This window comes from Sebastes umbrosus, chromosome 14, assembly GCF_015220745.1.
Source record: "Sebastes umbrosus isolate fSebUmb1 chromosome 14, fSebUmb1.pri, whole genome shotgun sequence".
NCBI lineage: Eukaryota > Metazoa > Chordata > Actinopteri > Perciformes > Sebastidae > Sebastes > Sebastes umbrosus.
In genome coordinates, this window is record NC_051282.1 from 22,197,132 (window position 1) to 22,773,847 (window position 576,716).

General features: G+C 40.1%; 11 protein-coding genes and 1 long non-coding RNA gene across 32 annotated transcripts; 4 read left to right on the forward strand and 8 right to left on the reverse strand.

Annotated features, from left to right (window-relative positions):
* The first annotated feature begins 9,682 nt into the window (after window positions 1–9,682).
* si:ch211-198m17.1 (mucin-2) lies at window positions 9,683–32,900 on the forward strand. 5 transcript variants are annotated; one of them, XM_037793250.1, is made up of 15 exons: window positions 9,683–9,896; window positions 21,129–23,008; window positions 23,042–23,387; window positions 24,300–24,476; window positions 25,657–25,755; window positions 25,880–25,989; window positions 26,083–26,141; window positions 27,126–27,259; window positions 27,358–27,492; window positions 29,002–29,044; window positions 29,232–29,269; window positions 29,376–29,463; window positions 29,872–30,067; window positions 31,550–31,582; window positions 31,935–32,900. In XM_037793250.1, the coding sequence occupies exons 1-15, from the start codon at window positions 9,845–9,847 to the stop codon at window positions 32,058–32,060; spliced, it is 3,516 nt and encodes a 1,171-aa protein (XP_037649178.1). In that variant the 5' UTR covers window positions 9,683–9,844; the 3' UTR covers window positions 32,061–32,900. The 5 variants fall into 5 exon arrangements, with proteins under 5 accessions (XP_037649178.1, XP_037649179.1, XP_037649175.1 ...); XM_037793251.1 differs by having other exon boundaries at window positions 9,684–9,896; window positions 21,129–23,114; XM_037793247.1 differs by having other exon boundaries at window positions 9,685–9,896; window positions 21,129–23,387.
* Window positions 32,901–45,568: 12,668 nt separating this feature from the next.
* On the forward strand, window positions 45,569–69,108 carry mpp3a (membrane protein, palmitoylated 3a (MAGUK p55 subfamily member 3)). 4 transcript variants are annotated; one of them, XM_037792850.1, is made up of 20 exons: window positions 45,569–45,755; window positions 55,216–55,281; window positions 55,400–55,518; window positions 55,929–56,006; window positions 56,371–56,451; window positions 56,663–56,800; window positions 56,927–57,008; window positions 58,074–58,159; window positions 58,943–59,017; window positions 59,222–59,418; window positions 60,486–60,550; window positions 61,406–61,426; window positions 62,350–62,391; window positions 64,135–64,200; window positions 64,885–65,040; window positions 65,199–65,279; window positions 65,368–65,461; window positions 66,022–66,130; window positions 66,994–67,122; window positions 67,650–69,108. In XM_037792850.1, exons 2-20 carry the CDS (start codon window positions 55,245–55,247, stop codon window positions 67,827–67,829), a joined length of 1,836 nt encoding a protein of 611 aa, XP_037648778.1. In that variant the 5' UTR covers window positions 45,569–45,755; window positions 55,216–55,244; the 3' UTR covers window positions 67,830–69,108. The 4 variants fall into 4 exon arrangements, with proteins under 4 accessions (XP_037648778.1, XP_037648780.1, XP_037648779.1 ...); XM_037792852.1 differs by lacking the exon at window positions 64,135–64,200 and having other exon boundaries at window positions 45,570–45,755; XM_037792851.1 differs by lacking the exon at window positions 62,350–62,391 and having other exon boundaries at window positions 45,570–45,755.
* LOC119502024 lies at window positions 64,431–78,387 on the reverse strand. Of its 3 annotated transcripts, none has more exons than XR_005209995.1 (5): window positions 78,140–78,387; window positions 77,815–77,934; window positions 76,352–76,521; window positions 71,765–71,877; window positions 64,431–65,085 (listed from the first exon to the last, which is right to left on the reverse strand). It is a non-coding gene; the product is annotated as an uncharacterized LOC119502024 (long non-coding RNA). The 3 variants fall into 3 exon arrangements; XR_005209996.1 differs by lacking the exon at window positions 64,431–65,085 and adding an exon at window positions 67,921–68,043; XR_005209997.1 differs by lacking the exon at window positions 64,431–65,085 and adding an exon at window positions 71,019–71,616.
* Window positions 78,388–88,682: 10,295 nt separating this feature from the next.
* On the reverse strand, window positions 88,683–482,449 carry asic2 (acid-sensing (proton-gated) ion channel 2). Of its 3 annotated transcripts, none has more exons than XM_037791131.1 (11): window positions 482,294–482,449; window positions 475,349–475,969; window positions 125,041–125,191; window positions 109,193–109,320; window positions 102,670–102,820; window positions 102,318–102,374; window positions 94,254–94,407; window positions 93,429–93,520; window positions 92,821–92,900; window positions 92,142–92,210; window positions 90,639–90,740 (listed from the first exon to the last, which is right to left on the reverse strand). In XM_037791131.1, the coding sequence occupies exons 2-11, from the start codon at window positions 475,922–475,924 to the stop codon at window positions 90,639–90,641; spliced, it is 1,560 nt and encodes a 519-aa protein (XP_037647059.1). In that variant the 5' UTR covers window positions 475,925–475,969; window positions 482,294–482,449. The 3 variants fall into 3 exon arrangements, with proteins under 3 accessions (XP_037647057.1, XP_037647059.1, XP_037647058.1); XM_037791130.1 differs by lacking the exon at window positions 482,294–482,449 and adding an exon at window positions 476,742–477,003; XM_037791129.1 differs by lacking the exons at window positions 475,349–475,969; window positions 482,294–482,449 and adding an exon at window positions 215,213–215,905 and having other exon boundaries at window positions 88,683–90,740.
* A 5,752-nt stretch (window positions 482,450–488,201) lies between these two features.
* hrob (homologous recombination factor with OB-fold) lies at window positions 488,202–496,814 on the reverse strand. The gene is made up of 10 exons (XM_037792367.1): window positions 496,574–496,814; window positions 496,347–496,397; window positions 494,472–495,449; window positions 494,124–494,207; window positions 493,390–493,524; window positions 492,030–492,138; window positions 490,645–490,730; window positions 490,404–490,526; window positions 490,076–490,280; window positions 488,202–488,759 (listed from the first exon to the last, which is right to left on the reverse strand). Exons 1-10 carry the CDS (start codon window positions 496,583–496,585, stop codon window positions 488,704–488,706), a joined length of 1,839 nt encoding a protein of 612 aa, XP_037648295.1. The 5' UTR covers window positions 496,586–496,814; the 3' UTR covers window positions 488,202–488,703.
* A 457-nt stretch (window positions 496,815–497,271) lies between these two features.
* On the forward strand, window positions 497,272–500,888 carry asb16 (ankyrin repeat and SOCS box containing 16). Its single transcript, XM_037792368.1, has 7 exons — window positions 497,272–497,554; window positions 497,719–498,063; window positions 498,136–498,403; window positions 498,774–499,182; window positions 500,154–500,237; window positions 500,348–500,458; window positions 500,545–500,888. Exons 2-7 carry the CDS (start codon window positions 497,724–497,726, stop codon window positions 500,728–500,730), a joined length of 1,398 nt encoding a protein of 465 aa, XP_037648296.1. The 5' UTR covers window positions 497,272–497,554; window positions 497,719–497,723; the 3' UTR covers window positions 500,731–500,888.
* A 1,309-nt stretch (window positions 500,889–502,197) lies between these two features.
* On the forward strand, window positions 502,198–507,082 carry tmub2 (transmembrane and ubiquitin-like domain containing 2). The gene is made up of 3 exons (XM_037791759.1): window positions 502,198–502,361; window positions 504,538–505,166; window positions 506,287–507,082. The coding sequence occupies exons 2-3, from the start codon at window positions 504,553–504,555 to the stop codon at window positions 506,681–506,683; spliced, it is 1,011 nt and encodes a 336-aa protein (XP_037647687.1). The 5' UTR covers window positions 502,198–502,361; window positions 504,538–504,552; the 3' UTR covers window positions 506,684–507,082.
* Window positions 507,083–507,551: 469 nt separating this feature from the next.
* On the reverse strand, window positions 507,552–517,212 carry atxn7l3 (ataxin 7-like 3). 2 transcript variants are annotated; one of them, XM_037791756.1, is made up of 14 exons: window positions 517,005–517,211; window positions 515,977–516,019; window positions 515,680–515,779; window positions 515,452–515,584; window positions 515,183–515,354; window positions 514,989–515,086; window positions 514,853–514,875; window positions 514,706–514,751; window positions 514,223–514,260; window positions 514,040–514,108; window positions 513,884–513,927; window positions 513,231–513,302; window positions 511,749–511,885; window positions 507,552–511,660 (listed from the first exon to the last, which is right to left on the reverse strand). In XM_037791756.1, exons 3-14 carry the CDS (start codon window positions 515,728–515,730, stop codon window positions 511,449–511,451), a joined length of 1,095 nt encoding a protein of 364 aa, XP_037647684.1. In that variant the 5' UTR covers window positions 515,731–515,779; window positions 515,977–516,019; window positions 517,005–517,211; the 3' UTR covers window positions 507,552–511,448. The 2 variants fall into 2 exon arrangements, with proteins under 2 accessions (XP_037647684.1, XP_037647686.1); XM_037791758.1 differs by lacking the exon at window positions 513,231–513,302 and having other exon boundaries at window positions 517,005–517,212.
* Window positions 517,213–519,622: 2,410 nt separating this feature from the next.
* Window positions 519,623–533,294, reverse strand: ubtf (upstream binding transcription factor). Of its 9 annotated transcripts, none has more exons than XM_037791611.1 (21): window positions 532,740–533,294; window positions 530,003–530,073; window positions 528,864–529,036; window positions 528,642–528,725; window positions 528,385–528,540; window positions 528,223–528,287; window positions 527,777–527,903; window positions 527,593–527,703; window positions 527,340–527,473; window positions 527,086–527,227; window positions 526,964–527,005; window positions 526,720–526,824; window positions 525,460–525,615; window positions 525,182–525,328; window positions 524,785–524,895; window positions 524,604–524,692; window positions 524,317–524,506; window positions 524,179–524,226; window positions 524,027–524,080; window positions 523,475–523,585; window positions 519,623–522,683 (listed from the first exon to the last, which is right to left on the reverse strand). In XM_037791611.1, exons 2-21 carry the CDS (start codon window positions 530,049–530,051, stop codon window positions 522,558–522,560), a joined length of 2,220 nt encoding a protein of 739 aa, XP_037647539.1. In that variant the 5' UTR covers window positions 530,052–530,073; window positions 532,740–533,294; the 3' UTR covers window positions 519,623–522,557. The 9 variants fall into 9 exon arrangements, 8 of the variants coding, with proteins under 8 accessions (XP_037647539.1, XP_037647542.1, XP_037647544.1 ...); XM_037791614.1 differs by having other exon boundaries at window positions 530,015–530,073; window positions 532,740–533,293; XM_037791616.1 differs by lacking the exon at window positions 532,740–533,294 and adding an exon at window positions 532,479–532,726 and having other exon boundaries at window positions 530,015–530,073.
* A 1,851-nt stretch (window positions 533,295–535,145) lies between these two features.
* Window positions 535,146–548,498, reverse strand: slc4a1a (solute carrier family 4 member 1a (Diego blood group)). The gene is made up of 21 exons (XM_037791837.1): window positions 548,323–548,498; window positions 546,890–546,958; window positions 546,690–546,745; window positions 545,113–545,225; window positions 544,018–544,064; window positions 543,749–543,914; window positions 543,520–543,655; window positions 543,364–543,433; window positions 543,235–543,277; window positions 542,966–543,150; window positions 542,680–542,887; window positions 541,824–542,027; window positions 541,586–541,734; window positions 541,301–541,495; window positions 540,963–541,208; window positions 540,777–540,866; window positions 539,270–539,436; window positions 538,938–539,179; window positions 538,672–538,841; window positions 536,069–536,242; window positions 535,146–535,966 (listed from the first exon to the last, which is right to left on the reverse strand). The coding sequence occupies exons 2-21, from the start codon at window positions 546,911–546,913 to the stop codon at window positions 535,889–535,891; spliced, it is 2,763 nt and encodes a 920-aa protein (XP_037647765.1). The 5' UTR covers window positions 546,914–546,958; window positions 548,323–548,498; the 3' UTR covers window positions 535,146–535,888.
* A 9,720-nt stretch (window positions 548,499–558,218) lies between these two features.
* On the reverse strand, window positions 558,219–562,699 carry LOC119501466 (migration and invasion enhancer 1-like). Its single transcript, XM_037791839.1, has 5 exons — window positions 562,569–562,699; window positions 561,113–561,223; window positions 560,803–560,900; window positions 560,595–560,671; window positions 558,219–558,619 (listed from the first exon to the last, which is right to left on the reverse strand). The coding sequence occupies exons 2-5, from the start codon at window positions 561,142–561,144 to the stop codon at window positions 558,539–558,541; spliced, it is 288 nt and encodes a 95-aa protein (XP_037647767.1). The 5' UTR covers window positions 561,145–561,223; window positions 562,569–562,699; the 3' UTR covers window positions 558,219–558,538.
* A 3,599-nt stretch (window positions 562,700–566,298) lies between these two features.
* LOC119501465 (migration and invasion enhancer 1-like) lies at window positions 566,299–569,910 on the reverse strand. The gene is made up of 4 exons (XM_037791838.1): window positions 569,749–569,910; window positions 569,477–569,574; window positions 569,280–569,356; window positions 566,299–567,326 (listed from the first exon to the last, which is right to left on the reverse strand). Exons 1-4 carry the CDS (start codon window positions 569,778–569,780, stop codon window positions 567,243–567,245), a joined length of 291 nt encoding a protein of 96 aa, XP_037647766.1. The 5' UTR covers window positions 569,781–569,910; the 3' UTR covers window positions 566,299–567,242.
* Window positions 569,911–576,716: the final 6,806 nt, after the last annotated feature.

Sequence of the window (576,716 nt, forward strand, 5' to 3'; positions counted from 1 at the left end):
GGGAAATAGAATAGAATATTAATAAGTATGTTTTCTTTAGTGTTAGTCACCTGATAATAAATGTATTTGTAGAATGAGCCCTTATATCTACACAGGGAACGGGTCCTCTCCACAGAGTCCACCATGTTGCGCGGCCATGTCTCTACAGCAGCCCAGAACGGACAAACCAAACTCTGTTAACATTTCCTGCTTGGGCCGGAGATGATAACGTTACTCGCTCCCGCTGCCGCCACTCTCTCTCTTGCTTCACCACTCACTTCCCACGTACACACACACACTACGCACTGGCTCTGCTCTAAATGGCTCTAGAGAGAAATTCGCATTTTGGCGTCTGCCACCGTAGCTCTACAACACACTTGGCACACGGGAGAGATCTTATTTAGCGTCTTCATAGCGAAGGAGGTGAATGCATATGCACGCACCACTTTTCAGTTTTTATTTTTTTTAATTTTTTTAAACTTTTTTTTTTTCATGTCACTTCACCAATTTGTGTAGATCCAAGACATAAAATCCATTTAAATTCCACGTTGTACTGCAACAAAATGGGAAAAACCTCAAATGCCATACCATCGCAAGGTACTGTAGGTGAGTCACTTGGCTCATTCAACAGCTCGTTCTGGGATTAAAACAAATCTAGCAAGTCTTTCTTTTTAAAGATAAGGGCTTAATGGATCGTCTGGTTTACATTCACTCACATAAAATCACATCACACCTCATAAAACTGGTCTGTTAGCCGGTGTTTCAGGATGAAGCACAAATACTAAAACATCTTCTTCAAATTAGTCTTTCCCTGTTCCAGTTAAGTACATTTCTAGGTTTTTAAGAGCACACAGAGTACACCCTTCTTTTTTTCTTTTAATTATTTATTTAAAGATTAACACAGTAAATGTTAGTAGTTATGTAAACAAACGTTATGTAAGCAAACCATTGGGAAAATAAGTGAATACATATATTATTAACTCGTGGTGAGTCTCAGTGAATTATTCCTCCAGTACTACTGCTTATGAGCTCACAAATCAAGAGCAAACACACAGAAGGGAGAAGAAACGAAACAGAAAAGCAGGCGTCTTAGATAAATGTAGATATTTCAGAGACAATGTTAAGGAAATATAAATGAGCAAGCGACTAAATATTACAAGAATCAGTCCCAACCAGAGACACCTTCATGAGCACTGCCACCACTTTACATACAAATAAATATAACCTTTAACTTTATCACACACATCAGTGTATACATGTTTTCTCATTTCCATTTCATTATTTGCGTGTGTGCTGGGAATTAAACCGCTTCCTTATAGTAAAAAGAGAAGTGGTTTGTCTTCCTGTCGCCATGGAAAAAAAATAGCATTTCATGTGTGTTTTGCTTGCAAACATGAATTTGCAAATCGTTCCAGCACGATATGTACCTTTGGACACACCCAAAACCTACGTGATTCGGTGCCAATCCCATCTCGTTCAGTTAATAAATGACTGTGTTTCTATTGAACGTTGTGATGATGATGATAGGGATCAAGTTTCTGTTGATTTTTTTCTAAACTTAGAACTTTCCGTGCATCATCATGAGTCAGTATTGATAAGTGCATTGTACTCACTGTTGACTGGAAAATGAGAAATCGGGGTCGTAAAAGTTAAAGCAAGAATTGCTAAAGTGTGACGTTATTTTATTAAGTAACCAAGGAGTTGTGTTGCCCAGTATGGAGGCAGTAAAACAGTAGCTGAATGTCAAAGAGGAGTTTTTTGGCTGAAGACACCACATCAGATGCCGAGTTAACTCTCTGAGAGGACGGCTAAACTATTAGTTAGATAGCTAGTGAGCTTCCAATGTCTCTTGTTTCTCCTTCCAGAGGACGCAGGTCTGTTGACAGAGTGGATGTAAGAGTGACGTGAATGATGTTCTTATCTTCAAAGCTGGGAAGAGGCTACATATTGGGTTGTGTACACAGAGAGATAGTGAACGGGGAGCAACAGCAATATAAAAGAGGTGAGCCAGTCAATGAGGCTGTAACCTGAGTCATGAGTAAGATTAACTGAATAAAAAGTACAAATAAGTCTTTTTTTAGTCACACTATTGTTGGCTCTGTGGCAATATTTGTCTTCTGGTCAGTCAGTCTACAACTTTGGTCCAGACTGAAATATCTCAATGACTATTAGATGGATTGCCATGAAATTCTGTGCAGATATCCAGAAGATGAATCCTACAGACTAGACTAAACCAGATGGTTTGCATTAAAGCAGCAGTGGGTAGAATTGGAGCAAATATGATTATATGATTTTATAAAATGGTCACTATATCCTGACAGTAGTGCATGAGACAGGTAATCTGAAAAAAAAAACATGTGCCTCTGTGTCCTCTGGTGTCCTCCAACTCCTAATGGTATCTGCAAGATTTCACAGACTGGAGGAAAACAACCAATCAGAGCTGAGCTGGAGCCTGCCGTCTATGAGCAGCTGTCAATCACTCGTAAACTCCGATCAAACGGTCAAACTAGGCAGCGCTGATCAAATATGAATCAATATTCTGTTACTGTAATGCCTATTTCTCGCCTAAAATGTTTTCAGGAACATCTTGTAGTGTACTGTTTAGATGTCAAATGAGAAAGTTTGTGACCGGGCAGCCATGTTGAGATCAGTTGAGGAAATACCAAACACCGCCTACCAGCCGGAGCAAACGTTATCATTTTACAGCTAAACAGTACACTATAAGATGTTTCTGAACACATTTGAGGAGAGAAATAGGCATTACAGTAACAGGATATTGATTCATATTTGATCAGCGCTGCCTAGTTTGACCGTTTGATCGGAGTTTGCGAGTGATTGACAGACATATGTTAGCATGCTCACATTCTAAAATAAGATGGTTACAATGGCGACCATTATACTGTATCTGCTCAACAGCAGCATGTTAGCATGCGGATGTTGAGCATTTTGCTAGAAGCTCGACTGTGCTTTAGTACAGCCTCACAGAGCTGTTAGCTCTTAATCTTGTTCATTTGTGATGTTTTATCCTTCATATAATGGATAAAAACCTGGATAACATGTTAAAAATGGACTTTGTTGTGGTCCACGTAGAGCGTTTGGTCATCTTTAACTAATGTTATCAAGTTTTTTCTTGCTCTTTGGTCCAAAAAAGTACCATATCCTCAATCCTATTTGCTTTAGGGAACAACTCATGATGAATTAATCCATCAACAGCAGAAAATAAAAGGTCACCTAAGAAAAACGTCCTTGTACAATATTAAGCACGGCAGACCTTTTCCCCAGAATCCAGTCCTGATATATGACACACTACTCTTGGTGGTTGCCATGCTGAAAATCAACACAAGCTATTGAAACATGTTGCAATGCAGTGGAGTATTTGCATGAGATAAGGGTGAGGTCGGTGAAGAGTATGTGTGTTTATGCAATGCTGGACATTTGTGATGTCTCTTATGAAGGAGCGTCCCACAGCACAGCCATAAAAGCTGCACTATGGCAACAAGGAGAATGCAAAAAGATAGTCAGTCAATCTACCTGGAAATGTTTCACATGAATATATTGAATAGCTGAAAAGTTGCAGCGAGAAATTAACCATTAATGTTATTATGCCTAGATAAAGTCCCCTCCTTAGTTAAACAATAACACAAGCTGTCATATATACCAGCTCCAGAGGGAAAATACTTCCTTGATAATTTGTCAAGTTTTGTAACATTAACTTTTAAGATATTTAATGTAGGGCTGTCAATTGATTTAAATATTTATCTTTCACAATGAATCGCATGATTGTCCATAAATAATAACAAATTAATCACACATTTTTCATCAGTTCTTAATGTACCTTAAAGGGAGATTTGTCAAGTATTTAATATTCTTATCAACATGGGAGTGGGCAAATATACTTGCTTTATGCAAATCTATGTATATATTTATTATTGTAAATCAATTAACAACACAAAACAATTACAAATATTGTCCAGAAACCCTCACAGGTACTGCATTTAGCATAAAAAATATGCTGAGATCATAACATGGCAAACTCAAGACCAACAGGCAACAACAGCTGTCAGTGTGTCAGTGTGCTGACTTGACTATGACTTGCCCCAAACTGCATGTGATTATCATAAAGTGAGCATGTCTGTAAAGGGGAGACTCGTGGGTACCCATAGAACCCATTTACATTCACATATCTTGAGGTCAGAGGTCAAGGGACCCCTTTGAAAATGCCAGTTTTTCCTCGCCGAAATTTTGGTTGGTTGGTACCCATGGATTCCTTAGGTTTTTTTAGTTTCATATGATGCCGGTATTTTCACTCTAGCTTTAAAATTGAGTCCACTACGAGGTAAAAAACGCAATAAGTTAAAGAAATCAGTGGCGTTAAAATAAATTTCCTTTAACGCGTTATCGCGTTAACTTTGACAGCCTTAATTTAATGCTATGTAAGTAAAGTAGTTAATAGTAGCGTTTTTCTGTAAAACACTGCACATATAGGCCTAGATATACTGTTGATAGTAAATCAAAATATATCATGAAACATGCTGCTAAAAATTTAAAAAATGTGTAATGTGTAGATTTCTTTAAGTCAATAAGCTGCAAAGTAATCTGTCAGAAATATGATGGAGATATTAGTGATGATAAGGAAGTAACAGTTCCTAATATGATTGCCAGTATGTTTGAAGTGTGTCCCAAACACTACACACTGACTGATCCACTTAGTGAAACAATCCATCATCCTTACGTCTCAGCTCAAGAAGAAAACAAACAATCTTGATAACAAGAGGAAAATGTTTCCCTGATAATCAGTCAGGATTATTTGATGTTGTTCAGAGACGTCCATCGGGCTTTCAACTGTATTGTTTCAAAATCCTTTAGGCTTCATCTGATAAACATATTATACTGTTCATCTCATTTGTTTGCTTTTGTTCAACATGTGTAATACCCAGTTGTGTCATCCACAATTAAGCAAATGTAAAAACAATTATGTAATAAAACAGAGTAATGAAACAGTGACAATAAACTCACACAAAGAAAGATTCTTCCTTTAAAAGCAGCCGCTGACCAACTGTTTGCTTTATGTATATCGGCACATAGGGAGTTGAGAACAGTGCACATAAAACATAGCTGTAAAGACAGATGATAAATGAGCTCAGTATCGATGTATTATGACTTTAATCGACAGTTCTAGTTCTGATCTTGAAGTTGCTCCTATAGGATCTGACGTGTGAAAAACAGAAATTTGCTGAGATATGATAACATTATGCAGGTCCAGACTCAGATGTTAAAACAGGATCTTTGACCACAGCTGTTCTTTAGTCATTAAAAGCTGGCACAGGTTTGAAGTGCTTGTGATAGAGCTCAGGTGATGATATTTACTTATTAACTTTATACTAATGCTTTACATCAGCCCTTTGTACCGGCTGCCTGTACAATGTGGGATGCAAGTAGAAGTTTTACTAGAAACAAATCTGTTGATTTTTCTTCTTAAGTACAGGCTTTAGAGTCTAGATGTGCCACTGTATAAGAAAATGTATTTGCTATCCATATTTTTGTTATATAACCGCAGAGCTATTGACATAATTTATTAGCCTTAAAGCAAATGAACAGCATGTTATTACTGATGCAATATCACCTAATGGACACGGCCTTACTCACTTAAAGGGCCAGTGTGTAGGATTTAGGGGGATCTATTAGCAGACATGGAATATAATATTCATAACAATGTTTTCTTTAGTGTATAATCACCTGAAACTGTTTTCGTTAGCTTAGAATGAGCCCTTCATATCTACATAGGGAGCGGGTCCTCTTCACAGACTCCACCATGTTTCTACAGTAGCCCAGAACAGACAAACCAAACACTGACTCTAGAGAGGGCCTGTTGTGTTTTTACGTTACCTGAAGGCCACCGTAGTTCTCCGATACACCTGCGAAACTGCAGAAATGTGAGTCACAGAGTGGGAAACCTTGGTACCGCTAGCCGCCGTCTGACTTCTGTTGCTCCTAAAGTAGTGTTGCTATGGTAAGGATGGCCTCTGAGCGAGGCGAATGGCGTTACCACGGTTTTACACTTGGCGGCTCACCTTACCGCAATCTTGGAAAGGGAGGAGTGAGCGAAACTGGGTTGGAAATCAACTGTTTTTGTCCACCTGCCACTCAATAGATTACCATTGTTTGTTTGGCTTCTGAGAGAAGCTAATCTAGCAGCCATTTGCATATTTTAGCAGCGTGGCTGGTGCTTATTTCCAGCCCTGGGAGTAGTTTCAGGTGGTTGCAATTTGCAACCACACCACTAGATGCCACAAAATCCTACGTACTGTACCTTTAAAAGATGTTAATGCAACATTTTTCTCATTCTTTCCACGTTGAATGTGAATCATACACGGTACTTCAAGTAGATCAGTCTGTTGGAAGCTCCTGTGACGTTTTTCCACGTTTTGAAAAGAGGTCTGTGGATTATTCTCAGTAAATGATTGTTTATCAGAATCTGATTTATTGCCAACACACATACAAGGAAGTTTTCTTTGGTGTATTGGTGCATAGACAAGAAACGTTAAACATTAAAATATGTACAATGTTACTGTTGAAAAGGGAAAGAGATGCAAGAATGTACAAACATATATTCTAGAGGATGTACAAAGGTTGTCAGTATTAAGAATAAAAATATGCAATGTACAGAGATAATAGTCCAAAGAGATATGTGTTAATGTAACGCATATTGACAGATTATAAAAAGACAAATGTTGGCCCTTACTCACTATATTTAGGATTTTTGATGCTACAGTTGTAGACTTTTATATGGTTAGATTGCACTGAATTTGAGTTTTCCAAATGTCATTTATTATAATTTCAGTGCAACAAACTGTGTCAGCAGTGGAGAAAACCCTCAACAAATACAATAAAAACTGCAGTGTGTAGATGACAAGATGCCACTAAGGTTAAATAGGACAAAAAAAAGTTTGTGATTTGGATTAACTGAACTTTAAAGCATCCAACTCATATGGGACGAATAACAGCAATTGCATGTTTCCTTTGTAAGATTGTCTCAATGGTTACATAACCACTGAAAATGCTTTTTAAGGAGCTGTCCTTGAATTTCCTAACAAAGCCTATTTAGCCTGAAATGGCCGAGCCCATTTAGAAGTCCTCAATAACAACATGAGGAAAAAGGGATGACATTGTGGAGAGGTTTATTATGTTTTCTTTTTTAATGAGATTGGACTCTTCGTGTTCTCATTTTCGGACAACAACAATCCATCAGAAAAAAATAAAACTCCAGATATTGATGGCATACTTTATAAAAGATTGAAAAATAAGCTCATCGTACACCTGTGTGTCTTCAAAACTCTGTCCGTAAAACAAATACACAACTGCCTCTCACTGCCAACCAAAATACATTTTCATACAACATCACTTATTTGATTATCTAAATATATCCCATAAATCATTAAGTTGGATTTGAACTCCACAGAGCTCAAATTTAATTTTAAAGTCAATGTGACATGGTCATTGTTAAGTGCTTGGTGATGCTGTTGGACCCTGCAGAAAGCAAGGCAATTACAAGTATATTAAAACCAAAATAAGTAAATGATTGTGCTGTAACATTCTGGGAATTTATTTATTGAGGTAGTTCACATAAAATGTGTTGTGATGTAGAAGTGTGTCTGCAGTTTAAGGGTATACATTTAATGGATATTTGTAAATAAATAACTCTTGATAGGCTTTATATGATTGGGGGTAGATCATTGTGTGATCAAGTCCATTATAAAAACTATTCATTAACATAGTAAATATGATAACATCTGTCAGATATGAGTGGAATTTCCTTGGTGTGCAGCAGAGGAATATTGATATTTGTAGCTGCTTTACAAGCATTCAATACATGTTTCAGTAAGTTCATGGTGACCTCATTCTTTATGGTTAAACCTTTAATAACATCAACAAGAGGTTGACATTTGTGGATTAAAAAGGGGGACACCACCTTAATTATTAATTTCAATATGTTATTTCCATGGCCTAGTAAAGTGCAATCAATATTTGGGAGCTACTCTCTCTTAAAGCCAGAAGCCAGAGAAGTGAGTCTCAAACTTGTGATGTCATGGGGTATAAAGTCTGGAGCTGCTCCATAGACGATGAATGAGAGACTGATTTTATGGACCCATAAAAAATTGTTTTCTTCTTTATACCCAAATGAGCTTTATTCTATTGTAGTGAAACAGAAAATGTACCAATATACTCAGATCATTCCCCTGGGTCAGTGGTCAGCAACCTTTACTATCAAAAGAGCTATTTTAGGCAAAAAGAAAAAAAAAAAAATCTGTCTGGAGCCACAAAAACATTTGAGCATTGTGATGAAGGTAACACAGTTTATAGTCTAAGTATACAGTATATAAGTCAAATGCAGTGAGGGCCCAAGTGCAAATGTAATTTACTACGAAGTATTAGGGCCACATTGAGGGAAAAAAAATCTGCGATTTCCAGAATAAAGTCATAACTTTATGAAAAAAGTCGTAACATTACGAGAATAAAGTCATAACTTTATCAAAAAAGTCGTAACATTACGAGAATAAAGTCATAACTTTACGAGAAAAAAAGTCGTAACAACGAGAATAAATTCATAACTTTACAAGAAAAAAATTCATAATTTTATGAGAATTTTTTTTTGAATATTACGAGAATAAAGTCGGAATATTACGAGAATAAAGTCAGAACTTTACGAGAAAAAAAGTCGTAACATAACGAAAATGAAGTCATAACTTTATGAGAATTTTTTTTTTAATATTACAAGAAAAAAGTCGTAATATTACGAGAATAAAGTCATAACTTTACGAGAAAAAAAGTCGTAACATAACGAAAATGAAGTCATAACTTTACGAGAAAAAAAAGTCGTAATATTACGAGAATGAAGTCATAACTTTACAAGAAAAAAATTCATAACTTTACGAGAAAAATAATTGGAATATTACAAGAATAAAGTCAGAACTTTACGAGAAAAAAAAGTCGTAATATTACGAGAATAAAGTCAGAACTTTACGAGAAAAAAGAAAATAACACATAAAATTACTACTTTATAATATTATGACTTTATTCTCACAATACTACGACTTTTTTTCCTCGTAAACCTATGACTTTATTCTCATAATATTACGACTTTATTTTCGAAATCTCAGATTTTTTTTTTTTCCTAAATGTGGCCCTAATACGCCGTTGTACCATAGACCTACAACAATGATAAATAAAAATTAAATGTAAACAAATAACAGTTATTCATTTCCATTTTAAAATTCCACAGGGAGCCACTGGAGAGGAGCTGAAGAGCCACATGTGGCTCCAGAGCCGCAGGTTGCTGACCCCTGCCCTGGGTGCTCTCAATGTCATCTAGAACATCTCTCCTCATTCATTGTCTACGGAGCAGCTCCACACTTTACACCCTATGTGACATCACAACAGAGAGTTGTTCATGTTTGCTAATATTTTTTGGACCATAGGAATAACGTGTATGAATTTTGAAAAAGGAAGTATTTCCCTTTAATTAAAATAAGTAGATTCCTCTTGTACAGTAGTTTACTTCAGTAGTTTACTTCTGTATTGTTAATGAAAGGGTTTGACTCACTGGTTCCTGGGTGGGAGGCAGAGCCCAGCAGCTCCAGTACAGTAATGATGATTGACAGGACAGCCGACCAATCAGAGGAGGGACTAAAGCTTTTAATACTGTCGGAGGCTGCAGCTTTCAGTCTGAGCCACCTGTAGCTCTCAGCGAGGAGACAACGACACTACAGCACCGTTATATATCACCGTTACACCGGGAGAATCACCGGGCTTCTTTAACCGACTGGTCCTCCTCAGTTCAGCTGTTTTACAACCAAAGACTTGAAAGATGTTTCTCAGTTATCTGCCTGTCGTGTTTCTCCTGGCTGCTGTCGTTAAAGGTGAGTTCATACCTCCACACTACTAATTAATTACACCAGAAAACTGTGTTTAACTGGCTATTTATGTTGATATAACACGTCTTTTTGAGTTGTAGTATTAGTTGAACCCTGGTAATATATGTTCACGCTACTTTTTTAGTAGTTTAACTGTAGTCAGCACAGATTTAATGTATATTGTGAGCTTGTAGTCCTTTACTTGCAATACTATTAAATTATAGTAAAAGTACTGCAGTCAAAGGGTTACTTAGGCTAAGTAAAAGTACAGAGGTATTATCAGCAAAATATACTAAAATATCTTAAGCAAAAGTGTTAATAGTTATGCATAAATTACCCCTAAAAGTATTATTATTATTATTATTATTATTATTAGTTGGGTTTAATCTGTAACAATGCATCACATTTTATATAAATTGATGTGATATCTGGTACTTCTATATCTCAGTAAGAAAATGGTATTTCCCATGTACATGAGTGGTATTTTGTGCATGTACAAAATACATTTTTGGCCTCTTTTTTTCTCAGTTTTAGAGTGAATCATGGCCCTTATAGCCCATATACAGTTCAGCAGGGCAAATAATCAAAGCACCTTTCACACATAGAAAGTGTTTTGAGTTATGGCATTAAAAACAACACACAGCAGAAAAACAATACAAGGAATAAATAAGTTCATAAAAATAGAATAAAAGTTCCAATTAAGAAGTAGTTATAGAAATATAGAAATTAATATCTCACAACATTTTACTTTATTCACTGGCAAAAATCTCCTATTATATCCTATTATATATATGTATGTGTGCAAGTTTATTATTAGTTAGTGACATAAAATCACATACAGGTAGATTACAATTTATTATATTTGAAAATCTTAGAGCAATGATTTGGCAATATACACAAATACTCACAACGTGATGATTGTGTCATTCTTTGTCTTTTTTGGTTTGGTTTACTGTCAATATTATAATATATTTATAAAAATAAAATATATCAGACTTAGTCAGGAATAGAGTGAGAAAGTATCTGAACCTATTACAATTGTTGGCCCCAGTGTTTACAGAATCCACCAACCTTTATCAAGATGAACATATGTTTTACATAACATGTTATTAAGTAATTAAGATCTAAAAATGATATCATATGAACAAATAAAAAGTTTCCTTGATAATACCTAACAAAGGATATGGTTGTGTGACATATCCAAGATGCAAATTTCAGTAACTCATAAAAAACATACCCACAGTCGGTTATGGCATGATTACTATATAGCAGCTTTTGTTTAGCTTTCATAAAAGGAAGGTACAGTAGCTTCCATTTATCCAACTAATGTAAGAAAAATGCTCTTTCTTCTTCTATGTTTCTACACATTCATTGGGTTTTCCCCCCCAAATAGTCCTAAACTCTGACTCACTGCCTCCTCGGTGTGACTCAAAGCTGTCTTTGGGGGGTGGACAGATGCCAGTGACGAGGCATCGGTCGAACAACGGCCGGCTCCCTGAAGCGCAGCACACTCCTCACACAAAGTTTACTCTGTGTGTGCATGAGCTGATCCCCTCGACAGCGTGGTGAAGCTGCCCTGAGGAATTTTGATGAGCTCTCCACTGTACCGACTCCACGAGCTTAGTTACAGTTAAATCCATTGGTCACCCTTTTTTTAATTTAAATCATTTTTGGACCATTCTGAAGGGCATCTCTGTGTTTTGCATGTATGAAGATTCAGTCACTGTCATGTGCCGGAGCCTCGCTGTTAGCCTGCAGGCCGTTTTATGTGGTTCCCCTCATGTCATGTGTCCTCTTGTATAGAAAACACAGAGTCGAAGAGAGACGTGGGGAGGTGATGGAGGCTCCACTTTGGGGCAGTTTGTCTGAAGTAGCAGTAAAGAGGTCCAGATGAAAAGACCTCCTGAGGGTGGTGATCCTCCTCCTCTGAGTCTGGCGCCACATTTTCTTGTGCCCTCTGTAAGAAATCTCCCAGAGAGAGAGGAGCAAGAGCATGTTTAATGCCTTCCTCTGCTCTCTCTTCTCTCTCTCTGCTACTGGTTCCTCTCTCTGCAGAGGATCATGTGTCAGGTTTTGCTGGTTAGTCATCGTTAGGTCATTATTAGAGCATGCAAAGGTCTGTTCAGGAGTTAACGGGCTGTTGTAGGAATGTGAAAGGACGCAGACTCATGTAGAGCTGCAACTAATGATTATTTTTACTTAGTTTAGTTTGTTTGAGAAAGGACAGTGCAAATTAATAAATACGCATGATATAAAAATACCAGAATTAACCAAAAGGCTATTTATCATCTGTTGTCCCTGGCCAAGGTTTTACAGAAGGCTTCCTAAAATACACCAGAACAAAAACATAAAACACGACATGCAGCTTGTTTAAAGCCATAGAAAAAGTAGTGACATTTATACATATAACCTTGTATTACTATCTCTTAATCTGAGCTTTATTTTCTTGATTAATTAAAAAGTCTATGAAAAGAGGCCATTGTAATGTCTCCAGTTGGCTTTTTTTGTCCGACTAACAATCTAAAGCTGTAAGATATTCAATTCTACTACCATAAATGACAGTGAAATCTGCAAATCGTCACACTAAAGAGGCTGGAACTGAAAGAATATTTAAATTTTTTTGCTTGAAAAATGACCGTAAACAATTAATTGATTATGAAAATAGTTGGCGCTAAATTTTCTGGCAATCAGCTACCAGATGAATCGAGTAATCGAGTAATCGAGTAATCGTTCAACGTACATATCTTACAAAACGTTTTTTGTGCATTTTCCTACGAATGTCCAGCAACACGGGACGCAAGTGTCAATTTCCGCCCCAGTCTTTTCAAAATAAACTTCTGTCTTTACGGGAAACAACCAAACTACTTAGTTAGGTTGAGGAAACAAAACTGCTTAGTTAAGTTTAGGAAAAGATTGCGGTTTGGGTTAAATATGAGTTACAGTGCATTACTTTTCATAGGTATGGCTACGAACAGTGTATGAGAACAGCCTGAATCGTTGAAGGTCACGCACATTACCAACCCTTATTTTGAGCAATTATTCTTTGTTATCAGTGGGAGAAGTACAAAGAAAAGCTCAGTTTCGGTGAACACCAGTATTGTTTTTGTATCAGTCAGTTCCTCCTTTCCTGGTTTCTCTTTAATATCGATAATTGATCTCATCTTCCTCATCTCTCACCTTCTATTGTCTTTGCGTTTAGTTCTCATGCACACTTGTTGCTGAGTCTTTTTCTCCCTCTCTGTCGCTGCGTCCCTGCTGCATCCTGTTGGATTAGACCTGCCCCGGGGCAGTAAATCTCACTCTGTAATTGGAAAGCATGTGCTGGCGGAGCTTTAATTGGATATGATATGTGCAGAGGCCCTGCGAGTGAGCCCTGCTTCAAGGAGCCATCTGTTACCTCCGAGTTACAGTATAAGAGCTCTGTTTGCTCTGATACAGAGGGCTCATTTCTGTCTGCCTTGTCCTGTTGAGGACTTAAACTGGAGACCGTCTGATGAACCTACAGTGTGACATAATCAGCCGGAATAAATAGAGACTGAGATATGTGCTCAGCTTCTTTTAATTTGTCTGCTGGGCTACTCAGTGTGTCCTTGTGCAATAGTAATTGTGAAACAACCCTGGCGTTCCTTCCAGATGCTGAGATTTTTCCGTGTGTGTGTTGGGCTGCACATGTGTGTGTGTCTGGCATTGAGCCTATCTCATCAGCAGCAGGAAGAGCCGACGGTCTCAGCCAGTTTGTCCAGATGTGATAGAGAGCAAAGTCTTTGCAGGACAAAGAGTATGGGGCTTTGATTGCTCAATCACCTTCATTACTCATCTGTTAATGATACACACCACCGTGTCCCTGTATTAATAGATCAGATAATCTCACCGACTTCTGACTCACATGAAACTCATGTGATGATCTAATAAAGGAGTTACACATCACACTTTATGTTAATAATTTCCTAAAAAATCCTGATAACTTTCTATGACGTTCCCCAGAAATGACCTCTAAATAATTATAGCCAAAGAAATTGTTTAATTGGTACACTTAATTGCTTACACAGCCTACACAGCCTTCACAGCAGGTCAGCTGAACAATTAAGGGGACACGAACAAACAGCTGATTGTAACATTACATAAGGGACAGTGATCTCCTGGATGAAAGCCTTGTGTTTGTTGGACCCATCCACCTCCCATCCCTCCTGCCCGATGTGTGTCTTTTTGCTCTTAAAGCTACGTCACCACACTCCCGGCGCACTTTCCCTGAGCGTTTATTATACCCCATACCGACACTATAAGGTGCCACACTTGCCAACCCTCTCGATTTTCCCTGGAGACTCCCGTTTTTCATTGCCCTATCTCAGTTTCCTCCCGGTGTCACAATTCTCCTGTATTTCTCCTGATTTAAGACAAATTTTCCACACTTAACATGTTTCTGGCACTGTACAGCGTGTGTAAGCTCTACTGTTTTGACCCGGACGACATGTTTGAGCTGCGCTCGCTGCTGCGCTCGCCGCACATCACAGTGTGCATCGCCCAAAGTCGGGAAATTACTAATTTCTTTCTTTTCTGAGAGTTAAAAGTAAAATTAAAAGATTAACATAAAAATGCTGTTGCGGTGTACTAATTATTTTGTTATTTCCATTGTTTAAAAGTCACCAAAATGCAGGAAACAAGTCTCTGAACTAAAATTTTTCCCAGACCCCCCGCCTTTATTTTGAAATCCTCACTTTTTTTAAGGTGTTGAGGTTGGCAAGTATGAAGGGATCGGTATCTAACGCCAACGGCCGCGACAAAGTGTCGTTATTTGACGCTGTGGGAATGAGAACGGGCTGATATATCCTTATTGAAAAAATATATATATTTTGCCATATTGCCCAGCCCTTCACCTCCACCGTATGAGGCATCAGTGTATCCTCTGTTCGGGACTGTTGACACAAGACTCTCAGCAGGATGATGGACTGTTGGTTGATGAAAATAAAAGCTTCCTGTCGGTCTTGTGAGGTCACCCCTGGTGACCTGGCTGTCGCTTTGATGTGGCAGCCCTCAGGCCTGCTTTCCCCTAAAGGAAACTATCCTGTGTGTTTATCTGTTAGTGTATCGTGAGGTTTCTGTAACGCAGGGATGGGTACCTTTTAAATACCAGGAGGTCATAAAGCAGTATGTAAGACATGTTGACTCTCATTAGACCCAAAGTCCGACCAGTAATTAGCTGTAAGCTGTGGTCCAGTATGCCTCAGGCATTTTTGTCTTTAATCAGCTTGTTTCACATGTCATACTGCATGATTCCTAAGACACAGGCAACACACACTATAGGTCAGCTCTCCACATGACTCCTCGGTCTCCTAATGAGATGCTGCCTCGGGCTCTTCCTGACTGTTGGATCACAACCTGTCAGTTCATCTCCTGCTCTGTGTGCATTCTTTAATCAGGGCCGTCCTTGTCGCAGCGCTGCTGGAAGTGATAAAGAACAATTTCAGGAACGCACTTTCCCCTAATCCCAACAACAAACTGGAAATATTTCACGGCAACATTTAGAAACCAGGAGAAAGTTTTGTCTGCAGCTCTCTGGACCGCTCAGGAATCCATGCGGTGTGTAATCAATACAGATTTATTCTCGAGGAGTGGCAGCGTGGACAGGAAGTTGAGGACGTGCGTTTGGGGAACTGGATCTGGCGGTCAGTTTGTGAGCAGGTACTTCACAGGAGTGCTATTGTCCTGCATGAATAGAAATCCCCTGAAGTGCAACGCTGCCTTGAAACACAAGCACTGACGTCCGTCTCTCTCTGTTTTATGTTAGTTAGTGATTTGAATCGAGGCGAAGCTTCGACAGCTGGAACAGACATCTCCTTGGCAACTCCCACACCGCACAAGTTATAGTTTGTCAAACTAAGTAGCAGGTTGAACCAAAGGACTCGGTGGGTAGAGCCGGACCTTCTTATCCACATCCTCCTGAATATGTGCTCGCAGGCCGACCTTAGACCCACTCTGCCTGACCCAGTCATCCCTTTTGTGTCTGCAGGGGATTATCCGGCTGTAGGTTAAATCCTTAGAGACAAGGCTTTCTGTTAGACGTGCAACGCAGAGTGGGCTCTTAATTGTGTATCACACTAACTGACTGTCTGTTGCTGATACCAGTATCGGAAATGCGTCCGATACTGCCCAAAAATTCGGGATTGGGTATCAGCGAGTGCGCCAGTCTATGCACTGATCCAATACCACAAATTATTGTTACTTGTTTAACCAGAAAACAATTCTTCTTTGCCGCTCCAAAACGGTAGTAGCATTCCCTGTGTTGTCACCCTGGATGTATCATGGCTGCCACTGGCAACTACTGTTTTAGAGCAGCAAAGAAGAACTAATTGTAAGTTCTTTATCACTTGACGATAGCAAACAGCAACAGTGCGGTGCTAGTGGAGTGTAACGGTAGTCAGGGCGAGGAAAATGTAGTAGTGTAGTAAACAGCTGTTTAATGATAATCACAACTATATATATATTTTTTTATCACGCTGATTGATACACGGTATCGGGAAGGAAACAATTGTATGGTAACTAGAGCTGTCAAAGTTAACGTGATTATAATGCATTGACACAAATTTGTTTTAACGGCACTAATTTTTTTAACGCAATCAATCTTTCGGACGTTGTAACTGGCTCATATGGCATCATATGAAACTAGAAAAACCTAAGGAAATCATTGGTACCAACCATGTCATGCTAGCTTGTTGGGAAGGAGGCTAAATAACGCTCCAAACTTGCACAAAATTCTGGCGGGGAAAAACTGGCATGGCCATTTTCAAAGAGGTCCCGTGACCTCTGACCTCAAGATATGTGAATGAAAATGGGTTACATGGGTACCCACGAGTCTCCCCTTTACAACATCTCTAGTTTACATTGTCTCATATGGGTTTCATAAACGTTTCCAGTTTTTGTAATTGACTAGAGACCCTGTCAAAGTCACAAAAACAAAGGCGTTGGGCTTCCAACATGTCGTTAAGGAAATGCTGTGGTCTGTGGTGAAGTTTAAACATGCGTTGTTGCAGCTATTGTTGCATCAGTCTGTGGCACGGATGTCATATATCTGTCTTTGAAACTTGTCCCGGTTGTTTCTCTGTACTTTGTTTATGGCTGAAATTTCCATGTAAATGAAAATAGAGAAGCAGCGCTGAACTTTGAAGGTGGAAGCAAACATAAGTATGAAAATGACAGTGGAGGAGGAACCCCGCTTTGTTTGTTCGTGTTACGACATGCACATACTCAAATTCTTGTTTGTTTCAATGTCCCTTTTGTTCATCACTTCCCTGTGTGCCATAAATAGATGGTATTTTTATGATGAGACCATAACATTTTTTTGATATCTTTATCTGGATTATTTATGACTTGTAGGTAGATATCAGAAATATCTCACCATGTCATGAGCCTAAAGTAAATATCATATCATTTTCAAGGTCTCATTTTCAGCCTCACCCCATTAGCAACGTCAGACCATAATCATTACATGTGAAGGCTACATGGAAAAAAACGGAGCCTTTATAAGGTCAGTTTGGTAATGCGGAGTTATTGTAAACGACGCTGTAATGCTAATCTCATTACAATTTGCACTAGATGAATTATAAGAATCTAGGGAACTTTAGAAATGTCATCACACATCATATTTGTTTTCCACTGGCATAACTGACAGGTGAGACTCCAAACAATAGCCTTTCTTCCTCTCCGTTGTGCTCTACTTGTATTCGTCTCAGCTGTAGGAGTAAAAGGTAATAAGGCTAAGATTAGTTTCCTGATTGGGACCTATAAATTACACCATTGGATTTTATAGCTCACCACTGCTGCCAACATATTTATCTCTATATTACCTAATGTCCAAACTGAGATCAGGATTTGATGTCTTACCAACTCTGGCATTAATTTAGACCTTGATCAACCTTGGGTTTGCAAATAAGGGTTGCCAACCTTCGAGACCTTCTGTTTTACTACTTTAGGCCTAATTGTAGTAGTACTACTAAAGTAGCCCGGGAGAAAAGAGTTTGCGGTGTATTTTTTAGGGGGAAAGTTAACATCTTTGAAGCTTAAAGTCCCACAACACAATACGCTTGTTTAAAAAAAAGAGTCACAACTGTTTGTAGGATTCTTTCCTCCTTTACTTGTTTAACGTAGTGGACGTAGTCACCGTGACGTCACCCATTGGTTTGTTGACTGCCGTTTTGATGCCTCGAGTTCGGCATTTTTGCCGTTGCCGTCTAGGTATTTGGCCATTGCCATCTTGGTTTTTTGCAACCAGAGGTGACACGAGAGGGTGGAGCTATAAGCACAGCTGAACGCTGAATAAGACATTTTTAGGCGACCAAACAGGTTACTATTAACTTTCATGAACTGAAAATTTTCATTACCAAATTTCATGGCAATCCATAAACATCTTCGTTTAGCAAGTTTAGCATGCTAACCTTTGCTAATTAGCACTAAACACAAAGTACAGCGGAGGCTGGGGGGGGGGGGGAATATAATATTTGGCGCTGACAACTGAGACAATTTTGATATCTCCTCATATCATGGCAACTACTTCTTTTCTCTCTGATGTCTTCTTTTAAACTCCGACCGCATCTGATAATTATGATGTCATGATGTCATCAGTGTTTGATTAACGAATGCTTCCGCTACGATTAGTTTTAGTGTATCATTAGTCAAGACACAGAGAGAGACCGGTACACTGTAAACTTTCCATTCTGACACTAATGTGGAGATGTTGATAAGAAAGCGGTTTCTTCACACACACACAGCTGATAAGGCCCTTTGACAAGAGTCCACACCATCAGAGTTAATGGTACTCTTTTACTTCTTAGCTGCCCCAGTGGTGATTGTGTGTTGAATGGTAGTGTGCGTTAAAAACTGTAAAATGTTAAGGACTTCCACTGCCTTTCCTTCAGCTCACAGACGTACCTGCTGGCTCTGACACTGGCATTGCACCCAGATACTGTAGAGGAGTAGAGTCACACACACCTGACTAATCTACTGGATACTGAAACTGGCTGCCCAGTTTCTACAAAGCAATAGGAATCTGAAAAAGGGGGTAAAATGTGAGGACAAGCAGATAAAACGTTGGCCTTTTGAGATTTTACGGACTGTAAGGTATGCAGGAATGAGGTGAAATGCTTAACCTTCGACTCAGTCGTTCAACAAACACAATTGATATAAAATGTAACAAAGGGTTTATCAAGACAGGGTTGACTGAATCTGATTTAAGAGGTTTTTCATTAATCTTGAATCTCTCTCAGTAAGATTAGTCCATTGCCCTTAAATCTTAATCTAGACGAGCCAGTCAAAATTGAAACGTGTGTTTTACAGCAATGATCTCACGCTACGCTACTTCACTTATGGATCTAGCCTTGCTTAGCTCGGCCACTCTTTGACTTTATGACCATTAAAACCGTCACCTGAGACTTTATATGTCTTTCCCACCTTTCGTCACTTCCTCATCCATCATAGTTCATTGCTTAATGTCTTATCCCACTCCCAGAATACATCATTTTTGAAGGTGTGTGTGTGTACATGAAGATCATCGTATCCATAAAGCTTGGGTGTGTGGAGCCTGTGGTTTTTCTAAATGAGTCTTGGTTACCAAGCGATAAAGACATTAGGTCATACAGGCCTTGTACACAGAAAATAATCAAATCACGCCCAGGATCTGATATTAGTCTTGATTTTCTCAACCATTTCCTTGAGATGACTTACTGGAAAAAACTGTTTGTGCAAGGCGTCCACCCGTCAGGAATATGTTCCCACTCTGGCTGCTGAAAAGGGGCTTTGAATGTAATCATTCAATGCATACAGATGAGGAGCTGAGGTAACCAGGCTAAGCCATTATCAAAGACCTCCTACTGTTTGAACCGCTCCTCAAGCTGCCCTCTCGCTTCCTCTGTTCGCCCATAAACACAAAGTGAAGAGGCTAAACGGGAACAGGCGTCACGACAGCACACTGAACAATTAGGAGGTTGCTCTTTGCTTTAAGATGGTCAAATGAATTTGGCAGCACTTGCGACTGACACAACTTGGTGTTGTAAACAGCCGTCAATTGCGGTAATTGTTATCTGCTGAGTCACAGCTTCTGTCAACTTTTTACACACTCAATGTTAAATGTTTATTTAAGACACAACCTCTGCAATTACAGCTTAAACTATCCTGTCATTGTGGTGGACAGTGTGCAGAACCTTGTTTTATGTTGGCATTTGTCTGTTTGTAGATACATTTTTGGAAATGAACAATATTACAGAGATGTCACATTTACACAACAAGCTTCCTGTAGAAAGTAGGTGATCTAATTAGATTTTGAACACTGACTTAATATTCAGAGCTCCTGTTTGCTGTGAATGTGAACATGAATACAAGCACATTGACATGCAAATATTTGTTAATTAATGCATTATTTTACCTCAGTAATTAGCATGTATAATCAAGCTAATAAGCTGTGATGTGGACATTTTAGAGCTTAAAGCTGCTCTAATCAGTACTTGTATATCAAAGCAGCAGTGGGCAGAATTGGAGCAAATATGATTAAAAAAAGTTAATTTTTATAAAACGGTCACTATATCCTGACCATAGCCTATGAGACAGTTAATCTGAAAGAAATTGTGTGCCTCTGTGTCCTCCGGTGCTCCTAATGGCATCTGCAAGATTTCACAGACCGTAGGGAAACAACCAATCAGAGCCGAGCTGGAGCCTTGCCGTCCCTGGCCAATCACAGGTCATTTCAGAGAGAGAGCGTTCCTATTGGCTGTTCATTCAACAGAGGCAGCTCTCAATCATTCGCGAACTCCGATCAAATGCTCAAACTAGGCAGCGCTGATCAAATATGAATCAATATTCTGTTACTGTAATGCCTACTTCTCGCATAAAATGTTTTCAGAAATATCTTGTAGTGTACTGTTTAGCTGTAAAATGAGAGAGTTAGTGACCCGGCCGCCATTTTGAGATCAGTTGAGGAAATACCAAGCACCGCCCACCAGCTGGAGCAAACTTTCTCATTTTACAGCTAAACAGTACACTTTTGGTTTTATGGTCCTCAGCTTTGTGGTTTTGGTTCACTCTCACCATCAGTGTTATTTCCAACAGCAGCAGGCAGTGAAAAACCTGTGATAAACTACCTTTATATCACCTGCCCTAGTGAATACTGGACTTACATGTATCTGACTTCAAATGAATGTTAATGTTGCTGTATAGCACACATTGATTATATTTGTGCTTTTGTTTTGACTATAGGAATGACAACAACTGATTCCACCACACATAATGTCACCACCAATGACACATCCACCACTCCTGCAATCGGCAATCACTCAACAACCAGTTTTACAACTTTACCACCATCCTCAGAAGCTACGGCAACTACAGAAAATGCCACAGCAGAATATACAACTATGACACCATCAGCCACCCATTCAGAGACGGCCTTCACCCAGCCAAGCACCGAGTTCTTGAACACCACAGCGCCAGTCAACGGCACTGTTACTGAGAACAGTAACTCCACCACCAGCCACCCAACCGACTCTCCATCAGCTCCAACCAGCGGTACAATGCTGACCGCTACAACCCCCACCAACACTAGTGAGACTACAAATATAACCACCACAACTACCATTACACCAACCACAAGCAACGACACAACTACTACTACACCAACCACAAGCAACGACACAACTACTACTACACCAACCACAAGCAACGACACGACTACCATTTCACCAACCACAAGCAACGACACAACTACTACTAGACCAACCACAAGCAACGACACAACTACTACTACACCAACCACAAGCAACGACACGACTACCATTTCACCAACCACAAGCAACGACACAACTACTACTAGACCAACCACAAGCAACGACACAACTACTACTACACCAACCACAAGCAACGACACGACTACCATTTCACCAACCACAAGCAACGACACAACTACTACTACACCAACCACAAGCAACGACACAACTACTACTACACCAACCACAAGCAACGACACAACTACTACTACACCAACCACAAGCAACGACACAACTACTACTACACCAACCACAAGCAACAACACAACTACTACTACACCAACCACGAGCAATGACACGACTACCATTACACCAACCACCAGCAACGACACAACTACTACTACACCAACCACAAGCAATGACACGACTACCATTACACCAACCACCAGCAACAACATGACTACCATTACACCAACCACCAGCAACGACACAACTACTACTACACCAACCACAAGCAATGACACGACTACCATTACACCAACCACAAGCAACAACATGACTACCATTACACCAACCATCAGCAACGACACAACTACTACTACACCAACCACAAGCAATGACACGACTACCATTACACCAACCACAAGCAACGACACAACTACACCAACCACGAGCAATGACACAACTACCATTACACCAACCACAAGCAACGACACGACTACCATTACACCAACCACAAGCAACGACACAACTACCATTACACCAACCACAAGCAACGACACAACTACCATTACACCAACCACGAGCAACGACACAACTACTACTACACCAACGACAAGCAACGACACAACTACTACCACACCAACCACAAGCAACGACACAACTACCATTTCACCAACCACAAGCAACGACACAACTACTACCACACCAACCACAAGCAACGACACAACTACTACTATACCAACCACAAGCAACGACACAACTACTACGACACCAACCACAAACAATGACACAACTACCATTACACCAACCACGAGCAACGACACAACTACCAGTACACCAACCACGAGCAACGACACAACAACCATTACACCAACCACAAGCAACGACACAACTACCATTACACCAACCACAAGCAACGACACAACTACCATTACACCAACCACAAGCAACAACATGACTACCATTACACCAACCATAAGCAACGACACAACTACCGTTACACCAACAACAAGCAACAACATGACTACCATTACACCAACCACGAGCAACAACATGACTACCATTACACCAACCACAAGCAACAACATGACTACCATTACACCAACCACAAGCAACAACATGACTACCATTACACCAACCACAAGCAACAACATGACTACCATTACACCAACCACAAGCAACAACACGACTACCATTACAGTCACAACACAGCCGGGAAACATCACAACAACTACACAAACCAACAACAGCACAGCAGGTACAAGTACAGTAACTCCGGAAAGCTCTACAGCTGTACTAACTACAACTACACTAACAAACTCTACTAACACGTCTCCTGAGACCCCCACGTCCACCACCATACCCTCAGCCTCCACTCCCACCACTAACACAACACTCACAGCTGGACCCCCAACCTCTTCACCTACCTCCACCTCCAGCTCTCTCCCTACAAACACCTCCCCAGGCAGTAGCACCGCATCCCCTACTGGAAATATCACCACCCTTAGTCCCTCAACAACAACCACAGGAGGTAGGACTAACTACATGATGAGTGTTGATGTGTGTTCTTACAAAATAATATACTAAAACATGCAGGTGAGTAGGAATTCAGCGAGGACTATAAGTTAAAGCTGCATCAGACTATTTTACAAGTGGCATGCTAAATGCAGAGCTGTTTGAAATATTTTGGAGTAAGTCCAAATCACAATTCCTCAAAAGCAAATTCAAAGTCAGTGTGCACATTTTTCTTTAAACAACTTCATATGACCTTAATAAGACTCAGAGTCTACAGGATAAGACTGTATATAAAGATGGACGACATGACAGCTCCCCAAAAATGAATCCAAAACATCTCGATTGCCCCCTGGTGGCTGGCTGCAGTATAGGTCATAAAGCCCGCCCCTCAATGTTAGTGGATGGGACAAAGTAAAAAGTAAAAGTACATGTCAAATAAACTTTTCTCAAAGATAGCTTCTGTCATTTTAGGTAGTTCTTATTACGCTGATGTATGTTCAAGTGTTTATTTTTCTGATTAGTTTGGTTTTAATTAGTTATTTCATGCTATAAAAAGGGGGAGAGACATCATGATTGGCAGATGTGAATCTCCCTCGCTGACAAGCTGCGGCCGTGCTCGGCTTGCAATTGTTTCTGGCAGGTGACCTTGATACTGTGGTTCCACCGCCCGATCACTACTGCGCAGACTCTGGCTCCAAATAACGTAAAAATCTCAAGATGCTGCTCCTGTATCCGGGATAGATAGAAGTGCTTTAAGCTCAATGCTAACATCAGCATGCTCACAATGCCGATGCTAACACGGTGATGCTAAGAAGGTATAATGTTTACCAAGTTCACCATCTTAGTTTAGCGTGCTAACATTTGCTAACTAGCTCTAGTAGACGTTCTCTGTTCTTGGACAGATTTTTACATATTTTTGATCTTACAGTGACTGGCCACACCACTTTGACTCATTCAACTAAACCAGCTGGTGGAAATACAACAGCCTCATCTACCACCGCTACAATCTCCCCCACCACCATCAGTACTGGTACCACCCAGCGACCAACAGACATCACTACCAACAACTCCACCACAGCAGCCCCACCCATCCCTCCAGTCATAGGTTCGTACCTTTCTCCACAGGTTCATATTTCTCAGGTGAATGACTTTATCGATCAACTCCATCAGAAAAATTTAACAGATTTCTTGGTTAGATATTAAAGGTTCTATTGATAACATTGATCACATTCAGCCACTAGATGTCGCCGTTCCATTGCATTCACTTCACAACAAGTGGTTGCCAGGCACTTACTGTCAAACTCCAGTTTCTTTCTACACTAACTGGCAACTAGATCGCTGATGACACAGAGATACCACGTGATACCAACGTTGGTATAGCCTTGTTACAAGTGGGAACCAAACATCAGATATCTTCCACAGAGATAAACAAAACATTCATTTTGAACACGTCAAAATGTTTAAAATGATTAATTCACAATCATAACATTTTATGGAAAAGCCATACTTTTATTTGGCACCTTTCTAAAAGCTCGGTGGATGTATTATTTAAAAAAAAAAATGTGTCTACATAAAAATGTTATCCATAAGACCTTTAAATCTTGCGCACACGAGGACCCACATTGCGAGAGATAATTGCTTTCATGTTTTTTTTGTGCTAAAATGGTTTATAATGACAATTACAACAACTTAATCAAATGATAATGTAAACAATGTGACAATGTGAAAGTGGTTGCTTCTGTAGTGATGCTTTATAGTGAGTTTCTATAGCTGTCCGGCTCTCAACTTTACTGTTTTGGTTCACTCTCACCGCTCTCATATCGTCGTCTTCGGCCGCAGCAGGCAGCAGTTTTCAGCAAAACAGCTCCGACAAGCCCGCTGTATACTACCTGCTCAGCACCTAACGTCAGACAGATGCAGTTAGAGATTAGCTGGGGAACATAGTGCAGCAATTAGCAGCTAAACAGCCTGATATTTAAGTTTCAAGTTTACCATGCATTTCCCTCAGGAGTTGGTAGAGACAAAAACAAAGCTAAAAGGAGATATTGGATTTGCACGACTCCAAATGAATGATCATGTTGCTGGATGTGTAAATAAGCAGCTGTTTGCTAACAAGTTTGCTTTATCAACTCAAAAGGTGATGATATGTTAACAACTTGTTTCCGCTGTTCTCAAGTAGCAAAAAAACAACTGTCATTGCAGGTTTGAGAAATTCAGTTCACATGAGAAAAAAAAATCAGATGGCCAGTTGTTTAACGCATCGTTTTTCTCCTATCTCTCATCAGCGTGTCCTGCTGTCCCGTGCCCTCTTGAAAGCGTCTGTCTTGATGGCACATGCCAGTGTATCTCTGGTAGCTTCCTGGTGGATGGCCGCTGTGTACCCGGTAGGAAATTAAACAACATTTTATGTCTGGTCAGATGTGAAATTACCATAACAGAAATAACAACGGGGTGGTGGCGGTGAAACTTATTCTCGCCTTAATTTCTCCTGTCCTCCTCTTCATTCAGCTCAAGTGTTCCCCGGCCAGCTTCATATCACCTCCTTGACATTTGTAAACCAAATGAGCAACAGGTCCTCAGAAATATTCCAGAGTACGGCAGCTGATATCTCAGCAGCGGTAGGTTGTGAGATCGCCAAGTATTTTGAATTTCTATAATAAATGCACCTCTCTCGCTCTGTCCCTAAACCACATCCTTATACTGTTTCACAGCTCAGAGATGCCCTCAAAAATCAGCCGGGGTATAAACAGTCTGATGTTGTACGACTTGAGTGAGTATTTTGTCTTCTTCCTACTGCAGAAAGATACCAAGTATCCTCATACAACGGTTCCTATGATATCTTACGAAAAGTTATTCCTCAATTTTTGTGCGTTTCACGACGAATGTCCAGCGGCAAAATCCACTCCAGTCTTTTCAAAATAAACTTCCGTCTTCACAGGAAACAACTTGGTCAGGATTTAGTAACAAAACTACATAGTTAGGTTTAGGAAAAGATCGTAGTTAAGTTAGGCCACACCGAAAGTGGTTACGCTGCACCGTGTCGTAACTTAAAGGAACAGTGTGTAACATTTCGGAGGATCTATTTGCAGAAATGGAATATAATATTTATAACTATGTTTTCATTAGTGTATAATCACCTGAAACTAAGAATCATTGTGTTTTTGTTAGAACGAGCCCTTCATATCTACAAAGGGAGCGGGACCTCTTCACAGAGTCCGCCATGTTTCTAAAGTAGCCCAGAATGGACAAACCAAACACTGGCTCTAGAGAGAGACTTTCACGTTTTTACGTTACCTGAAGGCCACCGTAGTTCTCTGACAAGCTTGTGAAACTGCAGTAACGTGAGCCGCAGAGTGCAAAACCGTGGTACCGCCAGCCGCTGCCGTTCCGAAAGTTTTGTTATTATGGTAAGGATGGCCTCTGAGTGAGGCGAACAGTGTTACCATGGTTTTGTACTCGACAGCTCACGTTACTGCAGTCTTGGAAAGGGGAGTGAGCGGAGAGGAACTCAGTTGGTTGCAATCTGCAACTACACCACTAGATGACGCCAAATCCCATAAATCCACGCCGACCTCCTCCCTATGTGGCGTTTTGTCGTTCTTTATACTTCCTGGTTCACAATTACGTGGATTAGAAACAAATTGATTTCATGGGATACATACGAATTACAGTGCATTAAGATGATGAAAGATAATATGCCACATGGTACAAAATATTTTGTAACCCTTTTTGGTGCTTCTCTACAATTCTCTAGATCAGGAAGTGTGCAAGCAACTGTAAATAACATCTTTGAAAATACCACCGCCACTCAGGAATCTGTTGATCAGGCGATTAAACAGGCTATAACCAGCCAACAAACTGGATTGTTGGGTAATGCTTCATTTACAAGTATGTACTGCAACGTTGATTGATTTTAGATGAGATCCTCACATGTATGAGCAACAGGCTTTTTCTCATACACCTGTTTTACATCTTCTCTGTCTTAGGTACAGACCTGTGTTTTCAGAAGCCGTTACCCTGTGATGTCTTCACTACATCGTGCGCAAATACAAATGGCCGGGTTTTATGTTCCTGTAAAGAGGGCTACATCTCCATGCCGTACTCCAACACCAGCTGCAGAGGTAAAAGTGACTATTTAACATTTATGAATCTCATTTATCAAGACTAGTATTAGGTTTGAATAAGCAGACTAGAACATGCTTGTCTTTAGTATTGTCTTTTATATTAAAAAATGTGTAATCTTGGCCAAGCGGGGCATCACCTCCTTTTGCTGAATAATGATAAATGTAAACCTTAATAATGTTGAGGATGTACGTCAGTCTTATGAGCTGGGCAAGGAGGATTTTTACCGGAGCATACAGATCTAAATATATAAGGATCCATGATTCGGCTCAACCCTTAAGAATAACCTAGATATTCATTGAAGCTTATGATTAAAAAAACACTAAAGGCACCATAGGTAAACTATACAAGGGCTTTACCCTAAGGCAGCAATGGGAAATTGGAAACTAACATAGTAATACCAGAGAAAATGTGGCTTCTTGTATGGGAAACCCAGTCTACTTCCACTAACTCTTTGTGTTGGAGAGATGTCTGCTGGAAAGATTTGGCACGTTTCTTTATTACCCCCAACCAGAAATCCCCAAAACGTAAAAGTGACATGTACCTTTTGAAGATTATTACGGCTGCTAGTAAGAAGACTATTATTAAATGCTGGCTCCAAAGGAAGCCTCCCTCTTTTGCCCTTCTTATCAACATAATCAACTCCATCTGCTCAATGGAGAAAATGACTTTCACTCTTTGAATTCAAAAGGAGAAGGGGGATAAATACTGGGAAAAATTGGATAGTTATAACCATGTAGACTCTAAACAATTCTTCCTTTGTCTGAATTTTCTTTTTTATATGCAACTGTATCTGTACTTTTTGATGATTATTATTGATTGTGCTGTAATGTTCCAGTCCTCACCTGTTCTATGTTCATAAAAACAAAAAAAAACATATAACAACAGATTATTAAAGCCTCATATAGACTATAAGAGCTGAAGACCAACAGCGTCTGAAACAAGCTCAAGCAAAGTTTCCAGCTGATCTACAGTTAGAGCTGTAACAGAAGCTTCTTATCCTCAGTGAAATACTTGTGTGTAAGAATGAGGGGGAGAAACAACAGGGAGCAAGACTCCGGGACAAGGTCAAGAGCTGTAGCCTTTTCTCCATGCCGACCCTTGACTCTTACTTCATTTATCTCTCTAATTTATTTCTTTTTAACGGCATTTGTTTCCCTGGAAACACATGGAAGAATCGCAGCTTTCTCTCTCTCTTTGTGGAGAGTTGTGACCAAGGAGATCCGCTATAGGAAGAGCAAATGGGACAAATGGTGCATACACTTCCTTTCCCAGGAAATACATAATGTACCATTATGAGCTTGTTTGTAATGGTCATCATGCAGCCTCCATATGAAGAGGCTCTCATTGTGCTCATGCTGTTATTGCATGTGCAACCAGGCGTGCTGTACGTCTCCATTTACCGTGACTGAGTCTGAAACTGTAGCTTCTTATGTTCTTATTTCAGTCTCTTTATGCAAAACATTGTATGTGTTTGTGTGTTTGAATTATCATGTTTCTCTTTGTAGTGTGTCCAAGTGGGCAGAGGGCAGCGGGAGACAAGTGTCAACCGTGAGTACACACTCTTTTCATTGTGTTTGGAGTGTAAGTCTTGCATGTGCAGGTGTGGTGTGTGTGGTTACATGTCGACGTGAAGTTGGCTCCCCCATGTGGATTCAATGTTAAACTCCATTAATATGCAAAGGCACAGCTTAAATATAAATATCATGTTGTTTAACCGCTCTGTTTTGTCCTTCAGATGTGCATTCGGATATGCCGGCTTCAACTGCAATGACTGTGAGTAACAACACTATTTTCAAAGGCTGAAATAATGCAGCAGCAGTAGTAACAGCTATGTGCTGACCCATAAAAATCTAAATGTCTTTTATGTGTGTGTTTACAGCCGCTTTGCTGGCAGTGGTGGTCATCTCCTGTGTACTGGGAGGAGTTCTTCTCATCATTGTCCTGGCCTTGCTCGCATACTGCTGCTGGTGAGGATATAAAGAAAACTCCTATGCTCACACTTTGACCCACGTTAACCCTGTGAATATTTAGCAAATATGTGGCTTTGATTATTTGCAGGTCAAAAGATGTAAAACTAGGGTTACATTTAAGTTGAAAGTGAATTTTTTAAGTGAAGCATCATTTTATTGCCTATATTTCAATGTGTAGTTCAGACCTGTTTCACATTGAGATCAAATCACCAGTTGGGCACCAGTTGGGCACTGTAGCTTTGGTGTTTCTAAGAGTAAATACGGCATGAGTTGGGGACTGTTTTCTGCTGTGGATTACTATCATTTGATGTGTTAGTGAGTATTTATGGCTATGATAGATTAACTACAATGACCATGTTCATAATATGCATGTTCATTTTACATTCCCTGTTGTCTGTACATCAGGATGAGATGCTCAGAGGGCAAGCCAGACTACAACAGCAGTCCATACTCATCAGGTGACGCAAACCAGCCGTGGCCCCCCGGCATCACCCCCATCCCCCGGGCCTCCACTAACTTTGATGCAGCTCCTCCCATAGAGATGACAGAAGGGGGCAGCACTCGTGCCCTGGTGGACAAAAAGCAGCAAAACAACGGATTGGTGAGTTATCGCATATTATCTTCTGTCGCCTCTGCCGTCCGAATTACTCACCACTAATCCTCACACTCACAGTCTCGCATTGTGTCAATCATCCACTAAATCGGCCTTTAGTTTGTTCATTGTTGCCCCACCCACATTGCGACTGCTTATTAACCTTAACCCCATCCAGTAATCATGGATTTGATCATTTGCAGGTGAAAAATACATCTAGGTTTAATGTTAAAATCTGGCTAAATTAGGTTAAAGATTTTTTTTAGACATCTAGATTACATATAACTGTTATAGCTGTTTCAACATCATTTCAATGACTACATTTCATTTTCTTCAACTATATTTATTTTCTTTATATTGTACAATATTTACTAATCCCAACATACATGCACACATATGTAAAGACAATTTAACAACAATAATCTAGGGCTGTCAATCGCTTAAAATAGTTAATCGCGATTAATCGCAAATTAATAGCTCATTTTTTTATCTGTTCAAAATGTACCTTAAAGGGAGATTTGTCAATTATTTAATACTCTTATCAACATGGGAGTGGGCAAATATGCTTGCTTTATGCAAATGCATGTATGTATTCATCACTGGAAACAAATTATCAACACAAAACAATGACAAATATTGTCCATAAACCCTTACAGGTACTGCATTTAGCATTAAAATATGCTCAAATCATAACATGGTAAACTGAAGCCCAACAGGCAACAACAGCTGTCAGTGTGTCAGTGTGCTGACTTGACTATGACTTGCCCCAAACTGCATGTGATTATCATAAAGTGGGCATGTCTGTAAAGGGGAGACTCATGGGTACCCATAGAACCCATTTTCATTCACATATCTTGAGGTCAGAGGTCAAGGGACCCCTTTGAATGCCAAGTTTTCCTTGCCAAAATGTAGCGTAACTTTGGAGCGTTATTTAGCCTTCTTCAAGACAAGGTAGTATGACATGGTTGGCACCAATGGATTCGTTAAGTTTTCTAGTTTCATATGATGCCAGCATCTTCACTCTAGCTTTAAAAAATGAGCCCGCTACAACCTAAAAATCGTAAGTTAAAACAAAACGCGGTATTATTGCGTTAACTTTGACAGCCCTAAAAATATTCTAATAAAATTAAAATAAATAAGGAAAATAAGTTAAAAAAGCGGGGATTCAAATAAAAGTAGTGTAGTTGGAACCTGCTAAACACTAAAACTGAGTCTTTTAAATCTTTTTTTAAACCAAATTTAGCTTAGTTTTAACCCTAGACAGACACCTGGAACTTATTTGACCTGCAAATCAACAAACCCACGCTCACTGGCCACACAATCATCTTGTATCATTTCAGACACACATTAGATGCTTTGATGATATGTTTTCAATCCTATGCACACCAGTATGTTGAACCCAATCATCCAGAATGTATACACACCTATAGTGCTATCACGTAGCTCCCTCCCATGCTCCCTGCTTGCCTGACTCCTAGTGTGTTGCTTTAGGGGTTTCAGGCGAAGATGAAAGGAGGGAAAAAGGTAAGGCATGGCTTTGCTTTTAGTTTCTGATTTGCCGTGATGCCGTCCTGATGATGATTTATTTACAGGCCAGAGTGAGAATTAAGGTGGAAGTGTTTCTGGGTGATGGGGAGCTTCATGAGACAGATTGTTGTGGAAAGCCGTGTGCTTTCAGCTACATGTAAATGTAGCGGGTGGAAGCTCAACGAAGCTCAGCTGATGCTAGTGGTTTGGTAGTAGTCATTTTCACTGCACGTTGGTGACTGCGGTTCCTCGTGTACGTGTGCTTGGCTTTTGTGGGTGTTGGAATGGTTGACGTCTCTACATGTGAAAGATACTAATACGCTGACTGTTTCCGCTGACATTTCATTAGGGATCGTACGATCTCAACCCAGAAGCAATGAACACCTTCACAGGTAAAAATCCATCCCGTTACTCCTACCTGGTTCAAGGCCACGAGAACCCCTACTTCTTACCAGGAGACGGCAGCAAAAACTGATGAAATCCAGGTAGAAATGAGGATCAAAAAGAAACCACTGATTGCTGAGTCTACAGGCACATTTCCTCAGCAGGACCAGGTTATTTATACATTGTTGAACTTGCTTGGATTTAATGACAAATCACAAAGAACACTTTTTTTAACTGGGAAACAGCCACCAAAGAGATTCATTCATACGAGCAAGAACATTTGAACAATTGTTTTTGTGCAGTGCATCATGTCTGTTGCTGATCATAACCAGTAGATGTTGCTGTTGCTCAGTATAACTGTCCTGTTGTTTTACAAGGTAGATTTTACTTTTTTTTAATGCTATTAATAAATCATCCTGTAGTCTCTTATATTGCTAATTGCACTAAAGTGTGTGTTAAGTTTACTACCAGTTTTCCTCTCAAATCAAAAGGTAAATTGAATGTGGGCTTTCAGGGGCTGCTAGATATTTTTCTTATGGGTGTGATTATTTTTTTAGATAAATAAATCTTGCACGACTAAAGGGGCTGGATCCCTGGTTCAGGGTGTTTTTTAAAGGGATTTATATCGTAGCCGTCTAAAGCTGAGTACTCTTTGTATGTTGAAGCTGCACTTGCAAAATGTGCCTGTTTTAATCGTCTGTTTGACAAACAGGAAACATGCAAAGCTGGTGATATATAAAGCCTGTCTCCTGGATGTGCCAATTATCACTTGTATACATTTCTTTTTAAAACTCTCATATATATATTTATCCTTGTGTGTCTGAGACAGTGCACTATTTTATATGTGTGTAAAGGTTTTGTAAATAATTGAAGATCTTTTGGCACTGAATGTGTGTTTGTGTGCAATGGAAATAAATTAATTTAAACAGTCTTTTGTTTGTTATCATTGATGGATGTAGTCAGTATAACTGCCCTTTATAAGTACTTAAACAGCTTTATCGCCCCATAATTCAAACCTTTGTGCTATGACTCTTTTACACCCGTTTTGTGTCACTAAAAAGAGTCAAAATTCTCTGATCCCAGCTTCTTAAATGTGAAAATGTTCTGGTTTATTTCCTCCTCTATGACAGTAAACTGAATATCTTACAGTTGTGGACAAAATAAGACATTTAAGGACGTCATCTTGGGCTTTGGAAAACACATTTTTCACCATTTTATAGTCCAAACAACTAATTGATTAATTGAGGAAAATAATCAACAGATTAAACAACAATGAAAATAATAGTTGCAGCCCTAATTTGAGTTCCTGGAGACCACAGTCTGTCTTCAACAGCTCAAAAACATACTTAACATTGTTTTATTGGCTTGATACTTCATGACTTTTCCAATGAGATTATCTGGTTAATATAATTTTGAACTGATGACATGTTTCAGAAATCCACCATAGAAAATGATGCATTACTTTTTTTACTTTTACATTTTTTTTGTCTGTGAATGACGTTTTGGCCAACAAAATGAAAATATTCGTTCCTGTAAAGTCCATATACCGTATAAAACATATCAGTATTACAACTTTTTTTCTTGTAAACTTATGACTTTATTCTCATAATATTTCCTCATAAACTTATGACTTTATTCTCATAATATTACAACTTTTTTTCTTGTAAACTTATGACTTTATTCTCATAATATTACGACTTTTTTTTCCTCATAAATTTATGACTTTATTCTCGTAATCTCATATTTATTTTTTTCCCTTAATGTGGCCCTAATAGTGTTACCTGTATACTCTTTAGTGTTACTCTGAGTGGGCATTCATCTTATTGTGCGCGCACGAGGACGCACATGCGATACACCTGGCTACCTAACCAACAGGTGGCGGCAACGCGCCAAAGTATTCTACTAGTAAAGACATCGAAGAAGAAGAATACTAGCAACGTGGACGCAAACAATTCTGGATTAAAAATACTTTAAAAATTGGTTTTTACAAATGTTTTACGTGGACAGAAATACTCCCAACACGTTTGTTAGACGTCACGGACAAACACAACGTGATTTGGTGAGTAACAATGAATGTAAACACAACTGAAGCTGGTTAACAACAAAACTGCGCTCTGACTAATTAAAGGCGTCACAGGTCAGTTAACGCGGTGCTGGGTGAGGTGTGTTTTAGGACATCTTTATTTGTCTCTTTATGCGAATTTCTTCATTTATTTATATATTTACTAAACCTTAATATAAATAGCGTTTCTTTAAATCAATATGTCTGAAAATCTGCATATTCAAAAATTCAACATTTGTTTGCAAAATCCATACAAGCCTTTGCAAACACCAGTCTCATTTAAACCGAATAATGGCACAGTACATTATGAATGTTACTAAGTCATTAATACAGGCAAACAATGTCAGAGCCAGGGGAAACTTTGAAATACAAATATTAAACAAAAAGCACACATAAATTGTATTCGTAGATTTTTTTTTTAATTATAAATGGTTTTAATGTACTGTTTAATTTCAAAATATTATAAATAAGAGTTAAGAGTGGCTAGATTTGAATTTATGGATGTAAAATCTTGCTAATATTATGATCAAATTTATTATATTTAATTATTGTAATTTTTTTTTCATATTGTTATTTTAGAAACCAAACAGTACATTAAGATAAAATAAGATAAGATATTCCTTAATTAGTCCCGCAGTGGGGACATTTGCAGTGTACAGCAGCAAAGGGGATAGTGCAAAAAACAAGATGCATCAGCTAACACAGTAAAAAAAAAAAAAAAAAGAGCAAAACAAAGTGTAACAAAATATGAACCATTTAAATAGAGTATAAAAATAGGAGCAGCATATACAGTATTGGCAATAAACAGACTATTAACAAAATTGCACAAGTGGAAAATGAAATGAAATTACACCTGAATTATATTGCACAGTATGAATTATGCCAGTACAACCAAAAAAGAGTCAATATTAACAGTAACATAACAAGACACATCCTTCCAAAATGTGTTGGTGTGAGGACAGAAGGAGCTAAATGGATGGCCACATGAATCACAGTGTTAATGAGATTATTCCTGGAGGTGGAGGTTGATGTTGACTGTGCATTTTACCCAGAAATCCTCCATCTTTCCTGTCTGCAGCAGTGCAGCGCTCTGTCACCCTGAATGACGAGGTGTTTGAAGGCCTCACAAGTTTTATGTTGCTGTTTGTGTAGGAAGACTTTGGCTGGCAGTGTGTTGGCATCATGCAGTCCAAGAGCTGCTCCTCGCTGGCTCTGAAAAACTGGGATTTGGTTTGCTGGGATTTGGAGGCTAAATCTGGCTTTGCCAGGCCTTAATCTCGGGCACTGGGTCACTGGAGCACACTGTGACTGGAATACGGGGGGTACAAATCAGATGCACATGTGTGTAATTTGCATGTATAGAGAGAACATGTGTGTTTACGTAGCATCCTGATCTGTAGATTAATATTAATGCCAGCTGCAGGGCTGGATTTTAACACTGGTGTGTGAGTTACAATGACACAAATTAAGAGAAACATCACAGAAAAGAGGGGACGTGGTGTTTGACTTTGTGCATTGAGGAAATCTGGCTTAAGCTGCAATGTCTGTGTGATCTATTTAACCCCCTGCATTGATTAAACTGGTGAAGTTTTGGCGTTATGATGAAGGATATTGAAGATCATTCTCTGATATTTTTCTAAATAAATCACGTTGTTCCTGCAAAGATTTTCCACCAATTATTATTAACCATTTATCATTGTCTAAGTTTGGCTTCAGTCCTGCAGCTGCTCTCAGTGTTGGTTATATAATAATAAGATAATTTTCAAGTAATATAATTGACCTATTCATACTCCTAATGTAATTATAACAGTTATGGGATTCATCTTCTTGCTTGTTTGTCTTCTGTTATTAGCAGCAGTTGAGATAGATAGGGCTGCCCCCTCTTAGTCCAGTAGTAAACAAATTGATTGTTTTGGTCTCAGTCGACTCAGATTTCTTTTGTCGATTAGTAATTTTTCATGCTGAATATTATTTTCAATAAACATATGAGCACATCTCTGGTAAACACAGGATTTAAAGTGGTGCTTTTGTGTGATTCTTTGCGGAGAAAACTCAGTTTTACAGATCTGTCGATTCGTACAAGTTTTAGTCGACTAAGAATTTATTTAGTCGAGGACAGCCCTAGTTGAAAGTGCTGGATATTGATGCATTTTGGCAGAATTATTACAGTACAACTAGACTGAACAATGGACTCAAGGAGCAGATGAACATGTTACTGATATAATAGATGAACTGGATAAACTACTAGTGTTCATTAAGATCTCTGGCTTTGGTACAAATTGCAGAAGAGAAATATATTCTGAAAACTTTTTTCTCTTCTGTTAAATTTCCTCTTTTACCTTTAGTGGACCTCAGTGGGATATCGCCAAATATTATATTAGGGCTGCAACTAACGATTATTTTCGGTGTTGATTAATCTGTTGATTATTTTCGCGATTAATCGATTAGTTGTTTGGTCTATAAAATGGTGAAAAATGTTGATCAGTGTTTCCCAAAGCCCAAAATGACGTCCTCAGATGTCTTGTTTTGTCCTCAACTCAAAAATATTCACTTTACTGTCATAGAGGAGTAAAGAAACCAGAAAATATTCATATTTAAGAAACTGGAATCAGAGAATTTTAACTTTTTTTTCTTAAAAGATTACTCAAACCGATGAATCGATTATCAAAATAGTTGGCGATTAATTTAATAATTGACAACTAATCGATTAATCATTGCAGCTCTATATTATACCCTTCAAACTCTCTCAAAACCCAAACATAAAACATAGGTCAAGATCAAAACAAAGCAGTATTTTCAGATTTCCAGACAGCAGATAAATGTAAATGTATAAACTGTGTGAAGAACAGAATCCTTCATTAACTTGATTTATACTGAACACTTGATTTCCTGCTCTGTGTGTAATGGACTCGTCTCTCTGTCGGCCCAGGCAGCGGCTCTTCTCAGCTGTGGAGGAATGCATCGTATTTTGTTCCCATTACCAACCTGCCAACTCCTGGCTCCGTCTGCTGCAGCACATCCCATCAGCCCACAGGCTCAGCTGACTGATCGATAGACCACTTAGCGGCCGTGAGCTACACATCCCAGTCATTTGACCCGCTGGAGCTGTGGGAATGGCCACGCAATCCAATAAGCATCGAGCCAATGAGACAAGCGAGCTGGACCGCCAACTGGAGGAACTTCCTCCTCCCTGAGAGGCTGTTGGGAGGATATCGTGCTCTGCTGCAGATCAGACCTGTTTCTACTATCGTCACACACTCATGGTGAGATAAAGATGTGGATCCTCAATGAGATATTGATTCTGCCTCCATCTTAATAAAGAAACGGCCCAATAAAGACATCTGAAATAATTCCAAAATCCAATTCTTCATAACAAGTTCAGGGAAAGACAGGGACGTATCTTTCATTCTGTATATCACAATTTAAACTTATTGTATACTATATGGTATTTTGGCCAGCATACACCTGAAACAACTCACGATGGAGTTGGTAATTTGAGACCAAATGTTAAAAAGTAAAACTAAAAATGTCACTCAGAAATTAAGTTTCCTGGCAAGAAGTAACTTAAAACTTGAAAGAACTGGGCCAATCATTTGTTTCACATATATAATACACAATATTATATATTGTAGTATAGTGAAAAGCATTTTCCTGCAGTGTTGGTGCTTTCTCAAGGTGCCCTAATCAATATTTCTCTATTAACAAATGACAAAGTATAATGTGAAAGTATCACCCAGCTGTGCAGTTCCTCTCAGCTTTATGGAGCTATTTAACATCTTTAAGCTCGCAGCTGTTTCCACCCCAAAAAACCCTGCACTGTACACAACCTGCTCAGCACCAAACAACAAACAAGCAACGCTAGAGACGGAGAGAGTTGGTGAATATCTAGCAGCCAGATATTTCTCTCAGGAGTTGGTTGAAATGAATGCTAATGTTGCTCTGCGTCTGCTGGATATGTAAATAGAAAACAGTTTGCTCACACGTAACAACTTTGTGTTTACTGCCAGTTCTGCCGCAACCAAACTGTAAAAAAAGATTTTAATTAATTCAGCTACAGATTCAAATATATGATTCTCTTTTTGTGTTGACGAAACAAAAGTGATTAAATTCTTAAAAACTGCATCGTCACAAAGCTTTAGATTAAGGCCGTTTGTCTCAGTTAATACAACGTTGATATTTTGAATGGTTTTCACAAAATTACTCTCAAAGAAGAAGAATGAATGACTTTATTCATAATCAGTTAATCTGTCTCAAAAGTTCAACATCTACTCATAACATTGAATATTAATGAGTTAAGTCTGTGATGTTACATATAGTCGTGATGCTTCGTTCTGGGACATCCGGACCAAACAGCAGACAGACTGCAGCATATGAAGCCGTCTGAGACAAAGATTAGAGACCCTCATAACTGCAGCAGATGGAGACGATAGTTCACAAACACTTAAGTTTATAATCCAGCCAACAAAACAATCTTATAATAAATTCCTGCCAAAAGGCCCACAAAGGAAGCCGGAGCCACCTGCTCTACTGTTTCACTGCTGTGAATGAGAGGAAACACGCCGGCATCGTTCTCCTTGCCTTTCTCCTTCTTCTCTCTCTATTAAGTCACACAGCACGCTGTAATTCACTTTCACTAATGCCGCTCTGCAGCAGCCAGTGAAGTACAGAAAATTATCAAACATTTCCCAGCAACCTTATAGATCTCAAGTAACAGCCGCTCAAAAATAAACCCTCCACAGACTTCATAGGCCCGACACCTCCTCCATAGAATTATTATTAACCAGAGATGTAATGAAGGGCGAAGCCATTTAAACTCAGCTTACCAATCATTTTTATTTATCTGTCATAGAGAGTCATATAGAATAAATGAAGTCATTTTTAAACAGTGTCAATGACTGGACATTTAAATAGGACTTTTGACTATACGAGAGGAAGAGAATTAATGTGTTTTTCTGAAATTATGATCACATTTTGGTCTTTATAATGTGCTTTTTTTTGTACGTATACATGAATGCAAAATTGTGACGTAACTGATTGTTGCTCATCTTTTGGAGTATGCCATGCTGTTTAGTACTTTTGTGTCTCCCTGTGGTCATTTTTGCAGCTCTTGTTGGTCATTTTGCATCTCTCTGGTTGTTTTGCGTATCCTTGTGGTCATTTTGCATCTCTTAGTGGTCATTTTCGTCTATTTGTGGTCATTTTGCGCATCTCTTAGTGGCCATTTTGCGTCTCTTAGTGGTCATTTTGCGTGTCTTTGTGGTCATTTTCCGTGTCTTTGTGGTCATTTTGCGTGTCTTAGTGGTCATTTTCCGTGTCTTTGTGGTCATTTTGCGTCTCTTAGTGGTCATTTTGCGTGTCTTTGTGGTCATTTTGCGTGTCTTAGTGGTCATTTTGCGTGTCTTTGTGGTCATTTTGCGTCTCTTAGTGGTCATTTTGCGTGTCTTTGTGGTCATTTTGCGTGTCTTAGTGGTCATTTTGTGTCTCCTTTGGTCATTGTGTATGTCTTTTTGACTTTGTGTTCGTATTGCATCTCTTTGTGGTTGTTTTAGTTGTGTGTTTTAGTCTTTGTGGTCATTTTGTGTCTCTTTGTGGTTGTTTTGCGTCTCTTGTGGTCCTTCTGCATGTCTTTGTGATTGTTTTGTGTCTCTTTGTGGTCAGTATGTCACTCTTTGTGGTCCTTTTGCATCACTTTGTGGTCATTTTGCATCTCTTGTGGTCCTTTTGCATGTCTTTGGCACCTCCTTTGCTCATGGGACTGCCTTACATTTATATTGTTAAAATATCATCATTATATGAAGTAAGAAGCTAGCTAAACCGTTCCAGAAATGTGGACTCGCGCTTGTTTTCGATACCTTACTTCACCTTACATCTGTCTGTAATCTGATTGGCTACAACGTGATTAGTTATCCTCCCATCTCCACCTCATGATCTCAGACGATGGAGAGGAGAGAGCAGTCGGAGGCCTTGGAGGAGTCTGAGTGCCAGCAGATAATGCAGTGAAGGCCAGACAGTTGATCTTATTGATGACTCCTGGAGGCTGAGAGAATGGTGAGAAAGTCTTGGCGCCAGGCGGACATTAGTCTGAGAGGACATTAAGCCTTCTACTTACAGTAAAACACCAACAATCTGATGAAAGGGAGAACAGTAAATATGATTGCAGATAGTATCATGCAAATAGGTGATATGTTCTTCTCTCTCTGTTAATCCTCCTCCACCTGCAGGTCGAGCTGACCCCTAAAAATCCACAAAATCCTCAGCAGAAGTTTTTTTCCTTTATTCATCAAAGTATAGATGGACCTAAAGGAGAATTTTATTAATTAATTATTTTCTTTTTAAGTCTTTATTTTATTTCATTCTATTCTACTACTAAATTTGATAACATTTTCCTCTTTATTGTGTTTCTAAATGTTGTTTTAATGCATCACTTTGCTTTATGTATTCGTTATTTAAAGACACTGATTGTGAATTAGAGTTGTCTAATGTGCAACTCATATTAAAGCATAGTTTTTGCCCGCACTGTTTGGTATTAAATGTAATATTTAGTTAATTTATACAAACTTAATCATCCCTTAAACTGACATTTCTTTGCAGACACTTGTACACATCATGAGAGAGCAGGTTGAGACTTTAACTGTCTTGCTTGCGGACAATTTGTTCTCGTAAGACGTGTGGCTGCTGATGCACTAATTAGCGGTCACTGTGATTAAAAAGCTCCTCTAATGAGTAGGATAAATTGCCATCACAGGATGAAAAAAAAATCTTAAGAGTACACAGTATATCCTCTAAAAGGCTATTATCTTTTTATCTGTCCCATAAATAATATTGTCTAATAGTGCCTGTATATTTGGCTCACCAACTGGGTTTGGTTTTGGCATTATCTGGGCACTTTTTGCCTATTGCCCTTTGCTTTATGCTCTCTGAATGGGACATAAAGCTGTATCACAGGGTTTATTCTGTACACATTTGCAGAGAGATGATTGCATTTGCCCAGTAGCTTAAGTATGTGTTCCTTTATCTATGATCAGCTCTGCTCTATTTTACAATAATGAATGTCCAAACCAGTGGACTACCTCCGGATCTGAAAAGTGAAGCCAATGCAGAAGTGCCTTAAACTTGCATTCTTTCTAATAGCCAGCAGGGGGCGACTCCTCTGGTTGCAAAAAGAAGTCTGATTGTATAGAAGTCTATGAGAAACGGCAGTCCACAAATCAATGGGTGACGTCACAGTGACTACGTCCACTCCTTTTATACAGTCTATGATCCAGACTCTGATATAAACACAATGGAGTGTGGAGGAAAAAATAGGGTGGGATTTTTTTTAAAAACACAAAATAATTACATTTCTGTTTTGTTGTTCTGCTTACAGGATAAATGAGAGAAGAGATGCCTGACATGAAACAAAGTTAATGAGGCAGACTTACTTCGCCACTGGCCATGTCTGGCTTCTGCTGCACTGTTAACAGTAAGTAAATACTTGGCTTCATCATTCCGTGATACAGCACCATTTTGTAGTACAACACATCTTTAGAATAATGGCCCCCAGTATATCCAGCTCCGTCCCTCTGGAGCTAACTGAACGCACACACACACACACACACACACACACACACACACACACACACACACACACACACACACAGTTTATGACCTATTTGTGGGGTCAGAAGACAGCTTGGACCTCCCGCTCCACCCCTCACCGTGGCCATCAGGCTCCCCAGAGGAGGAGGTTAGCAGATGCCTCTGAATCAATTTGGCCAAAGACCCGTAACGACCTCTGCTGTAATTAGTGGGGATGTTTGGAGCGTAGATACTCGCTCTGTCCAGCTGACATACAGAGAGCACCGCTGTCACTGTGCTGCCATGGCTGTAGCGGGTCAGGACTCAAAGGTTTTCTATTTATTAGGGCTGTTAAAGTTAAGGCGATAAATGCAACTTGCAATTTTTAGGTTGTAGCGGGCTCAGATTTAAAGCTACAGTGAAGATACTGGCATCATATGAAACCATGTTATACTAGTTTGTCGCAAAAGGAGGCTAAATAACGCTCCAAAGTTACGCTAAATTTTGGTGAGGAAAAACTGGCATGGCCTCTGACCTCAAGATATGTGAATGCAAATGGGTTCTATGGGTACCCACGAATCTCCCCTTTACAGACATGCCCACTTTCTGATAATCACATGCAGTTCAAAGCCATAGTCAAGTCAGCACACTGACACACTGACAGCTGTTGTTGCCTGTTGGGCTTGAGTTTGCTATGTTTTGATTTTAGTGTATTTTTATGCTGAATGCAGTACCTGTGAGGGTTTCTGGACAAAATTTCTCATTGTTTTGTGTTGTTAATTGATTTCCAATAATAAATATATACATACATTTGCATAAAGCAAGCATATTTGTCCACTCCCATATTGATAAGAGTATTAAATACTTGACAGATCTCCCTTTAAGGTACATTTTGCACGGATAAAAAATGTGTGATTAATTTGCAATTAATTACGATTAACTATTTTAATCGATGGACAACCCTACTATTTGATACGTTTATTTTACATGGACAGAATATAATTATCAGCATTTCAATAAATGTAAAAAAAACATCTCTAACTGAACCTGAGATGCATGAAAAAAATAATCAATTAATAATAAGTAAGAATCTTTTCATGTTTATATGTTGTCATAATCTCCATTATAGATGACCAGTGAAAATCTGACTTCCAATGATAGAAATACAATATGGTGATCATCAATAAGAAAATCAACTAATGGTTCAAAAACATTATTTTCATGTTATTTTTAGGAATTTGTTCAGAGAGATTTTTTTTTTACAAAATGTTTAACCTCTTTATAAGACCTGTTTATGTCGATATTTATAACTGCACCAAATGATGTAACCCGCTACCTCAAAGAAATAACCAAAAATAATGGTACATTTTCCACAAAGCCATCACCTGACCAGTTTCACTTGACTTTCCTTATTTTACCTTTGATTTGACTCTAGCATGTGCAAACACATCAATATGAAGAACAACACATGGATCGCCTTTGAATTTAAATTGAATGAAATCTCATGTTTCTGCATGTTTGCGTGTGCAGTTCACGTCTTTGTATCGTAAATGAGGGAGCACCGAGGCACCGAGACGGACTGGAAACGCCCACAATTACCATGTGAATGAAGGGGTGAAGATGCATGTGTGTGTATGTGTGTCTGTAGGGGGGTTAACCCATCATTAAGATGCTGTGTGTCCGCTGCATGAGCGACATGCAGGCAGACAAAGAGCGAGCAGCCGCTGTGTATCTGGCGGTGGGCTGCCACAACCTCAGCGTCAGTCCTGCCAGGCTCAGTGAGGAGGGGGAGGGGAACTCTGTATATCAGAGAGGCAGCCTATCGGATCCAATAAGCCATCACAACATGTTGGAGTAGAATCGAGCCAAAAAGAGAAGCTACGGCTTTCACTAACAGTGGTGACCATTTCTACATCGTCTTTTAGTCCCAGTTTGTGCCCGTTATCATTACATTTGAGTTACAGAGCTAACAGTCCGTTTCTCTTCAAGTTAAATCCCTGGAGATCTTTGAAAAACCAGGAAGACTGTTCCAGCATTTAACCATCTGAATTAAAAAATAAAATGTTGAACCTGTTTTCAAAGCTGCAACTTTACCTGCCTAAGGACTACGGATGTTACATCTTGTATTGTATACTGATGTTCATTAACATGCTCTGTCCCTATTAAATAAACAAATACATATAAAGACCATAACCAGAGATGTTTGATATTAAAGTAGTATTAATAGTTTTTTTCTGGCCACTTGGGGGGGCAACACAACAAGCTTTAAGCACAACAGTGATCTATTACCACCTTATAAAGTGGCAAATATATTAGTAAACAGTTGCATATTTACTAATCACACAGACACAGAGCAACATTTACTATCATGTTTGAGTCATGTTTCTGTCCACCTGACGGATGTAAGTGCAGTATAAAGTCCTAAAACCCAGAAATGAATTATCATTTTAGCACTTCTGGTTCCCTCGTCTTGAAATCAATGGGTTTTTTGAATGGGTTTTTAGTTATATACCTGAAATAAGGTCTGTGGTTAACACAAAACCCAATGGAAACATCCCATTGGCTTTTTGTTGAGGGAACCTAGGGCCATGCTAACTTCCTGGTTGGCCTACAAAAATACGTCATCACTGCAGCACTCTATTTTCACTCTTTGCAGCTCTGTTTTGGTCTCCACCAGCTCCTGAGAAGCTATATCTTTCTCTTTAGCAGCTAAATGCTAATCGCTCACTAACTTTGTCTGTTCTTTGGTGCTGGTCAGGTGGTGTGCAGATGGTTTATCAGAGCTTCTTCATTGAAAACAGCTGCCTGCTGGGGCTGAAAAATTAAGTTGATGCGAGAGCGAACCAAACACGGTAAAGTTGCGAGCTGGAAAACCAAAACACTTGCTAAAAGATGCTAAAATGCTCAGTAGAGATAAGGAAACAGGTAATCTATCTCCACGAGTGACCCCCTGCAGTCATTTGATCCATTATTAATATAAAAATATTGATTAGTGCAGCTTTAATGTTGTTTTTCATTGTTGTGTACAACTGTTCAGGATGTAGTTTGTGCTGCAATTGAACTGAGGGGTGTTTCTGTCAAGTAATTAATACTCTTATTAACATGGGAGTGGGCAAATATGCTTGCTTTATGCAAATGTATGTATATATTTATTATTGGAAATCAGTTAACAACACAAAACAATGACAAATATTGTCCAGAAACCCTCAGAGGTACTGCATGTAGCATAAAAAATATGCTCAAATCATAACATGGCAAACTGCAGCCCAACAGACAACAACAGATGTCAGTGTGTCAGAGTGCTGACTTGACTATGACTTGCCCCAAACTGCATGTGATTATCATAAAGTGGACATGTCTGTTAAGGAGAGACTCGTGGGTACCCAGAGAACCCATTTACATTCACATATCTTGAGGTCAGAGGTCAAGGGACCCCTTTGAAAATGGCCCATGCCAATTTTTCCTCGCCATAATTTAGCGTAGGTTTGTAGCGTTATTGAACTTCCTTTGCGGCATGCTAGTATGTCATGGTTGGTACCAATAGATTCCTTAGGAATCCTCTAGTTTCATATGATACCAGTATCTTCACCCTAGCTTTTAAACTAGGCCGGTACAACCTCTGTAAGATCGATTGTATTAAAGAAATTAGTGGCGTTAAAACAAATTTGCGTTAACACGTTATTATCGCATTAAGTTGGACAGTCGTGGTATATTTTCATTCATAATAACAGGATAATTAGGTTTCCAAAAGATTTAGAGATTTATTTAAAAAAATAATAATAATCTGTGACTTACATTTAATGATACACGAGATGCACAATCTGGGGCTGCAGCATCTCATAGGCAAGAAAATACTAAATCTCAGCCCTTCTATCTTCATCTAGTGATGCTGTGGCCTGAGAGAGCATCAGAGATGTAAAGGGAGGAGGAGGAGGGTGGTGGTTAGGGGAGGGGCTGAGAGAGGGAGAAAGAGAAGAGGGGAAGAGGCGGACACTCAGCGGCAGCAGGTTTGTGAGAGCAGCATAACAGAGGAGGAGGAGGAAGAAGGAAGGAGGAGGAGGAGGAATCAGAGCGAGAGAAACAGTGTGGCTGCAGTCAGGAGGGACACAAACACTGAGAGAGAGAGAGAGAGAGAGAGAGAGAGAGAGGAGGAGATACAGAGAGAAGGTAAGACGGACACATTCGCCTGTTTAACGCCTTTGTTTCCAGTGTGAACAAGAGGTGTCGGATGCGCTGCTATCTAGTGTGTGTTTCATCTTCGTCTGCCAGCTGACGGCATGCTGTATGTGGCGAGAGCAGAGCGCCGTAGCACTGCAGAGGGATGCAGAGAGATGCAGAGAGATGGAGGAGAGCGAAAGAGGGAGGGGAGGGATGGAGCGCCGGCATTATGCTTTATGAGGAAGTAAAAATAGGGAGAAAGAGAGGAAGGGGATAAACATCTGCCTGTGCTTTGCTGTGTAGCGGTGTATGGGGATTGGGGATAGGGGGGTGTACCATTTGAGTGACAGCGTACAGGAGTGTGTCATCTGTCAACATCACTAGTTTTCCCTCCATGTTGGAGGTGATTTAAGTTTTGGTCGGACCACACCCTCTGAGATTATATGATGGGTGGTTTTGTGCTTGCATCTGGTGAGGATGTGTGTCTGGGAAATGTGTGTGTGTGTGTGAGAGAGTGAAAGGCATGTTGGATGCTGGCCAAACATGCTTAGTGTTGCCTCCCATTATTGTCAGGGCAGTGGATTAGCTGTGTGTGAGCAGCATCCATCCTCGAGGAGTCGGGCCAAGACGCTCGATCACGTACCGACCGAGATGTAGTCACTCTCAGCTGCGTGTGTGTGGATACATATGTAGATATAGAGGCGTGTGTGTGTTGTGTTAGTACATGTGAACAATGCTTTAGTACACGAGGCTGCAGTGCTAAATACTCATCCTGCTTTCTGCTCCTGGCATCATCCTCGGTAAAAAAATATTTGATACAGAAATAATATCCTCCACCATATTGTAAAAGCATGTCGCTCAGACAGGAGCAGAGTCGACCCTCGTCTCATCTGGCAAAGTGAAATAGTCTCTGAAAGGCGGCAGTCTGCTTAGAACAGCTTGACCAAGCATTTGTTGTTGTAGCGTCTCGATGCCAAGGCATTTTCACAGCATTGTAGACGATGCGGTTTCATAAAGAGCTGTTATGATTGAGAGGGTGTTTGTGATGATCCTTATACCCTTACAGGCATCACGACAACCACGCCAGATGGCACATTGTGTTGAAACATCTTTCAGATACATAGAGGGTTGAGGCATATTCTAGCAGCACATAAACAATGGAGACAGTCCTCCCAAGAATAACGACACACGGTTCACTAAAAAAAACATATGTGTATGTGTAAAGCTGGGCATACACTGTACGACTTTAGAAATGTTGTTGTGTAATTCCTACTCTTACTGTACGAGTAGATGGTTTGCGATGTAAAGCCAAAGCTCACGATTTATGTGCTCACACTGTACGGTCCGATCGTCAATCACAACCTGAGTGCTCACACTGTACGTGTGAAAAAGAAAAAAACACTGCCCATTGGCCCCTGAGGGCCGTTCAGGCTGTTGACAGTTGTGAATAAAGATTTGTTTGAAAGGTCCGAGGCAGGTAAAGTTTATTTGCTAGCAGAGATCTGTACAGGTCACAATGCTAACAAGGCAGAAACCTGCCGCCTTAATCATCTGTGCCATCCTGTCTGCTGAAATGTCTAAAAAAAAAGAGGTGCCAGCGTATATGGACTCGCAGGTGGCTAGGAAGACGTGGACAGTATGGCTTGTTCATTGTGCAGAGAGAATCGGAGCAGGGGGGTACACTACACGGCAAACAACGCCCGTCGAAGTTGAAATTCGGTCCGACTCTAAAATGAGTTCTACGGCTCCAAAAATGGGCCAGAAACGGACTAAAATCGTACAGTGTATGCTCAGCTTAAGTGACAAAGCCTTCTAGCAGCTGTAGTGACTATAATGGGAGAAAAGGAAGAACTTAGGTTATGGTATTATAGAGCCACAACAAAATATTTCACTTTAACGTGGGATACTGCTGTTCGTTTCCTGTTTCTAACCAACAGACAGTGAAAGGTCAAAAGTAATAAAAAATGATTGAAATAGACAGCTAACTGTTTGGACCTCTGCAAACTAGGTTGCATACACTCTCAACCAAGTACAGTTGCTGCTGATTTAACCCTTACTCGGCTCTCAACACATGGATTTATTTCTAAATCGTAATTTCTTTTTTAATTAGTTGAGCTACTTCACCATCTTGCCACATAATCCCTGGCAACTGTAGAAGTAGCCCCTGGGGTACAAGAACCTGTGATTGGGAATCACTGAATTACTCAATTTCCAGAAAATGAATCAAACTATTTTGATAATAATCACTTGATAATTTAAGTTCTTTATCAAATTAAAAGGTCACACATTTTTTATATAATTGTAAATTGAATATATTTGAAATCGGACATTTTCCACAATTTTCTGACATTATAATACATATAAAATTAATCGGTTAATTACACAGATTGATGATGAGAAGGATCATTAATTGCTGCCCTGGAGCTAACATGATTCTTTGAGGAAAAAGGAAAACCCACATACTAGCTCAGTTTCAGCATATACAGTAGCAGTGGCTGCTCTGTAGTTTCCTCAGAAGCTCTTAGGGCTCAGGTTTTACTGGATGAGGCATCAAAGAGACCTGATGAAACTCTTGGCAGTGTGTTGATCGCTGTGAGGGCTGGCCGATGCCTCGCTAAACCTGCTGACGTCACACCACCTCCTGCACTCGTGGCTGAAAAGCAGAAGAATAGAACTTGTGTGAGTGTGACAAAGAAAAAGATAAATCAGGAACAATAAAAGACTGAATAGAAACAGAGAGGAGAGGGGGGGGAGAGAGAGAGTAGGATGAAGTCTGTTGGTTGTGTGTTCATGTGAGTCTAAACTATCTATCTATGTATGAATGAACAACACTGAGAATTACATTCAGTGTTATTTTGATTTACAAATCTCTTATTTAACACAGGATCATGTTGTTAATGCAGTGGCAGCGGTACCAACGGCTGATCCGTCTGCATTTGAGCTAAATGTGTCTAGATGAACATTATATGACCAAGGCTGTCATCTGATCAGCTGACTTCTTCTGACCTCACAGGGGCTCCATCATGTTTGTGTGATCTGCAGCTAAGCTCTTAACTAGATTTGAACTGAAAATGTCATCTTTTGCTGGGATGAAATGCAAAAAAGTGTGATGCCTGAGTCTATTTCTGGATCAGTGACGTTTTGGTGATTTGATGTTTGTAGTCGTGTTTTTGCAGTGATGCGAGGTAGCGGGAGTGTGGTGCTTACCATCTCACACAGGCCTTCAGAAAGCATCTGTTCATAGTTTATAGGCACAGTCAGTGAGAGCTGCTGGTGGTCAAGCATACGGAGACCAAACTAAAACACTAACAGCTATCTGTGGTGTTGATTCTCGGTGGGATGAGTATTAAGCTTTGTCATTCTGTCAACAAAAATATTTCTAATGGAGCTTCATTACTCTACTTAATACTCACTATCAGATGTTTTCAATAGAGTCAGTGTTAATACTTTAATATTTTTGCAGAGTACGCATAATTAACCATTATTACCTACATTTAAAATGTGTAAACTCGGGCTGTACCGAATGTCTAAGCTTTTATTGAGGTTTTCAAATGAAGCTTTGAATGTCTGTCATCATATTTTATGATGTCATCACCCTAAAAAAATTGGAAAAATATAATTTTTCTGTTATTGTGTTTATATAAATGTAAGCTGTTAGATTACTGCTGTTGTTTTTGAAAGGCTAAATGGCAACACATATGGATTGAAGCAGAATATTTCCTTAGATAAAAACTTGTCTTGAATTTTGGAAATGATTACATCTATGCTTTTTCAATCAAGTCATTTCAGACCAAAATAAAATGGATACTGATTTTGCATTGCACTCCCGTAATATTAATGGACTCATGATGGACAGTTTAAAAGAAAGGATCAAAATTGTTTCAGCAGAATAAAAAGTTTTGTCCTTTTTATTCCACGCATTCTTCCTCCTTGTCAAACCCTGGCGACTCCGTTACCCATTCCAACCATCCAACTATATATAACCCTGCTCTGCTACATTAAAAGCTACAATAGAGATTTGGCGACTTTGGAAAATCACTGCAGATTATTAAAATTTTAAAACTTTGCATAAATTAAATTTACTTTTTTCCCCCAGTTAAAAGAGTCACTCCTACCCAAATCCACCCCCTTCTTCCTTTGATCCCCCACAACCCCCCATGGGTGCTACTTAGAGGTGCTCCCACAATGCCTCTCTCTGATTACCTCACCACGTCGATGTAAGAGCAGCTCAGAGGATGATGTCATTCTCCCAGGACTGTTAACTGACTCAACTGCTGCAGAGGGAGATGTAATGAATCACACGCTCTTGATTGTTACGTTTCCGCGATGGCAAAGCTGGTATTGTTTTCACCTTGTGAGACTGTGTGTGTCATGAATGTGGTCCTGGAGACACCTACAGTAGATGGAACTACCACATAATTGGTTTTGAGTGCTTCGCCAGGTATATTGGGCCATTGTCCCCCCTACACTTTACACCCGTTGGCCAGCTTTAGCTTTGAGCTGGTGTGTTCCCATCGCAAGAAGATCTCTAGTTTAAAAGTTGTAAACGCACCCATCTCCAGTTTAATTATTCAGAATTATTCAGTCAGGCATCCAGATGTCCTTAAGTCACAATTTAATTCTGAATAGACAAATTTATTTCTACAATTTTGAGAATCTCTTTGGTTCTTCTAAATTGTCTCCAGAAAAAAAAGGAAAGGTTGGTCCCATATCTCTTCACTGGTTCGTGTAAATTCTTCTCATAAACCACAAAAATCAGATTCTTCAATATTCAGTCTGTGTGCATTAGTTAGTTATTAGAGACCTAACTATAGATTAGAGTACATTGAAGTATATTACCGTGTACTGCTGCCATGGATTCAGTGAGTTATGCTGTGGGCTACAACGTTTTTTCGGCCTAAATTTGTTGACATTTTGACAAATTGGCCCCTTTTAAAAATGTGCTGAATTAGCTATTAGCAGTTCCTGGTTGCAATGTTCCCATGGATGTACAGACAACTATCTAACTATATAATTCTCAGGCAAGTTCTGGAGTTATAAGGAGCATCTTTTTTCTGTGATTTCTAAGCGGATTTATGGATGTTAATTTGCGATATAATTCCTTTTATTAATAAAAAACGATGAACACATTTAGAAAACACTTTACACACTTTAATAGTTGTTAAAAATAAAGAAGAAAAGTGGAAATTAGAATAAAAAATGACAAAGAAAGACATGTAAAAGTCCAGTTTTTTTAATAACGTTGCATTTCTGTACAGTCGTCCATTGTGAAGTTCAATCCATTCACACTGTGTCTTTGCTGTAATATAAATCTGCACATTACAGAATGAGACATTAAATTCGTATTTTCCCATTAATTCTACTCTACAAGTTCACAAGATGGGTGGGAGAAGATGGGAGGAAACTTTAAAAAGGGTTTCTTTGCTGAAGATGGTCGTTGGTGACATGAAACATCAGTGAAAAGAGAATATTGATATTCAGAGTGAAGCTCCTTACCAGAGACGCTGTAGTGATAATGATGTTTTTTTCCTGTTTCTCTGAGTTAAATATAGTGAGGTTATATGGAGAAAATCCCAGCTGACACACTTGAGAATAAAGAGACTGTCTCTTGTGTGTTGAACCCACTGATTCTCCTCACAGAACAGTGCTGCCTCCCTCCTCATCTTCTCCTCATCCCTCTTTCTGACTCTGTAATATCCTCTCTGTTCATTATTCATGAGCTCTCATCGCCGTCTCTGTCTGTCTCTGCTGCCGTTAATCATATTCTGATTATGTACCGTCAAAGCACGAGGCTACGTTTTAGAAATGCTTTAGGAGGAGGGAGAAGAATTGCAATCTTGCAATATAGAAACATTACTCAGTCCTAGGGCTGGGCAATATATCAATATTATATCGATATCGTGATAAGAGACTAGATATTGCCTTAGATTTTGGATATCGTAATATCGTAGTATAGCAAAAGTGTTGTCTTTTCTTGGTTTCAAAGGCTACATTACAATAAAATGATGTAATTTTCTGACTGTTCTAGCTCTTCTATTATTTGTCTTTACCCTCTTAGTCCTTTAATCCACATTACTGATGATTATTTATCAAAAATCTCAATGTGTAAATATTTTGTGAAAGCACCAATAGTCAACCCTACACTATTGATATCGAGGTATTTGGTAAAAAATAATGTGATATTTGATTTTGTCTGTATTGCATAGCCCTACTGTCCTCCTCTTCTGACTCCTCTCCCCTTTTTGTTTAGTTTTTCTGCATTTCTAAACCCACTGATATACACCTGTTTCTGCAGTCTGCACATTAGTCCATAGCTTGTAATAATAAACACTGGTTAGTTTGCTATTTGAACAGTTCTCAAGCCAGTTCGGTGTTGCATTGAGTTTTTTTTTTTGGTCTCACCCTCACAGGTACTGCATTTAGCATAAAAAATATGCTCAAATCATAACATGGCAAACTGCAGCCCAACAGGCAACAACAGCTGTCAGTGTGTCAGTGTGCTGACTTGACTATGACTTGCCCCAATCTGCATGTGATTATCATAAAGTGGGCATGTCTGTAAAGGGGAGACTCGTGGGTACCCATAGAACCCATTTACATTCACATATCTTGAGGTCAGAGGTCAAGGGACCCCTTTGAAAATGGCTCTTGCCAATTTTTCCTCGCCATAATTTAGCGTAAATTGAGCGTTATTTAACCTCCTTTGTGACAAGCTAGTATGACATGGTTGGTACCAATAGATTCCTTAGGTTTTCTAGCTTCATATGATGCCAGTATCTTCAGTCTAGCTTAAAAATTGAGCCCGCTACAACCTAAAAATTGAAAGTTGTGTTAATGTGTTTAAGAAATTTGTGTCGTTTAACCGAATTTGCGTTAACGCGTTTTCATTACTTTGTTTTTGTAGATTTTGTTGTAGTGGAACACAAATGCACAGGAGAACTAAACAGATGTGTCGCCAGGAACGATACAATACAGCTCATATTTTATTAGTAGTTAGCTTTGTGTTAAGAGTTACTTTCCCAAAAGTCCCATGAAGAAAGAGAGGCATAAAAAAGGAAACACCAGCATGGCATCAAGTAAGTCCAGATCAGTCCAACCAGTGATCAATACTTACAACATTTATCGATTACAAAGCAGATAAATCACAGAAAAGAAATTAGGAAATAATTGTTAATGTGATAATACTGGTAAACCACAAAAAACAACAATACCAAGTATTTCTTTCTTCCTATGTAATATCTGTCTGTATAACCATTTTGGCCGATACTTAAAGTTTTAGAATAAAGGTCAGTTTCTCCATATCATATATTTCCTTTACAATCGCTGTCCATTCTCCTTTTTTTGCAGCTCCTTGCCGTTTCTAGATTGATTTGCTATGTTCCCGAAATAACTGCTCAAAAAGTGCCCACTCAACACTAAAAATCTCCACGTTTGTAAAAAATAATTTTTGATATAAACTCTACAGTCTCTGTGCGAGGTAATACACCAGGATGAGATGCGTCATCATGGCAGGCCTCCACAGGACGGTAGACACAGTGACCTGAACAGCCCTGTGCTGAATGCATCCCTTATAAAGCTTATGTTTATTTTACACATACAAAGCAGACAAGCACACTACTGCCAGACAGGTTCAACCTCTTTTCTAAACAGTCTGAATACTATTTTAGTCAATATTTCACCAGAGTAAATACATCAGTGGTGTATGATTATGTAACGCAGTACGTAGATGTCATATCTTTGAAAAATGATCTTTAACAAGCCCATATTTACCTACTTATGTTTCCTGACACAGCCTAAAGAAGCCAAACTGAAAGTCACACTATCTGACACCCCTGCCGCTAATGTCCTGTTCATTTTTAGTGTTTGTTAATGTTTATATAACTTATGTGAACATGCTAATACTCTTCATTGCAGCTTTGTGTTGCATTTTGCTGCATTTTTCTGCTGTTTTGATTATCGGATCGTAGTGTGATCTGATGGAGTCTGTAGTTTATGTTATTGACTTGTGTTTCCAGTGGCAGGAAGTATGGAGAATATTGAGTGGAGTGACAGAGATATTGATCGGTCGGGGCTGCAATAATCCAGCAGTCTGTGCAGTACTTCAGCCGACTGTATCTTTGAGTCACTTGTAGATCTGTCAGCATAGAGAAGAATATTAAATCAGAATCAGGTTTATTTTGCAAAGTATATACATACATGGAATTTGACTGCGGTTTTATGCAGCTCTCAATTTACTTACACAGAAAGTGAAATAACAGCTAGGAACAATAATGACCAACAATAAAATAGGAATACAATAGTAAAAATAAAATGTCTATATACAAGTCAAGTGTTCTGGAAGTTGTAAACAATACAAATAGTGCAAAGAAACAAATACTGGATGGATAAACATGGACTGGATGATTATGTACAGCATGTTCTAGGGCTGTGAAAGTTAACGTGATGATAATGCGTTAACGCAAATTAATTTTAACGCAACCAATTTCTTTAACGCTTTAACGCAACTTGCGATTTTTAGGTTGTAGCGGGCTCATTTTTAAAGCTAGAGTGAATATACTGGCATCATATGAAACTAGAAAACCATGTCATACTAGCTTGTCGTGAAGAACGCTAAATAACGCTCCAAACTTGCGCTAAATTGTGACGAGGAAAAACTGTCATGTCCATTTTCAAAAGGGTCCCTTGACCTCTGACCTCAAGATATGTGAATGAAAATGGGTTCTATGGGTACCCACGAGTCTCCCCTTTACAGACATGCCCACTTTATGATAATCACATGCAGTTTGGGGCAAGTCATAGTCAAGTCAGCACACTGACACACTGACAGCTGTTTGCCATGTTATGATTTGAGCATATTTGTTATGCTAAATGCAGTACCTGTGAGGGTTTCTGGACAATATTTGTGATTGTTTTGTGTTGTTAATTGAGTTTCCAATAATAAATATAAACATAAATTTGCATCTATCCATATAGAGCAGGTCTAGATTGTACTCTATAATTTAGAGATGCAACAACAGATCCCCCATGAGCATGCACTCATACAGGTTCATACAGGTTTGTGCCAGATGATCTCACCCTCCTGCTCTCTTACACACCAACACAAAGCTCACAGAGCCCAGTGAGACTTAGTGTGATTAATATTACCAGCAGTAGCTGTTTATCAAACTTGTACGGCTCTATAATGTCAGCAGACTTACACATACACACCTACATGTTCGCAGAAGAGGTAACTGCACTGCAAAATGGAAAGAAATGTAGCCTAGATTTACAGCATGAAGCCTAGAGGAGATGATATACGGCTATAATTACTGCACATGGGTCTCCGGAAGCCTTTACATCAGTTGTACACGCTCACACGCTCACAAAAAACACCATTACCCTTCTGTGTTTTTGTGAGAATATCCTCTCAGAAACTGATAACATCTGAATGGATATGTTGATGGTAATTTATCTCTCTCCTCCTCCCCAGGTTTCCTCCCCTCCTCACCTCACTGACCCATGAAAGAAGCCATGCCGGTCCTCACAGCAGGAGCGGGTGAGCTGAGTTGGCACAGATGCTCAACACATACTGTCCCGAACGGCTTGAAGCGTGCTGTGCTCCATCTGTTCATTTTAATATACATGCTGGTTTTTCCTACTCCTCTTGTCTGTAGGGCTACACGAAACGTTGGCCCTGCTGACCTCTCAGCTACGGCCCGATGCCAATCACAAAGAGGACATGGTCTTCCTCAAAGACGTCTTCAGTGAGCGGAGCTTGGGATACCTCATGAAGGTGAGAAACTCTTATTATGATTCCACAAGTAACACCGTTATTTATTTATTTACATTTAGATGTAATATGCAGCTACGCACACGTTGGATTTATGTACACATTTTTAGAATATTCTCACAAAAAAGGTGTCTTTGCAAAAGGAACAGTGGATTTTATCCTTTATTATAAAGAGTCTTGAAAATGCTTTTTCTGTTTTCGGGTTCTCCGTCCGAAGACGGAGCAGAAGACCGCTAGCTAGTAAACATGAATGTAAACAATGCAGGATTTTTTAGACCTCAAGGATTTGAAGACCTTTTTTGTGTTTACAAGAAAATTCCTGAAGGCTCCTTTAACCTTCAGCTTTTTCCCCATACTGTGCGTTCCTTCTTGAAACCCTCTCCTCTAATAATCTACATGTCTTTGTGTTGCAGATTCATGAGAAGTTGAGACAGTATGAGAGACAGAGTCCAACACCCGTCCTCCACAGTGCCTCGTCTTTGGCAGAGGATGTAAGTTCATCACACACACACACCCTAAATTACTTTTCCACTTGGGCACAGCAGTCAGTCACAATGAGTTAGCTCCGACAGAGAAGCAACGCAGGTATCAGAAGTGAATTTTAATGTTCTCAAAGTGCTGAATCATCCCGATGCTCATCTAATGAAACTCCATATCCTGCTGCTCTCTCGCTCTCACCAGTTATCAGCGGGGGAAACTGCTGACCTTAGCTGCTTGCTACTTATCTACCCTTCCTGCATGCATGTCTGTTGTGTATCTGTCTGCATTTATTCTACAGTAAACTGCAGCGTGCATTACCGTTATACACATGCAGCACGGGTTCATACCGGGTCATGTGTGTTTTGTGATCGGCAGGTGGCGGAGGAGCTGCAGAGCGGACCGATGAGCACCGAGGAGAAGGAGCTGCTGCACCTGCTGACGTCACCGCATCTCAAGGTAAACACTTGTAATTTGTTTTTTGGCCTTACAATAGTATAATCGGGAGGAGATGTTGCACTAGTGTATATTCATGAGGACATTTTTCTTTTTTTTTGCCCTGAAATTCATCTCTGAAGCTGTTCACAGATTGTGGCAGACATCAGGCTGCTCTCTGTGCAGCTCAACGTCAGCGCTGTACGCTCAGCATGTCTGTTTTCTGTCCCATCAGGCCGTTCTCTCGGTGCACGACACCGTGGCACAGAAGAACTTTGATCCCGTGCTGCCGCCGCTGCCGGATGACTTTGAGGACGAGCTGGAGGAAGAGTCGGTGAAGATCGTCAGGCTGGTGAAGAACAAGGAGCCTCTGGTGAGTTGTGAAGGATGAGAGCTGAGAACATGAGAGCCTGCAGGAGAACTGGATGAAAGAGGAAGAGATTATGAGACTGTGTGCTCTTTTCTGTTAATGATCTTATGTTATCTGCCTATACTCTAGGGAGCCACCATCAGGCGGGATGAAGCCACTGGGATGGTGATCGTGGCTCGGATCATGAGAGGAGGTGCAGCCGACCGAAGCGGTAAGTTGTGCTTCTTCTTCTCCTTCTTCTCCCCACACCACTAGACTACCACTACCTGTCATTCCCAAACTGGGAGCTGGAACGCAGATGAGGGGTCGTGAAATGAGAACTTGGTAATGTTAAAGATAGCTTTTTGGGACATTTTTGCTATTGCGGAATAGTTAAAGAAATGGGAACGACTCAGGGATGACATGCAAAACAGTTCCCCGCATGGAAGACAGCCAGGACATTGCAGTAATGTAGCACAGCCCTCAGGAAGCTGAGCTACCAGGACGCCTCAGGAGGCTCCTGATTTCTACAGCAGTGTGATGGCATTTGTCTTCTTGCAACCAGTGAAAATTATGCATATACTGTATGTATAGGACAACAAACCAAAACCTGATGCTGTAATGACTGAGATCAAAGGCAGAGTGAGAGACATGCAGCAGCAGGAGGAGGAGAAAAATGAGATGGATAGTGCGGTTGTTGCTGAAACCCAAATCTCTCCACAAGTCCCCAGAGAGTCAATCACACCATATAGACTCAGCAGAGATCCTTTCATGTCCGTTACCATGGAAATATCAGCCACATGCAGGTGTATGTGTGTGTGTGTGTGTGTGTGTGTCTGTGTGTGTGTGTGCCGGCATTGGAAACATGCATGCTGGGAAAGTAAACCAATCAGTGTTTGCATCCATTAATCATTTATGTCTTCCTCTGTTTTCTTGCTGCGTCAAGTGATGGAAAAAGCTCTCGTCAGTGTGGAGACAGAAGCTGTAGAGATATTTTAACCTCAGGTCTCTTTGTAAATGCATACATTATACGAGTAGGATTGAACAGTAGTGTGTCTGCTATGTGCCTCTCTGTCCTGAGGGGAAAGCGTATTGATCTGACTTCTCTCAGCCTTTGATTTCATTGTTGTGGCTGCAGCTAAATAGATCACAGCTGATGATCGACGCAGCTGGTGTCTGTGGATCTGACAGCAATACTGATGTTATGATATGAATCATAAACCCCCAAAGACCCAGTGAAGACGTGTTGCTTGTCACTGGCGTTTCTGAGTCTTCATACTGTCTCTCGTCCTCACAGGTTTGGTCCATGTAGGAGATGAACTCAGGGAGGTCAACGGAGTCTCTGTGATCCACAAGAGGCCTGATGAGATCAGTCAGCTGCTGGTAAGACGGACGGACAGATCTGCTGTAGATTTAAAGTAATGCTCGTATAAATCTGCAACATAGAAATACTCAAATCAAAAATAAATAAGATAAGACACAGGTTTTCCTGATTAAATATGTATATCCATTTTCTCAATAAATATGTATCATTTGTGCTAAAGTTTTAGACCTTCCTTTTTTGCTTCTTTTGATCTACAATTTTTTATATAATAAAATTATATTTTTGTCTGTGTGTTGACAGATTTCTAAGTCAACACAACCAGAGATGTACTGTATTAGCAAATATAATGTTGTGCAAGAGAGAAACTCAAGTCAGTGATCATCATAAGGCAAACAAATACAAATATATGGTCAAAATCAACGAGATATTCAGAAAATAACTTCTTACACTAGATGTATTTGCTATGATACAGTATTTTTAACTGCATGGCAGTATATTAAATATGTTGATTTAATTGCACAATATATAACTTTTCTTTAGGATAGAGAGACAAAATGCTCTGCCCATGTTGAGTTTATTTATTTGCCCCAGACAGAAGCAGTGGTAAATATAGTGTTGGGTAAACTATAAACTCAAAAGAGTCTTTAGGATCATGATAGAAGTGATTCATCACCTAAAATGTTCTGTCCATCTTTTATTTATTTACAAAAGGCGTGCACCGATAGTCCATTAAAAGTCAAATCCACCTCCGGGAGCCTTTTAAGGGAAGTACGCTGAGTGTTTGTCTTTAATTTGAGGCTGCAGTCTCACTCCTCTCACCCCTACTTCCTCTTGTGATCTAGTCTCAGTCCCAGGGCTCCATCACTCTGAAGATAATCCCTGCCATTAAAGAAGAGGACCGACTGAAGGACAGCAAGGTGAGATGAAGTGATAGTTTGAAAGAAAAGAAGACTAGTTGTCTGTTTTTTTCCTGCATTTTTCAGTGGCATTCCAGATTATTTATTCCTTAAAAGACGTAATCCATTGATTAAAAATAGTTTATTCCAGGTTGACAACTTTGTCCCATGTTTTTTGACGATAAGAAATATCCAAATCTGGTGCTTCTTGTTTTTTGATTCCAGGTGTACGTGAGAGCGTTGTTTGACTACATCCCGTTGGAAGACAAGGCGACACCTTGCCAAGAAGCGGGACTTCCCTTCAAGCGGGGAGACATCCTGCAGGTCGTGACCCAAGACGACCACACGTGGTGGCAGGCCAAGCGCGTGGGAGACAGCAACCTGCGGGCCGGACTTGTCCCATCCAAACAGTTCCAGGAGAGGTGAGAGCACCCAGCAGACATCGTGTGCAACCTGTGGTGTGGTAAACTGATCAGTGCCAGGACTGTACGGTTCACCCACACTGTGCTGGTATTTATTTTATCCAGCCATTTGTAATCTGTCAAATCCACATTCATGTGTTCCACTTTGAAGGGTCAACTATGATTAGATGGAGCATCAAAGCAGCATGGAAAAAAATAAATCGAAACACACACGCAGCCTTGAATGGGCGCATGCTGATAGTGTTAGTGTCATAATCCAAGAAGATGATCTCAGCTGGCTGGGAGATCGCTGCCAAACACTGCAGCGTCTGTTGGATTAATAACCACAGCTTAAACACAGAGAAAGACGCAGGTCAGAGGGGTATCTGAGCACTGAAAAGCCTCCATGCTGTGTTTTGTAGGTTAAATAAAAAAATGTTAATGGTGAAATAAGTGTTTTTCTGCTGATGCTGTGGATTTCTGCTGCAATATGGGCTAAAACAATGATGAATGAGAAAAACGTCTTAAAATGGCTCAACAAAAGTAGCTCAGGTCTGCTTAATGACAGGCAACATGTTGTCATGGATGGATTACTGAACGGGTCTACCGCTTACAGAGCCTCTGCTTGAAGTGTTTTTATTTATTGTTAAAAGTCAATCAAAAAGAGACTCAAAACAACTACAGAGATGCAAAACTACCACAGAAAGACATAAAACCGCCGTGAAGAGACTCAAAACCAGTGCGAAGCGACGCAAAATGACAACAAAGAGGCATAAAAAGACCACAAATAGATGGAGACGAGCAAGCGTTTGGTGGTCGTAGGGATCGGCATTGGGGTCGGGTGCAATGTGAGCTCTGTTTGGGTGTCTTCCTCTTATGTAGGAGGCGTAGGAAGCCTTTTACATGTTTGTGTCCAGAGGCCCGTTGTCTCATAATCTGTTCATAAGTGCTGCATGTTCCTCTCTCTTTTGCTCCACCTCTCTGACGTTCCCTCCTCACCTTTTGCTTACTGTGTTTTTTTCTGACCTGATGATTCTCTTCCTGCCTCCATCCTCTCTGGCTCTTTGTTCTGCTGCACATTTCTCCAGGCGACTGGCCTACAGGATGAAAATGGGCACTCTCCCGAATCCAAAATCCCCTAAAAAGCCTGTCTGTAAGTTTCTGCTTCCCTGGATTCCACTGCATCATTTCATAATTACAGTTTACTACCTGCAGCATCTCTCACCATCAGCTCTTCTTTCTCTACTAATGTACTCGGTCACTGTCATTATAGGACAATAATATCCCCGCTGGATAAATGCAACAATGTTTTCATTGACATTTATTGACCTTTTGTGCTGGTAATTGGCGTTCTCAGAGGCATTAGTATTCATTGTCCGTCCTCTCCATGCTGCTATGTGGACATGTTCTAAAAAGGGATGAGAGAGAGAGATGGAGGGGCACATAGACGGAGGGAGGGATCACAGATATGAATTAATCTCTTTCATGTTCGGTCCATCTGGCCAGCGAGCAGCTTAAGTAGATCCAGACAGCGTTACAAGCTGCGCCCACTGAGAAACAAAGCCCCAACAATACATTACACTTCTCACTTTCTCACTTGATACTATAGACGTGGCATGTAACCCGCCAGGTGAGTGGGTAATGTGAGTGGTGGCTCTTCGTGGCGCGTAAGCTGCAGGCGATCCGATTAGGCCTGAGCCACGGGGAGACAACAAGAGCTTAGCAGTATGGCAGCTAGCCCTGCTACGCCACGCAGCAGCGAGCCTGCGGAGACTCTTCTGTCTCGGCCTCCCTCCACTGCTCCTCCAGCTCTTTGATTAATTCCCCCTAAATCCCAGCAGGGGCCCTCTTTGTCTGTGACGTCATTGACGACGGCGATAAATCTCTTCAAAATGTTGAATCCTCATTTCATAAATTTCATTCTCTTATCTGCCATCTACACCCAAAATGACCTTTTACCTACTCTAATGTTTGACACTCTGTTTCTCCTCGTCGCAAACTATATCAGATGATCAAGGATGTGATAAAGGTGGGTACATGTGCAGCAACAAACATTATTTATCTACAATACATAGACACAGCCTCACTCGAAACAGGCCTCAAAGACAGTACGTGTGCGTGTGTGGAGAGCATGCATGTGTGCTAGAAGGGTGTCCATTTGGGATTTCTACTGCTTCCAGCTTAATTCCTCCCCTCCTGCTGTTAGAGCACCAGACTAGAATAGAGATTCTTTGCCTTGCTTATTTGTATGTGTGTGTGTGTGTGTTGTGCCAGGTGATGTGCAGGCAGAAGAAGCATCCCTGGAGACTTTAGCCCATCCAAGCAGAGGTTGTTAAAGATAACAATAGCTCCTCTTTTCTTTTGCGTCATCCTCCTCAGCCCCTATTATCTTTTGTTCTGTTTTTTCCCTCCTCATCTTTTACTCTGCTGCAGTTTGAGCTGATGCTTTTTTTTCGATGTTCTAAAATCAGTGCATATCGTCATACATTAGATTTGATGAAAGGACAAACTTCAGATATAGATGCATAAAAGTCTTTTGTTTTGTAGGTTTCTGTATGTGAGACAGTTTGTACCTCAGCTGTGAATCTTTGGGGAGGCGAGGCTTGTTTACATGTGTGTTTGGGTCACAGAGACTCGGCTCCTTTTCAGATGAAGGAGAGCCGTTTCTCTCCTCTCCTCTCCTCTCCTCTCTCTCTCGTAATGTCAAATCTCTTCATCAAGCCTTCGTTATTGGCCTCCGACAACGTTCCTTCATTATCTCTTGGCTGCTCCTCCACTCTCGCCTCCTGCTGTCTGCCTGCCTGCTGCCTGTCTGACCCGCCTGCCCTCTCCAACGCCCCGTGGCCCGCCCCCCCTCTCCTCTTTAACTCCTCCAACTCCCCCTACTCCTTAACTCTTCCAGGTCTCTTACCCTGTGCTTACCCCCTCTTTTCCCTGCTTGCCTCCCTACAGAGGACTGTGACTGTGAGGGCTATTTCAATGGACAGTACATAGGTGAGAGCGTGCACATCTTTCTCCACCTCCTCCTCCTCCCTATCTGCTGTTTGCCTGCTGCAGCCTGGCTGTGCGCTGGTTCCCTGGGTGCTTCCGGGCTGGGGGGGGGGGGGTCAAAACGACTGCTTGTGTAGGGTTGACCTGTCTGGGGCCGGGGGGTTGAGGGGTAAGAGGAAGGGGTTGAAGGTTTGGAAGGGTCAAGAGACGGGGTCAAAGACGATGCCAGAGGAAGGAAGATGGATGAGGGTGTCTGATTTATTTGGGTGAAGGGAAGATGTGTGCAGGTGTAGAAGAAACATGACAAGTGTTAGTATCAAACGTGAAAAGGAAAGCAATGAAAAAAAATGTGTATGAAGTATCGTCTCACACTTCTGAAGGTGCCAGTAACGGATCTGCCTCATCAGAGACTCCAGTGCATATTTAGAGTGAACAGATAGTTTAGAGATGCGTCAAAAGTGTCAGATACTATATTAAAGAAGCAAAACAAACTTAGAATATATTAAATCAAAAACAAAGCGATGATGGATTTGATTAGTACAGAATTTGTGCTGGTTATTGGTCTATAATTTTCTAATAATTTCTTAGTAACTTTCCTGCAAAGAACTCTGTCTACTTATAGGGTAAAGAGAGACAGTTAGTACGCTTCATTTGTACATGTAGTACAATAAATTCCAAATAATTGCGAGCATAAAGAGTCTTTTAGTCAGTGCACAGTATGAATATGAAATAGGGTTGTCAAAGTTAAACGCAAATTTGTTTTAACGCCACTAATTTCTTTAACGCAACTTGCCGATTTTTAGGTCGTAGCGGGCTCAGTTTTAAACCTGGAGTGCAGATACTGGTATCATATGAAGCTACAAAACCTAAGGAATCCATTGGTACCAACCATGTCATACTAGCTTGTCGCGAACAATGCTAAATAATGCTCCAAACCTACGCTAAATTTTGGCAAGGAAAAACTGCCATGGCCATTTTCAAAGTGGTCCCTTGACCTCTGACCTCAAGATATGTGAATGAAAATGGGTTCTCTGCGTACCCACGAGGCTGTTCTTTCAAGATTATTCCAGGAAACTTTCTTGTAAATCATTAGGTGCATTAAGTACAGACCTGTTAAACAAAACATTACAGGAAATGTTGGTATTTATTGCGTTTAAATAGGTATCCAGGCATTTTATGTTGCAATAACATGCTTTAAATTCAAACGGGAGTGGAGGGAATACATTGGTCCCCTTTATCCTCAACCCCTCTCTAGCCTTCCACTGGCCTCCCCTCCCTCACCCTTCTTCAGCCCAACCTGACCCCCATTTACTCCCACATCCTGCGAGCTGCTTAGGGAATGATGATGAGCACAAGGAGCGATCTAAACACAGCCGAAAGCTTATCAGCACCTTCCCCCCCGTAACACAAAACCACATTATTAAAACAGTATTTGTGCTTCCTCTCATGCACTTTGCTTGGAGCTGTAAAACCCTCCCCTCCATCCCTCCGCCCGCCCTCCTCTACCTTGCAGTGTTTGGATTCTCCTAAACCTCCCTCCCTCCCGCCCTGCATCTAACTAACTGCTGCTGTGCTGTGGCCAGTGCACTGCTTCCCCCCCTTCCCCGAAAAACCCTCCCCGCCCCCCCTTCATGAGGGCCCTGCTGCGTTGGACGCATTGCACACTCAACCAGGCACGTTTGCTGCTCGTTCACCCTGTGTGGAGGTGTGAGGCTGGGTTGTGTGATGCTCTAACGCCAGTTATAGTCTCTCCTAAGTGTAAAGCAGTGGCGCCCTCCTGTGGCCAGGTGTTTTCCTGGGAATTTTATTCAGGTACAGTGCCCGGCTCATTCCCTCAGGTACACTGACTACCACTGACGGGGGATACAGACAGTCCTGGCCGTGGGAGACCCAGATTTGCAGTCACTCTCTGCTGTTGACGTGGTGTTTCTCAGGGCCAGGCTGTCCTGTCTGTCCTGCCTCAGCACTGTAATCTCGGTCAGAGCAGCATGCCTTGTTTGGAACACAATGTTGGAAAATTATGTCTAATTTCGGTCACGAGATCTGTTTTTTGAACTTCTGAAAGTGTTTTAATCTCTTTTAAAAATGAATGTAATGAATGGTTTGCTTAAAACAGTCTGCTTCACCTGTTTACTATGCATGTAATGTAATTTTTAGTCGAAGCATGACGTCTAATTGGCTCTGAGTTCAGCTAATATCTCACACTATCAAGTATTTACACTCTAGATAAGAGTGAGCTATTTTCATCCCTGTGCACAAAGGTTTTTAATGCATGCTTATAAATGGGTTGGTCTTGACTTTATCAGAAACATTGCTTTTGCATTTGCTCACTGCACTTATCTAATTTTGAAACACAAAGAGATCGTATCTGCATCATGGAAGTTAAGTAGTGTGCTCATGTTATCTTGTGTAAATAGTTTTAGGGTTCATGACATCTGACGAAAGACGTGTTTTGTTTCTGCTCCTTCTTCCCTCCCATCTCTGGCCTCGCTGTAGCTGGTTTACGGAGGAGCTTCCGGCTGAGTCGCAAGGACAGGCAAGGATCCTCCGGAGAGGGCTCTGATCCTGGAGACCCCGACTTCCTGACTTATGAGGAGGTGACCCGCTACCAGCAGAGATCCAACGAGAGGCCCCGTCTGGTGGTTCTGATCGGTGAGACTGAGAGGCACACATGTTCTCCTGTGATGATAGTGACACCTAGTGGATCAGAGCATGTGTTACAACCTATTGATGACCCATTTCTTGCAGCTTTTTCAACATGATGATGTATGTCAAGTTAATTTTTTCTCTCCTTTTGCAATCTTGCAAAGGATCTCTCGGAGCACGAATCAATGAACTCAAACAGCGGGTGATTGCTGAAAACCCACATCGTTTTGCAGTGGCTGTACCACGTGAGTCATAAGTTATACACGCTGTACTTATCAATGAACCAACATTACACTACAAATACAAGTAAATTCCTCTCTTGTGTTCCCACAGATACCACCCGGCCCAAGAAGCCTCAAGAGAAGGAGGGTGTCGAGTACCACTTTGTCACCAAACAGCAATTTGACGCAGATGCTTTAAACAACAAGTATGTTTACACTGATGCCGTGTTGCTGAGATGTTCTGGTACCATTTCTTCCTTCCTGATACTGAGTACCGATCCGATACCAGCCATTAAAACAAATAGTTATTATTATTATTATTATTAAACAGCTGTTTACTTCTGACCATGTATGGATGTGATATGATTACTATCTTTGTTGTTTGGCCTGGCTCAGGGTAAAACCTTTTTTAAAACATGAACAACACTGTTGCTGTTTGCTATCGTCACGTAACAAACTACCTGCAATCAGTTCTTCTTCGCTGCTTTAAAACAATAGTTGCCAGTGGCAGCCATGACACATCCAGGGTGACAGCACAGTGAAGGCTACCGTTTTGGAGCGGCGAAGAAGAATTGATTTCCGGTTCAAGTTTTAAATTGTGGTACTGAATCGGTGCATAGACTGGCGTACACGCCGATACCCAATACCGAATGTTGAGCAGAATCTGACACATTTCCGATACTGGTATCAGCATCGGAACAACTCTAGTAAACATCCATGATTTATTCCCTGCTGCTGATGTTAAAGTTTTGTTGTTTCTCTGCAGGTTCATAGAGCACGGGGAATACAAGGAGAACCAGTATGGCACAAGTATAGAGGCTATCCGCTCTGTACAGGCCAAGAATAAGATGTGTGTAGTGGATGTGCAGCCTGAGGTAGGTGTCATGTTACAACCACTGAGCATCTTGTTTAATGCACATCCAGATGTATCACACCATCAAAACTAGGGCTGTCAATCAATTCAAATATTTAATCATGATTAATCGCATGATGGTACATAGTTAATTTTGATTAATCACACAACTTTTCATCTGTTCAAAATGTACCTAATAGGGAGATTTTTCAACGTAGGAGTGGGCAAATATGCTGCTTTATGCAAACGGATGCATATATTTATTATTGGAAATCAATTAACAACAAAAAACAATGACAGAAACCCTCACAGGTACTGCATTTAGCATAAAGAAATATGCTCAAATCATAACATGGCAAACTCAAACCCAACAGGCAACAACAACTGTCAGTGTGTTGATTTGACTATGACTTGCCCAAAACTGCAACTGACTCGTGGGTACCCATAGAACCCATTTTTATTCACATATCTTGAGGTCAGAGGTCAAGGGACCCCATTGAAAATGGTCATGCCAGTTTTTCCTCACCAAAATTTAGTGTAAGCGTTATTTAGCATCCTTCATGACAAGCTAGTATGACATGGTTGGTACCAATGGATTCCTTAGGTTTTCTAGTTTCATATGATGCCAGTATCTTCACCCTACCTTTAAAACGGAGGCCGCTACCACCTAAAAATCACAAGTTACGTTAAAGAAATTTACTTTGACGGCCCTAATCATAACATATCATGAGCTACAGATCCTGCAGAGTGTAGATGAGGGCAGGAAGTCACATGAGATCTGCTCACCATGTTGAGTGTCTGATGTATCACTGTGGACTCTCTCCTATCATGTCTGATCTGTGACCTCTGTTTGCTCTATTGTATGTAACTCCTCCATCACTCCAGGCCCTGAAGAGGCTGCGGACAGCAGAGTTCAAGCCCTATGTAATATTTGTCAAACCTCGTGTTCCTGATAGCAGACGTCGCCGCAGTGCTGCCACTTCACCAGGTGGGGGAGAGCACGGCCGCACTACAGTGAGTCCTACGTTTTCTCTTGGCTATAATCGTTGTGTCCCAAATTCAGTGGCTTAGAAGGAGTAGAGTACTTATATAAGTTTTGTAGTTCTTAATATTGTGCACCAGTAAATATTCTATAATGTTTAATGGAGCAGTCACATGATTCAGAATCAGCTTTATTGGCCAAGTATTGTACACACACAAGGAATTTGATTCCAGTTTTAAGTAGCTCTCAATTTACTGACATGGAACAATTTACAGGATGATAGGAATAGACAGTGTATGTTTATGTATATACATATACACACACACACACACTATCTATATTTATGTCTCTATCTACCTAGCTTTACCTATATCTATCTCTCTCTCTCTCCCTATATCTTTCTCTCACTCTCTATCTCTACCTATACCTCTCTCTTTAAGTACATTATGTTGATGCTACTTACCTACTTTTACTTAAGTAAATCATCTGAATACTTCTTCCACCACTTGCAGTTCTGACAAGGGCTGGTTTCCTGTATGTGTCTCACTTTCTGCAACAGGACGAGGACCTCCAAGAGATGCGTCAGTCTGCCATTCAGATTGATCAGCAGTATGGACATCTGGTGGACCGGATCCTGATCAAGGAGGACTCAGCCAGTGCCTGTGCAGAACTTCGAGGTATCTTGGAAAGGCTGGAGCGAGAGTCCTTCTGGGTGCCTGTCTGCTGGGTGCGGACCTAAACTTGCCCCCCCTGCATCTTCCAGAAGAACTTCACAGCCAACCCACCCAAATCCTGCACCGGTCCTCTCCTACTGATCCCCTTTTCCCCCCAAAAAGGCCTGCTGGCCAGCCTGGGAGTCTGCTGAACTCCCTCTGACTGATGCAGGGCTGGTCAGACAGCCACAAACTGAGGCACCAGAGGAAGAGGATGTTGTCTGAGGAATACGTCGTCGTCTGGGGTGTTGGCCCAGAAATCACAGTCTTACTGTCACTTCAAGTTATATTTATTCAGGTATGGTTTTAAGTTATTTATTGATTTAAAAACGGGGAACAGACGAAGTGTTTTATTCCTCACACTGTCACTCTTTCTAGCTGCGTTGTTCACCAGAGTGTGGCAGGTTTGGGATCCCACTCAGAGGATTGCTCAGTCAGTCAGCTTTATTGTGACTCTTGTTGGAGTAACTTTAGTAGCATGGTTTTTTAGGTTTACAGTTTTATTCAACTCAATGCCAATCGCAGAATGCTTCCTGTTAATTCTTACTGCTCATGCATCCTGTACAGTATAAGAATCAATCATACATTCAGCAGAACAGGACAAATTGATATATAAAGTTAAGTGAATGCCATTTCAAACTGTGCTCTTTTTTGCTAGATATAATTTCCACACATGGACAGAAACTAAACGATATCCAAATGGAATGTGAGAATTTTATTTTCTACAAAACAGTTTGTTTTTAGGCAATGCATGAAAACTGATTATTTAATCTGATGTAAATATTGTAAATGTTAACTCCTCGTGTGCCAACGAAAGATCTCGTAGCACTTAAATGCAACCTGTTTACCTTCGATCCCTGGGAACCCGAATCTGTTAGTGTGTGGATGGATGTCACGGTGTATGTTCACATACAGGAATGGGGTTTGTATAGTTTCCTTGCACATATCTGTATTTTTGTCTACAGAAGTAGAGGCGGGTACTAGATGTCTTGTTTTCTTTGATAATCAGGGTTTTGCTTTGTTGATGTCAGAAAAAGTGTGGAGACGTGAGACGTGATATCCACAGATTTTAAATTACAACTTAAACAATTTGTCAATAAATTAATTGGCAACTATTTGCAAATATTTTGGTAAAACTTCATAATAACCATCATTTATAAATGGTAAATTCATAGTTAATTAAAACAAGTTAATAGTTTATTTACTGTCAACAAACAATGTTTACTAATCAATAGTAATGTTATAATTTGTTATTTTATCATTAGCTTATAAATTCTATATTGTATCACGGCTGATAAGAGATTTTAACAATTACATTCGGATTAGTAAACTATTGTTGTACACATAACATCTGATATGCTATATAATGTATTTATTAGGGATTACCAAATGATTTGTAAAACATCTATAAACATTACATAGGTAGATGGGCCATAAACCAATTATTAACCATCTATTTTAATATTGTTTATAGACTCTTTACAAAGTATTTATGAACCTTTTAATACGGTTTACAAACCAATTAACAAAGTGTTACAAAATATATATCTATACCTATATATGTTTCACAAACAATTTCTTTACAAATATTTTAATCATTAACAAATACTTATATATTGTATATAAGATGTTATGTGCAACAATAATAACAGAAACTATAAATTCTTAATAATTAGTATTAACTAATTTCAATTAACTATCAATTTACCATTTATAAATGATTGTTATTATAAAATGTTACCCTTAAGGGCAAGGATTTCTTATTTTGTGATGGTAAATTGAAAGTCGGAAATGTACGGACTCCGGAGTGGCCATAGAGATTATATATATATATATACATATATATATATATATTTTTTTTTTTTGAGGCCACAATTTACTCATTTGTGCACACAAGATATAATTTGTTCTTTCAATTTAATTAATTTGTGCGCAGAGGTTAGTGTACATACAGAGAGCCAGCAGCACCCCGCTGCAGTCTCTAACTGGAGTGATGTTGCATGCTGTCAAGCCACAAAAGCGCACAGCAAACCAGCTGGTTACCCATAATGCAACCAGCATCAGACTATTACAAAATAACCACAGAACCCCCCCCCATGCTACTGTGCACATTAAACATGTCATTTTGATTCATTATTCTACACAGATTCTTCTGCACATCAACAGGTGTGTACAAACTGGTTGCATAAACCAGCGGATCTGCTGTGCGTAATTGTGGCTTGACAGCTGGCTTTCTGTACACTTATCTCGTGTGCACACGTTTTAATTAAATTGACGGAACAAATTATATCTTGTGCACAAATTAGAAAATTGTGGCCTCAATATATCTATATATATTTCTTTCTAAAGCCACTCCTGGGCTCCATAATTAAGAGTGTTAGTCGAATAAAACAATTTGAAGACATCACCTTGGGTTTTAAGAAGATTGTAATGGACATTTATCACTATTTTGACATTTTATAGTGAAAATAAGTATCAATTAAACAATCATTTTTTTTTTGTTGCAGCTCTATTGCAAATTAAAGGCCTGACATTGAGATGATATACAATATATGTTTGATGTCATATTTGCTTTAACAGTTGCAAAATACTTTGGATTTAGGTTAAAGATCTTGGTCATAATGATTGTTCTATTCTCTCTACTGGTTGTAAAAACGTCCTTAACGCAATTTTAATGAAAGGGATTGGGGACAAAATACACAGTTCTCATTCTGTGTAAAAACGCATGTAGCAACTCATAATTTTATAACTGCGCATAATGTGATAATCAGCACATAATGTATGAAAACCATGAGCGCATAACGTAATAACAGTTTTGTGCATAATGTCATAAAGTTATTTGATTATAAACTAAGCACAAAATAAAGTAAAGGCTCTGTCCTTGTTTCAGTCCTCAGCCCTGACAATTGTGATACTATAATGTAAAGTTGGTGGTTTGTGGGTCGGGTCAGTTTGGGTGGTTGAGTAACACATATTTTTACATATTGGGTGGGCGGATTGGCTCTCACAATGGACCGCTGGGTGCAACTGAACCGTGCATCAGTAATGAGCGCAGTCAGAAGGACTCAAACTAACTGCAAAGCTGCATTCTTAATCATTAAACCTGCGTTTTTCATCAGATGATAAGATACAATAATTTAATAATAATTTATGTGAAATAAGTTTGACTAAAATCTAATGACTTTTCAGTCACTAAAACTGAAGGATAAAAATGACTAAAAATGTGACTAAACTAATAAGCATTTTCATTTTAAGACTAAGACTAAATCTAAAATAGCTGCCAAGATTAACACTGCCACTGGCTAGCTCTGCACTGCGCTCATACAGCGATTACATCGGCGTGGTTCCCCCTCAGGTAAACACGGTTAGCTCTGTTGCTGTTGTTTCCACTGTTAGCACTTTAAGCTGCGAGCCATGCGGAGGCAATAGAAATGCTCTGAATTTCGTAGAATAGACGACCTTTAAGAAGTCATTTTTACACAGAACGAGGATTTTGTCCCCCATCACTTATGACTGAAATCACTTATCAGCCAGCATGGAGAGAAGAAATTATTACAGAGACCAAAAGCTCCTTCAAGGTATATATATTGGCATGCGAGTATCAAGATAGATTTGAATTGGTTTAATGACAAAGCTAATAATCTATGTGACTTTATTAAAGTTTGGATAAACTATCTATTCTACACTGACATTTTCATTGTCTGTGGTTAAAATGGAGTAGCTTACAGATCTCGTCTTTTTTTAAACATGCAATGTTATCTTGATCTCTTCATGTTCTGTATGAAACCCAGGATGTCGAGTTTGTAACGTGACCTGTACAAAGTGCCATAATAAAAGCTAGCTGAGTCAAAAGAATCATTCTTTTTTGAGTTTTTGCTTCATAATGTTTGTCCCTCCTACGTAACGCCTGCAGTTTCCTCTAACACTTTAATGTCAAAATGTTTAATGTGTGTGTGTTTACCTCTCAGCTGTTCTTGGCTTCAGCGCAGTTCATTAAGTGCATCTAAAGCTCGGCTTGTTTCCACGAGAGCACTCCGCACATCACATCTCGATCAGCGTTGTTTTCCAGGTGGTCTGCACCGGGGAGAGATTGTCACAGTGATAGATTAGTCGAAAACAAGTCGAAGCTCTGGAAAGAATTTAAATGTACTTCAGAGGAAACAGAGCTTCAAACTATTAAATTTCTTCACTGTGGTAAAATACTGACAAAATACTTAAAAATATATATACTAAATACTAGGGGTGTAACGATACATTGATCTGGATCGATTCAATGATCAACAATCCAAAATCATCGATGCAAAGTGAAAATATCAATACATATCATCTTTAAGATACGCCTTTATTTTTAAATTCCCACTTGATATTTATTATTTTTATTAAATAGTCTGAAACAGCTAAGTAATAAAATTGTCAAATAAGATTTTTGTGATTTTATATAAAATTTAACAGATTGTGTTAAATACGCATAATGATATTATGTCATATCAATCGCAGGTCCCTGAACTGAATTGAAATCTTATCGTGGCAGGATTTATAATATCAGCAAATATCACATTGTTCCCCAAAGAATCAATATAATATCGTCTTGTGATTTACACCTCTGCTAAATATATTACTCACATAAATATGTAAAGAAGTCCTTTCATGTCACGTTCTACTCTACTACATTTCAGAGGGAAATATTGTACCTTTTACTCACAGCTTTAATTTAGAAATTAAGATTTTTGCGCACAAAACATACAAAGACCTCATAAAAGTTTTGTTAGAAATTAAACTACCTGACAGTATATACAGCTGAAATGATTAGTTGATTGACAGAAAGTTAGCCAATTTGGACATTATTTTTTATAATCATTTTATCAGAAGCAGCTAATCTTCAAATTTGAGAAGCTGGAACCATGGATGAAGGTGTCACTCTGGACTCTGGGATATTGTGACAGCATTTCTTATTATTTTCAGAATTTTTACAAACCAAGCAATCGATTAATGGAGAAAGTAATCAGCATATTATTCCATAATGAAAATAATCATTAGTTGCAGTCTTATACAAAATTATTCAAAATGAGCTCCACTTCAACGACAGTAAAAAAAACAGTAAAATCCTTCTTTTACATTAATGCATGAGTAATAATCTCATGATATAATATAGTATAACCATCACAGGTCTGCATTGAGTACTTCAAGTATATTTTTCTAGATTATACTTACATACTTTTACTGAAGCAACATTTTCAATGCAGGACTTTTACTGTTTATGTAGAAATCTTCCCTTTAATACAAGGAAAGCCTAAATTGAAAAAGAGTTTGCCTTAAAGATCAATAACAATCAGTTCTGTGTTGTTCAGCTCATCATCATTGAAATATACAGGTGTCTAGTGGTAGTCCATGTATCAAAAGACTTAAGAGGTATCACAGCAGATTCCAATCCTTTGTTTTGAAATGTGCTACATGGATCACTGTTTTTCTTTGAGATGAATCTAAATATTATATTTAATATAAAAAGATAATAAACATGACGACAAGCTTGATGTATATAGCTGGTTATCATGATTAGAATAATTACCTGTGGAGTCTAAAACGTATTGCCTTTTTAAGACTTTCCTGTAATAAACACCTTTTTGGACTTTGCACTAATTCTCTTTATTACGGTCCCCATTCAGTTTCTGTAATTGAAAAAAGATAGGAAGCCCATTATTCTGCCTGTGGAGCGCAGGTTTTCACTAAGTTTTGTGGGGGTTCATCATCAACTCTCTTTCTCTGTCTCATATGCAATTACCTCCTGTGACTCCTGAGACTGCTGCTGACAGAACCAATTGAACTGGGTAACAATCATTCTAATTAGTGAAGCAGCTCCGCTGAGAAAATTAAACTATGTTAGTGTGAAGATGTGCTGAGGCTGCACACAGAACCACTGACGTTCATTATGGACAAACAAAATATGCTATGATTCATGTGTATAGTATGTCGAAAAAAAGTAATAGTATAGTATGTTGAAAAAAAGTCATAGTATAGTATGTAGATTTTTTTTTTAAAAAGTCAAAGCATAGTATGTTGAACAAAAAATTAAAAAAAGTCATAGTATAGTATGTCGAAAAAAAGTCATAGGATAGTATGTCCAAAAAAGTCATAGTATAATATGTCAAAAAAAAGTCATAGTATAATATGTCAAAAAAAGTCATAGTATAGTATGTCGACATTTTTTTTTAAAAAGTCATAGTATAGTATGTCAAATATATATATATATATTTTTTAACAAGTCATAGTATAGTATGTCAAATATATATATATATATTTTTTAACAAGTCATAGTATAGTATGTCAAATATATATATATATATTTTTTAACAAGTCATAGTATAGTATGTCAAATATATATATATTTTTTAACAAGTCATAGTATAGTATGTCGAAATTTTAAAAAGAAAAAGTCATAGTATAGCATGTCCAAAACAGGTCATAGTATAGTATGTCGAAAAAAAGTCATATTATTGTATGTGGACAAAAAGTCATAGCATAGTATGTCAAAATTAAAAAAAAAAAAAAAAAAAGTCATAGTATAGCATGTCCAAAAAAAGTCATAGTATATAGAATGTCGAAATAAAAAAAAAAAAGTCATAGTATAATGTGTCGAATACTTTTTTTTTTTAACAAGTCATAGCAAAGTATGTCGAAAAAAAATCATAGGATAGTATGTCAAAAAATAGTTTAAAAAGTCATAGTAAAGCATGTCGAAACTTTTTTTTTAACAAGTCATAGTATAGTATGTCAAATTCTTTTTTTCCAAAATTCCTGAAATTGGGAACTAGCCCTGTGAGCCTTTGTGTAATTTACAGTTTAATGGCTTTGCAGTCTTTTCACTTAATAAAATTAAATAATCATAACTTATTTTAATATAGCACCTTTCAAAACTACCGTTACAGAGTGCTTTACAAACAAGGACAAATAAAAGAAAGGAGGAGAACAATTAAATACAAAAGCATATTCGAAGTTGCTCAGGTAAGCTATTCCAAAGGGTTGGAGCTCTAACAGCAAACGCCATGTCACCCTTCTTCATCCTTGACCGGAGAATAGCTAACAGGGCCTTGTCAAAGGACCTCAGGCTATGGCTGGTGAGTAATGAAAGCTCAGCCAGGCAACTCGGTGCCTTACCATGCAGGACCTTAAAAGTCAAAACTAAAATGTTGAAATCAATTCTAAAATGGCCAGACGGCCAGTGGAAGCTAAAATAGGGGAGACGTGATCATGCTTTTGTGATTTGGTTAAAAGTCTGTTGGCTGCGTTTTGGACACCTTAAAAGATGTGTATTCATGTTTTTAACAATCTTGTTGTGAAAATATATTATTATTATCATCATCTATTTTGCACATGATGCTACACCTTTTATTGATGATATTTACTAACAATCTTTTATCTCGTTCATGCCTTATTTATTCCTTGTAAATATGTGGGTAGTCTTTCTTTTTTTTTAATAAAATGCACCATTTGAGGACAAATGCAATTCCGTTATGCTTGCATAATGACAATAATGTTCTTGAATCTTTATTTGTCATATCTATATCTACACTCATTTTGCTATTGAGACTTTAGCTTAAAGAGGCTGTGTTAATGCAGTTGTGTCAACTCAAAAGGAAAGACTACTCAATCTAGATATTAGATAAATCAGATTCTTAGCTAACAGAAAATGATTGTTTGCAGTTCTTGTGCACGCTGAGAGCATCTACTAAGATTTCCTCAAGGACAAAACAAAACGAGAGGTCAAATACAAAAATAGTTAAAGTACAGAGTGGAACCATGCAGAGAATTGTAATTAGTTGTGTGTTTATTTTCATTTAATGATTAATGGTATTTTCTAATAGTTTCAGATAGGGTTTGGATTCTCTCTGTCTGCTCATAATGGGGCTTTTTAGAAGATTTAACATTTTAAACCTAATTAACTGAGGGCAGAAGGCAATATAACGGTGGTTTAAGACATCAACATTTTGTAATAGAGTGACTAAATTAGTGATAGAGTGTGTTCTGAGGCATGGATAGCAGATAAATAATAAAAAAAAGATGAACATGAACCTGAGGCGAGCCATTGAACTCATTACGGCCTTGGAGGCGGCTATAATGACGATGATATATTGAGCTATAATTGAATCCGAATTCAATTACAGGTATATGGTGTTTGGCAGAGCAGCCCCTCTGTGTGAGGCAGACTGGATGTAATTCAGCTTCAGGACGCCGGTAGAAGATATAGTGGAATTTATAGATTGGCTCTCATCTGAGAGCTTTTTCTGTAGATGAATGAGATGACCTTCAAGATTTAAGAGGGTGAACTTCTCGCTCATTTTTCTGTTTGAATTATGGGGTAGGATGCAAATCACTCAGAAATAAAAGTGTTTGTCAACTAAAGCATGAACGCCTCTTTTAATTTCGAACAAAAGTTGACCTCTAGCCTATAAATGATTGCAGGAAGATTTGAAAGATGCTCTATCAGAGCATTATTATAGCATCAAATAACAATACAATTTGCACTGTAAAGATATAGAGGAGTAATGTTTACCTGAGCAGAGAATGAAGTCGCTCTCCCTCTGTGTGTGTTGGTTAGAGTTTCTCCGTGCTTTGTAGACATAGCCGGGCACACGACAAGAGGTCACTGCGTTAAATGGAGGTCCGACTGGTATGTAGTCACAGTAGCCCTCCCTCCTGGCCCATCCCTGCTGCTGCTGTCTGCTTCAAGTTTCAAAACACAGGGTTAGAAGTTACACAGACATGTAATATGAAAAAATAAAACATGACATTTTATTTGACATTGTTAAGTGTGACCGTTTTTGTACACTATAATAATCCTGCTATCTATGACAATGTACATTCTGTAAAAGCAAAACTGAAAGTGATTCTAAAACAGTCTTTTATTATTATTATTATATAAAGGTAAAAATGTGACCCTCTCTGGAATCACTATTAATGTGCTAAGGCAGGAGTCCGCAACCTGCGGCTCTTTAACCCCTAGCCAGTGGCTCCCTGTGGATTTTTAAAAAGGGAAATGAATAACTTTTTTTTGTTTACATTTTCATTTTTATTTATCATTGTTGTAGGTCTATGGTACGACGGAGTATTACGGCCACATTGAGGAAAAAAAAATAAAATCTGAGATTTCGAGAATAAGGTCAGAAGTTTAAGAGAAAAAAGTCGTAGTATTATGAGAATAAAGTCATAATATTATAAGGTAGTTATTTTACGTGTTATTTTCTTTTTTTCCTCGTAAAGTTATAATTTTATACTCGTAATATTACGACTTTTTTTCTCGTAAAGTTATTATTTTATTCTCGTAATATTACAACTTTTTTTCTCATTAAGTTATTATTTTATTCTCGTAATATTACAACTTTTTTTCTCATTAAGTAATTATTTTATTCTCGTAATATTACGACTTTTTTCTCTCGTAAAGGTATGATTTTATTCTCGTAATATTACGACTTTTTTCTCGTAAAGGTATGATTTTATTCTAGTAATATTACAATTTTTTTTCTTGTAATATTATGACTTTATTCTGTAAATCTCAGATGTTTTTTCCCTCGATGTGGCCCTAATACTCCGTAGTACATATGCACTTTGGCCCTCACTGCATTAGACTTATATACTATATACTTAGACTATAAACTGTGTTACCTTCATCACAATGCTCAAATGTTTTGCAGCTCCATACAGATTTTTTAATTTTTTTTTGCTAAATGGCTCTTTTGATAGTAAAGGCTGCTGACCCCTGGCCTAAGGGAATAAATGGAGGTTGTTCATGGTGTGATGGTGAGGATAATGTAAAATAACCTCTCATACACATTTGTATCATAAATACAAAAATGACTTAAATGATGGCAAGAATCAGGCTGTCTGCAACAGATCTGGACTTAATTGCTCCCTTTAACATACAAAAAAAAATTATTTAGTTTACAATTAGCCTCTCAAATTGACCATTAGCCTAAACATTATTGCAGGAAGATTTGAGGTGATTCTAGTAATGTCTACCTGAGAATGAAGTCGACCCCCCTCTGGCTCTGTGTGTTAGCTGTAATCCCAGTTTCTCAGTGTTTTAGCATGTTTCCGCCAAGAGATCATTGCGTTAGATGGAGATCCAACTGCTGTCTGCTTCAAGTTTAAAAACACAGGCTTAGAGGTTGCTCACACAACATATACCATGACGCCGCAGGTTACTGTTAGCTCAGTCAGCAGTGTTGCCTTTGTTTACATTGTTAGCACCATTAGCACCGTTAGCACCGTTAGCTCCGAGCCGCGGTCATGCCGTCATGCTCTGTAAACATTTATCTAAAGTACAAACAAAGTCTCATCTTACCTGTTATGTTTGTTGTTTCATTTGTTGCGTGTAAACCGTGATAATATGTCATAAATCAAGCCATAATCCATCTCCTGCTGTGTGGGTTTGTTCAGTGTGAACTGAAGCTCAGTGGCAGCCAGGTGTTGATCAATGAGTTGATTAGTCAGCTACAGACTGAGTCAGTCCAGAGACTCCAGAGCTGCTGCCAGATGCTGTTATTATATTAAAACGTTTATAATCTATAGACCTTGACAATCTTGACAACATAAACAGTCTCAATGGACTGGGCCCCGTTGTATTCCCTGTTGTAATGTTTGGTAATGCACTAGCTGACAGGAAGTAAACTTGAACCAGAGTTGTTGCCGTAGCAACAGAATGGCAATGAAAGGCAGTATATTCGTCCGAAATCGCATACTATGCATGATACTATGCCCTTCATACTCAATATGTGTACTATAGTTCAACATACTTTTGTGTGAATGAACAGTAGTAGGCTATGTATCTTTTCGGACCATTTGGATACACTGAGCAGTAATTTACGTCATCACTTCCTGAGAGCCTCCTTGACGGCTGGGGATGTGTGACCATGGCAACCCCGTGCCATCCTCATGTGACCAAAAACGACGGTTTGCGAAAATCAAAGTCTGAATTAAGACAAAATATATGTTTACACCGAACAAAGTGAAATCTGTTACTTACAGTTAAATTGAAGCGTTATTGGTGTTACAGAGCTTTCTTTCTTTTTATTTTTTTATTTCAAAATGACAGTAGCCTATACATAGTAACAGCAGAAAACATTAAAGGTCCCATATTATGCTCATTTTCAGTTTCCTACTTGTATTTTGTGTTTCTACTAGAACATGCTTACATGCTGTAATGTTAAAAAAAAAACTTTATTTTCCTCATACTGTTAGCCTGAATATGCCTGTATTTACCGTCTGTCTGAAACGCTCCGTTTTAGTGCATTTTGACGGAATTGCAACAGAATTGCGTTGCTAGGCAACAGCTTGGGTCCATGTTTACTTCCTGTCAGCTGATGACATTCACATACACTGCAACCAGGAATAAACTGGGACACATTTAGAATGTTTAAGTTTAAAATTGTGTCAAGGGTCTAAATATTGTATATTCGTGACATCACAAATGGGCAGAAATCCTGACAGCTTGTTTCAAATGCAGAGTTTCTGAATACGGGCTGTGTGTATTTCCCTGTGGATTGAGTGTTTCGATACTTTCACAGTATTTATATAGGACTTAAGCCTACTTTATAATTAAAAAAAAACATGAAAATCTCACTTTTTTATAATATGGGATCTTTAAAGTAAAGCAATTGCAAATCCACAATATGGCCAGTTGTAATAGTGGTAAGTATTGGGACATCCACATATTTTTGTGTAGTTTTGGTCTAGGGCTGTTTTAAAGTAATAAAGTTAAGATTTTCATCATATAAAACCAATTTTGGACACTATTTAAGGTTGGCATTTTGTCTGTCAATTACACCACCTTCCTAACATGAGTGAGCGAGCGAGTGAACTCTGGCAAATGGAGTGGGAAAATTGTCCAGATATACTACGAGCGATGTAACTATAGAGAGAGTGACATTGATTTATGTCCTTTACTGTCAGCTTCGTTGTTGACCGTTTTTTTCAAACGAGCAACACGTTGCTTAGCCTGTTTCGCTGAGGCATGTAGGTAAAGGCATCTTCATTGGGAAAAACTAAAACAATCTGATGTTCGCATCCAGTTAGGAAGAGGTGTTATAGTCATTAAATGTATTTATTTACAATCATTGGTTACCTCTCAATATAATGTCTCGATAGAAAGTTGTTTTTTCTCTATATAAAATTGTTATTGTCAGTGTCTGGGTCCGCCATTCCACACACTGTAGCTCGCTTTAAGTTCCAGACATCACTAACTAAGAAGTGCCAATAAATTGCATGTAAAGGGATCTATTCCCGCATTGGATTCAAAATTCAAAAGATAGGAGCCAGTACACTTCAAAGAAGAGCGGAGGATGTTATTGCTCCCCATAGTTTTGGAATGAGATGCTCAACAATCACGTATGGGGGAATGTGTGGGTGTCTACATACTTTTGACCATATTTAATAACCGAAAATCAAACTGGGAGACACTTCACATGAGGTGTGGTGCTTGCTACACAAAAGACATCTCTTTTTATCACCAAGCTGACCCTATCATTAATGATTATGCATGTGTATATGGCCTCTTTATAATGCCATCAGAGCTATAAAGGAGACAGTGGAGAATATAATCAAGAAAGCTACTATATCACCACTAGATGGCACAAGCAGAACATGAGGCAGCCCAGTTTGGAACAGATATTTTTGGCAGGAGACGGTGTTAAAGATGTTTCCACCCTGAAATAGTTTTGTTATGATAATGTAAACATCCTAATTCTAATTGCCTCCCGGCACCCAGAGCCATGTCACACTCAACTTTGTTTACTCACTCTTGCGCTGTGAGATATGAGATGAAATAAAAAGCTGATAAATATATATTTCTCTGGAGTGATACTGATAAAAGACCACTTGTTATTGAATCACAACTCAACATCTGGTCATGATAACACACAGCGGTGGTCTGCTTCTCCACTATCAGACGGCCTAATCTAATCTGTGCTGCCTCTTAGGTGCTGTACAGCAAGAAGGCCACACACTAATCTCCCCAGATGACTTTTTTCATAATGTAACTTGCTGCAAGTAGATTTTCTCCATGATGGATGAGTCAGAGAACAAATGATTGCAATAGTGGAGGCTCTTTTCTAAAGGTTTCCATGGTGTCCTTGCTTTCATTGCTTCGGCCCAGATCTCCCCCCACAGGCAGTGTTATCTATCACTGTTTGGCACAATACATATTACTGAGGAGCACGCACACACACAATAACACACACCTGTTCCTCCATCCTGATTTTTTTTATTATTAATTTCTCCAATTTTAATTTAAATCAAAATTTTAGTTGCATTGGCAAGATTGAGAAAGTTTTGTGTATCTAGTAGTTTAAAATAACGTGAATAAGAAATGTGTGAGCTCTGCAACCTGTGCTGTGGCGTCACTAGAAAAGTGTGTGTGAGGATTTTCTTTCTTCTCGAAATGAAGGTTTTGATGTAAAGACGATCAATATCTTCATTCACACTCTTACTTGTGTTATTTCAGGGAAAATAAATGAGTAATTTCTTTCCCACTTCAGTTAAAGTGCACAGGCAGTCTTTCTTGGTAACATTTGGTATTTTTAGCCAAGCAAGTGGCGTAGCTCCAGATATTAATATCTCAACAACTAGACTATTATATCAATGTTCATTGTCCCTCAGAGGACGAAGCCTGTTGACTACATATGATGATCCCCTGACTTTTCATCCAGCGCCACCAGCAGGTCAAACTTTCTACTTATTCTGTTAAATATCTCCACATCTACCAGATGGATTGGCATACAATTTGGTACAGACATTCAAGTTTCCTTCACAATGACTTGTTATATCTTTGGTGATCCCTTAACTTTTCATCTAGCACCACCATCAGGTCAAAACTTTGTCCGATACTTTAGTTTATGATCAAAACTTGTGTTTGATGCTATAAGCAATTTTTTTAGCATCCTAACAGCAAAACTAAGATAATATGGTAAACATTATTTCTGCTAAATATCAGAATATTAGCATTGTCAATGTGATCATGTTGGCATGCTGATGTGCAGCCTCACAGAGCAGCTGCATGGCTGTACACTAAAAGGTCATTATCTTCATTTCCATTATTATTTCTGTTAGTTCAGGGAAGGGGAAGTTACTTCGTTCCCAAACTTTTCTTTAGTTGAATTACATCTTAAATTGTTTTTAATCAACTGACTGTGTGCAGGTAAGAGAACTTGACATCTTCTTATATTAGGTATTTTTCTCATTTATTGGGTGAACTAGCATCGATTAGAGTTGCAACTATAATTAGGTTGTCAGTGACAACAAAAACAGCTTTCTTGAATCTCTTAAATCTTGACATTAGTTCAGGGCAGTGGTGAATAGAAACTAAAGTACTGTGCTTAAGTAAATCGAGGTACTTGCACTTTACTTGAATATTTCCATTTTATGCTTTATACTTCTATTCCACTACATTTTAGATGCAAATATTGTACTTTTTATTCCACTACATTTATTTCACAGCTATAGTTACTAGTTACTTTTCAAATGTATAATGAGCATAAATAAAATGAAAGGACTTTAGATTAAATCAGTGGCTCACAACCTTTTTAGCTTGTGACCTCTTACAAAAGAAGCATTATTATTATCTATTATTTCACGAAAAACAAAGATTTGATAAAATCATCTCTAACCTGTGACCCTGAGGAGAGTGCCCGACCCCTCGGTTGGGAACCAGTGGCCTAAAGTTTTGGAGGACAGAACCTGTCAAAATCCAAAATAAATAAATAAATGACTCAAAAAAAAAAAGTAATTAAATGTAGCAAAAATAATATAAAAATAAATGTAGCCGTTAATTAATTGGTAAAATGTCACATAAATTGATATTTCTGTTTTAATTTGCTTCTTTATTTATTTATCTTTGTAATTAATTCCCTTTTTATTTACTCGTTTAATTTTCCCCTTTATTTATTTATGTATTTATCAAATTTTCTTTTTTACATGTATTTATTTTTATTTATTTATTTATTTTAGGTTTATTTTTAAATGGATATATTTCTTTGTGTGTTTCTTTATTTTTTTATTTACACATTTCTTGATGCATTTCTGCCTCATTATGCAAAGACCTCATATAAACTAGCTAACTGTATATAAAGTAGTTAAAACCAGCTCCACCTCGAGCAGCTACAACAGTAAAATACTGCATATGCATCATATTAACAATCTAATAATGTCAGATATTACATACATATACATTTTGCGGATAATACTTCTGTACTTTACTCAAGTAGGATTTTGAATGCATGACTCTTACTTGTAATGGAGTATTTTTACATTACTGGTTGGTACTTCTACTTCAGAAGGGATCTGAATACTTGTTCCACCATGGTTCAGGGTGCAGCCTTGACTCAAAAGATGCTATGAACAATTTGAAGGGTTCATGACAAAGTCGGCCATAATACCATGACATGTTTGTCAAATCAGTCTGAGGAATCATGTCGACAACTTTGATTTTAAATCCGTCTGTTGGGTTCACCGCAAATGCCACAAGTTTGTCTTTCTTAATCTGACCAACCAGATCTTATAAAAAATGAGACAAGTTAAAGTCGAAATCTGAAGGTTCGCTTTTATTGTGCACATGAACACGACCCAACACACGTCGCTTTATAACTTCAGTTTCAAAGTCTCTTCATAGGGAAATTGTACGGGGCTTTAGCTCATCAGGCCATGACGGTTTGAGAGGCATGTGGGATGTTTGCAGCCTTGTTCCAGTAATTATCATGGTGCAGAGAGATAAACTGTCCTGAAGGATCTCAGGAATGTTGACACACAACAGTCGGTCAGGTGTCGTTTCATTAGCTGAATGGATTATTAGCCAAGTTAACTATTACAAATGATTTCCCAGGAGCTCGTTAGGAGCACAAGAAAAGAGCGCCCCATTTAGTCTGCGGCTTGTGATTAAATTAGTAATCAACTCTCTAAGCAATAAACACGGCAACAGGTAATTAAATATAATTCAGCCCCAGGTAATAGCCAGTGAGTGTATACGTGAAATAAAATAACGCATTCTGTCATTCCTGATGCTGAGGCCTGGGTGAGTATTTTAAGGTCACCTGCTATTCACTAAGATAACTATTTTCTAATTTCATTTAGTCAATAGAATCTATCAGTGCTAACACAGGTCATATGCAGTAAGATGAAGTCAACAGCTCTTCATCTCTGGTGTTTGTTTGGAGTTGAAAATTCAATTATGTTGCCAATTTTGCTTTTGTGACATCAAATTTGCAGGTTCATTAATAATAGACGTCAAGGTTAACAGCACTGTCCTCAATGCGGCCTGACTGAGGTGAAGGTTTCCAGAACTCAGGTTGGAAATAGCTTCTGTGGGACTGTTTTAGAGGATGGAGAATTAAATGGAAAATCCACTGACTGGCACGACTGGTGAAAAAGAGGAAATGAAGCCCCCAATTTAGTCTTTCTCCCTGACACGTTCTGTACTTTCTTCATTCAGCGTCTCTCTTACTGTCAGTGTACGGCTTTCTCTTTGTTCAAACTCCAATTATCTCTCATTTTCTCTTTAATCTGCTCACTAACTGTGTTTCTCTCTCCGACATGAATGAAGAGTGTGAGCATGTGATGCCTGATTAACTGCGAATGTTGAGAAGATTAAATCAAACAGACTTCAAATCCAGCTGGATGTTCTGTTCTTTTACTGACGAACATGCTGTTGGTACTTATGGAGGGAGATCATTAAGATAGTCTAATTGTAAAAAGACTAAAGCCTCATGATGCAGCAATTGTGGTTAAAGCTGCAGTCCGCAACTGGAGCAAATACGTTAAAAAGTTATTATAAAAAGTTACTATATCCTGACAGAAGTTCATGAGACAGATGATCTGTGAAAATCCTGTTCCTCTGTGTCCTGCGGCGCTAATAGCATTTGCAGGATTTCATTGCCCGAAGGAAAAGAACCAATCAGAGCCGAGCAGTCTCTAAAGCAGCTGTCAATCACTGCTCGAGTAAATTGCAAACTTTGATCAAACTGTAAAACTAGGCAGCCCTGATCAAATGTATAAAGATTCAGTTACTGTAATGCCTATTTCACGCCTCAAATGCTCTCAAAAACATATTCTAGTCTTATATATAAAAAAAAATATATATTATATCTTTTTTTTTAATAAATACAGGTTCCAGCTACTACAATGTGAATCTTTGCTGGGTTTTATGTGTCCTCTATGATATTAAAACATATATCTTTGAGTTTTGAAGATTTTGAAGACATTTTATGGACCAAAAATTCATAAATTAATCGAGAAAACAAATGACAAATTAATTGAAAACGAAAATAATAGTTAGCTGCAGCCCCAGTTTGCACTGGTTTTTGTATTATGATGCAACATTTTGGCAGTTTTTATGAAATTTTTTATGAGAATTTAATATATCGAAACATATTGTAATGAATTAAGATCAAATGCATGTTGACAGACTTGCAAACGCATATGGATGTTTTAGTTATCATGGTGTCACGGCTTAAGGCTGGTAGATAGTAGTTCTGACAGTCGGTGAGAGAAACAGGGATGATGTTCTCAGGGACGACTACACAAATAGTCCAAACACTTTAGGTTTAGAAGTTAACTTTCTTCTTCATATTTGTGTTCTGGCTTTAGTGTCCAAAATATCACAAAAAAGGGCTCTTTTAATTGAATTTTTGCTTCTATGGTAACCACGGGGGAGTAACATGCATAAAAGTTTTTCGATTCTTCGCCATTTAGCTTCAGGGTCTTTTTTAAAAAAAAACACCTCTCCATTTTCTTCATCACAAAGCGACTTGTGAATAGAGGAAAAAGGACAAGAGGAACAAATAAACCCATCTCTTGAAGGCCAAGCTGTGCAAGATGTTGTTTTTTATCTCTCCAAAAGCACAAATTACAAACTTTACTTTACTCCTTTATAGACGAGGTCTAGCATTTCTTAAGAGCCATACAAATTAAGAAGAGCTTCTTTAATGCTAATGAATCCAAAGCTTTTAACGAATACCTCTGCTAAACAACTATTGAAAACTGAAGAAAAAAGACCCAAAAAATCTGTGCATGCTCCTGTGTTTAACACAACAACTTAAAACATAGAATTAAAAGAGAATCCTGAGAGATTTTAATGAATGAACTCTTTTGGTACTTGCTGGACTTTGATATTAGTTACACACCCCAGCTCCCTTTTTGTATTTGGTTGAGCATTTTTCTCTTCTAAATTCATAAAACACTCAAACTATTTGACCTTATTGTTTCTACACAGTGCTCTTTTAAGTAATCATGAGGCTTCTGCTGTGTGTGAGTCCCCACACTCTCCACCTTTACAATGAGTTGCTGATGCACTATGGCTGACCTGCAGGCAATTTCCTCTGCCTAAATATCTGCTAAATGAACTGAGACTGAACTGAAGCTGAACCCCCCGCCTGCAGCAGCTCCCAGATAATAGTCTCTAGCAATGTGTAGAATATTAATAGAAGTATACCAAAACTCTGGGATCATTTTCTACGATAGATATCTCAAAATCTGTAACTGCAGCTATATCAGTGGCGCTACGTGTCAAACTATGACGCTCCACATATCCACACTTGCCAACCCTCCCAATTTTTCCGGGAGACTCCTGTTTTTCATTTCCCTCTCCCAGTTTCCTTACGGGGTCAAAAATCTCCTGCATTTTTCACGATTTACAGCAAATTTTTCGCACCTTTTTTTTCCTTTTCATTATCTCAGCATGTTTCTGGCACTGTACAGTGTGCCCTTAGCCCTACTGTTTCCACCCGGACGGCAATAGATCTACACCAAAAGAGCTGCTCGTGACAGCGAGGTGTGGTTCGAGCTGCCATCTTTTTCTAAATCTGGGCACATAAAGGATCGATTGCAGGTATTGTGTGACTGGTTTTGATACTACTTGGTACTGGGTTGTTTTGGTTGATACCTTAAAAGGTATAGAGTACCGATACCTTTTAACCTATTAACCCTATTAGGCACGTAGTGAAGTCTATCGCCGATTGGACTATCCTGCATGTTGAAAAATAATGCTACGGGGTACCCAGTGCGTTAGAACGTGACGTCAAGGGGTACCAAGCGTCTGTATGTAACAAGTTGGGAGCGCGAACCTGTTGGAAAAAACAACACAAGAGAAATGTATTAGAAAGATATTAAACATGTATTAAACATATTTGCAGATTCTAATAGATTTGTTAGATTAGAACATAATCTATAAACTATTATAGATTTCAAAATCTAAATAGTTTTAGTTGAACTATGGAGCCTTTTGTAAGAAAATAATTTTATGTCGTGATAATTTAATTGAATGAATCTAAAAACTCTTCATGTACTCCCTGGCAGAGTGCCATCGACCCCGCTTTGAGAGTCACTGCTTTAAAAGCACGCGTTCTTTCCTGTAATATGATTTGTGCATGTCTGAACTGGAGGAGAAAGCTTTAGACTGAACTAATGAAACAAACGTGTAGTCACAGAGAAAGGATAGATAAAGTGTTCTCGGAGTTCCAGTGCCCAGTACTGCTGCTGCTGCTGCTGCTGCTACTGTTGGATTTTCTTAAAAGTAGCAAAGCTTAATAAAACCTGACCAGCAGGCGAAATCAGGTTTCAAGCTGAGTTTTCCGCTGCTGTGGCGTGACTCCTCCATTGTCCAAGCTGCTGTAATCATTTGAGGCTGAATGGGGGAACACTTCAGCCAATATTAAGTGCATGCAGCACGGATGTCAGAGTGAAATTGCACCTTGCCAAGCCGCTTTTCGTTTGATTCAGCGTGGCTTGTTATTCTCTTTTTTTTATGCAGGGGCTGTCAGGCGCTTTGTGCCGCCTCATTCTCTGTACAGTTGATGTCCCGGAGTCAGTTCACAGTTCACTGTCCAAACCTCCCAAGAAATGACATATTGGGACGACTCCAACTCTCGGTTCTTTTACATTCAAGCTTAAAACTCTTCAGTTTACCACTGAGTTTTGTTAGAATAAATTTGGGACTATTTATTCATATGCTCTAACTTTTTTAATTTATTTTTTTTGCTTATTCAGTTTTATTCAATATTAGCTTATTTATATCTTCCATTTTATTTCATTCCTTTTTACTTGGCAACGCTAGCAGCATGGCTCTAGGGAGGTAATGCTGCTCTGTCTGTCAGTCCAATACTTTTGGTCCAGACTGAAATAACTATTAAATGGATCGCCATGAAATATTGTAGCGACATTCATGGTCCCCAAAGGATGAATCCTGCTGGAGATCCCCTGACTTTTCCTGTAGCAACACCATGAGGTTGACATTTGTGGTTTGGAGTCTCTTCCTGGATGAATTACAGTATTATAACTTTAGTAATCCCCTGACTTTTCATCTACCGGCATCATGAGGCTTTTTTTGATTTGTCCAATATTTTAGTTAATGACCAAATAACAGCAAAACTAACGGCATTCCCATCATCTAAGATGGTGAACATGGTAAACATGTTACCTGCTAAACATCAGCCTGTTAGTATCTAGCTGGGACCATAATTTACTAAATGAACATCATGCTGTATTGAAGAAGACTTGAAACTAGCGATTGAGGGCATAAACTCATGTTTACAATGTTTACTGAGGTAATAAATCAAGTGAGAAGTAGGGTCATTTTCTCATAGACTTCTATACAATCAGACTTCTTTTAGCAACCAGAGGAGTCGCCCCCTGCTGGCTGTTAGAGAGAATGCAAGTTTAAGGCACTTCTGCATTGGCTTCACTTCTCAGACCCGGAGTTGCCCACTGCTGTAGACTCTTAGTCTTGTTATTGTGTTTCTTTTACATGATGTCTTATGTAAAGCTGTTTGAATTGCCTTCTTGTTGAAAAGTGCAATACAAATAAACTCGCCTTTCTCAGCCTTGCAACAACACGACACCACCGCTGCAAAACAACTTTTTAATTTAATTGTTTCACATTAAAAACACACACTGTATGCTGCATCACAAAATGAGAAAACGCTGTCCTGCGATAACAATTGAAGCCAAAGTAGAGAGAAGAATCAGCCAGTGTCGATGCCACCGAGAGAGGCGAGACACGTTGTGTCATGTCTCGCACCCCTTCAGGTCGGCTGAGGATTGTGTTCGTCTGAAGCCACAACATGAGATAGTACACACAGACAGCAGGTTGAGCCACAGATGGGAAATCATAATTCAAATAGTCTCACAAAGCACTTGAATTCATTCCTACCTGTAATGTACATTACCATGATGACAGAGACCAAGCTAGGATGATCATGGACTCAGATACACTAAATCTTTCACGTAGTCTCACACAAGCTTTTGGTGTAAAGCCGTATATATGCAACTGTTGTTTCCGAGGAGGTTCAGATGGACCTGTATTGGAAAGGAAGCCTGGTGCTCATAACAAAGTGTGTCCTTCGTTTTTAGACATTCAGCTACCCTCAAAATGCTACTGCCCGTCACGTAACAGTCTCACCTACTGAGAGTAACTTTAGGAAACAATGTGACAAGTCACTTCTGGACCTTGGAGTTGATGTTTTACTGAAATTCTTCTACTTTAAATCTGCGTCAGGCATGTCTGCGTGGTACCCGTTTTTATGAGAAGAAAACCCACAGTTATTTACACCATATCACTGCAGACACAGCATCCTAAAAACAAATCCTGTCTGAACCCTCCCGGTGCTTTTGTAATCATTTATATAATCATGAAAATTGTTTGAAATCATCGAGCCTGGGGATTCATTTTCTTTTGGCGAAGGACAAAATGATGCCACCCTTGATAAAGTGATAATAGCTGTCTGAAATATCAACCTGATATTCTCTTAATGAAATAATGGTTCAACAACACTCTGGGCACATTTGCAGCGTTTTGTACACGACTTGCTGTCTGGCAGGCAAATAAATTCATATTCTGCCTCTTAGCTGGGTGCTGTTGTGAGGTGCAGCAGCTAGAAGCCAGTCATTTGTTCGGATAAATTAACAGTACGAGTATGACATCCCTTTAAAGATGTCTGTAGGGAACAGCTTAACGCCCCGGGAGTCACGTCGCAAACATGCCTTTTAGTAAACTGACTAAACTGGAACTGACAGGTGAAAAAAATATGCAAAATGTTCAGATTTCACTGTTTTCAGTGAACAAAGGTGTTTTTTTTTTTTTTCCTCAGTAATACTCATACATCCACAACCATCTTCCCCTTCAAGGTAATTAACTTAGAAATGATAGATTACTCATTAGAATAGATTTGCGAAGGATTGGTCTCATCTGAACTATGATTTTAAACAACCATACGTTCAATCTGTACATTCGAAGTTTGATATCTCACCCGGGCCCTCGTCACAGGCCTCTCCTTCAGATAGAGAGAGAGAGAGAGAGAGACAAATGGCACACATGTACAGTAAAGCTGCAGTCCAGCGTATGCATCAGCAAAGAGAGCAAGATAGGTTGACGCATGCAGTTCGAAACCAAGTTTGTACAGTTCATTTGGCAGTGAGCGACATATGAATGTGTTTGTTACATAGATATGCTGCACAGGGGTGAGCCCCCCTTTATGGGTGGTTGTCCCACCCAGTCTCTGATTTTCTGTGTGCGTGTATGTGGAGACGCAGACCCACTGCAGGTCTGGCACAGCGGAGGCCTCCCTCCCACCACAGTACAGTGCAGGGTGACAGAGAGGGCTGATAAGTCCAGCCGACAGCTCCTTAATCCCCATTAGTGCCTCAGACAGGGCGGTGTGACAGAGCGCAGCGCTGTCTTTAGGCCAATCCCTGTTCTTGTCCTCCCCTCCCCTGTTAGGGTCCCGCAGGATGCCCTAACAGAGGATGTAGCGCCACCCAGTGGAGGCAGCCTCTGGATGTGTGTGGCTCTGAGGGGGAGGGCCTCAGCAGGCAATCTCCTCCAGGGTGCCCAGCGTCGTCTGCAGGGGGACTGTCACAGTGTGGCTGATGGACTCCGAGTGGTTCGCCACCGGGTCACAGGAACTCTGGGAAAAAAAAGATTGAAAGATTCTTAGTGCGCACATGGGAGGAGTTTGCCTTCAGGGCTTTCTGCCAGAAAGGGATTATTTAAACTCAAACCATGATCTTTTCCTAAACCTAACCAAGTACTTAGTGCTCGGTGTGTCCCGCACGTCTGCTCTAGTCTGCCCGTGTCTACGATTTTCGGCCGATTCAGCATGTTGAACGGAGAGTTATTTCATCTCAAGCACTCTGCGGTGTGTTCGAGTGCAACTTTTTGGCCAAGACAAAGGCGACGTGAGGCTAATTGCTACTTAATCAAACATCAATAAACTGCATTTAGGCTCCTAAAGTCATTAACAGGACAATAAGTTAACATGTTTTATTCAAAAGATGTGTCTTTTACCATCGACTTCTGTACACCATGACTGTAATGGAGCAGTTTACACACTATACTCTACTAATATCGGGGCAGCTGTGGCTGAGAGAAGAGCCCAGCATGGTAGCCCAGCAATCGGAAGGGCTGCAGTTCGATCCCCTGCTGCAGCACATACTGAACCCCAAATTGCTCCCGAAGGCTGTGCCATCGGTGTGTCAAAGAGTATTTAGATTAGATCCTGATGGGCAGGTTGGCACCTTGCATGGCAGCCTCCGCTATCAGTGTATGAAAGTGTGTGTGAATGGCTGAATGCTGACATGTAGTGTAAAGAGCTTTGAGTGGTTGGAAGACTTTTCAAAAGTCCATTTACCATTTAATATGCTGCTACAGTAACATGACGTCTTGCATTTTAGACTCTCTGCCTCTCTAAGGTTTGTAGTTGTACAACAAATTAAATCAAAGTGGTCAAAGTTAACTAAAGCTCAATGTGAAACCTTTGCACAAACAAATCTACTGATCTCAGTGATTCACTTTGAATTTACTTTGGTTCTTTGGAAGGGAAAAGCACGCCAGGTTTATTTATTTATTCATACTTATTCAGCAGGGTGCAGGTTGCTGCCACTGATAATCAGTGGCTTTTTCACTGCTGCCTGGCTACCAGCTGAATACTTTCACCATTATAACCTGACACTTCTACCTGACTGCCCTGCAGATACCCTCCAGCTGTTGGTATTGTTGATTTAACTAAGATTTGATGTTCATGCACGTGTTTGTTAACGGGGTGATCTGCTGCTCCCGGCAGAGTCCTCGTTGCCATTCGGATTCTTTGAGAGCTCCTTCAAAGAGCAGAGCTTTTTCTGCCAAATTGGCATGCTACCGTCGGTGTGTACACAGTCTTAGATTTGCTGGGCTGCTCTTTCTACATGCTTGTGTGGAGGGGTAAGGATAGGATAAGGTTTCATATGCATGGTCAGAGTGCATGAAATTACACTCAACGCTGCACTCTGTGAAGAAGATTGACAGGTGAGGGGTTAAAGGCCGCCCTTACCACATCCTCTCCATGACTCTCCTCCTCCTCCTCTCTGCTCAGTAAATCCAGTAGTCTGTCTTTCACCACCTGCAGATCGGGAAATAAAAGTCAAAGAGCCTTTAAGGAACAATATAAACTGTTAAAATAACATAAATTATAGCATAACTAATAATTGGTAAATTAATTAACAAAAGTAAAAAAAAATAATTAGGTGGCAAATCTGGCAACAAACCACACTATTACAATTATTTCAGCATGCAAGCTGTTAGAAGTAGCTGTAGAGCTGCTTATGTCAGCGACATGAGGGTTTCTTATCTCCATTACTCCATTATGGCCATTAAAATAAGAATAAAACATCTCTTGAAAATTACTTTTTCTGTGTATTTCCACAAGCCTAGGGGAGACAAAGACTATTATGAGCATGTCAGAACCCTGTACAGCTGAACGCAGCATAAGAATCTCCAAAGAGAGCCACACAGTAGAGCAAAGCTAATGGAAAAATCGACGTTTCTGTTGTCAGCTCTCATGGTCAACGGACGCTCTAGCTCTCCACTGAAAAACCAAAAATGAGAGCTATCAAAGTTTATTGCGCCGATAAACGCTGGGAGTGCCTGTAGAGGAGTGATGTATGGGCGTAATTAGATGTTTAAACAGTTATGTGAGAACAAAAGGATGAAAACAGCAACTTGAGACTGACCTCATAAGCATAGTCAAACAGCTCTAGGATGGTGAGGATGCTGGCTCCAATGAACAGACCCATCTGGCCTCCAATATCACCTGTTGAAGGCCACAGCCACAGAGGAAAATCGGAATAGGTTATACACCGTTATGCCGTGGCAAAGGGAAACACTTGATTCTGACTGGCTGACAACATAATTGTGGTGCAAGATATAGTAAATTGCAGGTAAGTGGCCAAAGCGCAGACACTTCAAGGTGTCCGGATATATGAAAATAACAAGCTCTTGAAATGACACTCGAATTTGTGTCATAGTGTTTCTGTGCCTCTACCTCGCCCATTAGATTTACACATCACAGCAGCTTGTTAGAGTTCTGCAGAGGCTCACAACTGATCCTGGAACCCAACTCTACCCATGGCTTTACGACCGGACTCAACTGAACCCAACTGGTGATGCCAAATTTGACAAACAATGGCTATATTTTTGTTTTATTCTATTATTATTATTAGATTATTAGATTTATGGGTGGGCCATTTTCCCATGAATCAACACATAAAAGTAGCATGACTGTGACTAACTAGACTGGATCCAGGTTTGGAAACTAATGCTAACATTGAGTAAAACTTACCCAGCAAGCCTGCCACCTCGTAAGCTTTCTTTTGCTCGATAGTCTCGTAGTTCAAAGCCTCAAAGAACACGTCCAACACCAAGATGTTGTCCCTGCAAAAGGCAAAATTGGGCATCAGTCCTAATGAATCCCACACCAGACGATCACTTGGCAAGCAGCAGAATCAGCAACAGTCCATCCATTTCCTACCGAGCTGAGCAACCAAGGACACACAACCAGTGTGTGGGAGGAGAGCAGGCATGTTCACAGCTTTTCACAGATTCCAGTTCTTTACATTCTTCATTTAAAAGGCTATAGGAGGAAATGTGGGCAGCAAAGAGGCTCAGATCGTCTCTGCGGTGAGTTTGCATGTTTTTCCCTTTTAATGTGTGTTTCCTCTGGATGCTCAGCTTTCCTCCACATCAGGTAAATTAGAGACTCTAAGTCGTGGGTTGGTGGAAATGTGAATGTTTGCCTGTCTTGGTATATTGACAATGAACGAATGTGGTAAAAACGCCTAAAAAAATGATCAGCTACACTCGCTAACGTTTCCTAGTTTTTTTCTCTCTTAAATTTCTTTGTAAAATCAAAATCAGAAAATTAAGAACATGAAAAGTGTGATTTGTCTCTAACCGACCTGCATTGTTCTTAAATTGGACAAGAACTATTGGTGATTTCCCTCCATCAGTTGTGTGTTTTGATTGGTTCAATTGGTAGGTTTAAAGTAAATGTATTTAAAGCTATATATCACATTTATATTAATTCTATGCTACTAGCAATTAAGGAATCCTAACATTACGAGCAGTACCATAGCATCATTTGGTGGTTAAGAACTTTGTTACTTACGTGATGTACTTCTCCGACTTGTTGAACTTCTTCTGTAGGTAGCGGGCCGAGGTCTTGCTGGGGATTTTGACCATGGACAGCTCTTTGTTGTAGCGGGTCATGTTGCACGGCGTCCTGCACATGCAGTTACTGCTCTCCAAGGCCGACAGTTTAGCTTCACGCGGGAGGGGGCGATGGAGAGGGTAGAAGCGTAAAATTGGGAGGTAAAATGGAACGAGATGTGGGAGGATGGGTTGAGGATGATGAACACAATGGGGAAAAATGCTATTTTAGACACAAAGAGACTTTTCCTTTCATAGACCCAGATGTACTGAGACTTCTACATTGAAGGCAGAAAATATCCAGTTATCCAGTCCAAAATATGTTGCCAGTTTGACTAAGGCCTTCACCCCTAACTGGCAGACCTTTTATTTGGAGAGCTTCTGCCCAGACTGAGCTGGAATAATGATTAAATACAATAAAAATACCAAGAGGAGAATCATCTGCACAAATCAAACAATCTCTATATTCTCTAAAAAGAGAAAATCAGCTCACTGTTGAGACCGCAAAACACATGTTATTAAAAGTATATGATACAAATAAAGGTAAAATTTGATAAATTCAGCAGGTGTAAAGTTAATAAATGACAGACAAACAACCCAAGTTACTATATTTCAAAATACTACAATGCTGTCATGAACTAGATAAAAGAATTTACAATATGTGAAGGTCACTGTAAATTCACTATAAGCTTCTCAACACATTTTAGTCTATTTTAACCACTAGTGCAGTGCCCGTTCGGATCGCATGCCCATCCAGACGGGTTAGTTGCAGTGTTGAGAACTGCGGTGCTTGCACCCGCCAAGTGTGAAGTTGATTGGATGGATTTGGATCAGTTTTCGAGATATGCGATGGCATACTGTACATACATACATACATAGACAGACTGAGATTCGTTCCTTTATAGACAGATAATGCTGCTACAGCACCACCTATTGGCCAAATGGCACTGAATTTGTCATGATCACTCAGACACCATATCTACACATGTCCACCAAATGTGGTTGGAATAGCACGAAGCCTTCAGGAGATATGGCATTTATTGTAATATAAGCCCTACCCTCAGTATTTGAGCCAACAGCAAAACTGTACGGAACATCAACAATCAAAATGAATTTTTTCTGGTTTGGTCCAGAGATGTTCTGAACCAAATTTGGTGACAATTGCTCAAAATTTGTAGGAGAAGCAAAAAATCTGATTTGGACACAATTCAAAATGGTGGAAAATCAATTGAGACGCAGATGGGCGTAGCTTATATGGAGAAATGTATATGGACTAACAAAATCCAGACAGTTACAGTTCATAAGTTACAGGCAATGTTTGCTGGTTCCAGCATCTCAAACGTGAGTTTTCTATAACTGGAAATTTAATATATCAGGTTAGTTGGACAAAACGAACAACTTGAAGTAATTGCGTCATGCATTTTTCACAATTTTCTGTCATTTTATAGACTAAAAGTTCAGTTTATTGGGAAAGTAATCAAAACATGAATTGGTAATGAAAGTAGTCATGACTTGTAGCCATCATAGAAATATGTATCAGGGCTTAAAATGATTGTTCTTTTATATATATATTTTTTTTCTTACTAATCTGAAATAATATTATGTTAAATTATGATAATGGTTCATATACCCATCACAGCCAATTACTTTCAATTAGCCACTGTGTTAGTGCCAGCTGTACGTCAATGCTTTCTCACAGCTGATAAACATTAAACTAACAGTCCTGAGGCTTCTGCAGCTTTTAGCTCAGAGCGTCAGGCTTGTGTATCTTCTGAGAGCCACAGGATAATACGTCTTGCACCTCTTTTCTTAATCGTATATCTGACCCCTGTTTCCTGAAAACAGGTCAGATTCCAGATTAATAAGGAAACCTGTACTGTACCTATAAACACAAGCATAAGAATACCACACACGATTGCACACATGGCCCCATTCATACTGCGCCTTGAGTCGTGCGGATGTTTACTCCATAAAAGCCCGAACGACAGTATAAGTCAATGTCATTGTCAAAGTCACAGAATATAAAGCGCCAAACACAAACACGCCCTCGAGCAGCATCCGTGAAAACAGCCTTCACCCTGACAGAGACAAAGTCCTGATGCAGAAATGCCAGCCTCTATTCGCGGCTCTGCTTTGGCAGTTTGACTCAGAGAGGGAAAAAAAAAAAGAAAAGTAAACTAAAATGCAGTGGATGATTTCGTGTTAAGCCCACAGCCAACACCAACTCCCTCACAGTGACGGTAATGTTAAGCGACACAGGCTTTTCAAATATAGCTCCATCAAAAGCTTCTCCGGCGCCGAGGTTGCTCACACGCCTCACAAATCACTTTCTTAAGATGAATTTATGGAGCTGCAAAGTTTAAATAAAGCTCTAATTTCACCAGAGATTGCGGAGTCGATTCTCACTACCAAAAACTTCTCTTTCTGGACTTAAAAATCCCATACATCCACCCTTTATTCTCTGAATGTAAAGGAGAGTGTATCAGGCTTATTATCTCTGCCAGGAGATAATGAGATTGATGTGCATCTCTGTGTCTGTCCACGGCTAATCCAGCATACTGCTGCACCAAATCATCATTTATGGCTGCACACTCAAGGACACACTTTCTCAAAACACCTTTTTATTGCCTGTTTGATAATGCCATGATTGACTGCTGACTCCTCACTCTAGGGATGCACCGATACCGGATTGGATATCAGGCCGATACTGACTCATGCAGTTGGATCGGGTATCGGTGACAATGGGGCCGATATATTCAATTCACTTTTATGTTAATATTCTATACACATTATAGACTGTAATTTAAAATTCCTCTTTAAGTTTTGACCAATTTGTTGCTGCATTGGCAATGGTTGGTTGTTTGCATTCATTCAATCAAACATTACAGCAGCGGTCGTTGCAGACAAACCTGGCGGAGATCTGCACTCGAATGAGTGCACCTTTAGTTTCTCACGGAGACAGCTCTGTGGCAGACCCGCAGATCACAGAGCACCAGGCAGCGATCCCCCACGGCGCACTAATAGCTGGTGAGGCCACACAGTCACGTAATTGCAAGCGGAAATTCAATATGGCTTCTCAGTGGTCTCTTATTTTTATTCAAATGAGACGTTATTGGATACACAGGAGCAAGGCCTTGTGCATTCAAATGATTGATTTCTTTCTCTAAGCCGCTCACCTTTGTCCACCGCCCTCTCTCGTTTTCTCTCACACATTTAAATCTAAAAGATCAAATTACCATTTGTTAACTTTAGTTTTTTCTAAATGTCAAGGCAAAAAAGTATTAATATATATCTGTCTGAGAGGTAGACATGTGATTCTACCACTTATTTATCATTGTTTTGGCAGGTTGAATCTTCTGTTTAGACGCTATAACATAAATTGGAAATAATTGTGTTTTCTGTCTGGGAGTGTGATTATAAACCGTCTCTGTTGTCTCAAAGGCAAACGATGAGATAAGCAAGTGGTTCAGAGTTGAACGGATGCAGCTGTCTCCGATCAAAAAACACTTTCAGTGCCGTCTCCAAAACTTGAGTGACACAGTTGTAGAGAGAGAAAAACCCAATCAAACTTTGCTGAGTGAAATGTTCTCTGGTGGGTATAGCAAATTGGCACCGAGTTTAAAACAAGAATTAATTTGCATTCAGTGATCCAAACTGAGTTAGTGTGTGTGTGCGTGTGTGTGTGTGTGTGCGTGTGTGTGTTAGTGTGTGTTGGGATTGTGAAAGCCTTACTGTTCCAAAAATGAAGCCAATTACATGGGAAAAGAGAGGAAAAGAGCTGTCTGGAATTAGCACCAAAGCCTTTCTACTCTCCTGCTGCACCACACAGTGCAACATGTGATACTGAGTGCACGTTAATGGCACATTGCTGTAATACACTGAATGCCTTTACGGTGTGGGAGCCTGCAGCCTTTATGCTGCCTGCCTGAAAGTTTTGTTGCCCCTGGCTACATTGTTTTTGTACCTTTCTGGTTTTCAAGAAATAATTTTCGTCTCAGTGGGAGATAGCAGAGAGCCTGGCGTAGGAGGAGAGACATTTTTGTGATGTTGCTGTAACTCCCACTGGCCAACAGCTAAAGGCTGATAAGGTCATACATTACTTAGTATGCTTTTGAATCAACGCATTATTAATGTGTTATTTATGTTTTCATTGATTTTTATTTATCAAAAATGTAGATTATATTAGAGCTGATAAGACTAACAGTATTTTTACGTAATAGTATGTTCTAGTAGGCTATCATTTCTTAATAACTATGCAAAAAAAGTAATCTTAAGTGGGGCTCTTTAATCATAAAACCTTACCACTGCTACCACTTAGGTTACCATGTGGGTATATAGCCTTTAAAAGGGTCAGTCTGCTCAAATTACAAAAAAATAAATAAAACTATAATAAAATGTAGGGCTGTCAATCAATTAAATGTTTTAATCACGATTAATTGCATGATTGTCCATTGTTAATCGCGATTAATCACAAATTTTTTATCTGTTCAAAATGTACCTTAAAGGGAGATTTGTGAAGTATTTAATACTCTTATCAACATGGGAGAGTGCAAATACTGTAAGCTGCTTTATTCAAATGTAAGTATATATTTATTATTGGAAATCAATTAACAACACAAAACAATTACAGATATTGTCCAGAAACCCTCACAGGTAGTGCATTTAGCATAAAAAATATGCTCAAATCATAACATGGCAAACTGCAGCCCAACAGGCAACAACAGCTGTCAGTGTGTCAGTGTGCTGACTTGACTATGACTTGCCCCAAACTGCAAGTGATTATCATAAAGTGGGCATGTCTCTAAAGGGGAGACTCGTGGGTACCCATAGAACCCATTTTCATTCACATGTATTGAGGTCAAAGGTCAAGGGACCCCTTGGAAAATTGCCATGCCAGCTTTTCCTCGCCAAAATTTAGCGTAAGTTTGGAGCGTTATTTAACCTCCTTTGTGACAAGCTAGTATGACATGGTTGGTACCAATGGATTCCTTGGGTTTTCTAGTTTCTAGTTTCTAGCTTTAAAGCCCGGTACAACGTACAAATCACAAGTTGTGTTCATGCATTAAAGAAGTTAGTGGCGTGAAGACAAATTAGTGTTAACGCGCTTTTATCGTGGTTACTTTGACAGCCCTAGTTTTCATAGATTTTTTTAATCAAACATGGAGATCATATTAGAGCTAATATGACTAACAGTGGTTTTACTTAATAGTATGTTATAGTATGCTAAAATTTCTTAATTACTATGCAATAAAATGTATCTTGATCGGGGCTCTTTAATCATAAAGCCTATTAATAATATTTTCTCATTTAGCTCATTCAGACAGTTATCGTCATAATTTCTGTCTCCACAACTATAACATAGAGGTGACTGGAATTCTTCGTGACTGTTTGAAAGGGACAAACCTGCCTGGACCCAGTGTGCATAAATACATTTTCAAAAAGAAGAATCCATCCAAAAGGAAGCAGAGGACCCAGTCTGAAAATACCAGAGTATAATTAAAGCTGAATTTCTCGGCAGGACTTTTGATTTGTTGATTTCACCATGGCAACACTAAAAGGATGTGCACGATCATGCCGTATCATGCTTTAATTACGTTCCCCCACTGTGTCTCTGTTTACAAGCCTTTCATTTATTTCCTGATACAGAGCGACGGTGGGCTGCACACATACTCACAGACCTGGAATCACATCCTTAACTTAACTTATAACATTATTTCATAGTGAATAGGAGACTACCGCTGTGCAATCACTGTGTTTACGTGCAACGAGTCACTCGAGTAGAGATTACGGTGAACAGAAGGTCTGCAGTGTAATGGCTTTGTTAGATGGGTGTTAATGAAAAGAAGAAGAGTACTGAGAGTCTTCTTTTTGTGTGGATATCCAATCAGTGTTGGTAAATGTAATTGATTCAAGCAATAAATTCCTCAGTGTGTGATATATATATATATATAGCTGCAAAATCTGTTGTTCTTCCTGCATCCAGCGCAGTCGACATAACAGTGACGTAGTGCTTGTATTGAAAACGAGCTACGTTTCCAACAGCGAAAAAGGATGTTATGGACGAGGATACATTTCACAGTGTTTTGGCTGACTCGGATATTCAGCCACATTTATTCGAGCCAGAGTATATGGTCGAAGGAATGCAGCGGAGAGAGGCCAGGGCTGCGGCTGAGGCAGCATTAGCCCTGCAAGAGGACATGGCCGGCGGGGACCCTCCGGGCGTCAGAAGCTTGAGGGCAATGCATCCTGGTACATGTAGGCACTGTTGGCACGGCTCCACGAGCAGGAGGACTCAGCTTTCTCAGCTTTCACTGAGGAATTTATTGCTTCAACTGACTACATCTACTTTCAACACTGACTGGACATCCACATAAAAGGTGGCGAAATTTCCTTTTCATGTATTCTTTACAGGCATCAGGAATTTGTATAGGAGAAAACACAAGCTGACCAATCACCGTTCTCACAGAGGAGCACATCGTCTATGGCGTGTGGTGTACCCCCTTTAACGGAGCAGAATAAATGCACATTAAAGGTATGGTGTGCAGGATCTGGCGGCATTTAGTGGTTAGAGATTGCAACCAACTGAGTATCCCTCCGCTCACTCCTCCCTTTCCAAGACTGCGGTAATGTGAGATGCAAGGTGGAAAACCGTGGTAACGCCGTTCGCCTCGCTCAGAGGCCATCCTTACCATAATAACACTACTTTAGGAGCAACGGAAGTCAGACGGCGTTTGGCAGTTCCACGGTTTTTCACTTTGTTGCTCATGTTACCGCAGTTTCACAAGCGTGTCGGAGAACTACGGTGACACTAATGAAAACATAGTTATGAATATTATATTCCATTTCTGCTAATAGATCCCCCTTAAATGTCCCATACTGTTCCTTTAAGCGCCGTCCAAAATGTTTACACTCAATTATTATGATGTACCACGGGATCGTTATGGAAAGACATATTGTTGAAATTTGGGTGAACCAACCTTTTATGTGTGACTGTAAAGAGAGTGTGTGCCCTGCGTCTACCTCACCTCTTGTCCAGTGCATGCTGGGACAGGCTCCAGCCTTCCTTTTAACCTTTAACGTGGTGATCAAATACAGGAAACAGATAAGAAACCATCTCTTTATGATGCCGCTGCTTTGGAAGGCTAACCCTTTTGACTTTTAAATGCTTTTCAAGGAATCTAATTTAGATAAAATCACAAAGAACCCTCCTCATCTGAATTTCATGAGTCTCTCTCGCTCTCTCGGCTTTGGCAAAATGTAAAATATTACACTGAGACATTAGGGCATTTTTATCACAACAAAGAAAACCAGTTCAATATCTTAAAACAGCTCAACGAGACAATATTTAATAAAACTGACAAAGCGAATTTAAAATCTTGAATGTGGAGGAATGGAGCAAAGGCTGCCAAAAACCTCATGGCTGTTTAATTTAGCTCAATGCAGGAAATATGACCCATTATCTATCTGACCAGCCAACCATTAAATTGAACTCTAACACTGCAGTCCCCGTCTGCTCTGATGTTGGTTACAGACTTGATGAGCTCTTCACACAAAAGGGGAAATATTGAGATGAACCCTGTTCTCTTGATAAATCAGAAAGTTTAGTAGTGACAAAGATACTTTCCACCATTTATCGGACGGACTTGAAGTGCTGTAGCCTCGTTAGTAGACTGGTTGTGGGCCTATAGAGTTATTGCTTCACTGTGCAGTTTCCTTTTTAAATAATGATGGACAGAGAGGACGGATCTATCACCGGTTTTCAAAGTAGACGTTTTTTCCTACTACAGCGCTTTGGCATTGATGATGATATACTGTACTTGTAGCTGCTCATCTCAAGCTTTAAATTCTCGGCGGTGTTGCTCATCTTTAAAGCAGGTTTAGCATTAAAGCTCTGTATCAACAGGAGAAAAAAAAAAGATAATCCTAATCCTTTGCCTCGGCAAATAATGATATGTAAACCAGAAAATACAGCGTGTGTGTGTATCGTCTTGACTCAGGAGGTTGTGTGTATATGCAGACTTACCAAGGGCAGGCTCAGCGCAGTCTTTGTACTGCTCAGGCGTGCAGTAAGAAGCATCACCTAGGAAAAGATTGAATGAGGAGGAAATCAGTCAATAGTAATGTTTAAACATTAAGTTGGATGAACGTAGAAACAATATGTGAGGCGCAGGCCCTATTCCCTGCCAGACATATAATACCAGGTTTTTTGTTACGGCAACACCTAACCCAGTATTGATTTGTGATATCCTTATGAGGCCTCCCAATGCAGTTTAATCTCACATAAATACTGCAACCTTGCAGAAAACTCCTGTTGGTCTGTGAATGGTCAATACACATCTTTTTTTTTTGTGCTGAGCTCCAGCAGTGGTGCTTACCAGGCATGTGCACCATCCTGCAGTTGCAGTTCTCAACAATGTAGCGTGTTTCACAGTCAATCCTGCAGGCGGTTACACTGTAGACCTGGAAGAAGCCCGACTCCAGAGCCTTCCACTCGCACTCTCCCCACGGGGGAGGCAGGTAGGTCATCTGCAGGGGAGAAAGCATGGTGTGGGGGTTAGCTAGGAGATCAAACACACACAACAGAGTTCCTGCTGTGTTTTTAACAGTGGTGGATGAAGTACTTGCAAGCCACACTTGAGTAAAAGTACAGATATCTACCCAGAAAATGACTTTAGTGGAAGTTAAAGTCACCTATTGGAATATTACTTGAGTAAAAGTCTTAAAGTATCTGATATATACTTTTACTTAAACCTGCAGTAGGTAGAATATTTTTGACTTCATTGGGCAAAAATTCCATAATAACCTTTCAGCATATTGTAATTCAAGTGTCACTAGACTTCTGCACCTCCTCATGGCTCTGTTTTCAGGCTTTAATTAATCTAGCCCGTGACAGGAGACTTTGGCCAATCACAGGTCAGTTCAGAAAGAACGTTCCTATTGGCTGTGCTCCGGCTGCTGGGCGGTGCTTGGTATTTCCTCAACTGATCTCAACATGGCTGCCGGGTCACAAACTTTCTCATTTTACAGCTAAACCGTACACTACAAGATGTTTCAGAAAACATTCGAGGCGAGAAAAAGGCATTACAGTAACAGAATATTGATTCATATTTGATCAGCGCTGCCTAGTTTGACCATTTGATCGGAGTTTGCGAGTGATTGACAGCTGCTCAGAGACGGCAGACTCCAGCTCGGCTCTGATTGGTTGTTTTCCTCCAGTCAGACGCCATTTGGAGCACTGGAGGACACAGACGCACATGATTTGTTTTAAGTTTATTCCTCTTAACATGTACACTACCATGGAAATGGAAGCTACTTTACACTTAAAGAAAAACAAGGTCTTCATAACTAAAAGGATTTAAAGAACAGAATCCAGTTTTTCCTTCCCATATAGTCGTAAGTAGCATGTACAGTAGCATGATCTGCCCTGACTTGAGTGGAAATCAAAATTTAACTACGGCTTTGAGAGCACTCTGTTTGCACTTGGCCATCACGACCACTGGACCATCAGGACCACGGATTCATCAAAGCTGCTTGCTTGCAATAGTAACGAGTAACGGAGATGCTTAGAGGAAATGTATTGGAGTAAAAGTGAAAGTTGACAGGAAATATAAAAACTCAAGTAAAGTACTCCCAAAAAACACCTAAGTACTGTAATGAAGTACTATTCATTACATTACAGCACTGGTTTTTAAGACATTTTTAATACCACATATAATGTAATTTAAGACCTTTTTCACAGTCATACTGGTCAAAAAATGTCGAAAAACCAATAGAGACAATATGACTTGTCACAGCCATGGTGTGTTTCCAGTATTCCCCCGTCTGTTTCACTCTGTGTGTGTGTTGGTGTGGGCGTGGTGTCTCTACTCACTCTCCCGGCTGCTGCCTCGCTCATTGCTGCCAAGCTGTTTCACCTACTAGTAGCTACACACCTATACATCAACTCATCAGCCCTGCAGTATATCAACCTTGGCTTCCCTCCCAGTCCTTGTCAGATCGTTCCGTCAGCTACAGTGGGTAGTCTTACGTTTCTGACCGATCCTTGTGTTCCTGCTTTAGTGTATTATCTCCTCGTGTGAATGTTGCCGTGCCTAATCCTGTTTTTCCCTCGTGCCTCAGCATCATCCGCCTTCCTGCCTGCTTCCACCGCGCAGCCTCACCCTCGTCCACTTTGCACAGCCGGACCTGCCATTCCTCTTCGCCCTTCTGCCCTCTGCTGTCAGCAGCCATCACAATCACCTCAGTTCTTTTCAATAAATCAGTTAAACTTCATCTGTCTTGTGTCGCTTGAATCCGCCTTTAGGTGTATAATGTCTTCCAACAGCCCACAACCACAAACAAACAAAAGTTAGTACTAATGCTATTGTGTACAGCAAGCAAGAAAAAAATATTTTTAAGGACTTTTCTTCATGAGGGAACAGAAGTGCATACTTTAAGACTTTTAAAGACTTGCGGATATCCTGCCCACACACATACAGAGAAAATCCATGTATAATGTGGACAGATCCCTACAGCAGCTCTCCAAAACGCATTCCTTAGTCCTTGAAACCCAGCCAGTACAGAGAAAAAGAAGAGCCTCACAACAAACCAGGCGGTGCGGAAAACAATTCAACAGATAGCCAAACTCTGTCAGAAAAATCCCACAAGGCCCGGCAACGGGAGCACAAAAACTCCAAATGTTCCCCTCCTGCTCCTGTGGCTTGGAGGACTGGGACGGCAGATGAAGAACGAGGGACACCGGGCCGAGCAGCGTGGAGGCCCATCTGCTCCAAAACACAGGCGGCGTGCTCTCGCCGCGCACTCGGTATCCATCACCCACTACCCTCTGTTCCCCAGTTCCCTTCATTGTCATCACAATGCATCCCAACTGAGGCCTCTTCCTCTGCCAAAAGAGCAATTTTTTTTGGATGAGGCAAAACACAACATCCTGCCAGGTGAAATTTGGCCACAGTTTGCTTGTTAGTACTGACAGGATTTGAAACCCTGCCCCTCGTTTCAGGCGATGTTATATCTGTGCTTCCAGAGCTTGATGCTTCGGGTCTTCAGATCACTTCACCAACACTTAGGACAATAAATTCAAACACAATCCAAACAGCAATCTAGCGTGCTGAATATTTCAGAGTTCAAAACCCTCTGGCCACTTCCGGGCACAGCTACAATGTCTTCTGTGATGATTAAACATGCCCTGCCTGAAGCCGGCAACGAGCACACGCAATGAATACCGACATCCAGATGCTATTAATTTTATTAGGGACTTAAGAAAGGTGGTTCTCAGCAATCCTTAACCTTTAAAATCACCTTCACACCTCAGCCAATCTTCACTTTTAGCCTAAATAGAGTCAGCTTTGGCTGATTGGAGATCTGATTATTTCCCTGTAATCAGATAATCCAAGGTGCTCAATATCACTTTTCAGTGAGGTGGGACCCGTTGACCTGATTATGGTCTATCTAATAAGGGACGAGGCATGTGCCCCGCTCGGGGTGTTATTAATCAATGCTCCATTCCCCTGTTGTGCCGGAGCAGTGCTGTAATTAGGCTTTACAAGTTGGTCAGTAGGGGACATCGTTAAAAAAAGTTGGATTTGAGAATAGGGTGGGTTTTAATAAGGTCATTGTATTAGCGCCGGTTGGGTGAGCTGAAATGGAAACAGGTTTGAGCTTGACCTCAGCATCAAATCAGTGTAGAGAAACAAGAAACAACTTTAAAAACTAGAATCACCGTCTCACGGTTGTATCAAAGAGTTTAGAAGGAAAGAGACGAAACTCCGGTGTTTTTTTTACAATAGCCGCTGCCGCCATTTTGGACTGAAAGCGCTTATTATATTTATAATATTTTATTGTTCAACACAGGCTATTTCGGTAGAATATGACAATAGAATAGAAATCATTTTTTGTTTTACTTTTGTACGGCACTTTGTAGGCGGACGTTTTACTGGCATCCAGTAGTAGCATTCAGTCCAAAATGGCGGATGCGTAGCTTTGCTGCTGGACACTGATGTTGCAATGGAACGAACAGTTGACTTTCACTTTTTGGTAATATACGTTCTTTGGTTGTGTGCCTCCCCCAACCAGTCAAGTTTACATTCATGTCTGTCCAAAATGTCACCACTTCATCATTTTATTTATGTGTGAAATTGTCAAAATTAGCATAATGAACTCTTGAGTTATGGCGTATTTTGTGAGGTCACAGTGACCTTTGACCACCAAATTCCAAACAGTTTGTGCCAAATTTTAAGAAATGAGATATAGAGAGGTGAAGTCACGCCCATTCTGGTGGACCACCATGGGACCTTAATTTGTAAAAATTATAAATAAACGGCGAGAGAATAATATTTTTTTGATCACGTTTGAATTGTCAATTTAAAAGATAATTTTGCAAGTCAAGAAAGTCTCAGTTTGTTGTAAAACTGTTGACATCATATGTGGGATTCATGTTGCAATTCACACAGGATCAAAAAAATATTTGTCTCTCGCCTTTGACTACCGTTCATAGTTTTTCATAAATAAGATCCAATGGTGGTCCACCAGAAGGGGAGGGATTTCACTTCTCTATTGCGTTCGGCGGCACGGAGACTTCTGCAGAGCTAAACTGAAATAGAAAGAATGGGTTTGTATCAGGAGGCAGCAAAGGAATAATGGTATAATGGAGACTTTTTTTAATCCTTGGGAAGAATGGCTTCTCAACTGAGGGAACACCGTGCCCTTTTAGCTTCAGTGAAAAGCCCGCAGAAGGCCAATTTCTATGTCTGGAGAGCTTAAATTTTAAATTGCCTGCCTGCGTGTCGAGACGCAGTTACACCCTGACTATAGGCTGTGCATTTTCTGCCTTTAGCTCACTTGATTGAGCGGCTTTGATCTCGGTCCAATATTATGAGCCAAAATGAGCTCACTTAAACTCTTTGTCAAAGTCATTTTCACAGGCAGACTGATTGGTATCCATTACAAAGATCCACTAATCACCAGTTTTCTTTTTTAAACACGTTCCATGAGGCCCCATCCCAATTCTCTGACCCAGATACTCTACCCAATCATCATTATCAGGATCGGTTTTTTGGACATATTTGAAAGTGCCCTCCGGGTTTCTACAGAAGAAGAAGAAGCTTGAAGAGACAGGTGGGAACATCTCGCAGCGGGTGGGATTTTCCCAGACTTCTGATACAAAGTGCAGTTCTGCATTAATTAGCTTGAGCTAAATCTGCGGCGTCCCCCACTGTGCGGGCTTGTGGAGAGGGGCAGTGTGTTCGCAGCAGGCAGGCATAGGAGGGACTGCCTTCAACCCTGCCAATCACAGAAGTGGGTTGACAGAAACCCTGGAGGCTCATTACCCAGGAGGTCTAAACATCACGGGATAGATCTCCTCCTCTTCTTCCTTCCTGCCTACCGCTGAGGTGACCCTCTGTCACACAGCGCCACACTGAGCTGTGATGTTCAGTACTGAGACGAGTTTTACAATGAATTTTGCTGAAAAAAAGTTATTGAAATTCAAACTGAACTCCTTTTTTATGCAAGTCATTCACTCACATTCAGTACGTTTGTATGCACTTGAGAAACCATTGAGAATGTATTTACTGTAAATCCCTATTAGTAACATATGCTGTGGTGTTTAAGCTGGGCAGACACTACAAATTTTGAGCTGCATGACTCATTTTAGAGTCGGACCAAACTTCAGCTTCGTTGTTTTTGCCGTGTAGTGTACAGGGGGGAACGAGGATCGAATAACTTCTACCGACCGGCCGTCGGACAGTCGGCCAAATTTCCGACATGTCAGAAATTTTGGTCGGTTGTACAGTTGTTGTTGTTGGCTCTCTGTTGGGTAAAGTATAAAAGTTTAGGTCCGGATTTTTAAGTTTATTTGACTTACAGAAAGCTGTACAGCAGCTTTTGGGCATGGTAGCAAATGCTTTGTTTCCCCCCATGGCGTAAACCGGATGTGACGTTTTGTAGGCGTTACCATGAATGCCGACTGTATGTATGAAAGAGAGTTGCCAGACAAGACAATAGCGGCTCCCATGGTTCACAGCTTGTTTCTGCTGCCTCCGAGTGGCCAAAAACAGAGATTGCAGGTTAAATGCACTCACATACTCACTGACTGTTGCCAAAGGAACAGAAGATTCATTGATATGCTGGAGAGGGAGGCTATTCTAAAAATGAGAAGGCAATCAATTTATCATGACAGAAATCTGTCTGCTAAGAGAAGGGCAATCTGCTCCCACTGTTGAGTCAGACAATGCATTTTCAAACGCTTAACTTGGGAGCAGAAAAAGAGAAAGACATGGAGACAAAAACAGTGGGAAAGAGAGACAGAACTAATAACCCCGGTAAGATGGATCCTTAACTGTCACGGCTGAGAGGAAAATGGAGACATTCAGCTTGGCAGAGAAGAAACACCTTCACTGAAACTTGTTCAAGTCGAGCCAATGAGATGGAAAAGAGAGAAAGGGGAAAACAACCTTGTGAAGCTTCTGGTGACAGAGGAAAGGCTTTTTGCATTAAATAACGTCGGTTGTATAACACATGAGAACTGCAGCCTTTAATATCGGCCCTGTGTGATGGGACAGGGCTTCAGTATGATTGAGTGGGGCCGAGTTCGAGTGAAGCACCTCTCTACCAACGAGGTCAAAGCCACCGACAGTGGGGGAAGTTATCATTTGTCAGTCAACATTCCCCAAGAGACCACAGACGCCAATTTAGGGTTCACAGGTTGTTGCGACACGCATGCAGCCACTCACACACATGTATGCACACAATCCCATCATGCCTGTAATGGCAAGTAATTTATCACAGAGGTTTTTTATCTCTGAGCGATAAGCTGAACATGTGGAAGTGAAGAGAAAAACAGCAATAAACCGATAAAAAAAAGCTATTAACGGTGTAGAAGTGGAAGTCAGGGACACCTACCCTCTGCTCCTGCGTGGCTACAAACGTCTGGAAGCCGGGAGCCACGCCGAAACCCAGCTCGTGAACAAACGGCGGCTCCGCCTGGCTGTGGATCTGCACCCGCACACCTGCCTCGAAGGCTGTATCCTCTGGAAAGGAAGACAGATGGGAAGTCACAGTTAGATGATTTATTCAGTCAATAAACAAACAGAAATGTGCAGAAAAAAACTTAAATGTCTTTGGCTTTTTGACTGGTTCAGATAAACTGCTCAGGGAATAAAGGAGCTGTTTACACTCGACAGATGCTGCTGCATAGAGTCAAATACTGGATTTCCTGTTTGAAACATTCGGCGAATTTGGCTGTTTCGACTCAAAGCCATAAGTTTTTAAAATTCTTTACTATAAGACAAGCTCTCGGAGACGTCACATTTGTCTTGACATCAAACACAAGTAAGAAGAAGAAGGCTCGCGGCTGACTCCATAGATGAAAGGACCTTTATCCTTCAATTCAGAGCACTCACATGCACACACACGCACACACATAGACACGATTACTAAGATCACTTCTGGGTATATTACATAGACTTACAGTTATTTGGAGACGTACCCTAACCTTGCATTCACTTCACAAAGTGGTCGCCAGACACTTATCGTCAATCTCAGCCATTTATCTGTTTTTTCCACACTAACTGACGACCCAGAGATACCACATATTACCAACATTGTTTTACTGTTGGCTCACAAGCCTTAAGTCAGATATCTTCCACAGAGATAAACAAAACATTTTTTAAATGATTCATTCCCAATCATAATTTTTTTTTTTCCAGAAAAAGCCATACTTTTATTTGGCACCCTTCTAAAGGATGTATTATTGTATTATCTATGGATGTATTATTTTCAGGGTTGTCAATGTTAACGCGTCACTATTGTGTTAAAATCCTTTTAACGCCAATACTTTCTTGGGTTATCGATCTTTCGGAGGTTGTAGCGGGCTCAGTTTTAAAGCTAGAGTGAAGATACTGGTATCATATGAAACTAGAAAATCTAAAGAATCCATTGGTATCATGTCATACCAGCTTGTAGTGAAGGAGGCATGGCCATTTTCAAAGGGTTCCGTTGACCTCTGACCTAAAGATATGTGAATGAAAATGGGTTCTCTGGGTACCCACGAGTCTCCCCTTTACAGACATGCCCACTTTATGATAATCACATGCAGTTTGGGGCAAGTCATAGTCAAGTCAGAACACTGACACACTGACAGCTGTTGTTGCCTGTTGGGCTTGAGTTTGCCATGTTATGAATTGAGCATATTTTTAATGCTAGATGCAGTACCTGTGAGGGTTTCTGGACAATATTTGTCATTGTTTTGTGTTGTTAATTGATTTCCAATAATAAATATATACATATATTTGCATAAAGCAGCTTACATTATTTGTCCACTCCCATGTTGATAAGAGCATTAAATACTTGACAAATCTCCCTTTACGGTACTTTTTGACCAGATAAAAAAATGGTGGATTAACTTGCCATTAATCGTGGAGAATCATGCGATTAATCACGATTACATATTTTAATGGATTGACAGCCTTAATTATTTTTTTTAATTATTCGTCTCCATAAAAATGTTATCAATAAGACCTTTAACCACTGACCCAAAAATCAGCTTTTTCCAAATTGGGGACATGGCTTTTGTCCCATCCCCAATTAACTGTTTTTTAGTCTGAAATGTGTCCTCGAAGGTAGCCTAAGTGAGGAACTCACATACACACACACACACACACACACACATAGTCATGGGCAAGGATGGAGAGAGCCATAACATTTATGAGAAAAGAGAGAGCGGTCTTTGTAGAAATCGATAATGTTCTCTCTCCATGTCCTCACTTTCAGCGGCGAGCTCCCGAACATTCAATCAAGGCTTTCCCCTGCCAGACGATCAGCCGGACACCTCGAGGTGCTCGGCGACCAACAGACATCGGAGCCTTTCAGCACGACCAGCCTCACAAATCCACAGACGACACACACACACACACACACACACACACACACACACACACACACACACACACACGCACACACACACACACACACACAACAGTATCACCCTACGATGATACACCCATCAATCAAACATCTGCAGTGACTGATATGGCAACTGCTTGGATGCATTCACATTAAAGGACAGATGAAGGCATCAAACATGCCTTTTTTAGACTGCATGTGTTTGAAAACCTCATTTCTGAAAGAGTACAGTAAGCGTGTGTGTGTGAAAAAGAGTATTAAAGAAACATTGGCTGTATGAGAGAGATAATCAGAGTCTGTGTGTGTGTGTGTGTGTGTGTGTGTGTCTGATGACAGACTGCTGACTCTGTGCTCATGTGTGTGTGGGGAGTTAAATCATTGTTGTGTCCTTTCCTGCGCAGTGTCCGTTTTGTCCTGCAAAATATAGTACCATGTCCTGCGTAATGAAGGTCTGTGGCTGACAAGTTTTATGTCCCTAATGTCTCATCCTACTCTGTCCAGCTCTGTGAGTTGTCTTTCATAATGAGTTAGCTGTACCATTATGAAACTATTAGCTGTCTGTGTATTTAGCACAAACAACGTTTACTTGAATTGGCATCATTAGCTGTACACACAGGGAAAGGCAACTGCAGCGCAACATTTTTCCAAGGCAGTGGATTGCTGAACATATTACAATAACGTATATAACAGCCTCCACCCTTCTGGTTCTAGGCTTTCCACCAGATTTTGAAACCTGGCTGCAGGGATTTGCTCCCATTCAGTCACAAGAGCATCAGTGAAGCCCAACTGATGTTGGGCGATAAGGTGAAAATGTGAATAGCCCTCTCGAGAGCCATTGTTTGGTTTTGCTCTTCTGGGTATACTGTAGAAACACAGCGACCGGCTCCCTGAAGAGAACCCCTATGAAGATATAAACGGCTCATTATAAACTAACAAAAACTAGGACTCTTATCTTCAGCTGATTACACACTAAAGGAAACCTTTCATCAACCCATCATTTCATCATAAACTGTCATATTTTAGCTGTTAATGCCATTGTAAGAGGAAAACAAATGCCATCAAACTAAATGTCCTATAATAATTGTTGGACTAATGCTCCATTAGCAGCCATATCATTTTACATAATTAGCCACTGTTGTCCAAAACCAATCCAAAACACATAAAAGAGCCGTACTGTTGCACTGGGTGACATATGCCTTCATTACAACAAACACTACACAGTGTAAACAAGGAACTGTATGCCTGAGCCTGCACAGTGACGTCTGCACAACATGAAAATATAGGCACTAACTACATCAGCTGTTCATTGTGATAAAGGAATATGTCGCCAAGTTTGTCTCTTTAGTGTGTTTTTAATGGTATTTGTATGACAGTGGAGCTCTATAAGAGGTTAAGCTTTCAGTCTGTGACTGCACATGCAATAACTTAGTAGCATGTATTCATTGTTAGTTTTGGTCTTTTGGAGAATGTGTTGATAATAATAAAAAGATAAAATAACATTTATTTTATCCCTTAACATAACAACTATGTGTATAGGCCATAAACTATAAAGATGGACAGCATGACAGTTCCCCAAAAGTGAAGCCAAAACATCCTGATCGCCCCCTGGTGGCTGGCGGCAGTATAGGTCATAAATCCCGCCTCCTTCATGTTAGAGGATGGGACATGGGCCAAACTAAAAAGTCAAAGCAGATGTCAAATAAATTTATCCCAAAGATGGTTTCTGACATTTTAGGTAGTTCTTATCACGCTGATGTATCTTCAAGTGTTACATTTTCTGATAAGTTGGGTTTTCATTAGTTATTTGATGCTATAAAAAGGGGGTGAGATTCTGGTGGGTGACCTTGATATCGCGGCTCCATCGTCAGATCACTACTGCGCAGACTCTGGCTCCAAATGACATAAAAATCTCAAAATGTCAGCTCCTGTATCCAGGATATTTTGGCTTCACTTCTGTACAGTGGGAAGTAGTGGAGATGCATCGTCCTTCTTTATATACAGTCTATGGTTTCTTCCCAGTAGTCGGGGAGTTTTTCCTGGCCACAGCGCGCTTGGTGGATCATGTTGGGTCTCTAAACTATGGTGTACGGTCTAATACCTGCTCTATATATAAAGCGTCTTGTAATAACTTCTGTTGTGATTTGACGCTATACAAAAATAAATTGTATTGAATTGAATTGAATGGTATAGGCAGACGTTCAAAAGATGCCATTTTCTGTAGTTACATTGTTGTAAACGTAGCTTTGTTGCTCTTGGTAAACAATTAGCAGCACTAACATAATATGGTGACTGTTTCAACTGACACTTCCCTGTTGCACAACAATTTCTATTAATAATCTATTTGTTCAGCTGTTGTGTTGAACATTTGTCAACCAAAGTGCTCGCTGTAAAACAAGCATCCACATGCTAATATATTGGATGGATATATATTGGACTTGATGTCAGATCTTTTGCCGCGAATGCTGGGTAAACTTAGAAATACGGAGAAGAGACTGAATATGAGTATTTTTCTCAGTCAATATCGGCTGAATTTGAAAAGCTTTCTGCTTTCATCAATTACAGGTGACATTCAAGATGAACAAAAGATCCACACTGATATGAAAATCTACCTTTAAATAATTTTGAAATGGATTTTTGAAAATGTCATGGACATGCTTTTCAAAGTGAACAACGTGACATAACACAGCAAGAGAAAAAAGAGGTATGAAAAGACCTAACACAGCTGAAGTACACTGAGGTTCTCGCTCTGTCTGATAATAAGTCAGAAACCCAGAGATATTCTGAAAGCAGCAGATCTTTACAACAGAGAAGCTTGAAATATGACTCCATCGTCTAATCTATTCATCGACTATTCTTATCGACATGTTTCAGCTCTAATTAACGTCCACATTTAGTGCATTACACTGGCTTCTTATACTCGAATCAAATGCCCAGATAAATGCTTATGTAAACATATCACTGACGATACAAACATACACTGATCCTATAGATAAATCTTGAGTCGTAGACAATGATCTCTTCGCTGAGAGTGAACATTAGATATTCATATTGGCACACAATATCTGTCTATTTGAAGTAACAATGAGAAAGTGTGTGTGTGTGAGTTGGAGATCAGAGCAAACAGGGCTCGTTGTGCTTGTTTGTGCTCCAGTTCAGCTCTCCGTATCAAAAGATAATCAAGAGGATAGTGGATAACAATGTTTGTTATTTCTGCCCTTGAGCTTCAGATGAATCCAGGGGTGCACTGGGACAGAAATTCAGCCCTGGACTTATCCACTAGGGGATACATATGTACAGTCAGGCTATTCTCAAACACCGTTCGTTGCTATACCTATGAAAGGTATATGCACTGAAATTTGTATTTGTCCCACAAATTCAATTGGCATGTATTCCACAAAATCATGAACCAGGACGTATGAAGAGTGAAAAACGCAGCGTAGGGAGGAGGTGGAGGTGAAAAGGTGGGTCGAAAAACACCAGACTTTCACCCATGAGACCGGTGTTCGTACCCCGTATGAAACAAGAAGTCAACGTTGATTTATTTGTCACATAACTCCTGTACTTACGTTACTCCACTTCCTAAGTTATTTCAACCCAAACCACGATCTTCTCCTAAACCTAACTAAAGTAGTTTTGTTGCCTAAACCTAATGAAGTAGATCTTTTCCTAAACCTAATGAAGTCGATCTTTTCCTAAACCTAATGAAGTAGTTTTGTTGCCTAAACCTAATGGAGTAGATCTTTTCATAAATCTAAGTAGTTTCATTGCCTAAACCTAATGAAGTCGATCTTTTCCTAAACCTAATGAAGTCGATCTTTTCCTAAACCTAAGTAGTTTCATTGCCTAAACCTAATGAAGTTGATCTTTTCCTAAACCTAATGAAGTCGATCTTTTCCTAAACCTAATGAAGTCGATCTTTTCCTAAACCTAATGAAGTCGATCTTTTCCTAAACCTAAGTAGTTTCATTGCCTAAACCTAATGAAGTCGATCTTTTCCTAAACCTAATGAAGTAGTTTTGTTGCCTAAACCTAATGGAGTAGATCTTTTCATAAATCTAAGTAGTTTCATTGCCTAAACCTAATGAAGTCGATCTTTTCCTAAACCTAAGTAGTTTCATTGCCTAAACCTAATGAAGTTGATCTTTTCCTAAACCTAATGAAGTCGATCTTTTCCTAAACCTAAGTAGTTTCATTGCCTAAACCTAATGAAGTCGATCTTTTCCTAAACCTAATGAAGTCGATCTTTTCCTAAACCTAAGTAGTTTCATTGCCTAAACCTAATGAAGTTGATCTTTTCCTAAACCTAATGAAGTAGTTTTGTTGCCTAAACCTAATGAAGTCGATCTTTTCCTAATCCTAAGTAGTTTCATTGCCTAAACCTAATGAAGTTGATCTTTTCCTAAACATAACTAAGTAGTTTTGTCGCCTAAACCTAACCAAGTTGTTTCCTGTGAAGACGGAAGTTTATTTTGAAAAGATTGTATGCATGTAACAAGCGGAAATTGTGACAAGTGTTGCTGGACATTCGTAGGAAAACACATGAAAAATGAGGAATAACTTAGCGTAAGATATCATACATTTAGTAATACGTTAGCACAGTATATACAACAGTCAGTTAGGGGGTGGGGGGTAATGTAATTACATATATTTTATTGCAACCATAACCAATTCTGATAGTGAAACAAGTCCTTTTGCGGTGGTTGTGACGCTCAAAACAATATATCCACCATTTTACAGCTGCAACAGTAGCGATGGAGTAAACTACGGCGGAGTCTATGACGTAAGCACAAATTTACTTGGTTGTGATTGGCCAACACGTACGCAGCACACTCATGCGCATCCCGAATGACAGTGACACTGGGAGGGTTGGTAAAGAGACAGACAGGGCCGGACAGACGATAAAACTTTATGGATTTTTTGACCACCTGCTGAATCAAAGATGGCATATATTTGTAGTTGCTATGTGTTTCATCACCACTATTTCACTCATTTGACTCAACAAAGTAAGAGAGGCGGACTGAATTACAATGCTATCTGTTGCGCTGCTACAATCATAACTTAGATCTCGCTGCTTTGTGTGACAGTGAATAAATTCAGGAGGTGTTCCGACTTCACCTCCGTTCTCCTTCAGCATTCCAAGTGTTTCGCTGTAGGAGAGAACATGAGAGGGAGAGGAGAGGATCGACTGGGGTGAATGAGAAACTTGGTCTGTGAAATACCGGAGTGTTGATATACGTATGTTTGAAATAAAATAAGAAATGTCACATCTTATCTGGTGATTCATCCTGGTTGTTGCAGGGTTTGAGTTAATGTATAGGATTGTTACTGTAATGAAAACACCTCTGTGCCTTCCTATCTCCACCTGCCTGACATACAACATACAACTGCAGGCCTGTTTATCATCAACACCAGCCCCCCTCTCCTTCCTCTCCTTCCTCTCATCTCACATTTCACACAATTTGTGTCACATTCATTCATACATGTCAGGCTTGGTCTATATTGTGTGTTTGATGTGAGAGTGTTGACCACATGAAGATGGAGTCAGCTGTTGGCAAGTAAACGTAACATGTCCTCAAGAAGTGTCTATACATTTACGTAATTACCAGCAATATTATGACTATGAATTAAGGGGAATAGGGATGTTTTTAAAAAAAACAAAAAACATATTTGTAAGAACAAATATAAAGAAAATCAATTTAAAAAAGAAATAAGGTGGTAAACATGTATAAAACAGAAGTATGATTATTATTGTGTATGAAACATTTGGATCTTTGTTATTGTTTCTGTTTTTGATTTGTCTTGTTTTTGTATAGTCTAAACCTAGCAGTGACTGAGTTGCTTATTAGAATATGCTATGTAAAAATGGGTATAATAAGGTTAAGCTTCAGCCTACACCTTTTTGGTCAACAATTTTTGATTTTGTTTTCTCTTTTTCCCTATTTAATTGAATGCCTTATTGTTATCTATTGTTTATTATTTGCATTATTTATGGAAAATTGATGGGCCAAAATGAATTATTATTATTACTATTTAACCTGCAAGCACTGACTTAAATACTGCCTTATACTTACTGAATGACAGTTTGGTAAACTTGTCTGTTTTTATGTTATATTTATTGGTCCTACATCTCAGCTCGCCATAAAGGTTTGTACAGACATTCATGTTCCCCAGAAGATGAATCCTACCGACTCCTTTTATCTACCGACCATCATCAGGTCAACAGTATAATCTGTCCAATACTTTGGTTTATGATCAAACACCTACAAAATGAATGACATTCCCATCAGCCTCAGCTGGACGTTGTGTTTAGTGATGGTTAAAGATGGTTAACATGGTAAACATAACATACCGATGTTAACATTTACCCAAAGGACCGCTTTGACTAAGTACAGCCTGGCTGCAGACTAGATTTCCATAACTGTATGATCCTTCCAATTCAATTGTCATAACAAGGACATTATTACCAAAGCATCAAGTAATAATGAGATTATAAAGAAAAAGAAAAAGATATAATTCATAAAGTCCAAAAAATAACACACTTAACCCTTACTCTGTGTGTTTACGTTTCCCTAATGTATTTACTTTCCTCTGAGTAGTTTGTTATTGTTATATTATAAATCAACTTTCTGCTGTAACATTTTTTTTTTTTATAAAACTAAATGTCATATTATTCACAAAAAACAACAACACATTAAGTACACAAACAAGGACTGACACACACTTCAGTTTTACAGTTAGTTGACCTTGGAGAGCCTCACCACAAGGTCAATTTAGAAGCTTGTTTTTAAACTTGTTGTTCGTGTTTTCGTCTCACAACTTTAACCCTTGCACAGTGTGTATTTTGTTCATGAAAGTTAATTATAACCATTTTGGTCGCCTAATTCACCTTATTCAGCGTTTGGTTGTACTTAGCTCCACCCTCTCGTGTCACTTCTGGTTGCAAAACACCAACATGGCGACGGCCAAAATGCTGAGGATTCAAAAAGGCAGTCCACAAACCAATGGATGATGTCACGGTTACTACTGTACATCCACTTCTTATATACAGCCTATAGATTATGCATTATCCTAATTTAAATTTAGTAGTTCAGATATTGTGAAGAAGCCTAGATTAGGCAAATGTTTATGTAAAATTATAAACCAATCTCACAAATTGAGGCTCCAACAGAGACATCATGCCAAGCTAAGATGTTTCCAATTTGCACAAAATCGTATTATTGTAATTTTGCTGTTGGGTACAAATTTACTTTGTGCAGCCACAGAGACAAAACATGATTTACAACAAGACTGAAAATGAAAGAAAATGTCCTCTACACAGAAGCAAATGAGCACCACGGAGGCAGCTCGTGTCACTCGTGATTCTGCAGTTGAAGTTCACCAACTCCAGCATTAATTAAAGATTTCAGGATACTGCTTAAAAATTAAATAGTAACCTCTTTCTGCCATTTGTCTCCACCAATGTAAGAAACTGTCTGGAGCACTAAAAGAAGAACAAGTTTCCAACAGGCCAAAGCAATAGTTTGGCTTAAACACATCCCACTGACCAAACACCTCAAAGCAAAGGGACACAAGTAGAAAAGATAAAAAGATCAAGGACTTTCCACTTCAGCTTTGCAGTTGGTTTAACCTGTTGTTGAACAAACACTCGTCTGCTCCTTTCAGGTGCCTCTCAGAGTGCTTTTTCACCATGGCTTTGATTTAATAACGGCAGACACAAAGAGTGCAGAGCCACGGCAAGATCTTAGCACTGCACTGAAATGCTTGTCGGGCTTTACTTGCCTGTTTGCCATACAAAATGGGAGCCAAAATCTCAGATGATGGATGACGGAAAACAGAAAACAGAAGGAGACATAAAGCCGGTGATGAGATAAGGGAGATATTATAGATCTTCATGTAGCATGCGTCTGTCTAATTTCTCCTCTAAGAGAGGAGATAAAACAGAGTTCAATAAATTAATAAATCTTCGCATATCTCTCACATTCTGCATCACTCCTCGAACGATGCTGTTAAAAATAGACACAGTGGGTGAGCACGATGTTCCTGGTTGCTTGGGAACTCAGTGAGGTTTTTATAGTTTAGTTTCTGTACATGTTAGTCTCTGATTTAAGAAGAAATGGAAGTAGAATGTCATCACAGTTTCTCAGGCTGTGATGTGTTTGAAGGGCTTTTCCTCCGCACTGCAAACATTTTGTAGCTCTGCTGCTGAAGGCTGACATGTGGTGGGTGCTGAATGTGCAAACAGACTACTTTGATCAAGACTGCTTGACGAATCTGATGCCGAAGAGGAGGCCTGCCCGACGCTGCAACTTCAGATGACTTTTCAGAAAAGGTTGATGCGTAGCAGGAGTTGAAAAAAAAATTAAAAGATTTGAAAGTCTGTGTGCTCAAGTTCACAGATGCAAGAAAAAAATGTTTCCTAAATAAAGTGTGCATGTGGTGGGAGGTATTTCTAATTCATTTATAATTACTACTCTAAGCATTTCTGAAATTAGCAATCATAAAAATAAGAAGCTTGTAAAAATGTTTTCACAGAGATGAAGAAGGAATCTGTGGAACCAAAGTTTCTAGCTCTTCTCTCTCTCAGCCGGCATCCATACAATAAAACAAGACTCGGTCAGAAACGAGTATATATCTGGACCGTTCAGGGTCAGTCTGTGAATTTGCGGCTAAATTGTTACACAAATAGTCAGTTGGCATGTTTATAATGTTAAATCCAGCGGTACATGTCCACCAGGTCTGGCGAGGACACTAGGAGATGTGCTGCTCCACTCAAGTGGACGGTCAAGCGGTGACGTACCCTATCGTTGAATGCACCTGATTGGTCCCTGGTTTTCTGGCGGCCTGCTCATAAACTTTCTGTTATTCCGTCTAAACAATCCACCAAAATCTACTTCTGAAAACATTTTAAGCGAGAAATAGGCTATGCCGCTGCTGAGTCTTGTTTCATTTAAAAACTAGATCCCTTAGTTTGACAGCTTGATCCAACTTTCGTGAGCCGGACGTGTCACGCTAGACTCAAACACTCGGTCGACCAATCATGTAACTTCATCACTCAGTCAGTCACCCATGGCACACGTCCACAGCCTCCGTCCTTTCCACACTTCCCATTCATTGTTTATATAAGCAGCAGTGCAATGCATTCTGGTAGCGTGGTGGCGCGATTCGAGACACGGGGCATCACGTTGGCCGCTCCTCATTTGTATAAATTTGAGGTCTAGGCTACTATATGCAAATCAGGGGCGTCTGATGCGCCTCGGCGCCTGTGGAAACTCCCTAGAGACTTTATAAGCTAAGCATTATCAATCCAAAATAAAGACAGATTCAGCAACTGCATGGCTTATTTCTCCCATAAAATGTTTTCATAAACACGTTTCGGTGAACTATTCTCGTGATATAAGAGAAGAAAGTTTCCAAACAAGCCGCCATGTTGGTTGCGGTTGTATCTAGTGGGAAAAAACGCCCCTGTGGACGTGAGCCATCAGTGACAGACTTTTGCGTTTGTAAAGCTGGCCCTCTGCAGTCTAGCCAGAAACTTAAAGAACAACAACACGACTTGTGTTCAAACAAAGTCTGATTTAGAGTCCCGATCGATTAGATTGATTTTCTGGTGCCCTTTGTGTGACTACTTGAGAAAATATTTTCTAGACAGCCAAAGTATGGATGGAAGACACATCCAATACATTCTATCAGTGAACAATTCAGTCAGCAACACAGTGAGGAGAGAAAGCTGGGTATCCAGGCAACAGGCCATCTGTTTTCTCCCACCACTCAAACTTATATCCATCTTGTTCATTTTTCACACCATGTTTTTTTCTGTTTGTCCGTCATGATGAAGTGAGGAGGAGTATTATGGCTCCCCTACAGCTCCCAATGTGCTAATAGATCCCCATAGACCGACTGCTGGCCTCTGGATGATGGACAATAAGAAACGCCACAGGGAAGGGATAAGGTGTGGTTATTGGAAGGAAAAAAAAAGGTAATTGGTGGCAGGAGATGGGAGAGGAGTCCCTGTGCAGTGTGTCCATCATGTCGGCACAGTGTAGAAACCTGGCGCAGTTGAGGAAACACAGCTCCCTGCTGAGGCTGACTCAGCTCATCTGGGCTAATTAAACCACACAGGGATAAACAAGGGCACTGGAAACTGCCTCCTGCTAGGAGACGAAGCTCTACATGCTGACAGGATGGTGGCTGTAGTACAGTCTGTTCAAACTGAAATACAACCAAGAGGAGTTCAGGACACGGGGCTGAGGGACCTGCTGTCCATAGAAGAACATGAGGACGATTGATAGGACGCTGACTTATAGATGATAGATCTTCTTTAAGTTGAGCCTAGAGTAAATAACGTCCATCTGCTGGGCTGCTCGTAGTTTGGCTAGCTGCTCTGGGAACTCCCCCGTCTGGCCCTTCACTGGTTCAGACGTGAGCCGGCCATTCAATGAGCTCCACTGTGGAGTCACTCAGGCAGCGCGCCTCCCTAAAAACACTCAATCTGAGCCACTAACTAGATCTCTAGTGCACACATCAGTATGGAGGATAATGCAAAGCTGACCTACTTTCTAATGAAGATTATCAAAGAGGCTCCAGTGTTTGACTTGAAAGGGTTTAGAATTTGCATTATAATCACTGACAAGTCCTCAGAAGTTCTTAAAGTGGACTAATAAAGGTGCCAGTACTCCACAAGTCAGCTTTTTTTAGCGATTGAGTAGGCAAATCCTTGAGCATTAGGCTCAGAACAATGCAATACTTTAAAGGTGCAGTGTGTAGGATCTGGCAGCATCTGGCGTCGAGGTTGCAGATCGCAACCAACTGAAACTTCTCCTGTGTGACTGAAGCGTAAATGTGAAAACGCAAATGGCCCTTTCCAGAGTCAGTGTTTGGTTTGTTCATTCTGGGCTACTGTAGAAACATGGCGGCTGGCTCTGTGAAGAGGACCTACTCCCTAATAACGGCTCATTCTAAGGTCACGAAAACACAATGATTCTTGGTTTCAGGTGATTTATACACTAAAGAAAACATACTTATTAATATTATATTCCATTTCTACCAATAGATCCCCCTTAATGCTACACACTGTTTGTTTAAAAAAGACAAACCAGTAGGAACAGTAATAAAAGAACACTATTTAAGGAGGGTTTCACATCAGGGACCCGGGCCCGGATCCAAGCACACTTGACCCAGAATTCCAGTTAGTTTGATTAGTTTGATTAGTGTGAACGCTCCGTACCGTACCCGGGCACGGTTCGTCGATCCGTACTCAAGTCCACTTGAAAAGGTGGTCTGGAGTACGGTTCATGGTCTCCTCCAAAATCTGTATATGCTCACAGCATGCGTCAATCTCATCTCTGAACTGCATGACCATGATTGATAAAGCAGGAAGGCAGGCGAGAGGTTCCTTAAAATACAAAACAATAGTAGGCGATGGTGTTGGGCGATGTTTGTTATTTTATTTAGCTACCTTAATGGTCTGTCTCCGAAGAACGAGTGCTGCTCATCCGCTCAGCAGACAGAGAGACAGACAGACAGCGGGGGGGAACAGAGTGTAGAGCTGGCATGCTTTCACATCAAACTCTGTGAAATAAGGGTTTATTTAGACCAAACCAGAGTTGGTGATTGATTGAAAGACTAACGATGACGTGTCGGTGTGCTATTGTTTCTGTCAAGTTTGAATGAAGTGTTTTATGATGCTCCGCCACTGGAACAGCTGATCTCAACATAAAGAAATACACGTGGATGATGACGTAAGTGTACTCGACTACGGAAAAACTTTACTAATGTGAAAGCTGAGCGGCGGGGGAGTGGAGAAGGGATGGGCAATCATACTCAGACACGGTACAAATCAATAGTACCTAATATGAAAACACCCTAAAATACAAAACAACAAAAAGAATAATCATTAACAATAGCAATAACAAGATTTCCCTTGATGTATAATAGTCAAGAAGCTATTTGTGGCTGTTTAAGGGCCATTAAATAAAGATCATCTCACACATCTTAAAACATTTCTGGAACTATATTTGATTTATAATTAAATAAGAGTTTCTGGTATGAAAAGTGTCCCTGAAGTGATTTCATCAGGAGGACACTGTGTTAATTACGGCTAAATCAAATAATGTGAATGAAAAACTAGTTTGTGGCCCAGAGGCTGAGTGTGGGACACAATTGGAGGAGTTTTAAATACTTTATTCACTTTGAGACTATGATGTTTATGTATTTCAGTTTGGATATATATTTCCATTGTATGCCAATATACTAAAGATAGGGGGAGAGATAGAAAGAGGGCAGCAAGGTGAGATACCGTTGTAGTAAATAAGGTGTTGCAATCTGTGTAAAAATGTCTTTTTTGTGACATTATGTGATAGCCGAGAGCTTGAATCTCATTTATAACAACACAGTGTCTGTGGGAATGACAAAAGTAGGCTCGGCGGAGTACAAACATTATGCTAGCCTGGAGGGAAGCAAGTGTTCAACACAGGAAGGGCTGACTCATAGGGCGGATAACTCTGAAGTGCCGCCTCTGTATGGGTCCACTTAAAATACAGGATGCAATCCAGCAACCTCGAGAGCTGAGGTAAAAGGCACTCAATGTAACAACAAATTAGTGGTGGAGGGATTACATGGTTGAGACGAGGAGAAAGACGTTTTTAAACTTGACAAAATAAGCATTCTAAATGGGCCTCTTTGTATTTCCTTTTGCTATGGTTGTTAACGCAGTAGCTGACGAAGGAAACGGTCTATAAATAGAGATGTGGTATTCTCGACTTTATGAGCAGAAACTTTCTAAAAGTTTTAATCTATTTTGCTGCTTATCCTCATCTTGTTCCTAACCTGTTATTGACGTACAGAAATCACATAATCATTGTCTATTTCTGGAAGCGCAACAAGCCTTGTATTTATTGACAGTTACCTGGCAACAGGGATTTTTATAACACAAGTCGAAAATATGACATCATTATCTTTCATCATTCATCATTATCTGATTTCATACACTTTTTTTCTCTCTTATTATTTAATTTAATTTTCTATTTATCTACTTTCTTTAATCATTTTATCTTATTATTATTATTTTTATCCCTTCTTTTTCCCTTTCATGTTACGTTCTACATTTGACAAGATGACTTTTGAACCCTCAGGGACTTGACTCACCTGGTAGATTGAGTGTGAAAGGCTGCAAGGGCTTGAAATGGTATAAATACGAAAGGGATGGCACTTTGCGGCGATATATCACGTTACCTTGACGATGCCAATTGTGGGTTTTTACTGCCTATTTGAACGTTTTCCAGGCTTTTGCATTACATTCCTAAGGGGAAATGTCCAAAAATCTATTTACTTGTTTTTGTTAACTTCATTAAGCAAAATTAAAAGAAATGGTTCATGAATAAACCTGGTGTGTAATATAGTCTAATGCTTGCATTATTCTGATTTCATGTGTTTTTTACTTACCATCTTAATGGTACGGTTTTATTTAAATGTACATTTAGATATGCCTCGTGAACACCAATGTGCTGTCCTCTTTGTTTACCTTTTTCTTTTCTCTTTTTTGTACGCCTCTGGGCTTCAGGCAAAGTCTGCAGAAATGCGGACTTAAGGAAAGTCTTCATAAAAGGGCTCAAAATGTCCACGAGAGAGCCCTCAAGGACTTGATGATTTGACAGTTGGACACTAAACCCTAAACCCTCACGGACTTTGTGGGAACGTGCCTCAAAGTCTATGAGTGTGGAAATTAGGAGTGGGCCACTGGCTCCTTCTTGAGTAAAGGAAGGAAGTTTGGAAGAGGGTGGCATGAGGGACGTGAAGTTTCTGATCTGTTCAAATTAAGCAGGACAGGTGAGCAAGGCGATCATGCCTACCTGTGTCCCCCCACACCGGTAGGTACTCGTCCTGCTGAATGTCCAGCATGATCTCCAAACCGTTTCCCGTCCCACCCTTCATGGTGGTGCGGAGCGTCTTCCCCTCCTCTGCAGCGTTGAACATGTAGCACTTCCCATACCTGGTGAACACCTGAGAGGAGACACAAAGAGAGAGAGGACTGATAAGTGATGACTCATTAACCCTCATACACAGACGCACTGCAAAAATAGCATTGCAGTAGATATACTTGCTAATTATACATCGATGGAGCCAGTTTACTACCATGCAGGATGCATTTTCTTAGCCAAGCGCATCAATTTAGAACCAAATGTACTAGCATGATGATGAGCTGCAATATGTTTTCTCGCACTATCCGGTTTAAAGAGTTTTATGTTACGGCTTCAAACTAAATATCACTCCAACAACAAACATTACCCATCTGTGTTTCCTTCTTTTGTATTTATCCCTTCTAACTTGGCAGTTTTACTCCATTTCCACTCCTTTTATTTACAAGCCTTGACGCTACATGTCTTAGCTATGCCATGCACTGTTATTTTCTGTCAAGCTACATAAAAATACCATCATTTTGCATTTGAATGGTACTCTACATGTCGTAAAAAAAGGTGAAGGTCTACATATTCTAAGAAATATCACAAATGTGTGTATATGAATGGATAGTTGGTCAGTTTTAGCTTTCCTTCATTGGCTCCTTATCCATGTCGGATAAAACTTAAAGGTGTCGCTGATGACTAACAAAATTGTAAATGGACACGCCCCTTCCTGCATCTCTGATCTCCTTAAACCTTATACTCCAATCAGGACTCTCCTGTCTGCCCCCAGAGTTTAAAATGAGCCAACAGGCCAAAGGGCTTTTTACTATCGGGCCCCATTCCTCTGGAACAATTATCAGACAGTCTGATTCTGACGAGGCCGTTAAATCCAAACTCAAAACTCATCTTGTTACCCTAACTTTCAATTAGTTACTTATTCTTTCATTATCTGGCCGGCGCGGTCGTTCTCAGTATCAGTGTATAATTTAGGCCAAGTAGTTCTGCCGTCGAGAATAATATGAACTTTCTGAAAGCTTCTCAAAAACCTTCTGTTGTTGTCTCCCACGAGAATAGCTGTGTGTGTAACTCTCAAATTCAAAGGGGCTTTAATGGCATGAACGTTTCAAGAACAATGTTGCCAAAAGCATCAAAATACAAAAGTATATAATAACAGTGATATGAATATTAACACAACATTAACGCAACATTAAAGATAGAGTTGGTAATTGTCTTCAAAAACATTTTTTTTGTTATAATTGTTGAAATTCTCATTATATCCCAACAACAATTAATAAATCAAAATGCTATGACAAAAAAGGGAAAAAAAAATCTGTTATCTGCGGCTGTCACAGGACAGTTACAAGCTCATCCAATCATTTCATTCAGGCCGAATGAAGACCCTATGATTGAAAATAGACCCTATGATTGAAAATACTCCTAGGAGTGTTTTTAAGTTTTAGAGGTCATTAAGACCTTTGAAATTTTACATCTCAGAGTTGAACTTGTCAAAGTAAATTTTCCTTATTTCACTGAATGTTTTACATCGCAGGAGGAAATCTGTCATGGCCTCACCTGGTGAACAGTGACCATACTTGGCAACCCTCCTGCTTTTCCCTGGTTTTTCATTTGCCTTCTCCCGGTTTCCTCCCGAGGTCACAGTTCTCTCGCATTTCTCCCAGTTTATGAATTTTTCACACCTTTTTTTCCTTTTGCTATCTCAACATGTTTCTGGCACTGTACAGCGTGTATAAGCCCTACAGCTTCCACCCGGACGGCAATAGAGCTACACCAAATGTCTTTTCCTGGCTGAGGAGAGCTGCATGCGACTCCTCGGCGCGGTTTGAGCTGCGCTCGCCACACATCGCGGCAAAGCTGTCGTGCCTGTCATGTTTTTTCCACTGACTTGTGCTATGCAAGTCAGTGGAAAAAACGGGTATCAGAGCTATTGCATTGTGTCTGAAAGGGTCTTCAGTGAGTGAGAGATGGAGAGTACTACAAGAAAGAAATACTCAAGCAGGGGCAAATAATAACTGAATTAATGAAAACTGATGAATATTAGTTTATGCCAGAGGGGAAAATTATTTAGTTTTCTTTCCTGAGAATTAAAAGTAAAATTAAAAGTAGGCGTATTTAACATAAAATGCTGTTGCAGTGTACTGAATTGCATCTATGTAGATCAAAGGGTTAAAGTAATTTATGTGTGATCACATTGGCAGTGATTTTTTTTTTTAATTTCAGAATAATAGTCGATGTATTCAATGATTTCACGCTGTACACACACACACACAAACACAAACACACACAGCCCTGGCAGCAACAGGTGTTATTGTGAAGTGTCTCTGTGAAGGACAGGTCTGGCAATAAATGCAGGCTGCCGGAGAGGCACTCTCTTTCGTTCTCACATTATCTACCTTTCTTTCTGCAGGAGCCTTCAGCTTTTGAATTGTGCACGGCTCGCAAAGCTGTGGCAAAACCACAGCAACAAGCAGCAAGCCAAAAAAACAGAGGCACTTTAACATTTAATTGCTTAAAAGCAGAAAGCAAGCACCCTGCCATTACCGGTCCCTGCGTCAACCGGGGCAAATATTACAGAAACTCTCCATGTTGTGTGTGTGTGTGTGTGTGTGTGTGTGTGTGTGTGCGTTAACCAGACAATAACACACTCCTATTAGAGATGCTATATGTGGAGAACGATTTGCAAACATGTAAATGAGACGGTGGTTGTGTGGTCTCCACTCATGAATAGTAATCACCATGACAGCCATCCACTTCAATCTTTGCAATGACTGATTGAGAGGAAGTGACTGATGGGAAGAGTTTAATAGACCAAGAGATGCCCTCTGGATCCCTGTCAGCAACATTTTAATTTAAACATCAATGTGCTGTTCTCATGTGACTTATAGATCACAATCTATGACGCACTGTATGTCCTGAGTGTATGATCACTGTCTCAGGGTTGGGAAGCAGTGTCCATCTCAAGCTGTCCAACAAAAAGCTGCAGACGAGCCCTTCTCCTGCAATGAAGTCCATACAGCAGCACTACAAGATTATCCAAGCTTCTTACAGGACTGGAAAAGCAGCAACGTTAGCCAAGTTGGCAAGGCTCCCGAAGAGTAGTGTTTGGCAATCTCTCTGTACCGTGTGTCCCTTGCCTTGCACGTCACAGCAACCCCTCAAGAGTATCCCACATCGATTCAGTGTTTGTTAAAAAGTAAGCCAGCTCCAACCACCTCATTTTCATAACGAGATCAGATCAGAATTTGGACATCATCGAGACAAAGAGAAACCTTATTAATATCAACTGTAATGCAAAGGCAGAGCCAGATACAGTCAGTGGATTTCCTCCATTTCCCAGAATGACTTTCAACAACCTCCAAAGAATCAAGCAACCAAGGTCTGTTAAAGCTGCAGTGGGTAGAAATGGAGAAAATGTGATTAAAAAGGTTAATTTTATAGGTCACTATATCCTGACAGTCGTGCATGAGACAGGTAATCAGCGCTGCCTACTTTGACCGTTTGATCGGCGTTTGCGAGTGATTGACAGCTGCCTCCGTCTGAAAACAGAGCCATGAGGAGGTGCAGAAGTCTAGTTTTCTCACAGAACACTTGAATTACAATATGCTGAAAGGTTATTATGGGATTTTTGCCCAATGATGCCAAAAACATTCTGCCTAATGCCACTTTAATTAAGATAATTAAATTCAAATGGATATAGTTAGGCTATACATTCAGCTATATTCTCACATGACTCTACCATCATACTACCGTCCTGTTGACCAGTGACGAGAACGCTCTCCAGTTGTGAACATGGCAATATTTCCCATCTCTACCTTTCATCCCACATGAATTTTAACACAGCGGTAGATTTAGCTGTTTGTCTTCTATGTAGACATAGGGAGAAATATTGACTGTGATATTATAATTATGTGTTAATAAAGATCAAGGTGGTCCATCAAGGCTACTGTTAGTGGAGATTATTGTTAATCTCTGCTTCTCCTGCTCTAAATCTTCTCCCTTGATTGTTCAGGATTAGTTCAAAAATCGGAGCCAAGAAAGAAACATTTCTTCTATTCAGAGGGGCTGAATCAGACCTGATATTTACCACGGATGTTTTATACTGCTGAAATAGACAACAAAATGGAAGGCAAAGTGCACTGCCAAATAGTTGTTTGCAGGAGTGTTTTTTAAGATGAATTTTTCATTTCATGCTCCTCCTCCTTTATTGACACTGGCCTTCTCATGGATGGTTTACTGGCATGATTGATCGACTATCTAATGCCATACTGCCACAGAGGTGGTGCGGATCGGAAGAATATGAAGTACCACATTACAGGTTCATTCACCTCTGCAAAACAGAGATGCTCCTGACAGATATGCACCTGCACAAAATAAATGACACACTGGGAGCTGCCGGAGCGTAGTGAGGAGGACAGCGGATAAATATTCATGACACCATCGCTCCTCGTTTGCAGGTACAAGATGTGGCGGGTTTTTTATTTTTTATATTCCCATGATTCTCAGTGCAGAGAGGAGAGACACCACAGAGGTCCTACAGGGTGGCGGTCCAACATTCCTCATGTCTGCTGAGGCCTAGCAATGTAACCATGACTTTACTGACGCCTCATTAGAAACAGTGTTGACATGCACCACATAAACCTTGACTTATCCTTAATGAAAACATTTGCTCATTACATTAGATTAGAATAGATTAGATTGACTTTATTGTCCACCTCAGTGGGAATTTGTCTTTAGCTCCTTTCAAGTACAGCAAAGATACATATATACATAACACAACACACCTTTAAAGGGTCAGTGTGTAGGATTTAGTCGCATCTAGTCGTGTGGTTGCAGATCAGTCGTGGTAACGCCGTTTGCCTCGCTCAGAGGCCATCCTTACCATAATAACACTACTTTTGGAGCAACCGAAGTGCACATGACAGAAGTTTGCCAGAAATCCCTTTTGGGCAGAAATCTCCTTAGGTTTAGGCAACAAACCTACTTGGTTAGGTTTAGGAAAAGATTATGGTTTGGGTTAAAATAAACTAGGGACGTCAAAGTCAACATGATAACGCGTTTTAACGCCACTAATTTCTTTAACGCATTAACTCAACTTGCGATTTTTAAGTTGTAGTGGGCTCAATTTTAAAGCTAGAGTGAAGATACTGGCAAACTTAAGAAAACCTAAGGAATCCTTTGGTACCAACCATTTCATACTAGCTTGTTGCGAAGGAGCCTAAATAACGCTACAAACTTACGCTAAATTTGGTGTTTTCAAATGGGTCCCTTGACCTGAAAATGGGTTCTGTGGGTACCCACAATTCTACCCTTCACAGACATGCCCACTTTATGATAATCACATGCAGTTTTAGGCAAGTCATAGTCAAGTCAGCACACTGACAGCTGTTGTTGCCTGAGCAACATGGTGGACTCTGTGAAGAGGACCCGCTACCTATATAGATATGAAGGGCTCATTCTAAGCTAATTTAAACACAGCGATTCTTAGTTTCAGGTGATTATACAATAATGAAAACATAGTAATGAATATTGAATTCCACATCGGTCCTTTAAAAACATACACATATACAATATACTATAGTGTAAATGGGCTGGTAGCATATTAGAGAAAGAGTTCCCTGATGCAGTCATTCTGTGTTCAATGCCTGTATGACATAGGAAATAAAATACTTCTTGGGATCCTAAATCGACAGCCATACGGGAGCAGCGAGTGTAAGTGGATGTGAGGTATCTGTAGCTTTATGTCTAGCAACTGTGCACAACATTGTCAAACATATTGCAGTTGTTTCTTTGACTTGCCAATCACCTCCCCTGCAATACTAACAATCTCGGAGAGCTTGTTTTTCTGCTCTTTGCACTCAAGTTTCCGTACCACGCTGTTATGTTAAATGATAAAATGCTTTCAACCAGGCGGCTTCTGTATGCTATTTTAAGTATGCGCTGCCCCAGATGAACTTCATTAATGCAGCTGCCCAAACGCACCAGAGATTGCGTAAGTGTTCCTTTTAACCCTCGCTGGCCAATTGGTCGAACGCTGTAGCATTAAGTGTAATTACCCAGCAGTCATTTGCTGTTCCGTTATATCTATATATGTGTGTGTGTGTGTGTGTGTGTGATGAAAGCACAGATTGGTTTTAATATTCTTCCGCTTTTTTCTTTTTTAAGCCATTGGCTCCCAAGTGTCTACTGTCAACATCTCTCTCACCCCTGCCTCTCTCTTATATACGGAAGAATTGCTTTCAGGGGGACACTGCTCTCCTGTCGTTCACTCCTTTTGTCAAGACTGATGATGTTTGACGGACAGGACGGGGCCGGGTCAACATCCCATTAGACCCTCAGCCAGACACAAAGGCTCCTCTTCAGCCACTGGATGACAAAGACACTAACAAAACCTTGACAGTAGGGCTCTGTTATATTGCAAATCCTTGCCGCTGACCCTGTCTCTGCGCCCCTTCCCGTCTCACTTCCCTCGTGATCTGCCGCCTCAGGTAGAGCTGTCAGATGGGAGAAGGTAATGAGTTCTCAAAACCTGTCCAGAAATGCAGAAAAGCTCAGGAAGCACTGCTACTGCCCGAAAAATGTGTAATGGTAAAAAACGACTTATCAATTCTCATCTTGGAAGTAAATTGCACCGGTGAAACGGCGAATAGATAATATCAGTCTAGCGTTGGGATGTTTGTCCCAGTTGTCATTTCTGTCAATAGAGGAAAAAGTTGCCTGTAATAAACAAGGCCATGATGACCTGCGCTGCGATGGCTCTCGATCAATGCCGGTGAGCCAATTATGCTTTCCATTCGGTGTCTACATAACCTCCTCTAATATGAGGTGTAATCTCTTCTTTTGTTAAAGCTAACTAATCAGTATTCTTATGTAAACAGCAGCTCACATTATGAAGCACAATGTCAAAGGTCTCGCTTGTAGTGGTAAACCCAAAACCAATTATCACCCAACTCTGCAGTTTTTCTGAGCATCTTTCAGCTCATTATTTAGGTTTTTGCAACTTCACTGTTTTGATTTACTTTTACTGCTATAAGCAACCTTGTTTCCAGCAGCTGCAGCAGCAAAGCCGAGTTTATGTAGCCTATTAACTAGGCTCTATTTTCTGGGTTGCCTGCAGCATCAACCCAGCACAGTCGTGTCTAGCAAATTGCAAAATCTGATCGGAGATCTGCAGAGACTTGCAAAAACTCTCTTCAGATTTGCTACCCGGCAACCTATCCTAACCGTAGCTATTTAAGATCAATGCCTAACCTTGACCATCTCGCGAAAATTTCCCCAACTTGCCGGTTCCCTTCTAGACACTACAGCGCATCACCCTAATAGCTAATAAATAGCTCGAGTTAACGTCACTTAACGTTACTCCCACCTTAAAAAGTTGGAAAAACTATGCAGGTGTTTGGGGAATAACCTACAACATCTATGCATCTAACATCTAAGCTATGCAGTTTCTGTGTGAGTGTATGAACACAATGGTTGGTGGTGGAATTGGCTGTGATGCAAGGGGCACCAGCTAAAATCTTGCCTAGGGCACCAAATTGGTCAGGGCTGGCTCTGAGCAGCAAGCAGATGTTTTCTGCAAAAGAGCTCTAAAAAAACATGCTGTACGTTTCCTGCATGGAAAACAGACTAAGTTAGCGACTATGCTGGTGAACATAGTAAAGCATTTAGCAGCTTAAAGAGACAGATATTTCCCTCAGAAGCTGATGGAGACAAAAACAGAGGTTAAAAGAGAGTGACTGATGGACTAACATACATCAGGTGGCAAGAAACACAACTCCAGATGAGAGCTAATGTTGCTCCATGTCTGCTGGATGTGTAAATAGTAGGGCTGTCAATAGATTGAAATATTTTATCGCGATTAATCACAATGGTCCAAAGTTAATCGTGATTAATTGCACATTTTTTATCTGTTCAAAATGTATCTTAAAGGGTGATTTGTCAAGTATTTAATACTCTTATCAACATGGGAGTGGGCAAATATGCTTGCCTCATGCAAATGTATGTAAATATTTATAATTGAAAATCAATTAACAACACAAAACAATGATAAATATTGTCCAGAAACCCTCACAGGTACTGCATTTAGCATAAAATAATATGCTCAAATCACAACATGGCAAACTGAAGCCCAACAGGCAACAACAGCTGTCAGTGTGTCAGTGTGCTGACTTGACTATGACTTGCCCCAAACTGCATGTGATTATCATAATCTGTGTTCAACCTCCGAGAGATCGACTGCATTAATAAATAAATTAGTGGCTTTAAAATGAATCTGCATTAAGGCATTATTATCGCATTAACTTTGACAGCTCTAGTAAATAGGCAACTGCTTGCTTACACGCTAGCACAAAATGTGACGACTTATCAATGTCGTGTTAACAGTTTAGTTTTTCCGCCACCAAATGGCCAAAAGAAGAAAACAAGAAACTATGTTACTTATGTTAAAACAACAAGAAGTTTTAATTCAAGTTAGGACTACTTTGTGCTGCTCCTGTCTGTTCTTGTTGTTAAGTTTCGAACATTTGTAATTGAGTCAGGGTTCTGTCTAAAATGTCAGAGTCAAACTCAGTTGCTGCCAAGAGATCACATTAGTTTCCCTCCTATCCAAGCCAGAGGTCTGAGAGCCAAGTAGAAAGCGAGGGCACATGCAGCCCTGCTGCCAATTAAAACGCCTTTTGACCAACATAACACCTCTCATTAGTATTCACAGCTGCGAGCGTGAATGTCTGGAAGAGCGGAGCTGCAAACATGCCATGACCTCGTCTGTTCACCGTGTAGTGCCTCCCACAGAGTAGAAGTCAAAATTGACATGGCCATTAGCGTTTATTCCTGTCATGATGAAAGGTCAGTTGTTCGCAACAACCACCCACAAATCAGACCCTGAAACATGCCCCTGGGTAATGCAAAGAAAACATGTGCGCAAACATTGAACTCATGAAGTGCAATAGTTTAAATCGCTGTATCTCTATATAGCTGACCTTGAGTGAAGTAAGCTCTTCACAGATTTCTACCGTTCTGAATTCATCTTGCTTTCTTTGCATATAATCCTATTTCTTATCACTGCTTTGCAAATGGTTTGCTGACGTGGAGCCAGGAACACTGGCAGCTTATTGCTCCAGAGAGGGGATGCTATCTTTTCTTTATTTTATGCTCCCATTCCCACTGGCCCCTTCTTTATCTCCTTCTGTCCATGTAGCGTCCAGGCCACCGAAATACCCTGAAGTGAACCACCATATTTAAAATCCTACTTTAAATGTTACTGACAAAGCAGCAAAGCCTCACAAGAAAGAGCTCTGCCATATCTGCCACGCCGGCAACATCTTTTTCATTATTGGAGCTGATTCGGTGATGCAGGCAGGCCGTGTTCTGTTAAAAATCGATAAAGAGATAGACCAGATGACGAGTACTTTGCATTTGTAATATTACGGCCTGTTTGAGTTTGGATGTAGCTTCCCGAGGAGCTCGTTCATCAAGTACTGCATGCTGACTTTGCTATTACTTTCTGTCAGTTGTGCTGCTCATGCACCATTACAAAACACAGACATTCCTCTACACAAAGCCACAAGAAGAGGCACTGATATACAAATCCATTTTTGCCTGATGACACCCATCTTGTATTTTTCCCACTACAGAATATAAGCAGGTAATAAGATACTTCCTCATCCCATTTGCTTTGCTGGCAGGCGGGACATAAAGCGAACAGCGCTGAGGAGTAAATTGAAATGTTAAACATTACAGTCAACCAAGCAGTTTTCTCAGTTCTCACGAAGCGCCTCCAAGTTTCAAGGTTACACCGCTCTCTCGCATGAGCTGTCTATTGTGATCTGCTGTTATTGTTTGACAAATCAATATCCATTATGGGAGAATTTAGCAGGCGTTTTATGATAAAAAACAAAAGCAGAGAGGGAGCTTGAGGGTTAGGAGAGAAACGGAGGCCTTTATATCCTCAAGGCTCACTGTGAGAAGAACAGAGGAGTAAAGTTTATGAAAAAGATCTTTGAGTTGCAAGGTGTGCACTTTCCGCTGCCGAGAAGTGGTTGTACTGCTGTGGGGATAAATAATGCAGAGGGCTGCTGCGTTAGCGACAAGGTTGGCACAGACTATAGGAAAGGAGGGGTTTAAGCACACACACACACACATATACAACTGCCCCACTCATCATTATGGCTTTATGCACGCCACTCCACTACCTGCATGCCAAAGTAGCTTCCCGTGCTGCTTGAAAAACACCCTCACATCCCAAACATAGTTCATGTCACATTGAACAAATTCTGCCATTTATGTGACGTGTTGGGAGTTTTATGGAACGTATTTCTCATTACACCCCTAATGCACGTTTACCATGCCAGTCAATAATATTTTATTTTACAGGACGGTACATAAGTGGGGCAGGGTTGAGATAGGACAAAAAAGATTGCAGTCGTTGCTGCCAGCGTGATATTTATGCTCTCTGAGAGGAGGGGAAAAAGGGAGGGCGAAAAAGATGAGCATAAAAACTACAAGGAGAGCGAGAGAGATAAAGAATGAGAGGAGGGAAATAGAGAAACTAATTGGAAATCAAAAGACAAACACCCCTCTTGAGTGAAAATAAGTGAATGAAATCCCTTTGGTTGACCAGATTATTGTCTTCTGTGTGGATCGTGTGTTGGCTGGATGGAGTTCACACCGAGGGGTTGTCGCAGAGACAAAGAGGCCTCTCACCTCTGCTGGGAGGACCTGATCGATGCTGCTTCTAGATTCTGGATGAATGTCTTCCATTCTGATCTGCTGTCTGATTTACCAGCATCCCTTGTTATTAGCCACTGATAAACATGCAGAGGACGTGCCAGGAGAGCAGCAGCGGAGTTAAAACATTCAGTCGTACCACATCGAAATGAGCCAAAATTGCAAATCTTTTGATTTGTTGTTTTGGAACATGGGCGCCGGAAGTAGGGAGGCCCTGTCCCACTTTCATTTTAAGGTTGTGAATCACTGTATCCCCGCAAATGCCCCTATAATATTGCAACACGGTAAAAGCAAAAAATTCAATTCCCATCCGGCCCGTGCATGTCAAGACTGGAGGGTGTCAGAAGTGTTTTTTACGCTCTCAGTTTAATCTGTGCGGCAGCCGCCTGCACGGCTCCGTCTCAGCTGTGTCTCACGAAACCGCAACCTGAACTGAAACGTTTATTTACGCTTCAAGTCTATTTTTTTTCGACACTACATGTGTAAACGCGAGGTTGATGGCGAATAAAAAGCACTGAATAATATATGTATCCACATTTTGTAATCGGCAGAGCAGAGTTTGCTGTGGATCTTTATCCAATCATAACTGCACTGTAATCATTTTTCTTCATCTCCTGGTATTTTATATCTGGTATATTTTCTTCTTACTTGTGCCTTTTCATTAATATGTTTTGCACTATGGAACTGAGATGCTGGAAACCTGAATTTCCCTCGGGATCGATAGAGTTACTATCTATCTATCTAATCAACCATTGTGTAGCCTAATTCAAATGAAATCAAAATGATCTGACATCCACCATGCTACTGTTTCGTTGTTGTTTCGCCCTCGCCGCGACTGATGTCTGCTTGGAAAGGCCCGACCGTGAGAGACCGTGAGAGACCGTGAGAGACTGTGAGACCTCGCCGCTGCCGAGGGCCGTTGAGTTCTCGCTGCGCAGTGCGCCCTCTCTCTTCCTGTGGGGACGGGATTCCCGGCGCTACTGTCAACCGGGACGGCTGTCCTCAGTGCGAGGGGTCAGCGGCGATGTCGACATCCCGTCTCGTTTTACCATACTTATGCTGTGTGACTTTTTGCCATCAGCATTCATAACTATACAACCTATATGATTAAATTGTTTACTAGTTCTTCATAGATCTAGCCTCGTAATTTTGCTCTCAAAGTGCTCCAGATTGATGCATTTAACTTTAACATGTTCAAAATTATATTCAGGGGGAGCAGAACACCACAGTCTTTCAAAATCCTATGGGAAACACTGTATTACGTCATCCAAAGCTGCCCCCCCCCACTTAAAAACTCATTCTGTCGCCGCTGATTTGGAACTATGCCATCCACCCTTTTCACCATTAATCATCACCTCTAACTTCAAAATCTTCCCTTTGGTTTTGAAAAAAAAGGTGTCAATCTCCTCTCTATTCAGTATTCTGCAACAGATGTTAAAGGTTTGCTCACTAAGCCCTTAAGGCAGTATGTCTCTATTGAAAACAGAAAAAAGGTGTATTCAAATATATCTTTCCTAGTACTGTGTGCCACTATATTCCTCTTCTTATTACTCCTAAAGGTACTCAGGTGCAGACGGTGCCTCAGAAAGACATCAAATAAGAGAGAAGTTACCTTGGATGGAACATCTTGTACTCCCTGAATAATAATTGTATTGCTCTTTTTCCCTTCAACTACATTTTCTTCTTGCAGGTGCAGGAAAATAATTTAAATATTAAAATGACATCTCTCTCTCTAGCTTTCTCTTTCTGCCGCCAGTCAGTGTGCAAAAAGCGTCCGGATATAGCTACAGACTACCAGCTGTCAGCCCGGACTCATCAATCACATCACACACACCCAGTCATTATTTTTAATAAGTCACCTCTCGCTGATGGCCGGTGGGGCTCTATCTCACCTGTCACAGTCTGGCTGTCTCTGCCGGAGCTGATGCAAAGCTGAGTAATGGGCCAGGGGTACGGGACTCGTGGCAGCTCATAATCACCAACAGGAAACCAACTCAGCTGACTGGATGACATGTCTGCGTCACATGTATGTGGAGAGGATGTCAGCGCTGTGAGGCTGCTAAGATGTGTCTAATGCACTGCCAAGATTACAGTCATTGTCAGCCGTGACCTTCTTTTCCAATAGGCCTTCTTGAAGAGGCCAGAGACCTTCTGACATTTTCATTTCGAGAACCGTCATCTCAGAATAGAGGCTCTCCTGGTTTGTGCGACTTTTCTTCACATCAGCTCTTCAACAAACACTATTGATATATAAGACCTGGCAACACGACGGAGCTTCCTGACACCCGGATATGATCGATACTAACGGCAAAGCCTCATTATCCCTTAAAGTCCAATGTTGCTTGCAGTTGAGTTTCCCAATGGAGACAAAAAGATCGAAAAGAAAATACCCATTAACTCATCCAATGTGCTAACAACAGCGGCTTGTTAAACACATTGTTTTATTGACACACCCTTTACGTGTCCAGTGACAACGTTCAGGGCCAATGTGGGAAGTCTAGAGTGACTTTGGAGTTTGTATCCAGTCAAAAGTTTTTTAGTATGTTAGCAGCGTGGCGTCGGTCCACCACATTGGTCCAGACTGTAAAAACCTCTAAAACTATTGGATGGATTGCAATGAAATTTGATAAAAGGCATTCATGGTCCCCAGAGAATAAATCCTATGAATGTTGATGATCCTCTGACTGTTTCTCTAGCACCACTAGCAGGTTGACAGTTAAGGTTTTTGAGTGCAATTTCTTGACAACTATTGGATGGATTGCCATCAACTTTGGTACAGACAATCATGTCTCCCTCAGGATGGACTGTAATAACTTTGGTGACTTCGTATCCAATGTTTTAGTTGCCTGTATATAAACATATACTAGGGCTGTCAATTGACTATGACTTGCCCGAAAAAGGCATGTGATTATCATAAAGTGGGCATGTCTGTAAAGGGGAGACTCGTGGGTACCAATAAAACCCATTTTCATTTACATATCTTGAGATCAGAGGTCAAGAGACCCCTTTGTAAATGGCCATGACATTTTTTCCTCACCAAAATGTAGCTTAGGTTTGGAGCGTTATTTAGCCTCCTTCCCGGCAAGCTAGTATGACATGGTTGGTACTAACTGATTCTTCAGGTTTTCTAGTTTAATATGATGCCAGTATCTTCACTATAGCTTTAAAACTGAGCGAGTTATTATCGCGTTAATTTTGACAGCCCCAACATATACATATACTCAATATATGCATTCGAGCTCCTGGCTCCATGCGTCCTTGAATGTTTGTAAAAGGGAAACCAGCACAGGGGAAGGCCCCACACCTGGGTTTACCCCAAAATCAATAAGTCTGTCCATGACAGCAATAACCCTTTGCAGTAGTAATGTCCATCCATAAATTTGAACTTGAATCATGCATTGGTTTATTCGCTTATTTCTATTTCCAAAAATTCAGGTGAAAAACCATAACTCCCTCAAGAAAAAATACTTTCCTCCTATCTTATTCATGGTGGAACAGAGATACAGCAGACACACGCACGCACAATTGTATAGAACTGTGAAAAAGAGTCAAGCTTTTCTATAAAAAGCCTCTCTTATCTTGACAAGGCGGTATTTCTTATTGGAAATAAAAAAATACAATAACTATGGGCCAAATAAGGATAAAAAAAGGATTTGGTGAGGAAGTAACTCTTCCAGCATCCATTGGTTTCCTCCTCGTGTAGGTGAGTCCACCTCATGAATTATGGATTTTGGCTTGGTTCCCTTGAAAATGAGGAAGAATAACCCTGGGATAATAACGCACTGCAATATACTGACCTGGCAGTACGTTGCAGCCATGCTTACATATCTGCTGTGTAGCAGAGCCACTGGTCCATGAAATAATACAGGCAGAAATGAAATAACCACTGATCACCGAGATTGCTAATGATTTTGGAGCTTCAATTTAAAAGATTTTGTATGACAGTAATCAAAAGAGAGAAGGCAAGAGCGTGTATATCAGCAACTATGTGTTTAGCTTTTGTTTATTGCTAGTCAACAAAAGAATACACGGAAATAACAAAACAGCTTAAGCTGGAAAACACCAGTTTTCAACTTTACCTCTTTGGTGATTTTTGGCCTTTTTGTTTCAGTAATAATAATAAACAGGAAGAGGAGGACAAAACATGTGAAGTAGTGGGTTTATCCTGGCACCAGTAGTGGGAGGATTCCTCTGTTTACTGGAGATACTGTTTAATGCCTGCTATTGTGTGAAACTATAATTACCACTACATTAGCAAAAATAATAATGAACTGCATGCCAACACCATCTATTTACAAGTTAGCAATCAAGCAATTGGGCGTTTCCCCAAAGACACTTAATCAGCATGTGAATTAACATAAATATAAAGCTGGCTGGAGCCAAGAGGGATGCTTACGATAAGGCTCCAATAATGAGGTTGTTTTCTGTCAGATCCAACATGATAAAAATGTGACTCCGGGACTATCACATAAAGGCTGGAAGGTATTACTCCCCCATCAGAAATAGTACCTCTTGTACCGCAGAGTTCATAACAACTTGGGGTTTATTTTGTGATAAATACAAATAGAAGATTTTTGCCACAGCAGCACATCCTGACTTTCAACTACATGCCTCTAGAAATGAGCACACCAAATATACAGACCCACACTACTGAGTAGTGGTGCCATACTTGCTCTGAAAGCACATGACCTGACTCTAAAACTCTGAATCTCTTGTGTCCCGCTCTTGAAGATGAACCACTCAACTCAGACAACGTGCACTCTACTTCAACTCACAGCCATCCCTAGAAACAACGTATCCAAGAGCTGGATGCTCCTTTATGATGAAACTCTAAGTGGTATTACACTACACGTTCCTGCTACTGAGATTCACCAGAGGACTGAGTCAGAACAAAGTGTGTTTACCCATGTTTCTGTGACATCCTTTTACTGTTTGTAACATACTGACGGACAGTGAAGAAGTGGTTTATGATGCAGGAATGGTTTGAGAAGTTCTATGCATCAATGCTGCTTGTTTTTTAAAACTTTTCCAGCCTGGTTCCAGTCCTCTGAATCACCTCCCCCATTAACCCTTAAGCTTTGTAGGCGGGCTAACATGAAATCAGTCTGATTATCAGGTTAAGGGTCTGGGAAATGCCAGCCCGTTTGCACAAAAACGCGTATAAATGCCATGATAATGCGCAAGGCGTTTAGCGTGCAATAAGTACACCTTACTTGATTTCCACGTGTCTTTTGTACGCCATGTATCCTGTACTAACTGCAATGTAAACACATCTTTGTATAAATGCAACGGTAAGATTCAGTGACGTGAAAGAAAGACCCCTTTTGGTGGGCGGTTGGGGAGGTGGATGGGCCCAACAAACATTGGTCTTTTAACCAGAAGACCGGTACTCGAGACTGTTGTTGACCGGTGTTTTGTTTCGTAAGTTACGTTAGTGACGATTGTCACGTGTTTTTTATTGACGTTTGTGATGTGTTTTCTGTAGTTGTGTTACATTGTTTCATACGTGTTTTACTTGATTTACTTACTTATTTTATGCCAAACTATGATGTTTTTCCTTACCCCTAAGTAAGTGGTGTTCTTGCATGAACCTAACTGCGGACGTTTGTGTGGCAAAAAGCGGCGTACAAATGGTGTGAAAACACTAAAATTAGTACTTATGACACGCGGAATGTCTGTGTAATGTGGTATTTATACGCCTTCCCGTGAGAACGGATTGGTTATGCTAGATGGGAACTAGCCCGTAAGATGCGTTGTCCGACTACGTCAGAAATCGAAAGTGTTTATAGTTGTTCCAAACGGCCACACTCGAAGCGGAGTGAAAAGCCGCCGAGAAGTGGGTGTGGATGTTGGATCTATGGTTTCGGAAAGTCTGACGTTGGAAAGGTAAGAGGAAGGGGGGGTGTCCGAAGCTATTCAGCCATCCAACAATCACTTTAAACAGAGTTTACTGGCCTCTTAAAGCTGACCACAGCCTCTGTTTTCTACTGCGGAGCTATGTTTCATACTCAAAAAACAGATTTTAGGTGGAGTTTCATTTTAGAGCAAGGCTGCAGTGTGCAGCGTAAACCCTGGATAATCACAAGTCATTTCCTGCTTTCACTGTCACAGAGAACTGTTTGATATTCATATAGAAGATCAAAGGGAAAGGACACTCTGAAGCTATGTCTCTGTCTATGAGGTTGGCGCTCTTACTAATCCCTGCACTCATAAAAGTGGGGATCTGCATGTGTGGAGCATAAACCAGCCCATATTGTCAAGGGCAGGCAGGGTGGTGCAGGAGGAGCAGAAGATTTGCATAGAAGTGAAAAAGGAATAATAATAATGGCAATGGGTCCCTGCTGCTGTACAGATAATATTACAGCAGCAGTGAGATGACAAGTGACACGGGCAGCTAAATGTAATTGGGGAGCCATCTGCAGCAATGAATACAGCTGATCTTGCATTTCCAATATGTCAAAACTGTGCGTTGTCTCCCTCTATTACGATCCATCACACGGGAGTTCTCACGATGGAAGCCCTGGCTCCTCGTGAATTCATGGACGGAGCAGAAAAAAAAAAAAAAAAAATCGGATAATGTCTACATTGTCTCATTCAGCTGCATGAAATTGGATAAAGTGATGGGAAATAGATGAACAGTAACGCTGGGAATCGCTGGGAACAGATATGCCAAATGTATGAAAAGACATTTCCCTTAGTTTGTCATTTTCATACGGGGGGACAGAGAGAGTGGGTGGAGGGACACAGTGATGTAAAATCTGATTAAATTATCACCAGTAGTCTCGACGTGCTGTGTGTACGAGTGTGTGTGTGTGTTTTCTGTGTAGAAGATCCAGCCAAAGAGAAGTAAACACACTTGTATTGGCAATAAGAGCCTCAAATTCCCTAAAAAACACAACACAGCTTACCAGTCATCTCGTGTAGCGTTGTTAAAAGCATATTTGTGTGCAGGAACTCTTGTCTGTGTGCTTTATGTGTATGAGTGTTTATTGACAGAGAGGGGAAATGGTTTCAAAGGCATTTAAGGACTAGACTAAGATTGATCTTGTTCTGGGTTAGAGAAAAGTGCTTTTTCACGTACTCAGACATTATTCAGCCTGATATCGCCTCCTTGTTAGCCAGTTGGCAGTGAGGTTAAGTTCACCAGCGTACAGTTAGCAAACAAGGCAACACATACCGACACCGATTGTTTTCTATGTAAGCCCACACACCAGTGTTATCATGACCCAATTCAACACCATGATACGCTATTCTCCTATTTCCAAGAGCCGAGGTGTGTCAAAGCTCCAGAAAAACAACAATTCCCTCCCTGGATCGGCACTTCACGGCTACCGCACCCTGTCTAACGTCTCTATAGCGCTTCCAGTCTGTGTTATGGCAACCCGTTCTCATCGCAACTCAGCACATACTGACTCTTTGTCAGGACAAAATGAGGAATAACTCTTCATAAGATATCATGTTGTACGAGGACATGTTGGCATGGTAAGATGAAGCATATTTAGAGGTTTCTTTACCTAGACAAATACCTTGTTACTTATGTGAAATATATAGATTATGGAAGCCATGTTTGTTGCAGTTCTGTATACTGTTCTTGTTTTTCAGGTTTCTCTCAAGGAATTAGGATTAGTTGTGTGGAACACTGTATCTGTCTTTAAAGAGTAGCTACACCGAGGTTTAAAATCATGGTTCTTACAAACCAAACTTAATTTGAACCAGACTGAATTCCACCGTGTGAGGAAATAAATACTGAGGGAGATATCCAGAGAGATAATTAACCACTGCTTCGTGAGCAGCTACATCTGGCCCAATCTGTTCACGCAAGTATGAAAACTATTGGTTCAGTCCACTCCAGTGTGATTTATTAGGCTCTGCTAGAACAATAATGGCTACAAAATAAGTTCAAACAATGGTTAAAACCACATAGATTATGATGTCTATGTTCTTCTGCCGGCCTCGACTTCACAGCCTCTCCCTGAAACAAGGTTTGGTCTTTAGAGCCTTTGGTAACACTGGTCTGTCATGTAGTTACATCAGGAATACATCAATATATCCAAGCCTCTCCCCTGACATTATCAGCTGTTGGACAGAAAAGGACAAGCTCTTGCATTCCCTGTTTTATGAGAAAAAAGAAAAATCCTATCAGTCCCAGAAAATGTCAACAACAGGGCAAGTACTCCCTTGGCTTCCACCTCCTACACAGAGGAAACTGACAAATGTCAAGCCTTCAATCACAGGCTGCTGGCCTTTCCAAAAGTGAGGGAGCCAGAAACAGACGTTTCACCTCCAAAAATAGGATGAAAAAGGTGGAAATGGAGAGAATCACAGTCTGTCACCTTCAGTACATCACCTTCACTAAATGAAGCAGTCACCACGGTACATTACCTCACTGAATTCAAGGACAAACACTGAATTTGAATGAAATCTCGCGTTATATCTCAACTACACACACACACGCAATATTGATTCTGCTCTTTTCTCTCCCGATGGCTGAACTTGAGTTGATGGCTGACTCCATGCAGAAAGCACAAAGTCATAAGGCTGCTGCCCAAAAGACATGTGAGTGCTCAGAGGTGGAGAGCAAGTCCATCTGTTCACGTACACGTCCATCTGTTCCACAGATTCCTCCTTTCCATCGACATTACCATCTACACCCGCCCTGTTCCTATGACTCGGTAACTGGGTTTTATATTACATGCTATAATTAAGCTCTGATTAACTAACTGAAGCAGTCTGCTGACATATTCTGAAAAAGGGAAAACGTGTTTTTTGAATGCTTTATGAGCCTAAGAGAACAAGTTTACTTCCTAAAAACCCAGGCTTAGAGCTTTCTGGTAGCCAAGGCTTTCACTTTTTTTTACTCTGTTTTAAAGAGAATAGATTATTTGTGTCTTGTCTGTATTTGTCGGTTGTGCTTGGAGCCTTCCCAGCAGACATGCTGAATAGATGCTGATGCTGTACTGTACATTGACCTGCATTGGCAGTGTAAAACTGTAAATAAGCTGCGACAGTGAAAATGTGTGAAATGATGAATGTGAGGTCTGTCTGCATCTGCTGAATTATTGAGCCAAGAGGGTTTTTCATTCTATATGATGCCATTGAATGTGGATGAGCCGATATTCCTATTACTAGTACATATTGCTAAATAACTATATTTACAGTTTGGGCTGCAACTAATAACTGTTTGGAGAGATTTGTAGATAATTAGAAGGATTTTGAAGGTTATCCTGAAATGAACCAGGAGCCAGTGTAAGGATGCCAGGATAGGTGTGATGTGGTCTTGTTTCCTGGAGCTTGTTAATAACCGGGCAGCAGGTTGTGAACAGGAAATGGAAGCCTTAGAAATGCCTAGAGGGGGTCACAGCAGTCCAACATGGATGATATTGTGCATGGATGATTCTTTCTAGATCAGAGGGTGATAGGAAATGCCTAATTTTGAAGATGTTTCAGAGTTGGAAGAAACTGGACTTGAAATATCTCACCCAGGTTCTTTGCATGTGGTCTAGTGTAGGTGGAAAGGTAATTGAGGTTCTGGGCAGTAACAGTAGTATGGTGTGGGGTTGGCAAAGAGTAGGATTTCTGTCTTGTACTCATTTATCTGAAGGAAATAATGAGCCAACGAGTCTTTAATGTCTTGAAGACAGTTTTGTTATCGAGTTACATTGGACTGATTTTGAGAATTGAGAGAGAGGTAAATCGGAGTATCATCTGCATAATAGTGAAAAGAAATATTATGAGTTTTTTGATGATTCTTTCCGAAAGGAGATGTAAAGACAGAGGAGAACTGGCCCTAAAACCGAACCCTGCGGAACCCCACATGAAATATTTGCAGAGAACTGTCAAAAATAATCAGAAAGCTAGGACCAACTACTTAGTTTGTATCACATTACTCTGACCAGAAGTGGCAACTGTGAATCTCGTTGTATTTAATACAATGACAAAAAAGCTTTCTATTCTATATTCTATTCTATTCTTAAGCTTGCCTATAAATACAATACTACAGTACATTATATCTTATCATACTACACTACTGTACTCATAACATAATGTCGGTTTTCTTAGAGACGTAACACACCATTAGTTTGTAGTTAGTCTGTATGTGTGTTGCTTGCCCTGTAATTCTGACTTGCTCTTGCATTTTAATCATTTGTATTTCAATTTTACTTCTTATTTATTTATCTCTTACTTTATCTGTACTGCTTCTCTTGCGTCATTGTGCTGCTGCAACACCCATATTTCCCCCCCTGGGATCAATAAAGGCTTATCTTATCTTATCTTATTTTAATTGTAAAGGTAAGATAATGAATCTACTTAAAGGGGGAAATCACAACATTGCATATACAAAACCACAGTATGGTATCAACAAAAGATAAAACCTTATGAGAAAAGACATCAAGTCAATATAGAAATCCCATTACATTTGTTGAAACTCCAGGCGAACCATTAGTCCTCTTGCTATCTACAGCAGCAACATTATAAAATGGTATATCATGAGTAAATATGGACACCCCGGGGTTACATTTCATAGGGCAGAGCAGAGATTTTTGATATGGATCATGAGTTTGCCAATGCACAATTTGTCATCAGTATGGGGTAACAATGAACATATCTGCCCTCCACTGAGCCTTTATCATCATCAGCAGGTGAGCCAGTGGGACTCCTCACACCAACATTCATTATGCCTCCGCAAAGCTCAAGCAAAGCAAGACAAATGGTTGCCCGCAGCAAATAATATTGATGCATTCCCATAGGTGGGGGAATAATAACAATAAATAAATAAATAACCCGACAGCTCCTGGCTGATATTGACATATATATTGTTGTCTCATGCATGTGGGCAGGGCAACGCCTCGGTGTGATGAATAATGATCTTCATTGGAAAAGAGAATGATTAATGAGCTTCCCACCACCAACACAGAGACTGTCTGTTGCGCAGCACCACTGTGGTTGCCTGCTTACATTAAGAGTGAAATTTAAAGGGGTGCATGCAGCTGTGTGGGATGAATGTGCTGCATGAATATTTAGTATTGTGTGTCTGCGAGCGTTGGATGCAACAAGTCTAGTCAGAGTGCGTGTTGTCTGAGAATACAAATGGTAAACAAGCGTCCGAGGCACCTAACTGAAACTGCAAAAAACAAGATATTGGTTCACAGAGCAGCCGCTCATTTGTAATAAATACACTTAAAAAAGTTTATATCATCACTGAACAAATTATTGTGTAAGTGGATTCAGTGTTCAAACTGTCTGGTGCAGGTTGGAGAGAAAATGTCAACTCATTATATTCTCTCTCTTTTTGTATTTGCGTGCTGTCGCTGTTTTTTTTTCAATTCATTTCTCGCTGCCTGTCTCACAGTATTTTCATTACTCATTAAAATGATCCTCATTTAAGGAGCAAACCTGGACACACACACACACACACACCCCCACACACACACACACATAAACAGCAGTCCATTTCATTAATCATTTTATCTCTTAGATGCTGGCTCATAACTTACGCCAATTACCTGATTGTATGAGAAAGAAAACAAGGGTGGGTGTTGTAGGTCAGAAATAAACATTAGTCAGTTTCCAATTACAGTAAATGACCACTGTTCTGTTTACCACAATGCAAATTGAGTTTCTGATTAAATTTAGAGGGGAAAAAACAATCTGTGAATACCTCATTTGAACTTTTGAGAAAAGGGAGGATAATGAGACCAGAGCCTACGTAGAATAATAATAATCATAATAATAATAATAATAATAATGGAATCAAACTGTTTTGTAAATTGATTAAGCTAACAAGGTGTTCACATATTAAAGTTAAGCTTGTTTGCTGTGCTCCTCCAAACTCCTCCAAATTAAATGTCTAACAAGTAGGAGCACCTTTGGTCAGTGCAAACTTTGCAATAACAACAATAATGCAACACAAATATGTATATTTAGTCATTTTTAAAAGGGGAACTCCACCAATTTTACACATCAAAGTCTGTTTACAGGTCTTGGGGAGTATTACTGCATATGTGTAAAAAGTTGTATAAAAAGCCTTTTTTTAATGCATTTTATTTTAATGTCATTTATCAGCCCGCCAGCCTTAATGTTTTGAAATGGCTTTTTGCGTATACTATGAAATGGTCACCATTATGTTTAGGCAACAAAACCACTTAGTTAGGTTTAGTAAAAACATCAAGGTTGGGCCTAAAATAACTTTTTTAAACTAAGTAAATTAAGTACTTAAACAACTTAATTACTTATTAGTGTACACATGACATGCCAAAAGCAACAAAGGCGTTGTTATGACACACAAAATGATTTACAAATTACCGTGTCATTCATACGCCATTTGGTGCGACGGGGGCTGGGAGTTAGAAAGAAGTGAGCTCACCAGACCTCTGTAGCCTGCTTCTCAACGCCGCTTCAGGATAGCAGCTTGAGGCTACATTAGCCACCATTAGCATAACACACAAAGCCTCGACTGAACTAGCCGTGGTCGAGTTAAATTGTGGGCAATGTAGGCGCCAGGTCGTAAGAGGGAAGAAGAATGCGTGGAATAAAAAGACAATACAGTGGAAACCGCTTATGGTGATCACGTCTTTCCAGGTCAAATTGATCACTATGCGGATGATTATTTTTGCTGTTGTGCATCATTTCTCACGCAGATTACCATTTAATTGACATTTGTATATTTATTACATTTCTCTCTTGACAACTTCGCCATTTACTGGCTCGCTGCCAAAAAAGCGCGAGCGTGCATGCAGATGAACCTTTGCCGGACCTCCTTGTTGCTCGTTCAGGCATTATCAATCCACTTGACGAGGGTGGCTTCCACAACATGTGCTTTGTCCGTGCTCATTCGTTTTTCATTAATTTTCCTGTCATGATATTAATGTGCCCGCAGAATCAGCCTCAGGTATCCAGCCGGAAAGCAGACGGTGCGCGAGGCAAAGTACCAAGGGAGTAAAGTAAAAAACAAAACAATAATTCAATTAACGTCAGTCTAACGTAGTTTAAAAATGTTTTTTCCATATGTTGTGATGTATGAAAAGACCCAAAATGAACAGTGTAAGCGGACTACTTGATTACTATAAGTGGATTATTTAAACAACGTTTGTATAGGAATGATTCTGTCCCAAACGTTTTGATCCATATAAGCGGCTGATCACTGTAACCGTGATCACTATAAACGTTTTTTCTGAATCTTTTTTTTTTTTTTTTTTTAACATACACAGTCATTCAACTAAATGATTTAATGTTCAATAGTTTGTAAACAACAGGTGTTCCTGGATATAGGAAACATAATTAATATTACAGCGAGTATTAATAATGTATAGGATCTCCTTGAGAACACCTTGTACATCGCCAGCAGCACCTCCAGCCTCCTGGGTGGATCTTCATTAATAAAGAAAAGGTCACGTAGCAGGATTTGCCTCCTTCTGTGTCGTCATTTTTCAGCTCTCAGTCACTCTCACACTGTAATTGCCCAAAAAGGGAAGTGCTTGATTAGGCATTTCAGCCTGAGCAAGAGAGCCGGAAAGTCCCATCAGCATGGGAGGTACATTGAAAGCCTCTTCACAACCTTTTCAGAGGCTCTCCTCTGATGGAGTTTTAACAAAGCACTCACCACTAAATGTTCCATCTTTTTCTAATTCAGACCTGCGGGAAGTCGCGCCGAAGTGAAATCCTGAAGTGATAAGAACCACTGATCCACTTCTCACTTCCTTTGCTTGTAACCCATTGGGGAGTTCGTCCAGTTATCTCCGTGGGGAACCGCACTAAGAGCCTGCTTTCAGCCTCTGAGAGTGGTGAAAGGGAACTCTTAAGCCTGCTCGGATGTTCGGCCTTAACGGGACACAGATCTAACAAGCAGGTGCTAACCCTCCCTCCGGTCCCCGAAGTTACAATCCACACAACGACACAAAGCACACTTTAATGTTCTACATGCCTCGTTATGAATCACAATAACTGATTTCCATCATTTTCCATCTCACATATGGAGGCATTTTGCATTTCCACCCTGTCAAATCCCATAAGACATACACAGTTTTCCAATATCTGATTTCCATATTTCTCATTCTCATTCATTCATCCTTGAGAAGACATTGAAAGTCAGCATTATAGAAGGCTACCATTCACACTTTTCACACTACTGCAATACATGATGCCACTAGTGCTAAATCAATCACTGCACATTAATAAGCGCACACCATTCCCATGATTCAATTATTACCGCAAATGCGATCAGTCAGATTCTGTTACATACGCCGCTGCATGTCCTACACGTATTGTTTTTATGTGTGTTAAAGGTCAAAACAGGAAATGTATATGCGTGAGGCTACTCAAAAATGACGTCCTACTGTCTTTTCCGAACTACTTTTCCTTGTCCTCATGACGTTTTCCATCAAGGTCGAAGATGTGAAGGAGAATTCATGAGGACTTAGGAAAAGACAACCGTGGTATTAAGAGAAACCGGCTGCACTTTCACTAGGCTCCATAATTATGATGCAACGGCGGCGGATGTTGGTGACGCGGATCTGCAGTGGTGAAATTACAATGTTCTGAAGATTAACTACAAAAGGCGCATCTTCGCCTCGTGCGTTGTTAAATACGTCTTTCAGTGACAAGCTGCTTCACCCGCGGTGTGTGAAAAAGAGATACAGCAGGTCCTTCTGCTGCTGGAACACTTTACATCAACATATTATAAAGGAATATCCTACCTTAAACGTCGGCAACCGGTCAATATGTGATAAATATTGAGTTAATTGTTTGAGTTTTAGAGAAGGGGTAGGACCGTGTGTAGGCTGTACTTCTTCCTACTCCTTTTCAGACATGTAATGTTTATTTATGTTGATTATTTGTTTATTGACCGTTTCCTTTTGTAAAGGATGGTCCAGTGTGTCCTATGCTAAAGGAGATAAGAAAGGAAGCACCTTTCCTTAGCTTTTAGAGGATTCAAACAGCTCTTATCATGGCTGCTACTGAGATACTTACGGGTCATTTCACTCCGCCAGGAACCCTTCTTAAGCAAAAAAGACCGCAGCCTTTGTGTTGTATGAATTGTATTTTGTTCAAAGCCATGTGTTGTTATGAAGCTTTGTGTTTTTATGAAGCTTTGTGTTTTTATGAAGCTATCTGTTGTTATGAAGCTATGTGATGTTATGAAGCTTTGTGTTTTTATGAAGCTATCTGTTGTGTTTTTATGAAGTTTCGTGTTGTTATGAAGCCAATTGTTGTTATGAAGCTTTGTGTTTTTATGAAGCTTTGTGTTGTTATGAAGCCTTGTGTTTTTATGAAACTTTGTGTTTTTATGAAGTTTCGTGTTGTTATGAAGCCAATTGTTGTTATGAAGCTTTGTGTTGTTATGAAGCTATGTGTTGTTATGAAGCGATGTGTTGTTATGAAGCTTGGTGCTGTTATGAAGCTATGTGTTGTTATGAAGCTTTGTGTTTTTATGAAGCTATGTGTTTTTATGAAGCTATGTGTTGTTATGAAGCTATGTGTTGTTATGAAGCCATTTGTTGTTATGAAGCTTTGTGTTGTTATGAAGCTTTGTGTTGTTATGAAGCTATGTGTTGTTATGAAGCTATGTGTTATTATGAAGCCATTTGTTCTTATGAAGCTTTGTGTTGTTATGAAGCTTTGTGTTGTTATGAAGCCATGTGTTGTTATGAAGCCATTTGTTGTTATGAAGCTTTGTGTTGTTATGAAGCTATGTGTTGTTATGAAGCTATGTGTTATTATGAAGCCATTTGTTCTTATGAAGCTTTGTGTTGTTATGAAGCTTTGTGTTGTTATGAAGCCATGTGTTGTTATGAAGCTTTGTGTTTTTACGAAACTATCTGTTTTAATGAAGCTATGTGTTGTTATGAAGCTTTGTGTTGTTATGAAGCTATGTGTTGTTATGAAGCTTTGTGTTTTTATGAATCTATGTGTTGTTATGAAGCTATGTGTTGTTATGAAGCTTTGTGTTTTTATGAAGCTATGTGTTGTTATGAAGCTTTGTGTTTTTATGAAGCTATGTGTTGTTATGAAGCTTTGTGTTTTTATGAAGCCATGTGTTGTTATGAAGCTATGTGTTGTTATGAAGCCATGTGTTGTTATGACGCGTTGTGTTGTTATGAAGCTTTGTGTTGTTATGAAGCTATGTGTTGTTATGAAGCCATGTGTTGTTATGACGCGTTGTGTTGTTATGAAGCTTTGTGTTGTTATGAAGCTATGTGTTGTTATGAAGCCATGTGTTGTTATGAAGCTTTGTGTTATTGGGATAATTTACCATAGCAGGTATGATTTTATCTTCTGTGGAACTACAGGACGGAGTCCAGAACAAATTTCCCTAAGGGGTCATTAAAACTATATCTTATCTCTCTCTCTCTCTATCTATAAAACCTGTGCTGAGTGCAGCCTAATGAATAGACAGAAATTAAATTAAAGCCAATAAGTAAAAGACGTGACTATGCAATGGGGATTTATTATTATTTTATCTACTTATATAAACATAATTTGTAAATTGACCTCTGCCCATTTTTAGTAAACATTTTAGATCAGCCTCATTTTAAGATAATGTTAATGTATCATTAAATTCAGTTTTGCTATATGAATTAACCTTTAATCTCATCCTGCATATCTCTAATATTAGCAGAGTGCACTCAGCCCAGATGCATTAGAGATGTGTTTGTATAAAAACTGAACACTAAAGAACATATTGCTATGTGGAAAAGAAACTACAGCAGCACATACCTTAAAACATATTGGATGTTTATATCACTTTTACAGACACTTAGTGACAGTAAAAGTGTGTGGTAGACATGTCTCTCTCATGCCAGGAAATATTCGATGAAATGAAACAAGCAACAGGTGGTGAATCCAATACTAGGTGGTGTAATGTGACAGCTAATTTCAACACAGCAGGCAAATATTTTCCTACCCGATGAGAGTGATAACGCTGTGAAGCGGTGAAGAGATTCACCAATCAGAGTGTGGCTGCAGAGCAGAGAGGAGCGTTCAGTCCCAACTCACTGAGGCATTTCATTTTCCCAAAAATTAAAATCTGGCATCACTTCGGCACGGTCACCTTTCTCCTCCCAGTACGTGACAAAGACAGCTTTAAAAATGAAATCTAAACAGTCTCTTGGCGGGCAGTGATTGAGTGCAGCCTACAGAACAAGATGGACTCACCGATGTTTGATCTTTTGCTTCTCATCTCTTTTGTTATCTTTTAATATAAAGCATCGCAGACCAGACAGGTCAGTAAACGTGGGTGTGCTCTGTGGAGTTAAATTTGAGGAATTCATCCCAAAGTTTGAAGCCTCTGTGAGGAGATATTGCAGGTGGTTCTTTTAACTTAGGTATTTTTTAAAAATTTTTCAGTGAATACTTTTGTACTCCTATTCAAGTAGTTATTTTGAGTTTTTTTGGGCGATTCAGCATGTTGAATCGGTGGGGGAGCCCGTCGGTGAGAGAAATCACTCTGATTGGCTGTACAGCTTAAGCGAATCAGTGCACAAGAAAAGAAACGTAAGTGAGGAAAGCAAGTCAACGAGTAATTTCAAGAGAAAAAACACAGAAAGCTCTTCTCATTTTTCATCTTCATCTTATCGTTCCAATACACGGACATTTTCACAACGACATGGCCATCTGGAATGAAGCGAAGTGGTGAGTGAGAGTGGTGTAAAAATGGTCAGCAAACGCTGCTTTGTGTCATGTCCGTATCATAACAACGGCTTGTATATCCACAGTCCTCGGTTTTCCGGTTTCCCTTTTTGAATGACAAACACAGACTACCGCCACCTGCTGGTGTGGAGAGTTATTTCCACTCACGCAAACGCAGAACGTACGTGATAACTGGACGTCGGGTGTAGTCATTGCGGTGTGTTCAAATGCAACTTGTCGGCCAAGACAAAGGCGACGTGAGGCGACGCAGCAGCTGGCCTTCATCATCGCTAGTTCTTTGATGTCGGCTTGTTGTGTCTGGGCTTTTAGCCAGGAACCAGTGGTTAGCAAGGGAAGCATTTTGGTTTTCTGCAGCCATTTTTTGGTTTTAGAGGTCATCATCGCCAACATTTTTCTATTCCTTTTAGAACTAGTTTCTGTCAAGCTTTTATCAACCTCAAAAAGCCTTTCAATCTGGTTGCCGGGGAGAAGATTTTTCCAATACTGCCATACTTACAGAAGCGTAGGTGGAAGTGCATGAACGATCTCAGATTTATCTTTACTTTCGGATCCAGACTTCAACTCACTGAGGAGTGTAAAGAGGATAGAAGATGATCAGATTGTCAAGTTTCTGACCCTACATCAACGGTTTAGCAACACTTTTCTGCACAACGTTCACTGCAACAGCCGATAATTACCTACATTGGAACATAAATTGCAGCATTAAGTAGAATCAGTGGTGGAGAGTGGAGAGGGTGTTTTATATTTATCTTGCTATTTCAACAACACCTCAACCACTAAACCCAGGCAGGAGGCATTCAGTCAATCAGTCAACCATTGATTTCTCTCCCAAGAAGAGGAGGACTCTGTTTTTTAAGGCAAGGAGAAAAACAGCTTGAATGAGCGTAATTCACCAACACAAATAGAAAAACGAAGGCACTCTATTTGCCTTATTTAGAGGATAATAGAGTCCAAAATAGCCATGTGGTGACGGTCAGTAGCTCCAGATTAGATTTTTCTCCCATGTGTTCATCAGCTGCGATGGCGGATGAGGTGTTTAACATATAGAGTAATGAAGCTGATGGAGAGACAGGTGCAGACAGGTGGACAGACCGTAAGAACTTGCAGTAAATAGAGGGAGAAGGACAGTGTCGCGGTAAATAATGAGCTCTGGGAGATCCTCACATCCCTGATCCTTCCCGTGTTAAGAGAGGTCAGTCGCCCACTGGGCTACTGGCTAATTGACTTTTAATTAGCGTCTGATCAAACACACATGCCGCCACGGCGACGCACACACAGACACCGCTGCCTCTACGCTTCTGGGGGGGTGACAGGTTATCACACAATGTCCTTCACTATTAAGTGTGTTACTTACTGTGTTGTATGCCCACAGCAATCAACTCTGTTATACATCTAGAGGTTAATGCTGGGGAACTCTAATATATGAACTTTGCACCTTCTAACTTAATAACAGCCCTCACTTCTCCTTGGAGTGTGAATGGAGTGAAAACAGCCAATAGCTAAATGAAACATGTATTTTTCTTAAATGTTTGATACTAACTTTATTTTTTAAAATCTTTACTACTTGAGAATTGTTGGATATTAAATGTGAAAAGAGAACTGACCTCTCCAATTATAATTCTTTTCCCAGGTATTTCAAAACCTCTGCCTGTATAATTCAAATATTTTTGAAAGTTGTATGAACACCTGAATGGCATTTTTACACAACACATCACCTCTTCTGATGTCAGGGCTGAGAGGTCAGCACTAAACCCATCTTAAAGCCACAGTGGGAGTGTTTCAATATATTTTTTTGAACAGCTGGTTTTGTACTTTCACACAGAACGCAAAAAAACGGTGGAAATTTTCTTCGGCTCAAGGTCGATTTTTTGGAGATTTTGCACCGTGAATAAAGGCATCAACCAATGACGTTGTGCGGAACGGATATATTCAAAACATACACTATAGTGTACAACAACACAGAGGCTCCACAGTCTGAACCATGATGGCAAACTTTATTACTCCTTTCAACCTTGACAAAGGCCGCACAGACCAGGTCCCCTTCTTCTGTTCTTACCTTTCACAATAAAAGCCCTAAACATATAAACTGCTTAACTGTTTACCAGAGGGAAATGCACTCAGAGCATTTGGCTAAATGGAAACTAAAATAGCTCACAGTAGTTTAGGCTATACAAAAATTTACTTCAGACAGACTGCCAGACGCTGCTCCGGGTCAAATGCAAAATATTTGCATTTTCATGTTGTTTATTCATCACGCCCCTGGTGTGTAAAGGTCTTTACAGTCTGCGAGATGGTTCAAATGAAATCTTGGTTGAGATCGGCGTCAGATCATATGTTATCAACTTTGAGGCTCGTCAAAGGACGAATGCCTGATGAACTGCAGTGCTACGATGGAAATTATGGCTCTCAAAGTTAACGCAATACTAACGCGTTAACGCAAATTTGTTTTAACGTCACTAATTTCTTTAACGCATTAACGCAATCGTTCAAATGATTCATTGGTACCAACCATGTGACCCCTTGACCTCTGACCTTAAGCCCACAAGTCTCCCCTTTACAGACATGACATTTGATAAAAGTATTTAAGACTTGACAAATCTCCCTTTAAGGTACATTTTGAACAGATAAAAAAAATGTGTGATTAATTTGCGATTAAATATTTTAATCGATTCACACCCCTAAAATGCATTAATGCTTACAAGAATCATATCCCTTCATCTTACCATGTACATTAATTCCTTATGTTCCTGCTGATGGGGCATCAGATCAGAAATAACGCTTCTATGTGTCGCTCTAGAGGGCATGGACAAACAACGTATTTTGTGGTTTTATTTGGAGGACTTGTTAGAAAATGAATAAAAATAACATCCCTCTGTGCCCTCATTTTTGAGTTCCTCTTAAGTATAGGGTATAAAACTAAAATATGTAAACATCAAAAATAAATTTCTCTCACTTCAAGTTGCTGCTTCCCTCTACCACTCACTCTTCCTCCCTCTTCATGTCTCCATTTTCCCTTGTTGTCCCTCTGCCATCTTCTTTGTTCACCCTCCCTCTCATGTCTACCTGAGGTAGTGTCTGTAGAACGTTAAATGTGCGGATTGTCACGGCTTCCTGATCGCAGTAAAAGAAACAATCTGTCCTACGTTCACCAGCGGATCAACAGCACCTCCAGTCTGAGCTCAGTGTCCCGTCACGTCTGCTGAGGCCTGAGCATGGCTTCAGTCAGACAAAGAGAGAGTGAGGGGGAGAGATAAATGGAAAAGAGGTAACAAGCGAGTGAAATACAGCGGCGAGGACGAGATAAACATCCTTTGAAATTAGGCACACAATCCGCCCTGCGGAAGACATAACAAGGCTCATACTAAAATCGTCCGTGTGTAAAAACACTCCCATCACAAAACGAGACGTTCAAGGGAATAAGGCACGAGAGTTTCAAGCTCTTGTCTGAGTCTCCCACAGAACAAAATGAGGTCTCGGAGGTTTACGCAGGAAGATGATATCGTCTAGTCTCTGTCAGTGCCAGGTATGTGTGTAGGCGTGGATGGATCGTCTGGGTCGGATGCGGTCTGATTGTGGTCTCCTGTGAGGTGAATGTCAGGAATAGTGAGTGGTGCACCTTGGGCAGCGGTGTCATTAACATTTAACTCTGACAGGGATAAAACCCCCTCCGCGGGGCGATTGATGATACAGGCCGGCCGTGATGACTCAGCCGTGCTCTACGTCGCCGCGGCGATAAGTAGAGAGAAGGCCTCCTCCCTGATTTGGCTCATTGTGCAGCGGGCAAATCCGGTGACAGGACAGCGAGGAGGGCAGCAGCAAATGTAAGGCAACACGCAGCTCCAGATTAATATCTGCTGCGCCACCAAGTCACCCTCGATGAATTAATGTGCCGTACACGGACTGCAGCTTCACAGAACTGTTAATGGTCTGTGGGAATAGATTTTAATGTGAAAAACACGTCCCTCCGCTGGGTGGATGCTCTCCTGCTGAATGATATTATGAAAGGTCAAGATCGAACACATCACTGTTCACTGTAACAGAGGTCATCCAAGGCATCATGTCTGTCATCTGGGGCGTTTTCAACAGTTACTGTGTGCCAACAGCAACAGAGTTCAAATGTGGGATGACTTATTTCGGGTGTCCAGATGTAAAAGTCCTGGTGCCATCTTTTCTTGTAAAATGTCCAGTGTAATCGTTTATTAACCGGTGGGAAAATGTCCTCACTGTGACATCACAAGAGCATTTAGATCAAAAATGTTATTGATTGGTCTTAAAATTCTGTTGCATGCACCACCAACTTCGAGTGGAAGATTACACTTTGTAGAAACCCAATAATACATATGATACATATAGGTTTGTGTCTAAATTACAACGATAAGGCTTTATGTTTCTGCTAAAGCTCTAATTTAATCCTCTGACTTGCTTCTTCTCCATAGCAACGGAGCTCAAGCTCAAGGTTATCATGGGCTTCGTCTGAAATCGCATACTATGCACTACATGCTCAATAGGTGTACTACATACTTTTGTGTGAATAAAAAGTAGTATGTATCTTTTCAGACGTACTGAGTAGTAATTTATGTCGTCACTTCCTGAGAGCCTCCTTGCTAGTTGGAGACGTGTAACCATGGTAACCCGTGACAACCTCATGTGACAAAAACAACGATTTGTGAGAATAAATTAATTTGAAATATACATTACGACGAGGAAAGTGGAATCTTATATTTACAGTTTAATTGAAGCGTTATTGATTTTACAGAGCTGTCCGTCAACGTCCGTTATGAATGTTGTCATCACTACCGCATTGCATTGTGGGATATTTATGCCACCGTAGTGTCCAGCGTTGCATACTGTAATATTTCACCAGAATAGTATACAATTTGCGTACTATTGGTTTCATACTAAGGTTTCAGACATACTAAAATATCTCACATACTGTTTTAGCGTACTAAATAGCAACCGTGGTATTTAGAGCCATAACAAACTGTAAAACACACAAACACATTTGTCTCCCCGGCTACATGCTGCCCTAAGATTTAGGGGACAACCTCATCCAAACACTTTAATTACATGTGTTTTCCCTTCAGGAATTAAATTACGAAACAATAAACACCACAGGTATGAATACTAGTATCACCTTCACAACTTCCCTCTCACAGTTTGGTTTCCAAATTACTTCCAAAACTTCAGGGAAAAGGTTTCTCATCCTGTGGAACCTGTGCAGGTATCCCTGGAGTGACTGCAGATCCAGCAGAGAAACACACGCCTTTTCTAAATCTCCACATTTATGTGCAAAAGCGATTTTTCTGGCATCAAACTGTCTGCTTTTCCAAAAGGGGATTGAGACGGGGGACGTGATGAACTCAGGAGGAAGAAGTGAGACAAAAAATCTAGCAGCCTTTTTATTTCCTTGAGGAGAAGTGTCTAGGTGTGAGGTCTTTTTAAGGAGGAAGTAAAAATCCTCCGGGGGGAGATGTCGAAATGTGCAACAAAGCCCGATCAAACTCTGCTGAGCTACTCCAGTCTGGAAATGTGCAATATTCAACGTGCAACATGAAAAAACATTATGGGGGCAAATGCAGGGTAAACACAGCAAAATCCTGGTGTGGAGAAAGAAGTCCTTCTGAATCCCTGCCAGCTATAAAATGGCAGCCTCATATCTTTCAGATAGCCGTCACGACTCCCAGTGGAATGAATCCTTTGAATGGCCCATTAAATCATTAAAACAACCTCCCATCCAGAGACCCCTGCTGCATAAGTTATTAACTACACACGCTCTCGCTCAACACAAAACCTCTCTCGCAGGAACACTCGAAACTCATAACAAAAAAATATGAAAAGATAAAAGGGGGAGCGCTCCAAAGTTGCCAAACACACTAAAAATTTAACACGAAATCCCAAATTCAAATTAAACCTTATTGCCTCTTTCTTACAGCATTTCTTTGAACAGCCGATAATGAAGCCATCTTTTGATTCCACAGACACAGAAGTCAGACTGCAGACAGCTCTGACAGAAAAGCGGCCGTTGTTCTTCAAGTTATTGAACACATGAACGCTGGCGTTACGGGATGTGGCAACCTCCTTGGATATGATGTCAAAGAGGAAAAATATTACAGGTAGTAAAAAATAAATGATTCTGTGTCTATACTGGATCAACCTGAGGCATTCTTGTTTGCATTTTCAACAAGCAGATGGATCAAAGCTACATTTTGCGGTGTTGCTTTGTCCTCTAGCTTCACATCTGCTCATTTTATCCCTCAGCTTATTGCATTTCTGTTAAGATTCAGTGCTAACGTTTTACAGTGGAAGCGGGGGTTGTATATACTTTTTGTTGCCACTACACTTGCTTCAATAAATGCGGTAATTCCCTGTATATAATCCGAAGAAGACTCATCGTAGATAGTGAAGTGCTACAACTTTATGCAGTTTGATCATTTGCCATCGGTTTTTCAGAGGAAAACGTAACCCAATGTCCTAAACGTTGCTTCTCCGTCTGGCACACGCTCCTCCTCAGCCACAACATCCCCCTCCTCATGCTTCCTGTCACTCGCTCTGTGTACAAAGTCACAGAAATAAAACATAAATAAAATATATCTGGATGCGTGTGCGTGTTTCTCCAGCGTCTGGGTGTCTGGGCCGACTCTGTACCTACGATTCAGCCTGCCTCGCTGCATAGCTAAGCGGTCACAAATTGTTCTTCAAATCGTGGGTGACAGCAGACTGTTGGCTGCAGGCGACTGGCAACGGAGTTTTACATCCTTCTAATATTAGGATACATGAGGCCCAAAAATGTACTGGGCATAAAGAGAGAGCTAAATCATTCAACCAATGTCATTTGGGATTCAGGATCAAAAATTAAGCTTGCATGGAGCACTTTAAGCCTGTTTTTTTTTCACAAAGCAAGAGACGAGAAAACAGGATAAAAATGTGTTTGTTTTATGAATGTTGAACTTGTTAGCAGCGAAGCAATCCACTTTAATTGAAAACACTGTGATTAAAATAACCTTACAATACTTTTTGTGTTTGTTTTTCTTGGTATGGTTATAAAGATTCTCATTTGAGGATTTAATAATAAAATATGACTCAGTTAAGATTAACATGCTTTAACAGTATCAAGTAAATATTGTAGAGAAAATAAATGATTTCCACACACTGTACATAATGTGATCAAATTACATCTTTTTAAGTGATCTACAGCCTTTATTATTTCCAAGTGTTTCCGTGGTAAACCTGAGGGTTGGACTAACAGTTTGAACTGCAGCACTGAGGACACAGCGTCAGACAGCTCAGTCCTCCTTATAACGACAAAACTCTGCTTGATACCCCCGCTGCTCGGGGCTACTGTCAATGCTGTCATCCACTCCTCCACTCCTCCACTGTCCTCCTCGCTACCTGCTGCATCTCACCCTCTTCTCTTTTGTTTTGAAGGATTTAAATAAGAAGGTTTTGTTGGGTTTGGGAGCTCAGTCAGTTTTTTGACGTTTTGTGAAAAGCAAAACAATCGTGAACCAGAAAACAACAGACAATGTGAAGCCGTGGAAGCTGAGAGCAGCTCAGTATCACAGTTAACTCAGCAAGCACGTACGCAAACATACAGCCATATATTTGCATACTTACATATACCAGAGGTTTATGTATGAAAAGGCTTTGGGGCGCCTGGGTTAGCTCAGTTGGTAGAGCGGGCGTCCATGTATTAAGGCTTGGTCCTGACCGCGGCAGCCCGGGTTTGAATCCGGCCTGTGGCCCTTTCCGCATCCACTCTCTCTCTCCCCCCTTTCAAGACTCTATCCACTGTCCTGTCAATAAAAAATGGAAAATGCCCCCAAAAAAATAACTTTAAAAAAAAAAAAAAAAAAAGAAAAAAAAGAAAAGGCTTTGGGATGGAGGCTCTGAGAGCACCACTTCAGAAAACACAAGCACATGAAGAAACATCTACAAAACTTTGACTTTCATAACAAAAGACTGATGAACACGCTAGTAATTAGTAAACAATAGCGCGCATACAGCCAATATCTGAATCATGCATTCATGATGTTAAAACTACGCTTAACATGTTAGATCATGTGACTCATTAGTATCGTCAGCCCTGTGAGTTAAGCGAGTCGCTAGTCAGTAAAGTTACCGTCAACCACGACCGTTTCCTAACCCTACCGAAGTGGTTATGTTGCCTAAACCTAACTTCCAAATGACACGTCAAAAGCAAAAACGGCTTGTTATTGCAGGTAAAATTACTTGCGATTTACCATATCATTCATACGCCATTTAGTGCGACCGGACTGGAAGCAGGCTGCTGTTTACAGAGAAAAAGTTCTAAAAGCCGACGGTACACTACCTGCTCAGCAGCAAACAGCAGACAGACACCGTTAGAGACCAGCTGGTGAACATAGTGGAGCATTTAGCAGCTAAAGAGCCAAATATTTCTTTGCTTGTTCAGCTGTAAAGCTGCTGAAAGAACTTACGTAGCTTAACTTCCAGTGAGAAACTTTGGGAATCTCTGAGGATCTGTGTTTTCTCTGATGGAGTGCATTTCAGTCAGTAACCACTAGCCTGTGCAATTAGCTGGCCATGAAGATGAATGCACCTCTGGAACCGATTTTTTTCCACTTCATTAAGTCTATACGGTAACCTAAGTGCTTCCTACCATGCCGTGTTGTGCTGTGTCGTGACTTTTAGCTGTTTGATTAGATAGAAAAAATGGTCGATTGGAGAGAGTTGGCCTGAATGCTATAGCAGGCTGCAGCAAGCATTGCATTCACGACGAAGTCCTTCTCCACCTTTGTAACCAAAAGGTTTGTTTGAGGATTAATTTCATTTGACTTGACCTTGTAAAAGTGGTTCAGTTTTGGATCATTTTCAGAAATGGTGGCGGCAAGTATTCTTTTAGTTTGATTTCTTTGCAGGAAGTATTTGAAAGAGAGCGACTGACAGCTAGCCTTCACCGGCGCCATGAATTCCATGTTTCTCTGACAAGGTAAAGTATGGAATAGAAATTATTAGTGAACACTTCCTGTCTGGACTGGAGCACCAGTGTTGTGTAACTCAGACAAAGCATATCTTACAGCAGTCTAACCTTGCTCACTGAGGGGAGCTTTGAGAGACACAGTCATGCACAAGTTCACCTTCACTCACTTTCATTTTCATTTTGCTCTCTGTCCTTCATTTTATCTGTTCCAGTTTTCCTCTTTCCCGTCAGACTCACTTCTTTCCTTATCTCGCCATTTCCCTCCCACATCTGTCTGGGCCTTCGTGTTCCTCCATCTCATCTCAATATTTGCTCCAACAACTGGAAAACACTCTCACTGTGAGAGATGGCGCGCTGATACAAAGTTTGTGTCATTTAAATGAAGGGGAAAGAAGACGAAATGACAAGCGAGCGATGATGTCTCGGCGGGCGAGGGAGGGGAGCGTGAAGACTGAGACGAGCAGATGATGGAAAAGTGATGGAAAAGTCACATTAATACCTGAGTGAGTTCTGAATCAGAAACCCTGGCAGAGAGATGAAGGGAAATGGAGCTAAATATAGAGCCAGGGATAAGAGAAAAACTGGAAAAATAAGTCAAATTAAAAGTAGGGAATGACAGAAGAAAGACACAAGGAGGGAGATTAAGATGAGGAAAGGCGAGAGTCAGACTGTATAAATAAATGCGTGACTCTTCCAGCATGAAACAGTGTTTAGACCATCCAGTCCAGTCCTCATTAAGTACGTAATTGATTTTCTCTGAAGCTCAAAGTCATGGGCTAACCTGTTCATTTACCACATAGAACCACTTTAACCTCAGCAATCTGTATGTGGCTCCAACATTAAAGGTGATTAAAGGTAATCGTCTGTGGTATGAATACACAGCGAGGCTATTCACAGTCTGGAGGGCGACGGGTCTATAATAGAGCTGTTTCTCTCTTCACCCGGCCCTGAAGTGAACAAACTGAAGACGTGAAGCCGTCAGCGCGCTCCCAAACCTCCCACTGATCCCCTCGTTTCCGGCTGACAGCTGATGGAAATCAAGAAATAACCATATGGAAGAGGAGAGGGACAAATGATTTTCCAAACCATTTCTCACTGACAGCCTCTCTGTGTTTCCAATCATCACAACAAACCACTGAATAAGACTTGCAATGAGTTCAACAATCCAGATGAGTCATAAATGATCATTACTTTCATGCTAATTGAAGGCTCGACTGAAATTAAATGCATAATGTGTTGTTGCAACAACAGTATTTCCCCGACTAATGAAACCACTAATGAGTGTCTAACAGGAAAAACAATATAATAGAATAGATAGAGCCAGAGCAACACAACCTCCTCTCCACGCCAAATAGATAGAGCCAGAGCAACACAACCTCCTCTCCACGCCAAATAGATAGAGCCAGAGCAACACAACCTCCTCTCCATGCCAAATAGATAAAGCCAGAGCAACACAACCTCCTCTCCATGCCAAATAGATAAAGCCAGAGCAACACAACCTCCTCTCCATGCCAAATAGATAGAGCCAGAGCAACACAACCTCCTCTCCATGCCAAATAGATAAAGCCAGAGCAACACAACCTCCTCTCCACGCCAAATAGATAAAGCCAGAGCAACACAACCTCCTCTCCACGCCAAATAGATAAAGCCAGAGCAACACAACCTCCTCTCCATGCCAAATCAGTCTCCATACTATTGGGTGTGTATTTTAGGGCTACAAGTAGCGACCATTTTCATTATCAATCAACCTGCCCATTATTTACTCGATTAATCGTTTAGTTTATAGAGTGAAAAAAATGACCATCACAGTTTTTCAGAGCCCCAGGTGACATCTTTTTATATCTTGTTCTGACTGACCAATGGTCCAAAACTCTAAAATAATCATATTACTGTCATAAAAGACCAATAAAAGCATCAAAATCCTCACTTTTGAGAAGCTGGAGCCTACAGGGCTGGGCGATAATTCAATATGATAGTTAAGTCGACCAACTGATTAATCGACTAATCGTTGCAGTTTGGATGCACTTACTTTGACCATTTTATTTAAACTAAATGTGTAAAAAGCAGTGACACTGATTCACAAAATGACTTGAATGCAAAACAGCCCGAAGCTACTTTGCAAACAAATGAGAAAAACACGCTCAGTAGTTCAGATTGTTCCTCAGCCAGTGAAGTGTACCTACTGTTTGCATCCCGTCTCCTACACAATAATCAATGTTGTTGTTCTTAAACCATGAGCACGCTCTTTCTCTAACCTTAAAGTAGTTTTTGTTCACAAACATTACTGACTCTTAGACACAGCAGTGGGAGTCATAGGAATCATTTTTGTGTTAATCACTTTTAATGGTTTTGGATGACTTTCAAAAACTTCCAATAAATAAAGGCTGGTTTTTAGAGGCCATGACAAAGGACATACTCTATCTATCGTTTAGTTTGGAAGAGTTGTTGCTGAAAATATATTACTTGTACTTTATTTTCTTATGAAAAAAAACAATTCTTCTAGCTTTTGTAATTTCAGTTGGACATGTCTTGCTATAAACTGAAACCTACTCGTTCTGGGGCTTGCGACTCTCGAGTGTCCTCCTCTTACCTTCCCCATATCTCCAATAGAAAAGTGCTGCCACATTCAAACAGTCAAAACCTTTTTTTAGCACTTATTCTCTCACAGCCTTTCATCTTCCTCTTATCTGTCCAACTTAATTACAAGTCTGTCGTCTCCCGTGCTCCTTTCTGCCTCGCCTCTTTCATCTCCTGTCCAACACAGATCAATTCTTCATGGCGCACATCCGCGGTCCCTGTTGACGCTGTCAGCCTTTCTAAGAAGCATGGCGGACGAGTGAGCCACCGCAAAGTTCACACATCCCAAAACACCACGGGAACTTGTAAAAACCCGAGCGATCGATCAGTCGCCGGATATGTTGTGTTTTTAAAACTCTCTCCTGTTTTTTTTTTGATGCAGGTGCACCTTAGGGGGAGAGGACGGGCTGTGCTCAAAGTCACCATGCTGCCTGTGGCATGTTGTTTCAGTGATGAATTATTTCTAGAACATATAGAGTAGTTCTCTGCAGAGGAGATATAATACTCCGGCATAGAGGTGGTGTATCAACGGGTGAGGGGGCCGATCGGCGAAAGAAATATGAGTCAAAGAGAGAGAGAGAGAATAAGAAACAGAGAGAAGAGCAAGTGGGAGATTAATGGAAAGAGGGAAATCCAAATCATTAAAGCGCCATGTGTATAATGTGAATGGGGCTCCCACACTGTTCCTTCCCCCCCGAGCTAATTGAATCCATTTGTTGGATTTGTATTGTTAAATGTGATTTGAACCCGTGTGATTCATGACCGGTGGAATCCCACAGGCGATTAACTGGTATGGGCCCGTGCAGGTCAGGGCGAGGAAGTGTTGGTTTCAACCATTAGATGGATAATTAATCAGGGCACATTCATGGTATCACAGTAGTCTGCAGTACAGCGCAGGGTCTCACTACTCAGCCACGGGGGGGAGTGTAGTATAATTGCGGTAATCGTTATATCGTGTCCCTGAATTACTGTAATGTGATCTGATGCAAACTACTTTGATTCGTCATAAGGTAAGATAAAATGTTATTCATCCCGAGGGAAATTGCTGTGCAGCAGTTGCAATACAAAGTGGGAAGAGTGCAAATATGAAAGTCTAAGATAATAATAAGGTGCAAATCCAAAATATATACAACAGTATAGATAAAAAAAATATAAACAGGATATTGGTAGGGATCATTCTAGTTAGGCTGCGTATAGATATTTATGTATAATGTATATACTGTAACTAGGGCTGTCAGAGTTATAATAATAACACATTAATGTAAATTTGTTTTTAACGCCACTAATTTCTTCAATGCATTAACATAACTCGCGATTTTTAGGTTGTAGCGGGCCCATTTACAGGATAAGAGTGAAGATACTGGTATCATATGAAACTAAAAACCTAAGGAATCCATTGGTACCAACCATGTCATACTAGCTTGTCGTGAAGGAGGCTAAACAACACTACAAACTTAAGCTTCATCTTGGTGAGGAAAAACTGGCATTGCCATTTTCAAAGGGGTCCCTTGACCTCTGACCTCAAGATATGTGAATGAAAATAGGTTCTATGAGTACCCACGAGTCTCCCCTTTGCAGACATGCCCACTTTATGATAATCACATGCAGTTTGGGGCAAGACATAGTCAAGTCAGCACACTGACACACTGACAGCTGTTGTTGCCTGTTGGGCTGCAGTTTTCCATGTTATGATTTTATCATATTTTTTATGCTAAATGCAGTACCTGTGAGGGTTTCTGGACTATATTTGTCATTGTTGTGTTGTTAATTGATTTACAATAATAAATATATACATGCATTTGCATAAAACAAGCATATTTGCCCACTCCCATGTTGGTAAGAGTATTAAATAATTAATGAATCTCCCTTTAACGTACATTTTGAACAGATAAAAAATGTGCGATTAATTTGTGATTAATCGCAATTAACTACGGACCATCATGTGATTAATCGCGATTACATTTTTTAATCAATTGACAGCTCTAAGTGTAACATAATGTATACTGTATTTCGGAAAGTTCGGAAAGTTGAGAGCTTTGTTCATGCAGTCGTGTTCGCAAAGTGGCTCGCAATTAAATCTTTCCTTCCCTGGTGAGATTACATTATAAACAGCCCGCTCTGTTCCGTCCAGCACCCACAGAGAGGGAAGCAAAGCGCCGCTATCTATCCATCGATTGTCTCTATCTGTGTCGGAGCCAGCTGCTGAGCCGAGGCTCCAGCTGGAGGGGACGTTGCGAAGGCTTAACAGTGGGAGAGCACAGGCAGCAGCAGCAACCAAAGGAGTAAGTGACCCTGAGAGGCATGGGGAGAATCGGGTGTGTGTACTGTATGTGTGTGTGTGTGTGGGTTAGAGAGGGTGGAGAGCTGACTGCCATTAGTCCTGCTGGATTAACATCTGACACCCAGCACCTTCAGATCAGCCTTCAAAAAGGAGGAGGCCTCCAGCTGAAGCAGAAATGGCCGTGACATAAGGTCCAGCCGTCATCCACATCAACACACGCAGGAATGGAAAGGGATGACAGGAAAACCTGAGGCTCCAAAGTGCCATTCACTGCCCTCCACACTGTGACACCACCGTGTGTGTGTGTGTGTGTGTGTGTGTGCGTGTAGTTTAGGTGTGTGCTTTTGTCAGCTGGAAAAAGGAGATCTCAGCTGCCCAGAACACAGGATGTAAAAACTAATGATGTCTCAGTCAGACTAAGCCCTAATCCCCGGTGACATTTCTGAGTGGAATTGTTTTTGTGGTCCAGCTTTAATGAAAGTGTCGAAGGGGAGGATTTTCTTTCCTGGTGGGGTCCAATTACAACCTCGAGGACGCAGAACAAAGGTCAGACCTCATCTGTGAGATCAGGCAGGTTCACTGTAAGTGATGACTGAAGCAGCGGGTCAGCCGGTGAAAACTCGCTCACCCTTCTGTTGGCCACGGTGATAATTAAAAGAAGAAATATGGCTTATCCACAGTAAACTACAGCCTCATAAATTACCACGGGGCTGAATCAATGCATCCATGAAAACATTCTTTACAAACACATTATCGGCCTCACAGAGGCACCATTGACTGCAGCGGACTATTCAAGCCGAGTGGTGCATCAATATTTTACCAATATCCTGACTAATGTCTTTGGGGATTTTGGTCATTTTCATATCATGATATTGTCTTCATCTTAATGACTTCATTGTTATTTATATTCAGTTGTGTTAACAAATACGATTTGACCATATCTGCATTATTAATGATTTTGTTTTGTCAAAAATGTGTTAGTATAAAAGTACAACCCGATATCACGCCAAAGCGTGTAATAGACCTGCCTGTCCAGCAGAGGACAGCGTGTCAGTGTCATGTTTCGCCTCACCGAGGCGTGAATATTAAATGCATGTATTAAGGTGCAGTACCAGTGGGAAGCAACAAAACTACTTGGTTAGGTTTAGGAAAAAACGTCATGGTTGGGCTTGAAATAATTACATAAACTCAGTAAAATACGTACAGAAATAGCGTAACATCTCTACGGAAAACGCGTGACAAGTAAGGGATAATGTACAGCGAGCTAGTCGTTGTTGTGTAATAAACCCCCGCTCGTTGTACATTATCCCGTTTATTACACGAATACTTACTTAAGAAATCAATAATTTGACACAAAAAGTTCTGGCCATACATGAAACCTGGGTTTGTATATTACTTCTGTTCACATTATCGTCCTATTCTCCTGTTTGCACCCTCTATGTCACACCTCTCTCTCACACTTCTGTAATCAGGATTTTAAGTTTTTATGTAAATATTGGTTGTACTTGAAAATGAATTGGATGGTTTTGGATTTTAGATGCAGCACACTGTGTTCAATCTGTTTAATATGATAAGAGCCTTCATCTGCAGCAACAATTTGCTTAAAAATGCGACACCATGAAGGATCATTCTGGTTTATTATTACAACTTTGGTCCTGTTTTTTTGTTGCTTTGGTCATTGTTTTTTATTGATTACGATAAAATAACCAAGTATGGTTGGACAAAGAGGAACCAGAACTGTGATGGATGTTCACAACGAACACTTTGGGTGATTATTTTTAAATCTCCCTTAGTTTTCTCTTACCAATAAGCTGCGGCTGAGCTGGAGGTTCATTAACAACCTGTCTGATTGTCTGACTTCTCAAGTTTCTTTTCCTTTGGACTTATTTTTAGAAATGTCACCACACTGTGAGATCTCACCAATTAACTGTGAGTACAATCCTTTCATTACTGATAGGACTGATGGCCTTTAAGTCATAAAGCTTACTGTATGTAACCTCAACATAGATTCCTGCAGATTGTCCATATCATCACTAACTGAACATGAATATTTACTGTACTTATATGATCAGTAGACGATCCTAGTTCAATTTCTGGAATGTAGAATAAAATGCGATCACATGCGACATTCTTTTTTTAATGTGAACTAATGTTTTGATACGTATAGATTACTGTAAACACATGACATGACAGTGGATCATCCTGACCCAGATAATCAACAGTTATCAGTCCAGAAACTACATAGCTACATAGTTCTTCCATTCCGGTGCTTCCATTTAAAAATACTGACATGGTTCTAAAATAAGAAATGCACCATTTCAGAAAAAATGACATCTAGTTTTATAAAACGACTGCTGGCAGAAAAAGCTAAGCAGTTGCTAATGAATTATGAGTCTTCTTAAGACCTTTTCACGCAAAAAAAGCTCTGTTTTTCAGGAGAGAAACCATCTGTGTTTTTAAATATTGATTGATGAACTGCAAGAAGGCAGATTTTAGTCCTGCGTGGTAATGAAGAAATTTGGAATGAGACTCCTTATGAGTCGTTCGCTCCCCACAGCTTCAAACCAACACAATCTTCTTTGAACCTCTGAGACTCGATATTGTAGCTTCTGGGCTCATTTTTTTTTCTCCTTCCTCTCTTAACTCCACTCCGTAAGTGTGACTTCTCTACTATGCATTTAAAGCCCCCAAATATAGAGGCTTGCATCATGCAGTTTCAAAGCATAAGCATGCCTACGCACACACACACACTAACATGGGAGCCCTTATCAGTAATGGCACTCATAATTTCCAACCTTTTCCTTGGCTGCAAATGCAAAACAGAAACTAATAAAATCAGCTTTTGCAAACAGCAGTCGAGAAGCCAAAATATAGCCAAACTTAAAAACACATTATGTAAGCAACAACTCATTTCTCACCAACAAGAGAGCATTAGCTACAGACAGTGGCTTCGACTTTACTTAATGCACAAATGGAAAATAGATGGTAGAGCTAATGACTCTTTTTATAGTGCATGAAGTTGGGTCAGAATTTAACTAGAATTAAAGGCAGAAATAACTTTGATTGTTACAAAAGTGCTCTGAAATTAAAGTGGCAGCAAAGAGGGCCACACTCACAATTTAATAATTGAACTCTAATAGTGTATCGTCCTGCATACTTATGACTACTGCCCTCCTTGGACCAACATAAATTATTGGAGGTACCCTGTAACCACTGGTATTACTGCCAACATCCTCTCAGTGGAAAAAAACAGAGCTCAGAAAACAAGCGGGCACACAGCCTGGAACAATAAGAAAACGCTGCCAGCAGCAAAAGAAGAAAGTCACGCTCTCCGTGTTACAGCAACCGTTGCTCGTTTGGACAAACTTGGCTTTGGGAATGTTTTTTGTCTTTTGTGTTGCTATTATCACCAAACTTTTTTCTCATTGTACTGTTTGAGCTGTTATATATGCTTTCAACTTACAGCTTTTAACAACATAAAAAAAAAATAACAGGAAGTTAGTTACTGTAATTTGGTCTGCTGATTTGCTGAACCCTTGGCGCCTGATTGCCGCAATTTGCCTCAACAATCAGGCTCCTTCTCTGGGTCATTTCTCAGTCAGATCTAAACACATATTTTTAGATTCAGCGATCATTATATCTGCTCTCCATCACGAATAAACGTCCTTAAATCTGCTCAGAAATCACAGAATAGAGCTGTGCTCCTTATGGCTCCAGAACTTACCTGAGAATCATGAGGTTTCAAAGCAATCCAGCGATAGCTTTCTGTACATTCATGGGTACTTTGTAAAGAGGAACAGATAATAGCAAATTCGGCATATGTTTAATGTTTGGAGGGTGTGTGCAAAACATCTACGGTAAGGAAAGAATTCTTCGGTGGAGCTGACTGTCGCAAGTTAAAATGAAAAAATAACACTGATGATTATGATTTCAGCTATAACTTATATTTGTTGCTTGTTACTTGCCAAAAAGCCTCAAATGACGCTCTCTGCAAGATTATTTGTGATTTCAGAAAAGCAAAGGGGTCATGTAAACAGCATTATTAGTTTGATATTCTGAATAAGGCCTTATTCCGTAAGGAGCATTATTCAGTTAAGACATGTGGGATGTACCGATACTATCGGGTTTTAGGAGTATTCTTTGGACATGTATACAGCGCATTCAGAATATGCGTGTCAATTGTTTTTTTTTACGGCACTTTGTGACACACGGCCTCTTTGCCTGTTTACGACCAGCTCTGTGCGTTGTACACAAACCGACTAGCCAACAGTTTGCAAAGATGCATGCCAAAAAGAAAAGCCCACATTTTTGGTCGGAAGGAGAAACACACCTAAACAAGACTTGGATGTCAACAGGTTTTTGGATATACGCAAATATCGCAACGGCGACCTTTTCAGGAGGGTGGTTGAAGGAATGAAAGAGGGAGGCTGTGTTCACAGGGTCGAACAAGTCCGCCGCCAGTTACGTTAATCGGAGTATGCACGGCTACATGTAAACAGGAATATTAATTTACAGCTTAGTAGGAATATTATCTTTTGCTGAATAAGGGTATCAGTAATATCAGGAATTTAAGCCTATAATTTAATAGTTCAGCATCAGAGCCTCCACAATTTGGATTAAGTAGCTCATGAAAAAGTATGCTACACCTGTTTTTTTATTCTGTTTATGTGACTTTCAGGTTATAGATGCGGATTATGAACAATTAATAGGCTGCAACTTAAAACAGTTTCTGCCTTCTCAGCCAACAAAAAGTGCAGATCCCCATAGCATATTTATATTATCTTTAACTTTTGTTACAAACGCTGAAAGCTGAGGTATAATTTAAGCTGTAATAATGTTGTCCCAACCTTCAGTTTTTTGGAGCGGAGGAGGTTAAAAGACGAGAGAAACCTCTGCGATACACATCAGAGGAAAGAGAGAGCTACATGAGTCTAGCTGGAAGGCAGCAGGAAAGAGAAAAAGAATTGAAACACATGAAGGCTGAGTTCCTGCCTCTCTCACAGAGCACAGGAAGAGGTCTGTTCACAGCTCTCACATCTTTTTCTGCTGTGAACCCTTTCTGAATAAATTCGCACTGGACTGGCATGTGTGAAGTTTGTGAGAAAACGCCTTTACTCAATAATTTCTAAACTCTTGATTTCAGCAGCAGCGGTGTAACACCAGGCTGAGATGTATGGATGCAATAATCTGATCTGCATGAAAATCAATGCACTATCAAACATGCTAAATAACAAGCTATTCTCTACTTGGTAATACGAGGTTTTGAACGACCCCAATAACAGGAGGAAGAAGAGAAGCAGTCTTGTCCTGATGTGACCTCCTACATACTGAATTCTGACAGAGTAGCCCGAGGCGACTCTGTAACGTTTGTTGCTCTTTTGTCGTGTACTTTAGTTGTTTTTTTCCTTTTGTGCTCCAGTTCAGTCTTCTGAAGCAGTCAATAGTTCAGCTCTTGTCCTAAATCATTTGTCAAAAGCAGCTATTACTGAAGCACAAAGAAAAACTCTGAGACGCACTATCGCTCAGACTGATGCCGAACGGCACGCGTATCACAACAACTCGATTAAACAGTTTGTGTTGGTTCGACTCTGTGATCATTTTGGAGGATGTAATTTGTGGTGCTGTTAAACAGTTTTGCATTATACAGAGGTATTTTGGTTACTTAGCCTACCTCTCCCCCCGTAAATGGAATGGACAGAATAATAGAAATACCTCTCAGAAATGTTGATGATGAATCATTTACATATTTTATTTATTTTTGGCTGGACCGCAGAGAACGCAGAGAACAGCCCTACAAACGCAAACTGAGTGACTGTCCATTATGCAAATGAGCCTGTCTAGTGCGACGAAGCGCTCAAGAAACTTGGACCAAGCTGTCAAAGTATGCGATCTAGTTCTAAAATGAAACAAGATTCAGCAGTGGCCTAGCCTATTTCTCACTTAAAATGTTTTCAGAAGTAGATTTTTATGGATTGTTGTGGCGAGCAGGCCGCCATGTTGTTTCCTGTTTGAAACGGCAAACAGAAAACCAGGGACCAATCAGGTGCATTCAATAGAAGCGTACGTCACCATTTGAACGGCCAGTTGAGAGAAGCAGCGCGTCCCCTAGTGTCCTCGCTGGACCTGGTGGACATGTACTGCTGGATTTAACATTATAGACATGACCACTGACTATTTGTGTAACAATTTAGCCACCAATTCACAGACTGACCATACACGGTCCAGCCTTATACTCGGTTTTAACTGAGTCTTGTTTACCACTTACCCAACTGGGCAAGTGAGTTGCTAGAGTTACTAGCCTGACGTGGCATTTTACTTGCCCCAGGCAATCGGGAAATCCTTATTGTTGAGCCCTGTTCAGTTTATTAACAGGGTTCTCCTGGATCCTTAAAAAGTCAAAGTTAGGCTTGTAAGAAAAAGTTCTTTAATCAAAAAATAAGGCCTTAATTGGTATTAAAATGTCTTAAATTAATCGTTCAATAGTGTTAAAAATGCTAAGACATGGGAAGTAGGATTTTATGAATCTTTTTTCCCCCAGACATTGCAATTTAAAATCTCCAAATAATTGGTAACATCTATTTTTTTGAATAATTTAGAGACACTGATCAGGATTTAGCCACAAATTCACAGGCTGACCATACACGGTCCAGACATATACTAAGTTTTGACTGAGTTTTGTTTCTAAAAAATTATGAATGACTGATGATTCTAGCTTCTCACATGTGAGAATTTGCTGCTTTTCCTTCTCTTAAATTCTATGAAATTAAACATTTTTGCATTCTGGGCCTGGATTTCAGATCCAATTTGATGAATCCAACTTGACTGACTCGGTTCCCAGGTCCGGGCTGGATTACTGGGAACCAAAAGGACCCATTCAGACCTCCACCATGTGTGTAGTGGGACTTTCTGGCCCTTAGTTAAGTCTCTCAGGCAAGTCTTTTTCTTCTTATGAATTCCACATCACCCTAAACGTCTCACTTAAACAGCGTTTGACTGGTGGAGCCTGGTGGAGGCGGTGTAAATCCTCTGTGTAATTGCCACCCAAGTGGCTCAATTCAAAACTCCTTAACCTAAATGTGTGGGAAGACCTGGACTTGGACCTGAACCAGCATCTGAAGGCTGCATCTCGTGTATATTTAGACCAGCTGCCGTCGTCTTGTAAAATTCATTATTTCAGCCTGGAGCGAGGCGAGAGGACACGTCTCTTGATCTCTTAACATTTTCTCTTGTTGTTCTTGAGAAGTCATTTGGGATTAATGCTCACTACTGCAGCTTTCAACTTGACCTTCTTCTCTCTGTAGTAATGACACAACAAACTAATCTCACCGATGTCTTTGTTAGACAGTACCGTAGCCGTTTTCTATCCACTTCATTTTATCTCTTTGTACAAACCGAATCGATATCTTGTAATATCTTAGTTCTTCCCTTGACAACATCCGTAGCAGGCCTAATTTCACATTTTATCATTTCCTATATCACTGCTGCAAGGGTCATTATGAGCCCATCTCACCATTAAAATGGATCAGAAGCCGTTTCTACATGCGGCTCATTAAGCATAAACATTTCTACGTGCCAGTGTTGGAAACTACACCCAGAGAGACCTTGATTTCCCCCGACTTGGATTTAACATTCCTGTGCTCGTATGAAGAGATGAAACTGGTGACGGAAACGGTCGGTTTAAATAACAACTAGCCGGGAGCCTGTCATGGCTTTAAATGCGGAGGTGTAGAGAGGAGGAGCTGAGGAGAATCTCCTGACACGGATGAGGCCGTGTGAAATTTGTACGGCCTTGATTAGGAGGGATTGTCTTATCCTCTCTGAGTGGAGATTAAAGAGGAGAATTTTCTAAAAACGGTACAAGAAATAGGGGAATTTGAGACAAAGGGAGAATTTCAGAAGTAAACTTTGTCAAATCGGAGCCTCCGCAGTTCAGGCAGGGATGAGAGAGATCGCTGGCTTGAGAAAATAAGTCCAGCAGCAGGGGATGGATTCTGACTGGAGCTGGAACAGTGGGCACTTGGCACACAGGGTCTAATCTTTACTTTCACAAAATTCAGCACAACTCCTCACCGAACCCCGCTGTGTTCAGGTCCAGAAGAACGGAAACAGCTCAACTTTTCTCCCACATGTTAAAAAGTCACAGGGAATAAACATTGTAAATTCAAATGGAAAAATAAATAATACTCCAAATTTAACACCTAAAAAAACACACCTGCGACTGTTAACTTTGAGACCTTTAACATGTGGATACATCTGAACTAGGGCTGTCAATCAATTAAAGTATTTAATCGCAATTAATCAGATCATTGTCCATAGTTAATCATGATTAATTGCAAATTAATCACACTATTTATTATCTGTTCAAAATGTACCTTATCAACATGGGAGTGGGCAAAATATGCTTTATACAAACGTATGTATATATTTATTATTGGAAATCAATTAACAACACAAAATAATGACAGATATTGTCCAGAAACCCTCACAGGTACTGCATTTAGCATAAAAAAATATGCTCAAATCATAACATGGCAAACTGCAGCCCAACAGACAACAACAGCTGTCAGAGTGTCAGTGTGCTGAGTTGACTATGACTTGACCCAAACTGCATGTGATTATCATAAAGTGGGCATGTCTGTAAAGGGGAGACTCGTGGGTACCCATAGAACCCATTTTCATTCACATATCTGGAGGTCAGAGGTCAAGGGACCCCTTTTGAAAATGGCAATGCCAATTTTTCCTCGCCAAAATGTAGCGTAACTTTGGAGCGTTATTTAGCCTCCTTCTCGACAAGCCAGTATGACATGGTTGGTACTAATGGATTCCTTAGGTTTTTCTTGTTTGATATGATGTCAGTGTCTTCACTCTAGCTTTAAAACTGAGCCCGCAACAACCTCTGAAAGATCAGTTGCATAAGCAAAAGCATAATAGGCATAATATCAGCTTCATATTGTCATAGGATCACTTCATGGAGACCAATAAACCTGTAAATCTACTCTTGTCTCTTTATCAGAGTTTCACTCACCGCTCGATTGGATGCCGAACTGAAACCAGATGGTTTGAGATATCTCAATGTGACATGTAATCATGTTTTCTGTAAAATGATTGTAGTGCTGGAGAGACTATATTATGTTGTTTCAGCGTTGCGTGGCCTGATAATTTCATATTTGTAGGATGGTGACAGAAAGAGAGACACTGCTGAGCGTTAGCGTGTAACATTTTAATGAAGCCAGTGCAGACAGTGAGCTCGGAGACGAGTTCAGTGACTTGTGGCTGATGTGAGAACTGTGTCAATCTTTAATTCAATTATCTCATGCAGTTTTAAACATGACAGATCGTTCAGAGTGATGGATTAGTTCTGGTGCCATCTGAGGACGGGTAAAGTTACGTAGCAGTTTTAACTATGAGTGCGTTGAAAAAGTGATGATACGGTAGTCCAGTTTTCTCCCCTACTGGAGGTTTTATCTTGTTCTTTGTTTATGAGGTGCTTGTATACCATTAGTTAGATTTCTATTGTTTTAGCTCATTTTTGTATGTGCACAAACAAAAATATACTGGCACGCACCGGTCCGTTATGAGAGCCAATCCGCCCACCTAACATATAAAAATATACGTTACTCAACAACCCGAACCGACCGCTGCTGCCTCAGCGCGTTGTGTGTGTGTTTGAGACAGAGAGTGACAGAGAGAGGGGAAGAGAAGGAAGATGGAAGGAGATAAAAAAAAAAGATTTTAGTAAAGTTTTTATGTTAACTACATTTTAGACTCGTCTTTTTTCGTCAACGATATTGCATGTTTGATATCGTCACTGTTAGTGTTTAATGACGCCGGTGCTGTCTCATCATTGTCTCGTCTTATGGAAAAAAGGTCGATGAACATATTTCGTCATAGTTTTCGCAAACAAAATTAACCCTGACGACTAAACTTCCTAATAATATATCATAGTTTATTAGTTGATTCATATTTTGTATTAAGAATCTGAATCTGCAAAGTAGCTAGTGTCTAGTACTGGCACATTACTGTATTGCAGTTAAAAGTACAATATTTCCCTCTGAGAAGTAGTGGAGTAGAAGTATTAAGTTACATAAAATGGAAATACTCAAGTAAAGTACAAATACCTCAAAATTTACAGTACTTGAGTAAATATACTCAGTTAAGTTCCACCACTGTTAGAGCACAAAGTTCTTCCTAGATCTAACCTCTTAATGTTGCTCTCAAAGTGCACCCGATTGATGGATTTAAATTTAAAGTGTAAAAAAGAAAATTCTTCCAAGAAACCCCAGTCTGAGAACATCCTGTGGGAAACACTGACAGACCTGATAAAATGAAACATCTTCTACACTGGCAGAGAGAGGTGAAAAGGTGAGAATTAAGCATCTGTGGAAAAAGCGGAAAGCTACATGAATAATACACTGTAACTGAAAATCCAGGTGTTGTGGAATCATGGAAAACGTGGTTAGCCGCCACACTGCACACATGCTAATGTCAGATGCCCCCGTGTGAAAACACTAGTCCGTTAAAACTCCAGGCCCGTTTGATGCTTCACCTGAGTCCCTGATTTGCATAATCCCCGCCTGAAGAGTGCGGCCGATAAGCTTTTAGGTTGAGGTTGTGAGCTTGAGGCAGTCAGCAGTTTTGTCCCAGAGGAATGCCGGTCGTGTACTGTGGGCAAACATAAAAGCCCAGACAGGACTGATAATGGCTTAACAGGCCTGCTGGGGGACAGCCTTTACACGCATACTCATTTAAACAAGAGAGGGAGAAAAACAGCTGTGACAATCGGAGCCAAAGTGTATAAAAAGTCACGATTACTCCACCCTTAGTTTCAGAGTGCTGATTCGTCAGTCTGGGAGTACTCAGGCTTATCGGCCCTGCCGTTTCGCTCGGCGTTTTGCCGACAAAAACAACTCCCTTAGAAGAAGTAAGCTTGAAACTTTTTAAGGAGATGAGACTGTAAAGCTAATGGCCTGCAATCTCAAGCAGACGGGTGAAGTCAGAAGCAGGTTTCTTAAAACAGATTCTCCATCAAATATCTGTTTGTCTCGGATTCTCTCCGGCTGTTCCTCTCCCTGATAACATGTGAGGAGAGACGGGGGATTACAGTCTGCCTCCTCTTGGGTCTCAGGATGACATCAGCCGGCTTATCCTCCTCTGGCCCGTCCAGGAGCAGCAGCCTCTGACCTCTACTGTCAACTGAGCGCTGTGCTGCCAGCTGAGGAGGAGGGTAATAAAGTAAGCAGTACAAAGACTCTCATACATAATGCAGGACAACAGGAATAACAAACATTCTTGTTGGCATGTATGTTCAGTCTGTCAGCTTAGTGCTCCAACTCCAGACTCCCACTGATTACATTAAAAGTTCTTTTGCAAAATTGTATATGGATTTATATCTTAGTGCTGTCAATCGATTCAAATATTGAATCACGATTAATCACGTGATTGTCTATATTTAATCGCAATTCATCTCAAATTAATCACACACTTTTCGTCTGTTCAAAATGTACCTTAAAGGGAGAGCTCAGTGGCACTGTCATAGTTTGTCACCTTTACCTATAAGCCAATTCCTGCCCTCCCATATTCACTCCTGCCAACTTTAAGGGCTGCTACTGTGATGTAATGAAATAACCCAAGAGCAACGGCAGCTCAGCCATGAAGCCGCAGACCACACAAGCTCTCAGAATGGGATTGCAGAGTCCTGAAGCATATAGTGTGTAAAAAATAATTTGTCCTTGCTAGCAACATTTGCTACCAAGTTCCAAAATGCCCCAAGAAGCAACATCAGCACAAAAACTGCTTGTTGGGATCTTAATGCGTTTCCATGACAGCAGCAGACAAGCCATGTGCACCACAGAAGAATGCATCTGTACGTTTTGGTGGATAGTATACAATTAAAACAGACAAAAAAAGAAACCAATGGTAAGAGGCCCCGGGGCAGACCCAGAACACGCTGGAGAGATTATATATCTCGTCTGGCCTGGGAAAGCCTCAGGGTCCCCCAGGAAGAGCTGGAAAATGTTCCCTGCTTAGCGTGCTGCCCCAACGACCCGGATGGATGGATGGATGGAAAAACAAAATCAATAAACAGCGTCTACTTTGCATATGTTAGGATATGGTAGAAGCACAAATATCACAGAAAAATGACTTCAATCATTGTTTTATTTGATGGCCTTGCTGCCCTGGCATTTGGCCTTGGTACCCTCAAAAAAGTGACAACACCAAAGGCTAAGTGTCCTTGTCCCTATTGTAAAATGATGAAATTCTAAGCCTGTGCACAAGTTAAACTGGAGAATTGACGCAATCAGCTAGAGAGAAGACGTATCACTCTGTTGGAGTTACAAAGTGATGCATGTTGATGCAGCGGAGTTTGTCATTTTGTCCGGTGAAAGTGAAGGTCAGTGTTGGCTTGAAATGAGAAGCTGTTTTCTGAATGTTGTGTACACTGCTCTTTGCTAATAAGAGAGGAGAGATAACAGCTTTGTCAGTGTCCCTGGTGTGTCACCGGTGCGAACTAATCATTTTTCACATTCACACACTCTAATTTTCAATGACTTGTGCGGTTAATTGCTGCACCGTAGAGCCAGCTGTCATTACAGAGAGCAGCTCTGCGACACCAGCAGGCTGAGGTGGACAAAACACGGAGAAGAATAGCTCATTGTGATTATTTTGACTGATATTGCAATTGCGATGATTTGCAATATCAGAGGGAATGATCATTTTTACATGATTATTCTTGTTTTCATTGAAAAACATATTAAAATGATTATGGTGTGATTTTTGTTTTCGTAAGTCTTTAGAATATGATTCATCAACCAGGACATCTCGACAGCACCACAATATTTAAATTAATTTGCCTTTAACAAATATTGTGCTTCCTGCGATTTGAAAATTGCAGTAGGCCATATTGTGATTTCAATAAAATACCCATTAATTGTGCAGCCGTACAGAGTACAATAAAGAAAGGATCCGATTCTGATCTGCTGTATTTTAGCTGATACCAATCCATTAAACTATGCCCAGATCGGCCCTCATACAGATCCTTAGGATCGGCTTGAGACATCCCTAATTTGGACTACAGGCCAAACAATCCCATTTAAGGGAAATCTTAATGCTACAGTACCACGATATTTTAAATAATAGTGTGCTTCTGAATTTGTGAAACACCATTTCCTGTTTAAACGTTACAATGCCCCCTTGTGCACAAATCCCGATCTATAAAGAAATGTTTTTCTCAGTTTGGTGTGGAAGAGCTTGACTGGCCTGCACAGAGACCGCACCTCAACCCCACCCAACACCTTTGGGATGAACTAGAAGGCTGCGAGCCAGACCTTATCACCGAAAATCAGTGTTGGACACAGTGGGCAACCTCCAGGTCTGAAAAGTGAAGCCAATGCTGAAGTGCATTAAACTTGCATTTTTTCTAATAGCCAGCAGGGGGCGACTCCTCTGGTTACAAAAAGATGTATAGAAGTACATGTATAGAAGTCCATGACAAAATGAGCCTACTTCTCACTTGATTTATTACCTCAGTAAACATTGTAAACATGAGTTTATGGTCTCAATCGCTAGTTTCAAGTCTTCTTCAATACAGCATGATGTTCATTTAGTAAATTATGGTCCCATTTAGCATCAAATAGACCATAAAGCAGGGGATGCTTTAGGGCGTGGCCACCTTGTGATTGACAAGTCGCTACCACGGCGTTGTCCGGTCTGGGAGTCGTTCATGTTTTCGTCTTACAACTTTAACCCTTTCACGGTGTGTTTTCAGTTCATGAAAATTAATTATAACATTTTTGATGACCTGAAAATGTCTTCAGCGTTGGGTTGTACTTAGCTCTAATGCTTTTGTGGCTGAATGGGAGCAAACGGTTCCGAAATCTGGTGGAAAGCCTTTTTCAGAAGAGTGGAGGCTGTTATAGCTGCAGATTAATGCCCATGATTCAGTAATGAGGAACAATCACATATGGGTATAATGTCCAGGTGTCCGTATACTTTGGGCCACATATTTGCCATACTGTGTTACATACATATGTCAGAAAAAAGATATTGAGTCTAATCATATTGCCCATATGGCCCTAACATACGAGCCAGTATTCTGCAGCCCCGGAGAGTTTTCCTTCAACAACACGGCAGCACCAGATGAGTGAAACAAGAATGAGCTGCAACTGACATGGAAAAGAAAGAGATAAGGAGTTCCTCAGAGAAAATGGATGGTTCAAATTACACAGACAGGCAGGCCTATTAATATGGAGGAAGAGTTTTCATTTTTACGCTGTGTCCCCACCTAACATGCTCCATCTGTCTGACGCAGCTAGTGAAAGTCACACACAAACACACTTACAGGATACATAGACCTCCCTGGAGATTAACGGTTGCCATGCGGTTACATGTCGGGGCGTATGTAAGCACGCCGCTGTATGAAACCAGGGGGGCTTTTGATGTTTCTGCTGCAGTGGTGCTCAATGTGACCTCAATCCACATCCTTCATTGTATCTGAGGGGAATACTGGAGCGTTCATTATCCCCCCCGCCTCCTCCTTTCCATCCAAAACTACTCACACAACCCATGTGAGTTGAGCATGATGTATCATCACCTGCGCACACACGAGACACGCATCACCATCACACACACACGCTGGGCTTATAAAAAAAAAAGTTGAGATGCACTTGGGAGTCTTCAAAGTAAGCCCATGGCTCCGCGTCTAGCCAGGAGATATTTTTTCTACCATTCTGTTTTCTTCACATGAAAAGCTTTCAATTGGATGACAAGTGGTGTCAAGGCAGTTCCAACTTGGTTGCCTCTTTTAGTCAAAGGATCTCTTTTTCACTCATTCCCCCCCTTTTTTCTTCTTTACTTTGTAATATAGACTCTGCTCATCTGAAACCATGACAGCTGCAAAAAAGGGAGAAAAAAAATAAATCACTCTCAGATTGGTAGCTGCAGCGCTCATGATAAGGTGATGCGGACTGTGATTTATTTCATATTTGCTAGCTGTCATCGCTGTCATTGACATTCACATCTCTCTCCCCCATCAGTCCTGGTTTTGGGTTCCTACAGCTCAAGGCGAGTTTGATTTAAGACTTTTTAACACTTTTTTAATGCTATTCAGAGTGAAATTTAAGACCAACTCTATAATCGAAATTGAAGAAAAAAAAACCCACATCAATTACTTAACATGGTGGAGACGAGGGTAGAACAGAACTGGGAATTACCTGAGGTCTGGGCAGTTTTGTGTTTCTTAGGCTGACTGTCAATATAGCATTTTTCTCTGGCAGAAAAGTGCTGGCAGGGCGCTCAGGACACCAGAGATTTCAACTAGAAGCGCTCAGGGCAGCCGCACAAAAAAGTCAAAGCGCTCTGAAAAAAGATTTTTCTCTGGGCGGCTACATACCCTCTTCTCCTCATCAGGGAACAACTGTATTAAGACGTTGGCGGTCAGACAAAGAAAAAAAAAACGCTTTATAGACACAAGCCTCCCTCTGCATTGTGGGATTCATTCCACGGCCTTGGTTGTCATTGTGCCGAATACGAAATAATTCTTCCACAAAATACACCGTGCTTCGTGTATATTTCCTGGTACCTGTTTCAGCCACGCCTCAAAATCTTAGTGGGATATTCAATTTTCATTGGATTTGCACTTCCCCATGTCGTCACCAGCTAGCAGACAGTACATCTGTAATGAGCATCCGGCCGCAAATAAAATACGAGTGTTGTTGGTTCCGATATCCTGATCCGTGTCTCTAAATTATTCAAAAAAAATAGATGTTACCAATTATTTGGAGATTTTAAATTGCAATGTCTGGGGGAAAAAAGATTCATAAAATCCTACTTCCCATGTCTTAGCATTTTTAACACTATTGAAAGATTAATTTAAGACATTTTAATACCATCTAAGGCCTTATTTTTTGATTAAAGAACTTTTTCTTACAAGCCTAACTTTGACTTTTTAAGGATCCAGGAGAACCCTGTTAATAAACTGAACAGGGCTCAACAATAAGGATTTCCCAATTGCCCGGGGCAAGTAAAATGCCACGTCGGGCTAGTTACTCTAGCAACTCACTTGCCCAGTTGGGTAAGTGGAAAACAAGACTCAGTCAGAACCGAGTATAAGGCTGGACTGTGTATGGTCAGTCTGTGAATTGGTGGTTAAATTGTTACACAAATAGTCAGTGGTCATGTCTATAATGTTAAATCCAGCGGTACATGTCCACCAGGTCCGGCGAGGACACTAGGGGACGCGCTGCTCCTCTCAACTGGCCGTTCAAGCGGTGACATATCCTATCGTGGAATGCACCTGATTGGTCGCTGGTTTTCTGCACGCCGTTTCAAACAAGAGACAACATGATGGCCTGCTCATAAACTTTCTGTTATTCCGTCTAAACAATCCACCAAAATCTACTTCTGAAAACATTTGAAGTGAGAAAACAGGCTATACCACTGCTGAACCTCGTTTCATTTTAGAACTAGATCGCCTAGTTTCACAGCTTGGTCCAATTTTAGTGAGCCAGACACGTCGTGTTTGACTCACTTGCACTTGGCCGACCAATCATGTAACTTCATCACTCAGTCAGTCACTCTGTCCTTTGCGGTCCAGCCAAAAATAATTTAGTTTTTTCCAGAGCTGATGATGGAAGTAGCGAAGGAGTGAGCATCTCGCTTCCTTTCTCGTCTCTGTTATGAGCTGCACATACGCAGTACCGGTCGGGCAATTGCAAGAAAATTGTAAAGACTAAGTTTATGAGCGGAAGCGCATGAAAAATAAAACAAAAAAATAAAAATTGTTTTTGGGCAATTAGATCTCTGACCCACTTGTCCAACCGGGCATTGAACCCAACAGAAAAGTCACACTCAAACAGATGAACACTGCAATAACTCAGTGTCTACACTCCACCCGCTGATTAACTGATCTTCTTCTTCTTTTTTTTTTAACAAACATCTGCTTCGATCTGCTTGAATAATAAAAAAACTAAACAGAAAACATCGTACTGCAGGGTATGAATAAAAAAACCAGAAAGGAAAACATAGGGGGAAAATAAAGAGTGAGAGGAGGGGACAGTGGGAGGGGGGACAGCCGGCGAGAGGGAAGCAGCTCAGTGAGGGAAGAGATGATAATGATGAGCCCTGAGACTGGCGACTATTTTAAGACTCCCTAAAAGTGAGACGGCAGCTTCAACAGACCGGAATATGATCAGTTTTACATGAGCTCATGCGGAGTTCAATTCACTGGTCTGCTGCACACTGGATGATGCCTGCATTCAGATAGTTATAGATAATGATCGTTTTTCTTATCGATTAATGTGCTTATTATATTATCTATTCATCCATCCCTAAGCCTATAAAATCTCCTTAAATTAAAATCGCATTGTATGCTGCAGCATTAAAATTTCCTTTAATATGTGTCCACATACTTTTGGCCATATAGTGCAGACAAACTGAGTAGATTAGATCAGATTTAGATGGATGGATAGATAGTTAGTCTGGGATATGAAACTATGACAGTAGGTTGTCTCATAAAGAAGCTCTGCACATCTAAAATCTTTGGCCTCGTTTCTCCAGTGGACGTCACACTTTATGTAATGTGTTCTGACAGGAGCGTCACACCCCTCTAGATTCACACACTATACACCGCTGAGAGGCACACCAAGCTCCCAAATACACACACACACACACACACACACACATATTCCCACCAGCAGCAGCAGATCCGACAATCCGAACGTCGCAGCCCACCAGGGAGGTACGAGATGAGTGACGACAGGCTGAGAATGACAATATATGGCTATAAAACCGATCCATCAAAAACTAAGACGAGAGGAGATCTGTTACTGATCCTTCACCGCTAAAAGCGAGATGGAGACTGAGGATTTTGCAGCACTGCAAAATGTTTAAAAGTGTGGGTTGTTAGGTTGATATGTCTGGGTAAATAGTAAATGGACTGCATTTATATAGAGCCTTTCTATCTTACCGGATAAAAGCCTTTACAATTTACCTCTCATTCACACACATTTATACCGTACAACGATGTGTTACCATGCAAGGTGCTTACCTGCCCATTGAGAGCTACTCAGTGTCTTGCTCAAGGACACTTTGACATGCAGAGCTGGGGATCAAACTGACAACCTTGTGCTTAACTCCTTACCATTCCAGCCTCTTTTTCAGAGCGGTATGGGTGGGGGACCGGGGATATTCAGGGGTAGATAAATAGTCAACAGTAGATGTCACACAGAAGTGGTGTACATCATCTGAAAGCTGGGAACCTGAAGATTATTTTGAGATGCAGCTCAGCACTGTGTGTCAAGTTGTTCTAGACATTAATAAGAAATAAAAAATAATTAATGAATTAATTAAAATAAATTGTGAAAGTGTATAAGAGCATTTTTGAGAAGGCAGTCTTTGTTACTTCAGCTATCAAGGTGCAGAGCAGAGACGACCTGCTTCTACGCCTGACAAAGGGATACAACTCTTGATGTGTAGAGTAAACACTGTGCAATTAATAAAGCTACTAATGAGAGACTACTTTAGAAAGAACACTTCGTATCTTTACACTGGATTTTCACCAGCCTTGTGAGTCTGTTTCTGGCACCTCATGTATGGTATTATATAAAAGAACGGCAATAGCTCTCATTGGTTGCCAATTGAAAATACTGATAAATATAGTCGGGACGGCATTATCAGCTGTAACCACCATATGAGCGCAGTGCAGAGCAGCGGCCCTGAGCTAGCCAGAGAGACACACTCACATTCGCGAACATGCACTAAAAACATGCACAGCCGTAGCACCCGGCTATGTCAACAAAGCACGGAGAAACTCCGATTAAAACACACAAAGAGGGAGAGCGACTTCGTTCTCTACTCAGGTAGACATTACTCCTCTATATCTTTCCACAGCAAAAAGTTGTCTGCTGCTTTAAATTAATGCTCTGGATAACGTATAGCCCCTTTAAAGATATTATATTAGGGAGGACAACAGGACAACTTGCAGCTAACTGCCAACAACAGTGTTGGACATGTACAAACAGATCGGATTGGTTTTAATGATGACATATGTGGGGAGACTTAGTGAATTAAACCTATGAACATAAAACCCAATAGGTTAACACAAGCCATACATTCAGAGGAAAATCCATCTGATATTAATGTCATATAAACAAAGCAGCTCTCTCCCTACTTTAACAGCTGGGTGCAGAATGAATCTCCTATAAAACCCGCCTGTGCAGCTTTTCTGGGCTGTTACGTAAAACATTGATAAATCACCAATATGGCAGTGTGAGTAATAAACTCATCTGCAACCGCTTCTTATTTACTGGGGGGGTCCAATTTCCATCGCATAATTAAAATGTTATGCTGTGTGAGTGCGTGTGCAGCTGTAGCAGCGAGCTGCACGGGCTCAGTAAACATTTACAGCCTAGTTGAGTGCAAAGGTCTTCTCATGGTAGGCGACACAGTTTTACACTCTTAGATGAAGTACCGTTAGTTCTGAGACAGATGCAAGTTTGTCGGTGCATCATTTGTACGCAGCTCTTTTTGCCTCCATGACGTCCATCTCAACAGCTTTGGGGTGGTGTTGGTGTCGTGCAGGTCAGGCTGAGTCACATCTGCTCATGTGTGAGTGCTATAGTGCCAAAAACAACAGCAGGAGGTGGTTTCGTAGTGCAAGTGGACAAGCTGAGAGGAGATATTTGAGTCACAAGAGTGTTGGTGGCCTAAGAAGCAGCCAGACATTCCAGTCTGGAGCTTCCAGAGACGAAGACTGTCTGTCCGGCCAGGCTGCCGCGCGCCGCCACACACCGTCACCCATTTGGCTGCCACACCAGAGCGCGGTCTCCCCTCAGTGGATGTCACTGACAGCTGAGGCTTAACTGTGACTGAGAACAGCTCATTAGCCTTTTTTAAAAGCTAATTGGCTTCTTAGTTGTAGCTAAAGCTCAAAATCCTGGAACACGACAGAGCGCTGAGATAAATAGATTTGTAAACACGCATTCAAGTTGTTGAAATGAATTGGTAAGATTTAGTGATGGAACTGACTGAAAGCTGATTTAATGGTCTCAGGAGGAACTGCAAATATATCTGCCGCAGGGGAAATCACGTAGGGAAGATTTCTGGCATGGACTCTGCTGTGGGCTGTGAACTATAACACACTTTTTAGTTTCAACCGAAAATTCAGCAGCCGTGGGTACCAGATCTATGCCTGCCTATGAACTCAGATACACACAGCCGACGAGAGATGAATTCCCAAGTCTCTCCCTCCCAGTCTACTGATTTCACCTCTTCTCTAGTTCACTGCGCAACTTATTTCTCACATTTTCTCAGATCATGCTTTTTCCTCCCTCTACTCCAATGCTTTCATCGGCCTCCTGACCTTTTATTGCACTTTTGCAACCGCGGCAAGTTGTTTTATCATCTTTGATCTAGAGAGTCGATCATTATTAATCCGTTATGACAAGGACAATAACCTGGAGCAACATGTGAGACCTACCAGCAGCACCAATGCTTCTTATAGATGTGTTTTCTGAAGTGTTGTGGATGTTTTGAAAAATGGAAGAACAAGAGAGGGCAATTGCAAAATGCTTTTTGGACTCTTCAGAAGGCTGGAAATGTGTTGATATAGCTCAGTGGCTCTGTCTTCCCACTTGACTGGAACGGAGCGCTACAAGCCCAGCTGTGATTGAGACAAAGGCCAGCGCTCTGCAGCTCAGGACGGGATGGCCGGTCAGGGTCGAAAGGGGCACAGTGGGAGAAATAATTTTACAGCTACACTTTAAAGCTACTACGAGGAACTTTAATTTTGTCTTGATTTTGGCGGTCAACAAAAGCAGTAGGTTTTCCGAGCACCAGAGTCCTTCCAGATAACCTCTCGTTTTACAGCAGCAGGGTCTGATAGTCTGCCCAGCGTTGTCCTACAGTAGTTCTGGTTCTCCCATGCCTTCCTTTCCTCCAGCGGGCCTAGCAATACGGCCTTCAGCAGCGTGGTGTTGGCGGAACTCAAACCTCCCGCCGGATCTCCGACAGCAGGTTGAAGGCGCCAGCCAAGCCGGATCTGGGTCTGTCTGGGGTGGACTGGTCGCTGGAGTCTGAGCTTGACTTTGAGCAGAATACGACCCGGCAGCACCGAATAACTACATGTAAATAGCCAATCTTCTTGCTGATGGTCTTGTTTGCTTATGTAGGTCATGTAGAGGCATTAGTATTAAATTGAGATTCATAACCAGTGAAAAGTTCCTCACAGTAACTTTAAAGGACCAGTGTGTAATAATTAGGGGGATCTATTGGCAGAAATGTATTATAATATTAATGCGTGTGTTTTCTTTAGTGTATAATATCCTGATAATAAGAATAGTTGTGTTTTCGTTACTTTAGAATGAGCTGTTTATATCTACATAGGGAGCGGGTCCTCTCCACGGAGTCCGCCATGTTGCACCGCCAACATTCCTCATCATCAACATCAACATTCCTGCTTGGGCCGGAGTCGATAACGTTACTCGCTCTAGTCGCCGCCAGCTCTCTCTCTCTTGCTTCACCACTCACTTCCCACGTACACACACACTCTACGCACTGGCAGCATGCGCTGTAACCACTCGGCTTTGAAGGCGCTCCTCACAACCACACTTTATACAGTACCTGTAACTGGAGCTGCAGCTTTATCACACACCAAACAGATGATCAACAATGAAAAAGGTATTTGGTTTGAATGGGTTCATGATGCATACAATTCAAAAACGACTGCTGTGTGAAGGTCTTGGGGGTTTCCCAGATAATCCGGGAAAATCCGAAAATAATAAACAAGACTGACAGCCAAAACAGAAATATCATGCCTGATTTGAAGCCGCCGAGTAAAAATAACAGCAGCATGAAAGTGATAAAAAAATGCTCTGAAGTTTTTAAAATGAGCTTTAGATATATGAAAAGAAGTTCTCAACTGCAGAGATAAAGTGGGAAACTTCTAAAGCCACTTAACTTCTCGGAGGCAAAGGAATAAATCATATATTGCACCTCGAGGATCTGCACTAAATGAAGGAGTCTATGTGCCATTATTATAATGAGATCAGTCAAATGTACGACAGATGGTCTGTGATTAGCACCTCAGTTGCTTATGTGGTGCGATAAACTCCTTTATGGAATTAAGAAAAAGAACAAATTCGTTTTATTAGCACTGCTATATTCTTATGTAATTTACCTTTATTATTCTGTTTACAAAACCGTGTTTCTTTTGTTTTGAAAATGATTGGGAACAATGCACCTTTGTACATAAGATAGTCTCATTAGGTTTCCCTGTATCAAATAAAAGTTAATGAATATTTCCTTATTGAGTTAATTTAGCTTGTTTAATATAATTGATTGTTAGATAGTTAGATTATTGCAACACATGGATGCACGTCATGGCCGTTATTGGGAAGGTCAGAAGCCGTCGTCAGTCACGCCATGTCACTATGACAGCTATTGACCTGTAGGGTGTGTTTACAAAGAAAAATCTGCAAAACAGCACACGTGGTACGAGGATGTGTCGTGCTCCCTTGTTCTTTGGCGTTCACACTGCTGTTTATTAGCCTGCAAAGCTGGACATGATACACACCAGATTAGCAGAGGGGCCCTGATAAATCCCAAAGATAGGATCACATCGGACACATCGCTGCATGCATAACAATGACTGTACAGGTGCAGGGCTATTGACTCAACCTTGAAGCAGCTCATCAGCTTACTTTCTGTAAACAAGGATGAAAATGTGTCTCCATGAAATCTGGAGTGTCCTGCTGAATGGCCAAAACATAAATTGGTCTGCACATTTATTCGAGGACCCCCAGGAGCTCTTAATTTGTGTTCCTCAGCGGATTGCCCATTATGATGCGTGTGATATTATGATGCTTCAAATAAGACCATGATTATAAAAGCCTGCAAGTATTGCCGATCAACAAGCGCCGCGCTGGGTGGTTATGAATGTATTTCATCTCTGGTGAGATGCATTTCATTTATGAGCTTCTAAACAAGATTTATGTTCCCTGCTGTGTTCAAGCCGACCAACGTTTGGCCAATTAGAAGTGTGATTGGGGGACTGGCAGGTGGTTGAATAGGAGGTCTGCAGCTGGATGACTCGCCACCTCCCAGGACGACGCATGGATCATAAAGGCGAAACATAATGGCTGCTATTTCCCCGGCTGAATAAAACGAGTTATCTGGGCCATTCAGCTTCATGCCGCTTTCTCGTGGCTGAGAAGTAGCGCGGGACCGTTGAACAGATGAGTTACAGCTCTCCATCTGCAACAGAGGATATAAGTTACAGCCGTAATCAACAGGGAGAGGGGGGTTGTTTACCGTGATGAACGTCTCAACACATGCCACGGAGTCGGTGTGACTTCCATGTGTCTTGTTAATGAGGGTGGCGAGACAAGAAGGCAGGCCTTCACTAAGAGTTATGGAGATGGATTTCCCCGGCTCGTCTGCATTAATGGTTATAAAAAGAAATATTCACTCTCTGAAAATGATTATCTTCCTACGCATGTCACCACAGAGTATTAATGCTGCAGGTACGGATATGATTCATTCTGAACACCTTCGACGTCTATTTCTGTCTCAGATATTTGAAATAATTTCAAAATGATTTAAATTGAGACGGAGCTAGTCATCAAATGAATTACGCACAATTCGACTGAATGCACTATCAACCCCTCTTATAGTTATGGAACACACGTCTGTTGCTTGAAGGAGTTAGTGATGACGTTTAATTAAGTGTTTAACCACTGATGTCTAATGGGGGGTGAATGTGTACACGCCCCCACTTCTGCATCAACTAGCTGATGCGTCAGGTACACACACTTAAGTCGGTGCATTAATTTAAGTGTTTCCTTTATAATTGTACAGGCCAGGCGATGTTTTACCCTCGTTGTTCTCCAGGAAGTTTTGCTGGAAGTGATGTGGAGTGAGCACTGCACCAGACTCTGTTTAAAAAATAGCCTTTTAAATGCTACATTACTTGTCAGCAACCGGTCATACGGTAACTTAGGAGGCAATTTGGCCTTGTGTGCTGATTAATTTGGCATGGAGTTAACACACCCGTCATAATTTTGTTTTAATGAATACTCAACTCCTGGCATTTGCTCCTGGTGTTCTTCACCACTGTTTTAGGAGTAACAGGCGAACTAGCTTTCACTTTTCTTTTTAATGAAGTGCTTTGCGGTGGATCTAATTTATGCCGATGAGTGGTTCATGTTGATTAGCGACTGATAAATATTTGGCAAAGTAGCTGATAAATATTTAAAGAAACTTTAAAATGTTAAATTTGAGAACATAATTTGGTGTGATGAGTCTCCCTGAGTTTGGAGGAAGACTCCCCCAGGTTGAAAAAAAGATGTTTCCAGATGTTTCATGTTTTTAGTATTCCAACAAGAACTCTGAAAAAGGGACGAATTTTCTTTTTAAATAAGTGCTGTGCGGTGGATCTAATTTATGCCGATGTGAAGAGTGCTTCATGTGGATTTCGAAAAGCGAATGATAAATATTTGGGAAAGCAAGTAAGTAAGTAAATATTTAAAGAACCTTTTAAGTGTTAAATTTGAGAACATAATTTGGTGTGGTGAGTCTCCCTCAGTCTCCCTGAGAGGAAAACTACCCCTGGTTGAAAAAAAGATGTTTCCAGATGTTTCATGTTTTTTTTATTCCAACAAGTACTCCAAATTACATAAACTATCTACTTTTAACAAGACGACATTGCCATTTCCCGTGGAGTTTTTTTCTATTTTTAATTTTGCTGTCTAGAGCTCCATTTGGTTGGAATTAATATTACAGAGGAAGGAGGGTAATAAAATATTTGACCTTATTCTCTGTAATTAAACTCATCATTCCGGATGGCATTTTATCCATTAGGCAAATTACAGGAGTTCGTATACAAGGATAAATTACTGGAAACTCTTGTGACCTTCATCACCAGTGTGCTTATGTATTATTATAAATATTAGTATTACTAAATTATATATTTAAATATGTATATGCACATAAAATCACAGAGCAGCCAAGAGGGAATCACACTACAGCAGTCCAATTAATGAGCTTTGGGGTTTTTTGCTCTCATTGTGTTTTTCTTTATTTATTTTTTTCTTTTAATCGCAGGAGTTGGCGAATACTTAAATAAAATAATGAGAATTGTTGCAGCACTAACTCATTACATGACACAGAGTATATGTGGAGTGCTGTATTCTTTCACATGTTCAAATATTTCCCTTTTCCATTTCCCGTAGAGTCTGATTCAACCCAAGGTGAATTATTTACCGCAGCACCCTCCCAGCCACATCACAAAGCATACCTAATAAATGGGCTAGGTCCTCAGGCATTCCTACACTGCTCAACTAGTGTAGGAATTAAAGACGAGAGCACCTTGTCAACTGCTGACATCTGCCAAATTTATTAACCATGACTAAATGAGTAAGGAAAAGATATTAGCAATTCAGTTCTCCATTCTCTTTGTCCAATGACATCAAACAGATTGGAAAATGATACTGTGCCCTTGAGTTTCATTTTAAAGATATTTTTTTTGACATTTATGCCTTTTTGAACGGATGAAGAGTGTAGTGGCAGATTGGAAACGGAGAGAGAGAGAGACGGGTATGACATGCAACAAAGGTCCCAGTGTTGCGTGGCATGCGCAGTAACCATTCAGCTACCAAGGCGCTTTGCCTTTGAGTTGAAAACTGAAAATAGAGCAGTATCATTGAATTTTTATCATTTCGACCTAAAAAATAACCAGATGGGTTATTATACAGTTCAAGATGAAGCCAGGAGAGGACAAAACCAAATTCTGCAGACTACTTTGTGCACAATGAAGCACAGTGAAACCATAGATACAGTACTGTAATAGCTATTAAAATACACAAACCAAAATTTCTAAATAGAGGAAATATGGAGAAAATTCATATATCCTTACATCGCTACATAAGGAAGAACTACGTTGGCGCTGAACGTTGGCATTGGACGTAAATCACGAGATGCAGAATCATCCACTATGGACGTAATTCTTTAGTGATAGTGGGCTGCTAAAAAGACGGACGGCATTGTATACAAATGTGAAAACACACGACCGCATTCAGCCATCCACCCTCACACACACGCATGCACGCACACACGCACGCACAGACACACGCACACACACACACACACACACACACACACACACACACACACACACACACACACACACACACACACACACACACACACACACACACACACACACACACACACACACACGTCTCTGTATTTCCTTCTCACACCCACACACACGTTTGATAAGCTCAGCCTGCTGGTAGGTCGAAGAGACGCCCTGCCTCACAGCTCCACAGGCATGATAGGAAGGCCGGGGGGGTACTGTGATGTTTGGACATGACTGACAAAATACCACCTGTCATTCACAGCTCAGAAACAAGCTGACCGTTTGTGATGTTAACTTCAGCTGACAGACTGAGGGAAAGAGACAGAGGTGGCATATGAGAAAGAAAATGACAACGCAAAAATGAAACCGCAGAGGGCAAAAGGTGTGAGCAGGAACAGGAATCAAAACACATGCTGCTACCTGCCTGGTTATAAGGAAATGTGGTTTCTTATTGAGGGAAATAGGGAGTTTATTTTTCTTGCAAGCAGCGACTTTCAGAGATGACACCTTCAATTAGAGCGTCTGCTTTGAGCAAGTCATTAAGGATGGGAGGGGAAGCGACTAATAGTTGGCACGGCGTTCTGACAACCCCTTTAATTGTTCCCTCATTTAAGGTATTTTTCATCTGCTTGATTACCGGCTGCAAGTAAGTGTCATTCTTCTCCACTAATTATCAGGCAGAAAATAACGTTTAACACAGCCTGTCACCAGTAGTACAATGAAACACAAATTTAATCAAATTTTAATTTGTCAGCAGCTGATGAATGCACATAACAGAAAGAGATTAGTGCTTTGTTGCTGCCACGCACAATTGGAATTGAATTTTATAAATTTATATATAATTAGCGTTTTCTTCTCGCCTTTTGGGAGGAATTTCCAATCTCAAATTTTAAATGTATTTCACTAAAAAAGCTTGCTGCCCGGCTTATCTACAGCTACCTCATCTTGCAATGAAAAGTGGAAATATTTTGTTGTCATTAAATGGGGAAAAACAGGTGAAATGCTGCGATTTTTGAATAATAATCGACTAATTCACAGTTATTTTCAAATAGTATTTTTGCTTGGAATGCACATCCCTATTAAATAGATGTTATCGGTTGCTATAAGCACAATAGATGTCGTTCAATAGGGGCCTACTACACCCACTAGTAGGTTTTATCATCAATTCACATAGTAGATCACCGAAAGAAGGTATAAGAGAGCCTGATTGCGTCCTCTAGCAACCGTAGTATGACAGGACCAGAAGTGGTATTTGCATAGTGTGAAACTCTATAACGGGTGTAGGTCAGCGACGATGAATAGGACACAAAACACAAAGTTTCACCCTGGAGAACGGAGTTCGCAATCCGTGTGAAACCAACAATGTGTAGTTGTCTTTGTATTTGTAGTTATTTTAACCAGAAACACAATATTTTTTTGCCTAAACCTAAAGAAGTTGTAGTTTTGTTGCCTAAACCTAAAGAAGCCTTCTTGTTTGTGTTCAAAACGTGACGTGTCATTCATGTTTGAAGATATTGATTTCAAGTTTCACTTTCACAACCTAGTAGGCGTAGTAGGCCCCAAATAACCCACATCTATGGTGCGTATAGCGACTGATAATGCCTATTTAATGGCCTGATAACAGTCGAATTGATCAAAACTTTGTGGTAAGAGTTTTGACTCAAGCATTAAAACACAAAATGCATAGCTTTTTTGTTAAATTATCTTTTGTCATACAGTATCAGTGTAATCAGTGTAAAATGAAATCACGACCTCAGCAAATGATTGAATGTCAAAGCCACTTTCAGCTGCCGTCTGCCAAAGGAGCTGTGAAAGCAAGCCAACGTGTGATCATTCTGTGTTTTATTAGCTCTGGATTACAATTTATGCAGGCGACCCTTTTAATCCTTCAACCGAGGAAATTTATTTCAAAGACGGATGAAGAGAAATGGGAAGGCAACGGGCGATCTCGAATGCACTGCGCCATCCTTACATCGCCTATATTTAAAAACATGTCATTGTAAGACATTAACCTGCTCCCACTGGTGATTCAAGTCGAACCTTGAGTCACAACAAACAACTGATAACCCATCACTCCTTGGCAACTGGCGTGCAGCGGAATATTTTGAGAGAATGAGCTGGGGAGAAGATGGCGGTACTCAGGTAGAGGCCACTTACAACCTGAACCGCCATGGGCAGGTGTGTCACTCACCGCGTTTCCACTGGCAATATCACAGATTACAGCAACGTGGAGTAGACAAAACATGGATCCAGGGAGGTTTTCATGTTGCCTATGGTAACACCGCAGAGGGAGATTTTCATATTTCATGCTTGACTTTGTAAAGGTGAATCTGTCCTCCGGTCATCAATGATTACGCAGAAACTTTTGATATGGCGGGGTTCAGCAAGTAGAGGCTTTGGTCAGTCCTCCCTGCCTGACTTGTGCTCCGGGGCGTTCTACTCTTTCTGTCATTTAGTGCGTTCAGATAAAGCGTTTAAAAAGCTGCCATCAATAAGGATGGCTCCAGCGTGTCCTCTCCCCGTCCTCTGTCCGAGCCAGTCCCCTAGGGGGCCAGAAGCACCTGTCCTTCAGAAGAAGAGCCGGTCCTCTGCTTAACACTGCTGTCAGGACCGCCGTTCTATCTGCAAATCACAACGCCTCGGGGGAAGTGGAGGGGTGACGAGGACGCAGGATTGAAATGCTGAGTGAAGGTGGTGCACACGGTCCTGATGCTACGGGAACCAAGGCATGCTAGTGATTACTAATCACTACAACAGGGTTTACACTGGCCTCTTAAAATGCTCCACACTGGGAGAGTGTTTAGTTGAATGCATTAGTGATCTTTTGTGCTAATTACCAACTTGCAACATACAGACCAAACCACATAAAGTACGCTATCAGAAATACTTTTCACCATAAGTGACCATTACCTGTATCGTACACAAGATGTAGTGTATCTGAGCAACTGATGGGGACAATCTCTATTCTCTTGTTTTCGTCTTTAATCCTTTCACAGTGTGTTTTCACTTCATGAAAGTTAATTCTAACCTATTTGGTTGCCTAAAAATGTCTTATTCAAACAAGATGCCGACATCCAAAATGCCAAACTCGAGGCTTCAAAATGGCATTCCACAAACCAATGGGTCACAGTGACTACGTCCACTTCTTATGTACAGTCTATGTTGAAAATATATCAATGTTGTGCTCACAACTTGTTTCTGCTGCCCCGCAAGTGGCCAACAGTACTGTTGCGTATCCTGATGAGTCGATGGGCAACAACCTGCAATGACGTGTCACGACTCCGTCGCTGTGTTGGCTTAGATAGAAAACAAAAGACCACTGTGGTGTGGTTCCCTTTAATCTACATTTTAGTATTTGGTTTGGGATGTCATGGAGACATAAACCATTTTACTCTTTATGCACACAGTATGCCTTAGTTTCCTGGTTGGTTCTTTGTTGAGTTGCTGGGCTCAATCAAGTCTGTATATTTTAAAGACTCTAGAAACAGAAAGAGATGTCTACACAGCTACCCGTCAGTGGGAGAAAGACAGAAGAGAAATGTTTTTAAATTTCAGGTTTTTATGTTGATATGAATGTGACCACCTGCCGAGTTAAATTCAAATTTTAGGTTTTTATGCTGATGTGGAAGTGTCCACCAGCCTTGCGTTTCCAGTTAATAATCTGGTAAAATGTTTCACTCAGAAGCCGTGGTGTGCTTGGTTTCCGCCCCTGATGAAGATTTAATGCTTTTCAAAGACAGCAGAATGCCATCTGTTGAGAATGACATGAGCGCTGCATTCGCTGCTCCGGCGGTGGATAGAGCTGGAGTGAGGAGTGCATTCCTATGCGCGCTGCCAACATATGCATCATATACTATGCAGGAGAGAATGATTACAGTCTGACAACACAGAGACCTTCTCACGAATGTAAACAACATCCTGCCTCTGCATGTGAATATATTAAATGTGAGGATGCATCTCCGGCTTCAACTTTATGAGCATGTATTTTTGTTTTTATATATGCTCCTGTATCATATTATGTTTGGCCTGCAGGAATGTATTCATAACTAATGGCGGGCGTCACTGTATCATGTGTATGTGTCTACAAAAGCGAGACAGAGAGTGAGAACTGCAGAAAACACTTTCATCTTGCCAAGTCTGACACCAATCTCTGGCAGTCTTGCAGGCTTCCCTGTCTTATTTCTGTGCACACTGTATCTACTTTTACCTGCTTGTTTGTTTTTCTTGCACACTGTACCACCCTTGTTTGTTTACTGCATAAATCTTCCTCTGGAACATGTGTGGATGCGGGGGGGGAGGGGGGTTGCAGAATGCAGGTTTATTTTATTAGGCCTGTGTTACTTTCACCTATATAATGAGAGGCTGTGCAGCTTTTTCCATTCTAGAGATTTTGAAATATGTTTTTATTCTCTTTGGAATAGTTGAGGTTGTCTCAATTTTCCGTCTCTTTCTTATTCGCAGCCTCCCACACATGCCCTGACCCACGCATACAGTATACTGCATGGTGCAGCAGGAACTGTGCTAATAGGAGTCCATATCTCCCTTTGCCCATGAAAGACACACCATAGGGGTTTGAGTAATGAGCCAGCGCCACCTGTGCCCACGATGCCAGAAGGACGTGGACTATAATGCTGATGAGCTTCTAAAGGGCCAATGTGCCACTATGCTCCGTCGTTGTCCCTCTTCACATCTCCATCCATCTTGTAAATGTTCTTCACGTCTCCCATTTCACTCGTTCGGATCACAATCTTTGCCTGGACAATGTAAGGAAAAGTGCATTTTTGTGAAAAAGTGTCCTGGGTCTCATTTACTGAGGAGGGCGGTGTGGGAGGACATTTACTGAACTACTGTGTGGTCGGGAACACACAAAGTTGTGAGGAGGGAATGAAAAAATGCTTTCTAATTGCTGTGCTAAGAGAGCAGCAATTAACTTCCAGACACTGCTGCGACTGGCAATTTCAGCATTAAACACTAAACAAGCACATTAATGAATTGAATTCTTATTCATACAGACAGATGTCAATGTATATGGATGAGTACTTTATGTGCATGTACACACTCACAGAAATTAAAAAATAAATACCAAGTTGTTATGAAAGTTTTCATGACATGGGTGTAATTTTTGCCATAGTTGATCGAAAATTCAGAGCACATTTATCAGTCTCAATTTGCGAAATGCAGTGCACTCTAATGGTGCCTTCAAATGGGGTTGTGTTTACCGTGTACACGAGAAGAGTCCATATGAACGCCCCCCCTCTTGTGGTATTCAAATGGTGGAGGCCATGGAAGTTAATATGGTACATAATAAGTGAATATATTGTTATTTTAGTTGCATATTGTTTTTCTTCATCATTTTATAATATGTCTGAGGAAAATGTTGATATTCCCAACGGCCTCATCTTTTTCCTCTGTCATTATGCCTTTGCTTAAGCCATTATTGGGTTAATTTATTCATCTGAATGTAATTACTGCAGATACGGTGTGATGTCCGTGCCTGATTATCATCGATCTACCGAGCTTCCAGTGAGTGCACAACAGTCGTGTGCGATTTGAGACAACACTACCCAGTCAAAATTCTACAAAAGTAAGTACCTAGTGTACACAGTGTACTACATGGAAGTGTACTTGCGAAAGTATCCAAATTGAGACACAGCATACTATAGCCTTCACACGGCTCTCAACATGGTGATGGCTAAGCGACGGCTACGTAAACAAAGCACAGAGAAGCTTGGATTACAACACACACAGAGGGAGAGCCACTTCACTCTCTACTCAGGGAGACATTACTCATCTATATCTTTACAGAGCTAATAGTTGTTTGCCACTTTAAAGAAAGTCCATCAAAGAGTTGAATGACCTTCCTTGTCGACGAGGAGGGGTAATCATGTGTCATTCATCAATAAAGCTCTACTTTTAAAGGATAAAGGTATAGCAATATTTATTCTGTTTCTTACTGTCAACAAATCCCATGAAAAGACCAAAACCACCAAGGAATTATTTGTGCCAAGAAGTATTGTCTGTGTATCAAAAGCCCAATTTAGCGTATTCCTTTAGAGTCATAGAGCTCCATTGTTGTCCAAAAACTATTAAAAATACATCAGTGAGCCACAGTGTTGCACTGGGTGACATTCATCAACATGAACACACACACTGTGGTTTATTTTGAGCCAATGCCGCATACACAGTCCTGCTGCCAGAAATACTGCCTAGAGCACCAAATGTGTATTAATCCACAACCGAAAATAGTCCACAACGAATGCACTCTTTACTCCAGTTTGAGTAATGTTTGCTAAAAAACTACAGTGACCAGCTGTTTTAGGAAACACAAAAAAGGACAACTTGGATTTACTGGTGACAAAAACTCAGATTGCCAAATGCCTGAAAAACATAGAGATAAAAACACTTCACATTTTATGGTTACCTTTGCTAATGCTACTTGTTTGAACGCCAATAATTTCTTTTTGCGCATTAATGCAACTTTAAGGTTGTAGCAGGAAATCCATTGGTACAAAACAGGTCATACTAGCTTGTCTTGAAGGAAGTTAAATAGCGCTTAAAATGTACGATGAAAAACTGGCGTGGCCATTTTCAAAGGGGTCCCTTGACCTCTTACCTCAGGATATGTGAATGAAATTGGGTTCTGTGAGTAACCACGAGTCTCCCCTTTACAGACATGCCCATTTTATGATAATCACATGCAGTTTGGGGCAACACATTTCCAATAATAAATATATACATACATTTGCATAAAGCAAGCGTATTTGCCCACTCCCATGTTGATAAGAGTATTAAATATTTGACAAATGACCCTTTAAGGTACATTTTGAATGATAAAAAATGTGTGATTAATCACAATTCACTATGGACAATCATGCGATTTAATATTTTAATTGATTGACAGCCCTAATGTTTATTTAGTCTAATTTTAGGCTTTGTTTTATCTCTGCACTTCTGCATATCTATATATCAACTGCAGTATTAATATCCACAGACTAACTAAGCCACCAACATAGTTTACTGTGTAAACAATATCCTTCAGAGACACATAATAATAAATACATATATACCGTATATTTACTCAGTAATTAAGTCTGTTTGGAAGGTAGAGGAAACCTACTGAATATTAAATCTGCCACCCACTGTAGAGATAAACAATGGAAATTATTCACGTTTTAGTGTTTATATATATATAACAGCATACGGGTGTGAAGGTAAAGCTGAATTAAAGTCTGTGCTGTCAAGTAGACGGGATGAATTGCTGCGAATTGCTCCTTGTGTTTCCATTATTCATGAAGGTATTCACGTCTGAAGGAGAGGCACAAACAACAACGAGACATTCAGCGTGTTAAATTATTGACGGAACCTCAAGATCTCGGAGAGGTTTCTCTCTTTGATATTGTTCAGGTTAAATCTGGAAAGCCGCTGTGTTCTTTGCCTGCTCCTCTTCCTGCTTGTTTACCTTCTTTTTTACTTTTGACTTACAAAACCATCTCCACCTCCTCTCCTCCCAGTCTCCCCCCCCTGAACAAGACGGACTCCTCTCGGTCTCGCAGCGAGGGATGAAATATTCAAGGTTTACTGATATGCCACGATGAGAAAGCGGGGCGGGAATCACATCCTGATTCATTTAAGTGACTCTAATCTACTTGTTTGTAAGATGATGAAATGCGCACTTGTAGCTATCTGCACTTCACAACACATGCTTTACTATACCTCATTTCTCAAGCTGCTACAGCTGACGGCACCCAAGAGCCAGGTGAGAATCCAATGCTGAGCTGCTGACATGTGGAAAAGCTATAAAATATGGATGAAGTCTATGTGGGAAATGTGGATGTCGAGTGTATGGGTGCGGTGGTATAAGCAGTGTCAGTAGATCAAACCTGGTTTCATCAAAATGCACAGCTTTAAAACTGACTGACGGGAGAATATGCTTGTATCCTTCTGTTGGTTCCTCCTTCAAAGCACAGTCTTGAGAGATTCAAGCAAGAACAAACACTAACTTGTGGTTGTAAGTCTGCTCCCTCCGCTGTGGTCCTTCACTCTGAACCCTGATTTAAACAGGTTTGCTTGGGGAGGTGTGATCTACAGCAACAGTTCAAGACTGCAGGAAGTTAAACAGTCCAACACCCAAAAGCTGCTCACCCCTGATCAACTTGATTGAAGCAGCAGGGTATTAAGTGCTTGCTGAAAGGCACAAAGGCAGCAGTAATTGAAAGGGGAGACTGGGTTATGGCTGCAATCTTGCTTCTCTCAACTTGAGACCCCTTCCTGATATGAAATTGGAAAAGAAAACTAGTGGCGCGTAAAGGAACAACTATCTGTTTTCGACAGATAGCAACAGAAATTCTGCCAGCAGGCACATTTCCTGGGTGAAATAGTAGCAGCGATGCATGCAAACATCTGATAAAAGCAAGAATAATAAAATGAAACGGCTGTTTCGTATTGCTGCACATAGCTGATGCGGCTGACATCGGTGCCATTATGATTCACAAGTCTTTGATCAAATCAGACGCTGTTGTGATGGAGGCAAAATGTGATAAAGGCTACATAGGTGGGTTGGTCAATATCTATAACAGGGCTGAATGTGCAGTTTAGGCAGGGAACTTGTGTCTTTTGATGCCGAGCTGCAGTTTGACCCGAGCATCCTCAGAGCTGGGCTTATCACTGCGGACTTCAACCTACGCAGCACCACACCAGATAATACTCGCCACAGAGAAGGGAGCAGCCCTGGAAAGGTCGAAAGCACGCTGACTAAAATGATCATATGGCAGGTGAGCTCTTATAACCGCAGGAGACTGGAATAAATCTCATATACAGCATGAAAACAGAAGTCTAGAAAGTGTGTGTGATGTAATGAATTGGAAAGATGTTCTTGGCCTAGGGATGCTAATATTGAATTTTTTTTTTTATCCAATAGGCGACCCTTGTTTACCGATTATTAACAGTAAACCGACAACATTAGTGCATTTATTGTAACGGTGCTGTGGTTGTAGTGAAGCCACCCAGCTGCAACGATAAGCCGATGAACAAACAGTTAAAATCCATCATTTATCAACGGCTGCAGTGTATGCACAAAACACACAACTCAGCCACGGTGCTGTGTGTATTGTTGAGGACACATGTACTTTCATGGTACATTTCCATCGCATCATTTATGTCCACAGGCTCCATCCTTTCCACGCTTCCCATTCGTTGTCTATGTAAGCAGCCGTGTAATGCATTCTGGTAGCATGGCAGCGCGTTTTGAGAGACGGGGCGTCATGTTGCTCGCTCCTCATTTGCATAAAGTTGAGGTCTAGGCTACTTTATGCAAATCAGGGGCGCAACTCGCAGCCTCCTGAAACTCCCTCGAAACTTTTAAATTAAACGTTGTCGATCTAAAATAAAGACAGATTCAGCAACTGCATGGTTTATTAATTGCAACAAATGTGTTGTCAGAAAACACATTTCGGTGAACTATTTTCATAATATAAGAGAAGACAAACGAGCCGTCTTTACTGTTTCCGGTTCAAAAGATGGGAGCAGCAGCCCACAAGGAAAAGCATTCGTCCAATCAAGGGCCTACTGCCTTGTATCTAGTCTCAGCCCATCAAGCGTCCAATGCTGGGAAGCGAGGCGATCCCTCGTGATAAAATACGTTCCTGTGGACATGTACCATTAGCGAGTGTCCGGCGGGCCGCGTGTGTGTGTGGTGGCGGTGAGTGTGGGGTTGTTGGTGGCGTTATAGCTGTGAACGTAGCAGTATCAGTGTGTGTACAGTTTATTTGGCGGTGAATAAATGCGACAACTCCTCAAGACCCAAGCCAAGTTCAAGTGTCTTGCAACACCAGCTCAAACTGATTTAAGGTGGGCTGTTAAGGTGGACCAGCTTTTCTCCTTTAAGTGAAAAGCCGCTCCTCTGAGCTTTGCTAAGCTTTATATTTCATTTTTAATATTTCTTTTAACCGTTTAACCGATAGCATTAATCTGTAAATATTCCTAATGTTGTTTAACAGTTAAATGGTTAATTATGAACATCCCTATCTTGGCCTGTTTCCAACGTGTTAGAAAATGGAATATAACTTTTACCAATTCCAAATGAAATCCTATATAAGTGACTCATAATACTTTTGGAACTATGCTTGTATAAAGACTGCAGATTCAGTGCAATTAACAAAAAAAAGCGAGAGAAGAGGTGTGAAGTTGAGACTGCTATCGGGGCTCCTGTGAGTAAGAAGTTAACCACACTATTTTCTTCACACTCTAATTTCATCTTATATGTGTGTGTGTGTGTGTGTTTATAGCTGTGGGCTGATTGCTTCTCGGTTACATGATAAGGGAAACTTATGAGGAGAGCCAGACGGCGCCAGTATCACACGCTGGGAAGCCCATATTAGCACCAGCGCCGTGCCTGCTGGTGACTGATCCGCTAAACAAGTCCTGTGGACACAGCCAGCTCTGTTCCCTGTCCCTGTACTTTCCCTCAAGCACTAACAGGTCGTTTATGTGGCGGTTCAGTGCTTCTCACACGCAGGCTATTAACGGACATCCAAGTACTTTTCGACCAGTTTTAATAAAAGCACAGGTTCCTGAAGATGATTGGACTTTGCTTCAAATCTCCACAGAACACTTCAAGTGTACACCATTGTCCACTCTTGCCTTGCTGCCTTCAAGGTTTTCCAATTTTTTTCCACACATTCAAGTCTGATCTTGCATTCACAGAGCTGACTTATCACGACACATGTTGCTGTAATGTTAGCAGCTGTCCTCACACCAGGATCAGCAATGATCCATCGATATGATATCTGTGGCTTCCATAGAAAGAAAGGAAATCTACTGCATCTTCATCATGTTTGCTTTGATTTTAATCAGTGAGAGGGAAATGTAATTCATCTGAGATATGAATAAATGTTTCTATCGGATAATTTCCCTCAAAAGAGAGATCTTTTGTTGCATTCATGCCATATCTGAGTTTTCGTAATTAAAAGCTTCTGACTTGTAAAGAGTGTTCACTTCGATTTCCAAGTCGTAATTACGATTTTTCTGAAAGCTTCGATGTATCCATCTTGGCACTCGCCGAACTGCCTGGAAACCAAACAAATATGGACGCCTCATATCAGCAGAAGACTGTTGTAAAAATATTTTTTAAACCTTCCTTTAATGGATATGGTGTTATCTTGTCAATGCAAAGTATGTTAACAGTCCAGTCACCGGAAAAAATGTTGTCATTGTACGCTTCTGGATCCCATGGATACATTGAATGTCAAGGTTTTTTTTGCATTCAGTCAGAGCAAGTGAAGTATAGTACAACAAGCGATGCACAGAGCAAGTGACATAGTATATTGAGCGTCTGTTATTGAAAGTTACGTAATATAATAATGAGTATAACAAGCGACAAAGTTCACTAAGGGCGGGTGGTAGATGGGTCAAACCAGGAGACCGCCGTTTGTGTCCCGTGTGAAACCAAAACTGAAAGTTGACTTTATGCTTAACGTTTTTACACCTGTTACATAACGTTACGAATGAAAGTCCGCTAAGGGCGGTTTATTTACGCTAGTTATGTTACGTTGTTACGTTATTATTTGAACGCAAACCATGATGTCTTTTCTAACCATATCCATAAGTAGTTTTGTCGTCTAAACCTAACCAATCATTTCACAACGTTAACCATGTGACATTGTGCGTTTCTGCAAGGATGATACAAGGCTGATATGAAAAGTATCTATGATACATATTTTTTATTCAGAAACATCGACATTTAGCGAATCCTGTGGTTTGCAGAAACGTAAAATGCCAAAAAATTTTCTGGCAACTGGGTTGATTTTAATCCTCAAACAACGAACTGAGTGATTATACAACCATCTTGATGATATGAAGGCTCGCAAGTTAACAGGGAAATCTTGGGATGTGTGCGAGTAAGCTAACAATGTTTCTGAACTACTTAATTTCCTAAGCTAAGTAAACAGTTGGATAACGGATCAACTCACCATTTTAAGTTACAACTGAACTCTTTAAACTTTTAAAAAAATGTAAACTTTAAACTCATGATGGTAATAGTTCTGAAAGGTTTTGAATATGAGTTTTGCTACAGCTCTCAGGTCATTTTTTAATGTTTTGTTGTTGTATTATACTGAAGGTTGTTTCTTATATTGTGTATATTACCATTTACATACTTACCCCCTCTCACCAACATACACACACACACACACACACACACACACACAGAAACAAGAGACAATATTGTGGGTGGGTGTATGTTGCTCAAAGGTCCAGAGAGTGAAAATAGATTTGAATCGTGGGCGTTGTAGTATGCATATCTCCAGTACAGAACGTGTTTATGTTGGCGGGGAGAGATGATGAGCCGCGAGGAAAAACATTGAATGGTGAGACTTCAGGTCAAGCGAAACGTATGTACACGCTTTTCCTGTATACTGCAATCACCGTCTCTGTCAGCTGCTTTCACTTATGTCTTACAATAAACACTCAACAACACACAAATGTTGTTTTCTTTACACACAGAGAGCATGTGAAGATCATCTGCTATAACTTATTTCCTCATAAGACGCGCTGGAAATTGGATACAGCTTCAGCTAATTATATTCATGGAAGAGAGCGGCATCCATTAGCTTTCTATTTCAAACACTAACCTTTTACAAGTCCTGTGGTTTATGCATCTACTGTACCTGACCTTATGAATACTAACCGTGTATAATCTTTTCATCTGCTTTCGAGTCTTGCATTACATCGGGAGATTAAGGTGACTGTTCGCTATGGCTTGCTGTCAAACAGCTCTCGGATGCTGGCTGCATTCAGTTGCTGCGGCATATCAATGACCGGCGTCACGGCCATTCATATTACGACACAGTACTGTTGTGGTTTTTAATATGAGCTGGAAGTAGGAGCTCATGAAAGCACTCAAGCCATTTGTTCTGAAGAGGGAAATTGGACTGGGTGTGGAGCCTGGTAAGCACAGGGCCACCTGTGTTAATGAGATTGCTGTGGTTGGTGCTGCAGCTCCCACCTGACTCCCACTCCTGTTTATTCTAAACCAGATCAATAGCTTGAGACTTATGGCCTTCAGGCCAGATGTGTGCAGTAGGTCATAAGAAAAGGGTGCCGGGTGGCCCGCTGACCATTTTCTAATTCACAATGAAAAGAAAGTGATTCACAATGTGAATTTTTGTTTGTACTTTGAGTGTAAATAAGGTTCCAGAGTGCATAAAAGAGCATCAAAATATACTAGGGCTGTCAATTTTAAGGAAAAATCATTTCAACGCCAATCATTTCTTAAACACAGTAACACAATCGATCTTTCGGAGGTTGTAGCGGATAGTTTTAAAGCTAGAGTGAAGCTACTGGCATCGTATGAAACTAGAAAAACCTAAGGAATATGTTGGTACCAACCATGTCATACCAGCTCGTCGTGAAGGAGGCTAAATAACGCTCCAAACTTACACTAAATTTAGGTGAGGAAAAGCTGGCATGGCCATTTTCAAAGGGGTCCCTTGACCTCTGATCTCAAGATAGCAGAATGAAAATGGGTTTCATGGGTACCCACGAGTCTTCCCTTTACAGACATGCCCACTTTATGATAATCACATGCAGTTTAATCGATTGACAGCTCCAAAATATACTAATAGAGTTTGTTTATCAAAAAAAGTGCCAGGGGAGGATCCCGCTGAAGTCTGGGCTAAGCCCTGAATGTCTGTTTATAAATGGCCCATGGCGTTCTGTCATTTTGTAAAATTGGCCCCCAGGCAAAGAAAGTGGAGTATCCCTGGTTTATGGTCTTGCTTTACAATCCTACTGAAAAGGTCAATGACAAACGGGAGGAGAGGAGACCCGCATTATTACCTGGATGTGATTAAAACTCAATCAGCAGCCCCTTCAGGCTCAGCGGTGATTGACCAGGCTTTGCGGACGGCTTCATGGGGCTCTCTGCTAATAACCCACCGTCAGTCTCCTCGTTGCCTTTATATAGTTGAAGTGGAGAGTCAGAGGGGGAGAGTCAACAGGTGGTGCAGATTTATCAGTTTTCCCAAAGTGCTGACAGTAAAACTGCAAATAATTAGAAGATGAAAATAGAAGGAGTAGCTGAAAATAAGTCAATGAGATGCGTTTGTCTGCTGACTGAACAATGCAGGATAAAAATCCATGATGTACATACACCTCCCTTTTTCAGCTCCGAAACATATCCCATAAACATCCTATAGAGCAGATGGTGGCAATATTTAATCAATGAACCTTTGTAGAGTTGAACTGCAAAGCTCTCATAAAGCAGGGCTTTCTTTCTGTCAAACGGGCACCAATCTTTAGGCAATAACAACGAAATTTGACACAAGAGGGCAGTTAAAGCCGACACCCATGCCCGTGATAACCCACGGCATCAATAGAAGGCTGTTAAAATTGTCATGAGCAGAACTGAGCCGGGTATTGCTAAAACATAAGGAATAAAAGGCTGAGTAATTCAAGGAAAACATGTTAAATGGAAATGAAGCTTAACTGAAGCAAAATGCTTGAAGGATTACAGGAAAACATCAGATTTTGTGATTGTTAATTCAAAAGTAGAGGATTTGTTTCTTAATCTGTAGCCTTCTCCGTGAGCAACCTGAGTTTACTTTGCATTTATTAAACTTTTTCAGTAAATATTCAGTTAATCTGCCTGCACAGAAGAATGTAATTAAACCTGCATGAACCTGAACTGAACTGAACTGAACTGAGAAACAAGCTGTGAACACAACAGGGACATACCGTATTATGCCAGTTGGTGCTAGGCGGCGTACAGTGGGTTTTTAGAGTAAAGTTGTGGACATAGACTGTATATAAGAAGTGGACGAAGTCACCATGACGTCACCAATTGGTTTGTGGACTGCCGTTTTGAAGCCTTGAGTTCGGCATTTTGGCATGGAAGTGACATGAGAGGGTGGAGCTAAGTACAACCGAACGCTGAATAAGACATTTTCAGGCCACCAAAATGTTACAATTAACTTTCATGAGCTGAAAACACAATGTGAAAGGGTTAAAGTTGTAAGACAAAAACACGGACAACACCCAGACCGTGCAACGCCATGGTTGCAACCTGTCAATCACAAGGTAGCCACGCCCTAAAGCATCCCCTGCTTTATGGTCTCTTTGACTTTAAATGGGACCATAATTTATTAAATGAACATCATGCTGTATTGAAGAAGACTTGAAACTAGAGATTGAGACATAAACTCATGTTTACAATGTTTACTGAGGTAATAAATCAAGTGAGAAGTAGGCTCATTTTCTCATAGACTTCTATACAATCTGACATGTTTTTGCAACCAGAGGAGTCGCCCCCTGCTGGCTGTTAGAAAGAATACAAGTTTAAGGCACTTCTGCATTGGCTTCACTTTTCAGATCCAGAGGTAGCCCACTGGTTGTGGACCATAAGACCAAAACAATGAGCTGAAAGACACTAAAATGCTTTGTAGTAGCAGTGGGGAACTGTAGAGTCGGGTGACAATTCTCACTACCCTTTCACATTGGATCCATTAATATCAAAAATGGCTACAGCAGCTTCAATAAATAACACTAAATCTAACACACAGTATTGTCCCCATGTAATTCACAATACAAAAAATTACATATGAGCCAACCTGCTCAAGCCAAACACTTAAAGAGAGTAGTGCAGCATTACTGTGGTTCTGCAGTTATGAGATTTCTCTGGAGATAGAGTTGATACATTACAGCGGCCAGGCAAAGAGCTTCACCTTTTTTCCCACCCTGCCTACGGCGTGACTAGGTGCTGCTCTCCAACTCCGAGCACTGTTTAATTTGTCATCGCAGGTGCAGATATCTCGTCCTCGAGAGAGCCGCGAGAGAGAGGAGATGTGTATCTGTCCCGTGGAGAGAGGCTTAGCTAGCTGCGGTTTGATAAGTGTAAGGGATTTACAAATGGAACAGGTTTGGTTATTAGCTAATTTAATAAATAATATTCATAGAATTATTATTATTAATAAGAATTATTAATCAACATTAATAATGAACGGGGCACCACCCTGGAATCAGGGACCAATAACCAAAACGTTAATCCAGTCTCAAAAGGGAAATATTCCCTCCAAAGGCCAGTATTTTAACACTACTTTACACTTACGAGGTGAATAGCGAAGGGTGAATCCGAGCACTAACTCTCATAACCAGCTGTTATTACAATATGAACGCACAATAAACACAGACAACTGCTAGTTAAAATAAGAACATTTATTTAAATACAGTAATCTCAATCAATAACAAACACTCTAACAACATTAATCTAAATCAATATTTATCACAGCAGTAATTACTAATTAACAACACTTAATAAACAAATGGATGTCCTACAATGCAGCTCTAAGCCCTAAACTAGAATTAAACAAAACACAAAAGCAAAAGAGAATGTGTGAGAGAGAGAGAGGTGTGTGTAAGAGAGGGAGAGATGTGTGTGAATGCAAATGTGTATGTGTTTAGGTGTGAAGGAGGAGTGTCTATGTGTGTGTGTGTGTGTGTAGGAGGAGCAAGAGGGGAAGCTCACGGTGGCGTCACCACGTAAGCGGTTACGTCACGTGAGGGAGGAGTTAGGGAAACCCCGAGGCGACGTCACCACGTATGTGGTTACGTCACGAGGGAGGAGTTACGGAAATCACCGACCGCGCACGAACGGGATTTTAAGTCTCGCGTGGTCGATGAGAGAGAAAGAGAAAGAGAGGGAATTACTCTGGTGACGAAGGCGCCACGGAAATCACCGACCGCGCACGAACGGGATTTTAAGTCCCGCGTGGTCGATGAGAGAGAAAGAGAAAGAGAGAGAAACCGAGACGCTCTGGTGCAGCACAAAGAGATTTTCAAGGAAAACCCACGGCGGGGCGCACACAGTAGTCACCAATAACACAGTATAACAGTAAAATACAGCAAAATACACAGCAAGCCAAGCAAAGCAAAGCAAAGCAAAGCAACAAAGTAAACAAACAACACAGGCGGACTCGGCGGTCCGTACGTTTACTATAAAGCACAATAATTATGAACTATTGTGATACACTTTCACTAATCTCTGCCCAGATACAAGCCTCTTACTTGAATCGCTTCTTCGGCGCGATAGTGGTGTAGATCGTCGTTAGTTGGTCCGGCAGCGTCGTGCTGGCTCGGACAATAACGGGCCGTTATGATGCTCGTCAGCGGGGGAAGAACGGCAGGGCTGGCTCTCCGTGTGGCAGCGGATGGAAGCAGCTGATGTGAAGACGGCGGGGCGATCGTCTCTTCCTTGGTGAAGGACGCGGATCCGGGTCTTCCTTCTATAGGGATGGTGGTCTGGACGTCTGATGAACGCGACAATGTCTTTACTCGTCCGGCGAGGTCAGGTACTGTGGCTCGATCTTAAAGGGAACGCTGCAACGTTGGGTACCTCCTGGAGCAAACGTTGTTCGCAGTGGAAAAGGGCTGAGATTCAGGTGAGCGTGCCTATATCTCCTGTGAGAACAGTGGGTGTTTCACCGGAAAGACCCCACATTTCCTGTTAGCCTCATCCAATGGGGCTGCTTGTTTGGGTTCAAAATGAAATTTCACATGTAGATGCGAAATTTTAAGAGCTGGGCAGTTAGGTCCCCTGCTGTGATCAGGTCTCTGGTTTCCCATGTAGGCCAAGGCTCTTTGTCTCGTGAGGTCCCTACATAAGGTATCACTTACATTTTATTGTGGATGGTTGGAACGGTTTGCCTGGCCTTTGGCGCCTTTACTCAAGCTCCATTATCCCCCGCTGTTAGATTGGGACTCGCTGTGGGGCGGCTGAGAGTATATCAGTATTGAAGATGTGGGAGCAAAATAGACCACCATAAACTACAGCATGAAGCTAATAGATTTATTGATTAGCCAGCCGTCTACTAGTTCACATTCAGGTGATACAGTAGATTCAGCACATGGGATCCTGCTGCTGCGAGAGGTTGGCCAGAATTATGGGACACATTTGTATTCCCAACCAGATGCTTTTTTCTCTACATCGTCTCACACTTCCAACCTCTAGCTCTACCTTTCTCCTTCCCCTACACCCCCGCTGCCTGGCACTTCAAAGCATCCTCTGTACTCTTAATCCTGGAATAACCAACCTCAATCTAAACTGGGTTTCTCATTGGTTTTCCAAGATAATCATACATGCAGGTATGTGCATACACTACGCAAGGATCCTCGTGTTAATTTAATCGCAAGTCTATGTGCGCGTGTTCCCTATTCCCCTTTTAATCTGGTTGTTGCATCCTTTCTGCTTTTAGAGTGACAGTGCTCTAAACGCAGTGATAATGAATAGGCCTCAGGGAGTCTTTTGCTGACTTGCAGCAGCAGGCTAATGAGATTAGCAAAACCACCGAGGGCCCGTTAACGGCATGAGGCCCCCTATGAGGTAGAACAAGATGAGGAAGCGGGCAGGACTGGGGCGCCAATGGGGCTCTGATCTGCAAAGTAAAGCCGATAATATCCAACATACTGTCGATGGAACTCCCAACATATTACTACAGAAACCCAATTTAAATGTTTATATTAATGGCTATCAATCGATTAAAGATATTTAATCCTGATTAATCGCATGATTGCCCATGGTTAATCACGATTAATCGCAAATTAATCCCGCATTTTTTATCAGTTCAAAATGTACCTTAAAGGAAGTTTCATCAAGTATTTAATACTCTTATCAACATGGGAGTGGCAAATAGGCTTGCATTATGCAAATGTATGTATATATGTATTACTAGAAATCAATTAACAACACAAAACAATGACAAATATTGTCCAGAAACCCTCACAGGTACTGCATTTAGCATAAAACAATATCCTCGAATCATAGCATGGCAAACTCAAGGCAACAGGCAACAACAGCTGTCAGTGTGTCAGTGTGTTGACTTGACTATGTCTTGCCCCAAACTGCATGTGATTATCATAAAGTGGGCATGTCTGTAAAGGAGAGACTCGTGGGTACCCATAAAACCCATTTACATTCATATATCTTGAGGTCAGAGGTAAAGGGACCCCTTTGAAAAGGGCCATGCTAGTTTTTCCTTGCCAAAATTTAGCGCAAGTTTTGAGTGTTATTTAACTTGCTTCGCGACAAGCTAGTATGACATGGTTGTTACCAATGGATTTATTAGGTTTTGTAGTTATAATTGTTATCTCAGTGAGTTTTGGATCACACTGTACAGCCTCATTGTGTTTGTTACAGGGTTGCTGCAGCAACCGTGTCCTTCCTGGTCTCACCCCCTTTGGATTCACTCAAATTTAAGAGTAATTGTACAGATTGGCTGTCTAAATTCACCGTAGATGTTCTCAAAGGACAATTTTCCCTCCATCATCCTCATCAGCATGATCCATTCTCACACAATGTTCAGACACATTAAATCCCAGAAAATCATTCAGCTCGGGCAAACTGCTCCTACATTCAAATCGGCATGAACGGCCCACATTACATGCACAATTCATTCCACATTACAGGCTCGACAAGGGTAGTGTGAATCCACGCCCCATGAATGCATTACCTTGACATAAAAACTGACCTGTGAACATTGAGGTAACAAAGCAGGCCCATCAACAAACCTACACAACCTTTCTAATGCTGCGCTGACATCTAAATCCAACAAAGAAAGAAAGTGTCTCTCTGCACTCAAATTAATGCGGTTGCTTCAAAACATGGTTAATGGATGCTAGCTTGAGGACACGGTTTTGATTAAACACTTCATTTGTATGGCAGTGGGCTGATGCACCATGTTCTGTTTCTGACAAAGGGTAAGCAGACAGAACAAAGTGGACAAAAAGTACAGCACCACCCACCAGAGCTGGAAAAAACCTAATGAAAATCATTCAGTTTGATCGCATCATGTACACACAAACACATCTTCTGACCATGAGCCAGTAAAGGAGTAATAAAAAACATGACCGTGTGATTTTATATACTGCATTTCAGTGAAAGGAAGGGAGCGCTTTTATGCCTGGTTAAGTGCTGATTGGAATCATGCTGCCATCATATGGCATGAGTTCATGAGTTCGTGTTTTCAATGTTATGGGGAGTTCACCGGGTCCATGACATTCAAGAGGTTGAATGTGTTTCTTAAAAATGGTAAATGTTTCAATGCCACAACCCCTTGAACTATCTTTTCCAATATGAAGCTGTGAATGCAACAATTGTGAGTGATTACAATGGACTTTTCCTTGTATCATGTCGCACATCTCCACATAAAGACATTGCCAAACCCACTTTTTCAGTGCTTATGCTCATAAATGTGGGTATCTGGAGTGCTTTTTAACCCATAAAACTATGAAATAAGACGACCCAGTCAGTTATTTTGGGCTGCCAAGATCAGAAAATGTGATTCAACTAGCCATCAGATTTGACTCCCCTTCCTATGTCACACCCACAATGCAACTCGACCACCGGTCAATATTTGGTTGTGTTATTATTATTGTGTTATGCTAGTAGCAGCTTTTCCTTCTCCACTCTATCATGGTACAAATGGGAGTACACATCAAAGAGGCCCTCTTGTTCACTCCACAACTCCACCAGGTTCTCGATGTTTACTTTCTACACCGTTTGCTGCTTCCTGTTTGATGCTGGAGAGAGCGCACCTAATGGTTGTTGACCTTGTTACGATAGTATTAAACTTGATTTTATCGCAACGTCAAGATGAGAAAAAGACTCACTGAAGACAGCTCGTACTGAGTTTTATGACCACCTTCCACTAAACGATCGAGATAACGGGAGCGTGCTGCAACGCTAGCAAAACACTTGTGATTTTATTCCGACATTGGAAATATGTCTGCAACAGTGAAATGTCTTGAAAAGCCGTTTGGTGTAAGGTCGGCGGCATTAAAGTGAGAAAAGAAAGGGCAACAAACTCCATAGCAGCAAAACACACCGCACTTTTAACAAGCAACACACCGACGTCTGCACACAGGTATTTATCTGCCAGGTCCCATTTCTCCTTTAGTCAGTGACTGACTCTGAGGCCACAGTACAAAGATAAAAAAAACAAGAACAAGAAATGACAAAAAAGAAAAAAGTTTCAAAGACAGTTGGGCTTGTGCATTACCGCAGAGAAAACATCTGCCATGGTTCAGTCGAGCCAAGGGAGCGAACAAGGAAGAGCGGGCACACAAATCCCCAAACCCACAACCACCCACACAGAAAAGAAGACAGATATGAGAGCGATCAGACAGAGAGGCAGTTAAATCCTCTGGGGGTGGAGCGGGGGGGGGGCTTCGCTGCTCAGTACTGTAAAATAAAGTTTTTGATCTGGTGCTAGGAGCTATTCCTAGCCACAAGCTCATACATAACCAATTTCATCCATGTTGTTATATGACCACGGCTGCTGTTCACGCAGTTTTCCATGTTTTTTTGACTCTGCAAAACCTCAATGCATTTGTTATCTTTGTTGCACAAGCATTCTTTTAATAAGGGCTCTGGTGGCGATTTAATAATTGCCTCGTGCAGTAACACATTTGCTAATCTTTCTGTGTGATGACTAAGAAAAGCTTTAACAGTCAGCAGGAAGTACAAGACAGCTTGTATACTGTTTTTACAAGTGTTTTTACAGCCTTATAACCTCGCCGATAAAGCAGGTACGGCACAAGAGAATACCCATCTAAATGATAATGAAATGAAGCAATGTGTTGTTTCAGCATGATGTAATGCATTTGCAACTTTTACACTGCAACTGATGTCTAAAACTGGGATAGTTGACGGTGAAGACAACAAGTAAGGAGATGAAAGAGGTGTTTTTCAGGCTGACATGGCTGTCATAAAGCTTCCAAGAAAACAGAAATTTGGACTTACAGAAGAGAAGTTGTGAGCGCCGCAGGGCTCTCCTCTGTATTTGCACGAGAGGAGCATGTCATCCAGTTGGTGGCTCAGTCTGTCCATAAACTCCAGGTTGGTTCCCTCAAAGTTTCTGGGTGGCAGAAAGAGCCTGAAGTCCGACAGCTTCTTGAACCAGGCCCGACGGTCCTCTTGGAGCAAGTCCAGAACCATGGGCCTCACTGTCCGGTTAGCCAGCAGCAGGCCGAGCCAGTGGCCGGCGAAATACAGGTCGCTCTTGGTGAGCTTGTAGAGTCGGATGGGGTTGTTGTTGCAGATAGTGACCGTGGGGAAGGCCAGTTCTTTGGCCCACTCTGTGTGGATTCGTGTGTATGTGGGGAAAGAGAGCCAGTGCAGTAATCGGTTGGAGGACCAGGATATAAGCAGCCCCACGGAGGTGCAGAGGGCCAGAAGCCAGAAGGCCCTGCGGCCCACAGAGCCACCAGGGACGCAAACATGCCTCAGGCCGTGAAGGCGTGTCCTTGATAGCAGAGTGGAAGTGACCCGAGCCAGAGTTGGCTTTGTAGGACGCCGCTGACGACCCTTTCTGAGCATAGCTGGGGATCCCCGCCGGAGACAGCGCCCCTCCAGGGCCATAGCTGCCCACAGCGCTCCTACAGCCGCGGGAAAGGCTTCATTTCCCAGCCAGGCCTCAGGGGCTGGGGCCCACATGTAGCTCCAGGATAAATCCACTACTGTAATCCACACCTGGATATGTGTTGTGGCCTTATGAACACTGTGCTAATGGTCTGTGCAGTCTTAACTGTAAATATACTTTATGCAGAGGTAGTTCCCAGAAGTACCCCCAAAGGAAATCAGTGTTTTGAAGAAGTAGTCCCTTCCTCTCCTGGTGGAGCTCTGATTAACTCAGCAGCTCAGCTACTTGTTGGTCATCTCTCCTGGTCTCTCCATCTGAGAGTGTGTGTGCTCCAATCATCCAAACTCAGCAGGGGGAAGAGGAAAAAAAAAAAAAAAATCAGCAAGGCAAATGTGCTCCAAGCAAGGTGGCTTCTACATGAGTGACTACAGCATCCACCGCAGTTAGTGTGACAGTGAACAAGAGAGGATGAGACAGAGAGAGCGAAGGCAGGAGGAGGGAGATGGGAGGGGAAGAGAGAGAGAGAGAGAGAAGAGGATGGAATACAAAATACCAAGGGCTAAGCAGAGAGAGGACAAAAAGAACACAAATGAAAGAAGAGAAGGTAATTAAAATAATGAGACGGCAGCGGAGGGAATTGGTCGGTGTGGTGTGGTGCAGTCTGTTCGAGCAGAGCTTGCCTTGTTTCCAGCGCTGTGGTTTCTCTTCTTCTGAGTTACATGTTTTTTTTTTGGCTGCGCTCCCTTGCAGAGGCGTTCAGGAGCCAGAGGCGGCAATCAGTTCCTTGTCACTATTAAGTAGGAGCTTTAATTGAATTCACAAAAAGTCTCCCGAGCTCATTTGTTTTTCCTGTTTCCAGTTTTGCGGTTTCACTTTTGATGCCTCCGACTTCTCGTCCTCTCACTTGGCTTTAACCAGTGTCATTAAGTCCTGCGGGTAACCACTGGGTATCTTCATGTTGTAGCGGACCTGCTTCAGTCACAGTGAAGAAACATGCTACAACACACTTTCGCATGGAGAAGAAGGCACTTATGCGCACACACGGACATACACTCTCCTGCGGGAAAACCAGACCAGAGATAATCTGTTCTGTCACACTCTGATCTCAACATCTCTCCTCTTCTTCTCTTCTTTTTTCTCCCCCACTCAAAGACAGCATCTCTAATCTCAATATTCCTCTCATGTCTCCGCTCCTCCTTTCTAAAAATACTCTCCCCTATATCAAATCCATCAACTTGCCCTCACGCTCCTCCTCCTCCTCCTCGTGTCAGTCAAGCCCCGAAAGCTCGACCTCCTGTCAGGCTCCGTCTCCTCCTCCTCCTCCTCCTCCTTCTTCTTCTTCTTTTCCACTTTGTGCACGCACTCCCTCACTTCTTCTTCTCTCCGTCGTCGTCAGGGAAGGCTTCTTTCTATGCACTTTCCTCCCTCTGTGTCCTTGTCAGCTTCATCCAGCTCTCCCTGCTCCGACTGACTTCTCTCTCCCCTCAGTGATCTCTCTCCTCCCTCTCTCTCTCGTGGTCTCTCGCGGTTTACTCCTCTTTTTTTTCGCTCTGGTTTTTCAAGCAGCTTGTCCTCCCGTTGCACCTCTCCTTCTCCTCCTCCTCCTCCTCCTGCGCCACAGCTCTGTCCACGCAGCCGGTGAGCCCGTCACTGATGAGAGCGCCTGTCTCTCTCTCTCTCTCTGTGTCTCTAACTCGCGCCGTCCTTCGCCCCCCTCTGTTTGTCTGCTGCTGCTGCTGCTGCTGAGCCACTACACCGCTACAGTGCAACGAGAGACTTGCTCTGTGCTTGAATGTGAAGGTTTGTGTGCAGCAGAACAGAACATACTAGACATGAACTCTCCACTTCACTGTATCATTCTGCTTAATTTTTATTACCTTGTACTGTAATGGAGGTTTGAAATTTGTTTGGTAACAGAGTGTATGTGAATAAAAAAGGAGGGGGATTATACTTTAAAGGGACTATTTGTAACTTTCAGAAATGCTTGTCAACAGCGACACCTGTGGCCGTTAAGTCAACGAAAGTCAGCGTCGGGCTCGTGCTTGCTCGCTTTAAATAGACATGAACGAGCATCGCTCAAAACAGTGAGGCGTCACACGTCAGCTAAAACCACAATATCACTCTATATTTCACCTGCTTGGCAGTAATGTTAGCTGACCAGACCAAGGTCTCTCCATGAATCAATGCTGATCCTAGTGTTGGCTTTTCCTGCCTCAGCCTGCGGGGCTCCGCAGCGAGAAACGTTGTCGTCTCCGCCCGCAGCCGGAGAGAGCAGGGAGACACCGGCACCCGGTTGGTAACGAGACGGCAACGTTTCTCTCTGTGGAGCCCCGTCACACAAGACACGGGAAACCTCTGTTGGTCTGGAGGAGCTGCAGCAGTTATTTCTGCACAAACGTCCACTGTACATTCACTAGATATTCTCAGAGCTAAACTAACTCTTCTGCAGTGTGGAGTGAGCGCGCGTTCACGTCTATTGCAAGATTAGGTTTTGTTTGTTGACAAAATTGTAATATATTTCATCATAGCTTGCGTTTAAAAAATTACTATTTGTTTGTATTGATTAATCGCAAATTAATCTGTTCAAAATGTACCTTAAAGGCAGATTTGTCAAGTTCTAAATACTCTTATCAACATGGGAGTGGGCAAATATGCTTGTTTTATGCTTTGTTTTACCAAATGTCTGTATATATTTATTATAGGAAATCAATTAACTACACAAAACAATGACAAATATTGTCCAGAAACCCTCACAGGTACTGCATTTAGCATTAACAATATGCTCAAATCATAACATGGCAAACTCAAGCCCAACAGGCAACAACAGCTGTCAGTGTGTCAGTGTGCTGACTTGACTATGACTTGCCCCAAACAGCATGTGATTATCATAAAGTGGGTATGTCTGTGAAGAAGAGACTTGTGGGTACCCATAGAACTCATTTTCATTCACGTATCTTGAGGTCAGAGGTCAAGAGACCCCTTTGAAAATCGCCGCATCAGGTGTTCCTCGCCAAAATTTTGCGCAAGTTTGGAGTGTTATATAGCCTCCTTTGCGACAAGATAGTATGATAGTGGCACTAATTCCTTGGGTCTTGTAGTTTCATATGATGCCGGTATCTTCACTCTAGCTTTAAAACTGAGCCCGCTACAACCTACAAATCACAAGTTGCGTTAATGCGTTAAAGAAATTAGTGGTGTTCAAATGGATCCATTTTCCCTCATCTGAGAGCTAAATAAAAACATAAAGACCAAACCTCTCCTGTGATATACAGTATATGTTACTATAACTGCCAGGCATTTACTATTTTCCCAAGAGAAAAATACAGAAATCACCCAAACCCGCCACATGAAACTAAACAAATGTAGAAAAACAGGAAGATTACAGAAAGGAAAACGAGCAAAGAAAAAATAACTGGCACCAATAGGTGGAATCTAACAACTGCTCTATTTTATCTCCAATGAAACACGGATAAGAACAGTATATCAATCTTGCAGCATGTCCTTAGTGGCTCTGTGTAAACACATCAAACACCCACACACAACATCAACTGTGCAAGGACGATATATCCTCTTACCTTGTTTCTCATTTAAACACACTTTTAGTGCCATTTTTCTCTGATTTCATGGTGAAGATTTAGTTAATACCTGATCTGCCAGCAAACCATCCCTGTCCAACAGGCTTCTGAGCCAACTCGGCTCAAGAGCTCCTCTTCACTCAATGCATTAATGCACTGTTTAATAAAATTCAAGGGTTTGCTCATCAGCATTCACCAGCTAGCTTCTGCTAATTACAGAGGAGGGCATATTCTCCCTGTGTGATGAAGAAGGGTATTTTTTATTTCATTTTCATTCTTTAGATTTCTTATAGTTGTTGCTCTGAGCTGCTCTGAGGTAGAATAAAACAGAAAATGGAAATCCAAACCTACATTATAGCTCCGTCTTAACCTTTTGTCTGCAATGTGTGGCAGCTCTAAATTACTATCACAACATCGGATCATTTTTTGCCGTGCGTCGCAGAGGCTAACCAAATTATTATAAAACAGCTTTGCAACACACATCGAGACGAATATCTAATTTGCTGCAAGATCAACCAAGTGTGTGGGCTTGACATTATTTTGACTCGAGCACACGTTGCTTTTCATTGTTTGGCCGGATGTTCGGCAACACCGCTGTCATCTCAGCTTTGAATATGTGATGAAAAGACATTTTTAACTCGGGAGCTATAAAGCCCACACATGAGCCCGAAAAAAACTTTCACAATGTCAAAAAAAATAAACGTAGAAACCCAAAAAGGCATGTGCACACACGCATACACATTATGCGAGCACAAAACGAAAAACGCCGTTCCCAAACAGCAGAATGAGAACTACGAAAATGTTGAAAGAGTAAAACACATCCATGTATAATGAATACATTTTCGAAATACAAAGAACAGGGACGCGGTATTGAAATGTCAGATGCATGAAGGCTCACTTATTTTCTCTAACACCTACTGTATGCTTCACACACACACACACACACACACACACACACACACATATACACAGCCTAGAACTATAGTCAGCCTTCCAGAGCCTGGATCCACGGGCTAAATAATTAGCTTGGAGCCATAAAGAGGGTTTGTCAGTCCAACTATGCAGTCAGTGTAAAGAACAGCTCAAAGGCTCAACATATCCAATTTGCAATTCTAAAACATAAGGGAAATCACTGATTAATTAGGGATATAACCAACCCAAGCGTCAGATACAATTACACAGCACTCTATGGCTGCGATACCATGGCTATAAAATATTCCTGTACACTTTCCTCAACAACATTGTCTCTGATCAAAGGACGCAGAGCAGTAAACTGGTCGTGAGAAAGCTGGCCTGTAAATATAAACCGTAATTAAACATTCATAGATTCATGTTAATGAGGCCTAGAATGTTTCGGAGAAAAGCCGGATGAAAATCGCTTAACAGCGGCTCTGCAACACTGGAGTCCGCCGCGAGCAAGTGTCCGTGATTCATGCTGGCCTTGTCTGTGAAAGCACAGGTGAGGCCGTGACACTGGCAAGCACATAAAACATGGAGGAGGTGAATAAAAACAGTGTATCTTTTGGTGGGCTGCCATTCATCAGAACCCAGGTTTGATTTAAAATGACAGCGATGGCAGGCAAAGCAATCAATGGCTTTTTCATACTTTATTAGTTTTCTAATCTGACTGCAGAAACAGTGCATTGGGACGGTATCTTTACCTCCGCCTTGTCCCTGAACTCATTGTTTTTTAAATGAACAGAAAGGATAAATCACTGGGTAGCCACTGATTAAGCAGAGAGATTGACGGGCGTGTGGTAGCCGCTCATTTATTCATCATTGCATCTAATAGTTGTTGTCAGGGTTCATAGAATAATCTAGAAATGGCGTTCTTTGGGATGAGGCAGAGGGGGGTTTGCTGGGGCCTCTCTATCATCTTTGAGTCGCTGCTAGGCTTGGGCGGTAATACGGTAAACCTGGGTATTACGTTTTATATAACGTTACAGTACTAGTAAAAAAGAACAATTGCTCTGCCCCTGTTTGGGGTTATTTGGGGTTTTGTCTTCTTCCAACTACAAAAACAATCTATAGCCACATGATTTTATTCAACTGCCAGTCTGCCACCACCACCCGCATGTCATCCCGACGTATCCTCATACAGCGCTTCGTATGATATCTTATGATTTTGTGTGTTTTCCTATGAATTTCCAGCAACAAGTGACGCACATGTCAATTTCCACTCCAGTCTTTTTAAAATAAACTTCTGTCTTCACAGGACACAACTTGGTTAGGTTTAGGCAACAAAACTACCTAGTTAGGTTTAAGAAAAGGATATTGGTTTAAAATAACTACAGAAGTGACGTAATTTAAGTACAGAACTTACGTGATAAATAAATCAACGTTGACTTCTGGTTTCAAACGGGACACAAATACCCGTCTCCTAGGCAAAAGTCTGGTGTTCTTTGACCCATCAATCCACCCCAAACTCCTCTCTACACAGCTTTTTTAAATCTTTATACATATTGGTTCACAATTACGTGGATTACAAATTGATATTGTTGGATATATACAAATTGCAGTGCGTTGCTTTACGTGGGTATAGCTACGAACGGAGTATGAGAACAGCCTAATCATCTACGTTCAGCCCACCGATGTTTCGGTACCATAGGTACCCACTGTGGCACAGCATAATGTAAGCGAGTGTGCGGTTTAAAGAAATAGACAGAGAAAGAGAGAGAGCGTGTGAGTATAAAGTTAGCAGTAACGTTATAGCTGTGAATGTATCAGTGCAGTGTGTGTACAGTTTGTCGATGAGTAAATGCTACAACTCCCTTCACTCCAGCTCTAAAACTGAACCTGCTACAGCCTCTCAAAGGTAGTAAAGTCGGTCGGGATCGCGGGTCTCAGAGGGTTAAGTCATTTCCCTTTTTGTAAAGATTGAAATGAATACATATTTTGCAGATCAAATATTACAGAAGCTGCCCTTTCTACTCGCCTGTGTACTTGATTTGACTGTAAAGTTTCCAATACTCACACACAGAAGAAACTCAACGGAGTTAATTTTCCACCTGTAGACGGCAGCGCTGTTATTTCTTCTGGGGCGGGAGGTGACATGACTCAAAGAAAAGAATTTAAAAAAGCCTCTGCAGGTAAAACAGGATATTTAACAGTAATGGAGACACGCAGCTGAGCTGTAATTTAGCCTCAGGCTGGGAGGAAACAATCCTTCACTGAGGTAAGACGAAACCACAATTGGAGAGAGCACTTTCATTTCATGTCTCATTTGAATAAGGTGGATGGAGATTTCTCCAGTCTGTACTGTAACTGACCTCAGCAGCTCCACTTGCTGGGTAGAGGTCGAATTTAAATTAAATTACATGAAGAGTCTTGAGGGTATAATTGACAAAAAAGCCTCTTGAGAATACCAATAAAAACCAATGAAACATCAGAATTTCTACCTCACAAGCCCAGATTTATCACCATTTTCTTCAGCAATTAGAGTGAAAGAATTGAGGATTAGCAGCTCATTGCGAGTAATGAATAGTAATTATCTTCATCTAAATCAATAGAAGTGAAAGTGAAATGAGTGCAGCCCTGCTGGCTTGAGTTACGAGTACAGATGGACCATTTTTGTTTCAGCCTGCGACACCATCGACCAGGCGTAAGATGATGCACCCTGACAAACCGCAGCCTCAGCCCCACAAAGACAAAACATCTCTGCCTCAATATCAGCGTGTTGATAACCAGCTCATGGATCAGTCTCCTAAATCCTCCTCCCTTAACTCTTCCTTCTACCTTTTCTCACCCCTTTTCACTGATAAAATGGAAGCGCTGGCATTAAATTCAGCCCTCGGTCACTGCCACGTCGTCTGCCTGCCTCTGCCCAAACAGAGCACATTCAGTAACACCCTGCTGATAACGAAGACGACAAAAAGAGAAGACAGCTCTCTCCTGGCTGGGCTGACGAGGCCAGCGAGGTCGCCAAAAGTTTACCTCATCAGTCTCCCCCAATCTCCCTTCATAGGAATATCTCTAACAAGCTGAGATCAGAGATTGAGGAACTGGACGTGAGGTTAATGAATGCCACGGAGCCGCACTGACGCATCTCAAATCACGAATCACCATTCAAATCAACACCAAGAAAATGTGCCCGGCATCAGTTCAGACAGGCGAGAAGATGCCCAGGACAGACAGGGTCATTTCATGTTCCTCTTCCTGTTATAAAGTAGAACAAAATGAAATCAACTAAATCTGCAAATTTATCAAATTCGATACTAATTACTCATCAGCCACGAAAAAACTTTAAATGGGCAAAGAAGGCTTTTAAATGTAGCTTTATGAAACGTCAGGTCTTTGGCAGGCAAATCATTTTTAATTAATGATTTAATCATCAAACACAGTCTTGATTAAAACAAGACAAAGTGTAGCAGTTCTTATTGAGACAACCCCTCCTAACCTCGCTTTTATGACGGAAGCTAGTGTTCACAATGATCAGTTTTCAGATCTTTACACTGACTTCCTGTTAGGGCTGTCCTCGACCGAAGAAATTCTTAGTTGACAAACATTCCTACGAGTTTCTCCGCAAAGAATCACACAAAAGCACCACTTTGAATCTTGTGTTTACCAGAGATGTGCTCATAAGTTTCGAGGATGAAGTTTCGAGGATTCAGCATGAAGAAAGCACAAAAAATGACCAACTTTAAAATTCTCCTATTGGTTTAGGGCAGGGGTCTCAAACTCGCGGCCCGCGGGCCAATTGCGGCCCGCAAGACGATATTTTGTGGCCCCCACCTTGATATGAAAGTTTAATGTTAGTGCGGCCCGCAAATTTTTTTTTTTTTTTTTTTTATAAAGTTTTTTTTTTGGGGGGCATTTTTTCATTTTTATTGAGGACAGTGGATAGAGTCTTGGAAAGGGGGGAGAGAGAGAGTGGATGCTGAAAGGGCCACAGGCCGGATTCGAACCCGGGCCGCCGCGGTCAGGACCAAGTCTTGTTACATGGGCGCCCGCTCTACCAACTGAGCTAACCAGGCGCCCTTGGCCCGCGAGTTTTATGTGAATGGCAGTTTGCCGTGGAAGGTCCCTTTGTTGCGCGAGCCCGGGCTGAACAAACCTACCAATCACAGCGGGGTATATGGCTCCCGGGGGCGGGCAATCGGCCGGGCTTGATGCAAGCAGAGAAACATTTCACAACAACTGTGGCGGCGCCCGTGTAACATCGCATAAGCTTGATTAAAGCTTGATTTATACTTCTGCGTTGAATCGACGCCGTAGCCTGAAGTGCACCTCTCCAGACATGGAACTACACGTCGCGCAGACCGCAACAGCTGTGATTGGTCCAGTCTCTCAGCGATGCTGAGCGGCCAGGACCAAGTTCTACTTCTCTCTGCCTCCATCTGTTCAATGTTTGTTCACACAAATCCACTCAGATATATGTTCTCTTTTCGGCGTTGCAGTAATGTCAGTAAAAGTTCTGTGGTTCAACAGTTATTAGCTCCAACTGCGCTCAGTTTCTGTTTGTAGTACAAGAAGAAGAAGGAAACTCATAGAGACGCCGCCGCCAACTAGCGGTTTGGTGGTGTAATTGCAGAGCAACACAAACACAGCAGGCACAACTTTATTGCGGAGTGACACCAAGTGGAATGAATATATATCATGTCTTTTTCAAAGCCTGCAGTGAAGAGAAAGGTTGGTGACGAGCACAGACAATTTCAGGAAAAGTGGGAGACGCAATAGAGGCCATGTTCAGAAGAACCGTTCATGTTCTTCAATGTTCCATTCATGTTCAGGACAGTTCATGTTCAGAAGAACCGTTCATGTTCAGAAGAACCCATTCAAGTTAAAGAACTGTTAATAATGACGTTTGAGAAGACTGTTTTTTTTTTAACAAAGCTTTTTTTGTGGAATACCTGATGCGGCCCAGCCTCACCCAGACTCTGCCTCCAGCGGCCCCCAGGTAAATTGAGTTTGAGACCACTGGTTTAGGGTCACAACATATTTCTGATCTGCTGCTCCATTTTGAACCGTCCATCTCTCAGATTGTCTGCGACAGGTCTGGTCACTGTCCCCAGAGCCAAAACTAAACATGAAGAAGCACCATTCAGTTTTACGCACCAAATGAACATTAATTTATTTCCATTTTTATTTTGTATTGTTGTAATAGTCTGATTGTATTTAATTGCAGTCCTGATGATTTTGTTCTTGTTTCAACCATGTTTTTTTTTTGGTTTTTTTAAAGGTGCTCTATAACTTAATTTTTATTATCATTATTATCATAATTATTATCATCAAAAAATCCCAGAAAACTTGAAGTCTCTCAATTCTTTTAAATCAAGGCTCAAAGGAATACTTCACCCTTAAAATGACCATTTGTAATCAGTTACTCACTGTGTGTTACCTTGAAAACTTTCTTTGTTGTTGCCTCCGCGGTTAACAGAGAACCTGAAAACGAATAATGATAATGATGAATTGAAGTAAATAGGGGCCAGTGAAAAAAATTTAGAAAATATTTTGGGGGAAACTTTCTCTGTCTAAAAAAATGGGGAATTTACAACATTTTGGGGTCACTTTTAAAAAACAGTAATTAGTGCATAAATCAGCTGCTGTTTTTCAAGTGAAATGAGCCCAGATTAAAATGCAAACAGTCATCACCGCCTTGTGCCAACATGAGACAATAAAAAGCATATTGCTGTTCCAAAGAGAAGAGTTCAATCATCGGTATGTGTAGAATAGAATTTAATCTGTATGTGTATAATAAAATACCATCTGTATGTGTCGGATACAGTTTGAACTATTCAGGCTTTGTATATTATAATGCATTCATTTATAGATAGTTCTGGAAATAGCCGCAGTTGAATATTTTGGCATGTTTTTATCCCCAAATTGAGCCCTGCTGGCGTTTTGAGCCTGGATGAAAAAGACTCGACTATCAAGCCCTCCATCATTGGTTAGTAAACTAAAAAAAAATATGTTCTGGATTTGGGATAAAAATATCTCTCTTCACTTGGTGAGATTGAGCTCAGTAACATTAGTCTACGGCACCGATCACCCCAGTGATCAGACCTTCCTGCCACCGGTCGGAAAATGGAAATTAAATTAATCAAAATCAACTGATGATTTTTTCATGATGAATTATTCAAATCATGTAGCTGCACTGTAGTTTTCTGATTTATTCTATTTTATCTTATTTTAATCTTTACTTTGTTTTATGTCTTAAGTAAGTTTTTGAAAGGTGCTACCAAATAAATGTTCCTTCAGGTGCCTGGAGGCAACACAAAGTTGCAGGAGCTGATACTGCAATATTACCACAACAAACTGTTAATTTGTGTTCTTGTTTTTAATTGATATGTGATTAACCTCCATCTCTGTGGTCAGAAAACTCAAAAACAACAACGCAGCTCAATAAACATTGACTCGCTGATATTGAGTTGGGCTCACTATGGCAACAGTCAAATCACACTTCAGCTGCTGCACCATCATTTCTGTTTCAGCTCAATTAACATTGAAGAGAAGGTTGTGGTCTTTACCATAACAATATGTCTTTTTCACTCGGGTTTAAAGGTTTGGCCTGAGCCTTATCCATGATTAGAAGAGCACTCCACCGATTTAGCATTGCACTAAGAGAACACTGTCTGACTCACGATGGAAAGAAAGGATCAAAGTTGATGCAGCAGAGCCAGAGAGGTCCTCTTTTTTTATTCTACGCATTCTTCTTCCTACTCGACTGTTCGGTGCACATGGGAGAAGTTTGCCTTCAGGTCTTTCTGCCAGAAATCTCCTTAGATTTAGGCAACAAACCTATGTGGTTAGGCTTAAGAAAAGATCACGGTTTTGATTAAAATAGACCCTTCAGCCCTGAAGGCAAACTTCTCCCGTGTGCCCGTTCGGTCAGAGATTTGGGTGTGTTACGCTGGCAGCGGCGAACGTAGCCTCAAGCTACTCGCCTCAAGCAGAGGTGAGGTCTGCAGAGGTCTGGTCAGTTCACTTCCTTCTAACTCCACACCTTCAGATATTTTAAATTTCAACCTTGTAGTCTTCAGCCCAAACCAACGCTGACTCTAGTTTTAAGTACCGACTATGATTTTTCCAATATCGATAATGATAGATGCTCATTGGTCATATTATTTTAGGATTAAGCAACATTTTCTCTATTGAGGGCACACGTAGCAGAAAAAGTAAATTTTGAAGACAGATATGCTGAAGGATATGCTTTTGGTTTTTCATCTCATGCTTTTGATACTGCTATTTCAAGGTTGACTGAGCATATGTTCATGCTGTTCCCCTTTCTTTGTCAAACTGCCACCCACCACCACTGTCATTTACAGACAATAGGGAGCAGTTGTTTTGGATCAGGGCCCACACCTGGCTCCCATTTAGACAAAGCAGGAGGCCTTTTAAAGTTTCAAGAGCAACTAATCAGAACAAAAAGGTGCGTAACACTTCATTTTACAGGTCCTTGAAAATAATGGTATTTGGGGGATAATTAGCAAGTAACCTATTTGAAATTTCTTTGGAATTACTGCCAAATTACCCCAATATCTACCTCCAAATTTATCAAAAATTACTTTATTAAAAACATTATTTCATAATTATATTCCGTTATTTCCTAATAGCTGGTAATTTATTTAATACATTTCCAGGAATAGAAAGTTAATTGATATGTTTTATTTCCATGACTGTTGATAAATAGATAATAATTAGCAAATAACTTCTTTGAAATGTCTTAAAAACCTCCCTGAATCATTACATTAGCTACCAGGTTACATTTCAATAAGTCACACAATGGTGAGATTTGTGCCTGATCAGAAGTTTCTTCTATTAGTTTTGGTTTTCCACCTCCGATGAAGAGCAGCGCACAGCCGCTTCTCAAGGCCATATTTTAACCATTATATGCTATTTTAGCATATAATTATTAAATCATGTTTATAATAAAGTAATTTTTGATACATTTTGAGGTAAATATTGTAATAATTTGGCAGTAATTCCAAAGAAATTTCAAATACTTACTAATTATCACCTAATTACCATGAAGTTTGCAGACCTGTAAAATGAAGTGTTACCAAAAGGTGCATAAAAATGTGTGTGAGTGGGTACATACAAGTAGGTTGTTTATCCAGCTGGATTCCCACCCTCTATGATTACAACATCAGCTCTGCTTAAACTAATAATCTTCCCCAGCAGACACTACCTAAACACTCTCTGACAGTTTGGCAGCATCCCAGCCGCACTCTGCACACACACTCCTGCCCTTTACAGCTCCCCTCGGCCAGCCGCTAGCTTTGCACATCCAGGTCACGATCCACTCGGCAGATCAACCTTTGAAAACCAGTGCCACACTATTCATGTTTCATACAGGAGACCGAGATGTTTGGGAGCAACACCTCAGCAGCTTTAACACTAAGTATAATACTAACTAACCATATTTCAATATAGTGGCTTTAGGTCAATACATACGAGGCGAGGCAGAAGCACAAAGTGAAGTACAGGAAAGTGTACATCCTAGAAGAAGATGGGAATGGTTATGGAAGTGTAATGTCTGCTGTATAATAAATCAACATGTTTTCAGCTTTATCTTTGCTTCATGATTCTTGATTTTAATGTGTTTAAATTACTCACAAAAAGCATCTTTGTGAAGGATTTATGTTAGTTGTTAAAAATATTTTGAAATGTAATGAAAATTAAAGCAACAGAATGACAAACTACGTTGTATGAGAGTCACGAGAGTACTTTATGTTTGCAGTTTAACCGGATAAACCAACATTCATTTGTATGAATGAACACAGACGAAGATTATAATCATGTTGAAAGTGATTGTCACTCTTTCACTGTGCAAAATGTCTTCCTGTGATGCTATCACATTATTACATTATTAAAGGTTACATGTTGGAAAATCAAACATTTACTGACATATTAGGTCCGTTTTTGGTGCTTGCGCTTGGTGGATTCTCCCCTTCCACCAGCCACTGTTTTTTGGGCTTGGCAGGTAGTACTTTATATACCCAAATTTGTTCGAGCTTGGTTGCTGAAAATAGCATTTTCAGTTGCTTATTTGTTTGAAACAGCAGTGACAGTCAACTAAAAGAGGTTAAAAGTGACATAAAACTGCAGAACTGTGTGAAAACACTACTATAATACTAATAATACACAGTTGCTTTATTCTAGAATATTCTTTACATTTATCTATTTATTTATTTTACAGCTGAAATGATGAGTCCATTTATCAATTTGATAATTGTTTCATTTATTACGCTGTTTTTCAAGAACAAATACAAAAACATATCAATCCCCAGCTTCTCAATTGTGACGATTTACTCTTTTATTTTGGTCTTAAGTGAGAGTAAACTGAGTATAATTGGTTGTTGGGCTTTCGGTTGGACAAAACAAGAAATTTTAAGACGTCACTTAGGGATTTGGAGAAATGTGATAAACATTTTTCACCAATCTCTGACATTTAAACATAGACCAAACCAGTGAGAAATGAATCAACAAATGAATGGCTAATGAAAATAAACGCTAGTTGCAGCCATAATGTGTTGAAATAAACATTCATGTAGTAATCTTCTACCCTGGTGTTGTGTTTTTATTGTGTGGTATTATTATATTTCTGTGCTTAAGCAAGTCCTAACAATAACTCTTCTCAATAAAGCTTCTCTTTAACTCACTTATTTATGGTATCTATACTACGGTCTCAAAGTTATCATTATTAAATGATGCAAAAGTTGCACACTTCTAAACTCAATGAATTCCTATCTGAAAACAGTCAATGGAAAAACCAACAGAGGAAGTTCCCAAAGGAAATATATACTACTAAGTAAATTGATTTGAACCAAAGGCAAATTAAGGTCTTTGTTTCCCCTTGCACAAATGGGAATAAACTACACCAAAAACAAAATAAACAATGGTATCAGTATCAGTATTGGCTATCGCCCAGATTGTTATCGGCTCATCCCTAGTTGTAAACTTTGTATTTAACTTCATCGCTTATTTCTTTTTTGTGCAGCTTGCTGCAGTCATGACCTCACGGCTGCAGCGTGTCGGCACAAACAAACATCACAACTCCCACCATGTCCAAAGCTTCTTGTGCGTGTCAGACTGTGACTCAGAACTTATCAACTAAATACTTTTTGTACAAGTTTAACAGTTGGTGAGGGGCAGCATGTCGATGCTGTTGGCTCAGACTGCCAGACTGCTCGCGCGAGACATCGCTCTACTGTTGACTAAACCGTGAAGGACGCCATCTTGTACCGCTACATCTCTTCATGGAGTATGAAGACACCGCATGGGTGTGGAGGATTTTGTTCAGTAAATGGCAACACATATTTGCAGCTTAATTCATTTCTGACTGGCATGAAATCATAAACGACATCACGACCACTGATGTACTTGTGATTGCAGCAGATGAAATGAAGTTATCTGAAATACAATCAGCATCCAGGTGCTAATGTGTCGCTACCTCTCTAATGACACATACAGGACTTCCTGGGCATCTCTCGTTTGTCCCGACGAGGTTTCCAAGGTAACGGCAGCTCCAGCTGGACCGACATGCATGTCTGTCAGCAGTGGGACAAATGGGAACCCCTTACTGTTCTATGATTTACGTATTACTTTCTCTTTACCGAGAATCCAATTCAATTCGATTTAAAATGAACCTACTTCCTAAATAATAAAAGGAAGGATAAAGAAAATGTCGGCGAGGGAATGGAAAGCTCAAAGCCGAGGCTGCCACAACAGTTCCAGCTAATGATGCTATTAGTGCGTCGGAGCAGCACAATCAATCAGAGAAGTGATTAGCATGAGCATGTACAGAGAGCAGGGCCATTAGTCAGATGCGCTGTGTATAACCTTCAAGACTCCACTATAACCGCCGTGCTCACGCCTGCGCAAAGTGTATAGAGAGTAAAAAAAACACAAATAGCTTTTATATATATATATATGTGTGTGTTGGTGGGTGGTATTGTGTGTTCATGGCAGTAAAGGTGTTACAAGCGAGGTTCACCTTTTCCATCTGCAACTGTATGACAGATGGATTAATTAAGAGTCTCCCCTGTCGGCTATGTATTTCTATGCTTTTAAAGAAACTTATAAAATGGTTCAGTGAGAGGATGTGACAGAGAAAACACACTGAGCTGACTCTGAGCCAGGCCAGACGAGGGTGCTGAGGTGAAGCAAGTGAGAGAACACAGAGGGCAGTCGAGAAGCTGTTGTCAAAATGCAATCATGGAAATCATGCCGGTGATCTATTTCCAACTCAATATGTGGGTATTAGGCCTCCGAAATAGCAGAGTTTGTAACGAGCTGTAACCTCTTTGAAGGAACATTATCTGGATTATAAAGTAAAGGCTCCACAGGGAACAGAGGCAGGCTGCGGATACGGCACCAGTGTTTGACATTTTGAAATCTAAAGGGTGAATGTCAGTGAGCAGACCTAGTTCATTTTGATCAAATGGGAAATTAATACATTTCAGAATATGAAAAAGGGGATCATAACACATTGATTACTTCATTATAAATACACTTTTAATGATGCAGGAATTGTGAGACTCAGAGAGATGAAATGTGCCATTTGAGGAATTCATGCGGATCCTAAATTAATCCTCCAGTCGTTTCTACTTTTCTACTTTTAGAGCCACAGGTGTGTCCACCGAGAGACGAAACCCAGTGAGATAGAGAGAAGGAGAAAATGTGAAACTGTCATTGTATGTTATTCCAACACGTTCTCATCCCAAATCGTCACATGTTGTCGCTTTGTCACACACCATGGCGTCACTTTAGGTTTACACAACAAAACCAGTTAGTTAGGTTTAGGAAAAAAACTACATGTTTGGGCTTAAAACTACTACGTTTGTAAAGTGAAAATGAAACTTAAAGTTTTGAACACGGGACACGAACAAACAGCTGATTGTAACGTGAAAGTGAAAGTCAACGCACGGGACGCAAACAGCGGTCTCTTGGATGAAAACCTTGTGTTTGTTAGGCCCAGTGAGGCATACAGCTTATTAATTAAACACTGGTATCTTATCGGTACTCAGTATCGGCCGATACCCAAAGCCCAGGACCGAAAAAGTCAGAGCGGTGCATCCCTAACGTTAACACAAGCTTACTGTAGTAGACAATTATATGCTTTCATGTAGGGCTGTCCCAAATCATTTTTTTGGGCTCCGGAGCTTTAGTACAACACTAATATACAGCAAATATTCAAGCTTTGGCTGAGGGGGGGTTGTTGCTGAGCATGAAGTGTTTACTAAAAGAATGTGTCTGAATACAACAATGAAGAAACCCTTGTGTCTAAGTAATAATCCTTGACTGAGGCAAAAACATTTGATGGAACAATTGCTAAGGAATGATCATCTGACAAGTAAATACCTGTGTTGCTTAGTTCCTGATTCATCTGTCAATTTCCCTATCATTTTGCACCTCGATCGATGTTTAATAGTGCCACTAGATTCTATTTGATCATCAAGCTCAGTTTTCACTCAGTTATCAACTGACAATCACATGTAATCACTGAATTAGCACCCTTAACGTCTCATCTCACCACAAGATAATGTTCAATGTTATCAGTTTCACCTTGTACATACCACAACATCTAGATTTTACATCTGATTACTCCTTAATTTACTTGAAAAACTTTTAAAGTTTGTGCTGGAATTCATTCAAATTATTGATTCCAACCCCATTTAGTTTTATCAGGACTGAAGGATACAGCAATGTCACAGATAAAGAAGAAAAAATGAAGGGCGAAAACAAATTACTTCTGAAGATAAAGTTTGATAAGAAAGAGGATGATCATGGAACTTCTGTATTTACCAAAATTTGGTTATTTTTATAATCTTCCGTGGATCACTAACACAATATTAAAATCAGTAACAATGTCTGCAGTTAATACAAATCCCTGAATTCCTCACTATTACAGCGTCAGTCCCATATGCATTGGCGATTTAATTTACAGGCTTCCCAAGGCTGAAGCCCAGGGGCCCTGAATTTCAAAGGGCCTCTGAATATGTATTAATAATAAAATACTATTATAATAAATTATTAATAAGTAGAGGGGCTAATGTCATAAATCATGTGGCCAGTTTGGTGTCACAGTGTTGCAGCTTGGGCGACCTCTTGATAGGGGGAAAAAAACAACCATGGTAGAATTTTGGAGACGTGAGCTCAAAAGTTAAAAGTCCACATAAAAAAAAAAAATAACCAAAACTACCAAAATTAACAGGATTAAAAAAAAAAAAGAAAAGAAGGACAAAATGACCAAGCGCCAGTCGTGTGACGACTCAACAACCTGACAACTCTGCAGCAGCTAGCGCTAATGTTAGCAATGTGCCTCAAGAGAGTTGCGCAGATCTGCATATTAGGGCTGCAACTAACGATTATTTTCATTGTTTGGTCTATAAAATGGCATCAGTGTTTCCCATAGCCCAAGATACCATATTCAAATGTCTTGTTTTGTCCATAACTCAAAGATATTCAGTTTACTGTCATAGAGGAGTAAAGAAAATATTCAGATTTAAGAAGCTGGAATCAGAGTATTTTGACTCAGTTTGGGGAGTTTATGCGCAACCAAGAAACAAAAGCATCTGCCCTTCAACGGTCAAATTACTGTAATACGAATACAGAAACAACCGCTTGTATTCCCTAATGTAGACATTGCCCTATGTATATTCCTAACAAGGCCAGTGACTAATGCCAGTGAGGAGTTAATCAGGAATTTTGCTGCCTAGAAAAGCAGGCATAGACACTAAGGGTAAATCAGTGATTAATATTAATGCTTGTTATTATGGCATTAATATTCTAGACTCTTTATGCTGCTTGCAATGCATCTGGTGTAGTCTGTTGTATTGGTGGTGTTTGCAGTGGTGCAGAAATGTATTAATGATAGTGTTCGCTGTTGCGCTGAAATTCTGAAGTGATGTTGGACGGATGTTTGTGTTACTTGAAAGATGTGATGAAGTATAAATTAAGTGAATTCATGTACAGTATGTTGATTGAGGCGATAGTTGGCTTAGCAGTATCACTAGAGGTGAATTGGTTCGTTGTGGTGGTGGACATGTGGTTTGCGGGGAGCAAAAAGGCTGACGGGTTTAGCAAAGCCCAGGGGCCAATGACCGGATCAAATCTCTCCTGCCCATGTGATTGCGGATTTTACACATGAGTCACACTGAAATAGTTATTCTCCACTCTCCAATGCTGTGAATTCACCACACAGCTCCAATTTTCACCAAAGAAATATCTTCCCTTCTCTTTTCAAGCCATACCTTATTAACCAGCAGGAAGGTGCCAAAAAAGAAGCTTTCTATGAAAGTGCAAAGCAGCGGTGTGAATGGAGTTGGAAATGATTGCTGTACGCTGTCAACACCATCAATCACACTGCCTTCAGCAAGCCCACACTTGTGATTTCTACCACTTTGATCTTGAAGTGAAAATTGATTTTGGAACTTATGAATAAAGTTACTGTGGCCTGATTGTGAAGTTAGGCAGGCAGGCAAGTCCTATCAAACCCCACTGAAACTGTATCCTCAAGCCCTGGTTAGCTTCCAGTGAAGTAAAAATGTATGGCATTAGTATCGTCTGTGTTGGACTAAAATATAGTATTTATCCCCTTAGAACATGTGTCTGATGATCCTCACTACAGCAGAAGCTTCTTAATCTCTAGGCTGGGCTGCAGTGATAGTATACATCATTAAATCTCCTCACACATCTGAAGAGTGGATGCTTCTGAGGGAGGAAGGAGAGACAGATGAGAACAGGAAGAGAACTATGGAAGACATTGACTCGGAGGCCCGTGTCCAGCTGTTACCCCAAGGAAATGTTGACCCTTCTGGGGATCCGCTTTTAGCGGGGTGCAGGAAGAAGATTGCCATGGCACTGCACTGTAAGCGCTGCCATGAATTAAAGATGAGCTCAAGTTATTCTTCTGGCTTGAACTGACTGGAACAGATTTCCAATTTGCATTTTATTTGAAAGCCCATAACGATCGCGTCCTTTCATTTGCAGGATCATACGTGACACATCAGGTTTCGGGGCTACTCTGGAGTCTGGACCTGACAGAGCGCCATTTAAGTGCCAGCAATTAACTGTGCCTCCCTCTATAACAGGTTTATTATTTCTATTCTGGGCAGTGTTCGCTGTGGAAAATAAGAACCTTTTAAAAGGGCAGGATGAATAGGGTGTACAGAGGAAGACATATCTCAAACACCACATGGAAACAATTAATACGGGTCAAAATTTTTTGATAAAATAAGGAAACGTGGAGCGGAGAGGAAGGGACAGTCCCTAAAATGGTTTTCATAACATATATTGAAACCACAAATGGTTTACAAAAGTGACCCAATTAACAAAGTATCATGACAACCTCAGGCGATCTTTCTTTATCCCCAGAACTTTGGCAACAAACCCCATTATTGTCCATTTCTTCTGCATTGTTGAAAATGGTGAAAGTGAGTCGAAAGAAGGTGTGTTACTGCTGTTTGAAGAGTGCATGTGTTTCAGGTCATACTGTGTGTTCCAATACCCACTACCATACTATTTAGTATGCCAGAAAAAGATCAGTCAATTGGTCGTTTCATTGCAACATCAGCGCCGAGCAGCAGAGCTACGCTTCCACAATTTGGGACTGAAAGCGACTACCGGACGCCAGTAAAACGTCCGCCTACAAAGTGCCGTACAAAAGTTAAACAAAATTGTTTCTATTCTGTTGTCATATATTTAATGTTTCTACCAAAATGTCCTTTGTTTACCAATGAAAATATTATAAATATGAATACTATTATAACTATATACTTACTTACTAATTTATTGGCGGTGCAGTACCGTGGGTCTGATGACCGTTCATTATGCCGAGGAAAATAACTTTGGATTCAGCTACTAGTGAGTTTTACAACTTTTAGGACAAAATGATTGAAATGAGGGCTATTTAAGTGTTTGTACTGGGAAGTTGATTTACCTAAAGATGATCCGACGTCTCTTTATACATCCATGGCCACAGACTCATTGGAGTTTTCAGTCATAAATGGCGGCAGCGCAGCCGCAGCGTTATCTAGCGACTGTTGTCAAAAAAGCACCAGAGTTTCGTCTCTTTGCTTTTATACTCTTTGGTATAACTGGCCATTGATGCTTAAGCAGTAAATGTTCCTACCACCAATATGACATGTAAAAATCTGTTGAATAGCATTACCATTCTGGACCAGCTATTTTAATTCAAGCCCAATCATTATCATCATCGCTGCTGTGCTCTAACAGAGTGAATGCATCACTGCTTGCTTGGAGTTATTGCGCTTTTCAAAAGGAAATGGAAGCCATCTCAAGAAAGATTTAGGTAATGCACAAGGATGCAGTTCCTCCAGAGCATAAAGACAGATGTTCCTACACCGGCTGATTCTTGGAAAAGATACTTCTTGTACAGTCATGTTAGCAGCTCTGTACTTAGGTTGTACTCCGGCAGAGCTGTGCTTTGGATCACCAGAGTCATTAGGATTCATCCACTGGGGTCTGTACAAAATTTCATGGCAATCCATCCAAAAGCTGTTGAGATATTTCAGTCTAGACGAAAGTGGCGGACAGACCGACCGTCCGAGTGACATTGCCATCCCTAGAGCCATTCCGCTAGAGTGCTAAAACCTCCAATTAATCCTGGGAGAGTTATTGGATTTGGTCCAATTCTGCAACAGGTTTTCACATGACCAGAAGGGACAGTCACAGAATCTTCCACCATTTTACCTTTCAGTGACAAGCCTATGACTAGAGCACACTACCTGACCCAAGCAGTAGCCTTGGAAGAGGGCTATTTCCAGGGCCACTTAACTGAATGCTTTTCATCCTCACCCAACAGGGGACAAAGGGAAGAAAACCTGAAAGAAAAATGTGGCTGTGCTCCCCACGTAGTGCCCAGCCAGATTCTTTGTTATGCTGACAGCGAAGGCACCTTGCAAACCCATGAGCTGACGAGCTCTCTCGGCACACTCCATTCAGACTATGGCCACATAGTCTTGCTGCTTGGGCCAAGAAAAACAACCTGCTCCCATGTGACAAGTTATAAATTGCAACTTGCTGTACTTCATTATGTCAGTGTCACAGCGGGAGCTTTGCCCATTAAGCTGAAAGAGCTATATAGCCACCTTCCATAGGGGTGAATGGGTTTGATTTGATGGCCGGACCATGTATTAAGACCTGATCCAAGTTTACTTCCTGTCAGCTACTGCATTAACAAACATTGAAACAGGAAATACAAAGGGGCCCATTTAGCACGTTTGAAAAGGTCTATATGTAAATTTGGTGCATGGTCCGTAGGGGTGTAACGATACATCTACTACATCGATGTATCGATTTATATATCTACGATTCAACTACATCGATAGGTACTCGGCAAGTTGTCCTTCACAGGGGACGTTTATCAATCTAAAATTTGCAAGGTAAATAATCTATCGTATCGATACTAAGAATTTGCACCTTGTATTTAAGCATGACAAACATTCTATGTATGTATTTTTTTAGCATTTTTGATAGTAAAGAAATGTTAAACGTTACTCCGGTTCACGCTCCCTGTGTATGACATCATTGACATGCGCCAGCAGCTCCAATCTCAGAAAGACGACAACAAAACAAAGCATGGCTGATGGCGAGGAATAGCCAGACGAGCGAGAGATTTTCACGCCATGTTGAGGGTCCGGCGTGTGGAAACATTTTGGCTTTTGCAAAAAGGGAGATGTCCTTGATAAATCGCTCGCTGTATGCAGAATATACAAAGGCTGTATAAAATACAACGGCAATACAAGCAATCTTTCCACGCACCTACTGAGACGCCAATATTATTGCTTTACATTAAAAGTTACTGTATCGATTTCAAGTCATTGAATCGTATCATATCGAATCGTATCATATCGCATCGTATCGCTCTAGATGAGCCAAATATCATCCTTGAATCGTATCGGAAACAGGGAAAGTGATATGTATCATATCGTTGGAAAATCATTACACCCCTAATGGTCCGGTGAAAAAATGTGTTTAAATCTAGAGAATCCTGCTAGCAATCATTATCACATTGATCTAGTGATTAAGTCACTGTTCTCACACTGTATTTTCCCACTGCTCCCTTAATCAATGTCTTATCAAAGTTTTAGAAATCTATAACATGTCTCTAAATAATCTTCTTTTCCTGTATCTGCCCTGCCAGCGCTTTCCTCTGTAATCCCTCACAGGGTGCTTGGTCTCTTACACATGCAGTAGATGGAGTTCAGATTGTAAAGGTCAGACATGTTGGCACGGAGCAACGCAGTAATGAGATTTGTTGAAGGTTACCTGCATTAGATCTACACCACCCCATGACCTTTTTAAGCTGAAAATAAAAACAGTAAATCGGCGGCTGTGGAAGAGAAAATGTAAACTGTCTGATGTTTACCCTCCTCTTCCAATGACCTTTTGTGATCTGCAGTATATAATTACGACATGGCTTGGACAAATACTGACGCTAAATGATGATTACTTTGCGAGCACGGAGAGCGACAGCTCGGCAGCGTGGGTACTTACGTCATCGCAACTTTCGTCCATATTTATCCATACATTTCACCAAAATAAACCTGGACCCTTTTTCCAATGTTTTTGTGTCTGTGTGACTGACGGGGACTACAATTTTTAAAACTGTTCCAGTATTGAGGGAGCACGCTGCAGTCGCCCGCCACTAAAACAAACTGTATTATAATAATTTGGGACAACTTGGTACCGTCAGTTTGCATCCACTAAAATGCTTTGTTTTTGTCACTGACAGGCTCAGATTGTTATTATAAGTGTTTGATCACATTATGGAAAGGTACCTACAAAGAAATTGAATGTTTTTTTTTTTTTTCCCTTTCCGTTTGTCATTATGTCAAGTGAATTGTTGCTGGAAGAGACAGCTGTGGAAACATGAGTGAGAGTTGGACAGAGGAGCGCCACGGGACACCGGTGTTGGCAGCATTCGTTGCGCTGGTCTACAAAAAGTGTAGCTTAGTGTTATCTAAAATATTTTCAATGTCATGGCTGAATAGTTAAATGATTTTGACAATGCAGACGGGGCATTTCACAACAGCGAGACACACAATAACAAACAGAAAAGCGTAGAGTAAAGAAAACACATTTTATTTCTCTGTAGGGTCCTTTCCATAATGTTGTCAGACACTTATAACAATTTGAACCCCGCCACGTTTTCAGACAAGAATGAATGGTTTTCAAAAACTATGAAGAACACTATTAAAGTCACTGCATTCATTTGAAAACCATCCAAATTATTGTCAAGTAGTTGGGAATATGTGTTGCTCCTACGTAGGAATGAGTGACGATGAGGGTTTCGTATACTGTAAATAAATACATATAACGTACAAAGTGCTGCGGCTCTTCCAACAGATATCAGTCGAGCAACATGCTACTATCTGGTAACATTACTGCAACTCAACATGCCCTCAAAAAGCAAAGACGCCTCATCAGCATCTGAACAACAGAAATTAGGCGTGGGGGTCGTTACGTGGCAGGGTGCAAATGACAAACAGCTCTGCAGGTTAGCAGCCTGATTTCTGAACGAACGCAGTGATGATGAAGATGTCGTCTTCGCAGCAGAATACTGATGGAAAGTTTAAATTAAGACTGATTTGCACTTGCATTAATTTGCTTGTTTTTATAAATATCTGCAGGATTTTATATGCAAGTGGATAACAATCTATATCGTTTGGGGACTGGCGTTAAAGGAATAGTGTGTAACATTTATCTATTGACAGAAATGGAATATAATATTAATAAGTATGTTTTATTTAGTGTATAATCCCCTGATAATAAGAATCAATGTGTTTTCGTTAGCTTAGAATGAGACATCTACTTCACTAGCTCACTTGTTCTCTCACACACATTCACCGCCGCTCTCTCTCTCTTGCATCACCACTCACTTCCCACATACACTCACACTCTGGTTCTCCTATTCTTTAAATGACCTACCCTACTCCTACAACAACTTGCTCTAGATGGGGTCATTTGCATTCCCAATCGTTTTCGCGTCGGCCACCGTAGTTGCCCTACACGCTTGGCACACGGGAATGGTTTCAATCTGCAACTCCACCACTAGATGTCGCTAAATCCTACACACTGTTCCTTTAATGTTAAACAACCGCCTTTATTTTGAAATGTTGAAAAAAATATAAAACTAATTTCCTGTTTCTCTCAGTTGCAATGAATAAATATGCTTTATGAATTGAGAAAGGCATCAAACACCTCCATGAGTCTTTGGAGAAATAATTAGTAGTAGTCAAGTTGTTGTTATTGTTTTCTGCCGGCTAATGATGTCCACATTTCACTCTGAAGATAAAAACCACAATCCACTCTTTATGTGCCAACAGGGGCATACAACAGCCTGTAGAACATGTCTGACAGATGGGCATTTTGAAACCAAAATTACAAACATCACTGTATAATAAAAACTATGATAATGTGTCTTTCATACAGATAGCTTACAAAATAATCAGTGCCTAAATAAAAAAGAAAAAGCCCTCATCTTACCAAACTTTAATGATGACTTTCTGTTTATCTATGTCTATTGATTTGTTTGTTTGCCTCCCTTCCTTCCAGGGAATAACATTATTGTCTGAGCTCTCCCTGGGAAGTAGCATCTGGACGAGGAAACGCTGCAGAAACAAAATAGATGGCCCCCGAATTGATTACTGTAATCATTTAATTGACACTTATTGTTTGCAGCGGAGACACTGCCAAGCTTGGCCACCGTCAATGCTGACTTATCAGTAAACAACTTCATCAATAAATGACCTTGATACTGGCTCTGCATAAAAAATGCACTCAATGGACTGTAAAGTCTTAAAGATAAGAAATGAGCAGAGGAAAGGGTGGGACTATTTTTAGGAGCACCTTCAGACAAGCAAGTTGTTACTGGGCTGAACCAGATAAATCAAGGTGGGGGACCCAGTGTCACGTCTTGCCAGAATCCTTAGTGGCACTCCTGGACATGGCGTACAATAAAACAAAAATGACCAGAGAACTGGAAGCTCCACTCAGCCGCTTTCATCTCTGTCCAACAGACCAAATGCAAAAAACAGAAAATCCCCTCAAAGTCAATTTGAGCACACATGGTGGGATTTCAGACATTCAAGTATGAAAACTGCCAAAAAGGATTTTCTTTTGTGTGAAACTTTAGCTTGAATGTATTTTTCTCAGCTCTTTTTTTTCTGCTGGTGTGCAATTACAGACCAAAAAATAATTATGAGCCAAAAACAAAACACAAAACCCGGATGATATACCGCACGTGAAACCACACGCGGTGTTAAATGAACAAAGGCTTTAAGCTAATCAGTCTCACTCATGCGCTCCTTGCCAGCTTGCTGGGGCCTTGCAGAGCTCAAGTGTGGGTGTGTTTGCTCGCGCCCTGAGGGATCCTCACCGAACTCATCAGCACACAGAGCACAAAAACATCCCTCCGAAATCTACAGCGACGGTGATCAAAGCAAAGCAGCCAAACAAAATACCACTTTATTGTTTTTACTACTTCATAAATTCTTTGTTATGGTCTTCTCCTGTTCTCTAGTTTAGGTCGCAGTCACCCTCACATGGGCTGCACTACCACTCTGGTGAATTATGGACCAACAAAACAGAAGGACACAGAGTGCAAACCAAGCAAGGTGCTCGCAATAAAGCATGTCTTAAGTAAAAGGGAAGGAAAACTGGAAAAAAAACCACTCTATAAACTTTGTGCCATTTAATGAAACCACCATTTATAATACACTAATGCATTTCAATGATTTTTCTACTGGATATACACACACATAAATTACTTTCTTCTAATGATTCAGACCAAAACAAGCATTTAACACAAGATTACTGTGCAGATTAATGTAAATCCCAAAATCTAGGAGGAGTTAATATGCACAGATTAGTGGTCAGGATCCGATTATGGGCAGGGCCGGCTCTAGCCCTTTTGGTGCCTTGGGTGAAATTCGGATTTGGAGCCCCCTGCCGCTCTAGGATTCAACCCCCCAGAAACCTAACCCTAGCCCAGTAAACTGCAACACACATCAGACATCACAATGGTTTTAAGACAAAGATTAAGATTTTTATTTACATAAATAACTGTATTTATCATAATTAGGGTTGTCAAAGTTAACGCGATAGCGTGTTAATGTAAATTTGATGTAATGGCACTAATTTCTTTAACGCATTAATGCAAACGATCTTTCAGAGGTTGTAGCGGGCTCAGTTTTTAAGCTAGAGTGAAGATGCTGGCATCATATGCGACTAGAAAAAGGATATTCTAAGGAATTCATTGGTACCAACCATACTCTTACTAGCAAGTCAGTACTAGCTTTTTGCTAAGGAGGCTAAATAATGCTCCAAACTTGCGCTGAATTTTGGCCATTTTCAAAGGGGTCCCTTGATCTCTGACCTCAAAATCTGTCAATGAAAATGGATTCTATGGGTACCCACGAGTCTCCCCTTTACAAGCATTCCCACTTCAAGATAATCACATGCAAGTCATAGTCAAGTCAGCACACCGACAGATGTTGTTGCTTGTTGGGCTCGAGTTTGTCATGTTATGATTTGAGCATATTTTTTATGCTAAATGCAGTACCTGTGAGGGTTTCTGGACATAAGAGGGCATTCACAGCAGCAAAAGCTTTTCTCACTGACTATAACATAGAGCAGTGATGTGCTGACATGTCAGTTTCAATAAGTATAATGCTGTTCAGAAAAGTTTGAGGCGAATACTTGCATTGCTAAGAACATAATATCATATAAATGTTAAAAAAAGATATCTCCTTTTCTTATTTTTATTTTCATTTCATTTGCTTTCAAGTTTCCAATTACTGTATGCTCCAAGATAAAGATACGATTTATTTATGTACAACACTAAACTAACTTCTCCTACTTTCTTTAGGGAGCACTACATTCCTAAATATAATCTTATTTTTATATTTAATTAAAAACATTATTTAGCAGACGCAGAGAGATCAAGAGAAACACTGGTGTGCTGCAAAGTGGAATCAGCAAGAAAGCAAAAACTATTTCAAAAGCAATAAATGTATGATCTCTCGACTTCAAAAGGGAGGATTTGACTTGCTCTAATTTTATCTGTAAATTTCCTTAGAGATGATCTCTGTCCTCAAAAACTTTCAGGCTGACTGCTTTTAAATCAGCTGGCACACAGTCTGACGTGCACCTGCATGCCAGAAATAACAGATAATGTGCGTTAAAAAGCAACTCGGTATAATCTTAGCCAAGTCGGACAAAATGGAAAAGTTGAGCACTCCCATTGACTAAATTTGAATGGAGTGCTGGGACAAAAGCTTTCAGTAATCCAATGACCACCTGCAGAGCTGCTCAGCTTTTAAACCTGCTGCATCTTCCATTGTTCACAAACCATCCTCATACTTTTAATGATCTCTAAAGGCCACACACTCAAACTTGATGATCTGACTCCCAAGGCCTTTTCTAATGGCCAGGATGTATTAAAAAGTGTCATAGAGTCCCATATGAGTGTAGAAGACCCCTTCCTGAGAGGGAGCAATCCTCTCTTTTATCTTCTGAAGGCTGTTTTTCTTTAATGGTGTCGTCATTGTGTGAGCTAGACCTTCGCCACCAGCGGAAGGAACACATCCATCTGAGATCACATGTTATCCCTTTCTGATCTGATGTCACCTTTCATCTCCTGAAATGATACATACTGAGATGTCTTTTGTGTTCTTTTGGCAGAGGGGGCACCTGCTACTGTGGGCCAGCCAACAGGGAGTCCTAATGAGTGGGCCTGTAAGCAAAGGAGACACACGCCGGTCCTCATTAACTCTGCTTTTGTTAGCTTCCATTTCTCATTAGCGGCTTTCATTATCATAGAATAGGCTTTGAGGAAGATTGTTTGACATGGCGTCCCCACATGCATACAGCCCTGGATCATTTTATAGCAACTGTTAAAGTGCAATGTATGGTAATTAATGACAGCCCAGTGATCTGTCACAGAGGTTGGACAATTAAAAGAACAGCACGCTGCTGTTTAATTTGAATGCAAACATCGAAATACGATGCACCTGCCGCCCTGGTATTCACGTCGGTGTCTGTGTTTCAAATGGTAATCTGAGCTCATTGCCTGATTTCAAAAGCATGCGTCCATTCAGGTGAAACTGACACCTGCTGGATGAAAGGAACACAAGCAGCTGGACTGATGGAAGCATATTTTGCACTAAATGTAGGTGTTAGTATTAGAGGTTCCCTGTAGACCTTTGTTATAGAGAAAAAATGTTATTTCCATTCAGTGTTACTCACCAAATGTATTGTATAAACCCCATTTTCTTCCTCATAAAACAGCTACAAAGCTGATTTATTGAAGTATTTTAAATCCTGTATTATTTATATTCATGTTTATTAGCTTGCTGTCTTCTTCTTGCTTGACTTTTTCGGCAATATTGCTGTGTTTCTTGGCTCACTACTGCCACTTGTAGATCGGTAGAAGAGTGTGTAACACGCAGTGGGCAACCTCCGGGGTCTGAAAAGTGAGGCCAATGCAGAAGTGCCTTAAACTTGCATTCTTTCTAACAGCCAGCAGGGGGCGACTCCTCTGGTTGCAAAAATAAGTCTGATTGTATAGAAGTCTATGAGAAAATGACCCTACTTCTCAATTGATTTATATATATAAGTAAACATTGTAAACATGAGTTTATGGTCTCAATCGCTAGTTTCAAGTCTTCTTAGTAAATTCTAGTCCCATTTAGAGTCAAATAGACCATAAAGCAGGGTATGCTTTAGGGCGTGGCTATCTTGTGATTGACAGGTCGCTGCCACAGCGTTGTCCGGTTTGGGAGTTGTCCGTGTTTTCACGTGTGTTTTCAGTTCATGAAAGTTAATTATAACCTTTTTGGTTGCCTAAAAATGTCTTATTCAGCGTTTGGTTGTACTTTGCTCCACCCTCTCGGGTCACTTCTGGTTGCAAAAAAACAAGATGGCAACGGCCGAAATGCCAAACTCAAGGCTTCAAAACGCCAGTCCACAAACCAATGGGTGACAATACGGTGACTACGTCTACGTCTTATATACAGTCTATGTTTTTTACATAAACACAAAACATTTTTTTTACACTTTTGATAAGGATCCTTTAAATTTGATTATAAATTATGGAATTTGGTTAAGTATTAAGACAAAGGTCTGTACTGAGCTGGAAACTTTACAGCTGAAAAACAAACTCGTCGGTGCTCTCTGGTTGACAAACAGCTTTGGTATTTCTGTACAGATATTTTATTTCCTATTGGCCAACGTATACTTTGATACTAATACATCTGTGATGAGCTAATAATAGAGTTATTGGTCAGGCTCTACTGTGGATAGAGGGGAAGACATAGGGGATATTTATTTGCTTTGTGCTTTTACAGAGTTTTGGAAGAAAAGTTGAGTTTTCCTGGACCACAATTTTAGAAACACACAAACAAACATGGTTCTGTTTCTCACGAAAACACACTGTGTCCTTCAGGCGTAACAAACATGTTGAGTGCATTCCCTACCTCATAACACAATTGCAAAGCCTATTGTTATGTTGAAACTCGGATTGCTTACATTGCTTGAGGTCTTCTTCCTCTTATTGGTACATTGTTACATTTTACAATGTATCAACAACACCAAATGTTGAGGGATGTTATAGCTTTTTGACCATTATTTACTTTTTTTTTTTATTACACAACTGTTCTCCCTTTCATTTGACAGACTTTGGCCAGTTTTTCAGTTTATGCATTTTCCAACTAACTTTATTTTTGATATATAGAACTAAAAATATCACTCCCAACAAATTAGCCAGTGAAAAAAACAAAAGAAAAGACTGGAGAACGACAGGGAATAATTCTGGCATGCATCGTCAAGCAGCTAGATTGCAGGATGTGTTTGAATATTGTGACTAAAATTGGGATTCTCCCCATGTCTTCCATTTTAATCATGTTTACTGCAAGTATTTATTATTTTCTTTTTGGACCTTTATTACCTTCTGCTTTGGAGTTGTTTACCCACGGGGGGGCTATGGCATTATTAGTAATGAGAAAACACTGTCTGATTGGCAATTTCATATTCAGGGAATGTCTCAGGTTAACATCTGAATATTGTAGCCTGTAAATGTCACTTGAAATGACTTTATCAAAGATAGACATTCAATAACTTAACTTGGTTAGCAGAGTTATGTGCTGTGTGTGTCTGTTAAATTTGCATAACAAAACACATATCCAGTCAATTGTTTAATCTCTGTTCAAAATCAATGCTAGATTGTATTGTACTGAAAGTAAACATAGCAACAATACTGGTGCAATATGCTATATACATTAGTTAATAGTTAAACTCACATGGTGTTACACTTACTGTGTTATCCAAAAGAAAACTTAAGACCATAGAAATAGAATATAAGAGTAGAACGGACATTCCTCATTCAAATCAACGTGTCAAGATGGTCAGAGTGGCGGCCATTTGTTTGTGTACTGTTCCCATAGCGAGCATTGTAGCGGGCTGACTTAAACTAAAACTTGCAGCAAATCGCTGATTCACTGAGGTGAGGTTTTGCAGTAACGACGACTATACGAGTTGTAACGTTACGAGGCACATAGAAAATATAAATGAGCATTTTTGGCAAATTTTTCTTGGGTTGTACCCACATAATCAGCTGTGCTGCTCTTCCCACAAATGCATGATCCTTACAAGTTGGACACCATTGTGAAGGTAAATAAACAGGCTTTCCAACGATGTAAAATACAATGACCATTAGCATTGTAACAACAGAGAAATAATCGCCCAAACACAAGTTTCCGAACAGTTTTTTCCCCAGCTTATGTTGTGTTAACATGTTTCTGTCTATCAGATTAGCGAAACCATTTTTGACTATATTTTCACAAAAAAAAAGTCTAATTTCAAATTGAGCTGATGTAAAAAAAGAAGAAAGTAGAATGACAAGCAGGGCTTCCTGCAGATAAAACTCATATCCACTTTAAAATACAAGGAAGTCGCTCCAGGAGGGATTTTAATGGAAGGAGGATCAGCAAATTTGCCCATAAAACAGTAGGTGATTATTACTGGGGTGGTGGAGAAATACAACCTGCATACGCACTCCGGACGGGATTAAAATCACTGACAAGTGCAGCTAATATTAAAATAATGGGTCTTTAAAAGGTTTGATAATCAACTCAGCTCAGTTCATTTTTCTTTTCTTTTTATCTTTGTTAAGTGACAACGATATTGAGTTGGGTAAAAAAATGGTTGAAACTTAATTTTCTCCAAAGAGAAAAGCATTAAATGTCGCTATTCATGGCAGAGTCACACTGACCAATCAGTCTATTCGCTTTGTCTACCATACCTGAATACTTTAATAGTCTATTCTTTATCAATGTGATATACCGCCCAGGGATTAATTGAGAGTCGTTCACAAAGCTGAATGAACTTTGTGCCCAGTGGAGCGTCATCTATTCAGCTGAACTTATATTGCACCTCAGATAAGTGCGACTCATATCCACTGGAGAAAAAGTAATGTGCTCTGTGAAATTGGGCGCCACTGATATTCATTCGTGCCCATGTGACTTTCCATATTAAAAGGAAAGGTGTTGGATGTTCAACTCTAATTATAAGCAATAATGATGGTCTTATTATGGAAAAAGCCACGTGCAAGTTCACATATAGTCGTGTCAAAGCTAATCATTGCTCTACTTATGGCTCCTCACAGAGCATACTAATCCTTCTAGTCCTGGGAGGGATTTGTGTGTCTATGCTAAAGATTACAGCTTCACTGGTAATAGAGAACCGGCGAAAGAGAAGAGCACAAAGAGAATTTTCCATTTCGGAGCCAAGGTAATGGCTTAATGAAAAAGTGAGAAAACCTGAAGCCGCTGTGAGGAAGGAAGTGTCCACAGCCACCTGGATTGACTTCCAGTCCTGTCCTGGCAAAGCGAAAATTCCTCTCGAGAGGTTTTTGTGTAAGATCAGGAGCTTCTTAAGAGTTTAAAGTGGAAACTGATGTAAGGTGAAGAAATACAGATGCCTGTTAAAAGCCCTGCAAAACATGTTCATCATCAAACTTCCCCAGGGGGAAAACAAGGTGCTCAGAAGCTGCTCCATCAACAGAATAGTGACAATTGTGCAGAATTAATAGTGCAAAAGGGGAGAATATAGCACACTCTCTTTGTATCCGACTATACTGACACACACGACTGCTGACAGAGCTTATGTAGTCATACCTTTCATGCATTTCAAGTCAATACTGCGAGATTATTATTGGGAGAGAAATGGTTTAGTCATCAAAGTAAGATGGCCTCGTTTTTCTGAGAGAGCACTGCACAGAATGCTGAATTACTTTCACAAGCAGCCGTCCAACTGCTTTGATCTCATCGTAACAGGCAGAAGAACTGAGACTCTGAATTGAATCAGCTTTTTTTTATATATATATATATGAAAAAGGAAGAAATTTGATAGGGTGTGCCAGTCAGCCCCAAGGGGGAACTCAATTGATTGAGAGAATGTAATCCGTGGTTACATTTACGAGTGTGAAAGGAGAGTACTGTGGTATGGGTGGCGGCGTGTGCTCCAACTTGTGAAAACAACGGCTTCACAAAGAGACAGGAAAATAGTAAAAAAGATCTGAAGGAAAATGAGGTTGCAGGTTTGTATACAGCATATGGATATTAAATTAGCACACATGTTTCTGTGTATGTTTCTCAAAACTCGGCAAGGTCTCAAAAATGGTTTATTTACACTTCTATATGCCCAACATGGGACTGGAGACTCTGAAGATTAAAACAGGCTCATTATTTATTTAAAAGCACTAATGCTGGTGAGGAGGGCTCGGCAATTTAACTGGAAATTTGTTGAGAGGAACTCAAAGAGCATGATTAAACGATCCCTCTTACAGACTGATTGACGGAAGCTAAAGTCAAACAGTGCTTGTGTAACATTTATGTAGAAACTCCTGACTAGAATTATGAAGCATTTTAAAGGAGCTGTATGTAGGATCTGGCGGCATCTAGTGGCAAGGTTGCAGATTGCAACCAACTAAAACTTCTTTGTGCCAACGATATATGTTTTTTTTTTTTTTTGTTTATAAAATGGTCACTATATCCTGACAATAGTGCATGAGACAGGTAATCTGAAAACAATGCCTCTGTGTCCTCCGGTGTCCTCCGGTGCTCCTAATGGCATCTGCAAGATTTCACAGACCGGAGGAAAACAACCAATCAGAGCCGAGCTGGAGCCTGCCGTCTCTGAGCAGCTGTCAGTCACTCGTGAACTCCAATCAAACGGTCAAACTAGGCAGCGCTGATCAAATATGAATCAATATTCTGTTACAGTAATGCCTGTTTCTCATGTAAAATGTTTTCAGAAACATCTTTGTAGTGTACTGTTTAGCTGTTAAATGAGAAAATTTGTGACCCGGCAGTTATGTTGAGATCAGTTGAAGAAATACCAAGCTCCGCCCACCAGAGGAAGCACAGCCAATAGGAAAGCTCAATAGGAACGCTCTCTCTGAAATGACTTGTGATTGGCCAAAGATTTTTTAAAGCCTGAAAACAGAACCATGAGGAGGTGCAGAAGTCTAGTTTTCTCTCAGAACACTTGAATTACAATATGCCGAAAGGTTATTACGGAATTTTTGCCCAATGAGGCCAAAAGTAATCTACCTACTGCCACTTTAAGAGATCATTTTCATGTTTTCATGTTGATATTATATAAAAGCTCTTAAATATGCGATAGAAACATCACTGAGCCGAACCAGAAGTGGACTCTGCTGGAAGATTCACATGTGGCTGTCACGCTGCTTACATTGTGCAGCCAGTGTAGACTTTACTTAAGCATCAACACAAGACTGAACCATATGCTCCAGCAATCTGTTACTGTCGGCCTGCAGTAAACAGTATACTCCCCTGCAAACGTTTTCTCATAAATATGATATTAAAATCCGTCAACTAGACATGGAGGCACTGCTGTTGTCCACAGTATTATTACTTCAGTTTTGTGTCCACAAAGGTACTCTTTGTTTGCTTGAATTATGAAATGAAATACCAAAATAAAAACTATGTGCAATAGTTGCAATGAAAAGATTTGAAAGGGATGTATGACCTTTCTCTGTTGGGCATGTTTTTAAAGCTCCCACTCACAATCAGGATATTCTGAGGTATTTTGTATTTACGTGTCAATCACAAGACAAAGAGAGAAACAATGAATGACAGAAGGTGAAAGACTGAGAGGAACCGAGTATAAAATATCTATATTTTTACCCTATTTTTTCAACATTTTCTTTTCTTGTCTGGAATATCAAGGTTTGCAGCTTCCCACATCAACATTCACAATCCAAAAACACTGCAAGACCAACCTCCAAAAGCACCCTAAGGTCAGTCTTTCAACATAACACTTTGAAATGAGACATATCTGTAAAAAGTCTAAGTGTCTGTGTATGGCTGTTGGGTGTTATTTGGATTGATTTTGGCCCTAAATATGAACTGTACTGTGTCGTGAACTCCCAAACGTCACCTTCAGCTCTCAGAAGGGAAGACGATGCTGATTACAGAGCTCTCCCAATATTTCATAACCATCACAGTGAAAAATAAAGTCATTTTTAAACCTTAAAAAAAAGAGTACAATGCACAAACAAAAGAAAAATGCAGACATTGTTTTAAAGAATCCACATCGGATGCCGCCTGAGGACGACTGCCAAGCTTGAAACATGCTGCAATTCTTCAGTTCTCTAAGCCTTTTTGTGTTCTCTCTGCCTTTTGAGCATCACCTCTTTGCGTCAAACGCCTCGCCTCCTTTTTCCTACGTGCACCATTGTTTCACAAACACACTGTGTAATACAGCAAGTCACGCGATTTTATGGTTGTAATGATTTATCGTGAGCAAAGTGCCATCTCATAGTGACAATGCAAATGCTTGAATAGCACTTGAAAGGGTGTAGAGCCTCTGACAGAAATGAAAGAGGGGAGTCTCACAGAGAATAAGTGGAAACTATAAAAGCCAAGCGGCTGACAGCCACAGGGCCTCCTGCTGGGACGGGTAAACTGCTTACTGAGACTTTAGTCTATATCAGTCAATTCAGGGGAAAAAGGCAGAAAGATGAGGTCCGGTTTCCAAAAATGGAGGGAGTGATATTTCAATCAATTTTAAGCTGAATGATGCTGTTATCTCTCTGGAGATACGGGAGTGTAGTGATGAAGAAGAGGGACCACTTTTTCCAGTATCAAGTATTCATGCCTCCTACAGCAGTGGTTCCAAACTCTGAGGTCAAGAGAGGTCGTAAAAAGAAGCCGAGTCGCAAGATATTTAATAGACAGGAAAGAAGAAAAATAAAATTATCTTTGCTTTTTTTCATTTCACCCCTTCAGCAAGCAGACACTGTTTAATTTTTAATACAAGTCTGATGATATTTTATATTTTTCTCGCATGAAAAGACCAAAATCCTACTTACAAGAATTATCTGTGTAACCAAAGTCTGATTTATCGTATTCCTCTGTGCCATAGAGATCCATTTGTATTAAAAATGAACTATCAAAAGCACATCAATGAAAATACTGAGCACCAAATGTGTATTAATCCGAAAAATAATCACAACAAATACACTATTTACTCCTGTCTGAGTAACGTTTGCTAAGAAGTGACAGTGCTCAGCTGTTTGTGGAAAAATACTGAGTGTCAGTGACAGGGGAGGAAAGTTAGAAAGTATTGAAAGACGGACTAACACATTGTTGGTTTTGGACTTTTCAAAAGATTTGTTGACAATAAATAAAATATAACAAATCACTTGCCTGATCCTTCAAGAAGTTGCCAGCCAAAAAAGGTTTGAACCATTGTCCTACAGTATGCATTGATATGGAAGTGTAAGGCCTAGAGGGAAACTGTGAAGAATAGGAAAGGGAAGAAGATACGTGCAACCATGATTTGGTCTCTGAGGTCTAAGTCTTCTCTGGATTGTAATCCACTCTAGTCTATTAATGAAGAAAGCAGAAGCTCCCAAGGGAACAGTTCCTCCCACTGCCTGACTCACCCATGGAGCTCATGATTATGCGCATGAGCACCAACACCCACGCCGCTCCTCATCACCCCTCGACTGAGGTCCTGAAGACAAGTTCTTCATTAGAGGTCGGGGAGTGTAGGGCTAACCAACTGAAGCGAGGCGAGGATCATGTTACGCTCACGGCTCGAGGATTGACCGTGTGGTGGGAGGCGTACTGGGAGGCTGCGCTACGTTGCTCTGGAAGACAAATAACAGCGAGACGCTTCAGTAGCGCTGCTCCCACACGGTCAGCTCTGCGTGTGCGGGGCTCGGCTCGTATAACCGCAACAGATGGCGAGGGCGGCACAGACCGACACACTTCTTTCTCCTGATTAGACTTTCTCTTGCTATTGAAGCTGACCTACTGCTCATATCTGATCACCTATAAAAGCACACATAAACAGTCATGTCCTGCATTTAGAATATCCATTTATGTGTCATTTTGAAAAAAGCATGCCAGAGAGTGCTCTTTTGAAAGACTCTGTGTTCTTAGAAAAGATATTAAAGGGAACGAAATAACCTACAAATGAAACAAATAATTCAGTGGTGACCTTAAAGGCCCTGACACACAAAGCCGACAGTCGGCAGTCGACAGTTTGGGGCTGTCGGTGTGCATTGGCCTAATTCTTTTGTTGTGTCCCGCACCGTCAGCTCTAGTATGCCAAGTTTTTTCAGCTGTTTCAGCATGTTGAATCGGCGCCGCCGCCAGTTGGTGAGAGAAATCACTCTGATTGGCTGTTCAGCTTAAACAAATCAGTGCACGAGAAGAGAAACAGAAGTGAGGAAAGCGAGCCAAAGAGTAAAGTCAAAGAGGGTAAACACAGAAGGCTCTTCTCATTTTTCATCTTCATCTCATCTGATCAGTCCAATACACAGATATTTTCACAACAACATCTGGAATGAGGCCAAATGGTGAGTGAGAGTGGTGTGAAAATGGTCGGCAAACACCGCTTTGTTTCATGTACGTATCATAACACGGCTTGTATATCCGCCCGCCGTCCTCGGTCTTCCTGTTTCCCTTTTTGAATGATGAAAACAAACTACCGCCGCCTGCTGGTGTGGAGAATTATTTCCTCTCAGGCAGGCGCAGAATGTACGTGGTAGTTGGCCGTCGGCTGTAGTATTTGCGATGTGTTCAAGTGCAACTTTTTGGACAAGACAAAGGCGACTCAACTGGTGACCTTCGTCGCCGCTAGTTCTTTGATGTCGGGTTGGTTTGTCTGGGCCTTTAAGGTGCTGAATTCCAAATTCGGAGCACATCTGTGATTGAGGGATTGCCTCCACACGGCTCTCAACTTGGCGACGGCTAAGCCGGCAGCTAGCAGCTAACGGTGCTAACAGCACGAACAGCGCAAACACCTGAGGGGGAACCAGAGGATGGGCGTTACACTTTCAGCGATGACAACGTGGGTCGGGACGCTGTTATCAGCGATAGCCGTGCGCTAACATGCACAAGCAGCCGGACCGGCGTAAACAAAGCAAGGAGAAGCTCGGATTACAGCACACACAAAGGCAGAGTGACTTCATTCTCTGTTCAGGTAGATATTACTCTTCTATGTCTTTACATAGGAAATAGTTGTTTGCTGCTATATTAATGATCTGAATAACACATTTAGCACTTTTAGAGTACTTTATCTCATATTGATGCCATCAGCATTCCCCTTTTTCATGTCATTCCCCTCCATTAAGTTGTTTTACTATCCTATGTACATGATGCAAAGCTTGCTTCTTCATCCCTCCCCCTGGACTTGGAGCTTTAGCATCCTCCTCTGCTAAATGTATAATATAATGAGTCTGATGTACGGCATTACTGAAATAATTGCTTGTTATTTGTGTGGTCGTTTGCATTCTTTTCGCCTTTATTCCAGCCAAAAATAAGCCCCTCGTTTCATCAGGCATTGTCTTCACCTGAGAGATTTCGAGGCCCGAAGGGGAAAGTCATAGATGCTGAAAATGCGTGGCGGTGAGCATGAAGGAGCCAAAGAGCTAATTACTGTAACAACTGTTGGGACTGCCAGTCAGAGTGGCACTTTTCTGCTCAGTTGGATCCATTTTCAAGTGAAGGGCTCGGGGCGCTCCACATTAAAAAGCCCACACTCGCTCCGCCTGGAGATGATAATGGAGCAACATACGCGTACATTTAAAATGATTTTAGAGAAATCACCGCCATTACGGTGATACAGCTGTGCTGATCATTTCCAAATCAGGTATAGCTTTGAGCAGAGTCACAAATTGCAATGCTAACTTGACATTGACAAGAAGGTATTATCACTTGGCTTTGACTTAGTGGCTACACAGATAAGCCTTTACATGTCTTGCCCAGTCTGTTGTTACCCACATTAAAAAACACCACACACATTAAAACCACAAGCAAAAAGCAAGTCATTCCAGAATAAGCAGAAGCTATCAATTTCGGGAATAATATAGCATAAATCAACACAACAGAAAACAACTCACTGCCAAATGTCTACTTTCTGCTCTATATCATTTCATGGGTTCATGTTTTAGTGATTCAACCCATGGCCACTTCAATTTAGTTTAATATCTACTCTACATTCCCTCTGACGGATGCTTTTTTCCCTACTTGAGAAGAGGGTTGTTCACACACAACAACTGAGAGGCACTATGAATTTCAAATGTTCCTGAGATACAAAGAAAAACTGGGTAAGTATCATAATCAGCTGCTGTAAATGAGCATAGCAAGAGAAAGAAAGAAGGAAATCTCACCGTACTTAAAGCAACAGTTTAATTTTGGTAAATATGTAAACCAGAACTCTTAAGTGTACCGCACGTTCATGCATGTGCACAAGTATGCACTTATGCATGTATAATAAGCGTTATCATCACAATGGGGGAGAATTATTTCAGCACTTAGCACACCTACAGAGCACACCTTTCAACTCTATGGACAGCGCGTTATACATAGCAACGATCTGCTATAAAGAAATAACAGATCAATCGATCTAACAATCGAGTATTCAACAAAGTCGTGTAATAAAAACAAATAAATCAGTGTTGAATTCAGACGTGTGGTGCATTGCTTATGTTTTTATATTGGGTTAGGTAATAATGAGTGGGACAGAACATGATTAATGTCCATGTAAGCGCTGAAAATAAATATTTTATATATTATTATTTTTTTAATTGTGTTGAAAACCAGGACATTTGAGTGTTTTACATATATTTGTCGGGACTCGGGAAACCCAGCTTGAAACTTGGATGTCTGATCACTGTAGGAACGGCTAACCTGGTTCTGTCCAAAGGTAACAAAACCAGTAAAGATTAGAGACAGGAAAACAGGAAGATATGAGAGTGTATTGATCTTCTCATCTATCTCTCTGCCACAAAGAGATTAAGTGTATTTCCCAAAATGTCAAACTATTCCTTTAAGACAGTGTTTGACTTATGATCTCTGGAATGCGCAGTATGAAGACAGTGCTTCAGACACTTCTACCACGCCAGTGAGTGTAAATGACTTTTCAAAGAGGGGATAATTAAACCATCACTTATTCTTACTTGAGTAGGGACTGAGCAAGAAAAACTGTGTAATTATACAATGAAAGAGAAAAATCATGTCTTCTGACTTAAAGAATTACTTTGCTGTTTTTCAACCTGGACCAGAATTTGTCCAGTATTGAGGGAGAACGATGGAGCCCCCAGCCACTAAACAGGCTGTAATGTAATCGCTTGGGGCAACCTGGCACCGTCATTTTACGTCTACTAAAAGTGCTTGTTTTTGCCACTGATTGGCTCAGATTGTTATGATAATTGTCTGACAACATTATGGAAAGGACCCTACAGAGAAAAAAAAAACATTTTTCTTACCATACCAAGTGGAAAATTAATATTGCACATTCGAGTATGATGGTCAAAACATACTCCAAACGGATTATGTTTTGACCAAATGTGAGTTTTTGATTACTGTGTGCTTAGATTGAGTGTAAACATGACAACATTTACCACATCTGGTGGTGGTGGTAAAACGTTTTGGCTCCCATTTGCCAATTTCTTAATCTGGGAATCTAAATTATAGAATTGTTTCTACGCCAAAAGATTTGGAAGTTACTGATGAAAGCCTGAGGTGGTGACATGCACTGAATGACTGAACACTGCAGATGTACAGTAACATTTCCTCTGAAAGGTGATCCAGCTAGCAGATTAGTCCCTGCTTTCCTTTGTTGCCACTCTGCAGAGATATGACACTGTGTGGAGCTGATGGATGAGCACCTCTGTTCTTTTCATTAGGAGGCTCGGCTCCTCCAGCGGCCACTTAAATCACTCAGAGTTTCTCTGCCAGCAGCTCTAAGGTGAAAATTATTGTTCTATCATCTTGATTAGTCTGCTGCAGCATGATTCTGTCAATATTGTCTTTTGGGGGGTTTGACTAGGATCAGCTTGCTTTCAGGCTAGAATGGTTTGAGGTTGGTTTCTTCTTAAGATTTACATTATCAAAGCTACAGTAATTATGCCAGAGTACTGTTTTGATTATTCTAGTCTGGGATATGGAAAGTGAAAATATGTACTGTAATGTAACTTGTTCGTTTTGTTTCCGGCCAACTCTGAGACGGACTGAAGTGTTCCTGAGTTACTCTCTGTCTTCACACTCAATGAGATGTCTCTTTTCACAATTCAGCAAATAGATGCAAATGTATAGAACCATCCAGACGAGGAAATTACTGGACACATTGAGGCACCAAATTTAAATCATTACCAGATGGATTCAATCACTTAATGCAAGAAAATCAAAAAGGAAATATAGTCCATTTCATCGCAGGCACAAAACCATCAGGAAAAAGATGCTGAACATCTTCAGCCCAGATTCAATTTCTGACTAGAATCTCACAGCAGAATCAGATCCTAGTGACTGCTTCAGGGGTCCATGACCTTCGACCTTAAGCAACAAAAGCACAGTACAACACCTGACAGTTACACACAGCTGAAATAAGAAAAATAAATAAACATCAAAACGTCCATTATAACACACCCTCTCAACATTTGAAGTCAATGAAATTCCCCAAATTTTTTCTCATCACAAAACCACCAAATTGGTGACACAAATTAAGCGCATATAACATACAAGAATCCACTTGAAATTGGCAGTATATGCAACAATACATTTTCTACTGCACGCCATTCTAAAACCCAATAAACCTTTTTCATGGCAGACATTTTGACGTGTCACAGTAGGAAAAACACAAAACCAGTGGGCTACTCCGGGTCTGAGAAGTGAAGCCAATGAGAAAGTGCCTTAAACTTGCATTCTTTCTAATAGCCAGCAGGGGGCGACTCCTCTGGTTGCAAAAAGAAGTCTAATTGTATAGAAGTCTATGAGAAAATTACCCTACTTCTCACTTGATTTATTACCTCAGTAAACATCGTAAACATGAGTTTATGGTCTCAGCTCGCCTAAATAGAATTCAGTCGTTTTAATGTCATCAATTACACCTGTGCTTTTCCTACCATGGTAAGCGTCTGCTGTGAAAAATTAATATTCTACAAGGTCCTTCATAGAGCAACTACAACTCTCATGGTACTCTCCGATGGTAATAAAGGCCCTCACTGTCCATATGTAATAGATGATTATTTCCGTGCCTTCCGGCACTGTACACCGGTTCATGAGCAGGATATCCTCAATCTTTGGCCTCAGCATTCCCCCGTGTCCAATCATCTCACTCCTGGGTAACCTTTATGCACTTCAATATTGCATAACACTCCAAACCATTTATCTTAATAGCATTAACATTGGCTAAGAAGATGATATTGTTCAAATGAAAAGATCAATCTATCACTGGCTGAAACGGTTATTCCCTCCGTACCTCGGATACGGATTCCTCAGCAATCCTGATTACCAGCTTGAACCTCACACTCACCAATCTATCTTCATAAGTCTTATTGCTTTTATACATTATAAAAAGTTTATCATGTGTCTTGTTCCCCCTTTACTGTTTTGTATTCTTATTGTGTTGTAATGTGGTCTTCCTGAGTAGTGCTGCTGCACTCACCAAATGTCTCCATTGTTTGAGAGTCAAACAAATATTCTGCATCACCTACAGGTGATGGCTATTTCTAGCCACAGCTATATTCTATAGTTTAATAATTCAGTGCAATAAATTATTCTTGACTTTAGCAATATACTATATACATATACAGTAAATAGATGTATTTCTGTGCAAAGTCATCCCAGAGATGTACGCACAGCTAGGGGGTAGAAAGCACGTCATGTCTAGCAGAGCCAAACTCCAAAGCAGAGATGACGAGGAGGAGATGACAGCACAAACCGCAGAAAAGATGGATTGAAAATGTTTAATATTTGGAGGGATCACATGCCTTTGCTAAAAACAGAAGGAGATTATGGACCCAGGCCTGATGGGCAGAAGCATTCTAGACACGCAGCACTAGCAAAGCAGCGGGTGGTCATAACGAGCTGTCATGCTCCACAGATCGATAGAAATGATCAACAACAGAATGATCGACCCCACACTCTAAAGAAATAATTATATATATTTAGCGACTATGCCTTAAAAGGGGAAGATGGGAAGATGTCTGGTAGTCTACCGGGGCAGCCGCTCCTCCTCCTCCCCCGTGGTCACAACAACAACAAACGGCCAGGAAAGCTTACGCTAGCTAACTATTTGAATCGGACATTTCTGCAATATTGTATTGACTTTTTGCGTTAAGCTTTCGACTCAGGGATAACCACTTATGTTAGCTAGCAGCCAGCAACACGCTATGTAATAGAGAGCCATCAGGATGTAATCTTAAGGTCCCATATTATGTTCCTTTTCAGGTTCATACTTGTATTTTATGTTTCTACTAGAACATGTTTACATGCTGTAACGTCAAAAAACACTTTATTTTCCTCAAACTGTCAGCCTGAATATGCCTGTATTTACCCTCTCGGTCTGAAACGCTCCGTTTTAGTGCATTTTGATGGAATTGCAACGGAATTGCGTTGCTAGGCAACAGCTTGGGTCCATGTGTTCTTCCTGTCAGCTGATGACATTCACATACACTGCAAACAGGAATAAACTGGGACACATCTAGAATGTGTCAAGGGTCTAAATATTGTATATTCATGACATCACGAATGGGCAGAAATCCTGACAGCTTGTTTCAAATGCGAAGTTTCTGAATACAGAATGTGTGTATTTCCCTGTGGATTGAGTGTTTCGATACTTTCACAGTATTTACATAGGACTTAAGCCTGCTTTATAATAAAAAAAACATTAAAATCTCACTTTTTTATAACATGGGACCTTTAATGTATCACCTGCCCGACATACAAAGAGCTGCTGTGTGACTGGTTGTACTAATAACAAGACCAAAATCCAAGTCTCCAGTTTTATATTAACATCATACCTGTTGAGGAATCGGTAAAGGAAAAAGTGTCTGGCGGTGGCCATCTAGGGCGGCTCACGTAACTTGAACTCTGACTACTCTGATCTAACCCATTTCATAACAGGTGAAATCTGCAAAGCCCCTGCATGCGCATGTACCCAGTAATGTTTTGTATACAGGAAACCTGTCTATATAGATGTGTTGTTGTGTGTGAGGTTGCGAAACATAGGAGAGCGGGTCCTGACCGAGAAGAGCTTATTGACTGTCACCGCGGTTGATCTGAAGGACAGATAACACTCACTAAGCCCCGAGATCGCTGCTGCTGCCACTGAGAGGGAGGTGACAACCGTCTGCCTCCTTGGCTATCAATCTAACCGGCTCTGTCCAACTGTGTCTGTGTCAGCTGTGTGTGTCTGAGAGCGCTGACACACACCTGGCTTTTAGGTCTTTCTGTTGGCAGGCTGAGACCCGTCACACAGGAAGCGGTGTAAGAAATTAACGTTCTGGCTCGCCTGCCAAGAGCTGATACACTGAAATAAAAATACCTCTTCAAGAAAGAATAATTTTCATGGGCATGTGCCTTCTCATGGATATATATATTTCACTCAGGGTTTTCAATAATATTTTCTCTGTAGAGTCAAATACGTTTCTTTTTAAGAGGGTAATGATATTAAATATGAAATAATGCTCACCATATTCTAATAAAAGGGGAAAATGTACATGTTTTGCTTATTGCAGCCTGCATTTCCCCCAAAATGCTACCTTTACCAACATCTAGCAATTATTTTCAGGCCCTACTCTCGTCAAGTGTTCATTCCACCACCCAATGGTCCCAATCAATATCAAGTGAGCTTACCGCCTTCACAAGCACTTTATGTCATCAATGCTCCATTTCCATTAGCATTTAATGAGGAATAATGAACCATGTCTGCAGGGAGAACAGAAATGATATAGTGCTGTATGTTTGTTAGCCCCGATACCCATAAACAACTGCTTTACATAGCGTGGGGGAAATACTAACACAGAAAGGTTTAGGAAGAGTTTTGTTGGCGATTGTAGTGGATATATATATATATATATATATATATTAGTTTATATATACGTATTTGTTAATGATTAAAACATTATTAGTAAAACTTAAAGAAATTGTTAGTAAAACATATACAAACATTACATAGACAGATATTTGTAACACTTTCTCAAAGGTTAATAACTGGTTTGTAAACCATCTATAACCATTATTTGGATGCTATTATATCATCTATAAATATTATTTAAATACATAGTTAATAATTTGTCAATGGTTAATAATTGGTTTATGGCCCATCTATCTATGTAATGTTTATAGATGTTTTACAAAAAAAATCTTAAAGGTTTACAAATCATTTGGTAATCACTAACAAATACTTAATATAGTGTATAAAATGTAATAATGTGTGCAACAATAAACTGATGAAAGTTAACTAATGTAATAAGAATGTAATTGTTATTGTCTCATCAGCAATGATAAAATATATAATTTATAAACAAATGATTTCATATTACACAAACTAATGATAAAATAACAAATTATAGCATTACTAATAATAATTAATTGATTTAATTGATTATTAACAGTAAAATAACAATTAACTAAGTTTAATGAACTATCAATTTATAATTTATAAATGGTCATTATAAAGTGTTACCCAAAATGTGTTTGCCTTCTCCCATCTTTTTATAAATATTCACATATTCTTGCTTATTTGTCTTTACATGATTTTTCCTGACGAACAGGTACGAGAGTCTTTGTTGGTAAATGCCAAGGTCGTTGATAATTTCGCATGCTGCAAACGCGCTTGGCCTTGCCGTTTCATTCGCCTGGGTTGGACTGTAATCAAATCATTCCATTCAACCCTGCAATCTTTTCTGTGTACTTTCAGCCTCAGAGAAGACTTGGAAGCTGTGTAATTTAGCTTCTCCGTTGCACAAACACACAGCAGATCATATCTTGGTTTTTAATCACAGACCAAAGTGAGACATTAAGCAGTCAGTGAAAGGCGATGGGTGATAAAACTACACATTCATCGTGCAGCAAACGGTTGCAGTCAACCCCAATTAATTTCCGGGATGTGCTGTATAGTTTGCATTAGTGCTCATTTGGTGGGAGGGGTGCAATGGAGACAAGTGAGGCACACAGGAGTAATATTCTCTTCAGAAGTCAGTGTTAAATGGGGGGTGGTCTGATATCTGTGTCACAGAGAACTCCCGCTGACAGCACAGCGACAACAGAAGAAAGCTAATGACTGTGGAGATTATGGTGCAATTAAAAAATCAACTATTATAAACATGCCACTACAAATTAAACTTCATCAACCGTAAAGTTATCAAAAGGAATAAATGCAGCGTCATATTATGGAAGTGAGGTAGCAGTGTATTAATAAAAAAGAAAGGTTTCTGGATAACAACCTAGTTTTTACGAACCTTCACACAATAAATAATGTTTACGGAAGCAGCGATAACCGAAATAAATGAAAGGAGTATATAGTGAATGATGGATGAGATGTAAGGGACGTGTCTAGACAGCAAGTAAACAGATCAAAAACAGAGACAGGCGCTGGCCAACTATTTCCGTGTATTTTCAGCATCATTAGAGTGCTGTCCGAGGTGCTGATTCAGAGACGGCTAGAAGACCAGCAGCCTGTTCCACCAGCTGAATTCAGCTTTGATCATAAGTTAAAAGTCAAAACCAAACACTCAACAGTAACTTAACTAAGTCGACCGTAATCAGAGCATTGTCACAGAATGTGATGTACCACCTACACATTCGGATAAATTAGCAATAAAAAGAAAATCTACTGCTAACTCATGACAAAACATTGATATCGACTTCTTTTCTATTGCACTTTCATCTGTTTTTTAAAAAACTAAAGTGAGGATTGCAGTACCACACATAAATAAGGTCGTAAATAACAACAACTTTAAGAGAAGTCTCCGGATAATGTCCATGTCAGTGTTAACGATAGTGCCAAAGTTCTTGCTATAAACAAGTAGTGCCAGCAGCAATTTACATTTCAAATGACTGAAGCAGAAAATCACATAAAAAAAAGGGATGTCTGTCACAAGAAATGTGCTCCAAGTGTAAATATAAAAAGGGAAATATTCTGTCATTAGTCTCTACCATATTTCAAAGCTTTGCACCATGACAACTAAGCTTCCCATACGTTTAAACCCACACACAGCTGGTGCAACCATGGATATAATAAGTGGACGTAGTCACCGTGACGTCACCCATTGGTTTGTGGACTCCTAAACAAGATGGTTTATTTCTTAAACCAACCTGGTTTTTGGTCGACGCGTCTAGGTTTTTTTTAAACGAGAGGGAGGAGCTAGGTACAACCGAATGCTGAATACGACATTTCTAGGCAACCAAAATGTTATAATTAACTTTCCATGAACTGAAAACACACTGTGAAAGGGTTAAAGTTGTAAGATGAAACATGAACAACCCTTTGGTAACTAGCGATTGAGACCATAAACTCATGTTTACAATGTTTACTGAGGTAATAAATCAAGTGAGAAGTAGGCTCATTTTCTCATAGACTTCTATACAATCAGACTTCTTTCTGCAACCAGAGGAGTCGCCCCCTGCTGGCTATTAGAAAGAATGCAAGTTTAAGGGTCTTAATATAGACCAGAGAGCTGTCCAAGGTGCTGATTCTGAGGATATAGACCAGAGAGCTGTCCGTGGTTCTGTTAGGGCAGTAGGCCAGAGAACTGTCCAAGGTGCTGATTCTGAGGAAGCTGGTATTGTGGGTGCTGTAATTGCTACTCAAGAGCTATCATGAGATAGACTGCCAACCTGTCCATGGTGTGCTGACATAGGCTCCAGTCCCCTGTGGCCCTTCCCAAGATAAGCAAGTAGAGGAAAAAGATGGATGGACTTGGTGGGAGAATGCAAGTTAGAAAGATGTACAAAAACAAAGACCAACTAACTTTTAAAGTTATCCACCCTACCCCAGGCTATCTCAGAAATGTGTTTCTACTGCAGGGTTTCTGCATAGTCCACCAAGTGAAGACGTTTTAAGACATTTTAAATGCAACATATAATGCAATCTATTACATGTTTCATGATCACAACAGCCAAATAATAAAAGTCCTTCACATATATATATATATCAATAATTATATTATTAATTGAACCATATATGTGTCAGAAAATGAATAGAAGGATTAACAAATTAAACGTAATTAATGTTCATTTGAGTTTTTGCTAAAAATGACACTTGCCCAACAGCCGATGAGCTTCCTAGCTGCTGTAGCTAACAGTAGTGACAGTACTTGTTCCAGGTCTGATGGTGCTGACTCAACAAAATAAGAGCCTCCTGCAGCACAATCCATTGTCGCCTGATAGCCCACCACTGGATACAGAAACCTTTTATTACATTAATATCACTGCCTACAGCGGGCCAGAGAAAATATTATATTTAAGTGCAAATGAAATTCAGGACTTCTTCCTGAGGCCTTTGCTGAGGAAAGTGAATTAAATGGTTTTCTGTATTGTAACAATCATTGCACCAGACAGAGGAAAACATGGCTCAATATGTAGTTTGCTAACAGTTTTGTTGAGTGAGCAATAACAAGGAGAATATGGTTTTAGAGACTATAGCAGCACTGAAAGACAGCACATCTTTCTGGTGATGCTTCAATCATCTCTGATTTGTGCAGGTAACTGTAACTTTCTCAACACATGTTTCTTCTGAAGGGGTCACAGCTGCACAGATTGAAACGGTTTGTGATGTGATACTGAACTGTGTGTGATAAGAGAAGGTAAACATGTTTTCTTGTTACTTTAGACTCTCCGATCTGTTTGTTGCTGTAAGAGTGCAATCAACACTATGTATTACGGCTCTGCCCTTTTAGCAGCAGTTGCTGTTGTTATCGTATTGTCTTGCTGGATCCTGTTACAATAGACTGAAACTAATCAAAACCAAGTCTCAAATTCTGAACAGAGCACAACAATGCACAGTGGGTCTATAGCTATGCTTATTTATAGTCTAAAATACAGAACTGCCGGCCGACTAACTGACCTTACCAATTAGCAATACGTTGCAAACAAGCATGTGTTACCACTAATGAGGAGAAGCATTTCTAAGTTTGATCCCGAAGACGCATGCAAGTCTATATCAGGCAGCATAAAAATATGAAACTTTAAGTCTGTATTTAAATGTTGTGGCAGAACTTGAAGTTGAAGTAGCAACGGGTAGGAATGTCGCAAATATGATTTAAAGAAGTTGACAGAATATTGATTCATATTTGATCAGCACTGCTTAGTTTGACCGTTTGATCAAACTTTGCGAGTGATTGACAGCTGCCTCCGTTGAATGAACAGCCAATAGGAACGCGCTCTCTCTCTGAAATGACCTGTGATTGGCCAAAGTCTCACATCACGGGCTGGATTTTTTAAAGCCTGAAAACAGAGCCATGAGGAGGTGTAGAAGTCTAGTAGTCTCTCAGAACACTTGAATTACAATATGCTGAAAGGTTATTATGGATTGAACTGTTCCCAGCAGTTCTGCAGGGAACATGCGCTATAATGACTTTTAACGACACAGCACTCAGCAGAGAGCTGGATTAATTACTTTAGAACATATATAGTTACTCCTACTGATTAATGTGATGTAACTGAGTGTTTCAACATGTATTTGTTGGTACCAGTGAGACTGACAATAGCCCCAGCATCATTTAATTGACACAAGTGGTTTTGAAGAGCAAAGCCGTGATGGAGGGGAGATGCCAAAGCCTGCTCGACAGCTGTTGTGATGCCAATAGCATTCATGAGAGGCTCTGAAGCTGTGTCAGACATTGTGTTTTGAACTACAGTCATAATGACTGACTGGCAATTAACAGAGAACTGGGAAATCAAGGGGATAAAAGATCGGCGTGACACTCTGCTACAGATCCAGCATTACTGAGGAAACTCTTTGTGCTGTAGTGTTTTTATTTTAGCCATTAATATTCACAAATATGTGGAGGTTTAATGGCACACTTGAAAGTGCCGAGCTGAATTTTTTCTTTTATCCCCGGGTAGACGAGAAGATGAATCTTAAAGCGGGCGCTCCTCTGGTGCTTCTCTCTTTTCTTTGAGTCAGTCGCCTGTGATCTTTTATTTGTCACTCAAAAAAAAGTAGCAGGATTGCAGCTGTCATCACTATTGGCAGGAACAACATGTTTCCATCCTGCTTGGGGAAGTGTCAACTGTTGAAAGGTGTGTCTACTATATGAGTAGCCTTGCCGTTACAGCTGCTGTGCATCAGATCAACATTAGCTTACTTTCCAACACACTTGTTGCTTCTCTCAGTGGAAGAACTTCCAATCTACTACTCTTGCTGCGATCTGTGCTTGTTTAGATGAACCTGTGATAAATGTGAAGTCTCTAAACTGTCTTTGAAGCTGCATTCAGAGAAGTTTATAAAGATGCATAGAGCAGACAGACCTCTCACTTTCATGTCCTGGAATGAACTGTTTTGTCAACAAGGCGCTACAGCTATCGCGTGCTTCCTCGCCACCCTAGTTTCTGATCCCTGGGGTCGGCTGCTTGACTGACAGCCCGTCGATTGGATTTAATTACTCCTTCCTGTCGCCATGTTTCAATATCTGCCAACAATCTGCCTCACTTCATAATGCCTTCATACATTGTAATTGACTTCTAATCAGCATAGGCAGCGTGTGTCTCTATGATGTGTGAGTAGGTTTGTGTGGAAGCATGTAATCCTCCGCTTCCACTTCTATGCATCGGCATGATGCGCCGACTGCTCGCAAAGTATGTCTTAATATTTTCAATTTCACAGATGTCATTACGACGCACCAGGCAGCAGAAAGAATCTGGCGGTACAGCGGCAGCCTCTATTGACTACGTTCAGTCTATAAAAGACAAGGGCAAGACAGGGCAAGGCAACAGCAGAACCAGACCAGGTCTCATTTCACGCATCACTGACCAATTCACAGCGACACTAAACAAAAGATATCCCAGACAAACGCGGCAGAGGTCGGAGACGCTGTCTGTAGCCTTAAAACACAGTACTGCTTCTAGATGCGGTAATACTTACACAGCAGGATGAATACAGTGATGGATGTCTACATCTATGGTCTAGGAGAGCATGAAATGTTCAGCGGAGCGTACAGAGGCAAACCATTTAGGCTATAAATGTTGTGTAATTGCTAAAAATAACGCTTTGGGAGTTATGGACTGTATGTGTGTTAAACTGTGATGCAGGTATTTCTTCTTTTTTACATTTAAACTGCTGTTTCTAATACACTCCACTTACAATTATATAATCAATATCCTATCAAACCGATATAAATATAATCAAATACTACACATATGTCATTTTAATTCAGTGGTTATCAAGTAGGACTGAATCTGATAAACTCATTGGGGACTGGAAATGTAAACTAACACATCTACTCTGTTAATCACATGTAATACTCAAATACAAAATGTTTAAAATCGCAATAAAATCGTATTTTGACTTCAGTATCTTGATAATATTGCATCGTGGGGACTCTGGTGATTCCCACCCCTACTATTTCTTAGACTAAGAGAAAAATCGTTTTCAAAACGAGGCCAATAATTAACTTTGAACCTCACACACAATATAGAGCTTTATGCATTCCCCATGCTGTTAAAATCACTGAGAGTTAAGAATGTCCTCAGTAAAGTGATGTTTAACAAATATAACACACTAGTGAAATGATTGCGGCTTCATGTTTAGCACCAGGGGTCTGATGCAGAATAATCAGAACCACTTATACACATACCACAAGACACTCAACAGCTGCCTGAGAGACGGAGGACGGAGGAGGAATGTGAAATGCTGGAAGACAGTAAATCAAGCCGGTTGGCCTGAATGAGATGGAAATGTGTCTATTATGTTCCCTTAATTGGCAAATATATTGAAACCACCTTCTGCTAGATTAAAAATTCTCCCTAATGAGTCAAAGAGTCTTGATTCATTTGCCTGTTGCACTTTAAAAACACAGATGCACAAATGCCATGGACACAAAAGGACGCGCACACACCTGGAGGTGCAGGTCTGCGGAGCCCCTCAGGGACTCGGATACTGTTCCAACACTAAGACAGATGGGGAGGGACGTGAGGAGGGCTCGTCATTATCCCGCTGTGCTCTCAGAGCAGCACTCAACACAACTTTTTAACTCCCATTCGAGGGCGGAGAAATTGCATCTCTGTTGTGCGAGCTACAAACGCGCTCCTACTTGTTAAAGTGCCTTCCTTTGGGAATGCACGCGAGGCATTTAGAGCACATTAGGAGCTGAGAGTGCTCATGTATGACTGCACGAAAGTGAAGGCAGGAAAGTCAATAACGTGAGCCCGCTCTTCAAAGCTTTTGCAGGCAGATGCTAACCCCCCGTCTTCAGACCAGAATCTAGTCACCACTGATCTATCTGACGCCAGCCAACTAACTGCACTCAAATCCAGTCTAATCCTCAAAGCACTTCAAAGCTGAGGATCAGCGTGTGGTTTTTCCACACATCTCATTTACATTGGTTTTGAAGCGCTAAACACTCAATCTTAAACATTTGTCTCATGTGCGTCGGATTCTAAGAAGCTGCCCTTACTTTCCTTTGATGTTTGATGAAGTGGGAATAAACTATAGAGGAGTAAGACAGCTGTTGAAGTAGAACGCAAACATCCGATTGAACCCAAGCTGAGATGGCATGTACCGTGTTGGGATGGATATAAAAATGAATATAAACATGTTTATTCCTGGAAATTACATCATGGTATCATTATCGAGGACTAGATATATACATATTAATGTTGGCTGGATGTGGTGTTACAGAGTAAAGTCCCTGGAAACCTATTTTCTCAATTAGCTTCTTTCTGCGAGCAAAGGGGTCTCACATGAATGCAACATCTTCTGCAGAGTTTGAATAATTTTGCTTATTTCATATAAGAGATATCTATAGTTGTGTTTTTGTCTAAGCTTTTCTCACTGGTTTGAAGTAGGTGGGACTTAGCTGGAAGAAGATATCACTTGTGTTTATAAACCAATCAGGATTGAGCAACATTTTTCATCAAAATGTAATGATAGTAGAGGTGCAACGATTAGTTGACAACTATTAATATAATCACCAACAATTTTGATAATTGATTAATCTCTTTGAGTAATTTTTAAAGAAAAAGAAAATGATCTGATTCCAGCTTCTGAAATGTGAATATGTTCTGGTTCCTTTACTCCTCTATGACAGTGAACTGAATATCTTTAACCTGACACTGATCAACTTTTTGTTGTTAGCTGCAGCCCTAGATTATAGTTGTGGAGTGGTTTGCTTATGTTGCCCAGCCGTTGTCGATCAAATCTCAAATTAAACCACAACCCTGATAAGGTAGATGAGTTTTTAAAACAAATAATAACTAAGGACGTATTTTTTTAACTTTGATTATGAATAATTCATGTAGGGCTGCAACTAACGATTATTATCGTTGTTGATTAATCTTTTGATTTTTTTTTGATTAATCAATAGTTGTTTGGTCAGAAAATGGTGAAAAATATGGATCAGTGTTTCCCAAAGCCCAAGATGACGTCCTCAAATGTCTTGCTTTGTTCACAACTCAAAGATATTCAGTTTACTGAAAATATTCACATTTAAGAAGCTGGAATCAGAGAATTTTTCTATTTTTTTTATTTAAAAAATTACTCAAATTGATTAATGGATTATAAAAATAGTTGGCTCCAAATTCATGTTACATGTGTGTGACCGAGCGCTTAAAGAGAGGACTGTTTTACAGGTTGTTTGGCGCCTTAAAGTTGCTATTATAACATGTCAATAATGTTCATATTGCTGAGCCTGATACCACAGACGTACAACACAGTGGATGATTTTTTGTGCTTTGTGAATATCTTAACCAGGTATTTAAACAGCCGTGTATATTGTTAAATGTGTTTAATGGTTCAACTGTGAATTCATAGTTCTATTAAAGAGACTGGCTGAGTCACAGTTGTTTTTATTACTGCCAGTCAAACTATCATAAGTGTCAGTGTAACAGTTTTCCCTGCTATGTTAAATACATTGAACCTTATATTGGGACTGTAATTTACTGTTATGCTCATCACTATGGACACTAAGTGTGGCGTGTGGTTTCTTACTCATGTTATATCCGCTAAGTAATTTATATTACTGCCACACACACACACAGCTGGAACACTTTGACTACTAAAGTTTTAAAACTGCTGTTATAGTAAATGAGGCCCGAGCTTTAATCTGGCCAATAAAGCAGTAAAATGCTGCTAAGGATGAATAGTACCTCTATTCAGCTGGTGATTTTTGTGCTTTGTGAATAGAAAAAGGACCGCTGCCATTAAAAGGACAATTGACCCAGCATTGTCCCCTGACCCTTCATTTGCTACACAACAAAACAATGCAGATCTATGGAAAATGTTGCACATCGGTTACACTATGTGAGTGAGTTTCTATCCCTCCATTAACAGTTAGAGCCCCAAAAGGGTCCAGTAAACCCAGAAGTAAAACCCAACAAGCATCTCCTGACTAACCTGATCCGCCAGATCATTGGAAACTGTTTGGAAAAGGGCAGGCACTTTCAAAAAATACTTGGCAGGTGATTAGATGAACCATCTGTAAATCATACTCTTACCAAGACCAGTGTGTTTTCTTGGGTGACGAGACGAAACATGACAAGAGTCAGTCTCAAAGAAAACTTAAACTGCGCCAATATGGCAACATTTTTTAATTGAAGCCGACAAAAGAGGTGAGAGGAAAAAAATGGACGAGGCAACGTGTAACATGGTGCCACTTCACTCTCTGCTTCTTCTTCTTATTTAGTGTTTATTGGCAGTTGGCAAACCAGCTTAGGGGTGCATTACCACCACCAAGAGGAGTCTCAGTGTCATTATGTTCCACTCGGGAGCGGCTGCTGAGTCAAGCGGACACCTAGTGGTAAAATACTGTCTACAGGTCCAGTCCGGTGTTTGGCTTCATATCAAACCGGTTTAAAATGTTAACACCGGACCAACCATACTAAGAGACTGCCTATTACAAAAGTCATTATTCAGCTGAAGGTTTTGAAATGAACCAAACAGCTGAAGCAGCTGATTAGTACTGGTTGTTTCTGAAATAGCAACATTGAATCATAATATACATTATTTTTTTTAATTACACATTTTTTTCTTTGTGTTTTAAAATGTAGAATGTACATGTAAAATATGATTTATATAGCAACCTTGTTTTATTCAAAGCATCTCCAACCTTCAAAAAGACTTTATTCAAATACCGATGCTGCAAACGGATCATCAAGGTCATCTTATGTTCAGGCCAAGGACCATGGACTGCAGCCGTTTACATGCCTACACAATATTAACTGTATTAAGCGTAGCTGTTTTGGCTTAGAAATATTTCATGCATTTAATCCATGCTCGTGGGTTGATTGAAAGGAAACATATGGAAGCGTGACAGTAGCCTGTGTAAAGGCAAACAGACTTTATGCACAAGCCGTCTGATTTTAAATGCATAACTGGAACACGGCACATATGTCCCTGTTCAATAAGTCCTCAGCATTTCTTTTCTAATGGAATATTTTCAACAGTTCCTTGGTGCAAATCTTCTCCAAGTGGTGGTCTTTGTTTAACTCGAAATCCCTTCACTAAATTACACATTGCCATCTGTTTGCCTGGATCAAACACATACTTTGACGTGATCAGTCATTCACTGCACATAAACCTATCAGGTTAAAATAAAAATCCTCGAATGAACACAATGAGCTTCTGTCTATGTGGCCTACGAGAAATGGAAGCGAGCCAGTTTAGTCAATCATTTATGGATGTTCCTGTTCATTTCAGTGGGCCGTTCACCCTTTTTGAATAATACAGCCTACAGTGCCATGTTTTTTTTCTGAAAACTGGCAGGAAAATGTCTGACCGTCTTCTGTGACTCAAACCAGAAGAAACTGTGTCAGCTTGGCAGACCTCCAAGACAATTCCACAGAAATGTGAACTAGCCAGTCGCTTTTGGGAGGAAAAAAGGAGGATGCAGGACAAAAAAGACAGCGCTCTGCTCTGGTTGTTCCTCACTGAATCAACAAAACAGCCTTAAATCATGAATAAATTACATCAAATTGATTGGGGTTATTTCTTGATTCTAAATCTTTTCACAATTCATTCTCCGTCCATTATATTCAGGTTTGGTCAGCTGTGTAGAATGATTGATGGCCAGCCCGGCAGCAGTGAATGCACCCATGTAAAGTAACAGACATGTGTGCCGTGCAGTAGCTTTGACATCTGGCAAGAAAAAAAAAATCCAGCTAACGCAACACAGTGCGATGGTTTGGGTATTCGCGCTGGCTAACATGATGGCCACTGACCTGACAGTGGATGAAAGCCTTGGGGCCTGAGTCAAGTAAACACCCCCGCTCGCCCTCATTATGCAGAGCTGTCAGCGTAGACTCACTGTTACAGTACTGCAAAGGAAGCAGGGATTAACTATTTGTCCTCAGACCTGACCCCAGGAAGACGTACGAGAAACACCGTTCAATCTTTCCAGCCTCCTCATCTTCTCCTCGGACAACCTAATTAATTTGGAGTTAAGAATTAATTAAAAATGTTCACCCACATGTGCAGGGAACTGTCACATACTACACTGGCTTTCAGCAAAATGTCAAACCCCTTGTCACCAAGAGGTTGATGTAATTCTGAAAGATTTAAAGATAAAATGTCTAATGTAGCTTTGACTGGAGAGTGAATTCAGATTTATAAAATGTCCACCAAAAGAATGAGATGGAAAATAGGCCCAATTAAAATGAGAATAACGATAACCTCTTGGTTATGTATTGTTTATCTTTTTAGATTCTGACTCGAGGTGTGAAAATAATGAATATAATCCAACGAATGTCCAAAACAAATGTTTGAAGGCAAATTGTATAACTTTAGATTCCAGATAGAATTCATCCTCACTGTGAAGTAAACACACATCAGGCAAAAAACAAATAATAATAGAAATGGATTATGAGTGAGAAGTGATTAACGCTGAAAACAAATTCATGAGAATACTTTCTACACTACTATTATGATTTCTTTTTACTGTCTGACAAAAACAAATTATGCAGTCTACATTTTGGGAATCATTTTCCTGATGCTGGAGCTACAGCTGTCTGAATCTGAAAAGTTTTTACTTTTACCAACAAACGGGTGGAGGGAGGATAGTTCTTTTCTCAAAAGTAAAACTAACAGTTATTGTTCATGAGCAAAATCTCATCATCTGTCATCACAAAGACAACAGTCATCTCCATCTGCTGAGATAGACAGTGAGATAGTAGCCGGAGCAGCCATACTTAGACTTACAATAGAGTGCTCCAGGGATGACGTATTTTTGTAGGCCAACCAGGAAGTTAGCATCGCCATGGTTCCCCCGACAAAAAGCCAATGGGATGTTTCCATTGGATTTTGGATTATTGCAGAAAATATGCTCTGTGGCGAACACGCGTTTGTGATCCTTATCCGTTTTGTTCAGCAAGATAATCTCTGCAAAGGAATACAATTTTTGTGATTTTTGAAGCTCAAATGCAATCGGCAGAAGGAAAAAGCTAACGTTAGGGTATAAACTAACTACACCACGGTCGCATAAACGCAAGTATACAAAACGAGGCTGTAAAGGCGGACGAGTCGGCGTGATGACGTTTAGTAGTCTCATGTAGCCACTTGCTAGCAACCACCTTTTTAAAGATACAAAGGCTTAAAAATCCACGAGTGGGATATTTATTGATGTATTTTATATAATAGAACAAAACGTTAAAATCTCTTCAGCTTGAGTTAACCATAGACTTTATTCAGACATCCAACCAAAAATCCATTGAAAAAATCTATTGACTTCCAGACGAGGGACCCGGAAGTGCTAAAATGCTAACTCATTTCCGGGTTTTAGGACTCATTCCTGCATCACTCTATACGTACATACGATACAAAATTAGGGTTGTAACTAACTTTTGTTTCCACTTCCATCACAATCTTCAAAAGCCCAAGTTGACTTTATTCTTCATGTCGCTTTTTCCCCTGAAAAGCACGTAAAGGCATTCAGTTTCCTATCACAAAAACAAAATCAGCAAATGTCCACAACTGAGAAGCTGAACCTGGTGAACTCTCTGCATTTTTGCTTGAAAAATCGATTATAAAAATGGTTGCCAATTACCGTTCAGACGATTGACTAGGCCTAATTGATTTATAGACTATTCGTTTCAGCTCTGTATAAAATAATGAACAAGAGACAGATAGATATATTATGCATAACATGCAAAATAAAGTAAGACAATTACAGGCAGCGAACAGAGAAAAGCTCAATCACAATCAAGAAAATATTGTACAAACATTTCAGACAGTCGTAAACGATTTGCATGATGAGATGATTTTCACCTATATTTATACAGTTAAGGCTTATTCTTTTGTAATTTGACTATGTAGACAAACAAAACAAATAAATCTAATTTGCATCCAAAAGAAGGAAAGTATCTTCTCTAAATGCACAATTCCTCTCACTGTGAAAGAATTGAAAGGTTGACACACACTGAGGAGAAACTTGATGCCCATTAATTTCCAAACACACTCTGTATTTTCAGTTACACACTGGCATGATACTGTTTTATAGCGGACCACCTGTTGATTCTAAAATTGGTTTCATTTTCTGATTGCGTCAAGACGCAGGAAGGTATTGTTACTAAGTAATTAGATATGCCATCATCCATTTCTGCTTTCAGGAGATAGAAATATCACAGAGTAGGTGGAAGGTGTTTCTTCATTTCTAAAAGGATTGATTATAAGAGTTTACAGATTAGACTCTGCAAAGTTGGGACATGATATGCACTTACTGTTTATTAGCATCCAGACGGACTATCAGTCTCATCATATCACAGCAGTCTCTAACAAGTAGTTTGCAAGCTACAACTAGCTCACTACCCGTTTCTGAGTGGCTCGCTAAAGGTACAAGATTATGTTCTAGGGCTGTCAACGTTAATAACACGTCAACGCAAAAACGTTACTATTATTTTATACTGGCGTCATATGAAACTAAAAAACCTAAGGAATCCATTGGTACCAACCATGTCATACTAGCTTGTTGTGAAGGATGTTAAATAACGCTCCAAACTTACGCTAAATTTTTGGGAGGAAAAACGGACATGGCCATTTTCAAAGGGTCCCTTGACTTCTGACCTCATGATATGTGAATGAAAATGGGTTCTATGAGTACCCAAGAGTCTCCCCTTTACAGACATGCCCACTTTATGATAATTACACACAGTTTGGGGCAAGTCATAGTCAAGACAGCATATGTCATGTTTGTGTAATAGTGTGTGTGTCTCATTTGAAGTGCGAGTGTGTCAGTCGGTAAAAGATGTAACGTTGAGCTCCAAAACAGTCTCTGTTTACCAAACTGACGAAGAAGGCCAACAAAACACAAAAAAGCCCTTCGTCTATGGCGGGACTTTAATTGAGGTGATTACTGAGGTGGTTGAAACGTGATTAAAGGACCATAAAAGTAAAACAGAAATCATGTCTGCTATTGGTGATGTACAACTTGGTGTTAGGAGTAGATCTCGGTCACTTTCATTTTGTCAAATTAGCTCTCATAGGAAAAAAAAGGTTGGAGACCCCTGTCGTATCATATCTCATAGCTCTTTTTAGTGATTTGTAAGACACCCCCATGGATTTGCTCACACGGCAGTGTTCATCAGCACTTCCATTTAGTGAAAGTTCGATTTCATTCTAGTGTATTACCACGTTTGACTTTCTGTCATGGACTGCCTTTTTGTTAGATGTATGGAGCTTTATGCTGATTGGTAGATAGAACATAAACTGTATTAACCATGGATCATCTCCCTGCTTCAGATTTACGGGGTCTTGGACTGGGGGCAGGGCAGATATACGGTGCCGTATATAACTGGCTGGCTTTATCTTTGGCAGTAAATTATTGGGGGACGTACATAGGAGGTGGGGGTTGGATTGTCACTGAAACTGTGTATGTGTGTGTGCTGGTGCGTCACGGCACAAACCTGCTTTTGTCCAAGTAACCAATGGTATAGTTTCGGCCTTTGACCACAGCTCTGTGCCTTCCCGTTCTTTTTCAGTAGTTATTAACTTTGCAGCACTGTGGTTCATTGGTTCAAAATGTTCCCTCCATTGTTGCTTCACTTTGAGTACCTTCCCTGCTCACTTTGTACAATTATGTTTATCAAAGAGGACTTTCATGTTTGAAAAAAGCCTCAATGTGTCTTTTTTGTTGTACTGGTTCCATCAAAAAATGATTAGTATTTTCTTTTTAACCAGTGTACAACAGGGAGCTTCATGTGCAGCCTTGGTTTCATTACTCCAGTTGTCTTCCACATTACATGTACAGCATGTTTTTAACTAACAACAGATGTGAGTGTGTGTGTTCATGTTAGGACATAAAGCTGGTCCACAGTTTATCCATGCCATCTACAACATCACATGTAAGTGTTTTCTGACGTTACGATCAAACTGCAACGTGATCTCATCCCTACTCGTCATATTTTGCCGCCTGAGCAGAAGCAGCCTTTTGGGTAGTCTTGACGCCAATAGTTCGCACATGGTAAACATTGTGAAACGGTCACGGTTAACGTTTTTAACACATGGTTAATGTTGTGAACCGGTCGCGGTTAATGTTATAACACGTGGTTAACATTGTGAAATGGTCATGGTTAATGTTATAACACATGGTTAACAATGTGAAACGGTCGTGATTAATGTTATAATGTTGTTAATGTTGTGAAACAGTCACAGTTAATGGTTCATGGTGTGGAGAGGTTGGTTATATAGGAGTGGGCGAGGAGGAGGGGTTAGTTGGTGACGAAAGCTGCCACGATATACGTCACCAGTACGGTTTCAACCAGTAGAGGGCAGTCGCTGTGCATATTTATAACACAATATATAGAATTCAAATACTTCGCACTAAAATGTCAAGATTGAACCTGAATCCGTCAACAACACTACTAAATACTCATTTATTGGTTGGTGGTTTAGTTACTCTTTAAATATGATGATCAGCTGTTCTGACCTGCAGAAATGACTGTAAGTTCCTTACTGATTCTCAGCCATGAACTCTGTTTTACCTTTTTACAGTGTTACTCTGTCTCCATGCTGGAAAGGGCTCCAGTCCTCCCCTGACCCCGAGTATGAATAAGTAAGTATAAAAATAAATGTTCATTGGAATCAACTTCCTCCAAACACTGTAGAAAACTTTTGCAATGCATTCATGTGCTACGTGTCTGTGACAGATTTACTCGTTCCATATCAACTCACGGGTACTTAGTGTTCACAGGATTACAAGTTGTAAACACAAAATCAGCTTGGGAGTTTTTATTATAAAGGCTTGTATCCAGACTTGAGATAAATGGGAGCAGTGGGATTTATCAGCAAAAGTGTGCGGATTACCAGTGAGGCTTCGGCTGTGGTGAGCTGAGCAGCTCCACTTTCAAGACAGCATTTCTCTTAATAGTGTTCTTAACTTTAAGCACTTTGAGCTGCAATTCTAACGTGGATTATCTTACTTTATTAGCAATTTTGGATAAGGCTTAGGCCTAAATGTAGCCCTTATTTAACCTGTGTGAACTGGAAATAGGAACTGCATACTGTATACACAACATCTTTCAAAATGTACACTGAAGCACTCAATGGATGAGCTGACAGTCTTTTTTATTCTCAACAAATAATATGATACAGTATATCGGGCTCTGGTTACACAGACGATTCCTGGGAGTATTCGTTGTTGGTTTTGCTCATTTATCATCCAGCCTTATCCTTTAGTAGTGAAACCAAATATAAACATGTATAGGTCCCTTAATGATCTAATGAACAGATGCTCCAAGTCTATATAATGTGATGATAAAAAAAGTCCATCATATCTTTGGAATTATGAAAAAGGTGTCTGAAAAATCACACAATCTGAGTTTAATCATGGAATAATAAAACAATATAGCTGTGGTAGCGACCTGTCAATCACAAGATAGCCACGCCCTAAATCATCCCCTGCTTTATGGTCTATTTGACTCTAGCTGGGACCATAATTTACTAAATGAACATCATGCTGCATTGAAGAAGACTTGAAACTAGGGATTGAGACCATAAACTCATGTTTACAATGTTTACTGAGGTAATAAATCAATTCTATACAAACAGACTTCTTTTTGCAACCAGAGGAGTCGCCCCCTGCTGGCTATTAGAAAGAATGCAAGTTTAAGGCACTTCAGCATTGGCTTCACTTTTCAGACCCAGAGGTAGCCCACTGGTACGCAAGAAACAATGTTTCACTATGATGGTCTTCCTTTTCAATAGCTTTTACATTAAAACATAAAAACTCCTTTCTCATATAGCACCTTCTGCAGATACAGTCAACCCCATTCTGAGGTTGTGGATGTGAACTGCAAACTCAGTTTTGAGAAACATGAAAACAGAGCATGATAAGTGGGGTTAAACCCCGAGGACATAATGGGATGCTACCTTCAAATGGAAAAAAATGTTTCACACAAACCACTCAAACAATGACCCAACACATATACACATAAAGCACATCCACAGGGCTTCATAAATTAGATTGCTTCAATTTGAGCGCGGCAGCATGTGTGTTGCACACTGATGTGTAGTGTAACCGTGCTTCAGATGGAAGGCTAATGGAAAGCCCTGTCATGGCACAGTCATCACTTCTGCACGGCGCTCCACGGGCTCTGGAGCACAAAGTGTTCTGGACATTTTGAGGCGAAAACAAACATGAGGGAAAATAAAGCCTCCAAAATAGCACACTAACGCACAATGAGCAACAACATTTTCAAAGAGGGCGTCAAACCCGATCAGCGTCAAGCCTATGCATGACTGGCCTCCCCCTACTGGTGTTGTAGAGCTTCTAGTCTAAAAGGCTAACAGTGACTGACAACACCCCCTGATTATTTCATCACTGAGTAAGGTGTGCTGAATATAGCACTGACTTCCAAAGTAGTAGTCGTTCAGCAAGTCAGCAACTTCCCCACTTGTAGCCAGCACACACAGTATCTGCGAATGCTAATGAGATAAAAATTAACAAGTTTAGAAACAAAGACAACCTCCAGAGATGTAACCATAGTGTGCCTCTTTGTTGGGTTTGCCTAGGCTTCGTACTGTCGCACAACATAAAAATTAGGTCATTATGACTGAACTAAAGTTTAAAATAACAAAACAAAACAAAACTTATTAATCATTCGTGTCGCTGTTGAATAAACAAAGTGAAATTAGCGTGCCCGAACTGTCAAGCTGCGCTGGTGTCTGCAGAGCTGCACATTGGTTTTAATGAATTAACGAGCCAAGAAAGAAGATGTTCTATTCAGACGGCACAAAAGTGACTCATGTATAATTGATGAGTGACTCAGTGTTGGGAATTTGACGTTGGGGACTGGTGGGTGTTATTAGTTGGAGCGCCAATGCAAATGCACAGCGGGCGTAGACACTCGGAGGGTTGATTGATTCTCACTAAGCGAGTCCAGGGAGCGTAACAGGAGCCATGAAGGGATTCTGCCTTAATTTTTGTTGTGACATGTATGGCATTGTTGCGTTCCATAATATCACTTTCTGGCATCTGACAGAGAGTGGCGCTCTGATGTAACACCTAGTCTTTCCGTCGCCATCCTCCCCGCTGCCTAACGAGCCTTTACAGTCACACATTGTCAAACCTGCTTTTACACTTCAAGGTGTAAAATCCCACCTGGAACTTCAGGGAAAAAAACCCCGCCACTGCCCACCTTAATCAGTTAAAGACGTCAAGTAAGGCTGTCGGTGCGCTATTTTCCCAATCAATTCTTTATTCTCTCTACTCTCACAGGCTTTTGAATGCATTGCTGAATGCAAATGCCAGTACACCCACTGCAACTGGAGTTCTGTCTTTATGAGGTGGAATAATTTAAATAATTCAGGAGGTGAAATCCACCACAAAAGCAATACAAGTCGTAGCTGTGCTTTAATACTTTTACAGCAACACAGAATACAGGAAAAGAGAAAATGGGTGCCAAAGGACTAAATGACCACTTTCTTTATAACAATCTCCCATCCATCATCTTTAAAAGCACTTATCCCTGTACAAAAACAATTACCAGTCACAAAATAATGGATTTGCAAGAGACATGTATCCTAAATACAATATTAAAAGGGCTATGATTATAAAAATGATAATCACTGTTCTCTGGACATGCTAAACTTGATAAGCAGTATTTCTTCCCCAATCTAAACAACATAACAGATAAGTAAGGAATTGTACAACCATGGTGAATCAGGTTAGTGCAATTATTGCTTCCACATTCAGCTGAAAGGCACGTAAATGCTGGTACTTATAGAGAAGATTATCTATGTTTTGCAGATACAGAAAACTGCAATTATCATATACAGTAGATTAGTGTAATGTCTTTCGTTGATGAAACTAAAGATGTTCAATTGTGGAAAAACAGCAACAGCAAGTGTTCTGGTAGATTGTAGGGGTGTAAGAAAATATCTATACACATGAGTATCGCTTGTGTAGATTCTCAAAAACACTATTGATTTTTAATTAACATCTTTAAAATCCGACGGCCAGCTGTCGGGCACGGCCGCTGTTCGATCTTCCGAAGGTTGTAGTGGGCTCAGTTTTAAAGCTAGAAGTAGAAGTAACCGGCATCATATGAAACTAGAAAACCTAAGGAATCCATTGACATGACATACTAGCTTGTCGCGAAGGAGGTTAAATAACGCTGCAAGCTTACGCTAAGTATTGGTGAGCAAAAACTGGCATGGCATTTTTCACAGTGTTCCCTTGACCTCTGACCTCAAGATAAGTGAATGTAAATGGGTTCTATGGGTACCCACAAGTCTCCCCCTTTACAAACATGCCCACTTTATGATAATCACATGCAGTTTGGGGTAAAAAACATGCAGTTTTTTTTGCATTTTTGCCTATTCTAAAAGGTTTACTTCTGGTGTGTTCTTTATACTATGACAGTTTTCCTAAAATTAAATTGCATGGCAATATATTTCGCAATGCCCACCTCTAGTAGATCCTGAAATCAAGAAGCTGATCCAGAGAAGGGGCTTCTTTCATAGTCGCCTATAAATGAGTCATAACGGTGTTGTATCAGACAGTGTAGCAAGGTGTGGGAAATAAACAAGCAAACACAGGTAGAAATGTGCTGCAAGCCTGCATGTAAAATGTCCAGCTAGTCAGATGATGTTGGCGATGCAGCATTGCTGGGCAGTGAGTGACACTGAGCAAAGCCCAGTTTAGAGCTCCTCTATGGTCACTAACCTGCCATGTTCCCTGTGAGAAAACGCCAATTTCATTATAAACTGTAGTCTGTCTCCCAGGTATGATTGGCAACTCTCCAATATCTTAACTATCACATTTATTTTTTTTGTCTTCATTTTTTTTGTGCTTACGGAGCCAGTAACTGGTATGTGGGCTTTATCTCTGCCTGGTGTCTCTGACAACAGAGACAATCTGCCAGTGTGTATTCTCAAATAACACTCTAATTGACTTTGCATTTTGGTTTCAATTCACCAATGTACCAAATGAGATTTCTCTCTCTGGATGGTGATCTGACTTATTATGATAATTTACTCAGAAAAGTAGCCAGTTGTTGAAAAAAAAAAAAAAAAAGTCTTCACTGAAAAACATCCTGGCCTCGGAAAAGAAGCACTGCCTGCCAACTCGATAACTTGCTGGGGGCTGTTCAGGCTCCTGTGAGCCTCTTTTCACTTCTCCAAGTCCAGCCAAAAACCATACTTAATTTCTTTAAAATAAAACAATCTGGTACTGCTGCATAACTCCATCAAAAATGCAATAGAATTTGATGCAGGTGTTTTTTGGGGTAGAATGAGGCCATCAGACTATAATCAATAACCATGACTTTTTATAGATCCACAGCATAAGTCTGAACACAATAAGATGAATTTCACTGCAACAAAGCAGCCCAGAAGACTCTGCAGAGGTCTGACGGTCTCTCCAGTTAATCAATACTTGCACAGCCGACACTGCACTACTGTATGTGGCAGCCAACAGACATTACGTTAACAGTCAAGACTGTACAGGTTAAAGAAACACAACAGGGGAATTTAGGTGTCAAGGATGACTGTGTATTGTGCTTGCATTGATTTTCTCTACTGTTTTAATGTCCTTAGCTGGTGCAGATGGTTGCACTAATTCCTCTAAAGTATGTTAGGCTTGCTTCACTTTGATTACACATTCTGTAACCAGTTCGCACATTTAAATACACATAAAAAAGGAGTTTCGTGATTAAGGCAACAATGGCCGTTTCATCTTACACTTGCTAAATACTATCTGCTGGTTTGTACCTAAATCTTATTTAGTTTTAGGCTAAATGATGACTTTCTTTAATCAACCGACAGCACAGCTGATTAAATATGTAAAGCCGCATAAAGGCAGACGGACATCTGCAGCCTCTAATTTGAGAGATGTGCTGCTCATCTTAAAAGTGTCATGTGATCATACAAGATTATGTGCTGTGCAGACAGCAGGAAGCTAAAGTAAAGTAAAAGAATAAACCTTTGTGCTTTTGTGCACTAAGTGCCCCGAATCAGGATGTTAATATTTGGTATTTTTCAAAACGTCTACAGTGCAAAGCAGAAAACTTTGTCCAAAAGCTTGTTGGGATGCAACAACTCCATGCACTGTCTGTTTTTTTTTGTTTTCAAAGAGTCTCCCAAAACTAGTGCAATAAAAACAATATTATTTTTCATTGCAATGGGGAAATGTCTAAGTGCCACCAACAACATAATGTAATATTTATATTATGCCGGAACTGTTTCTGTGATACTACGTACCAAAAACAAAAATGTCTTCCAAAGATTAGTCACCATATAAAAAAAAATACTGCTGGATTTTGTTATTTTTTATTTCAGGCTGTATTGTTTGTGGGGACAACATGAAATGTTTCTCGGGGGAAACAGTTTTAAAACCACTTTGTTAATATTTCATAAGGTTTGTTTTATATTCCCACAGCTGTCATTTAGTCAGGAACTAAAGAAACAAATACAGAGTTTATGACTGTCTCCAGCCTTGTAAACCACAGGTGTTGTTCCCTCAGATGTTGTCCTCGCTGAGTTATAGCATCATGATTATTACATTTTAATACATACAATCCACAATGGCATTTCCCATTTTCAGTGGTAAAATATGACTTACTCTTCCTCTGACTTCTGAGGAGTGTTTGATCAGGTCTGCATCAAACATGCAACCTGTTTCCCCACAACATCGACCTGGCTTCAATCCCTTTATCTCACACTTTCATCTCTCAACAAAAGACTTTTTCTCTTTTTGTTTCTCCTGAACTGTCAGGACCATTAGTCCTAAATTGATTTAGATTTTTATAAGGGCTGTCAATCGATTAAAATATTTAACCGTGATTAATCGCATGATTGTCAATGATTAATCGCGATTAATTGCAAATTAATCACACATTTTTATCTGTTCAAAATGTACCTTAAAGGGAGATTTGTCAAGTATTTAATACTCTTATCAACATAGATGTGGGCAAATATGCTGTTTTATAAAAATGTATGTATATATTTATTATTGGAAATCAATTAACAACACAAAACAATGACAAATATTGTCCAGAAACCCTCACAGGTACTGCATTTAACATAAAAAATATGCTCAAATCATAACATGGCAAACTGCAGCCCAACAGGCAACAACAGCTGTCAGTGTGTCAGTGTGCTGACTTGACTATGACTTGCCCCAAACTGCATGTGATTATCATAAAGTGGGCATGTCTGTAAAGGGGAGACTCGTGGGTACCCATAGAACCCATTTACATTCACATGTCTTGAGGTCAGAGCTTCTTTACTCCACCTTAATAACTGACCCCACAACAATCATAAAATCGCAAGTTGTGTTAATGTGTTAAAGAAATTAGTGCCATTAAAACAAATTTGCGTCATTATCACTTTGACAGCCCTAATTCTTTTACATCTTGTTTATTCTAAAGGGATGGTTATTAAAATGTCTGATTGTATAGATCACAGAGATTGTTCCCAAACTCTGCAATATGTGAGGTCAGACATGCAAATGCAAAACTAATTAGTCAAGTTGTCTCCTTTGAAAATACAATCTGAGCCTGGATGAAGAAGAATAAACAGTTTGCTTCACCTCATTCTCTTGAATTAGTTTTAATTTCCTGCTGTCAGTCCTCTCTCCAGTAGACGTAATGGGGAGATAATCAATTTGTTGACTCCACCGTAACACCGAGAGGAACTTCATATTAAACACAACACTGAGCAACCATCAGAGCATGGACAATTGTGTACACATCTTGCAGAGAGGACCAGCAGGTCTTCATGCAATTTAAAAAAGGAAATGTGCTTGGGCTATAATGAAACACGGACGGTTTTCTCAAGAAAAAAAAAATGGTCTTATTAATGATTTCATGCTAAATACTAATCAATGCTAAGCTAAGGGCATAAGCTATTTTGAGGGCTTGTACAAGCAGCGGTGGACAAATCAGGATTAACAGCTGCTGGTGCCCTCATTAATGAGTAATTTCACCTTTGTTTTGACCTTTTTACAACAGAAAATACAACACAGGGGAATACAACAAAAATCCACAGCAGACTAGCTGCCCTGTAAAGCTCATTACACGCCAAAGAACAACAATCTGGATGGATGAAAAATGGAGAGAATTATATGATATTCTTAGATGCTTTGGCCTGGGTGGTACTGAAGAGGAGGTCATGTTGTTACTTAATTAAAAAAGGTTAATTCTGTGCACATTGGCCATTCTAGGTTGACTCAGTTTGTCAGGCTGAGCTAAAAGTGTAAAAACTACTATTAGTGATTTTGCGGGGGTTAAAAATGTCACACTATTTCTTGGTCGGGGTTTAGTGCCGTTATGATGAGACTCCAGGATGCTACTGATGCCACCCAAGAAATAGTCTGGCACATAACACTTAATTTTGTTGATTTAACATGTTAATTACAGTGGTAGCAACCAACATTTCCACAGTGGTTCGGTTGTTAACACCTCCAGCCTAATGAAATCCAATATGCTGCTCTCTTTTCTGCCACCAAGAGTTGCAATGTGGCACACTCATACTACTCTGTAGTCCCAAAGCAGTATCAGTGCTTGTGTCTTCTAAATGATGATCTAAAGTCAAAAGGACAACTTCTCTGTGAAAACTCATTTAAAATGTAGATATAAAGGCTGTCAACGTTAAAGTGATAATCATGCGTTAATGCAAAATTGTTTTAATGCCACTAATTTCTTGAATGCGTCAACACAATCGATCTTTCATATGAAACTAGGAAACCATTGGTTACACTACGTTTTGGCGAGGAAAAAATGTCATGGCCACTTTCAAAGGGATCCCTTGACCCTGATCTCAAGATATGTGAATGAAAATGGTTTCTATGGATACCCACAAATCTCCCCTTTACAGACATGCCCACTTTATGATAATCACATGCAGTTCTGGGCAAGTCAGCACATTGACACACTGACAGCTATGGTTGCCTGTTGGGTTTGAGTTTGCCATGTTATGATTTGAGCATATTTTTCATGCTAAATGCAGTACCTGTGAGGGTTTCTGGACAATATTATTTCCAATAATAAATATATACATAGATTTGCATAAAGCAAGCATATTTTACCACTCCTATGTTGATAAGAGTATTAAATACTTGACAAATCTCCCTTTAAGGTACATTTTGAACAGATAAAAAATGTGCGATTAATTTGCGATCAATCATGGACGATCATACGATTAATCACAATTAAATATTTTAATCGATTGACAGCCTAAGTAGATATATAACATGATGATTTGATTACCACCACAACGCAATAGCCTGGATGATATTTGAGCCGTGATTAAATCACTAGTTTGTTTCTTCCTTGTTTGGTTTTCTGACAGCAGAAAAATATGTAAATGATCATCGTGAGTTTGTCAGTATTAAAAGAGGCAGGAGGCACAGAGGCTTTAACGGGCTGACGCTCACTCGTATAACAAGCTGTCTCTGTGGCCCTCTCCAGACTTGACTTTTTTTGGGAGAGCAGCCAATTTAATTGTTTTCACCCTGGATTTGTGGTTTGTTTTACTCTTTAATGAAAGTGAGGTTTAATGTAAAAAATTCTTAATCAAAAGGATTGATTTTTGTGTGCCCCACCACTCATAAAAGTGTGTCAAAGTGTGTGGTTTTTCAAAGGCCTCCCCAGGGGGCTCCACACAATTTCAGCAGAGGCTCAGGAAGTGAAAAAAATATTATATTAGTTATTACATCAGATATCAAAAGAAGATCACAGAGAATAGCCTTAATGTGTGTGATTTGGTTCAGAGATAGTTCAGGGAATTTTACTGTTTTTCCTACTTTCAGTAGAGTCAGAAACTAATTAATTTGGGACAGACTTTTTTATGTATGTATCATGGCTCAATTGTTGAGTGTCTATGGGATCAAATAACACAATCATGATCCCATCGGCATCCAGGAATTGAGCAAAACCAAACAAGTTAACTAAGGGGGGGATGAGGGGGCGCCCTCATCATGGCGACTGCGGCTAATGCATGAGCTAATGCAAAACACGAAGCATAAAGTAGTAGTAAGATAGACCTCAGAAATGAAGGACCAACTGGTTGACTTGTGGCAACAACACAAGTGTTTATCTAACATGTCTCCATGACTTCATCCATCCATCCTTTGTGAATTTCAGTACAAAGTAGTGCAAAAGCCAACATCGCTAATTCTTCCTAGCCGTCGTCCGCCATGTTTGTATACACTTAAGTCACGTTTGATCGCGAGAGATTTTGGGATATTTCTGTTTCGTGAGTCGGGACTCTTGCTGTTCATGAATAGAATCTATTAGTGTGTGGTTTGCTGTTTTGGTCAAATTATGCTCACCACACACGATAGGAACAAACTGTTGAATTTAACAAATGTTGTGGGGTCTCTCACTGACATCTGTTAAGATCTAAAAAATCTTTTCGTGTGGGCCAGCCTTAACTCTCGACAAAAAAAAGCTAACAAGCATGTAACCCAAATTGACAAACTATTCATTCAAAATACAGCCGACGATGATGGGAATTCGGTCACTAATTTGAGAGGACTTATGTCTGACTGTGACCTGTTGGTGGCGCTCAATGAGAAGCCAGAAGATCGATAAAGTCAGTCGGATTCATCTTCTCTTGACCATGAACGTCTGTACTGAGATAATGGACCAACTGTACAGACCGACCAACACTGTTGGAGCACGGCTAAAAAATGTCAAGGTCAGACTGGGGATTCAGTAGATATAAGAGGTCCATTAGTCTGTAACAAGATAGGAAAACATGAACATCCTCATCTACCACTTAATTTCTAAATGGTCTGCCAAACTGTAAAACTCCCCAAACCTCCTGTGTGGAGCTGTTTCTGCAAGATTAAGTGCTCTCTTTACCGTTTATTAAAACATATAAAAGCTCTCTTCAGAATATCCTGAATATTTTTTGTCATTTTAGTGATTGACTGCTTTTTGTTATCATGAACCAGACTTTGTTCATCCAGCTTTTCTTTATCACCACAGCGCTGCCTCTAAAGTCTGTTCATTCAATCACACAACCACCCGACGCTGGTTGAAGATACTGCAGAACTGATGTGAGGGATTGTTTACAAATTACACAAACACTAATTCATCAAATACATGTTGTCTGACTGAACAGTTTAGATACGTGAGGGAAAAAGGAACACATTTTGGAATACAAATTGAGTTGTAGCATGAAATGAACAAGGGAATCAGTCTAATTTTATGCTATGTACTTTTCTTAATGTAAAGATTAAATCTCATCCTGATCTCTCTGTATCAATTTTGTGTACCACTCCAGGGAAAATAACTGGAAAAGGAGCTAAATATAACTATATGGATATTTATATGTGGAAATATGACCAATTTTCAGTCTGATATGCAGCCATAGCTAAGACATAGAGTTTATTTGGTGCTAAACAAATGTTTTTTATGTCCAAAAATTAAAACGCCAACATCTGTTACTACTCCCACACATGCTTCTTTGAATGAAAAACTCATAATGCGCAGCACTCCACTTTGACATTCACAAAATCAATTCAATTAACATATGTGCCGACACTACAGGAAGTACATACGTTAACATCAAAGGGATTAGAGTAATGATGTCACCCATCTTTTTATTTCCCCCCTCATTTAGTTAAATGCCACCATGCGCAGTAAACTGACACCATCCACCACAGGCTTTCAAGATAATAAAACTGGTAGCAACAAGCTCCGATGTGCTCCATCTGCCCATCAGCTGAAAGCACTCAACTCATGAGTCCTCAATGTGGCTTTCATCCAACAGGATGAATAAAAACAGGGGAAGAAATATACAGAAGTAACCTCTAGAATGGGATTTGTTCTAATTAAGAGTGACCCTCAAAACACAAGATCCCTGTTCATTTCACATATGTGAAAAGCTTTATATTATGAACAGACAGAGGAAAGTGTAAGAACATTTTGAGCATTTATTACTGTCAAACAATACTGATAACATGAAACAAGATTAGCAGATTTTTTTGATTGTCTTACTGCTTTGTCTTCTATTTGGTGGATAATCATCCTCAAAGTTTTGGAACTAAAGTTTGCATGATGCTTTGGGGGATGTAAACAGGAATTATAAAATGGATGGTTCCGATTTACTGGGTGGGCTAAGCGTGAATAAGTGATTGGAGAAGACAGACAGAATAGAGGAGGAAGATAGAAAATAAAGGAGACTGAAATTACTGAGAGGGAAATTGAAGAGCTGAAAAAGTCAAGAAACAAAGCCGTGACTGTTAAACAGGCTATGTGGTCCGTTCGCTGTTTTCAGACGTGATCATCTGCATGGACGAGAACAGTCAGGAGTACGCTCTGCTGTCATTCAATGAATACACAAAAAACCACAAAGATGCCGTCGAAAGAATCGTAGAGAGCCTAAAGGGATTTATGTTGGAGTAGTTTCAGTATAGCTTGGTTACTCAGCAAGTAACCACCTGATTCGACTGTTATCAGGCCATTACAAAGTCATTATCAATCGCTATAAGCACCATAAATATGGGTCAATACATTGTAAAAGTGAAAGTGAAAAAGCAACACGTTCTAACATGTTGTAAAACTGAATGAAACGTCACGTTGTGAACACAAACAAAAAGGCTTCTTTAGGTTTAGGCAACAAAACTACAACTTATTTAGGTTTAGGCAACAAAACTACAACTTCTTTAGGTTTAGGTTACAAAACTACAACTTATTTAGGTTTAGGCAACAAAACTACAACTTCTTTAGGTTTAGGTTACAAAACTACAACTTATTTAGGTTTAGGCAACAAAACTAAAATTGTTTAGGTTTAGGCAACAAAACTGCAACTTCTTTAGGTTTAGATAACAAAACTACAACATCTTTAGGTTCAGGCAACAAAACTAAAAAAAAATAAGTTTAGGCAGCAAAACTACAAATTCTTTAGGTTTAGGTAACAAAACTACAACATCTTTAGGTTTAGGCAACAAAACTACAACTTCTTTAGGTTTAGGCAACAGAAATACAACCTCTTTAGGTTTAGGCAAAAATAAACAGTTAAGTTTAGGGGAAAACATTGTGTTTTGGGTTAAAATAACTTGGAACACAAAGACAACTACACATTGTTGGTTTCAAACAGGATGCAAACTCCTGGGTGAAACCCTATGTTTTGTGTCCCATCCATCGTCTCCGACCTCCACACCTTATGGAGTTTCACACTGTGTATACTACCGCTTCTGCTCCTGTCATAAATACTACGGTCGCTAGAGGTTGCTGTCTTGTTCCTTTATACCTTCTTTCGATGATCTACCATGTGAATCACACTTAATCTAAAAATATGTGCGTCATGACTGTGTGTTAAGGTTTCAGCAATCGGGCTCTAAGGGTTTTTAAGTACCTTCATTGCCTCCATGAGTTGTTTCACAGCATAACAGAATGTCTGGGTTCAAGATTTTATTACAAGTGACAAATGAATGCTGTTTTTAAATATGCCTCCCTGTGCCTGAAGTATTTATCACTGACCTTTACTTTCCATGTGATGCAAGAAACACAAGGGAATTGCTTATGAACATTTAAACACCCCTAGAGGTATAAAAACACATGTAGTCCAAACTGACCAAGGAAGACAGCTGTATGTCAACACTTTTCCAAACAAGTTCTACATCCCAATAAAAACAGGCCTCATAAAAACACAGTTTGTTTGCAGTTTCCTTCAAAATCATTAGGCTGGAAAATCTCCTTAAGACCTAGAAAGTTTTTACAGCCATTAACACAACGTCATTATTACACAGTCTGACAACGCAAAGCACCACTGTATATTATCATAAACTAATTACCACACCATTTGGGTTTCAAATGGATATTTGTGCTTTTTAAAGTCAAGATTAAAATCAAATAGCACTTTCTAAAACAATAACACTAATTTAACAACTTGTTATCTCTGAATTTTACACATAATTATGTTTTGAACATTGTTTTTATCCGTCTGGTTTTAACTGCAATGTGTTTCTTCTCACCGGCTCAAATCACAGAAGAGATGAGAGAGCATATTTGTTTCACCTTGTTGCTGTTGCCACAGTATGTAGACTAGTGGTGTCACAATACTGGAATTTCTAACTTTGATACAATACTTTGAAAAATATCGATATTTGATACCATTTTTGATACCACGGGGAAAAAATTACACAGCTTGAGGGCATAATTTTCCAAAGTTTTGGCGAGGAAAAACTGGCATGGCCATTTTCAAAGGGGCCCCTTGACCTCTGACCTCAAGATATGTGAATGAAAATGGGTTCTATGGGTACCCACGAGTCTCCCCTTTACAGACATGCCCACTTTATGATAATCACATGCAGTTTGGGGCAAGTCATAGTCAAGTCAGCACACTGACACACTCACAGCTGTTGTTGCCCGTTGAGTTTGCCATGTTATGATTTTGATTTTTATGCTAAATGCAGTATCTGTGAAGGTTTCTGGACAATAGTCATTGTTTTGTGTTGTTAATTGATTTCCAATGATGAATATACAAACATTTCCATAAAGCAGCATATTTGTCCACTCCCATGTTGATAAGAGTATTAAATACTTGACAAATCTCCCTTTAAGGTACATTTTGAACAGATAAAAAATGTGTCATTCATTTGCGAGTAATCATGAAAACTATGGATAATTATGCGATTAATTGCAATTAAATATTTTAATCGATCGACAGCCCTCATTTTTATTAAAAAATAAATAGCGGTGTGTGTGTCAACTCGCTCTTGGCGAGAAGAGAGAGTAGAACGCACAGCTGGTACCCATGTATTGATACTGCAGAAAATGAGTATTGACACCGTTTCAAATATTCAGTATTGATATGTATGGATATTTGTGGCAACACTAATGTAGGCAAAATATCATTGACCTAACCAAAAGGTGACATCAATGCATCAATGGTCAACTGAAAAGGTATAACCAGACAAACTGATCAACAGCAGCGTATGAGGTGTTGTGCATGTTGGAACACTGTGAGTTTTGCAAGCATGAGCGTGACTCCTACTGAATCTGTGTCAGAATAATTTAATGTAAAACAGGGAGTGTGTGTTCTGTCAGACAGGCAATGAACCGGCGTTCTTTGGATTTGGCACCACAGTGGCTCTCTAACCTGACGACAATTATCAGCAGGCGACACAGAAAAGGAGGCCGAATAGAGACAGAAGGAAGAATCAGGGCGGAAGGAAAGGACACAAACAATGCAGATTTATCTGGTCTGTCTGCCTTCTGATAAGAGTGTGCTAATGGTATTACGGCTCCCTCTTAATACCAACTCAAGAAGACAAACGCCGGGGCTGATGAACAATCACTGACAAGCAAAAAAGCCACACATCATTATTGCCTTGTCACACAGCAAATAACAGTTATTAGCAGTTGGAAAGGAATAGCTGCAGGATGTGTTGGACATACTCATTTGGTTAACTCGACAGCAGCCCCACTCTGCCTCAGAAAACACAAACATATTAACATGCTAATGTTTTCAGAACAACAGCATGTTTGGGAGTTTACAATTTCTGACCTTCAATATGATTTGCATTTCCGACATGGTCATAAATATTCATTGAAAACTAATTTTCTATTACGTTTTATAAATACATCCTGTTTATTTCGATTTTGAGAATAGGAGTGGGAATTTAACAATTGGGAGAAAATGTCTTTATCGCTAAATCTCATCAACATGTCTATTTAAAAAGGAAAATTAAGCAATGATGTATACTGTAAACATAGCAAAACTAGAGACAACAAACTAGCAGATTATCATTTGGAAAGTTGTTGAAATCGACAATATGGATTTGACTTCAAATGAACACAAATGCTCAACAAAATCTTTTGTTTTCGGACAATAATGACCCAATAACCTGGGCCGTGCCCGCCACACCTCCACCCAAGGGTAGAAGATCTTGACAAGACTCCATTGAACTTTTTTTCCCTTCTTATACATTTATTTGTCAATCAGTTGTATATTTATTGATTGATTGATCGAATTGTTTATCTGCATGTCTTGCACCAAATTGGCTTACAAGACACTGGGCAACCACGACAACCAAGAAGGCCACATGACCAGTCATAACATCCAGTTCCACAGAAAGAAAGAAAATGAGAAAAAGTCAGAACATTCAATTTCTCTAAGAAAAAGGACTTATTATGATGGATACAGTGTTCTTTGTCTTAGTTTCCATGCATTTCTATATATCTTGCCAAAGCAAAAACCTCCTCATTAAAGAGCCAAGTCAACATATTTATTTATAAATATGTTTGTGCCATCCAAACTAATCCTTTAAAACCCCAAAGTCACAAAAAAACACAAACAAACTAACCAATTGTGGCCACAGTATACCAGCAACTCCTGTGTTATGTGAGGTCAAACTACAGTTTTTGTCAATGGAGTTTGGTGGATTTGATACATTTTGCTGCCGGCCCCGTCCACAGCAGTACACTCGTTTTGTACTGCACTTTGTTGTTGAAGTTACTCATAAAACCCCACTTCAAAACACCCAAACTCTCCCTTTCACTATCTATTTAAGGAGTAAGGCTATGAATTTCTGTCATGACACAACCTGATCTGAACCTGATATTGTATCTCTCTTCAAAAGGAAACGCCTCCAGTTCTCGACTTCTCACCAAGTTTCAATGATGTTTGGGTAAGCGTTCTGAGGAGGCAGTAAGATTCAGTTTGGCTCAATCTTGTTGTTCATAAACAACCTCCTAAATTTGTTTACCAGTGTGTCAGGGGGTATCGTCATCTTGGAACGTGGGAACATCAAACGGGAACAGTGTTTGTACCTCAGGTGCAATTCTTTCTGTCTGTAAAATGGATGTTACATCACCATGCAGAGCAGCCATCGGATAAAATGGCGAGGCTCTGCATGCCATTCCAGATCCACCACCATGTGTTTGAGACAGATATTGTCGATTAAAAGCATACTTTTGCATTATTTTAATGTTAACCAATCCAAAAAACAGAAAAAAAGACAACTTGTCATTCTATGTTACCTTGTTCCGATGCTCAGTGTTGAGTTTTGTGCTACTTATACCACATTAAGTGCCTTTAAGTGTTTGCACAGTAGGGGCAGGGGTGCTGTTTTCACTGTGTTTTGAATTCTGTAGGCTCAATTATTGAGGTTTTGGTTTAGTAACTCTTCATTTTAAAGAGCCCTCTTTTGGTTATATTTGTTTATTTGACTTAAACAGCATCCACTGGCTTTTTCTGTTCCTTTGTAGTTTGCCTCCTTTGTTTGTGTTTTGTTACAATCTAAGTTCCTTGTTAAATAAATAACTTTGCTTTACCAAAACTGGTTTTATGTTGCATCCCTTTCCCCCAGTGAGCTCGGTCGCAACAGTCAGCTTTGCCATGATCCCACCATTAAGAAGCTAACGGCATGTTGTTTTCATTGGCTTTGTTTCAGACACTAGATGTTGACTGAGCTTTGCAGCAATTATTGGGGACAATATATTTTGGTGTTTAGAAACTATGCCCCCACCACTTTCTCATTACTGATGCAGTTTGTCTGTTGCTTTGGTTTAATGAACTACTGACTGTTTCTCTTACCACATCACATCATTATAGCACAATTCAGGTTACGCCACAGATTTGGCCTCTTTGAAGCTTTGCTAACTGCTTTGTGGAGCTTTAACGAGAGTCTACCACCATGCTAGCAGCTCTTTACAGGTTGTACTTTGACAAAGCAGTGCTTTGAATTAACGTCAGTGGCTGTATAGAGGTCGGAGTCGGTGTGTGGATTGAATGTATCGATCATAAACTGTATAAGTGGACGTAGTTACCATGACGTCACCCATTGGTTTGTGGACTGCCGTTTTGAAGCCTTGAGCTTGGCATTTTGGCCGACGCCATCTTGCTTTTTGCAACCAGAAGTGACACGAGAGGGTGGAGCTAAGTACAACCGAACACTGAATAAGACATTTTTAGGCAACCAAAATGTTACGATTAACTTTCATGAACTGAAAACACACTGTGAAAGGGTTAAAGCTGTAAGATGAAAACCCAGACAACGCCGTGGTAGAGACCTGTCAATCACAAGGTAGCCACGCCCTAAATCATCCCCTGCTTTATGGTCTATTTGACTGTAAATGGGACCATAATTTACTAAATGAACATCATGCTGTATTGAAGAAGACTTGAAACTAGCGATTGAGAACATAAACTCATGTTTACAGTATTTACTGAGGTAATGAAATAAGTGAGAAGTAGAGTCATTTTCTCATACACTTCTATACAATCAGACTTCTTTTTGCAAACAGAGTATACGACCCCTGCTGGATATTAGAAAGAATGTAAGTTTAAGGCGCTTCAGCATTGGCTTCACTTTTCAGACCCAGAGGTTGCCCTCTGGTATCGATGCTTCAGTAGAGCTCACGTCTTGCTTTCCAAATGGATTAACAAAGCCATTAGGATTCATCATCTGTGAACCATGAATGAGTGTGAAACATTTTGTGCCAAACTCTGAAATAGATGCATTATTGGATAAGTCTGACCTGCTGTTGGTCACAGAGGAAATGTCAGAGGATCACCGAATTCACTAGGATACTGGGCACCATGGATGACTGTACATAAGTTCATGACGGACACACAATGCCATCCATAGAGCCATGCTCTGTTAATATGGCTAAAAAGTCCTAATTAATCATCATATCTAATAATATTCTACTATAATCATAAGATGATTATCAGACCTCATTTGGTGCAGACACATGGTGCTGATTGGCATTCAGCTCATCCGACATGAATAACCTGGATAGCGGCTGTCTGCATCGATGTTGAGGCGCACCTCTTGATATTAATATTAATAAGCCTCTGCACAGAGTGAGTACAGTCATCACAAATTCATCAAGGGGACCTAACAAACTGAGCTTTTGTTCCCTCCAGCCTTTTGAAGCTGACATTTCCTCTCTGAGGGAGAGCTAAACCAGGTCACCTCACAGCAACTGCCTGAGAATACAGGACACCACTGGGATCCAGACAGACTCCCTGATGGGCGCTGGGAAGCTGCATCACTTCTACCAGTTTCTGACTCCACAGTCCACACTTCGACGGATGAACCAGGAGACAACACAAATACTGACATGTTTGGACAGAGCTGGTAAGAGCTTGGTAAAAGGTGTTACTTTGAACGTTTAACACCTTTAAAAGGTGAAAAGAAAATACGAAAAATGGCGATGTGCACATATAATACATGTTATATAATAGAACAATACATCTGTTCACCTCCTGCTGCAGAATATATTCACACAAACAACACAAGAGTCAAAAACTCCTACTCAGCCTTTTGTTTTCCACTTGTTATTGTTAGCAGCTGAATCCAAGATGTCATTCTGTGCCAGTCCGCTCCCCGTTGAGAAGCCTGTTGATACCCTCAAAACAAGGATGCTGGTTTTTTGGATTGCAGTTAACACTACAATGACTCAGTGGAGTGTAATCAATGTTGAAGGAACGCACTATCCAATATTAAAAGCTAAAGGTCACTTGATTGAAACTTTAAGTTGTTTTGTAATAATTCAAAAGCTGGTTAGTATTTTCATTATTGAATTTAACAAAAGATATTGGAGAATGAGAACCAATGTGCTATTTGTGAACTCAACAATCAGTGCAGTCAGCTCTGTAGGGTTTCCAAAGTGCTGAATGGCTCAACATGTGGCTCAATAGTCAAAGTGTCAAACTAAAAATATTGTCAAACTAATGGCATTTTACTAAATGTACCATGTTAGCTCTAGTAGTAGGGAATGAAACAATGGCACCGCACCTCTGGATATCCAAACCTGAAAACTACGACGGTCAATCGATTACAATATTTAATCGCTGATTAATCTCCCATTTTTTTATCTGTTCAAACATGTGAGTTGGCAAATATGATTGTGGTATTCAAATGTATGTATATATTTATTATTAGAAATCAATTAACAACACAAAACAATGACAAATATTGTCCAGAAACCCTCACAGGTACTGCATTTAGCATAAAACAATATGCTCAAATCATAACACGGCAAACTGCAGCCCAACAGGCAACAACAGCTGTCAGTGTGTCAGTGTGCTGACTTGACTATGACTTGCCCCAAACTGCATGTGATTATCATAAAGTGGGCATGTCTGTAAAGGGGAGACTCGTGGGTACCCATAGAACCCATTTTCATTCACATATTTTGAGGTCAGAGGTCAAAGGGACCTCTTTGAAAATGGCCATACCAGTTTTTCCTCGTCAAACTTTAGCACAAGTTTGGAGCGTTATTTAGCGTCCTTTGCCACAAGCTAGTATGACATGGGTTTAAAATTGAGCCTGCTACAATCTAAACATCACAAATTGCGTTAAAGATATTAGTGGTGTTAAAAAACAAATCTGCGTTAATGCGTCATGGAGTTAACTTTGACAGCCCTACTGAAAACTAATTTAATCTGATATTTTTGTTGACTTTTAAAAATGCAGATATTGTGCAGAAATCATCTTATTAAAATGACTCAAACTGTTTTCCTTGATTGTGCATACAGGGGAGATACAAGAGTTTAAACCTGGCAACCATCACAGGATGATAATTAGCTTTCAAAGGGAGGTGGCATGCGGAACTAAATGACAAATCTGCCTGAAAAACACAAACACATGGACATGAATGTGATGCAAAGTACTGTTTGATACAACAAAATGATCCACCACTTAATGAAGAGTAAACTGTTCACACTTTTTTATTAGATTAAATCGAATTGTACCGACAGAATAATAAAACTCAATGATATCTTATTCTAGGTTTTATACTATAGTGAAAATTGATTCGTTTGTGCTTTATAATTATACTTCTGTTTGATTTTTTCAACACTTTTTTCATGGATTCAAAGCCTTTGTCTCTCATGCTGCCGCACACTTTGCAGAGTCAGCTACAAGCTTTTCTTTTGTTCCCTATAATTCTTACTCTCCTGCAGGCTGCTACCTTGTATATTTATTAAAATAAATATGAATCTGTCTTGTTTAATAAATTCCACCACAAGTTGTCATAAGAAATATTAAAGTAGTAGACTTTTTACTATGTATCCTCGGCATTACAAACAAAACATCAGTTGTTTATGATAGTTTTATTAGTGTTCCCAACCCAGGGAGATTTGCTCCCACCAAGAGTTGGTGTAATATTGTATATTAAAAATTCCTCTTTATTCTGATTCCCTTGTAAATGAGGAAGAAAACTGGAAACGAAAGTACAGACATAGGACTCTACTTCATTCTCACTGTAGATGCTCATTATTCTTTGTTATGTTTAGCCATTTCAAAGAACTAATTCTACTTCTTAAGATAATTTAAAGTTTGCAGACTTTGGGCCCGACCACAACACACTACAGTACACCACACAAGAAAAGAATGAAGAATAAACAGAACATTGAGCTGATAACATCAGTATGTTGACATGCTCACAATGATAATGCTAACATGTTTAGCAGGTCCCTGATGTAACAAAACTATCAAAGCACCTTTGCACTTGAAAAATAGTGCAAAAAATAAAAAATGTGCATGGCTCAAATAACTTATGGAGTGTTAAGAGATATTTCGTTCATATTTCTACATTTAGAAATATTTTGGATCAACATGTTTTGTGTGTTTATTTAGTAACATTTTATGAAAAAAAAAACATTTTTGTATTTTTTATTTAATTAACAATACCTTTGTTAATCATTATGGTTTATTGACTTATATAACCTTGTAATTTAGGCTGAACAGATTTTAGGGATATGGAGAATTTGAAGAAATGACATCACAATAAGCAAAAATACCAATGTATGCATTGGCGGACCATTTCTATTGCAGAGCTAAAAGAGTTAATGGCAATCCCTCAAATATTTCAGGCTGACCAATATTGCCATCTATAGAGACATGCTTAAAATGCAGATGTATCCGACCATATGAACCATTTCTATTCATTGCCTGAGTTGAACTTAGTGGTTGCAAATTGTAATACTGTAAATAATAATTTAACTTACCACATTTTCTCAAACAACCTCAAATGGTAACACTACATTTGGCCTACAGTAAGTTTAAATCCTATGAATGTAAAGAGCAATGGGTCCAACCTTTAATCTTATACATCAGCTTCTGAAGGCTTTCATGGCCGATGTAGAAGCAGAAACGTGTAATAAAAAATCTGTGCGATGTTTGAAAAGTGCTTAGATGTGTATGAGACAAATAATGGGAGTGCTACAGTGATTTTCAGAGCGTGACAGACGCCAGTGGATGGTTCATCACTCATGGAAATCGCCTCCTGTTCCCGATGTGCAGCCACCTCATCAAACACTGCAGCCAGTGATGAGTTCTCACTTTAGAGACAGACATCTCACCTTCCCTTTCTCTACTCTCCCACACACACAGACACACACTAATATGTACAAAATGCAACAAATGACTCCTACCTAGAGAGAGGGAGGCTGGAAAGAAGACAACCCAAACACTAATGAAAAACAAATCCTCACTGAATCCCGTCTGACAGGAATTCCAGCCAAATATCCATGATTCATTTCTGACTGCAAATCCCCTTTTGGCATGTCACCATCCCATTGTTTCCAGCCATACCTGTGCATGTTTTTTCCCCTCATATGCACTCTCAAATCCTGCTGTAATGCCAGAACACGAGCAGGAAGCATTACCAGTGTGACAACAGATTTTTTGGAATCGCAATCAAGACCAAAAGCAGTCAAACAAGGTTTTTAAAAAGTAATAAAAAGAAAATTATTAGAATCTGACTTCAGTGTTTGGTGTCACCATCTGTAAAGTTCAAAATAGTATTTTTATGAAGTCAGCTGCGCCTATCCGCCTTAATATTATTCTTTGAGCTCTGCAGTGACTGGGGGCGAGGGTTGAAACAGACTAGGTATGTGACGGTCATACTAAGTAGCAGGTAAACGCCGTGGGGCTGAGCAGGTGCAGCTATTGGAAACATGCATCACAATAACAGACTCACTGTGTTCCCGCAGCGCTATAACAATCACACTATCAGGAGACAAAGTGAGAAAAGACTGAGATGGTGTGTGTGAATCATAGAGATCAGCCATTCGACTGGATTGAAACGTTTTTAGTCATCGCTGCCCGCAGAATCTAAAACCAGAGAGTCCAGGAGCTCAGTATTTTTTGGAGAAATGGTGAAGTAAGTGAGCAGCATTTTGTTGTGCCATGTTAGATGAATTTGCTGTTCTCAAGCTAAATATTTTTTGAGGCTCTGGCCTGAATTTTGTTCTCTGTCAAGGCCCGGAAACACAGCGGTAAATTTAGGAAAGAGAGGTAGCACAAAATTTCAAACTGTGGTTATTTACCTGAACTGCTCAGGGGTCTTTATTTGAAACAGGCAGACAAACAGCACGCAGAATATTAGAGACAGCCCTCTGCTGCTCTCAGACGAAAGTACTGCTTTCATTCCCCCAAATAATTCCAATCGCTTCGACTTTGCTGTCTTTTACTATCGCTGTTAAGCAATTATCTGTGAAACTCATCACTTCCAGTGCACAGTTCGCATTTAACGCCAAAATATTCAATATAAAAAAGGAAAATAGAAAATTGGAAAATTTAATATTTTTTTAAAAAGTTGTATTTATAATAATAATAATAATAATAATAATTATTATTATTATTATTATTAGTAGTAGTATTAGTATTAGTATAATTATAATGATAATTATTATTATCATTATTATTATTATTATTATTATTATTATTATTATTATTATGATAATATTTTTCTATTTGTGGAATGTTAAATAAGAAAATGGAAAATTGAAAAATAAATAATCAGAGAGGTTATATTTCTATTTGTGTCTTGGGCTTCCTGAAAGGGCAGGTCTAATCGCCCAACTCAACTAATGTCTGATTGGCTGGCCGGGGCTGCTTGCCCCGCCTATCGTCACGCCTGCATTCAAGGATTAGACAGATCCTGCTGTCATATGTGAGTCTCGTTGGTTTTTCCCTCTAATACACATTAATACATAATTTCACCCTGGATTATTTTGTTTAGCTTTATGAAATATTAACAAATAAGATTAAGAGATATAATAAAATAATATATGAGTTGTACAGCAGTGTGATTAGGGAGGAGTAAATGGTGAGAATCTTCTCATTATCCCACTGCCTCCTCCTGCTCCATCTCTGCTCACCGTCAGTGCTGTTCAAAGGCCGCCTCTCTTTGAAAACTGGGTGTCTCTTTTTGAAGAAAGGAAAAATACATTCTACCACTGAGCCTCCTTTTGAAGAGGTCTGTTTCATTTCGATGTAGCCATTGTACTGGTTTGGCTTTTTTCCCATCATACTTGTTGGACTGATGGTGCAACTTTCCCTCTCTTCCGCAAGAAAATCTGAAGAAAAAGTTTTCTTTTTCCCAGTTTAGATGTGACAGGAGATGGGTCTGTCAGTTAGATAGCTGACTTCTCTTTACTTGCATCCCTTTTATTCATGGTTGGTAGAGAGCATATGGAATAAAAAGGAGAACATTTACCTGGATTCACCACATCAGTGTATGCACGGTGACGCACTTGCACAATGCCCACCACTGCATTTGCAGATGAGTAAACCGAGAGGCATGAAGTCTATGAATAATGCAACAAGTGATTTAGGATATGTATATGTCTTTATTTTTAAAAGCAAAGGGGGCTAGGCATTACTCATGATTAAGCCTGACAAAACGATACTGTGTTGTATAATTCATTTAAATACAATTACTCATGCCCTGTAATTAAAACAGGGCATCCATAGAGTGCAGAGTTATCACTCCTGGAGAGGCCTAAGCAACGACTTGGAAAATGAATCACATTCTCATCCCACACAGCTTTAAGCGAGGAAGAAAACATTATCTTACCGTCTCTATCCTTATCTGGGTTTAGTAATGTTTGGTGTCACAGGATGTATTGTACAGTGTTATATACGCTTGTATAATACCACAGGATAATGAATTATTGGACTTCATAAAAAACAAACTGATGAAATCCTCCTAAAATGTGAGCAGTCCAATAGCTGCAGCAAACTGTTTTGTTCACAACCTACTGTAACCTCACCCACACATTATTTTTCTATTAGCATATTAATAGAATATTACCCTTGCCAGCAAACAAAGTCAACAATATTTTCTCAAACACATCACAGGCACTTAAGTTTCCCGTTGAGATGCAGCCGCGAGTGGCTCTGTTACATGATGGCGAGTCAGGATGCATAAACACTTAAGTGATGTGTAAGGTAATATGGCATCAAGTACTGAACACTTTATTAAGAAACTGACAGTGAACCGATTCCCTTAGTGGTGTTATTGTGCTAAGTGGAAAGTCGAAGGAACAGAAAAATTATATTTATTCAACATGCAACACTTGGGCGAGATCACAGCAGCTGATATAATCCGTACACATCACACTCACATGCTGGGGTCTTCTATTATGTCATTTTACTATTTAATATTTCAAACAGTCAGAAATCTGAGTTAATGTTAACTATCCAACATTATTTCTATTAATATTTTTAGATTTTATGACTGCAGAGGTGGGAATCAAGCACAAATGATCATCTAATACATGTTTTTTCTCTCTCTTGAGTGTTTTTGACCCTGTTTTACATGCACATGTCAACAAATCCTCAAACAAGGACGAGCTGACAAGTGATTGTGAATTGCTACCAAATGAGAGTATAACAGCCAATCAGGGAGCTATTTTCTTGTCTCGATTTTTTGGCGTCAATCAAACTGCCGAACCCTCGAGGATTTGGCTTTCACCGAATGACCCAGGAAATGACAAGACGAGTTGTTGAGGACTCGGAAGGATGGAAGTGCTCATTTTCCGTAGTCATGAAAAGGTCGGCAATTTCTGCAGTAATTTCTACCATGGTAGCTGGGGAAAAGTACATGTAATGGCTGTAGGACTGTGCAGGGGGAATATGTGAGGAATGTACTCTGCATGGTGGTAAAAGTTCACAGAAAGAAGTGAATTCACCATATCAACCGACAATGCTTCTAATATCCAGAAAGAATGTGATGTTATGATACCGACACCAACATGAAGGGACTGAGACAAGTCAATCAACATTTAGTTGGGTTATGTTTATAGATTGTACAGTTTTTCCATCGTAAAGGTCAAATTGTTCGTATTTAATTCTATACATTCTTAGTCTAAGAAATAAAAATAAAGTTGGCATTCTTTTCAGTGTGCAATGTATCCTTGTGCAACCCAAAAATGCACAATGCCACATGGTTAACGCCGTGAAACGAGTGGTTAGGCTAAGACAACAAAACTACTTGGTCAAGGTTAAGAAATATCATGGATTGTGTTCAAATAATAATGTAACAACGTAACGTAACAACCGTAACAAAACCACTATAGGTAAGAACTACATGGTTGGGCTTAAAACAGTGTACAGTGTACAGTGAAAATGAGGGGGGCATGGGACAGGGGACATGAACGAACAGCTGATTGTAATGTGACGCTTGGGACACGAACAGTCTCCTGAATGAAAGCCTTGTTTTTGATGGACCCATCAACCTCCACTCCCGCCCGCTCTGATCTGTCTCTTTTCGCTTACGCGTATGATATCTTACGAAAAGTTATTCCTCATTTTTTATGCGTTTTCCTGCGAGTGTCCAGCAACACGTGTCAATTTCCTTTCGTTACATGTACATAGTCTTTTCAAAATAAACTTCCGTCTTCACAGGAAAACAACTTGGTTAGGCTTAGGCAACAAAAGTATTTAGTTAGGTCAAGGAAAAGATCATGGTGCGGGTTAAAATAACGCCGGAAGTGGCGTAACTTAGGTATGGAAGTTACGTGACAAACAAATCAACGTTGACTTCTGGTTTCAAACAAGATATGAACACCAGCATCCTGGGTGAAAGTCTGATGTTTTTTGACCCACCCATCCACCCTGACCTCCTCCCAACGCTGCGTGTGACACTCTTAATACTTCCTGGTTCACAATTTCGTGTAGTATATACAAATTGATTTGGTGGGATATATATACGAATTACAGTGCATTACTTTTCGAAGGTATAGCTACGAACGGTGTATGAGATGGCAATGGATGGCAATGTCGGTCTGTTGGTCAGTTCACCACTTTGGTCCACACTGATAGGACTATAATGCTACTATTGGATGGATTAGCCTAATATTTTGTAGAGGCATTGATGGTCCCTGGAGGATGTGATAGACAAATTCATGTTACCTTCAGGGTGAATTGCACTTTTATCATCAGCCCAATAAAAAAAGAAAAAAACATAAACCCATCAGGAGAGCTAATCCCATAAAAGCTAATCAAATGGGCTGCTGTAATGTTGGTACTGGTATTCTCTTTTGTGCCCTCTTTTTTTAGCCTATATTTGTTTTACATTTTGGCACACTGGCACCATTGAAAGTATGCCAAATTTGCTATTAGCAAAGGAGCACGGTGAATGGGTTCATTTCCATTCTCCCACTGTAATGTTAATTATGTCAAAATGGGGCTTTAATCTTTGTAAAGCTAAACATATGTTTCATCATCATCCTTTTTTTTTTTTTAAATGTCTTCACTCAATTTACTGTCAACTCATCATAGATATATTTTGAGAATGCTATTTTTATGTTTTGGCCTCGAGATGATTACTCTTTTACAACTGCAGCCATAGAAAATGTAGACATGCATCAGTCGCAGGTGGCCCGGAGGGAACAAAGTGTCCTCTGGAAAATTCACCAGCCTCACATTGCCGTTGCATAAGCAGGACAGATTTCACTGACAAATTTCATCCATTTCAGTCACACTTCAAAAAAAGTCAATGCTATCAGCCCAATAGCTCCTTCATATAGCTTATCCCCTTCATCTCTTTCTGCCCTGTAATTCTTTATGCATAAATCATTAAACTAAAATCTACAAGCTGTGAGAATTCTGTGTGTAATTTAACAGAAAATCAGACGCAGTGCAACTGAAACAAAACCAGCTTTGAAAGGCTTGGCTATTGTTTTGAGGAGCATATGTTTTCAGAGTCACAAACAAATAGTTGAGAAGGAATTTAAATGTTAATTTCCATGCAGCGATACAGCCAGCAAAGCAGCCTTTTGTGAGAACAAAGAAACAAAGAAATCATGCTGTGCACATGCAGCCAGCTCGGAATTATTCATTTGCTCTTTTTGGACTGAGAGAATTCCCTAATTTGATCGTGTTTTTTCATGGATCATTGTCATTTCCTCATCAGAATAAAATTTGCATTGGATTAAGACAGCATTGCCTGTCAGCAGCCAAACCTCATCTGGCAGAGCCTTAAGCCCTCTGGTGCACAGGAGTAGAAAACTAGAATTACCGCCTCGCCATTGTATGCTTCTGCCAACCAGTGAAGTTGCAGTTTACATCCATGTATGTCCACAATGTCATCACTTTATCATTTATCCTATTGGACGTGTGTAAAATTGTCATAATTAGCATATGAATTCTTGAGTTATGGTCAAAAGTCACAGTGACATTGACCTTTGGCCACCCAAATCTAATCAGTTTATCCTGTAGTCCAGGTGCCAAATTTGAAAAAATCGCTAAAAGCGTTCCCGAGATTGGGACGGACGTGAGGTCACAGTGACCTTTGACCACCAAATTCTAATCAGTTCATCCTTGATTCCAAGTGGACATTTGTGCCAATTTTGAAGAAATTCCCTCTGGGCGTTCCTGAGATATTGCGTTCACAAGACGGACGACCTCAAAACATAGTACCCCCGGCATAACAATGTGTTGGTGGCTGTCTGAGCACAGAAGAGCAGTCACATACTAATAAAAATGCATGTAATTTAACACACAACTGGAGACACTTGTCACTGACAGAAATCCTCGGTGTGATAGCGACACATCTGTTAACTTCTCATTTCTCTCAAATGTGAACTTTGCACCACAAACTATGCTTTCTCAGTTACCTTGACTTTTCACCAACAGTGAAATGCGTCTGGCAGCTGGCATAATGGAAAACTGCCTTACAGCGCCACTAATGACAGGGTTTCTCTCCAGAGGGTAAAGACAGATGTTGGTGATGAATTGTTTTCCAGTGGGTTCTTGTAAATTGTCAGTGTTTATTGGTGTGATTCAGAAGCTTTAAACTGATAAGACATCACATCAGATTGATGTATCCTCAACAACAGCAGCCTAAAGAAAACTCCAGATTAATTTTCAGTGAGAAATACAGCAATAAACTCTAAAAAATACCCAAACTATTTTGCACATTTTGGCATCCGTGTCTCCAAGAGATTACATTAAGTACTTAATTGTTTTCCCAATTACATTGTGGTGACCAATGTAAAGCTCTGACCTAACAAGCTTATGCATGGCCAATTAGCAAACTCATTAGCTTAGCTCGGTCACTAACGATACAATAAGTACACACAGTTTATTCAAAAGAGGTATTTGTACCATCAACTCTTGTCTCATAACTGTCTGCAAACCATTCCTCTTTTGCGGAACAGTTTTTACTCTGATAGAGGAAGTTAAATAAAAGTGAACACTGAGAAAAGGCCTTGAGAAAAAATAAAACTCCCCAGCTTTACAATGTCTTTTTTTTTTTTCTTCAATTATTGTAAAATGGGACCTGTTATGGTTAATTGTTTAAGTGACAGAACCGTAGTAATGGGTACATTTCATGATAAACACCGGCCCATTACATGACAGTTTTAAAATTCAATGCAGCCCATCAGTGAGTCTGAAGTAGTTGAGGATGCAAATTTTAAGCATAAAACATCAGCCACATTAACGATCAATTAAACTTTCAAAAATGCAAAAAGGATTAAATATGACTTGGTTGTTTGTTTGTTTTTCAGTACAACCAGAATAAATTAGGTATTTAAATCATGAATTGCATTAAACCAAAATAATGCAGTGATTCAGCATTTCTGTTCCTGTTCTGACTAATTATTCACCAAATGGCAAACAAAGTTCTAGAGATTAAACAATAAGCAAGGTAACTAATAAAAGTGTAAAATGGTCTTTTTGTAAGGATTGTCACAATTTCTGAGTTCCCAGTCTGTAATTTCAACTGGAACGCCCCTTGAAGTCGGATTTCCGACTCGGAAAGTCAGAAGAACATCACAAACCCCGACCTCAAAATCTAAGATGACTGCTCCGCGCATCAACAGAAACGGAAGCTGTAGTAATATACTGTTTATTAACACTTATTTGTGTCTCATTAAATCAGTCGTACACACAGTACTGTCCAACTTCTATCTGTAGACATGTTGCCATGCGTATTACGTTGTTACCAACTGGTATTGCTTACAATGGCTAACCTGGCTAGAACTGGTATTGCTTTTCTGACATGTTGTAATGGAATGTGATCAACTTGGGTGTGATGTCACTCCCAGCTTTGATTTTCAACTTCTGAGGTTAACGGAAAGCAGCATAAATACACAAGGGACTAATCAACTAATGAAACAAAGGTGTGACAGACAACAGGTGGGCAACTCCGAGATCTGAGAAGTGAAGCCAATACGGAAGTGCCTTAAACTTGCATTCTTTCTAATAGCCAGCAGGAGGCGATTCCTCTGGTTGCAAGAAGAATTTCGATTGTACAGAAGTCTATGAGAAAATGACCCCATTTATCACTTGATTTATTACCTCAGTAAACATTGTAAACATGAGTTTATGGTCTCAATTGCTAGTTTCAAGTCTTCGTCAATACATAACCAAGATGGTGATGGCCAAAATGCCGAACTCAAGCTTCAAAAAGGCAGTCCACAAACCAATGGGTGACGTCACGGTGACTATGTCCACTTTTTATATACAATCTAAGGGTAAAACCAAACATAACACATAAGGAGAGTGAGCTTTTCAAAATAAAACAGGAAACGGACTACAAGCAACCATGGACTCATGACAGAGATATTCTTGACTATAACCTGAGGTACTGTAAAACGTTATTGCACACTATTCCCTCACCTCCACACAGGCAGCACAAATAACTAAATATTACACTCATATAACCGGGGCACACACGCCCGAGGACGTGGAACACAGTGCACTCTTGCTGTGCTTTTCACATCCGTGCAAACAGGAATATCACCCTGGGTGCAATGTACCAACAAGCCTGGAAACAACAATAACAACTCACATGACAGCTGGAGAATTACTTCATGGACCTGTGGATAAATATATGTCATGTTTGCTCCTCATCACTGAAATCTCCCTGGTGTTTTCTCCTGCCCAGCCAGTCAACACCCCGGAGGTACAAGAAAGGTATGGATGGATGAATATATTCATATATTAGGTGAACACACTGTACATCGTCACATACACACACACTGGTACAAAAAGGTTTTTGGCAGAAACTGCAGAACAGGTGCTTTGCCCAGGGGCAGCACTTTCTTCTAAACCCTTGGTGTGATTGCTGTGCTTCTGCTGCCAAGACATCAACCTGGGAAACTAAAGTTAACATTTTTTACTTTTAGGACTGGTTTACAGACTTGTATTACAGCTGGATTACACTAAAGATCAAATGGAGATTTTAGGCTAAATAGATCATTTCCCTGAGGAAGTTGTTCAGCTGATGTGATAAACCATCTGGATCATGACTAAATGTTACAATTTTTTGTTGATGTATGAAGTAGCAGCATTTTTTCCTTGAAGGTTAATGCTACATTTCATAAAAGTATATACATTTTTCATGTGACATTAGCAAAGGTGATCTTTGGTCTGTTTCAGATGAGGTGACCCACCTTTGCTATAAAACACCGTGGGAAACCCTGCAATACGTAAATCATATCTATAGAGTTGTGTATCATATAGATTGACTGACTGTGATTCCAACTGCGCTTCAATTTATGATCAAATACTGATTCTTGTCTTATAGTTTGAATCAGAAAATAAACTAATGTGTTGAAGACAAAAAAAAACACATTTACTTTCAGCAGATTCAGGCCGCCTTACAAAAGAAGTAAAGGTGAGGCTTTGATTTTGGGGTCATTATGACTAAATGGGAACACTAAAATGCAGTATTGTTCTACCATATGCTGCAGGAAATGCTTTGACTAACTTCTAATCAGCAGTGGTTACATTTTGCTGTATAACTACTGTTTTTTTGTTAAGCTTAGGCACAGTTTTGAGCATGTATGTTTGCATCAATATGTCAGTTGAGTAGAGTACAAACCTCAAAACTATTTTGATTTTAACCAAGATCTGTTGAGTAGTCAGAGTTTAAGTTGAAGCACTGAAAGTAAGGTATCAAAAAAGTATAATGTTGGTGTGGGTACTGGAAATCACATCAACACAAGCATCAAAATATCCCAAACAACACCCAGATCTGTCTGACAATGTCAGACGGAGGCCGGGTAAGTTCAAACTTCCCTTTCAGGAAGCAAAAGCTTGAATCAATAGTTATTAAAATGTGGAACTAATTAAGAACCGTTTTTCAATACCACCATAGTGAATGGATGATGAATTGGTAAACATTTGTAACTTTTATCATCTTCAACAAACAGTGTTAAAGTGTAACTTCGGTATTTTTCAACCTGGACCCTATTTTCCCAACATTACGGAAAGGGCCCTACAGAGAAATGAAACTTGTTTCTTACCTTTTGCTTGATCCGGTCTGTTAGTTATTGTATCCAATTCCTGCTCCAGAAGAAGTCTATTATCTAAATACAATGTCATGACATTGAAAATCTTTTAGATTATCACTAAGCTACGCTTTCTATACTCCCAACACAACAAACTCCGACAACACCGGCACTCCTCTCTAACTCACACTCACATTTCCACATTTGTCTGTGTCAACTAGTCACATGACACAATAACAAACAGAAAAATGTTTTATTTCTCTGTAGGATCTTTTCCATAAAGTTGTCAGACACTTATAATAATAATCTGAGTCTGTCATTAGCAAAAACAAGCACTTTTAGTGGATGTAAATTGACGGTGTGGAATTGCCTGCTATGATAATTGGACCAATTTGAAAAATTGTTGTCCCTATTAGTCACTTAGACACAAAAACATGGGAAGAAAAGGGTCGAGATGGAAAAATACCGAAGCTACCAGTTAAAATGACCCAGTAGGTAACCTTGACTAGCCTCTACGAATAAGTGTACCCTACCAGCATCAACAAGCACGGACACATTTCTATTCCTGGGGCTCCTCATCTATCCAATCTAATGATGTCGTCAGGGTTAGCTCAGTCAACACGCAGCCCCCACAGGGCCGAGACGCTCGCCGCTATTCCTCCGCTCCCCATCAGCCTCAATCATCACACTCTCTGCAGGGTTCCTCGACAAGCCACACTTTACCAAACAACTTCTTTAAAATGGCACATTGGCACCCAAAGGCGGAGCTGTGATGCTTTTAGTGGAAGTAGAAAGCGCCTAAAGCCTCGGGGTGGGGGTGGGCAGGGCTACTGTTGGAACACGGGACAAATCTAATCATACCATTTAGTTCAAACGCCAACTCACACCCCTCTTGAGAGACAGGATGGCGATGGCTGGAGTATTAGATGCATTTGTTTTCCCTCTCGCTCTCCTCTTCCCTCATTCCGAGCTGTCCCCTGTGGCTCTCTTAATCTACTAGAGAGAATGCAAGCGATTGGCAGAGCCCCCGACACCTCAGCATGGATGGAGAAAGAGCGGGATATAGAGTTAGGTAAAAGAGTGGGAGGACAGGAGAGAGGGGAAAACTCATACTGGGTCACTGCGGGAGTATTGGATGGCTGCAATCCCAACGTGCATCATCACTTCATTACAGAGCTGATGACTTTTGAAAGCGGCTGAGCTGGAACTGAACCAGTAGTGGTCCATGAGGGGCTGGGTCTTTACACAATACACCACACTCTCTATGAACCTTCGAACTGTTCTCGACTCCTTCCCAAACACACAGACACACCACCCAGCATGCACAGTATCAATTATATGCCAAACTCTGTGTGGTTTAGAAATAATTAGGGCTAGGACGATACATCTATCTCCCGATTTGATACTATCTTGATACTAGGGTGCCAATTTGATATGTATTGCAATTTTTGAGTATTGCGATAGTGGCATTTTCTTATTAATTTATAAGGGACATGTAATGTTTTATACTTCTGGTGAATATATTCCAATCAATCTTATTTCCATATGTGTATTTTGTATATACAGTTCCCTTTGTTAACACCTTATTTTGAAAACCAGACGTAGTCACACATCTATATTTCCACTAACTTCATCAAGTCCATCGCTAGCTCTTCAGTCAGCTTCGTTCTCTTTATACATCCATGGTCAGCTCCATCGGGCTGTTTGAATACATTTAACATAAATGTCAGTATATGGGTGCTCTACAGTTGTAGCGTCGGCTGATTTGACCACAGAGATGTGAGTGGCAACTGGCTTGACTGCGTGTTACCGTAATATGATAACGTTTCCTGTCCATGAGAGAGTTAGTATGCAGCTTTCCAGCCATGTGTACTTTTACAATGGCAATGTGTGAAACCCAAAGTGTCTCGATACTTTACTGTATTTGGAGTGTTTACCACTTTGGATTTAACATGTGAGGGTGCAGTTTGTATCCAAGTGGACCCTTCACCGTTTTCTACTTTCTCATTCTAATAAAACATCCATGGTTTCAGCTCACTGAGGCTGTATTTTGGTTTATTGAAATGGATATGACGTCCCGTTACTCAGACTACAACAATAAAAGTAGTAACTTCCTTTTACCTCCACATTGACTTAAATGAAGCAATTATATTGATTCTGGCATTAAAAAATCAATTTCAAAATCATAATTAAAAAAACGCGATATATAGGTGAATGGATTTTTTTTCCCATCCCTAGAAATAATAGTACTCTAGGATTCCTTTTCATAAACACCAGTTTGCTATGTGTGAGGATGTATCCAACCCTGCAGGCCAAAATATTGGCTTCTTTACTTTCCATCTGCCGAGGCTGAGAATCTCTATGATTTCTAGACTTTATTTGCTGTAACACTACAGGGAACAGGGAACATTGGACTGGAACAATTTATTGATTTTTTTTGCACAGTGGCCGAGTTGCAGAACAGTGTGATACCTGTTTGTTTGTGTTTCTATATGTGCATGTTAGAGTGTGAGACAAAGAGAAAGCCAGTATGAGTTGAACTGTGTGTGCATGTTTTAGTGTCCGTGTTTAAATAGTAAAACTAAAACAGCTCTGCCCATCTCCTGCTGCTAGACTCATTTCGAAAATTAACATCCAATATGGCTCATGGCTGTATCTTTGCCCAGTATCCCAGCCTCCCCCAGTCAAAGGGCTGGCTATCGGTAGAAACGCTCCTCTGGATTCACTCCAGACTGCAGGACAAATCTTCGCCCAGTAAACCAACAGACTCTCCATGACGCCTTAACACACACGACTGGATACCGCCTTCCCTTTCCAAAAAAAATTTCAGCGGCTGCCAGAATGGAAATGGTACCAAATGATTCGACACAGCGCTCAATTTGGTGCTAGCTGGTTTGGTCATGGCAGATGAGGTTTGAGGTTGAGGTGGGCAGGAGGGTATTTCATCAGTTTCAGAAGGAACACAGACAAAGCGACAATCATTGGACTGATTAATCTTATTAAGAGAATCTGATTGTCCTGCACACTGTAACGTAGTAGCAGATCGCTCATGCTCAGACAAATTCGTGTGGCAGAGCGAATGGATTTCCTGTGACAATGACATCTGAATCTGAAACCACTTATTCACACGGCGTTGGATCTCTTCCGAGGAAGGGAAGGAAAACAATAATTGGGACGCTGATAGACAGGCCTAAAATTGCTCATTACTATCTCGTTACCCTCAGGCACAAAGCTGACGTAACCAAAGTCCCACCTGATGCAAGTCAAATACACCGACAGATTGAATTAAGACATTTTAAGGGATTTTACTTTGAATTTCATTAAACTGGAAAATCGCTCTGGTAAACTGATTTGCTGTTAAAGGTTTAATTAAAAAAACTGAAATTAATTTAAGAATGGTAATTTCCTCATGCCGTATGGCTAAAGAGCAATGTGACACTGAGATGGAAACCTTCACTGCGGCACAAAACACACAAGATATTACTCTTTAAAAAGACTTATTCTGACTTAATGTGAATTCCTTCCAACATTTTGAGATCCAGATAACCTCATTGATGTTTTTCAATTAAATAAAACCTAGGTAGCAGCAACTAGAAGAGAAAACATATTTAGATAGAAGTGGACAATTTCACAATATTTAAAGGTGAAATTGAGAATATAGTAGGGGTGTAAGAAAATATCAAAAAAATAGAATATTGCTATATTATGTTTTGTGATACTGTATAGATTCTCAAAAACACACTATCGATTTGATGATTATTTCAGAGCAATGGGCCTTCAAAGCAATGGCTGTTTGTTTTCGGGTTAACAGGCTGTCGGACAAATGTGCTTTCGGTCCAATGGGACATTTTTTGGACTATTGGGGTTTTCGAAATAACAGGCCGTTGGAAAAATGGGTAATCCCTCTGGCTCAGCTAACGATGGTAACAGCGCTAACATTGTAAACAATGGCAACAGTGCTGACAGAGCTAACAGTGTTTGCCTTGGCGGAGATCCAGAGGGTTGGCGCAATGCTTCCAGTGTTATCTTCTGTAACCGCCATATGAGAGAAGTGCAGAGCGGCGGCTGTGAGCTAGCCAGTGAGACCGCTCACATGCACTAACATGTCTACAATAACTATAAGGTTATATGTCAACAAAGCACAGAGAAGCTCGTATACAACACACACAGAGGGAGAGCAACTTCATTCTCTGCTCAGGGAGACATTACTCCAATATATAATTTTTTCAGAATTTGATATTTTGAATGAACCCTGTTCAGATACAAGTAGTATTGAACCATTATTCACAGCTATATTGAATTATTTACACCTACTGTGGGCTGCACAGCTTGTATTACATTCTATATTATGAGCCTGAGATCAAACCACCACTTCACCACTTTCATTTACCATAGCTGATTTTTTTGTGTGGTTTTTCCAGCACCTGTGTTGTGAAAAAGTGTGTTTTTACAGACAGCTTTATGCTTTTCAGCCTAAAGTGAATCACAACCCTCAGACAGAGAAAGAGAGAGAAAGCAAAGGAGCGCATCAGAGTCATCTGTTTATCTTTGGTTATCTTGAGAAAACAATACACAAAAATGAAGCCGGTTTTATGAAACCACAAATTTCAAGGGCCGCTTGACATCTAACAGATAGTCTGCAGCGCATGAGCAGACATCGTAATAAAAGATAAGAGAGATTTCTTCCAAAGCCGTGCAAGAGTAACATTTCATTTTTTCAACTTTACCTGGATCCCCATTAGCTGCTGCCAACATGGCCGTAGATCTTCCCGAGGTAAACACACAGGATAAACAATTTATAAGGCAAGAAAGCAAACACGCCAACACAAAGCAAAGACGGGACAAACAGAACTATGACCCAAAAATAACTCTTGCCAATGCACCAAACAGCGAAGCACTCTGTGTGCTGTGGTGTTTTCAATAACAACAAATTCGAGCCGACTGTCTGCATAACTTGGAACTGAAGTTGAACAATTATGAAAATCTAGGACAGGTTAGAGAACAGCTTTGAAGACTGTCACATCATCTTTTTTGCAGATTACCACAGGGATCGTCTCTTCTCTTTGCAACAATAAAACCTGCTTACAGAAGTGAAGACTAATTTAAACTACTGAAATGACTTTGTTTGAATAGATGTTTTTGAATTAAGCTGACTCTGCAGTGTATTTAAACGTGCACATCTCTAAATATCAGTCTACCTCATCAAGAACAACGCTGCTGAGAGTGAGTTTTCCCTCAGCAGCTCCTGACCTCTTCCAGATATGAGCATGAAATCTATCTTTCATCAGCTCACACACTGGCTTGCGATATACTTCAGAAGCGCCTATCGCTTTCCCATTCTGTAGATATGGACGCAGTGGACAAAGTAAAAACCAAAGGTCAGAATGGTCATTCTTGATGTGGCGGAATAACAGAAATAAATTGTGTTTGCACAGTTTGAGACCAAAACAAGATTGGCTCTGGTCCCCATGGCACGCAAAGGCCAAACTAAATTTTTTACACAGCTTCATTCACTGATCCCCAGAGCACCATCAATATACCCTGATGGTCTGCTGCTTTTATGTTTGTCCATACGGCTGCATTTTTCTGATTTGTTGACGTCACTTGTTTTTTTTAACACTGTGAACTAGAGTGAAGCTATACAGATCACATGATATCACATGAAACTAAAACATCTAAGGAATCCATTGGTACCAACCATGTCATTCCAACTTGTCAGGAAGGAGCTCAATAACGCTCTTAAGTTAGGCTAAATTTTGGCGAGGAAAAACGGTCATGGCCAGGGTTTCCTTGACCTCTGACCTTAAGATATGTGAATGAAAATGGGTTCTGTGGGTACCCACAAGTCTCCCCTTTACAAACATTGTGTTTGACTGGGAAGCTGAGACTCCTGTGGATCCAATGAACCCAATTGTATTCATGTGTGATGATGTTAGTCCCCATTGTAGCCATTCTATTCTAGTGAGACCATTTTTATAAAATGTTACCTCACTGTATAAAATGACCTGTTTTGAAGTGTAGGATAATCACAGCCTCATGAAACTTTACAGTCATTAACTAGAGACCATTCAGAGGATGGATGGCTTTCTTAGGTAGATTGACAATAAGGGGATTTGTGAGCAGTTTTCAGAACAGAAGTGCTCCCTATCCAATCACCAAAAAATGCAATTCTTGCAGAAATCTCCAAATGTCAAAGGTATTCGGTACCAAATCACAGCATGGCTTTTTCCTATGGTGTTCCTCAAGGTCTTGGTGTCTTAATGTGGGATTTTGGAGGGATTATTGATCATTTTTATCAATTCTCGGGTGGAAAAAAATGGTTAAATTAAGCACAAAATCTGTGTAACAAATGGTATCATCCCAAAAATTGCTGCAACAACTTATGAGACATAATAGAGAATGGGAATGGACATCATATACTTCCATCAGAATATTCTAAGCCTTTATGCACTTTCAGAATTCATGTTAAATAATTAATTTATGAATTGATGTCGTTTCTAATTTATGACTAGAACAAATTGAAACAGTGCTGAGCTGCATCTCAAATTAATCTTCCCCTAACTGGTCTATTGTGGGTCTCAGAGGGTTAAGATGAATCAGTTTAAGGTTTTCAAAGTCTGACCATTAGGGTTCCCTCTCAGACAAAATGGATACTGAATTAAATTTATAAACATGAAGTTCTGGAGTCACTTTGACTCTAAAAATATGACTCAGAGAGAAAGAACAATTTTAAAGCTATTTGCTGCAATTGGAGCACCTTAATTGCCTCCATGAGCTGTGTGTCACAGCCACTGCTGCTCCAACCGCTGGCCAAATCAGTAGCACAAACTACAAAAACTAATGCATGCACCTTCCCGCTTCCAAACCCGGCATGAAACAGTGCACTCAGTATATAAACTGTACAAATTCGCTCCCAACACTGTGTTCGATGCAGACTGATTCCCTGCCAGTTCCAATTTGTTTCTACTATTTTGTGGCCGTTCATATGTTGAGTTTAAAAACGTGTGGAAAATGCCAGCCGTGGCACTTTCATCCTTTTATCCAAGGCGCTCGGGAGGTGGTGATCCTGTCGTGCCTGCCGTTACTAGGCAACCAAAACTTACGTGCTGCGATGACGATGATGAGGAAGTTGTGGTAATTTAGCAGTAAGCCTCACTGACTAAACTAAACTCAGTCACAAAATATATAAATGGATTTCCAGCACTGTCAATCCCTCACAGTAGCTTTACTGCTCGATTTGTTCGTGTCAGTTTAGCTCACCTGTCAATGTCAATCGGATGTTGTGACATCCTCAGAAGGAAAGGGTGAAGCCAGTAAAATAGCCGTGGACAAATCATAAAGCTCTGGGTAGTCCTGCGCTACAATGAATGCTTAAGTTTTAAGGAAGAAAGACAAGAATTATCTTATACTTATTCTGATTTTGAATGCTAAACGGCAGGTTGGGTATCATTTTCTCCCGACTGATTCCAAACAATAGTCTGCCATGTAATTTTTAGCCGGCCCCTGTTTTCAAACTTTCTCACCTGTACCCTTTAAACAGCTCTTGGCTGTTGCGTAGCTCGACTGCTAGAGTGGATCAAAGTTGGTTCTCTTGAACAACACTACTCTATTATTTTGTCATTTCCACTGAAAGCTAGTGGACTGCACTTGTTTTTCAGACTAGGACTTGGCATTTAGCTAGGTAATAGCCAAGCTCAAATGACCAACACCTGTCGGATGATTAATAGTTGTTTGACTCTCACAGTAAAACTGTGAAGGAACTCATTCGGTCTGTGTTAAACTAAAGTGTTAAGCAAGCTGTGTAGTGTAGAGCAGACGTCCTTGTGAATGTCTTAAATATTTATTAAAATCATTGTGTAACCAGTGAGGTTTCCTGCTAAATGTGAGATATATTGTTCCTTTTTTTCTAAAGGTGAATCAGCTCATTTTGAGGTTGGTTCTATTAAGCAAACTCTGGATTGCTTATTTCACTTAAAAGTACATTTAGGCTGCTTTCACATCAGGGACAAGGGTCCAGGTCAGAGTACACTTGACCCCCAGTTATTTTGATTAGTTTGAACGCTCGGACACGGTTCGTCGATTCATACTCGAGTCCACTTGAAAAGGTGGTCTGGAGTGCGGTTCATGTGTACTCGGGTACGGTTTGCATCAGGTGAGAAAGCCAAACGTACTGAAACACAGAAGTGGACCGCTATTTAACGCAAATAATGTTAGCATTCAGCGAGTAGTTTTGAAAAGGGCAGGCTTTTTTTCAACGCCGCTGGTCTCATTCTGCAATGCATCAGTGTTTAATCCAAAAACCTAGCAGCCACCTTCTGCTCGTCCTGCAGGAGCTGCAGAGAACCCGCCCGCTGATGCAGACCTCATTATCTTTATAACTAAGAATGTGAGTGCAGATCTCGCTCTGACTGTCGGACTGAATCCCTCACAGCGATGACCACATCACCTCAAACGCCCACAGCACCTCCTACAGGAAGCCTCGAGGCACGCAGTATGTGGGTCTTCTCCAAATCCACAAATCAGACGAAGAGAGGATTAGCAAAACTAGGACTGAACAAAGTGAAGAAAGTATGCAGTTTATAGAAAGTGCACCCCTTAATGTGCCTCTGATTAGACATGCGGCAAATCTGTCGGGAATAAAAAGGATTTAAGTGTGCAACGGATAGAGGCTCATGATATGATATTTGACAAACAATGCTACAGATACTACTGAGGACACTGAGGTCATGCATTTATTTTGTAAATTTGGGGGTTTTAGCACATTGGATTTCAGTTATTTAGACTGACCATGTTTTATATGACTACATTTAATCCAAAATAAATAAATAAATGAATAAACATATAAGTAAAATAAGACTTTTGCATTTTTCCACAATAATTATATCCCTGGCAGTGTGGAGAACACCCTTTAACCAGCCTTTAAACTTTCATGCTGGGAAATAAAATGTACAGAAAGCATAATTTAACAGTTAACTGAATAATTTAGATGTGTAAAATCTAAATAATAATGAAAATGTGAACTTCTTTTTGGTTTCTGAGGGGTATCGGCGGTGCTTTGGGGACACTCATGACTTCAATATTTCTAAATATCCTGACTACAGCTCTGTTGACAATAAAATAATGCTGGTAAAGATTTACCGACCAATATTTGCTTCTTAAAAACACAAATACAAATAAACACATATTGCTATGAAATGTGGTTGTGGCAGGTTTAAGTCTCATCTGCTCAGAATTGAAATGCTACGTACTAACACTTTAATGGAGACTACATAAAACTAATACTTGATTTTTATGCCTAAAGACACGTAAGCACTCCGTATAGCTGAGGGAACCTAAGAGAGAGGGCTGGCCAGCACAGAGGAGAGTTCCCACGAGGGGATCCTCCCACGCCGAGCGGCCGTCCCTGACCCGCCAAGCGGGGGGTTAACACACCGTTGTAAAGGGGTGCGCTGGATTTATAACACAAGATAAAACTAGACCGTCATTATGAAACGGAATGTGGCACAATAATCTTTTTACGTTGATTGTCTTTTTGTCATTGGAAGCCAAAGTCGGAATTGAAATTGAAATTTGATTAATTGCACAGCCCTACGGGAATGTCGCCCAGTTCATAATACTGCAAATGCAAGAGCTTTCATCAGTGGGCCATAGGCTCAGTCACCATTATGTCACCTCATACGGCGACAGTGAATTAACAGACATGTATTTAAATTAAAATCGTTCAGATTATTACTTTAAAAGCACAACCACGACCACTTTTTTGCATCTTTTGAATCGTTCTTCTTTTTTCCTGCAGACATTATCAGCTATATATCAGCCCTCCAGCGGTTGGATCCAGTAGAGTAAATGACCTTTAGCAGCTCACCAGAGGAACTGGTACAAGTACTCATTGTTATCATAATTACTCTCTGCCTCTCTCTGCGAAACAGGAACACTGATTAGACTGAACAACACAGCCTTGAACTCGGTTTAGTGTTTTGTGCAAATTAGCAACCTTGAAAACCTCTAACTTTCTGCCTGGAACTCGTTGAATATTACTGGGATAGACAGAGAGAGAGACTATTTTTAAAGCCAGAACTCTGCCTCGGCTCTGGCATAAAAAAAAATTCCCTGAAGCCAATTGAAGCTCCTGTCAGATTTTTTTTCTTCTCTTTTTGGGTCTTTGCACAAGCACACCCTGTTATTACTGGATGAATCAAACACAGACGGTTATTTAAAACATTACCCCCCAAATAAATAGAAGTCAACAGAGGGTCAGGTCTTGAGGCAAACTGAAGCACTGAACCAATTTCAGTTTACCAAACATCCGTTAAGCGCCATGCGAGCTGGGAAAAGCAATCGCTTCTCAACATGTATGTCTCAGCCCCTCCTGCTCTGATGATACCCGCCGTCACGTAGAAGCGATTGTTGTTGTGTCGGGGGTCGAGCCAACATCCTTAACGTGACGCACTCAAACCTGCTGGCTGCCAGAATACAATTGACTTGCCCTATGAGTGAATAAACAAGCAGTATCGATCCGATCTCCCTGCAACACACGGTTTAAAGTGCAACATCCCCAATTATTTCCATGCAGGTAAAGGCCTGTCAGGTCTTGTTATCATGCTGCCGTGCTGTGAATCCCATGTCTCATGTTCCTCGTACCTGACAATCACTGTCAGGGCCGGTTTCAGGAGCGTAGCCTCCGTACGGCCGATGTCAGCAAACACACGGGGGCACAGAGGCAACTGACAGGTGTTAATAGGTGGATATCTACACAGAGAGGTCCACACACACACACACACACAAAACTGCAAACACTCCCACAATATGTGTGCACCCCAGTTGACTTTGAACCAAATTCACCCCTAAGCTGCGACAATGAGATGGGATCACAGGGGAGGATTGACAAAAGCAAATGTTTACTCTCCGTCTCCAGAAGAGCTGCTTAATCTGATGAAACCCTCAGACATACAGGAGCACACACACACACACCGACACACACACGCACACACACACTCTGAGGATACCTCCCTCCTCTCCTCCAGCAACTACTGTTTCACTCTTGACTATGCTATACCATCTAGTGGAGCACTCTGGTAGAGCAAGAGGTGGAGCAGAGCAGCTCAGGATGAGAACTCAGTATCGATCAGACATACTGGCATCAAGCTGTGGTTGTGTGTCTCAGTGAAAAGCTTCTCCCCGCCGCGCTCTCTCCGAGTGGAGAGGTGACGGCAGGCGGAAAGGCTGGGGGAGACGTCCCACTGTGAACCTGCCACTGTGAGCATGACGGAGTCCAATAATGGGCTGCGAGCAAAACTCTGCAGGGTTTGACTGAGACGAAATAAAGTACTGTGAAAACACCAACACGCCATTTAGCAGGGGGGGTAAACACAATGCATTAATGTGACTGAACGCGGCGCTGACATTAATACCTGCGCAGAAAATGTGGCTGACAGTGTGATTTCTGTCAACAAGCGCTTCAAACACCACCAGGGGGAGCAGTGATCAGATGTGACATGCTGTCCTGTCCTGTCAGTGCGTTCAAGTGGAAGTAAAGGGCCATGCCATGTAGATTATATATATCCTGTAAAAATGAGCTGGATACTGTGTGTGTGAAGTGAAGTGCTGGGTCATGTTGCAGGGAACCACCGGCTGTCTCTTTCAGGAATAAATCATAGATCCGGGGTGTGAGCCACACAGCTTTTAAAAAGAAAATTAAAGTCAAACTGAATTTGAGAAATCAATCCAAAGCTTCAATTTGCAGGAACATCAATATCAATCCTCTCTTCAGACACTGTCAGGCCTTTCACTTAATATTCCCCCATGCTCCCTCTTTCTCACAATTTTATAGCAATTTTCCCTTCTATATCAACGTACGGATCACATGTCTCACTAAAGGTCTATCTTTTTTGCAGCAGCCACAATCTGGAACAGCTGCCTGGCTGGTACGTAATCTACCACTGGCCGGGATGTTTTATTGAAGCGTGCCGTACGCTTCAATAAAACATCCCAGCCAGTGAAGTCATGGTTGGATTATTATGTTTTTCATTTTTCTGTGTGTCACAGAAGATGACATGATTAATCCCTGTTGTCGCAGCAGATTACATTTTATGTGTCCTGAAATTCCTTGATAAACATGTAAAAAGGCCATTCATTTCCTCGCTACATGAATAAACCAGTGACTTGTAACCTTGCAGCCTGAGCACAGCTAGAAAGCATTCAGGGCAGTGTGTTTCTACAAGCTTGTTTCACTGAATGAGTAGTGAGGTGCCCATTTTGCTCTGGGCTAACAGTCCAGTCCAGTTTGGACCAGTCTGGTCTGGACAAGTACTAAATCTCTGCCCGACCTTCACTCACTGTGAGAGGATGCTGCTGCTGCTGCTGCTGCTGCTGCATCCCACACAGCTCCAGAGCCAGGGGAGGCAAACTGTGAGTAATACTTTAAAACAGAACACTTACCTAAGACAGCCAGCCAAAAGAGCCGGAGGGGAGGTGGCGGAGCCCAGCGGAAAACCAGGATCGGGGGGGGGGGGGGGGGAAGGCGAAGGGGAAGGTGACCCAGCAGGAGGAAGGGCATTGAAGGTAGTCCAACCAACAAGGAGAAACAAGAGACATAGTTAGAATGTGCAACAGCCAAATCCCAAACACATAATAAAAGGATTTTAAATTAACATCATTGTAAATTAAATATCTTTGGGTTTTAGACTGTTGGTCAGACAAAACAAATTGTAGAGAATTGTAACCGGAATTTTTCACAATATCTTGATGTTTTATGGAGTAAATGATTATACTATTAACCTAAAAAATGATCAATAAATTATTGAATGATGGAAATAATTGTTAGCTGCAACAAAATATATGTTCAAACTGAGAAATGCAACTGAAAGCTGCATTTCTCCAACAGGAAATTCTGGCATCACTATCATTAGTGATGCCAGAATGCCCATCAGGATCTAATCTAAATACTCATTCGCACACAGATGGCACAGCCTTCCAGAGCAATTTGGGGTTCAGTATCTTGCTCAAGGACACTTAGACATGTGACTGGAGGAACCGAGGATGGAACCGCCGACCTTCCGATTGGTTGACGACCTGCTCTACCTTCTAAACTAGAGACCATCTTGCGATGGGATCACACCTGCCGCAATGCCAAATCAGACCAGGGGTGTAAAGTGGGGGTACCTTCCCCACTTTACACCCATCTGCTTCCGGCGCCCTTGCTTGGATCACACACATCTTCGAACTCAGCCTTCGTTTTGATCTCAACTACACACCTGTAAATTTCCGTTACTGCATCTTGCACGGTTGTGACGCTATCACGTTGACAAAATCTGTCCACAGACAGAAATATTAACACCTGGCAAAGTACTCACAACCACTTCTGTGACAAGATCAAAGACAGCATACATTAATTTTTCCATTGAATCAGTTAGTGTAGAAAGCCCCTTTCAGGTTGCTACTTTCATGTGACATATTTTTTTTCTGTGGGTAAAGTAAGAGCACTGCCTCAGTTTCTTGTTTTGCATGATGGTGACCTGTCCAGCAGGTCACCATCATGCAAAACATCCATGAATTGAGTTATATTTATAGGATCTTAGTTAACAGAAAAAGACCTGGAGTTGAAGAGTCACTGCTCTCAATTTATGTGACACAGAAGCAGCCCTGAATAAAAAAGAACCAAGTGTCTCAAAATGAAGCTCGAGAGAGGAAGACGATTTAAGACGAAGGTAAAAGAGTGTTCTACCAAACTCTCCCAAAAAGTCTACCAGCCTCCACCCTCCATCAAATGTAATGAAAATGACAGAACAAGAGCTCGTAAAATGACACAAAGGATTCATGACAAAAGAGAAAAAGCACTTATATTCACAGAAACCTTCTGATGAAATTATGTAATGCGGAAAAAATTTACATTTCATTTCCACTGCTGTTAGCAGAGGTAGTACGCTCTGCCCAGACTATAAAATCTAACCTTATACTGCCTACAACTGGATGCAGACTCTAGTGGGTGATGCACGGTTCTAGCTGGTGATCATCAAACTAACTTCAGCCGGACATCAGCTGAGTTTCTTACCCTCCTCTAAAGTTGCAAAGTCAGATGCGCCTGTTTTTTTTTTACCCCAGACATTGCAACATGCTGCTCTGATTAATGACCATGAAGCAAACAGAGCCCCATTAAAGGGGACCTATTATGCTTTTGTACTTTCCCCCTATCCTTTAGTGTGTTATATATTTGTTTTGTGCATGTAAAAGGTCTGCTAAGTTACAAAGCCCAAAGTCCACACCAAAGGGAGTTACTCTCCCCCACAGAAACACGGCTCCTGAACTGCCTGAAACACCTCGCTTGAAGTCCCGCCTTTTTTTCGTAACATGGTGATGTCACCGAGTAACAAATTTGCATTATACCTGCCTGGCGGCTAGTTTGGCAAACAAAGCTAGTTAGAGCGGAGCTGGAGCGGAGTCCGAAGAGTTTGGTTTAGTTGACCAATCACAACAGTGGGCCAGCTGACCAATCAGAGCAGACTGGGCTTTTTAGCCTCAAACAGAGAGAGGATGAAAAGAGGTGCTGCAGCACAGCCGGTATGAGAAAAATAAAGCATTTTTGGAACATTAAAGCATGTAAACATATTCTAGTAGAAACCCAAAATACCCGTATGCAAATAAGCATATTAAGTCCTCTTTAAACATCCAGCCAATATTGGTTTATCACAGATATATTGGTATCGTGTGTCGGCCAATAACTAACAACAAATTGCATAGAGAGATGCCAAAAGAGACGTTTGAGGTGATTTAGAAACAGTCTTGTCATTGCATAGTGTGTCCACCAGGGGGCTTTTGGAAAATTATTTCTTTAACTTAAGTATGTATCACGGTCATTTCTTTTAATAACCAACTATTAAATCATCCTTATCAAAAACTTATTATTATGATAGGTTTATGTTAAACATAATAATACCTTCATTAAATATATATTCCAATCCATGTATATCCATCCAGTATGTATTTCTTTGTACTATTTGTATTGCTTTAACTTGAACACATGACTTGTAAAGAGACATTTTATTTTTATCATTGTATTTTATTGTTGGTCATTATTGTTCCTAGTTATTTCTATTCTGTGTAAATACATTGAGAGAGCTGCATAAAACTGGAGTCAAATTTCATGTATGTATATACATGGCAAAATAAATGTGATTCTGATTCTGATATGGCCTTTCCTTTGGGTTTTGATCTGTACTTTTACTTATATTTCATAAAGGTGTTGTAGTTTCTTCTGACATTAGTGGTGGTGGTATTTAATGGACGCAAAGTGACCTGTTTCTGTTATAACACACTGCAGGAAACTGAAGTAAACGAATGCCCGGCCTTTCACACACACAAAGGGACACAACAGCAACAGGCATCCTTTATAGCGTTGAGGAATGCTTTATGTAGGCTATGAAGAGGTAATAGCTGGTTGAAGATGTCTCAGCACCTTGTAGCTGCAGAGAAACAATGGAGCACTTTGGGGAGGACGTCTGAAAATGGATCTGTTTTTAAAGCTCTGTCCTGAGCCCGCCGAGTATGATTTAAGAAGTAAGATTAGTAGGTTGTGTTGTTCCCAAGGTAACAGTCTCCACTTCCACTCCCTCCTGAGAGTCTGCACCGTTTGGCAGAGTGGACTGATGCTGGGGAACGGGAGACGAGGAAATGACCAAACAGAAATATTTGTCCACCTAAGGCAGAGGCGTAGGGTTCCAGGTAATCCCTCAAGCGGGAGCAGGACTGCTGTTAAAACTTCTACTTACTTCTTTGCCAGTGCTAGAGTGAAACAGCTGGGCAGGAAAGCTGCTGTGCTTTTGAAGCAGTGGAAAAAATGTGCATACTGACAAAGGCTGTGTGACATCTAAGGAACGTTGGGCAGTCAAAGAAAAAAAGATTTAAAAAGTGATTAACAACAAAATTAAATGGAACTGGGAGCGAGACAGATGACAAAACTCTCTCCAAATATAAAATTAAAGAGTGCATCTCTCACATGTTTGCAGCCGTGCTCTGCTGCATCACTGTCGAGAGGCAGAGTGATTACAGATGAGAGGGATTGGCTCTCCTTGTCTTTTTTTTTTAATTGCCTCCCGCACTTTAATAGGAACCATCTATCACTCTCCGCAGCCAAGAGGCAGCCTGTGGAAACTCTCACGCCTCTGAGGAAGAGACTATTCAATACTTCTCACAGCACCAACATCCACTGTTCAAATCCACCCGTCAATCAGCCACACACACGTCCGACCCGACTGCTGTCACACACTCTGAGCATCGTCTCCTGCATTTCAACTGTTGCCCTTCAGACGTGAGCAAAGGGGACGTTAAAGAAAAGGACCGGACTTTAAAGAGTCAGCATCTTCACTCCTTCAGAGGTCGATGAGATTCCCTGTTACCAATCCATCACACGCTGCATCCAATATCTCTCTAACAATACAGTGTTTTATCAGATACATTGAATGTGTGCAAGACCCTTGAACAACCTCTGCAGTAAAAAACAAACAGAATGCGTCTGATGTGTGACTGTAAGCACAGCTGCACTTCATTAATCAATATAAAAGTAGACAGATGGACAGATAGATGTGTCGCTTCATTGTCCTGAATGATGCCACTAACACGAGGTCTTAAAATGTTCTTGAAAAGATCGTCACAGTCACAACACAACACACTGCTAAGGAGCAAGAAGGCTTTGAAAACGGCAATTGCGAACTCCGTCTGTACTTGTATGACAAATCATTTGTCGCAAGTCGTTTTCAGCAGCAGCAGGCAGCTGTTTTCAGCGAAAAAGCCGACTGTACACTACATGCTCAGCAGCAAACCGCAGACAGACACAGTCAGGTACTAGCTGGTGAACATAGTGCACCATTTAGCAGCTAAATAGACAGAAATTTCCCTCAGGAGGTGGTAGAGACATAAAAACAGAGCAAAAACAGACAGAATATTGGACTTATATTCACCCAGCGGTTAGAAATACGACTCTTAATGATAATGTTGCTCAAAAACTGTTAAATGTGTAAATAGTAGAGTTGTTCTGATACCGATACCAGTATTGGAAATGCGTCCGATACTGCTCAAGATTCAGGATTGCGTATCAGCGAGTACGTCAGTCTATGCCTCGATCCGATATCACAATTTATTAACCGAGAAAAAAATCAAGTCGTTCAAGCCAAAATCAATTCTTCTTCACCATGGAATTGTTATTTATTCCAAGCTTCATTTAATTATGTTCTTTGTAACTGAATAATAAAAGAGTTCTATTGCATTCATTCTCTCTAACCAGGCTTTAACCTGAGCCAGGCTATACAACAAACATCAGTATTCATATCACATCCACACATGGTCACTAGTAGAGGTTAAAGTTGTTATGCTATGGTCAGCCTCACTCCATCTCGGTTATATTGAGCTTGCTGTGCCCTGGGAGGAGGCAGTGGAGAACGCCTATGAGCGCAGGAAACTGAGGTACGAGCTTGAAGCCAATGCTCAACGGCGTGACTGGAAAGCAAAGGTCTGACCAGTTGTGTTAGGCTGAGGAGGGCTCATAGCTACATCAACATCGATGCTACTCCGGGAGATGGGAGTCCGAGGCAAGGCCGGACCGGCAAGCAGTCAGCTCTCTCCAGAGCTGCTGAAAAAGGTAGTCAGTGGCTCTGGATGACGAGAAAAGACTCCAACTGGGCCACCAGGTGAGCGGTGGCATTTAGGGTTGAGCCTGGGATGTTGGGAATTACTGCTGAACCCTCTGGAGGTGTCGTGGGCCTATCAGCGAAACACTGAGGAAAGAGGGCGTCCACTTGACAACCCAGAGTTTGCCATCGCTCACTTGATCACCCTACTTACTTTAGGCAGCATGCCTAAGGTGTGCAGCTTAAGGGATGCCAAAACTAGCCCTATAGAACAAATCTGTTAAAATCCCCATTTGCCACACTGTTTCCAGGTTTCCAGTCCCTTTAGAGCTCAAGCTGACGAGTGTGGTGTCATGTCTTAGATGGAAAAAGGATTCAAAGTCACGTAGCATTGTCAGCGGTGAGTGTTAATACCTATTTACCTCCACTTGTGTGGAACAAATCCCCCTACATTCCCGGACCATTAAGGTGAATCACAGACTGAGACTTGTGCGCAGAACAACAGAAGCTTGTCACAACAGGCTGAGCAATGAGGCCATAACAGGCTATCAAAGCCAGAACAAAGAGCGAGCAACGGCGCTGCGGAAACCCCAATTCATTAACAAGAAGCAAACAATACGGCTGAATAAAATACAGACAAGTCAGAACATCTTCATAACATCAGACTGAGGCATGGCAGCAGTTTAAAGAACATGTGGGGGGTGCAGCTACAACGGACTCCTTCGATTTAACAAAAATGTTTCAGCCAAACTTCTCACAAATTAAGGAGATGGTTTCAAAAACTCTTCCTCTTTTACTATGAAGTGTCCACACACTGAATGAATGCTCCTTAAAACGTATTGAGTAAAGTCCATTTCATTATCTACTATATCAACTGTCTATAAATTACATTTCTTGGCAATGTACTAACAACTAATTACATCACATAAATCACATCTAACATATCCATTATACATAGATTAATAAGATGCAATTCAATATATCAACCACTAGAATGTGATATTTATGCCGATATACTGAGATAAAAAATATAACAAATCCATCTTAGCTTTCTATAACTTTAAGAAGGCAAGTGGTTGTTGCACCTTATTGATATACATTATTATTATTCATATTTTGTTTTATTTGCGCTCTACATATTTGCACTCTGTCCTGCTTTGTACTGCAACTGCTGCACAACAATTTCCCTCAGAATAAATACATATAAGTTATATATTTTCCTGTATTTATGGTGAGATTTTAAAGTTTGATTCCATATTCTCAGTTTACTCACATCTTCAATTACTGTCATGTTGTATAAAAGTTGCCTATTTGTATGATTTTTCGCTTTATTTTGCAACTGAACATATTTTCCGCCCCATTCATAATGTAAATACTGCTCATTTATTTTTCTGTCTGTTGCAACATGATGTAATCTTTACTTACACCAAAACAAAACTATTTCTCATGCTGTAAATTTTAAAATATTGTTGATATTATTTGTCAATGCCATTAAAGATCATTACATCTGATCTTTAACTCTCAGCTTACTGAATAACACAAGTCAAACTTTATCGAGTACTGTATTGTTGCCCAAGGTTCATTTTGAGATGACAGTCCTGATGTAAAGAATTTGAGAGCGTAGAGAGAAAAGCCGAGACACTTTGGTTTTATAGATGAGATTACTTCTCTCCAAAAACAGGCTATTATGCTAAATACTGTTTTCATTCTCACTTCTGACTCTTGGCTTTCCCTGAATAAGAACAATGAAGTGTAAAATGAAAGCTTAAAGGACTTTATGATGAGCAGAAAGTGCTGTTTGTTCCACCCTGAGAGGTGATGTCAATCATTACAATGCACATGAGCTGCTTCTTCTAAGACTTTTTCATCTTCCCCGGATACAAACAAAGCTTTGTTTTACATTACAGAAGCTGCCAAACGTGAAGAGATGGTAACAAATTCTGGCGGAGGCTTTAATGCTCTCTGAAGGACGACTGGCATCAATCTAAGACACATCAATGTCAAGTCGCCCTTCCACAAAAAACCCAGCTGCTGCCGCCCACCCAGCTCCTCATACGAGCCCGAATCTGTGCGGTGACAGATCCCATTTCCTGTGACACAAATAGCCTGGATGTTAACTTCAGGAAATGAAGCCTGATGGAGGTGTATGCTTCACTCTGCACATCTGCCATGATGACAATGACCAAACACGTTTAGGGGACAAAAGCAATGAAAACAGCACATAAAACACAGAGGAAGACTGATTTAAGTGTCAAAGAAAGATGAAATGAGCTTTCAATCCGTGTCCTAACAATATCATTCATTAATCCGTTTCCTGAGGTGCACATTAGGTGACATAGTTATTTAGTGAGGAGGCGACTGACAGCATTAAATCACTAATCACACAGCTTATCACCAACAAATGAATAAAACCTTCCTCCCTGCATTCAAGCAGCCATTATAATATCACCGCCTGCCCACCTAATGCACACACACATTGAGCGATCTCTGTAAAATGAGAAAAAGTCCCCTTTATGGAGCCGACAGGAACCTCCGCTCCACTGATCCCATAGATGCAGATGAAAAGGTTTAAGTGAAAACAGTTCCACTTCTTTTTTCCTTCCTTCCTTAAACACATTCGCTGGGAATTACACTGTATAATCCATTACGGGGGAAAGCTTCTCATCTGCTGGTGTGAAAGGCAAAGCTCTTCCTTCTTTAATTGACTGACAGACAATCAGACAATAGCCGAGTGAAGCCAATTTAAAACAGGTATTGCAGAGGAACCAGGAAGGACACGTTCAGAGTCCTTCAGATGTTGCATTTGACAGCATTTGACACATAATGCATATTCACAGTTTTTTTTTTTTTCCGTCTGTCAAAGCCATAATGGAAAACATTTTGTTGTTCCATATTTGTACTTTATCTGTTAAGGTTCAAACACTCAACAGCAAACAAATCAGGGCTTTCAGGCAAAGTCAAATGAGTTACCTTCCTATCCAACAATTGATTGCTTGCAAGAAAAATGTAATGTTAAAGCTGGTGACACTTTTCATTAACACTGTGTATGGAGGATTCCATCTTTTATGATTACATTTATGAAAAGTTTTCTCGGGTTTAAACGGGGGTTAGACACCCTTGAACTTCCATGTCTTTCTCCAGAGTGTTAGAAAGCAAGAGAGTTGATGCATGTCTGTAAAGGGGAGACTTGTGGGTACCCATAGAACCCATTTTCATTGGAGGTCAGAGGTCAAGGGACCCCTTTGAAAATGGCCATGGCAGTTTTTCCTCACCAAAATTTAGCGCAAGTTTGGAGCATTATTTAGCCTCCTTCACGACAAGCTAGTATGACATGGTTGGTACCAATGGATTTCTAGTTTCATAGATACCAATATCTTCACCGCTACAACCTACGATTGCGTTAATGCGTTAAAGAAATTAGTGGCGTTAAAACGATTTTGCGTTAACGTGTTGTTATTGCGTTAACATTGACAGCCCTAATTTGTACACTTTCCCAGATCCTAGAAAAGTATTTCCATGTGTGTAACATGATTCTGACTTCTTCTATGTCGGGGTTCTGACTGAAAACAGTCCTGCATTAAAACAGCATAGGGGGCTGTGTTGGCGGGGGCGTGTTGTACCGGCAAGACAATAAAATACTATTTAAGTCCAGTTGGAGTAACAGATTAAACTACACTAAACTATTATTAAATGAACTTTTAAAGGCTTATCAGACACATAAATATTACACAGCTGTTTGTAATACTCACAGAACCAATCAACCAATCCAACAGAAATGTGTGCTCACCATACTGATGCAAATCAGCAGGAAAAGGACCATTTGGGGGCATATGGGCTGGATGAGCAACATTCATTGGAATGAATAAGACGCCATCTTGCATCCTGTGTCGAGCTCTTATAATATATTCATGAATGCTACAGTACTAAGCGGTATGCAGATACATGCCCGTCGACATCCCCACACAACTGTGGCTGATTTTCAAATGTCTGTAAGAGGTGAGGAAAGGCCTGAAGAGTTTTATCATGATTCAAATACAAATCTGTAATCTTGGCAGAGCATAATGATCTTCAGTATGGCCGTGTGCCAATGTATAGGAAAACACTCATCCTCACCTTGTTTCAAGATATGCCCTTGGTTGGTTTTATGTTTCGCCTTTCAGACTGCTGGGAAACATATGGCGATATTCATCTTTATTAAACTGTGTTTTGTGCTTTTTAGCTGTAATTGTCTTCATGTTCTGGCAGATTTTTGGTGCAACCAATCTCCATCTCCAAACATGCTTGAGGTTCTGTCTTAATAAGTCTTATACCTAAAGGTCACTCTAGAAATGACTCATACAATGGTTTTCTAAATTGGTACCTCTCTAATTATTGAGAGCTATTAGAGTCCTGCTGTAACCAACTCAGTACTCCTCCACTCACTCCTCAATTTCAAACACTGCATGAGCCGCCGAGTGCAAATCCGTGGCGACACTGTTCGCCTCGCTCAGAGGCCATCCGGTAACACTTCATTTTACAGGTCCGCCAATTTCATGGTAATTAGGTGATGATAAGCAAGTAACCTATTTGAAATTTCTTTGGAATTACTGCCAAATTACCCCAATACTTATTATAAACATGATTTAATAATTATATTCCGCTATTTCCCAATAGCTGGTCATTTATTTAATACATTTAATAATATAATAAAACATTAAATTTATTAGTTAATAACTTCTCTGAAATATTTTTTTTAATATGCTATTTTAGCATATAATTATTAAATAATGTTTATAATAAAGTTATTTTCGATAAATGTTGAGGTAAATATTGGGGTAATTTGGCAGTAATTCCAAAGAAATTTCAAATGGGTTCCTTGATAATTATCACCTAATTACCATGAACTTTGCGGACCTGTAAAAAGAAGTGTTACCGACCATCCTTACCATAATAACACTACTTTAGGAGCAATGGAAGTCAGACGGCGGCTGGCGGTACCACAGTTTTGCACTCTGCGGCTCATATTACTGCAGTTTCACAAGCGTGTCGGAGAACTACGGTGGTCTTCAGGTGACGTAAAAACGTGAGTCTCTCTCTAGAACCAGAATTTGGTTTGTCCGTTCTGGGCTACTGTAGAAACACTTTCTATGTAGATATGAAGGGCTCATTCTAAGCTAACGAAAACACAACGATTCTTAGTTTCAGGTGATTATACACCATTGAAAACACAGTTATGAATATTTTATTCCATTTCTGATAGTAGATCCCCCAAAATGATACACACTGCTCCCTTAAGGTCTGGTTAAGTCTAGACAATCATTGATTTGTTAAAGGTCAGGAGAGGATTATATAGCTCATAGAAGGTTAAGCAAAGATCACATTTATGTTTAGGAAAACCAGCATTATCTGTCAACCTGTGGTACTGACTGTGAATATATAGAATCCCTCCTGTGGTACGTGATGAAAGAGACAATTACAATGAAAGTCTGTATTGAGCGAATAGTACAAAGTATTTCCCCTTGAGACGACTACAGAAGTGCACCTCAATGAAGTTGCTGACTCTCACCCACAGCAGTAGATCAGTGTGTACCGGTGGGAGGATGTTAAGAGGATCCTCTCACCTCTGGACACACACACACACACACACTACAGCAGTGTGTAGCAAGCTGTGAGCCTCTTTAATCTGTTACTGCATCCTCTCCGGACCACTCTGTCAGCACAGGAGGGGGAAAAGAGCAGGATTACGACTCAGAGCCTCTCAATTTATTAGAGCCCTGCTGACTCCTGATACTTGACTCCAGTATTCCAGTTCAGCCTGATGCAAATCGGCTTCCAGTGAGACAAGACACAGAGCCGCCCACCGGGGAAGCGGAGCTGATGATGCACGGCACTCAAAAAGCAATAGAGATGACACGAGGAGGATTGCAGAGGACAGTAAGAGGAAGGTCGATTACATGAGGGGAGTAAACATAAGAGATGAACAAAGAGGACGAGATAAGAGCAGAGAATAGGAAGTCGATCGGCTGACCAGACAGGTTCGTTTTGTATTTATGTTATTGAGACATATCTGCAGCTGTTAGCAGATGTTGCTTCATCATTTCAAGCAGGGGCCATTAAAGCTGGGATGATTTTCAGGCCATTCGGATGTCACAGTGTTGCTTTATAGCTCACTTCACAGCTGCTTTCTGCTCAAGTTATTTCCCCCCGTGCTCACTCTCTCTGACACACTGCGGAGAGGAAATTGTGTGAAGTGCAAAACACCTTGAGCTGCTCGTCTGAATTATGGTGTTTGCAAAAGCTGACTCTGAGCCATCAGCATAAACCAAGGTCCCTCTATCACTCGGTCGGGAAGTGGGTCTGTGGAATTTTACTAAACTGACATTTCACTGACAATGACGTGAATTTTTTCCAAGTTACTTTTTCATTCATCTGTGAAAAAAAGGTGAAAACACAAAAAAAAGGTTGGCAGGTGATTCGTTGTTGTAATACTTATTTAAGCCACAAGAGGCTGAAGTGTGCAAGACTAAAAGCATTCACGTTTTCTTCCAGGTGAGCTTTAATTTCCCCATGCACTCTAAACACAAGGTACATAAAGTATATTGTGTGTTAGAAAGTTACGTAAATTAAAACTTAACACAGGAGAGAAAACAATTTACATCAGACTTTTTTTTTTTTTCTCATTTGCCTCTCAGGGTCTCCGTAGAGTCGTCATCACAGCAGGAAAAGAACATTTAGCTATAAAAAGGTACTCAGCGAGGAGTTGTGTGCTATATCCGCACTAGGTGTGAAAAAGATTATGAGAAGAGAGTTTCAAATTCTAAATTAATTATAGCTGAAGTTTGCTTTACTCTCGCTGGCTTCTCATTATGTCTGGTGCTGTAGCTTGTACGTCAATACACAACACCAGTTGATGAAATCTCTTTGTAACACTTGAAACAACCTCGGTGATTTGCTCATATCATCCTGGGGCTCATCTAAGCCCCCTGAAGTGACGTGTTCAAAGTTTTTTTTAACACAAATCCAACCAATTACTGGATTATTTTGCATATTATTTACTTATTTGCTTGCTTTCTGGTCTGATTCTGGTTATATTTCCAAGCTCAAAAATTCAGAAATGTAACTGTGTATCACTCCCAGCGAGCTCCACCGATCTACTGTACTGTATTTATTGAGATTTTCGGGAGCACTGCAAGACAAAGAGTGAATATAAAGTCTCTAAAAACTTTAAATTCCCAGCTAATGATAAATAATCTGCACTAGGGATGTCACAATAACAAAGATTTAGCATTCAATACAAATACCAGTGAAATTCCATTATTCTCGATACCAATTCAATAAAAATCTAAGTAGGTAAAGCAAAACAAACCTAATTTAAACAATAAATCTTCAACACACACTCCTTTATCACCGTTTGCGTACTGGTTTTTGTGAGGAAGTTAAACAGGTCATAATTCCCTCTCTATTATCTATTTTATATTGCTGTTATATCATCTCCTTAAAACAACTTTTTATTCAACTTTTTATTCAAGTTTCTCGCCAAAAAACTACATTTTACAAGATTACATTTGAACACATCACGTTAGACTTAACTTTTGCACCTCCCGTGTTGAAATTGGCAGGACGAGAGTTAGTTGCACCTTGAACCTACCTCTGTGTACGAAACATGCTTTATAAATATAATCGCCTGGTAAGCAGTGCAGTCCTGCACGGAGCTAAAAGCTAACGTTAACTAGCTCTCATCCTGCCGATTTCAACACAGATTTGTTGTTCACAATGTAGCATTATCAGAGAAAAAATAGGGTGCGTCCCCTGGATGCATCGATAGTGAGTTTATTGCGTCTTAAACACATTTTCTATCATTCCCGGGACGACAGGACATCGTCAGTCTCAAGCCCTGACAGTACATACGGTACTGTAGAAAAACGAGTACTGTCACATTTTTGGAAACTTTGTCATCAACTTGGTACCGAAGTATCGGTTCTCATGACATCCTTGTTATTCTGCACATCTAGTGACTGCCAAGCACATTTACCAACCTAATGTTACTCAGGTAATTAGAGTGTTGAGTGAAGGGAGCTTTAATTTTGTTCTTTGCATGACAAAATGAAAAATCCCTGCTCTTAAATGTATGTCATTTTATTGACGGTATACTTCAAGCAAGTTGAGATGTTATTCACAGAGAGAAGATGGATGATTAATGAGCTTGACTTAAGCTGTAATTAAATGTAGGTGATGAATTCACTTTGACTAAGGATATTAATCCAGGATTATAAATGTTGGTTTTTGCTTCACGGTAAAAAAAAAAAAAAGAAAAAAACCTGATGCATTAAACATTTGGAGGAGCTTATTGCATACAGTTATCTGTAAGTTGATTAACCTATCACATTGCAATTTAAAATGTGAAAAAGTATTACAAAATTCAAACCTTTTTTGCTGATTTTTTGCAAATGCAGCCAACTGGACTCAATGCAAAAAAAATCTAAGATCCTGGAGGGACTCCTCAGATTGTTCCTCTAGTTTTTGATGTAGCAAGCATTTCCCTGCAGCACAGAGATTACAATAGTACATAGAACAGGTCCAATAGCAGATGGCACTTTGGCTTCAGTTTGACAAATGATGTTGTCATTATACAGTCCAGACAAAGACAATACTCTTCCTGTAGCTCGCAGCACATGCCGCAAAACACTGGCTGGTTATTCTGCAGGCCTGACGCCCATGCACTTAATGATAAAGTCACTTTTAATTATATTAAATGGACATTTTATTACTTAAATTAAATGGGGCGAGCCATTGAGATTTTAGTGCTTTATTCTCAGAAGCCCTTACTTCTACAACCCTTAGTTGCTAATCATGTGTAAACCAAAACCCCTCGAGTACAATAACACTGCCAGTCATGACTGCATATACTAGAAAATAAAGAATGTCTTTGAAGATCCAAGGGCATTGCCACATGGATGCCAGCAAAGTCAAGAAGCTCCGGATCTGAGCTCCGGCAGAAAGCAACGCTCTTGAAAGGCTTTATAGAAACACCAAAAGAAAAGAAACAGAGTCGCTCGACAGCGGGGAAGTATTGATGAGTACTCTTGAGGAATCAGTCATGTCAGCCTGCAGAAAACCAGTGACAGTTATCCATCTTCTTGTCAGCAAGAGGACAGATGTTAGGACTGACGAGCTAACATCAGATCCTGTGTGACTTTTGAACATGTAAGAGTGAAATATGACACCACAGAGAAGTCCAGAGTTGACCCTGATGAGAGAAAACCCCGGGGGATTGTTGGAGTTGGTGGTGCAGACTCAGTTCTAGTGCATCAGCGACATACTGTAGGTAGTGTCATCACATCCTCTGTCTGAGGAAAAAAAACAGCACTTTAAAAGTGCATTTATTAGAAAATGAATTTGCCAAAAATGACTCTAAAGTGGTGCCTTGAAGGTACAAGTTGAATTAAATCTAAAACTGCTTTTAAATTACCAAATTACCCAGACAGCCTTTATTGAATTAACACGTATTACAATGCAACCCCCCAGAAATATTTTTTTCATCAGCCAAACCCAGTGCAGACACTCTCAAGCAATGTCCAAACAGTACTTGTGTCTCAAGCCCCTTTCCCACTGGACAAGAAACATCTGGCTTTTGTCTTTAGTGGGAAAGGTTACAATCATCATTCATTCACAGGACAAATGACTCTGCAGTAGTCCTGAAGATCCAGATCTGAACGCCAGTGATGGAAACATGACACCAGGGTGGACACGCTAATTTTCCCCCCTTTTCCAGTGCGAGTGTTTAAGTGAATATATTAAAAAATTAAATCAACAGGGATTTGGACAATTATTGTAATTTATTAACATGCAAAACATACAGTTAATATGCTCTCCTTAAATCCCCCAGACTCCAGTAAGACTACACAAATTGTACCTCTCCGATCATCGTCACACACTTCATTCAAACTTGTAAACAAAATAAAAGTCATCAAAACCATCTTTGTTAGTCTTTCCACTGTTTCAAAAATCACCGTTTGATAGTTTGAAAGTGAGACTGAATATGTAACGGATATAAAAAAAAAAAAAGAAGACATAACCACCATAAGATTTTCACCGTTAACTAACCCTGCTTCTGGTGCCGGCCGGCCCATCCGTGACGTCGGATGTGACACACCAAGAAAAAAAAAACAAAGCCAGAGCAACGCTACAGCACGTGCAATGGGAAAGGAGTATATCGCCTATTTTTAGTGGGTTTACCCGCGTTTAAAAAAACTGCATATACGCGCTAATTTTGGTGTAAAAAGGGTATCAGAGTACTAATCAGTAAAGAGTAGAGACAGGTTTAGGTTTGTGAGAGCTCCAGACAGTTACAGTGTGGCCATAGGGATGGCAATGTCAGTCGATTGGTCAACCACTTTGGTCAAGACTGAAATATCTCAACTACTGTATTGGACTGCAATGAGCTTTGGTACAGACAGACGTTCTTATTTCCCTCAAGATGACCTGTCATTACGTTACATAGCCATAAAGGTCAGTCCATCCCAGTGAGCCTGCGGCGAAGTTGCTAACTTCGGGTCTAATCCGCTTCACTTTAATCAGCAGGTGGCAAGCAAGACACAGGAAGGACTCGGCTTTGTCGACTTGTGAAAGTGCAATAATAAGTGAAGTCACAGCCGAGCAATCACCTGCCTTCGCCTTTCTGCAGAAACTGTTGCACCTTTAACGGCAGGAAACCCTCTGGGCTTTCCTTGTTATAGAAGCAGAAAAAGCTTAATTTACACTAGATTATATGGTGTACCAGAAGGCGACGGTGGTTGCAATTTTTTCAAAGCTGATGGGAGCAGTCGATGGCACTATTTTTGGACCATAATTGTTTTCTGCTCTGGAGGCTGAATTGCTTTATCCTCTAATCCCTGTAATATGATTGGTTCTGGTTCTGTCATGTTTGTTATTTAACAGTATTTCTTCTTTTTTTAATCCAGCTTTTGTAGAGTTTTTTTTCTTCAACCACATTTGGAGTTCAGTAGCGTCAAATGAACAATAGTCTGGCTTCTCATCTTGCACCACTGTACCCTGTAACAACAAACTAGTGGTGTCAGCACAAACCTGTTTAGGTCTGAAGCCAAAACCATAAATCACATCTCTCTGGCTTGTTGATCTTGTTTTTGTTTAGTTTCTGTGGTGTTGTGGGCGTTGGAAAGCAATCCTGTGCAAACTCAATCAAACTCAAAAGTTCTCCGATTCTTTTTCCCCCAATGCACTCCCTCTCTCCCTCTCTCCCTCTCTCTCTCCCTCTCTCCCTCTCTCGCCTTCCCTTAACAGGAGTCTCAACACAGGAGGCTCGGTGGATACACAATACCCACCGCTGTTCAATAAACAGAAACTCATATTGATTACGAGGGTGCTTTTATCTAATCCTCACACAATTGCCTTTAATAAAAGACAGCCATTCTTACGAGCAAAGTTGAGAAAGAAAGAAAAGACGATAGAAAAAGGGGCAGAAGCAGCGAGTAATTTATCACCTCTGCAGATGTGCAGCGTCCCTGAATGTTAACTACAGTAATACAGCACACAGCCTCTAATGAGGCATGCCAAGGTTACATCAACTTCGGCTTTGTACACCACTAATGCTATCTTAACTTTTCTCCTGAGGAACCACGGCACCGCTCTCACTCTGAAAGGTGTGATTTATCCAGAGGCCATCGGGTCGAGACAACAGGGAAGGGTGAAAATGAGAAAGAATGTACACAGCATGAAACCTCCTACAGTACATTGTCTGAGGTCTGTTACACTCTGGTCTGCTGTCTTTCTGAACTATACCGCCCGGTTTCTCCTGCAGTAAACTGATTTGAAGCAGAAGAGTCAATCACTTGACACCTGTGGTAGATCGTTGCAGCCTTTCAGGAGTTCATTGTGGCACGAAGCAACTCTGAATGCAGTTCTAAGTTCAATCAAAACTCCCCATAAACTATTAATTAACATTTCCTTGTCAAAGGATTTGCACAATGAATCTAAGAATACATGTACACAGGCTCAAGTGAAAACAGCAGTCACAACAACATCATCATCAACATTTTGGACTGAAAGCGACTACCGGACGCCAGTAAAACGTCCGCCTACAAAGTGCCGTACAAAAGTAACACAATTATTTCTTTTCTATTGCCATCATTTTAATGTCTCTACTGAAATGTCCTGTGTTGAGCAATACAAATATTATAAATATGCATACTCTTATTACTATTTACTTACTTACTTGTTTATTTATTAAACATTTTTGCCGGCTGCTTCCCAGAGGAACATAAAGTGAGCGATGAACATAAATGGAAGTTAGAAAAAATCCAGCACACAGATTTTGAGAGCAAACTCAAACTTTTTCATGTCAAGGATCTACAGAATAGATGTCCAATAGACCACAGACCGTGGATGTATAAGAGGTCGTGTCCTATTCTTTTACCCTGCGTGTTAGTAAATAGCCTGCAACTACATTAAACACTGTTTATGTCATGCTACTAGCACTACTAGCTACTGGCCGATAGCCGGTTGTTTGGGAACTGAGACGTTAATACATTCACCACGGTACAGGTTCACAGCAGACAGCCCATGCTCAAGCTAATAAAAGCGATGAATTGCAGCCAATATATCCAATTACAGCGCATACAGTTAGCAGGAAGCTGGCAAAACCGGATATGTCATATTAGCGTGCAGGGTGGTGCAGTCCCGTGGGTCTGATGACCGATCATTATGTTGTGGAAAATAACTCTGGATTTGGTTAATATTGAATTTTACTACTTTTAGGACATAATGATTTAAATGAGGGCGATTTAAGTGTACGTACTGGGAAGTTGATTTACCTAAAAAAAAAGAGAGACTGCATTGGGTTAGAGAAGCTGGTGGAACAGTAACAAGCCTGGATGTGATGCCAGGACTTCCAGCTCACTGTAAGGAACATCTTTAAGGCTCTGCAAAGCTGCAGTAAGGACTGTATGATTGAAGGAAAACAGGAAGGCACACACAGTTAGCACTCCTTCTCCCATTCCTCCAGTATCCACGCAACCATTCAGTACAACTGACAGCATGAGGCAAATCTTTCCAGCTCTACAGGTCACATCCACTGGTCAGAAGTACATTTCCTCAAAACAACACAGCAGACTGTTGCCACACCGACATTTCAATTTAATTACAACCACCAGTAGTAGAGGGGGAGGATTACTTTTACGGATTTCAAATAATACATAAACATCTAAACACATAAATCTCAGCTTTTCACTGCACCCCAAAAGCTACTCTCACACGACAGTGGAATAATTACTGTGATCTGCCAGCAGACATAAATTAAAGTAAAGTAAACAGCTTTGTGGTTCTAAAGCTGAACCCAGACAAATGTAATGTTGTAAGGAGTTTTGAGTGGGTAAAGATTGGGATGGGGCGATACACCCACCCGATTCGATATGTTATGTGATTTTTTAGTATTGTGATTCTCAAGTATTGCGATTTGATATTATGATTTATTGCAATTTTGTTAACTTTTTAACACTAGACCATGGGAAAAAAGTTGAATCATACACTTCTATTTTTTGAGCGTGTATTTTCTGTGTGTTTTATACTTCTGGTGAATATAATCCAGTCAATCTTATTTCCATATACTGTACGTATTTTGCACATACAGCTCCATTTGTTAACGCCTTACTTTGAAAACCAGATGTAGTCACACGTGTATACTTCCTCTAACATCGCCAAGTCCGTCGCTAGCTCTCCCATCAGCTCCGTTCTCTTTATAAATCCATGGTCAGCTCCATTGGGGCCGTTTGAATGCATTGAACATAACTGTCAGTATATGGGGGCTCTACAGTTGTAGCTTCGGCTGATTTGACCACAGAGATGAGAGGTTTGATGAAGAAAATATATCAATTCTGGCATTAAAAAATCTATTTCAAAATCGTAAAAGAAAATATATCACGATACATACTGTAGGTTAATCGATTTCTTTTTTCCCCACCCATAGGTAAAGGTGATTTAAGTAGCATTTTAGGATCCTTAAACCATCATAATTAATACACAATACTAATTTTGAAACCTTAAGTTATGACACAAAGACAGACTCTGTCTCTACTGGCCTCTCCACATTGTTCAAAATCTGCTTTATAGCACCAAAATACACAGCACACTATATCACATTATTCTGTGAGTATTTGTGGAAAGTGAAATGGAGAAAATCACTTCCCACATCTTTGACCTCACCGGACAAGCAGCTTCTCCACAAATATCTTTCTGACCGGAAGCAGAGGAGTTTTTTTGGAACAATACAACTATAATGAGGTGAAGGCAGTCAACTCAAATATGCGTGTTCTCACTCAGATGTTTACGGACATTTTTGTGAAGATATCACAATAAAAATGTCCAATGCTACACTGATGTTTAAAAATATGACTCATATGGTCATTAAATATAAGGTTTCGGGTAGCATCATTACTTTCTTACACTGGAATAACCTTGCAGCGATATTGCTTCCTCTCTCTCTCTCCGTCAGGGTCAGCCTGGCCTCCACCGGCTGCTCCACTCTGACTTTTCTCAACACTGCAAGCATGAAGATTGAAGAAAGATGACAGAGAAAGATATCTCTGGATGAAAAAGGCTGCTGGTCATCTTGGCCAGCACCATCTGGCCTCCCTGGTCTGTAAACGACTGGGCACGGAGTCACACACAAAGACAGATAGATGGGGCTCACTCTGTATTGTGTGCTCAGAGATACAACCAGTCGACTAATACCAGCACAGAGCAGCGGGGGCTGAATTACCATGCGGGAGCTCCACTGCCAGACCATCATATATTTCCAGGGCTTTTCTTCTCAGAAATTCTTACTTGTACATGGAACAGCCAGAGGGCAAAGAAGATGGAAACAGAGAGGAAAGCGACACAAATACACTGCAGTGCTTATACAGTCCATGTTTATTTATTTACACAGTACAACTTACTGTACAGATGTTGGCTGTGAGCTAGCAACAGCCTGATGTCATAACTCACCAGCTGTTTCATGAGATGAGATGAAGATATAAAGTCTCAAGATAAGATAAGTGCACACTTTTCACTCAAATTTAAATGAATGTGGATGCAACTTTGCTTCAGTTCATGCCACCCAGATTCGTGCTCACTCAAATCTTTTCATTGACTTTATCTGTGCACCTTTTGATGCCTCTAAAGTTTGCTTCATGTTTTATTTTATCAGCATGAACCTTTTAAGGTTATAACAGTTGCATGCAGGTTCAGCACCCTTATTTTTCAGTGCACTGTGTTGTCTTTAACCATATAAAAACGGACCTCCTGAGAACGCTGTTTGCATGATCCTGTTTAGAATCAGTCTAAACTGAAAACCATAATAGCTAGAGCATTCATTCTTTTGCAGTGGAAAGCTAAGGCTTCTGTCTTTTATGTCATCACATTGTACGATTGGGATGACGTCATTACTTTACTTTATGTGCGGTACGAAACACGGTGACAACGTGCGGTGGTGCCAGATTTCCCCGCGGTAGATCGCTGTTTGCATGATCTCGTTTAAATCAATGTAAAATAAAAACCATAATAGCTAGAGCATTCATTCTTTTTGCAGTGGAATGCCAAGGCTTCTATCTTTCACATCATCATATCATTTATGTACACGCATGATGACGTCATTACATTATAAAACACGGTGAATATGTGCAATGGTGCCACATTTCCCCGCAGGAGATCCTTGTGATAACGTCATTCATGTACATAAAATAACTTATGGAGTTATTTAACGTACCTTAATGACGTCAAAATAACTTATGGAGTCTTTTGGATCAATATGTTTTGTGGGTTTATTTAGTAACATTTCATGAAAAGATTTTTGTATTTTTTTAATTTATGACAATACTTTTGTCAATTATTATGGATATTGACTTATATAACCTTTTAGATTAGGTTGTACAGATTTTAGGGATATGAAGAATTTGAAGATACTCCAAGAAATGATGTCAAAATAAGCAAAAATACCAATGTAGGCACTGGCGCACTATTTCTACTGCAGAGTTCACAGGATTAATGCACTTACCCATGAAAAAGTTGCACATGGACATCATTTGTCGGGGATTAGTTAAAAAATGCAATAGATAAATGAAGGCTAATTATCACACGAGATGATCAGGGAAGAGTTTCTCAGCTCTAGTCATCAAATCATCACCGCGTTACTGCAGCTTCTGCTGACCTTGGTTTGAACTCACACGGCGCTGAGCTGCCGCCATGCTGGATATACACAACACCCGCTAGGTTCAATTTGCACCACAAAGCGCTATGTGAAAGCAATCAACAAGACAATACTCATTCGGCACATCCTCAATCAGTAGGAACAGTGCAAATGTGACAAAATAAAAGTATGTGCTTCATAAAAGAAAAACGCTGTAATGTTTATAGCACAGAAAATGTTTTTGCTGCCTCACAATTTAAATGAACATCTTTTCTGTATACAGACTTTTTTCTGTGATGATCTGTGTTTCACTGTGATTAGAACAAAGCTAGGTTCTGTTCATGAGTTGTAACTCTGAGTTCATTGTTTTCTGACTGTTAGAGAGGAGGTGGACACCATCAACAGAAAGCTAAAAAGTTGTCTAACAGCCAGTCTGAACGATAGTTTGATGGATCGGCTGAAGGACCGGTTCTGTCCAGCTCCTCTATCATCAGGGGTCAGTCAGTCAGTCATCATTACAAGGCGGTCTGGAACCGGCCCAGGTGCTTGGGGAGTTTGGCCGAGCTGCCGTCGCTGCAGGACGACAGAATCTGGCAGGGCTGCCGCATTCACTCCTCCCAACCACAGTGTTGCTCCCAGGCGGAGCAACGACATGCGGGGATCTGCCTGCAATCTGTTGACTGGTTGGCAGGGATCAGTGGAAAACCCAATCACTCCCTAATGTCCCATCATGTATCAGTAACTGTCAACAAGGACGCACCTAGTTTTAAAAAATGATCAATGAAACTAAACACATTTTAGTAATATGGTGAAACCAGTAAGTCCATGGCTGGAAAAAATATGATTACAAATAATTATGACCTTTTCCATGGAGGTTTGAAGTAGAAAAACGTAACTATCTAAGGCTGAAACTAAAACTAATTATTATCAACTAATCTGCCAATTATTTAATTATTTCAATGATTGTTTAGTTTATAAAATGTCACAGCCAAAATGCCAAAAATATGCAATTTTTAGTGAGGCACATTTTTGCTTAATAAATTACTTAAACAATTTCTCAAAATTGTGATAATCAATGAAGATATTAATCAATTCAGCACTACAGACATGTTTAATGTAATGATCTCATGTATTGTCCGCTCTATGTGTACTCTCTGCTATCATAGGCACCAGTATAGTCCACATTAAACAATAAACATAATGTCTCTGCCTCTAAAAGTCAAATAAATTGTTAAAAATGTTTAATTGCAATACTGTATTCTGTCAGGCAAAATAAATGTCAGGCATCGCCATAATGACATCCCATAAACCCCTGTGTTGTTCAGAATATACTATAAATTAATAAATTATAATTCATTGGTCACATAGAGCATTTCCTCTGCGTCAGCATCTAATTTCCTCCACACATCATGTATAAATAAAATAAATAATTTAGAAAAAGTTGCTCTCACATGCACATTCACATTACTGCATTTACATTGCATTTGCAAAAAAAAAAAAAAAAATGCAGCATTTGCCATTGTTTTACTGTCACCCTAATTTAAAAAAGCTTAATGAAACAGCTCTGCGGGCACTTTCCAGTAATGATTAATTATCTGCATTAATAAACTCAGCATCCTGGGTCTCGAGCATGGTGGTTACATGACAAAATATTTGAAGTCAGGTAGAACAGCGCCACAGCAGCATGCTCCATCAGCATTTAAAGTCTGACACTGTGCTGAGAAAGGAAAGAACATTTCCTCTATAGAAGGCCGACAGAGAAACTCTGAATGTTTCATCCATTTAAACCGTTTAGTTACTCTCACAGTGCCAGGATGTATTTGCACACGTTGCATGCGGAATAATCTCATTTGCATACTGCTCTGTATGATGTATGCATCGCTGAAAAAATTGTAATTCCCAAATACTCCCATGCAGACTGTAACATATGTGCTCAGACACACAGAAGAGCGGAAAAGCACACTCACACAGAGCCGATGCCCAAAGCTACGTAGCTCCATCTGCTTCAGATTCTGTCGAGCTCTTTCTCTCCACAGCGAGTCGCGACCACAGTCCCTTAACAATGTCCATTCATATAACCGTTCCAGGTTTATTACAGGAGTGAAGAATATGGGAATACGGCACGGGAATGTGAAAATCCACCTCCGGCCGCCGGTACTGTAAGTCTAAATCTCACACTCTCAGCGATGCCCTCTTAGTACAATTACACCCTGTGAAAAAGCAATTACTGACTAAAGTGCTAAAAGTTGAATGGGCCATCAGTCATGAAATCAATGAAGTGGAGAACAGAGAGCTCAACTTTTACAGGGAAAACTGCTGTGCAACTTTTAATGTTGCCACTAAAGTGGGACAGTTAATGTAATTCACATTTTACTGTCTCTATCTATGTAATATGCAACATTTAAATTAAAAAAGGAGTAGAAAATAATGGGTTATCTGGGAATTGTTTCTAGTTCATAACAACAAGAGACTGCACACCTGGTTGTTTATTACGTTTTGAATGAAATGTATCTGTGTTTTAAAGGACCAGTGTGTAACAATTAAGGGGATCTATTGGCAGAAATGGAGTATATTATTAATAAGTATATTTTCTTTAGTGCATAATCACCTTATAATAAGAATCGTCGTGTTTTTGTTAGCTTATAATGAGCCGTTTATATCTACATAGGGAGCGGGTCCTCTGTATTGCACCGCCATGTTTCTACAGTAGCCACAGTAGCCCAGAACGGACAAACCAAACACTGTTAACTTTTCCTGCTCTGGCCAAAGTCTATAACTGTACTCCCTCCTGTCGCCGCCTCTCTCTCTCTTGCTTCACCACTCACTTCCCACATACACACACACTCTACGCACCGACTCTGATCCAAATGACCTACGCTACTCTTACAACAACTGTCTCGAGAGAGGGCCATTCACATTTTTGTAACTCTCCAACACACTTGGCACACGCCAGATACCGCCAGATCCTACACACTGACTTTAAAGCAAGCTGTGTATTGTGTTATATGTAAAAAAAAAAAACTCACTTTGGCCATTTAAAATATTTCTCTAGTTATATAAATCCCCATTCACTTATTGACTAAATTAAATATGATAGTGTCAAATCCACACAGTGAACCTAGAAATAACACAATAGTACAATTACAACAGTAATTTGAATAACCAGAGGAAGGCTCAGTTGTCAATAGAGGAGGGAAGTGAAAAGGTGAGACACAGACACATGGACAAGTTCAAGAAAATGAGGCCTGAATAGAGAGGAAATTGAATGGAGAGTATTAAAAAGATCAGTTATGGTTACATAGAGAAATACATGGAAGATGAGGGAGAAAATGTAGAAATTCAATAGAGAGGAACCAAATCAGAGAATAAGAGGAGAATGAAGCTGCCCATTACTTCTCTTTTCCTGCTCAATTGCCTCTCAAATCTATAATGCATATTTTAGATTTTGTGCTACATGCTGCTCATGATAACACTGTGTGGATCTAGTGTATCTACTGTAGAAGAAAATAAAGATTATCAAAACATTAACCTTTATTAACAATTTTTGTTAAGATCGATTGCGTTTATGCATTAAAAAAAATTACGTTAACGCGTTATTATCCTAATTATTATGTAATCTTGTGGCCCTGTCAAGAACAACACATTTCATTTGAGTTTACATTGTGCTCACATAGTGCTTTTTCTGGGGCCCTGTGGCCATGTTATATACTGTATGAGCACTAATTGATTTCTGTGCAAAACAAAATAAGGAAGCTGCCATCTACAGTGTGCTGTGTGCACATATGAACACCACCAACAGCACTTGTTTTGATTCCCACAGAAAATGGAAGCACAGAGTTGTTTCCTTCTCCACTGCACTATGTGAAAGAGCTTTTACATTATGGAGGAAAAACTGATCATAGCTGTCAACGCCTTCCCAATTATTTCCAACGCGACTACTTTAACAACATGGGCTCGAATATGAGAAAAAACAATGCCTGGAAACAGATCGCTGGGGAAATGAACTATTTCTTTGTGCACCAGCGTAGTGGCAACAACAGAAAATAACTTCCCCATTGGGGCTAAGTACGTAAATTACATGGCTGAACGCAAGCAAATTTATCATAGGAGGCGAGAGAGAGAGAGAGAGAGAGAGAGAGAGAGCGCATGCTTCTTCTTAATACCGAACCTTTAGCCAGAAAAAAATTGTGCTTCTTTGGCTCTACCCCTGGTGTGTATTTTCATTTTTATAATTTCCCTGTGGCTGATTAATGTTTGCTCTTTTGATCCCCTAATCCGCTCCTTGTGATCTCAATGTATATGTAGCATTTCATACGCTGTATTTTACTGTATGCTGGTAGGAAATCTGTAATAAATTGCCACAGTAACTCTTATTGTAACAAGAAGAGCCAGTGAGCGATCTTTCAACCTTTCCCATGAACTCACATCTTGTGTAATCTTCTCAAACATAAAGCTCTTTACTGCAAATATGTGCATATAAGTGATACAGAGGATGCATTACCGTAGTAGCACAAAAGCAAAGAACCCTCTCCAGTGTTATTACCATAATAGAAGCCATTCATACATTTTACATTACACCGAGACACTGAAATAAAAGCCCGTCTTGCGAGGCGTAGAGCTGTTGGAAGCACTGAAATTAAAGGAAGGTGGAAACAGCAGTAAATGGAAGAAAATAAAGATAGTTCTTCCTTTAAAAAGCCTATTCGCAGTTCTTTTCCTATTGTGAAAAAGATGCAGATTGGATCATGTTGTGCACTGTGCTTATCATAAAGCCTCTGCATATGCTTCATCCTGATCGCAGAGCACACAACAAATATGTCTGCGTGGAGGAGCAGTTCAAGAGACCAGTTTCCTATCATTTTCACTTTGGGCACTCATGACTGTCTCTTTTTTTTTTTTACTGGTCTTGCAAAAAAGAACAAGAATAGGTTGAAATACAGAATGAGCAAGTCTTTTTGCTGCTTTGCCAAGGCTGGCCTGTTGTGTTGGGTATAAGGGGCTGAGCCAATATCTTTGTAGAGCCGTCCAAGGGCGTATCATTAGTTTAACTATTGTGAGGGTGAAAATACAAAGACGTGCAAAGAACTGCAAGGATGCAAGAGGACCCAGTGGAAACAGGTCTTTAACCAGCAGCTCTGAAATGATCAGTTCTGGTGAATCCATACTAGTGTTTTCTTTTGAGCACCGTTTTCTTTTCTTATATATTTCCTATATTTGTTTACATTTTGGCAAATTGGCACCATTAAAATATGTCGAATTAGCTATTAGCAGATCCTGTTTGCAATGTGCCCATGGATGTACAGACAACTATCACTGGATTACTTTGATACTGAAGAAAGATACAAAATGTCATGATTCTTGGGCAAGTTCTGAACGATGATTTCTAAGCAGCTTTGTGGACGTTTATTTGCGATGGACATTGGAGATAATGATATCTTCAGAAAGTGTAATGACGCATTCAAACCAAGCACGAAGCAAACTTTTCGTGCCGCAAAATTACAAACAAAGTCAATGTTAAAAGGCGAATAAACGCAAATTTGCGCCGGGCAATGCAAATGGCATGAATGACGCAAATGCTGTGAATGATGTGATGTGAACAAACAAAATTATTGTAATTTGTCTATTCACACAAGTTGAAATTGTTCAACTATGGCGAGAAATTTGCATGACATCGTGTCGCGAAAGCCTACCAGCATTGACATTCTCCTGCTGCGATAGTACTTCATTTGTACAGAGACTGGACGAAACTGTGTATAAATGTTATGTGTATAAACCACAGACTGTCTATGGTATAAACAACAACGTGGCTGCCATATTTATGCCTCGATGACTTTATCTTGAGTGTTGATGGAGCAGCTGCACAGCCTGGCACTGATCAAACCAAACTCCATTCAGAAAACAAACATTTTAAATGTTGTTTGTTTGTCGTCTTGCGGTCTGACCAGACAAAGCATGAATTCAGACTTTTTACAATCAACATCATTATGTTGTTATTTCGGCATCATTTTGATCCGTTTATTGAAATTAAATCACAACACAATGTGTTTATTTTGGGTGCTGGATACAGTATATGAATACAGCCCGGTGAAAGTCACAGAGAAAGCAGCAACAGTGGTTATTTCTTCCGTGGTTGATGACGTAAATGGCGGAAAGAACAATTGTTGTGATTTATGGAGACAAGCTCCTTCTCCCTCTCTGGAATGTCTAGAACGCGAATGAACAAATGATCCCGGCGATCCAACGCGACATAAGTCACACTGAATGAATGAGAGGGGTATAATATCCATATCCTTCTTCATAAATCAAACACATTGTATATTCTATATTTTCATTACCACAGCTATTTATTGTTACTGATTATATGTCTTTGTTTGTATCCACACACTTACTGTGACCAGTATGACTTCGTTAGAGGGCATAAGCGCTGCTGGCTCATTCATACTACAACAGTCAAAACAGACTTTTTCCTGTATTTTCCCGTTCATTAAGGTGTAATAACTAAATAATCAATAATCTAGTGGTATTGATTAACACTGAGGACCACAAAAGTACCGTGATTAAATGGAGTGTCTTGCTTCTACAGTCCATACACAAACAGTAATGTAACACTTAGCTGATCAATGAGAGTGAGATGGATGAGGATGTTTTTTATGTCTTTTAGAAGAAAGAAAGAAAGAAAGAAAGGCACTTTATTGATCCCTGAGGGGGAATTCAAATAAATAACCTAAGATTAACTCATCACCATTAATTATCCTTAATATGATGTCTTTTACAGAGTACTATCTCCCCATTATTTCTGCAGCTGTGACTGGCAGTGGGTTGGATTTGGATTTTGTTTTTTATCAATTGAAAACAACTATTATTTGAATGGGGTTTCAGTTACACTCTTACTATCCTGACAAAGGTTTGTGGACTTACAAACATATGTATATTTCACAGGTACTACTTTGCTTCGTAGGCTTGAGCTGCTGTCTGCATATCCGCACGGATTTCCTGACTGATGGTGATGATAATGAACAATGACACAGCGACTGCATCAATGCGTAGAAGACGGGCTTGAAGTGATCAACTTCAATGACTCCCTATTCTGTATTCAGGGCTTCTACAGACCCCCTGACCCAAACAAACCTGCATGCTTCTCTCCTGGTCTACCTTGTAAGAGATAACAGAGGCTATGAAACACAAAACACTATGAAAGTGAAGTATTGGAAAGCATGAACATCTGTCCATTTCAAATATCTTAAAAAATGTGTTTATTTTTATGCAGCTTTAGTTTCATTATCGGGATCAATATTCTGAGTGTCACATTGGGATTGCTTTGCAGCACGGCTCATCAGCTGTTTAACTCATAAACAACTGTCTGATCATTTCTATCTGATTATTTTTTTCTGAAATTAAAGCTAAAGGTATCAGTCCACATCTGGAATAGTAAAATGTCTGCGAAATGCCAACTGTTCTTTTGCAGATGCACAAGAATAATAAACAGCTTTGTCCTCCGCACGGCAGAATTCATAAAACGTGTCTGAAAATAGTTTGTTGATCTTATTAGTGCTAATCATAATGATCAAACACAAGTGGCACTATAACGGTATAAAGAATCCTAGACATGGAGTCAAGGATCACAACTATTTTTTACAAGAGGACTTGAATAAAATGTGTACACACACACACACACACACACAACAGCTTGATTACAAATGGGAAACAGGTGCCTTGTAACTCTTGAATTATGCCTCCACATGATAAAACAAATTGTTATTCTTTCACATCTTCAAAATCAAGCAAATGATGAAAGAAGCATATCTGTATTATATTCCAATTATGATTCCTTTATTGTTTGTGCCACCTTCCACACTCAGGAGACTGTGTGTGTTTGTTGAATTACTGAACGATTCATATGGATAAATCCATAAATCCACCGGGGTGATACGGTCATATTTGTTTACTGCTCATTTCTGTCATTTGCTTGTTATATTTGGCATCATCGGTACTTGAACCGGGCCGGTTTGAGTTCTGGCTCATTAGATTTCTTCCAACTGAGAACTGTTGTACTGCTCTTTTTTGAAATATTTGCATCAATGTTATGCTTTTATTGGATAACGACAATAGAGAGATAACAGTAAGGTACTAATGGTGCAGTTATTGTAAATTAGGCTTGCTGTGGTAGTTCGTGTTACTGGTGTTACACGATGTGTAGGCGTACACCGATTACATTACTTGCCCACTGCCCCATCGTCATTTCATAAACCCATTTTTGTTCATTTCCGTGTGTCAACACCGTGTTATCAATACATAGTCAGATGACGGACGCTACAAACTCAAAGTGAAAGTGTCTGCTCCTAACACAGAAAAGCAGGAGTCAGATTTCACACAAACGGGATGAGAGAGAGTTACATGCATGTTGCTTAAAGAAGCTTGTATTTGGCAATATTCTGGATTTAAACACAATGCTTTAAGAGAACCATAACGTTAATGAGGCAATCGCTGTGCGGAGGACGGAGCGCTCCAAAGATTGATCTATGCATGCCTTTTGGTCGCGAGTGTCCAAAGAGACGACACACCATCAGACATGACCCTTCGAAAGGGTTCTGAGCGGCATGTTTTTGCCCATCCATGCACATCCACATGTTTCTAACTACACGGACGTGGATGGGCAGCTAAAATGGAGAACTTTGAGGAGCTTTGAGAATGTTTATTTGCTGTAAAGAGAAAAAGAAAAGATAGAAACGTGTCCTCGTCACGATTCCACGTCAGCTCATGTCCGTGAGGCCGTCCTTGCGGAAAGCATAACTGAAGCGATAGCTGGTGTGCGTGGCCAGCAACAAGTGGAAACCTGCAGCACCGCAGAGGAAGCTGGACCAGAGAGGCCTGACACACAGCCATCCAACGTCACAAGTTTATCAACCGGTGGGAAAACGTTCTCATCCTGACATCCCTAATGTAAATGTTAGGCAAATGACAGAAAACTGACTCACAGGGCTAGATGGTGAACTACTGTAGCTGGCAAGCTAGTCAGTAATGCTAGTCAGTTACAATAGTTCACCAAGACAGCTAGCTTGTTAGTTTCTGGGCAAGTTCTTCATCCAGCAGCTGTTCCAACTGAACTAGACCATTTTGAATCTTACACAGCAGCTGCACATTTTGCCTCATTTCAGGTGTTTGCTGACGGTTAACTTGCAATCAACCAATATGACAATAAGTTATTGCCGTTTATTCAACAGATGTATCTGTACTAAGGCTCTCCCCGACCAATTGAACATTTTTCTTGACAAATTGATTCGTTGATTTAATTGAAATATCTGTAAAACTGAGTTTCTCCACAAAGAATCACACAAAAGCACCACGTTAAATCTTGTGTTTACAAGCGATGTACTCATAAGTTTCTAGGAAATAAGTCATTCAGCATGAAAAAGCAAAGAAATCTTAGTCAACTAAGACCAAAACAACTGATTAGTTGACTAATCGACTAAAAGGGGGCAGCCCTAATTCACTCCACCGACTCCTGTCTCGTAACAAAAAATAAAACTGCCTGAGTTTATACTCAGGCAGAGGGATGAATAAAAGTGAATTGTGCAACTCCGTTTTGGGTCAACAAAGTCAAGAGGATTCACTTGTTTATATTTTGCCACTTTAATAGTTGAGATTGAGCCTTCGGAATGAAGATTTCTACTAGTGCCTCCAAAATCCTCCACAAATGGACAGTACAGAGGTCATCAGATATGGAGGGAAAGTTTCAACAGCTTGTACACATGAATCAATATTAGTATTACATATTATAATTGAAAAATATAGCATATTGGCAATGCGTATCCTCAAATTAATAACTGTTGCCTATGATTCATGCTCTGATATTCTGCATGTGCATGGTACAAAGTTATTCAAATTCAAACACGGGGTATCATCAGCACCAGTTTGTCAAAAAACTGTTCGACAATAGGGATCACAGCAACATGAATTGTTTAACAGCCTGGTAGAGCACACTACAGAGCTCCAGGCTGTATATCAAAATATGACCAAATAATGTTCCCGTGACTCTGGTGGATTAGATCACAGCTCCTTGTCTATCTAGGACTGTTTCTGTCAATGTCAGTGTCACCACTAATCCTGCCTCTGAAACATCACATCCACCTCACATCTTAAGTGTTTGTTTTTTTCCACCAATACGACGTCTGCGTCTGCCTTCTTGGAATGTTCCGCTGGAGCTTCCAACCAATCCCATCATCCTCAGAGGGCGCCGCGTCTCTGTTGCCCTGCTGGATCACATTAACGTCACGCTCATTGAAGCTGACAGGCCAGCGGAGCCGGGAGAAAACCAGCAGAGAGTGGAGGGATTTTATAAAGTGTAAGGACCCTGACGCACCTTCAGTCCCGTGGTGGACACACAGAGATAGATGCATCCAGCAGTGCTGACATTTCTACCAGTGCTCTTCCACTTAGTTCCTCTGCCTCCACTGACATTTCTTCTAAATGTGCTCAAACCCAAAAAATGCCTGCTGTGCTTCTTTGTGGTTTAGTGTTGGCATTGTGAGGTCTGTCAGCCTGTCAGTGGCCCACAATACCAGACTGTGCTTTAAGAGTTCGCCCCCTCTCCTGGTCTCAACATATCATGCTTTTTGGGCCTGGTTCTGCAGCACAGTTACAACAACAGGCTAGAAAATATGACAGTTTGTGGGTATGGAGAAAAGCCTCACAGCAGGTCTGGGATCAGGCTTCCAGGAGGACAGCTGCTTTATACAGTGTGGAAAACTCATCAAGTTCTCATTAACCTCGTGGCCTTACTGTTTGCACTGAGGTGACGGCGGAGAAGACAGAGACGGACACAAAGGTCAAACACGAAACACTTCGAAGATGATCGAAACTACTGGAATGGAATTCCTGTCATTATAATATAATTAACAGGAAACATGAGGACTAATTGGGTTCGGTGTGAATTTGTATGCAATTATACTATATAATAATTATACGAATGCAGGAATGTTGATTGGCCTTGAAGGCACTGACTATACGGTCAAAACATTCTCATGTAATTGTATTGGTCTAGGTCAGGGGTGCACACACTTTTTCAGCATGCGAGCTACTTATAAAATGACCAAGTCAAAATGATCTACCTACTATAAAAATGCAAAACATATATTTATTTATAAATATATTGAGTATTCTTTATATGTACAATATATGTTGGTGTACCTTGCATAACTGCATGAACCCATATTGTACAATATAACTCTGTACATTTTTTGTCATTACCTTACTCTGATGACTTGCACTGAATGGAATCAGCCAGGGATGCATAGTCCGGACAGTAGCTGCTGATAGCCAGCCTCAAGCACACTTCCAAATGATCATCAGTCAAGGTGGAACGGTATTTGGACTTAATAATCTTAGTGTGGGAAAAGGCTGACTCGCATAAATAAGTGGAGCCGAATAATGCAGTCAAGGAGGTAGCACATTTCCTCATGTTGAGGTACTTTTCCTCTGTGAGTAAGTTCCAGAACTGTCCATGAGCCCTGGACTTAAGCTGAATGTCAGCTTGTAGTGTCAAAATCTCATCCTCCACTCCAGATGAGTTCAGGTGAAACAGTGTTGCAATTTGTTGGCTGACGTCTATTTTAAAAAAAAAAAAAGAATTTTTTTTTTTTTTAATGCCATGCGATCTACCCACACTACCTTTGCGATCGACCGGTAGATCACGATCGACGTATTGGGCACCCCTGGTCCAGGTATTTAAAGGACCAGTGTGTAACATTAAAGGGGATCTATTGACAAAAATGGAATATAATATTAATAAGTATGTTTTCTTTAGTGTATAATCACCTGATAATAAGAATGTGTTTTCATTACCTTAGAATTACGGCTGTCCTGAATACCATTTTTTGGGCTTCGAAGCTTCAGTGAGTAATATTTGAGGCGTTGCTTTGCAGTGCGGTTCAGCAGGCTGACATGTTCTTTCGTCCGTCTGTCTCATTTCCACCGTTTCAGTTCCCGGGACAGTGCCGCTACTGCCATTCTACTGCACACACACACACACACACACACACCTCTACACACACAACAAAAAGTTATATATGTCTGAGAGTAACTAATAATAATTAATGTTGAATATGAATAATATTGTGGGATTATTCTTTATTTCATGGGCAACAACATTAGTTTTATTTTAGGAGAAGGTGGTCCTATACGTGCTGTGATGGCAGCAAACCTGCCTCTGTGTCATAACACAAACTGGCACCACATTAAGGTGCTTTTTACGGGGTTGAGAGGATCTGATGGGGCCAACTTTTATTTAAAACATCTACTGATAATATTTGAATTCCTCCTTATCCCACCCTGAACACCCTGAGCGTGTTGCACGCCTGCAGCGACAAAAATAGTGCCTTCAGTCACTGTGCACACTTGACTGAGTTCAGTGTCTTGATTCATGAAAACATGGCCCAGAGGGGAAAAGCAATGTCAGATATTATCTTATAGAATATTTATATAATGTGTTGTTGATATACTGTGGGGGAAATACTGTATATATTCATATAAATATAAAATGCATTTTGTTTTGTTCACAGCTGTCGAAACCTCCATCTGTTCCTCTGTCAGAGGCTCTTTCTTCTCGCAGCAGTAAAATGTATTTGCAAATGTCAGGCACAGCAGACTTCCTGCTGTAAAAGGAGTTCATGGCTACATTGTGGAAATCAGAGCTACATGTAAAGCTTATTTTTCTGTGCCACGTTTTTATTTTTATCCAGTGTTACTTTGCCATTTTGAAAAGAAGCTTGGGGGGGGTAAATCGAATGTACTCCTCAGTCACAAACTTGTACAAATTGCATGGAGATTGTCTCTCTCTGTTTAGTGTCAGTTTGTTCTTCAACACAGAGCAAACGACTTTTCACTCTCTCTCATCTGCTTTGGGTCTATATGGTAATGAAGTGCAGCACAACACACTGTGGCTGTGGGAGGTTGTCGCAGCTCACACTGTTTCTAAGCTCATTTTAATAACGTCTCACTTTTACTGCTTAATTCTTATTTAGCGCAGCGAGTTAAAAGTGCAACCTAAATGTGGCTGTCAGTGCCTCTCACGTTGTCAGCAACCATATTTCACATCAACCTACTTCAGCGATCCAATAACAGAAGTGTGTGCGAGGCAAGGGAACATATTTCAGGCCGTGAAGAGCGGCGCCACCTCGACCTTTTACTAACAGATAAAGTGCACCATTTCGTATGGAGTCAGCTTCCATCTGAGCACCTTCACTTCACAGTTATAAAACAAGCAGTCATGAAGGCAACCGATAATTCTCAGCTTAATCAGACAGGAAACAGTGTGTGTGTGTGTGTGTTGGTGTGTGTGTTCATGCATCCATGTGCACTTGAGAAGTAATAAAGGATGAGAATAACGTTGAGTTAAATTGTGTATTTAAAGTGTCATCTCTGCGAGGATTTGAACCAGGTGTATTTGCATAACAAGCTCACTATGTTGTGAGAATATGATAACGATAACAAGAGTTAGTCGAGATCACATGAGATTCCTTTTGATGTTTCACATAAACTGTATTTCATTTCTGAGACAGGTAGGATGTGTTCAGTAATTGAGTTGAACAGTTTGGGTTAAATATGCACGGTTGTCTTTGGAGACACTCAAAAATGCATGAAAATTGAAATTGAAATTTCTCGCTGGGTTAGATACATATCGCCTTATTATGCCTGTCTGAGCTTAAATTGGTTTGCAAGAAATTTGTTGTGGGTAAAGTAGATTGACACCTCCTGTTAATACTGGATAAGCAATAGAGCGCCGACAGTGAAAGCACACAGCTAAAGGCAGTTTGTGAAAATGGGCATGGAGGCTTTTTTTCTCAAGGTAATGAATTTCGCCAGAAGACATTGAAACTCCAGACAGTCCCTATCAAAGAGATTTTTTGTTCATTTCCACCGTCGCCCAGAGAGAAAATGGAGGGGAAAGTGACAGGAGGAAACAAGGGAGGGAGATGCAGACAAATGCATCCACAGACCGTAATGGCCGCTGTTAACTGTGTGCCAAAGTGACTGCCAAGACGGATTTCACTGGCCTTCATTATTACTCCAAAATTTGCTTCAGCTATTGCAGCACAGCTCTAGTGTTTATCACATTTGGATAACCGTGAAAATCTTTTCTTTTCTTTGACCACAAATATATTTCTGTGCCGCCCATTGAAATGTTCAGGTTGTATGTAGCTTTTTTTTAATAAATGGAGCCAACACAATTATCAAAAAGGTGTAGAGTAACTACAAATGTTCTGTTCTCTGCTACTGGACAACTGCTACACCCCTCATTTCTTATAGTGAAGCTCCTGAAAATGAATTAAGCTTCTTCCATCCACCTAAACAAATATTTAACTGTGATCAATCACATGATTGTCCATAATTAATCTCAATTAATTGCAAATTAATTGCACATTTTTTATCTGTTCAAAATGTACCTTAAAGGGAGATTTGTCAATTATTTAATACTCTTATCAACATGGGAGTGTATAAATATGCTTGCTTTATGCAAATGTATGTATATATTTAATTTAAAAAATCAATTAACACAAAACAATGATACATATTGTCCAGAAACCCTCACAGGTACTGCATTTAGCATTAAAAATATGCTCAAATCATAACATGGCAAACTGCAGCCCAACAGGCAACAACAGCTGTCAGTGTGTCAGTGTGCTGACTTGACTATGACTTGCCCCAAACTGCATGTGATTATCATAAAGTGGGCATGTCTGTAAAGGGGAGACTCGTGGGTACCCAGAGAACCCATTTTCATTCACATATTTTGAGGTCAGAGGTCAAGGGACCCTTTTGAAAATGACCATTAGAGTTTTTCCTGTCCAAAATGTTGTGTAACTTTGGAGCGTTATTTAACCTCCTTCACAACAAGCTAGTATGACAGGTTTTCTAGTTTCACATGATACCAATATCTTTACTCTACCTTTAAAACTGACCATTAAAACCTTAAAAATCGCAAGTTGCGTTAATTCATTAAAGAAATTAGTGCTATTATCATGTTAACTTTGACAGCCTTGTATAAAAGATGAATTCAGTCACCGTAAAGGTTGTACATAATGATTGCCTTACTGGTAAACTAAAGAGAAATGCCCATAACTTCATACTCATCGACATATTTACTGAACGCTTTATTGCACCCTCTCTTGACAGAGCTGTACCATCAATCACCGTGTTACCGAGATGAAGACGTTTTAATCTTTTGCCCATATGTGCCATAATAACTAACGGGATAGAAGACGTATCACCACAAAAGTACCGACAGACGGATACAACAGGATATACTCTTGATCAACAGGCAGGCAGGTGGCTCATGAGAGAAGAAGACAGACGGGACAGATATATATAACACTGAGAGCTGCCCGGATCGTGTTTTACTCCATGCTGTGCAGAACGTCACCTTTTGTTTAAGCTAATTACCTCCCTCCTGACTTCACTACCGGGCCAGCACCAGTAAAAACAGCCTGAGCAGAACGAGGCAATGAGCAGAAAATAAATAATTCATGACTTACGTATAAAGCACAGACGACTGCTGGATAGCTGAGTGGAAGTGCTGCCATGTTTTTCATAGTTTAAAAATCAAAAGCAAATGATACGTTCATCTCGTCAGGCGTTGAAAGGGTTCATGTTGATGTGAAAGTGAAAAACAACACTGTTGCAATTTATAATTAAAATGTATGTTTGAAACACTATCTGTCTCTAATATTTGCCACAATCATAATTAGTGAAATGAAGTGTGGTCTGGCTTGTAAAGGCTAATTTTCCTGAGGCAAAGTGATGTTTTTTTTCTTTTCTACATCCATTTGTGACATGAGTGAAAAGAAACAAAAAGAAAAAAGTGTTTCTAGTCATTTGATCAGAATTATTACGGGAAACTGTTAGATTATTCCACCATGAAAAAGCAGAGCAGGCCACTGCTTTTAAATAATGAGGGTAGCGTAATGATGTGACCGTGGTTGTTCTAACCTATAACACAACCACTTATTACAGCTCAATCCACACATCCCTCTGTTTGCACAACAACTTGTCACATTACGGTCCGTCCCAGATCAGTTACTTGCGGAGGAGAAGTGGACGATGAAACCCTCAGACAGCGAGTACGGTGCCTGGTCGTTCTCCACTTCCACTGAGGAAACATCATATATATTTAAGTTTTGCCTGGCTACTTCTTAAAACATTAGCTTTGGCGGTGCACATAGATTTATCCACTGATACGCTTTCCTCACACTGCCTTTTCAAGGCGGGTTTAAAATCTCATACTGTGCAGTGAAGTTTAAACAGAAGGAATCATTACTTTGTCCCTTGCTAAGTTTAGCAGCTAAATGAGCAAGCAGTCTATCATTATCCATTGTGAGGATACGTGATTGTGGTGGGAAGTGAAACAGGGCCAGCATACCGAGTGAAGCTCCGTATGAAGTGTTTGGTGGGTAGGGGTCAGTTTAAGAAAAAAGCCATTATGTGTATATAGTTTCCTCCAAAGACACGCACTGCGGGTGTGCCTGAAAACAAAACAAAAAAACATCAGAAGTGCACCACCAAGCTCCCAGCGTGTTGCACTTTCAAAAACAGGCTCTGGCATTTCAGCTTTTGGCAGTGGAGCAGATATAGGTACTGTAGGGAACATGCAGCAACGCTACATGTGGCCATACTGACTCAAAGAGCCACATTAAAGTTATCAATCAACTGAATGTGAGACGTCTAAGAGTTATCTAAGTAGAAAGAGAGAAGGCAAAATGAAAAGCTGCAACGTTTTCAACTATTAAATTAAACAGCAACTATTTTGATAATCGATTATTATCGTTTCAGTAATTTTTAAAGGGAAAAAAAAGTCAAAATTCTCTGATTCCAGCTTCTTAAATGTGAATATTTTTCTTTATTCCTCTATGACAGTAAATTGAATATCTTTGAGTTGTGGGCAAAACAATATATTGAGGACGTCATCTTGGGCTTTCGGAAACACTGAGCGACATTTTTCATAATTTTTCTGACATTTTATAGACCAAACAACTACAGTGGAAACCACTTATAGTGATGATGGTTACAGTGATCAACCTGGATCAATAAGCTTGGCACAGAATCATTTTTATACAAACACTGTTTAAATAATTTGCTAACAGTAATCAAATTGTCCACTTAAAGTATTCATTTTGGGTCTTTTCAGACCTTAAATGTCCCTCCATGCCACTACCGAGTGAGAGAACAAATAGCTCCGGCAAAGGGGCGCCGTTCATCTGCATGTACTGTACGCTCGCGCTGCAGAACAAGCCAAAAACCAGCAATGCCTCATCCTCGGTGAGGGAAAAGGCAGATGTATTGGCATCGAGCCAGTAAATAGTGAAGCTGTCCAGTTTCATTACTTTGTATTCATGTAATAAATATACACATGTCAATTAGATGGTAATCTGCATGAGAAATGATGCACAACAACAAACATTTGGTTATAATACCATCCTCTTATAGTGATCACTTTGACCTGGACAGACCTGATCACTATAAGCGGTTTACACTGTAATTGATTAATCGAGAAAATAATCGACAGATTAATCAACAATGAAAATAATCCTCAGTACCAACCAGAGAACATAAGATCATTTCCACTATAGTCACATCCATATTTGCTTTGATCGCTTTTTGCTTTTATGATGATCACACAACACAGAGATCATCTTACATTGTAAAGCCTGTCTAACGCGGTGGCAGTATATTTCATAAAAGTGTGTATAATAATAAAGAGAAAGCGTCTTTCTTAACAAAAGACCTTGGAAAGGTCATATTGTCATTACACAAGTGCAGTGCAGGTGGCACCAGACAATAACTCGTATTAAATCATGAAAGTGCAGGACATGTGATGAAGATCCAAGGTCTCAGCCTGCGTGAACCGCAGCGCTCGGTGAGAAAACAGCTATTGCAATAATTCAGATAGAGATGCATTCATCTAAAAAGGTCAGGACAGTGTGGGTGGTTCACGAGCCCTAAAGAAAAGGGAATAATACACCAAGGTTTCGCACTTGACACATTGTGTGTCGTAGCATGAGCAAAGGGGAACTTCTATGTGTACCATGAAGAGGCTTTAGATGAATGCAACAGATAACAAATTGGTCAAGAGCTGTTAAATGAAAAAGACCTTGCTACATAGAAATTTGCCTATGTACTTGTAAGAAATAAAGCTTAGCGTAAACATGAATCACCATATTTGAACCCATCTCCTTCAGTGCAGCAACCAACCGATGAAGAGCTTTCACCTTTCCTCCTTGTGTTTGCCCCACAATATGAAAACAGAAGCTGCTGCAGGGCAGGGTCAGATGTTAGGTGAGATGCACAAAAGGAAAGAATTAGACAACTGTGTACGCTGCAGCCTTTCCCTTCTCACTGGAGCCGGCAGTTTTGCCACGGAGAGCTTTCTTCTCACAACAACAAGAAATAAAACTGCAAAATCCTCCCAGACGCCGGCACAGTACGAGAGAAAATGAATCTAGGCGAGCTGGATTTACAGTCGGGCATTAGGAGCACAGACACCTTGACGGGGCTGGAGGCGCCGGATAGGGAGTGTGCCGCCGATTCCACAGTGTGACTGATGCCCTGCAGTCGCTCATATACGCCCCGATCCCCCAGAGTCTGGTCTCAACACGCTCCGCCTGCTGAGAGCATGTGTTGCACAGGGACTGATCACGACTGTGGGTAAACTAACAGGACCCAAAGTCTTTGGTTTAACACTATCTACCAGACTCAGCAGTAGAGACACCGAGAGAAAGAGAGACAGAGCATATGAGAGACAAACAGAGGAAGAAAAGAAGATGATAGTGGTTGGTCATTGAGGCTTGGAAAAAGTCAGAATTAGCTTTGAGCATCTCCGATTTAAAGTGGCACCCATTTCTGATTAGCTATAAGGCAGTCAGTGCAATTAGTAAAAGTTTGGTAGATCGATAATACCAAACTCTTGTTTTGAGTATTGATTCTACCAAAAATGGATTTGCCTCGGGTTAGATCAAGCTCTGGGTACATTAGCACAAATATGCACTCTTTGCTTTTCTGTTGCTGATGTGCGCGATCACTTCATCAGTAGGGATGTAACGGTATACCGGTATCGACATATATAGATGGTTAGGTTGCTTTAAAAAGCATGTATGCACCTCAGCAACCTCAGATTTAACACTAAAATATATGAAAAGGTGGACATTAATGTCCCCACTGACATATACTGAGATATATATTTTACAGTTAAAATGCACATCATATCATCATGCACTGTCACTGTCTTTATGAATATATTTCTTTGCACTACACATTTGTTTATAACTTACAGAAACATCTGACTTATATATAGATATTTTATCTATGTTGTTGGTCATTGGTGCTTTTTAAATATATTTTTATATCTAAATATAGATATATATATATACCTATTTTTTCACATACTTGTGTACACAATAGTCCTGTCTATTCCCTATTGTTATTTATCCAGCTTTGTTGTTCTTAACAGTTATGTATATGTCTGTGTACATTGACAGCAATGCAAAAACCAGAGTCAAATTCCTTGTACATGCATACATACTTGGCCATTAAAGTGTGTTCTCCTAAACGTAAATCCTTATGTCATTAAAGGGTCAATTAAATACATTTAAATGATTAATCCTCAAACGTTATCCAGATTCCATGCAACTGTCTTCTTTGGATAAGTTCAGACAATAGGAGGAATTTAAATGTCAAGTAGACAGAAATAAAAATGTGTTGAATACATACAGTGTTGGATGTAATTGTATCTGATTGACAACAAACCCCAGTAGGCATAAAAAAACACACAAACCAAACAGGCTGTGAGAAAGTAGTACACTGCAGAGAGATCGCTTGACACAATGGTCAGCTGTACAACTTTGAAAAGCAGAAAAAAGTTCATTCCAGTGGGTTGAAATATGATTGACGTTACATCAGTTGTGTTGCCAAGAACTTCTAACAGAGCTGTGGAGGAACGGAGCTATTTGCTTGGCTGCAGTGTGCAAGGTTGAAAATGGGAGGTTGTGTCTGCGTGGACTGCAGAGCTGAGATATTCAGCATCAAAGTGTTGACATCTCAGCCAACACACCGCTGTGTAGTGAAATCTATATCTACAGTTCAGCCAGGTCTGATTTCCTACAAGATTTTTAAAGAATAAAGTACTGAAACAAAAGGAAGTTTGATTTTTCAGTAGGGCCCAAACTGAGATAAATGTACACCTACCTAACACTAATGCAGTCTAATATAACAGTCCTGTACTAAATGAGCGTAGTTTAAATAATAGAAACACCTCTCTGTATAACACAACACAGTTCAACAGCACCACAAACTGCAGCCTTAAAAAACATAGAGTTGAATCAATACTTCTCTAAAACAGTTTCAACAAAGACTGAACATTATAACCTTCATTACGGCGCTTTCACAAGCCATAATCCCGTTTGGCTAGTCCGAATCTGAGGGAAATTAATACTTTCGGTTAGTTTTCTATTTAGTCTGGGTCGATTTCACAACAAATTAAAGCGGACTAAATAGAAAAATGTATTTGCTGAGGGGCGTGTTTTTCCACTTTGACTCGGCACTGATCTACTGTGCATAGGAATCTCTTCTCCACCATCGTGAATGACTTTATATACGGCACTATTTTTGTGGACTTTATTTAGTATATTCTGTGTGTTCTCTTCTGCCCAGATGTCAAGCAAACATTGAACTTCTGCAGAAGTTCAGGTTCGTCCTTGCCCACTCATGTTAACCTGTCGTTACCATGTGACCATCTCAACAAATGGCACACATGCAGCCCGTAATCCCATGTGTTTCGGTTAACTTCCTGCAACTGGCTCAGATTATGTTATCACTGCAATCAAACTGCACTGGGGTTCGCTTGGAAGGCGCTTGGAGATCGCTTGCCAGAGGTGATCTCGGACTGGTTGTTTTGGTCCACACCAGAGTGCGATTACTACGTTGACAACTGCCCATATGAACCGCACCAGAGTTCAATTATAACGGACTATATGTTGGCTTGTGAAAGCAGGCGGTTCGTTTGGGCAGTTGTGAACGCAGTAATCGTACTCTGGCGAGAGACCATTTCCAAGCGAACCAAAAGGCAGGGTGTTTATGCGGGCATTTGTTGCGATGTACACAGGTAGCAACAGGTTAACATGAGTGGGAGAAGACGTACCTGGACTTCTGCATAAGTCCAATGTTTGCTTGACATCTGGGTCGAAGAGGACACACAGAATAAGCCTAATAAAGTCCACAAATATAGTGACAATTATAAAGTCATTCAAGATAAACTGGAGAAGGGATTCGTGCACACCGTAGATCAGTGCCTAGTCAATGTAAAAAAAACGCAGCAATATATCAAAGTCTGAGATTCCCTGCATAGAAATGGCAGCTGTCGAGACGTAAAAGATAAATTTGCTCCTTCTTACAAGCCCATCAGCAAATAGGTGAAACAGAACAGCAGCACTGATGGTGGAGTTAATTTCTTTAATGGCAGATAGATAGATATACAAATGTGCTGATGTGTGAAAAGTCATGTTTTCATCAAGAGTGTCAAGAGATCAGATTTTTTAAAATGTCTGTAAGAAGCCAGGGAGTCCAGTGTAACGGCTACTAAATACTGACTGAAAACTACAGACGCTGCATCTGACAAAAAGGTAAATGTAAGAAAAGTATGATTGATTGATGTTAGAGCACTATTAGATCATTAATGGATGAAACGTTGCCAAAGCAGACTGTGTCTGCAGCAGCTGATTAGTGCGGTGCCCTTCATCAAACTAGGGAAATGATTACAGTGACGCAGCAGATGGAAGGTATTCACTGGAGAATACATTCATGTGTGCTTATCAAGGCAGATAAGTTGGGTCATTATTGCTAAAATAAAAACTGCTCAGGATGTGTCTGCCCTCTGCTTTGAGAAAGTATGTAAGAGTAGGGCTGCAAGATTATGGCAAAAATCATAATCATGATTATTTTGGTCAATATTAAGATCACAGTTATTTAACCAGTTACTCATTGACTTTGGAAACATCAAGCATTTTGGAGACTACATTTTAAAGTTAAATGCATCAATCTGGTGTACTTTGAGAGCAACATTAAGAGGCTAGATCTATGAAGAACTTTGTGCTCTTGTAAACAATTTAATCATAAACTAACTGGTTGTATAGATCTGAATAGTGATGACAAGGCAAAAAAAAGTCACACTCACAAAGCATGGTAAACGAGACGGTGCCCGTGTTTCAAGACGGGTCAGGTGGATTGCCAACATGGACAGTCGTGCCGGGAGCAGGGAGCTCCGTCTCAGAGAGGGCACAGCGAGTGTAAGCGGCGAGGTCCGGGTGAGGGGTGCTGTAAAGCGCCACCTTCATCCCTGACCTTTCCAAGCCAACAGAGCGGGGCGAAAGCGCACCGCTGTATAAGAGAGGGGTTTGACTACCACTTTAATCCATAAAAGTAAAAACAAAATATGAAAAATGATCATTACAGATTCTGCGCGCCCAAAAAGATGTTGTCTTATTGCATAATTTGACCTAAACCCAAAGAGATGTAATTTATAAAACAGACAAGAGCAGCAAATCCTTACATTTGAGACGCTTAGACCAGCAAACTTTCATTGCAACTTTCAACGCTTTTGTCTAAAGTTACATCCATGACCATTTTTGCTCGAGAAATTATTAAAACAAATTAATTGATTATCAAAATTGTTGTTGATTACTAATAAGCACTGATTACTAATGAAATTCACAGTTCTTCCACAAGTGGTTTATGTGCAGTTCTGTTTTATATATTATATATTCATAACTATGGACAGTATGTATGTGGCTTTATGTATGGGGTCGTTGAAGAGGCAAATATACATCTAATTAAATAGCCAGTAAACTGAAGTCACTGAGAAAGATAGAGATTAAAAAACTGAGAGAGATTATAATAATACAGGCGTGAATTTTGCGAGCCATTAATGAGACAGGCTGGAGGACTACTAATGACCCTGACAGCTAGTGCAATTATCCACAGATTAATCCACTATTAAAATCCCCACTGCTCTGTTTGCATGCATATGCATGCATGCATGTACTAATGAGAGATCATGGCACCCCTTACAACTGCATTATTAATCATCATGTGGCAAAGATGGGTTGCAGCATCATGCTGAGGAGGATGGCTGTGCTTTATAATGATCAGTCAAACATGTCACTGGGGCTCTGGGTAATAGCTGCAGCCCGCAGCCGGGGTTCACACAAATCTGGCAGCAGCCGGCAAAATGGCACACTCACTCTCTCAGCCTGCTGCTCGTGCTCTCTTTTTTCAATATCCCATTTACTGGAGTTGTATAACCATTTGATGCAATAATCTTCTCTGTTCTGATCTGAGTCATACACCCTGTCAGAACTTGAAACGGCTCTCACAGACGCTGTCGACAGTCAGTCTCCCGCCATGACTGGGGACCTGAGTTTGCCGGTGAAGGTCTGAGCCGTCTGCCTGTGCATGTATATCAGAAGCTGGAGGCTTTTCATGTCAGCTAGTATTTCACAGATTGTTTCTAAAATGAATTCATAACTTTCTACTGAGTAAAAGAAGGTGTACTTCTCCAGTGTTTCATGTGCACCTGTTTCAGAACAAATCTCCTTCATTAGGTTCAAAGGTTCGTGACCCCTGCTGAGCTTTTTGGTGTTATTCTGTCAAACAGTTTCTACTTCTTTCTTTATTCTAAACAACCAATTGGGCAATTATGTTCTTATTTACAGACTTTTAATCCAGATGTGAGTGTAGTTTTTTGTCATTCTCCGTTACATGGAACGCCATATTAGCCCTGACTGTATTTAACAGCAAACCTGTAAATCATTTGAAGTTTATATATAAGTGAACAAACTCTTGCAGCAGTTTGTTGACAGAAAACTACTGTACAATATGCACACCGACTCAGTCACAGTCAGTCAGGAGGGACAGGAACAACATGGATAGAACCAAGTGAACCAAATCGAAAAATATATTTCAGCAGTGTAAAACTAGCAGCCAGCTGCTGATATAAAAAGAAATGTCACAAGAGCGCTGAGAGAAGTGAAAAGATGTTGTGAACACAACATCAAATGGGGAGAAAAATAAAATGAAAATGTGACAGAAGACAGGTGAAATCTCATCCAGAACACCCAGTAACAGAGTCAAAGTGTGGATGAGCAGAACCACACTGTGCTGCATACTGGGTACCAGAATAGAGTGATGTATGACAAAAACAAGACTATAACTCCATATCCACACTGGCTTTCAGCATGTTAGCTCGTTGGTATGCTAACAAGCTAGGACAGCCCCGACTCACAGACGTTTGGTCATACATTTTAAGGTTTTTCTATCATCAACTGAAATGTTGATCTGTTAGTGGCAGTGGATGAAAAAATGCATCATCTGGGAACCATGCACATTTACCAAATTACACTGCAATTCTTCCAATAGCTGTCAAGACATTTAACAAAAGTGTTGAACCAACATTAATGACAAGGAAAAGAAGAAGCTGGTCAAAAGAGACCTTCATGTAGAGATCATTTAATCAAATGTATATGACATTTTAGCCATGATAGCAGTGAGAAGGTCAGTTAATCCAACACAGGATGGTGGTGAAAGTTTAGACATAACTTGAGTCTCAGAGGATTAATCCGAAAGACTTTGGTGAACACCTGACAAGTCAAGTCACAGCTTACATCCATGTCTGTCCAAAATGTCCATTTTATCCTGTTAGACTTGTATGTGAAATCATCATAATTAGCATACAAATTCTTGAGTTATGGCCAAAAACGTGTTTTGTGAGGTCACTGTGACCTTGACCTTTGACGACCAAAATCTAATCTGTTCATCCTTGAGTCCAAGTGGATGTCTGTACGTTCCTGAGATATCACATTCATGAGAATAGGTCGGACAACCCGAAAACATAATGCCTCAGGACGGCTGCCTCCAACGCGGAGGCATAAAAATGATGCCATTTAGTTCATTTTCCTATATCAGCACCATGTTATCAATACATAGTCGGACGACGGACACTACAAACTGAAAGTGAAAGTGTCTGCTCGGTATAGAGTCTCAGCACAGAAAAGCAGAAGTCAGATCTCACACACACGGGGCGAGAGAGAGTTGACAAACAAGACAATGACAGAGTATTTGGTGTCAAAGCAAAAAGCAAAAGTGCCTATTTGGCAATATTTTTGGATTTAAACCCAAAGCTATAAGGGAACTATAATGTTAATGAGGCAACTGATGTGCGGGGGATGGTGCGGTCACAGTCTGTGTGTGGCGCAGCGGCGCAAGGTCCAAACCTGCTGCCACACAGCGAAAGCTCTACCGGAGAGGCCAGACACACAGCCACCCAACCAGATCAAAGCAAGCGCTGAAACACATATTGACTGTCATCCTTTCTTGTAAAATGTCCGGTCTGATCGGTAACACTGGTGTTGTCACAAGTTCCCTAGATCGCAACATCATCAACTCTTTTGAGGATAGGTAACCAAAGACTATTACCACAACTGCAAAGGCTCACTAACAAACTTTGGACCTCAACTTTTATCCATCAATGGTTTTCTTTGCAAAGAGCAGTACAGCCTTGCAGAGCCGCCAGCCTGGCTTTGGACACATATTCTTGTTTTATATTCATCTCAGTTCAAAAAGCCTTGTCAAATTTGTTATTGTAATTAAGAAACTGGAAAAACTGCATTTAAATGTCACCTTGTCAACACACTTCTAGTTAGTAGCTTATGAAATGGGAAAGGTATCAGAAGCCAGCGTGGCTTCTGAACATCTATTCCAATAACACAGTACATTCACACATTTGCAAATGCAAATCTGTTAGTTTACACTCCCTTGGTGACATCAAACAGGCGCCTTCTGCCAAAGAGGAAAGCTGCTTTCGTCAAAGCTGTGACCTTTCAGCTCCCTGTACCCCCACCTTCACCCCCACACACACCGACGCACACATCACAAGCATGGAAACACACATGATGCTGCGTGTACGTGATGTTTGAACGGGAAGAGAAATCATGAGGTAATTATCTTGGCTGGGGAGCAGGCAATTAAAGCTTGAGAGTGTGGAAAAGCAGTCAAAGATGCTCAAGTGCTGCAGACGCTGGTGGAGGAATATAGCTGCTGTGTCTCATCACAGCAGGAGACGAACAAGTGGGGGAGAGTCAACTTTTTAAAGTGGAAAAACCTGAAAAGAACCTCTAATTGTCCTCCCATCAGCTTCATATTTGGCCTACCTGTGTAGGGCAAAGTCAGCACTTGGATTTCTATTCTCCTCCATCTTAAATTCTCTCCTGCATTCAATGCACACCTTGATGGACTGCCAGGTAGCAGCGGGAGGCAGAGCGCAGTGCTTCACACTGTGAAGAGGTGCATCATTTTTCACGAATCTTCCCTTCGTTCACTTTGCTCACAGTTTTGTTTTAGTTTCTCAGCCCTCACCTCACTTGGACGATCTCAACCCCTTCTGCGTCTCTCTTTGATGCTGAAAAATCTACTGACCTTTTCAGATAGCGTCTCCTTTACCAGAGAGAACTTTCAGCCCACTTTTTCATTCATAGACGGATTTCAAAGAGCACTAGTGTGGCAAAAACAGAAGTTAGAGTAGCAGCAAGTACAGACTGTACGCACAAGGTAGGAGTGGGGGTGGTGAGGGATCAGACAGATGAGAGAAGACATAAAGGAAATGAATAAGAGGTATCATACACTCACAAGCTCACGCAGCACACCGCCTACGGTCGTAGCTTTTGTTCGACACACTCAATAGTCACCGAAACAATAAAGCCTCCGATCACTGATACAGATACAATTTATAATTATATCTCTATCTTTGTAAAGAACAGAGATTATGGTTGACATTTCAAAAGACTTGAGAGTAATCTATTTTCTGATTGTTTCTCTCTTCTCACCGGCAGGTCTACATGCAGCCACAGCAGAAGGTCATCACACTGACATCCTGTGTGTCTGCATTTACTTGTGTTACACTTCATTTAGGTTTGATTAGCTAAACACCCTAGAGACACAAACGTTAGAAACCCAGGCTGTAATGCCATCTTAATGTAGGTGATAATCACGTTCTATTATTCTTTTCATATTTATCATAGTGCTACAGGGATGATGTGTTTTTGTAGACCAACCAGGAAGTTAGCATCACCATGGTTCCCTCGAAAAAAAGCCAATGGGATTTTTTCATTGGGTTTTGAATTATTGCAGAAAATAAACTCTGCGGAAAACACACGTTTATGATACTTACACGTTTTGTTCACCAAGATAATCTCCACAAATGAACACCACTTTTATGATTTTTGAAGTGTGAATGCAATCGCAAGAAGTAAAAAGCCAACGTTAGGCTACAGACCAACTACACCTCGGTCACATGAGCGCAAGTACACACAACGAGGCTGTAAGTGACGACATTTAGTAGTCTCATTTAGAGACCTTATTTCAGGCATCTAACTAAAAACCCATTGACTTCCAGACGAGGAAGCTGGAAGTGCTAAAAGCTAACTCCTTTCTGTGTTTTAGGACTCATTCCTGAATCGCTCTATTGAGAAGAGAAATAGTAAATCTAAGCAGCACGCAGGTGAAACGTTTGACACCTGAGCGGTTGCTCCCGGGTTGCCTCAGGGGGAAACTTCTGCTCAAACTCTCAGATACAATCAGGAAGAAGGTGTCTCCATTGCTGCTGAACTTAAGCTGTATTTTTCGAGTTCATACCTGGTAAAACAAACTGTAGATAACTACCTCTCAAAGCTAAGCTGTATTTGGGTGCTAGTATCAAGTTAGTTTAACAGTATTCTGAGGATTTATGTCGACGTTATGTCAGCAGATGAATGCTTGTGGTCAGGCAGCCGCCACACCGCGGGTGTTTTTATAACCTGATTGGTCCTTGCCTCGGCTTGTTCTTGTGCGCTTCATTATTATAAGAACTCCTACACTCTTGAAGGTCCCTCGTGGGGTTTATCACCTCTAATGGCGCTATGGAGTAGTTTTCTTTTGTATCATGCACGCACATGTGGACCCTACCATACTTACAGTTAAAGCTACTTCGTATATATGTCTTTGTATGTATATATAGAACTACAGATGTTAACTTTCCTACTGCACCTTAGTTCATTCCTTTGTACATATTTACTCCCGTGTTTATTTATGACTTGTATGTAGTGCCAACTCAGCAAAATGCTATATCTGAAGTGCAATATCTTACTGTTTTTATAAGCCAAGCAAAAACATATATTCTATTTATAATGTATCTTTTTTACTCTTCTTTATTAGTATTACTGTTTAATATACTGTATGTGTATGCACTGTCAGGATTGCTATTTAATTGCATTGTACTCTGTGCAATGACAATAAAGGAATTCTTTTCTATTGTACATGCTCGTGGGTGATGCAATACACATTTAACACACAGGTGGCGATAAGAAATACAGAAATGCACTATGAAAAATGTTCAAATCAATCGGCTTTTGAATGTTTTTACGAGGAAGGACGTGCATTCAACAGGTTTGTTAGACCTTAAGGATACACGCAAGCTGGTGAGTCACACTAGATGTAAACAAAATGTTTGTTTACAGAAAATCTAAGATATTTCACTAAGTGCCTTGAATTGCAATACAGAGCTGCACTTGTTTTATGATAACTAGGGGTGGAGCGGTTCACAAAATTCATGGTTCAGTTCATATCACGGTTTTGGGGTCACGGTTTTCGATTTGGTTCGGTACATTTATGTTACAGTGAGGGGGTCATGTCCTGATTTCAACATGCTTTTCATTTATAAGTTAACAAATGTTTGCCTTAACAAAAGTATGGCTTACATAAGGAACATAAACACTTCTTCATTGTCAAATCTTAATTGAAAGAATAGGTCTTCTACAGTAATAAGTGCATACAAAAAATGCAGCTTTGTTATTTTCATATAGATATGATGTAATTATAGACTAAGGCCATTAACATATATTGAAGCATAAGCTCAACCAGAACTATAAAAAAAAAAGAACACTATAACATATGTCTCAATTCCCTCGCCGAAATTGAGCCAATAGCAGCGCACGACCGCACCTTTAGTTACACTGCGCATGTGTTAAACCCCGTACCTCAAGACCCATGTCCGCCCGTGTCCCAGCCTCCTTTAATAGGTCTTGATTTCTAGTGTGAGAATAAACGGGAGCCTAACTCTACATGAAAAAAATACACGATCGGCCTTTAAAACTTATTTCAAATGAACCGAACAATGCATACGCAAGACTTGCGAACCAAACGGTTTGGATTTTTTACCAGAACAGTTCCATCCCTAATGGCAACTGTTAATATCGTACAGTATGCTGTACAGTATCATTGTTTTATCCTGAAGGTGTAATGAGCTTCTCTGGAGTGATGCTGTATTTTGGTGACCGTATAAGTTCAGACAGCTTGCTCTAAATACAGTTGAGTAAAGCTGTAATTTGCACTATATAATTACAGTAGTCTTGAATCACTTCTATGCAGATGATGACGTGTACTTTAATGATAGCTTGAAGTAGACTACTGACAGATGAAGACTGGAAATGTGTGATGTTGACATCAATGAATGTATTCTGTGGAGAGGTATAAAAGCACTAGACTTTTATGTACCAAAGTCACAGTGATGGATTTAAATTGACAGTTACACAACCAGGGAAATGTTGTATTGTTGAATGCATTATTCTGAAGACGAACACAGCAATCTGTGTCTTCATTGCCGCTGCACAATGACTGCGTTTTTCTGTACATAATTGTTCCTGTTGTACCAACCGTGGAACCTTCAAACTAACCCACAGTCCTGACTGTGAATATTAACACCATCATTTAAAAAAGATGCACTCGCCTGCTACAACAACAACCGTATCCCTTTCTGGCATTGACTTTGAGTGGCAGCACCAACAATAATCAGTGATTCCCTCTTATCTTTAGCCTTGGCTGCACCTTAAGGGGCACTGTGGTTGAAATAAGCCCACATCTGGAATGCAGCTCACATATAAAAGATTGAGCTTTAATGAACAGGGTTTTTTTTTATAGAACTGCACTAAACCCAGTCACGGCAGCATTACATGTCTATGAAGCAGGCATGCAACATCAGTGGGCATGTTTAATATTTCATTGCCCAGTGCTTGATCGAGTCAAGTCTAATCTGTACTTATAGTGTCTAGGCAACGAAGCTTCGCAAAAAGACAGCTGAAACAGTCCAAAATGATGCAAATGAAAAAGCACTCAGAGAAGGATTTAGGAATGACTGGAAGATTGGATTTTTTTTATCTACAACTGAAACGCCGGGATAGACGCAAATATGTTAAAGCACTGGTCCCACGGGCCACCAAGCCCCTACATTTGGGGGCCAGAGTACATTTTAGGTGGCCAAATGTAAACTCATGTAAAAACTATACAGAAAAGGCAATTAAACGTAACTTAACTCAGCCTTCCTTAGATCAAGAATGAAAATATGTAATTATTCATTTAGATTGAAAACTCTCTTAGTGCACACACTACAAAAGATACGATAGATAAATAGATAAATAAATAAAGTCTATGTTTTTCATATAAAAACACACAATTCAAATGATTATTTAATTACTGTATTTTTTTTTTTTTTATTTAAATATTTGCTTTGATTAAAAAAACCTTGACAGCAGCAGTTTTAATTATGTATTATAAGCTGCTCAGAGCTCGTGTTAGGAAGTTAAACAGGTCATGATTCCCTCTCTAATATCTATGTTATATTGCTGTGAAAACATCTCCTTCAAACAACTGGATTTATTCAAGTATCTAAACTACATTTTACAAGATTATATTTGAACACATCATGATAACGTAATAATTTACCTTCGCTCAATACTCATTTTTATTGAATAGAGCGCATCATAATGTAAATCAATGGCACCTCCGTTAACATCGGTAGCTCCGTTATTTAGCCAAGCAGGACTGTGCTGCCCACCGGCTGCTAACAGCTAACGGCAAGTAGAAAGCATTAATGCCGATCTACCCATTGCATCCCTAAAGATAACTCCTCATTTCAACCTCACAAATCAGCCGTCCATTGCGGGGCTTTCAAAGCAAGCTACAGGAATAAATAGAAATGGGGCGTCCGACAAGAGTTCAGTCGCCCTGTGCAGTGCCAGTTAGAACACCCCAATAGAAAACAATGCAATCAAACTGATTTTGTCGCTGACCCTCCCTCGCGTCACATTCAGCATACAGTTTATGGTTAGGACACGGACACCTTAATCTCATTGAGACGCAGTCACATTCTCAAGAGAGATCTAATAAGACGGATATTTGGTGGCCACAGAGTAACTTCTTGTGGCCACAGGCCATGGTTAATGTCAAACCCTGTAACGGCTCACTTATTACCAGGTTTGGACCCAAAAGCACGACTCAGGGATCGGGCAGGTAGGGTTAAAGTTTAGTTTTACTCGTGATAAGAAACAGACAAATGTTAATACCAGACAGGCAAGGAAGGTGAGGCAAATTTATCCTGTTTATGCCTTTAATGCCTTATCGTTTAGCCTAGAAATTCAATTATTATGGGCAATTGGATCTGTTAAAATCAAGTTTTTGAAATTGTACAACTTGAAATGACCTATTTGATATTTCAAAGGGTAGAATTGATGTTGCACTAGAGCACCTGTATTTCAGACTAAAACAAATGGATGCGCTGGCTACACCTCCCCCTTCCCTTTGCGTTTCTCCACTATTTCTTTATATAGCAAATCATTATTTGCTGCTATATTAATGTTCTAAATCTCATACAGTATATAACTCCTTTAAAGAATATAACAGAACGATATCATACAACGTGGTATAAAATGACTAATCTTATCCAATGAATTAGTTAAGTTCTTTGAAAAGGGAGTTAAAGTTTATTTTTTCCACATATTTATTTCACTAAAATGCCCCTCATCACTTCTGTTCCAAATAGGAACCTCATTAATTCTGTGGCAGCAGAAAAATCAACTACTCCAGCTGTGAAGTGAATCAAGGCGTGGGTGCATTTGAGCAGAGAGAATATAATCTTATTTAGAAGTGGCATTAAGTAAAGATATTGCTGTGAAAATAAATAGCAGGCAGGGGAAAAACTAGGGCAGGGTGACTTCCAAAAAGACTGAGTGACTTTAGTTTATATCCATCAGAAAGGCTGAGGAATAACAACTTTATTGTTCCAGGAGCACTAAATGCACGCAGTGATGGAGCTCCACAATCAACCAGGAATTACACATGAATCCATCTTAGGAGGCAAAGCTTAAGTTATGCCTCATAAATGTGGAGCAGATTTTCTTCTATGACACTGAGAGAAGTATTCCAGGTAGAGTCATTCGGCTCAGCACAGTGCGTTATCAGTCAAAACATTAATCTCTCAAATGAGCTGGAATTAGCATTTGAATTAGACGAGAAGAAAGACGGAGATGAAAGGAGCAGATGGAGAGGGAGGATTTAGAGGAACCAGATAGATCATACAAAAAACAGAAAGGCAGAAAAAATGAGTCACGGATAAGAAGATTAAACAATAACCATTAAAGTAGGGGGTATTCAATTAAAATTTAAAGAGGTCAAATTCCTAAAGATTTCCTCCCAGCAAAGCTCCAAATCTCATAATATCAAAAATTCATCCAATGAAGCGTGGTTAATGGCAACAGACAAATATTTCTTTGATCCCTTTTGAATTGCGCCAGAAATCACACATACTGTATGATGTTTGTCAATTTAAAACAGAATATTGCACGTCAAGAAAGTCACTGTGAAAATACATTATTAGAAAGACAACACATCCAAAAGTCAGGTAAGTAATGGTAAATGGACTTGGACTTATATAGCGCTTTTCTAGTCTTCCGACCACTCAAAGCGCTTTACACTACATGTCAGCATTCACTCATTCACACACACATTCATACACTGATGGCAGAGGGTGCTAAGGTGCCAACTTTGCCCATCAGGATCTAATCTAAATACTCATTCACACACTGATGGCTATGCCTCGAGCAATTTGGGGTTAAGTGTCTTGCTCAAGGACACATCGACATGTGACCTGGAGCAGCCGGGGATCGACCACCGACCTTCCGATTGGTGGACAACCTGCTCTACCCTCTGAGCCACAGCCGCCCGACGTAAGTGACGCCTCTCTCGCTGAAGCTACGATGTCTGTGTGTTACGTACTGGGATGAACTCACATAAGCAACAGGTTTTGCTCATTCTTTGCTTCCCAGCTGATAGAAAGACCGGGAGTCGCTGGATAAAACACATCAGGTAGGATAAAATTTAATCTGTGCGTTGAACGTAGATAAGTTAGCCAGCTAACTAGTGTTGGTATATTGTGCGAAACAAGATGTGTAGTTCACTGATCAGACAAACTGCCACTTTCTTTTCAAAATTATGTTTTAAATTGACAAACATATCTGTGATTCATGGAGCAATTCAAACGGGATTAAAAAAAAAAAATGTTCTCTTGCCGTGAATACCATTTATATTCATATTCTGTTCAAGTATTTATTTTTATCTTTGTAAGGTGTCCTTGGGTGTCCTGAAAAGCGCCACCAAATAAAACATATTATTATTATATTTTTTCATAAATAAGGTCCCATTGGGTCCACCGGAGGGTGAGGGACTTTGTCTCTCGATATCATTAGTTTGTCCTCCTTGCACAATGAACGTAAGGCCTCCATTTCCCATAATAGAAAAGACAGAATCTCAAAAGAAATGATCTTCTGAATAACAGAAATTTTCACTTTTTAGAAAAAGTGCAAACAGAGCTTTGAGCTGCCCAATTTCTCTATATTTTTACTTCCCTTCCTAGAGAGAGAAATGGGCCTGTGACTGACTGGTGAGCCTGGAACAGTCCTTGGTTTTAATAGCGTTCATAGCGGAGGAAGCTGACTCACAGTTGTAAGTCGATCCAAACATGGTCAAGGTGTGTAGTGCTACTTTGGTTAGTGAGAACAGTCTCAGACACAATCTGAAGCCAGAAAGTAGCAAGCCGTCATCTCTCTCACATCTCTCTTACGCTGTTGTTATCTCTGGAGAACTGTCTACACACAGTAAACAATCGATTTAATTGGCTCAATTGAGTGAGGCTATTGCCGTATTAACTGGATTAGGTCCACCCACGGTCTACAGCCGTCGGAAGATGCAAACGCTCCGTGAAGATTATCATTTATTCACAGGTCACAGGTCCGGATAGAAGTGTCACATGGTCCGGGTCCGGACCGCGGTCCACCATTTGGTGCTATCCAGATTAAAGCATAAGTGCTCCCCAGTTATGTAATTCATTTTAAACACACATCTTAACATGTATGACATTTTAATGTCTTGTACTTGTTTCAGACTTTGAGTTCAGTGGTCCAACTCTTCACCACTCAGAGAAAAAGGTGAAATCTTTTTGTTTTTATTCACTAAAAAGTCCGCTGTCATCCACTGTGAGCAAAAAGAAACTGCTGCTGACTTTCATCTGACATCCGTCCGTCCATCTCTGCTGCACTCTCTCTAACCATCCGTCTTTGTCTTCATCTTCCTCGTTTGAAGAAAAAACTTCACACAACCGTCAGTATGCGGCTGTTTCTCTGCAGTCTCTATCAGGCTTAGTCTCTCAAAAGGGCCAGTAAAACAACAACTGAAGCAGAATGTCTATATGAAAAACACAAGTTACCACAATGACAATCAAATAAAGCTTTCCATCTCACTCTCTCTTTCAATGTTTTTGTTACACAACTATCGTTTAAACTTCTGACATTATTCACCTTTTTGTTTCAGAAATTCTAACTTTAGAGATAACAAAATGCAACAGCTGCTGTTCAAACTGCATCATTCTTTCTATTATGCAAATAAAATGTGGTGTTTGAGAAGTATTTTTCCACGCTGAGGACAACCTCCGCAGGTGGCCTTCATAAGTAAGGGCTTTTTCTCTTCAACTTCAGGCTCCTATTAGTGTTGTCAAAAATATTTAAGTATCGATACTGAATATTTGAAACAGTTTCGATGCTCATTTTCTTCAGTATCGATATACGGGAACCAGCTGCACTTTTTGCTCTCTCTCCTCTCTGACAGCGAGTTGACACACACACACACACACCACTATTTATCTTTTAATAAAAATGCAACATTTTATGCCCTCAATGTGTACATTTTTCCCCGTGGTATCGAAAATGGTATTTAATATCAATATACACTCACCGGCCACTTTATTAGGCACACCTGTTCAATTGCTTGTTAACACAAATAGCTAATCAGCCAATCACATGGCAGCAACTCAATGCATTTAGGCATCTAGACGTGGTGAAGACGACTTGCTGAAGTTCAAACCAAGCATCAGAATGGGGAAGAAAGGGGATTTAAGTGACTTTGAACGTGGCATGGTTGTTGGTGCCAGACGGGCTGGTCTGAGTATTTCAAACTGCTGATCTACTGGGATTTTCACGCACAACCATCTCTAGGGTTTACAGAGAATGGTCCCAACAAGAGAAAATATCCAGTGAGCGGCAGTTGTGTGGACGGAAATGCCTTGTTGATGTCAGAGGTCAGAGGAGAATGGGCAGAGTGGTACTGCAACCTTGAAGCAGATGGGCTACAGCAGCAGAAGACCACCCGGTACTAGCAAGGTGTACCTAATAAAGTTGCTGGTGAGTGTATTTCAAGGTATTGTATCAAAGTTAGAAATTCAGTATTGTGACAACACTTGCTCCTATACTAATCTGGTCTGTTACTCATGATTGCCATTATTCATATGAAGTCCATAGATTTAGATGGGGATGTCACAAGAACTGATACTTCAGCACCAAGTTGATGCCAACATTCAGAAAACGTGACATAATTGTTTTTCTACAATACAGCAGGTACCATAAGTACCAGGGCTTGAGACTGACGGTGTCCCATTGTCCTGGGGATGATAGAAAATGTACCTGATAATGCTACATTGTGAACAACACATCCGTGTTGAAATCAGAGAGCTAGTTAATGTTAGCTGTTAGCAGCCGGTGGGCAGCACAGTCCTGCTTGGCTAAAGAATGGAGCTTACAGGTAACGTACGGAGGTTGCATTGAGTTATAATATGATGAGTTCAAGCTATATTTAGTAAAAAAAAAAGAGTATTGGATGAAGGCAAATTATAACGTTATCACGATGTATTCAAATGTAATCTTGCAAAATTTAGTTTTTGGTGAGAAACTTGAGGCCAATCATCAGGGAGTCATTATAAATTCGCAAAAAAGCAGTACACAAACTGTAATAAAGGAGTGTATGTTGAGGTACTTTTATAGTATCATGACATCCCTAGATATAGACACTGGAGATAGAGAGGAAGTTTCTTGCCTATATTAGTAACAGAAAAGCCATCATGGCAGGACAATCTGTGCCCATGTCTGATGTTCAAAGGACGTTTGTAGTTTGATACAGTCTTATAAATTATGATTCATGGTCATCTGGGAGTCCATTCATAAATTATTTCAATGACTGTCATCATGTTTGAGATACTGAAGGATGTTTTTAATCAGCTTTGGCAAACACCACTTGAAGATAATCATAAATGTCCCCGTTTCTGGTTCATAACATACTTATAAAGTGTATTTTGTGTGTAAAGAAAAGACTCATGTATGCATGTAAAGTAGCCTTTTAAAAGATGCATGAGGGAAATGTAATGAAAACCTATGGGTTTGCCAGTTTTGACTTTGTTCCTTTGTATTGATTCCATATTAATCACGTTCTGTATGACCACCACTTTTCTGAAAGAATACCAATACTAAACCATAAGTATAAGTAAGTATGATATTGATTACAACTGGCACATTGTCAATATTAAATATTTCTTCCTTGTTTATAATGCAGAGGCAAAAAGAATCATTTTTACTGCCCCGTAGCAGAAAATAACCATAATACTGTAAACTATTCCTACAGGGGGTTGATAGGGTTGATTGATCAATACCAATGACTCGACGATTACTTCACAAAGCAGCTTTCAAAACTCAATTTCTGGCCCATATTCTCTTTTGGAGCAAAAATGTCTCTCTAGTGCAGCAATATTCAACAGCTCAGTTGTGGAGAACAGTGCTATGAGCGACTGTCTTCAAAAGAGATTTTGTTCTGAAGCCAACAAAGCAAGCCCCGGCCCAAGCAGCAGCTCCAAAGACTGCAGCCTTAATGTTCCTGGTTCCAGCCTCCCTGGCAAAGGGACTGATTAGAGGTCTAGAGGCCAAAAATGAGTCTTTGTTGCTACTGCTGGAAATATAAAAGGAATTGATTGAGTCGTCCTGTGAGATTATATACTACGGAAATAATGCTGAAACTTTTACTGTAAAGGCAAGAACACTGGCAATTCGAAACTTTTTACATTTTACAAGATAATTGTAGGGTAATGAAATAGAAAAACCCCATAGTTAGTGCTGATTGAATGATTTATGAGGTGCTGGAAGTCAGAGTGAACACTGGTCTTGTACTTCAATATTACTACTTGAAGATGGAGATGAGAGCTCAACTGTCCAGGTATGAAATTATCAGCCTCCACCCTCCACTGAGAACATCCAACAGAGAGGATCTGAAGGTTAAAGTGGGGAAAAAAAACGTCCCCAGCATCCCAGTATATGTGTGATACTTTTTTTTTCTGTGGCATTTCTGCCTTTACTTGATAGTTCACAGTGTGGATATAGACGGGAAACATGGGGAGAGAGAGAGGGGGACGGGGGGACGGGGGGTAGGACATGCAACAATGGTTGGCTGCACAACTTCATTAAAAGCAAAATGTCCCTGCACGGTGCACACCGTCGCGTTAACAGCTGGTTTATATATTTAATACAAGGTTTCGGTCCGACACAACCTTCATCCGGCATATGAAGAAGTATCACAACAGTTTTAATACATACATAGATGCTGGGTAAATTGTCCAATAGGAAGACTGGAATAATTAGGTCAATCGGTGAATAGAACACCTTGAGAAACAAGACTCAAAACCGAGTATAAGGCTGGACCGTGTATGGTCAGTCTGTGAATTTGTGGCTAAATTGTTACACAAATGGTCATGTCTATAATATTAAAACCAGCAGTACATGTCCACCAGGTATTAAATAAAGTTATTTTTATATTTAATCTGTGTAATTAGATGAGTTCATCAGTTTCAAGTTTAAATTGTTTCATTATCTGAACTAGAACGTACGACCATGACTTCAGCTGACTGAATGTACCAAAGGATCTTTTACTTAACTCATCAAATTAAGTCATTTAGAAACATTGTTAACCTGCAGGCTATTTCCCAGCATGCATTGAATTAAGGTTAAAAAACTGAAAAGGTTACATGATGGAGGCTGTATCTCTTTATACATCGTTTCTTAGATAAATCAGATGATCTTCTCTCTGACCACAATTAAAACGATGCAAACCATGATGAAGATGCACGCGAGACACTTCCTTCACCCTTACTGTGAAAGGTACTTGAACATTATCCTGGATTATTATGACTGCCAGCAGTACAGCAAAATATCATGAGAGATATAACTTCACACAATAAGCAATGAATAAATATATGGAGTAGGAGCTGTAAAAGTTCTAAGTTGGATCAACTCAAAGTCTAAACTTGAGTAATTAAGTTAATTTAATTGAACTCTGTTGCCTTGAAATTTGGAGTTTTCTTAACTTTTATTCTTTCTTCCAGAGTAGGTCTCAGCTAATCTTTCAGGTCTGTCCCCACCAGGCCACCAATACATCCACTGTTCTAGTTTCTTCCTTCATTTTGAATAAAACCCTGTGTACGTCTGATGTTAGCGCAGTGTGTGACTGATGGTTCATCATTAAGCAAACACAGAGCGTCCCTCCTTTCATACATAGTTAAAGAGCACACAGCTGGCTGGTGTAACTTATAATACAAATGGGTTTATTTGTCAGACCTGCTGTGAGCTTTTTGTGTTTTTTTGTGTGGGAAGGAGGGATCAACATTTTCAACACTACACACAACCTCCCCTCCATCCAACAATCTGCTTAACATTCATGTACCGTACTCCACAGAGCGGCAAAGCTTAATGTTAATGCTGTAATGAGCATCGTATGGCAGCGCGGCTGTAACCTGTAGTGAAATATGACATTTTATGATATGGTTGGCTGCAATCTCAGCCTGAGGGAAAACTGCAAATGGCAGAAAAGCAGAGACGGAGATAGAACCAAACAGCACAGGAGATAAAGTAAAGATCCAGCACCTCTCATTTACTTTATACACACACACACACACACACACTAACACACACACACACATACAAACAAATCAAAGGAGGCATCTTTATCGAGTCCGAGTGGCCAGTTCTTTGCCAGGCAGTAAACTGCCATCTGTCATGGTTGCTCATCAGGCTGCAGTCGCTCTCTCACGTGGAAAAGTGTCTGATACAGTCATGATAATAAAAAGGTGAGCAAATTAACCGGTTTCATCTCGCCGTTTCCCTTTGGACTTTTCTGACTGATAAGAGCTCACAGCAGGCAGTCAGGGAACCCCTGAGAGGTGATAAACATGCACATCCACATTAAAACATATTGGTTATTTCTTATTAATGTGGCAATGATAGCCTTTAAAATAGAAGATTGAAATGAGACTGACATTTATAAAAATGATTTTTCAGCTCGGGGTATTAACTTTATTAGAATGTTAACATTTAGAAAATAGTAATATCTGTCTTTCACGACTGAAGTCGCTGCAAAAGTATCACCGGTGGCCAATGTGGGTACTTTCCATTCAGCTCAGCTCCACCGTGTCAGATCTAAAGTGCTATCCTAGGTGGAATCAGTAATCAGGGGCATCCGCCGCCTCCGAGATAAATCCCACAGGATTAAAATGAACAATCACAAACACAATGAAGACACATGAGTGCAAAACATCCTAAATCTGAACAAATATGCCTGGAACTAACACGGCTAACCCCTCTGGCAAATACTGCGTTGTTGTTTCTCAGCTCAATGAAGACCTCACTCCAGACAAATATCCTTCCTGTCATTCATTCTGGCACAATAAAAGCATCGCACCCAATACAAAACCCTGATTGTTTTTTTTACCTAATAAAAATGTTGAAAAATTTAATATTTTATGCGCATTATTATTATTATGCACAAAGTGGTTGTCCTGTAGCCACATGCTGCCCAGCCAGTAAAGGTTTACAAGACACTGAATTTATACAATCACCAAGATGATTCCACAGCAGTGAGCTTAAGAAAAAACAATGTTTTGGATGGAAACTCTTTTCCTGGAAAAAAAAAAATGTTTCTCCCCATAAATGAAGTGTGATTTTTAAAACACAAAACTGTGGATAATCAATCATAAAATGTAGTTTACACAACCACACAGGTGCAAACACACACACAGGTATTTTTTGGCAGGTGTTGGCAAAAACGTCAGTGCAACAGCAGGATCTCAATTCCCAGTGTTCAACCTGACATTATACACTAGATCCAGTTTAAACAACAAAGATTTGCTAAGAATATGTTTCTGATGCCAATACAGATTGCTGAACATGGAAACTATCCAACACACAGGCCTGTGGGATGCAGAACGAAGGAAAAGGATCTTTCAAAATGTCTTCAGATAGTCCGCAACTTTTGCAATTCTCTTATGGATCAGACCTGACAACAGCCTCCACTTCTGACTTTAACAGCTGTAAATATCTGCACTGGGTTATCAGCCTGTATCAAATTCACATTATGCACACTCAGCAAATGGGCTATGAGGGTGAGTCGATGCAGGAGTGTGTGTGTGTGTGTGTGTGTGTACGTGTGTTTGCAGCTTAGCGAGGCTACAAACTTATCCCATTATGTCATCCTTCAGTGCCGTTAATGAGCTCCAGATCACACTAACTCCATCTTCACAATCCCTTTGGACACAAAGCTCATAAAGTAAACACACCGACAAGTGATGGAGCGACAGAGGAGAGATTTTATGAGTTTCTGGGAGAGAATGTTTAGATTATTCAGAAGTTACAGATAAATGATGGTATCTGGTTGAAGAGAGGAGTTTAAAATGCCCCGTAGTGCCAAAAGTAATGAACAAAGTTATTGGTAGAGATGCAATCCATCCAGAGAGAATATACACAATCTCTTTGTGGAGCATCCCAGCTGACTAACAAACATAAACATAAAGGATATAGAGCTATAGGGTATTGTGTTGTGTTACATTACAGCTTAGTAATTTATTCACTGTAACCAGACTGAGATATAGGATTTAAGGGAAATGCATTCTTAGTTAAAGCTGCATTACTTATCAATATTTCTCATATGAACAATGGATCAAATGATGTGTAATGAGAAATCTTACTTTTTCAGTCAAGATACCGATAGCGATACCTGGGTTTTGGGTATCGGCCGATACCGAGTACCGATCCGTTACTCATCTTTAATTAATAAGCTGTAGAAGTGACTGGGATCATTCTTTTATGTGTATGGCATCAGGCTTGACTTAAACATTGCTTTCCTAACTTTGTAAAACAAAATGTAACTAATAAATTTACTGAATTATTATTTATTAATAAAAATGATAAATTGCACACTAGCAACTTCAAAATTAACAGGAATTACAATTCAAGTGTAAACGTTTTTAATGCAGCAAGAAATTGGTAAAAATTTCAAAAATAATACAATTTCCAGTCTATAATATATAATATATATAGTATATAAACATAGAATTGAATTGAATAGATCGGCCACATCGTCACCGATACCCGATCCAGCTATTTGAGTCAAGAGTGGCCCGATATCCGATCCAGTATCGGTGCATCCCTCTCATCAACCTCATTTTCAGCAGCTCAAAAAGCTCTGATACAACCCACCGTACACTACCTGCCGTGTACCAAGCAGCAAACAGACAAAGTTAACAACTACTTGATGGACTTCGTGGTGCATTCAGAGGCTAAAGAGACAGATATGTCCCTCAGGAGTTGGTAAAGACCAAAACCAAAAATAAGAGTCTTCTGACAAATTCACAGCGCAAAGAACTTTTCCCCAGTCCAGAGCCAACAAACTCCAAACACACCATGTCTTGGGACTGCATTGTATTCTGGCCTGACTCTGATGTGAACACTACCGGGGAGACATTAGTATCTCTGCCTGTTCTCACCATGGATTTCTCTCGGTTTGATTACGTCGATACAAAAATGGTTTGTCTCGGAAGATCCCCCCGTTCTTTGATTCTCAAACACCGACTCCCAAACTTGACATTTACTGTTTATGTTTCAGATCAATAAACGCTGCTCTACTGCTGCATTTTAACAGCTGGTGTCTATATTTGGTCTATTATATACAGCAATAAGAAAAGTAAATACACCAAGAAACAACAACATGGACCCAGAAATGCCAAATACATCAATAATAACAGTTTTATAGCAATGTTTAGGTTCTACAGGGTTGAATCTTCGATTTCTGCAACATAAATCTCTCCTTGACTAGGTCATTAATAATAGCAGTAATGCTGATGGTACAGTAGATATTCTGAGGCAACATGAAAGTGACTAAATCTCTTCAAAAAGTTTCTCACTCTAGACAATTCTGCCCTGCTTCTTCCCATCTCTGCTCTCTGAAAATGTGTTGCTTCCCCAGATCGATGTCAGGGTCTCAAAAGAAAGGAAATGTTCAGACTTGTTCTCCAAAAACATCTATTACAAGCACTAAGGCCTTTATCTCTAACACACGCACACACACACATATAAATAGAGGGAGGACACAGCGGCTAACCTCTGATCCACTCATTGTCCTTCTCCACACCCTGGATCAACAACAGGCCACGGGGATAAAACAAGAGCAGCACAGTGGCTACACTGCAAAATAAGGAAAATGAAAATCTGTCACACAAGAAGGATAACACAAAGCCCGGAGTTACAGAGCAGCTACGCACTAAGAATAAATACAGTCAAATAGAAAGCTATCATTTTAACTTTGTCCACAGGCTAAAGGGGCAGCGTGAATTTCCTTTTTCAACTGAGCCGATACATAACGTCTGATTTATGCCTGGAAAGGTGGCTTGAGAGTCATCGAGTTTGACAGTTGCTAAATTCATCCTCTGAGTCATGTCATCCCGAGGACAACGAGCCCGTACTGTGTTAATGACGGCTCAATTAAATCATTTTGATGGGAAATAATACATGGCCTGAAGCCTTTTGACCGGTCTGAAGGGTTTTCTAGGATTGTCATTGTCATTTTTACACAGTCAAAGCAAAACAAACAGACCAGTCATCTTAACCAGGAGATCACAAGATATAGTCCGTGTTATTATTAATTAAATAAACTCAAGTTAAATCAATGAATATGTCTTGGAGCAACATTTGAAATGAGTCTTCTTGCTGATTCATTCTTCTTGTTTTCATTTTGTCTTTTTTTTTTTTACTTGTTAGTCAGCCTAATCCATAAAGGTTACTGGACCTCTCTGCTCACTCAGGGTAGGTTTTTGTGGATGAAACATCAGCAATATGTAAAGCAACAAACAAAAGAGAAGCAGACTCGCCATCTTCCAACTAAAAGATTCACCAACTACAGTCTGAAAAACGTTGCAGTGTCACTTAGCATCAGATTAATTCAGCTGCGATTTAGAACTGGTTTCAGCTAAACCAAACTTTCATCATAGGTTTAAAGACCCACAAGCTGAAAATCTTGTTTTGCTGACCCGGTTGTGTCACCACACTATGACATCACTGCGGGGTGTGGTTACGGGTGCACACGTCTGACCCATAGACTGCATTTAAAGATGGGCAACCTGTCTCAACTTCCTCCCACTGTAAAGAAGTGAAAAATCCCAGATACAGGAGCTGCCTTCTTGAGATTTTGACGTCATTTGGAACCAGAGTCTGTGCAATAGTGATCGGGCGCTGGAGCCACAGTATTGAGGTCAACCGCCCGAACCAATCGCCAGCTGAGCACGGCCGTAGCTTGTCAACGAGAGAGAATCACAGCTGCCAATCATGACGTCTCACCCCCTTTTTATCATCAAATAACTAATTAAAACCAAACTTATCAGAAAATTACTGTACTGCAGCCAGCCACTAGGGGGCGATTGAGATGTTTTGGCTTCACTTTTGGGGAGCTGTCATGTCGTCCATCTTTATATACAGTCTATGGTCTGACCGAACCCAACAACAATCAGAATCGGGTCAAGATTTTCAACCTGGCGGTTAATTATTCTCTGTCAAAACTATCACAAATCTAACTAAACTGTTCTATATATAGTACTGAATCACTATTCTGTCAAATACATTAGCTTACATTAAAATTGCAGTGGGAATCGGTCTTACAATATATCCATTATGATTTATTTAGTGACTCTTTCTTGCACAGAAAAGCACCTGAGGCACATGTGATGTGTTAAATAACCACATAACGACACTATTTTGGCACGTAGCCTTCATACAAGTATAAAGATTTGAACTTTTAGAAATAAACATAACCATTGGAGCTCAGTAAAACCAGGTGTGCAGCAGGTTTAAATTTAACCTCAAACACAAAAACTGTTATGAGATCATAAAGCAGCACCAAAGATGACACATTTATAAGTAAAACTCGCAGTAAAGACAGATGTGTTCTGAATGAAGAGTCCCATTGAGTGCATTTTAACAGCGGATGACAGGCCGCATGACAAATACACATGCAGCGTCTGCTCTGCTCTCCTAAACATAAGGCCTGTTAATGTAGGAGACATGGCATATCATCTCTTCTTCTTCCTCACAACACAGACTGCCAGCCCCCCCACGCACACTCCGATTGTCACCAACCCCTCTCAGCCCCCACAACCTCCCATCTGCTCACCGGTTCACTCTGGGATGAGCACACAACCAGGGAGGAGATTCAAACGCACGGCAAATATGCTGTGTGTGTATACACGGCAACAGAGCCTCAACTGTTATAACAGGAATAAACGCTGCATTTATACCATCTAATGAACTCACTTGTTTACTGCTTAATGCTGCGCAAGTCAAACAGACACAGCACGTTATCTAATCAGACGGGATACAAATGTGTGTGTGTGTAGCAACGGGGCTGTGAGTCTTTCAAGGCATTTAAAACGGGGCCGACGCTGCAAAATATCTATGATGTTAAAAGCAGCCACAAACACCACGGTTTGCATCAAACTCTTGCAGATCATCAAACACAGTAAATACAAAATCTTTTTGGATTAAAAGGTTTAAGTAAAGTTCCAACCCCCGACTGAGAGACTCACGGTGCTGCATGCAATCAGTCTGAGATGCTCTGTGCTGCTGTTTACTTATTTCTGTGTTCACATTCTCTTCTCGTCTCCCTCCGAGTTGTCACACTGCGGTTAAACAACGGTGTCGCGCCTCACTGGAGAGCTCGATCCTGTAACGTTCACACATACTTCACCTTAGAAGGAAATGGACAGCACACTTCCTGCAGCTGCACGCTGTCAGAAAGATTCGGCTCGGAAGTCAACCCCGGCCGCAACTATCTTAAATTATAAATATTAAACATGTCTAATATTTAGGATTGGATATCCTGCTATGTGTGGGGAACCCCGAGGACGTGGGAAAGAATGATAGCCAGTTGAGAACCAAGCTGACAGAAGAAAGAAGGACAACCACCGACGTCATGGCGGTCGTGGCTAATGCATGAGCTAATGCAAAACGCGATGCATAAAGTAGTAGTAAGATGGACCTCAGATATGGAGGAGCAACTTGTTAATTTAAGGCAACAACACAAGTGTTTTAACATGTCTTCATGACTTCATCCATCCATTCTTCGTGAATCTTTAGTTCAAAGTAGTGAAAAACTAACCACTAATTCTTCCTGCCAGTCGTCTGCCATGTTTGTTTATACTAAAGTCACGTTTGATTGTGAGAGATTTTGCGAGATTTCCATTTTTTTTAGTTGAGATTCTGAATTCTGTTAGTGTGTGGTGTGTCGTTTTGGCCAAATCGTTGCTCTCCACTAACTATAGGAAGAAAACTGTTAAATTTAACATAACATGTCACGATGTGTGGGGTCACTCACATTTTCAAAATCTGTTAGCCAGCCTTTAGATTACAAGATTGATATATCTATATTTTTTTTAATCTAAATTAGAGAATTAAATACCTGAAAATAAAGTGAAGTCATCCCGTTTATGCAAAAATCTAGTAAATGCAATACGGCCATAATAGTCCTGCCCAGTGATTTACAACATTATCCACGATGGCCAAATACAACCAAAGATATCAGCTATGTCTCAATCAAGGTGTTTTGGCCTTGATCCTGATCCAAGTCCTTTAATATTGGGAATCTTTCAATTACAAGCCCGTTCTGATACTTATATTTACCTAAAGTTGCTTCACGTCTTCCTGAATCCATATTCTTCATATATGTTTACAATCTATGTATAATTTTGTCATCCTTATTGTCTATACTGTAACTTTATTATGTTGGTTATTCTGTACATACAACTATTGCATGTCTTACCGTCCTGGGGGAAGGATCCTTCTCCTGTTTCTTCCTTTTTTTTTCCCCATTAAAGTTTTTTTTGGGGACTTTTTCCTTAACCAAATCAATAAATCTAAAGATAAAAGGTGTTGTATGCTGTACAGATTGCAACAGCCCTTGAGGCAAATTTGACACATTGAAATGTACAGCTGAACAGGTGATGAGATTAAATGATTGATGTGATTTGAACAACTGGGAGAATGCAACTTCTGAAACTGACAATCTGCTGGAGAGAAGACGTCTCACTCCAACTACAGAAACACTCAGTCCATTTTTCTTCCCTCACAAATGATCTTGGCCGAGTACAGACGCAGGCTGCAGAAAGCACTTTAACCAGACAACTGCCAAGTTTAAAGGTAATCACACAATTAATGTTAATTAGCGGCAGCTGATAAGACCGGCTGCTGGCGATGTTTGTGAAACGGTGTAGAGTGACTGTCGGCGCCAGCTGGAAATGAAAGGCTGCTACCAGAATGTTTTGGACGCTGCTCTTTACTAATAAGAAAGAGAGAAGAGGGATAACAGATTTGTAAGCATCAAAACTTCTGTGTATTTTGACAAGCTGAGCTCAGAGTCACTTGCACCAATCAATTTTATTCTAGCAGATACAGAGCCATTAAAATGTGACCAAATCGGAGCAACAATCTCTAAAAGATACTGAAGTGGTGACTTCCTCAGGTCGAGGCAGATGGCCGCTCACCCAGAGCCAAGTTCTGCTCAAGGTTTCTACCCTCTAAAGGGGAGTTTTTCCTTGCCATGAGAATGCATGCTCATGGGGGATCTCTTATTGGGTTTATAAATGATAGAGTACGGTCTCGACCTGCTCTATATGAAAAGCGTCTCAACATAACTTCTGTTGTGATTTGACGCTATATAAAAAAAATAAACTGAATAAACATTATGGCAAAATCCATGAGGGTAAACAAATGTATGTTCTCATATCGCCCAACCGTCGTTTTTGAGTGTTGCAAATTCAAAATAATGCATAAATGTCACTTTTATAAACATTATGACATTTATTCTCATTCATAAATACAGTAGTTATTTTCCAAAACTAACATGGCCTCAGTGATACGCGTGTGTGTGTGTTCTTAGAATCTGTCTCCACTCCTCAATGAAATAACTGAAGTGTCATAAAGAAAAATATGTTATCAATATTGTATTAACATATTGTGTACTGTGGCTGCATTGCGTTATTGCAAAATCAGTGAAAAAGGAGCCAATACGGGCAAAAAAAATAAAAACAGGTACACATACGCAGAAGTCAGTCTTACAAGAAAATAGAAAAAACTTGTAAACAAGAAACCAAAAACAATCTAAATCAATCATGACATCAAAATGAATCAAAGACAAACAAAACTGTTAACAAGAAACAAGAGAAACTCAAGCTAACGTGGCTTCTTAAAACTCGGGTCTCTAGATGTTGAGTAGATATGTCTGTTAAGATTTCTGATACTAGTGCTGATTCGATGCCCAACTTTCAATAGTGATACGTAGACAATAGTTTTTTGGGGTACATCACTTTGAGGAATATAAATGTTTTTCTATAAAAACATTTTTTCATTGAGCAAAAAAGCTAAACTTCTCAAATGTTACATTTTCCGAAGATGAGCAACCCAACAAAAACAACTAGAAATCTGAGCAGACGTTTCATACAGTAACAGCGTTTGTGTTTCTTCGCCACAGATGCATTTGAGTCTGTAATAAAGAAGGATTGCAGTTCAACACCCAGCACGAGCCCTAAATTGACCTCTCGCGATGTTAATCGCTCACAGCCTTTTGTAGTCTGGGTGCTCTGTTCACACAGACCTCTGCTTCCAAATCCCTTCACTTAGATGATTCATACAGTATCGTTGTAAAACAGGTAGCTGAACTGCCCTTGACATGAGCTCTACGCAGTAAAGACCAAAGTTCTGCGACGGAAGATGATCCACTGAAAGGCTGAATGAGTGGGAGGAAGACAAGGAGGAGGATGAAAAGAGCAAAAGGTTTAAGTGATCTAAAGAGAGAGAAGAAGACGAAGAAGTCTCTCATGGATGAACAGGAAATGAGCCACACAGACAGACAGAGACGTACCGTAGGGAGACAGACTGAGTGATGGAGACTACTGAAATGTCCCTAGCAATAATTTGGATCAAAAAAGCTGCTCTAATACAGCGAGAGAATAAGATAAACCAAAAGGTTGAGTGTTAGGATCACTGTTGGAGAAAAATTATAATCTGATTTAGAGAATTAAGTCATAATATTATAATATTACGAGACCGGTAGCTCTGTGTCGCTGTCTCTACATCCCCATCCTCACTTATGGACACATTCGCTCTGTTTGGAACTGTCTCCAGACTCCAGGATGCTTCTCACTGTAAGGCTGAGGAGAGTGGCTGTTAGCTGCACTTTATCGAAGGTGAAGTTCATGTGTGTGGACAGCTTTATGCCCGATGATCAGAAGTGTTTTCAGTTAGCCTCGGTTTTCCACCTCCAGATGAAAAGCAGCGCACAGCCGCTTCCCTCAACCCTGTCTCTTGCAGAGAAAGAGTCTCAAACAGGGCTCTGTGTCTGTCAGACGGTCTGAAGGGATACTACCATCAGCAGAGCGATAACGTCATGCACAGCAGACTATAGCCCATGGCAGGTAGACTTTTTCTTGAAATATCATGACTTTATTCTCATTATATAACGACTTTAGTCTCGTAATATTACAACTTTTTCCTCGAAATATTCAAACTTTATTCTCGACTTCATCCTCGATATGGGATATGTTTTGAATGTGCATGAGCTGAAATCTTGCTGGAACACAGGAGCTATTAAAAATACAGGGCATTATAAATTAATTAAAATTAATTAATGTCTCACTGACATGAAGAGGTGCCACTGTGACAATAATTACGTTATCAACTAGGACTACAAAATCAATCAATTTTATTGAAATCGCATTATGGCCTACTGCAATTTTCAAATCGCAAGCAGGCGCAAATTTGTTAAAGGTAAAATGTGTGTCAAAGTAGCATTTTAAATTAAATATTGTCCTGGCCTACATATTATATTCTACAGATTTAAGAAAACGTCTTTGGTACAGATTAGGGATGCTAATTTTTGAATTTTTTTCTAACCAATAGCTGACCCTCGTTAACCGATTATTAACCGTTGACTGACAAGATTAGTGTGTCGCATGCAGCGGTGCTGTGGTTGTAGTGCTTAACAAGCCGCCCAGCGGCAACGATAAGCCAATGCACAAACACCATCATTCATCACCACAGTTTTAATCTAGCTGCGAGGTTGTCAACTGTGTGTCTGCCTGGTGTACTCTGTCAGACCGGCGTGGTGTCCGACAGACCGTGCGTGTGATGGTGATTATGAAGTTATCAGTAATGTTATAGCTGTGAACGTAGCAGTGCAGTGTGTGTACAGTTTTCAGAGAGGACCCGCTCCCTATGTAGATATAAATGGCTCATTATACACTAAAGAAAACATCATTATTAATATTACATTCCATTTCTGCCAATAGATCCCCCTAATTGTTACACACTGGTCCTTTAATGGGTGTACTTGCATTGTTATGCTCCTATATTATCATTATATCAGTGGCATAAAATGATCTTAAAGGACAATAATATTGTTTATTGCAATTATTTCTGACAATATATTGTCCAACAAAAGCAGTTATTGTGACAGGCCTAGGTGCCACATGCACAGTTAAAGAACAAACAAACAAAAGAGGATGGAAGAGTAAACCCACATCCTCGGTTTTGCGTATTGCAGTGCCAGCTGATGATGGATTTGCATATGCTCTAGTCAGTTGGTAATGGGAGCGTGTGAGCTGTTAGAGCATGACTCAGCACTGAGGGGTCACACTGAGGCCATGCATCAACGACACAGAACCTGGAGAGCTAACAGGACGACTACGGTTGAACCGAAGTCAAATATTTATATTATATTATATGCATGATGGACTCTGAAATTTTTTCAAAAGATATATTTGAGTAAAATGAAACCAGGCTTGTTTCTACAAAAAGATCAATCGGGCTCTGGCAGACTCAATTAAAAATCATTAGAATCATGTTGGTATTAAAATCATTTGATGATCAAACAAACATCCCAGACAAGTCCAATGAAGCGCAGGCAGAGCGCAGAGGGACAGAAAAGAGAAGACGACTGGAGACAAAACTGGAGAGGATGGTGCCACAGAAGGATGAAGGATGAGGCTGAGATAGGCATTGTTTCATGGAGGAAAACCTGACTCCTCTCTTTGTTGGCCACTGTGCTTGCTAGGTCAGTTAAAAATAGTACAAGTCTCAACAATTGAGGCTAATCTTTGCAGATGGGATGTGTGCAGCGCGGCGGTGGTAGCAGCAGGGATGAATGTAGTCTCAGGCCACTGCAACAGAGCGTGTAAACCCCTCCCTCCCACACACACGCACACACACACACACATACACACACAGTCTTTCCCAGAAATGTCAACTCCAAACTATTTCCTTTTGCATTGCTCTGTCTCGATTTCTCAGTCATTTTGCACTTTGATTCATATCTCAGTACGTTCATGCAGGGGTAAATGGAGTTGCTTAGCAACTTCACTCCACAAATCCACTTCCCTGCCTGTTTCTACCCCTTCCAAAAATATACTCCCTCTGTGTATGTGTATCTCCTTTTCACTGCTCTCCAGCCAACCAAACACACAAGCTGTTTAATATTAAGTAGTAACTTCATTCAGCAGTGTTTAGGATTGAATACGGAGAATGAGTCTATGGTATTTCCCAGGAATTCTGGCTAAAATCTGCTCCGTTTTACCAGACAAATACAGATGGGGAACCAAAGTTTTTGAGGTGTGTGCTTGTGTATTTCAAAATAAAGCCCTTTTTTAGCGTTTTTTCTGTGGACAGAATTCCTTCATTTGTTAACACGAGGCTTTTATTCTGAAATATGTGCCGGACAGTGTTCTAGAACATGCAGTGACTTGGAGAGCTCCATGAATGAATATAGTACAGCGTTTTAATTGTGGATTATTACTATTATTTACAAATTACCACACGTTTCTTAACCTTTCTCGACCTTAAATAAATATAAATGATATTTATAATTAAATGAAATGGCCATTAAAAGGCATACTCTATGTAGAAAGAAAGGGCTGACAGCAGCAGCAGAAACGCAGCAGACACGCAGCTGAAATGCAGCTGGTGTGAACGCCTGACGCGTGTATCACGCAGCCACCACGCTACGCAGCTGCCACGCGCTCCTGACGTTCCCTGTGTGGATGAGGCTTTAAGATTCTAAGGTTTTCTAGTTTCATATGATTCCAGTATCTTCACTTTAGCTTTAAAGAAACTAGTGCCGTTAGAACGAATTTGTGTTAACGCATTATTATCGCGTTCAACCTGACAAGTACTTTGTCGAGGTTAGGCAAACATTGTGGTTTGGGTTCAAATGAAAGGTGATGGTGACAATAATAAACACGTGGTTCCAGTAAGGAAACAATCGTGGTCATGCTTTAAAAAAAAAAAATATCGTTGGTTGGAAACACGTGTAAAAGTCTGATGACGTCCACGCCGACCTCCTCCAGACTTTTTTGCTGACTATCCACAGCTCTGTGTTCAAAATCTTAAACTTAATCTTAAAAACTTAAATTAAAAACGTTTTTAAATTACATGAAAACATTCATTTCTGATTCTCAGCTTTTTCTTAAAAAGGCAGAGAATTTCTTCAACTACAACCAACTGACATCCATCTTAATTCTCTGCTTTGCAGCAAAACGGCCGTCTCCTCCTGTTTACTCTCCGCTGATCAATTCCCTCTCATCACTCCAGTATCCACATCACATGTGGTACTTGAGCAGAGGTTCACATTCTCGAACAGCAATCCTCATATTTCACACATTTATTTTTATTTTAGAAAGTTCAAGTGTCTCCCTCCCTCTGTTTCTCTTTCAGTTTCTAAAGTTACAGAAATCAATATTCAAACTTTTCAACTTGTTATCAATGTCACCTCACATTTAAGACAGATTTGACCTATAAAAACTATTTCAAACTAAACAAGTATGAATCAAAATTGAAATGCAAAGTGAAAAGTGAAAAGAAAAAAAGATGTTAAAACTTTTTTTTTATACTATTGATATTTCCTGTTTGAACACGTACAGCAAGAAAATCAAAAACTTTGAGAACAGACTTTTGTCAGGTGCCACAGAGACTCCTCTCGATCGATCCCTCTCGTCTCCCACAGTGCTTCATTTCCACGATGTAACGAAAGAAATAACAGTGCAACCACAATTTCCTGAGCCTCGGTCCTCCTCTGGGAGCCTCTGAGCATGAAATCCCCTACACCCTGAAATGGAAAAAAATAAATCTTTTATGTCATGCTATAGAAACTAGTTGAAACTCCTGTAAATTAATTCAGCTGCCATCCCCTTATAGAGGAACCTGAAGCTTTAAAGGGCTCCGTATGGACACCGTGAAGTCTTTGCATTTACAGTATGTTAATATGATTTGGGCAGTAGGTGATGGCATTTCGCCACTCAGCACAGGAATAACGATAACGGCGCGTTTATCTGCAAAGCTGTGGCAGTAATTATGAGCTGTTGGTAGGTGTGTCAGAGATTTAGACTGACGACTAAAATCCCCGAGGGCTAGGCACCACAATGTTTGAGCTAATTTCTAATTAGCAACCTCGACTGACTGCGAAATAACAGCCGATTTGGCCCGCTGTCCTTGTAATGAATTCAATTACCAATGAACGCAGGGTGGAATTAAAACCACATACAACCAACCCTCTGTGCTGCAGCCGTGTCCCCGAGGAAGGTGGAGGAGCCAGATTACCGTATTAAAGAAGGCTTAGCCACACAAAATACACGCACATCCTCACCAACTCTCTCACTTTTAAATCATTTTACAGTATGATATCTCTGATGGTTGTTTGTGATTACCTCTGTAATGGCTGCTTTGACGGTTAAAGCTGCAGTAGGCAGTATGTTTGAGCATCATTGGGCAAAAATTCCATAATAACCTTTCAGCATATTGTAATTCAAGTGTTCTGAGAGATAACTAGACTTCTGCTCCTCCTCATGGCTCTGTTTTCAGGCTTTAGGACATCTAGCCCGTGACGGCAGATTTTGACCAATCACAGGTCATTTCAGAGAGAGAGCGTTCCTATTGGCTGTGCTCTGGTCAGGTGACCGGAATTTGGCTTTCCTTCACCAGATTTCACAATGGCGGAGGCGTCACAAACTTTCTCATTTTACAGCTAAACCGTGCACTACAAGATGTTTCTGAAAACATTTGAGGCGAGAAATAGGCATTAACGTAACAGAATATTGATTCATATTTGATCAGCGCTGCCTAGTTTGACCGTTTGGCTGGAGTTCGCGAGTGATTGACAGCAAGCTCTCATAGACAGCAGCTGGACAGCGGACCTCAGATCAGCTCTGACTGCTTGTTTTCCTCCGGTATGTGAAATCTTGCAGATGCCGTTAGGAGCACCGGAGGACACAAAGGCACATGATTTTTTTCAGGTTACCTGTTTCATGTACTATTGTCACAATTTAGCGAGTTTTATAAAAATAACTTTATTTAATCATATTTGCTCCGATCTTGCCTACTTCAGCTTTAAAGCATGTGACTGCATTGTGTCTATTCTTTGTCATTTCCTTAATTACCTCTCTCTTGATAAGAAAGTCGTGATCCTTTTGAGATTTCTATAGAAACGAGCAAAGGACAGGTGTAAGTATGTGTATGCTTGATTATATATTAGGGGTGGGGAAAAATTGACACAGCATAGTACAGCGATATTTTGCGTGGCAATATTGTATTGATACACAGACGTCAAGTGTTTTAATATATTACACTGTTAACCTCTTAACAATCCGTCGGCCGCTATTCTGTCTTTCAGAGGCTGTAGCTGGTACTGGTATCATATGAAATTCTAAGTAATCCATTGGTACCAACTATGTCATGTTAGCTTGTCGGGAAGAACGCTAAGTAACGCTCATAATTTAAATTTAAGGTAGGCGAGGAAAAGCTGGCATGGCCATTTTCAAATGGGTCCCTTGACCACTGACCTCAAGATATGTGAATGAAAACTGACATGAACAGAGTGAAAACTGTATCTTATTAGATAAAACAGATGACAAACTGTATAATTTGCAGTTGAAAAAATTTAATAAATTGCAATAAATTGCAATATATCGTATCACAATACTCAGGATTTCTCAAAAATGTTTAAAACCGCAATAAGATCACATTTTGACTTACGATAATATCGTATCGTGGGGCCTCCGGTGAGTCCCACCCCTCTTATATATGCATGCCAGCAGATGTTATGTGCAGCGTTTTCACATCAATAAAACATTACCACATTAATTTTGAGACATTAGTATAATTACTGCATGCAAAGAAGAACTCTGCCAAGCAGACTGGCAGCCTCTACACTGCATGTTAGATGATGTGACACTGGTTCGGATTTGGCAGCAAGTGTGCTAAAGTGCTTAATGGCATCAAACAAAGCTGAAACTTTCTCACAGTGTCAGATGGTGGAGGGAAGGGAGGGAAAACTGTCCCAACATGTTTATCCTCTTTGGCAAAAGGCAAAAAGGAAACTGTTAACTGATGAAGTTATAAAACAAAAACTTCCTCTCTTTTTGGGAAATGTGGTCTTAACTATTAAAGAAACCCAGTTTACTACAAGTGAGGGTTTAATTTCATACAGAAGTTTTGCCAATAACGTCTCCTGATTATGAAACTTGCTGAGACCTCTCAAACCTACACAAATAAGTCGCATGAAACTGAAATGTCTCTTTAAGAAACACTTAAAGTGACAACACTACTGTCAAAAGCACTTCTTTACTCTTATTTGGTTGCATTATTTCTGCAAAGGCTACACAGTAAATATGCCAATCGTTATATCTTGAAGTTTAACCTTTTAAACTTCGTCTCTTTCAATTAAATTTGCCCTTAAGCAACTGTAGAGTTAGATGAACTGTTTTCTCCACACCTTCTGCTTATTCCAACAGTCTCATAAAATATTCAACCTTAAGACACAATCTGCGTATGACTGAATATCAAATGTAAATATTCTACATATCTTTTGCATAATTTTACAGTATATAAATGTCTTTGTGTTTTATCCTGGTATATTTGGTATCTCTGGAAGCCTTTACATCTCGACTAGAATTTTAAACAACCCTCAGTTGGTTTTAACAAAGCTTGGCAGCGCAATTTAATGGTTCCACAGGTGACTGTGGCAAGTTTACAGAGATTAAATACGACACACGTGGGATCTTTAAGTGCATTAGGTTCATATGTCTGCACCTGTGTGACAGTATGTAATGTTTATTGCTTAAACACTTCCTGGATTAGAGAAATCAATTAGATAACAATCTGTATAATGGATTAAATATGATGTAAATGTATTTAGTAAAATACCAAATGTGTGATGATCACATCTCAAAGTTCTACTTTTTCCTGCTTGTTTTTTTTTATTTCCCATCACTGCAAAGCAACTATTTGTTTTTCTAATCATTAATCAGACAAAATAAGCAATTTAAAGATATTATTTTGGCTCTGGAAACTTGCATTTAAAGGTGCAAATGCAAGATTGGGAGCATGAATTAAAAAATAAGATTTCACAGCCATTATAAATTCAACTGTAATCTAATATGGCTGATTAATACATATACCTGTAATATGACAATCCTCAGCATGCAGACTGAACATCAACTCTGGTAGAAAAAAGGTCCTCATAATCACCACTGGCCAGCTGGTGTGATGTCATTATGTCTTTTAGGCAAAATGACCAAAGCATGTTACTCCAGGTGAGTCAGTCAGAGGGCAAACGGAGACAGTGATCAAACACGTGAAAAAAATATACGTAAAAAAACAACAAAAGTGATGAGGAGAAATATAAACATGTTTATGTTTATGTAAAATATGATGTTGCTTCAGAGCGCATTCCTTCACGTTCCTAAATATTATGCAAATCTTGCACTATATAAATGGTTGTCTGCCTGCTTGGCTGCAAAAGAACAGCAATCATCATTCCATGCCCCGTGGGCAAAAGTGTGTAATGAGAACAGATCTACAGCAATAACACAAAATGTGTGCCTGAGCACACACAGAGAGACCCACGTGCAGGATTTCAGCTGCATTTTTTTGATGTGTTTGTATTTGTCTTCTATTTCTCTCTGTGCCAAATGAGGCCACGCAACGTGTTTGGGGTTGGAGGGAGAGCGAAGGGGGAGAGAGGCAGGAGGATGCTGGGAGAAAACACGGTTTGTCCTCAAAGAGTGTGACGATCTGAATTTCAGATTCACTGTAAAGAGCGGGCAGTTTGTGATGGGCTGTTGTTGTTGTCATTTGTCATTTCCCTGAAGCCACGTCGTACGACCAAGGTCAAACAAACTTGACTCAACCTGGTTAAAATTCCTCACTGTGCTCCTGTTTAGTCAATGCCTTTCAGCAAAGCAAACAAGAGAGCGGCATCACGGGAACAGTAATATTCATGGCTTTTCAGAGCTGCAGGTGAATGGAGCTGTGGGGAATGTAGATAAAAGGGACAAAGAAAGGAAAAGATGGAGATGGATAGAATTATACTCAACAACAACACCGCCACCGCCACCGCTAAAATCCCACGGGACGGCGGCCCAGGAGAGGGGCGCGAGAATGAGAAAACGCCCCTGTGCCACCACCCACTACTGCTTCAGGCGGGGATAAATGAAGGAGGGAAAAGGAGGAGGAGGAGGACAAAGATGAAGACTTGAGCAAGATGAAAGATGAAAGCCGAGGCACACACCTCAAAGGAAGCTGTGCTATCAGATCAGAAAGTAAGTTAATTTACACCTCAGTCAAGTCTGCAGACGGAGGATGATGAATTACTGATGGGGCTCCACGTTGACAGTATAAACCTGTGTCTGCTCTGTGTTGGTTTGCTGGAACACAAGCGTTGAAGCTACGCGTCTAATGTAAGCAGCAGAGCATGTCCTCTGTCAGAGCAGCTTAAATTCAAGCCCGAGGCGCTGCAGCTCCACTGGTTTTTGGGCCAACCAGCAAGATGACTGCGCTTTGGGTCTGAATCACTCACCGCAGAGAGCAAAGGGATGAGAACAAGCAGGGCTGCAGACCTCCAGGCTCAGACTGGAGGCTAAGAGACTCTTATATGTGATGAGTTGAGGGCAACAGTCTCCCAGGCACGCTCATCAAGCAGTTTTGTTAGTAACTCAGCAGGCCACCTACTGACACTGCAAACATAAAGTCCTGGATGAATCGAAGGCTGTAAACTGAAAACTACACGGCTCACCGGCAGCAAGACAGAGCACATGTCAGTCAACACCGTGCTGACGAAGAGAGGCAGAGTTCCTTTACTGTGCAGGTCTTTGGTGACAAAACAGCCCCGACTGTTGATGCCTTTAGAGGCATCCTCCAAGTGACGACAAGCTCCACAAAGCCTGGGATAAACAAGGTTACATCACAGATGCATTCAACCAGCGCTGGAGGGGGATTTCAGGAGCAAACCCATGATGAATGACTCAACACATCATGACGCTACTCCAGGCTCATAAATGATACTTTTAATTAATACATTCAAACTGTTTTGGGGCGACGTACAGGTGTGATGTGTGGTCTGACAGCACCAAGAGAGGAGCCACATAAATATTCAACACAATTATCACATTGAAGAAAAATCCCTATCATAAACTTGAGACAACAAAAGAGCCTCCAACATAAACAATAAAACAGGTTGTTTATGATATCCTTCCGAAACAACCTATGGGAGCTGTGTTTGCCAGTATCTCCCAGAACAAATAAAACAGTTACAACAATATTTCATATGACTGTTTCTGGATCTGCTACCTCTATGATTCACATTTGTTTAGGTCTAGGCAACTAAAACAACTTGGATTTGCAACAATGCATATTTGAACCTCCGCCTCCAGTGTTCGCAGCTCCAACAACAATGGCAGAGAAATGCCCGTTTGTGCATGTGAAAGAAAGAACATTTCATACTCCTCTCATGTGCCGCAAAAAAAAGTAGTTAATCTGATCAAATATGAATCAATATTCTGTTACGGTAATGCCTATTTCTCGCCTCAAATGTTTTCAGAATCATCTTGTAGTGCACGGTTTAGCTGTAAAATGAGAAAGTTTGTGACTCCATTGTGAAATCTGGTGAAGGAATGCCAAGTTCCGGTCACATGACAGGAGCACAGCCAATAGGAACGCTCTCTCAATAAAATGACCTTTGAGAGGTCAACCATCGGTAACTGTTGGTAGAAGCGTCGAAAGGTTGATGATAGTCAGGAAAATGCAAAACTAGATTGTTTTAATTTAGTTTGACCAAACAACCATCATTTTCTGGTGAAGACAGACTCAGAAATGCCAAGACGCAGTCAATACAATTTTTCCTATTAGAAGTGAAGTATGTTAAAGATTAAAATGTATTTTCCGAGACTCACTTTTTATATTAAACTGTGTTTTGGAGATCAAATGGTTCAAAGCTTCATTCATATCATTGACATTTGAATTCTAAATCAACATTCAAATGTTTTTTCTGCATGTTTATTCATTCTGTTTAAACACGGTATTTCTGCAGATAAATATCAGACTGTGCTAATATTATTAGTATTCTACTATTTGTAGGATTATATTCCAGTTGTGGGCGGCTGTCTGCGAATTGCTTCCGACTCGTGTGACCCAAACATTTCTAATAACTCCGGAGGAATGTAGAGTCCAAAAGTCAAAACATATATTAAAATGTATTGAAATTTATTGAACTACTTTTAAGCCTCAAGTGTTTATTCAGCCTCAGTGTTGTAAACTATTATTTCTTAAAATAAGTTTTAAAAGAAGAACTTACTATAGGTGAAAAAACTAAGTGACATACTCTGTGTCCAGTGCAGTGTCAGTATCTTAAAACACCACAGCAATAGTAGTAACAAATCTGTCTCAGTTTGTCTACCAGTGGTTGAAATGAGCAGCAAATAGAAGCAATGTTCAAGGATCATTTTGCACCTAAAAACTGTCCTTCAACCTTCACACCCCATTCTCTCTCTCTCTCTCTCGGCTCTAGACCTCCATCACTCTCTCTGCTCTTCACGACTTCTGTATTACATTTTTCAAAATCATGCAAAAGGTCAAACGAACTTTATGAAAGTGATTACACAAAGTATGATACACATTGCATGCTATGATGCTAAGTTAACTATTAGAAACCTGATGAAACAAATATAAACTAAGAACATATGATAGTTTTTTGTTTTGATTTTCTAGCAAAAGCTTTTCCAGAGAACTCAGGTCATTCACCCACCAGTCAAATAAAAAACTTTATCATCAATGCCAAAAGAAAATGTCACTTTTTCATAAAGTTTGCTGCAAGACATTCTGACTTCAGACCAGACACACTCCAATTACTGTATGTTCCTCAGACAACTTAATGTCCCACTTCATTTCTGAGCTCAGAGGTCTGCATATTTCTTCACAGCTGATGACAGAAGTTGTCAATGACTTAACAATCTTCCTGTCTCTGACCGCAATGTCCCATTTCGACATTTTCCTCTCCAGAATAAATCTATCAACTGGTTACATTAGAACCACGTCCTGCCAGTCCCAACCCAGTCGAGGCCGAAAGAAAACGCAAAGGCACACAAATGAGAAAATAAAGCTTATACAGTTATGAATTAATAATGCCACTTTCTTTACTACTAGGAGTAATTTAATATGTCATGTAGCTTGTAAAATATTAAGGTAAAAATCAGTAAAGGAGTTGCAAGTATCTCACAGCGTTTTAAAAAAAAGACAGAAAATTAGTAGAGAAAATAAAACTAAAAATCAAATTGGCATGTTCAACAGGATATCATTTAGTGCTCCTCGCTGAAAAGATTTCGGAGACTAATTTGCAGGATTATTGATGAAATCAGAGTCGTAAAGAAACACTCCGTCACCAGGCAACACCACAGCTGCTCGCTGAATAAACTCCAGCTCATTTCAATGCCTTATCTTATATTTATAGCAAGATATATTCTTATCCACATAGTGTTTCCTCTCCATAAAAAAAAAAATGTCAGTTCGATATCTGAGCAGAGTGACACCCAAAACCACCCATTCATTACAATTAAAATTAATTAGCTCATCAGTTCTCTTTCATCGGCTGCAGGGTACATATAGTTTGGAGAAATGAGGAGAAAACGATCACAGACTGTGACCAAGAAGCTTTATATCTTCGCTATCTATGCACATAATGGTGTCCTACAGAGAAGGATAGCTATAAATGAGTGGGAGTGACAGAGATTGTAGCTGGAAAACGTAAAAGAGGGAGAGAGAGAAAGAAAAATTTGACAGCAGTGCCGGGGCTCATAACTCAAGTAGTGCAGCAGTCATTACTCAGCACTAATTTCCAAAGTTATGTTATTACTTTTTCTTATTACCTCCTTAGAGTAATCATTTGTCACACTGCTTGCTAAATTACTTGCACTCTAAATCCCAAAATTGGTCATTTTATTCTCTCATACCTCCACTCTTGTGGGTGATCACGGCAGGCAAACAATAAGAGATGTCTCCTACAATACAATACATTTGGAAGGAATATTTCCCCCTGAAGAAACTAAATCTGCTTGTTTCTCATTTAGGGTAATTTAGATTGAAATGAAGACTAAACTAAACTAAAAGAAAACAAATCAGTGGATGAAGTTGGTTCCTGGATATTCAGCTTAGGTGCTATTATTATAAAAGAGTTGAGTTTTACTTTAAGCATACTTAAAGACATCAAAACAAAAACACATTTTTTGTTGATGTTTTATACTGTGCTGTCGTGTAATGTACTTTAACATGTTGTTAAAGCTAAAATGAAAAAAATAATAAATAAATTAAAAAATTAATAAATAAATTAAAAAAATAATAAATAAATTTAAAAAATAATAAATAAATTTAAAAAATAATAAATAAATTAAAAAAATAATAAATAAATTTAAAAAATGATAAATAAATTAAAAAAATAATAAATAAATTAAAAAAATTGCTCCGGTTGAATAAAATCATTTTTGAGTTTTGTTATGGTTATTCCGCCCTCCCTGGTGTTTAGTTTAGCAGGATACTGTAATGCTGAAATAATTTTTTTTTCTTTTCTAGGAGAAGAAAGTTATTGTGATTATCTGAACAAGAGGTATAATTCAATAATAATTATAATAATAATCATGTGTTATTTTTCTTTGAAAGACTGTGCGTAGATATCGACACAGACATTTAGGGTGGCAATTATGGTTATTCAGGAATTACTGTACTGAAATTGTTTTGCTTTTATCACAGTCCACACTTGACATATTTTTTAATTATAAACACAAGCAGCATGGTTCCTTTCAATTGACTACTTGGATGATAAAGTGGTACGGTCAAAATGATGTGGTGAAGGTGTTTAATCCCTTTTTCTTTCCATTTGGTGTCTATTAGAGGTAATTAGCACGGTCACCTCACAGCAAGAGGGTCGCAGGTTCGAATCCGGCTTGGGGCCCTTCTGTGTGGAGTTTGCATGTTTTCCCCATTTTAGCGTTGGTTTTCTCCGGGTTCTCCGGCTTCCTCCCACAGTCCAAAGACAAGCAGGTTAGGTTAATTGTTGAATCAGTGTGAATGTGTGCGTGAATGGTTGTCTGTCTCTATGTGTCAGCCCGGTGATAGTCTGGCGACCTGTCCAGGGTGTACCACGCCTTCACCCAACGTCAGCTGGGATCAGCTCCAGATTACCGGTCTCATGCACTACTGTCAGGATATCATGACCGTTTCATAAATTATTATTTTTTTAAATCATATTTGCTCAATTTCTACCCACTGCTGCTTTGATGGGGTGAAGAAAAAATAATCACCGTGTACTGTATTTGTTCATCTTTTTTTTTATCCAGTGTCAGGCAAAGAACAAGAACAAGAAAATGCCACATTTCTAAATTGGAATCTAATTGCATTGTCATATTTTTAGATACACAAAAGACCACAAATTACACACTTACAAGGCAGCCACAGAGCAACCTTTCCAAGCCATTTAACAGTTGTGTTACTGAAACTGAAAGAGTAATTTATTCCATTACTTTGACAGTTCTGTTTCATCATGCATACTTTCCCCCCTCCATGCTACGACTTAATTCTCACCTCTTTGTGTTCAGATAAAATTAGGATTTTGTCAGTACTTTTATGGGCCCAATCATGCAGACACTAAATGAGAGGAGGAAGTATGGGAGGGCTCCTGCGGATTCTAGCTGTGCCTGTATTAGCACAAAACTGCGTTAAAGTTATCTCTACATCCACTCCATCCCGACAGCCCGAGGGTTTAAAACTGCTTTACCAGCAGCAGAAGGAGTAAGATCCCCGGGGTGGCCGACACCCACAGTCAGCAGCAAACAACTGTTATTAAGCCTCCAGCAAATCAACTTTTACGGTTCCAATGCAGAGCGCTTATTGCTTATTGATATATCACACCTGCAGAGAGGCCCTCATCTTTATTAATGGCTGTAGAGATCAATCTGCTCAATGACAGAGGGAAAGACGAGTGTGTGTTTGCGTATGTGTGTGTTTATACAATTGGTTGTGGAGGCAGTGCTATTTACTAAAAGAACAGACTGCACATCTGTGATTGCGTGTGAGGGGTGGCATGTATGTTAGTGTGAATGCAGAAAGTGATGTGTTTGTTCATGTAAGGTACCACATGTGTCTCCAATAAATACATTTTCACTTACAATACATGCTAATTTGGTGTTGATTCAACTCAACGTTCATTTTGAAAGCACAGTTGTGGTGTTGCTACCCTGTCTAGTCAGTAAATGTGTTTTGTGAGAAACTTGTAGTCAACAGAGATCTCGCTATTTATCAAACAAAAATAGAAAATATTTTATTTAACAAATCTGCAAAATTTTCACTACCATCCCAAAATGTTCATACTTACTGCCAAATATATTTCATCTGTGTTATCTACAATATTCACTCCTGTCAACTAGAGCATGATTAATGTTCACAACAAAATTGACTGGACGCGTTAACTTTTTCATTATTTGACCAACGCCACGATCTTACCTCAACCAAGCCAAAACCTGGATGACAATCTGGTACCAGGGTTTATGTTAGCCACCATATGCTGTTTTTATTGACCGGCAGATGAAACAAAATAATAAATAAAGGAAAAAATAAATGAAACAAAATTCCCGTTGAGAAATATTCCAAATAAATTAATTAATTAATACCATATTAAATAGCTTAGTATTGTGACTTATAAGATATGATTTCTCGTGGTCGCTGGCTGTCCGGTCTTCATACACAGCCAGCTGACTGTGTAAATGGGAAACAAACAAAGTAGCTCGGACCAAGCACGTATGAGGTGAATGCCTTTTCTTTATTTATTTATTTTTTTACAATCAAAGCTTCTATTGAGGTTTTTGAATGAAGCTTTGAATGTCCGTCATTACGTTTTAAGTGAAAATTTTTTATTTTTGAAAGGTTACGCCAACAAATATGGATTGAAACTGAATATTTCGGTAGATGAAAACATGTTGTGAATTTTGGCAATGATTGCATCAATCTTTTTTCAATAAATTTTGACTTTTGGACTTCGGAATGAGACAAAATACAGAGATGAGGAGCGCCACCACGCTCACCGTGAGTGTGTGCGTGTTTGAGAAAGACAGAGAGGAGAAGAAAAAGTGGACTCTTGCAAGCAATGTCTCGGTACGGAATCAATAACAATTTGAATGTCGACGTTATGAATGAAGCTTCAAACTATTCGGTAGCCCTACGAGCAACACAACACTATTTTGAATTTGACAAATGCGGTATTTGGACTGACCAGCCTATCATTTTATTTTTTAGACCTCTTCTACATTTAACTTATTTCCAACTTATGTCAAATGTAGGCTATTATATGGCTATCTAAAACATATGTCTGGTAGTTGTTCTATGGCCTGTTGGAAAAAGGGTCCAGCATAAACCCTGTCTGGTACTAAAGGCAGTGAGATAAGAAGCTGTGATAAAGTAGAAGTATAAAACGTTTGGAAAAACATTTTGCTTTCGCTTAGTGAAATTCCACTGGGAGTGGCACTACAACTTGCAGTTTAGCATCCGTCAGCACAAGTATTACATCTGTTAGTGTTAGTGCAAAACAGTGATGCATCTTGATTTATTGTATACTAACTGCAAAAAAAATATAAATCATAAGCAAAGATCCAAGATGGTACCAAAAAATACACTTTAAAAACTCTAAAACTCTCTGACGGTTTTAATATAATAAGGGTTCGCTGGGTTTAACTGTTTTGGTGTTCTAGTGTTGTGTCCACCTGTCTGTGTTCTCGATGTGGATGCATACAAACATCAGTCTCCTCAACGGTCTGACTGTCATCAGTCACACTGAGATCAAGATGGTTCCTTTACCAGCTGAAATATGAGCTCAACACACGGCTATGATCACTTCAATCAAAATGAGGACAGAGCAACAGGGATGCATAAAGGAAAGAGACAGAAAGGCAAAAAGAGGATGGATGGCGATGGAATAAATAAAAGATGAGGAGGGAACATGTGGGAACAGAAGGAGGTAGAGGAACAGCTAAATAACTTGTGTGGACAATGAGAAGGTAGAGGGTGAAAAATCACTGATATGTCGGAGGCCAAGGTAAGCATATGCTGCACCGAGAGCCACAAACAGTATCGACCCGATGGATGGAAATGAGGAGCAGCACTGAGACAGACTAAAGAGTCTAAAGTGCCATGAGTGATTATAAGCTCCAGAGCTGTCTTAATCTCATGGAGTTATACATGAATATCGATACTGTCTAATGACACATCTAATCAAAGTGAGACGTGCAGGAGAACACTTCAGCTACAGACATGAACAACATCCAGATCTACTGTATGAATGCACAAGCATGCATTTATTACAGGCATCTCCACCGCCTGGCTCTCATATTCAATGCAATTTTGTGGTATTAAATTCCTTCTGTCAGCTCATTTCCTCCTTGACTGCACACCTCTCCAGGAAATACTCTGTGCCACCTTCAATCTGCACTTCCTGCCACTCACAGGAAGTTCATTTATCTGGAGGCGGGAGAGGAAGACAACAAGCGTGATAAGACTGGCGCCGGAGTCGGTGCTAGAGTGTTGGAGAGGAGAAATGAGGAAGCAAAGAAAGCCTCTTAAAAAACTGTCGTCATGGAGACAAAACATCTTGGACATGCTGACATGCAGCCGTTTCTACTAAAGAAGGCAGTAAAAACAAAAGCCCGCTTACCGAGCCGGCACTAGCTATTAACATCCCTCACTGAATTAGACTCCGTGAAGAAGAAGAGGTGTCGCCCGGCGCTGCACCGAGCCACGCTGAGATGACAGCGGCGAAATAAAAACGTCATCACTTCTACATCTCCAAAAATAATGTTGCTAAGAGTCACTGGTCCAGAGAGACACCTAATCTCAACACAGCAAACTGCAACACAACTCACACCTGAGCTGCTCCGGTGTCCTCGCCTCCACTCCGGTCTGCACAGCTCACTTCAGCATTCATCAAGTGTAAGTAAGTGTGCATTCAGTCAGACCAAGCATGGATTAACAGAGCAGAGGCCAAGCGGCACGCAGGAATATGGATGTGTCTTCAACATGCTTGTGAATAGAAAAACACCTGTAGATAGCGGAACATACACAGATCTATGTGTAGATCAAGACATAGATCAAGACATCAAAGAGTAGGTTGCATGAAAAAAGCCTCTGTATTTCAGATACAGGTGCCAATACGATACCAGAGTTTCAGTACTTTTAACCAAAACCATATATTTATGATACTGTAGAACTGTTGAAATAATAGTACAGCCATACAATAACTTATCTAGTCTTAAATTAGCTAAAATATCAATTAATTCAGGAAATATCGGATCAAACGGTACGTAAACAAGACGATAAATCTGACTATTTAATGCCAAATATGAACAGCTGACAATTTTCAATACTTAAAATTGCTCCCAATGTTGTGCCATCGGTGTGTGAGTGTTTCGATTAGATCCTGATGGGCAGGTTGGCACCTTGCATGGCAGCCTCTGCCATCAGTGCATGAATGTGTGCATGTGAATGGGTGAATGGGTGAATGCTGACATGTAGTGTAAAGTGCTTTAAGTGGTTGGAAGACTAGAAAGGCGCTATATAATTGCAAGTCCATTTACCATGACAGAAGAAGCGCATGTTGTGCTTGTTTATAAGAAAGTTCATGTGTTTACGCTCCGTTTATGCCCGCCAGGCGGTCTGTAATGTCAGTACGTGAACGAGAGAGAGAAAGAGAGAGAGAGAGAGAGAGAGAGAGACAGAGAGAAAACCTGAGATACCCATTTATGGGTATTGCAACATATGTATCTCCAGTCTATAGATATTTATATCTACAGCATGTGCCGATTGACGATAGTATCCTATATCGTTGTTTTTCTTACATTAATATTGTCAGTAGGGGGATTTCAATATCGACCAACCCTAATATATAGTATATATTTTATACTAGAATATAAGAAAAGCAGATAGATAAATTACTGGTGCCTTTAAGGAACATAAACCGCACATTTGAGCTTTTCTTGAATTGCAATCGTAAATGCAGCCATACAGATGTACTGTATATCTTCCAATCTAGTGCTTATTTAGGACTGTGATGCCAAAGATATAATCTTCCATAAAGAACAAATGATTGATACCTCAGTACTCCTAAAAAAATAAAACCAAAACAAATGATCAATGGAACATTTCTTAGTCAAACAAGACTGCCTGACTGACTTCACATTAGCATCTCACGTCAGTCTGGCTGGCACATGTGATCTCATTTACATGTGGTTGGAACAGACGGTCCACGCATATCATCCAGCTCAAAACAATCAATACGAGCAAACTTTAGAGGCTGAAAAAAAAATCATCTCATAGCACTAGTGAGCTGTGATTTAAATTAATTTTAAATTAAATTTTTGGACTGAAACTAACAATAATTTTCTACACTGAATAATCGTCGTCAAGTAATTTTCTATTCATTCAATAACTCATTTGGTCTATAAAAGGTCAGAAAATAGTATGAACTTAACAATCACTGTTTCCCAGAGCCTTCAGACTGCTTGTTCTGTCTCATCAACAGAGTAAAAAAACGATTTAATTTAGAAGAGAAAAGCAGAAATTTGTCACATTTATGAAGCTGGAACCCAGAACTACAATTTTGCTGAATAAATGATTTGAACTTCTAATATCGATTTGTTGGTAATTTAAACCCAATAATCTCAGAACTGTTAGTTTTCTATTAATTGACTAATCATTTCAGCATTACTCCATTCTGTTTGGTGGTGTGTTTTTCCCTTCATCTTTCTAGACTCGCCCAACAATAATCTGCGCAGTATTAAACTTGTAGTTCTTTGTGTAAAACTAGATGCCAGCCTTTAAGCAACATGTCCGCAGTGGGGTTTTTTTGTCTGAAGGTTGTTGAAAGTCACTCAGGCAAAAGTAGGAAGTCGATAGCTATACTATTAAGTCAGTGAGGCAAGGTTGAGAGAAAGTGCTAAACAGCCTTTTTAAAAGTACTTTTAAGCACACAGACATTCTTCACTGACAGGATTAATTTGTGCATCTCCATCGATTTTCTGTCATTCAGGTTTTCAGAAAAAAAGGACCACACGACCTCTCTCAACCTGAGTTCTTAAAAGTCTGCTACAGCTGACACACACACTATCGCCACTGCATATATTTGTGAAGGGCTGTCAAAGTTAACGCAATAACGCGTCAACGTAAATTTGTTTTCACGCCACTAACTTCTTTAACACATCAACGCAACTGGCTCAGTTTTAAAGCATCATATGAAACTAGAAAACCTAAGGTCACGTTGGTACCAACCATGTCATACTAGCTTGTCGTGAAGGAGGTTAAATAACGCTTGCGCTAACTTTTGTTGAAATGGCCATTTTCAAAGGGGTCCCTTGACCTCTGACCTCAAGATATGTGAATGAAAATGGGATCTATGGGTACCCACGAGTCTCCCCTTTACAGACATGCACACTTTATGATAATCACATGCAGTTTGGGGCAAGTCATAGTCAAGTCAGCACACTGACACACTGACAGCTGTTGTTGCCTGTTGGGCTGCAGTTTGCTACTTTATGATTTGAGCATATTTTGTATACTAAATACAGTACCTGTGAGGGTTTATGGACGATATTTGTCATTGTTTTGAGTTGTTAATTGATTTCCAATAATAAATATATACATACATTTGCATAAAGCAGCATATTTGCCCACTCCCATGTTGATAAGAGTATTAAATACTTTACAAATCTTCCTTTAAGGTACATTTTGAACAGATAAAAAATGTGTGATTAATTTGCGATAAATCATGATTAACTATGGACAATCATGCAATTAAATATTTTAATCGATTGACAGCCCTAACAATCAGACCTGAATATTTCAGTTTCAGAGTACAGTCACTGTGAAATTCACAGCCACTTGGTATCGCCCCATTCTTTCACCGCCTTCCCCTCTGTCTGTGTTTTCTAACCACAGACCTGCTCATAATACCCCGCAGCCTGTTGGCGTTTTTCATGCCCAGCGCTGCTGTGAATGATTTAACATATGCCCAGTCATGTCCCGGAGCAGGGAAGATGGAAAGGCAAGTTTCATTACATTTGTGGTGGGCTGTAGGCGAGTAATTACACTCCGGCAACAGCAGATTTTACCTCCTCTGTTGGACTGCCGGGTTGAATGACCGCAGCTCTGCACCTACTCAGCAAAAAACCTTTATTGTGGAGGGCCTAAGGTGCCACAATAGGGAAGTCTTTGACTGAAGTATACTTTAAAGGCCTTTATTGTAAAGTAAGTACACGTCACTTCAGTGTGATAGCAGAGGACGCAACAGAGAGAAGTCAACTAGTTTCTGCTGGCTGAGGGAAGATAGAGAGTTGTCTCTTTGCTCCTGCACCAGGTCAACATGAGGTCAAACTTCTCGGGAAGGTACATCGGTCCAGATTTGTCCCACGGGATGCGACGCTAACAGGCAGCCAGCCGCTGACTGTACTGTACTGTGCTGAGCGGAGCCGAAAGGTTAGAGTTCACAACTCGGCCGTGTGGGTCAGCACAGCGGCCATGTCCAGATATCATATACAGGAGAAGATATAAAAATCAAAACAGGAATGTCACTCAGGTCCACGAGCATAACGTTGACATTATCCTCTTCTCCCTCAAGCTTCCATATGACATTTAAGCAAGCCACCATATAGATGTGATTATAGATGTATACAGCAGAAAGGAAACGTTTGAAATAGCAATGCATCTGTTGTCAAGCAAAAATGACAAATGGCTCATTGTTCCAGCTTTCCATTTGGGAGGATTTGCTGCTTTTCTTTGTTCTTTGTAATCGGAAACTGAATATCTTTGGACTGCGGGTTGTATAAAATAAGCTATTTTAAAACATAAACTTGGGCTTTAGATACGTGTGATACATTTTTCACTATTTTCTTACATTTTATAGACCAAACAATCAATGGATTTATCAAGAAATAATAACGGTAACTGCATGTATCAAGGTAACTGCAAGCATGTACCTATTTGCCATCGCTCTATGCCAGTGGTTCCCAACCTAGGGGTCGTCACAGGATAAACTTGAGGTGTGGAAATATGATTAAAAAGTTGGCAGAGAACAAAAACAAAACTTGTTTCTGCTCCATAAAATTATGTACATTTTTGAGGAAATTTAACTTTGCTTTTTTACGTCTTCAAGCCTAAAAAATATATTAAAATCAAACAATCTGAAAAGGTAAACTCATTATTTGTTTGTTCACAGCTCAAAGAATAAGTAACTTTTAATGAGAGGTTGTGAGTTGACTTTATATCATCTTAAAGAGGGTGGGAAGAAGTGCTCTACCTCCACTGACACAAACTCTTTGAATGCCTACAACTGTTACTTACATTTTTGCAATTCATGCAGCACCTTGAAGCGGTGCCAAACTGTAACCCCTTTTTATATCTGTACCCACATTAAATCCTCCCCATGTGACTTTCCCATGAGTCATTTTTATGTGTCCAAAGATGGCAAATGGCTCTGCTGCTTTATCATCTGTAGACCTCGGGGGATTTGCGATGACTACTTGGTATTCTGTGAGAATCTAAAAGCCAGTAATCTGTATCTGTATATTGGTCTTAATTGGCATCTCTCAGCACTTTTGTCTTTCTCTTCTGGGTCAACATGTATTGAGGCTGCAGTGGAAACTTTGAGAGCTTAGATAACAGTTTGGGTGCAAAGTCAGGAGTCAGGATGAAAACGAGAGAGAGAGAGAGAGAGAGAGAAGGCTTAAATAAATCAAAAGATCAAACTGTTAAAAGTAGGGCTGTCAAAGTTAACGTGATAATAATGCATTAACACAAATTTGTTTAAACGCCCCTAATTTCGTTGACGCATTAACACAATTTAAGATTTTTAGGATTTAAGGAATCCATTGATACCAACGATTACACTCCAAATTTACGCTAAATTTTGGTGAGGAAAAACTCACCGTAGTAGTCAGCACACTGACACACTGACAGCTGTTGTTGCCTGTTGGGCTGCAGTTTACCATGTTATGATTTGAGCATATTTTGTATGCTAAATGCAGTACCTGTGAGGGTTTCTGGACAATATTTTTCATAGTTTTATGTTGTTAATCGATTTCCAGTAATAAATGTATACATATGTTTGCACAAAGCAATCATATTTGTCCACTCCCATGTTGATAAGAGTATTAAATACTTGTCAAATCTCCCTTTAAGGTACATTTTGAACAGATAAAAAATGTGCGATTAGTTAAAAGATAATGAGGTGAATGATATTCATGGTATCATTTGGTAAGGACCATTTCCTTTTTGAACAGGCTCAATACAAGCCTCTCGGGGCTACTGCACATTACCGTTCTCCAAGGATAAATCTGGTCAGTAAATTTGAGTTGAACACAGACTTTAGCTCCATTCGAAGGGGATTATTGTTCCAGAGAGAGCTGGGTAATTAAATATTTGACATTCTCCACAGTTACTACACTCATCACTCCTGATGGCATTTTAGCCACTGATAAATCACAGGTGGTGGGTGTTAATTGACCGGGGTATTTAAGGTGGAAATACTTTGACCCATATCACCAGCAGTAGAGCCATATCTCAGAGATGAACTTTAAAATACGAGGTGTCTCTCTGGGCCAGACATAGAAAGACTCAGTGTGATAAGAAAGTTAGTAGGTATTTGGGACTGTAGTTTTTACTGTGGTAAGGGGGAAAACATCCTACACATGCACTTTGGATAAGTTTTGAATCACCGATCAGCAAACGTGATATTAAAATCATCCATCACCTCCTGAAGAATAAGCCCCATCAAAACAGGAATTTGTTTATCATGCAAATGCACCACACAACAAATCACAGGAGCAGCTCTAATAATAAAGAATAACACGCTGCAAATAGGGATTTATTAGAACAAAGAGGGGCGATACTGTGGAACACATACCGTTATCACTGATTAGAAAAGAGCTCAAGATAAAGGCTTGGTCCACAACCCTTAGTTACTGTAGCTATGTCAGACAACTTTCAGTCAACAAGATCACAAAGTCCACTAATTTAAGCCACCGACTGATGGAGATGAAACAAAAAGATATCCATCTACGATTATCTGATGAAAAACACAGGTTGAATAATTAAGAATGTAGCTTTGAGTTTAGTTCAAGTCCTCCTGACTGCGTTCATTAATGATGCGTGTGGTCGCACACATCGGTCCGTTATGAGAGCCAATCTGTCCACCCAAAATGTAAACATATGAGTTACTCAACCAACCGTACCCGAACCGACCCACAAACCGCCAACTTTATGTAGTATAGTTACACAATTGTCTGGACTGAGGTGTCCAGCCGCAGCGCCGCAAGAGAGTGACAGAGAGAGGGGAAGAGAAGATGGAAGGTGACGAAAATAAAGAGAGATTTTGGTAAAGTTATTATGTTTTTAAACTACATTTTAGTCTCGTCTTCATTCATCAACAATATTGTATGTTTGATATCTTCACCGTTAGTGTTAAATGGCGTCGGTGCCGTCGTGTCATCGTCTCGTCTTAGTTATGGAAATAAAGGTCGTTGACGTTTATGTTTCGTCATAGTTTTCGTTAACAAAATTAACAGTGAATGAGCGCAATTTAGTTACTTTTGAAAATTTAGAAAGTATGTTAGAGTTAAAAAAAAACTTTGTTACTGTTGACGTCACCACTTTGATCAGTCTGAAGTTGAATTATTCCAAAACTAAATCCCACACAGTCAGTTTAGACTTTACTTTCTTTAAAAGAAAGATGTATTCTAGTTTGATTTTATTGCGCAAATAGAGCTAAGAAAATGGACTGCTTGGTCTCTGAGCATTCACACAGAAGCTAATGAGGATGAGTGACTCAGACATTAGTTATCTTAGCTTTCTGATGGCGGGGGAGGATTTGTAGGCTGTGCAAAAAAATGAGCAGAGTAATGAACAACTGCTCGGAGGCAGGTAATATTTAAAATTGGTAAACAGTTAAGAATAATATGCAGATATATTATTTTTTTTGATTAGCAAGCCCAGCTGTGACGCAGAGGGAAAATGCTTTCATGTGCGAGGTGAGGCTGAGTACAGGAGTGAAGGCAAACATATTGGAGTTGTGTGGATGTAGTGAGCATAGGCCAGATGCCTGGTGAGGGACTAATTATGGCAGAGTGATTTGGACTAATAGGATCTGAGCCTCTGCACTGAGGTCAACTCCTCTGAGGACAGAATGATGATCAGTTCAGAGACCGGGCGATACGTCTCCCTGCAGGCAAACCCTCTCCTCTAATAATACCATTACGCAAATACTTCTCATTGTGTATCCCTCAGCCATCCCTCACTTTCATCACTTCTCTTGTTCTGCTTTTTCCCAGCCTTGTCCTTTCTCTCTCTCTCTCGCTCTCTCTCTCTCTCATTTCTCTCATTCTCCTCTTTGTGTTGCCTCTCACGCCAGTGGCTGTTGAATTATTGATGGGATGTTGAGCTGGTGAGATTTCTCCTGCTGCGGACTTGTTTGTTGGTCTGGGTTTGTGTTGCTCTCTCTTTCTGTTGTCACACTGCGTCCGTGTGTGAATGTGTGTGTGCGTGTGTGTGTGTGTGTTTGTGTGTGTGTGCGGACGTAAGTGTGCATTTGTGTTTGGCTAATCAAATCTGCTGGTGCATCACCGCAAGACTTTTTAATCAGTGAGTGTTTTTGTTCAAAACCGTCACTGCATTTTGAGGAGCAGAAATGTATGCAAAACATGCAGAAGAATGTACAGTGGGAGGACAACAGCACGGTTTGGGCCACATGGTATATGAAAGGCTTTGTATTCCTATATCATATCAGTGAGCGAGCATTGAAAGGGCAGGGTTTGAGCCGGAGCACACCATTGCCATAATGACACCCTTAAAACATAAAAAAATAAAAACTGTCACTACATCCTCCCTGCACCCAATTCTCCCTCCTAAAAATCAAGGACAGAATCAGTTCAGATTTTAGTCTCTATATGAACTCTCTTTTTAGTGAGTTAGCTAAACTACAAAATGAAACTGTTGGCTGTTATTTGGTAGATGTGAGTTTCTAGGGCTGCACAATTAATTACAAATTTATGGGAGGAAATCGCAATATTTGTTAAAGGGACGAAATGTGTGTCAAAATACCATTTCAAATTAAATATTGTGGAGTTGTCCTGGCCTACACATCATACTCAAAAAATGACACCATAATCAATTTAAAATGTTTTTCAATGAACATCAGAATAATTATGTAGATATTATCATTCCCTCTAACATCGCAAATCATATCGCAATTGTAATATCAGTCCTAATTTACACCTGGTATTAATGTGTGTCTCCAGTGTCCACATTGAGATCCGATTGAGATGAGAGAGGAAGCCTCCGGAGGCTGCATTACGCAAGGTCTTGTAGCCAGGCACTGCCAGAGAGGCGGCGCGTAATGTGTGGACACATCGGCCTCAAAAATGCTGCTGTTTAGGGGGAGAGGGCCCGTAAACGTGCCTTTGAGGAACGTCTTCACTCGCACACACATAGACGGAAGAGGAAAGGAGATGCTGAGCGCAGACGGAACGGCGGCGGCGGTCTCTCTGGTCACGGCGGTCCAGTGAGCGGAGGAGTGCTGAGAGCGCGCTTGCAGGTCGGCTGATGGGATCACAATCCGTCCTCAATGCATTTTAGGTGCATTCACACTTGTACACCCATGTGGTCAAGCCTATCCGATTGCAATCCAATAATCCAAAATGCACTTTAATGCCAGGTGTATAGGGGTCTATGTGATCAAGTTAAGCTTGCTTTCAGCAGTGCGGGCGGTGACTGACTGACACGTTTTCCCTCACGCTTTACCGTAGCTGAATGTGATCACCGTTGAGATCGTTCACTACAAACCCGTGTACTCCGTGTACCTAAATCAGCCACGGCTCGTACCAGCATTCGTACGTATTCACTGCCCTTTACAATTCCTGTGCGTGCCTTACTCTGACTGGTATGCTGAAGATGGTTCACCACATTCGTGTAAGACAGTACACTCCTATACCTAGCCTACTTAGCCTGTGGATACTACTTTTAGTGCTTGTTAGTGTTAATAATTGTTTTGCATTTTGATTTAAATTCTGTTCTCGTCTCCAGTTCATTTCTTATTTCTGCTACTGTCATGATTCAGTATACTTGAAAGTTGTAGTGTGTGTTTTTGCTATTGAAAAAGACCAACAGAGTGACGAGTCTGTGGCTTAATAAACACTCTGCTGTTAACATGTCATGTCGGTTTTCAGTCCCGTACGTTGTAGCAACACTAGCAGTCAAACACTGACAGACATACAACGCTAGCAGATAGTAAACAACAGTTACACCCCCTCAGTTACACTTGTAAGCACATCACATTCATATTTTAATCACATTAATCAGGACCTTCAGATATTCAGAGTTGAGCAGCAGCTTGTCCTGTCAGTCTGTGAAACTTTATGAAACACAGTCATGTAGCTGTGTTATTATCTGGTTTTTCTAGATACAGATGAAAGTTGTTTTGAAGTTGACTTCAGGCAAAATACCGATTCCATTATTTATCAATGGCACAGAGTTGTATTCTTTTGATCAGCCTATTCTTTAATCCAGGATTGTTTTTTAAAAGTCTTATTTGTTTGGAGCAATCAAACACATGTCAAATATAATATCTAAAATCAATTTTCATACCAATTGTGTGTACAGTTTCCACAGTGTTGTGTATTGCCCCACTTAGATGGAGCAGTGACGCCCTAAAAAAAATACTATTGGGCCGACAATCCGGAAATAGTTACAGAATTGCATTAAAAGTCTATAAATCCCAGTCGCCACAGAGGCAGGCTTCAGTAAAATCCCTGCGAAACACTATATTTAACTAGGCCAAAAAAATCAGCTCCAATGTTGTTTCCATAGTTGCATTACAACATGCTACATTTCCCTCACTTAGAGAAACTCTAAATTCCCTCTGTGATTATATAATGCTTTTCCCTGGATAACTGTAACACCACACAGTGCAGAATATAGCCACGTCTTGCCATCAAAGCACTTTGAGGATTTAATGAAGAGTTTATACTCAAAGTACTCATTTGTACTCCCCACAAAAAGCAAATTAATGTATTCAGTTAGCCGTTGCAGCAGCAGCACCTCTCACACTGGAGATTTCCTTCTAGCGCCTAGTTTCACAACCAATCAGCTAAACCCACCTGCATTGTCAGACACACATCCAGAGCTCCCGCCGAACCAAGACTCCGCTGTTGTTTTTTACAGCTAAGGCACTTGACATGAATATGCAAGAAAGTTTTTGGTCTGAGCTATTTAAATATCCAGAGAAAGATGCTAAAGGGAACTTCAGCTTGAAAGAGACCTTGAAACATGACAAAGCTCCAGGGAGCCTTTTCCCCTTCAGCAACCACCAACAAATTAATTACTCTACGCTCTCTCAATGAAGAGGACAAGCAGAGACTATAGTAGCTGAGAGATGATGAACCTTATCTTTGGTTGCTGAACAGAGTTATTAGTGTGCAGTGAGAAGCCGTATTGAGCTGCTTGAAGGCATTTATACACTGATTCTTCTCAAACTCCTGTCAGGCAGAGAAGCTAACAAAGAGACAAATAGTTTCTGCTTCCAAACCGGTTTCCACCAGCTTCAGGAAGACAGCACATTCTCAGCTTGTATCCCCGTGTCTTTTATTCCGTAGCAAGTGTCAACAGAATAAGTTTTATGCTTGCAATATGTTTCTTACTGATGTGCTGTCACGTCATTTTGTGGCAAATACAACCTTTACTTTCCTTTACTAGTGTGCCATTTACATGTTGTGGTGAGCTGCAACAATTAATCAATTAGTTTTCAACTATTGAATTACGAGTATCTTTGGGTTTTTGGACAGAACAAGACATTTGAGGACGTCATCTTGGGCTTTGGGAAACACTGATTGACATTTTTCAACATTTTATAGACCAAACAACTAATCGATTAATCGAGAAAATAATCGACAAATTTATCGACAATGAAAATAATCGTTACTTGTAGCACTAGTGTGCTGTGGTGTGTCGCATCATGTGTCTATGGAGTGAAGAGTGTTGTTGGGGGAGGAAAGTTTGAACGGGATCCGGCCTACAACAACAACAATATAGCGGCTGATGTTAACTTATCACAAATATATCTCTTTAAACGTAAAATATTGTATGTCTGTATGTGTCTTGGTCACAATAAAAAATAAATCCAAGGGATCCGTATCAAGATTGTTTGTTTATGTTATGTATTTGTCACAACATATAGATTTTTTTAACTCCCAAATATCAAAAGTGCTATTTGTCTAAAAAAATCCAGTATCGGTCAGGCTATAATCAGGACAGCCTCTCTTCATCTTCAGCATAAACAAGACACTAAAGTTCAGATTTCAGCCTTTTACAGGCATGTATGATATGGCTGAAGTGCAATCGTTGCTCTGCTGACATGGCTCAGACACTCTATCACTGATTAAAACTGCTGGCTGTATTTATTTTGTGCACAATGGGGTGTTTTCGACATCTGGTGGTCCTGAATCAAACACTTAAAGGTCCCATATTATGCTCATTTTCTGGTTCATACTTGTATTTTGTGTTTCTACTAGAACATGTTTACATGCTGTAATGTTAAAAAAAAACTTTATTTTCCTCATACTGTCAGCCTGAATATGCCTGTATTTACCCTCTGTCTGAAACGCTCCGTTTTAGCGCATTTTGACGGAATTGCAACAGAATTGCGTTGCTAGGCAACAGCTTGGGTCCTTGTGTACTTCCTGTCAGCTGATAACATTCACATACACTGCAACCAGGAATAAACTGGGACACATTTAGAATGTTTACGTTTAAAATTATGTCAAGGGTCTAAATATTGTATATTTGTGACATCACAAATGGGCAGAAATCCTGAAAGCTTGTTTCAAATGCAGAGTTTCTGAATACGGGCTGTGTGTGTTTCCCTGTGGATTGAGTGTTTCGATACTTCCACAGTATTTATATAGGCCTGCTTTATAATAAGAAAACATGAACATCTCACTTTTTTATTATATGGGACCTTTAAAGAATGTGCGATGAATTTGGAATAGATCAGGCATGAATTGGTTCCAATACTGTGGACTGCTCAGAACATTTCTAATGTTTTTATGTTGTTTTTTATGAGTTTCTTTAAAAGTGCACTGGAAGATGATGGAAGTTACACATTTATCTGCAAGAAATTCAGTCAACCGCCAGGAAAATCGTGCCTCATCTGTATCTAAGGTTGGTGATTTTTGCTCTTTGTGATAACACAAAAAGGTACAGGACTGAGTTACATAAATCAGGTGACCCATATGGGTACCACATAAACCTCTGTCTGCGATAAACCAACAAACACCTCTCAAGGTCCTTCAGCGGGAATGCAGAAGGGACCAGGCGCTCTGTAGTGATTTCTGCAAGTCTGCATTGCTTTTACAAGGACACCTTCACTTATAACAGCTACTCAAATAGCGGCGGAGCACCGGGCAATCGCTCGGCCCCATAAACCGGCAGGAAAACCCGTCTTCAAATGTTCGATAAATGTCCTGCTCTCCTGTGTTTGAAAAGCAAATCCCCTCTCTTTGCCTTGCTGCGATTGTGAGCGCTCATGGGAAAACCGGAGAGAAAAAGTCAACAGAGATTCCCATCGGTTGATTTCAGTGGGTGGCACTAAACCGTCATTAGCCACATTAGAGAGACCTGTGTTTTGTGTTCGCTTGCAGTGGCTTTACCATTAAGCTGATTATACGTAAGGGTTTTGGAAACACGTTTATTAATGCTGTTTGGATTAGGAAGAAATCCAAATCATCTGCTCCATTCTGCTGTTTGCTTTTCTGGGACACAGACAGATATAACATAACAGTTGAATCTCTCTAGCTGACTCTCAGTTTTATGTATCAGTAGACTGAGGTACTCCACACACATCTAACGTTACACCGTCTGTTGCTTACAACAGCCCTGCTCTTTTGGTAAATAGCCAAGAGAAAAACACTCGCCTCCACATTCAGAAAGAGTAGGTTACGATAGAAAGAAGCTTCATCCTGCATTTTTTTTTTTTAAATAGGTATGAAATAATAACGATGTGATGCTCTTTTGACCCTGCAGGGAAACTGTATTTTTATCTCGCTTTCCACCACAGGGAGAGGTCAGAAGCCAGGGTCATCTATAGCACCGCAGGAGCTCAGAAACATTAGAGTCGAGTAGATGTTTGCCCTCAGATTCACAGGTCATTTTGTTCAGGAACAATTTCTTTCAGGCTATATATATATTTTTTTTTAAAACTACAAGGGTTGTAAATCCCAGAGTAATTCATGATACAATCTCCAGCTTATGATAATCAGACAATTTTGACAGAGCTGTGAATCACTGGGTGAAATTATCTGCCATTCAGACTAATTTAGAATATACAGACAAATATACCTCACTTGTAAACCTACATATTGTAATGTATGTAATGGATTTCAGTTCTTAAGTGCTTTTCCCGAGAAGATCCTGTAGAACCAGTTACGTCTATAGTTCACACAGAGCCCCCACAGAGCTCCCCAACAAAAGCCCCAGATGAGAGGCAAATCAGCGTTGGCTCAAAGACGCAAGCTGAGACGCTCGCCGATGCCTGTGACAATAGGAGCTTATTGTATGTGTTTCATGTTGCAACACGGAGCAAAGTTGTTGTTGCACCTAGAGAGATATATAGTAAAAAAGATGTGAGGAAACAAGCTATTTTGTGAACACGTGCGAACAACAACATCAGCAATGTGTCTCGCATATGGTATCACGTCATTTACCGTGTATGTTTCATGTGTGTTTTCGTGACAAAGCGTAGTTTGGATACCTCATCGTGGATTCCTCCCGGTGAAAGATCTTGTAGTGTGTGACCCCCTGTTGCCGGTCAGTCATGTAGTGTGAAAACCACAAGGATTTAGAGACTCTCGATTACAAGACAGCAAGTTGTGTAGTGTTAACAGTACAGCACTCTGATGACTTTGAAGGTTGTGTAGTGTGAATTTGGCTTCATGTGTTGAAAATTTGTCATCAAATACCATAAAAGTAAAAGCTTATAATCTACCAAACTTGAGCTAAATTTAGTCCAGTTTCAATAGATGACTAGAAGTTTTTTCTGGGCTGTTATCAGCAATAAACCAACAATAAACTGAGACTAAATGGAAAGTAAAAATCCTCTGCTCCATGAAATTCATTGTCCTTTCCTACATTTGCATTAAATCCTCATGTTTCGACTGCGTTCCGAGCAGCTAGTGAGCTTGGTACTATGTTTCCTGGCCAAAATTCCATGTTTACAGTATCATATGTTTACAAATGATGCATTTCTTTGGATTAAAATGCAAGAAATCATTGAGTTTTACAATTTAAACATTTATTTTAAATCCACTGTTATTGAGAAAGGAAGTCCTTGGTATAGGATGGCAGTCTGGAAAATATCTGAGGCACTCTGATTGTGAATTAAATATCCTTTATTCAATCCTTCATACATCAGTGTGTCACACACCCTGATGAAGACTTGTTGAGTCGAACCGCGTTGGTGGGTGTTATCCATGTCTGAATAAAGGATTTTTAATGTGAGTGCAGAGTGCCTCGAATATGTATCCATTCTATACCAAGGACAACAGCGAGTGCAGCACTCCCAATGTTTTCTTCTTCACTTTTGTTGAGATTCAAATTCAAATATTTTGGGTTTACTTATTCTTGTATCATGACGAAGCGGACTCTGCGATGTTGTGTAACTATATTATACAATATGCTGTTGTCTATGATTCATCTCAAACTCTGTAACTACAGCGGAAAACAGGGCCTCCAAAATAAGAAGAAATTAGAAACAAAAAAATAAGGAGAATCAATCACGTATAACTAAAATTTAAAAAATCATTCCATATAAGTCTGATTCAATTTACTTATGATTAAATCATAATTTGCACCAAAAGAAATGCGTCATATCATAAAGGGAGAAATCTAGCCAAACAAAAAGATGCAGAGATACCAACTTCCCCTCAGCAGCAGTCTTAACAGACAATAAGGCATTGCAGCCTCGGGGCGTGTGCTTGATATTTCTAACTGCTGGGTCTGTCAACAAACATCAACTGATTATTTTGGCAGTTTTTGCGAGCAGCAAGAGCTCAGACATTCAACTCTAATTATTAAACAAAGACAAAAGGTACAAAGGTAACCTGCAACCAGCTGAGCTTACATCAGTGGTGTGTTTCTGTGCTTTGTAACTTGTGTGAATCACCAAGGAACAAACACAAAGGGCACTTAAATATGTGCTTTTCTCTGCAAACTGCGTACATGTGGGGGAAAAATGGAAAAGGTGAGAAGAGGCAGAGTGTTGCATCAGCACTGGCACTTGAGAAAACACAAAACCCTTTTTTTTCCAATTTCCTGTAAATATGTATTCAGCCACTCGTGTTGGATATTGCTTCTCTGTCATTCTGCAGAAATCACCCTCTGAAAATCTCTCCTTCCTCTCTTAAACCTCTGCTTTTATGGAATCATAAAACACCTGCAGGCAATTGTATATACACACACACATACACACACACACACACACATACAAATTATCTATCTTCTGCTCACACAAAAGCTACCACAGTCACCTTTCAGGCTAATAATCAGGTGTCGCCGCTAACCCCCCCCAGTCTAATATGCCACCTCAATTTGGGAAACTGAACCCTGTTTAGCTGCTCTTTTATTGAGTTTACAGCAGCTCTGCAGCTCTGCAGCTCTGCAGCATGACTGGACTGTGCAGAGACTAGCGGAGTAGTTTCAGAGGTATTCTGTCGTGAATTTAAGTGTTGGATAAGTAGACATTTTGACCGGTTTGTAGAGCGAGATAAAAAAAAGTAGTGTTTATTAGGGCTGGGACGATTCACATAGACAACGCTGTGCATTTAGCCCAAACTGTACCATTTTAAACACAGTCTACACATAACATTTAACACAACAGAAGAGACACAAATGCCAAGACCAATCTTGAGATTTAAGAATCAATATTGGATCAGTTAACTGAAAATCCTAATTAATTGGAAAATCTGTTTTTACTCAGTCCAAATGATTAAGTCTGTAAAATGTGAACAAGGCCTGAGAGTCTGCAGCCATGCTAGTGGCTCTGTGAGCATGTAATCAGGCACAGTGGTGCTTTGAGCTAAATGCTACCGTCAACATTGGGTAGCTGTGTCTCAGGGGGTAGAGCGGATCGTCCTTTAATCACAAGGTTGGCGGTTCGATCTCTGGCTCATCTGTCTGCATGATGAAGTGTCCTTTAGCGAGATACTGAACCCCAAGTTGCTCCCCGTGCACTTTAAAGACGCCCACTGTTCCTAAATACTTAGGATGGGTTATTTCATGTATGTACAAGTATGTATGTGACAATTAAAATATTTGTTTTTAAATTAAACTATGTTCACAATGACAAAGCTAATATAGTGATGACAGTTATACAGTTTACCATGTTCAACATCCTATTTTAGTGTGTTAGCATGCTAACATTTGCTAATTTAACATAAAGTAGTATTAGTTTTGCACATATTTGGTCGTAAATCAAAGTACTGGGCAAATTTATATGTTGATCTGCTGGTGGCACGAGAGGAAAAGTCAGTGGATAACCAAAGTCAGTTGGATTCATCCTCTGGGGACCATGAATGTTTGTCCAAAATTTCATGGCAATCCATTCAACAGCTGACCGAAAGACCAGACCGGCCAACATTCCTGCCATAAAGCCACACAACTAGCATGGTCAATTAAAATCATTTGAAAAATGCACATCAAAAAAATCACAGTTTTTGTTGACCAGCAGTCCTTAACCCAAAGATGTTTGATTTACAGTGAAATAAAACATAGAAAAGCATCAATTAATACTTTTAAAGATGGAGCCAGAAACTATTTGGCATTTTGCTTCATAAATGACTCAAAAGATAAATCAATTATCAAAATGAATCCACTGTTAGCATGGCAATAAAAAGCAGAAAACTACTCAATTACAGTGCAGTAATTGTATCTTTATGTGTTACTTCCACCCTTGCAGATGTACATACACAATCACAACAGGCACACTCTCACAGACTGACAGGTTCCCAGTTTAACTTGTGGCACCTACAACTGCATTTGATTGCGAAAGCACCTAATTTATTGGCGTCCATATTTCACCCAGGAAGACGGCGTAAAATGGTGCAGTAACGATGTCACCACTTGGAAATAACGGCTCCTTTGAATACTTTAAATCAAGAAATTAATTGCAGCGCTCAAACCCTTACTCTGACTCCGTTAGCCACACAGTCTATCTATCAACAAGGGTCAAGCAATTAACTCGTAGAGTTAATCTGTCCTCCGTGATTTAACTAAAATCTAATTTCCCTTCTCTCGCACAGGCAGACGGACCACATGGTGCAAGCTGGTGATATCACATAACCCTGAGATACAGTGGTTATTAAAGAAATGAGCAGAGTACAGGCTAACCGCACAATGTGATGAACGGCCGTCTTTTCCAGAAAAGTTAATTCTGTGTTTAAATCGATGAAAAATACATGAAGTCTGGCTGATTGACACTGAATTGGATTATACACCTGTGGGCAGTTGGTGGGTTTCTTGGCTGTGGGTGACGGACAACTAAAAGAGAGCCAGACCAGAACTCCTTCGTAAGGGCGATGCCTTTTAAAAGTCTGGGGCTCAATCAGATACGGCTACCAGTCTTTCACAGCTTCTAACACAAGATATTTCTTTAGATATTGCTTTTTCATAACAGAAAACTATAAATCAAAGTTTCAAAGACTAGTTTACATTTTTTTTTTTTTTTTTACAGGGATGATAAAAACAAGCACAAGCTAAGAAAAGAAACTAACTAGGTGCAAAAGACCGTCGTGGAATTGTGGATTTGGTGAATCGTGACACCCTTACTGCTTACTCTTACTCCCTGCAGTAGTAGTAGACTGGTTTTATTGAAGATTACTTTCTAACAAAGCTTCGCTAATTCGGTCATAAACACATTTAATTTCCTATCGATCCCAATGCGAACAAGAACCGACCTCGGAGCGTAGACACTTGACAGTTAATGTGGTCTGATAAAGGTCGCATTGAAAAGTGTAACCACGGCCTCTGACTGTGTGAAAATCTGATGTATGCACATCACAGATTGTGAATAAAGGCAGACGTGGGTCTTCCAGGTAAAACAGGAGACTAATGTGAGTTTAATGTGCGAGGCAGCTGCTCTGCAGGTGCACTGAACCAACACTAACTGGTGAATAATATATTCCTCATAAAATTTAAGGTAAGGGGTATTAAAGAAAAGACATCAGTAGCCTAATAATGTTTTACAAGTGTTTATAAAAAGTAAGTGCTCAAGGTTTTCCTAAATATTTTAGGTTGAGGTCAGGACAGTCAAGTTCTTCCAAACCAAACTGAGAAAAACATATCTTTATGGACCTCAGTTTGTGCACGGGAAGCTAGCGACTGCACAATTAATCGAATATTAATCGCGATCACGATTTTGGCTTCCCACAATTAAATGAACATTATCAACTGCGATATTGACAACAGCTAACAGACTAATAGCTAGAGATGAACCGTCAATCAGAAGCCGGACGAAGCCGGACGAAGCCGGACGGTTTTCTCATATATCCGTTACACACACGTGTAGCCGCCACATGATGGTTTTACGTCGGCACACAGCGGCACAGACCGTAACGTCACACACACACGTACAACATGTCGTCGGTGTGGAAGTTTTTCAGCGTTCCTGAAGAAGACATAAAGATGCAACTTGTCAGAACTGCAAGTCCAAAATACAACCTTAAAACGACCTTGGAACAACTGACTTATATTGTAATTCATTTCCATGATGCTGCTCAGAGTCATCACAGTGACTGGCTCGTCTGCCGACAGCACCGAGCACATTATGATGCGTTCAAGCTCTACTTAGTAAAAATGAGATTTGGGTGATGGTAAATTATAACGCTATCACGATGTGTTCAAATGTAATCTTGTAAAATGCTATTTTTGGCGAGAAACTAGAATAAATCCAGTTATTTGAGGGGGATGTTTTCCCAGCAATATAAAATTGTTTAACTTCATAACACTAGCTCTAATCAGCTTATAATATATTATATAACATATATATTATATATGTATTTTTTTGAATCCAAGCAAATATTTAAATAAAAATACAATAATTTATTTCCTCATCATTTGAATTGTGTTTTTATGCAAAAAAAACACTACAGATGACAGTAATTGAATAAAAAGAGAATATTTTTGGAGCATTTTTTTTTGTCAAAACATGGAAGTGAAAGCAGCGCTCCGTTTATTTAAATGTGAAATTGCAATAAAATCATTTTGCCCCTAATCTATAAATAACTGTGTTGAATAAGCGTGATAATTTTGGCCATAATCGTACAGCCCTATGGGAAGCATACTATTGTCTAAAACTTTTTTCTGTCTTTGAAAGCTGAAAAATGTGATGCCTCACAAACCTTTCAAACACTAACCCAAAAGTACACAAACTAATGTGTAGAGCGGCTTACTTTTGGCCATGTTGGTTGAATGAGTTGATCGATAAGTTGATGATCTGTAGTTTGTGTCCAGCGAGGTTCTTTAATCCATTCATGTCCAAACAAGAATACATTTTTCTTCTTCCTCTTCATGGCCATCCCTCCCTTTTGCATGCTTGTTTTTCCTCCTTATTTCTCACCCGTTCCCTCCGTCTGTCACTCTCTCACACACACACACACACAAACACACACTGTAGCTGTCTGCTCGTCTCCTCCTGTCCTCATTAGTAGGCAAAGCCCCCGTTCTTGTTTGCACACTCCACTGTTCTGACTAAATGAGAAAATTAATGAGCTGGGGTGAGCTAGAGGGAACACCACAACCTTCAGTGTCCTCCCCCCGCCTCACCCACCTCACCCACCTCACCCACCTCACCCCCCAACTCCTCAGTCCACCCCTGTGTTACTCTCTCACCTCCCCGCTCCATCTCCTGTCCTACTCTCCCACATCCTTGTTTAATTTCACGCCGTAGCTGTTGCTGATACCTCTCTCGGCTCTATGGACGGGTCTAATGGGTAAACAAAGAGGATGCTGTAAGACTTGACCCCCCTGTCTCCTCCATTATTCTCATCACTCCCGCTGTTTGGCCGGAGGAACACTACACTCGATAAAGACGAGAGAAAGGGAATACCAATGAAACCAAAGGGAAGCGGCGCATCTGAGGAACTGCTGTTTGATTATTACAATTATTAAGTGCTTTTAATATAACAGTGAGAGAAGCCCACAGGCAAGACATGCACACAAAAGGAAAGTTTTAAAAAAAGAATAATTCCTCAAATGCAACTTTGTAAAAGGGATAATTTACATAAATACTCCAGTACAACGCAGGCACATCAAAGCTGAGTCACCCAAATACCTACACATTGTTAACACACTTATGAATAAAAGAAATAAATGATATAAATAAGTAGCCACCTGGCTGGCAGAGAAGATTAATAATGGATCTGTCTCTTTTAAGCGGATGCTTTGAAAACACACGGAGGCGAGCGCACAAGTACAAACACACAGACAGGCGGTGGCACAAACATTTCTAAGCAAGCTCAAGGGGGGATGCGGGTGACTGATAGAGTGGATAAAGTCCTGTTTGTACAGTCTGCTGCCTCAGCTGAACTACATACTTGATTCATTACCTGCCCAGAGTGTGACAGAGAAAAAACACTGTGCATCTTTAAAGCAAAAAGTTGCCATTCTTCTTCTTCTGTCCTTTTGTTTGTTTCTCTCCCTCAGAGGATTACAAAGAGCATGCTTCTGCAGTAACGGGTAGACAATTCAGATCATCAATTTATTGTTTGTTAAACCCTACTCCCCTTGGTTGCTATAGCTAAGTCTGTCAAGCTTTCAAATAAAGTTCTGCACGTATGCGTATTTACCGCTCGGAAATTCTTAGTCATCTCTAAAAGATGTGTCCTCGATTTCGGTCACAAGAAATACATTCATGTTTTATATTGGTAAAACTTTCCCGGAGTGTGACGTCCTCCAAATATAAAGTTTATGGACTGAGCAGGTTGGTAGAAAAACACTAATGCTGTGTGTGCTGTGGGTCGCCGGCCAAGTCATTTTCATTCAAATGAATGTGGGCTATGTTGGAGTCTGGTATTCAGTAGGGCTGTCGAAGTTAACGCGATAATAATACAAATTAGTTTGAAGTGCCTTGACCTCTGACCTCAAGATATGTGAATGAGAATAGGTTCTACGGGTACCCACGAGTCTCCCCTTTACAGACATGCCCACATTATGATGGAGTTTTGGGCAAGTCATAGTCAAGTCAGCACACTGACAGCTGTTGTTGCCTGTTGGGCTTCAGTTTGCCGTGTTATGATTTGAGCATATTTCTTATGCTGAATGCAGTACCTGTGAGGGTTTCTGGACTATATTTGTCATTGTTTAGTGTTGTTAATTGATTTCCAATAATAAATATATACTTACATTTGCATAAAACAAGCATATTTGCTCACTCCCATGTTGATAAGAGTATTAAATATTTCAAAATCTCCCTTTAAGGTTAATTTTAAACAGATAAAAAAAAAATGTGTGATTAATTTGCGATTCATTGCAATTAACTATGGACAATCATGCGATTAATCGCGATTACATATGTTAATCGATTGACAGCCCTGGTATCCAGTTTTTATAACACATAAATGGGAGAAATCCACAGCTCGACAGTTAGTTACAGTTGCTAAGCTACACAATCGCTGTGCAATCGAATGGTCAATTAAGCACAAACAGACAAGAAAGTACATTTTTCACTAGTCTCATAGTCCAAATAAAACTCCAAATCCCTCACGCCTCAATCAGTTGAAAACCCAGGTCCAGTTTCTTGTTAGTTTGTTTTTCGGGGGGGACTTTAAAGCTTTGAACCCTCCGCTCCTCTGTTGCTCTGTGGTTATCCATATATGAGCCAGAAGCAGCGGTATTAGAGAGCTCTTGTGGTATAGTTTTTTTATGTCGGTTCTAATAGCTGAAAGAGTCCAGGGGGAAGCATTGCACCAACGCCGGCGAGCACACCCAGGGTTTTTAATCAGCCTTTTAAATAAATAAACCATGATTGCATCCCTTTTCTCTGTCTTTCCATTCAACGCAAATGGCCTACAGGAATCAGATCAACTGATGTATTACCCGCGATAAGATCCTAATACATTTTAAATACGGGGGGATGATACTAAAGGGGGGGTGGGGAGATATTTATCACCAAGGAGATGGAAGGAGAAAACAAACCAACTGCAATAGAGGGGCAGTGAGGCAGAACACAGCGCCAAGGCAAACTCAAATAAACTACATGAAATCGACCGTTTAGCTCACACATGATGGTTCCTTTGCTCTGCAGCAGTAACTCATTAACAACAGAACCCGAATCCATATTCTAGCTCTGTGTTAAGACATGGCCTCGGGGAAGGAACTTGAGGATGCTCAGAGTCTGTAAATAATAGATGTAGTTTAGGGAGTTAGAGACTGACACACTCAGAGTGGATGTGTCAGAGAGTGAAAGGAGGAAAAATGAAAAGGTGGTTTGATCAATCATGGAGGGCTGAAAGAAGCATTCTCCGTTTTGGGGGCTGTTTCATACTTGAAAAGACTTATTTTCAAAAAGCTGAACACGAGAAGCATTTCATATTTATTTATCCAAAACCTTCAGGAGGGAATGTCATTTGAAACAACAGAGGGCTGAAATTATTGGAAAACACCCTCAACACTGGATCAAAGCCGATACACAAAGTCTTCAAAATCTCTCCCCGGGAGACGGAGATGTGAGAGTCTTTCTTCCTTTTGTTTAAACGAATGGTTCTTTGTCTCCATTGAGCGATTATTCAAATCCCAAATGACTTCCAACAAAAGTAATTGATTGTAAGAGAAAGAGAGAGATGCTGCCTTCAGCTGGGCTCAATGAAAACATCGCCAGAGTTTTAACATTGAGAGACATTCAGGATGTGTTACTGCCACTTTGTTTCAGTTTGATGGTAAATGTTTCCAGTGAGATATTATTGAGTTTATATATAGTGACTTTGTGGTTGTAAACATTACTATTATAACATTTAGATATATTAAAAAAATGTAAATAAATTATACTCGTGAATTTATTCTATTTTTAAATAATATATTAAAAAGCAACTATTTAGTAATGAATAAGAACCGATACAAATATCAATAAAGAACCAAACCGTTAAGGAGTATCAAAGAGAGAAGAATATCAATCATACGTCAATAAAATCCTAACGATACCCATCCCTAGTCTCAACTGCTTTCTGCCCCTTTCAAGTCAAGTCAATTTTATTTATATAATAAATATATAATATCACAAATCTCAAGGGCTTTACAATCTGTACAGCATAGGACACCCTCTATGCTTAGACCCTCAGTTTGGAATTAGCTATAAAATAAGAAAGTTTGTGAGATCAGTTGAGGAAATACCAAGTACCGCCCACAAACCGGAGCAAACTTTCTAATTTTACAGCTTAACAGTACACTACAAGATGTTTCTGAAAACATTTATTTTTACATGAGAAATAGGCATTACAGTAACAGAATATTGATTCATATTCGATCAGCGCCACCTAGTTTGACCGTTTGATCGGAGTTCGTGAGTGATTGACAGCTGCCTCTGTTGAATGAACAGCCAATAGGAACGCTCTCTCTCTCTGAAATGAGCTGTGATTGGCCAAAGTCTCCCGTCACAGGCTAGATTTTTTAAAGCCTGAAAACAGAGCCAAGAGGAGGTGCAGAAGTCTAGTTTTCTCTCAGAACACTTGGATTACAAAATGCTGAAAGGTTATTATGGATTTTTTGCCCAATGATGCCAAAAACATTCTGCCTACTGCTACTTTAAAGAAGTGCATTTTCAGGCACAATCTTGGAGCCACCGAGAGCGTCTTCATCTGATCAAACAAACCAAACTGACGGATTAAAAGTCGAACAGTGTGTGCAGCGTGGGAGAACACATTAGAGGGTGACAGGGTAATACCCTGGACGGGGGTGTTGAAGGATGCCCGACTCTCCTGCTCGCTGCCGTCAGCCTGCAGGCCCTGATCGATTCTCAGATTGAAGCAAAGAGAAGAGGAGAATGAGATGGGGAAGCCATCCAGTCTGCCCCTTTATCCCTCAGTCCATCAATACCATTTGTCACCTGTCATGACCTTGCCCCCACAAACCCTCCGTCTTGTCTTGATGCTGTTATTCATTCTGACGTTTCCATACCGGCACACAAACCTGGCTGCAGCATCTGCTTCTCAACCTTGAGACAAATCACCTGAGAGAACGTGACTGATGGATGTATTCCTGAAAGCTGTGGAGAGCAGCATCTCCCTAAACCTCGACCATGGCTCAGCGTCAATTAATCATAATCATCATTAATATCGAGAGGCAGCGCGTTTAAGAAAAAACGTGAAAAATAGGCAACCAGGAAAAGATGTATGTATTCAGCCTGAAGCACGAGAGCAGATCTTCATTACCTTCTGCCCACTCTCTCAACATTTCTGCAATCTAACTTCGCATGACCTATACCGCATGTGAAGAAAAGCTTTTTAGCCCGTGAAAAATAATCAGCTCCAGGTGATCGTGGCATATAGCATAATACCACTCAGTATTCATCTCATTTGAGCAGAATGCATAGTTAATGTGCAGGCGTAGCAGTCATATTCATGTAGTAATGAGAGCGGGTACAGGCAGTCAGACTGAATTTCAGCATTTCAAAGATTGTATTCATACATTTCATTTGATATATCAAAGTAGGAGGAGACACAGAGGGCCTGAGATGATGAAATGAATGAGGAGAGGCAAGTGTCAAGAAAGCTATGATGAGGAATTGGGAGAGTAATGAAACAGATAAGAAAGGAGGTATTGTTGTACAAGCGATAAAAGAGATGAGAAAATATCAAGAGATCTACCAGGACAAATGCTTAGGATACTCCTACCAGGCAGGGTTTCAGTTTGCTCTGAGTTGGAAAACTTCTTTATGCAAGACGTTACAACACAGCATAATCTTTTTTTCGCTGCCTTTTTTAAACTCTAGTTGGATCCCACGCAGTAACGTTAGCTTTCAGGGTGACTGAGTAAATGAGTCAGCGTCAGGACTCAGAAAAACATCCTGATCCTGGTTTACTAAAGTTCACAAACTTTGCAAAATGTCAAAAGCAGAGGTCGTATTCACTAGGACTGTGTATCCGGCGACACAATACGTATTAGGGATGTGCATTCCAAGCAAAAATACTATTCGAAAATCATTGGGAATTAGTCGATTAATATTCGACTAAACCGCTACAACCTCCGAAAGATCAATTGCGTTAATGCGTTTAAGAAATTGGTGGCATTAAAACAACTTTGTGTTAACGTGTTGTCGTGTTAACTTTGACAGCCCTAGTTTTTTTGTGTTAAGCCTAACGTTAATACTAGGGGTGTGACGAAATATCATGCCACGAAATATCGTGCTCGCAACATAAAATCGTGACGATATGCATCGTCGAGACGAAAAAACTGAATGGCGATATCAGGGCATAATAGGTACGTGACCCAGCCTCCTTTCCATGTCTGTGTCGGAGCTCCACACACATCAACACACACAGTGCAGTCAGTGAACAGCTGATCAGAGAGGCTGCGGTGCAGGAGACGAGTTGACGTTTCGCTCGTTGCTGTTAGTAAGTGCAATAAAACTTTGTAAGTCCGCTGTCTCTCTCCGACGCTACGTTTACACAAGCAGAGCACATTAGCTCGGCGACTAACAGCTAACTGTAAACACGTGTAAGTTATTTAGTTGAGTTGTGAATGACTTTAGTTCACTCTAGCAAGCCGTGTTTCAGTGTACAGTATGTGTCTTCATAAAGTATAGGAGCAACGTAACCCTCGGCTACACAAGACTGAAACTAAAGCTGGCAGTAGGCTTTGTAGTCTAACTGTTTAGGTTAGTTTATCATGTATTTTTCTGGTAATCTGATCAGCTGGCTGAGACAAAGCCCCCCAGGAGCCCTAACGTTACCTGCAGCAGTGAGTGACATTAGCAGAGGACAGGAGGAAGGACTGATACCATACAAATTTGATTTATAGGGCAGACAACAGCATTGTTTTGCTTTTTGTCTTTTGAATAAAAGGCTACTTTTTCAGTCATATATTTTCATTATTCAAGTTTTGTTAAAATTATTGTTATAATATCGTATCGTATCGAGATCGTGAACCCAATATCGTGTATCGTATCGTGAGCTGAGTGAATCGTCACACCCCTAGTTAATACCTACTTAATAACCTTACAATCTTCCCTTTGAGGACAATAAACAATATCTGTCTTGTGAAAAGTTTCATCTAACCTGTATGCTGTAGAAATCGCCACTGAATTAGTTAAGGCAACAGAAAAAGAGAGCTGTAACAGAAATCTGACCATGTTCTAACACCAAATGAAGAGCAGACCGGCAGCTGTGTGTTCATTAACTGCTAATGCACTACGGAGCTCACTTTCTTTTGACATTTTGTGGTAGCTTGCATTTCCTATGTGCAATCTTGTCTTTGTGTCTTAAATGCCACTCCGTGTCCTTTTCTTTAGGAGTTTGTTTAATGGCTCGATCTATTTCTCTTGAAAACCAAAAAATGGAAAACCTTGAAATGACGAATCATTTATGTCTCTTGTTTTCAGAGCCTGTTGAAAGTCTTCCTTTCTCTTGAGAACAACAATCTTCTAAACAATTACGAACAGAACAACCAAAAAAATGCCAGTCTTTGACAGTTAAAACACAAATTTAGAAGTTAATGATATGATGTTTAACCAGACTACAGGTGTAGACGACAACACTAGTTGCTGTTCAATCTGTGATTATGCTGTATAACATCCTACTTAAAAGACTTTGGAGTCAACGGGAGGCCATATTATGTTACAGAGCTGAACTAATCAGGTATTTCATTATTTCAATTTTAAGCAGTTGTCTGTTAACGTAGCGGTCCCTGACCACACTGACGTACAATACCTCAAACCAAACACATTATTATAGATGCACAGCCCACTCACTCTCCCTCTCTCTGTTTCCTGTTGTTTTCTCTCACAGTCTCTCGCTGTTTCAGGCCTCAGGCCCACCAGAGCTGAGAGTGATTGGATCAGACATCAGCATGCCTGCTTCTCACAGCACAGACGCAGCAAAACACAAAGAGGCACAATGCACGGATAATCACGCACGCAGCCGCACGCATACAGAGGCTGGGGAAATGTGCACTTACCACACATACATACACACAGCTACATAATAAAAAAGGCAAATATCCAGTGGATTTGGAGGCTTTCTAGCCGCTTGAGATGACCTCCAGCGTAAATCAGCATTTCAGATTTAAAGGGGAGTATCGACCAATTCAAAACTTCTCTGTTTTATTCTTATATCCAAAGATAGCCCAGTCAGTGATGGTGAGCATCAAAGAACAGAACAGAAACCGTCACAGTATGAAAACCCCAGAGGTGATTATCTAACACCGAATTAGAGATGGACTCGTTCGTGTTATGTTTGAGTGTTCAGTAAAATGTCAGTGATCACAGAAGTACAGTAGAATCACTCATTCTGTATTTGTGTGTTTCCTTATTCTGTGACTCACTGGTATTCCCTTGTTTGCTCACTTACTATTCACTGCATAATAACACTAAATGGGTTACTCCATACTGAGTGGACACTTGATGAATCATTGTCATTTAGCTCCTTCAATGATGAGTACAGTTTTGCATAATGGTAATTGACATATCTGGCAAAAGAAAATTGAATTGGATTGCATGTTTTTAGCAAAAAATAGTGCAAATCATATGGAAACTACATTTGTTCCATTGTGAGAGGTTGTTCAATTTCCATTCATTACCATCCTTGGAAATATGCATCTTCAGTAATGATTCATACTGAACTAGTGGGTCTAACTCATAAGGGTCCCTTGACCTCTGACCTCAAGTTATCTGAATGAAAATGGGATCTCTGGGTACCCACGAGTCTCCCCTTTACAGACATGCCCACTTTATGATAATCACATGCAGTTTTGGGGCAAGTCATAGTCAAGTCAGCACACTGACACACTGACAGCTGTTGTTGTCTGTTGGGCTGCAGTTAGTCATGTTATGATTTGAGCATATTTTTATGCTAAATGCAGTACCTGTGAGGGTTTATGGACAATATCTGATATTGTTTTTGTTCCAATGATAAATATATACACACATTTGCATAGAACAAGCATATCTGTCCACTCCCATGTTGATAAGAGTATTCAATACTTGACAAATCTCCCTTTTAGGTACAATTTGAAAAGATAAAAATGTGTGATGAATTTGCAATTAATTGTTATTAACTATAGACAATCATGCGATTAATCAGGATTAAATATTTTAATCGATTGACAGCCATAATATAAAAACTCCATGATCTTCTACACACTTTACTCTGTTTTCATGCTATAATTTGCGACACCGCCTTTATTAACGCACAGCAGACTGGAGTAGATCCTGGAATTAGCATCCCTATGTACTGAATCGAGAATCGATTTCGAATCAGGAATCGTTTCGGATCGAGGAATCAATGTTGAATCGAATCGTGACCCTGAGACTCAAATCGTGAGATACCAAAAAATCCACAACACTACTAACCAAGTCTAACCAATTAAGTCATAAATGTGTCTAAATGTCCACCTTCTCCTTTAAAACCGAACTCCCATCTGTTGCTACTCAAAGAGAAATCACAGCTCGCTCCAGCGCTGCTTTATCTGTGTTATGTTTCACCTGTTTTCACAAGTTATTTTTTAAGGAAGTAATGATTCATAGGAACCTTAATGCTAGATGCTTCTTTTATTGTTGTTGTTGTTGAAGGTGAAGGTTAAGTCTGACTCTGCTGCAGACTCCCCAAAAAGTCTGCAGTAAGTGAACGAGGCCCCTGCAGACTTGATGAATTGTGAATTTGGATAGCCTTCAGCACTCCAGACGTCTACAGGTGCAAGGAGGTCTAGATGTATCAGCCAGGGAGTAAGTTATGACTCAGCTGATGTGTCATAGTTTTCTCTCGTGCTACTTGTGGATGCAGCAGTTACATTTACATTAGAGATAAACAGATTACAGGAAAGACATAGTCTGAACTTTTAAAAGATTCTACTTGGTTGAATTCTCCATTAAGAATTTGAAATTCCTCTGTCATCTTCTTATCGCGTCTTATCTCCTGACAAACATGTCCAACTTGTCTTCCAACTTAACTAGACAACAGAGATTAGATGGGAGTATAGAAGGTCATAAAAATGAATGTAATGGATGCAGTACCTAGAGATAGAGAAAAGGTAAAACTGCAGAAAAAAAGGACTTTGCGGCCTTTTACATTTTTTCTCACCAAAGACGTAGACGTGAGACAAATAGAGTGGGTGAGAAAAATAAAAGATAAGGCAGTCATTTCCTTTCAGATGTGTGCTCGGATGTTTTCATCATTCCTTACACCGTATCTTAACTGACATTTTCAATCAATACGTTTTCACAGTGCTGCTTTCAGTGGTGATAACCACTCTGACAGCACAGCACGTTAGAAAATATGGAAATTTGTGTTTCATAAAACTTTTTGCAGCCAGTACATAAGCTTTCAGACGATAGATCATCTCATCTGTCTTCCCCTTTTTGTTTTCCTTTTACTGAGGTGTGAAAAAGAAATACCTTTCAGGAAATTAAATATCTTCTACCTGCTGAAATGTGCCGGCGAAAGAGAGATTTTACTTCTGTCGGTTTTATGTGTCATGAATTATGCAATTTTTTTACTGGAGTGTTGCTGTGGGGTTTGGTCACCATGTCCACTTCTGTCCCCAAAAAAGATCCAATTGCAACACACTTGAATTAATTGCTGAATTTCATGAACAGTACATAGTTTATTTACATACCGGTACCTCAGAGCCAAATTAATCCCAGATCTACAAAATACTTGACTGCTAAAAAGTTGACTAGGTTGTCCTCTTGTTATTAATTTCTATTTTTTTTTATTTTATCTCCATTTTGCCAACTATATTGGTGGATATGTTCAGTCAGCATATAGACAGTTTCACAACAGCTGCCAAAACATTGTTCTGAAACGTCACTTTCCGCAAAAGAGACCTCACTTTCAGACATTTTATCCTAGAAATGCAGTTTTAATTTAATCTCAGTATCAATAATTTATGCTTTGAGGTGTTTTTTCCCCTCTCTCAACCTCGCTGTCACGCTAAAATGAGATTCTGTCATTGTGCTGCATCTTGCACCAAAACAACCTGCCTTACGCGTGGTGCAGAAGTATAATTACTAGAATGGCATCGCTGATTAAAAGCTATGGGTGGGTGCTTGCACACACCTCCCAGCCACCATTTAGCAGCGTGATTAATTCACTCAGATTTATATGACCGGAGGACATGAGGAGTAAACAGGGAGGAAATGTCGGAGAGAGAGCGAGGCGAATAGAAAATAAGACATAATAAGAGGAATAGGAACAAATGGGAAGTGTGTATAGCTTATTGCTCAGTGTAGCATCCAGCTGTGGCCTGAGAGTGGTGTATCTCTTCACTCCGCTCATTATTTGGCTGCTGCCTCTCTGTCTGTATTATTCATCGGTCTGCCCCAGCCCTCCGCTGTCTGAGGCCTTGGGTGGGTGCCGTACCGCCGATGCTAATTGGCAAATGGTCTGATCGTAATCATGCCTCTGATCCAACTTTTCCGTCAGTGAGTCAGTGCCGCCGCCCAAAGCTGATGAGATAACCGGCCGGGCAACTCATGCGACCAGGATCGATCCGCCGCTCGCATCGCTGCAGTGTCTCTCAACAGGTCAGCGAACGCTTATTCACATTTCGGCTGATTTTCACAGATGAGGCGGCGTCGGGATGAAGCGGCTACAGGGAGCTGAGCATCCTGCTGTGTGCCGGATGGGTTACATGGTGAGAGGTTGTGCCTGTTAAAACACCGATGCACCAGTCTACTGGACCAAAACACCATTGAACCATCAGACAGGCTGGATCCTGCTGAAAGGCAGCAGAGAGAAACACTGTAATTTGTTTTTATTGTCAACAAATCTCATGAAAAGACCACCTTCTGATTCCCTCCCCTTGTCAAGCACATTTGTTGCTATAAAATCTGACTCAGGAGAGAAAGGTTGGTGAAGATGCAAAAGACCCTTTATTTGTATAAAAGATCTGAAAATGTAAATCTTTTAAAATTGGTGACAAATACATAGTTTTTATTGGATAGCATAGAGTCGCGAGGCAGACAGGAAATGTGGAGCGAGAGGGGGATAACGGTCCATGGCCGGATTCAAAGCAGGAACATTGCCGTTACTTGGAACATATTAGACCACTAGGCAACCGTGACACCCTGATATATAGTTTCATTTTTAAAAAGAGCCTTGAGGACAACGCACATTAGTGGCATATGACGTGTCCAGACACCCACACCCAAGGTTTTCTATATTAAGCCACACCACTGTCAGTGTCTTGTCGAAAAGTCAGCCCATTATCATATTCCCTACCGTTGAATATCAACTCTCCAGAAAAGCAGCAACTTTAACAAATTTGCACCCTCTGCTGCTGCAGCTCCACCACTTCTGTTCTGTATGCATATGCTGTGTGCTACAGGCATCAATAGACGTGGGTCTAATGATGTGACACTTCCAGACACAGCCAATGTGTGTTGCACTTAGGCTATTTCCTAAAACAGTATGGTACTGCAGTTTTTAGCAAACATTACTCCAACAGGAATAAATAGTGCAGTTGTGGGAGACTTTTTTCAGCTGCAGATTTGGTCTTCTGGCGAGCATTTATGGGAGCTGAGCTATTGTCATGGTAATGAAGGAGCATGTCACCCACTACAATTGTGTGACTCACTGGTTTTAACAGTCCAGAATGGAGCTCTATTGCACAGTGAAATAAGCTACAGTATATCAAGCAACGTAATAAAATAAAAGATCTATTCAGTGAGAGAACAAAATGTAGAATATTGCCAGACTTTTCCTTTCAAGTGAGCAGAAGGCTAACAGAGAATTTATTGGTGAGTAGCAGTTTGTTGTCACATTTACAGTTTTTTTCTGCAAGCGGTTGTACTACACACTAGCATCAAAAGTTTCCAACAACACTATCCTTCTTTCACATTCACTACAATACTGGAAAGTAGAATATTTAATCTTTTCAACAACAGTAAACTCCACCAGTGCTCACATAAACTGCCACCGACTGGGACTGCAGAGAGAACACGGTGACACAAAAAACGTGATAACTGGAATTTGGATAAATGTGATTAAGTGAACATGTGCTCTGACTTGTTGCTTTTTCACCACTTCATCTTCACTTTTAGATGAGACAGAAGAAGTCATCTTACTAGTCAAACTATTCATCTATTTATCATCATATGTCCTTTTAAAAAAATACTCAAAATCAAAACTCATGGTGCTACGTCAACGGCTTTTATTTTTTTTAGTACCAATGCCGTGGTCAAACTCAGACTGTAGTTAACTAACATCTTGTTGAAGAGCAGCTGAGTGGAGGCGGCTCAGCTCCTCTTAATTGCATGCTGTGATTAGTGGGGGAAATGAGAGAACATCAGAGGGAGGATGATGTGATCTTGAGCACTAAAAATTAATTGCCATCAACAATGTTTTTTGGCACTTTTGACGCAGATTTCCAAAAATAGGCCCCGTGCTCTGCACTCAAAGATCTGGACCAGAGTTATTAATCTTTAAAAGGGAAGACAAGGGGGACAGCCTGCTTTTGGTAATAGGCCATCATCACTTGTCGTGGAGTTTTCCCTGGAAAATTGCTTTGGGGAAGGAAAGTTATTTTTCGACGTTACATCAGTGACCTAGATAAACACCTCAGCATCCTTCACTGTGTTAAAGCACGGACATCTCGGTTATTAACTTGTAATACATAGATGTTTGTACAAGACGTAAGGGACAAATTTATAAATCAACAGACGGGCAATTAACCGTCAATCACCCAAACAGTAATTGTCCAATCATAGCTTAGCAACTGTAACTAGGCACGGCAGGCCTGTCGAGCTTTGGATGAGGTGGTGTGCATGGGGCTGTAATGAAAACCCATTCAACAGTTAAAGAGTTTGGAGGATGGTGCCTTTTTTTGCATTTCAAAAACCAACAGCACAAAAGAAAAGCTGTAAAAAAATGTATTTAAAGCTGTGTTTATGTGCTCTAATGTAAGCTGCAATCAATAGCATGGCTAACTAGCAATAACAACAGTGGCAGCCCATCATCAATTCACGACAAGCACTGTGTAGAGTTTCCCCGCTGTGTGGAAGCTGATCCTGGAAGTTATCAGAGTTTAGGGTAACTTTAACGGCTCTGTCCTAAACTGAATTTGGGGTAGTTTACACACCAACAATCCCAAGACATGTTTCTCTAGGCAGCATTACATTTGCTGTCATTACTTAACATAAATGCTGTTTATAACTTGATGGCAGACCAAAATAAAACTTGGCTGTTGTTAGTTTGTGTCCTCTCTACTAGACGGTGTCAGTACTCTGTCAAAGATTGTATATATGAGGTAAGAGAAGCTTTAATCTGTAACATAACTGTAGAACAGTGAGTGGACTGTAGTTTTATTGTAGGCCAACAACATTATCTAGTTCACTGGTTCTCAACGTGGGTATTGCAAGATCATTTCTGGGGGTCACCAGATGGTTATAGAGGAAAAAATAAAATAATATATTAAAAATAAAATAACATGTTTTAGAATGGGGAATGTTTTTACCATTACATCGCCTGTATCAGTGATATAATTTGCCTCAGAATAGGTTAGAGCAATCAATGTGTTTGCATTGGGGTGTTACCAGTTAAATGTCCAAGTCGTGAACACCGACCTGATTATTCTGGGGAGTCGCAACTCGAAAAGGTTGAGAGCCACTGGTCTAGATAAACTTTTAGTCAAAGTGTTAAGGAGTATCTGTAATATACTAAAATGGAGCCTGAAAGCAATCTTTTCCGAAAATACTGCTGGTTCTGTGGTGTTGATATTTCAGATCTGATGCCTGCAGTGCACCATAGGGGCACCAATTGACATTTATTTTCTTCAAAGCATTTGGGCCTTTAGCCTCCTTCTTTTATCATAATATCACATACGTAGCCAACTGTGAATATTTAAGACCCCTAAGTGTCTAAAAAAAAAAATGCTTCTACAGACTCTAAAAACAAGTCAGCTGGACAAATTTAAAAGTGAACCAATTTATGTTTGCCTAATTAGCTAGTCTGAATTAACTAGAAATGAGAAGCAGCTTCTGTCTGAAGCTTGACAGGCTCTGGAAAGCAGGGCTAAACTAACAATCAATTCAGTAAAGCAACCACACAGACACAGCAACACAGGGATGTGTCTGTAACAAGCGTGTACAAATGCATATTGCATGCAAATGCATACCACAGTATGTAGTACAGCCAGATTAAATCCCATGTGACCGAAGCCTTCTTTACATCTGAATACATCAGTGGATATTTCATACAATGCTTCAGGTCTAGATGGATCAGAGTCTGTCAGAAGTTTCTATTTGACTTACAGTTTGCCCGGTATCACAACACTTCAAAAAGTCAATACTACAGCATTTGTGGATCTTTTTTTACAATTCATTTGTTGGTTAGTCTTCACACGCGTCTCCATAAAAGGTAAAAATATACTCTCATACTAATATAACATCTCTGTGAAGGACAAGCTTTGTCATGGGAACACAAGAATAATTCATCACATACAGTATTCTCTGTGCTGCCACTGAAGACAAGCAGCGATCCTTCATGTGCATTGGTTTGAGCGAAAACACACACACATGTAATATATCAAGAGGGTAATTGTATGATGAGACTGCCACTGCTGTTTTTATTCAAACACACACAAAAAATCCTTGAAGGTATTTTTTTTAAAGGCTTTCATTTAGGATGTAATGACCCTCAAGATAATAACTAAACCAACACATGTACGAAAATAGAGCATGTTGATTCAGGCAATGACACAATCTGCCTCTTTCGTTTATCGTTTTCTCTGCTTAATATAGAACCGACATTTGCAGTGAGATTTCTTGGCAGGTTCATGACCTTCCTCTTATGAATTAGAAACAAAGACGAGCAGCATATAATAGCATTCTTAATTTTTTTTTGTTTTATCTTTAAGCGGTTAATGGACGTCCCAGAGAGCCTACCCATACAAAACAGCCATACAGCATACAGATGATTATTTTATTATAAATGGATATTGCTTTTTTTTAATCAAACCAATTATCTTATTCATGATTTACAACTGCAATAAATGTAAAAGTTCACAATTTAAATATCTAACAATGGAGTAAGTTTTTCTTTTCATGTTCTGCCCTCACTATGTGTGTAGGTGCAAGCTAAATACAAGTCCAATAAAGGTTAAAGACAGCAGCTGGCCTTTAAATAAAGTGATAGTGAGTCACTGTAGTGCCAGATTGCCATCAGTCCAGAGAATGAAGAAGTAGAGCTACCTTACAGTGCTGAACTGCTGTGAGCAACCATGATCTAGGTGTTAAAAGGTACAGTGTGTAGGATTTGGCGAAATCTAGTGGTGTGGTTGCAGATTGCAACCAACTGAGTACCCCTCCGCTCACTCCTCCCACTACGTTCGCCTCGCTCAGGAGCCATCCTTACCATAATAACGCTACTTTAGGAGCAACGGAGGTCAGACGGTAGCTGGCGGTTCCACGGCTTTGCACTCTGCGGCTCACGTTACCGCAGTTTCAAGTGCATGTCGGAGAACTAAAGTGGCTTTTAGATAGCTTAAAAACGTAAAAGGTTCTCTCTAGAATCAGTGTTTGGTTTGCCCGTTCTGGGCTACCTACTGTAGAAACATGGCGGACTCCGTGAAGAAGACCCGCTCCATATGTAGATATGAAGGGCTCATTCTAAGATAACGAAAATACGATTCTTAGTATCAGGTGATTATACACTAATGAAAACATAGTTATGAATATTATATTACATTTCTGCCAATACATCCCCCTAAATGTTACACACTGTTCCTTTAATAGAGCAGGTTAAGGGAAGGACTCGCTTGTCTTCATCACATGTTGAGTTTTCCAATATTTCATTGTTGTGAACCAGATCACACATCGTTGCCCTCGGTAAACAACAGTTGCCCTAGATTGGGCTCGGAAGAAATAACCCATAAAAAAAACCACATATGAATAAATAAACACATATTAGAGTTGCAGTAACAATATATGTAATATTTTTGTCCTGTAAAAATGTGTTGTTATATATTTGGTAAGACTTTTTTACTCTTTTTAAGATCCCAAAGTTTGGGGTTTCAGCAGGATGCCTTAATCTCTTTGCTTCACCACTATCGCCTCTGGATTGATGAATAGCACAAAAAAGTGATCCGGACTTAAAAAAAACAACCTACTCTGTAGATTGCATTGCAAAATTGCACTTCACAGAAAGGGACTATCATCTCTTTGTGATGACACTGGCATCTTTCCAAGTACACTGGACGTTGGACTGCATCCATAAAGGCCAAAGAGGGAAACTGCAATCACACCAACAATTTGCAGGGTTTCCTGTAAGACATTAGTTAGTAAGACTTTAATTATTACCCACAAAATTACCTTACTAAGTGATATGGCATATTATTAAAAGGGAAAAGCATTTTATCTGAAGAGTTTTATTTTTCAAATGCCATTGTTCTTAGCTGCCCAAACAAACTAATCGCAAGGCACAAAACCTGTACCTCCAATTACAATATTAAAAAGCTACTGCTACTATTTTGCCATCCAGATCTGTCTCTAAAAAGGGGCAGGGTACTACACTTAATTAAATGTATTAAGCTTCCAGGAAAATAAGCAGAGGCAAGGCCACAGAAAAGGCCATATTTAATAAGTGAGGTGCTTGTGGCTCATTTGCAGTGAATACAGGACAACTGTGACTCCGGTGATCTCAAATTGAACTCTTAAACACTACGTCAAACACTTATTCTCAAGTAGTTCTCTACTCCTATCCCTAAGCCTGACGATTTTATCCACCACTGCCAACAATGTACCTTGATGATGGTAAATGACAAAGAGATTAGTGAATATAAAAGCATATGGGTGCCACAATGAGACCGCAGTGTGCGATGCGCCCAACAGGTATTGTAGTGACCAGAAGCACCAGACCTCTCGCATAACGTTAGACATGTTCTGGGTTTCTTTATGACCATATTTTAAACAATAGACAAAACTATGTATATTCAAAACTTTTTCCAAAACATTCTGTTCATTCCAAACCATTTCTAGGCCTCTGAAACAGTTTTTCTAATTTCATAACTTTTCCAGGAATTTCATGACCTTGGGAACCCTGAAGATAAGAGTCATCACCGAGGTAGAGGACTGTTTGCAGAGTAACAAATATCAATTTGATGGAAATTGATTTTTTTTTTGTCAAACAAAAAACAACAAAAGGACTAAATCAATAAAATAGGAAATCATTGCAAAATGTTGCATTACAGCCTTTTCTGTCCTCATCTTTTTTGGTCTGAATTACACTACTTAGGAGCTCAAAATAAACATACAAGATTCATAGAATCAGTGTGCTATATGGTACCTGTGCTGTCACAATACATTTGTTTCTCCATTGAGTTTTGTTGAGGTTTGGTGTAGTTTTGGTGCAGCAACAATGTGTTGATACAGCACCCTTACCTGCTGTGTTTGAGACCAGCCAACTTTTAAAGATTGCTGGGAAGAACAGTTCTGCTGTCACTGAATTTAGACATGCCTGGTCTGATACACACATATCTATAAAAACTACCGGTATTTGTAAAAATAATTGGCTGCAGGTGGTGGAAATGTCAAAACTGCTTCCCTTTCCTATAGGTGGTGCAGGTTGGATGGTACTGGTTGGGTTTTGGTTCCAGGTTAATGCCACTGTGTGCAACGAAACAACAAATAAACTACAATCTTTATAGCTAAACAAGTGTCTGTAGATGGAAGGAATAACAAGATATTTATATGATTAGGCATTCGTATATACACAGCAGACACAAAGATTACAAAGCTCTTTCACCACAGACTTTTAGGTCTTGGCTCATCCTACCAGCCACTTAATTTGATTTAATACAATTTCAGTTTTTCTCCCAGAGGGACCAGCAGTTAAAAGCATTCCCATGTACTCGTCCTTGAGACCAACCAATGCCGCCATGGCTTTTAACTCTGGCTGCCCTCTCCACTTTTATGCTACTGCTTTACCCGCAGCACTGGCCTCAGCCTTCAGTTATCCTGCAGGACAACCCACTACCACTACCACTGCCTTTACCCCATCCCCCAACTCATTTTGTTCTAGCCTGATGGTGCTGCAGTGGATGCAGTTGTATATCTACAGCATTTCTTGTGTATGTGAGGCTAACGGGTCAGGAGATAAGCTCATTAGAAACCCAACGTGTGGCCTGATGATGGTGCTAAAGGATGAATCATAAGGTCTCCATAATCAATGGGTTTCTTCAGGGCTGACCCTGCCTTTATCGGGGCCATGAGCACAATTTAATAATGGTGGTACCATAGATATAGAATAGGAGTAGAACAGACATTGAACTGTTTGCCATGATCATTTGACTAGTTCAAAAGAAAAGGGCAATTTTTGTTAGTCGTTATGGAGACAACACACGTCAGGCCAAGTGTGTTGCTCTGCGGGCAAGCTGGGCTAAGCTGGACATACACTGTACCATTTTAGAAATGTTGTTGTGTAATTCCTACTCCTACTGTACGAGTAGATGGTTTGTGATATAAAACCAAAGCTCACGATTTATGTGCTCACACTGTACGGGCCAGAGGGCCATGGACAGTATGGCTTGTCCATTTTGAAGAGAAAATTGGAGGTAAGCTAGCTAGCTTGCTGTTTTTCCATATCTATTGTTATTTTGATAGCTACGCTCTGATTACTGTAAAAAAAAAAAAAAAAAGTAGAAAAAAGGCACTGACGTGGAGGAATCAGCTCGTGGCTCTGCTTCAACTGTACGAAACCGTCCAACGGCCGGTTGGGAGGAGTTAATCGGTCCTTGATCCAGTGTACGGGGTGTACACTGCACGGCACAGGACACCCGACGAAGCTGAAATTCGGTCCGACTCTAAAATGAGTCGTGCAGTTCAAAATTCAGGCCAGAAACGAGCTAAAAATGGTACAGTGAATGCCAAGCTTAATCAACGTCTGTTTAGGCCAATTCATACTTTCTTTCTAAAAAGGGACAGCCAGCATGGTGAGACTACACGCACACCCAGATGCCGACGCTTTTGTTTTGCACGTCACGCCGGTATGAGTGTGTCCGCGACTTGCCGCAGGTCGTTTATACAGAAGTTAGCCCACTAATGGCAACGCTTCACTTAAAAATTGCCAAAAAAAATTGATTTTCCTGTTACGTTGTTTTGAATGGGAATGTCTGTTGACCCTTGCCCTCAACACTACAAGCCAGATTTCATGAAGCATCTTCTTCCTGTTTGTTCCCATTAAGTGACTGATTCAGTTTGAGATATTACTCTAGCATCTCAAAATGAATTTTAAAATACCATCACCTTTAACCAGCTGGCATCCAGTGATGTCCCTGGCATCTTTCCCTGTACACTGGACTGCATCCATAAAGGCAGAGGAGAGAAACTGCAATCACACCAACAATTTGCAGCATTTCCCCCAAGACATTAGTTAGCCAGACTTAAATTAGTACCCACAAAATGTCCTTACTAATTACAGCAGTCTACAGATCCACTATACGATTGCATCGTATTTAAAGATTTTTATTTTCAGGGAGCAGGCATTTATTCCATTTGGTCAAACTTAAGTTCAAATGCCATTGTTCTTATGTGACCAAAGAAACACATCTAAAAGGCACAAGGCTGCTATCTGTACTTCCAAATTCAATATCCAACAGCTTCTACTATTTTGCCATCCAGACTGGTCTTTAATAGGGCAAGGTTTACCACATCATAGTATAGTAAAGGCTAAGCATCACACCTGAAATCAAGAGCTCCTTCGCTAACGTCCAACAAAAATTACTACACTTAATTAAATGTATTAAGCTTCCAGGAAAATAAGCAGAGCAAAGGCCACATATTTAATGAGTGAAGCAATTATTTAAACAGCCATCTAGTAGCTAAACTGACAAGAAGATGAAATACATCATGGTTTAGCTGATTTAGCTCAGCAGGTGATTGATCACATCGAATGTTCGCAGTAATTAATAAGAGCAGCTTATAGAAACGTTGGGAAGAAGAAAAAACACTCTCATATAATGACTTTTAGTCCCCCAATGGGTCATGCTCCAAAAACACTGGATCCTACAGTTCCCATAATGCAACTCTTTCTTTTGTTAAACGCTCCCTGCCTGGTAAATGCACATACTATATCTTTCAGAGTGCACACGCTGGTTTTCCGTTATGAATTTCAAGTCTCTAAGCCCAAGCCGAGAAAATCCTTGTAAACGTGTCGTCACCATGGTTATTTTCTCAGTCTTCCCCCAGAACCACAGGCTGAGTAGTTCTCCCTGTAATGAGCAAAATGATTTTCCTATGTGGAGTTCTCATTTAAAACATAATAACAACATCAAATGATGGTTTGCTATGCACTGAAACTGCTCATAGGGTAAACAAACTTACCATCCCATGCTGAAATGCGTCAGCATTTCGCTGTTAGCTGATGTTAACTTTTTTGCACGTATCCTCTCCACATTTTGCCCAAGGATGGATTCTCTTTTTACAGCATCTAAACATCTTAAAACCAAGGCTGTCCTATACTTGATATAAAAACCCTCCATCACACTCTGCTCTACCAATTCTCTCACTCCCTGAGCTCATAAGTGTTCTCCCAGCTCATAACCACCTATTGTGCTAATCCACTCTGCCTGTTACACTTCTAGATAAAGATAAATGACGGCGCCTGTGGGCTACACCTGGATGTATGTATGCAAACAAAAGCGCTCACACACACAAGATGTATCTGCAACACATTTCCCATTTTTCTCAGGCTCAAATACACCCTTTACTTATAGTAAAAACCTGCATGTTTCTTAAAGGTCCCATATCGTGCTCATTTTCAGGTTCATACTTGTATTTTGTGTTTCTACTAGAACATGTTTACGTGCTGCAATGTTTAAAAAAAAAACTTTATTTTCCTCATACTGTCAGCCTGAATATACCTGTATTCACCCTCTGTCTGAAACGCTCCGTTTTAGTGCATTTCAACGGAATTGCAACAAAATTGCGTTGCATGGCAAGAGTTTGGGTCCATGTGTACTTCCTGTCAGCTGATGACATTAACATACATTGCAACCAGGAATAAACTGGGACACATTTAGAATGTTTACGTTTAAAACCGTTTAATGGTCTAAATATTGTATATTTGTGACATCACAAATGGACAGAAATCCTAACGGCTTGTTTCAAACGCACAATTTCTGAATACGGGCTGTGTGTATGTCTCTGTATATTGAGCGCTTCAATACTTTCATTATGAAGCACTTAAACCTGCTTTATAATATAAAAGACATGAAAATCTTCCTTTTTACAATATGGGACCTTTAAGCGAAAATAATCTCACTCAAACTCTGAGACGAAAAAAGAGGAGTGCCATCTGATGCGATAATTATCTCTCATCATTTTTGCCTTAGGTGTATGTACGGATGCACTAGCAGAGAGGGAGAGGTGGAAGGAGAGGATGACATGTTTATCACCACACCGCCTGAGTCACTCAGAATAGCCCCCAGAGCCACAGCAGGGAGCTCTTACGGACATTAAAAAAGCCCCATCTCACTCACATTGCATTTAGTCACTTGTATATTGTAGCAGCCTCTCTCCGGGGCTCTGCCTTCCTCTCTTCACCTTCAACCCTCCACGCCTCTTACCATGTTCTCTGCCATTTATCTGCCGCAACTATTCCCTCCATGTTGACGGCCTCTCCCAGTTTCACTGTAATGATGTCTCTCTATCGAGCTCTCCCTCACAGCGTCAGAGTCATACTGTCATCCTTAATGACAGTCTCTCGTCGCAAATTTTTACATCCTATTGATATAAAGAGCCTAACAGACATTGTGGAAACGCATATTTTTAACATCTGGGCTCTCATTTTTTCTCAATGTACATGTATTTACTTTCATCTCTCTGTTTCTGCCTAAAGCTGCTTGATTCTTTGACGGACTACAATCTATTTGGGGGTGAGCGAGGAAGGCACTTAGGGAATAATTATTATCGCTATTTGCATGAGAATGCTACAGCCTTCAGCATTCCCTTCACATGCTGCAGCCTAAGATGAGATTAATTTGGGGTTTCTGTTCTATTGATTGTCTCTGATAATGACAAACCATCGAAAGAAAAATATCAATCAGCTGTACTCTCTGCTGCGGTTCTGTCTAAATCAAAACAAACACAAGGAAAACTGAAAAGGTCTCTTTCAAAATCTTTGTGTGTGTCAAAATAAATCCATATGTATAGGCTAAATATAAACAGAACAATATAGGGTCAGGGGATATGAAAATATATTATTCATGTTGTCAATCAATGAAGAAAAAGGTAATGCCTGCACACTACATCATGCCACAATATTTTTATTGACAACGTTTCGATCCTGCTTGGATCTTCGTCAGGTCAAAATGTTTGAAAAAGTGGAAACCACACCCATTTTTATACATAAAGCACACTAATAGGAAAACAAGCTCTATGACGGCAGGTGTAGTTCATCCAAAACACCAGCGTGATAAAAACATCCACAAACAATCCAGAATTTGATAAAGTACATAAAAACAGTAATACAAAAGCCATACTTTTAAATATCAAACATGTTATTTTATGTCATATTCATCATCACATATATCAGAGAATCCATCATCAACTACTTTCAAAAATATTACATTACACTGAAAAAGGAAAGAAGAAAGAATCTGCAATACTCGTACAATAAATTGGGTTTAATACACCCCTCTAAATAAGTTATCTAAATCGAGTAACATGTTTGATATTTAGAAGTATGATATTTAAAAGTATGGCTTTTGTATTACTGTTTTTATGTACTTTATCTAATTGTGAATTGTTTGTAGATGTTTTTATCGTGCTGGTGTTTTGGATGAACTACAGCTGCCATCATAGAGCTTGTTTGCCTATTGGTGTGCTTTATGTATAAATATGGGTGTGGTTTGACCTGACGAAGATCCAAGCAGGATCGAAACGTAGTCAATAGAAATATTGTGGCATGGAGGTGTGTGCAGGCGTTACTTTCTTCTTTACTGACGCTAACGTGATGTGCGTATAATTAATCTTCTTCAACATGTGGTCAACCTGTACCATTTCTAGCAATGTAACTATCCCTTCAATATGTATAGATGTATAAGACCTTTGCTAATGTTAGAAGAAATTAAAACTGTTTCAGGGCAAACAAGCAGAAACACTTAATCACACATCAAGATATAAAATGACATCAACTGTGACATAAGATTTTACCCATATCGCCTGGTTACTGGCTGTTAAGACACTCTCCTTTAAGTGAGAATCTCATTACATGTATGCTTACAAAGGAGATAATACAGTTCCAATGAAGCCGAACAATACGAGCAGCCCCGATGGCTAGACGTGCACAAACATTTACTGCTCTGTACTAACACAGAACTGAAAATGTCTAATTTTTCCTCAGCTGGCCTGCAGCTCTGTATCTGTACTGGTATCAAATATTCATTTATATTTATGCACACAGTGCATGCAGGGTTTGGGGCTCTCTGTAAGTATAGTGATTTGATTACGGTAAGAGTATTAATGGCTCAGAATGGCTGCGGTGCAGCCGAGGAGCGAAGAATAGCCTGTGTCCGGCGGGGGAGAGTCGTAAGTACAATGGTGTAAATGCAAAGCAGAGGACGGCTAATACCCATTCTGGTTTTATTAATGCTCTCAACTCAGAGGCTGCAAGATATGGATATGGCTGCTACTCCCTGAATCCAGTGGCCCCTGACATCAAGACTCTGTAAGCCACTACCACAGCTTCAGGGCTCACTGCAGGATGTTCAATAAGGAGCACACAGGAGAAGAGGAAAAAGGATATAGTTTGTCAAAAAAAGTGGGTGAAGAACTAAGTTATGACGGTGAAAAAGAGGAAACTGAGAAGTAGAAGCACAGGAGGAGCCAACTGAGAGGCTCTCACGCTGAAAGAACGTGCATGTAGGGTGATATTAAACCATGGTGTTCTGTCAGGAGATGCACTGACTTAAACCAAGTAAGAGTAGAAGAGCTACCTTCATTGGCTCCCGGTCAAGTCCCGCATCACCTACAAAATCCTCCTCCTCACCTACAAATCCCTCAATGCCCCGGCTCCTCAGTACTTATCTGACCTCCTCCACCCATACACACAGCCCCGGAACCTCAGATCCTCAGGCACGGGTCAGCTCTCCATCCCACCCTCTGGAACTCTCTCCCCATGGAGCTCCGCAACGCACCATCTCTGGACACCTTCAAAAGACTTCTCAAGACCCACCTCTTCACCAAGGCCTATGGCCTCTAGCTACTGTTATGTTCCATTGTTGTGTTTATTTATGTCTTTGTTAAGCGTCCTTGGGTTTCTTGAAAGGCGTTATATAAATCCAAGTTATTATTAAGGAAAAGGCTGCTAGCTGCTATAGGCTAATTTATGCAGGGAAAAATGCCATAGGCTTAAAATAATAATATTATAATAATAATAATAATAACACAACTGCCCACACAGCATAACTGTTTTAAATTTTTGGGAGATGCGGTGAAATAAAATCACAGTATTGACAGCTGGACAGAGTCACCAGATTTATAGGATAAATGCAGCAATATACTAATGCCATGTTTCTTATTTCAGCAGGAGTGTGTTTTTTTACAAACATATTCTCGCAAAGTATTTGTCATGATAGTGAAGGATGCTGGTACACAAGTCAGTTTATCAAATCACAGGTGAAATACACACATGCCAAACAAAAAAACAGTGCAGAAATGGAAGTGAAACAATCACTCTGAACGCTTTAACAAAGCCAGTTTATCACCATGAATTGTCACATGGTAAGCGACAGATTACAGATGATTTATTGACTAAAAGCTACAGCACAGGTACTGCTGTTGGGATGTCTGTTTATTTTATAGCCTGTTTAGACAATGGCACTGTGCTGTTATTTGGTTATTAGTAGGGGTGTAAGAAAATATTGAAAATATCAGTATCATTTGTGGTACTGTATTGATTCTCAAAAACACTGTATTGATTTTTAATTAATAGTTTACATACTCAGTCAGTGCTTTATTTCATTTGCAAAGATATGTGCCCTCTCAGACTAGTGCTATGATGTTGCAGGGATTGTCATAAATGCAAATGCAGATCCCATTGTTCTGATTGCATAAAAAAAGTTCACTTTTTTTTTACTCAGATTGTATGCATATTGTGATGTCTTCAGTTTTCCTAAAATTATATTTAAAAATTGCAATATATCACCTTGCGTATCATATCGCCAGATTCTTGCCAAACCACAGCCCTAGTTATTTGAATCAAATTGATGCCTAAAGTGCCATAAAAACAGGTGTATAAGAGGAAGCTCATACAGTGGGATAATAGTGAAGATGAAGTGAGAGGATGGTGAAACATCAATGTGATTCAGCCGATGAGGAGAAAAGGTCCTTCACTAGTGACCTTGTAGAAAGACAGCAAGAGAGCTGAGCCAGCACCTGAAAGCATTTATCACCTCCAGAGATGACGGCCTGCTATTCATTCAGGCCACAAACACATCGTTAACATGCAGGCCATTTGGATGGCAGGCTTTTTATACCAGGTCAATGAAAAGGAACCATAATCCGCAGGTTCTGTCATGGTTTTAATTGAGTGAAAACACTAAGAGAGAGCACAGGAAAATAGTACAGTACTGTAGCTGAGAAAGAAGCAAAGAAGAAATAGAGCAACACACAGTTTCAATATTTACTTTCGAATCAGAATGCAATGTTGATTGCATTATTTCCCTGCAATTAAGTTGCAATCATCATCTATCACATTCCACACTTTTGTCATTTCGTTCAAGAGAATGAAAAGCTAATTTTTCAACTGATTAATGCACTGATGTTCATTCTGTTTTCTTTAATTACTAGAAAAACAACAGAACATTAACAGGAGAAGGAGAGACAAAAGAATCACATCAAAACAATGTGACATATAGCAGATGGGGCGGAAGGAAAAAAGTGGACGAAAGAAAGTCTAAGAATGACAAGATGGATGGTGAAACTGATATTAACTTCAAATATTAGATACAAGTAATAAGAAGAAGATTTAAATTAAGCTTTGGCTGAAGGTCAGTAATAAAGATCTTTTCTCTTATGTCCTGACTTTATTATTATATTGGATGAATTTCTTTCATTATTTCATTTCACTTCATCCTTTCCACATTTTATTCATGTTTTTTGATTTCTCGTTGGGAGGGGGGTATTTTGTTTTACCCACACCAATCAATGGATGCATCCCACGCTTGCTTCCCTTTCTTAATCCCTCCTACTAGGTGCTGACTGGTCAACTATGTCTCCAACCCAGTAAAACACAGATGTCAATGAGATCAACACCAGACCTATCAGGTCTGTAAACATTCTTGCCATTTTCTTCCCGCTCTAATTGTCTGTCACTTCCACCTTCCCACGCTGTCAAGGTTTCTTTCATTCTTTACTTCTTACGTAACCGTATCTGGCCAATAATCTATCTGCCTCAACCTTCAGGATGTTGTGAGAGATATAACTGAGAGTTTCAATCTCCCACCTATGACTCTACCTCACCACCAGTGTCTAGATCCAGTCTGAGATCTCCTATCTTCATGTGTCGGCGTTTAATGAAGACGCTTGACGTCAATGGACTTGGTTCACCGAAGGTTTTATATTGCTATACACTTCCAATAGATCTCTCCTTACTGAAATGAGAGCAAAGATAGGAGAAGCAGACGAGTGTGGCCAAGAAGGCTGCCTATTAAATATTTTCCTTATTATTATGGAATTGAGCGTTAGTTTGTTTACAAATTACTGTGATTGTGATCCTGCAAATAAGATAAATTAGGGGCAGCAGGAGGATTTCCAGTCAGGGAGGATTGTTTTCTTGGCAGCTGTTGGAGCCACGATGTGTAAATGCTTGAGTGTCTTATTTCGTCTGATTGTCAATGTGTCTCTACGTGACAGGGATGTCTGGATAAAGAAAAGATAATCAGTGGTTTCTTACCAAAAGGGTTTTTCGCTCATGTGCGGTGCCAGGTGGCACAGATGCAGCTGTTGCAGGTGTGCTGATTTCAAATTCTGTTAATCTGTTAATCTCATTTCAAACATTTTATAGCCAGTAAATTACCTGAGTCGAATTACCTGTAGTGTATACCTTTTAGGAGAGTACTTAGAGTTGTATTGACAATATTCTTGCAGATATGGGTCCAGAAATCAGTGCTGAAACAGACAGGTCCCGCTCCCAGAAACTGATTTGCTTTTCTGTACATTTTAGACAGATGCTTATTGTTGATGTTATTGATCGGCTTGAATACTAGTGGAGGAAGTTCTACTTGCTTTTACTGTATGTCAGCTGTAGCCCCCTCTGGAGATCAACTCTTAAAATGTGTGTTTATTGGTTAAAAATAAGTTTTTGTTGAAGCATGTTTGGTTAACTGGGGAGAAGAATCAGTATTTTCCAGCATCGCCAAAACCAAAATCACTGATGAACTGTTGCTTGCCAGTTATATGTGCTTCCAGTATTGTTAGGTCTGTCTAGAGATGAATCAATGACTGTGCTCAAAATCACCTCCAATTTTATTTGGACAAACGACCCTGGAGAGAGTTGTTTTATAATTATTGGAAAGCAAACCAGCCTTATTTTGTAATCAGGCAGCAAAAACTGTTATTAAACTAAAGTAACTGACATGGCGACAAAAATAAACAACCGCTCCAAAACTAGCTGAGATTTTAACATTTCCCACCACACCTGCACAACAACACAGAGAGTGCACCTACAAGTCTCCGCTGAAACAAACCAGACAGCTTTCAGAGAAGATAACACATTTTTCAGACAGCTGTGAGCCAGATGAGACTGATGGTCAAACCACTACACAGCTATGCACTGAGCCATATCTATGTAAAAGGTAGAGCCATACAGTTTAGTATGAATTTATATTTTTTGCTCCTCCCGACACTCACTGAACTCTAAAGACTATGATCTAAAGATAGTGATTGTAGCCAGGCGAAGGCGTCGCCATGCTGCGCTCAAACTCATTTATTTTGGGATGCATGGCTTTGGTCTTGAGGAGTTGTAGCATTTATTCACCGACCACATATGGTGGACAAATTATGTAATCGGTGTATGCCCGAACACCGTGTAACAACGGTAACACAGAGTGCCACGGCAAGCCCAATCATTAGCGCAATATCTTTTGTGAATCGGACTTTGAGACGGCACAGATAGCGGTTTAAGTGATGTGCAATCAGCGGTCGAAATCCTTTCTTTGTTAATTCGCCCCTCACTGTTTGAATTACTGTAGGTTGCCAAAGTCAGTTCATCATGTAGCTTAATTACCGTTTCCTCTTGTTTTGGATTTATGAGTACCCTATGACACTGCCTTGTGCAGTTTAATGAGGTTTAGCTATATGTGCACCGAGAGTCTTGTTTGGACAAGACATCTGAGACCTCATGTAACTGTAGCCTCAAGGTGCAATTGATGTGCAGGGTGAGCTTTCTGAAGTCTGAAGTATTAACACAGGTAGTCCATGTAGCTGCTGAAAATAAAAGGGTAGAGAACTGCAGAGAAAACGCATTGAGAACTTTGATTTTATTGCAGGTTATGAGTGTGGAACGGTCCAGAGGAGACGATCGTATTAGTCCCCCAAACTTCTGGGTCAGTCCAAATGATAATCTGCAATTTGTTCAAAGCCACAGTCTCAACAGGAAGGAGATGTGTTTTAATTAGACTTCTTGTGAAAATAATTCCCCTGTTCTTTTCACAGCAAGGCCTCGTTAACTGTTTTCCATATTAGATCATTTTGTGTTTTATTGTCACTAGCTAGTCCACCTTAAAGCTGCAGTGAGTAGAAATGGAGCAAATATGATTAAAAAAAGTTATTTTTATAAAGCGGTCACTATATCCTGACAGTAGTGCATGAGACCGGTAACCTGTGTCTTTCGGTGCTCCTAATGGCATCTGCAGGATTTCACAGACCGGAGGAAAACAACCAGTCAGAGCTGATCTGGAGTCTGCTATCCAGCTGCCGTCTATGAGAGCCGGCTGTCAATCACTCGCGAACTCCGACCAAATGGTCAAACTAGGCAGCGCTGATCAAATATGGATCAATATTCTATTACTGTAATGCATATGTCTCCCCTGAAATGTTTTCAGAAACATCTTGTAGTGTACTGTTTAGCTGTAAAATTAGAAAGTTTGTGACCCAGCAGCCATGTTGAGATCTCTTGAGGAAATAACAAGCACCGCCCACCAGCCGGAGCACAGCCAATAGGAACGCTCTCTCCCTGAAATGACTTGTGATTGGCCAAAGTCTTCGGTCATGGGCCGGATTTTTTTAAAGCCTGAAAACAGAGTCCTGAGGAGATGCAGAAGTCTAGTTATCTCTCAGAACACTTGAATTACAATATGCTGAAAGGTTATTATGGAATTTTTGCCCAATGATGCCAAAAACTGAAGCTGTAAGTTACGGACCGCCAGGCTTGCAATCCATTGGCTGGCGGAAACCCGTCTTGTCTCGTCACGCCAAAAAACACATGAACTTTCTAAAAAAACAAACAACATGAGCCGTGACCCTCATCCCCTCTGAAAATTGTTCTCCTTCATGTTTCCGGCCTCGGCTCGGCAGTAAATTGAGCACGGCCTGCCGGACACTTGTGGCCCAATTTTGTCTTCACCAAAACCGTCTTGGTTAGTTTTTCCAACAATCACCAAGTCTGTGAAAATATGCCGGCTCTACACGCCGTATCTCTCTCTGCCTGCAGAGCAGCGGATGAGCTCGTTCTTCAAGGCAGACCATTATATTTGCAAAATATAATGACAAACATTGCCCAAAAAAACAACTGCCGATGAACTCAGCCAATCGCTGATAGGCAATATATTTGTTAAATCGCCCAACCCAACTTCAAATCTTCTCCGTCATGCATCTACAATGATTTATGTTCAAAAGCAGACTCCAGATGGAATATTAACTCAAATTGATTATAATGTACTGATACACCGTCCGACACTAATTAATGTGAACACACTCAAAAAGCACTAAAAATGAAAGGCAGCACTCTGGTCTCTCTTTCTCAACACACACTACGTTCTCTGTAGCGAGCTCTCGGATGGTTTGACACAGAATCTTTGCAAATTACTGTCTCATTAAACCTGATGAGCTTTACTGACACTTAGCTTATGACCCATGAGAAAAAGGAGGAGGACTGAGCTGACACCCACTGCACTAATAAAGGAAAGACTCACACCTGACACAACGCGCACACAAAAGTTGGGATGTTACAAGTTGGGTGATCCTGTTCGAGGAAAGCTATAAATGTTTGTGTTCAGTAATATTGTGGTTGTATTTAGGGGATGTGTGCAGGTATGTTCATACTTCTCTTTGAGTCATTTAGGTAACCTACATATGTTAAACTGGAACAAGTAACTGCACAATGCTGCTGATGCAGTGATGATTAATTCAGCAGTTTTTCCACAGGTAAGCCTTCATGGTACCAACCAAAATGTGTATTGAAAACTTGAGTACTGAAAGCTGACCTGGTTTAATTTTAAGAAAATTACTTTTTTTTTTTTTTTTTTTTTTTTTACAATATTTTATTCAACAATAAAAAACTTTGGCTTTTAAATAAATAAAAAGCTTTTATAGAGATGTTTTTTTGTATTTCGATAAAAAATAAAAAGCTTTTTTTTTTCTTTTAAGTATGGGTGCCAAAGCCGTTGTAAAACTAGTGCTGGGCAATATGACAATAAACATCGTCAAAACAATGTAAAAATGTCAGTCGTATATATTTTTCTGTATCGTTTATATTGTGATATAGGCTATGCCTATATTTATTCATCTTTTTCTCTATAATCTGAATTAAAACTGTTTTGTTCATGTTGCATTTAAGTTCTTAAAATGATAAAATACTCACTACTTTACATTTGTCAAGTATTTAATTCACACGAGTATACAAAAATAGGTTTTACCATGTGGTTATTTCATATATACTGTTTATTTATTAAAAGACAACATGCTATACCGGGATATATGAATATCGTTATCGAGATATGAAATTGATTCATGATAGAAGATTTTTGCCATATTGCCCTACCCTATACTAAATCAGTTTCTCTATTAATAAATAGTTAATCAACAATTAACCTATGACAATCAAATAATAAAGTCATTTATCAAGCAAAACTGCCAATCATTTACAGCTACCACCTTCTCAAGTGTGAAGATTGCTGTTGTGTTATGTTGTTATATCATCATAAACTGAACACGTTGGTGTTTTGGATTCTTAGCAGGTATTACTGCTAAAAATACCTGTTCAAAAAAAACAAAAAACATAAGAAGCTGTGATGCTGTGAGCATGGTGATACATGTACAAGTGAGAAGATGAAATACAATCCATGAAGTCCACTTTCAGTGATTTATCCGTGAGTTTGAAGGCTCATCAGATACCAAAACATCAAACAGCAGCCAGGAGTTTAGAAATACTAAAGTATATACACATTTTATTTCCCAAAAAGGAGGAACACTGAAACCTTAATATTCATCTACTTATTCTTGTTGCCTAAAAGTTGTCAAATCTGAATGTATTATGTACTACTAATACTTGAATCAGCATTTCAAACATCTAGCATGTGTACAAGTTTTTAAATTATAGAAACAGCTATCTGAAGACGTTAACTTGGGCTCTGGGAAATGTGTATTTTTCACTTTCTTCTGACATCACAAAGATTAAACTATTTAAAGCTGTAACGATTAGTCGATAAATGCCTTCGATCAGCAGAAAATGTACTATTTTGACAATCAATTTATTGTTTCAGTCACTTTTCAAGCTAAAAAAAACTAAACCATTCTCTGGTTTCTACTTCTTAGATGTGACAATTTACTGCTTTCCTTTGTCATATATGATAGTAATACCAATATATTTGAGTTTTGGAATGATGGTCAGATAAAACAGACGTCACCTTGGTGAATTATAACAGGTAATTTTCAATATTTTGTAACCTAAGCAAGCTTCATTATGTAACACATTTCATAGAATACTACACAGTGTTTATATTGCCGACTGAACTTTCACACACTCACACACTGTACCTCTCGCTCTCTGTGTTTGTCATAAAAACAACAACACAAACTCCAGTCGCCATCTTCTCCGCTCATCCTGCCCTTATCATGAATCCAGCCAGGCGTGAGACGGCACTACTTTGGGTGTCAGCGGCCCTCTTCCAGCCTGCTGTAACAGTAACGCACATGTCCAAACTGAGCTCACCCTGCTCTACTCCTCTACACCCCCGCCCGCCCGCCTGCCAGCCTGCCAGTCGTCCTCACACTGAGTAAATGTCCATGTAGATACCAGATCAAACACAGCCTCCGCTGCTCGCCTGCTGTCAGTACGTATTAATAACAAGTCAAACGCTACAATCGCCGACCTTCCCGCATCACGGCTGATGCTGACAATGAGCTGGCACATTCGCTTCACGGGGATGCACTCGTCTCGTCAGGAACACCAGCCGGTATCACCGCCAGCGGTACGTGAAGTGTTGTTGTAGCATGACATGATAGAGACAGTTACTAATGGTACTAGTCGCCCTATGGTGCCGCATGTGGTATCTCAGGATGGAGTTTGGATCCAGATCCGTGGACATCCAAGCAACCGCTCATTAAATAATGAATGGGGAGGGAAAGCGAGGCGGTAACTGCCAAAACAGAACTGAGTGTGAAAGCTGAGGAGGGGAAGTAAAGAAGATAGGACTGAAACAAACTTAGCGAGATATTATTAGACAGAGGAAGACTGATGAAGGTAAAAAAAGAAAGAAAGTTCAAGGTGAGAACAGAATAAAGAGAGACAAATTAGTGTTGTTTGCACTGCTGCTCATTTATGTATGTGCAATTTACAGAAAAGGCTGTTTTTGCAGATATTTTTAGTATATTTTCTTTAAAATAACAGTTTCACCAATGGAAAAAGAAACTCTTACTCGTTACGATGCAGAGTTTTAAGAAAGGATAAGGCTTGGTAACATATTCACCCAAATGAGCTCTCAAAGGATACTCAAAGTGAGCATGCTGGCCTTCGATATGGAAGGTTAGAAGTTCAGATTTATGCGAGACAGCATTTCAAGCACTATCTGAGATCAGTCTGTTATCGAAGGCTTTTGTTTTCGCCAGTAAATACAAGAGCATTTCATCAGGCAGATGCTTCACACTCAGCGTCATCACCACCCAAAATATCTTTCCTCTAAGTGAGGAAATGGGAACATGCTGCGTGTGCTATCACCTTGTGTTTTCATACTGCTGTGTTGTTTATCTCTGCTGTCCCCATGGTAACAAGGTTTATCTAGCTGGTCTTTTTTTTTTTTTTTACAGACTGTTCACCTGGAGGTAAGGTCAGAGGGGACAGTAGTATAGAGAGAAAAGGACTAAGGATAGAATAGTACAAGGTCCATTCATTCAGCTGTTTGTAATTACACAAACAAACATTAAGCACAGTGTTGTTCATGCAGGCTTTGCTTTATTTCCTCCACGGTGCGGCTGCCAAAAACAAAGAGGAGAGCAGTGGAGGAAGTTGGAAGTGAGGCAATACGAGGTCTCAGCAGAACTCAACTTAAATGTTTAAAACAGCAGTAAACATCCAGGTTTGGGGTCAGAGTAAGAGGCAGAGTAAAAACCAGATTTTTCCTAGAACAGATAGATACAGAATGCAACACAGCCACAAGACTGTTGTGTTTTAGATCTGAGGTGTTAGATTTACAAGCTGGTTACATTTATACACCCACATGCTTTTGATTGATAGCAATAATTTTACTTTTCCTCTCTGGGGCTTGTCAAAAAAGCTTATAGTGATCACGGTTACAGTGATCAGCCGCTTGTGACAGAATCATTCCTATAAAAATGCTGTTTAAATAATGTACTGTGTTCATTTGGGGTCTTTTCCTACATGACAACATATGGAAAAACATTTTAAAGCTACGTTAGACTAACATTAATTTAATTTTTGTTTTGTTTTTTACTTTACTCCCTTGATACTTTGCCTCGCGGTCCGTCTGCTTTCCGGCTGGATACCTGAGGCTGATGCTGCGTGCACATTGAAACTTTGCCGACCAGCTCCTCAGCACCGCAGCGCCGGCAGCTCATGCAGACCGGCGCCCGTCTCCCTGCATGCCGCTACCAGGTGAGAGAACAAGGAGTCCCGGCAAAAGGGCGGCGTTCTGCATGCACGCTCGCGCTGCAGAGCCGGCACAAAACATCAATGCCTCACCCTCGGTGAGGGAAAAGGCAGAAGAATTGGCAGCGGGCCACTAAAGAGCGAAGCTGTTTCATTACTTTGTATTCATGTAATAAATATACAAATGTCAATTAGATGGTAATCTGCATGACAAATGATACACAACAACAAAACATTTGGTTATAATAAGCATCCGCTTATAGTGATCAATTTGATCTGGACAGAAGTGAGGACTATAAGCGGTTTACACTGTATAAGCAGAAGTAGACAAGGCAGATTTAGGAAAAGTAAGTACTTTACAACGCTTAATTGCAAATCAGTAAGTTGTAGTGTTAAATAGTGGATTTATCCTTGAAATAATAATTATATATATATAAAATAAATAATTTTAAAAAAGTATGAATTGATATTGGGGCACTTGGAGGCAGCAGAACAAGCTAATAACACAACACTGAGGGATTATCACTTTATAACACCGCCCCCACCATCATTTTAATTTTTACGTCACGTATCAGCTGTGTTATCAATATATAGTCGGACGACACTCAAAGTGTCAACTCCATAGAGTCTCAGCACAGAGTAGCAGGAGTCAGATTTCACGCACACGGAACGAGAGAAAGTTGTCAGACATAACGATGGTGGAGGATTTGGTGTCAAAGAGAAAGGAAAAGCACCTACTAGGCAATATTTTGGATTTAAACCCAATGCTATAAGGGATCCATAACGTTAATGAAGCAATCGGCGTGCGTAGGACGGAGCGGTCACAGCCGGTTCACAACCTGCAGCCCAGCAGCGAACGTTAAAGATCAAAGTAAGCGTTCTACATATACTGAGCATAATCTTTTCTTGTAAAATATCCGGTGTAATCGGTGACACCAGTGTTGTCACAAGTTTACTAACTGGTGGGAAAATTTCGTCACCTTCACATCCCTAGTCATTATAGTAAAGATGTTATAAAACACAGAGAAGCATTAGCAAACATGTGGATTTGTGATTATGGACACCTGACGAATGTTCAATATTTACTCTACTTTCATCTATTTTTTTGGTCTGTATTTATTAATTATGGAGCCAGATGGCCTAAGATGACTGTACATGATGAAGTCAGCTGACTGCAGAGTTCACATAACATTGAAATACATTTATTACGCCTTAAGTCCATTCTTGTTCCACAATGACGGATACAGCCTAACATACAATGAAAAGACCTGGTCAAACAGAAATAGCCAAGACAGAGAATCAATCCAACTTTAGCCTCGTGGGGCCAATGTCTGTGATTTGAAGTCATGCTGTCCTGCACACAAGCGTCATTTTGACAAAAAGAGCGCACATTGTCCTGACACCGATGTAAGATCCTTTCCAGCAGGACAGCAGCCGTACCTGGAGACAGGGAAGGTGCCGCTGCTGGGAGGTGGAGCTGTTAAAGGGATATCTTGACATTTAAAGTTTTAGTCTGGTATTTCAACGGACTAAAAAGTCACATTGCAAGGTGAAAAAAAAAAGTATCCGTATTGCAAAGTACAGCACCTCTTCAGATATTCTCCAACAAGAAAGCATTGTAGAAAAGCAACCTCTAAACTGTTTCAACAATGTGAAGCATCCTAATATTTCTGGGAATGTAAAGTTTCACTGATTAATTAACTAAAACTAGTGCTGTCAAAGTTAATGCAATAATAATGCAAATTCATTTTAACGCCGCTAATTTCTTTAACGCATTAACACAATCGATCTTTCGGAGTGAAGATACTGGTATCTATGAAACTAGGAAACCTAAGGAATCTATTGGTATCAACCATGTCATACTAGGTTGTCGCAAACGAGGATAAATAACGCTCCAAACTTGCGCTAAATTTTGTCGAGGAAAAACTGTCATGGCCAAAAGAATCCCTTGATTTTTGACACTATGATACTCAAATGCAGTTTTGGGCAAGTCATAGTCAAGTCAGCACACTGACACACTGACAGCTGTTGTTGCCTGTTGGGCTGCAGTTTGCCATGTTATCATTTGAGCATATTTTTTATACTAAATGCAGTACCTGTGAGGGTTTCTGGACAATATTTGTCATTGTTTTGTGTTGTTAATTGACTTCCAATAATAAATATATGCATACATTTACATAAAGCAAGCATATTTGTCCTCTCCCATGTTGATAAGAGTATTAAATACTTGACAAATCTCCCTTTAAGTTACATTTTGAACAGATAAAAAAAAATGAATCCAGATTAATCATGGACAATCATGCAATTAATCGCGATTCAATATTTTAATCGATTGACAGCCCTAACTAAAACACAATGAGTCCTTACCTACACTTCCATGTGTGCCAAATGTGATTAGAGAAGATGAAAAACTCAACATATCGAGGTATCGTGGTCACTTTCCATTAAAGCCCCCTAAATCTCTTTACCTCAGCAAACAGACCCGTGAGGTGCAGAGCACACAGCTCTCAGGTGAGTCTGAACGCTTGAGATCAAAAGAGCTCCTGGGCAGCTTCCAGAGATTAAAAAGAGAAAGACAGGTGGACAAAAAGGGAGTCTAAAAGAGTCTGTCAGTCTGTTTAAGGAGGTCGTGTGATTTTTTTTTCCTCCCCCCAACACCAGTCATTCAGGTTTGAGCAGTTACATGTGTAGTAAACTCTTATGTTCAGGCAGCTTATCGAGGAACCTGACTCACTCTGCAGCTGCAAGGAGCATATAAATGTAATGCCAAATACACGGGCGCCCACCCACTCCAACATTTTCTGACTACAACCAAAACCACTTTGTGAATTCTCTCACCAAAACATCAATTTGCTATGATTTGCTTTAACCTATCATTCAGAATTTTCTTCACATGTATTTTTCAGCAAAATCAATTTCATAATGAGCGCTCTGTTAAAACCATTACGATTTCAACAGAAAGAAAATGAAGTGCTACCTCCTGGTTTCTAAATGTGATCATCAGATCATTAAGTTGAACGGCCTTAGAGCAAGTCACTGTATTCTCATCATGCCCCAGGATGCTGACCTTACTGTCTGCAGAGGTAGATAAACAAAAAGAGGATTTCTAAACAGATCAATAAAACATGAAATTATCATTAACATGCACGACGCAATGTGTTCTTGGAAGCTGATGCCAACAGCTCGCAATTTTCACTCTGCAGCATCGAGACAGGCCGAGAGGATTCAAGTTAACTAGCGTGTTGACCTTTGATTTTATAACCATTAGTCAATATCTGTTGAAAGCAACGGACGGCTAATGCATCGAGCAGCTGCAACACACACACACACACGTGCAAACTAAGACTGACTGCATGTGACAGCATATTACAACACAAACCCACACACACATAAAAATATAAACATACCCTCCAGCACATTAAAACACACACACAGACACACAGACAGACGCACACACTCGCATCTCCTCCTCCTCTTGTGGCCACGATGAAGTAGGTCTCCAGACAGGCTGCTGAGGTAATGGGCCGTACTCCTCTCATCCAGCTTCCTCTTCTCTCTTTGCAGGCGTGAATGCAACATCAAACCATGACTTCATGTCCTGACTTCTCCTCTCCTCAGTCACTGACACAGATCTCTACCTCGGCCATGAACCTCTCATTTTCTGGCTGGCTTAAAAGACCACTAGGTGATTAACTAGGCCAGCAAATAAAACATATATCTTAGGGAGTCTTAAGCCGAACTACAGAATCGTGACAGGAGCTGTTCCAGGCTTTTTTTTTTTGATGGATTCGTATTGACTATAAAATCCTATTCATTTCCAGACCACTGTTCAATCCCGCTGCACTCCATTCAATGCACAGTGAAGTGCATAAAGTAATTTGACGCATTCCAGCAAAAGGGTCTTTTTATCTCCATTTTTGTGGCACTTTGAAGGTGAGCCACACCTCTATGAAGTGTTGCTCTTGGTTGAAACTGTTTTTGAACTTGACTTTTTGTTCATGCTGAGCGTAAAGAAAGTCTAAATGCCGTCCAAAGTTTCTCCTGCTACAACAGATCCATACAAACACTTCTCTCTCCATGAATACAACAGGAGAGCTATGCTATCTAACATACTGTATTATAGGGCATGCTGTAGCTATTTAGCTGTGAAACATATATAAGTTGCTAGTAGGGATGTCACAGTACCAGAAATCTAGTAGTCGATACCAATACCAGTGAATTTCCACAATTCTCGATACCAAATTCGATACCACGGTAAAAAAAAACAAACAACAATAATAAATCCCATGTAATTCAACACGCACTCTTTAATTAAAAACATTTGAACATTACAAAAAACAGAGGCATGTAGCCTTTAAGTAATAAATAAAAAGAATTGACCCTTTTTGTTTATTTTGGCGTGTCAGCGGCATATTATCAATCGATAGTCGGACGACGGACACTACATACTGACCGTGAACGCATCTGGTCCTAACTGTTATAAGGGAACCATAATGTTAATGAGGTAATCACGGCGAGGTGGATGGAGCAGTCACAGCCGGTGTGCACGGAGCAGCGGCGCCAGGTAGACCCCTGCAGCGGAGCCCCGCAGCCAAAGCGCTACCGGAGAGGCCAGACACACCGCCACCCGACGGTAAGATCAGAGTCAGCGCTCTGCACATATTGACCGTCATCCTTTCTTGTAAAATGTCCGGTGTTATCAGTGACACCGGTGTTGTCACAAGTTTATTAACCGGTGGGAACATTTTCCTCACTGTCACATCCCTACCAATGACCATTACAGGCATCGTACGGTACCTTCAGTACTGTAGAGAAAGAGTACCGTCACTTTTTTAGAATTTTGGAGGCTTGGTACCGAAGTATCGGTTCTCGTGACATCTGTAGTTGCTAATAGGGATGTTAATTTTGAATTCTTTTCAAACAGATAACTGACCCTCGTTAACAGATTATTAACCGTTAACCGACAAGATTAGTGTGTCGCATGCAGCGGTGCGCCAGCTGCCAGTGTATGTGCAAAACAGACAACTGAGCCCCCAGCTCAGCCGTCCGGGAGAGTTGGCAGCCACGGTGCTGCGTGTATTATCAAGGACATGTGCAGCCACTTTCCCAGTAAGTCTCCACCGCATCATTTATCATCATTTCGGATTGGCACTAGCGTCGAAAAATTCCAAAATATATCCAGCTCCTAATCAGGAGTGGGAGAAAAAACAAATCATGATCTTACCCAATATATATAAAAAGGTAAATATGTATTTATTCATTGCATGCTGTATGTTTTGCATAAGGCACATCCTCGGTAAAGCAAGATTACAAATATTTCATAAGTCAGAAACAAGCTATTTAGTCAACACAATGCAGGACCCACTGTCACAAAGGCAACCACGTTGACTCCTACGTTCATACCGTCTTAGTTTGACAAAGAGGAAGAGGAGCTCTGTATTCACTGGCTCGTGGCTTTGTTGTTTAGTTCCTACCTACACTTCATGGGTCACGGCAAAAGCAAACCTTTTCTGCATTGTGTGAACACTGTTAGCTCGCAACTGAGTAAAGTGTACAATACCATTATCAAGATAAAGCTCTGAAAATGGATGAAGGACTGAAGTGTTTTTCTGTTGGACAGGACACTAAACTGCATTACTCCGTTTCAACACGTCAACCAAATTAATCATTTAATTAATCACTAAGCCAATAATATCCAGCACAGCCCAAAATCAGTATCAGTTGTTCGAGGGTGAGGAAAACCCTTCAGGAGGAAATTACTGCTCCTTTAAGCCTCACCACAACACACACTATAACATCAGCCTACCATAATCCACCACTGCAGACAGCTGCAGTGTCTACCACATAAGCACCATCCACACTGAGCTGTCGGTCCGTGGCTGCACTCCAGCTTTTCTTCCAAGCTGGTTAAATAGCACAGGTTGCTGCTGCCTCTCCGGGGCGTTTTAGAGAGGCGTGCTGGTGGGTGGCAGCGGTGCTTACTATGCCCTTTAAGAGACTCAGACTTCGTGCCTGCCGGGAATGTAAAATGCCATGGTAATGCCACATTAGTGATTAATACAGTACATCCGCTAAAATCCTAATGTGATGCATTGGGTTTTTCAAATGTTGAGAAATGAATCTGTAAGTGATAAAATGCAGTTGTAGCTGCCAGGAGGAGGAAGAAGAGGGGGAGGACAGATTAGAAAGCACACAATCCTCCCCCGATGGGCGGCTGACAGTGGTCTGGGGCTGCTCTGCTGGCGAGAGCGAGGAGAATGCAATAATCAGCTAGTGGAGTGCTAAGGCCACAGGTTGTGTGTAATGGCTAATTACTGTTGCTGTAAACAGCCAGCACCATTACATCTGCAGTGCTGTTCCAACAAGGCTCTGGTCAGAGGAAAAGACGAGAGCCTAATTAGTGTCTGTGTGATACAGAGCTCAGGGTCTGGCTGCTATCAGGTTTCACATTAAGGCAGAGTGTGATATAAGGTCCTCCCTGGCCCGCTGTGCACCGGGGGTATTTATATATAACTGAAGCATGTGCAGGTCAGACACACTGAGCTGATTTACTCTGGCAGACACTGATGTGGCTTGTCAGTGTGATCAATCAGCATCTAATCGTGGTTGTAATCATACACGACGAAAAAACAAACACAGGCTGATTAACTCGCACTGACATCATCTCACCTTCTTAAGGCTGGGTGATGTGAATAAAATGAAAAGTATGACGGGGTTTATTACAGGAAACTATTTAGCTGCACCCGGATCCTGACACATCTCATGTCATGATCGTTGTAGTTAACAGATGATGATGATAGATGACTACCTAAACGATAGTTATACATGACATTTGGCCTTTGCTCTTTTTCCCTGACGGTTAATGTTTTATTAAATCAAAGTGTTTTAATTTTCTATGATATCAGCAGAGGTGGTCTTTATTCCAGAAGAGGTGGCCCACATCCGTTATTAAACACTGTATTTGATCAGATAGTTCCTGATTTAAATTATGATTATGTATTTTATTTAAGTAAAGTTCTTGTGCGGCTGCTTATTTTTAGACAACATTTACTATTTGAGTTTGGCTTCTTTAGAAACACTATTTTTCTCAAATTGAGGTGGTATTGTTCTGAAAATCAGATATCAAATCAGCACTAGTATCGAAAACATTTAAACTGATAACCATACATCAGAGAAAAGTATTGAAGAGTGTAAAATGTCAAAACAGTCTGACCGATACTGGATTTTTGAGGCTGGATAGATAATTCCAATAACACATTGGCTGATTTCTTTTACATAAACATTTTTTATAAGGATCCCTTATATTTTATAATTTAAGAACTCTGATCAAGTTATATACGGAGCTACTCATTCTATAGTTGAAAATGTAAATGTTGTCTATTTTCTAAAGTACCTCAAAACATATAATTGCCATTTCTGTAGTGCAATTTCTTGTTAGGTTTCGGTTCTAAACATCAATAACTCAGCTTGTTGGTTTTTAATGTCAATTTCTTGTTTGGATCATTAATTTGGACGTTAGAATTTGGTAAAAAATTACCTCTCCTGTGATTCACTCTGTTTGTTGATATTGCTGCTTTGACACCTGAATTTCCCTCCGGGGATTAATAAAGGTTCATCTTATCTTATCTTATCTTAATGCAATATGATAATGTCATCATGATATGATTCAAGCGAAAGACAAACAATAAAATGAAATTTGATTTTCTGGATTTTTCCTTTCAGTACAACTGCTTGTACATAGTCACACCCTGCTAGTGTTCTTACAATACTGGAATTTCTAACTTCAATATAATACCTTGAAAATATCTATATTCAATATGTTACCGCAAAACGATAACGTTTCCTGTCCATGACAGAGTTAGCATGCAGCTTTATCCATGATGTCTAGCTCTGCTTTTCCTGGCAATGTGTGAAACCCAAAGTGTTTCCATACGTAACTGTATGTGTAGTGTTTACTACCTTGGATTTAAAATGTGAGGGTTCAAGTCGTATCCACGCTGACCCTCCGCCGTTTTCTACTTTTTCGTCTCGCCTCACAGCGGACGGCTGCTGATTGTTTTGGTGATGGAACGGGAGCGGATATGATGTCACGTTACTCAGACTACAACAATAAAAGCTATAACTTCCTTTTACCTCTGCAAAGACTCAAATTAAGCAAATATATCGATTCTGGGATTAAAAAAATAAATTCCAAAATTGTGAAAAAAAACGTGATACATAGGTGAATCGATTTTTTTCCCCCACCCCTACCGTGTATACTGTGGAAAATTAGTATTGAAACCATTTCAAATATTCAGAATCAATATTTATCGATATTTTTGACAACACCACACTTAAAAAGTAAGTAAGTAACTTTCTTATTTATACAGCACCATTCAAAAGCAGAACGCCACAAAGTGCTTCACAAAAGAAACAAGGCAACCGACCTCAATACAGACATGAATAAAAACAACATAAAATTTAAATTAATTTACATAAGAGCAAAAACTACACAAAAGCAAGTGTGAACAGGTGGGCTGTACTGCACTAACTGGGACAGAGCTGCACTCTGACCACTCAGCATCCTGGCAGAGACGCTGTACTGAAAGAATCTCTAAACAGGGTGAAGGAAGGCTTTTGTATTGTTCACCAGAAGGATGCTGCATGTGGCTTGAGTTATGCTCTCCATTTTGGCAACCATAAGCAGTCTGCGCATCTGAAAAAACACTAAAAACTATCCAAGGCCGCACATAATACACGCATATAGGTGGAAATGTGCACACTGATGCTGCTGCTGCTACCCTTGTGTGCAGCGCTCTGCTCCAGTTCCATCAGTCACATCACACTGACTCCCGTGTCCCACAATCATCCCTACGGTCATTCATCACAATGTCAGTCAAACGCTGACTCGGGTCCCTGGAGTGTCATGGAAATGTTGTGTACTCATTCATGTATGCGTATATTTTGGTGTGTCCGTGTTTGTCTGGATGCATGTGTCTGTGCGCATTCATGCATGTGTTTTTTTCTATTTTTGGTGGCCTTTTTTTCCCCCTTTCTTTCCTCTCAGAAGGCGGCGGAGATATGAAGGTGTGTCGCTGCAGTGACAGAGAGAGAAGAGACGGAGCGAGTCGACACAGAGGAATGTGGAGGGGGGGTTAGGAGGAGCTCAGCAGCAGCAACAGGCAGAGGGCAAAGAGGATGACAGTGCCTTCTAGTAGCCTCTCTGTCAACATGATTATCTTTGAACCCAGCTTGAGGTCAAAGGCATGTCACACAACATGCAAGACGGTTACTAAGGACAGTCAAATAGAGACTCACGGGGCTGCATGGCAAGGCAGTGACAGAGCCAAGCTAGCTTTGCATTGACTCCCTGAAGATTCAACAGAATGAAATTATGAAAATGTTCTCCTGGCAGACGTGTAGCTCTGCTGCGGCTCACTGCAATACGGATCAAAACTCCAGGCGAAGCATCCGTCTGAAGGCATGACTAGAAAATCACTACGGCCAACATACTGTTGTTTTTCCAATTAGCGTCTCTGCATTGAGTATCTCTCAGGATGAAACATGAAGATATCAATCTAACAGTACAGCTTTAATGTCTTTAGATTATACACATCTGAGATGCAATTGATGAGCTCTGTTGATGACAACAGTGTCCAAAGCTGATCAGATCCCAGAGGCAGCTCCGTAGCGCTGTGTGCGTTGTGCATGCTTCGCTGGTCAGTTTTGAGGCAGACAAACAGACAGAACATCACGTTAATCCAGCTCTGTATCAGCTACAGTCTGTGTACAAGCTTTAAATAGAAGGTCAGGCTGCTAGTTAGGCAACTGCCCGAGGCATGACCCTGTCCCATGATACATACTGTGTGTAATAACTCCATAGAACGAAGGAATTGAAGGAAAACATTGCCATAGCCAGTTCTATTTGGGATCCGGCTCCTGTTCAGCGAAATGCCTGGAGTCATTAAGCTCTGATACTACAACTGGAACAATTAGTCGATTAATTATTAAGCAGAATAATCCCTAGTTGCAGCCCTATCTGAAATCTCTTGTCAAATCTCTTAGTAGCACAGAAAACTGCACAAAACATTCAAGTAACGTTAGCAAACTTCTCATTCTTAGTTGGCGATCGCTTTTACTAGGTGAAATTACAAACATCACTGGCGGGAGATTACATCAGCTGCAGCTAATTAATGTACACTCTATAACTTGACAACAAGCCAACGTGAAACTTTTGGCTATTGTCTGGTTAATGTGCTTTTCTCCAAGCTGGTGTCTGTACTCCACTCAGCCAATGAGTGATTGTGAGAGAAAAGATGCTTTCTCTCTCGATACCAGTCCCGGTAATTCAATACTGAGTACTGATCCGATATCAGCGCTCTGTTCCAAACTTGAAATCTGTATACAATGAGAGAAGAAAACACTAAATTATGTGCTACTAAACACATAGAAACAGGTGCATCCCTTAAAGAAACATCACTCTGTAACACCAGTCGACAAGCATGATCTAATTGATCACTTCACATCCATTTCAGGAGTAGAAATCTCCCACTTATCAGGCATATCACACTGATATTTTTAACTTATCTTACAACCTTGAATTAGGACTTTCTGTATTTTAATTGAAGTAGCTCATAAAATATAAGCTGTGAAAAGTTTGTACAAAACAGACCTATTAATCTTATGTGTCAAAGCTGCTCTAAATTTAAATGAAACATAGGTTTTCACTAAAAACTGCAGTTGTTCTGTCTTCTCAGCCAACAAAAGGTGTTGATTACAGATCTAAAGTTTTAGTTATGTTGAAAGCTAAAGCAATTTAGATTCAACAAATGATTTGACAAGATCTGGATTCAATAAAATGCCATCAAACCCAAACCCCTAGTCATAGTTACATCATTATTACGAGGGAATGCAGTGCAGACTTTTCAAAATCAATGTGTACTTGGAACTGCATTAGCAGGCAATAATAATGCAACACCAACAAACCTAATGCAGACCTGGTGTTTAGTGTGATGGATTACACAACTCAGGAGTCTGCCAACAGTCCTAAACAGCAAAATAAAACTATAAAAACATTTCAAAATGGTCTGCAGAAATGTTATGTAGGTATGATTTGTGATAGGGAGGTAAGCCTTAAAAAGAATTACCAACACTTTCCCCAAGGCGTCTCAGAAGATCTTAAAAGTCTTTTAACATCCAGTTTGTCACTGAAGGAATGACAGACAGAGTTTCTATTCACAAGGTCAGTTTCTCAACAGCTGTGCTATTAAAGCTTCACCATTCCTGTTTCTAGTGTTCACATTTGTATGCAGTTTGTTCTTCACCTACTCACTGATGGACTTAGTAAACAATCAGTCTGAGTGTGCAACAAGTGGGTGTTCAGAATGCCGTTTTAATTTGCAAAAGCAACTTGCGTGCCAGAAATTGCTTGCCTCCATCTGCCAAAAATATATACAAAATAGAATAGAATATATCTCTATTGTCATTCTAGAAGTACAACGATATTTAAATGCAATCCTTTAAAAAGTGCGAGAAATATAGACCTGCCTCTAAAACTATAAAAAAAAAAATAATATAAACACACATACCACACACAAGACATTCACATTCTGCAGGTATTGCACGACTCATATCATTATTGCACAGTGAATATTTACAAGATGTTCAGGTTATTGCTGTGTTTAGTGCACAGCCAGTCTGGCATAAAAATTGTTCTTTAATCTGTTTGTCCGTGCTTTCAATGTCCTGAAACGTCTGTATGAGGGCAGCAGTTCAAAGAGAGAATACAGTATATATATATATATATATTTGCTGCAACATATAGGCCTTAAATCAGTGCATTTCACCAACACTACCTCGCTCTGGTTTCCATGTCATCAGGTTTTTACAAGCACAGTATTGACACAGAATAAACGAAACAACAGGCTGCTACACTCAACAAAGCCAAAATTAGAGGGACAAATTAACACCAGCAGCAACCATCCAAATAAAAGTACATGTTTCTGCTGTATTACCAGACAATCCAACAAGTAGACAAACCTCCTTTGAATGCTCTGATTTGTTTTAAAAAGAAATACAATTCCTTGGCTACAGAAATAAAGGAAGGGATTTGGGGGAATTTACTATTCACTATGGCCCGCGACAAACCAATTACTTTCCTTCGAGGACCAAAATGCTGAAGACCTGTTGCAGAACTGTATATGCCAGTAAGCACAATGCTATTATGTGAAGGCTGAGGACAACAACAAGGCAACAAAGGAGAATATATTTGCAGAACAAAGCTTGAGAGACAACCTGTGCAGCCAAACACAAGAGTCCCAAGGAGAAAAAGGCAGCAGGAGAAAACCCAGCGTAGCAGCGTGGGAGAGAAAGAGCAGCTATCAGCATATATCAAGTCATTTTGCTGGCAGAAAAAAAAAAAACATCCATCTCTGGAAACTTGCAAAGACTCAGAACACCTCACAAGCAGAGTCCTCTGAGGGCTGGGAAGCTACAAAAAGGCTCTGACCCAAACAGAGCTGACATTTAAAAGACGACATGAGTGGACTCACGGTTTTGAAGTCGCTGCTGCTGCACTCCTGGCCTTGGTAACGGCAGTAGAGCGTCATCTCTTTGAGGTCGTGGCCGACCCTCTCAATGAACTCCTTCATGCTGAATGCCTTGGGCCTGTAGGCGGTGAAGTTGGCTTTTTCCTCCAGGAAAGCCAGCACCTCGGGCTCGGCCAGGTGCGGCTGGGGGATTGTCAGGTGCACATCCAGCAGGGCCAGCAGCTCTCCGGCGTGGTACAGATCGTTGCGCGTGAGTCGGCTGAAGCGGTAGGAATTGAGGTTACAAATGGTCACAGCGGGGAAGACCAGGCTGCTCGACACCACGGCGTCCACGCTTGTCACGTGAGGATAGGAGAGGAAATAGGCCAGGCGCTCGGCACTCTCGAGCGCTAACAGTCCCACACAGGCCAGCAGAGCCGCAGCCCACAGCAAGCGGCGCACGCTGGGCTGACCATAAGGGAAGATGAAGCGCAGGCCGTGCAGCGTGCTGCTGTGAGCGAAGGCCTGCCAGGAGGTGGGGTGCAGCGTGGAGCTCTCTTGGCTCCCCTGACTGCCACAGCTCTCCTTCAGATCCATCATCAGCCCTCCAGCCCCTCAGCCAGGGCGCCCCCGGTGCACTCACACCTACACAGACAGAGAGGGAACGTCAATAAAAGACTCAAATTCACACTCCGTAATTATATTGATATAGCAAGAGAGGAGGTGGAGTGAGAAAGAGAGAAGAAAGGGGAGGCATCAAAAGAGCGAAAGACAAAGAGGAAAAAAGTATGAGGCAAAAACACAGCCCTGCAGCAACACTTATAGAAAACATGGTAATAAAACAGTAAATGTAAAGCAAAGCAACAACTAGCAAAGAAGAGGAAGTATACATAAGGAGGCAAAGACCTCCACAACCCAAATAACTACTTCGGAGTGTAAGAGACAGAGGAGAAAGATGCTCCCTTCAGGGCATCCCTCTCCTCTCCACCTCCACTCTCAATCACTCCCTTGAGCTGAGAGTTAGTGTGGCTGCCAGCCTGCCTGTGGCTCCTATTACACCACCAACACCCACACACACACTCGACCCAAATCCCAAACTGCCCTCCCAACCCCTCGCCTCCATCCTCTGTCGCCCCCTGTGACTGCTCGATTTCATTGACAAAAAAAATCCCAGAGGTAAGTCCTCTGTGACACCCGGAGCGAGAGGTGAGAGTCACTTAAGCCGCAAGCCAATCAAAGCCGCCTCTGTGTATTTAACGTCCCGACTCATCTCCATTCAAAAACACACACACACACACACACACACACTCACGCTGAAACTCTCTCATGCAGTGTGCACTCAAATTGACACAGACACACATACGTCCAGGCTTCTCAGGATCTCCCGTGCGCCCCAACTAATGACAAGCCTAAGCACCTCTCTCGTTCAGCCTAGCGAGAAGACATCCAGCCGGCGCGAGTGTGTGTGTGAGTCTGAGAGCGCACGTGTATGTTTGTGCGTGTGTGTGTGAAAGAGAGAGAGAGAAAGAGACACGGAGAGAGAGAGGGAGAGCCGTTGATGATCAGAGCCGCTGGTTAATCTCGCATGCCAATCCAAAACTCCTCCCGTTTTCCTCTGGCCAGATACATCCGCTTTCCCTCCTCTTCCCAGCTCATCTGTGGCGGCGGCGAACAACAGCGGAGCCGGGAGAGACGGGAGGTGCACACACCAACACACATGCTCTCACTGAGAGGAGAGAGAGAGAAGGGGGTAGGGAGAGGGGAGGGAGGGAAGACGGCGCTCTCCTCCTTTGCTCTCTCCACAGCAAAGTCTCTGATTGAATATGTTTCCTTCCTCCTCCAACAACGCCTCCTTCCCTCTCTCATTTGTCTCTCAGTCTTTCATATTTCCACATCTCGTCCGTCACCCCAAACAGAGTGATGGATGGATGCAAAACGGGAAGCTGTCGGAGAGACAGATAGTAGAGGGGAAAACAGTGGTGGTTGCTTGGTCGGGGGAAGGAGGAGGGGTGTATGTCACGGGAAGTGAAGCAGAAGCAGAGACGGAGGAGTAAAAGGAGGTTGAAGGGAGGGATGAGGACAGAAATAAGATAGGGAAACTAAAAAAAGAGCGAAGCAAGCGAGCGGAGAAGTGTGGTCACACAGGCTGCACGGCAATGTCACACAGAGGAAAGTAATTCAGACACATAACGTCACGTTCGCAAGAGAGGGATACAGATGTAAAGGGAATAATAAGTACGCAGAGTGTGTTTGTCATGTGTGATGAAACGCTGAAACTGTGCACCTATATCTGCAATTTGAGGCGTTTTATCTTTTTGAGCAGCGGTGTGTTTATCAATCAAAGAGTCAGTATGTGAGGAGATTCGAGGAGACGGGGTGGAAGGCGGTGAGAGGAAAATGAAAGAAGGGTGCGATGCTGTTAAGATGTGGTGAAAGGGAAGAGAAAACTGCTTCAGTGTATATTTAGACTGAATGGAATTAAACAGGTTGTCAACATTATCTTTCACAATAAATTCACATTATCAATTTCAGGTGAAAGAAAAGTTAAAAGAGAGAGAAATAAAACTGCACAATGATAGATTTTTGGGGATGATATTGAACAATTTGAGAATTAAAAATAAACAGATAACGATATATCAGCCTCTAATTGTTTTTAACAAACACAAAACATAAACAAATATGTTTGATAAGGATCCCTTAATTAAAGGATTGTGACCAATCAGGAAGTTTTGTCAAAAACATTAAATTGGAAACTGAGTATTAAATTTGTATCAATAACAATTATAAACAACAGCACAAACAAAATATACATAGTAATTATATTAGGGCTGTGATGTGATTATCATAAAGTGGGCATGTCTGTAAAGGGGAGACTTGTGGGTACCCATAGAACCCATTTTCATTCACATATCTAGAGGTCAGAGGTCAAGGGACCCCTTTGAAAATGGCCATGACAGTTTTTCCTCGCCAAAATTTAGCGTATGTTTGGAGCGTTATTTAGCCTCCTTCACGACAAGCTAGTATGACATGGTTGGTATCAATGGATTCATCAGGTTTTTTAGTTTCATATGATACCAGTATCTTCACTTTGACTTGAAAACTGAGCCTGCTAAAATCTAAAAATCGGAAGTTGCGTTAATGCGTTAAAGAAATTAGTGGCATTAAAACAAGTTTGCATTAACGCATTATGCGTTAACTTTGACAGCCCTAATTTATATATAGTTGAGAATGTAGGATAAATAAGACCAACAGACATCCGAATAATGTATTTACATGTAAATATGATACAACATTACAGGCGTTGGTGGTATAGTGGTTAGCATAGCTGCCGTCAAAGCAGTTGACCTGGGTTTGATTCCCTGCCAACGCAGTTGGTTTTATCGACTACATCATCAAATAGACTCAGTGAGGGTGTACGTCATGGACCAGCTCAGGAGGGTCAACCTGCCTCAGGAGCTGCTGAACCAGTTCTGCACTTCAATCATCCAGTCTGTTCTTTGCACATCCATCACTGTCTGGTTCGGATCAGCCAACAACCAGTAACACGGGAACAGACTTATACATCTCCAGAGTGAGTAAACAGGAAGGTAACATCGTTTTCTTCAGACCCTTCACACTCTGGACACAATCTGCTGCAACTTCTCCGCCCTAGTAGACGCTACAGAGCACCGTACGCCAAAACAACCAGATACAAGAACAGTATGTTACCACACGCATTCACTCTAATGAACAGTTAAATCTGTCATATAGTGTCACAAACAATTCCTGTGCAATAAGCCTGTAACACCAAAACATCCACTTACCTATTATAATACATGTATACATGCATATCTTCTATCTATCTTTGTTCAGATTTGTTGTCCTTGTTTTTAGCTGTATGTCTATTTCTACTGTATCTATCTTCCTGGAGCGAAAACACTCCCATGCGCTGTCCTCTTCACTTGCACTAACAACATTTCAGTATGCAGACCTTCATCAGGTTATTTGTCCTGATAACCTGATGAAGGTCTGTGTACCAAAACATTGTTACAATTAAAATTCTCTGACTGCAAGTGAAGAGGACAGTGCGCGGGAGTGTTTTTGCTCTATATTGTCGACCTGAGGTCTTACCCTGTGCAACTTTCGACCTACAGGTATGCAAAAGTTCTGCTCTTCTATCTACTGTATCTTGCTGAAAATTGTTCACGGAACTGTCCTTGTATGTGCCACAAAAGCTTATTCAGATTCATTTCACCAATAAATAATTAATCTTTACAACACGAAAGTTTAATTAATGTCAACAGATTATTTTAAAAACTTGGTCTTTTCTAGCATTTCTGTACTGTGATTTTATGTTACTGATTTGCCAAAAAAGACCCAGATACAATATATCTGAGATAAGGTAAAAATCAGTGGATCAGGCTCTAGGGAGAAAGTGACGTAAAAATCATAAGAAAGCCATCATTTGAGCGTACAATCAGTGAAAGCTGACAGGATGAAGGTCTGAATTACAAAGAAAGCCCCCCCACACACACGTGTTATGTTTGCAGTATCATATTGACATTAATTATGATTATGTTCAAACAAAGGTCATGTGGATTATTATCATAATCAGCAACACAAGATGACATGCACGCATTACACCAGCTCCAACTACACTTATCTTCTGTAAAAGCTGGGGTTACATGCCATGCAAACACGTCAATTACAGTCATTAATCTGATATTTGTATACATAACAACAAGCAGGCAGTCTCACAATACAAACCTGGAATTAACTAACATAACACATCACAACTTCAGGTGCACTTTTGGCTGTCAGCTGAGAACCTCATTTTCTAAAATTATTAGGCAATCACTGACTGTGTCCCACTAATTAAGTGATTAAAAAGTAACAAGCAGCCCACATGATATAGGTTTATTACAGCCAGTCCAAGAAAAATATGTCTTCAGAGCTCTATGCCTGGATTGCCTTCCTGTTTGTCCTGATTTTTCCTTGTTTTCCAAGAGCACCAGACACGTTTCTGATCTATGTCGAGCACACAGAGCAACTAGTTATCTCTCTCTTCTTATAAATAGTTATTATTAAGCTTTAATTAATATTAACTAGTGTTCCTTGCAATACACTTGGGGTACATTCAGCCTCGACATGACAACAACTGACATGTACGTCATCTTTCACAAACCTCGGAAGCCAGGTAACATCAGAAGGTTGAGCTGACCAAGACATTATGTCCAGATTAAGAAAAGCAAGGACAGCATTTCTAAGACTTGGAAACATCTGGAAGTCGACACATATAACTAGAAACACCAAGATAAAGTTAACCAACAGCTGTGTACTATCTGTCCTTCTATACGGAGCTGAGTGCTGGAGAATGACTGAAAGAGACATAGGCAAGCTTTCCAGCTTTCACAATACCTCCGCCTCAGAAAGATCATGAGGATATTCTAGCCTGGGAAGATTACAAACCATGAACTACACAAAACAAAAGGGTGCTTGGACATGGAAACAATATTGATAAGAAGAAGATGGACATGGCTTGGATGTGAATTAAGGAAACCGTCTGATGACATGACAAAAGCTGCATTGCGTTGGACACCAGAGGGAAAACGCAAAAGAGGGAGGCCCAAAACAACCTGGAGGCGAACCATCGAAGGAGAGATGAAGACGAGAGGATACAGCTGGAACAGCATTGAGAAGAACGCAAACAACAGAGATGAGTGGAGATCCTTAGTCCTTGCCCGATGTGCCACCAGGCGCAACAAGGACTAAATAAGTAACAATGTACTTAGCTACGTTACTCGTGAATTTATTTTGATATCACATATCTACTTAACGTTTTATACAATTCCCACAATGTATGACGCAGTATGTGCATCAGTGTGTATACAACAGCCATTATAGCAAGTTGTGTCCAGCTTATTTACAGCCTTTTCTAATATGGCGGGCGTCGTTGCTCATTTGGGTCTCTGACACACCCACCAAACGACAGGTTCAGGTTCAGGTGACTTTATTTGTACCCTTAGGTCAGGGGTCAGCAACCTGCGGCTCTGGAGCCACATGTGGCTCTTTAGCTCCTCTCCAGTGGCTCTTTGTGATTTTTTTTTTAAATAAGTGGAAATGAATAACTGTTTTTTTGTTTACATTCTCAATTTTATTTAGCATTGTTGTAGGTCTAATGTACGACGGAGTATTACGGCCACATTTAGGAAAAAAGAAAATCTGAAATTTCGAGAATAAGGTCATAATATTACGAGAATAAAGTTATAGGTTTACGGGAAAAAAAGTCGAAATATTATGTGAATAAAGCCATAATATTATAAAGTAGTAATTTTACGTGTTATTTTCTTTTTTTCTCGTAAACTTATGACTTTATTCTCGTTATATTATGACTTTAATCTCGAAATCTCAGATGTTTTTTCCCTCAATGTAGCCCTAATACTCTGTAATACATTTGCACTTTGGCCCTCACTGCATTAGGCTTATATACTATATACTTAGACTATAAACTGTGTTACCTTCATCACAATGCTCAAATGTTTTTTTTCTTTGCCTAAAATGGCTCTTTTGATAGTAAAGGATGCTGACCCCGGGTTAGGTAGATTTGTTTTGCAGCAAAAATAGAGGATGGTCTGTATTGACAATAAGGTAGAGCACAGACAACAGACAGACAGACATACCAAAAACATGACAAAGAGTACTCAAAAGGCTTACTGGGATCAGGACCCAGCAAAAAGAAGAAGGCCACAAGAACAATATAAAAAACACTGAAATATCAGGACAAAATAAAAAGACAATAAAATGAGAAAAGGGATAAACTTTCCATAAATATGTGCAAAAGCTGCTAGGATAGAAAGCGTACCTATCAACCTACCTTAAAACCTGTTGCAAACATGTCGTTCAACCAAACCCTTTACACTGGAACTTCATTTGTTTCCTTGCGGTCGAAACCTTAATTGTAGCTAATGTTAGCAGTGCTAGCTAGCTCACCTGTTGCCTCACAGCTCGACGTTTTAATCCTTCTTCTCGTCGTCTTCCACATAAATTCATCCTTAAATGATGCATTGGAAAGTACACTTTAAAGCGTCATTTAGCTAAACAATATACAGACAATCTTTTCTGAGCTTGTATCCACCATAAATGAAAACAAAGTCTGCCACCTGCAGGTCTGTCTGGTGAAAAGAAACTACCGTTAGACACACAATGGCGGCAGGAAGTGGTTGTTGAGTAGAAAATAAAAGCATATAAGATAGAATATAAGAAAAATATAAATAAACGAATCTCACAATAAAACTGCTTTATGATGATGAATGATGAGCAATGTGATGTGAAATGTACTTAAATAATTTGGGAAATGGTTTAACAATTTGATTAAGTACTATTATGATTTTAATATGATTATCATATTATTATACTGGATTACGTTCGTCTGTTTCCTTCACAAAAAATGTTTTTCTGTACTTATATATACAAAATGTTTTTTTTCTAAATGTGAAAACTAATAAACTGAAAAAACAAGTTGATTCAGTGTGAACAGATGTAATATGACTTCTATTTGTTTATTGCTTCAGCTGAATATAATAGCCTGTTGTCAAATCTGAAACTGTCTTCAAAACTGTTAAGGTCTTGTATTTATCTTACCAGTAAGAAAGAAAAAAAACAGTGACTCCAATGTAATCATCAACAGCCTCTAATGTAAAAACATGGATATAGTGAGACTAGATCTGTATGAACTTCACTTTTGTAATAAACCAAACAAATATGTCACATTTTCACAACTTTTTTTAATAAAAATCAAACATCTTTGTAGCCAAGAATATCAATACCACATCAAATTTGCTCTGGGATTGTTAGCCCAGAACTAACAATACAGAAATGTGTATTGCTTATGAAGAATCTGTATTCTAATACATAGTATAATAGGCTTTAATGTGTCGGGGTATCGGCTCATCACTTCACGCTTTTCAGACTAAGTTCAGCAATTTGCAACACCACAGAAACTCATTAAAAGTGAAGAATGACTGAAGAGTATTTTATTTTCATTCGTCTTTCAAACACACACACACACACACACACAGTCAGTCGATCACAGTCTTTCTCCCAAATGAAATTTGCTGTGGTCGCAGACAGCTGCAGGGTTTGCTGGTTTCTTAACAACTTAATTAAGGAAATCTCTCCTTTTTTTCCACCGAGGTAATGAGCGTAGTTTTACAGGGATTAAACAATCTCCAGGGTTGAAAATAAAAGCTTTATGCTTTAGCAATCTTATCTGCCTTTATCCATCCAGCCAATTTTCCACAGGATTATTATAGGCGGAAGCCTTATTAGCCTTACCATATTCTTCTGTTTTTAATTTGCGAGGTATTAATGCTAAAACGCTTAGTGCAACACTCTGAAATATGAGTCTGAGCTTATTCCTTCTGTCGCAGAGTAAAGGCATACATTTGCCTTCTTGACTTGGATTAACAATGACAGCAGATAATCAGTCATACAGTTAAGAGGTGTCAAAGCAAATGTATGCATGCAGATAGCGAATTAAAGGAAAACCAAGAGTGTCTCAGTAAGCCCACCACGGACAACCAGAGCCACAATCTACGCATTGATTCTCCAAGTCTGTTGAACTCTTGCATAATATATTCCGTCAATTGGTGTTTTCTTGTCCAACATGCCGCTTGAAAATCTCCCGTAGATGTTAAGTTGAGTTGAGATCTAGTGACTGTGAAGGCCAAAGCAAGTTATTCACATAATATTAATACTCAAACAGTTTCAATGACACCCTCCTGCCCTGCGTTGGCTTTGTTTCTCAATTCATTTATTCAGTTTTTTTCCATTAATGTGTCACCCATCGTTATATAAGTAGATCTAGTACACTGTAGCCTATGTTAATATATGCACTGTATATTATATGTACACAATAGAATACATTAAGGAAACGACTGTGCAATGATAAATAGAAAACGTGTTCAATTTAAAGTGGCAATCCTTGAGATTTCAGTCCATGTTGGTTTTCTATTTGAGTGGAAAAAAATTTAATTGTGCTCAGGGTTTAGCAGTTTGGAGTTTTTTTGTTGATAAATGGACATAGAAATAGAATACAAAAAACATATTTCTATGTACCCGAGCTTCAAATTTTCAAAATTAGTTAGCATAGTTCTTTTTTGTGTGTATACAATGGAGAAATACTTCATTTTTCTGGGAATAATAATAATAATAATTTGGATTTATATAGCGCCTTTCAAGAAACCCAGGGACGCCACAGACACCCATTTCATAATAATAATACTACTGCAAATATATAAATATTGCAATACTTTCATCAGTGCGCCATAGGCTCAACCAACATTGTGTTACCTCATTTGACGATAGATAGTTACTTAAAGACATTTATTTAAATGACAATCTTAGAGATTGCCACTTTAACAATAAATTTTCACTATTTCTTTATCATGTTTCTACTCATTTTAGGGTTCAAACTTCATTCTTGACCTTTGAAACAGCAGTTGACAAACCGTTCTCACTTCAAGGTCCATTTAATAGCTGTTCTGGTGCTTTCGATCATATCACATTATCTTTATCAGAAGATTGAGTTTGCCCAGCTGTCAAGGAATTGACATGGAGTTCTTCTGAGCACTTTAACTTTGAATTTCTCGTCCACTTTGGCTTGAAAAATGTAATATGAAAGTTCATTCTTGACCTTTGAAACATACTTTTTTATGAACATGAATTCAATATGATCAAAACTTCCAGAGTAGTTAGTAATTGGACCTTTAAATTAGTTTTGTCAACCGTTGAACCTCAACATTCACGCCAACATGAGACGATGAGATGTCATTTAAGTGCTCAGAAAAAAATGGAAATTTGAACATATAAAATTCAATGACAAGTGAGCAAACTCCGTCTGCCGATGAAGATCATGTGATATGATCGAAAGCTCTAGATAGCTATGAAATTTATTTCGAGGTGAGATTGTTTTTTCAACCAATGTTTCTCCTAGTTTATGAATGGCTAAACTTTCACTTTTGGATCCATTTCACTGATTTCTTTATCCAACACCTACAGTATATTTGCCAGACATTAATAAGGTTATATTACACTACACCTGATATTGGTCCAGTTATTAGTGTAAATAATGTTCCTTGTTTATTAGTCAGTTTTTATGAATGGGCTGTGTTGCTTTTCTTTCCTAGCTTCTATTGTAACAAACTAAAAGCATGTCTGAGTCTTTTACCATGAAGCTAGATTGCCATTTTTCTCCCATTGTGAGTGATCAACCACGATACTAGCAGCTGAATTTGTTAAAGAAGACGGGTGCTGGATATTTCAGGCCTCTTTATCCAAATCTCAGAGAGTTAACAGTACTTTACATCAGAGATGAGAACGTTCTCTTTCCTCCTGGGACTCTAAACCCGAGTAAACCACAGATAAGAATCGTTTTTTTAAATCTTTAATTTTTTTTTTTAGGGGTCAGTAGGCACTTCCTGTTCTATGCATGACGAGACTGAAAGAGTAATTACACTTTCAGACTATCTTAATGGATTATGAAAAATAATAAGCCCTTACAAGAGAGATAATTAGGATGTGTAAGCAGAGATGGCAAGACTGGGCCCGGTTGATTGTTACCTCTGGCGAGAGGCGATTGAAGTTGAAGGGCAAATTATTCCAGACGTGTGAGCGGTAGCCGCAGACTTGCTGGAATCGACCCCCCTTCCCTTTTGTGAAGGTCTTAATTGGTTGATGTGCAGATAAAGGAAGGAGCAGCGTCTGCACACACACATTAAGATAGACAGTTTCACAGAGCCTTGTTCTGGTCAAATTAAGTTTCCCTCCAATTAAGAGTTTTATCATCAGGTCTCTTAACTGGGTGTTGGATGTCTCATGAACTTGACTAATGATGTCCACTAGGACCTGAACTACCAACGAGGGTGTTAAATGCTACCCCCTGCTGGCATCAGCACTGATGTAACATATACAATAATGCACTGCAGTGGTTCACAAACTTATTGCACTTCTGGTTAGATGATAAACTGCATTTTGTTGTCTTGGTACACTCTGTGCAATGACAATGAAGTTGAATCTAATCTATCAAATCTAATAGCCTGAGTGAGAGCAATTTATTAAAGAGTGATTTTTGTGTCTCCGATTGTTTAATTTGAAGGATTTGAAGAGGCCTGAGAGGAGACGGTATCAGCATTTCTCATGGAAAAAAAGATTAAATTAAAGTCAATTAAGAAAAAAAAAAAAAAAATTCCCTTATCTCTTTAATTATCTAGCACAGTGGTTCTTAATATTGTTGTGCGATGTTTTAGAGAATAGAGAAGTAGAAAAACATATTTCTGCAAAAAGAGGAATTTCAGAATTTTATCCAATCTTAAAAGTTTGTGAATTTGTGGCTACTTTGACCTCTCGGCCTCTAAAGAAGGAGACATATCTTTGTTTTAAGGGGTCACAAGCCTGAAAGGTCAGGAACCTCTGGGGGGTCCTCGGCCCTAACATTTATCTGTCCCCCTTTTGGGAACCACTGATCTACCCTGTGCACAGTGCAGTCTTTAAATATTTAGACAGTGACACATTTCTTGTTGTTTTGTCTCTGTGTACCAAAGTACACTGGATTAGAGTTGAATTGGTGGATGTGAGGTTGCAGTGCTGACTTTCAGTTAACATTTGGGGGAGTTAACGTCAATACTGGTTTAACAAGTTCAGCTCTGCTCACCACATAAGGATGTAAACATCCACAAGTCAAGGTTGATCCACCCACATCACCAAAAAAACAACCTACAGTATGTGCAGATAGTTTCTCCAATACAACGCAGGTTTGTGCTGCTTCACACATTCAAATAAATTTCATTTTAGAAATTCAACAGCATCATCTCTTTCTAGAAACGGTGTCCTGGATAATCCACTGAACACAATGTACACTGTTCATTTATCTGCAGGATAAAGTAGCTTCAGTGAAAAGTGTTCAGAGTGAGAGGTGTGGATTATCTACAGGAACCAGGACACCGTTTTTGGAAAGACATGTTGCTGCAGAATTGTTTTAATGTCATTTCCCATTTTCCTTTGAGCACCACAAATGAAGTTAACGGATGCAAAACCTGGACAAGTAAAACCAGATCTGTCTGGAAGGCTAGATACCACCGAGGGTAAGTGAGAAATCTGGGTTAACAGTTGAACAAATGAACAACACATCTATAGCTAGTTATCTTCTATAAAGCTTCCTGATTTGTTGAAGCAGTGGGACGATGAAAAGGCTACGATTTCAACACTGTCCTCCCCATATGGATATAAAAAAAACGCACTTTCACCACAAAGCCACTGCACAGTTGGCTATAATTCAAGCTCAAATGTGCAGTGAGTACAGAGCCAAAACAATTGAAAATGTGTCACCGTCCAAATACTTAGAGACTGTACTGTAACCTGTATTTATTTCAGCCAAATAACTGAGAGCAAAAAGCATTTAGGAGGACTGAAAATGCACCCTATTTCATCATCCCTCTCTTTTGAACACAAACCAGGCAATTTAAGCAGATGCATTATACGCCAAATGACAAAGAGGCAGAGAGGATTAACCTGGATCTCTTACAGTGAGGCAGGGTAGTGGAGGATGCTGTTGGGAAAGCCTCCATAAGAGCCTGTTAGTCACAGTACGACTCCACCCTGATGCTCTGGCTCTCTCTGCAGACGGGGGCTGGGTAAACACTTCGTTGGTCCAGCAAACCACATGAGACTACCTGCCTGCAATCCCTGCCCCGAAAGAAACCTCCGACACACCTCTTAATGCATGGCAGACAAGCTGGGTCACAGTGTATCTCACTCTACGCTCCGAGGCTCGGAGAAAGAGACACGACTGAAAATGGAGGGCAAGGGCGAAAACGAACAAAGAAGCCTCCCCTCGCTTTCATTTTGCCTGATTAGCAAATCAATGCCGTGTGTAGATTAGTTGTTTATTTCAAGGTCACTGAAGTAGAGTGCAACAATGGCTAACAATGAAAGGGAGGAGGCTGCATCCCTAACACACAAACAATCTCAGACTAATTATATTCTTTAGGAGAATTTAAGAAGCTGAAATCAAACAGAGCTGATTTTTCGGAGCTTTTTGTAATTAATTAATGAGCATGTGTTGGCTTCGAGAGACTGCCTCTTATAACACATCAGTCATCAGTGATGCATAGAAATGACACAGTAACAACTAATTAAGTCAAGACGATTCTCTGTGCTATTTATGAACTGGATATCGAACACAGTCGAGGAAAGGAAAACAAGTCTTTACAACATATACACATTTTCACAAGTTCTTCAGTAGTTGGATAATTATCATTTTAAAGAGAAAACAAAAGGATAACATCTTTACTGTGGTGCAGTCAGTGGAGACAGTCTGTACAGAGGGGTTGGCTGATGTAATGTCAGAGGCTGTAAGTGTCCTCAGGTAACTCTCCCAGGAGTTCATCCAGGTCATCATCTGCACAGCACACAGACAAAGACATAGATAAGAAAAAGAACATGATGAAATTATGTGTAATTTTACATCAAATCCAATTCAACTGGTGGGGAACTGAGAAACCATTACCTGCCGGGAATTAGTGTTAAAAAGGAACGTTTTCATGTAAATATGTAACAAACAGTTTTTAAAAGCCTGTTTTGGGGCATTTAGACAGTAGAGGATATCAAATGAGGGGAGCGGTTTGAGCCTTAACCAGTTAGCTGTTCGTTGTCAGGCTGAAACCAATGATTATTTTCATTCATCGATTAATCTGTTGATTATTTTCATTCATCGATTAATCGAAGAGTTGTTTGGTCTATAATAGGTCAAAAAATGTAAAAAAAATTACTATCAGTGTTTCCCAAAGCGACGTCCTCAAATGTCTTGTTTTGTCCACAACTCAAAGATATTCAGTTTACTACCATAGAGGAGTAAAGAAACCAGAAAATATTCACATTTAAGAAGCTGGAATCAGAGAATTAATCAAACCGATTAATCGATTAACAAAATAGTTGGCGGTTAATTTAATAGTTGACAACTGTTGACCACAACTGTGTTTGTGGACCCTAGGTAGAAGAGCTGCTACAATGCTTTAGTTAATGGGGATCAAACCCGACAAACAAAAATCATGTTTTGGCAGGTGATTTTTTTTTATTAAATGTTTCTATGTACTCTAAAAACAAACATATATTGTTTGTTAGCCAGTTATGCAAGTTAACTCAACAAAGATTGGGATTTTGATGTAAAAATACTCCGATACTGAGTCTTTTGACATGTGTTTGGCATATAACAAGAGATAAATGAACAATTAACACAGGGTCACAGGATTAAAACTGGGAAAATGTATTTTTCATCTCACTGGGTCTTTAAGGCCCCTGGAGCCGTCTCAACCGCTGAACTTGGCTCGCCTCCATGTTTCATGTGATTAATAGATGAATAGTTATGAGTTGGCTTCTGATCAGACTAATCATGTAAAATACAAATTCAGACTCTGCTGCCTTTTATTGTGAACCATCATGTGCATCTATTTTTTGTATGTTTTACTGACTGAGTAATAAAAAGAGAAAAGCAGAAAATGAAAACATTGGTTAGCTGCAGCTTTAGTGCAGAACAATGCAATCAGCTGCCTCTTTGTTTTGCTACAGTCAGACTGGGTTTTGGGTCAGCGAGTCAAATGTTAATATCACAAAGCGTTACCAGACGGTGTTGCTGCTGACGCTCGGCAACCGTCGGGATGTGACTAGAATTAATCTCCCGCTCTCATCACAAGTGTTATTACATATTAGAGGCCCCACCTGCATCCCAGCCTGAGTCCTGCGGCGCTGGCTTCCCAGGAGGCTCTTGGGGGCCTCTGCTGGAGCCGGCTCTAGTGTCTCTTGGGGCTTTAGGGTCTTCGCCTCTTTCTTGTCCCTCATCATTGTCCTCGTCAAACACCAGCTGCATCTGAGACACGGGCTCCCGGTGGACGGCGGCGGGAGGACCAGAGGGTGACATCGGCTCCTGGATAGAGAGAGAAATGCTCTGAGGGGACAGCTGACAGCTTGACGGATTATTCTGGATGACAGATTTCATATTTGTTGGACTGTGCTATTCTTGTCTTCAGCTGACGGTCGTGGTGCTCACCAGGACGAGCGGGGGGAGCTGAGTGGAGGACAGACTGACTCCATCCGGGGCGTAGATCCTCAGCAGGTTGTTGGGTGTCACGTTCAGGTAATGGTTACGATGGGAGGGGGAAAACACGCCCACCTGTCCACAGAGAGAGAGAGAGAGAGAGAGACATAAATAGATTTGTAATGTTAAGCTAAAATACTAAACTGCAGTTACCGTCATTAAAGTTTAAAGAAATGGAAGCGGTCAGTCTCACTTGTTTGAGCAGGAGTACAGCTCCGACCTTCAGCTCCTCCACGCGGTCCTCTAGGAGACGCCGATGAACTGTTCCCTGAATCTCCCCTTCAGTCAGAAATATATTATGAACAATGAGAGAAATGAACAGAGTCAAGGAATGCTTGCAGGTCCAAGATGTCCTTATGCACTCCCCTCTTACTGGACAGCTCTCTTAATACAGGTTAAGGGGGGAGAAACATAAAATAGCATTAAAATAAACTCTGTTTTCCCGTAATGATTTATTGGAAGTAACATCAGGTGTACAGATTCAGTGTTTGGTTTGTCCGTTCTGGGCTACTGTAGAAAAATAGCGGAGCAACATGGCGGACTCTGCGAAGAGGGTCGTGTCTAGAAGGGAACCAGTAAATTGGGGAAACTCTTGCGAGATGGTCAAGTTAGACATTGACCTTGAATGGTCAAGGTTAGGATAGGTCGTCAGGCAGCGAGTCTGGCAAGAGTTTTTGCAACTTTTTGCAGATCATCAGATTTCACAATTTGCGGGTTACCTTCTAGACACAACCCATGAAGAGGATTCTCTCCCTATGTAGATATGAAGGGCTCATTTTAAGATAACGAAAACAACGATTCTTAGTTTCAGGTGATTATACACTAATGAAAATATAGTTATGAATATTACATTCCATTTTTGCCAATACATCCCCTGAAATGTTACACTGTACCTTTAAGAAGCAGGGAGCAGAAAATGTTGTCCTATTTATGCTTGATAAATGATTCATTTGGTGATTAATTTTCCGGCCGATCGATTCGTCGGCTAATCTTGTCAACACTAGTACATATAGAGGTTGAGATAACTCCCTGCTGGAGACGAACCTTTCAGCAGGTGGGAGGCACATTACTGACAAAACGCTCCCTTGTGGTGTCACGAAGCACTTTAAACCCACCCACTGCTGATGCCAATCTACTACAATTGAATCACTAATAAGCACTTAAGTCCTGTGTTGAGTACAACATCCACTCCTGAGTGTTAATAATCAGCACACCTCGTGGGGCTGCTCTCTGGGGGCCATGGCAACCGGCTCAGCTTAAGAGGAGGATAAAGGGTGAAGGAAAAAGAGGCAAGAAAGAGGCTTCCTGCTGTAGGAGCAGAACTGATGAGTGTGTACTGTTTATACACGTGTGTGTGTGTGTGTGTGTGTGTGTGTGTGTGTTTAATCAAGCATGTTACTGCGTCTGTTTTCGCCCCATGTGGAGCTCAATCAGCCAACCAACTCTCTCTCTCTCTCTCTTTTATTCACCATCACTTAAACACACTATTTCAGTTACTTCTGGTGCACAAGTTTGTGTTTGTTTAATCATTTAGTGTGTGTGTGTGTGTGTGTATGTGTGTGTGTGTGAGTCAACTACCTGTTGGGTCTTTAAACACAGCCTTGGCATCGGCGTGTGTGTGGATGATGCTCTTCAGGAGCACGGCCATGTTGGGCACTTTGTTCTTCGCCAGCTGTTTCAGTGCAGCCTGCATCGACGAGGGAAAACAAAACAACACGTCAGCTGGTGAATCAAATAACACAGTATGGTATAATTAACTTTTTTTTTTTAATGGAACTCAGGTGAGCTTGCATCGATTTCCACCCATATTACTGTAGCGTGTAAAACACTTTTAGGGCTGTAATGGTTGATTGATCGATTAATTAAGTGTCAGAAAATTAATTGGCAACCAGTTTGAAAATCAATTAATCTTTTCAGTCATTTTTCAAGAAAAAATGTCAAACATTTGGAGCTTTTCTTTGACATATATGATAGTAAACTGAATACTTTGAGATTTTGGTCATAAAACACAAACTTCTTCGTGATTGTATAATATTATAGATTGCTCTTGGCTCTGCTGACAGTAGACTTGTCCATGTTTGTGATTGGTCAGATGCTACAAACACCGCCCCTTTCATGTGAACGCGCTCATAGCCAGATTGAGAAACCTTGGGTTGACTTACCGAGTTGATAGCCACCGTCGTAGGACCGTTTAGCGTGAGTGTGTTTGTTAGGGTTAGTTAAACTAGATAACGAGAAGATACCCTGGTTGTGTTGAACTCACTTCGTAACACAGGCCTCTGTTCTCACCATCGGCACAACATCCCCAGGTTTGTCAATAAATAAACAGCAGTGAGCGTTATTTACTGCTGGGATCATCCTCTCTTTCCGCTGCATTAGATGGAACATGTTACTGTTCAGTCTTCAACAGAAGAGGGGAGGGCTGTGTGTTAATTTGTTTATTCATGCAAACAGGGATTTTGGGAAGCCGAGGTTCATGTAAACAGCTTAACCTGAATGAGCTCAGCCCGCGTCCTGCCAGTGACTCGTGTAAATGGAGCCTTGTGTCAACAGCCACGCCAGAAACAACATGTGTAAGTGCTCGCAACGCCAGCGAGTTATTCTACAGAGGTCGGCACGCGGGGAGAGCGGAGTAACAGCAGAGTCTCCATTAGAGTGATTGATGAGTGATCGCACTGTTTATAATTACAAAACAGCTCTGCTACAGCTCCTCCATTTGTCCTGATTATGCCAATAGACCTCCAGCAGCGACGCGCGGTCTGTTATGATGGAGGATAAATCATAAAACAACGGCTTGACCTAAATAAACATGCACTTATCACGAAAGACTTGAACTGGACTGAAATGAAAATGGATGTAGTTTTATTTTAGTACATCTTCTTCATTGTGGTTTAAGTTTGTAAGTGAACAAGAAAAGATGAGTATTGGTAATAATCACCTTCCGGATCACCATGACTACGCTGTAGGAGTGCAGGAAGCACGAGGGGTTCCTCTCATCCAACCCCATCTCTGCCTTCATCGCTGCCCAGGCACCGCCGCTGAACTCGTCTTCTTCGGTCTGAGAGCTGGAGCCCTTTAAAACGAGTCAAACACATTCTGTAACTATTTTGATAATAATAATTCATCCATCTGTCCATTATCTGTAACTGCTTATCCTGTTGAGGGTCGTGGGGGGGCTGGAGCCGATCCCAGCTGACACTGAGCAAAGGCCAGGTACACCCTGGACAGGTCACCAGACTATCACAGGGCTGACACATAGAGACAGACAACCATTCACGCTCACATTCACACCTACGGGAAATTTAGAGTCAACAATTTCCCTAACCTGCATGTTTTTGGACTTTGGGAGGAAGCCGGAGAACCCGGAAAATAATCGATTCATCATTTTTTTTTAAGTAAAAATGGCAATAATTCAGTGTTTCCAGCTTCTCCAGTGTGGATATTTGCTGGTTTTCTTTGTCTTCCATGATATTAAACTGAGCATTTGGGTTTTGGACTGTTGATCGGACAAAATAAGACATTTGAATATGTCAATACGAAATTTGGGAAAGACATTTTATAGACCAAAAATGTATCGACTGATTGAGGAAATCATAAGATGATAAAAATCCACATCAAATCAAAACAAGCTTTCATGTTTTTTGTGCATATCTCTGTCTGTGCTTTTATTACCTGGCTTGGCGATCGGGCCACAGCACCGTGAGCAGGAGTCTGAGGGACAGAAACCACGATGTCGTCCAGGTTCTGACCCTGCATCTGAGAGAGAAGAATTCAATTATGACACAGCACCGTGGTGGAAAAACAAACACATAAGCGATACATTTCCTTGACAGTCATTTCATTAGAACAGAGGTGACAAATCCACAGAGCTGCAGTGTAATTTCTGACCATGAGGGTGAGATTACATGTGACTTCACTGCCCCGGTGCTTCAAAAGAAGTCAACACACTGCAACCAGGCAGATACGAACAGGAACTTCAGATGGCAGAGGGGGGGTGCACCGGCGCTGGATGAGACTAACCTGCTGTGGCAGGAATCCAGCGGGGCCGGGGAAGCGTCGGGTCCTGGGCCGGTGAAGCTCAGAGCGAGGCCTCTTCTGAGGAAGCTTATTAGAGGCTGATACCAGCTGGACCAGGTGGTTGGTGAGGACCGGTGTGTGAAGTGGATGAGGGCTCAGTGTGGAGGGGGAGGAAGAGGGCGCTGGGGAGACTGTCTCAAAGAGGCCGCGGGGGCCCTGAGGGGAGGGTCCGGGAGTTGCCCACGGTCTCTGAGGCCTGTTTAGTGTCCTGGAAATGGGGCTAGGGGCAGGAGAAGACGTAGTAAGACCAGGGAAAACACCAGGACTCTGTGGAGGGGCTGACAGGAAAGAAGGGCGAGGATTTGGAGATCGCAGAAGAGGAGCGGAGGAGGTCCGAGGAGGCACGTTAAGACCAAACGAGCCAGAAGCCTGGCGCGGAGTGCTGAAGTCTCTCAGGGTCCGATTAGGTTGTGTCTGAATCCCCCCACAGGTCGGGGGTCGCAGTGCTTTGGCTGAAGATGCAGGATCGACCGCGGGAGCAGGTGGGGTTGGAGCAGGAGGCTGCCCCATCTGGCGGTCACACTCCTCCAGGTCTGCCAGATCAACATCCCAGTCATCAAAATCATCCTGAGCCACGCAGGGCTTCTCTGGACTCTGTTTCGATGCCAAATTAGGCTGAGAGGTATTTAGTGTGGGAGGACGGGGCTGAGCGAAGGAGGAGGAGGAGGAGGAGGAAGTGGAAGTGCAGGGCTGCCTCAAACCCAGAGCAACAGTTTGTCCAGCAGCAGTGTGCGTGCTGCTGCTTGATGCTGTGCCATTACACAGGGCAGCTGATCTCTCTCCAGCTCGCTTCTGAAGGCAGTTTTTCTCCGGCTCTCTGTGAGAAACAGAGGAAGCCCGCAGTGTGCAGGATGACACGACAGCTGCCACATCGGCTGGTCCAGACGCTGAGTGGACAGCCCAGTCTGTCCCGAGCAGTTCCTGGGAAACACACACACACATATATTACATACGACGTTATAATGTGCCCTTAAGGAGAACAAATCGTCTTTTATCCCTTCTGCTGTTAAAGCACTGAACACAGACCATACCCATTTTAAATGACTGTTATTTAGAGGGACTTTAAGATATGTTGTTTCTTATTTTTTGGCTTTTATTGCCATAATCCTATGTATTTATATGGTTCTTATTGTTACGTGTCCCTCCAACTGCCCCATGCCTTTAATATGTTTCCTTTGACTTAACTAATTACTGGTTGTCTGTTGTATGTATGTATGTATGTATGTATGTATGGATGTATGGATGTATGTATGTATGTATGGATGTATGGACTGAAAATACTGAAAAATAAATCTGAGTAATATTAATACACTGAATGTAAATACATTTATCTGTGCAATATATCCTTGATGCAATATATACCTCAAGTGCAACTTTGTTTACATTTTATTTATTACATCTACCCTACCTATTTTACAAATGCATTACCTGTTTACATTACATCTTTATATATATATTATACTTCTAGTGTAACACTTCTGTTTATATTTATTTATTACATCTACTTTACCTGTTTTATTTACTTGATAACTGTGTGTGTTTTACCTGTTAAATGTTTTATCTGCCTCGTCTTGTCATGTATTTGTTTTTAAAGCACTGACCAGAAGTGGTAACTGTGAATCTCATGTATTTAATACAATGACAATAAAGCTTTCTATTCTATTCTTGGAATGCTACAAATGAATTGCCCCTATGGGGATGAATAAAGTTATCTGAACTGAACATAAACAGTGTGAAAGAGGTGATCATGATGTTACAGATTGTGCAGCAGCCCAAATTGACAGTTAAATGAAATCAGGTGTGTCTGCTGGGAATCACCTCATCATCAAAGTCATCACCAATGCTGAACAGGCCACTTAGTTTACAGGTCTGAAACAGAGAGAACAACAGATGTCTTCACAGCATGTACAGCTATAAACTATTTAAACACGTGGGGATGATAATAACAAACAAAAGAAAGTGTCATAAACTAGTGTTGTTAGCATCTGTTAGCTTAGTTAGCTCTGACTGTTGTTAGTTTGTTGCTGTTAGTTTGGTTCACTCACCATCGCAGTCATGAGATATCAAGATGAAAGAAGCCGTATCGACTCCAAAAACTTACTGAAACCTTTAGAGCCATTCAGTAACTGTGTATAAACATGATGTGTTTTGTTCTCATACCTTTAATTTAACCATAAAACTGATCTACCGAGCTACAGGAGAACTTTAGGTGGGCTGATCTGCTGCTAGGTAATACGCGCCGCCACGTTCAAACACGACGTAATGACGTAGGATGTGTTTTTACAAAGAGTATTGAAACAGAGCGAGAGGATTCACATCCCTACTCTTCGTTTTTGTTTGATTTTAGCTAAGCTGCACCGATTTTACTGCATTTTTCCTTTATTTTTTATGTTGAATTAAAACTATTTTTACTCATAGGAGAGGCTAGATATTACGAATATATGCTAAAACTCTGATGTTTTATCAAGTTCGGGTTTTCCACACTTACAATATCAAAAACGCTAATGAAAAAGTTGCAAACATTTTAATAGTCTACAACACATTTTGAAAGTTGTGATCTTCAATAGACACTTTCAACAGAATAACGATGCTAAGCAACAGCTTGGATCCATGTTTACTTCCTGTCAGCTGATGCCATTCACTGCAACAGGATATAAACTGGGGACACATTTGGAATGTTTACAAACTGTGTGAAATGGTGACAAGTGGTGACACAACCTCTCTATCTTGACATTTGTTGGCTCTTTGGTTGAAGTGACTGTTTTTAAATACCAGATCAATACTGCTATCTGGTGGCCATCTGGGGTAATACAAGTATCAGCTTGCATTCTGATCTATTAATAATTACTGCTGAAGTTGTGTTTGAGCAACAAGCATGTGACTGTGTCCATAAAGGAAGGACATTTTAACACACACGTTAACACTAACGTTTGACATAAAAGGAAAGCGAGACTGATTTAAATTATGAAAGTTTTTCCTTGACCTCTGCTTGGACTCTCTGTGAATCACACCAGTTCCAGTGAAGGGTGAGTAGAAGCTGTGGGCTGACATTTTCTCTGAGCAGTAACAGCCCAGTGCTTCAGAGGCTGTTGCTTTAGAGAGTTTAATATGTGGACTTACAGGAAAATCTACTTTCTAACTCGCCTTATTTGCACAGCTTGTTAACTGTCTGGTGTGCTCACTTTAAAAGGTGCCATGTCAAAGGACACATTTCCGTTCACATCTACCTCACTGCGCTCTCTGAGACTGGAGCAGGAGCTTCAGGAGTGGGAGGATGCTCGGCGAACGTTGGCTCACAGGAGAGCCATGACCAGGGCCCCGCTGCCCCGGGCCCCCAGACCTCCTCCCAGGCAGCAGCAGCGGCTCCAGGAGGTCCGGGCCCCTCCAACACAGATCCGTTGCAGAGACACGGCCGTCCACAACACCTTCATGTGCGGGGACATGAGAGGAGTGTATGCGGTGCTGAAGGACCCCGCGATGGTCAATGCCCTGATGGAGACGGTGCATGAGGAGATGGTGTGGGCTCCAGAGATGGGTACGAGCTCAACATCTTTCTCATAATCTCACTTGACACGCACACTTGACAGCCTCTCTGTGTCTCTGTCAGGCATGTGGACGCTGAGCTCCAAGGTGAAGCAGACTTCAGCATTACGCCTGGCCGCCGGCAGAGGACACTCAGGATGTGTGGAGGAGCTGCTGTTTCGTGGGGCCGAGGTGAACGCCGACCCCGGAGGACACACGGCCCTCCATGATGCCTGTATGGGGGGTAACGCTGTCTGTGTCCAGCTGCTGCTTTCTCACGGAGCAGATCCTGACCTGCTGGCTGCAGACGGCAGCGCTCCTCTTCACCTCTGCACCTCCGCCCAGTCATTCCAGTGAGTGGTGGAGGAGCAACTAACCATTTGTACTATATATATTAATATCAATAATCTCTATTAGGCCCAGTTGCAGCACTGGGTTAACTGAAGTTTCATGTTAATCTTCTCTTACTGTGCAAAAATATTCATCTTTAAACGTAATTTCTTCCTACCGTAATAATAAAAGTCTAATTTAAAAACCTAATTTTCTCATAATAAGACAAATGGCTCACCGAGAATGTAAGAAAATTAAATTTTTCTTTGAGACTTTGAGAATTTTCCTGAACCAAAAGATCTTGCATCTTCTTTCTTTCAAGAAAACTTTAACTAATGTTAGAGAGGAAGTATAAATTGCGATGTAGATGCAGATGTGAGCCTTTCGTTCCAGGTGTGCTGAGTTGCTGATAGACGGAGGAGCAGAGGTCAGCATCAGGATGAGGGAGTCGAGGGTCACAGCTCTGCATGTGGCCGCCCGGCGAGGCCTGGAGGAGCACGTGGAGCTCTTCCTCAGCCACGGAGCGGACGTGTTAGCCACGAATCAAGAGGGGGAGACGCCTCTGAACGCTGCCTGCTCCGCCGCCGAGAGGCCCTCTGAGGCCGGCCGCTATCTACGTGTGATTCAAAAGCTGCTGGGTGCCGGAGCTGACCCCAGAACTGCAGGCAGGAAGCAGCACACCCCTCTGCACAACGCCTGTGCAAACTGCAGCCACCAGATTGTGAACGTCCTCCTGCAGCACGGAGCCAAGGCAGATGTTGCCAACTGTGCCGGATACACACCACTTGACTGTCTGCTGCAGGTAGCTCATGAGGGCCGGGTGGACGTCAGGGTTCGGTAGAGTTCTGTGAAACAGCAAAGATGTGAAGTTTAGAATCTGATTGATCAGTCGATTATTATATGGGCGTTATCAGTGGTTATAAGCCTCATAGATGTGGGTCAGAAGGGGCCTGCTACACCTACTAGTAGGTTTTATCATCACCGAAAGAAGGAATAAGGTGCCGTTTACATGTTGCATCTAAAACTGCGTTGAAAACGCCAGCCGGGTCGCTTTCATCCTTTTATCCGAGGTGCTTCGGAGGTTGCACTACTACTGTTACTAAGCAACCAAAACTGGCGTGCTGCGATGACGATGATGAAGTTATGGTAATTTCGCAGTAAAAGCCTCACTGACTAAACTAAACTCAGTCAGAACAAAGATAAATTTGATTTCCAGCACCGTCAATCCCTCACATTAACTTTACGGCTCGATTTCTTTGTGTCAGTTCTTAGACGGAGAGGGTGAAGCCAGTAACTTCTCCTCCATATATTTACCGTAGATTGATATTTACAGAAGAAAGAAAAGATATCTACCAACTGTCATTGGTTGTTCCTCGTCACATGACATGACATGCGGTGCGCGCTGCAGCGTTCCAAAAGTTGAATTACTTTATTTTATATTGATAACAATGGATTTGAGCGCGCAAAAACGTGGCATGTGAACGGCCCCTTAAAGAAGACAACAGCGACATCTAGTGGTTTTGTTACCTAAAACTAAAGAAGCTGTTTTGTGTTCAAAATGTAACATTTCATTCAGTTTTACAACGTTGCTTTCAAGTTTCATTTTCACAATGTAGTAGGTGTAGCAGGCCCCTACTGACCCACATCTATGAGGCTTACAACGAATGATAACGCACACTTGAGCTGATAACAGTCAAATCGGGTGGATTGATCAAGTAGAGATATTATTTTTTATGTAAACTGAGATTAACACTCTTCTGTTTGTTCGTTAAGGTGGTTGAAGATTACCTGGGCCAGCAACCGGAAGCAATAGCACGGTCGCTTCTGAACCACGGAGCTCAGCCTGTTTCACCAAAGGTTAACAACAACCAAATCTATCCTCTTTTAATGTAGTTTGACTCAACAGTGTTTTGAAGAAGTTGTATACTATGAATAGCCTATTTTTTTCTCTCTCTCTCTCTCTCCAGACGTTGAAGCAGTGCGTCCTCTCTCCGGCCACTCTGGAGGTGATGCTGAACTCGTACACCTCCATCCCTCCCTGTGAGTGGATGGACTCTCTGTCTACTGAGATAGACGAGGTGAGCCTTGTTTTAAATCACCTCTTCTCTCCTTGTTTACCATCCACTGCTCTATAGTGTTTATCTTCTGTCCCTTCCTGCCTCAGGAGCACCGACCTTTCTTTGACTTGGTGCGTCAGCGGAGCGGCCAGCCTCGTTCTCTGCAGCATCTCTGTCGATGTGCTCTACGCCTGCTCCTCAGAGGCCGGTGTTTCCCAGCAGTCAGTGACCTGGACATTCCCAGCACTGTGAGGGATTACCTGCTGCTGAGTAACGATGGGACGCTCCACTGACTTTATGTTGTATATATACACATTTTTAACTCTTTGGAAACAAGATTTATTTTAGATTACAGCTACTTTTTTTTAAACTAACACTTGTTTTTGTCAACTTGAAATACTTTCAGATGGAGTTTCTGTAAGAAAATACAAATAAATACAACTTTACCTCCTGTTGGATTATTATTTACTTTAAACAGATTTATATTGTATTGGTCAGTTGGTTGGTATTATTGTTTTAACACTAATTTCAGCAACAGGGTGCTAGCATAAAAAATTCTGACATTACTGTTGCATGAAAGTGCAATCAAAAATAGGCTTCTTTGAATTACACAATATACAAAAAATGGAATACCATATGAGAAATATTCAGTAATACTCAAAACAGTGGTAGTAATATTCGTGTTGTAATATGCTTTTGTTATTTTTGCATTTTCCATAAAACTGGCCAGAATATAAATTGATATATATGCTACTTTGTACTTCTACTTCACTCCAATTTAAAGGGAAATATTGTACTTTTTGGTTACTTGTTACGTACCAGATTAATATTTTAATTATTTATTTATTTATTTATTTATTCATTTATTTATTATATTCTGTATAGTTCAGGGGTCTGCAACCTGCGGCTCTGGAGCCACATGAGGCTCTTTAGCTCCTCTCCAGTGGCTCCCTGTGGATACAAATGGAAATGAATAACTGTTTATTTGTTTACATTTTCATTTTTATTTATCATAGTTGTAGGTCTATGGTACGACGGAGTATTAGGGCCACATTGAGGAAAAAAAAAAATCTGAGATTTTGAGAATAAAGTCATAATATACCAAGAATAAAGTCATAGGTTTACGAGAAAAAAGTCGTAGTATTATGAGAATAAAGGCATAATAATATAAAGTAGTAATTTTACGTGTTATTTTCTTTTTTTCTCGTAAAGTTATGACTTTATTCTAGTAATATTATGACTTTATTCTCGTAATATTACGACTTTTTTTCTCGTAAAGTTATGACTTTACTCTCGGAATATTACAACTTTTTTCTCGTAACATTACAACTTTTTCTCGTAAAGTTATTACTTTATTCTCTTAATATTACAACTTTTTTTCTCGTAAAGTTATGACTTTATTCTCGTAGTATTATGATATTTTTTCTCGTATAGATATGACTTTATTTTTGTAAAGTTATGACTTATTCTCGTAATATTACGACTTTTTTCTCGCAATATTATGATTTTATTCTGTAAATCTCAGATGTTTTTTCCCTCAATGTGGCCCTAATACTCCATAGTGCATTTGCACTTTGGCCCTCACTGCATTATACTTATATACTATATACTTAGACTATAAACTGTGTTACCTTCAGCATAATGCTCAAATGTTTTGAGGCTCCAGACAGATTTTCTTTTTTGTTTTTTTTGCCTAAAATGTGTCTTTAGATAGTAAAGGTTGCTGACCTCTAGTGTAGATAGATGTGTGAGCAGGAGGAGCAACAGGCGTGTCCCGTCTCCAAAACAAGCGCTCCCGTGCCGCCGGCCGCTGACGTCACTCCGCCTCTCTCTGTGTTTATGATGTGGTTTTTAAGGAGCAGCTGCTAACTAGCTAGCATTGAGCCTCGTCTTCAAACATGCTCTGATTTATACACCCGGGCAGGTAAGATCTGTTAAATACCAACACAACAACAGACCCACAGACGTTCACACGACCTCTAGGTTCACTTTGAGAACTATTAAAACTAAACGGAGTCGTAAAACAGCCGAAGGTCGTTTTTGTTTTTCAAGCTAGCAAGGAAAGGCTAGCTAGCTAACGAGCTAACTTAGCTCGCTAACTATAGCAGCATTACCTGCAGCTCAACAAGTCAGCCTCACAGGAGATCAGGTTACATAACAGCACATGTTTTAGATGTCTGAATGTGGAGTTTAATGAGTGACGTGGCAGAGGACATCAGTGTTGACACGTCTTTGAACAGCTGGGTGTTGTTTGGACATACTGTAGCTTCACAGATACAACAAACAGCTGTTGACCAGAGACCTGAGAGCTGCTGCTGTTGACTATCTTTCATCCTATATATGACTTTTACACATGGTAACACCTCTTTACAGGATTATTCATCTGCCAGCCTGTAATCAGAACATGTATATGTAGCTACTGAGCTATAACATACTGTCTTTATAGTGTTATTGTATAGAAACCAGAGTAAGTAGCAGGGGCTCAATACAATTTGATGTATTTTTACTTAATGCAAGAGCTATAATTTAATGTTTTTACATTGTGATATTGTTACTCCAACTCAAACAAAAGATGTGAATACTTCTCCAGCCTCCATAAAGATAAATCACAGACTTAATATACAGAATGTATCTTGGATATAATGTTGTGTGCAGATAGAAAACATATTTCTATTGTACTGAATAGGCAGCATTGGAGGAAGTATTCTGATTCTTTACTTTAGTAAAAAGTACTAATACCACACTGAAAATACTGTTACAAAACATGTATAGGTAGCTACTGAGCTATAAAATACTGTCTTTATAGTGTTATTATATAGAAACCAGAGTAATGGGTGTCTTGTAAAGGTAGTTTTGAGTGGATGCGGAGGGGCTCAATACAACTTTATCATTGCTGCCAGGTCAGAGCTTTTTTTAAGATTAGGATGGTTTCATTTTCATTTCCACACCAAAAATAGAAACTAAAGTTTTTCTACTGTCATCATATAGGCCATGGATGACATCATCTCTCTTCTGGCATTATGTATATGTAATCTTATATCATGACATTATGTGGAGGTGAAACATTAGTCGATTAATGAACTCCCAGACAATGAATCCCTACCATTTTGATAACTGATTAATAAATAGCAGTAATTTCCTAGTGTTGGTTGGACAAAACAGGTCACCTTGGGCCTTTTTTTTTTTTACTGTATTCTGACAATTTATAGATTATTTTAAAAGATAATTGGAAGATTATTCATTTAATGAAATAAATTATTAGTTGCAGCCCTAATATGATATCATGCTGTAGTAAAATCCAATTGAGAAACTGTTTGTAGATAAAAAATAATAAGCAAATGGAGAATGTCAGTTTTTTGGTGAATCAAGGTACTTTGCCACACTTATGATTATGTTTATTGATTAATTGCCCACAATGGCCAAATACAACTAGAGATAATAACTAAGGGCTGTCCCCTCTTAGTCGATTAGTCGACTAAATGGTTGTTTTGGTTTTAGTTGACTTAGATTTCTTTAGGTGATTAGTCGTTTTTAATGCTTTTCATGCTGAATGACTTATTTCAAAGAAACTTACGAGCACATCTCTGGTAAACACAAGATTTAAAGTGGTGCTTTTGTGTGATTCTTTGTGGTATAAACTCAGTTTTACAGATCTGTTGATTGAATGTGTTAGTCAACAAAGAATTTCTGTGGTCGAAGACAGCCCTAATATTAATAAATGGTAATGCAAAATATCCGTTGGTTGACGTATTTATATCAAGTCACGATATACAACATTATATCTCACAACATTATATATCTCCCAACCTCACTGTGTTGTTAGTGTGGAAAAAAGTGCTGTTTTTTTAGTGAAGTTTTAATTTAAATAACTAGACAACTATATGTCACTATTTGTGAAAATAACTCATGTTCATAGAGGTTATTATATGCAAAACCAGATTATATTCCCATACATTCAAATTGAGTTTGTTTAGATATTCACATCATGTGAGAGAATAGTACATGTTGGATTAGACTGTGTTTGATTTTGCTTAGTTGCTGCACAGATTAATGATCTGGGGCTGTATAAATAACCTTGTTGTGTTGTGTCTTGTCCTCAGGTTTGAAGGACAGAGATGGCAGTGTGTGCACTGACCATGCTGGATGGGATGGAGACTGAGGTAACGGCAGCAGGTGGCGTGTTGCTCCTGGTCCTGGCCCTCGTCTTCGCTTGGCTCTCGACTCACGTGGCCGACCGGGGAGACCACATACTGGGCACCATCCTCACCGTGGGCGCTCACGCCTCTCTGATCGGACTGGGAGGCCACGACAGCTACAGCGGAGGGTCTCCCGGCGCTGACGCCCCGGAGCAGCAGGCTCCTCAGCCTTCTCAGGAGAACAAGCCGGACGACGGCGAGCCGGGGCCTGAGAGAGGAGAGGGCGAGGGGACTGGGGAGGGAGCTGAGGGGCTTAGGACTGATCTCCTGCTGGACATACAGAGCAAACAACCACAGGCTGGAAGACTGCATACTTCAGATGAGGAGGAGGATGATGAGGAGGATGACGATGAGATGGAGCTGGAGGAGGAAGATAAAAAGATTATAAAGCATATCCCAGTGTTGTCCAGCACCATCTCCACCCCCATCACCACCACTACTGCCACTTCCATCTCTGTCCGTCTGAAGTATTTAAATGACACGGAGGAGGTAGCTGTTGTAGAACCACAGGATACTGTGGGAGTACTGAAAAGGTAAACAACCCCAAACATCCACCTTCAAGCATACATTGTGAAAGGAATAGTTTTATATTTTGGGAAATATTCTTTGCATATTAGGACAGATACCACATTCATGTCTGTATGATAAATATGAAGCTATAGCCAGTGGTTGGTTAGCTTAGCTTAGCATAAGGACTGGAAACAGATAGTGAAAACTTGCCTGGCTCTTCCAATTACATGTGATGTCTAGGTGTAAAAACGGCACGTTGTGGTTTTACGAGAGGTTACGTGTGGGACTATTGGTGCCTTCAAATGAAACTCGTGATCTCATGTTTACAACATGGGAAGTCGTGTTCACGATATGCGTGGCGTTCAAGTGGTTAAGTCGTGAGAAGACCGCTGCTAAGCAACGGCAATATTAACGTTACTGTCGGCGTCTAGAAGCCATAGAGGCTAACAGTTTAGCAAGTGGAGGAAAAAGATGAGGCCTTCATGGATATCAACATTTTCCTCAGACATATTATAAAATCACAAAGAAAAACAATATACGACCAAAATTACAATATATTAACTTATTATGCGCCAAAAAATGAACTTGAACCACAGCCTCCGCCATTTCTGATATCAATACGTCAAAACTCGTGAACTTTCAGAAACTTTCCATTTAAGAGGTCATGAATACCACAAGAGGGGGGCGTTCATATGGGCTCTTCTCGTGAACACGGTAAACACGACCCCATGAAGGCACCATATTTCTTGGCCTCGTCGTCACTGTGAGGTTGCCAGGCGACTAGCAGAGACTCCAGGAAGTCCAAGAAATATTCAAGCATGTCGTTTTTGCACTTTGGTTTTTGTCAAATTGAACAAACAATACGTCACGTGTTAATTAGTGAGCTTTAGAGTTGCTGAGATGAGGTAACAAAATCCGCCTACCAATTTTTGTTATCTTTGGACGGAGCCTGGCAAACTGTTCCCCCCTGCATCCAGTCTTTATGTTAAGCTAAGCTAACCAGCAGCTGGCTGAAGCTCCATATTTATATACAGACAAGAATTGTATTGTTCTTCTCATCTAACTCTGAAAGAACACAAATAAGCCTATTTCACAAAAATGCTGTATTATTAACAACTCTTCTTTCTCCCTCTTCCTCTCCAGTAAATACTTCTCAGGTCGGGAGCATCAAATAAAACTCATCTACCGGGGCCAGTTGCTGCAGGATCCCAAGAAGACTCTGTTTTCCCTAAACGTCACACACAACAGCGTGATCCACTGCCACATCTCCCAGGCCTTGCACGAGGATGATACCCCAGAGGAAGGGGCTCAGTCCGGGGCCGGAGCAGGAGTCGGGTCTGGGTCCTCCGGAGGGTTCAGGGCCGCCGGCGTGGCCATCAGCACCAGCAGCCTGGTGGTGCCCGTGTTCGTGGTGATACTGGCCGTGGTGTGGTACTTCCGCATCAACTACAGGCAGTTCTTCACCGCCCCTGCGACCATCTCCCTGGTGGGAGTCACTGTGTTCTTCAGCTTTCTGATATTTGGGATGCACAGCCGCTGAAAAGGCAGAGAGACGGCACACACTTACAGCTGGATGTTGTCAGGTGAAATAAAAATAACTACAGCTGTGGGCGACGTCTGGAGAGACTAATCAAAACGGGGCTCGGTGCAGATGCCACAGCTGATTGGAGCGTGTGTGTGTGTGTGTGGATGGCTGGGTGAGCCTGTATGTGCATGCACCAAGACAAAACAACAGATGAGTGATTGTACAGTATATGTGGAATAAATAATAATCTGCAGTGAGTGAAGTTCAGCAAAACTGAACCGTACTTTAGCTCCTCTCCAAACATGACTTAGTGGTTCACACCATGTTTAAACACTCTGGCTTTATCTCGTCCGCTCTTTTATTGTTGCTTTCATGTTTGTCTTTTTTTTTTTTTTTAGGCCACTGTTTGTGTTTAAAAAGAAAAAAAGAAGTAAAATTAACTGATAGATGCAAGAGTCTAAAATCTGTTGGAACCACTCACTGTTGTGCTGTGTGTGCCAGTTTAACTACCATTATTTTGTGTTATTTGAAGGCTCTGTGTAAGCGAATATGGTTGTACTGTACAGCTGCCTCAGTGCTAGGAATGAAAAGATATTTTTGTTGCTCAACAACTGTTGCTAAGTAGACATAGGCTAATTTAAAATAATCAATAGACATGAAAATAGACACTTTTTTGAGAAGATATTGTAAATATATTGTGTATTTTCTGTAAATAAAATGATAGAATGAATCAGATGAACCTGCATCTGGCACTTACAGATTTGGAGTGGGACGTTGAACCCTCCTGATTATGCTGGACTGCTCTGGCTTCAGTGATGTCTCAAATTAAAGCATTTCAAACCAAACCCCGTTTCTGTTTGTAGCCTGAAGAAGTTAGCCTCTGGGCAGCATTTATGTTTATTTCTATATAAAACACCAGTATGCATGGCAGTGAAGAAAAAAATAATTACATTATGATCATATACAACATGTCATTCAACACATGCACAGATTTGTGCTTGTGCATGAGAAATATTGGAAAGTCACAATGTTGCGTTTCGTTGTTATTGCACTCGTACTGCACACAGATACACAAAGAGAACATCAGCTGTTAGCTTCATCAGCGAAAAGTGGCTTTAAGAATCTAAATCACACCTATACCAAAGTATCTCAATAACAGGTCATTTATCTTTAGTGCACATCACAAGACGTTACTGAGAAAAAAATTCAAAAGGGCACGGTCAGTTACCACAGACCTTCACAGAAACAGATGTGAAGGTGTTAACCGCACTGGAAAATAAATAAGGCTTTTACACATCGTCACTTCATGAGACAAACAACTGAATGCACTTCACTTTAGGGACTGTACGGAAATTATTCGGGCTCTGTGGGGGATTGAATCTTATATTTAGTTGCCCATTACTTATATTTTCTTTGAACCCTCCCCTTGATTTAAACACCCTTTCAGCCACCAAGTGAGTGAATCGGGCTCAGACTCTGTCAGACTCTGTGGTTGAAAAACGGCCTATTGGTCCTACTAGACAGTTAAAGTTGATGAGGAAGATAATGCCTTGATACAGAGATATATGACCCCATGGCACATATTATTTTAATGTTTTACTATAAATCTATCAAGGGAAGAATGAAATATAATATAATCTGGGATTAGAAAAAGTCAGAAGACCCTTTCCTCTTCTCCCAAAAAAGACAATAATTCATAAGGGTCAGTTTATGCTTGAAAAGAACCAATTCATACGATGTGTTGTCCCCATGGCTGAGTGGTGACATTCGAAGGCCGAGTGAAAAGCTGCCCATCTGATACGGTGGTTACAAGCGACACAGCAACAGGCTACAAGTCATTGTCAATGGACGCCAGTGAAATGAAGCTACAAACTGATGTGGTGAAGCGTCAACTAATCGTGTTTTTAACTACGTCAATGAGCGCTTGAGCAACACTTCAACGGTGACTCAGCGACTATGTAGCTGGCCCACTTTGGCCATTTTGTTGCTTTTGTCGCTCGTAGTGTGAGCAGAACTACAGAGAGGGTCGAGATGCGATTTCGCTTAAATATAGAGCTGACGAAGGACATTTCAGTCTCTCCTGGAAGGCATTCATAGTGTTACCCTTGGTCATTCCCATAAAAAGTGACAGAAATAGTTGAAAGAATAATTTTAAAAAAGAGTGCTTGAGAGAGGGAAGACGTCACCTCCGCACAGCTGACCAATCACAGCAGGACTGTCAGACTGTCGGTTTCAGGAAGTTACAGAAATTCGGTTAAGGTGGTGGTGGGGTGTTATTCCGAAGCTATTCGACCTATACCTCCTCTACCCCATAATCATTTCCATACAGTCCCTAAGTTTAACAGCGATGATGTCCTGATATGTACAAACAAAACACGTCATCCTTGTACTCAACTCTGCACTTCTGACTCTACAATGTGAAACTGTAAAGTCTTTGGGTTTGAAAAGAAGAAAAACAAATAAAAAAGCTTTTCTAAGACATAAATTGTGAAAAGCTGCAAATACAAGATTACTACCTCTAAAGCATGTAATATAGGTTACGACTTTTACATAAGACATTATAGAGGTTACAGACTTGTGAATGACAAGCAGAAGTGCAACACTCATCTACTGACTGGGGTCTAGAAGCAGAAACTAAGAGGAAATACACAAAACAAGTTTAGTACCGAGGAAAGAAAGTTACGTTGGATTCATGATTACTTTGTACTGTACATGTGCCCCAAAAGCCTACTGGCTCATCAAATATCAAAATCTGCATTTACACACGAATAATATACACACCACTTTATAAGCAGTGACAAATAAAAACTTAAATAGATTGTTGATGTAAACAAAACAAGTTAAATATTTTAAATGCCGCACACACGTTCACGAGAAATATCACATTCTAGGATGCATAGTTTTATGAAAATAGAAATTATTACATACATTCTCTCTATTACCACACATAAACACACTACGCGAAAAAAGTGACACTGAATGCAAGTCAGCATACAGACGCACTCACAAACACACACACACAACTGTGCAATACAACGCTAGAATTAAAAAGCCACCGATGAGTACTCCAGTATACGCGTGTCGAGTGTTGAATTAAAAGCAGTTGAAGTCCACACGTCTCCTCAAAACTGAGTGAAATGAACACAGAGTCTAAAAAAGAGGGACAGGTCACAGGATCAGCAACAATAACAGAGCACCTGAAGGTTTGAGAAAGCCAAATTAAAGACTGTTCATGCTTTGAGGAAAAGTTTGAGGGCAACAAAAAGATTTTTCTGACTGAATATAGCAAATAAAAGGTCAGTTTAAGAAAAAAGGGGCCATCAGGAATTTAGATGTTAAGGAACATTTTGTACTAAAATCCAGAAAAGAGTGGTTTACTGTGTGTTTTAATACCCATACTGCCATACTATTTAGAATGAAAGGATTTAGAATGTCCCAATACATAGTATGTCAAAAATACCAGGATGTCCTACTACATCCGGTCATATTTTTGCAGTATGCAAGCCAGCATGATTTTCTGGCTATTCTGACCCACAATCTTCTGCACAGCGGAGTCCCTAGTGACGTATCTATGAAATAAACAAGAGAGAGAGAGCAGACAGATGACAGCTCACTGACAGAATCCGCAATGACAGACAGTGCATTCAAGTGGAAGTAGGCTACTAACGTTACATATTATTGAGACTTGTGTGTATAATGTTAATTCATACATTAATAAAGGCTGCGTTCTAAATTGCATACTTTTTGTTTTTACTTAAAATGTTGTGCTACGGCGTGCAACAGATATACAGTGTAACAGTACGTACTTTGTTAGGGAAGCTGCAGTATGTACTTAAAAGTTAAAAATAAAAAGCATGTGATTTGGAACGCAGCCAAAGAGTATAGAAGCAAAGAGACTAAACGCCAGTGTTTTGGTTTTTTTCAACAGCCGCTGTCGCCATTTTGGACTGAAAATACTTTCAAAACAGGCCATTTCAGTAGAATATGACAATAGAACAGAAATCATTTTGTTTTACTTTTGTACGGCACTTTGTAGGGCGGACGTTTCACTGGTGTCCGGTAGTTGCTTTCAGTCCAAAATGGCGGAAACATAGCTTTAATTACTTCTGTTAACGATGGCCGTGTAACATTGAGGTGTTTCAGTAAACCCTGTCAGTGAGCAAGAGTACACAGTGGCAGGGCTGTGAAATTAGGAAAGCTAAATGGAGTGCAGCCCTTAATCATATTATTAATTGCACCTGTGGTTTTCCTGCTATGTCACGTCAAAATGCCTGCAACGAAAAAGACCTTTTTAAGGTTTCAGGAGTATAAAAGTGATGTAATATAGTTTCCCCCCCCACCCTTAAAATAAATAAATTATATTCCTATTATATTGTACAACTCAGTTGTAATTTGTAAATTGTAAAAGAATATCTTACCTTTAGCCATATAGTGCAACAGCGTAAACTGAAATTCCTGCCTGGATACGATGATATATGGTGACTTTATCGGCATATAAGACACCCTTTCTAATCCACAGGGTTAAACACTAGGTAAAGTCTTCTTTAAGGTGGCTTTTTTCCAATAAGTTCCTGCTGATACTCTGCTAAGTCTCTGTGACTCTTAACCACAATTTATTTTTAACACTGTGTTCATACTACGGACGGAAATGTGTTCATTAAAGTGACTTACTTGTCAAGGCTGAATGAATAAGAAGTCAAGTTGTGTCTCGTCCTGTTCAAGGCCTGTAAATGTAGGTATGAACGGAGGGACTTACTAGAGTAGGCGAGAGCTGCTATGACTAGTTTATGTCATCATAGATACTGGAAATAGAAGGTGCTGAGAGTTTGGGCCTCTTTTTTTTGGTCGATAAGCTGATATTACTCTGAGAGCTGCTGCTGCTGCTGCCTCCAGTCAGATTTCCTCCTACTACTCCTCCTAATCCTCCACTATTCAAACCAAGAGACGTCCTCTTCTTTTTCTTGGGCCTCCTTGAATCTGAATGGTTGGTGCCTGTGAGGAGGACAGAAAATGTATCCATCAGCTGTCTTTACGTGTTATCAAACTATTCCTCTCAGTGTAACGCATGTTACTTCCTTACTGGCTTTAGATGAGGCGGAGTCAGCGGGTGAGATGTCCGGGGAGTCTTCCCACTGCAGGCGGCTCATCAGCGTCTGTCCATCTGGAATGTCAAAGCTGTCGCTCTCCACCACAGCGTCTACATCGGGCAGCGACGGCCTGTCACATGAAACCCAGACAGAGATACTGACTGGTTAAACTGGTGAGGACAAAACAATTTGTCAACATAAATACACAGGCTTTATTTTTTGTGATAAACTAGAGAGCCCCGTTATTGTAACTTTACACTTTAAACCAAAATTTCAACCACATGATAACCTAAAATGATGACTGAATATTGATCAACATTTTCTAAAGCTTAAAATATGATGGGGGGTTTGTGGTTGAAAGTTTCATGCATGGGAGGCATAACATTGCCAGCACGAATTCTGCAGGTACCACCCCAGAGTTTGGTGAATCATGTGTCACATGCTGAGTGGCACAGGTGCTCCTCCACTGAGACCCCATACAGGCCAGGAAAAAAAAAAACCTGGTGGTAATGCATGACCTTTTTTAATGATAAAAGGTCACCAGCTGCAGCTTCTGTTAAGGGGAGACACTACAGGTGAATAAGGTAATAAATTAAGTAATAGATATCGCCATGAAACTTCCCCAGTTGATTACTTACATTCAGGCAATTACTACAAGTTTTCAAAATTAGTTTAATTTTGTCTATTAGAGTCAAAAGGTTTTGATATCTCTTTTTATCACTCCATAAATCAGAAAATACTGTCATTAGCCATAAAAAAAAAAAAAATGTTACCATCTTTTTAGAATTTTTTTTTTTCTATAAATCAGGCTATGAATGATATATGAACAAACCCCTCTGTAAAAACCTTCAGAATATAGACGGGAATGTAACTCGAGAGTTTGGTGTATGAAAGTGCTACTGAAGTGGAGATTTCGGGCTCAGAGTCTGAGGAAAATGGGATCATTTTGAGAAAATGGCCTTTAAAAAGATATGTATAGTGAAATTCCATACATTTTGTAAGACACTACAGGTGAATAGGGTAAACAAAATTTAACTAATAGATATTACCATGGAACTTCCACTGTTGTTTACTTACATTAAGACAATTATTTCTTATACTACAAGTTTTCTGAAAATCTATGTTTAAATGTGCAAATGAGGCATTATCTAAATGGTAACAAAGTAGTAAAATAAACAGCTCAATGTGTGTTTTAGATGTTTTCTTTGTGCTTGTCTGAAAGAAGACATTTGACCAGTGCATGAAAGACAATGTTTTTGCCGGTATTTCCCCTTAACACTTCTGTTAGAGGACAGTCACAACTCTGCCTTTGTCAAAGAGCTGTCACTTATAGAAAAAGGCACCCGTGTACCAGAGTGTTCACAACACTGACCAGCAGCATCAGCAAACACCTGTACCATGAGGGTCACAACACTCATTCAAACATGACTTTTGTTAAGCACACTTGTGGGAAAGGTGGGGGTACGGACACTCACGCAGACGGCCCCAGGAGGAACACCCTGACGGCCCTCCTCTGCTCGTCCGTGTGCTGGGGACATCGCAAAGACCTGGTGGTACACAAGGTGGCATTATACTGACACAGCTTCACGCATCACCCTGCCTGCATGCATACAGCCACAGGGACGGACTGCTGTGGACACAATCGGTGACCAATCGGATGGAGCCGAGCAGCAATGAGGTGTTAAAGGTTATGAAGTGTTAGAGGTTGGTCACGGACAGGGTCCTCCACTTAAAAATATCTCAATCTAGATCTTTGGTGTTTCATTTTTGGGAGTAAAACAAGTCAATCACGGGTCCAGAAAACTTTAAACAATGAAATACAATGAGTTGCCACTTGTGTACCCCTGAGTTAGTCCCAGCATACATGATCATTTTCATGAATACACAGATGAAACTGATCATGTTTCCAGATTTCAACTGCAGCCATGACTTTCAGTTTCTAGTTTTTTAGACAAAGTTTCACAAAGGGGAAAAGATAAAAGACATAAGCGACATAAAGACACTGACCTCTCCCTGAATTTGGATGAAACAACAAGGGGACAATATCAGCATCACAAAAGCAGCTAACCGTTTTCCCAGACCGGAGAAGTTTCATCACTAGTTTATGTGTGGATTATAAAGTAATTACCTGGTACACATCTTCTTGGTGTGCTCAGAGATCACCCCACATTGCTGTAGAAACAAACACAACTTTAATGATCAACATTTGTTTAATTAAAAACAACCGTTTATCCAGAGACATAGAGATCAATATGCCTGGGTGGATTCACGCAGGGCTACGCACCGTTGTTAAAAGGGATCGGACTTCATCAGGGCCTAAAGTTTCATAACTGATGCCGGTATTATAGTTGTACTGAAATGAAAGACAGATCAAGAACCATTATCAATACTTCACACTGACATGCAACACAAGATGGAAAAACTTTGAGGTCTTGGAGGCAACATGAACAAAAGGAAGGTTTGTCACCTTGTAAGGATCTGCACTGACGCTGCTCCCAAGATCACCTGGGAAAAAACATAACTGTTGATCCTCTTATTTATACCACCTGCACCATCATCAAAATTGGACTTCAAGTCACAATCAAGAGAGTTTAAGTTATATACTTGGAAAGTAGCTCGCAGTTAATCAGATATTATTTGCCCCTCCGTTGTAAATAAAAAAAACCTGCAAGAGCTTGATCCATAAAACCCCTGTAAAACCACAAAATTGTCCTTTTTACACTTTGGTTTTGTAGGTTTGCTTGTATGACCTCTCTACGCTGACAGTAGGTGTCCATATTCTACTTCCTGTGACTGAGGAAACTGCGTACACAGAGCATCCTGATCTACAAAATGATGCTTAGGATTCAAGACTGCAGAACGGACCAGGTCCAGGTTCAGACCAGAATCATTTTAAATATTTACACCACATTCAGAAAGGTGCATCAACCAAAACACCTGATAGACTCACCATTTTTATGTTTTAGAGATTTGGATCTTCTTGGGGAATTTTGATTCTGCACAAAGAAAATCATTCAGATTAGATTAACCTCTTCATACACATTAAAACATACATCATTTTACTCTAATATCGTCTGCAAAAAGGGCAAACAAATACCTTATCTGCCTTTCTCTTCTTGGCTGTAACATGGAAATAAGAAGTTTGTATATTATGTGGAAGCAACATGAAGTTTGACTTCATTATTCTCTCAGCACAGTGGAAATTAAAGTTAAACCGTATTTAAAATGCTGACCTTTTTTCTCTGCCCCATACGACCAGTCGTTATCATTGAGGTCATCGTTGTCTTCCTGATCACTCTCTGATTTGCTCATGTTGTTATTGCTGGCTAGCCTGTTAAAAGGGTAAAACAACAACAATCAAACAATCTGATCATACCCACTTTGGATCAATACAACAATCAGTCCTGAATGACCTTTAGTGACAGACCTGCGGTTGGCGATGCGACTGCTGTTGCGTCCCATGCCGAGACACTTCTCCAAGTGCGGGGCGAAGCGAGAAGCTGCTATCAATCTTTTGCAGTTCGGGCACTCACACTCTTTGTTTTTCCACTGATTGTACACCTGGCCAAATATGTCCACGCCTGGCTGATCCACAATTTCTGGAAGAGTAATAAAAGGCACACACTATAAGGAAACACACCAAAGAAAAATGAGAGGACAACTGGGCCAGAAGAAACTGGAAGACGCGGCACTAACCGAACTCCTTCATGCTCTCTTGGTCCGTTTCATCCAGAAAGAAACTGCCCTGTTTCACAGCACGGTGAACCTCAAAACACAGACCCAAACAGGCATCTTCCACCAGCTCAGAGTAGATGTCATGGACCAAGGCCTATAATAAGATCATTTAAAACCAAATTCAAACTGGGCACCACATAAAAACACAGTTAAAACATTACAACAATAAATTACATTCAATTCACTCACCTCCAGCCTGGTGTTGTCTGGGCCTGACAGGGGCATATCCTCCATTTTCATTTGAAAATCTGTATGGGAAATCTTGATAGCACAGTAATGAGATGCTGACCTGGAGATTTTGAACAAAAAAATCAAACAAACTTACAATCATGAGACAGTCAGCATGGTCAACAGGTAACAGATTAAAAAGAAAGAGAAAGAGAGAGAGAGAGAGAGAGAGAGAGAGAGAGAGAGAGAGAGAGAGAGAGAGACAAATCAAATCTGTCACCAACTATCCAGTTTCTGAAACAAACTTAAAATACTTACTTTTGAAAGAGATGTCGACACTTGCTGCAGATATGTCTTTATTCTGTTGAAGAGAAGAAAATATAAATATATAATCTAATGGATAAGACAAGTATGGTAAAATACTATATTATACTATACTAGCTACATATGTGTCAGATGTTGGGTGTTAACCTATATTTTCTTTAAACACGTTTTTGTGATCTATGTAAATTGCTGCTGAAACACCTCACTTTCCCTTTGAGGATCGATAAAGTCAATCTATCTATCTATCTATCTACCTACTTACCTACCTACCTCTCTATCTATCTATCTATCTTTGCATCTATCTAATAAAACAGCATCACATAGTAACATAATATAGTATGACATAGCACTGTATAATACAGTATGGGATATAAGATATAGTATAAAATGAAATGTAGTAATAGTATAACATAATACATAGTACAGCAATATAAAAACAAGAATATCAAATATGATATAGTATGGTAAAATACTATATTATACTATACTAGCTACATATGTGTCAGATGTTGGGTGTTAAACTACATCTGCAGGAAACATCCATCCCATAAGAAATAGTACAATTTGAGATCAACATGCTAGTGCATTAACACTATGCCCTAGTGCACCAATTGGATACATCACATGTGGTTACATGAAATAAGTATTTTAATAAACATATGTGAGGTCAGGTGTGGTTAACTGAGGTGAACATGCGTCTTTATTGACACTATGAACACCAGCATGACGAGCTAGCATTTCAAACATAACGGCTAACGGAAGAATAACGACCGTTAATGACAGTTAGCTACCGTTAATGACGGTTAGCTACCATTAATGACAGTTAGCTACCGTTAATGACAGTTATCAAACTAAACACTGTTTAACGACATTACTTTAATCACTTTATAGTGTTATAACTTGCTAGCTATCCCTGTTAGCTCGGTTGAGATGACAGAAACACGTTATTGGAGTGAAATACTCGAGTACAATGTGACATTAGTGATGGTACGTTTCTAAATTAAAGAGTAGTTTCCTCTCACCCTGTCATGCCAGAGACTCAGTCTCTGAAGGAGGCAACACCATCATGTCGTATACGTTAATAAGAAGCCTGGTGTTCAGTTACATCCCTCCTTTTACCTCTGGTGAAACTAAACCCTCTCGTTTAAATTGTTTGTTGTCGCAGGTGTTGTTAAATTAACGCTTCCAGCCAGCTTGACACCGAGGAGGCCAAACAGTGGAGCAGATAAACAACAACTACTCACTTCCGGTTTCACCTTCACAATAAAAGCTTTGCTTCAGAGGATGAGCTGTGAAATGTTTAGTGAGTAAAGTCATTACAAATGGCAGAGGATTTAATATCTATTATATTGTATATACTTTTTTTTTCACAGTGTCATTATTGGTTTACTTTGTTATACAAACATCAGCATTATTTTGCAATATATTCAATACAGGATTTACTTTAACAAACATAACATACCCCACACATGGTTCTCAGCAGGAAACCGATGGATTGCCTACTCCGGGTAGGGAATGAGTCCTTACCCCAAGTGAAGGAGTTCAAGTATCTCGGGGTCTTGTTCGCGAGTGAGGGGACGATGGAACGTGAGATTGGTCGGAGAATCGGAGCAGCAGGGGCGGTATTGCATTCGCTTTACCGCACCGTTGTGACGAAAAGAGAGCTGAGCCGGAAGGCAAAGCTCTCGATCTACCGTTCAATCTTCGTTCCTACTCTCACCTATGGTCATGAGGGTTGGGTCATGACCAAAAGAACGAGGTCGCGGGTGCAAGCGGCCGAAATGGGTTTCCTCAGGAGGGTGGCTGGCGTCTCCCTTAGAGATAGGGTAAGAAGCTCAGTCATCCGTGAGGGACTCGGAGTAGAGTCCTTGCTCCTTTGTGTCGAAAGGAGCCAGTTGAGGTGGTTCAGGCATCTAGCACGGATGCCTCCTGGGCGCCTCCCTTGGGAGGTGTTCCAGGCACGACAAGCTGGTAGGAGACCACGGGGAAGACCCAGGACTAGGTGGAGAGATTATATCTCTACTCTGGCCTGGGAACGCCTCGGGATCCCCCAGTCAGAGCTGGTTAATGTGGCCCGGGAAAGGGAAGTTTGGGGTCCCCTGCTGGAGCTGTTGCCCCCGCGACCCGATCCCGGATAAGCGGTTGAAGATGGATGGATTGAAGATGGATGGACATACCCCACACACCCACCCGTTCTCTCTTAACTTTTTCCCTTTCTTACAGGGCCAAAATCAATATACAGCTTCACTGTATCAATCATACAATTAAACAGTTAAATGGCACCTCTAACAAAATGAAGATACACATAAACAGAAAAGAAATATATAATAAAAAGAAATAATAAATAAAATAAAAAGATTTTCAAAAACAAAAGAAAACATTCCCTTCTGAGGGTCTCCCACTATTATGTTTTTTTTACGTGTCCTATCTTAATTATTCCTCCTGTAGAAGCTCACCAGTTTCACTACTTTTTATGAAAACATTAAATGATTTCCATATTTCCTCATAAACACATATTTCCTATTGTTTTTCAATATATTGTATATACTTAGTCAATATTTTCGTAGACCAGTCATTAAAAGCTGTGTGTTGCTAGGATATTTGTCTGAAGGCAACTAACACCCCTATTGATGGTTTTATTTTGAAGGTACAATTAGCGTGCTTCCGGTATTACTGACAGCTCGGAGACATTAATAAATGAACATGAGATTTCGCTCGTTATCCGTGATCATTTAGTTATGCCTGAGCGGTTGAATGAGGTCATCTGTAACAATAGTATATGGCCAAAAGCATGTACTGTATATATAACATCTATGCTCATAGATATGATTTTATAATGCAGTATATTATCAAGCACTCAGATTATATTTTACAAAACAGCATTTTTATTTTAGCTCTCTTTAAAAATGTGGATATTCTATTTTCTTTTATATTCTATTTTATTAAAAAAGAATAAACGAGCAAGTCGACAACTGTGTATGGAAATTAATTATTATCTTACTTAAAGGTTGTACAAAAAGGTTTTCAATAAACTTAATTGCAGTGATGGAAAGTAACCAAGTATATTTACTCAAACACAACCTTGATGTACTTGTACTTTGATGTAGTATTTCCATGTTATACTTGATACTTTTTTTGTGCAAAAACATGATCCAACTGTAGGATGGTACCCAACCGTACAGAAGTGAGTAAAAATGTGCTCAACCTCAACCATGTATATCATTAAAATAATACTTAATAATACATAATTATCAAAATATTCTGCATAAATTATACTTATTGTTTTGACGCTTTGAATATAATTTGCTGATAATACTTTGAGTGAAAATTTTAATGTAGGATTTTTACTTGTATCATAGTATTTTCAAATTCATGACTGGATTTATTTAGAGACATCCATCAACGATGCACAAAATATACTAAAATACAGGACTAAAGGTGTTGTAACCACTCTGCAAGACCTCGTTTGTATCATGGTAAGATCTGGGCCCTGTTTTAGTGAAAACTCTGAGTTAGTTAACCTTGAGATGAGGGAAGCTCTGGGTTTTCAGTTCCAGGTAGAGAGGCGGTTACCATGGTAACTGACTATGTGAACCTAGTCCTGTCTGCTTGTCCAAGGTTAAAACAGAACACACATCTCTAACTGTTAAAGATCATTTTTTATTTGCCCAAATACTTGAACTACAAGGACATAAGAACACCCTCAGCTATAGAAAACATCAAATTTTGTCAAATGACCAGCAGTACAAACTTGTAAAGCTTTGCTGTCTTAGATATCTCTATAAACCAACAGAAGGGAGAGAAGAAACAACTAAAACAGGTGAATTAAACCAAAAACTCTCCCGTGAGTGAAAAACTCACCGGCCTTAGAGGTCACAGATGAGGGTTTGCCAAAATAAAGCACTAACAAAATGATAAGCACTCAATACAAAAACAGTATATACAGGAAAAATTACAACAGTTTTTAACCCCAATTCCTCTGGCAACTCAGTTCCCCAAATCCCTTTTACAAACTCCCATCCATCAATATCAGCAATCACTTTTCTTATTCTCTCCCCAGATTATTTAAATAGTCCACGCTGGTTTTTATTTCATAATGGTCAAAATCAGTCCATTACTAACAGACTATTAATAGTTGCCACTCATCTGTCTGTGGACCCAAAATGACAGTCATGGAAGTCTTGTCATTAGTCTGTTTTCAGGTGACCAATGACACGACAGCGCCAAGCAGAAAATTTACTAAAGACCTTTGGAAATAAAAAAAAAAAAAAGATTAACAATATCTACATTCATGGTGTTGGTATGACGTCCCCACACAGGCACAAACATGCACGCTGCAGTCACATCATGGTTTGCAACAAAACAGTAAAAACAGCACACGTTAAAGCAAAGAAACACACACTCACACCCCCATATATACACAGTTCTGTGCATGCATGCACACAAACTCACACAGAGGGACAGATTTACATTAAGTGCACACTTTTTTGGGATTAAGCATTAGACTAAAACCCATATGGATTACAGTCAATACCATTAAAATTCAAAAAAATATTGATGAAAACCATTCAGTTCGACATCCACAAAATGATTCCAGATGGATCAGAACACAAAACAAACCTATCGACAGTTCAAATAAATGTAAAACAACGGGTCAGAGAAGAAACATACACCAACTGTATGACGGTATTCTTTAAAAACACAAGACAAACTGAGCTCAAGTGGTATCCCTTCAAAGACAAACTGCTCTGGTCAAACAATAAACACTGTTTATTACTGTCAGGCCAGACTTAACGGAGTCAAACAGAATTGTATCAGACTGATGGATTAATAGGTCAGTTATAAATCACACCTTTCAATGACGGACACATGGCAACGGATCCCACAGCGCCTATAAAAAGTATTAAACCTGCTTCTGTTTTACACCTCTGAAGCATAATGGATGCAATCAGGATTTTTTGACACTCAACAACAAAACAAATCTTCACAAAACTAAAATAATTGATTGTATTGACTGGTGCAGACAAATGTTTTTATAAGTTGAATGGAGAGTGTAATTAAAAGAGTGACCAGTAAATACACCTGTATCTGGAAGCTCTAACAGCTCGTTTTGTAATAAAAACTACACCACACAAATAAAGGAAAATCCCAAATATATTACAACAAGTTTACTGAAAACTATCATTCAAGGGGAAGGATACAAAGAGCATTTTCAAGGCACAGAATAGCCTGCAGACTACAGTATGGTCAATCATTAAAAATATAAAATGTAAAGAATTTGGCACAGCTGTAAATCTGCTTAGAGCAGGCTGTGTTGGTACAAGAAGCGCATTAGTGAGGTTAAATCCAATAGAGAATTTGTGACAGACTGCTCACTTAAAGTCCCCATGGACATCGGTTGGGCAGTTTTGTGAAAAGAAACCGGGAGAAATGCAGTGTTCACATGTAAAAAGACCAATCCACATAGAATCAAGGCTGCCAAAGATGCTTCTACTAAATATTTAGGAGGGTGACTACTTGTGTAATTAATTGTTTTGGTTTTGCACTTCATTTAGATACATCTGTAGGGATTTGTTTTTCTTGTGAAATTGCAGAAAAAGTCACTTGGCTTGTTGTTGAGTTAAATGAGATCAATGTCAGTTTCAGTTCTGTGTTGAAATGTTTTAAAACACACCTGACATCACAGCAGGTTGTGGTCAGGTTTCCTCTCCGTTAGAAAGCAATAAATGCTGCAGTATAAAGACTAATTATTTTGTTAAAGAGTATCAAAACATCCACTTTGGTTCAACGTTGTAAAACAATAAAAGATGAAAAAGTCCAAGAGTGGGTGAATACTTTATATAAGCACTGTTATCCTTTAAATGAGAACACGGGTTAGTAACAAATTCTGAAATATTCCAGCAACAAAAAAAGAAACATTCATAATGGCTTGATTTTTTTCCTGAAAAAATACCACCTCTTTAAGAACCAAATGATAAAATCTACATCATAAATTGAGAATAGAGAACAACGCGACAATGCTCTGGAAAAAAAAAAAATATTAAAGGAAACATTCTGAAGAGTGCAATTTTTCAGTACCCTGCACGCCCCCTCTCCCCCCCTCTCGCTCTACCATGTTCTTTGGCTCTATGAAGCCTGTTCATGCCACCTGTCTTCAACTAATTACCAGAATAATAAAATAAACACTGGCAGGTAATGAGTTACCTTTGACATTAAAACCTTAAACCATTGAACCTGCAAGTCAAGATTGAAACCAGCGGCGAAAAAGTCCACGACATCACCAAACCAGTGGGATGCTGTTTTTGGCATAACGTCAGCGGCCCGTGCTGTGAGATGACCATCACACACAGCGGGGAGGGAATGAAACTGATTTTGGACACAAGGGCAGGGTCCCTCCATGAGTAGATCACCAACGTAGCAACATAAAGTGGGTGAGTGTGAAGTGGATGAGGCGATGCAGGGGCTCCCTCTGGTGGTGGGAGGAGAGCAGGGTTGGCACAGTGGCAGAGCTCCCTTGACTCTTGGCTCAGCTCAGCGCTGCTCAGTTCGTCTCACGAAGACGTCGCCGGCCCGTTTCAGTCCGAATCAGAGTCCGACGACCCCTGTGAATTTGAATCGCTGCTGCTGTCCTCCGACTTGTTCTCCTTGTCTTCCGCCTCGTCATCGTCCTCATCGTCCTCTTCATCGTCATCTTCCTCCTTCTTCAAACAAACAAACAATGAGGATATATATTTAGTAGGGCTGTCATGGTTAACGCAATAATAATGCAAATTCATTTTAACGGCACCAAATTCTTCAACGCATTAACGCAAACGATCTTTCAGAGGTTGTCAGTTTTATAGCTAGATTGAAGATAGATGATGTATGAAACTAGAAAACCTAAGGAATCCATTGTCATACTAGCTTGTCATGAAGGAGGAAAAATAAAGCTCCAAACTTGCGATACATTTTGGCGAGGAAAAACTGTCATGGTCATTTTCAAAGGGGTCTCTTGACCTCTGAACTCAAGACATGTGAATGAAAATGGGTTCTCTGGGTACCCACTGGTCTTCCCTTTATAGACATGCCCACTTTATGATAATCACATGCAGTTTGGGGCAAGACATAGTCAAGTCAGCACACTGACAGCTGTTGGGCTTGAGTCTGCCATGTTATGATTTGAGCATATTGTTTTATGCTAAATGCAGTACCTGTGAGGGTTTCTGGACAATATTGTATTTTTTTGTGTTGTTAATTGATTTCCAATAATAAATATATACATACATTTGCATGAAGCAAACATATTTGTCCACTCCCATGTTGATAAGAGTATTCAATACTTGACATATCTCCCTTTAAGGAGCATTTTGAACAGATAAAAATGTGTGATTAATCGTGATTAACTATAGACAATAATGCGGTTAAATATTTCAATCGATATACAGCCCTAATATTTAGCAGCTCCACTTCTTGTCGTTATCTCTGCATACTGGCAAAGACAAACGCAACTCACATCTTCATCGTCGTCCTCATCCTCGCTGGATGAGTCTGCTTCAGAGGAAGCCTTCTCCCGCTCATCCTCTTCATCCTCGTCATCATCGTCGTCCTCCTCCTCCTCCGTGTCCTGTGGGAAAAGAGATGTTCAGGGCGGCGTTCCAAATTGCATACTTTTAGCACATACTATACTTTTTTTTACTTTTAGTACATACTGCAGCTGCCCTTACAAAGTACGTACTGTTGCATGCTGTATGCACACAATTACATACTACTTCTTCATAACATTGTGCCTTGAACTTTGACCCTCTTAATAATAGCCAGAAAAGCATGCTGGCTTGCATACTGCAAAATATAACCGAATGTAGTAAGACATCCTGGTATTTTTGGCATACTGCATTTGACATACTACGTATTGGGACAAACAAACTCATTTTTCTGGCATACTAAATAGTATGATAGTGTGGGTATTGGAACGCACAGCAGGTATGGCTGACAACATCACCACTACAGCTGATTTATGAGACAAAAAGAAGAAGACAAAGAAGAAGAAGAAAGAGTCTGCGCTTACAGATTTCTTGGCCTTTGCCTTGGGGCCTCCTGGTTTTGCTGTAGTTCTCCTTTTCTGAAACGTCAAGCAGGTAAACAGTTTTAAACGTGCCAAAGTAAGATATTAGAAGGCTTAAAACATTACAGAGCTGCAGTACAATTTCTATGACTTACTTGTGAAGTATATTCTTTGTAAGTGTTTCTCTCTTGTGAAGACAAGCTCTGTGGATGAATGAAAGTGTATGTTAGATAAGTCAAGTGCTCAAGATGACTTGACAACCCCCCCTCCCTCCTCAAACAACCACTTCTTACAGCGAGCCACTGCTCCAGTGTGATTTTGTACTGCCTCTGCTTCTCCTCAGCGATCTTCTTGTAGCGGTCCTTGTCCTTCAGCGATAACCTCTGCCAGCGGCTGCCGATCTCAGTCATGCGCTCTTTCATCGGAAGGTGATTCAGCTCTCCGTTGGACAGCATCTCCTGAGAGAACTTCTGATATCCGTTTCTAGACGTTCAAAAATGAGCGCAAAAATCACAACTTTAAGGTTTCAACAGAATACACACAACAGGCAGCACAGACAAGTTGGATGAGACGGACTTACGATGGCGGTTTCTTGGGTTCACCCTCAAACTTCATCTTCTTCCCTGAGGCAATGGCAGCAGCAGGTGAGCGCATCTCGCACAGGTCTCTCTGTGGAAGAGAAGTCACTTGTTAGCTCGCTCTGTTACTGTCAACAGATGCTGTGGAGCTCTGCTGGACATCGCCAGTGAATTGACACTAACCTCGTATCTTTTCTGGTCCTCTGCTGCCTTTTTGATCCACACAATTTTCTCTTTTTTCTCCATGGTGCTCCAGGTTGCTTCCATTGCTTTCTGTGCCTTTGGCCGGTCACTCTGCAATACACAGGCTCACAATAAACGCACTTTTCAGAGCCTAAAGCATCAACACGGCTAAGGAAAGGTTGCCGTATCAGTGTAAACCCCCTAATAGTATACCTAATCTTCTCCAATTCAATAAAATACAACATATAATCCATTGTGCAAATGTTGGGAGGATTAAAATCTCTCTATAAGATTTTATGTTACCACACCACATAAAGCCTGATAGACTTTTAGTATTACCAGTGTGTATAGTGTAACGGGCTACTACCTGTTGGTATTCTTGAGACTTGATGCGTACCTTAAATCTGGCCAAGTAGTCTCCGATGACGCTCTGCTGCCAGATGTCCTGTGCGGTCTTGGGCGGGTCTGGCAGACGACTACGATCCTCCTTCTCCTTCTTCTCTGACTCAGCCTTCAGGACTGTTTCTAGGCGTTTATACTTCTCCTAAATGATCAAGACAGCAACATCATTAGAACATTTATTTAAAAATGTAAAAAAAAAAAATCGGTATGATTTGCCTCCAGTGATCCGCTCTGTTGAGGTGACATTTCTTTTCCGGTATAATATTAGATTACCTTCTTCTTATCTGGCAGCTCATTCCACATGCGAGCCAGGAGTCGCGTGAGCTCACTGTCAGAGAGGTCTGGCCGCTCCTGCTGCAGTTTCGGACGCTTCTCCTCAGAGAAGATGAACATGGCTGAAATTGGCCTTTTGGGTTTCTCTGTATTGGCCTACAGGTTATGGAGAAAGGGAATGTCAGAAACGGATACTTCAAAATCTAAGTAACAAATTAAATACCAATACAATTTTGAACTATTACTGTTTAATAGTACAAAGCATAAAACACGTATGGAATGGGACTTGAGCTTAACGTGTTACAGTATACTCCTATAGCCCCGTTTCCACAGCAGGAACTTTCCCCCTGAACCAAGAACCGCAGGGACCAGGACCTAAATTAAGTTCAAGAGACATTTTATGGAGGCTTTTTACCCCCCAAAAAGGCCCTGGTCGGTGGGCGGGGTAGTACGTTCTGAAAGTAAAGGTACTTTCAGGGTGGAGTTTGCAGGGATGACCATCGCTGATTGGTAAAACAAACACAGCACTGCTGCTTCAACTCGTGTAACGCTTCATTCACAAACAAGGAAGTACTCTAACATTGCTTTGGGACCATTTTAGGATGAGGGGGGAGCATTTCTCTTTATTTGATAACATTGAAAGTAAAGTTAGGCTCTGCTGTCGACCTCCCGACTCATTAAAAAAAAGAATGAGAGAAAAAAGAGAGATCGTGAGGGCGAGCGGTAACATTAGAAAAGACGTTGGTGCTTTGTTATTGTTTCACGGCGTTAACGTTCTAAAGCACAAATAAATAACCATCAAACACTCAACAGATGATTTATTGTGGAGATATATAGATATATGCAGCAGTGAATATTGCTGCAGTGAGACAAAACGTTTATTTTTTCTAAGGTTTATATTTTTCCAGTGTTTTTTTAGATGAAACAGGTGGACACACTGAACTGCAGGCTGCAGAGTGTTTACTGCTGCGACCACCAGCTGTCCTCGTCACATGTCGTGTTGCCTAATCTTTGCAGGTATTTAGACCACGGTGGATATGCAGACAACAATGGGCTGAAGGAACCTTTCAGTTCCTTGAAAAATAGTCCCAGGGAGTAAACGTACTGGGAACTTTTGATGGAAACCCGGCTTAAGAGTCTAATTTCTTTGGATAAAATTGTTGTGACCAAAGAGGTAAACAAAAAAGTAAAAATGATATCCAACATTGGAAATCACAGTTTGTATCTGAGCAAATGTGAAGAGTTTATACTTGGTCTTACCTTTGCTTTAGAGGCCCTCTTTTTGGCGGCAGGACTGTTGGGTCCACCCTTCTTAAAACTTTTCTCCTCAGACAAAACTCGGTGTTGCTCTTCCTCCGACAAACTCTACAGATCCATATGGCAGAGACAATACACGTGAGAAATTCATGCAGCAAAATGTATATATAGCACAAATGAGAACATTGATGGCTGTGACAAAAAAAAAAAAACATGTTGGAAGTAGAAACCAAAAATTAAGACTTACAGTAAGAAATCTGTTCATCTCAATTTCAAACTCCTTCTTCCTCTGAAAAAAACAAATATGACATTTTTAGACCAATTTGAAGTTTTGTTTTTAATTATCTGACGTGATGATTCTGGACTCACCTGTTCACAGCGTCTCTGGTAGGCGTCCTTCTCACCCTGTTTCAGCAGCTTCCACCGCTGGCTGCACATCACCATACGCTCTGTGCTGGGTACGTCCTTCATGCTCGACATCAACTCTGCACAGAACATTGAGTACCCATTTCTGAAAGCACATACACAGACGTTATATTCAAATAGCTCACTCACTCGGCAGTGGCCTATAACCAGCATCGTGCAGCAGACGCGTCAACGGTGTATTAGCAGGTGTGACTCACGGAGGCGGTTTGTCAGGTCGGCCGTCAGATTTGTCTTTTAGGTGTCTCTCAGCCTTCGTCAGGGTGGACTTGACAATATCATCTTGGGTCATGTTTAACTCCGGGTGCTGCTGGATGTACTCTCGCATAACCCCCTGGAATATTACAAACACAGAGAAGATAGATGAGACTGTACGTCATTATTGCTCTTCATCATTCTACCACAACAGCCCTTGTATATCAACAACACAATAACACACCAGTGTAGTCTTACCTCGTATAGTTTCTGCTGCTCCAGGGACTTGGCGATCCATTTGAGCCTCTTCTTGTCAGACAGCTGCGTCCACTGCTTGCCAAGACTGTCCTTAATGTCTTTGGTGGTTGCCTGATGTCAAACACAGAAAGTTAACATCTGTCACATCAACTTTGTATATTGTGTTGTAAATGCCTTAACTTACATCCGGGCGTGTCTTGAGGACGGCCTTCTTTTCATGGTTGTACCACAGCTGTTGGGGTGTCCTGGGCTTCTCTGGTGCATTTGAACCTTTCTTGGTCATGCTCTCCATGAGGTCTGGGTGTAGTTCTCTACATTTACACAACAGTTAAGCACAATCATCATCCTCTTGTCTGTGTCAAAAAACTGCTTAGAATACTGGGGACATTTCTGTCCTTAGGGGTCATTTTATTATAGACTTATTATAGGAACTGAGGTTCAACTTCCAAAGTTAAAAATGCCAAAATGTATGCCATATGCATTAACACAGCCAAAATGATCGAACAGTAAAAAATGAAAAAGACAAATGTTCCTAGTGATGCATAAGGGTTAAATATGCTGCAGGTGCAGACCCGATATCCCCAGTGCTAATAAGACGTAATCATGAAAACTAATAAGACATAATCTTACCTGAACTTTATCATGCTGTGCACAAATGTTTCTTTGTCTCTTAAGAAGTCCTCAACATACTTTTTCTGTAGCCATGAAAAGAAAATGTTTCTGTTAGAAATGAATGAGATCAAAAACAGAATCAAATTTATTTTAGCTGCACCTCAGATACTTTTAACGGACCTTCTTTTTGTCAGGCAGCTCCCGGTACTTCTTGGAGAGGATTTTAGTTAGGTCTAAGTTGCTCATCTCAGGGTGCAGCTTTGCGTATTTGGCCCTCTTTTCCATGAAGAAGCGGAAGTACGGAGTCAAGGGCTTCTTGGGGAAATCTGGGTGTTTCTGCATATCATGGGGGGAAAAATAAAAATGTAAAGACTTATGAGTTTTATTCATAACTGATACTTGCTCATTAGTTTAATAAAACATATGTTTAAGCCCACCTTTATCTTTTTGCCCTTGTAAGGGTTCTTGATGTAGTCTTGGGCATCAAATATCAGTTCTGTCAGAGTCCGAAATTTACGAATCTGTGGTAAAGGCAGACAAAAAAAATGAACTCAAGACACAACATTAGCATCTAACAGACAAATCGGACTGTTTCACAATCCATACAAATACTACACATCACACTAATACGCTACAAATACAAAGTTAAAATGGCTCACCTCTTTAGAGACCTCCGACCACTTCTGCTTACACATGTCTGCTGTGAAGGAATTGAAGGCCACCTTCGTCCAGTCGAGGTGGGACTCTGATGTTTTGTATTTAGTCAGGTCTTTCTGAGGCAGCGCCACTTTTATGGCCTCCAGCAGTTTCAAGAGGTCATCCTGGGCCCACACTGAAAACAAAAGGACACAAAAATTATAAATATGTCTGCTAAATTAAAAAAACTAGCTATAATATCCTCTCATATGTCTAAAAGTATGTCCAATTATCCTTCCCCTGAGAAAAGAAACCCCTATAATGTATATTCATATAGTGACTAAAAGTAGGTAATAATCTGTAATAATGTGTTTTCAGTGACTAAATCATACATTACGGTATGTTTTGTTCTCAATGGGTGTCACCACTATAATTGCTAAGGTGACCTGTAAAGTACATTAATAAAATGTATTACATGGCTTTGTTGAATACTCTATTCTGATTGGTCAATTACTGCCTTCTATGGTCTCTTATGTTATAGCAGACCGTTGCTATGGATGCAGTTCTGATGTCAGACTCTGGCAGACTGTTTCTGTGTCAAATTATTGATTTCTTAAGTAAGTAGCAGTGTCATAAGTGATGATAATCAAGCAAGATAATAAGTGTCGGGTATATTTCCGCGTAATAAGCGGGGTAATGTACAGCTAGCAGGCCATTGTTGTGAAATAAACTCCTTCAGGGGCATTGCAGATTTATAATTTTGTCAGGGTTTTATTTTCCGACAATGACCGGCTCGCTATACATCATCTCTTACGTAGTGGAGTTACCCTGCACTATATTCACTTCTTTTAATAGTCCTGTATCACAGCTGTTACCCTGCACTATATTCACTTTTAACAGTTTTCTTCATCTCCTTGTATTTTTATATCTGGTCTATTTTTTTGTACTTTGCACTACTAACTTTTTTACTAACATGTTTTGCACTATGGAACTGTGATGCTGGAAACTTGAATTTCCCTCTGGATCAATAAAGTTACTATCTATCTATCTATCTATCTATCTATCTATCTATTATTATAGGCTTAATACATTAAGTTTACATAATAGCAAATGCATTGTCATTTCACAAGTGTTATGAATAATCAATTATTTTTTTCCACACCAAAAATCACACCTTTCTCTTGGGTCGTTGCCTCCATTTCTCCATTCATTTGTGGGTCTACTGTATTGTATCTACAGAAACAAAAAAACAAAAAAAATCAAGTTATCAAACTTTAATAGAGAAAAAAACATTGCAATCCATAATCTGTGTGTTCATATCTTTCTTCTACAATAAACTGTACTTTTTTTTTTAATCATAATCTGTATGTTCATATTTTTCTTCTACAATAAGATGTTTTTTTTTTAATCATAATCTGTATGTTCATATTTTTCTTCTACAATAAGATGTTTTTTTTTTAATCATAATCTGTATGTTCATATTTTTCTTCTACAATAAGATGTTTTTTTTTTAATCATAATCTGTATGTTCATATTTTTCTTCTACAATAAGATGTTTTTTTTTAATCATAATCTGTATGTTCATATTTTTATTCTACATAAACTATTTATTTTTTTAAATCCCAAAACAAAACATTTTGTTATTTCCATGTATATATTATTCATACAACAAGGTGATTTGTTTTGTGATATAAAAAGTAAAACTGCTGTTTTCAAGTGGTGGAATTTAAATTTGCCTCGACAAAATGGTTTATGTTCATTACACCGCCCCTTAAACGTTTACGCTACATGGTGAGACATAGGCTATTGCTTGTGACGGCTTCAAATCTCAAATAACACTGCGGAGGGCTTCAACTAGCACAACTATTGCTACGACTACACGACGCTCCGTCGAAGCTATAATGTTGCCAGTCAGAATTTAACATTGTGTCCTTTTTAGTCCACCGCCACTAAAGTATCAACCAACTGCGGCGACCATTTTCTCGCTTGGTTCGTGCTCTGCTCGGGTAATGGAGGATTTTCTGTCTCGGAGTGGAGGTTGGGGAGGATCCACGAAAGGAGGAAGGACGTGGACGGACAGGCAGCTGTAGGCGACCAGCTGACCACGGACGGGGGGATCTGCTTTCGGTCCTCCGACGACGACGAGGGGGGAATGGTGGCTTGGAAGCACTGCAGCCAAAATGCGCCACTCGGAAGAGACGCCTCATCACCGATGGATGGATCTAGCTCCGCCATGAAACCCCCCTTATAATCTTCTCTTACTCAAACTGGAGCGAGGAAGTTAATGTAATATTCGCTTACAGTTATTAAAAATGTGTTTTCAAGAGTATTTAACCGATTTTGGCGTTTAATATTGAGATTTTTTAGAGCAAAAAAAACCCCAGTGCATTCTTCAACGAGGCGTAGCCGAGCTGTGCTTCCATGATGGCGGCTGCTCGTTGTTCATCGTGTCCTTGATGGCCTCCAGCTCTCACTGTGGTGGTGTCCTACTGCGGTGACCTAGCTACATTCAAACCGTAGATGTGTAACTAAAGAGCCGCTTTAACGGACATTTTGAGCCGTTTGAACATCAAATATTTTACCAAATTTCATGAAAATAACAACATATGGATGATAAAAACACATTTGTGAGTTGAGACATTACTGCCAAGGGCAACTTGGTACCAAATGAAGCTTAAATTGGACTTTTATAGCAATACTTTTTAATAAAATTGTTTGCATTTAACACCAACCGTTAAGATTGTATGCATTTAATAAGAACATCCGTTTCCTGGGGGGTAACGGTTAGACCTGGACTTACTGTTTACAACGTATAATTTAAAAAAAAATGTTTTAGCAACCGTTAAATGAATTATAGACTTTATAATATAGTATTTTAATGTTTTAAACAAATAATATCGGAGTTAAATGTCATGGTTGATGGGTTGGAAGGACTTGCGGAGGCGCAGGAAGAAAGAAGAAAAATGGAAAATATGTTTAACGGTTAAACGTTAAACAGGCTCGAGCTCACTCTTCGAAACAGAGTTTAACGGTCGCTTTTTGACGGTTTAAACGGTTAAATTGTACATTAATTTGTTAGATAAGAGCTCTAAAGGAAACATGTTAAACATCCGAGGCTGAGTAGCTTCACTGAGCGAGCTGAGCTCCAGGTCCGCCATGCTTCAGCTCTCTGCTGCTCTACAAGGAAAAACCTACCGTGACAAGGTCCAATGGCGCACTGCAAAAACACTGAAATACGGAGCTTAAAACACTCAAAGCCAGGGCGTTGCAAGACTCTCCTTCACCCTCGATCCCAAAAAAGCGTATAAGCGGAGAACAAGAAGGCGGGTTCTCCGCGATGCTCCGAGTCGTCGTCGGTGGTTTCTGGGCTAGTCGCGGTGTGTGTGAGAGAGAGAAAGGGGGAGAGAGAGGAGGGCGAGTCTCTGCACGGTGAGATATTAAACCGAGATCCCTGATGGCTAACCGAGAGAGGCGGCTGGCTGTTCCGCCAACAGCCGCATGGAGGTGGAAGGAAACCACCGTTAATTTCCCCCCCACGCTAAATACCCCCGGTTAAAGTACACACAAATAGTCGAGTTTCGATGGTGGGGAATTGGCATAAAACAGTAGTGTAATTTTTGAGTAAATACCACATTAACCTCCAGGTCTTACATCGAGTTTCCTCCCCGCTGTAGAGGACAAGAAACTCGGCTATGGCCGACCTCGTCTGTACGCTGCCACCAACCAACGGTCGTTTTTTCAACCGTCGTTTTTTCAGCGGTCGTTTTTTTCCGCTACTACAAAGAAGCTACCGACCGTTGTGCCTTATAAGCGAAGTATTTAGCGGAGATTTAGACGCTTATTCTGGCGTGTTTATCGCACCGTAAATGGAGACCGAGCGGGTTGTTTTGTTGGCTTACCTGTCTCTCTCGGCGTGAGCCTGGGTGTCGTTGTTGTGGAGGAAGAAGAAGAAGAAGGGGAGGGTTGAACGATAGCCAGCACTGCGCCGTCGGTCCTGGGCTCCAGTCCCCGCAGAGATGGTCCTTCCCCCCCGCCTCCATCTCACTTCGCCGTCTCCCTCCACTCAACGCGCAGCAGCAGCAGCTCCTCTCTCTCTCTCTCCATCCATCCAACCATTTCGCTACGCGGAGACATCCATTTTTTTTCTCCCCCGACCGACCTCGCCACCGTGTTGTTTCTGAACCGATGGCGGTTATTTTTTCCACTCACTCCCGGAGGCTCCACCATGTCTGATCTCCAGAACGAAAGTTTGCACCCCGAATATTTTTTTTTATCAGGAAAGTTTCATGAAGTTGTGCCAATTATTATCTTATTACAAACAGTTCATCTTACATATATTTAACATAAAATTATATATTTTTTTTCCAAAAGTTTATACATCAGATGTCTACTTTTAAAGACAACTATCTAGTCTCAGCCTCCATGCATTTTGCACATTTGCTCGGCGATTCCTCTTTTACAACAAATAAAGAGGCTGTTTGACAGCTTCATTTTTGGCCCAGCATGTTGTTTCTTTTCAACTCCACCTTGTGTGTGTTTGTGGGCGGAACCTCGGGCCGTCCAATCCAGTCAGGCCGACTCAGGGAAAACAAATGACTTTCAGGCACTCGGCCTTGTTAAACTGTGCTGCGTTCCCTGGCTGTTGGAAATGTTGATATCATCGCACAGAGAGCAATGCACAAACATGGGAGCTTCACTGGTTTGTATGGAGTGTTCTAATAAATTAAGATATAATTGTAATAAATAATTATATGAACAAATATAATAGTATGTGTATGTATGTATATATTGCATGTGCATATTGTATATTATAAATAATAATATGCGCATATAAGAAAAGATAACAACTTGAATCAATATGATTAAATATGTAAGTAATTAATTGGTACTGTGAATAAGTTATATTATATATATTATATAATAAGTTATATTCTAAGTAATGAATTGGTGTTCTGGATTGATAACAAATTTATAGTTTGAAAAGGATAATTATATAATTAATTATTATATAATTAATTTATATTTCTGTATGACACAGATTAAAGGTAATAATTATAGTTAGAATAATTATAAATAATAATAATTATAGTTAGACAAATTTAGGAAAATTTAATTAGAGTATATGTATGGCTTAATAAGGAAGCTGTTTAATAATTAATAATTGACTTATGAAGAAGGGGTGGGATTACATAAGTTTATACTTCTTCTCACTCCTTTTCGAATATGTAAATCAAGGCATCAAGTGTTTGACAATTTCTTTTTCTTATGCTTTTCATTGTATGTAAATACTACTTGTTTCTGACTGTCCACTTGTTGGTATGATCATTCTTTTCTTTATTTTTTATTTTATTTTTTTGTATTCTACATGTTCGAAATAAATTTTGAAATGAAAAATGAAATGAATATAATATGACCATAAATTGGAAAATATTTATTATCTTTTCATTTTTTTAATTTAATTTAATAATTAATAATAATAATTTAATTTTTTAAATTTAATTTAATAATTACATTTTTTATTTTTTTTATAAATAAAAAAATATATAATTATATACATATAAAATAATTAAACATTTTTAATGTCCCTTTCCAAAGTCTGTATATTTAATATATATATTTTTTTCTCAATTACTGTTTAATTATTCTACTATGTCTGTCTGGCTGCAACATTTGATTTGCCAGTTAAAGACTTTTTGATGAAAGTAGCTCTATGAAATAAGATAAGTGATAAATAGAAACTGCTCAAATGAAATAAAGTGTTGTGACTGTAAGCAGAATGAAATAACAACATAATAGCTGATTTTTAAAAAAGTATTGTTTATTTCCCAATTTAATTTCATTGTCTGTAGTTATTCACATGATTATTTATTTAATTTGTTTCCACTTTTGCATATACAATACACATTTTTATGTTATCTGTAAAGGATTTGTATGATTTAACCTTCTCAGTCTGTTTTTATGCTTACTCTTGACCTAATCACCTTATTTAAATAAAAATAATAAAAAATGTACGTCTGAGCAAATTCTGACGCAATGCTGCTTAATTTAGCTGACTTGTCATAAAGTTTAATTTCTTATTTCAGGTAATAAAAAAAAAAGTATTTACGAAAACTTCTGGTGTTTTCCAAGTAGTAGTATTGAGAAGTTGGGTTTTACTTGATAACCTTGAATGCAGCATGTAGCTGAGTGGCAGGCCTCTTGGTTTAAGTGAACACCCCTCTCCTGTTAATTGGAGGATAAAATGATAAAAGTGAGCTGTGTGTGATGTGAACTATTGTATTTTCTAACGCATTAATGAAAACAAGCCCATAATGGATGTTTTTATTTTTAATAAAGTGAAAATCCATCCAATCCAAACAAGCATGTACAGTGTTTCAAGCACACAAGAACAGGCATAATAAGATACATTTACAAATAAGTTTTGCCCTGATTATATCATATATATACCCATTTCTCATCCCATTTTATAATCATCAAAGCAATTACACACTTAAAATCAGATATAAGTGTATTACACATATTTCTTTACATATCAGATATATCAAATGAGGCAAACACAACTGAAAAAAATGTTTGAGACTAAACAAAGGCTACTGTATGGGGGCAATCCCATGAAAATACATTATGTGTGTGTGTGTAAAGAGCTGAATAGATCAAATCTGCTTAATTTAAATAGCGAACATTAGGTTAGGTGGAATCATATTATTATAACATGGAATGATCTACAATGTGGCAGTTCAGGTAGTCACTTTAAAGCTATACTGTAGTTATGCACTAAAAGAAAAAACAAAATTATGAATGGATTTACCTCACGTCTTGAGGGAAAACACTTCTCATTTAAAGAAATCAAGTTTCCTGGTTGAAAAGATAACTCAATATTTAAGTTAAGTATGTTTAATGTATGTATTCTAGAAATGAGAGGTAATTTCCTTTAAAGATAAATAACAGAACAGAAAAGTTTGAAACTGTATATGTTTACAAATACATAGTTTTGATATTAAATGTTCACATAATTACTGAATTTGAAACATTAATGATATGGTGTTGTTTATGGCAGTGGGGACTCATCGTACACGTCTACCCCAGGTACCTCCTCAAACGTCACTTTGGCATCATCTGCGTCCAGCTGCAGCACAAACACATCCAGTTACAACAGAGAAACCTACATATCTAACAACACCATAATGTGTGCCTGAGACTGTAGTGAATGATGCAGAGATGTACTTACACATTTCATCTCCTTGGCAGTGAAGAGCGTGCCAGTCATTAACATGCGCAGAGGGATGGTGAGGATGAGAACAAAAGGCAGAGCCAGAGAGAAGGGACTCATCTTCACTATCCACAGGGCAGCCAGGCACACGAGCTGGATGAAAGTGAAGAGATGCATCTTCCGTGTAGGCACCTACACAAATGACAGCAGAGGAGAGCGTTAGCAGGGGATTATGAATGGAGCCAAAGACTAACATGAAAATGTACAAAATGCTAATTCACGTTAGGATGATTTACAGGGAGATTGTCATCAGCTAAAGAACACTGAAATAGAAGGGAACATAGGAACACCAATACAATCCAATGTGACAGTCCAGAGCCTCTGTTTGAAATGACTGTTAACATTTCTTATTGAAAAGAAACCACCACAAAGAGATGCAAAATGACTACAAAGGGACTCAAAACAACCAGAAAGAGACTCAAAACGAACACAGAGAGACACAAAACGATCACAAAGAGACTCATATCAACCACAAAAATATGAAACGACTACAAAGACATGCAAAATGGCCACAAAGACATTCATGACGACCAGAGAGAGACATGAAATGGCCACAAAGAGACTCAAAACAACCACAAAGAGATATAAAACATCTACAAAATGAACACTGGGAGACAGAAAAACAACAACAAAGAGACTCATATCAACCACAAAGATGTGAGACGACTACAAAGACATGCAAAATGGCCACAAAGACATTCATAACGACCAAAGAGAGACATAAAATGACTACAAAGGGACACAAAATGACCAGAAAGAGACTCAAAATGACTACAAAGGAACACAAAACGTCAACAAAGAGACTCAAAACAACTACGAAGACGTGAAATGACCACAAACAGATGCAAAATAGCCGCAAAGAAACCCAAAACGACCACAAAGAGACACAAAACTCTGGTTGTCCTGCTCCTATGGAGGGGTGGGGGGGGCCTTTTACATGTCTGTGCCCATTGTTTCATTATCCGTCCATGGTCTTGTGATATTTGTCCTCTGAGACTGCCACATACAAAATATTAGAAACATGTTTTCGTAATCATAATGACAAACTACAGGAACATGTTTTCATCCCAACTCGTCACATACCGGCGATTTGTCATGCACCTTGGTGTCACTTTAGGATTAGACAACAAAACAACTACAGTTAGGTTTAGGAAAGAACTACATGGTTGGGCTTAAAACTACTACGTTTGTACAGTGAAAATGACACTGAACGTTGTGAACACGGGACATGAACGAACAGCTGATTGTAACGTGATGCACGAGACACGAACAGCGGTCTCCTGGATCAAAGCCTTGTGTTTGTTGGGCCCATCCTCCTACCCTCTAGACATCTTTGTGTGTTTCTTTCGCTCTTCAAGTCACCACACTCCCGGCAAACTTTATCGGAGCGTTTACTGTTGCCGTGGATAGGTTTACATTATAGTTAATGGAACGCCTGGTGTGTTTCATACCGGTACTACAGAAATCTGTAATCGCAGAGAGCCATAAAGTCCCCATTTCTGATTGCTGTCGTCAGAAAATGTGACCCCACTGTACCTATCTATTGCTTTTCTTTTAGAGTTTTGTGAATATATCTTTGAATTAAAAATGTATGTTTTTCAACAATTTAGTTTTGTGTGTTTTCTGCCACATATTTGCCTAAATTTATTATACAGATACAGTGGGGTCACATTTTTTGATGACAGCGGAAAGAAATGGTGACCTCATGTGTGGCTGGCTCTCTGAGGTCACAGATTTGGATGTAACACCAGCACTAAAGGGGGCCTTGTGCTGCTTTACTGCACGCCGACGGCCATGACTAATGGTGCCTTCAAATGGGGTTGTGTTTACCGTATTCAAGACTCCATATGAACGCCCCCCGCTTGTCGTATTCACGACCTTGTAAGTGGAAAGTTTCTGAAAGCTCAGAGTTCACGAGTGGTGACGTGTTTGTTGACGTTGTCAGAAACGGCGGAGCCCATGGGAGTGAATTTTTCTGTACATTATAGGTGAATATATTGTAATTTTAGTTGTATATTGTAATTCTTCATAATTTTATAAAATGTCTGTGGAAAGTGTTGATACTCCTAACGGCCTCATCTTTTTCCTTTGTCATCATGCCTCTGCATTTCCTGCATTGTGTTACCCACTTGTTAGCTTGTTAGCCTCTGTGGCTTCTAGGTGCAGACAGCAACGTTAATATTGCTGTTGCTAAGCAACAATGTTCTCAACGCCAAGCATATGTGTACACGACTTCCCTCGTTGTAAACACAAGCTCATGAGTATCATTTGAAGGCACCAAAAGCCTCTGTATTTAACCCCCTGGGAATGAGAACGGGCAGATTACAGCCTTCAAAATGACCGTAGTGTTGAATTGAGACCTCTCAAGACATACAAGCAAGAAAAGTTCAATACAATATTTAACTATTCTTCTGGTATTTTAGTCTATACAGCAATATAGTGTGCAAATATTTGCAGATATATGGAACAGACACTGCATTTTCAGACATAAGGATCTTCCACATGAAAATATATTCCTAAACAGAGTGAAGTTCTGGTCTGTATTTGAGGAGGCTGCGTACCATGGTGGCGTAGGCGTCCGCGGGATGGTATTTCTTTGGTGTGATCAGCAGAAGCATCCTGTCCCACATCTGGATTCCACTCAGAGAGGTGATACCCATGTAGAGGAAGATACCGAACAAGGCTGTCATAGGAATCATCTTCAGAAGAGGTTCCATGAAAATAGAAACACCTAGGAGTCACAGAAAGTGAATGATTATTAAAGGAAAATGGTCATTTACTCTGAGTCTGCTGTGTCTGCATCAGCACTGAAGATGGCAGCACCTACCAACCATGATGGCCACCAGCATGCCACTGATCCTCTGCTCAAGCACCTTCTCGATCTCTGGTTTCGGGCCCTTGGTCATGACAGTGAGAGCATTGGCGTGGGTGACGGATCGCACGGTGGCAGCGCTCAGCCAGGGCACCCCGAAAATAGAGGCGACGCCCCCCATGATGACCAGGATGAGCAGATCGAAATGAAAACCGGATCCTTTCACCATCTTCCTCTCAGGTTTGCTCACAATCAGCCTGGCAATCAGACAACAGCAGGGTTCATTAGCTTCACCTGAAGTGATAGTGCAGACTGAATGCCATTATTTCAACTATAGCGTCACTCACGTGGTAATCTGGGACTCCAGGAAGATGAGGATGAAGACGAGCAGAGCTGGCACACAGCAGGCGAACATCATCCAGATGGGGAAGTTCTTCTTCTCTCCCATGGGGTTAATGAACCAGCCTCTGATTTGGGGGTTGGTCACCTCAATGCCTTTTGGCACAACCAGTTTCTACAAGGGGACAGAATGATTTTCATTCAGCTCATTTATCACCATAAAAATCACAGAAAGACAAATAAACAGAAATAGTTTAAGTTCAGTCGTATTTTAGAGAGATAAAATATAAAGAGGATTGTAACCAGAAACATAAACTTCCTTTTTATGAGCAGGAAGTCGGTTTTACAAAGATTTTTAGACAGACATTATTATAAACTCTAAGTATACATTGTGCATTTTGGCCTAAACTGTATACACTTCAGCTGCAAAACATTTATCTTAATGCACATGATGTGAGGCTTAAAGGTGCAGTGTGTAGGATTTGGCGGTATCTAGTGGTGAGGTTGCAGATTGCAACCAACTGAAACTTCTACCGTGTGCCAAGCGTGTAGGAGAACTAGGGGTGTGAATCACCAGAGGACCCACGATATGATATTATCAAGATACTTCAGTCATGATACAATCTTATTGCGATTTTAAATATTTTGCTATATGCTGAGTATTGTGATAAGATATATTGCGATTTATTACCTTTTTTTGACTGCAAATTATGCAGTTTGTCAACATCTGTTTTGTCTTAGTAGATACAGTTTTCACTCTGTTCATCTCAGAGTTTTCATTCACATATCTTGAGGTCAGAGGTCAAGGAACCCCCTTTGAAAATGGCCATGCCATTTTTTCCTCGCCAAAATGTGTGTAAATTTGGAGCGTTATTTATTGTTCTTCTGGACAAGCTAACCTGACATGGTTGGTATCAATTGATTCCTCGGGTTTTCTAGTTTCATATGATACCAGTATTTTCACTCTAGCTTTAACTGAGGTTGTAGTGGCCTAATTGACTGCTACAACCTCTGAAATACACAATAGTGACCGAACCCACCAGCGGACTGTTAGCTTGTTAAGAAGTTAATAGTTTATATAATAAAAGGTCAATACTTGACATCCGTGTATCAATACAATATTGCCACACAAAGAAATGTGATACTATGCTGTATTGATTTTTTCTCCCACCCCTAAGAACTACGGTAGCTGTCACGAAAACCCGAACGGCCCACTCTAAAGGCAGTGTTTGGTTTGTCCATTCTGGACTACTGTAGAAATATGGAGGCCCGCTCCGTATGTAGATATAAACGGCTCATTCTAAGGGAACAAAAACACAATGATTCTTATTTCCAGGTGATTATACACTAAAGAAAATATACTTATTAATATTACATTCCATTTCTGCCAATAGCTCCCCCTAAATGCTACATACTCTGCCTTTAAGAGTTTTTTGTTTTTATAAAAAAGATATAAGCATTATTAGAACTTATTTGAGATGACTTAACTTACCACAACACAACACAACTACTCACCTGAGTGTAAGCATCCTCAATGCTGATATCAATAGCAATCATGAAGAAAATAGCAATGGGGACACCGAAATCTCCGATCAAACGACGGAGCTAGTGAGACACCAGGACACACCATGGTCAAAATCACAGAGCCTACTTAGTCTTTTCAAAACTACACAATCTCTGGACATAGGAAGTTGAACTCACCGGGCCGGGGAAGTAATGACCATTTTTAAAATGGCGAAGGAAGAACGCAATGAAGAAGCAGCCAAACATCAGGCACATAGACAGCAGGGCAGTGTTGGGGTAGGCCCTTTCGATCTCCTTCTCATGGATGGTTATGTTACCTTCGTGATCGGTCACGGTGTGCTCTATGACGATTGGGTGGAAGGGGTTGTCCAATGTCATGTTCAGATGATCGTAGTTCAGGACCAGAGGGTGGGCTTGGAAGATCTGTGCAACAGCAGATGAGAAGTCAGAGGAAGCAAAATAAGAGACAACACATGAGGCCATTATAGGATGTGAAGATGATGAGGGGAGGAAACCTTCATGAGCTTATAGAAGGTCTCATAGATGAAGATGAGAGAGATGAGGATGGAGAAGATTTCCTGAGTGAAGCGGGAGATGAATCTGACCAGGAAGCTGCCTTCCACGGCCACGATGATGACCACGATCACTATCAGCCACATCCCCACCCAGATACGGCCCACAATGTACTCCATCTCCTGGGACTTGCAGAACTAGCATGGAATGGAAAAAAAGATGCTGATGAAGGAAAAAAAAAATAGCTAATAAAAGATTCATTTCAACATGTGAAAACTCATACGTACAGCGTAAAACGCTTCCTCAAACACCAGCAGTGGTCCAGAGAAGCCGATGACGAGGACGGGCTGGGCGGCGATGAGGCAGAAGATGATACCCTGGATGCTGGTGGAGATCATAAGCTCTGACACGCCCATCATTCTATCCGTTTTGTCAGCTGACAACAGAGAGAATTATGAATAATATCAAAGGTCAGGAAACAAATGAATTGAGCTGCACAACTCTCTATCTGCGTCTCTCTTTTACCCAGAAGCCCTCCAAAGGTGATGGCCGGGGACAGGGCGGCGAAGTAGATGAAGATGACGGCAGCGAGGACCTGAGGGTTCAGAGCGTCTGTGTAGTCGCTGAGGTAGTGGCGGTAACGGCGCTTCAGGTCCTTCACCATCCCACCGAAAGGATAGCCTGTACGGGCCAGAGGGTCCTCCCGAGGCTCCTGTGGAGCTTTCTCAGCTGGACAAACAAACCAAACTGACTGATTAGTATTGATAACACTATATCTACTGCTTTTAAGATAAGGTTGTTTTATACAGGTTTTTCTAATTTCTCCAGTGGAGGCTTCATTTGTCTGTTTTCTATGAGTAAGTGAATACAATTTAAAGGTGCTATATGTACCAATGTTTGAGCTGATCTCAAAATTTAGACCACATTTCCCATAAAACCTTGTTAGTTCCTTTTGCAACATTTTTCCACCTCCAACCCTGTTCTTTTCTCTGTCATGTACCTGAAGTCAACTTCTTTTAGCATTTACTGGAAAAAACAGCACCGGGAAAAAAAGTTGTATTTCAGTTAAAGGAGTGGACTTAGGTTATAATAGTTTTCTAATTTTCAATTAGGTTTTATTGTATTTTAATTTTAACTTTTTGATTTGATTTTAATTTAGTGTTAGTTAGTTTTCAGAGTGCATTTGCTAGTTTTAGTTTAGTTTTTCAGAAAGGTTTAATTTTATTTTTCATATATTTAGTTTTAGTTTCCCAGTAGTTTTAGTTTGTTTTTGTTAGGGCCAACTATAATGAATGTGTAGGAATGGCCACAATGTTTAATGTTTAATCTTCGCACTACTTCAGTATGTGACGAGTTGGGATGACGTATGAAATATGCTGACCTATGGCCCGGTCACCGAAGGCTAGGCGGGTGTCGATTGGACGGAGTCTCTCACGCAGCATCTTCTTCTGGAAATTGATGATTGGCTCAAGCATGTCCTTATCTTGGATCTCAGTGGGAGGGATCACAATGCTGCAGTCCATGAAGTCAGCGATGGCGTTGGTCAGATCTCTGTCCGTCTGGGCTAAGAAGGCCTCCAGGCAGAACACCTGTGAGAGCAGAACGATTTTATTCACCTGCACCATAAATACACAAATATTCTTTATCGGTTCGTTTTCCTCTCTCACCCAGTCGGCCATCAGAGCACCCATGGCACGGCCAGTTTCGCTGTAGTCCATCCCGCTCTGGCTAGGGCCCACCAGCATAAAGACGAAGCGAACGGGGACAGGGGACTCCAGGGAGGAGTTCATCACCATAGAGTCAGCCAGTCTCACAAAACCCACAACTGGTTTCTCCAGGGTGTCCAGGACACCTATCAAAAAAAACGAACACTCTTTTAGCCACATCTGCTCCAGAAACACACATGGAGACACATAACTGAATAACTTGAACGTACCTGAGAGGACAATTGAAGCCTCCATGTTGTCAGAGGTGTCTCTCTGCAAGAAGAATGTTATAATATGATACTGATGATCAGCCAAATGATAAGGTAGATAAAACTGTATTAAAAAAACTAAATGTTTACCTTCTTGGTTACAGAAAAGGTCTGCATCTCAATGTCTCCAGAGGGAATAACCTCAGCTGCCTCAGACTGACTGGATAGACAAATAAAATGAGAATAAAGTGCATGCTGCAGACAATTTCTATGACTATGGAAAGAAATAGAGAAATGGTGTGTTACCTGCGTCTCATGAGGAGAGCTCTCAGCAGGTCGTCACGATCGCTGGCGCGAATCTCATTCTTGCTCAGCAGCTCATCGACCACCTTCTCAGCCACAGCAGACAGACTGCTGGCGTTCAGGTCGAGGATGACGGCACCTGAGTACATTTGAGTTGCCTTTAACTCGTCGTATTCATCAAACTAAAATTGATTTTATCACATCGTTTGCACAGATTTCATCTAAAAGTCACCTGTGCTCATGGTCTTGCGGAGCTGAATCAGGCTCTTGAAGGTGAGGTGGGAGACATGAGAAGGACCCCATGTTCCTGTGGCGGGGTTCAAGTTCTCCTCGTAGCCGACCCAGCGGCCGGTCTCCTGCCAGGTGTTGCCCTGGAGCTCATTCAGCTCCACATAGGCCTGTGGTAATGCAATGTGGTTAGTTAATAAACACACTAGTGGATAATATTAGTTTACATTAATGATCTTTTATATCTGATAAGTATGAAGAATGTCGACTAACTTGAGCATCCCCTCTCGTGGTGGCGTTGGTGTTCAGGTTCAGATAAGCTGAAATAAAGAAGTTTGTGGAAGATTTTCAGATTCCTTTACTGAAGTATAAGTAGCACTATACAATACTTCACTACAAGTAAAAGTATGTAAGTATTATCATCATTGTGTAATAAAATGCTCCCTGTCAGTGCTTTACTGTTATTTATTACGCGGCTGTGTTGAATACTCAGTTCTGATTGGTCAATCACGGCATTCTACGGTCTGTTATTACTTTGTAACAGACCGTAGCTATGTATAACAGACCGTTGCTATGTATAACAGACCGTTGCTATGGGCGCAGTCCTGACCGTTTTCGTGTCAAATTATTTATTTCTTAAGTAAGTAGCCGTGTAATAAGCGGGATAATGTACAGCTAGCGGGTTGTTGTTGTGAAATAAACCCCTTCAGGGCGGTGCAAGATCACATCGCATCGCCCTGTCGGGGTTTATTTCACGACAATGACCGGCTCTTACATTATCACTTACATTTGATGTTTCTGGATTAATATTGCTGCTGCATAAATGTGTATGTTGCATTTTACTGCTGTAGATGTGTATGTTTGTGCTAATTTTAACTCTTTTATATACTGTTGGGTAGTTTAATCTACAGCAATGCATCATATCGTCATATGTTCATAAAAACAGCCTGTTATCAGCTTTGTGATGATGCATTTTTCAGCTGATCCAAGAGGATTTTTAAATAGTTTATTTATTTATATTAAGAAGTAGGACAATTATCTCAACCCATAAAGGAACACTTCATCCTTCAGTTAATCACAAATATTAAACATCTAGAGATACATGGTTTTCACTGGACAAAAAGGGTATGAATAATTGTAATTTACAGAGTAACTAAAGCTGTCAGACAGACGTAGTGGAGTAAAAAGTACAACATTTACCTCTGCGATGTAGTGGAGTAGAGGTAGAGTACAAAAAACCTTGAACTTGAACTCATAGTACTTGAGTAAATGTACTTTGTTACATTCCACCACTGCAGAAAAGTGATGTGTGCATAGATATAAAACATCAAGTCGCCAGCGGCTGCATGGCCTGCGAGGGGAACCTACCCTCTGAATCACTGGGGATGACGATGGCCATAGGTGGCTCATTCTCCTCCTCCTCCTCCTCTTCCGGCCTCTTCCATTCCAGGTCATAGATGACGCTCTGACCTGGTGGAGTCCTGGTGGTGTGGACAAACAGAAACATCAATAAAGACTAAGGATGAGCACGAATGCTTCTCACCAACATCTTCTAATGTCTCACCTCAAATCAGCCCCGATAGGGAGAGGAAATGTGGGGATTTTTTTAGAAATTGCACTCCCATAATTGTGTCTAAGTTAAATTGACTTTGAAGCCTGTAATTGTAGATAGCAATTATTTTTATTTATAAATTATTATATTTAGTTTTCAAATGAAAAACACCCCATGTTTCAATTTTGTGTACTATTTTGACATTGAAAAAAGCTGAAAAAATTGGATGATTCTGTAAAAGTAAAGCAAAAGATGACAGTGTGAACTGCTGCTTTAATGTGATCCTAAATAAAGGAAAAAATGCTTGAACCCTAAAAATAAAATTTAAAAAATCCATAAAATCCATCCAAGTGAAGGTCTCAGTTTAGGCTGATCAACTTCTCCATTACTGTGAAATGATGCTGTTAGTGCTATTCTGTTCTTCGCCACAAGAGGGCAAGATTGCTCAACACATTCCTTATCATCGACTGCTTGGAGTACTGGGTTAAATGCCCTGAGTTTAGACTATTGGGCATATTTACCTCCATTAAAAATACCTCCTCTCTAATGCTGCTTTCACATTATGGGGATGTGATTAACCACTTCCGGAATTGTGAATGATCATTTATGTCAAGATCCAAGTTTTAAATGTGTCCCTATACCCTGTTCCTTTATTGTAATTTTGGTAAATACTTTTTATAGTTGTCAGATTGAACGCTTGCAACATGACCCTCACCTTAAACCTGCATTTATTGAGTTTTGTTGGCCACTTGGGGGCAGTGCACACAAGCTGTCTGACAAAACATTATCACCTTAATCAGTTGTTATGGTGAACTTGTTAGCAGTTAGCTATTTATACACTCCACAGATACAATAGCTTTCATTTGAATTTGTATTAGGCGCCACCTGATGAATGTAAGTCCAATATTCACTCTCTTTTTAGCTCTGGTTTGGTCTCCACCAACTTCTGAGGGAAATATCTGACTCTTTAGCTGCTACATGCGCCACCATGTTCATGAGCTAGTCTGTCTAGTGCTGGGAAGGGAGCTTTTAAGTGGGTTTATCAGCGCATTTTTACTTAAAAAATGAATCAAATTATGAAAATGACGCTCCTTAAAACCAAAACAATTAGCTAAAAGAAGCTAAATAGCTCTGTAGAGCTGAGGGCAACTGATTCTCTGTGGGTTCATCATTAAATGTGACTCCTTTTGCACTATACAAAGTCTCATAATCACTTGTTTGGAGTGACTTGTTTGGGTGGTGCACATCTTGAGAACCTGACATGCTCAGTTCAGGGCAAGAAAGACCTTTTATCGTTTAGTCTTATCAGAAACAGATGTCCAGGTAAAGTTACAGTACATGTACAGCAGAGTACTGCAGAAACAGAGAGGCCTAAATGAGAGAAAGGACTCACAGTCTCAGTGGAGACGGGAAGGCTGTGTCGTTTTCTTCATAGGACACATCACTGCCCTAGACGAGAGGAAGAAGAATTAACAGAAGAAAGTTGGATGAAAATTGAACGATGAAGGGAACATATGTATTGCTGCTAAGATTTATTGAACACATCAAACTTCACAGTCTCCACCCGGACCAATTCTCCAAGATCGGACTAACCTCGAAACTGAAATTGTTTTCCATTGATGTTTTTCAGATGTTGAACTCTCGGGTACTTTTATGCATTCCCTAAGACAGAAAAAGAATGAATGAACATACAAAAAACAAGTATATAGTAATTATATGAGATACAACACAGTTAGAAATAACCAACGACTCAATGGGGACCATTAATATTAAATCTTCTTCTTTTTACTGCTGATTTGGGAGCCCTGGGTTTTGACATACTTTTAATGCAAGCAGCATCCAAAACACAGAATTTACTATAAATATATATCATATTCTTGCATTAATCATAGTAAAAGTACCATTATGCTGTAGTCAACTTGACTCAGCCACTACAGAGACCTTTAAGGCCTGCTTTGAGCCTTTTTAAGGCCGCGTTGATGAGGGTACCGCCATCTACCACCACACACATGCTAAGCCTGCAGAGCCACGGCTCAGGACAGATAGTCAACCAGCCGTTGAGAATGTGAACTTCGTTATAGTTTAAATAGAAGTCATACTGCTCCTTATCTTTGGGTTACACCCTTCTTCAACCAGACAACTCTGTTTTGCAACAGTACAGTGAAAAACTTGAAATACAGCTACTGTAACAGCAAACACGATCACATTTAGACGGGAATATGCAAAATTAACAGTGGCTTTTTTGCAAAATTGCAATTGAAGATATTTCTTAGCAGATAGCCTAAATAGAGGCAAGGTAATTTCGCATTCACATTACACATGCACAAAATTGATAAGGAATGATAGATAGTTATGCTTGAAAGAAACACATCTGCACATTAACAAGAAATTGCCATTTATAGGGAACAATTCTTCACCCTGTACCACTGACAATATACAGAGATTTTAGCACAAAGTCAAAATAAGTGCAGCGAACTATGAAAACCCAAAGATCATAATCCCATTTGACCTTGACCTTAAATTACTTAAAAATGCTTGAACTGTCTTTACAGAAAATGTGCACAACAAACATCTTTGTTTGTAAAGATTGGTGTTTGCCTTCGACCAAAGAAATTCTCAGTCGACTAATACTCATACGATTTTGTCTCGAATCGACAGATCTGTAAAACGGAGTTTCTCCACAAAGAATCACACTAAAGCACCACTTTAAATATTGTCTTTACCAGAGATGTGCTTATAAGTTTCTTGGAAATAAGTCATTCAGCGGTAAAAAAGCATAAAAAATGACTAAATAAATCTTAGTCGACTAGGACCAAGACGGCAGCCCTTTGTAAAGATTAATATTCTCTCCCTAAAAAATAATTTGAGCTCAAGAAAACATCTTCCCGCCCTTAACTTACAAGCATGGCAAAGACATTAAAGGTTAGATTCTGCTCCTCTCCAATCAGGGTTCATTCAGATATCCATCCTGTTTGACCTCTACCCTCTGTCTCTAACCCCTGTCCAGAGGAAGCCACACCCCTTACCTGCATGCAGGTACACCCAGCTGGTCTCCAGCACTGGAAAAAGGACGATCTCTGCTCGGTCGGCCTAGACGAACCCGTTGACAAACTGAGCCAGGACAAACCAAAAAGATGAGTACAGAGAGAATTCGAGCAGAGCGGGAACACCCATATGAAACTACGTCGACCCTACGTCTACGCGCTGGACCCCACAACCCCTCTGGTTGCTGAGCAACCTGGCGGGGGGGTGGCAGAGATAAGGCCTGTGTGACAGACAGACAGCGCTATCGACCAGCGACACCTTGAGACAGGGATATCCCAACCCTAGTTTGACCACTCCGCCCTCTAAGCATGAACCAGGTCCAAGTCTGGACATGGGTAGTAAGAGGAACCTGTTTGGTCCTGCAGGCCTAACCTCATGCTGTCTGAGGGGCACACGGGGAGTAAAGAGGCTAAAAAGGGGGGCACATACAGTATCAGGAGTACAGCATCTTAGTACGTCATGTTGTGTACGTATACTGGGGATTCCCTCAGGGGGGTAGTTCCTCTACTGCTGATTATCTTTGAGCAAAGTCATGAGATAAACACATAAACCCAACTTTTTTTATCATTGCAGTCCTCAAACTCACCTGGTTTGTTTCTCGTATGGTCCATGTGACATGGCAGCGACAGGGTTGGACATCTTCTGTAGCTGAGTGGAGATGGATGCTGGTGGTCCAACCCAGTTTGAGGACAGATACTAAGACACAACGAAGCCTGGATGACTGGTGAAAGAGAGAAACATCAGACACAGATTATTAAAACTAATAAAAAGCAACATAAAACAAGGGGATGTGAACCAGAAAAAAATAAAAAATAATTTTAATAAAACAGGTATAAAACATTGTCACTATTCTCTGGTCTATTCTAAAGGACTTTAATTTATATATAAACAATCTGTCATCAAACACGTTTTGATGACATCAAGCAGCATAAACGAGAGTACAGTACCTTAAACTGGAGGTTCCCAACCTTTTTGGCATGTTTGAAAAGAAGCCATGTTTACGTCTGTGAGGCCTCGTCACAGGTTATATCACCTTAGTCTGGACACAAGCAATTAGACCATTCATTGTACCTCCTCACACTAAGAAGGACTCTGTGAGAAGATGTGAAAATATTAAATATCTCACAAGATAAAAGAAAACATTAGATAAAAAGAAACATCATTTTGAGTAACTTGTGTAAATATTGTAATTTTGCACTCTTATGAACCATTTGGTGAAAAATAAATACACTTTTATTGATAATTTAATTCCATACCAGCATTATTTAAAGTTTTATCTTGTTTATTTGTCATTTTTATTATCAAACTTTCAAACAAATATTAGAGTCAATAAGTAATGCTGCTTTGCTGCTAAGCTAGCTGGGCTATTTAATCGTGGCAACAGTTCATTCACAACAACAAAAAAGAAAAACAAAGTGTGAATATGATGTAAAACAGCTATAAATGTAGTGATATCAATCAGGTACAAAATATAGATAACAGATCAAATGTAAAATGGTCTTGCTGTGTAAAATATGTCAACTGTGGATAAGCGGTGATGTCAATCTGGTCCACAGTAAATAGTGTACATAATATACACAAATGTTTGAAATCGCCTGCCACAAAAGCTTGATTGGGTCCAGCCAGATGGCTGAGAGGACTACTCTATATGTTTTAATCATCTTTGATGCTTTTAGGTTGTAGAGAGTCCTGACAGATGTTAGTTTGTATGAAGGGTTTGTTTTGTACATGGAGAACAAAACGCTGAGAGAAAGTGCAGAAAGAGACAAAGATCCCTCTGAGCAACAGTTCAATAAAAATAGAAGAAGACACCAGTCATTGGTAAAAGATACTGCATCAAAATGTGTGCAGATTTAAACAGAAACAGGTTTCTGTTTAGGTGTCACGTGCACAGTAATGCAGCCTATTACAATGTGTTGCTTTAATGAAGCTGTTCTTCAAGCTTCACAAGAGAAATAGGTTAGTCTACGGTTAGCATTATTGGAATATCAGCTGAACATACTATGGACTGATGAAATCACAGTTCAAACCTCTGAATTCAACCACTGAATAAGCTGCAGAGGACCCAAAGAAAACATATGTAGAGCCCAATTGCACCGTTGTGGTTCAATAATGATCGAGGGTCATGAAACACTGTGGGGACGACAACTAAATGGAAGTTTTAATCATTTAATTATTTTTGTTTTGGGGACATCACTATTTCAAATGTAAATAATACATTTGGTGTCTGAATTACACAGTTTTTTTTTTGTTAAAATAGACATTATTGAAGGAAAGAATAAAAACATCAATATAACAACTGATTCCAAACTTCTGAACGGTAGTGTAAATATACACTATATAGTCAAAAGTAACTGATAAAGAGGAGTTATTCTTTGATTGGGGTAATAATACAAAATCTTTAAAAGAGGTAAAATAAAAAATGGATGAGGTATAGGATGATCTCTAAAGGTCTCTTAGGGACAAAAGCCTCCATTCTCTCTCTAACACCCCTGATAACCGATTTCAGCCTCCGGTCTCAATGACGCAACATGTGGCTCTTTGTAAAATGCATGTAGTCATATGAACTTCATGGCTATAGGCCACTGAGTGAGTTAACATGAACAAGTCCATTGTGTGGAGAACATCATCAAGTCACGTGAGATCTGATAAGTAACCGACAAAGGGAACAAGAATGAGCATTCGTCACGGGGTTTGATGTCGATAAATCCGTGAGAAAAGAAAAGGTGATGCTTGATTTCACAACTCCTGAAACTAATAAGGAATGCAGGGAGGAAGTGAAGTGTTTGTTAGGGATGGGCATTAGGTAATTACAGAACAAATGCAGACAGTGTTAAGGAAGTGTCACTGTTTATCATCTGAGTGTGTTAGCATGCCAACATTAGTTAATAGCACTGAGGCTGATGGGGATGTCAGTAGTTTTGCAGGTCATAACCCTTTTGGACATTCAATTGTGCTAAATGAAAGATCAGGGATCAAAGTGATTATACTGACAACTACCACACAGTGAAAATACAAACATACACCCCACAGTGAGGCCCCCATCTACAGACACTGTGTCTCAGGCCTGTTATCACCCGTTTGTGGAAGCTATCTGCTGCGTCCATGTGTGTCAACATACAGCATACAGACACTCCCAGTCTTCATATAGACGTTTTCATATCCACACACTCATAATCTTTAGCCTTAACGCATTATTTTTTATGAAATGTAAAGCAAACAATGTCAAATTCAGATATAAAGACAGTTTGACATCTTGCTTTATGCAGTGCAAGATATGAAAATGCACAAAATAACAGACAATATAATGTGTAACAATCTAGTTTTAAAGGATATAACATAAAGCATCTATAATGTAAGCGCCAGGGCATGTGGGTGAAATGTGATTTGGACTTTTTAAGAAAACAAAAAGGATGTGAAGGAAACCTAAGTGGCTGAAATACATCGTGTAGTTGATTATGACACTGCTGAGGCATCTAAATTAAAATGCCACTGTCGAACAAAGACAAAACACCAAATTCACATGGCTACAGTGCGTATAAAAAGCATTCTCTGCAAGTTTCATTGTCTTACAACATTGAATCAAAGTAGATTTAATGTGGCTTTTTTCACACCGATCAATAGAAAGAGACAGATTTCAACCAAGTGATCTAAATTAATACAAAATACATGTTTGCATAAGTATTTGCTCCCTTTAATAGGAGGATTTAGAAGTCACATAATTAATGTGCGTGTGTTCTAGGGGTGGGGGAAAAAATCTACACAGCATAGTATCGCGATACATGGACGTATCAATCTTTTATTATATAAACTAGTAACCTCTTAACAATCCGACATCCCGGCTGCTATTCTGTCTATCAGAGGTTGTAGTGGACTCATAATATGCAGTTGAAAAAGGTAATAAATAGCGATATGTCTTATCGCAATACTCAGCATATCGCAACATGTTTATAACCGCAATAAGATTCTATCGTGGGGCCTGTGGTGATTCCCACCTCTAGTGTGTACAACTGCACCTGTATCTGTAAGGTCCAACTTGAATGCTTTTATAGGCCTTGTCCATTTTCAAACCTCTAACTGGCAGACTAACTAAGGCAGCACAGAGGGCCTCTATCAGCTTTAGAACAAGCAGGCCGCTGTGAGTTATCACTGAGAGCCAGAGCCAGCACCAAAGACCCACCTAGTCACAGAGTACTGCACTAAACTACACAAGCTGCCATCCATTAACAAGTACAGTGTGAGTCATCTGCTGCGTTTCCACCCAACTTTTAGTGAAAAGGCCCCGTAAAATGTCCCTGGAACTTAATTTAGATCCTGGTCCCTGCGGTTCAACTGCAAAAAGTTCCTCAAAAGGTTCTTAGTTTTGGGGGGAAAGTTCCTGCGGTGGAAACGGGGCTCTTGTGACTTCACTTCAACTATACGATTATTCAAGTCAGAATACTAGTAAATACTTACTCATGCTGTATGTAGATAGTGTATTTATCAGTGCTTATCATTTTTATATATTCCCACTGACTCTCCATCTAGAAATAATGATACACAATATTAATTTAATAATGTTCTCAGTGGAGACTAGATTTATCTTTTGTTAATTACAACAACTTTAGTGTTTAAAAAGTAGTATGTACTGTATCCTGAATATGAGGTCAAATATTCTCATTATTTACTGCATTAAAAAATCAATTAGTAACAGAGGATATTGTGAGAACACCCTCCAGGGTTGCAGCAGTTTTTTCCAAATGCTGCATACGGGTGTCTTCATTTGAGTTCCATGTATTTGACCTCAGTATCTTTTCTTCGAGCTAGGGGACGCCAGAGGACAAATACTGAAGGTGGGAGTCTTTGTTGACGTTGGCGCCCCTTAGTGTAACCAATGCGGAAGAAACCACAGACTTAAATGATTTATCTTTTGCTCTGCGTGACATGCAGGATTTTCAAAGCATAAAAGAATATAATGATTTCCATGAACTACCCTTATCTATCCGGTTTTGCAATACTGAAAAGTCTTCTTTAATTTTTCATCTATTAATCTGATTGTATGGTTAGATGTTGTCTGGGTTTGTTATATGTTTTCTAGCTTTATTTTTGAGGGTAACATTAAATGCTTATCCTGTATTAATCGAAATTAAAATGATTGAAAGAAAGGGTCAGTCTTTTTTGTTGTTCCAACGATAAACATACAATTTAACAATCATAAGAATCATTTAAGTCTTCCTTAAATCTTAATTTGTATTGTCTGAAATGTCACTTCTGTGTAGGTGCAAAGAGGAACTGGAGCATAAAAATAACACTTGTTTATGTTCAGCATTCCTTGAATGGTACACCATCACCCCACCCAGCTAGGAATTTTTAGATAATAGGAACACATTACTGTACAGGAAGTAAAGGCTAATTAAAGTGCACTTACAAAAGATATGTGCATAGTCACGCTCTTGTGTCTGTAATCATTACTGTAAGAGCCAAAACATGATGCTGACATACTGAGGTTGGGATGTAATTCACTTCTACGAACACTAGGTGGCACTGCATTAATTGATTGACCCAGCCACGGGTATATAGGTAAGGAGGTGTGTGGTTGGCGTCAGGGTTTAGCCCGGAAGGGCAAATGGTTTTTGACCGCAGGGACGCTGAATTGTTTGCCGTGTTGTTATTGTTTACTCGTTGCTATGGTAACTGGACTTGCTTCTTTAATACCATATTAAGAATAAATGAACTATTATTGTAAAACCAACGAGCGGACTCAGGATCAGTGTTGTACAGCACAACAGACAACTAAAGGTACCATCTACAGAGAGTCGCGAAGCGGCGTCGGGCCGTTTTACCGGGACTGGTGCACAAACCGCTAGTGAGACTGGCGGTGTTGAAACACCAGCTGAGAAGCGGGTAGTAAAGCTCGCCATAAAAGCGCTTGCTGATAAACTGGAAAAGTTGCAAGACAGCAGAAGGGCTAAGCTAAACAAAGTAACAAACATAAGAAAATCAATGCAAAGTTTGATGGTTATGGGTGATAAAGAACAGGTACAAAATGCTCTTGAAGAGTTGATTAATGTGTGTAATGAAGCTAAATGTGTGCATGAATCTCTGTTGGGTTTGTTGCCATGTGATGAAAAAGAAAAACATGTAACATGGTTTAATGCAAAAATGCTGGCACCTAATGAGTGTATTGCTGAGGCAAAAAGGTTGGTTTCATGCATTGAAGGTGACACACATGAAAAGGGTAATTATGAGGATGATATTCATCCAGATGACAGTGTTTCTAATGTTGGTAGCAAACACTCAAGCCACAAAAGTGTCAACAGTGGTAAATCCAGTACCACATCCTCTGCCAGAATAAAGGTGGAGGCAGACAGAGCTGCACTCATGGCTCGCGTTGCCTCTTTAAAAGAAAGACAAGCTTTGGAGGAGCAAGAACAGCAGTTGAAGAGGAAAAGAGAGCAGCTTGACTTGGAAGCTGAACTAGCTGCATCCACTGCTAAGCTAGCAGTATTGAGGGCATATGATGTGGGAAGCTCCTCTCAAGTACCATCAAATAGCATGAATTCCCATTTGCAAAGGGAAAAAAGGAAACTGGAATCTGCAAATGTATTGAATCCTTCTGCAAAGGAATACAAACCTGGATCATGGAAATCATCACAACAAAATGATATGACAAAAGGATCATTACTGTCTAACAGGCCATTGGATATGAGACCAAATGAACATCAGCAGGAAAACAGTTTGTTGGGAACATCACTGCATCTGCAGTACCAACCAACAACTGCTCAGTTAAAGCCAGAGGAAAGGCAGCCTACATACCAGCATCTGGTCGGTCAACATCCAACTGTGGACATACTTACCATCATGCACAGACAAAATGAAATCGCAGCTGCTTTGGTTCAACAGCAGCGTTCACTGTCTCTACCACCGAGAGATATTCCCTTATTCGAAGGGGATCCTCTCCAATACAGGACATTCATCAAAGCCTTTGAGCAAGGAGTGGAGGAAAAGGCAGGAAAAGCAGATTGTTTGTATTATTTGGAACAGTTTACCAGAGGACAACCACAAGAACTGGTGCGTAGCTGCCAACATATGGCTCCTGAGCGTGGCTATGCAGTGGCGAAGGGTCTTCTACAGGAACACTTTGGCAATCAGTACAAAATCACAACTGCTTATATTGAAAAGGCTTTGGCTTGGCAAATAATAAAATCTGAGGACGTGAAAGCACTCCAAGCGTACTCTTTGTTCTTACGTGGCTGTTGTAACGTGATGGGGGAACTCCAGTACATGGAAGAACTGGATATGCCTGTAAACATGAGAGCCATCATTTCAAAGTTGCCATACAAAATGAGAGAACAATGGAGGACAGTAGCTCACGACATAATGGAGAAAAGCAATAACAGAGCTTACTTCATTGATCTGGTCAAATTCATGGAGCGTCGTGTCAGAATTCTTTCCGACCCGCTGTTTGGCAACATACAGGAACCAACATCTGGCGTTACTGGGACGAAGCCTCTCACCAGTTTTAAGCCACAGTCTGGGTACAAGGTGAAGGAAAACATTGTTGCCACCACAGTAACATCTAAGGACTTGCCCCAGGAGGCTAAGGAACCAACATCAGATCCAGCCAAGGCTGAAAATGCTGAATGTCTCTGCTGTGCTCATAGTCACTCATTGGACGAGTGTAAACAGTTCAAGGGAAAGATGCACAAGGATAAGATTCACTTTCTGAGGGAAAAGGGAGTTTGCTTTGCATGCTTAGGTGATGGTCACATGAGCAGGGATTGCGAGAGGCGCATGACATGCAAGGTTTGTGGACAAACTCATACCACGGTGCTTCATATCAAAAGGCAAGTAACAGCTTGGCAGCAGGAACCATCTCAACAGCCATATTCATTCCAAACATGTGGACATACAGGGGCCGGTGAGGACCGGTGTGTTCTATCCATTCTCCCTGTAAAGGTGAAATCTGCCAAAGGAAATCACATCATTGAAACTTATGCCTTTTTGGATCCTGGTAGTTCAGCCACATTCTGCTCAGAACATCTTATGCAGAGGCTGAATGTTACAGGCAGAAGAACCAGCTTCTTGTTGCGCACAATGGGTCAAGAAACAGTTGTTCCAGCTTACTCCTTGACTGGTTTGGAGGTCTCTGATCTGGATGGTGATGACTTCTATATTCTCCCAGAGGTTTTCACACAGAAGAAAATGCCAGTTACCACTGATAGCATGGTGACACACGAGGACCTGGCTAAATGGCCCTACTTGTCAAAAGTTCACATTCCAAGCATCAAGGCAAATGTCGACCTGTTGATTGGAACAAATACTCCCAAGATATTGGAGCCTTGGGAGGTCATCAACAGCTGCGGGAATGGCCCATATGCCATTAGGACTGTGCTGGGATGGGTTGTAAATGGGCCGCTGATTGGAAACAGTGGCACCCTGGAGGCAGGGCTTCCCTCCGCTAATGTGAACCGGATCTCTGTGTGCAAACTGGAAGAAATGCTAACCAAGCAGTACAACCACGACTTCAATGAAAGGAGGAAAAGGAAAGGTCCAGAGAAGACCTCAAGTTTCTGGAAACTGTTGAGCACTCAGCGGTACTTCAGGATGGGAAGTATTGTTTGAAATTGCCCTTTAAAAACAAGGAAGTCTATCTGCCTAACAACTTCGTGGTGGCAAAGCAAAGGATCCAGGGTTTGAGGAAAAGGTTCCTCAATAACAAACACTTGCACCAGGAGTATGCAGGGTACATGAATGCGCTCATCAGTAAGACCTATGCAGAGCCAGTATCTCAACATCAACTGCATCAGGAAAATGGTCCTACTGTCCAGCTCATTGGCTACTTGTTTGACTGGAGAGGGCTCAAGACATCAGTTGCCTGGTTCCTCAGGTTAAAGGTCGGGTTGTTAGGAAGGATTTGCCTACGAAAGCAGCTGGAAGCTTCTGAGGCTAACCATTCAGAGGAAACCAGTCAGGACAGACCAAAGCCACCATAATTGAAAGGCCAGTGACAAAACTCTGTTTGGTACATGAAGTTTAAATGCATAACTTGGTGTATTGTAACATTTGGCTCCTCTTTTTTGTGTATTTTGTTTGAATTGTTATGTCTGCCTGCCATAACAATTAGGGGCCGGTGTGTAAGAGCCAAAACATGATGCTGACATACTGAGGTTGGGATGTAATTCACTTCTACGAACACTACGTGGCACTGTATTAATTGATTGACCCAGCCACGGGTATATAGGTAAGGAGGTGTGTTGTTGGCGTCAGGGTTTAGCCCGGAAGGGCAAATGGTTTTTGACCGCAGGGACGCTGAATTGTTTGCCGTGTTGTTATTGTTTACTCGTTGCTATGGTAACTGGACTTGCTTCCTTAATACCATATTAAGAATAAATGAACTATTATTGTAAAACCAACGAGCGGACTCAGGATCAGTTTTGTACAGCACAACAGACAACTAAAGGTACCATCTACAGCGAAAAGCGCGTCAGTCCAGGGCTAATCACCTCAGTAGCTATAGTAGTAGACTTTAGCTCCTACAATTACAGTATGTTCAAAATGAGAAAAGACACAGTGACGTCATGAAAAAGTGACAAACAACAGCACTGAAAGACCCATTACCTTTATTTAAAGTCTACAGTTTTGACATCTTGAGTGAGCAATATGAGATGATTCGTAGTGAAGGAGCAGACATCGAATTGTGTGAGAGTTGACAGACCAGTCGGTGATGGTCTTCAGAAGCACTTCTGATGATTGCTCTATTACCTGACCAGTTTATTAATGACCGCAGTTTATCATAACAAAAAAAAAACTGGAAGCAGAAGTTTAAAACTATTCAAATTTGATATGGATAAAGAAAGAAAACCATTGCAAAGCTTAATTTTGCATTCACCAAACACAAATGATATCCCCCATCTCAGCTCCTATAATAAAGGGACTTCCAGGAATGGATTCATCATACTATAACCTTTAACTTTTTAGGCTACAGTAATCATTAACAGCCTGGAGCACCACAATGAGAACAGAGAGGGGGAGCCAGATGTTTGGTGATCTGCGTCAAAGACAGCAGCTGCTGGCCGTATTGCATCTCTGCTGGGTTTCTATGAAACAAGGTTTTATCCCAGCCCGTTGTTTAGCAGGGTTGGGGGTAGACCTGAGATGGCGTTGGCAGTATACAGTTGCACTGGCCTGTCTTGATGCTGCAGGATTGAGGGAGGTTTACATGATGACGCAGGGTGGATCAACGGGGATCTTCTCCATACGTTTGCCATCGGCGGCATTCTGGATTTGTTTCATTACCTGTGGCAGGAGAGGAAAAACATAAAATCAGAGTGTTATTGTTGTGATTTACCAGCGATGAAGTAGAATCCAGATCCTTAATCTAAAGGAACAGTGTGTAACATTTCGGTGGATTTATTAGCAGAAATGGAATATAATATTCATAACTATGTTTTCGTTAGTGTATAATCACCTGAAAATAAGAATCATTGTGTCTTCGTTAGCTTAGAATGAGCTCTTCATTTGTTGGAGGCAATGTGGAACCTCAATGGCTGATCATTTTCATATTTTTTAGGCATGCACTAAAATACAACCATATTGGCAAGATGCGGCATCTGAGATCCATAAAATAATGGGAATAAAGTTAAAGTACTCATTCATTACACTACACTTGGGGAAAAATACCAGAAATTGTTTTACACAAAGATAAATATTTAATAAAAGATTATCTTGGCAAGTAGTAAGAAAGCCATAACTCGAAAGTGGATGCAGACTGATCCTCCAACATTAGAACAATAGCAGGGTATTGTAAATGAAATATATTGTATGGAAAGACTCACATTTATTTTAAGGCTTAAATTGGAAAAAAAAGTATTGAGTACTGGGAAAAATGGATTGTGTATTTACACCGTTGATTGAAGTGTGACATTGTATATTAAGTATCTGACATTGTAACACCCATGATGACCTCATGTTCTTTGTTCTCAAATAACATTTTAAAAAAGAAAAACTGGAAGTAATAATCTTCGTTCTATGGACATTTTGCAATTTGTTGTTCCCAAAGTACGGACTGAATTGGGAAAGAAAGCTTTTCGGTTTTCGGCACCTACTGCTTGGAATAATGTACAATCTGATCTTCAACTTCAAAACTTAGTTACCTTGAATGAATTTAAAGCTCTGGTGAAATCGCTGCAGTCCAGGTTGTCTGTGTGCAAGTGTTTTGTAGGAGCAAGTTTTAATGTTGTTAATCTGTGTGTTGTCTGTTACTTTCACTATAACTGTGTTGCTGCTATCTTGGCCAGGTCTCCCTTGTAAAAGAGATCTTTGATCTCAATGGGACTAACCTGGATAAATAAAAGGACAATAAATAATAAATAAAATAAATAAAGAGTTTAAAAAAAAGAGAAGAATGAGCCCTTCATATCTACATAGGGAGCTTATGTCTGTGAGCCAATTAAACAGGTGAAATGCTATTTCACTTGTTTAATTGGCTCATATCACAATGATTGTATATGTATTTTGTCCTCCTTGATTTTGAAATCTGGGATGTTGTACCCTAAACTGACATAACCTGATATTTTCAGGTGGACTTTCATTCTCACTGTGCAATTTTGTTAATAGTCTGTTTATTATCAATACTGTATATACTGCTCCTATTTTTATACTTCCTTCTATTTAAATGGTTCATATTTTGTTACACAGATCTTTTTTTTTTTACTGTGTTAGCTGATGCATCTTGTTTTTTGCACTATCCTCTTTGCTGCTGTACACTGCAAATTTCCACACTGCGGGACTAATAAAGGAATATCTTATCTTATATCTAATCACACTTTTATAACGTTGAATATAATAATAATAATTAATTTATTTATATAGCACTTCTCAAAACAGATGTTACAAAGTGCTTCACAAGACAATAAAAGCAGATAAATAAAATAAAAGATATGGTAACTGTTAAAACAGAACATCAGACAATAAAAGCAGATAGAGTTAAACAAATATGGTAACTGCTAAACAGAACATATCAATAATAATAATAATAAAAGAAGTGGTAAAATGGTAGGACAAGTTCATAAAACAAATATACAGTATATATACATAAATGTGTATAAATGTACACATGCGTCCAGAAACGGATGTGTACATACACATATTTATACCCTTCTACTTATAGGAATGCTATCCTAAAAAAATGTGTTATCAAAAGTAATATACTTAGTTATATATTCCACCACTGTGGTTTACATTTCATGGGCATGTTAATATGTTTACTCACGGCATCCTCATTTGGGAACTCCCCTAGCTCCTTCTTGGAGAAGACCAGCTGCCCATTGATTGTAATCTCAAAGCTGTCTGTAAGAAATACAAAATCATGTCATAAATAACACGTGCCTCCTTCACATTAAGATCAGACACTAATAAATCTGATCAGAGTTCAGTTATCATGCTCTCTCTCAGCTGATAGTTATAAAGGAATACGTTACCTTGTCTTCCCACGGAGCCGGACACATCCGCTTCTGGAAACTCAGCCTTCACAACCCGGGCGAGCTCCTGATAGCGGGGTCCGTATTCTTGTCCTCCGCTACAGGGAAACAAACGCACCTAGTTTAAACACCAGTTGTTGGGTCTGGGTCTGGGTATCATCGGATAATCCGTTTTTGGTTTAAAACGAAAAAATAAAAAAACGTGTTTTCCTTTTTGAATTCCAAAGGAAAAACGGATTATCCGATGATACCCAGACCGATACCCAGACCTTAGATAAACACTTTCACAAGATAAAAAAGATGTAATTACCTATATTCAACTTCTATTTTCAACAACCCCATCGTATCAATTGTTCGTCTGTTGGTCCGCGGTGAGAAGCGGAGCTGGTGTTCGGTGGTTTCCTTGGATGCGGAGTGCTCGCTGGTTTTGTAACACAGGGCCGGTATAGTAATTATATGAGGTACAACACAGTTAGAAATAACCAACGACTCAATGGGGACCATTAATATTAAATCTTCTTCTTTTTACTGCTGATTTGGGAGCCCTGGGTTTTGACATACTTTTAATGCAAACAGCATCCAAAACACAGAATTTACTATAAATATATATCATATTCTTGCATTAATCATAGTAAAAGTACCAATTTGCTGTAGTCAACTTGGCTCAGCCACTACACAGACCTTTAAGGCCTGCTTTGAGCCTTTTTAAGGCCGCGTTGATGAGGGTACCGCCATCTACCACCACACACATGCTAAGCCTGCAGAGCCACGGCTCAGGACAGATAGTCAACCAGCCGTTGAGAATGTGAACTTTGTTATAGTTTAAATAGAAGTCATACTGAGCCTTATCTTTGGGTTACACCCTTCTTCAACCAGACAACTCTGTTTTGCAACAGTACAGTGAAAAACTTGAAATACAGCTACTGTAACAGCAAACACGGGCACATTTAGACGGGAATATGCAAAATTAACAGTGGCTTTTTTGCAAAATTGCAATTGAAGATATTTCTTAGCAGATAGTCTAAATGGAGGGAAGGTAATTCGCATTCACGTTACACATGCACAAAATTGATAAGGAATGATAGATAGTTATGCTTGAAAGAAACACATCTGCACATTAACAAGAAATAGACATTTAGAGGGAACAATTCTTCACCCTGTACCACTGACAATATACAGAGATTTTAGCACAAAGCCAAAATAAGTGCAGCGAACTATGAAAACCCAAAGATGATAATCTCATTTGACCTTGACCTTAAATTACTTAAAAATGCTTGAACTGTCTTTACAGAAAATGTGCACAACAAACATCTTTGTTTGTAAAGATTGGTGTTTGCCCTCGACCAAAGAAATTCTCAGTCGACTAACACTCATACGATTTTGTCTCGAATCGACAGATCTGTAAAACGGAGTTTCTCCACAAAGAATCACACTAAAGCACCACTTTAAATATTGTCTTTACCAGAGATGTGCTCATAAGTTTCTTGGAAATAAGTCATTCAGCGTAAAAAAACCCATAAAAAACGACTAAATAAATCTTAGTCGACTAGGACCAAGACGGCAGCCCTTTGTAAAGATTAATATTCTCTCCCTAAAAAATAATTTAAGCTCAAGAAAACATCTTCCCGCCCTTAACTTACAAGCATGGCAAAGACATTAAAGGTTAGATTCTGCTCCTCTCCAATCAGGGTTCATTCAGATATCCATCCTGTTTGACCTCTACCCTCTGTCTCTGACCCCTGTCCAGAGGAAGCCACACCCTTTACCTGCATGCAGGTACACCCAGCTGGTCTCCAGCACTGGAAAAAGGACGATCTCTGCTCTGTCGGCCTAGACGAACCCGTTGACAAACTGAGCCAGAACAAACCAAAAAGATGAGTACAGAGAGAATTCGAGCAGAGCGGGAACACCCATATGAAACTACGTCGACCCTACGTCTACGCGCTGGACCCCACAACCCCTCTGTCTGGCGGGGGGGTGGCAGAGATAAGGCCTGTGTGACAGACAGACAGCGCTATCGACCATCGACACCTTGAGACAGGGATATCCCAACCCTAGTTTGACCACTCCGCCCTCCCAGCATGAACCAGGTCCAAGTCTGGACATGGGTAGTAATAGGAACCTGTTTGGTCCTGCAGGCCTAACCTCATGCTGTCTGAGGGGCACACGGGGAGTAAAGAGGCTAAAAAGGGGGGCAACATACTGGAGTACAGCATCTTAGTACGTCATGTTGTGTACGTATACTGGGGATTCCCTCAGGGGGGTACCTCCTCTGCTGCTGATTATCTTTGAGCAAAGTCATGAGATAAACACATTAAACCCAACTTTTTTTTATCGTTGCAGTCCTCAAACTCACCTGGTTTGTCTCATGTACAGTACATATGACATGGCAGCGACAGGGTTGGACATCTTCTGTAGCTGAGTGGAGATGGATGCTGGTGGTCCAACCCAGTCTGAGGACAGATACTAAGACACAACGAAGCCTGGATGACTGGTGAAAGAGGAAAACATCAGACACAGATTATTAAAACTAACAAAAAACAACATAAAACAAGGGGATGTGAACCAGAAAAAAATGAAAAAGTAAAATACTTTCAATAAAACAGGTATAAAACATTGTTAATATTATCTGGTCTACTCAAAAGGAATTTAATTTACATAGAAACAATTTGTCATCAGACACTATTTGATGAAATTAAGCAGCATAAACAAGAGTACAGTACCTTAAACTGGAGGTTCCCAACCTTTTTGGCATGTTTGAAAAGAAGCCATGTTTACGTCTGTGAGGCCTCGTCACAGGTTATATCACCTTAGTCTGGACAAAAGCAGTTAGACCATTCATTTAACCTTCTCACGCTTAGAAGGACTTTGTGAGAAGATGTGAAAATATTAAATATCTCACAAGATAAAAGAAAACATTAGATAAAAAAGAAACATCATTTTGAGTAACTTGTGTAAATATTGTAATTTTGCACTCTTATGAACCATTTTGTGAAAAATAAATACACTTTTATTAATAATTTAATTCCATACCAGCATTATTTAAAGTTTGTCATGTTTATTTGTCATTTTCCTTATCAATCTTTCAAACAAATATTAGAGTCTATAAGTAATGCTGCTTTGCTACTAAGATAGCTGGGCTATTTAATCGTGGCAACAGTTCATTCACAAAAAAAGAAAAGAAAACAAAGTATGGATATTATGTAAAACAGCTATAAATGTAGTGATATCAATTGGTCTGAGGTACAAAATATATATAACAGATCAAATGTAAAATGGTCTTGCTGTGCAAAATATGTCAACTGTGGATAAGTGGTGATGTCAATCTGGTCCACAGTAAATAGTGTACATAATATACACAAATGTTTGAAATCGCCTGTCACAAAAGCTTGATTGGGTCGAGTCAGATGGCTGAGAGGACTACTCTATATGATTGAATCATCTTTGATGCTTTTAGGCTGTAGAGAGTCCAAAAAGATGTTAGTTTGTATGAAGGGTTTGTTTTGTACATGGAGAACAAAACGCTGTACAAGACTGAGAGAAAGTGCAGAAAGAGACAAAGATCCCTCTGAGAAACAGTTCAATAAGGATAGAATAAGTCACCAGTCATTGGTAAAAAATACTGCATCAAAATGCGTGCAGATTTAAATGGAAACAGGTTTCTGTTTAGGTGTCACGTGCACAGTAATGCAGCCTATAACAAACTGGAATTAACAGGCAACGTGTTGCTTTAATGAAGCTGTTCTTCAAGCTTCACAATAGAAATAGGTTAGTCTACGGTTAGCATTATTGGAATATCAGCTGAACATACTGTGGACTGATGAAATCACAGTTCAAACCTCTGAATCTAACCACTGAGTAGACTGCAGAGGACCCAAAGAAAACATATTTAGAGCCCAATTGCACCATTGTGGTTCAATAATGATCAAGGGTCATGAAACACTGTGGGGACGACAACTAAATGGAAGTTTTAATCATTTAATTCTTCTTCTCTTGGGGCCAAAAGTATTTTGAATGTAAATAATACATTTGGTGTCTGAATTACACTATTTTTTTTTTATCTCTGTTAAAATAGATATTATCAATATACCAGCTGATTCCAAACTTCTGAACGGTATTGTAAATATACACTATAAAGTCAAAAGTGATAAAAAGCAGTTATTTTTTTTGATTGGGGTAATAATACAAAATCTTTAAAAGAGATAACTTTTAGTCTTAGTTTTGGGGGGAAAGTTCCTGCGGTGGAAACGGGGCTCTTGTGACTTCACTTCAACTATACGATTATTCAAGTCAGAATACTAGTAAATACTTACTCATGCTGTATGTACATAGTGTATTTATCAGTGCTTATCATTTTTATATATTCCCACTGACTCTCCATCTAGAAATAATGATACACAATATTAATTTAATAATGTTCTCAGTGGAGACTAGATTTATCTTTTGTTAATTACAACAACTTTAGTGTTTAAAAAGTAGTATGTACTGTATCCTGAATATGAGGTCAAATATTCTCATTATTTACTGCATTAAAAAATCAATTAGTAACAGAGGATATTGTGAGAACACCCTCCAGGGTTGCAGCAGTTTTTTCCGAATGCTGCATACGGGTGTCTTCATTTGAGTTCCATGTATTTGACCTCAGTATCTTTTCTTCGAGCTAGGGGACGCCAGAGGACAAATACTGAAGGTGGCAGTCTTTGTTGACGTTGGCGCCCCTTAGTGTAACCAATGATGCAGAAACCACAGACTTAAATGATTTATCTTTTGCTCTGCGTGATATGAAGGATTTTCAAAGCATAAAAGAATATTATGATTTCCATGAACTACCCTTATCTATCCGGTTTTGCAATACTGAAAAGTCTTCTTTAATTTTTCATCTATTAATCTGATTGTATGGTTAGACGTTGTCTGGGTTTGTTATATGTTTTCTAGCTTTATTTTTGAGGGTAACATTAAATGCTTATCCTGTATTAATTGAAATTAAAATGATTGAAAAAAGTGTCTTTTTTGTTGTTCCAACGATAAACATACAATTTAACAATCATAAGAATCATTTAAGTCGGACTTAAATCTTAATTGTTATTGTCTGAAATGTCACTTCTGTGTAGGTGCAGAGAGGAACTGGAGCATAAAAATAACACTTGTTCATTTTCAGCGTTCCTTGAATGTTGCCATGCAGATTGCCACCATGAACACAACCTGCTCAACTTGTGCACTAAAATAATTGGCAGTTGCTTGCCAACATTACCTAGTGACTAAACCTGATAACAAACATTGGACACCTCCCAAAGGTGCAGCTTTGATACACCAGCACCCCACCCAGCTAGGAATTTTTAGATAATAGGAACACATTACTGTACAGGAAGTAAAGGCTAATTAAAGTGCACTTACAAAAGATTTGTGCATAGTCACGCTCTTGTGTCTGTAATCATTAGTTTGTTCAAAATGAGAAAAGACACAGTGACGTCATGAAAAAGTGACAAACGACAGCACTGAAAGAACCATTACCTTTATTTAAAGTCTACAGTTTTGACATCTTGAGTGAGCAATATGAGATGATTCGTAGTGAAGGAGCGGACATCGAATTGTGTGAGAGTTGACAGACCAGTCGGTGGTGGTCTTCAGAAGCACTTCTGATGATTGCTCTATTACCTGACCAGTTTATTAATGACTGCAGTTTATCATAAAAAAAAAAAAAAAACTGGAAGCAGAAGTTTAAAACTATTCAAATTTGATATGGATAAAGAAAGAAAACCATTGCAAAGCTTAATTTTGCATTCACCAAACACAAATGATATAACATTGCTTCACTCTCCACAAACCTTACAGTAGTCAGGGTTGGAGTTATCAGTTCAGACAAACAGTTCTCAAATCTTAGAACAGATTACCATCAGATTATACAGTATAGAGCGATGCAGAGGCAGAAACAGGTAGTCTCCCTTTAAAGAAAATGATATGCAACTACTTTGCACGGTCCTTGCATTCAATGAAAATTGGTAATTGCATGTGAGATCAGTAAACAGAGACTTGGAAAAACAAGAAAAATCAAGTAGGCAGTTAGAGAATGCCAGCCAATGAGGCTGTGGTGAAGTAAAGTGAACTGCCTTCAACCCTTTCTGACATCTTCTCCCCATCTCAGCTCCTATAATAAAGGGACTTCCAGGAATGGATTCATCATACTATAACCTTTAACTTTTTAGGCTACAGTAATCATTAACAGCCTGGAGCACCACAATGAAAACAGAGAGGGGGAGCCAGATGTTTGGTGATCTGCGTCAAAGACAGCAGCTGCTGGCCGTATTGCATCTCTGCTGGGTTTCTATGAAACAAGGTTTTATCCCAGCCCGTTGTTTAACAGGGTTGGGGGTAGACCTGAGATGGCGTTGGCAGTATACAGTTGCACTGGCCTGTCTTGATGCTGCAGGATTGAGGGAGGTTTACATGATGACGCAGGGTGCACGGGATTTGGTGATCTTCTGCATAGGTTTGCCATCGGCGGCCAACTGGATTTGTTCCATTACCTGTGGCAGGAGAGGAAAAACATAAAATCAGAGTGTTATTGTTGTGATTTACCAGCGATGAAGTAGAATCCAGATCCTTTATCTAAAGGAACAGTGTGTAACATTTCAGTGGATTTATTAGCAGAAATGGAATATAATATTCATAACAATGTTTTCGTTAGTGTATAATCACCTGAAAATAAGAATCATTGTGTCTTCGTTAGCTTAGAATGAGCTCTTCATTTGTTGGAGGCAATGTGGAACCTCAATGGCTGATCATTTTCATATTTTTTAGGCATGCACTAAAATACAACCATATTGGCAAGATGCGGCATCTGAGATCCATAAAATAATGGGAATAAAGTTAAAGTACTCATTCATTACACTACACTTGGGGAAAAATACCAGAAATTGTTTTACACAAAGATAAATATTTAATAAAAGATTATCTTGGCAAGTAGTAAGAAAGCCATAACTCGAAAGTGGATGCAGACTGATCCTCCAACATTAGAACAATAGCGAGGTATTGTAAATGAAATATATTGTATGGAAAGACTCACATTTATTTTAAGGCTTAAATTGGAAAAAAAAGTATTGAGTACTGGGAAAAATGGATTGTGTATTTACACCGTTGATTGAAGTGTGACATTGTATATTAAGTATCTGACATTGTAACACCCATGATGACCTCATGTTCTTTGTTCTCAAATAACATTTTAAAAAAGAAAAACTGGAAGTAATAATCTTCGTTCTATGGACATTTTGCAATTTGTTGTTCCCAAAGTACGGACTGAATTGGGAAAGAAAGCTTTTCGGTTTTCGGCACCTACTGCTTGGAATAATGTACAATCTGATCTTCAACTTCAAAACTTAGTTACCTTGAATGAATTTAAAGCTCTGGTGAAATCGCTGCAGTCCAGGTTGTCTGTGTGCAAGTGTTTTGTAGGAGCAAGTTTTAATGTTGTTAATCTGTGTGTTGTCTGTTACTTTCACTATAACTGTCTTGCTGCTATCTTGGCCAGGTCTCTCTTGTAAAAGAGATCTTTGATCTCAATGGGACTAACCTGGTTTAATAAAAGGACAATAAATAATAAAAAAAATAAAAAAAGAGTTTAAAAAAGAAAAGAAGAATGAGCCCTTCATATCTACATAGGTAGCTTATGTCTGTGAGCCAATTAAACAGGTGAAATGCTATTTCACCTGTTTAATTGGCTCACATCACAATGATTGTATATATATTTTGTCCTCCTTGATTTTGAAATCTGGGATGTTATACCCTAAACTGACAATAACCTGATATTTTCAGGTGAAATTTCATTCATTCATTTCATTCTCATTGTGCAATATCATTTTCCACTTGTGCAATTTTGTTAATAGTCTGTTTATTATCAATACTGTATATACTGTTCCTATTTTTATACTTCCTTCTATTTATTTTTGGTTCACATTTTGTTACACCGATCTTTTTTTTTTTACTGTGTTAGCTGATGCATCTTGTTTTTTGCACTATATCCTCTTTGCTGCTGTACACTGCAAATTTCCCCACTGCGGGACTAATAAAGGAATATCTTATCTTACATCTAATCACACTTTTATAACGTTGAATATAATAATAATAATTAATTTATTTATATAGCACTTCTCAAAACAGATGTTACAAAGTGCTTCACAAGACAATAAAAGCAGATAAATAAAATAAAAGATACGGTAACTGTTAAAACAGAACATCAGACAATAAAAGCAGATAGAGTTAAACAAATATGGTAACTGCTAAAACAGAACATATCAATAATAATAATAATAAAAGAAGTGGTAAAATGGTAGGACAAGTTCATAAAACAAATATACAGTATATATACATAAATGTGTATAAATGTACATCCTAAAAAAATGTGTTATCAAAAGAAATATACTTGGTTATATATTCCACCACTGTGGTTTACATTTCATGGGCATGTTAATATGTTTACTCACGGCATCCTCATATGGGAACCCCCCTAGCTCCTTCTTGGAGAAGACCAGCTGTCCATTGATTGTAATCTCAAAGCTGCCTGTAAGAAATACAAAATCATGTCATAAATAACACGTGACACCTTCACATTAAGATCAGACACTAATAAATCAGAGTTCAGTTATCATGCTCTCTCTCAGCTGATAGTTATAAAGGTTACCTTGTCTTCCCACGGAGCCGGACACATCCGCTTCTGGAAACTCAGCCTTCACAACCCGGGCGAGCTCCTGATAGCGGGGTCCGTATCCTCATCCTCCGCTACAGGGAAACAAACGCACCTAGTTTAAACGCCAGTTGTTGCTAGGTAGCGTAGCTTAGCTGTTAGCTGTGTGAGCTAATGCGAGCTAACAACCGTCTGTACAGTACATAGACAAACGTAAAACAGACAGAGGTTAGATAAACACTTTCACAAGATAAAAAAAATATAATTACCAGTATTCAACTTCTATTTTCAACAACCCCATCGTGTCTGTTGTTCGTCCGTTGGTCAGCGGTGAGAAGCGGAGCTGTGATGTGTTCGGTGGTTTCCTTGGATGCGGAGTGCTCGCTGGTTTTGTAACACGGGGCCGGGCCAGGCAGCGGGGCGGGGTCTAAACTGGGAGACGTCACATCAATTTAGCTGGAACTAGTCAGACCGGAACCCAAAGGGGGAGGCAGTTTCATTTACAGTATAATAGTCCATGATACCTACATACACATATATGCACACACAGTATATACACATACAAAAACACATATACATATAATCAATTATAGAAATGTCATCAAAATGTGTTTTTTTGTGGTGAAAACCACATTTTGATGACATTTCTATAATTACTCCTGAAAGCATATCTGAATGAATTTACACTTTGTATTGTTTTTAAGAATAAAATTAATATCATTGCTGGAGCAGGATGATTGTGAATAGGGGAACAGAATAGGATGATGACTGCATTTTACACAGATTTATATGTGATATGTGTATATAGGTATATATGTATATACAGTATATATATGTATATATAAATAGATTTTATTTTCTTGTTTTTAATTTTTTTTTTTTTTACTTGTGTATATAATTTTTTACTTATTTATCTATTTTTTGTATATAATATGTTTTTCCTGTATCTATACTGGCTTATTTTGTATTAATATTAGGTTTGTTAAGTTTCTTTGTACTGAGAATGTTAGTATTGGGGACGTTTGTGAATGTTTGTTCTGTTGTTTCAAAATGAACAAAAAAGCAATAAATATAATATTGAAAAAAAAAAGAATACAAATAAATGTCATGAGTATATTATTTTGAAAAGGCATCACAGGAAGCTTGGTCTTTTATTCTCTTATTCTAACTTTACACAAGTCAGCATAATCATTAACTGGACCACATATCAGTGGTGATACTCCAATACAAGTAAAAAGTCCTGCATTCAAACTCTTCCTCCAAAAAAAAGGTCACATTTCACCAATGATGACTACCAAACATATGTATGGCCTCCTCCTAGTTTCCTGTAGCCTGAACTATTTCCGTTTTCTTCATTCACTCACCCAGTTATTTTGGTCATTTAATTGAAAATTCGTGATGGAGTTTGTACAACTAAAGTGTATCATGTGAGACGGGTCACCTGCTGTGGTCCTGTGTCATAAACTAAACAAAAGTTTTATATTGTGCTCACATGGTGCACATCCCTAAATAAAGCTGTGTTTAATCAGATTACCACACGGGGTGACTCACACAATACACCATAACAGTTACACAATACACCATGACTCTCACTATATAAGTATACATGATGCATCACTCAGATACAAAGCTTTGATATGAAGCATAAATGTAATTGTGTAGGTATCAGGTCACAAGAATCATTATCACTCAACTTAAAATAAAATAAGACAACGTGTGTCTCAAACCTCAAGAAGAGCTAATGCTAACTGAAATATGAAACATACTGTACAAACAACTTCACAAAATATGCATCAGAAAATGTCACGTCGTCATGTTTAAGCTCATATATTCAGTGAAAGTAGCAAAACTACAATTTAAAAATACTCAAGTAAAAGTCAAAATTGTCACCAAAAAATCAGTAGGCCTAAGTATGAGCAAAATGAAATTAAAGGAACCAACATTACTCATATTTCTAAGTTATAGTATTTGCATATTATATTTAAGGATCATGATTACTTGACAATGGGATGGCAAGCAACCGCCACAACCGCTATGTTCATTCTTTGCGATGGGTGTGCCGCATATTTCGCATATCTCCAGAACAAGTACTCTACCTTGCGCGGACATTTTTACTACTGCGGATATTCCGTATCAAAGCAACCAGATACAATCAAAGCGTCTCAGCTGGAAAAAAAACTGCTGCACCTTATTGTCCTTTTGTGTCCTGCATTTAACAATAAACAAGTCTTTAATTAGTTTTAAAATGGTCATCTTTATCATTTAAAAAGCAACAATATACCTAATAATAGCCTAATAATAAAGCTTATTCATATAGCACTAAAATCAGGATAAATTAAGTCATTTGCAAAAAGAATTATCCTACACCACAACACCAAGACCCTAGTTGTAAGTAGCATTTTACGGTTAGTAGTATATTACTGGAGCCAATTGGTAGTCAAATGTACTTTGACAAAGGATATTAATCAAATAAAGAGACATAAGAAAAACATAAATATTGTTAGAGAAGTAAAGAAACAAGTAAACACTCTTCCTGTTGTGTTTGTGACACACTCAAGTCTTTGGAACTGACCTACATCACTTCAGGGAAAACTACCCACAAAGACATTTTAAAGAGGAAGAGCACTCCTTCTTCTCAAAGGGTCAGGGAAATTCCTCTGATCATGCTCATGTAATCATGTTAACCTCCCCTGATCATGCATAATGTAATCGTGTTAACCTCCCTTGTGTTTGATCATGAGGAGAGGACTCAGCGCTGCGTCGCTCGCTGTGAGGGAGGGAGAGAGGCGGACTATGTTTCTGTAAGTTATTAATAATAATTTGAATGTCAACATTGTGAATGAAACTTCAAATTTTTCGGTACAGCCCTTATTATAAAACTCGGAAAAAAAAGTTTGGAAATCTGTGTTTGGTTGATTATTTCTCTGTTGTTACAATGCTAATTGGCATTGTATTTTACATTGTTGGAAAGCCTGTTTATTTACCTTCACAATGATGTCCAACTTGAAAAGATCATGCATTTGTGGGATTTGTGGGATTCGTGGAAATTTGTCTTTGAAGCCAAAGAAAAATTGATGCTGGACATTCTTAGGAAAACACACTAAATATAGTATCCTACGAACCGTTGAATGAGAATATGTTAAGTCTATACACATATCTTTTGTTTTAGAGACATTTAGTTGTAAAAAAACCAAAACATTTTCACACCTAGAAATAAAATCGCCAACGACCAATTTCATCATCAACTAAAATGCTAACAATTACAGTCATCAGTTGACGATGTCTCTGTTTTCATAATGGCTGCAGGAGAGGGGAGAGAAGGCCACCCTGAGGTGAGCCGTTGGATGATGTTAGCTCACTAGACTGGTTCCCATTCACCCTTACTCTCTGGATTCTGTTAATGAGGACATCAAGAACCCAGCCTTCAATACTTGAGGCTAGGTTAACTAGTTTTTCAACTAGCATGTGAGACTGAATAGTTGTGAAAGCCGATGACGAGTCAACAAAAAGCAGCTTAGCGTGGTTCTTGCTACCTTCCAGGTGCTTATATAGGAAATTAAGCCAGATGATGCTAAGCCTCTCCTTTAACTAGTTTTTCAAATGCCTTCATAACCAAGGAGGTTAAGGCAACAGGCCTGAAGTCATTAAGGGCTTTGGGGGATTACCTTTAGCAACAGGCACCACGATAGACCTTTTCCATAGAGATAGCACTCTCTGCTGAGTAAGTGACCGTTTGGGGATATGGTTAAAAATGGAACCGAGTTGCTCTGCACATAATAGAAGCAGACAACTACCTGTATTAGCTGTGCCTGGGCTTTTCCTGGGTCTACAACCTTGGAAACATTTTTTCCTGAGAGTTTTAGTGTAATCAAATACGGAAGCTAGAAGATAAAATGGAGAAACAAGAGGAAATGAAGGGTGAACGCAAAATAGACTGGAAAGCATTTATGATGTGGAAAATTGAGTCAGACACAAGAAACAGACAGCAAAGTAGGGGCACATAAGGGAGGAGGGGGATTAATAAATGTCCTCAGCTCTCACATTCACAGAAAGAACTCTCTCTTCTCTGCCTCAGACGCACATCAGAGATGTCAAAACCAACAACCTCTTAACTCGTACCGAGAAGCACAAGACCAGTTGGCAGCAAATAAACCAACTGCCTCCGCTCTACCTCCTTATCGCCTGAGTGCAACCAAGGCCGCAGCCCCCCTCGCGTGCTGAGTCCTGAGGCTGGCTCATTCGGCCCGATCTCCTGGAGATCACAGACAACCCACGCTGTTGTACAGTATGTCTACAGAGCCTGGAACACCAGACAAGATACGCTCAATTGCCAGTGAGGGGTTGTAGTTGTTGAAGTTCTGTCCCAGATTGTACAGCAATACAGACCAAGTTTGAGAGAAATCAGAAATCTTCTACTTCAGAGCATGAAACTGGAATGGGGGAGAGTACAAGGAGACTGGCCTGAGGAAGACATGCGTTATAACTGGGATGCAGGCGGCGCTGGATATCATGGACATGTAGACAACCTCTATGAGAAAACTGCCAGCATGAGATGGGGAATGATAAAAGACTGTAAAACAACAGCCTGGTGAGATGGTGGCAGACTATCTGTTCAGAAAATCTTCAAGGAAAATAGTGGAATGATGTCACCAGCAGTCACATTAACTGACTCCTATATAAACAACAACTAAAGAACTGTTTCCTGGAAGGTATGGATGAGCAAATCAGCAAGCAGGTATGCAAACATTGCGTAGGCTGGGATACAGATGAGAGGCACAGCAAGCTAAAACCCGACTGAATGACTCCGGATGGCACAAACTGCTGGGAACAAACAGAGGGCGCGATGGTCCCCCTCGGGAACAGTTTTTCAAAAATTAAATAGCTTTCTGGCACTAAACAACTCTTTTGATGTCTTCCAGTCAGGTTTTCGACGAAACCACAGCACTGAGACTGCTCTTGTTAAGGTCTTCAATGACATCCGATTGAACACAGACAGTGGTAGAACTACGGTTTTAGTTTTACTGGATCTCAGTGCTGCATTCGACACGGTTGACCATAATATATTACTAGACCGACTGGAAAACTGGGTGGGTATTTCTGGCATAGCACTCAGCTGGTTTAAATCCTACCTAAAAGACAGGGACTTCTTTGTGTCTATAGGTAATTGCAAATCTGAGCTGAACAAAATCACATGCGGAGTTCCCCAAGGCTCCATCTTGGGGCCTCTTTTGTTTAACATCTACATGCTCCCACTGGGTCAGATTTTTGAGAACAACAAAATAAATTACCATAACTATGCAGACAACACACAAATTTACATAACTCTATCACCAGGAGACTACAGTCCAATACAAGCACTGAGTGAGTGCATTGAACAAGTCAATAATTGGATGTGCCAGAACTTTCTTCAGCTGAACAAAGACAAAACTGAGGTTGTAGTTTTTGGAGCCAAAAAAGAAAGATTAAAGGTCAGTGCTCACCTACAATCTGTGATGTTAAAAAGCTCAGACCAAGCCAGAAACCTTGGTGTAGTCATGGACTCAGACCTGAGCTTTAACAGCCATATTAAGACAATTACAAAGACAGCCTTCTATCACCTGAAGAATATAAGAAGAATTAGAGGACTGATGTCTCAGCAGGATTTGGAAAAACTAGTACATGCATTTATCTTCAGCCGACTTGACTACTGTAACGGCGTCTTTACCGGTCTTCCTAAAAAATCGATCAGACAGCTGCAGCTGATTCAGAACGTTGCTGCTAGAGTCCTCACTAAGACCAAGAAAGTGGATCACATCAATCCAGTTCTGAAGTCTCTACACTGGCTGCCTGTCTCTCAGAGAATTGATTTCAAAATACTGCTGCTGGTTTACAAAGCACTAAATGGTTTAGGGCCAAAATACATTTCTGATCTTCTGCTGTGTTATGAACCATCCAGACCTCTCAGGTCATCTGGATCAGGTCTGCTTAGTGTCCCCAGAGTCAGAACTAAACATGCAGAAGCAGCATTCAGTTTTTATGCACCAAATATCTGGAACAAGCTCCCAGAAACCTGCAGGACCGCTCCAACTCTCACTTCTTTTAAAACAAAGCTTAAAACTTTCCTGTTTGCGGGTGCCTTTTATTCTGACACTGCACTATAACTTTTACTCTTTTGAGTTTTATGCAATTTTAGCTTCTATCCTAGCTTTTATTTTTAGCTTGTTTTTATTTTCTAATCTTTAATGTTTTAATGTTTTTATGTTTTTATAACTGTTTTAATTATTTCTTAATGTTCTTTTGCATTTTGTCGCAATGTTCTTGAATGTTTCTGTAAAGCACTTTGAATTGCCCTGTTGTTGAAATGTGCTATACAAATAAAGCTGCCTTGCCTTGCCTTGCCTTGCCTCGGAGCAGAGGAACACGCAATGCAGGCCCTTGGGATGACGGATGCTGGAGTTGTGGAGACCCTGACCACTGGGCAAGAGACTGGAACAGATCAAGGAAGAAAAGGGCCCCCACGCCATGTGATTGTCACTAATGCGAGAGGTTACACATAAGATGAGGCATGACTAGCGATGGAGGCGGAGGAGTTTCCAGAGTCTGGTGAATGCAACCCCACCACCACACACACACATACAAACACAAATACTTGGATTTGAGGTTTTCCCTGAAATAACTCTACTAAATATTACATTTCTGGTTGATTCTGGAGCAGCTGTTTCAGTTATAAAACAATGTGAATTCCTTTGAAATTAAGTGACAAATATATTCATACTGTAGAGGCATCAGGCAACACAGTAAAAGCATCGTACACAACACCACTGTCTGTAGTCAAAGAAGATGCAAACAGGGAAAAACATTCCTTCCTCTTTTCCAAATGTTACTTTAGGCTTGGTTTTGCATTTCACAGAAAAAGGAGCTTTACAAATCAATATGTACAACGAAGGTGTTGTAAGCCACTCTACATATACCTGCTACCCTCAGGGCCCAGGTCTCGCACACACACACGCAACATCACACAACATCAAAGCACATGTTCATGCAGGCATCTGATTAACATTGATTGTTGATAAGGTCGTTTAATAAATTCAAAGATAAGGATCGGGGAAATTTTTCTCAGACAACCATTGACTCAGTTACAGGAAGTGCCACAAAAGCTATGGGATAAAGATAAGGATGAAGTAGGATTAACAACTAAAAGCACGTACGTTAGATCACCTATCTTTCCTGTTAAAAAGATAAGGCCAGAAAATCAACC

Coding starts and splice junctions, on each gene's coding strand:
- slc4a1a (XM_037791837.1), bottom strand. CDS start 546,913: ATGGAAAACAATTTCAGTTTCGAG. Junction 543,434..543,519: donor GCTCTCCTCATGAGACGCAG/GTAACACACCAT, acceptor TTGTCTATCCAG/TCAGTCTGAGGCAGCTGAGG. Junction 535,967..536,068: donor CTGCCAAGGAGATGAAATGT/GTAAGTACATCT, acceptor TTTGTGCTGCAG/CTGGACGCAGATGATGCCAA.
- tmub2 (XM_037791759.1), top strand. CDS start 504,553: ATGGCAGTGTGTGCACTGACCATGCTGGATGGGATGGAGACTGAGGTA. Junction 505,167..506,286: donor ACTGTGGGAGTACTGAAAAG/GTAAACAACCCC, acceptor CTTCCTCTCCAG/TAAATACTTCTCAGGTCGGG.
- atxn7l3 (XM_037791756.1), bottom strand. CDS start 515,730: ATGAAAATGGAGGATATGCCCCTGTCAGGCCCAGACAACACCAGGCTG. Junction 515,585..515,679: donor CAGACAACACCAGGCTGGAG/GTGAGTGAATTG, acceptor ATCTTATTATAG/GCCTTGGTCCATGACATCTA. Junction 514,109..514,222: donor TCAGTGCAGATCCTTACAAG/GTGACAAACCTT, acceptor CTTTCATTTCAG/TACAACTATAATACCGGCAT.
- asic2 (XM_037791129.1), bottom strand. CDS start 215,905: ATGTGGGCCCCAGCCCCTGAGGCCTGGCTGGGAAATGAAGCCTTTCCC. Junction 125,192..215,212: donor GCGCTCACAACTTCTCTTCT/GTAAGTCCAAAT, acceptor GTCTCCTCTCAG/GTGTTCACCAGGTATGGGAA. Junction 102,375..102,669: donor CAGGATGGTGCACATGCCTG/GTAAGCACCACT, acceptor ATCTTTTCCTAG/GTGATGCTTCTTACTGCACG.
- hrob (XM_037792367.1), bottom strand. Junction 492,139..493,389: donor TAGTCATGGTGATCCGGAAG/GTGATTATTACC, acceptor TCGTCGATGCAG/GCTGCACTGAAACAGCTGGC. Junction 488,760..490,075: donor GGACTCAGGCTGGGATGCAG/GTGGGGCCTCTA, acceptor TGTGCTGTGCAG/ATGATGACCTGGATGAACTC.
- mpp3a (XM_037792850.1), top strand. CDS start 55,245: ATGAAAGAAGCCATGCCGGTCCTCACAGCAGGAGCGG. Junction 65,041..65,198: donor CCGTCTGGTGGTTCTGATCG/GTGAGACTGAGA, acceptor AATCTTGCAAAG/GATCTCTCGGAGCACGAATC. Junction 66,131..66,993: donor TAGTGGATGTGCAGCCTGAG/GTAGGTGTCATG, acceptor CCATCACTCCAG/GCCCTGAAGAGGCTGCGGAC.
- asb16 (XM_037792368.1), top strand. CDS start 497,724: ATGTCAAAGGACACATTTCCGTTCACATCTACCTCACTGCGCTCTCTG. Junction 498,064..498,135: donor GGTGTGGGCTCCAGAGATGG/GTACGAGCTCAA, acceptor TGTCTCTGTCAG/GCATGTGGACGCTGAGCTCC. Junction 498,404..498,773: donor ACCTCCGCCCAGTCATTCCA/GTGAGTGGTGGA, acceptor CTTTCGTTCCAG/GTGTGCTGAGTTGCTGATAG.
- LOC119501466 (XM_037791839.1), bottom strand. CDS start 561,144: ATGGGGTTGTTGAAAATAGAAGTTGAATATAG. Junction 560,901..561,112: donor AAAATAGAAGTTGAATATAG/GTAATTACATCT, acceptor GTTTCCCTGTAG/CGGAGGACAAGAATACGGAC. Junction 560,672..560,802: donor CGGCTCCGTGGGAAGACAAG/GTAACGTATTCC, acceptor TATTTCTTACAG/ACAGCTTTGAGATTACAATC.
- si:ch211-198m17.1 (XM_037793247.1), top strand. CDS start 9,845: ATGTTTCTCAGTTATCTGCCTGTCGTGTTTCTCCTGGCTGCTGTCGTT. Junction 23,388..24,299: donor CTCAACAACAACCACAGGAG/GTAGGACTAACT, acceptor TTGATCTTACAG/TGACTGGCCACACCACTTTG. Junction 24,477..25,656: donor ACCCATCCCTCCAGTCATAG/GTTCGTACCTTT, acceptor ATCTCTCATCAG/CGTGTCCTGCTGTCCCGTGC.
- ubtf (XM_037791611.1), bottom strand. CDS start 530,051: ATGAATGGAGAAATGGAGGCAACGACCCAAGAGAAAGGTGTGATTTTT. Junction 526,825..526,963: donor AGATGAACAGATTTCTTACT/GTAAGTCTTAAT, acceptor ATGGATCTGTAG/AGTTTGTCGGAGGAAGAGCA. Junction 524,507..524,603: donor GAACCCAAGAAACCGCCATC/GTAAGTCCGTCT, acceptor TTGAACGTCTAG/AAACGGATATCAGAAGTTCT.